Genomic DNA, 405757 nt, shown 5'->3' with positions numbered 1-405757 from the left:
TAGGCAGTTGGGAACTACTGTGAGGAGGGAAAGTGTTAGGGGAAAGGAAAATTAAAAAGTCTATGAAAAAACTAAGCTACAGGGTTATGACAATTGGTCAGGGAATGAGAACATAGGCAGGGATTAAGAAAAAGTGGGGAAATTAAACCCATCTATTGAACACATGGTGAGAAGCCACAGTGAGATGCAAAAGAAAAGTAGTCCAGAGGATAGAGCTTGGCATGAGGAACTGAGGAAAGATTTAGAAACAGACTAGAAACCTGGGCCTGACAGCAGGGGAAGAAAGAGAAACAGGGTGGGGACAAAGAATGAGGAGATGAGACAGGCTGGGGGTGGAGGGTGGGGCAGTCAAAAGAAAGGAAGATGAGTCTGTGCCTACTTCAGTGTCCTCCTGGTTTTCATTCCTGGGTCTGGGGAGGATTACACAACCTTTCCCTTCCTCTGCTGTCAGAAGACTGTTAAATCCACTGGTAACATGCATACACTGACCCCTACTACTGCCCCTTGATGTTGTTGAAGGACAACCTTTTAATGTTAGAGTAATTGTGGCTGGTGGCCTTTGCCACCTTTGCTGGGTCCAGCATTATCTCCATTATTAGTGATAGCCTCCTTAGAGTATCAGTAGAGAATTTGTGGGTTTTAAATTAGAGGAGATCAACAACATTAACAAACACTGCTTCAGGGCAAACAATCGGTTTGATAAGGTCACGTGTAACTCTTGCTTTTCACCCTTAAGTTTCTGTTGCTTGGGGTTTGCACTTTCAGCATTCTCTTTAAGGTACAGCTACCTTTTCTTGTGTGGTGTTGTAATCTTACAGTGGTCTGTGAAGAAGTTTCCCCAAATGCCAACTGAAGTATGAAATAGCTAAAATTTGTGTCTGCAATTGCACAAAGCAGAAGAAGGCTGGTCACATTAATGGCAGACCAAACTTCCTCTTTAGCATTAACTGGTGGTTCTTTCAACAAGTAATACAGTGTCTACAGAGAAAATTAACATGTAACAGTAAAGTAAGAACATGTCCTTCTACCAGTTTTTGGATTGTCTGCTGTCATGTCTGTAAGCAGTGATATCTTTACATGGATATTTGATTAGTAGCAAGAGCCAAAATCTGCACATTAATTTGAATTAACTGGTATAAGGACTATAGAGCAACACACAAACCCTTTTTGGTCTTCAGGTTACTTTCAAAGATGAGCATATTCTCATAAAGAATTCTGTCACTCGATGCTTTATGGAAGACTACATTTGATAAAATTAACGAGGGTGTAACAAAGTGGTTCATGCAGGCATTCAGTCTCTTAATTTTTCCTGAGGGGAAAAAACAAATGTGAACTAAATAGTGATTATTGTGTAATGAGTACTACTTTTGCATAGAAAAAGACAGATCACTGAGCAATTTTAACTTCCCAGATGCTGTATTAATTATTGTAGGTTGGTTTTGAGATAATATCCTGGACACTGTTGGGAAAGCAATTTTTTGGCAGATAGCATTCTATATTGGCGCATGGACAGTGGATTACAGTTTTTTAAACTACCGTGAATAAATGCACTAAGCATCTCTCCAAGAAACAAACAAGATTTCACAAGAGCCATTTGGCTTAAGTTGCACTTACAGTACTTGTAACTTCAGATAATGTAGGAGATGTAGGTTCACGTGCAGTAATGGTAAACTTAGAGACATACAAAAATGGTTTAATGGCTGAGAAAGGAGAGAACTGCAGAAAGTGTTCCACCTATGCCAGTTGTCACATGGGTGGATGTACTGGGGTGTGATGGAACACTAACAGCTATATCCACTCCAGCACTAAATGCTGCCTCAAAGTCATTTGGGATATCTCTCCCTCCCAAGAACTTAAAGCTAATACAGCACAAGGGACTGCATCGTTTATCTGTGCTTCTCATAGCATTCCAGGGCCTATTTCTCCTTCCTCAAATACTAGCTTGCTGATACCCTGTACAGTAAACTGTTTGCAAGAGGTTTAACATGTTGACTGTGCTACTGGAATTCTCTTTGTGTTCTGCATGTGATGTTTGGTCTGTGACCTGCTGCTACATGGTGTTATGCTCTGGGGAGCCCTACAGTGGGGCCTAGGTTTGGGGATCCATGGAAACCATCCTGAAACAAAGAGAAAACAGATGGGAGAGTGGTTGTGACATTCCTTCTGGAATACTATCAGCACAGATTTTTACTGAGAGAGAGCATTTTGGGTTTGTTTTGGTTTTGTAGGTTTTTTAAATTATTATTTATTTGGTTTTACTATTTTCTACTTACCAGATAACATATTGTACAGATATAATGCAGAGCATGATTTTGGTTGAGCAGCCAGTAGAAACTAAATTCGTGATTCAGCAAAAGCATTCCTTTTATTTTTCTTTGTAACATCTCTCTGATCTCATCTTTCCTTGCCCTTAAATATGAAATGATGAAAGCTTCATGATGTGGTAACTTCTTTTCCTTGGGAATCTGTTTTTGCTATATTATATTCCTCCATGAAGTTAGCCTGGCCTTGTGCTGTAACATACCAGTGAATGGAAAGAGTATTTTCCTCACCAACACCTAGACTTTAATTTCCAGTTGCAGTCCTGTGAATAATTTAGTATTCTCCGGAATTAGCCCGTATGGAAGTTATGGATCTTATGACTCTTACAAGACAAGAGCCTAACTTAAAAGAGGATAAAGAAGATCTGCAACAGATCTTCTAATATTTCTGATCACTTGCTAGGCAGTGTAACACAGCAGGAGAGACAATTTTTGATTGGGAGTGGTTTGTAGTTGATGTGGAAATGCTTAGAGTTAAAATTGTTAGAATTGTTGCATGTAGACTTTTTGCAATGGGCTCTTGGTGGTGCACTTTGAGCAAGGGGGGTGGACCAGATGATCCCCAGAGCTGCCTTCCAACCTCAGCTATTCTGTGTTATGTAAAAATCCACTTCTTAAAAGTTTGTATGTTCAAATGGGTTAATGGGTTTCTTAAACAACAGTAACACGTACAAACATTGGCTGCATTTTTGTGTCTGCCTCAGAAGCACTGATTTTACCCCACTATAGGGAAAAAGATTTCCCTATAATTTCCTAGTGTGTGTCCAAGCATTTCCAGTGCAAGAGCAACAGCTTTACCTGTAGTGGTACTGTGAAACTGAAATGTGTTTTTAGTCATAAGCAGGGGATAAGTTACTCCGGGACAACTGACAGGACTACTGACTTTACATAAAGATCTTTAAACTGCCTTGATGCAGAGCCCATGATGGGGCAGCTTGACCACCACTACCCTGGAGCTAGGAAGGACAGCTGGACCATTGACATTTTCAGCCATTACCTTTCTGAGTGGCATGGCAGCAGGAGAGATAAATACCTAAATCATGATCTTACATTTATAATGCAGTGCTGTGAGAAAGAAACATGGTTTTCTGATTGCGCTCACTAAGGAATCTCTTACCTTAGTAAATTTGGATTTCTTTGAAATCCAATATTAACTCTTTGAGTTCATGATGTTTGATTTCAGAATATTTTTATATATTTTTATTAATATCATTAATCTTTATACTGACATTGTTTATTTTCTTAGCCTGGAGTAATTTTGCTAATTTATAAATATTAACCTATATAATGTGGATACAGAGAGAGAGTGTGTCTGTGTGTCTATATATGCATCAGAGAGGAGAGTGGTGATTTTGCTAATTCTGAACTCTAACATCCGTAAATATTTGTACTGAGAACATTATTTCTTATTTCTCATAAGTTGAGATCACTACTGTATCTCATACATTTGCAATAGCTGTCTCTGCTTCTAGACAGTTCAATTCTTTTTCCAAGCGCAATCATTTTGGACCATAACAAATTTGATTTCATTCCAACTTAAGCTTCACTGGATTGTTAGTTTTCCAAGCAAGTAAGACTGAATTAGAAGAACTGCAACCCACTATCAGAGAAGCCTACCTAAATCTTGGCTGAATATAAGGTTTCTTCTCACTGCATTCTTGAGATTCAGGAGAGAGTGTGTGGTGTCATGTTGGCATATATTGTTTTGGAGAGCATGAGGCTTACCATGAATGAGGCACTGCGCGAGGACAGACGACATGAAGGCTCTTCCCAGCTCTGATCTGGCGCTCCCCAGTGGGGTGTTAGTAGCTGCCTGGCAGCTCCTGCATTACTGTAACCAGGTGCCTGACTGCTAGCACAACACTGAAGTAAAAAATGCTTGCAGAAGATTTGGCCATGAATGCCAAAGTCTATGGAGGACATTTCCTTTGACAAGTGAATGTCTTGAGAATTTAGTGAGAAGCATTCAACATTGATACATGCTGGTAAAGTGAGAGAGACGTTTTTTCCACTGCTATCTGAGCACTAGACAACACAGGAAAATCTTGGAGAGAAACACAACTTATCCATCTCTCTTAGGGTAATCATTAGTTGGATATGCACAAAAGAGAGGGACTGGGAAGCCAAGAAGCCCAGAGAATCAAGTACTGTGATGGACTGGAGGCCTGGGTTGATGTTACATTTCTAATAGTTGGAAGCATTTCCTGCTGCCATAGTGACACAAACCAACTGCTTATGTGTCTTAATGGTGGGAAGATGGATGAGCTGCAGATGTGTGCTTTCCTGTAGTTTTAATTACATTTCAAATAAGGGCTTTTTTGTTTGTTTGTTTGTGTTTTTACATTAAATCAGGTCTTCAGATTAATTTAGCTTTTCAAACATCATCTTCATGATAGCTCTGTGACCAAACACAGCATGGAGATGTAGTGCTAGTAAACTGTCAAGGACATATAGCTGAAACATCTCTAAAAACAGCTTTAATGAAAGGGACTTTGGGGGGGGTTATTGTATGGCAAGATTTGTAATAGTAATTGCTGAAAAGTCTGGGAAAGTTGTAGGCTGGATTCTTGCACTTTGGATTAAAAATTGAAAACTGATGGAGCTGATAGAGTTTGTTACTCCTAATTTGAAATATCTCAAAAATTAGTCTTGCATGTTCAAAGTTTTTCTGTAACCAGACTAATTATATAATTTAGGTTTGGTTGTATTTTGTTTTGTTTCGTTTTCCAGATGCTACTGAGTGTCTCTAGAAAGGTCCGAATTATACACAGAATGAAAGTGATGTTTGGACATACAGATACTCCACAGTTATCTACCATCAGAACGGAGTGCCTGACTTGTTTATGAAGTGCCCTCTGTGCAGTATGACCCTAAAGTACGAGAGCATCAGTGGATAAAACAGGTTTTTCTCTCTAAGAGGTGAGCTATTCCTGCAAGGAGCAGGGAGTTGGATCTAATAATCGTTATGGGTCTCTTCCAACCCAAGATATTCTATGACTCTATTAAAAAATCTAACTAGTTACAAAATAATACAAGACAAACACAAAAAGGTAGATAATTTAGGTTAATAGAACAGGTTAGAGAGGTCTATAAGACTTATTTTTGAAGTAGAAGGAAGGTTGGTTTTAAGGTACTTTAACATGGAATATGCTTTACACAGGCTAGGAGAAGGCTTGGAAGGGGGTTGGAAGCAGGGATAATTAATAGGTTGGGTGGAGGGGAAGTAGCTGTATGGGTGTAATCGTGTGCAACATCTGAGTTGAGCAGGGGTGGTGGTAGGGATAACATGGTCAGGGACACAAGAAAGGAAAATGCAACTGCCAAAATTGCTTCAGTCCATGTTAAGAGGAATACTAATGACCATATTAAGAAGTTGGAGTACAGAGAAAAGCAGAATGGAGAAAACAAAAACTCGTCTGTTTTCTATTTGAAGAAGAGAAAGGAAAATGTATTTTTAAAAAAGAAATAAAGAAAATTGGCAGATTTTGAGGCAAGTGCAGATAATTTAGGGAATATGACCTTCTATTCTAGCTCTTTTGTTTTATTTCTAGGCCTCACACATACAAGCTTCAATGTCAAGTTTCTAAGGAGCTCTCAAGTCCCATAATTTTACTTAGCCACTTGCACGAGGCTCATTTGATAAGGAGTTTGAGCTAATTATCTTACCCACCCTGCCACCATTGCACTGGGCCCCATTGTGGGGACCAGGGCTCAGAATACTTGGGAATATCATGGTGCTGCTCTGTAAGACCTCTTGTTCAAGCTGCAGGCAGCTCAATGACAGGGCTTCCAGCTGGCCAAGGCTGTGCTCATTGTAACAGGGGTTCAGGGGCTCACTCCTGCTCTGTTAGCCATGTTTCTCTTTCCAGAAATTGGAGTGCTGATCTATGACATGCTGAAACATGATTTCCCAGGACAGTGCTCAGGGTTTGAGATGTGAGGGCTGTGAGCAGTCTGCTATGCTTGCAGGGGAAGAGAGAGTTACAGAAATGGTTGAGTGAAACTATGGATGTTTAGTTGTTAGAAAAGTTGTGGGTTTTGTTTTTTGTTTTGTTTTGTTTGTTGTTGTTGTTTTAAAATAAACACTTTCTTACAGGTTTAAGAACGGTATTTTCACCCCCTTTTTCACCCCCTCCCTTCATCTACCTCATTTTACTTTCATCTTCCTTTTATCTGTCTTCCAAGAAAGAGGCAAGTACTGCAGAAGACTCTATGGTGGAAAGACACAAAATGCCCTGAATGCAGCTTCTGTTGCAGAAGAAGAGCAAGATGAAACAAGGAGGGTCTTCAGTGTTGGCTGTGACTGTCTAAAACTCTCAGTGATTGTGGTGGGATTTTCGTGAGAAATAGCAGAAAATGCTGTAGGTGGATGAGTGGCAAGAAGCTGGAGAAGTTAAGGAGAGTGGGGGCATGCTCCTCAACAATGGGGCTGAAATCCCCGTGCATGGGGAAGGATGGCAGGCATTTGGCCGTGCTCCTCGTGCTGCGAGGGGACTGAAGGGGGTGAACCTGCTTCTGCCCTGGGCTAGGCTGGGATGTGATCTGCCTGCTCCGTTCATCGTTCATCATGATTAAGCCTCTGGAGTGAGGGTGTGGGAAGCAGGGTAATCGATTCTGCTAAAAATTACAATTTATGACTTGCAAGGGGTCAGAGTTGTGAAAGGAAGTTGATCAGCAACAAAATTTAGCAGAAAGAATATTACAAGTTGTAGACAGTGTATTTGGCTTTGGTGTTTGTTCCCGTCTGCGAGTTGCTGTGTGTCGGCATTGTGAAGTGAAAAGACTATCGTTAGCTGTTCCAGTTGAGATTATCCCGGGCCGCTTGTGCTGCCTTTGAAGTCGAACTGGTCTCCAAGATCCAGGTGAGAACAGCCTCCTGCTAGGCAGGAGATGGGGCATAAAGTAGGCATTTGGAAGCAGATCTCCTGCCGTTTTGTCAGCCTTAGGCACAAAATGTATTTGATGGGTCAATATGCTTTATAACCGACGTCTGCATTTGGTTTAGAAATACTAGTACTGTTGTTAGAAGAGTGGTGCCAGAATTTCCACGTGTTGCTCTTTATAGATACCAGTCGATCAGCTTGCTGCTGTTGAACGGGAGCAGAACTAGCTTCTCTCCGGTAAATGCACAGAAATTAAACAGTGGGGATGTGGATTTTATCAGGACAACACACATTTTGTTATGTTGTGATTTAAACGATTTAATACGATACAAAGGCCACGTAACTTCTGGTTAAACTCACTTTCCAGTTGTGTTATGTACAAGCCCGAAGAGAAGATATCCGGCCTTGAATCTGGTACTTTTGTCGCAACACGTCTCCTGAGTTGCCGGAGTGATCGGCGGCGGGAGCCGATGCGCTCTCACAGAAAGAAGCTCTGCGGTTCCTGCTGTGGTTTCCCTGCCCCTCTCCGCTCCCGGGACACCCCGGTCCGGCGCCAGGACCCGCTGCCTCCCGGCACACACGGGGCTCCTCACTCATACCCCGGTTGCAGTTGGCCCCGCTTTTCCCTCCGGGCCGCTCCGCGCCCGCAGACTCGCCACCGGCAGGGAGCGGCCCCCGGCGCGGGGGGGAGGGCGGCCGGGGGCGGGGCGGCGGCGGGGGCAGCTTGGTGCCGCCGGGGAGCCTGTCCCTGGCGTGGTCAGCTCTGGCCGCCCGCCTTCTTCACTTTCCCTCCCTCCCTCCCGCCGGCTGGCAGAGTCGTTGCGCAGTTCCCGCGCACCGGACCGGACCGGACCGGACCGGACGGAACGGGACCCTCGGCCGTGCCGGGCAGGGCTCGGGACGGGCGGCGGTGAGGCGAGGCTGGACAGCCGCGGCAAGGGGCGAGGCCGCCCGGGGCTGGCGGCGGGAGGCGGCGGGGGTTCGGGGCGGCGGGGTACCGCCGGGGCCCGGCGTATGGCGGCGACAGGGAGCATCACCACCCTGCCGGCGCTGCCCGACGACGGGGGCAGTGGCGCCTTTCCGCCGGGGCACTTCAAGGACCCCAAACGGCTTTACTGCAAGAACGGCGGCTTTTTCCTGCGCATCAATCCCGACGGCCGGGTGGACGGCGTCCGGGAGAAGAGCGACCCTCACAGTGAGTGTCCCGCCGGGCCGTCTCGCCCTGCTGACGCATCGGCAGCGAGCTTTGCTTAGAAAGCGTGCGTAAACACGCGTACGGTAATATATAAATAAACGTGCCTATGCGCGGGCATGCGGTTTGTGCGTATGTACATACAGGCGTGTATCGACGGTGGTGGTTCCAGGTCGTGCCGGGCTTCCCGTGGTCGGGTACCACCACATCGGCACCGGGTGTATGTCCCTGTGCAGACTCATTCAACCTGCCGCGGTATAGAGCTTACCAAACACGCAGAGGTTTGCTCAGGTGCTTGAAAGTGTCTGAATTGGTTTGCATGGCTCTTAAATGGGTGTAATGGCACTCGGCTGCTTTAGGCGTCTCTAATAAGGACGTTAATGGCATAAAGGTAGAAGTTAGTTTATTCCCAGTGTGGGTAGGCCCTCATGAATAGGAGTACTCTTAACATACAAGTACTTTTAGGGATGGAGGTGTAAATCTGTTAAAGGAAGCAGGGTTTACAACAAAGTACTGTCAAAACACCTTTTGGCCTTAAAACACTTCGTGTTAGTTTGGTGGTTTTTTTTGTTTGTTTGTTTGTTTTGTTTTAAACTTGGTTAATATGAGACAAAATACAGACAAAATAAACCCTAAGGATTCCAGCAGAAGCAGTTTGTCCCCTAATACCTGACCTTTTGATTGAGGAAGTGGCTCTGAGCTAGGAATGCATCCCATGAGTTGAATGGTTAGTGCCGTCCAAGGGTCTGTGACCCAAGTTGGCCTATGCGGTGCCTGCTCTGCCACAGGCGCTCTTGCAGGGAGCATGGGGCAGGTTGCTCCTACAAACGCAGGTTCTTCCTTCTCCCAAGAACAAAATTCCTTTTTGCAGGCCTCAGAATATTTTGAAAGTACTCAGCATGGAGTTTATGTGGGTGTAGCAGCAAGTTTTTGAAGCGCTTTTGAGTTGTTTCCTTCAAAACTGGTACAAGGAGTTGCTGTATCGCTGTCTGTCAGATAGACCAATGAGAGTCCTGGTTTGAGAAAACTTCTTGTTGTACAATGCCTGCACCTCGACCAGGCAGTGGCCTGCCTGCAGGAACTTGGCCTAAAGAGCAGGTGAAATGTCTTACTGTAATTCTTGGTTTTGGTCTGAGTGATAGATGCACAGATGGAACTGAAGTCAGGACATGAGAAGAAAGTGAGAAGACAGACCAAAGGTTCTCAAATATTACTTTCTGCTTTGGACACTTGCCATTTACAAAGAAGCTTTTTCCAAGGATTCCACAGAAATACTGCAACAGATTGTTCCCAAATACCAGTATTGCCAATTTGGGCTTCATTCTGAGGCTGTTTTATTTTGTGACTCTTTGGTAGAAATATTGTAGCTATGATGGGCTGAAGATATATGTAGAACAGTATATTTTGTGGAAGTTAGCATTCTTTATTGGGCCAATGAGTATTCTTAGGAAAAGTTACAGGAAATTTTCAGACTTGGTCCTATATGCATTTCTCTCTCATACTGGTTTAAAGGGAAGCATAGTTGATGTTGTGTGAGTAGTAACAAAATACGTTGCCAATACAAGGCAGTATACTGTTGCACATGGACTACAAATCTTGATGCCTAAAGCAAAGTGTTAATTTACTATATAGGTAAGTGGTTTGGTTTTTACACATACCAGTCAGTTACTGTGCAGGATCACGTCTGTGCTGGAAAGTGTGCAGTAATACATTCAGCTTGATTTCACCTTTTCTATTTGGAAATGCGGGAATTCTTACAGGGAATAACTCTTATTAGTTCAGCAAATGTGTCATCTTGCTCCTAGAAATAGCTATGAAAATATGCTGAAAATTTGCTCCAAAGGGACTGAGGACATACAAGTCTGATGCTGACTCTGGACATTGCCAGGGATATCAGGTTCTTTCCTCATTCTGCACTCTGCTTTTTGCTGTGAAAAATGCTAGTCATGGTGCGTGTTGTTCTGCACTCACCTGACTGGGCCAAGCCACCTTGAGTGGTTCATTGTTGTTGTTTTTCATTATAGAGCTCCCCCATAGTCATCTTCCACCCTCTAGCATTTATTTTTATTATTATTATTATTATTATTATTCTGCCAGGAAAACTAGCACTAGTTTTATGTTCTCAACTCCATCTAATATGTTTTTCTCTTCCTGTTAAGCCTTATCAGTGCTAGAATTTTTTGAACTGATTTCTCATGTTGCTTTCCCAGTAGGGAGTTGTGTTTGCAAATCTTTCTGGTGTTGGTGGTACTGCCTCACTCTTTTCCTTTCAAGTTTCTCTGGTTTGCTCTATAGCTTTATTTTTGCTGTAATTTCTTTCCAGCTTTCCATATTGTCTCTCTACTTTTTCTTCTCTGCCTCCTCAGTATTATCTGATCACTAGAATTCTTCTCCCTTTCCTTTGGCACTTCTCTTTCTGAAGCCCCTCTCTTTTTCCTACCCTTTTCATCTTGAGTGGATTGTAGCAACAGGTAAAGAAAACCCAAGTTATAAATAACTGATTCAGCCTCTGTCCTGTGCTGCAGAGAGTCTGCTGCTGGGGAGTTCCTTGAGTACTCATCAAGTTAGCACTGTCTGGTCATCCCCAGAAAATCCCTGTGTTTAAAAAGAGCAGTTTGTAAGATTGATAGGGCTGGAGGGATTCCCTTCTGACAAGTGTACCTAGGAGTGCTACTGTGCCTGAGCTGCTCCCTTATCCCTGATGTCATGCTCTCATTTTCCCATTATCAGATAGATCTTGGTTTGTTGTTTGGATTTTTTTTTTCCTCCCCCCTCCCCCCCCCTTCTTTTTTTTCCTGGAAGAACTCTTATTTCTGAGAAGTAGAGAAATCAGTGCTTGAAACGTCAGCAAGGCACAGTATTACACGGTTCACACCCTTAGCATCTTTGTTGTAAGTACGTCATTTGATACGAATCTGCGATGCTGAACCCTGACCTGGTGAGTGCTGCTCTGTGGAAGTCCCTGTGAAATCTTGTGGTATGCCTGGCAGGTCATGTTGGCATGGCAGATGGCAGTAAATCTGGGACTACGTGAGAAGACTTTAAAAAAGAAATCAAAAAAGAAAATACACACCTCAAATAACTCATAGTGTTCTTAATTAAGTAAAAAGTTTTGTAAAATGGTTGTGGGAAAAGAAATATAATGGCTGCAGGGATTTTGATTTAGAAATCCAATTAGGAGAGATTCTTGTGGTAGCTGCTATTCTTACGGATTAATTATATAAAGCAGCATTTGATTAGCACATCCTAATTTTTACTTTTCAGAAAGTTGTTATTTTAGAAGGCAAATGACTACCTGCTTATGTAGACCAAAGTCTAATACTGTAAACAGACCTCCATGATCCATGTTCTTACTCTGCTCCCTTCTGCCTCTAGTATTAGGGGATGGGTTGTTCGAGCTGTATGGTCTGTTTTATGTTATAGCATTGAGAGTTTTGACTGTTTTACACTCATCCGATTCACCTTGATTTATTTGTAATTGTGTTGTTAGTGAAATTGGGAATGGAAGTTGGCATCCTGTGTGCTGGAGGGTTGGAACTGTATGATTCACACAGCTATAAATTAGGACAATACTTTTTACATGGTCAGTATTGCCGCATCCAATGCGTGTTGTACAGTGACTTCACTGAAGTGCCCCTTTGGACACACCCTGGGGACTTCTGTTATTTTCTTCTCTTGAAGAGGTATGTTTTGGACAAACAAGGAACAGAAGTTGCTTTCCTAGAGTTTGCTGTTTAAAGCAAAACAAAAAAAAAAAGCATGCCTGTCTTTTTGTGGTCGTTGTTGATCAGCAGCTTCTGATTTTTGCCCTGGAAAATGTACAGAGAACAGTCTTCTTGGAAAGATTTTTAGAAACTGTCCAGAGGTGTTTGCCTCAAAGAGGTTACAGTGCCAGTGAAGAGGAAAAGCAAGGGAAATGGGAAGGGAACATTTATCCATACATTTTAATGAATGTCTCATAGCACAGCTGGTTCCCTTCACACTTTGCCTCACTGAGGATTGGTTGGCATTTATATATTTCTGTAATTTCTCAAGCAGCTTTATTTCATGGTGAGCATAAACCAAGGCGTCCGAGGAATCCCAAGCCTTTCTTGTCCACTCTTTAATGAGGTGACAGGGCTACATAGTCTGTCACTTGGAAAGGATTCAGCAGCGAGAGCTTTTATCAAGCCTTCAGATGTCCGAAATGTCTTCTTCCTGCTTAGTACCTGGCTACTCTTCCACAAGTATCTGAAGAAAATGTAAAATAGGTTAATACTGGTCCAGGAAAATTCCTTCTTAAGAATGTCTCTTTCATAAGTAGTTGCTAATGTTGTGATTTTTACTTGTATCATACACAACATTTAAATGCTTATGCTGTGAAAGTTTTGAAAAGGCAATACTGAAGTATATATAGACTTTTAGAGCATATAGCTTAGTCAAGATTTCTGTTCCTGGGAATGGAAGAAAACTTCCTGTGATCCTGAGAAAGACAACTTTGAGCAAATGTCAGGAAGTGCTTTATTATGAAGGTTCAGTACCTGGTGTCTGTTCTTTTTTTAATAGGTGCTTAAGTTACTCAGGACTTGGAAGATTTCTCCTGTTTTGGTGTTCCGCAGATGTGCCTGAAACCAGACTGTTTTTACATTACTTTTGATCTGTCGCACAGACCTTAACTGATTTGCCAAATACTAATTTTCTACAACATGGTCAACACAGAAATTCCTCCTGGCTCTCAGATGTGTCTGGTTTAGGGAATGAGGTAGCAGAGAGCCCCTGTGTAAAAAAAGTTGAGAATGTGCTTCCTTTGCATCTTCTGCTTATTTTGTCATAGAAACACTGTTCTGTGTGTGGTCCAGCAGGGTAAACTGATGAAATGAGGGACAGACCACCTGTGTTGGCCGGGCACACTGAGTGATGATGTTCAGGGGAGGATGCTGTCACATTTGTCATTGCCTGCTAATCCTCTTACCCCGATTTTAGTGAGTCTTATCTGCCCCAAAGGTGTGTGACCGAGTAGTGGGTACACTCTGAACATGGAGCAAGGCAAATACAAAATGCCTCTGGTGGGCAATGAACTGTCCTGTTTCTCCCAGCTGTTTTCTGCCCGGTTTGGAAGTGGCTGTTGGGAGAGTGCGGAAGGTTCCCAGGGCACCACCATCCGCAGGTACACTAGAGGGCAGGATTTAGCCCTTAAACCTTCTCACAGGCTTTAGAAAACAGGAACTCTTGTAGATACTTGCACACTCTTGTTTACAGAAAAAAGCCCTTGCACAGCCATAGTTGAATGAATAAGGCAAATATGCATAACATACAGTAGTTTCACAGCATACAGTGAAATTATGGAGAAAGTCACGTAAATTTGGATTCTTACAAAAGCTGTCCTTATGCCCCCCTTATGTGGGTAGGTTAAAATGCTTGGCTAAAAACTGCAGTGATGTGTGCAAGAGATTTAGTGAAGTCAGAACAAAGGTTCTTAGTTGTCATCTTGGTAAAATGGAGCCACATGTTCCTGAATTGTTCATCAAAAGAATGAGATCACGTGGCTGATAGTGGGTTTTATTTAGGTAAGAAATGGTTGAAATTTATGCAGTTGGTTCTAAGAAAAAGTTTATCCTGTGGTAGAAATATATTTGAAAGCATTTTACAGAAGGTGAACTATGTTAGTAATGTTTTTTAAGATAACAATTTCTTTTGACATGATAGATGAAGAGATTAAATTGCAGTTAGTTGAAACCCATGGGTTCTCTTTTGTTTGTTTAAGTGTGTTGGATGTATATTAACTAAAGAGTTTTAAAAGTTGATTCAGATTGATCTGCTGTAATAAAAGCAGGTTTGGATTCCAAGAGAGGTGCCAAGTGCACAGAGAGTTAAATGGGCAAGAAGAAACATAGCACCTGTTTCAGAGGTAGAATTAACAGTCACAGAGTTCAAAAGGTGCTCACAGATAAACCCCAGAAAAATGTGCTGCTCTTGTGTTTAGCTTCCACAGAATGCGTGCATCTGTTCTATTTGCCGAAAGAAAGGGGAACTTCTGGATTTTTTCCATTTAATTGCCTTTAATTAATCAAAGTCTCAACCTGAATTTTAAATTATAATCTTTCCAGTGATGTTTTGTTTCTGTAATCTTTACACAACTCCCTCAAATTACATATATGGCAAGCAGTTTTAAAAAAGAATTATTCAGTGTTTTAATATACTGAAAGTTGCTAACAGTGAAGTGAAACATGTAACAAGAGTTTCTTTGAGAGTTTTTCTCTGAGCTTAATATTTTCTACCTTTTTCTTCCTTTTTTATTTCCCAGGAAAACATCAAGTTTCCTCATTTGTTCAAAGAGGTTGAACTAAATCCATGAATCCATCCATAACTTCTGATGTGAACGAGAGAAGACTGTATCTATCTGAAATTTGTGTTTAGTTTATTATGGTTTTTAGCAGTTTTGGGAGTGTTGCCCTGAGATCACTGGCCATCTGTTGGCTAAAAATACTTGAGAGATGATTGATTATACCAAATTGGTTAATAAGCCGAGAAGCAATGCAGCTCTTTGACTGTCAGTGCCAGCATGTTAAGTGTAATTATTTAGTAAAAACCAAATAGACTGTATAACCTTAACACAATCCAGTTTTGAATCAAAGTTTATCCTGAGAATGCTGAAGTTGCTGTTACTGAAAAAAGTCCGTACTTGCGTGAAATCTCTGAACTGAGTCTCTATACCAGCTGCTATGAGAAATGTTTATGGCATGGCTTTTGAAGCCTGAAAGTTAGTAATGAGACTGCATTTCAATTCTGATGGAGAATTAATAGCCTTTATTTTTATTAGTTTCTGTTTAAGACCGAGCGTTTCAAAATAAAGCAACTCATCATCATTTGTCATTTTCAGCAGGGAGTTTTGTGACAATATATGGGTAAATTGAGTTCTTGTCTGCTGCTTCCGTTGCCTCCTCACTTCTCAATAAAAATATTTAAAGAGTGACTCCCTGGGGTACTGGTGGCGTTTTAGGATTAGTATCTTATGTAGCTTTTTGTTTGTTCAGGGTAGGGACCAGATTTTGACTGCAGTCCGATACAATTGTCTGAGAGTATAAACAAGATGGTGCCTACAAAACTGGGTCAAGGTTGTCTTGCAGAAACTGTCATGTTGCACTTCTGGTTGAGTGATGCTTTATGAACCTGTCACTCGTGGCTGACTTTGAGACCTTGAAACCACATCACTTGAGTGATTCAAAGGAGAAAGACACTAAGGGTACTAGGGAAGGGTGAGGTAGGAACTAGACTCCATAGACATTTGCAGTGCTCATGTGGTGAAGTTATGTTCTTGTGCTGTGGAGCTTGTTATCTTCCCTCTTACCTTCTGGCGAGACTTCAGCAGATCTCGGAAAACAGTGAACATTAGCATTCCAGCTGGAATGTGAAAGTCACAAAATTCTGATACTCATGGCTATGAAATACTACCTGATGATGTGTTTTGTAGAATCAAGGATAGATACCAACTGGGATACAGCTTGAAAATGCTTGAAGTGTTTTTCTTGTCTTTCTAATCTCAGGCTGACCTGATGTCTGTCTGCAAACTTACTGTGCTTCATGTGTTTTATTAGACGTTGTGTTGCCATTCTGTGGTAGTATATTTTTACCAATAAAGGCTGTCCTTAGCGTACATCAGCCATCATCAGCTCAGTTGTCACTGCCTGTCTTGTGGTACTACCACCTCGTCTGTTAGAATGCAGGACAAGATACAGAGTCTTCCTTGACGGATGACTTGAAGAGGATGAACAGAGAGAATCCGTGTGGTTGTTACCTATGTTACGTTTCAGGTTAGAATAGTCGTTTTGGGATCATATGACAATGAGTGTTAATACAGTCCCACAACTCTGGGAAGACCAATAATGAGACTGAGATTTCTGGATGTAGAGGACCACACCTGTAGAGTAGTTTGTGTAGTACTCCATGAGGTCCTGTTGATACCTGTGGCAACATAGATGCATACAAAAATAAGAGCACTTTTAGTGTGGAGAAGCAGCTGGTGAGGACCATACAAAGGATGTATGGGGAAAGACTGTCACTTCTGCTTAGAAGTCACCTGGGTATCCTGCTGCACAGACTTGTTGGGCTGAGTAGTGTCTGGGAAATAGTATATGGATTCAGTGTAATAGAGCAAGTGGGAAGAACAGCTGAATGTGCGCCTGGCCATGCCTCTGAATATGTAAATGTGAAGAATTCATTCTGTGGTTTTACAGATGTTTACAGTCACTGTGGATGTTTTGCTGATGGCAATGTAGTTTACTTGGGAAAATAGAGGAAAAGACATACTGTGCTTGTGTCCTTAGAAATGCAGGAATTCCTCAGAGCTGAAGAGGTCTGCAGAACTGCCCCATGTTGTCAGTTTTAATTTATTTCAGTCCCAACCTTCTGCTTGCTTTAACTGCTTCAAGAAGTGATGTCTTGAAGAGCCTTCAGCCTTTCTGTGCTTGAGCTACTACCTGTGATTGTAAACTGTTACTCTTTGATATTAGAAAGCAGAGCAAGGTGTCTCAAAATAAGACTGAATTTCAGTGATAAAGCTCTAGTAGAATGAATCCATATTGCCTATGTGATACTATATTAGGAAAAAATGCTGTTTGGAGTGAGAGATGTCTGGTCTGCCTGCTGATTTGATGTGGCATCAGGTAAGGCTGTGATTGCTGTCGCTTGTAGCCATGGCATACTTTAGAAACACGTTCTTGCTGTGGAGTCTGGAGTGATGTGGAGATTTAAACCAGCAAACAGATTTAAACCAGCATAGTTAGTACTAGTAATGGTGTGGCCAAAACAGCAGAAAGCCAGGTAGGCTCTTCCAAGCTGTAGATTGTAAATTCTTGCTTTTGTTGTCAGGAAAGTGTTCACGTCCCTTCTTAGCTTGGTTTCAGGGCATTCAGAATAAGCACTGGGATTTTATTCAGAGAGCTGGAGGTTGGTGAAGTGACTACAGCCTGATCCATCTCTCTGTGGTCCCGCAGACCCAAGTTCTTGTCTCCCCAGTACAGGCTGGGTCCTACAGTGTATTCTGTCTGCCTCCTCAGGGTGATCACAGGGAGCTGTAAAAGTGAAAAGTGTTACTCAAATATTTGAAGGAAAGTCTAAGAATGCATAGTGCATTTTATTTTTGGATGTTAGGGGAATTTGGTTTCTTACAAAGAAAAACTCTTAATGCTCAGGTGAGGCTGCATTCAGAAGCAAATCAGAGCCTTTTTGTGAAGACTGATTCACTACTATTCTGGGTCACCAGTGATTGACAGCTGTTGTCCACTGCAGCTCATGCTGTTCCTCTGTGGGTGCATTATTTAAATGTCAGCATAGGGTGGTTACTCAGCTTGATGGAAGGGGATAAAATAGATGTGGGATGAAGTAAGTCCCTGGGCTGCATGTTGTCTTTGCATTGCTTTTGCAGTAAACAAGGTGGACGGGCACCAGTAAAATACTCTGTGTGTATGGATTTTGAATTTTTACTATTATTTTTTACTTTTTGCAAAAATATTGCTTAAAGATTCAGTGATTAATTAACTTTCTTTGGTATTGGAGATAAAGGCAATTAAAAACAGCACAATTTCTGTCTCTGAACCTTCTGGCCAGATTAAGAGCAATCAGCTTTAAAGGGCAACTTAATTCGTAGGAACTCCTCCTTAGAAGCTTGTTATTTCTTCCTACTTCTGTCTGCCTTCTCCCTGGCACTCTGGGTGCCTGACACAATTCCTCTTTCACCACTTTGCTTTAGACTGTTGAAATCCAATTTGCTGATTCTTCTTGGCATTTCTAAAATCCAGCTTTTCCTTTCCAACGCTGACACTGAGGCTTATAAAGCCTATGGATTGGCAATTTCTTACCACTGTTCTGGCAACCTTTTCCTTTCATCTCATCAAATCTGTTACTGCCTTGGCATCAGTTACAGCCCTAAGATACTACATAGGACTGAATAGCTGTTGTGTGAGTTGTATGTGAAGAAGGAGCACTAAAAATACCTTTTATAAATTTTTACCTTCTCTGTTTTAGGAAGTGACACTTTTGGGCTCATGTCCGGTTGTCCCTGTTTTCATATATGTTTATTTTGCTGCAAATGAATAAACAAATATGTTTATTTCGCTGCGAAATATGTTTATTTTGCTGCAACTACAACTGCAGGTTGTAGTTACAAAGAGATTAGTGAATGCATGGTAAACATGAAGAGCTGAAATTCTGCAGGGTCTGTATGCATCTTCTGATATTAGTCGGTGATGTTACTATGTTGGCTAAACAGTTGCATCAGCTTTGTTTCAGAGATGAACAACTGGAAGCATTTATTCTGCAATTTACTTTAGGGAATACCAAATGGAGTGAAAGCATTTTAAAGACACATGATGGATTACTTACCCTTGTTAAGAAAAGCCTTTTGGGAAAAGTCCTAAAAACCATGTGTGAACATATATTCATTATTTTGATGAGGAAACCCTCAAATTTTGTTCTGAATCAAGAACTGAGGATAAAGGTATTAGGAACTTGGAGATCAGGCTTTATTACCTTCATCCGGTAATGAATGAAGTTCTTCTCTGATAAAGTCAATAATTTTTTCTGCTTGTTTTTCCCCTCTTGCCTGTAAATGATTCAGTCAGCTCATCTGCAGTGACAGGGAGACTGCAAACAGTGTGGCGGCTAGGAATTCAGAAGAATTTTATATGATGGTGCACTTGCAGTTTCTGGCATTTGAAGTCCTTGTGTAATGCCAAGCAATCACTTACTCAGCAGCACAAAACAACCCAAGTTGTGTTTTGTAAGCAGAATATGGAAACTCAAGTGCTTTTAAATGTTAAAGGACCTGATGAAGTTTGATCAACAGGTTTATGCAAGCTGTATGAAATGGAGAAATGTAATTGTGTTTTACACTTAGACAAATGGGCAAGGAGCACTAAGCCAGACTGTTGCCAGAAATGTTGTATGTCATCTTATTCTGAAATTGATCTTCTGCAGCATGACTTTACTGTCCTTTATATGAAATTTCTAGGGAGCATTTGAGAATGGTATGTATTTGGTCATCAGTGTTTCCGGGGGAGGATTCCCAATCTGATGGTTATGTGTTAGCTGGTGTTGGAGATTTGTAGGAATTAAGGTCAAGATATAAATGAGAACAGATGGAGAACCTGAATAGGGAAAAAAATTTATTGTATTAGGTATTTGTACTACTTAAAGTGATGAGAATCTCTTAAAATCTGTGAATGTCCATGTTAATGTGGTAGACGAGGTTAGTGGGTTGATATTTAAACAGTTAGATAAGTTATTATTCTGGATTTACTTTTAAGTGTAACCGGAACTGTCTGAAGTGTTGCTGTTTCCAAAGTGTGTATTTTTGTTGTAGATGTTTACATTTTAAAGACCTTAAGTCTGTCTGTGAGTGGTTTTATGCCTCTGGCTGGCAAAAAGGAAAAAGATACACTTACAATGTTGTCACGCAAAAGCAAAGAACTGTGCCTTTGTACGGGAGCGTGACTCATTTCTCAGTGTGACACTTCATTTGCTTGATTGTTTTTGTTGCTATTCTGTGGTTTTTGCTTATTTAAAGACCACCTCTCCCGCTGAGGTTTGCTTGCCGGTTTTCATACCTATTTCTCCTTTCTCCCCACGTTCCAGGTTTTAGGAGTACTTCAACTGTGGTGATGGCACAGTTGTTTTACAATGAGTGTATGAAAGAGAGCAGAGCTGTTTTCTGTTTGCTGTCTCAAGACTGGAGTTGCCTCATATGTCAATGCAAAGCTTATCAGTTAGCAGAAGATGTTCATATGCTTAATATGTCTTTGAGAAAAGTGTCAGAGACTAGATGTGGGAGAGGGCAAGCCAAAGATATTTCCAATTCCTTGAGATAAGTTACAGTAGGCATCACCAGCTCACAGGCTGGGGTTTGGATCTGGCCCAGCAGGCAGCTTTGGCTCTGAAAATGCCAAAACGGGGTATTAATTTCTCTCTGTGTGTGTACATGCATGTGTGTCTTTGATGAGCCAGCCCTTGGGTTTGGGAGGGTTTATTGTGTTAAGTGTGGAGCAAGCATACTCAACTGTGTGTCTTCCTTGGACACCTGGCTGGGAATAGACATTGCCTCCAAGCACGAAGGAATCGGCCAACATCAGCTCTGGAGTACATGGGAGTGGGAATTTGATCGTAGGGTGTTGCATGTAGCAAAGCATTGTCGATTCTTATTTTCCCTCCCTTTTTTGTGAACTTCCTTGCATTTCTGATATTTATTCACTCCAGAGGCGGTCCACCTCTGTACCAGTGGGACTGCAAAAGGTCCCTTTTTTTTTCCTTTTTTTTTTTCTTTCTGTGGGTATGGAGGTGCAGGAGGACGAGTGACAGGGAGCTGGGGCAACAGCTTCACCACAGTGTCATTTGGGGGCCTCATGGAAGGATTTTCCTTACAGGGCCTCTGCAAATATGTTGGAAATGGGCCCTGAACCTTTGGCTGGGGTTTAGCTTTTCCACAGCAGAGTCTGCAGTAACACTAGTCATTGATCCAGATACGTGCAGCCTGGGATTTTTCAGGGGCTACATAAACTCTCCTTTCTTGTAAACTGAGTTAGAGGTGTTTTGCTAATGACCTTTTTTAGTTCAAATGCAGTGTCTGTATGTTACTGAAAATGTGTTGAAATACCATCAGATTCCTCTGCTCTTTTCAGGATCTATGAGCTACTCTGTTAGTTGCAGGGTCTGGCTATGTATTTGCTTTTCAGAAGTTCACAGACTCAAAAAAATCTCTTGGAGCCTTTGCTGATCAGTGTTTTTGAGCCCAGAGTCCTGTTGGTAAAACGTTGTATTTAATGTCATATTCTTGCAGAATGTCAATAGTGAAGTTAGAGTTAGGAAAAGAGCTTCTCTTTCTTGCTGTTTGAAGCAGGTTATTTAAATGAGAGGCAGAACAACAAAGACCTGTGTGTGAAGATTATAGGTGATGTAGTGATGCTGGCATCTTGTCTTGGGGTATTTGGGGTGGTATTTGGTGTCCTGCAGGGGAGAGTGTAGGTACCGAAGGGGGATATCCGGGTTATGTGGTACTGCCCAGGGAGCAGCATTTTGTTGTGGTGGGAAAACTACGCAGAACATAAAAGCACCCTCTGCATACGTACATGTGTGTGGGGCACTGTTGTTATGCCTTACATGTGTGACAGCAGGAAACATGGGTTGACCCTTGTGAGCTTTGATATAGCATGTGCGTTTGGTGGTAGTGAACAGCAGGATTTTCCATGTGAAGCTGTGGAGCCCCTTGAGCAGGAGCCTGGACTAGGTAGGGGCTGAATTCTGACCTGAATTTTGTGTGATTCTGACCGTGGCTGGTTACTCATGGTTTTAGTGCACTGAAGGCTGTTCGTATGGATCTTTAACAGGTAAATTATAGTGGAAGTATAGCATAGGCTTTAATCATACCTTTATTTGCTGTGTAAGTGTATCCAAAGCCACGATCGGAGGGTTGGCTTTTATTTTAGGTTTTCTGTGATGTAGTGGTTAGATTTCCAATTTCCTTGTGGTGAAGTAGGAAAATGAGGATTTTATGAATCCATTTGTCTAATACATCTCAAATTCCACCTACTTAAGGTGCAGCAATCTGCCTCATTCTCCTGCACCCTCGTGCCTTATCCTCCCTCGTCTAAGTTCCTGTTTTCTCTTTATGTCTCTTTTTTTTTTTTTTAAACTAATGAGTTTTTGTCCCTTTCCTTCCCCACTATGACCTTTGCTTTCCCTCTTCCTTAGTGACAGTGTGGCATACTCCTGCTCCAGAACATCTTAACCAATGCAGGTGCTATATGAGTAAAATAATGGCACATGGCTTCACACACACTGATTGCCCCAGGCAAAGGGCTTGGGAAGCTGGGGCTGGCAGCAGCTCCCCTCTGCAGCTGCCAGCAGATGTCCGACTGGGAGTGTGCAAGGAAGGTAGTATTCAGCAGTGAATAGCTTCCAAGATGTGCAGTTCTCTTTTCCTAAAGTATTAAGTTGCTAGATTTTGCCAAGATCTTCTAAATAAACCAGTTTTAAAGGAGGTGTTTGGCTGAACCCTTTATGATACAGAGCAATGAAACCCTTTGGGACCTTTTAAGTAGGTGCAGTTTTATTTGGTCTGGGCCATTGTAAGCTTTGTTGGGCTGGGAGAACCGTAAATGGACTTTAGAGTTTTCACTGTACATGTAATTTTTCAGTTCTAGGGCTCAGGGCAATAAAAGAACTTTTGAAAAATGTACATGTTTTCAGTGTTCTCCACATTTATTAACCTCTTTTCTGTGTTGTACTACTTGTCCATAAAATTATTGTCTCCACTGGTGTATGCAAAACTGTGTTGAAAATGCTTTTTTGAGCTCTTCTGAGAAAGGACAGGGAAGATCCAATTTGTAACAGAAATTTGAAACCTTGCCAACCACAATGCTCTTAAATACCACTTGTCAACTTCCATAGTCTCAGAAAAGTGTCTCTAAATGGCGAAATATGTGCCCATTTGTAACTCCCTCTCAAACATCCTGGCTAGTTTAACCTCCAGCTTGTAGATCTGTCCTGACCATACACCCTGTGAAAGAGGGATAGTCATGTATGTGTAACTATAATTTTACATCCACAGTCCACTAGTGAGACGAGTGTTTGAGGAAATCCATTCCTACAGAGCTCCGCTGGCTGCCGGGGAGGAACACATCAGTGTGGGCAGTGTTTTGCCTGCATTTAACATGTCACAGGATGAGGACCTGATCTAAAAATACCCAACCAAACAAAAATCCAGAACTGTTGAACCTGTTTAATGTATACATTAGGGAGTGGCATTGAAGAAGTCTGATCTTCTATAAGTTGTCTTGCAAAAGAAAAGAAAACTACTGTTTAGTCGTTCTGCCTTTCAGATGCTGGTAAGAATCTCTGCCAGAGCATCACCGTTGGAAGGAGTGCACCTGCAGATTTCCTGGGTTAGTAGAAAAGAAGCTGGCAAAAAAAAAAACAGGTTCATCTTGTATGATCATTTGTGTGTGCATACAGAACAGCTGTCTTTTCTAGGAGAGGCTGAGTGTACAGGGAGGTAGGGAAGACTGCCAGGCATTTTGATGAGTGTTGCAGTGTGGTTCAACATCCTTTAATGCCACAAATTTTACTGGTTTTGGTGGAAATTCAGGATAGTAGTTTGTATTGTTCTACAGCTAAAACATCAGTGAATACATATTCTTAATGTAGCTTCCATGTAGTGTGAAGAACAACTATTCATTCCACCCCATCCTTTTTTGTACTACTGGAAGCCATAATAGATTCATTCAAGCTATATCCAAAGTGAGGTGTTTTCCTAGTTAGTGATTATCTCCTTAGGTAAATGTAGCTGTTTGGATAATCTGCCATATAAAAATGTAGGTGGTGTTATAAGCAAGAACACATGTGACTGTAAAATAAAATCTGGAAATTCTGAGTGTTAGATTACCCCTACAGCTTTAGAAGGCTGTAAATATATATATATGTGTGTGTTTGTATATATGTATACACACACATGTAAACGGCCTTTAACGATAGCTTTAACAATGTTAGACAACTAGGTGCTGAGTTAGGACTCCTGCATGTCCTGTCAAAAATGAACATGGTGAAAATTTTCACAGGATTTATTTTGGCTCAGCTATGGTTCACTGATCTCGCTGTGAAAAAGTGTTGACAAGCCATTGATGTTCTCTGTTTTGACTGTTAGGTTGAGATGCAGAGGTTGCCATGCATGCTGGTGGATCAGGTAGCTCACAGCTTGGCTGCTGTAAAATGCAGAATTCCCATGTTCTAGAAATAGTGTGCACCACCCTCATCAGCTGAAGACGGGATTTGGACACATCTGCCTGTAGAAAGCATTTTGCAGTTCAAAAGAATGACAGACAGCTTGTGATTATTTTTTTTTTCATATGGGAATCTTTTTACAGTATTTGAGGAAAACTGCGTAACAGAATGACTGAGGAAAAAGTCCTGACAAAACCAAACAACCCATCTCTGGACCCATAATTAAAAATCTCTGCTTTGTATGTTTGCATGTTTTTCCTGTGCTGAAAACTGAAGATTTACGATCTTCCCTGTGGGGTAGTGGTACTCCTGTTGTGTGTGTGAACTCGCTAAGAAGGACCATGGTACAGCCAGTAGGACTTTACTCCTGTGTTTATTATGGCATAGAGGAGTTGGAAAGCATGGTTCCAAGGAGAAGAGTGTGATGGGATAACCTGATGCCGTGGGCAAAGTAAGCAAGGAGAGATTTGCTCATGGTATATTGTCAAGATACTGTATATCTTTTCCCTATAATGGGAACATTTATAGGTGTTTCTTGCTTTTGAGCCAGGTAACTTTGAAACAGTCATCTTCTGGTTAAAAATTTGTTTAATGCCTTCTGTCCTGCAGTCTATAAATACATATTGATTAATTTTAATTTAGGGTTGAGACTTTTATGTGTTTGTTCTCTTTCCTGTTATGATGCCACATTCGGTTTTTCATTGTTAACTGTATGACTTGTACAGTGGCTGCTTCTGAGCTTGGTATCTTCTCTTCTGGGAAAACCTTCACTGCAGTACTATGGACCATGTTGTTGTGTCCATGAAGTAGATTCTGTTAACGGATTCATTTGTTTGGTAGAAGGTTTGTGGTTGTGCTGAATACAGGAACAAGGAAACGGCTCAAATGAGAGTTTTATTTAGGATACTTTAATAATTTCATCTTACAGTGTTAGAAGTTTGTGTGAGGGGAAGGTTTTAAATCCATCTCCTGATTTATAGGTCAGTGACTTAACTTTATTCCTTTCATGTTTTCTAAGCATTTTTATATCTTTCAAACGTACAGCTTTATCCTTCTTCGTCAGAGTTTCTACCCTGCCATGAAGATAAACTTTTATCTCATCTTCATTTCTTCTTACTCAGCAGAAAAAGGGAAGGTGATCATACCTTGGGTTATTGTGAAGAAATACAAAAGAGAGTCTTAATAGCAGTAGAAAATTTATGGAGTAGTTTTTAGTTGTCAGTGCATTAAGGTGGTGTAGGTTATAATTGGGCTAGGATGTTTTCTTGTTTCATTGATTTGTGAGGACTTAGCCTAAGTCCTCAAGGTGTGTGCTTGGTGTGCTGAGATTTCTGCTGTCGCGAAACCAGCAGGCATTGACCACAGCATTACACTTGGTGTTCATCAGATGTTAAAGGGCAGGCTGTGAATGTGAATTTACTGCTGAGCTGGAGTGGGGTCCTCCCAAAGGTCTGCCAGAATAACTCGGAAAATGGGACTTTTTGGCTCTCAGTTAATTACCTGTTTCACAACAATCTGTGCTACTGTTTTGCATTAAAAACTTCTTAATTAGTTCACTTTCATGGATCTGGTTTTGAGGTTCAGTTATGCTGAAAATAAGTACTATGAGTACATCTGAAATGATGGCCAGTGTCTGAACTAAAGGCTTGCCTAAAGGCTGCAAAAGACATGGATCCAGTGTCGAGTGTTAGGTTTCTCTTGTAGACGACTGTACCAAGTTGCAATGAGAAAACCCCTAAAATTGTTGCTTCTGGTGGTGACTACGTGGTAAATATATGTTGGATTAGTAAGGCTGTGTTGTACCTTGTCATCTTCATCAACATAATGCTGTGGCAAACTGCATTAATGAAACCGTAAAGTAACCCTGAAACCAGAAAACCTTACACAGGTATTCTAGCTCTGCTTATTGAGTGGGAAAAGAAAATCGGTGAATTTGCTTTTGGGGCTTTCAGTGTGTCAGTGATCCTGAAACTGCAGGAAAATATCTTCTCTCTTTTATTTTTAAAGAGTAACACTTCTCGCACATTTCTCCAAACTATCCAAATATTTTTACAGGCTTTAAAAGCATTTACTAAAAGTCTGTTTTTACAGAATCTGAACTTCTGGCCCAGTATGATGCCATAGGAGCTGGTTGTGCTTTTTTTTTTTCGTTAGGAGAAAGTCATGAAGCTTTCATAGGTCCATACTGCAGTAATTCATATTACTTCCCAGCTATTTGATGCAGCTGTTCCTAGTTAAGTGTGCAGTGAACACTGTATACTTGGGCACATCTTGAAAGTCCTTTTCCCCCAGTCATTGCCCGGAGCACTTCTTCACATTCCTGCGTCCCTAGAGGGTTAGAAGTTGCACTGGAGTTTTTTGAAGGTGTTCACAAGTCTGATTTTGGCTTAATAAATTGGGAGGGCTATATTTTGGGTACATGATTCTGGGATGAAATTAAACATTTCACCTAACTTTTTATGACTACAAAGGTTTCTGTGTTCCTTGGAAACCTGGAGTTATTAGTGAATTATGAGAGGGTGTTTTCTTTTTTCTTTTTTTTTTCTTTTTTTATTTGTTTGAAATGGCAACAGACACATAATTCATAAGAAACCATTTTATCTTCTTTAAAGTGCAGCATTTCTATTAGTATGGCTTCAGTTGTGTATACTAATTAGTGGATTTAGGAGCAGCTCTTACTGATGTCTGTATCTAGGGAAATATCAGATGAAATAATGCTTAAAAGAGGGCTTGCAACAATTATCCTAAGGATTTAATGTTCCTTGTATTCTTATTGTTGGAGTTTCTTCAGTCCTGTCTTTAGGAGCAACAAAAGTAAACGAAGAAAGCTTTCATTTGTATTGCAAAAATCTATTTTTCCCCACAACAAAAAGACAAGCAGCAAGCTTCCTCTGAATCTCAAGAGATGCTCCTGCTCCATGATTTATGGTCGCTTCAGGTGTTTATTGTGGTGGCTTAAAAGGTCCTATTTTTAAAGACTGCATCATTAAACAGAAAAAACCTATGTACTTCACAGAAACAGTGGGTAGTGAAGCCCGTGTCTGAGTATTGCCCATCAGCCCTTCCCCACCAAGGTGCGATACCAGTCTTCTTGTTTCTTGTGAACCCTTCAAAGAAAGAAATGGACAAACAGAGACTGATGCCAGTCAATGGCCAAATCCTTGTGAGTGCAGGACAGCTGTTGGTTCCTCTAGCTGGGCTTTCACAATGATCAGATCTCTGTAAAGTGTGCTCAAACAGAAAATGTTTTGAACTAATTTCCAAGATAATTTCTGGGATGCAAGCTGAAGGAAGGAGAAGTTCAGTCTGGTTGTTTTTTGGAAACACCGATAGTCTCACACCAGATGAGTTGTGTCCTTTGTTTGGACACCTAATGGCCACATAACCAGTACCAGGTTGCGACATCTTGCATGTTCCTTCCTTAGCTCCTGCAGTTCTTTGGCAAAAGTCTTTTATATCTGTATACATCCTAAGAAGGTGAGAAGCTGTTTCTAAACTGCTCTTCATTTTTGATGCCTGTGTTGCAATGATCTTGCTTCCTGTTACAGATGTAGAGTTGCTCTTAAAAATTCCTGTTTAATAGAACTCTGGATATGAATCACAGTGTTGCACAGAAAGGAAATACTCATGTGGATTGCTTCTCCATGCTCTGTTTTAACTGAGAGCTTTGCAGATGCAGATTTCACTGGAAATAATGGCCACCCACAATAGAGGAAAATCAAAGGTTTTGAGGAATAAAATTTCTTGTGTTCTGCTGTTACTGAAATGGTTGTGTTTGATATCAGATTGAATTGTACTGCCTGTGCAAGTGGGCTCAGGGGGATGGAGCTGCAGGGAATGGGCCTGTATTTTCTGTGATGGAGTAGGAAGCTTCAGGCAGCCCAAAGAGCTCATATGAGCTGCTGTATTGGCCTTTTCCTTTTTTAAAGTCACATTTTATATAGTCAAAGATAGGTTTTCAGAGGGAGATATTCTAAATTCCATTGGAGTAAAACAGGATCTTCTGTGACATTTAAGACAACACATACTTTGGTTACTTTTCCTTCTCTGCTTCTCCAGAAAAATAGTTCTACTACAGTGTTTAGATTTCTTTTGAGCCATAGATAGTTAAGTCATGTAGAGGGTAGAGGTATCTGGTGGAGTTTTCAATGGCATTTGGTGTAGTCTTTATATTGTAGTATTCCCCATCCCCATCCTGTAGTATTAGTTAATGGATGAAAAACCTGAGCTTTGTGGTACAGCATCACAGATATGTCTGTTAAGGTGAGACAGAAATGCAGTATAGATGCAACTTCCTGGCTCTAGTGTTGTAACCACTTAAAGGCTTCATTCATTTGCTGTTTTGAATGCAACCATGGGAGCAATCGGGGAAGAAAAAAGAAGGTAAAAAGCAAATAGCTCTTCTGGATTTAGGTGAAGGCCACTTTGGGCTTGTTTTGTAGCTTGAAACAAGCCACAGGAGAATGGAAAAGCATTTGTTTGTTAATATGAACTATGGCGTGTGATTTGTGGCTAGAAAAATTGGTTTAGGCTTTGTGTTAATTCAAAGGCAGTAGTTGAGACCTACATGAGATGATATTACAGATTTTCAAAAAACCATGACTGGTCATTTTTTTTTGAAAGTAATTGATTCAAATAAGCCTTCTTCTCATGTTCCTAACCCTATTGTTTTTCAGTGACGTTTGTATAACACCATTTTCTTGTGTCTTTGCTGTTCTCATAGACTTCTGCAGTTGTTTCTGCTGGTTTATTCTAACCCATTGTTGGATGTATGATTGGCACTTTGCTGTTGAACATTTAGTGAGTGATATGGTGGTCCTGAATGGCCTTGGTCACAGTCCAGGCTTGAGCCTCACTGAGGATCTAGCCCTGTAAAGCCGTGTGCACTCTGTGTCTGATACTGCTCTGTAAATGTTAAGAAATATCTCTGCAAGAAAATTGTCATGAAAAATCTCCACTTCTGTGAGCAGCTGCTGGTGCCACAAGTGGTCCTTGGAGGAATTATATGGGTTTTTCAGTTTCTCTGATGTGAAGATCTAAGAATATTGTTGCCAATTTGACAATAGGTACTTACTTTGTCATAAGCATTTTCTGTTATAAAAAATGTGATCAGAAAGTTTACTACTTTTGCTGCAAGCTGAAGCTCAGTCTTTCTCTGGGTGCAGGTTGGAAGCCATAGGCTTCACTGTCAAATGCTGAAATATAACAGTGGCTGAGAAATTTTGCTTTTGTCTTTTTTTATTTTATTTGTTCACAGTCAAACTACAACTTCAGGCAGAAGAACGAGGAGTGGTGTCAATCAAAGGCGTAAGTGCAAATCGCTTTCTGGCTATGAAGGAGGATGGCAGATTGCTGGCCTTGGTAAGCAGCTGCGTTTTAATGTTTATCTCTCAGCGTGTCTTATCTGTACTGGTGGGTCCTCTCCTCACTCTGTGTTAAGTAACCTCTCCTCCAGCAGGACTTACTGAGCTTCTCTGTGTGTGATTTATTTGCACAACTTTTGTTGATTAGTTGGTCTATGAACTATGAGAAGATGGGAATGTCTGCCCTCATTTAGCGGCTGCAAATTCATCTGGAATGGCCTCACTGGGAGAGAAAAATCATAGCGAGCACGTATAGACAGGAATTACAAGAACAAACCAAAAATAAAGTGTCCCTCCCCTCCCCCCCCCCCCCCCCCCCCCCGGAACTTTTTCTTTTCACTTTCTCATAAAGTGGTTGTAAAGACCCTTTGAAATTAGAAAGTAAAGCCATTAAAAAAAAAAATTGCTTATGTTTTGGATAGTAATCTGTGTGTATTGTTTTCCCATTTTCTTCTTTGTAGATAATCAAGTTTTTTTGGTCATGTATACTTCCAAACTAGAAAACTGGGAAGAAAAACTAGTCTTTAAAGAGATGAGTTTTAGTTTAAACTCTGTATTTTCTTGGTATCAGCTTAATTTTTTGTGTTTTAATGTCAATATTTTTAGGAGACTCTGAAAGTTAATACAGTTGCCTAGAGCTAGATTAGAAATTTGGAAGTCCCAAGAGTTGCAGTTAGGTTCATTTTGCTGATGAGACATAGACACAGTAAATCTGTTATTCATATTTCTAACCTTCAGTGCGGACAAACTTCTAGATCTACTAGAGCAGCAGTTTGTAATAATCCCAATGCTTTGGTATCCTGAGCACAGCTCTGCTCAGCTCCTGTGCAAGTCTCCACTGGTAACCAGGGTTCATAATAATGTGCATTCCTAACCCAGCTGAACTGCAGCTAATGCAAGACCCATACTGAGGGCTGCAGGAATGACTTGCAGTTCCCCATGGTTCTGCTGAAATCAGTCTGAGGGCAAACAAAACACTTGAGCAGTTTTACATGAGCAGGGATCTTGGCTCCTGGAGGCCTGTTTTGTTTATGCCTCTGAGTACAGTTAACCTGTTTCAAGTTACAGCATTATTTACTTCGATATTGTGTGACAGCTCAGTTGAAGAAAATGTGATGAGTCCTTCACTGTGCTATTCTAGAATTAAGGATAATTGGGAATTTCCTGTGGTGCTGGTGTGGTGGCATTCAGCTTCCCGTTCAAATTGCCCTCCTTACCCTGAGCAACAGTGAATGGTCAAAACAGGGTGTTTAGCGCAGTTTGTAAAGTTATAAACACCTGGGGGTGTTTATATTCAGGATTTCCAGCCTACTGTTGTATGGTGGTTTCTGTTTGTAGAACATGCTGCCCTTGTACTACTTCTTACAGCTCTTCATTTTTGCTTTTTTATAGGTGAAAACTCTCTAAAGATTCTGTTCTTCAGCCAGCCTAATAATACTTCTGCAATTTCATGATCATTTTCTGCAGCACAGGCAATGTTTTTTCCATCAGGATTTCTGTACTGTGACTCCCAACAGTGTGTGGCCAATTGTGCCTCTACTGTTCTGTGCCTATAAACGCATTCATGGAACTATTGCTAATTGCCAGCATTCCGTTTTCAGTTTCAGCAGTGTTGTGTTTCAGTGAGAGCTCTGAAAGAGCATACATTGGAAATCTTTGTGGTGAAGTGGTGTGGTCAGTGCGCATGAATTCGTATCTGCTGAAAACTTCAGTTACTTCTTTCAAAACATTGTTGAACTTTGATTCCTTATCACTATGTGCCCTTTTTCCCATCTGTTTTTTTTTTCTTCTTTTTTTATTACTTTTCAGTGTTAAGGATCAATTTTCTTAGTGTCCTTCATTTATAAATGTATCAACATTTTCAAAATTCCTTCTGCAAATTATTATTCAGTCCTGTTTTTCATCTAGTCATTTGTTGAGACCTGTCCTTATGGCTTGTTCTGAGTTGGGTTTTGCAAAATGATTTATTGCACAGGCAGCATATCACTGCTAGCACTGATGATCTGCTGAAATGATATGGCTTTTGATTTAGCAGTTTCATTTTTTCTGTTTACTAACAGACCCAGTGGTTCTGGTGGCGAGGTTATCTTCATCAGTTTGATCACTGGAGGAAATGGCTGGTTAATGCAGCTCGTAAAAACCTTCCCCCAGGAAATGCTGTTTTAACTACAAATATGTGGGCAGAAATGTATCTATTCCATCAGACTTTTAATGGAAGAATTGAAACATTCCCTTCTGTTATGGCTCATTTTGACTTTCCAGTTTCACTTAATACAGTAAAATACTATATTATGGAATGTGTTTGATTGTTTAATTTCAAGAAGAAATTTCTCAAAATTCCCTATGAAAGGAAGAATTGAACTTTGAAATTTCACAAGAAATAATTTGATATTTTGGGTATGTTGTCAGACTGGGTATGACATTTTAGCTGTGTCTGTCATGCTTATGTGGTTTTGCTATGACCAGACAGGTGTCACCAGACATGAAGTGAAATTCTTCTCTCTTGATGTTATGGATTAAAATTGTGGTACAAGAATATTTGTGAGAATAACTTTCATTTACTGGCCCTTTCATAGTTAGAAAGGGCTAAATACTATCACCACTGTTTTTGGACCATACTCTATCTGCTGTGGTAGTCACAGGTTAACATGGTTAACATGATGGTTTCACTTTTGAGAGTAAACAATCTTGAGGAATTTTAATTTGTAATCCGAGTCCAAAACGTAGTCAATTGGCACAATGTGATACTGAGGCAGATGCAGTTTGTACTTTAGAATCAATTGGTGGGTGGCATTTGGCCATGCAAAGGAGGGGGGGGAAGAAGCTTGTTGCAGGAAACTGGTGCTTCTTTTGGTCAGTTAATCTGCCCTGTGTGATTCACATGAGGATTTTGGTTGTCATTACAGTTTGGCTGCTGTAAGTGGTGGCACACAGCAGGCCCTAGTACAAGCATGGCTGCTACCACCATTGCTAATGCTAAAAACTCCCACACTCTACGTCAAAGTGTATTTTAAAACCCACTGATACCCAGGGCTTTTCCAGGCCCAAGGCTCACAGTGGGGTGCAGGACATTCTGTTCCTGCTGGACAGCAGTCCAGCTTCTGAAATGTTGCCTTAGGCAGATGCTAAAGAATACATAGTTCATGAAGTTTGAGCATTAGGTGACAATGCTATAATTTGTCACCTAAATATTCATTTTTTTATCAAAACATTTACATTGGCATCATGCTGTATGAAAACACTGGTGTCATGTATGCGAAGCACGTGGCACCTTTCAAAATATCTTTATGATCATAAGATAAATTTTTTTCTTTTTTCTTTCATTTCTTTTTCACCCTGTTTTGATTATTTTTATAACACTCATAAATTGCCTGGAAACCTGTTTGAGGAGTTTCATCTGTTTTACTTTTTAAACCACAGAGACATGAGGAAGGATGCATAAGCCTGATGAGTTTCTCTGAGTTACCATTGTGTCTACTTTGTGGATTTAGTGCATGGAGAGGGATGTGCAAATTTGCCTTCTGTCTGTATGTGGTGTCTTCGTAGTGTCTGCTTAAGCTCACTGGAGGTGCACTGAAAGCCATTTAATTCCTGCTGGAGGTCGTAAAGATGTGGTTTCCACAGGTGTAAAGTATCTGATCTCTGTGCCCAGCTCCATGTATATGAAAAGAAGGGGGATGTGTGCAAGTTCCCTGCAAGTTCCTGTGGTGTTGAACTTCTGCCATGTTTGTATGGGAGACAATTATTTCTCTTGCTTAAAGCACCAGTTCTGCGGGCAGGTTTACTACCACTGTGACTGCTGCAAGAGCAACACAGACAGGGATTCTGCTGTTGCAAATATGCCTTGGGGTAGGTGCCGATCTTCCTATAGGATGAGATCTTACTTGGAGCTGTTTGTGCATCTTCTTAAGTTTTCAGTACAGAGGAACCGTGTGGTTTCCTGGTGGTGGATTTTGGAAAGTGAATAAACTTTCCTGTTTTCAGTTGACTGTGAACAGCTATGAATAGTAACCATAGTTCAATCAGGTGTGTTTAAGTTCCCCAGGCAACAACAACGTTCCAGGAAAACCTGGGTGTAAAAGTCTTGCAACAGATAATACCTGTCTCAGGCTATCTTGCAAACAGGAATAGGATCATTTGAAAATGAAGACTCTACCTCCAGTATGGTCACCCCAAGGGAGCAGCAGAAAGTACACCACACTGCAGTTGTTAATGGCAGACTTATGGGGGGCTTTTGAGTGTATGCAGTGAGTGTCTTCTCTCTGATGGTGATCAGATGTGGCATACAAGATGCACCTAGTCATGCCCTGTGTTGGTCTGTCAGCCTCCAGCCAGTCTCTGCTTTGAGGCCCTCTCAGCCAGGAAGTGGGTTTATCTGTTCAGTAGATTTTAGTTAATTTCTTTTCCATCAAGTTGTCCAAAAGTGATTAAATCCATGTGATCTGGGGAAACTGTACTTCCTCTGGTAACTCCACAGCTCAGCTTTCACCCACTGTGTGAAGAGCCACCCTCTTTTATTTTCATGTGTGAAGGCATGTTAATTCTGTGTAGGTGGAGTTGTATTTTGAAAACTTACTTCCAGAAGTAAAGTAACTTCACAGATGTACTTCTAAACACTAGTAGAGTATGCTTGGTGTCTCTGTGGAAGAAACCTGTGCCAGATCTGATCTTTTCTTAAAGCTTTGAGTTTTTAAAAGCCTTGAACAGACACAGGCTTACCACTGTTTCCCAGTGCTGTAAATACAGACTTGAATTAGCTTTAGGGAAGTTAAAACTCAAAATTAGAAAAGAATAGGTAAAAGCTGCAACTTACCATAGGATTTATCTAACTGATGATAAGGTTGGTGTGAGGAAGGCAAGGGAAGGGCTGCCTTTTCTCTTACATCCCACTTGTCTTTTTGGTTAAATGATAATCTAGAATGAGATGGCAAAACTACTGAGCTTTGGAAGTCAGTAAATGCCAAGTGGGAGGGTTCTCCATTGAGTTGTCTAAATTTCAGATCAGAACAAAGACTTACGTAATGAAACCAAACTAGAATATGCTTGGTCTGTGTCAAAGACAATAAACCATAGTTAAAAGCTCCTTCTTGCAGGTGTGTTTAACAGTATTTTCACAGTAACTGTATCTCTCTTCAAATATGAAACGTTTAATGGGAATTTCTTAAAAACAAATGTACTGCTAATTCATGTCGTTGGTAACAATCTGAAGAATTGCTTTGTGATGGAATATCAATAACCCTTTTCTTTTTCCCTTTTAGAAATGTGCAACAGAAGAATGTTTCTTTTTTGAGCGTCTGGAATCTAATAACTATAACACTTACCGATCCCGGAAATACTCTGATTGGTACGTGGCACTGAAAAGAACTGGGCAGTACAAACCTGGACCAAAAACTGGACCTGGACAGAAAGCTATTCTTTTCCTTCCTATGTCAGCTAAAAGCTGATTTCCATAGCAGATTCTGAGCACACACGACACATTACACAGAAGATGTCAAGTTTCCTGGTCCTCTCTGAAGTAGAAAAACCATAAGCAATTATTTGCTGAAATTCACTACTTTTGCAAATACCAGATTAAACAATGTTTCCTCCTGTCTTACATTGCTCTTTAAACCATTTCTGCCAGTGTGTGCGGAGGTAGAGTTACTTGGAAGATGCATTTTCAGGATCAATAATACTTCTGTTTTGTGCTAGATTATCTATGTAGGGCTGTTTTATTTGCCTTATGCTTACTTTACAGAGTAAAGGAAAACAAATCTGATGCACACTTACAGCAATCTTTACCTTTAAGAATAATTTATATTTCTATAACTTGATAGAGAATAAACAATTACTTTCTAATAATTACGTAAAAAGAAATCCATGGATAATTTTAATATGATCTCTGTAACACTACAATAATAATAGTACTCCTAAATTATTACTGTAATGAAATGTGAAATGTCTTGCTATCACATTATGCTTCTATAGGACTCAGGCAGCTCCCTGTGGTACAGTTTGTAGAAGAGGCCTGTAGAGAAAGCAGGGAACTCTCTCATGGTGATATCGATCTTGTCAAACCCCTCCCGGTATCCGTACATTAAGAGTTTAGCTATATTGCTGGTGATGGGAGTAGCGAGTTTCGTCTGAGCAAGCTCACCAAGGTCCATCCACTCACACCTCAGGCACTCCTGCTGGCAGAAGTTGATGTTGAAGGAGGAGGGCTCCAGGCGACAGACGATGTACATATCCGACTTCCCGAAGGCTCCAGGGTGTTCATGTTGCTGCCGTATGCTTAGGATGGACTTGAACTCTGACTTGATGCCAGTCTCCTCAAACACCTCTCGAACTGCTGTGTCTCCTAGGTGAAAAGAGCAAACGTTACAGTACATACGAGAATAGCTCAACACTCTTAAAACCTCCTCAGTGTGGAAAATCTGTAACTCAAAGTGTTCTCTCTTTCTGCTTTGTAAGCTGTTTGGAATGTCAGCCTATTTGTTTCAACACAAGGATAAGCTAATTTTTTGGTCACTGAACAAAACTAGTTGCTACACACTTTTCTTGTTTGTACCCTAGAAAATGATGAAAGTAAGAAACTTTGGTAATTCTGCAGAGGGTGTGGTTTTGAAACCGACATTCTCGTGGTTGCTGGCTCTATTATCTCTTAATCCGGGGCAGCACTGCACCCTCCTTTCAGCCTTTTGAATCTTGGTCTCCTTTGCCTCCTTGCTTCTGTCCAGTTTCAGGTTCAGACCAGGTGCAGCTGAACACCTGTACCTAGAAGATAATACCTGATCAGATCCACTCCATTGTGCTTTGATACAAGGTGTAACAAAATGGGTAAAACTATGGCTTTAAGAAGGTGAAAGTTGGTGCTAGGTCTGTTTCAAGACGTATCTTAAGTGTGCAGTGACATTTCAGACATGCCATAATACCAGTAGAGCACACAGCCAGTGCTTGCAGGAATCTGTGCTGCATGGGTATTTGTTGTGCACATGAACTGAAGTGATGCAGGTGTCAGTTTTCTTCCTTACCAAAGGAACCCTAACTTCAAGGGCTTAAAGGGTAAGAAAAACTTAAATTAAGGAGCCCAAATAAGAATTCTATTCCACTTATTTTCCCAAAGTCTGCAATTCCATTGTGGTCAAGTCAAATCCTACTTGCCAGGGGTAGGTAAAATACTGGTAGGCAAAATACTAGCTTTTTCTGATTCTATGTAAACTCCTTGCTGTGTCTTGTTTGAGTGGTGAATGCATGTAGCTGTTCTGTGATGTTCCCTGCTTCTGTTAGTTCATTTCAGTGTGAAATGAGTGCGCTGGCTTACTTCAAACACAAAATAAGTTTTAAGAGAAATTGTATTCTCCTTCCTATGGAAGCTCATGTAGCGACATGTCAAGAGGTGAACACAGCAGGCAGGCATTTTAAGGGGTAGTTTCAAATATTGGAAATAATGTGGACATACATTGGCTAGCAACACATAAACTCATTTATCCAGCAGAGGCCAGTTAGCTGTATGTTGGGGAGGGACTCTTCATTAGGGACTGTAGTGATAGGACAAGGGGTAATGGGTTCAAACTTAAACAGGGGAAGTTTAGATTGGATATAAGGAGGAAATTCTTTCCTGTTAGGGTGATGAGGCACTGGAATAGGTTGTCCAGGGAGGTTGTGAATGCTCCATCCCTGGCAGTGTTCAAGGCCAGGTTGGATGAGGCCTTGGGTGATACGGTTTAGAGCGCGGAGTCCCTCCCCATGGCAGGGGGGTTGGAACTTGATGATCTTAAGGTTCTTTCCAGCCTTAACTATTCTATGATTCTGTGATTCTATGTGGATGGCCCCAAATCTGCACATCCTTCTGCCTCAGCTCAACTTCCACGTTGTGGTGGAAGCAGCTGCATATACCAGGTATATAGAGGTCTTTGTGGGACTGGAAGTCCATTAATATGCAGTGTCTCCTAACGTTTATGTTTCTGACTTCGTTACAGTGTTAATTAGTTAAAAGGCACCTGCATATGGGGAAGACACTCATTCACCATGACTGACCCTTGGAGAGGCTGCAACCCTTTGGTTTGAAAGAGTAGGTTGCAAAGCAAACTGCCTGTGGCAAGTGGTTTTATTATTAGTCAAGGGGCTGTATTACACAGGAGTGGTCAAAGAAGGTAAACAACTGAGGTTGTGAGGAATGCTGAGGCAGGCTGGTTGAGATAAATGAAACAATTGGAGATTTCACTTAAGCTCTGAGCTTTGCTTTTAGATAGTGTTTTCTGTTTCCCTTTTATTTAAACGTGTGTGTATATCTATAAAATATAAAAATATACATAATGACAGTTAAGCTAGAAGAAACTAGGGCTTGAGTTTCAGAAATATTCAAATACAAAGATGTATGCACTTTCCTTAATCCACATTACAAAACTATTCAGGTTAGTTGCACGAGTCAGTACTTATAAAGTAGGCAGCCATGTATTTTGTCACTTCATATAAACACAAGCTCTTCAAGCATTTTAACTGCCATTTGCAGTTATAATTTGAAACTTGGTCCCTTGGATGACTATGAGTTTATAAGGTTTGATGTAAGGCTAAAAAGGGGAAAATTAAGTTCTATTGTATTTTATGCTTCACTAATTTATATCTTCATGTAGTATTAAGATGTGATGTACTGAACCATAACTTGTACTATGGTATAGTTTAGTAGTGGCAGGAGGGCAGCTGTAAGAGGCTTATTTCCTCCCAGGCCTTTCTCAATGGTTGTATCCAGGCTCCAGCCATCACCTCACCTGCTACTTGAGGGGTGGCCACTGCCTTACTCAGCAGCAGTGCTCCTCGGGGGGAGCTCTTGATAGTGCTGGCTGTTTTCCCTCAATACAAAAATCCCTCCCTATCTCCTGGCCTAGAGCCAAGCTCTGTCACTAGAAGTGAAAAGGAGCCTGGCCAGACAACAAATTCTTACGAAAACATGAATCCCTTGCACTACGGTATGTGTATTTGCATTGTCAAGCAAATAATTCTGATTTCTGTTGTCTTGTTTGACAAAAAGACTTAAAATATAACTCATGACTTATGGAAATTACAGTTCAGCCATACCTTGCTAACTAGAAACTTTCTCCATGTACTGAAATAATGAGCTGGAATACTGTTCCACCTGTTGTTGTAGGAAGTCTGATAAACAGTAGGTATTTCTAAGGTATAAAATGGTAGAAACCTGGGCTTGATACCTAGTTTGCTAGAGCTGCTATACTGTTCTGGGCAACATTTTTGAGTTGCTGAAAGAATAAATTCCTATCTGAATCCTGCTGTGGGGCTAAATGAATGTCAGCAAAAATAACTTTAGAAAACAAGAGCTACCTAGTAACTGCAGTGTAAGTTAGGAATGAACCAGTCTGTGGATCGTAATTTTAAGTGGTGAGATACAAGGAGAAAAAGCACAATTTTCTGTCTCTTCGTAAACACCCTTGTTCATTCACCTTTGAACCAACCTGTGCCACACTGGTAAGAAATTACAGGTTTCCTCAAAGCAGCCTTGTTTTTAACACAGAAGCACCCTATGTCTCTAGTTGAAAGTAGGTGCCCACAAGACCAAGGCACTGCACTTAGCTCTGGTCCTGTGCCAAAGAGCTCACAGTCTAAACAAACCAAATGAACAAGACTGGAAGGAAGTAAGTGTGTTTATTTCTGTTTTGCACATTAAAAAAAAAAAAAAAGTTGGAAATTTTTGCTCATTCCCTCATTGAGCTCACTGCCCTGGATTCCAGTGGGAGCCAAGAGCTCGCTGGTTCAGTTTTATTTGGGTTACATCCTGATTACCTTAATCCTTTGCACTTTTGGCTCGTATTACAGCATGTTGGAACAGCCTACCAAAAATAAGCTGGCTTCAAGCACTCAATTAAGAGAAGAAAGTGTGGAAAAGGGTAGATGTTACAAATGAAAAACTTCTCTGCCCTGCATATGTTACCCCACTACCATTGAGGTCACAGGACCATTTCATCTGTTCACCAACTCAAAGCAGTGATTTGCCAAAGGAGTGATGTGGGACACAACGTATTTCAGTCCTGTTTATGTCTTCACAATTCTGCTAACACATGAGCTGTTATCCTAGGACTTACCAATGTCTTCGCCTGGATTAGACAGACCTCCTGGAAATTTCCACGCATCTGTAGCCTGTATTGGAGGAAAAAAACATTAATGAAGCCTGTGTTGTACTCCCTAATATGAAGGAGACAATTAACACATGACTTTCTGAAGTTGCAGTATTGTAATTAAAAACATCAGTACAGCTTTACATAGGAACTTCTTTGTTCATGCTAATGTGATGACCAGCAATACCTACAGTCTGTATGAAATATTGGAACTAAGCATCTACTGATTGAAAATACAAACTGTCTAACAGTCATTAGACAACATTGCTGCTAGATAACTAGAGTAGTTAGGTATTAAAAAAAAAAAAAAGCTGCTATAGATTATATAATCTTGTATTTAATCACTAATGTATTCTACTTCCATGGTTTTGGCTTTTAAAAAATGTATATATATTTAATCTTACAAAAAGGTATTATGACTGTAGTACTGTTTTATATTGCACTGGCTTTGACATGCCTTTGTGTGTCTGTAATAACCATGTCATGTAACTTTGTAATTTGTTTTCATGGAATATAGAAACTGATGCCTTGTGTGTGACTTATATGTAGAAGCATTTATTCAATTGCAATAAATTTCAGTACCTAAAACAGAATGTGAAGTGTAGACTTGGTGCTATTACTGATAATGGTCAAGGAGCCCCAGTTCCTACACCTCCTGCAATTGCACTAAGATTTCTAGGCTCTACCTTTCCATCCATATACTACTCTTTTTATTTCTTTCCTTATTAAAAGTTTATGTAGGAAGAAGATAACCTTCAACTAGAAATAAACACAGTAAAAAGCTACACTGACCAAAAAAAAAAAAAAAAAGGCATCTTTTCTTGTATGTGCAGCATGGAGAGGGAAGTTGTTGCTTTCCAGTGATTTGAAACCCCGACTATGTTGGAAAAAGGTTGGTTAATTTTAGGTTTTTTTTCTGTGTACTCTTAGCAGGCTTGGATAGGAATTTAAAGCAAAGGGTTAAAAACAGTGCAGCTGGAAAATACATATAGCTGTCTACTGGCTTTCAGCTTTGCTTTCAGTTCCTGGAAACGTTTGTGTGCTGTGGAATTGTCCTTTCATGATTAAACCCAAACAGCTCTTAGAATTCTACTAGCTGTCCAATTTTTTTTTTTTTTTTCAAAGCTTTCAGAACATCATTTGTATTAGAAGTCACCATTTCAGGGGAACTGTTCATTTTGTAGGGGAGAATGGAGAGGAGTGTTGGAACAGTGAGAAATAACCATCTGAGCCGATCTGCTTGCACTGAGGTATTACATTTGCTCACAGCACAGGCAATGTATGGGCATGACTCCAGGTTTTATACTCAATTTTATCCAGTCACTACAGAGCTGTAAAGAGGGGAGTTGGAAACAATCACTTTTTTTCCTTTCACCTTCCTCCCTCACTGCGGTGTCAGCTTTCTTCCAAAAAGGTAGGCTGGAATAGCTGACCTGGAACATACTCATCCCACTTTCCAGAACGAGCTGGAGGGAAAGAGCAGTGCCAGACTTGTCCTCCTGTGTTTTGGGGCCAGAGCCTATGGAGGTAATGCTGGCAAGTATGGAAGCAGACCTAAAACCTGAATGGAGCATTCAATGCCTTCCTGCAAAACTGGATAGAAGTACCTGCGCTTAAAATGGTTATGGGTGAGTTTAACAAAATCAGTGTGAAAAAGTTAAACTTTAAGCCATCTGGGCTTAGGAAACTACTATTTCCTTCTGAATGTGCAATTTCCATTTTTTCTCTGAGACCCATTTAAGGCATTTACTAAAATGTAAGCATGCAGTTTTAACACTTCTGTGTGCGTAAAAGTTGAAAACAATATAGCATTTCTGAAGTTCACAATGTGCTGTTCTGTTCCTGGAGGCTTCACAACTGGAATCACTTTACGAGCCTATAGCTTGTATGGTGGATTTATGCTTTAGTTGGTAACTGCTGAATGTAAGTCTGGAGGTCCTGCTATGGAAAAGTCCTTCAAATTTTAACTTATGTTAAAAAAAACATGTCAAATTAATAGTTCAGAGGAAGCAAAGAGTGTTTCTTTTTCTCTGAACTCTTCTGTTACAAATTCACCATGTTGAATGAATAAAAAAAGTGATGAAAGCACTTTTTTATTAAAGTTCATTAACTGTGTTGTAATTGCCAGTTAATTGAAGTCACGTTTTGTGTCCTGAGAAGAAATCTCTTGGTAGCTAATTTCAGAAAAGTCTTTGAAATGGAGCCAGTTGAGATTCTGGCATAGTTTTAACTATATAAAATTAAAATGATGCATCCAAGTATACTTCAATCTATGTATGTAAGTTCTGATTGTTTCCATGTTAAATTGCAGTTAATCTCTCTGTACTAGAGATGCTTTTATTTAATTTGCAAATGAAAGCATGATGGCAGCTAAGTGTGTTACATGGAACGGTACAGGCAACTGCCAACAAGCTACGGAGCTTTCTGCACGTGCCATATTAAACACAGGTTAGCCTGATAGAGGCTGGAGACATTACTAGCGATGGATGCTGGGCTACCTCAGGCCACATCACACAACCCACCCTCACCACACTAGTATGCTCTGGTTTGACATTCTCAGCAGCAAGGTCAAGCACTTCCAGCTGTGAGAAATTGATCATCTCTACACCTGCGGTAACGAGGTAGTCTCCAAGCCATGGCCAACCACGTTACTGCTTTTTTAAAGCCACATATATGTCTGGAATTTTCAAAACCAAACAATCTGAATCCTTTTCCCAAAATGTGCTTTGAACCATAGGGGGTTTCCAGATCCAAGCATGGTTATCAGGGACTCATGGGTCAGTTACAGGAGAAAACAAAAAGCAGAGAGGATACTTTATTCTGTTGATTCAACCACCAGCTATAATTAACAACAAAGCCACTGGTTTTCAAAGTCTGATTTTTTTTTCCTTCAAATGCAATACAACAATCTGTTGATAGATGTGTTCCAAGACATTTGTCAAGTAATTTCTAACTATCACAACTTTGCACTGGAAGAAAAATATTCTTGGCTTATACTACAGAGTTGGCTTCTCTAAATAAACTTCTTTATTTTATAATCCTGTAACAAACTTACCTTATTTCTATCTTGTACAACCAACACCTTTCCAGTGCTTTCATGTAGGACAGCACCTAGTAGAGAAATAATATTGGAAAAGATGTGGTGTTAAGGTAATTATGTTCAATCTTAACCACCCTAATTAAACATGTTTTGATAAAGCATGGCAACCCCCTTGCTTGTACAGTTAGCAAGATTTGTATAGATGAATAGCAGAAAGTGGTTTGTCAGTGGAAAACCGAAACACAGTAAAATATGAAAAAAGGTTAAGTACCCTGTAGAAAAAAAAAATCAAAGTTAGCAGCACCCAGATAAAGACTTCCCACATTTAAGTTCCAGATTAGACAGGAAATTAAAAGAATAGTTTGCTTGTGTTAATATTATCAGAACTAAAGAAGGTGAGGTCAAGACACCATCAAAATAACCTAGCAAAGCTGCCTGCTTCAGCAGAGCTGTGCCTGCAGGATTGCTCAAGTAACAGAAATTGTTTCAGTGACTCTGGCTGAGCGGCCACGATGGGCATGAACTGTTCCCCAGTGAAATTCATGACAAGACTCCTGCCTGCTATAGTGAAGACTTGAGGGTTTTCTGGTTAATAACACAGTTTTAGTACTTGGTGGGCTGATGGTACCGGTAACATTCCAACTGGTTAACTATCTATGTACTCATACTGTACTGCCCAGCTAACAACTAATGATAGTAACTGCGTAGTAATTTGAGTCAACTTGTTAATCAAAAAGCATTGCTTCCAAGTGCAAAAGTGACACACTTGATCAAAAAAAAAAAAATAAAACAACCCAAAAAACCAAATAAGGATGTATGACAGAAAAGTTCAGCTTTTCCTTGTGTCCTCATGCTCTGCCCATGACTTTCTCTAGCAGACTGCAAGTTCTCATTTTTCAGACCCAGGTGCTTTCATATTTAGTCATCCTGTCACACTCCTTGGTCATACTTTAAAAATTCCTTCCCTTTAAAACACATATTTTCTCAGATTTTAAAGTGTGCTGTGTTGAGCAGAATGAGCACTGTGGTACAGTTTCCCAGGCTCTCTTCCACATCAGTCATGCATGGATTTCAAATTAGTAGTTAACAATAAAAAAAAAAATGCTTGTCATTTTACAGCAGGAGCAAGAGTACATGGTCACATCTGTGATGATGTATGCATTTAAAATGCTACAGGAAGTATTTCCACAGAAGGGAATTATCAAGGGATGAGTGTCCAGCTCAAAACATCCTCTGTTTTTTAATAATACATAGCAGGCTTCTGTGGAGGAGGATTATTTAAAAGATGAAATACCAGTCTTCCTTCAAGATATCTCAGAGGATGTGCTTTAAGAGGGTAGTCATGCATCTGCCTCCCCGTGGCTTATGACTTTATGATTTCATTCCTCCATAAATGTTTAGCAGTGTCCAGGTTCAAGAACTGTACTGATTAAAAGCAGGGACGACTTTTGATGCATGCTGCCATTACAAGGATTATATTCTAGAAAAGCTGTTCTTCAACTAAATGGTTTGCTGAGACCAAGGAGAACTGCTGAAGACAGGAAACTACACTTTGAATCAAACAAAACCACTTTTTCTTTCCTCTGTTCCACAGAAATCAATGCCTGTTGATGTAATTTTTGGCAGTGAAATTCTCTATGAGATGACCAAAATCTCTGCTAGACAATACCTAAATCCAAAGCAAGAAGAAAGGAAAAACACTAGGATTGGCTGTCTTGTCTCATTTTCTCAAGTGTCACTCAGGAGTCCCTCAGCTGAATCAACGTTAGAATCTTAGAAGATCAGACCTCCACTACAGGCTCTGGACTGCAGCTCTAAAAGCTCCCCTTCTTGCTACAAATGTGGTATCTGAAGCTTTAAATCATCCAACAGGAGGAGGACTTTCTGGAAAGGTTGGGACTGTTCAGCCTGGAGAAGAGAAGGTTGCATGGAGACCTCATAGCAGCCTTCCAGTATCTGAAGGGGGCCTATAGGGATGCTGGGGAGGGACTCTTCATTAGGGACTGTAGTGGTAGGACAAGGGGTAATGGGTTAAAACTTAAACAGGGGAAGTTTAGATTAGATATAACGAGGAAATTCTTTCCTGTTAGGGTGGTGAGGCACTGGAATGGGTTGCCCAAGGAGGTTGCGAATGCTCCATCCTTGGCAGTGTTCAAGGCCAGGTTGGAAGAGACCTTGGGTAATATGGTTTAGAGCGAGATGTCCCTGCCCATGGCATTGGGGTTGGAACTTGATGATCTTAAGGTCCTTTCCAACCCTAACTATTCTATGATTCTATGACTCTATGCTTGTGACCTAACCAAGTAATTGCTATTATAACACTGCTTTGTTTTGAATGTTCTATTTTGAGAAATAGGTAAGAAAATACTGGAGGAGAAAAATACCTTCATTCTACCTGTTTTATTTGTCACCGATGTCAGCTTGTATGAAAAGATGCTCGGCACTGAAAAGCACTTGTCATCGAAGTAATGAGCACACACGACTGCTTGCATTGTAAATGGCAGCAGACAGGAATAGGTATTACTTTGTAAAAGAACTTGGGAACTGCTTTTGAATCACTTTTGATTCCTTGGACCATCATAACCTATCTAACTCCAGCTTCCTGTACAGTCTGACATTTATGCAGCTGCGTATTTTACACCCTTTCTTAAGTAACAGGACCGTCCAAGGCTATCATGTGAGTGTGTGTGTGGAGACTTTGTTTCAACAACCAGATTTAAGGTAGGTAGGACTGAAAATAACAGCCACATTGTAAGGCTCATATTACATGCAAGGGGGAAGACAGTGACTTTTACTTTTCTTCCTCTCCTTTTACTTTCCTTCCTCGTCTTCCTATGCCACTGTTACACAGTATATTAACTTAATTAACTTAATTAAACTTAATTAAAGTATATCATTATAAACACATAACTTTCTGGATGGCAGACCAGTTCCTCCTAGGAGGTGGAGAATTTTGGAAATGCTTTTCAAAAACTTCTTAATCATTTCATACACAGGAAGCTTTTCTGTACCTTTACATATCTGGAAAATCCTGACGCCTACAAGCGGACACAGTAAGTTAGAGTTAGCTGGAAGACACATCACATATTCCACTATTTCTAAACAATAATGACCGAGCCCAATGAGTAACGTTTGCTGCTTACTGCTTGGTGACTCTGATCTAGTCTGGCAAAATATGACCTGACCTTGCTTATTCACACCTTTGTCATCACTTGGCTAGACCATGCTGAAGCACTAGCCCTGGCTGCACAGCATTTACCATGTGGGAAACTCCAGACAGGACGAAAACCAGCTGCTGGTCTACTTGGCAACATGGACTTGCTACCTGTTGTCTGCTGCCTGGGCTGGCATCCCGTAGGTTGGCAAACCACACTCAACATCCCTGCCTTTTATTTTCAGGATGAGCAAGGGACTAAGTGCTGTATTTAACTGATCTGCCACAGCTTTGAGATGAAGCTTCTCATCAGCAAATTCGCTGCACAGGCTTTCTAAAATACAGGTTTTTGTTCAGCAAATAAAAAAGTCTAGGGTTTGGCACACACACACACAAAATACACATATTCAAGTAATTTAATTTTGTTAAAAAATTATTTACTTTAAATGTTTCAATAACATAAATTAAAAGTAGAACTTCTGCTACCAAAGGCTCTCACTCCTTAAGGATAATTTAATAACAGTACGCCAGGTGTTATCCACACTACTTAGTGTATCCCTGGGATGTGTTCCAGAACTACCAAGAGCGAGTGGAACAGAGGAAACCCCAAAATACTGAAGTTGTTACTTAGCACACAGAAATCTGTTTTTTTTACCTGCCTAAATGTCTTCCTTAGGTCTTTACCTCTTTTAAAGAAACTCCCAATAATGAGTAAGAACCTAGAGATCTGGAAAGTGACTGCAAAGGATACATACACTATACATTGTGCAAGTCTTAAATCTGGGCAATAAATTATGAAATCCATATACCTGCATTTATGCAACTTTTTGTTCCCTCAAAGTTTTTCCTACTTGCAGATGTTTCTATGCACAAAATATTCCAACGTACAGCAGCAAATTGTGCCCTGAAAGGGCGTTTTTCATGTTTTCAAATGTTCAGAGTTTCTCAGACTTACAATTTTTCTTATATTAAGTCTTTCCTGATAACTATCAGGGTCAGAACACATCTATTACATTATTTTCTTCTAATTCTTTCAGTTCTTCAAACTCTTTCAGAAAAATCCCCTTTCAGTTAAGTCATGTCTCCCTGAACATGCAAGTTACAACTATAAGGAGTAACATGGTGCTTTTGTTAGAATGCATTATCTTACTGGCATTTAATGCTGCATATTTTAATGGTGAGGTTTTCATACCTCAGAAAAACATGCTCTAACATGTCAACTGAAAATATCCAGGCCTGTCTTCAGCTTCTACCCTGACCTCTGCTGGCGTTATAACAGAAAAATCACAATACCCATAGTAGCAGAGCTGTTTTTCAATTGAAAGCTTTGTTTTTCCAAACTTTACTTTCACCTGACCTACTGCTACATAGAATAATCCAGCTTTTGTAAGTTCTTCCTAACTAGATTTTTCAAATTGCTATTTATGGGTCTTAACAGCACTTGGTGAAGAATTAATGTCCCACAGCGTCTCTGCAAGCCAAGGACAAACGAGTCAAGGTTGTAATGGGAGAGGTTTGCTGTCCCTCTGCTGTATCCACCCTTTACCAGTACATGAGGGGTCCAAACCAATCTTTAGTTTACAGGACACTACTGACTGATAGAACTGGTAGTAATGTTTCTGTAGAAGCCTGCTGGGAAGGAGGACAGAACCATTCAAATTTGGTGAAGCACAGTTCAAGTTGATTGTATTTTTGGCTCATGATCAGTTCCTTTTACTGTGATGTAATAAAGGAAAAGGTGTTGGTGGGGAAACTATCTTATCTAGTTCCTTGGGAACTGTATCAGTTTTTTGAGCAAATCCTTTTCAGCTGTGGTTGCGGGAGGTCCAGATGGGTAACAGCATGGTATTCAGATGTTTGTTTGTGAAATATACTTATTTGGGTTGTGGAGTTCTAGGTGCAGCTTAGAGCAGCTCTTAGACCATTGTAATTTAGGTCAGTGGTTGTGCCATCCCCTGAAACACGGCTATTGGGTCATTTTGCCCTATTTACAGACCTTAACTTGAGCATAGTTTAGGCAGATGCACATAACTAAGCATCTACAGAAAGGAGAGGGAGCAGAGAAGTGATTTGTTTTTCTCATAAGTCTGTAGTTACTTTTTTGCTTTTCAAAAACTGTTTGAACCTTGAAATCCTACCTCTCTCATCTGCTAGGTGAAAGCCGAGATATGCTTCTCAAAATGGTGTTTTAAAACAATATTCCTGAGTTAAAATTTAAAAGCTTCAGCAACACATTTTCTTCTCCCTGAGCTATTTATAATTTTTTCAAACTGGAATTCTCTTGAGACACCTCTCACTTTAGCAGCCTGTTATTAGCAATATGCCCTGCCATACAGGCACATTTTTGGCAGTGTTCAAGGCCAGCCTGTATGGGGCTTTGAGTAGCCTGTTCTTACAGAAGGTGTCCCTCCCTGTGGCAAGGGAGTTGGAACAAGATGGTTTTGAAGGTCCCTTCCAACTCAAACCATTCTCTGATTTCTGAATGACACACTTCAGTTTGTAAAGTTACCTGAGCAGTAAGCAGTTGTTTTCTGTGTGCTTGTTGTGCAGATGATTTCTTACTGAACCTGTTCCCAGAGGCTTGTTCATAAAGCTGTTTGTGGGTGCAACCGCTTTAGTCACTAACCTGCAACTCCCAGCTGGTGGGTGGCATAACCCGGCAGCCTGCTGGGCCCTTCCCCCAGCCACAGCGTCAAGGTGGATGAGCCCTGCTCAGCGTGGTGGAAAGTAAAGCCTTGTGAAGCGGCTACTGCCGCAAACCCACTCTGGAAAATGGGGACGTGCAGCCAGACAGCAACGCAGCCTTCCTCCCTCCACTGGGCCACAGCACCTGCAAGAGAAAGTGAGCAGAGGAGGCTGAATGCCACCGCCGCCTCTGAGACTCCCCTCGCAGTTGCTCCTTCTGGTTGTAAACCTCACCGCACACAACGGATAGGAATAATGCGTCAAAGTGTGTATTTTCATTTACCGCTGGTCAAACTACCATAGGTGTGAGAAACATGCCAACTGCGACAGGTGGAGCGGCTGCCAGCTTGGCATTTTAAGCAGTAAATTTTGGTGTTAACACATAAAATAGGGAGGTTTACGTTAGGATATGCCGTAAGGCACAGGAAACTGCATCTTTCCTCCTTCGACTGCCTCTGCCGACACCACTCACCACACGACCGCAGCTGTGCGTGCGTGAAGGTGAGCTCACGGCTCATAGGAAGACTGGCTGACCGACTCACTGCCCCCCGCCCCCCGCCCTGCGTCCCCGGGGCCCCCGCCGGCACTTGCCGCGCAGCCATCGCCCGAAAATGGCCCGCTCCAGACGGAAAGGCTGGCTCAACTCCGCCAAATTCACGCTCACCGCCCCGAACTTATCCGGCCGCGCCTGCAGCCCCGCCAGAGCCGCCCAGCCCCGCGCACGGCGCAGCGCCCACCACGGCCTCACCATGGCGCTGCGTGAGACTGAGCCGGGCGAGACGAGGCCACCCCATGGGCGGTGCCGGCCTCTGCTCCCGGAAGCGCTCTGCGACAGCCGGCGGGGCAGCATGTCCGCGTCTTCCAGAAGGAAGAGCAAGGGGAGGCCGGTCCCAGACAGCGGTGGCAGCGATGGCTCTCCGCGCTCCGTTCCCCTTGACGCTGCCGAGGGCGGGCCGCTGGTGCTGGGCGTCTCTGACGCCGTGGAGGCAGGTACGCGAGTAGTTGCGGCGAGGACGGGCCAATGTCTGACCCGGCCGCCGGGCTGAGGGCGGCTCGTTTAAAAATGAGTCCCTGCAAAACTGCGCTCGCATGGGTGCCAGAAGGAGTCTGGCCCCCGGAAGCAGGGTTCTAGGGGCTGCCCGGTCCTCTCACGGAGACGGGCCTTTCGGGGAAGTGAGTCTCTCTCGGGCAAGGTCGGCTGAGCCCGGTGTAATTGGTTTTGTTTGTATGTTATTTTGTTGCTGCTTGTTAGTTAAAATGGGTTGGGAAATCTGTCAGTCCACATTGCCATGACTGTTTTCAGACCTGTCGAAAACACTGTCCCCTTACAGCGCGGACCCAGGATGGTACCTGCACTTCGCTCATAGCTGGGTGCTGCCATTCATGGGGGCTTAGAAGGGTTTTCTTAGTTATACTGATTGGGGAGTGCAAGAAACACTGAATTAATCTGACAGGTAGGGAAAAATGATGTTTTTTGAGGTTTTTTTGTTTGTTTTTTTTTTCTTTTGAAAATATTAGGAGATGATAAAGTTCCAAATATGTTGCGAAGAGCCCTTGCCCAGCTGTCACTGAGCAGCATGAAGTCTGCAAACATATGCATAGGTCGTCCGGTCTTGATTACGTCTGCTAATGGACTACAGGAGGTGAGACTTAATTATTCGTACAAGTGCTTTTTCTGGGGCTTTCAGCATGTTTCTCTTGTATTCAGCAGAGACCAAAATGGAGCATGCATTGAGAAAGATAGTGAATGGGCTTATCCATGTTTTCTACTCTGTAGTTGCATCTTTATTTTCAGTACTGATTTTTTTTTCCCAGAAATGTATGTCGTGTGAATATATGTATTATATTTTGTATGATATATGGACACATGTTTTATTTGCAAAGAAAGAGTACAGCACTTTTCTTTCTTCATTGATTTGAGGCATTTCTTACAGTGTATACTTTTGGGTCATCTGCAAAATGTGTAGGGTCTTGAATAAATTTTTATCTTCTTTATAGGCAAAGTATAACCCCTTCTTTCTTGAAAAGCGTCTTGGATAATATCTTAAGAACTCAGTGCTACTCAGTATCTTACTCTGTGGCACGAAGTTTTAACCTAATCCTTCTTCCCCCTCAGCAGATGTTTTTTATAGTAAAACATTGTTCTTCCTAAGTGGAGGCCTGGAAATGGTGGGAAGAAAAATCCATCTTAACTGACAGTTGTTTGTTTGCATCCTCTTCCTAGGTCTGTACTGCTTGGCCCACCACAGGCTTTCCAGGTGGGAAAGTTGGGCTGAGTGAAACCACACAGAAGAACTTGAAAGCAAATCTGGGTGATGCTGTCACTGTGCAGCCTGTAATTGGTGCAGTCATCCAGGCAGAGGAAATCAATGTAAAGTTGAGGTATGGAACTTGTTATAACCTAGTGAGGTGTCTGCTTTATACTGCTGACTCCTACCTCTTAGAAAATACTATTTTTTTTTCTCTTGCTTTGATGGTATTAGTACCCAAACAAAATCAAACAAGTGCAGATGTTTGCAGGGTTAAGATTAAAGTTTAAAAACTGTTGGTTTACTGCCACTAACTGCAGCCCCCTGTGCGCGCAGCGGAGTGGCTTAGCTGTTGTACAAAATCTCAAGTGAGGTGCTGTTGTGAGGGACATAATGACATTAAGCTCATTCGTCTTAAGAATTAATGAGTAGTAACAATAGCCCAGCATCTCCTGAAGCAGAGGTCAAGCTAGGTGCATTGCATTTACATCAGGCAAGGGTGTGTAACTGCACGATCAAGGCAGATTCGTTGAACTTGTAAGTCACTTGTAAATGGTGAGGATAATCTCTCTGTGTATAGGTTGGTGTCAAGTTAGAAGGAGTCTGTGTTGCTGCTGTTGTCATTACAAACTAAGCTGCACACTGCTATCTGAGAAGCTCTTGTTGAAAAGTCCTGTTGTGGTTAAGAGAAATACTGGCTGACAGCTTGGGGACAGTGATTTTATATTTTTTTTAACTACTTCCCTTCAAAACTTGCCCTTTATATATTTGTGGCTTTGTGCTCAGCTTTTATTTACTGGAATATTTTTTAGGATTGGAAATTCTGAGCTGTTTCTTTTTTAATTGAAATTCAGTCCAAAAAAAGAAGCAAAAGTTACAAATCACAGTTGTCTTGAAATTGTGAGTGCGTTGAGAAATTAACATTTTACCAGTCTGCAGAATACAGACTTCCTGTATTTGTCATTCTCAAAACATTCCACAGTCAGCATTTGGGTTGATGCAAAACCTGATTATAGTTAATTCTTAGATAAAGTTATTTTACAGTTGCTTTGAAAGTGTGCCAACACTTCAATTTCTATAAATTAACTTCACTTCCCCATCAAGCCTCTGTTTTCAAACATGACATTGTCATCCATTTTAACAGGAAGATGCTGTTTTCCAGTGTACTGACTCTCAGAAATGCTAGTGAGGCAGTCTTGCTTTGTGTCAGGATTATAACCAACTTAACTTTAATTACAGTTTTGGTGGTTAATTTGGCTGCACATCGTGTGCTGACTTCCTGCCATCGGCTTGCGTTGCCCTCTGTGCCTCTCTCCTTACCAGAAAATGCAAAAAAAGATATCTTTTGATACGGTTAATTTAATCCTATAGAAAGTTTTACTATTATTACATACTGTTTGTTTATAGAAGTGTTTGAAAACAGTCATTTCGTTAAAAAGTGAACCCCACATTAAATTAAATAATTAAGCATAATCTGCTTATATTTCCCCATGTTAATATGCATCTTTCTTCAAAGCTCAGACTTTTACTGAAATACAAGCTAGATGAGGTCAGAGGAATTGCATGTGTAACTTCAGGAATATTTGATTACTGTAATTTTCTTTGGAAACTGTTCCACAGTCAGAGGTTTCCCTCTTGGCCAGTCAAGAGTCAGACTCTGAGGGTTGTTATACGTATGTACCCCCAGATTAAAAGTCATACAAATGGCTGTTTTTCTAGAATTACTCTAGGAAAAAAAGAAAACTGTAACTGATCTGTTTTAATCCTATTCGCTTATTACAACCCTTAGTACCATTCTACCATGTAAAAATATAAATCATTAAAAGAAATGGAAATCCCATTATCTGAGTACTGCCTAGATTTCTAGACACTTCACAGTTGCAGCTCCTTCTCTGCAAATTAATACCTCTAGGGAGTTGCTTCCTTACATAATGTAGCTTTTTTCTTCCCTTTTTTTTTATTTTTTTAAATCAATCCCCAACCTCAGACTCCAAAAACGTAACAAGATGTGTTTAGTTGTCAGGAATGGCAATGATATTTTGAGTGTGCTCCTCTAAATTAGCATAATACACCTCTTTCCCTCAAGTCACTTTGTTATCAGTAGAATTGAGAAATGGGGGTTTATTTCTAGGTTTAGAGCGCCCCCCGTTGATCATACTTTTATTTGCAGTAGCTGTAACAAATGCCTTGGCGTTGGTGCTGTTTAGCTCTTGCTGTAATGCTTTTCAGTAAAAGTGCAAAGGTTGTGGACAGTTCTCTGCAAACATGGATGCAGTCAAAACATCTTGTTGTGAAACCAGAAAGGCTAATGTGTGAGGTTTCTACAGATTAGCTGAGAGGGTTAAATCCTACAGAATTAAGAAACTGCTGCAAAAAGCCCCAGTTTAATGGCCTTTAGTGAAAGGTAAAGCTGCAAATGAAAGAGGAAAAAGGTTGTATGGGTAAGCTACCACGGAAGAAAAAAACACCCTGAATTGCCACAGTCTTGTACATCACAGTGTATCTGAGGAGTGGGGAGAGATAATGATGTCTGTGCTCTTAGTGACATAAAGTATTTTAATAGACACTGGAGAATGACATTCTCACAAGACACTTTTTACCTTTCACTTGCTTTAGGTTAAGATCACATTTGTTAAGTTGTGTTTTAAATCCCAGTTGAGAAAATGCTGTAGGCCTGGCCAGGGCTGGTGAGGCTTAAGGCTTATCCGTCGAGTCACTTAAACTTGGTTAATTAAAAGATTAGAAAATATGTTGTGGATAGGAATTGTACTGGTTTGATAGTGGATATGCAGTGCTTAAGGCATGCATGGTTTTGCAAGTGCTGAAGGTGCTACTTTCGTGATTAGAAGATACGTATGTGTGTTTGCAGGGCTGGAAGAGAGTTATTTTATCTGTAATATTTTTAAATTCAGTAAATGTAGCAACGGCTGTTTTGCATGGTGAGATGAGAAGCGTGCATTTTGTATTTTTAATCTTAAAAAATGGTAAATATAAGTTATGATATTGTTTATTATAGCATTATGTATAGAAAAACTAACCCAGAATTCAGTATGCATGCTTTTTTTTGTTGCTGTGTGTCTAATATTCAGATGGTATAAAAAACAGACCAGGGACAATGTAGGCCCTCTCCAGAAGCTATCAGGAGAACTGGCTACCCTGGATTTGAAGAAGGCTGAGGCTCATAATGACTTCTTTGCTTCAGTCTTCATTGGCAAATGCTCTGACCACACCACCCAAGTCTTGTAAGGCAGATGCAGGGACTGTGAGAATGATGACCTTAGGCCCACTGTAGGAGAGGATCTGTTTCGAGACCATCTTAAAAATCTGAACGTGCACAAGTCAGTGGGACCTGATAAAATCCATCTGCGGGTCCTGAAGGAGCTGGTGAATGAAGTTGCTAAGCCACTGTCACATAATATTTGAAAAATCATGGCAGTCAGGTGAAGTTCCCAATAATTGGAAAAAGGGAAATATAACCCCCATTTTCAAGAATGGAAAAATGGATGACCCAGGGAACTACAGACCAATCAGTCTCACTTCTGTGCCTGGCAAAATCTTGGAGCAGATTCTCCTGGAAGGCATGCTAAGGCACATGAAAAACAAAAAGGTGCTTGGTGACAGCCAGCATGGCTTCACTAAGGGGAAATCCTGCCTCACCAATTTGCTGGCCTTCTATGATGGGGCTAGAGAACTGATGGACAGGGGTAGAGCAGTTGATGTCATCTACCTGGACTTGTGCAAAGCATTTGAGACTGTCCCGCATAACATCTTTGTCTCTGAATTGGAGGGACATCAATTTTATGGATGGACCACTCAGTGGATAAAGAACTGGCTGGATGGTCGCATGCAAAGAGTTGTGGTCAATGGCTCAACGTCCAGCTGGAGACCAGTAATGAGGGATGTCCCTCAGGGATCAATGTTGGGACTGGTCTTGTTCAACATCTTTGTCGCTGATATGGACGGTGGGATGGAGTGCGTCTTCAGCAAGTTTGCCGATGACACCAAGCTGTGTGGTTTGGTTGATACGCTGGAGGGAAGGAATGCCATCCAGAGGGACCTCGACATTCTTGTGAGGTGGGCTGATACCAGCCTTACGAAGTTTAACCATGACAAGTGCAAGGTCCTACACCTGGGTCAGAGCGATCCCAGACACAGCTACAGGTTGGGCAGAGAAGAGATTCAGAGCAGTCCTGTGGATAAGGACTTGGGGGTGTTTCAGTGAGAAACTTACCATGACCTGGCAGTGTGCGCTTGCAGCCCAGAAAGCCAGCCATATCCTGGGCTGCATCAAAAGGAGCATGACCAGCAGGTCGAAGGAGGTGATCCTGCCCCTCTGCTCTGCTCTCGTGAGACCTCACGTGGAGTATTGTGTGCAGTTCTGGTGTCCTCAACATAAAGGACATGGAACTGTTGGAACAAGACTAGAGAAAGGCCACAAGTATGATCACGGGACTGGATCACCTCCCGTATGAAAACAGGCTGAGAAAGTTGGGGCTGTTCAGCCTGGAGAAAGGAAGGCTGCGTGGAGACCTCATAGCAGCCTTCCAGTATCTGAAGGGGGCTTATAAGGATGCTGGGGAGGCACTCTTCATTAGGGACTGTAGTGATAGGAGAAGGGGTAACAGGTTCAAACTTAAACAGGGGAAGTTCTTTACTGTAAGGGTGATGAGACACTGGAATGGGTTGCCCAGGGAAGCTGTGAAATGCTCCATCCCTGGCAGTGTTCAAGGCCTGGTTGGAGAGAACCTTGTGTGACGGTTTACTGTGAGATGTTCGTGCCCATGGCAGGGGGGTTGGAACTAGATGATCTTAAGGTCTTTTCCAACCCTAACTATTCTATGATTCTATAATGTGAAGACTGGCAAGTGCTCATCCATCTGTTTGTGGGGTTAAATGATACCCTTTAAAACAGGTGGTATTTATTTGCTTGGTGCCTTAATGGTGTGGACTCTGTTTTGGTTTTGAAGTAGTTACTGCTTGGAAAAATACGTTGTTTTTTTTTCCTTCCTACTGCAGGGACAAAGATGCCACCATTAATGCCGAGGAAATGTCTGTCTGTCTACTGAGAAACCTAGGTACAAGTTTTCTTGCTTCTCTTTTGACTGTTTAATTTTTATAGTAGATGCACAAGTTCTGGATAGGAAAACAGTTTCCTCTAATGTTCTCAGTTGAGAGCTTATAGCAAAATAGAGTACGTTATCCTGCTAGTGCTTTTTTTAGGGATTTGTCTTATTTGGGCTAAATAATTTTGCCATGCTGTAAATATGTAATTTACATTAATTGTGATCTATTTCTTGTGATCATTATACATACTACTGGTTCAGGTTATGGCTTTTTAGCAATCATTGCTGGCCTTCTGGCTTATATTGTGATGCTGTTCGGAATTTACTTGCAGTGTGAAGAAAATAGTGTAATACTATGCCTTAAAAACAAGATAAAAGATCAATATTAACATGAAATCCTATACTCTGAATTACATTTTTTTGTGTTGGTGATAAATGAGGAAAATTGCTCTTTATTGGTTGGTACATAAATGTAAGTAAGGGAAAAAAAGCCAGTTAACCTGTGGAAGATATAGCACTACCCAAAGCACTCAATGCAAATTGTTCTGCTCAAAGGGAATATTCTGATTTAGGAATTAGTAAGAGTATTGCTATGCTAAGAAGCAGAAAACAATCTGCATTTCAAATTCTTGAGTTTGGAGATAATAAATCATGTTTACATTTCTGCCTTTGTGGTTTTTGTGCCTGTGGGGTGTGTTCAGATCACATTGCTTAATCTTTCTCTGTCAGTGCAAAGGCTAAAAACCTTGGCTTTTTGTTAGGCCAAGACTCTCAAAGAAGGTTGTCTAACCATGAACTGATGTGAACTTATAAGGCATAGAACAGATACAAAATTTTTACTTCTTACTAATTCCATAATCTCCTTTTGTATGGTGTGTGAAATTTAAAAGAGTCAAACTAATGATGTTTGGTGTGAGAGATTACATATGGTATGGGTGAATGTTTATCCAGTAGTCTGTTTGTGCATAAAAGGATTATTGAAATTAACTGAAGTTACATGGAAATTACCTGTCTTTTGTTATGCTTATTTAGAGCACTCCCTCCCTAGTCTTCCTCACAAAGAATTGTTCTGGTACAAGAATGTCTGAATGTTATTGCTGCCAAAGTAGATTGAAACATTGTCTTTTTTCTTTTTTTCTTTTTTTCTTTTTTTTTTAATCTTCCCATAGATGGGAAAATTGTTTTACCAGGAAACCTCTTGGCTTTCACCTTCTATGGCAGACTTTGTAACATCGTGGTGATGAAAGTGAAAGGAACTGATGGTGCAGAGCTGACTGCCCAGGGCAGTGCCGTTTCTGGTGATGTGCATGAGCCAGACCTTGAAGGATCAAATTTGGACACAAGTATGTTAGATTTGTCCTTCCAGCTCGGCAAGATGGACATTGACAATAGTCCAGAGGTTGCATCTATGAGCACACCAAGCAAACTGACAGATCCAAGTTCATCACTTACACCCAATTCTGCTGGGACAGCCAGTGATCAAGGTGCTGGTCAGGGAGAGAAAACCTGCAGCAAGGGAGATGGCGCAGACCTCAGTAGTAATTTGGAGTTGCCTGGGAAAGGAGGCAGTGAGAGACTCCCACTGAGTGGCAAAACTGGAACAATAAGCAGTACAGACACTTTTTATTTCATTTCTTCAAGAACTAGAATCAATTTTATTGAAACAAGGTCCAGTGCAACAGATGATGGTGACTGTGAATCCCAAGTCACCTATGATACGATAGGAGGTCTAAGCAGCCAGCTCAGAACTATTAGAGAAACAGTTGAACTGCCCTTGAAGCAACCTGAACTGTTCAAGAGTTATGGTATGATGCCTAATAGTTGGCTTTCTTCGTTTTATACTAGTTTTTCTTCTTTAACGTGACTTTTACTTTGTTTAATTTTTTGTAAAACCAAGCTATTCCAGGAATATCCACAGAATTTTATTTAATGCTGGTGTGGCATACATGTATGTTTGAACAATGTCAAGCTGTTTTATAATGCTTGCTGTATGGATACTATGAAGATGTTATGATTAGCTCATGAAAAATGTAGTAGGGAAGAAATACGTGTCTGTACAAAAAAATTCAGGCATGCATCAGCAGGTTTTACAGCAAATAAGACAGACTTCTTGTGCATTTAAAAGTGCAGATGTTTGTGTTTTCATAAGATTTCAGTTTGTTCTGGTAGAGGCAACTAATTACGTATTTTTAAGTTGATAAAAACTCAGTTGGATTAAGTTACCTGCTGTTTTTATCCCTGTGTGTTCCTGCAAAATTTTGGGGAAGTTTTTGAGGCTGTTAACTCACTACTCAGTGTGTTTAGTAGGGAATGACAAGGTAGAAAAACTAACATGATTACTGTTGCCATATATAAAGTCATACTTAACATATATAGAAACTTTAGGGATTTTTGTGGCAAAGATAAAACTCTGTACTGTGTATTTATTACAAATGGATATGTATAAAATAGGTGCTTCTGCTCATTGTGCTTGTTTAGGTGTGGGTCACTGTGAGACAGGGCTTTTACCTGTAAATATTTCTTTAATATGATGTCTTTGAGGCTTTTTATTTCTCTTTCTTATCTCTTTCCACACATAGGCTTAGGGAGGACATGATTTCATTTATCACTGGGAAAATTCCCAAAAGACACTCTTTTGGAGTACATTGCTTGGCTGTGATGGGCAGGGGTCAATGGAATGGTGTGAGGCATCTTCATCCTCATGTGGTCCAGCTCAATTCACTGGCCTCCAACCTCAGCATCACCACATGATTTTGTGTTAGCAGAAAGTTTGCTTCAGCATCAGTGTTCTTCATACTTAGTCCCAAAACTGCTTGATCAGCTTCTGTATTAATTACATGAGAGATGATGATGTTTCCTCATCAGTTGCATACCTTTCATAACCATTAAAACGTTGAGAGCCCTTGTCTCCTCATGGGAGAGACCTTGGTTCAGCAGCTCTGTTTCTTGCCAATACCAGAAACACCGCATGAGGGAGCAGCACATACTTTAGTGGACTGTTGTAAAGTAACCTCTCCTTAAAGACCTTACTTCTGTGACAGTTAGGAGACAGTTTATTTCTTTTGAGTATGTTAGTTCCTCATATTTGGACTTTCTGTTTATACTAGCTCTGTTATTCTCCATCACCACTGGGATGTGACTTGCCCTTCAAGCATTGTTCTCTGTCTGGTATTGCAGTACCAACTGATGTTTCTTCTTTGGTTGGGTTTCAGCAATGCCTTTAGTGACAGGGTCAGTCCTTTGTCAGACTTTTATTCTTTTTGCTTTCTAATTTTTCATCTTCTGTTTTTGGCTTTGTGACCATTCAGTTTGGCTTTTGCTGATCTGAAACTTTTTGGGGGCCTCTGCCTGGGATCATAATAGTGCTTCATGCAGTTACCTGTAGTTTTTGTCCAGTTTTAACTGCACTCAGTCGTACCTTGTTCTTCTGGTGCCCCTTATGTTCTGTGCCTGAATGTTTCTGTCTGTTTTAGCTTGTAACATTTGCCACTAAAGAGGCAAATTAATCCTTTTGATGTGTGTTCTTCATTTTTTTTAATAAGTATTCTTGAGTCGAACCTCAGTATTTCTGAAGGATTTTTCTGAATCGAACCTCACAGTATTTCTGAGGGAAAAGTGGTTTTCTGACATTGGAAATTTATAATAATGACACTAAGAATCATTAATAACTTATTAAAGCACATTCATGGATGTTAGGTACTCAGTCCAATAGTTTTTTTGAAAAAAAACCTCAAAACCAAACACCACAATGCATTTGGAGAATTATAATGTTGAACTACTGAAAAATTTAATGATTGAAATAGTTGCTTTTTAAACAGAAGCATCTGGCCTTTAAAAGTAAAAATATAGGTCTGTGCTCTGTATAAGAGTGTTCTTTCTACTGAAAGCCTACAATTCTATCAAAATGATGCATGTGTTAAAGAAGTTAATGCTGAGGCCAAGTTATAGCTGGTAATAACTAGGACAGTGAAAATGTGCAAGTGCAGGTTGTTCAGACTGGCATTTATCACAAATAACTTCCTTCTCTGTGTGCATGTGCTTGTTGAAAGGGATCCGTCCTCCTAGAGGAGTACTCCTGTATGGTCCTCCAGGTACTGGGAAGACTATGATTGCCAAAGCAATTGCAAATGAGGTTGGCGCTCATGTTACTGTTATTAATGGTCCTGAAATAATCAGCAAGTAAGTCGACCCAATTTATTTTCATTGATTTAAAAAATACATTAGCTTGAAGTCTCTCCTGGCGTCTGTCTGTGGATAGATGTAGAACTGGGTATGGGCTATCTGCCCAAGAAAGTAAAAAAACGAATGGGAAAAGGTTGTCTCCAGTAGAACTTATGTTTCTTCATGTAATAAGAGAGGTTTATTGGATTTACCCAATAAATTTGTGTAAGGCAAGAACTAAATTAAAGAGGGGATTAAAACTGCATCCGCAATTGCATGTTAGTTCTGCAACAAGAAGCATGGCTTGTTAAAGCATAATTGAAATGAAGGTGACACTGCACCAAGTAATGTCTCCTGGGAATTATTTGTTTGTTTGCTTTAAAAATGTAGATAAAATTAACACAGAAAGGAGCTTTGTCCTTTAATCTTCATTCTAGTTACAAGATGGCAATATGTTTGCCTGTGTTCCATTTTACCTCAGTTTCTTGTTCTTGTGGAAATAAAGATTGTTGTAGATTTGCATGTACTTGGGGACTTTGAAATGGTGTGCTATGGCTTTTTGGAACACACAGGAGTTTTCCAAGTTGCCTGGAAAAGACCAAAAAATGATTTTTACTGAAGTATTTTAATTATTTTAGGTTTTATGGGGAGTCTGAATCAAGATTACGTCAGGTATTTGCTGAAGCTTCCTTGTGGTACGTTCTTTTGGATAATTTTTACTTTTACCACTTATTTGCAGTATTGATTCCAGCATTAATGTTCTTTAAGAAAAACATTTGCAAGAATCATTGAATTGTAGTTTTTTCCTGCAGTGGTTTTTAAGAGTAAGTAAATTTGTTTATATAGAGCTTAGCTAGAAGGAAAGCAGTGAAATTCTAGTATGCCTATTAAATGCTTTTGGACACTACCCTTTCTAAGGGACTGTTGTAGATGGTGCCAAATCGCTCAACCTGTATCGTTAGTGGGTTGTGTGTATGCTTATTTCAACAGATAGAAGCAGGAGCCAGAGTTTCACCTGGATCCAATTTTTTTCTCTCTAGTTTTATCTTTGGAGAGCAATGTAGCATGCTGCTGAGCCATGGAAGCCAGTTCTAAATGAGCTAGTGTTGGTTATAACTATAGCATGCTTCTGGATTAAGCTGGCATTCTGACCAAATTAGACCTGGTTAAGGCAGACTTTAGATTTCCAGATGATTGGTGTTCACAGTACATCAGCAAAAGGCTCACATACTGTATTTGTAGAAGAGGCAAATAAACTGCTGCCTTTTTACTCATGTTGAGTCTTTGGGAGGGAGAAGTAAAAACGTAGATTGGTAGGTCATCTTGAAGGTATTAGCTGTTTGATATATTAGTCATTTTAGTTCAAGGTTGAAACTTTCCAGCTTCCACCGGAAGGAGTGGAATGCTTGTCAATTTTTGTGGGAACTGGATGTTCTTCATAAACAGCTTAGTATTTCTCTGCCTTGGTGTTTTAAATGTTCCTGAGAACCTTAACATTAATTGCCCTCCCCCCCCCATTTTTTTTCCCTTTCCAGTCAGCCCTCCATTATATTTATAGATGAGTTGGATGCACTCTGTCCCAAGAGAGAAGGGGCTCAGAATGAAGTTGAAAAGAGAGTTGTTGCTTCACTGCTGACGTTAATGGATGGCATTGGCTCTGTAAGTAGCCTGTATTGCAACAATTAATGTCTGTGGGGACTAGCTGCCCAAAATAATTTTGCTTCTATAAAACAGCCAATTCTAGATGAGTCATTTGGGAGAAAACAGGCTTAAGTGAGACTTTATATAGTAATCTAATGCTTTGTTAGGTGCTAAGTGGAAGACATAGGAGGAGAATGTCTCCTGATAGCTATGAGATTGAAAGCTTTCTTCCGTTCACTGTCTTCCCTTTGCCTTCTTCCACTCTTGTAGATTCACAGGTGAATAGCCCATCATTGAACAAATCCAGATTTTCTGGATTTCTTTTTGCTCTGAAATCAAAGTCATGAAAATATTTCTGGTGATATGTAGGCTGCATTATTAAGGGCAACAACAGGTATTTCAAGATTGCCATAGTAATATTTGGGCCATAAAAAAAGCCTTCTGAAGAAGCAGTACATTTGAGTTCAGTACATTATGGATTAAGCCCACAAAGTTGGCAATCTCTCATTGATAGTTTTATGATTATCAGCAGCAAACATGAAAGAAATCTCTCCACAGTATGAAAATTAGTTTTGTGCTGTTTTATGTGATCTGCAAGTTTTTCATTATTTTTCTGCATGATAGTTTGAGTTGTCCAGTCTGGAGTTGTTCACAGGCAGAACATGTTTTCTGATGGCAAAGGGAGATACTCTTCACTCTTAGTGAATGAGTACTTCATTCACTAAGAGAGTGGTACTGCAAGAGACTTCTTAGCTGATTTTGCCTCACCCTAACAGTGCAACAGCAGAGCCTGAGGAAATTGTTTAGGATTTTTGACCTTGGTTTTCCTGCTGTAGCTATAGGAAGCTTTATAACCTCCTGTCTCTGCTGGTTTTGATGCCTTAAATTATTTGTTTCCCAACCTTGTTTATTCAAGGTCTTCTGATACCTTTCTGTTCTTGTGGCGATGCTGCCTTTTAGCTTAAACACTGCTTTTTCTTTCCTTGATGCTTACTTTCCTGATACGTAAAGCAAGATAGAAAAGTAAGCACTTGGGGATTAAAGTGGGAAACACTAGATTGAGGGCATCTTGGAGGAAAGGTTCTCTTGTATTATCAGTATGTGCAGCTTACAATATTGCTAAATTGCAATTAGGGATAGGTTGGATGGGATCATTTGTGGCCTATATATTCTGAAAAGTTTGCTTTCTTCCTCTATAGGATCTCAGAATTTTAATGTGTGTCATAATTGGGAAAATTAAGCAAGAAGTATATTTATAAGCTGTGTATCATTTGCTTGTATTTTAAAATTAATATTTTGCATTGTTTGATGCCTTCAGGAGGGCAGTGAAGGACAGCTCTTGGTACTTGGGGCCACTAACCGTCCTCATGCACTGGATGCAGCACTGCGCAGACCTGGGCGTTTTGATAAAGAGATTGAAATTGGAGTCCCTAATGCCCAAGACCGCCTGGACATACTCCAAAAGCTTCTCAAGAAAGTCCCCCATTCACTCACAGCAGCAGAGTTGGCACAACTAGCTGATAGCGCACATGGTTATGTGGGAGCAGACTTAGCAGCTTTGTGCAAGGAAGCAGGTAAGACTTTGTGCATCTTATTTAGGATCTTACTTTATTAATCTCTTTATTTTGTTTAAAAAATTCCACAGTCTGTACTAATAGCTTTTAAACCAATGAAATTTAATTTTTGTGTCAAAGAAAATATAGCCAAGCATGGAGCACAAGGAACACCAGTCTGCTCCTGGGCACATCAGAAAAAAAACCCTTTGAGTATTAATAGATTTGAAAAGTGAATGTCAAGATAAGTAACACTGGGGAGTCCTCTGTGCCAGTTGTTCCATATTAGAGAGCTAGCTGTCTCTCAGTAAACCCATGGTTTAGTGAGGTACCTGATGTATCCCAGAGAGTTTTTCTACTGTAGATCCTGCCCCTTCCATACAAAAAAATGAAGTCACTCAGGCTGGACAGGCTGTCCTTGTTCCCGGAAGACTGTGGGCCTGAGTGGTGTTTACTGTGGCTCCCTTCTTTTGTGCTTGTATTTCATTTGCGTGCAAGTGTGGAGCTTGTGACATGAGTGAGGGGATCTTGTGCACCTGGGTCAAGCTGTGCCATAGAACTGGGAGAACTAGAGAGCATGGCCAGAGCTGGGGGCTGGGAAGTGCCTCTGGCCTCCAGCACAGGCATAACCTGGAGAATTATCCACACATTATACAGACAGGGTTCAGTATGTTCCAGGGAATACTTAAACTCAAGTTCACTTTTGTTTTCCTTGGATGAAATATTAAAAGCATCAATTACTACGTTTTGCTAGAATGCGTCTACACGGTTTAAGTGTTGGACCATGAGCAACCTTTTAAAACAGTCTAATCAAAATATGACTCTTCAGCTCGGCTTATGTGTGTTTTCTCCCTTGTAGTTTGCGAGTATGTTTGCTTTATGTGCTGGTTACTTTTATTTCCTTTGGCACTGGAACAGCTTCCTCTGGCAGTGGCACAGTGCACAGTTAATTCTTGCATCAGAATTAACTATGAAGATGACAGAAGTTTTACTAAGGGTGATGGCACCTGGAACAGCAAGGTTTTTGCTTGCCAGTTTCCTGAATTTTTAAGGGATAGTTCTCAAATATGGATTTATGGACTTTTGTATGGATCAAGAAGAAAAAAATGCGTACAAACACAGACTATTCATTTTATAGTTTGCTTCAGTTGGCCTCAGTTGTGTTTTAAGCTCTAAGCAAACATTCATTTTAAAACAAATATATGCAAACAACAACAAGAAAAAGATGAGCTCCCTTTTTACTTCCTTTTCTCTGTTTTTGGAAGCCTCTCAGTCTGCCTGTCTCACAGTCGTCACATAGTAAATACTTAACTAATCTAAAACTTTCAGTGAGAAGTGTTGTGGTTTCAGTTCCAAACATGACCCAGCCTGGACTTTCCTTGTGCACATAGATTCTGCACACTTCATAATCCAGCTGCAAATTGGTGATATTTATACACTTTATGAGGGCCTTTTAGAAAGAAATTTTGAATGTTGTGCAAATTGAACATTATGTCCTATCTAGAGTCAAAATTTCTGGCATCTACCTGTGACTGTTTGCAGGACTATCCGAGAGCTTTGTAGCCAGAGCTAACACTGCGAATGTGTGAAGGAGGATGTCTCCTTTCTATTGATCTTTGTTCTTGAATGCTGTTAAAATTTTCTTGTCGTTTGTCAACTTGGAGTGGCCTCTGCTGGGGATAATACAGTCCAGCACAGTTAACTCTTTGTACCCCACATGTATTTTTCAAAGAGTTCCAGAAGCATGGTTTTGTCGAAGTATGACATAAACTGAATTTAAGTTGCTCATTGTTAAAGAACAGTCTCAGTTGGATTCTGTTTTTTCTGATGAAGCTCTTGAGTACCAATTTTTATATTAAGTTTTCAACACCCTGTAAAATACTAGTGCTTTCACTGAAGCTAAGCTTAGAAAAGACTAGATTTTATGAGGTAATAATATTACCTCATAATGATAAGTAATAATATTTCTCATCAGGAGAGCAAGGTTATTTCATATAGAAAATTTTCCAGTGTTTTGTCTGGTCTTGTTTGTTGTTCTAAACAGTGGGCTTCTGCTGCTTCACTTAAGAAACTGAACTGTGGGCCAAGATAGCTTGTCCAGGAATGCTCTCTGATACTCAGCCGAAGGTTTCCTTGTTTAGTTTTATTCCATTATTTCTATTTACATCCTTGTATAACCCGTTCACTCTCCCTCCTTAGTGTTTACACCCTTCGGATATCTCTAGGCTGTTCTCATGTCCCCTACCTCCTAATTCATTATTGAGCCAAGCTATAAATATTTAGCTCTTTTAATCTTTTCTCATAAATAAGTCCTTCCTGCCTTCTGAGAAATCTTGTTCATTTTCTCTGAACTCCCTCCAGTTTGTCAATAATCTTTTGCTAATGTAGGGCTCAGAACTGAACCTTGTATTTCAAATCTATTGCAACATAAACTGTGATACAAACATACAGTTGACTGCTGGTGCACACTTTGAAATAACCAAAATGCTTAATGTTGAGGCAATAGCTGTGTTAAGAGTTCTTTTACAAAATTTAAGGTTGCTCGCGCCACTTCTGCAGATGATGGGTGTATAAGTACAGGTGAAACATGAAAACTAATTTAGAAGCAGGAATTCTGAACTCAGAAACATAAGTTCAGTTTTGGGTACAAGGTTATTGTTGCTCTCTAATTGTATTGCAGCAGTGATCTTTGGGAGACTGAAGTCATAGAATCACAGCATCATAGAATAGTTAGGGTTGGAAAGGACCTTAAGATCATCTAGTTCCAACCCCTCTGCCATGGGCAGGGACACCTCACACTAAACCATCTCACCCAGGAGTCCTGATTACCCCATTTATATCTGTAGGCACTTGAGTTGTGGCTAGAAAGCCTAAAAGTTTGCAAGCTATGTTTAAATATGTTCATATTCTTAATACTAAGTTTAGATCATTTCCAAAGGACTCATCCTTCCTTACCTGATATTTCAACTCTGGTCTTTAGGGCATGTACTGTGTATATACTGCTTATGTAAGCCAGGGGTTTGTAATGGTAATTAATGTAACACATGTAGTAATTGTAGGCCTATGATAGGCAAACATTTCACTTTTATTTCACTTTTGCATTTATAGTTAGGTTTTCTAAGCTACTTTATTATAAAAGCTTTGATGTTTGTCTTTTGTATAACTCTGAAGATCATGTGAAAAGTAAATAGCTATTGTAGAGTTAAACATACTCCAGCTATTTTCTTGGCAGAAGTTATTTGTTCTCTAGTGCAGGAACTGGTTGGTGGTACTTCTGGGGTCAGACAACCAAGTTTTCTGTTCAGCAACTCTGTACATTTTCATGGAAGTCCCTAAGAAGTTTTAGGAGTTTTTAATGTTCTGCTTTCACTGAGTGTTTCCAGGCCCCTGTGTATATGGTGTGTACAGACTTGCGGTGTTATATATGCTGGAATGGGCAAGGAAAGGAGAGGTGGACAAGAAACCTGGAGAGTCTATACAGTGTGCTCTGAGCTTTTCCAAACAGGGTATTATGACCAAACATTTATAAAATAGTTATATATAGACAGATACAATAATCAGTTGAGTGGTTTTATTTGATCTGCTGAATTTTTAAAATATGAGGGAATTTGTTTTCCAGTGCTGCCTTTTCCTCTGCTAAAGATACAATTCTGGTTTCTCACAAAATGAAATTGCAAAACTTTGACTTCATAGGAAGAACGCTAGGTATCATGAAGCTTACAGTATTGTTGCAAGAGGGTGACAGGCATCAGCTCTGTAAATGTATCTATCTCAGCCCGCACTGCTGTGCAGAGTGCTTGTATTCCCCTCACATATTGAGCGAGTATTATTTGTCTGATTTACAAATAACTATGGTCCTTCCAGCAGAATTAAATGTAAACCTGGTATTTCTAACATGGCAAGTATCGGTAGCTTAGATGCAGTGCTTTCAGAATCAGTGTACCTTGTCTCTGTCCAGTGTTACATTATCTGTAGTGACTGTGTTGGAGAAATTGGGATTTCTGTGACCTTCTACTGCCTAGCAATATACTTGCCGTTTCCACAATTAACTGCATACTTTCATGTAGGTTAGCAGCATAGTATGGAAAACCTTCAAGTACTTTGATGGGTGCTGGACATGTGGACATCACCTTGCAACAGGCTCCTTGTGGTAGACTCTTGAGGACTTGGGTGTCCTCTGAGGGATTCAGATGCACAGAATTCTTGGCAAGGGCTTAGCTATATGTGCAGCTAAGAGTCATATTCTTAAAACTGGGAGAGGTCTACTGTGTTCTAAATTAAGACTACCTTTTAGAGTGAAGAGCTGCCTTCTGAATTGTTTTATCTCAAGCAGAGGCAGTGTCTACAAGAAAGACTCTGCCATATCCTTGTTCATATTGTCAGTGTTTGTCCCTGAGATCTTGTTGCTTCTGCTTTAATTAATTTGCCACACAGTCTTTTTATTAATTCCCTAAGAAACATAATAGTTTTGATTTAATGACAAAGATAAGTACTGCACTTTTTTTTTTTTTCCCCTTTTTTTAAACATATGAAATGTCAATTAGGTAGCAGGGACATGAATGGTATAAACTGTACTGAATGTTAGAAGATGGTTAGCAACAAAGGTTTCCAAATATAGGAATTTATTATAAACTTAGCCTTCTATGGCTGCCTGCAGCATTTCAAGAGGGTGAATATAAATATAGCTTGATTTCTTGAAGAAGTGGGTTCAGTTGTACTGTTTACAGAGAAAGGAAGTATTTGCTTTATAATTCGTAGAATTTATCTTGAACATCCTTGTTTGTTACACATAATTTCAGTGTGCTGCTATAAAACACTTGAATTGTGATAAGATAGCATCACGAAGAGAGGAAGAGCAAACGTCTTTGTTTAAATAGTGGTCTCTCTTGCAATAACATCTGTTTGGTTCCAGCGAGAATGCTGCATTGCAACCACCAAAATTTTGAGACTTTGTGAAAGAAGCACTAATCAGTTTGTTTGCATCAAAGTTTTTTTTAAAACTGCCTGGTTATAATACAGTAAATACAGTTAAAGTTACCACCTTGCTTAGCCTTTAGGATTGTAATTCTTCAGTGGCTTGAAATGGCTGTTACAAAAAATCTTATGGAAATAAGAAACTGAGCTACATCTTCAGTCAGTATAAATTAGGATTATTCTGCTGAATCTGTGAAGATGCTTGTGTAGACATATGAAATGGTCTGTTGTCTTATGTTCATAATTTGAGAGTCCTCTTTTTTTTTTGAGATCTTATTGTCTATGATATTCATTTGGTCCTTTTACTACCCCTGCGTTCTGATGAATAACACAGCTAGGATGGAGAGTCCTTATGCTGCTTAATTGATATATTAATATATTAATAATTGTATATAATTAATATACATCCTGTATATTGATGATATGTAGCTACTAGATGTGTGAAAGTGTAAGTTATTTAAGGGGATACTCTACTTGGCTTTTCCTGCAGCTGAGAAACTTCCTGTTATATCTTTTATGATCCCCAAAATAGTTTGTGCAATCCATTTACATTAAAAAGAAAAAATAAAATAATTAGGCAATTGAAGGGCTGGCTCCTAGGTGTTTTGTTTTTCCCTGTAATTAATGGGTAAGTAAATTCCTCTGAAACTCAGGAATGTCTCTTTGTTAGATTTATGTGTTTGAGGTTTTTTTACCCCAGGTTCTGCAGTTTTGGTAGCCTGGCCACCTGCAAAGAAGCATGAGGCCTTTAGGCTAACGTGATTAACAGTGAATCTGTGCTCACTGAGCACCAGCCTCTGACTGGTGTTTGAGTTAGACAAACACTGTATTCAGTATGTGATTGCTCAGCCTTGTATCTCAAATCCAAGCTTTCCATTTCAGCTCAGTCTCAGTCTTGATGAAACAGCCTAGCGTTAGGGCATCAAGAATATCTACCCTTTCTTCAAGCCATAAGCTCTCAGTCTGAACCTTCCCCAACATGATTTGGACCTAAGTTCTGCTGGGGGTGTGTGACAAATGTAAATAATTTTTCTTGGGCTTTAATCCTAAATGTAGGAATGTTGGCTGAGACACTGTTGAAAGCGTAGATATTGACAAAGGCAGTTGACGGCCAAGACAATGGAATTGTTTTTTGGCTTGTTTCCAAATTAACTGATTGCAGTTACAGATTTTAAGGGAAAGCAGTGCTTGACATGCTATAGGTTTTTTATTCCTGTATGGAAAGTGACTGAAAATACCATATCTATGTTGTGGTTTGTTTGGGTGGGTTTTTTTTGTGGATTGTGGTGGTGTTTTTCTGGTTTTGTTTTCGTTTTTTTTTTCATTTTGTAGCATGGAAAAAAATTGAAACCATGCTGCTGCAAACAATCTGCTTTTGCATTCTCTAACTGAATAGTGGTTCCCATTGGACATTCAGAATGAGGTGAGAAAGGTCACTTGCCTTTTTATGAAAAGGTGATGTAGAAAATGTGCTTTTTTTGGACAGGAATATGAATAACAAATACAGTCAGATGGTCAATACCAAAAGATGTTTTGTTATGAAATTGAGAGATTTTTGCAGAAATAGAAGAGCACTGGCTTTTGAGAAACAGTGAAACGTTCAGACACAATACGGAAGTAAAGCTACAAATTGAGTTTTTGACTGGAACAGTTTTCTGACACTGTGTTGATGTTCAGCATTCATGAGTTTTAAGTTAGTGCTTTGTTCTGTAGGTTTAAAGTTGGGTCCTTAGTGGAGAAGCTGTTTTTAACCCAAAGCAACTGACCTAGTTTGCCGTCTAAACAGGTTGTGAACAAATGCGTCCTTGCTTTCACGCACACATAGCAAAGCAATGTGGCTTTTTTGGACTTGGACTGGAACATGTGTTTTTCTTGCTGTTTCTTAGAACGCTCACTCAGAATGATTGCTTTCATGCAGTAGAGGCTACATGTGGATGCTGCTGAGCAGCTTGAAGCAGCATGCTTGAGATTGGGTGGAGTGTGTTGACATTATTCTTGTCTGGGGGATCCCTTGGCCCTCTCTGTTAGGATGCCCTTCACCCAGCATCCTGTGGGGCAAAAACAAACTCAAATTTGTTTTAGAATTACTCTCTTAGACGTTTAAAGTAGCTCAACTAACTTTCCTAAGATTCCACAGAAAATGTGTTATTTTAGCTGCATAGGGTTAGATCATCACCCTTTTACTTTAGTTTGATGTCATTCTGATGTGACTGCAAAATTTCTGAATCTCTTTTTTTTTTTTTTTTTTAAACCCCCTGTGTCTTTTGCGTATGCTTAGTGCAGAGGTGTTTCCTTAGTGCAACTGTCTTTCTATCCAGAGAGGGAAAAATCTTGCACTGTTTCCCTCTCTGAAGAGACACTGATGCATGTTAAGTTTCTTTTTGTAGTTATTTTTCCTTATATAAAATCTTGGGCCCACTAAGTTGTGTGTTTTGGTTTGGTTTGGTTTGGGTTTTTTTGTTTGGTTTTTTTTTCTTTTTTTTTTTTTTTGTTGGTTGGTTTTTGGGGTTTTTTTTGCAGTGATACTTGTTTTTAGTTTTGGTGTGGAGAATGCTGCACATAGCTGCAGTCAGGGCATGTGAACTTTTTGTTTTCATCATAACTAAATTTAACTGTTTTTATCTGAAACTGGCTTGCATTTAGTTGAATGATGGGATTGTTGACTTCATATATACAGTTGAGGGTTGGCTATTTAATAATCTGTTTTAAGTGCATCCCATTCTGTCTTCTATATTTATATAAGTAGGAAATAAAGAATATATTCAGAAGAGTTGATCAATAACTGTCGTTAGTATTTTAAAATAACTTTCATGACAGAGAGACATCATGTTCTTGCTCCTGCAACTTAAGTGATACAGAAGAAATTATACTATTCATGTGTGCATATGGAAACCTCTGTGCTTGAATAAGTGTGAGCGTCCAGCCCAAAACAAGTTGTCTGAATTGAAGAGTTAGAGGGTGCAAGACACCATAGTAGCCTATGTTGGTGCAGCCCTATCTGTGCAGATTGGTTTGCTATGTAATGGCAGTCAGACCATCATTCCTCAGCTTGCAGATCCTGAAAATTTAGCGTTATGTCTCTTTGCTTAAGCATGGAATAAATTCAGGGTGGATACTGCCTTGGGCTGGATCACTGGCCAAGCTGTGGTGGGAACAGTTTTGTGTGGTTCCTGTTTATTTTCTAGACTTGGGAGTCAACAGGGTGTTGGTAACCCAGCTCTAAGTCGCATTGATGCGAGTGGTGTGCTAGTCACTATTCTACTTATCAGTGTTTGTGTCTCATGGGGGTTTTGGATCTCTGGATGCAAAGCTTGATGAGAACTGTGTGCCAGGCAATGTTATTCTTCTAGCAATGGAAGAAATCCTCAGCTGTCTGTCTAGCACCTTTGAATGAATGAAAATGATTTAACCAAGACGAAACTGGTTTTTGAAGACACTCTACAGTCTACTTAATCTTTCAAATTATCCTATGGGTTTGGTGTGAGTTTGTTGTGTTTTTTTTGGGTTTTTTTTTTCCACCTACAGTGATATGAGCTGCTTGCTCCCCTGTGTTAACTTTGAAGGTTTTACAGATTTAAGAACCGAAAACAACTTCCTGACCTTTAATCTCTGAGAAAGGGTTTGGCAAAACTGGGGACTTTATTCTTGCTGTGCACAGAGTCATTCATGTTAACTGGTGTTTTGCTGACTGAAAGGTATTCCGCAGGTTTACACGCTTCCTTCTTCCTCTCCCATCATGTCTTTTCTAATTTTCTACTTCCTCCCAGCTGAAATAGGATAACCATGTTCATTGTTACTGCTGACCTGCACACAAGCACTGTGGTGTTTTTCTCCTACTAAGAGCATTAATGTTCACTGCAATACTCCAGTAACCTGACATTAAATTGTTGCAAGTGATTGAGACTTGGTTCCTCATGATGCAGACGGTTACTTCATTTCCTGATTCAGGAGCAAGCTCTGGTTATTAATTTGACTTACGTATTTGGACTAAAACTGGTTTTTTTTTCCAAAATACAAACATACTTTTTGGCAAATTACTTGTTTGAAAGGTGTATTAAATTTTAAGGATCCTTTAGTAACACTTTGAATTTTGGAAAGGCAGTTGTTTCTCTATTTGTTCTGTCTTCTGGAGTTTGGTGATTGTTTTTGTTTTGTTGTTTGTTGTTTGTTGGGTTTTTTTGCATGATACTCATTTAATGCCATTTTGTCTTGTTTTACGCAGAATTTCATTTGATGCAGTTGTGTTTCTAAATTCGGATATCTTTTGAATTTTGGCTAATGCTTCTCTCCGGATTCTGTTTAATCAGTTGTCATGCTCTTACATTCTTTGAGTGACCATAATACGAGAACATCTAGAGCTCAAGTACAGTGCTATCTCTGTGAAGCAATTGGTATGCATTTTTGTTTCAGCTTTGTGCTGAATCTGGTTTCAAATGTAACTTGGATCAACAATGGTAATAGACTCCATTTCAAATATATTTGAAACACAATTCTTCCCTTTTTCTGCTAAAAACTGTAGGAGTTTTGTTCCCCTCTTAGTATACAGGGAGGGACTGAACATGGTATGATTTATCTCCCTCTATCTTGCTCTGCTGGCTGTAGAAAGATCCGAACTAGAAAAGAAACTTTAGAAAGATCCGAACTAGAAAAGAAACTTTAGAAAAGAACTGTTTAGAGTAGATGTTCAAGTTACAAAGTGTCAAACTTTCTCAGTGTCTGAGTAAAAACAAATACTGTTTTCAGAGTTCTGCCTTTTTTTCTGAGTAAGGTAGCATCAGCTATACTTCAGACAAGCTATTGGTGTAAAAATGCCACTACAGGAGAAGAGCTCAATTTTTAGAATTCTGACTCCTTGTCAGGTTCCAGGTAAAATGTCTTCCTGGAATATATAATGGCGAATTTAGGATTTGAAAGCAGTCTTAGTTCTTTTGCTTAAGCAATAAAAGTTCTTCTGGTGAAATGTGGCTTGATTTGTATGCCTGTGCTAGTTCTGCAGGAGCTAGATCAGTTAGCAGTAGGCATTTGTATGTAGAATGAATAGCCGCTACTGGGGACAGAGCTTCGCTATTTTCAGGCAAAGTTACTGTAGATCTGACTTCAAGTTTTCCTGTATTCTGACTTGACAGTGTTCTTAATTACAATTAGACTGACACTTAGCCACTAACCATTGCTTCTTGTCTTTCTGTCCTTGCTGTTCTGGTAGCCGGGCAGTCCTTATTTTTCTTCTAACATACATATGACAAAACTTAGCTTAGCTGCATTTATGTATGAGAGCAGGCTACAAACAGGCAGTCTGGTATTCCTTATTTCAAGGGCTGGAAAGGACCTTAAGATCATCAAGTTCCAACCCCCTGCCATGAGCAGGGACACCTTGCTCTAAACCATATTACCCAAGGCCTCTTCCAACCTGGACTTGAACACTGCCAGGGATGGAACATTCACAACCTCCTTGGGCAACCTATTCCAGTGCCTCACCACCCTAACAGGAAAGAATTTCCTCCTTATATCCAATCTAAACTTCCCCTGTTTAAATTTTAACCCATTACCCCTTGTCCTGTCACTACAGTCCCTAATGAAGACTCCATCCCCAGCATCCCTATAGGCCCCCTTCAGATACTGGAAGGCGATGTGTGTGTAACTGATCTGTGAATAAGCTGTTTCCTGTATGAAATAAGTTTTGAAAATACAGTTCCTCCTTCCTTCCTTCTTTTCCCTCTGCTGTCGCACCTCTCAACAACTTTTGGTCTGCTCCATAGACGGGTTCCAGCAAATGCCAGAGCTCTTCATGATGGACTGTAAATTGCGAACATACTCCCTACAGTAAATTAGTGCTCAGGTTGGCTGAGTGAATTTGCAGTGTTATAGTTACAAGGGATTTAAGGGCATTATCTTTTCTGTGCAAACAGGAAATGAAAGTTCTTCAGGGATTTTCCCATATATGTACAGTGGGAAAAAAAAAAAAACCAAACCAAAACCCACCACAAAACAAAATCAACCAAACTAAACAAAAACCCCAAGCCAAACAGTGGAACAACTTTTGTGGTCATTGCCTCTGAAGTACACTGTTCTTATGGTTTATAATGTTCAAAATTGATTTTAAGATATACAAAATGCTTTTCCTACGCATAAAACTTAAATATTGAAGTACAGAATGTAAAGACCTGGAAATAGAGGAAGATGCCCTATCTGGTGCCATTAGGAAGCTGAAATCTTTCCATATGCTGTTGAGCATTCCACTTGCAGCCATGCAAGGGAGAATCATGTTGTTTCTTACAGCTGGCACAGGTAGAAATGGTATGCGCCTTCTTGGTATGGCTGTAACAATTTGGGAGGGAAATGCCAGATTAGCAGGGAAAGAAAAAACATTTCCCCTTGTAAATAGTCTTACAAGAAAATTACAATTTCTTTGAAGCTACTTACAGATTCTGCTATTAGAATTCTGGTAGGGTAAATCCAGACAAGATGGATTTGCAGAAGAAATAGCTGATGGGCAGTAAAAGGTGCATGACTAGCAGTCTTGTTCAGTTCATTTCCTCAAGTGTTGTGTATATTGTTTCAGAAACCTAAAGTGTATATGTTCATTGTTTTGAGTGGATGCTTTCTATTATTTACAGTAGCTTACAATTATACACAGATTGGCAAGTCTAACAGTGTTGTAGAGTCTTTTTAGGGGACATTGTGATTACGATCTAATGTGCCACACTTAGCTAAACTATAAGCAATAAAATCTTTCAGGGAAGCAATGCTACTGATCTGGTACCATAGCCTGATACCAAAGAAGGATCATCTGTACCAGGACAGGGTGTTCTGCTGGCTTTTTCCCCTCTATTCACTTTGTTTCCTCTGTTCTAGACAGACAGGATGAATTAGTGAGGTAGAACATACAGTTGCCCAACTGGAACAAATTGTTTATTTTCCATTGTTTGTAATCATGCATGATTTATTATGTTTGTTTCTTTTCTTTTTTTCTTTTTTCCATTTTTTTTTTAAACTGGGATTTTCCATCTGTGACCTACTGAGAATCAGTGCTGTTCACTATTGCAAGCGCCGCCTTACGAGTTAGGTTTCTGCTCTGCACAGGGTAGTCATAGAATCATAGGATGGTTTGGGTTGGAAAGGACCTTAAGATCATTCCAGCCCCACTGCCAAGCAGGAATGCCTCACACTAGACCATGTTGACCAAGGCTCTAGTCCTAGGGACCAGTCTTGTATCTCTTTACTAGAAATAGGTACACCATGCCTGTGTGAACTATCCTGCTGACCATACAGCAGGCTAACTACATTTGCATCCTTCCTCCCTTCACACAGGACTTGTGCTGGAATAAAACAGTGAAAAACTAGCCGCCTGTTTCTGGGCCTGATCAGTCACTGCCAAAAGGCTATTGATATTCATGAATGCTTAAGAATGAAGTAGCATTGGAAAATGAGCAAGAAATGCTGTAACAAATTCTGTGCTCAGAGACAGTTCATAGCACTGATATACACTCAAACCAGAACATGCTCATGAAGAGTACCCGACAGCTAAGCTGAGATGCTCAGTGTTTTTTGAGGTGCTGTGTCTGAATCTTCAGTTTATCCACATTATAACTCCAGTACTGATAAACCTGGCTTTGCTATAGTGTTTCACCTCCTTTGCCTCTGTGTTGCTTCTAGCACCATGTTTTTCAGCCTGACCTGCTTTTTCTTACATTAAATAAGGATCTTTCAGCATCTTGGGAGAAGGATGTGTTTTTCTGTCTCTGGCAAGCTGCTGCCTGTATCCTATTACTGAGACTTCCCACCTCCCTCTTCCCTCCCCCCTCCTTCTCCCCGCCCCCGGGTTAGAGGTCAATCTGAAATGCAGGAAAGAATGATTATGGTAACAGGAGGAAACAGGAGGAATCATGCTTTCTTTTTCAATCTGTTTTTTATTACTGTTTTAATGTAAAACATTGTTTCAATTAAACGCTGACCTGTGCAGTGGCATGTGCGTGCACATGCTAAAATCAATTCAGGCTTTGTTTGGAAAGCTGTGACCTCTTTATTCCTGTTCTGGATCAAGGCGGTTGCACCTTAAACCCACTGCTGAGGACTGAAATTTCACTTGTACACCTGGTAGCCCTGGCAGTAATGGTCCTTGAAAGCGGAATTCTCCTTAGGCATTTTTATGTCCTGTTGTCTCTCAGTTTTTAAAATAAACTTGCTTGTTTTTAAGAACTTCTCATGTCATGAAAAAAAAAAAGGATAACCATGACACTATTAAAAGGAATCAAAAGGGACTGGTGCATGATGGAGCAATGGAGCAGATATGTATAGAAATGAGCAGAGTTCTTTACCAGTTGCTTTCTTTCTCTATGACTTAATTTCATAATATGCTATTTATTGTTGTTTTTTTTGTTTGTTTTTTTTTTTTTAAGTGGAGTAAATTGACTTCATCAAAAAAGGACCTGTAGGAGTCAACCCCAATACCTGCTGCCAGCCCCAAAGTATTAACTGTAGTGGCACTAGAATAAGATACCCAGTTTGTTATTTGCTTGGACGCAAATTTTAAATGTGGGTGGGGATAAATCTGTGTTGTCTTGTGTAAGTTTTTGTTTGCCTAAAAGGAACACTTTCTAAGAAAGGAAGGGTAGGGGGTGGAATAACATGAGAATTGTCATGGTTAAAATGAGTCAGTTATGGTTTATACTTGTCCTTTGGTGACCAGATTTTCATTTCATTCCTTGGCCTCTTGAAATGCTTTTATTTATATATCTTATTAGTTCTGGATATTCTGTGCAAGGGGAAACCTGAATTACGAACTTCCCCCTTCCCCTCTCCATTATTGTATTAAGAGCCTGGGTATTGAATGCAGGTGCTCGGACTCTGCCATAATTGGCAGTTTCTGGAGAAACACCAGCTGTACTGCTTCGCAGGGGAGATATTGTATCTCTTCACACATTGTATATATTGTAGGAAACTCAGAATTCCTGTCACTGTCAGAAACTTTGCATGTTTGCATCTACCGGGGCCTCTGTAGAAAAAAAATCTGCTGGAAGTTATAACCAGTTCTGTTTTCAGAAATAGCTTATCCGTGTTATTGTCCTTTCATGTAGCACTAATTGATGTTTTGATTAGTTAAATATAGCAAAGGTTTATCTTTGTGTGATCATGCAAGGTGCATTGGTTTAATACTGACTTTTTTTTTTCTTTTTTTTTGTAACACATGACAACAGATATTACAGGTGTGTTTACGTGTATATAAGATTATACTCATTAATGCAATAGTATACTAAGTGACATATTTGACAGTTTCAGTTCACAGAACAGGGCTGGGAATAGAAGCAATAGAACTCCAAATTATATTAGACCTTAAAAGGCATAATTATATAGCAGGAACACCATGATGCTTCTGGGCATCTTACACAAAAGGGGCAGTAGCTGGTCTCTCTGAGGAATGCTTGGGTACTGCAGATAGTACTGCTTGGTCCTTCCTGAGGCGTATTGGTACATTGATGGGTGGGACTTGCGCAGGTTTTGGAGGATAGAATTAAAGGGGGAAAATAGGAATGAGTATCAAGCTTTATAGGTATTGTATGCAAGGGATTGAGCCAAACAAAGGAGAATGTAGAAGCTCTGCTTGTGTTTGAATTGTATGATTGCTGAAAGGAATGAAGAGCTGTCGAGTGGTGCAGGGAATGTTTCTTGCATATCAAGAAAAATATGGGTGTCTGGCATCTTACTGAATAGCAAAATAGGGTTCCAATGAAAGTAAAAGAAATCTCGTCAGTTTGTTTTTAAGAGCAGCTAGGAAAATACAGTCCTACTAGTAGAGGAATGGACAAGGTTGCACATGTCTTATGTGAGCTGATTTAATGTTTGCCTTGAATATTCATTATCCTTCTTCCTCTGTGCTTTAGAAATGTGTTTGGGTCAATGTGTGGACCTTTGGAGGTTTTGTCCTGTTAGCTTCATCTCTGGGAACACAGGGGCATGGCTGTTCAATTCTGTCTTTTGAAGCATGTAGTTTATATTCTGTCTGTGGTCATTAAATACCCCTTTTCTTGTGCTCTCATCAGAAGTGTCTCACCTGTTCTTTGACCTTAAGGTCCAGTACCGATACATTCTTTTGAACAGAATTTCCTTTCCAGTGCTGTTGTGTTTGTATGTTGTACACTCTGTTTTTGAGAACCAAGAGGAAGTCTACATATTTCCGTTTTTTTCTGGTTTTAATAGGTTTGTACGCATTGCGGAGAGCACTGGGGAAAAGACCTAATGTATTAGACAACGAGGTGGCTGGGTCAGTGATGATTGCTTTCAGTGACTTCCTACAGGGGATGAATGATGTCAGGCCCAGCGCCATGAGGGAGGTGGCAGTTGATGTGCCAAAAGTAAGTCTTTTTCTTGCAATTTGCTAGCAACATTGTGAAAGCCATGTTAGGAGTTGCAGTTAGGCATTTAAATGCCTTACCAAAAGAGTAATTCTGTGAAGAGGAATCCTCAAGTTACCAGTAAATGGTTGTGTGTCGTCTTTTTGTTTGCTTATTTTTTTAATTATAATTTTGAAGACCTGTTTATAGAAGATAAAGTTCCTAATGCTTTAGGAAGAGTTGGTAATGCAGGAGTGTATCTCCTATTAGTAGTTTTATATACTGAGTGAGTTAATGGGGTAAAAATCTTCAGATGTCTGCTGAAAGCAGATCCTGAACAGTGGTGAACGCTGAAGTCTTTTGTAAAGCAGACATAAGCAGAAACCAACTGCTAGCATTTGTAACCAATGTATATTGAAACAAAGATGTGGAGAGATTGATTGCTATGATTTATTTTTTATATATTTTTTTTTGTAACACTGATTACATGCCGTTCATACTGCTGTGACATGAGCCTCCTCAGTGGCATTATGTGGTTGTAATTGAGGGCAGAATTACATACTGTAGGTAGCTTATCACTGCTAAGTGGTTACCAGTCAAGGGCTGGCATTAATATGAACAGTTCCTTGGGCTCATCTTTACACTGCTCTCTGCCTTCTCAGTCAGGTGTTATGGTAGCTCAGTAGCAAACGCAACATAAATTGGGCTGGGGAATTGGTCTGGTTGAAGATGACTGATCTAGCTTAACAATATTCAGCAAAAGAAAATGTTGTATTTAATCCTACCAAATCTTGCAAGTGGTTGTGCTGGTGTTTCTCAGCAGCTTCCCAAGCCCTAGAAGAAAACATTTATGTCTCATTGCATGAAGATGAGTCATCTGGGAATTAGATTGCACATCTGTAGACACTTATTCCAAAACTATAGGAATGGGAAATAAAATCTGTGAACAGGATGCTGCATGCAGCCAGCTTGGATATTACACTTGGGTTGTTAAGAAGTGTCACTGTGTAGTGAAGTGCTGGGTGGAAATGCTTGGGTTGGCCCCAGATGGCTTTTCCTGGAAGTTGTGTAGTGGCTTCAATATCTGCAAGGGCTAAGTAGTTCTGCTGAGAACAGTTACTAATTCTCTCATTGCTTATTGTGCTGCTGGCTCCTGAGCTCATCATTAAACTGTGCCGTGTCTTTTAGACTTACCAACCTGTTTGGAGCCAGATGGAGCGCTGCTAAACAGCACAATAAAGACAGATAGAAACAAGGTCTTGAGGTACTGCAGGGAATTGTTTCAGAATACAGGTCAACCTACTACTCAGGCTTCTGTTGTCCACTAAAACATCCTGCTGGTGGCTTCCTTGATGGTCTGGTTTTTAATTTGTTAAACACCAGCTGAGTCACTAGAATACTACTGAAATTCATTCTGTTATTGAAGGAAAGATAACAGCATAGTGCAAGATTGCTTTTGTGCTGACAGGACGTGCATTTTTACAGAATAATGCATATCCTTTGAAGATAGAGGGTAAAGTTCAGGCCCAACTTTTTGGTGCCTGGGGTGAGTTTAAAGTGGAACCACAAGTACCAGATGCAACAGATTTTGCATCCTCCCACATCACCTACCAAAGGAAGTGCTGGAATTCAGTTTAACCATGATTTTAGGCTGCAGAGCTTCCAGCTTACCAAAATTAAGTTACCTGTGCATGCTAAGAAGCAGACTGAATTTCTGGAAATGCTGATACACTGTTGAAGAATGTCACAGTAATGTAAATCCAGCATTGTAACACAACCATCACCCTCAAGGCTAATTACTCCATTACCATTTGTATTTAAGGCAGGGATGCGCCCTGCATCAGTTCAAGTCCATGGGCTAGTTGAAAGAACTTGGTTCTGCTGCAGCTGGGTGGTCAGGATGGCAGAGCAGGGGAAGCAAGCAACAGGAATCCAAGCCTCTGATAGGGCTTCTTGCTGGGAATTTGGGATGTGATGAAGGAACATCACATGTACACATCCATGTACTTTAGCATAGTGTAGCTGTTTTAAAAGTTGACCACTCTGTGTTTTATAGGCATGCACAAGCAAAAAGAAATAATAATAATAAAAAATCTATTTATAATTTTTACTAGACTACTGTAATTTGTTGTTTATTAACAAATAAATATGTCTTATTCTCACCTGATTGTTAGTGTCTTGAGTGCCAGTCACTTTGTATTTATTGTACTGGTATTTAACTAGTGCATTAAACCAGAGAATTTAATTGGTTGATTTATTATTCTCAGTACAGATTGTAGCTGACAATGTAATGCAGCTTCTAATTCCTTGGATAGCCTTTTTTTGAGAGGAATATGCAATGTTTTATATTGCATGCTTCTCGTAGTGATTATTAGGTATGTCTCAAATTTTACAGACTTATTTTAGCTTCTCTGAAGTTGTGTATCGCAGTGTTCTGGTTGAAGCTGTGTGTTTGATTGCACTGACATTTGCAATTAATTGGATGCTGGAGTACTTGGTTTCAATAGAAACTAGATATCTAAGAAGCCAAATGAGTGCAACTGCAGAGCCATTAATTAATTGCATCATTTTGTGCTGATGATACTGTGTCCTAGGCTGCTTTGCTATTTAATATTGTGCTTGAATGTCTGCTTCTGCAAAACCTGTGGGAAACATTACTTGCTTGCCATAGAACTGACACTAGTAGTCTCAGTTTCTATAGGAAGTTCTTCCTCTTTACTAATTTACCCTTCTTTTCAGTGCTTCCGCTGAGAAGGGGAAGTGCTTTTCACTGTGACTGGAAGCACTGAAAAGCTTCCAGTCCATAGACGTGGGCCTTTTAACCATAAAACACTTAGTTGGCCATGGGCCATGGTGTACTGTGATACTTACTTCTATGCTCTGCAGTAGTTTGTATCAACAGAAACTGCCTTACTTACACCTTTTGTTGCGTTCTTATCAAAATGTAAAAAATATATCCTGGTGTGCAGGAAATGAAAGCTGGACTGCTATTTGGTTTGTGCTTTCTGTTTCTTTTTCTTCAGGAAACCAGAAACTTGTGGTTTGATTTGATTTTGTTTTCCCTGGCTAGTGTATCTTTGTGCAATCATCCTGTATTGGTTAATGTCCAGATACTTCGTCTGTCAGGATAGGCTTGTCTTTCCCTGCTCTCCTTGCCCCAGAAGATACCCACCTACACAGCTGATTGTGTAGGTGTATTTGTTAGAAAACCAAGAGTGACATTCCTTTATGTTTTGAAGTCTTTCCTTAACACTCTTTGTCTTCTAAAAAGTCCTTGTTAAAATCAACTTCAAACACTAAATAAATGATCATCTATGAGATTAATTTTTTTTCCCCAAAAGACAGAAGTCTGAGCTACTCTAATTCATAGCATCAACTTTATTGCTCTTTATTACAGTTACATTATTTGCTTGGCAGCACCTTGGTGAGGGTAGAACTTCTGGGTTATGCAGTTAGTTACAGGTAAAACTGTTGATGTACGTGCTGATTTAAACCGAGACTTTTGTAATTTTTAACTTTGCTTTTCAGAAGGTGATTTTTTTTATTTTTTTTTCACATGTCATTACTTTGCACTAGCCATTTGTCAACTGAATAAGAAAAATTCAAAGTAACTTCTAAATAAAGCCACAAGTAAATGGATTTGGGATTCTGTGATTCTGTGTGACTTCGAAGAACCTCTTCCCTTATGATACCTTTGCCATTTACTGCTGTTGGATTTTTTTGAAGCTGGTATCATCTCTGTTACTGAATGAAAATAATTACTTGTTTTATCAGACACTACAAATTTTCATCAACACAGACCTTGCTCACTGAAATCTTCAGCACTTGGAGTAGGGTGTACAGAAACTTAATTTCCTAATCAATCTTTGCTTATTAGGTCCTAGAATTGAGCACTAGTAACTTGGCTGCTTGGAAGGCTAGAGGGCTATATTGTCTCTTGCAGTCTTTTGTCTTACTTAAAAACCTCTTGTTATACCCCTACTTGAGGTAGTAGCTAAGGAACAAGGAAATATATTTTAAATCACTTATTTGGGTGGCCTCAAGCAAATTGCTTCTTGGTGTTTGAGGGTATTTGATAACCCGTGTAGAATGCTTTGCAGTCTGCTTCTGAAAAGTGCTCCATAACAAGCTAGTTATTAGGGGATTTGTCACTGACAGAAATACGGCTCTTTCTTCCTTTTACCTAATGCATAGTCAAAATTTCTAGTGACGTAAACAGCCATAATGGAGTGAATTAGTGGCAACAGAGTGAAAGTGGTGTTGTGTGCAGGAGGAGTTCTTGGAGGCAGAAGTGCCACCGCATGCTTTTTGTTGTTGTTTTCCTTCTTCCTGCCTTTTTTTGGTCCTTCCGCTAGTGTCCACATTGCTGTGTACAACCAAGACAAATGCAGAATACTCACTGCCTGGTTCCATGTAGCATCTTGCTTTCTGTTTGTACAGAACCTTTCTTGAACTTTACTGTGCATTACAACCTTTTTAGACAGCTGCTTTTTTCTGCAGCAGGGATTTAGTAGAGAGGGGATTCACATTATAAATCAGGAAGTTAATACTTCATTTCTTCAGAGAGTTTCACTGTAGTTGCCTTTCTTCCCTCTTCTATGGGTCTTTCTGAAATTTTTGTAGAGTGCGATGGATTTGCTTGCTTGTTCCGCTCAGGTGATACTGTAATTCAACACTCAGATTTGTGTCTTTGCAGCCAGAAGGGTCTGGATGAGACGTCCTTTACATGTCTGATTTATTTCTTTGTTGCTGCTGCTTAACAACCTCAGAGGAGTTACTGCTCTGCATTGTATTCTGAGCTCTGTTGACCTGGGGAGAGGTAAAGATTACAGCAGTATTTAAATCTTGGTGTCTTGCACACCGTAGCAGAGGTCTTTGTATATGTAAGCTCAGCCCCAAGGCTCGTCTTTGAAAGCACTTCTGCAGTGACAGAATATCAGACTTCATTGCTTATGTTGCAAGATCTTTCCTTTGCATTGGTGTGCATTTGAAAGTATAGCTGGCTGTCTGAATGTGTTCGCTAGAATTTATGTTAATGGCAGTCAGGAAGTTACTTGAGTATTTGTGTGCAAAAGCAGTCCACCTGGTTCTTCCAAGCTTTCATAAATCTAAAAGAATTCTTACTTTTGAATGTTTTATCATTGGTGATTTCCCCCTTCCTCCTCCATCTCTGTCCTTTTGAAAAGGGGGTAGAGGGGAGTTTTGTTTAGGACTTCAGGACTTGACCAGAATCTTGCCTTTGCTGGTCCCTCTGCTCACAGATTCTTCTTAGTAGGCAGTGGTGATGAGCTCTACCTATTTCATGATTCCCCTGGTTTGTAAAATAATTCTTTAAGAGCCAGAAGCTGTTGGTCACTAAGAAAAAAGAGTTTAGTTTGTCTTTTTTCTAGAGCTCCTGTAACATATTCTTGGTCTGAGAGAGATGATGTTCTGCAGACAGCAGAAAGGCCAGTTAGGTTTTAAACTCTGAGTATTTCTGAGGGGTTGACCCATGCATGTTGATCTCTACTGCGTGCTCCCTGCTGTCTTTGTAATTTTATTCTCTGTCAAAGACTGACAATGGAGAAGTTTTATTTGGTTTGCTTCAACTTACACAAAAGTGCTTGCAATACATCCAAATGCTCTTTTACTTCCACTTCAGTAGCAGACTAAATTGCCTCTTTAAGGGAATATCTACTATTAGTTTCCACCCTATACTAGTATCAGGAAAATAGCAACAGGGACAAGCAAGGAGTGACCCCAGTTTTCAAGTTGGGAGGAATATGATAAATCGCCTTCTAGTGATACTCTGCTTGCCTTTCAAGTGTAGTGACTTTCCAGAGCTGAAGGGTGATTTATGTCTAGCAGATTTTTGGGAGAGTGTTTTAAAGCAGAAGATCATTTGATTTAAGTGTGTTTTGACATGTTTAATATTGAAATGGACAGGAATGTATGGTGACAGGATGAAGAGCCAGCTGGGGGATGTAGGGGAAAGTCTCGGTCAGGCTTGTTGACAGCGATGTGGGGAGAGGTGTATCAGGTTTTAGATCTCTCTGCTCTCTTGGGTATGACATATTAGTTCTGTCCTGATGTATGCCTTCCAAGCCTGTCTTGAATCTTCAGCAGATCAAATTTAACTGCATTTGGGTTTGAGTGTTGCTTTCATGTGTATGTAGTTGGTTTTGGTTGTTGTGTTGTTTTTTTTTTTTTCCCTAGATACTTGTCTGCTTGGAGGATTGTTTGTTCTTGAGCTTCTAGTCAAATCTCCAGTGCCCAAGTCCCATGTGGTGGCAAGTGCTGGCAAGTGGAGAAACTACCCCAAAACTCATAATGCTTAGTGGAATAGCTGGGATCAGGGCCTTACTCTGCAGCTATAAATAAAACCAGCTTGAGCTCATAAAAGCCCTTTCCTTCAGGGAAGACATCAAAGTAATGTGCAAATTCTTCATCAGCATCACATTAAAAATCCCAAGAGAACAGAGTAGAGACTTTGCTAGTGATCACACCGTGTTGCTGCCTGTGTGATCATGCTGTCATTTTATTGTTTTTCTATGTTTTGTTATTGACCTTTGAAATAGATACAAAATATTTGCTTACATCCTCCATAAAGCAATTCTAATACCCTCTTGGTTTGTGTGACTTTATTAATCATCATCATCATGGCTTGACTTCGCGAACGAAGATTTGGGAAGGGCTTTACCCACGCTTACTACAAGCGTGCTGATGACTAAGAAGGCCAATGTGGGATAGGCAATTCCGGCTACAAAAAGCACAGCAGAAGGTCTTCTTGGGTGAAACAGGTGGGACATGATTCTTCCTGCGTTGTCTTTTCTCCTCGAGACTAGTTCTTCGTGAGCTCTCAAAGGAGTCAGCAGCATTATGTATGGTGTGCCTCCAAGTCTCCCGATTGGAGGCCAAGGTGGACCACTGATGGTAGTCAATATGGCCAAGGCTAAGGTATTGTTTCAGGGAGTCCTTATATCTCTTCTTTGGGGCACCTCTCTTGTGGCTACCGGTGGCAAGTTCACCGTAAAACACGATCTTGGGGAGGCGGTGATCCTTCATTCCAGAGACGTGCCCTGCCCAGCGCAGCTGCAATTTCAGCAATATGGCATTGATGCTGGTGACCCCTGCCTGTTCGAGGACAGTGACATTAGACACATAGTCAGTCCAATGGATGTTTAGAATTGTACGGAGGCAGCACTGATGAAAGCGTTCCAGGAGTCGCAGGTGATGACGGTAGATGACCCATGATTCAGACCCAGATAAAAGAGTAGGCAATACAGTGGCTCTGTAGACACTGACCTTTGTACTTTTCTTCAGGTGTTTATTGCACCAGACTCTTTTATGGAGTTTTCTGAAGGCTCTATATGCTTTTGCTATTCTGTTGTCTATCTCTTTGTTGATCGTGGCATCCGAGGAAATGATGCTTCCCGGATAGCTGAACTGCTGAACTGTCTTAAGGTCTGACTCGCCGATGGTAATATGGGGATGGCGATAATCTTCTTGCGGTGCAGGTTGGTAGAGGACTACTGTCTTCTTCAAGCTGACTTCCAGCCCAAAAACCTCAGCCGCCTCAGCAAAGCAAGATGTTAAACGCTGCAGAGCTGCTTCTGTGTGAGCAACAAGGGTGGCATCATCAGCAAAGAGCAGTTCACAGACAAGATGGTTTAGGGTCTTAATGTGGGCCTTCAGTCGCCTTAGATTGAATAGGCTACCATCGGTACGATATCGAATATAAATGCCGTCTTGTTCGTTGAGGTCTGCTGTAGCCCTTTGGAGCATCATGCTGAAGAAGACTGTGAATAAGGTCGGTGCGAGAACGCAACCTTGTTTCACACCATTGGTTATTGATTTTATTAATAATTGCTTCTTAAAAAAGGTAAAAAGGCTTTTGAAGAAGTGACTGGTTAAAAACAACAGAACAATATCATCAAATAACCAGTATGCATTCTACAGAGCATTTTTTAAAAATAGTTTTTCTCCATTGTCTGAATTCAGCAAAATGGTCTGTTTTGCAGGTATCTTGGTCAGACATAGGAGGACTGGAAGACGTCAAGCTGAAACTGAAGCAGGCAGTTGAATGGCCTCTCAAACATCCCGACTCCTTCATCCGAATGGGGATTCAGCCTCCGAAAGGTGTGCTGCTTTATGGACCTCCTGGATGCTCAAAAACAATGATAGCAAAAGCTTTGGCTCATGAAAGTGGTCTCAACTTCTTGGCAGTGAAGGTAGGCCATTTAGTCTTACATTTTCTTAACTCATGCATAACAACTGATAGTTTACTGATTCCCAGTGCTAGTCCAGTGGCTCTTAGTGTTTGTGATTGTTATATATGCCAGAGGAAACACCTTGTCAATGTCAAGTAAGGTTTGTGTTTTCTTATGAAAAGGACTAGTGGTTTCTTGTATGCTTTTCAAAAAGCTAGTTTAGCAAAGTTGGATAGGTGGGTAAGTTGTCTACTGACATGTTAACCATTGTCATTATTTCAAATCTTTAAAAAAATGGGAACAGTGAAATTCTTAAAGCAGTACAGATGAAATTCAGCTCTAGATAATGGGTAGGTCTTCTTACTGTAATAGCTATGATCATGTCGTCTCTTACATTCCTTTTCATTCCTCAGGAAAGTAACTTTTTGTCATACTGTTCCTGTTTCATTACAGATTTTTTTTGTCCTATTTGCCTTTTCTTTCAGGAGAAATAGTTGTACTTCATCAGTTTTCAGAAAGTTTTCAAAATCAGTTATGTCTGGGCACTCTTCAGGAGCCTGCTTAGTAAGGTTCCATGGGATATAGCCCTAGAGGGCAGGGGGGCAAAGGCTGTTGGTTGATATTCAAGGATCACCTACTGCAAGCTCAGGAGTGTTGCATCCCAACTAGAAGAAAGTGCAGCAGGAGGGCCAGGAGACCTCCTTGGATGGATAAGGAACTGCTGAGGAAAATCTGAAGGCAAAAAGAGGCTTAAGAAAGGTGGAATCAAGGACAGGCGACTTGGGAAGAATACAGGGGTGTTGTCCAGGAAGCTAGGGACCAGGTTAGGAAAGCTAAGGCCCAGTTAGAATTAAACTTGGCTAGGGATGTTAAAGATAACAGGAAGGGATTCTATAGGTACGTAGCGATTAAAAGACAGACTAGGGACAATGTAGGCCCCCTCAGGAAGCTATCAGGAGAACTGGCTACCCTGGATTTGGAGAAGGCTGAGGTTCTTAATGATTTCTTTGCCTCAGTCTTCACTGGCAAATGCTCTGACCACACCACCCAAGTCTTGGAAGGCAGATGCAGGGATTCTGAGAATGAAGACCTTAGGCCCACTGTAGGAGAGGAACTGGTTCGAGACCATCTTAAGAACCTGAATGCACACAAGTCCATGGCACCTGATGAAATCCATCTGCGGGTCCTGAAGGAGCTGGCGAATGAAGTTGCTAAGCCACTGTCCATCATATTTGAAAATCATGGCAGTCAGGTGAAGTTCCCGACAACTGGAAAAAGGGAAATATAACCCCCATTTTCAAGAATGGAAAAATGGATGACCCAGGGAATTACAGACCAGTCAGTCTCACCAACCCAGGGGGTTTGGAACTATATGATCTTAAGGTCCTTTCCAACACTAACTATTCTGTGATTCTATTAAGGAACGCTTTATAGAAAAATTTTGGATTTCATTGCTTATGAATCAGTGTAAGTCATTACTGTGGGTTGTATGGAAGATGCATTAATGGAAGTTATTTAATAATAATACTGAGCTTCAACATGTAGGAAGGAAAAAAAAGAGAGCAGAGTGATTCCACATGGGGTGGCCTTGCAGATGTGCTAAATGTTAATGAAGTGCAATAAAAACCATTTAAGTATTTTAAAAGTATCTCCTTCTCAGCAGTAAGATCACAAACCCTTGTCTGTTGGCCATCTCTTTAGTCACAAAGCCTTCTGTGGTGTTAGTTTCTATGCAGCTTCCTCCTCTGCCTGTCCTTTCAGACATCTTGTAGCTGTAGCTCTGGATCCTGTCCTCTCTGGGGGCAGAGGCAGTTGCCCTGCGCCTAAAGCCAGCAGCCCTTCACTGCCTTTGCTTCCTGGGATTGCAGACATGCCTCTGGGTCACGTTCACATCAACAAGAGCAGCCTTGGAAACTTCAGCCCTTAAGAAACACTGCCTTTACTCTGCCTCTTCTGTAAGGACAAAGTAGTTCTTTGTACTCCAGAGTTACTGGTAAACAAGGTAACCTTTTCCTCCTGCACTGTTTAAAAGAAAACTCTTTTTCTTGCCCAAGGCCCTGATGCCTGAGAGCATGGGGCGGGAACAGGTGACGGTCTGAAAAAACAAGCCCAAACAGTTAAAAATGAACATTGTTAATATCCTGAATTCATCAGTCATAGCTACATCAGGCATTCTTACTGATGCAGTAATTGTCCAAAAGTGAAAGGTGGCTCATGCAGAATAGAGGTATCCAGAGGCACACTGATATGATATTATTTATAGAGTAATGCAATGTTTCTTCACAGTGGAGATCTGCTGGTGCAAAACCCAGTCAATGACAACCAGTAGCAGCAGTGGATAGACTGGGGAAGGTGCCTTTTATATCCCGTGTATTTAAATCCCTTTTGTCTGGAACTGGTCAAATATTCCATGTACATGTTTCAAGAAGTAAATCTCTGGAGCATGTCCAGCCCTGGATATGTTGACTCCAGGAAGGGAGCATACCCCGCTTTCTCTAACTTCACATTTGCTTCCTGAACAGAAAAGGCAACATCCATCATGTACTAAATGTGTTAAACATCATTGTCTGCAGCACTTACTCAGGCACAACAGGCATGAATTAATTTCCACTGCATGTGTTCCTGCAATGAATCCAAAGTAGATGAATAAGTGGGGGGTTGTTTTTTGTGGGTTTGTGGGTTTGTTGTTTTTTTTTGTGCCTTTTTTTGTTTTGGGTGTTTTGGGTGGGTTTTTTTGTTTCCCTGAGGGAGGGGATTTTCCTTGCTTATAGTCCTATTAATTTTACTGTTCTCTGTGTTATGTCTCAAATATCTGTCCCTGGAACCGGTATCAGGATTTTTGAGTGGAAGTGTGTTTCTTGATAATTTAATTTTCAGACTTGCATTTTCCTCCCAGTCTGTCCTGCCCCAAATAAATAATTTTGATGAAAAGCGTCTGCCATACAGCTTGTGGAGTATGTGTAATCTTTCAGGATAGTCCAGGTGACTCAGATTCTTGGGGCCTTCTTGAGAACAAGCTGCAGACAGGAGTCATAGCTCTAGATATAGGAGCCTGTTTCTGGATGCTGTCTCTCCCTGTGTCTGAAACCTGAGAGGAAATTGAGTACATTACATGCAATGCTTACTTGGTCCAGTGATTTTTGGAAGATGGACCGATTATGTCTGCACACTACATTTTAGATGCGTGGGCCCAGTAAATCCAGCTCTCTCAGAGTGCTGCATGTACTCTTCTCTAAGGTGGCTGCCCTGCTTGGGTGCAGAAGGTGTTGCTCCTGCCCCAGCCTGGCTCCAGGAAGGCTTTGTACTGTTTTCCAGATGTGTCTATGCAATGTCTGTGCAGTTTGGACGGCTGACTCTGCTCAATGAGGTTCTTCAGCTGGGTTATATATAATCTGTTAAAAAGTGAATGTTTCCATGTGTCTTGAGTATGATGGGCTGTCATCATGCTGTATAAGGCACGGTAAAAACAAAGTAGCCTCCAGCCCACATCTGGCTTACCTCTAATGAGGTTTGGAAGGTGGGCAAGGTCTAGATACAATTTCTGTGCAGAGGAGCTGAAGAAAATAACGTGATAACAGATGTTTGACATTGCATCCTGTTCTCTCCTGAAATCTATTGTGATGTTTGAATGGTTAGTGTTACAATGAATGTGGCTGTTTTGTAAACATGTTCTTTGATATTTGGCCAAAACCTTTTATAGCTGTATTTTCACCAAGATTGGCGACCTTTTGCTTTTCCAGAGAAAAGCATTTGGCTGGTTCCTTTGTTTTACAAAGCAATCTTGCATGTAAGTCCTAAGGGGAATTGTTTATTTTTACTCCTTCATTTGACTTTCTTTGTCTTTAATACAATATATCTACTAAATTTACTGGGGAGGAGGTTTTCAAGTACTTTCCAGGGGATGGGTCTTCCTGCTCCCTCTCACCACCCCTTTATCTATATCACTTGCTGCACTGAAGCTTTTCAGGGTTTTAGTGGTCATCTTGCTTATTTTCCCCCATTCTGAACCTCTGTTACAAAAAGACAACTGAATTGTTCTCAACTTTTTGAAGACTTTTCAGTGTTTTGTGATAATGGATACAAAGAGAGTACAAGACTGTGTGAATTAGGATAACTTTTTAATTCTTTGAGATTGAACATCAGTCATATCAATCGTCTCTGATCTGATTAAATTCTTATTTCAGTTAGCCTTCTATGCACTTTTGTGCTTCTTCACACTCCTTTTGTGCTTGCCCCAGCTTTTGTAATTTTCTTCTGAAATGTATTTTATGCCTTTATTTTACCAGTAGAAAAGGAAAATGGTGCACAGGTACTGGAGCTATCAACGTTAATATGATGGAGGATACAATTTTCAGCTTTTGCCAGGCTGCTGATATATACAACTTTCTCTGTGACACTTTTGCCTTAGATGTCATCCAGATTTCTGAAATTGAACATAAGGAAAATGAACCCCTTTGTCACTGTGTTATTTCTGTGGGCCTTTTTTCCTCTCTTTGGCTGACGGTGGTAGGTATCTCTCCATACTGTTTTGACAGTTCCTGCGCTTAGGGCCAGCTTTGACTGGCTGCTTTTTTGACATATATATATTGATTAGACCACTAAGCTTTTGTGGTGATAAGAATATTTCTGGGGAAACTTCCAGATACTTCTGTATGGCATAGATCATTATATATGTGTTTGTCTTGCTTCTCAGTTTATTTAAATTTGATATTACTGTCATCTTAGTTTTTTGTGGGTTTCCCCCCATTATTTATTTGATATATGGGAAGTCCTGTGTCTCACTGTATTGTGGTGAGAATCTAATGAATATTTTTTTCTTCATGGATTTTCTGTTGCTTGCCCAGGTTGCTAGCTACTGGAGAGGATGTATGTTGTTGATGGTATCCTGCATTGCATTACTTTCTACTTACGCAGACTGCTAAAACCAGGGAGAGACTTTCCGCTAATTTCAGGAGGCTTTTGCTCAGGATTATGTCAACAGGGAACTTTGAGTTCTGTTTTCTATCCAACAAGCAGATTACCTGAGTACAAAATAAATAACAAGAACAAATATGTAACTTCTATGTGCTTGTAATGGGTTTGGAAGCAGCACTTTTCCTCTTGCTTCTTAGTGCTTTTTAATACTTGTCTGTTTAACATCACAACTAAGGCAAAAATTCACTTAGTGATAGTGACAAAGAACAACTTAAAACTTCAGAAAATCTACACCTCCAAAAGTTAAACTCCCTGGAATTCAGCTGAGAGACACACTAATTGTTGTAAACATGATGAAACAATACTTCAAAAAAAACCAAAACAAAACAAAACCCCAAACCAACCCAAAAGCAAAGAACCAGTCACCCAGGCCCATGCATGACAGTAGGTGGTGTTTATGGATGTTAACACCGAGCAAAACCAATGGTTTGCTTTGGTTAGGAGTTCCAACTCTGATGTGATTTTAAAAAAAAGTGTTGGGGATTTTTTTGGTTATTTTTGGGGTTTTTTGGGGTTTTTTTTTTTTTGGTGGTTGTGTTTGGGTTTTTTTTTTTGTTTTTGGTTTGTTTGTTTGTTTTTTGGTTTGGCGGGGTTTTGTTGGTTGGGATTTTTTCCCTGAAGGTAGAAAATATTCCTGACATTTTATTTGCTGTTAACGAAGAGCTTGGGTTGAAGGAATCTTTTGTTTTTTTCAATTAGCAGTAATTGCAAAAATACACACTGTTCTCAAAAGCTCTGACTTCACCTTGGCTTGATTTAACTTCCTGTATTCCTGTATCACCCTGCTGATGCTTTTGTACCAATCCCTGTGCTTAACATGTGCCTAAGCTTAGTTTGTCATCTGGTTCAATTATGTAAAAATATTTTCCTATTGAAGTTTCCTCAGCTTTTTCCTTCAGCTCTTGGCTGTGGCAGCTCAAACAGATTAATGAGACTTGGAAAAGCCAACTGTTTTGCTTTGTGAAGAACTGTCATTGAGTTTTGGGAAGATACTTTAGCCTTTTGGTGGGGATTTCAGTGGGCAGAAGCATGAAATAAGAAAACTTGGTGCCTGTAGCTACTTAAGGAAAACATTTAAGATGAAAAATGAAGCATTGTGGTTTCATGAGAAACTGCCAAATGTTTGATAAAATTTCCCAAAAGATCCATAGTAACACATTCATAGTAACTTATAAGTTAATTGCAGATAGTAAAACTAACTGTATTTGAAAATTTAACATTTTTAATAAAGTATAACAATTTGGGATACTTTAATGAACTCTCTTAATCTGGAGAAGAGGAGGCTCAGGGGAGACCTTAGAGGAGATTTCCGGTGCTTAGATGGGGCTACAAGAAATCTGGAGGGTGACTTTTTACAAGGGCATGTACTGACAGGACAAGGGGGAATGGCTTTAAGCTGACATAGGGGAGATTTAGATTAGCTATTAGGGAGAAGTTCTTCCCTGTGAGGGTGATGAGGCACTGGCACAGGTTGCCCAGAGCAGCTGCTGCTGCCTCATCCCTGGCAGTGCTCAAGGCCAGGTTGGATGGGGCTTGGAGCCACCTAGTCTAGTGGAAGGTGTCCCTGCCTGTGGCAGGGAGGTGGAACTAGATGAGCTTTAAGGTCCCTTCCAACCCAAACCATTCTGTGATTCCATGGTTATGGCTGATATTTTAATGTCTGTTTGATCACTTCTACTTTGCACTTGACAAAGAAGGAATTGTGTGTTTTCTGTTGTAGAGTAATAATTTGTAGGATGTGCTATAAATTCTCTAATTAATTGGATTCTTAACAATATGAACTGTTTCTATAGCTAAAGTGGTTCAGTGTGTCTATGTTAGAACCCAGAACCTTGCATGTGTTCGAATGGCATTATTTTTGAAGAGAGCATGCAGAGCTGTATGCTGAAGAAATCTGGAGCTGTGTCCATCTGGCTCAACAAACTTCAGTGAGTAGCTTACCTGATTGTCAAAATAGTAAAGAAATTGTATACAGAGGGAGGTCACCAACCAAATTTCTGTTATATTGAAAGTCGCTACCCCTGCATTTTCATGTGAAAAAAAATTGCAAGTGGTTTTAAGCACTGCTTAGAAAAACTACTGATACTCCAACTTCAGGGATAACCAGATGTTTCTCTTGTAGTTGAAAAACACCCTGAGAACTTCTGTCATAACCATGTGTACACAAGCTTATCATATGTGGCAGCCTGTATACAAGGATCTTATCTTTTTTGCAGTTAATCTTTAGAGAGCTTATTCTGATCATATTTTAAATATAAGGAATCTTCTTTTATTCGTGCTTTTGTATTAAAAATAAAAATAAAACAGGCATTAATTCAGACCATAAACAAGTGGAAGTTTTCATCATATAAGGGAAACATTTCTTGTAAATGAGGATGGGATAGTGTTTAAGCATCATACCTGGAAACTATTTCTACTTTTCAAGTTGGATAAATAAAACTCAGCAGCGTAGAGTGGGCCCGAATTGGCAGTTTTTATACTATTAGTCTCACATGGCTAAGCTACAACTACTTCTGCCAGTTTCCTGCTTCAGGTCTTCATCTGATTTTGGAGTCATTGTGCCAACAATCAGAAAGAACAGGTTTTAGTTCTTCATATCCCTTTGCATGAAAGATGGATTGTCGCAGATGCTGTGTATCATTAGACTGGACCATTTGTTACAAGCACCTCTTGATCAGTATATCCACAACTATAAACAGCCTATAAAGAAAGTATTATGCTCACCTGTGTGCCAAAAAATGATGTTTCAACAAATGGCAACTTACTGACTAGTTTAGCATTTAAAAATAATAACCTGCCACCCCGGTGTTTTTTGAGTGGCCTTCAACTTCAAAGAAACCTTCTTAAAACAAGAAGGTGAGCTTTGTGAAAATCAGAAGCAGTGTCAGCTGTCAGCAGGTGACTCTGCAGTGGCCTATACACTGCTGCCTGTACAGTTCTGTCTTTTGGAAGAATGGCCATGAGTCTTTGCTAAAGGACAGTTCATTTGCAGACAGGGTAAGGCAGAGGTTCAGTGCAGGAGGGACCAGAGCTAACTCAGTTCAATTGCTACATCTAGCTTCTTTGAACATTTCAAGGTTTTGTGTTGTGGTTTTAAGTGTTTGCATGAGATGAAATGTATATGGATTCCTCCTCTTCTGTGTGTGCTTTCTCTTAATTTGAACTCTTTCCCTTTATTGCCATATCTAACGAGTTCCAAGCCACTTGTAATAAAATACATGGTCCTCAATGGCAGTTTTGGTGTCACTCATGAATGGTGAACAAGGAGACCATCGAATCACTTTTTGCAAAAATTCCCCATGAAGAAGCACAGGTCATTACTTCATGGAGTCAAAACTTCATGTCAAAGCTTCCAGCAAAACCATATATTCAAAATAATTCTCGTTGGAAACATTTTAAACAGTAGTTATTGCTTTGATGTTGCCTTGGTTATATTTTAATGCTTAATTAAAAATAAAACTCCAAGCATCTGAAATTATATTGTACCTTAAAGCTCAAAGAGAGTAGTTTTGGTTTTAAGCAATTTTTTTTGCTCAGTCAAAAGAAAAGAAAATGTCAGGCTATTTGATGTTGTGTCACACTGGAGGAGTACACTGTTGGCACTGATATATATGTGGTATTGTTTTCCATGAGAATACTGATGTGAATAAAAATTAGTTAGGAGAATGAGAGCATGAAGGAAAAGGTCCACAGAAAAAGTAAAACCTGTTATTGTGGGTAGGTTCTGCAGAGGTTTGTTGGTGTATCAGCTCAGTTTAAGAGATAGCTAGACAGGAAGACTGTGCCCTGTTTCTGAAGGTTTTGTTAGGCCCATGCTATTGGATTCTTTGTCTGCGCTGAACCTCATGAGTGGCAAGGGCTGGGAGCAGCTAGGTGCTGTCTCTTAAGCTGCAAGCCTGTTCTGCACTAACTGCTTCACTTTCCTCATGTTTAGCATCCCCAGTGGGCAGTAGAAAAGCACTTTGTGTTTCTCTCTCTTAGTTTTTTGGGTTTTTTTCCCTCTGTCTTTCTTTCCTGCATTCATCAGTTGTGTGTGTGAATAATTCTGTTTCCTGCAAGTATCCAACAGACTCTAATTCTGAAGTTGTTGAAAGCCTGCAGGTGACGCTTTAGCTACTGCAGCAGTTGCTGTAAGGATGGATATTGTTGAAAGGAAGCAATGCTAATTGTTTAATTTACATTTCCTATGGGCGAGGCATGCAGTTTTCTTTTCCAACACTTAAACAATTGCTTTTACCTGAGTGGTACTATAGGTCTGCCGCTACAGTATCTTGCCTGGTCCTTTGGATAATGGACAAGTCTTTGAAAATAAATAAAAATAGTGGCCTAGCCTGGATGCTTTGCTGATATCAGATGATTTGTGCTTTTTCCCATACATATGCACAGGTACTTTCCAGCAGTACCAGTATCAAGATAAGTCAGTCCATTAACTGTTATTGCAAGAGTCAAAATCAGTATGGAGAGAGGAGACTGCAAAAACCAGTGTGCTGTATTTTCAGAGTAGTGAATCTCTATTCTTCTGATCTGGGTACAAAGACCAGATGTCCCCATTACAGAGGGGTTGTAACAGAAACTCTGTCACTGCCGATGTATAAATATACATTTGCCATAGTCTTGATTCTAACATGCCTGCTGTTTAAAGCTGCCTTACTGCTCTGACCCTTGTTACTTGAAGGTACTTGCAGCTGTGAAGCATGAGAAGAGTGTTGGATTTTCTGACTGTGAAGAAGGATGTAGTTTCTGCTGGTGAAATGATGAGGACACCTGTTCCCTGGAAAACAGATTGAAGCCACTGGCTCTTTTTGTTTAGGGCACAGATAATTATTGGTCGTTGTGGCTGCAGGGCAATGTTGATGCAAACCAGGCTGAAGTCAGTGAGTCCCACGAGAATCTTAGTCCCATGAGGAAGCATTATTTAAGCAGCCTATCCTACAGGATATAGCAGGACAGAAAATACTCTGAGAATTCTCCATTGTTTTTATAATTGTAAATACTTGCTCAAGGCCTGAACACTAACTCTGTGGTCTGCAGACACTGAGCAGCTTTCTTACTGGGGATGGACTGAGATCCTCATGGATAGGTGTTGGGTGTGCTGCTATGGTGGCAGCTTCTTTCTGGGCCTGCAAACTGTCAAGTTCAAAGACATGCTGTTAAACATTGGTTTAAGTCACTGTTTTGGTGCTTAGCTGGGTAGGATACATATTGAGAGTGCAAGTAAGCGCTCTCTGATTCATCTTTCTGCCTGATTTACAGCCCCCTTGTTACTGTTGTTGAGCCAATAACTTAAGAGCACCAAATTCTGTGTGTGTGTGTGTGTGTTTGGTTTTTGGTAGTTCAGTTTCTTATGAAAGGACTAGGAAAGTATTATGAGAAGACTAACTTACATGCATAATTACAGGCATGCACAGTGCCATAAAAAATGGAGGAGCACTTGGTACAGGTAGAAGGTAAGTCTAAAAATACACAAATAGGACTTGCAAGTGACAAATTGTCAAAATTCCTTGTAACAGCACATCAGTAATGTAGCACTGGCAGATGTCTCAGTCATTTTATTGATAAATGTAATGTGGAATTTTATATTTTCCAATTTTTTTAACTTTGCAGGGACCTGAGCTGATGAATAAATATGTTGGTGAATCTGAACGAGCAGTGAGAGAGGTGAGAAGGGGCAAAACATATGTAATACTGTAGGTTAAACATTCTTGACATTCAAATTCTTCTTTGCTTATAAAGTTACCTTTAAGCTTTAAAAAACCCCAACTTCTTATGGTTTAAATTTGAAAAAGAAAAGAAGCAGAAAGGATGCTTTGTGTTGTTTAACTTTGTCCTGTGTTGGCCTAGTGATGAATGTCGAATTTGGGATCCAGTAGCAGCTTTAACTGTATGTCTGCATTGGGCAGTATCATGAGTAACTTCTGAAACATCTGTTGTTTTGTTTTTTATAAAAGACAACAAGGCTTATGTCTGTTTTGTGATGCTCTGTAGCTTTTGAGGTGCGCACAGGGTGATAGTATTCTGTAAAAAGTTTTCCATTCCCTAGAACTCAGTGTTTTGTTTTTGTTTTTCTAGATATTTAGGAAAGCCAGAGCGGTGTCTCCTTCAGTTCTTTTCTTTGATGAAATAGATGCCTTGGCATTTGAAAGGGGCAAGTAAGTTATCCTGTTACAAAAATCATAAGATGTTTTTGATAAATGATTCTTACATTGTGCTTACTTTTCTAGAATTATTTCATTAAATATATTAATTTCACATGCAGAAGGACAGCATTTGTCAATTCTACTCAAGTGTATTTAACTTGGCATAAACAGGTAAGCTGGTAGAATTCTTCCTTTCTCATCTCATTAGGAATGATTCTACTGGTTCTCATGCCCTTTGGCTCTTTTCTGTGGTTTTAGTTTGCATTTATTTCTAGCAAAGAACACTTTTTTTTTTTTCCCAGGCTTCGTGCACTGGCCTAATATAGTGTCTCCATCAAGCAAACAGTATGATCATATGCTATATGAAAGGAATTTCCGTGAAGGCTACTCATAGCCACTTACATTAAAGCATTTTGCCAGACTGGGAAGAACTTCATGAAGAGATTTGGGAACACTTACATGCTTTCATGTGTGACATTAAAAGGGGGTTATTATGCAAGCAGCTAATAATGTGTTTGAGTTTTTTTCTTAATATCCTGCTCTGTAATGATACTGAGAGATGTTTAGCTCTTGTCTGGAGGAAGATTATACCTGGTTTTACTTGCTACTGCAGCATTTAAGATTTGACAGGCTTGGTTAGTGGTCTTTCTTGGGTGATACCTTCTCATAATATTTATAATGTTGTTATAAAATACCACTACTTGTGAGCAAGTACCTGTTTATGTTTTGGTTTGCATTAAAATATCAAATCTGCGCATGCAGAAATTATTTGTCCAGTTTAAAGGTGCATCACAACTTCATCATTTTTCTGGAAAAGAAGTGGTTTTGACATCCATACAGATTCCTTTGTGTTGCAAAAGGCACATTTGTATCAGCAAGAAAGGATAAAAGGTGTTGTTCTGGCATTTCAGCAACACAAATAAATAGTTTGTGTTACAGGAGGTGGCATCACATGTGGCACAGAGCTGCCCTGTGAAACTGCTAAGGAATAAACACATTTTCTGTTGAAAATGCAGGATCTCATAGAATACATCTTCATCGGCATCCTTCTCATATGCCATGTATGCAAGTGTGAAATTTGTAACTTCCTGAAATGCCAGGCACCCTGCACTACGCTCTGAAACACCTGCCTACTTATCCCAACAGAGAAGTTGCAAAAATATGCGCTGGAAACAAGCCAATGGGGGGGTGAGGGGGGTGGGGGTGGGAAAGATCTCTCCCTGCTGTAATTCTGAATGTGTTTAGCTTTCAGGAACACCGCTTCAAGATAAAAACTTTTGGAAGAAAAAGCCATAATATATTTTAATCAGTCCTTTTCACACAGTGCCCTAGAGGTGTTGAGTTTGTTTGCTTTATTCTTTTAAGGAGTAAACAACAGAATTTTACCTTACCTGGAACCGTCTGTGGGGGGTAGTAGGCCTGGCACAGCTTGCTGAAGAATGTGGTATGACCTGCTGCAATCATGTTGTGCTGGAGACATCTGGTTTTGGAGCTTTAAAAAGAACAGAGTGAGACACAAATATTTCGTTGTCAAATCTGAACCAGATGGGAGGTAAAATATGTAGCAGAGTCTTCATAAAATTAATCTGAAATTAAATGGTGTAGGAAACCAGACAAGGCACTTATTAAAAATGTCCTTTTTTTACAGGCTGACTTTTCACAGTAGGAATTTGCAAATGCATTAGGGATGCTAACAATTTTTGGCCTCTGGAGGTCCATTTCCTCTAGTATTATTAACCATACTGGAGTTTTCAAGGAAACACCTGTTTATATTGTCTCCCTGTTCCCTCTGTTGGTTGAATGATTTTCCACCTTGGCAGTGATTACTATATCACACTTGACTGTATCACTATGTGATACAGCTTTGTAAAAGTTTTTCCTCTACGTTTAAATCCTTGTTAGGATTCTGTGAGCTTTGTGCATAAAGCGCTGTATCCCAGGTCTCCCAGACAGGTAATGTCTCCTGATCCTACCAGGACATGTCCAGAGGTATGGAGAAGCCTGAACTATGAAGTTGTGCGAGTAAATTTATGCATAGTTCAGATCTGAAATACAGATGTGAAATAACACTCAGTAATTGTTTAATGCTTTTTTTTCTTCAGAGCACTTTGCAAAGTATTCATTAACCCTTTGTTGCTTGTTTAGATTTGACCAGAGCTTGTGGGTTTAAAACACAGATGTTTTGCTTCCAACCTCCTGTAGAGATTGCTAACTGTCCTTTCTCAGCAGCAGCCACATACAAGCTGACAGACTTTGTAATTAATATTATAGCGGAGTCTCTGTCACTGCACAAACCATTACCCTATGACAAACACAGGTTGCATTCAAATATAGAATCGTAGAATAGTTATGGTTGGACAGAACCTTAAGATCATCTAGATCCAACCTCCCTGCCATGGGCAGGGACATCTCTCACTAAATCATGTCACCCAAGACTCCATGCAACCTGACCTTGAACACTGCCAGGGATGGAGCATTTCACAGATTCCTCGGGCAACCCGTTCCAGTGCCTCACCACCCTCACAGTAAAGAACTTCTTCCTTATATCTAACCTTAACCTTCCCTGCTTAAGTCTGAACCCATTACCCCTTGTCCTATCACTGTATGCCCCAGTGTTTTACTTATTAGATATTCCCAAGCCATGACTCCATAATTGTAATACGTCTAACATACTTCCTAACCTAACTGTCTCATGTAGCGGTTTTATTTTACAAAATTTATGTGTACTTATTTATTAGTTTTAACAAATAATACTTTGAGGTCAGCAAAAATTACATTAATTGGCATTGTTCAGTGTTAAAATCTTATTTTTAAAAAGACTATTTCTTATCCAGGCGTCTTAGAAGTTCCATGTTTTTTTCTATATGAAATAAGCTCTGGGGTTTTTCTTGTCTGTCCACACCTCTCTCCCCATTAGGCCTGTAGGCAACAACAACTAATACATATTAATCAGGAATTAAAAATGTGGGCTGTATACATACCAGCCTTAAAGAGAAATACAAAAATCTAATCCTGAATCTCTGAAGAAAATAGTTCAGTGTCACAATGTGGCAGTGAAGATGAAGATAATTTTAGCTGTATCCAGTTCTGCATTTTGTCCTGTTACAATGCACTTCTAGTGCTCTTGCAAGAATTTATTTTTTTTTACTTTCCTCTCTTCATCTGGTCTATGTTGAGGATGTTTAGAGAGAATTGAAAATAAATCAGGATCTGAATGGACTGGCTGTAAAGGGAGACATTCACTATAACTGGTTGGAGCGAATAGATAAACCTGCAGAAGAAAAGATGGTAAAAAGTTAGAGATGTCACAATGAGCTTTGAGTAGGAAAAATGATTGAGGTAGGAGAAACTAATGCAGATCAGAAAGGCTTTTCATAGAGACTTCTCCTTTGCTGCCAGTCAGTTGTATGGGAGAAGCTCCAGCAATGTACCACTTTACATCTTTAAGGCAGAACGGTCATTTTGTGGATCAGTATGCAGCCAGGAGCAGTTGTGCACCAGGAGAGGTGAATGACATGATGCGCAGAGCATTTTCCACCACTCTATGGTTTGCATTTGCATGTGCTTCCATTAGTAGGTTAGGGCTGTTTTTTATTTCTCTTTACTGTCGAAAGACGTTGTTATGACTTTGTGTGAGAGGCTGCGCTCAAGTGAGACCTGTAGAATTTGTCCAGATATAGCAGCGCATGAGGAGGAAAGTTTTCCTCACAGTAGTCCCTTGCCCAGACAAAGCTTGAGAGGCTTTACAAATTGCACAGCTGCAAAGAGTTATGGGTATTTGTTATCCCTTGGTATCCTGACCATGTAAACCCTAATTCTTCTGGCCATTAGAGGTTGCCAAGAGGGAAATGGCTTTGTAATTAGACTTGAAAGTGATGAATGAACATGAGTCTGTGTAAATGCAGCGCAGACAGTCTGTTTGCTGAACTCAGAAAAATCTCCGTGCTTTGGAAATGGGACGTTGTTTATATAAGTAGGATTTTTAGAATTTTTGGGCAAGAGACATATTTGTTCCTTTTCTTGTTTTTCACAAGCAAAGCATTTTCCCCTTTAACTGCAAATCTTTGTAATGTAAGATGGAAAATGTAGAGTAACGTGAAAGACACAGATAAATTCCATTTTCAAGGCAGGAAGTCGGGGAGGGGGGAAGGGGGGTGAAGGGACGAAATAAATACCTTGCATTTGAGTTGCAGAAACCAAACCAAGTTGATAGATGAATAATGCTAACCTTTTCAGAGTGAGGGTAGAAATGACAAAATAAAGGGACTTTGGTTCCAATAACCCAAAACTACAATATGATGATGTTTTCTTGTATACTGGGGAGGATAGCTACATTCCTAAGATACAGTTTAAAATGCTCAGAATCTCTGAAAGATGTACTGTTTTCACTTTAGGTATTTAAATATTTGCAGTCTTAACTTTTAAGGCCTTCAGGCTTCTGAATGAAACTGTGAAGAACAGCCTCTTTACTGTGCCACCTCTACTTTCAACAGGGACTGTGATAAGTCTTCCATTTTCAAGCCAAGATATCTTTCTGGAATATTTTAGCACATATATAGAATCATAGAATCATAGATACATTGTACGCTTTAGCACATACTACACTGTACACCTGAATATACCATTGCATTTTCAAATCTGAGCAAATTCCATGGTGTAATCTGCAGCCTCTGTCATGAAGGAGGTCACTGTATTAAATTTTATCAGTGAAATCTAGGGGCTGGAGTGAAGTGACACTGGATAGGATAGAAAACATATGGGGCAGAAAACCACCTTTCACAGAGTAAATCACCAGTGGTAGAGCTGGAGAGAGGAATTGTCACCCTACTATTACTCATGCTAAGGCTAAAGAATACCCTGAAGAAATGGAGTTTCCCTGTGCCATGCTTGCATTGTGAGGGACCCAGTTCTAGTGGCTGGCTCAGTTAGGCAAGAAGCTTTGTGTTTCTGCCTTCTGTTGGCACTGGTTGTCCCTGAACTGGGGAACATCAGCTAGATTCCCTGCAATATCTGAGTTGTGTTTGGGTATGATAGAGAGTTGAGGCATTCAAAACTCATGTGACTGTTGTCTGAATTCTTCAAAGTTCTGCTGGAATTTGGTATCCAAATACAAATGATGTCTGGGGAAAAAAGCTGCATATCCATCTTTCTATTTTAGGCCTAGCAAAGAGTGATGAAAAAGTAAGGTTTTGAAACAATTTAATCGTACAGGAAAGCTTGTAATTTGCTTTGGAATAGCAATTTTAATAAATAGCATTACCCATAGGTTGTGTATATATATGATAAATATCTGCAAGCCTTTAATTTTCAAACTTTTCCATGCTTTTTATCTAGCAAGAATCCTTTATCACAGTGTGTTTTAAATCTGTGTTTTGTCTTTCTTGTTTAAGAAAAAACCCCACAATTATTTGTTACTTTGCAGGTCTGTATTGTAATTTGGGCATTTGAAGTCAATGGAGACTTTCATTGACATCAGTGGAAGCAGGACTGGATATGTAAACCCTTTTCTTGAAGTCATTCAAGTGCATGGATAAATGTACAGGGTTTAGAGGAATTAATCAAGTCTGTTAACATAGGTAGGCATGTTCTCCAGTGCTTGGGAGTGCTGTGGCAAAACTGACCTGCAGCAAGATGCTTCAGCCAAAGACCTGAATTTGAGCTTCTTCCTGGATTCTTGCCAGAGGTCTAGTTGAAACAGATTCCAGGATTGGAATGGTCAGAAGTAAGCTTACATGGTGATCACTTCAGTTCCCAGGGTGGCGGTGGCTATAGGAAAAGGTCAGCTTGCCCACACTAAATGGGCCCAAGCAGGCTACAGCTGCCTATGGGGTTAGGACTACAAGAGGAGGTCATATTTTATTTATTTCCATTTATGTATTTATTTATTTTCATTCAGATTAAATATAAGGGGAACATAATTGTAACTGAAACTTACAAATGAAACTTATTCCAGATGAAAGTGAGCTACTTAAATACTATTATGATGAAATGAAATCCAGTATAGTTACTAGTTACTACTACATCTTTAATAATTTTAACTGAAACTGTACTTGCTTCCCAGGTAGACATGATTGATGACAGTTTTCAACTTGATTAACTTCCAGGAATGCACAGAGGAGAAACTCTCAGGAAAACAGAAAGAAAAAAATGGGAAATTTACTGTGTGGCAGGTGTGTGTGTTTGTGTTTGGGGTTTTTTTGTTTGGTTTTCTGGTTTGTTTTTTTTTTGTTTAAAGGCAATGCCAGTGTTTACAGAATAGGAGAAGAGAACCCTTACCATTAGCATTTTTCCTGTTTCAGCTAGGCATGCCAGGGCCACCAGTTGAAGGCCAGGTCTAATGTCTGTCTTTTGTGGATGTGTCTGGAATGAGTTGCAGGCAGATGGAAATGGGTGATGGATCACAACCTAGACACTTAAGGATTTGAAGACTTGCTTGGGGAAAGCCTTCTGGAAGAAAGCCTGTTTATTCCAAACCCGTCTCAAACTTGCTTCTTTCCTCCTTTTCTGTCTTTTCATTGCATTTCATTTTTTTTGGGCCTACTTCACTGGCTTCTGGAAGCTGCAATAATAAGAAATTTGGGCAAATGGAACAGTATATTTAGTAAAGTTTAGCTTTTGAAACCCTGGTAGCATTCAAGGGAGAAAAGTTCAAAGCTAACATAAGGGCCCACTCTGCTATCTTTAGATATAAGAATATTCTGATTGAATTTATGTTTCAGCAGGGTACATCTGTGTGGGAGAGACTGCTTTTTCTAAATGACTGGGCAGCATCCATACACACTTGGAGCATTGTGTGCAGTTCTGGTGTCCTCAACCTAACAGACATGAAACTGTTGGAACAAGTCCAGAGGAGGGCCACGAGGATGATCGGGGGACTGAAGCACCTCTCATATGAAGATAGGATGAGAAAGTTGGGGCTGTTCAGCCTGGAGAAGAGAAGGCTGCGTGGAGACCTCATAGCAGCCCTCCAGTTTCTGAAGGGGGCTTATAAGGATGCTGGAGAGGGACTCTTCATTAGGGACTGTAGTGATAGGGCAAGGGGTAAGGGGATAAAACTTGAACAGGGGAAGTTTAGATTGGATATAACAAAGAAGTTCTTTACTGTGAGGGTGGTGAGGCACTGGAATGGGTTGCCCAGGGAAGTTGTGAATGCTCCATCCCTGGTGGTGTTCAAGGATGTGTTAGACAGAGCCTTGGGTGACATGGTTTAATGTGTTTGTGAGGGAAGGAAGTAAAACAGTGTGACAGTTAATTGCAATCACAGCAGTTGGACTGACAAAACAGACCTGGGGGTTGCTCCTTGCTGACAGGTTACCCCTGCAGAGCCCTGACAAAAATGTCAGACTTAATAAAAATCCTTCAGGCTCTGCGAGTGAGGCAGCTCTCATGGAAGTGTGCTGGCAGGGGGCTTGGGTATTTCAGGAACCTTTTACCTCCATATTTTGTGGGGAAGTGGAGAGTCCTGCCAGAAAATTCTATTTCAATGTAAAATAATTTTTTTATACCAACCATTTTGTCATGTCAATGAGTTTTATATTTGCTTTGATAAGAAATTCTTTCCAGCGATTCCAGTGAGATAAGGATTTGAGATGATAGCACATCCACAAGTGTGTTTAAAACCCTGAAATTTGGATTATACTTGTGATTCTGTTGTCAGGAGGAAAAAAAAGACAAACAGCTTTCATCTGTATGTAAGTCTTGTCTGATAGGACATTTTGGAAAAAAGCTGGCCTGTACTCCCTTCTCACAAAACCCGTGTTACAGATTTCAGCTGTGTGGCAATTAATCCCTCTGCAGTAATTTATCCAGGATATTTCTCCTGAGGTCTGCCTCTTTGACCTCATGGATCTGCCTGAGGTAGGGACATCTGTGTAGAAATGGGGCTTTGCAGGAGAGGGGCCCTCCCAGACTTTCTTCTGGTTTTGTAGCTTTACAGTTGCTGTGGATTTTAGAGTGCTCAAAATGTTGTGTGACTGTTTCTTCAATTTCCACATCTGCAGTTTAGCAACATAACTGAATTAAGGTCCTGATTCTGAAGGTAAGGTGCTCAGACAGGCCTCAGTGCCTGTCTGAGTAGTGGGATGGAGAGTCAGTGGTTCTTAACAGGATTTAAATGGTGATTGAGACTGAAATACATTTTTTTCAATGAAAATGACATCTGGTGGTGTGAAAAAACATTAATTCCATTGGCTTTGGAAGTGTTCTAGGTTGTCAGATGATGCAAGTGTATGTTTGCTTTAGCTCGCAGCGGTGATGCTTACCAAATTTCACCATGAGGTGAAACCATAATGACTACGTTTTCAGAACTGTTTTTAGGTTTCAAGTGTTAAAAAATATTTTAGATAGGGGGGATAGAAAAACAAGGTAAGCAATTAAAAGTGTATGAAGAAAGTCAGTTGCTGTCAAACAAACAAACAAAAAGTCTGTAGCAAGAAGCATAACATTTCAATCCAGTGATTTCATACATCTGGTTATATCCAGAAACAAAATCTCCTTGGCTTGAAGAGCTATATAAGCTAAGGAACTGTATGTATTCCATGATGCAGTGATAGAATCAGGCTGTGGTTGCTTTTTGTGTGCCTAGGAAGGTGTATGAGAGTGGCTTATATGCCCAGGAAGATGTATAAGAGTGGCTTAAGGTGTCTAAGGGGAAATGTCAGTGCTCACTGAGATCTGAATCCAGCTGGTTAGAGCAGTCTTTGGATAAGGCTAAAGGAGATAAGAAAGTGTTCTGTGAAGTGCTCTCACCTGCTATATTGAATTTGGAGCTGGGGCTCATGATCACTCAGTTTCATCAGACAAGGCCAGAGTTAATTCAGATTAATTGTGAGGCTTTGGTACACTGTAAAAGTGTTTTATTCTGTCAAAATGTGTTTTGAAAGTACCTTTAGCTAAAATAAAATACCAAGAACAGGTTTTGTTTTTCATATTCACCTTCAATAGTTGTTTTAATCCATGAATAGTCTTACCCAAGGGGCTTTTGCCATTCAGGAAGCTTCTCTGATGGTCAAGTGAAGTGCCTGAGCAGGAGCGCATATGTGCTTGGTCTGAGACCGGTGGGACACTTGCAGGATTAGCTGAAATATCACATACAGGAGAATATCTGGCTCTAACTGGTGTAATAAACTAGTAAGCAAAGACTTTTTTTACCTTTAAAACTCCTTCATCGAGGGCTAGCAAAAAGAATAATACATAGCCTACAGACAGATGTATTTCATGAGGGCAACATAAGAGATGAGTTGACATTCTCACGCCTTTACGGAGCAGCCAGATTCCTTTTTGCTCACACATTTCTTATTTTGAAGTTCAAGGTATTTCTGGTTAAGGGCACAACTTTTGCATATGTGCACCCATGCACATGTCACCCTGCATGGGTTATGTGAGTGGCTTAACTCTGACTGCCTGGATTTGCAGGCAGTGTGTTGACAGGAAATTAGATTGTACCAGGACGTGCCTTTTGAGGACTATTTCCATGCAGTTGTGATGATGACATCAATGTGTGGAGGTCAGGTGGTGGTGGTGGTGGTGGTGAAAACACGGCTCCTTAGCTGGAAGTTGTTTTTGGCAGGGCCTCCGTGGGACTGGAGTGTTAATCATAACTTGTTTCTCTGGCTGCCGTTTGCGTCAAAAGTCCAGGGAGCTTTAACGAATGTTGCCTGTGTTAATTTAAAATCCTTGCTGGGAAAACATGGGAAAATGGAAAAACGCATACTTGCGTGTCACCCTTCAGATTAACAGCTTAGGCAGCACTAGAGGTCTTGGAGTGCATGGTGCAGCTCTCAGCAGCTGCCAAAGGGATCTCTCACTGTAAACCTGTGCCTGCCTGTGACTTTTATAGGGTATCCTATTCAGCCAAAAGCTAATTTACTGTAGACTCTGTTCTAAAAATGGTGCATCATATGGCAGGTTAATGAACAATGTAAATAAAAGCAGTGAAATTGGAAATTCCTGGTGTCATAGGTCCCAGACATCTCTTCATTTGGTACTGTTTGTGTTATTGATATTTTTGCATGGCTGGTTTTAAAACTTTTTCCCTCCACTTTTAGCAATAACCAAACAATGCCCTGGTATCTCCCTTCATTGTTTGAGCTGTATGATGCCATCGGTGTTTGCTTAACTGCAGTTTTCTGATTATTTGCTTCTTAATTGCATGGAAGTCTTTGCAATGTACATTGCCCTATAACAGTGTGGGTTTTCTTTACGATATACACTAATTTTACTTTTTTTTTTTCAGTCTGAAGCTTGTAAGGGAACTGTTTATATTGGGGGAAAGATGAGATGTAATATCTGTTCTAGCCACCTCTCTTTAAAACCAAATATTTTTTCCTTTTCCCCTGAAGTCCTCTAGTGTTAGTTTCAGATCATCTCGTTTTTTCCTTTGCTTAGCTTTTTCTTGTGTGCAGTCTGCTGGGTATGAGTAAACGTGAAATTTAGGCAAAATGGAAGGCCTGAATCCCTACTGAGACAAGCTTAGGTTACAAAGTTGATTTTAATTTCCTTTAAGATGTGTCCTTCAAAAAGCATTTACTGTCCTTGTCTAACACCTGAAATGTTTTATCATTTTCAACCCTCTGTAAGTCAGTTGGACCATGACCCATGGGTGTGTTAGAAATATTGTAATATCACCTGGGAATTTCTGACACGGCTGCAGCAAACCAAAAAAGCTGACAATTACCTAACCCAAGTCCCTTCTCTAATATATCTTAGCAACCTAAATACTCTGTTAGCTGACATTTCAGAAATACTTTCCAGACTGGGTCTGATAAGTTAACTGTTTTGCACTGGAAAATTATAGAATGCAGGTGTTGAATAGGAGAACAAGAGAATTCCTTTGGAGGACATCTGTAGAGCAATGACAGAGTTGTTACTATTGCTTTGGCTCTGATACATTTAGGAAGCACTTTAGTTGCAAGCATGCTGGTGATAGATGGCAGTGCTGCAGCAATATATGTGTGTAATAACTATGCAACTATCTATGAGTATTCTCTATCTGCTGGAAATAACTGAAGTGCTTATCTTTTAAAATCTAATATTCCTTCTTGCAAACCAGTGTTTAGGTTGCTGGGTACTACAAGAAACACATATATCATTTGTGTAGTGCATCTGCCAACATGAGTGTATACAGTTACCTGTGTGTGGTCCTAGTATCTCCTAGGTCTAGTGTCCTTTCAAAAACAAAAAAAATGATATGGTGGGTGATCACCTATGTTTTTTTAATAACATTTCAGAAATAAAATCTCTTTATGAAGAATTAGAACAATGTTATAAAGAACACAACTGCTCATGAGGTGTATTATTTATCGCAACGTCAGTGCTTGTTCTCTTGGTTTGATTTATGCAATGTCTTCCTTTTCTGTGTTCTTTGTTTTATGTGTGAATATGTGCAGATACATGCATATATGTATGTGTGCACATATTTATATGCATTAAAGAATTGGCTAGGAACAAGGTGGTACATCCTTTGCTTATTCTTTTTAAAATATTGGAAGCTTTAATGAAAACAATAGTTTATTTCTAGAATGCTTTTTGTTACATATAGTTAAGCAATTTGAGTGAATCTTCTATAAACTTTAAGGTTACCATAGTTGATTCCAAATTAAAAACAACAACAACAACAAAAACCAACAAAAAAACAAACTGCTCGAATAGTTATGCTTTGTCTGTTCAGGGTTTTCAGATCTTGGTGATGTCAAAACTGGAATTTTCTGTTTCTCAGTCTTGTTTTTTTTCTTTTGTTTTCCTGGTATCTAGAATCAGCTGAGTTAAAGGACTGACAATGCTATTAGGAGGCACTTGAATTATTCTCATTTGGTGGGGAGAACATAAAAGTGTAGAGCAACTCTGCAAAATACATAACTGCCTAATTTTTGTACTGCATAGCGTGATGTAAGCACTCCTTTGGATAGTGCTAAAACCAAAAGTTTGTCTGACTAAGAAGGAAATTCAGTTAGTTTAGAAATATTCCAGACATCCATGTTGTCTTAAACTGTTTATAACCTACATAGCAGAGTAGGAAGTAAGAAAACCTCAGTTGCTTTGCTGAATACCAAGAACTCCTTTGAAGGACTAATTCTGCAGTTTACTTTTACTCACTTCACATGACTTGATAACAGTTTCAGGGAGTGAACGTGAAAATAAAAACCAGAAGGAATGCAGATAAAGAGATGGATCCCTGTAAATTGAAAAGAACAGGATGTTCTTTCCTTTCTCCAGTTTTCTAGGAAGCAAAAGCTAATGCTGGGACATTTTTTTATTTTTTTTATTTCTTTTAATCAGTTCTTCAGGTGCTGGAAATGTAGCAGACCGTGTCTTGGCTCAGTTGCTGACGGAAATGGATGGGATAGAACAGCTGAAGGATGTGACAATTTTGGCAGCTACAAACAGACCGGACATGATAGACAAGGTACGAGTGGATGCACTGTCGTATATCCTGTTCTCCGGAGAAGACCAGATTTTGCTGTGATTCCCTTCTGTGTTTCTCTCCAAACTGTTGTCTAGTCAATTTAATGATTAAAAGTAGAAGTTTTCAAATGAAGAAAAGGCAAAAGCAAAGATTGTCCCTCACTTTTTTTTTCCTCTCTACAGAATATTTAACGGAAACAAAATGTTTTGTGATAGCCTTAAGTATCTTTTTCCTAGCTAAGCACAAGCTCATTGAACTTATGCAACAACATTTCTGTCAAACTGCTTCTGTAGTTTTTGCTTCTGTTGTGTTTATTTATGCATGAGTTTGTTGGTTTCATTAGTTACTTCCTTTCGAAAGATTAAGTATTTCAGTAGTTCCATTAGCCTGCTGCTAGCAATATGGTTTCTAACTGTAAACAGTGCAAATTCTTCTTAGGTCCTGCAACATCTCTTCTGGAGTGACAAGAACATTTCAAGTTAATAAAAATGTGAGGGTTGTAACACTTACTGTGGGAAACCTCCAAAACCAACCCAGCAGCCCTCTAGAAAGTCCACTTTAAAACTGTCTCCCACTGCTGTGTCTTCTCACAGCTAAGTGCAGTAGATGGGACCAGTCTGAAGTGATTTCCTTTGTGATACATTTTGTAGTGTTGGTGAGGTTCTTTATTCCACAACTCTTCACCTTTGCAACATTATGAATTTGATGACAGGTTAATGCAATTGATTGTTACGGATCTTTTCTGGGATTTCTTACAGGTTTCTTAAATCTTTTTAATGTTAACAGATTCTCCCATTTTAAGATGTGTCTGGAATAGATTTTCTGTTTGTCTTGGGACATTTGGGCATAAAACATGTATGAAGCACACATTTTAAAGTAAGGTTCATATACACATGAAATCTTAGGGAAAAAAACCTTGCTTTTTGTGATCAGAACACAGCTGATGTTGTCCTGACAAAGTGTGCCTGCCAAGGCAAAGTAGAGTTATCAGAAAGTTTTCAGTAAAAGATAATAAAAATATGAAAAATATTCAGTGAAAAATATGCTTGTGCAAAAATGAAATTTTCAAAATTCCACTTTTGCCAAGCAGATTGAATTTTTCTTTGGCTACTATTCTTTGGGTTTGGACTGAGCTGGATTTGAAAAAATTCTGTTTGTTGAACAGAAGGGAAATTTCTAAGTTCAACATTGTACTGTGTTATCTGTGTCACTACCTGGGAATTCAGCTCTGTCATTCTCCCTGTTGCTGGATTTCTCTTGGGCCTGCAGTGAATGCTATTTTTTTTTTATATATATTTTAGCTTTCATTTGAAATATTGGTATATTGGGACAGTATATATTTGGAATATTGGCAATATTAGGGCAGTACTACCATGTGTTAAGGGTACCACACTGCAATACCTAGGTTATTGATATATGCCAGCTGTACCTACATCACTGGTGCAAATCCAGAACACTTAGTCCAGTGCTTAAAGTTTTCATTTTAATATGGTGGGTAAAAATCTGGCATTTTTTGTGCATCTGAATTTTGTGGGGTGGTAAACTTTAAAGAACTAACAGTACAGTTGTGTTTAGATGACAACATATCTTATGTGTTCTTTTCCCTAATAAAGTCGGCAGTCTGGACTCTAAATGTAAAGAGACAGTGCCACCCGTAATAGCAAGCTGTGTGATTATAGGAATTAGCAGTAAACCATGGATGTTTTTGATTTTTATTTAGAACTATTTTTACCAAGGTATAATAAGTTATGGTGGCTTTGTAGAAATATTTGTTTACAGAGTAGCAGAACAAAGTTCCACCAGTCTGGAGGAAAGGGGGTTTTAAACTGGGATTTAAAGGACTGGAGAGTCACATGAGTTGGTATTGCTTGCGTCATGCTTCATCCAGACCAGATAGGCTATACCAGCCCACCACCATGTCCTGGGTCTATGTAATATTTGCAGTGCCTGAGTTGCACATTTTATTCTTTTATTTTTTAATCCTGGAAGAAAGAAGTCTGGCACCAGAAAGTTTGTACTGTGAATTTCACTTCATAGGAAATCTTTCAGTATGGGATTTTAGTTTACTTTGTGATCAGTGATCCCTTTGAAAAGGTAATGTTTTGTTAAATCAATTTGATATTTTATATATTTCAGCCATATATTACAATAAGTGCGTGCCCTATTTTCGTAGGTGTGTGATGACTATACAGTAATTTTAATGCATGAACTTTACATATGATATACAGACGCAAGGCAGTCTGTGTTCTTTCCTTCCAAGGGCTGGGAATATGTCTGGTGTACTTCTTGCGACTACCTTTTCACTTTTGAAATCAATAAATGCTTGAGGAATGCATGCTTTGTAGGTTTTACAATATGCACTTACAAAATCGGTAATAATCCATTCAGGATCTTCATTTATGTGATTGCTTCTTAACTGACAAATATGTGATGATTATTCTTTTGTAATTTGAAAGCAGCATTTGGGAATATCAAATGTAAGGGTATTCCCTTGAGCCTAGCGCAGACTTCACCATCTCTGTAAATACAACAGTATGTTGTTTTGGGTAGTGAATAGCTTTTGAGTCAGACTTTATAAAAAGTTAGGTTTAACAGTAAATGTGTTTTGACTTGCTATGAATGTCTATTAATAAGGTAATTTGCCTAAGATATCATCATAGGGTTAGAATAATATTTCAGTACAAAGTTGTGTCGCACGTTTGTAGCACTTAGCTACTTTGCATCTCATTCATGTGATGCTGGAAATACGTGAGGATGGTTTCTGTTTTTCATAAGAAAACAAAACCAGCGTGTACAGTTTTCAGCCATGTATGATACAGAAAGTGATTCCTCTTGGAAGGGAAATATTTGAGAACAAGATGTTCTGAACATTCTTTGAAAGTGATACAGAAACAAAACACTCTGAGTCAGTAATAATAGTAAAATCTTCCCTTTTATTCTTCATTCCTGAAGTAGAATCTGTAAGTGATAATTGGTAAATACTTTTTGTTTCTGGTGACTTATCCACTCAGGAGTGATTTTTTTTCATACCTAAAATATTTTGCAGTAATTTTATGGAGCTGCTTATGTTTCCGTACTTTCTGTATGTTCCCAACTGTATCAGTTGGCCTAACAGGAGAGATCACTCATCCCCACAAACCTTGCATAAAGTATTTTGAACACTGTCTATTAGGTTGAAATTAAATGTTCTACTCAGACATATATGTAGACAAATTTTCAGGTGTAGTCTGAAAAATTTCCATGAAAGAGAACCTGGACCAACTCATCAGGGTCTCTGTGTCTTTTTATTCTTTTCCAGTGGAATCTGTTTTCCCAGCCTTTTAGTACTGGGCTTATTTCTTGGGTGAGAAGGGTGAATTGCTAGCATTACCTGCCCATGCAGGTATCTTTTTTCCTCTGAAGAATTTTCAATCTCCATTAGCAAGGGTACAGTGAAAGCAGAGAGGCTGTCCGACCTGGGGACCTTAGTGAATGTTTTAGCACAGGAAGCAAGATGCATGTTGCTGGGGGTCAGATGGTTTTACCTCCTGCTGGGCCAGATTTGAATGTCAGACACATAAGCTGTGATGTAAAACACGAGGCACTGAGTGAAGTGATGGCCTGTAATATAGGACATCCTGGTGCTCCTGACAGCTTCAATTCTCTTTACTGTGGGGTGCAGAAAAGATGTGTCCTCAAATATGCTATTTGCATAAGAATGACAGGATGCGATGGGACAAATGAAGATTGATGAGATGCTGTGCTGTCAAGTGTTGCCTGTTGTCTCTAGATTGATGATGGTCTGGATTTTGTCTGTGCTCATGGGCTTCAGTGTAGTTAAAACCAGAAACTATCCTGGTACGCTGAATACTGAAGAGCTGTATCTTTGCAAATTCTCTGTTAGTACAGGAGGACTTGGCTCCCAGTTTTAAAGTATCTTGTGTATTGGTATATGAAATGTGTTCTGCGTTTTGTATCGGTGCAGATTTTTGCATAGTTATTTTGCTTTTTAAAACCTTCTTGCTCCCTTACTTTCTTCTTCTTTCTCTTCTTTCACCTGCAAGTTTTGCTGTTCCTTAATTAAGGTCCATTGTTTTTGGTGTATTAACCACTGTGTTTGAATTCAGCTTATTTAGTTTAAAAACCACATGGATACTACTGGGTTGTCTGTTCTGCTTACGCAAACAGAATAAAACAAAACTGCAACCTGTATTCTTTGTAGTAATTGCCAAGTGTGGAATAAAACTTCCTTCCCCTCTGGTTCATTTGGATTTGGAGGAGTCTTTTGGGCAGAGAAATAAGAGAGATTCATCAAGTTGATCTGACCCCCAAAATGTTGGTTACTGTGTAGTTATGGGACAACCTTAAAGTGGCTTGTTTTGATGAAAATAAAGAACCTATGATATAGCCATTTGGCAGAATCAGTAAAGAAATTTTAATTTCTTGCCTGCAGCAAAAGTAAATAATATTTCCTTTTAAAAAACATCAAAGTTCTGTCTTTCTGAAGGCTTATGGAAGAAATTCACATATTTAGGTTTGCAATTTTACAGGTTAAAAGGAATAGGAAGGATTATTGCATATTTATTCATTACTGTCTGGAAGTGTTTATGTGCCGTTATAAAGCAGGTGATGCTACAAGCATATTTAGCAGTCAGATGCAGTGGCACAAAATTAACTCCCTACCATGTGATAAATTTTCCTATTTACATAGCTGTTTATTTGTGATTTTCGTTTCGGTCAGATACATTTTGCTAAAGATTCTTTCTGTGTTATAGCTTTGACTTGGTAGGATTTCAGTTTATCCCAAATATAGTGTAGGAATGTAGAGGTACAAATCACATATCCCATCAGTCATGTGCTAAGTTTCCACCCCTCACTGGTTTGATCAAAGATCATAAAACACAATAGGTTGGAAGGGACTCCTGGGGACCTTCTGGTCCAGCCTCCTGCTTGAGCAGGGCCAGCTTCAGTGCTAGGTGAGGTTGCTCACGGCTGGTGCAGCAGGGTTTTGGGATTCTCCAAGGATAGAGATCTCACAGCCTCTTAGCATCTGCTGTGCGGTTTGACCACCTTCAACAGGAAGATACTTTCCTTGCAGTTAGCAGCCTAGCTCTGTATCTTCTCAAACCATCCCACCACTCCCTGCTCCTTTAGGTACATTGATACAGATAGGGTTGATCATAGATTTTTGAAGGAGAGTCTCGGGGTTTTTGTCATGGTATGATTTTTTTTCTCCTCTTGTCCCTAGTACTCAGGTGGGAAACCCCCCCCTAACTGACCTGTGCCTGAAAGAAGGCTTATGCTAAGTGCTTTAGGACTCTGGAGGAGGAAATGTAAATATCTTGCTTTTCAGTCTGCTCTACATTGGATTTGCCTCAAGGGTGAGCAGTCGAGTGCCCCTCAGCCTTGCAGTGGTGAGGGAAGTTTCGGGCAGGGAAGTGCGGTATCTCTCTGGCTGTCATTTCTCAGCATTGCTTCTGTGCAGTTTTCATCCAGATTTTCAAGACAAGGCACAAGATTGGGTGCTTTAGAAGGAGGTGATGCTGGAACTGCTTCATAAAGTATTTTATGACAGTTGAATAAATTAGTACTAAGTAAACACTAGTTAGAGTGAAATCTTTTTACATTCTTAATTTTGCACTGCTAGGTTACTGGAGATGGAGTCTGTCCTTGGAACTGGTAGAGATAACTAAGAAGTAAGTTGCTAAACTGCTTTACCTGCCTGACACTGTATTACTGAGACCAGTTTTCATTTGGAGGTGGGCTTTGTAGGTGTCATGAGAATAGAACAGATGGGAAAGTATTTCAGAGGAGGAATCAAAGTACATAAGCACAATCACTATGTCTCTTTATGCTGCTGAATTACTAGTTTTTTACTATAAATGCTGAAATGACTCTGATAGTCAAAGGGCACTCCTCATGTTCTTGTAAAGCCCTGGGATAAAAAACAGGAAGTGAGATTCTGTGGGTCTCCTTCTCAGTCAGCCAGCACCTAGAGTAGTTACATCATTTTGCCCAGGTGCAAGTTTGGGTCTTTGAAATAACAGGAGATGTGGGATTTCTTTTGAATTCAAGGTTGTCCTCAAGCATATAATAAAATTTCAAAAACTAAAGCTTTAGGGAAAAATGACATCAAACTACATGCCATTGGAAAGAGGATCTAATATTCTAACATAGTTTCACAATCTTGGCACCATCATATTTTCTATCAGTCGTTTTTCTCTGGTATGTGTTTGGGTTTCTACCCTTAATCTTGTTGAGTTTGCAACTCTGACTAGGACAAAGAGGTGCTCTGGAACGTAGCTGTTTCTCAAAGGACTAATTTTGCATTTGTTAATATCAAATGTTTACACTTTCGGGTGATTAAGAGCTTATCAAGTTTATAAAAAGAAAAAACAAACCAAAAAACAGAGAGCAAAAGTGCGACAACTTTTGAATCATTTAATTCATTCTTTTCACCTGCCAAATAGAAATGACTGCATAGACACAGATGATGAGCATAGCTGATTACTGGCCAAGACTTCCAAGCTGATGATTTGATGCTGGATTGTACAGTGTCCCTACAATAATCCCTAAAGAGCCTGACCACTCTGTTTGAATGCAGAGGTAGTTTCTGTGTTCAGGTACATATGTATGAAGTTTCTCTTTAAATCAAGAGCTAGTTTTTAAGATTCACCTGAATTCCTCTCTCTCCCTTCCCCTGCCTCTTTCCTCACTGATGAAAACTTTGTTTTCTCATGAGTACAGCAAATAAAATATTTCCAGGTGTGCAAAAGTGATTTTTGTTTCCAACTATTTGATTGTCAGAATGTGGAGAGCTTAGTAGATCAGCCTTAAGGCTGCTACGGTTTTAAAAAACAAAATCTTAGTGGTGACAGCTGAAGAGCACAGTGACTTTTTTCACTCAAGATTTATTACTTGCCTGAAAAGAAGGGTTGGAAAGAAAACTTGCTGGGCTGCATATTTTCTTCTTTGACAGATAGACTATAGGGCCAGGATAAGTTGGCTTCATTTTGTCTGTGAAAACATACATCCAAACAATATATGTAAAAATATAATCGCTTTACTTCAAATAGAACAGAAAAGTATGTATGCCTACTCTTATCCTGTATAAGGGAAAGCGTTCCTTACATCGACTCAGTCATATTTTAGCATCACTAATACTTCCATAAACTTTTCTGCGACATATACCAGAAAACTTACTTGAAGGTATCAAAGCTCATTTGTTTCATTTGGAAAAGTATAGATATGGGATGGTAAAGGCAGAGGGCCAAAGTTTTTTCTTACTCATACCTCCTAGACTCACCAAGTCCAGATGAGGAACGCAGGGTGTCAGAAAGCCTCCAGGTTATTAGCTAAGTGGGAAATTCAAAAGGCATTCATGTTTGCTATGTAAATACCACCCCTCAGTTCAATGAATCTGTAACTGACACCAGGTGGGAGTCTTTGTTTTACTTTTCAACAGTAACATGGAAATGACACTGTATTTGTGAGCTAACCTGGGAACATAGAATAGAACCATAGAATCATTAAAGCTGGAAAAGATCTTTGAGATCGAGTCCAACTGCTAACCCAGCACTGCCAAGTTCACCACTAAACCATGTCACTAAGCACCACATCTACACACCTTTTAAATACCTCCAGAATGGTCATATGGGATTAAAATGAACCAAGCTTTTAAAAATGGGATGCATTTGAGCAGTACATGAGGACTGGTTATTAATTTGTAAGTGTTGGGTTGGGCCAACTCTGTTTTTCATGACAAAGCAAGCAACTTCATCTAGAGAAGTAACACTGATTTTATGGCTGAGTTTCATGTACCCATACAGATTTTAACTGCTAAAACTTTTGTGCATGCTTATAAAGGTACAGGTTTTCACATCCTACTAGAGAACAGTCTACATGATGATAACCCATTCCTTCTAAATCCTACCAGTTCACTCTTCCCACTTCGTGTCAGTGTTTGGATTGTGCGGGGCCGGGGGGGGGGGGATACAGCTGAGTAACTCTCCAGAGACATGTGGCTTGGCTCTGTTCTCATGGGAGCATCCTCAGGAGCTGTCAGGGCCCTGGTAGCTTGTAACTGGGGATACTGGATTTCACGGCAGATAAGCAAAGCACAGCAAGGTATATTTCACAGTCAGGCGTGTTGGATGGCATGCATCTTATTATATTTAATAAGCCCCATTAGGCTACTGATAACAGCTAAGGAAGAGACGTTCCAAAAAGTTTTAAATATTTATGAAACTGATGCTGAAAAAGGATGTTAGTATAGTACTGTGAGCTACGAAAGCTAGAGGAACAGCTGTAATTACGGTACTTGGGCAGTAGCCACAGACACACCCAGGGCTTGCTTTGCAGTTGGTCTTCTGCCTAGTTTCCTCTTTGTGGGTGCAAAATGCACAGTATGTATGGAGTTTATTGTGTATACTGTATTGAAAGAGCATTATAGAGAATGTTGTTGTTTGAGCACACATGAGTTAAGAACTGTCATAGGTAAGATTGTGTGTGTAATCATAATTCATTCTTCTTTGTGCATATGCATCATAATGCAATCTTTAGGTACATTAGAGTGGTATTCATTGTGCATGATTAATTAAATTGCATTAATTTAGAAAATTATTTTTACAAGTCATTATGATTGCCTCTGGTTACTTTAATACCTAATTTGATTTGGAGGGCTTTGATTTACACTGTCTAAAATCAGATGAGCAATTTCTGGGGAGAGCATTCAGATTCCATCGCTTGGTGTCATATTGAGATCTTTGTGGTTACCAGCAGTACTGGACTCTCTATGTCTGCCACAGAAAACGTGCTTGCTTGAAATAGGTGATAAATTGACAACAGTATTAAATTCTTTTGCTGTTCTTCGTGGTGTCTAATACGAAAGAATGGTAATGGGTAGATAAATTACTTTTTCAGTGGTAATGTTCCTTCCAACATTCCATAAGCATAACTCCTTCCTTATTCTTTCTTTGGTATTTCTCCATATTCAGTTTGCCTGCTCTCTCTTTATGCAGTATTCTCTTGATCTGTATTTCCTGTCTCTATTGACTTCATAGTCTTCAGCAAACTTAATCTAATCTCAATATGATTCTTGCTTCTAGTCATTTTGCTTAGTTGACATCTTTATTTCCCTCTGCTTGTGCTTCTCATTGCATGTATTCCTGCCCAGCCAGAATCCCCCAGTCCTCTTTTTCCTCCCAGGTTTCCACATGTAGATTTCTTTTTTAATGAGTATCAGTTTTGCCCCAGTGTCCACCTTGGCTTTCAATCTGTTCACTTCTGATATCAAACTTCATTCCTCGTGGAGTCAGTTCAGGTGTACTTTGTCTGCTCCTCCTGCTTGACATGATTCACGTGGCTCCAGTAAGGGGAGAAGTCATTTTCCTGCTCTCATTTTGGGAGCCTGGATCCAGCATGACCTGGAGGATCCTGAAGCCATGGTAAGGATCTATCTTTGAGTGGTCAGAAGTTGGAAAATATATCTGCAGAATGTCAACAAGCCTCACAAAGCTATTTCAAATTGAGATGTTTCAAGTCCTTCTAATGTGGTCAGGTCTCAGGACCTCCCTTCAAAGGTTAGGGTGAAATAATTTTATTTTTATTGATTTTTAAAAATTGTAAATAAAGTAACATTTTCCCTGGTCTCTTTCTCATGCAAGAGCTGAAATGTTTTGACTGGAATTTTATAAAAAAAATAGTTGAATGCAGCTGGCCAGTTTGGAAAGAACAAGAAGTTCAAAGCTCAGAATAGCGTGAGCCACTAAATGCATGATCTTAGAATGTAGAATGTTGACTGACTTTTGTAGTAGGTGTTGATACTTCTCTCTCCCCTAATAAGGTGGAAGCTGTTTCAGTAAAAATGGAAGTCATGGTGGAATAGAAAGCCCAGCGTTGTATATATCCCTGATTTAGTATCAGCCATACTGGAGTGCAGCCTGGGAGGTTGAGGTGGCCAGCGTACAATTTCATTGTTTGATGGAATGCTTTAAGGTGGTGACAGTTTCAGGTTTAGGTTTAGAAAACCTCTGAACCCCTGAGTTTTATAATGAGCAAGTTGGAGTATGATCAAGCTCTATACATTAGTAAAGATCTCTGAAGAGATGTTGAATTTAGGGATTAGTTGATACACACCTGTTTCTCAGTAAGGATATTAGTAATCTTTTGCTTAAGGTTCTTTCTGGATATTAGATGCTATCATTAGTCCATTCAGTTGATTAGGACTGTTTGGGTTTTTTGTTTATTAAACCTGTGTGGGGAGAAGGAAAAATAGGACATCATAGGCAGAATTTCCACTGATTGATTTTTCTTTTGCATTGAAGGAGATCAAGCTTTACATCATCAATGATGAAAGCTGGATGTCTTGCACATGTGATATACTTGGTGCATAAGGATAGGTGAAAATACCATTTATATGCAGTACATATAACAATAAAAGATAATAGCTTTGTTCAGGAAAAACAGGTTCCTTCTTAAGATTTTAATTATTTAAAAAAGTTCTTAACATTCAAGCTAAATTAAGGTAGTACTATTATAATAAGAGAAAAATGAACCACCTGGAATCACTGATTCATAATATGTCATTTCCATAAGGTAGGTGGAAGGAGTGCAAAGCTAGGGCTATATGAGCATCTCTTGTGAACAGTAGAAACTTGGTGGATGACTGTTTAGGTCACCGGAGTACCTCAGGGTTGCATGTGCCAAAGTAATTTAATAACAAAAACTTGTTTGAAGCTTTGTATGATTTGATGTATATACAGTTGTAAGAGTTGGCTCAGGATCTCAACAGTTTGCTAGATTTTTGGAATAACTTAGAAAAACATGTAGATTATAAGGTATTTGAAATTGATTGAGAGAGAAGGGTCTGAAAGTCAAATGAGTATTTTGATTGGGTGGTGCCAGACAGTGGTTGGTAGGACTCAGCAGTTCTGGAAATCTGGTGACTGCTGCTTTTGGGTGTTATGTTCTTACTTTGTGGAAGAATTTAATTAATCAGGCTGTAGTTACTTCTTTGTTTTAAATGCGCATCCCTCTGTGGCAAATTAAGCTTTGTGCTGCAGAGAAGCATATACTACATGTATGGCTTTTAATGCCAAATCATGCCTTTGTGCCCCCATTCCACATATCTCTGTGCTCTGTTTCTGGCAAAGCAGCTGGTTCTCAAAAGAACTGATATGCAAACCTGAATCTTTCTCTGGTTCACACCCTTCTACCTTTATATGAGTTATATAATATTTTCTTTAAACAAACAGAAAAAAAAAGAACAAAAAAAAAAAAGACTAACAGTAAAGAAAAGAAAAACCTTCTGAATGACTGGAGTCAGTGAACAAGGTGCAGAGTGAAAGGAGAGCCACTGTGCCTTAAGCGGAAACTGTCTTGTGCCTTTGATCATCCTTTCTGTCCTTCTCTGAACCTTTTCCAGATCTATTATATCCTTTCTGAGAGAAAGGGACCAGGACTGCTTACATTATCCAAAGTGTGGCTGCAACATGGGTTTGTATGGTGCATAATGATTCTTTCTGGTTTGGTCTTTACTCTTTTATTAGTGGTTCTGAATTTTTAACACTTGGTTTGCTTATATTTGATCACTGTGAATAGCTGAGATAAAGTGTTCATCACTGTCTATTAAAACTAGAAGTGGTAGTGATTCATCTTGCAGCCAATCCACTTATATATGAAGGAAAGATTGAGTTTCCCAATTTCCCATGTTCATTGCTTTGCATTTACTTATATTGCATATTATCCAATTGCTAAGTCTCCTGAGAGTCTTGGACAGTTCTTTACCCTCAGTCTTCATTCTTGTTGCTTTGAATAACTATCATCAGAAATTATGGCTCCTGTATTACATAATTCCTTTGGTATTAAACCTCATAAAGGAGATGCAAATTTTATGCAGGAAAAGTAGATGAGATGAAGGGGTCTGTTATGTGTCACAACAGAGAGATAGCACAGGAAAAGTCTTTACCCTGCCAGTACATGCTGTTATCTATAGACAGATCCTGACAAGCACAGTTGGACTCTCACTGAAAACAGAGGAATGAGAGATAAAGCATCACACAGTATAATGAGATTAAGACAATTTAAATTCCTTTGTACACAGGTTCTGTAGAAGACTGGCACTGGTTTTGCTATGTCTTGTCAGAAATGAGCACGATAGGTGAGATACAGGTCGTGGTGTTGTTACATTTGGAATTAAGTACTGTGACTGGGGGGGGGGGGGGAGGAAATCACCAAATCAAAACACAATAAAAATCACAGATTGGTTTCCAGCAGGCTAAGAAATACCTTGTTTTGAACAAAGCATGCCTTTTTGTTACAGCTCTTGCACACTAGGCAGTGTTTATTCAAAATAAGCAAAACAAAATTATAAAAAACAAATATTTTAAAGAGAAAAAATATTCTAAAAGAAAGCTGGCTGTGCACCACAGTGTACCTTGTTGTGTGAAGAACATGAGCATGCCCATCTTTTCATAATGAGAAAATAGTAAAGCAGGCAGTCATTGAGAGAAACTAGCTGGTATGCAAAAAGCAATCTGTGAGGAGGACGGAGTCTTCACAATAGGCAGCAATGCACGCAGAAAAATGCTGAATGCCAACCAGTCTGGGGAAAACACATGCCTGACAGTGATATACAGAAAATGGAGGTTATCACTGGGCTGGGTCTTGCAATGGAGAGAGTGTACTTGAGATTGCAGATAGCTTAGCTGTGTTTTAGAAGTTGTTTTTCTTAGCTGTGAATATTTTTTGCAGAAGTCACTGAGTGAGAAGAGGCAGTGTTAGCCAGTTTTGCAAGGCAAGTTTTATTCCATTACTTAACAAGGAGGCACGTGAGATATGTAAGCAAGAACGCACACCAGGGTGTGTGTATCAGTCAACATACGAGGTGTGTGTAATTGGCAACCACACATCTTGGAACATGTTGCTGCACCTATAAAATGGCCATTTACATTAGTTTTATTAAGGTATGTAAGTGCTAGCTTACAAAATTCTAATTTTTTTAAATGGAATTGGAACACCAATCTTCTGTGCATTTAATGATGAAGTGTGTTAGTCTTTAAATGCCTGTTTTAGTGCTTAAGTACTGTTTTGATCTGATATCTGAACTTTTCTGTTGTCTTCATGCACTAATGATGCTATTTGAGTGTGTGTGAGGAAATGCATAGCTGGCTTCATCCTAGATTTCTCCACTGATTCCTATTCCCTGTGCTCTTCAGAACTGCCCTGCCTGTATTTAGAAACAGTGCATTTCCCAGGGGAACTAGAGTGCGAACTTTATTCTTCACTCAGAAACACTGGCTGCAGAGGATATTGTTTTGGTTCTGTGCAACTGAAATAAACAGTTCATTTCTGAAATGAAAGGTATGTCTTGGCTAGATCAGCAGTACTGGCATGTGCTAAATAATGCACTTACATTGTTTGGAAAATAACTAATGGGGTTTTATTGTCTTGATCTTGTGTGCATTTTGCTATCAGAATGTAGACTTGCCACATGAACAGAAAGTGTTTTATGCTATTGCTTCAACTGCCTCCTCTGCAGAAAAAGTGTTGTCAAGGAATGGAAGAGTGCAAAGAATTGGTGTGAAGTGAAAATAGATTATGCTCTTCACTGCAGTTGTTGCTAGCCTAGTGCCTTTAGAAGATTGACACTTTCTTCTTGAAGACATGTATATCCTTTGTGCATCAAGAACAAAAATGTTTGTAATAGTGATGGGAACAAAGTAAACCATCTGTAGTTGCTGTAGGCACTGTGAGGTGCTGTTCCATCCCTGCTTCTCAAGAAAATTGTTGATTTAACATTCACAGAGGACAAAATTCTTCCCTCTTCTATGACTGTGAAACCCCACTACATCTGAAGAGGTTTCAGAGTTCTGACTGAAGGGGAAGTTCTGTATTTCCTCTTTCTAGGTTACTTTCAGTTCTAGTGGTCAGAGCAAGAAAAGGAAAAAAGCCAACGCTGAAGGTCCTAGATTGTTTGCAGGATTTCTACAAGATCATTTAGAGTTTTGTAGAGAATAGGAATTGGTTCTGTTTTGTTTTTTCATGTGAAAATAGTGTATGTTTCATGGAAAATGCCACATCACAAATAAACTGTTTAAGCGGGCACATTTTCACAACAAAGGCATATTTTGACATGATCTGCCAGCAGGGCTGTGACAGAACACAAATAATGTAAGCTCTTGGAAAAGAAAAAAAAAATGAATTGGAGCCATTAACCCTCTCTGACACCAAATATATTTTTAAATAAATTATTTTAATTAGTACTGTTCTTAGAGAATAGGAGTTGTGCTTTGATTCAGAACCTCCAGGATTTGTGTACCTGGCATGCCACCTGAAGTTCTGGGCTTTTAGAAAAACCCAAACTCATTATTCAGATGTCAGCCTGGGTTTTTTTGTGTCTGGTTGTGTGGGTTTGGGTTTGGTTGTGTTGTTTTTTTTGTTTGGTTGGTTGGGTTTTTTTGTGTGTTTTTGTGGGGTTATTTTTTTGGTGGTAAGATTTCCATGGGTTTAGTTTTTATTTTCATTAAAATACTGATGCAAAAGATCTTAACCTGGAACTCCTTTGGTCCACACTCAAACCTTTATAACTCTTTTCCCATAAGCTACTGTATTCTGTGAACTGTTTCCTCTGTCCTTTGATTCCAGCACTTGAGTCGTTTATGCATAAGCTTTATTTTAAAGGTAAGCACGTGTTTGAATGTTTCCAGAATTGGAACTTTAGGTACTAGAAGAAAAGTGACTAAAGTAAGTGTCTGATTAGCCAGAAACACACCATGGATACAAACTGGGCTTAACAGTCATTGTTTTGACAAGTCTGAACCATTTGGGTTTTAATGTTGTCTTCTTATATAAATATATTTATATAACATGTTTAAGTAATAGCTTATTTGGGTATAATCATTTGATTCCTCTCCTGCCCCCCATTTTTCTCATATAACAAAGGAATGAAAGGACTACAGCTTTGCTAAATGAAGAATTAAAAAGGAAGGCTGGATATAAGAACTCTCCCACCTCATTAAAAATCAGGGAGAGAGTGAAAATAAGCAAGGTATTTTCACAGCCAGATGGTAGTGGTGCCCTGAGATTGACTTTTTGTACATGCACAGTTTGCTCAGTCACTTACTGCGGACACTTAGGTAAGCTAAAGCTATTCTTATATGCAAGAGGAGAATAAATTTCTTATTGCTTCAATTTGAGATGAAATATGCATCTAAATTGTGTGTTGTACTGATAAAAGCATTCTTGGTTAGGAAAAAAATCCCTACAAGTCTTGTCCTCATGCACAGTGTGTTCTCTTGCAAAGTGGCTGGTAGGTATAATTGTATTCATGCCTTGATTCCATCATTTCAGCATCAGCAATCAAATCAGCCCTTTGCAAAGTATTTGCTATCTTGAAGGAAAGAAACCTGCAAAATATGGGGGTCTTGAAAGTGAGTTTGGTTTCTTTCATGTGTGTATGTGTGTACTTCATTGGGATACAATGAAAAGAACACTTTACATAATATCAAATATTTGTGTAGCAAATGGGATTGTTGTGATGTTCTGCCTTGCAGAGGAAAATAAAGGTAGTCTATCACTATTTTATATTTTCCTTATTTTTTTAGTAGTTGCTTCAGCTATGTTTCTCTTTAAGGAGTAGCTGTTGTATGTAATTCTCTGTTTCTTCATATCACAATTGTCCTGTGTGTTACATACTTTTGTTTCAATAGTCATCTTATTGATGTGCATTGAATTATTACATTTTCTGTGTTTGTTTATCTGAAAGTTAGCTGAAGGATGCTAATTATCAGGACATCTGGTGTAATTTGATTTATTTAAACATAAATACCTGTTATCTCTAATTTTTTACCAGGAAGTGGAATAAGAAACTGGACATTTTGAAAGCTTTGTGCACGTTTTTAAATGGCTCTTCAGGTTGCCAAAACATGGGGTCAGCAGGTGGCAGTCAAACCAAAGTTCAGTCTGTTAGCTTGCATGAAGGTTTCAAAATACTCTGCCTGTAGGAGAAAGTGGAGAGTCTGTGACTGTGAGAGAGTTGTGTCAGAAGAGTTGTTCTTACACATTAGTAAATAGATGTCTGTTTGTCAGACCCTAAGAAAGAGAAGTTTTGATATCTGCCCATCGATTTGCATGTGTTTTTTGTTTCAGGGCTTTGTACTTTGGAAGCTCTTGATTGTTTTTTTGTTTTTGTTTTTTTCTTTTTCACTACAGCTGTGAATATTTTTAAAAGAGCAAACTAATGATGAGGTTTTCTCACTTATGGTCTAAAATCTGTCTAGTGGCTGAAGACTATTCAGTATTATATGGCATTTTTATTTCCATCCTCTTCTAAATAGTTGTGACACTTGTACACCAGTACAGATGTATTTGAGTAGTTGATAAAGTAGTTTCCTGAAGGTGTGCCTTCTGTATGACAGTTGTTACAATGCTTAGCTAGTAAAAGCATGGGAACTGAAGGGAGTTGCAGAGTGCAAAATATCATTAAGCATTTATTGAGCTATTACTTTATTATATTTTCATGTTTTTGGTTTTCACTTTCAAACATCAATCTTAAACCTCTCTTTTTTCTTATTTCACCCCTCATTTTCTTATTTATATTGCAAATTCTGTCCTCCGTTGTGTTCTGTCTGCTATTAGGAGGGGAGGGGAAAAAAAAACCCAAACCAAAACAAGAAAACAGAAAACCTTGTGGGAAAAATGCTCAAAGTTTTTATCATGAGTCAGGATTTTCAGTTCACACTTCACATCTCCCTTTCCCCTAAAGGGATTAACACTGCTTATTAATTGACGAGCACAGTTTATACTAAGCATTATTTAACATATACTGGTGGTATTACTGTACTTCCTGTTTAGTATTCACAATAATAGGTTTCTGAAAACTTGCCTTTGTATAAATACCTTGCTGACATTTTAGGCAAGTATATTCATGTCTTGGACTGAGCACGAAAGAGTAATGTGTTGGAACACTGCTAAAGAAGGAAATCTCTTTGTGTTTCATAAATGATACCCCTAAAGCCTTTTAAGAATATGTTTTTAAATGACAACTATGCATTTGTTTTGTTTCTTCTTGTTATTCTGGCTAAAATTGGCTATAATAAGCCACAAAGGGAAAATTGTCGTTTCAGCAAGGAATCTTCTTTGTGATTGCTGTCCTTTGCAAGCAAGGCTGAAATACTGTCATATGGAAAAGCAAATCTGCAGCATGTATCAGAATGTGTTAAAAGAAAGTGAAAGCCTCAGAATATATTGGAGCTATTAATGCAAGTACTAATTTCCATGTATATCTTTTAGTCCCCTTTAAAGTCACTTGCAAAAAGTAAGGGAGGGAACCTAAGGAGTAAGGGTTTTCACCAGATTTCATGGCTAAGATTTGTCTGCAGTGGTTGTGGAGCTGCAAAGGTCTTACAATTGTAGAATCATAGAATACTCAGGGTTGGCAAGGGCCTTAAGATCATCAAGCTCCAACCCCCCTGCCGTGGGCAGGAACACCTCACAGTGAACGATGCCACCCAAGGCTCTATCCAGCCTGGCCTTAAACACTGCCAGGGATGGAGCATTCACAACCTCCCTGGGCAAGCCATTCCAGTGCTTCACCACCCTTACAATAAAGAACTTCTTCCTTATATCCAGTCTAAACTTCCCCTGTTTAAGTTTGAACCCATTACCCCTTGTCCTGTCATTACAGTCCCTAATGAAGAGTCCCTCCTCAGCATCCTTATAGCCCCCCTTCAGATACTGGAAGGCTGCTATGAGGTCTCCACGCAGCCTTCTCTTCTCCAGGATGAACAGCCCCAACTTTCTCAGCCTGTCTTCATACGGAAGGTGCTCCAGTCCCCTGATCATTCTCGTGGCCCTCCTCTGGACTTGTTCCAACAGTTCCATGTCCTTTTTATGTTGAGGACACCAGAACTGCACACATTACTCCAAGTGAGGTCTCACGAGAGCAGAGTAGAGGGGCAGGATCACCTCCTTCGACCTGCTGTTCGCGCTCCTTTTGATGCAGCCCAGGATACGGTTGGCTTTCTGGGCTGCAAGCGCACACTGCTGGCTTATGTTCATTTTCTCATCAGCCAGCACCACCAAGTCCTTCTCCACAGGGCTGCTCTGAATCTCTTCTCTGCCCAGCCTGTAGCTGTGCCTGGGATTGCTCCGACCCAGGTGTAGGACCTTGCACTTGTCATGGTTAAACTTCATGAGGTTGGCATCAGCCCACCTCGCAAGCGTGTCAAGGTCCCTCTGGATGGCATTCCTTCCCTCCAGTGTATCAACCGAACCACACAGCTTGGTGTCATCGGCAAACTTGGTGAGGGCACACTCAATCCCACTGTCCATGTCACCAACAAAGATGTTAAACAAGACCGGTCCCAACACAGATCCCTGAGGGACACCACTCGTTACTGGTCTTCATCTGGACACTGAGCCACTGACCACAACTCTTTGTGTGCGGCCATCCAGCCAGTTCTTTATCCACTGAGTGGTCCATCTATCAAATTGATGTCTCTCCAATTTAGAGACAATGATGGCCAAAGCTGATAATACACAATGGAGGTCATGTCAGAACTAATTTGGTTTTATTATTAAAAGCTATTTTCTAATGGTTACTCACCATCTGGTTATTGCTGAAATTTATTTTTAATCTCTAGACAAGGAGAAAAAGATTAAAGATAATGGTAATAAGGACTTTGTTTACATTAATGTTGAAATTAATAGAAAATATTTAGCCTCTGTTAAGGGATTGAAAGTCCTCTGATAATGTTCACATTTATTATTTGTTTAGAATGCATAAAATATGCATCTTTACTGAAGTCTCTAAAAGAATAATTCTGCAAATGACCCTTTCTAAGTCTTATCTACCCCTCAGGTGTCGTTTACATGTACCTTTTGCACTCTCTGAGCTTAGATGGATGTTAGTGGTGTATTGCTGCTGTGGTATGGAGAAAAATGAAGTGAGGGAGCCTCCTCTCATTCAGAATAGCTCTGGAGATCAAAGCCAGACTACATGTCTGCTGTTGAATTTGGGCCATCCTAACATTTGCCTTTACACCTTGCCCAAACTGAAGGTGCAGAGGTTTTTTGCCCCTTCCAGAGTGGTCCAGTCTACATAGATGGTAAAGTCCAAAATATATTTTTTGCTTAAGAAAACATGTTTTAGTTGAATTTTGCCACCCTGGATTGACAAAGAAATGCAGTACAGCTTTTATAACATTCTTAAAGTGTTGGTGCTCTGGATTTAACCCCTACAGTTCTTCTTCCTTGAAAAAAAGCTGAATAGGTGATGGCTGCTGGAAAACCTTTCTCATAAGGGCCACTTGACGAGGCTTGAAAAGCATCTGTCTATCCATCTCTCTTGCACTAACTTCTGACCAATACTTAGAATCATAGAATAGGTAGGGTTGGAAAGGACCTTAAGATTATCAAGTTCCAACCCCACCACCCATGGGCAGGGACGCCTCCCATTAAACCATATCACCCAAGGACTCGTCCAGCCTGGTCTTGAACACTGCCAGGGATGGAGCATTCACAACCTCCCTGGGCAACCTATTCCAGTGCCTCACCACCTTAACAGGAAAGTGATGGGGCCTACGTTCTCCCTAGTCTGTTTTTTATTTGTTATGTACCTGTAGAATCCCTTCCCGTTATCCTTAACATCCCTAGCCAAGTTTAATTCTAACTGGGCCTTAGCTTTCCTAACCTAGTCCCTAGCTTCCTGGACAACATCCCTGTACTCTTCCCAGGCCGCCTGTCATTTCTTCTACTTTTTATAAACCTCTTTTTTCATTTGAATTTTCCTCAGCAGCTTCTTATCCATCCAAGGAGGTCTCCTGGCCCTCCTGCTGCACTTCCTTCTAGTTGGGATGCAAAACTCCTGAGCTTGTTGCAGGTGATCCTTGAATATCAACCAAGAGTCTTGGCCCCCCCATGCCCTCTAGGGCTATATCCCATGGAACCTTACTAAGCAGGTTCCTGAAGAGGCCAAAGTCTGCTCTCTTGAAGTCCAGGGCAGTGAGCTTGCTACATGCTCTTCTCACTGTCCTGAGGATCTCAAATTTGACCATCTCGTGATCGCTGCATCCAAGGCTGCCCTGGAGCGTCACATTTCCAACGAGCCCTTCCCTGTTGGTGAGCACCAGGTCAAGCATGGCACCTCTCCTTGTCGGCTCCTCTATTACTTGCAGAAGGAAGTTGTCTTCCACACAGTCGAGGAACCTCCTGGATTGCTTGTGCCGGGCCGTACCGTCATTCCAACAGATGTCAGGGTGGTTGAAGTCCCCCATGAGAACAAGGGCCTGCGAGTGTGAGGCTTTTCCTATCTGTCTATAGAGTGCTTCATCCGCAGGTTCCTTTTGATCAGGTGGTCTGTAACATATCCCCACAGTAATGTCTCCCATAGCTGTTTTCCCTTTAACCCTGACCCACAAGCTCTCTGTGAACTGCTCACCTGTCCCCAGACAGAGTTCCATACTCCCCAGCCTATCCCTAACATAAAGGGCAACTTCTTCTCCCTGCGTGCCGCACCTGTCTTTTCTAAAGAGTCTGTAACCTTCCATTCCAACACTCCAGTCACAGGAGCCATCCCACCATGTTTCTGCGATGCCTATTATTTCGTACCCCTGTAGATGAGCACACATCTCTAATTTCTCTTGTTTGTTCCCCATGCTAGGGGCATTTGTATGGAGGCATCTGAGCCGAGCTCCAGATGAAGCTGGCTCATTGGCTGGAGCAGCTGGAATATATCTACATTGGTCCGAGCATTTATTATAAGTGCTGGCAACTGACTGGGTGTGTTGGGATGGAATGATGCCCCTCTCCCCCAACACATCTAGTTTAAAGCCTCCTTGTGTAATATGAAAAGGTTACACAATTTCTCATTTTAAACTGCCTACAGTTATCCACGGTTATGGCAAATGCTGCTTGCCCTGACAGCAAGTGATACCCTCCATACCCTTCCGTTCTTGCTCTCCTTCAGCTTCTTGCTGTGGGAGCATAGGTGGAGTTTTTGCCAGTGTGCAGTGGCTGCGCAGTGTCCTCCATGCAATCATGTGGTGGCAGTGAGAATCCTGTCTAAGTAGATGTCCCATCTAAACAGATGCTCTAAAAGTAAGTCATTGTCATGGGGCAATGGGAAAAGATAGAAGGGACTGAGAAAATGAGTCAAAGAGTAAGAGCAATTGAAACTAAACAAATAGTTTTCTTTCAGTGGGAAGATGGTATTGCCATTATGGTTATGTTTTGTAGTACTGCACTTACATCTGTGGAAATGTTGAATTGTGCAGGTGAGACAGTGAGGCAGTAGGGTGTATCCAGATGTTGATGGCAGGAGAAAGCAAAGAAAGAGAAGTGCGGATATAAAGGACAGAAAATAAGTTATGTGAGGGTTACTAGAACAAGAATATTGCTGTTGTCTGACAGGGCACTGTTTAGACTGGGCCATGTCTTTGGGTCTGTTTTTTTCACCTTCTAATTAGTAACAAGGGATAGTACAAGAGGAAATGGCCTCAAGTTGCATCAGGAGAGGTTTAGATCGGGTATGAGGAAAAATTTCTTCACCGAAAGGGTTGTCAAGCATTGGAACAGGCTGCCCAGGGAAGTGGTGGAGTCACCATTTCTGGAGGTATTTAAAAGATGCATAGATGTGGCGCTTAGCGACATGGTTTAGTGGTGAACTTGGCAGTGATGGGTTAGCAGTTGGACTTGATGATCTCAAAGGTTTTTTCCAACTTTAATGATTCTCTGGTTCTATGTAGGCACACAATTGCTCTCTAGGGTGTGTGAAGTGGTTTCTTGCATTCCCAAGTGCATAGAAAAAATAAGCAAATAAACAGATTTTTTTTCTCCTTCATCTTTAAGCTGCTAGCTGTAGCTTTAGGTATTTGCTGGTAAAAATCTCTGATAAAGATACCGTGAAAAAGTCTCTCATCTTTATGCTGTCAGTTTCATTTCAGTTTTCATCTGATCTCTGACATCCCAAAGATTTTGTATGTTAATCCTGGAATGTCTTCATCCCATTTTATAGTCTGAGGGGAAAAAAAAAGGTGGAATTTCCATGTAAGATACACTTGTTCCCTGTTTTCTCTTTAATCTCTGTACAAGATATGCTTCCTAGAGAAATGTCAACTGGCAAAAGTCTAGCAGTAGCAAAGTTGTCTGTGCAGGCCCTGAACTGAAAAGAAATTAAGTCATTGACTTTCATGCAAGGTAATGCAAATTACACAAACTTGAATGAACAGAAATTTAAGTAAGTTGTCAATAAATCTTCCTTGTGTGCTAATTTAAATTTGCCTCTCTGAAGTCCAGCTTGTGTCTGGTCTGCTCACAAGGTTTGTACAGTTCTGACTGTGGTGGTGTAGCTGAATGTCCCCAACAGCTATATTTCTGTAGCTAAGCTGGCAGAAGACTCTGGTGGAGCAGCAGTGTACTCTGACAGAAAATTTTTTGCTGATGTACCTGTACCTTTTCCCTGAATGATGTAAGCCAAGACAACAAAACCACCCCAAAACTCAAAATACAGACCCCTCAAAAAACAAATACCCATCTGGCACTCAATTCTTTTGACTGCTGTGGTGTAAGAACCTATACGTACCACTAGGAAAATAATGTCCAGCATTAACTAACTGAAATATTCTGGGCTTGCTCTTTGTTTTGGGCAGACCTGTTTCTTTAAGTTTTCATGATAATGTTGTAGCTGATTCTGAGAATTGAAAAATAAATTAAAATTGTCAAGATTAATTAAAGTCTCTGAAAACCTCCAGGCTCTTCATCTTTGGAGTACTGGTGGTGATCCAAACAGGAGAACTGCTTTCCCTGGGAAGATTCACCTAAATTTGGCCATGGAAAATATATTTGTTCAACAAATTTAATCAGCTTATCATGAAATTCTGCAAACATCTACTCTTTGTTTTGGGTGGTCTGGACAGCATACTGCTTTCTGTGTGTGAACTGCGGTCCTGTCTTCTATGATGTCATTTTCCTGCAAAGCATGAAGTTAGACTTTGGGTTAGTGGAGAGGGAAAGATGAGAATTTGGAAGACACCCCCCTCATCCCCCCCCCCCCCCCACTCCCGCCCCCTGCTTTCATGGTAAGGAAAAGGCCAGAAATATCTCAGAAAAGGACACATATTAGTCTTTTGAGTGAATGTTAATCCTCTGTATTTTATGGTCATTTCCGCTTGGTATCACAGACAGAAGGCAAGCACAGAGTGCTCACCCTATTTGCAAATGACATGACTGAGATGTTGCTTGTGGTCACACTAGATACTTGTGCAGAAGCAGAGGTCTAATTGTCTAATTGTAACTGTACCAGAGCTCTTAAATAGCATCCATTTAGTCAACCAGACTTTCAGAAAAGTCTGTGTTTGATTGTGATTCTAGTAACCACTGGACCACATTTTCTTCTTAGAGGCCAGAAAAAGAAGCCAAGTCTTGAAAGAAATACTTTCTCTATTGGCTTGTAAATAGTAGTGTAATTCACAGGCTATGTATGTGTGGTAGATCTTCTGAGTGTCTGATCCATGTACAGAATAACATCCTTCTGCTACCACAGATTGTTCTCTTCATCCAGATGGAAAGTGTCTGGTCTGTGGATTGGCCATTTGCATTAGTATATGCAAAGAGGCTACTGGGAGCTCTGGTGATAGACAGGACCACATTGTGTTGGGCACTGTACAGAAAAAAAAATGTCCCTGCCCACCATAAGAGGTGAGGACATGAGCTGCTGTTTTTTCAGTAGTGTGCCACGTGATAGACTCTTATTTTCCTTGCAGGTAGCTCTTTTAAGCATCAGAAAAATGCATAGGGAGAATCTCATAAAAGACACTTCCAGGTTGTAAAGCAGGGTGCTGGGAGTTTACCAGGTAGCGGCCACCTTATTTTGTTCTCCTTTATGTGTATAAGGTCCCGCTGAGATTTCATGAGTCTGAAGTATTTGTTTCAGTGAGTGCTTATGGATGGCTCAATGCCAGTGAAAATATCTGCTCTGAGTACAGCAACAATCAAAAAACAGAGCATTATGATACACCCTGAGCAGTATAGGGATGGTATAAACATAGTTTGGTGTTTTGCTCTCAAATGGAATAATGTGGCCAGTACTGATACAGTGCTGTGAGTGCTTCAGAGATCAGCAATCTCAATCGTTTGGGGAATACAACAACTTTCAGATAAGGGAACATGTCATTTAGTATTACAGTTTTAATCTTGGCTGAATGTCAGCAAGAAGAATGAATGGGAAAGAAGATGGAATTAAAATAGCTATATGTATTCCTTGTAACTTGAGGGAAATAATCATGTTGAGTGGGTAAGTGGCTGACTGGTGGCTAACAGTGCTAAGTATCTAATGAAAGTATTGATTTTTTAAAAGTATCAAAGAAGAAAGAAATAGCTCGTAACAATCGCTGTCAGTGTCACTGAAATGAGCAGCTTGACCAGATTACACAATGGAATTTCTTAATAAAGCTATCCAGACTTTAAGAAGAAATGTTACATAAATATAAAACATGTGTATGTTTTAAAATGAATTCAAGTCCTTATAAGTGATGATATTAGTCACCCTTTGATTCCTGGAGCTTTGAGGATCCTCACCAAGTGAACACTTGAAGGCTTTGATTCACAACCAGCATCAGAGGTAGTCATCTATTGGGGTAACTCTTCTTTTGCATGGCGCATACTTATTTGCTGTGGTAAATGTGGGGTAACTTACCTGTCTTGAGTTGCAAGTTGCCTTGCAAGGGAGATGTGCATTATAGCCACCATGGCAGGAAAGCTGAAAGGCAAAATATGGTTGCCACATAGAAAGCATAAAGATAATGCAACTTCTTGTAATCAAATATGTCATAGTGGTTCCAAGTCTGTACATACATGCTCAGCTTGAAAGATGGGAAATACGCAGGTAATGTTCCTGTGCTGATGACAACATCTCTGTTAAAGATATGTGTGGTAAAATAGGTACTGTTTTGTATAATAATGGCTATATGTGTGTTGGACACATACAGCTTTTTTTTTTTTTTTTCCTAAGACTTAGAGAAAAGGTATTTTCTTCTAAGCATCATTTTCAGTAAAGTAGATTGATGACATTTGCTGAGGTACATGATGGTTTTGCCATCATAAATTTGACATGCCAGTATTATTCAAACTCCTTGGCTGTAAAGAGGTTTATCTAAATGTGTCTCAGTAGAGCTTTTAAGCCACACTACACAAAACAAACCATGTAGTACCATTTTTATATGGCTGTACCGTATAATTTTTTCAAAACAACTTTATTGAAGGAAAATGTATTATATGTTATGATATTTTTTTGTTAATCATGAGATATAATCCTCCCTGTGCCTGTAAGAAAGGACAATATTTAAGATACTGAATATAAGAGCTGAATTTAAAATACCTTTTCGTTTATCAGATTGCTGGACTAAGAAGGTCTGATGCTTTGCAACCTTCCCAGCCTAGGGAATCCAGATTCCTCAGTGAAATGCTCAGGATCTTCAGTGAAGACTCTCAAGGTTGCCTGTGGTGGTCTGCAAATTTTTGGTCCTTAAGTTTAAATTTCTGGCCAGTATTTAACTATAATTTCTGCCCCCTGGAAGGGGGAGGGGAAGTGTGTGTGTGCAGCAGGGAGGCAGGACAGGGGTTTTGCTGTATTTTGTCTCGGGAATGGCAGACGAGATTTTGAGGGCGACTGTAAGGGAGTTCTGGGAAGGCAGAGGATAGTGCAAGACAGATGGTGCAAAACAGACGTGATCCAACTTCCTCTTGAAGTTGGTTGCTTATGTGGTTCTGGAAGGCTTACTTGCAGGTGGCAGAAGTAACCGAATGTCGATAGTGTTTAAGTTATAGTTTTCCAAATTTTAATAATGTGATTCTTCATATTTTAGTAGACATCTGAATTTTTACTTTAGTTCTGATGTTCTCTTGTTCCCCCTTAGCTCAGCTGTTTTATTTCAGCCTATCAAGGAAGAGGGAGAAAAGAGACTGCAAATGTGTAGGGACAGTCTTGTGCCTGTGGAGCAGATTACCTCCAGGACATACAGCTGAGAAGTTTGAAACACTTTTGAGTTTGGCAGCTTTGTGTTGCTTTCCCTTTTCCTTCCATTTTCAGTCCAGTAATAGGCCCCTTGTTCCAAAGAACAAAACCAGCGCCTAGTGGTCATTCAGAAAGATTCATTAAAACCAGAAATGGAGTAATTGTAAACAGACACCCCACTTCTACCATCCCCCTCTTTCATTCTAGCTCAGGGCACAGCAGCCATGTGCTGTCTGGCTCCAGACAATTTCGGGGATTAAAAAAGGAACAATAGCCTTTGGAGGTTAAAATAACCTTTCCTTATTCAGCTGTTACAGTACTTTCTTAGAAAACTGAGAAAATAACTACCATTTTAATTTTTTTTAAACACACTTTGATAAATGTTCTTTTTGTAAAATCATAGCACGATTCTTACACTAAAGTAAAAAGTAAAGTCGAAGTAGTAACTATGCGAAGCTTTTATCACAAAAGGTAAGAAAGGTGGGAAACAGCAACGTGAAGGTTAATTATGGCAATTTTCCTATAGACTGAGGTAACGGGTGTCTAATAGAGCTGTGATTCACCCATGGTTTGTCATTTTTACAACAGCTATCCAGTAACTATTGCAGGTTTGTTAACTTTTGTGCTTGCCAAGAATTGTTTGTGTGGTATAAGTTGTGGGCAGTAGCTGTCATTTGCTAAATTGGTGGCACTTGTGGAATTTTTTTCATCACTGAGAGGTTTTTTTTAATTACAGAATTATGGAAGGGAGCTGAAGATGTGCTCTAGGTCCCTCTCCTCCCTCCCTTTTGACTCTGCAGCTGCAGAGCCCTTGCAGTGTGCATACTGCCTTCCCCGCCCTCATCAACTTTGCCCGGGACCCAACTAAAGATGTGGCTGCTGAAATACCAGGAGTTTAGATGCAAAAACAGATGCAGAAGTATTATAACACTTGCAACTGCTCCAGAATTTAGGGGTTTTTTGGTAGCAACCAGCGTGCATTGAACAATGGGTAGATACTTATTAAATAAGTGAGGCGTTTCAGAGAGACGGGTGGATTGGCAGTGCTTCTTGTATAAACTGTTTTGTTACCTGCACTTGTGTGAGAAGCACATGTGAGCTGGAGAACCAGATGACTGGAAAGGAGGACAATCAGTCTGTTTGTCTGACCTGACATTGGGCGGCACAGAGAGAAACTGGACCTGAGCCAAACCAGGTACGAGATACCAGTACGATAGCAACAGCAGGAGTGTTGCTTTACACCTGGTGTGGAGAAATGGGTCTGTGTTTAGTTTGGGGGTTAATTGAACTGTATGACTGGTACCTGAATTACCTTCTTTTAAGTTATCCTGGGTATCTTCTCATGACCCATTAAAATAAGTGAGGGGTAACTAAATGGAATTGCTGTGAGAGGATCTTACTGAAAGGTTCAGGTGCAAAAGTTGTTAAGGCCCAATTACAGCACTGTTGTTGCCTTTGTGATTGGGTAGTGTAACTGCTTAAAAATAAATACCATCTAATTATTCACTGTTCTTAGGCAAGTCATTGGGAGGAAATTAAATGGTTAGCATGCTGATGAAACTTTTCATTTGGTTAAGATCTGTTCTGTTTATTTTAAAGCTTGTCAGAGTGCACTTTTTTCTTTTTTTCTTTCTTTTTCCTTTTTTTTCTTTTTCTTTTTTCTTTGTTCTTTTCTCTTTTTTTTTCCTCTATTTTTTCCTTCTTTTTTTTTTTTTTTCTCGTTTCTGTTTTTGGGATTTTTTTCCCACACCCTTAAAGCAGAAGATACCAAAGCTGGAGGAAGGACACCTCTTGTAGGGTCTGTTCACTTAAGAAATGCAGAGAAACTGGTTCTGTGTGCATGCTGCCAGATTGATAGGATGTGGCACTGTTGCTTTCACCTCCAGCCTAACCTTGTGGCAGAAGACAGTATAAGTGGTCCCATAAGTGATAGGTGTATACATGCGTGGCTGTTGAGTCAAAGCTCCACACCTGTTCTGTGTCATAACAACTTCATTTGTGCATGAGGGGAGCAATGAAGAGGAAACCAAGTGCCCTGCTTCTCACAAGATCGCCAGAGGTGATCTGGGGTTAAGTGCTGGCATTGAAGAAATTAGATAGTACTCTTCTAGCTCCCTCTTTCTGTGCTCAAGATAGAGCTTCATAACTGCTGTTCTCTCACAGGAGTGGCTTTTAGAAAAATGTTTTATTATGCATTCCTATCTGAAGTGCTTTGGATTTCTGCAAAAATTACTATCAATGAAAGATATATTCTGTGAGTTAGTTATTTATTTTAAATATTAGCTTAGTTGGATAACTAGGTCCTGAGGCCTTTCCTCTTTTTGGAGAACCAGAACAGTTTTCTGTTCTGTCAGCAAAGCTTTGACCTAACTCTCTTTGCTTGTCCTTATGAGTTTCCTTATAACTATGAATGTCTGCAAAGACCGTTATTACAAACGCCTCTGAAATCATATTGTGATGAAGGATAATTATTACTTTTTACCAAGTCTTTCGTTTTCTTTTGACTTTACTAAGTGAGCAAAGATACCTTAAGAAAATGTTTATTTTTTACTACTTTTTTTTTTAAAATAATGTTAGTTAACTTAGCTTTAGTTAATAAGTTGGTACTTCAGTGAATGGATCTCTTACCTAATGAATTATGGAAGAATATACCAATCTCACACTTGACTTGTAGTGCTGTCATCACTTTTTGCCTACCTTTAATTCCAGAATTGACCTGATTTGCCTGTCCTGGAACAGTGTTTTCCATCAGAGACTGAAACAGCATTGCAACTTGGCATCATGCTCACACCCACACAACCACATTTTTCTGTTCTTTGATTTACTAATCTCAGTCCTTCATTGGTTCATTCCTCTTAAGTAGGAGGTTATGGTGTATCTTCAGAGAGCATTGTCAGAGCTGCGTGCTTCAACTTACGGTTAAGGAAGATGAAATTTCTCCCTGAATCTGTGCAAATCACATGAAAAGTGAGTGGGGGAGGTGTGTTACCATTTTAGTAGCAGTATTAGTTTGGGTCAGTGTCAGGTACCATAAAGCTATTATGCTTCGATAATCAGTCATCAATACATGCACAGCCAGGGCTGTGAAGGGCTTATGCTGATGTGACTCAGAGTGGTACTTGAGGGCTTTCTTTTCTAGTAATACTTGTATTCAGATTCTCTTGGTACAAAGATCTTAAAGCTCAGATTAGTGTGGTACTATATATTTGTATACCTCGTACTCATCTATCTCTTTCTTCACCCAGATTTATTTTTTATTTGTGTTACCTTTTTTTTTCGTGTTGAAAGACACTTGACAAGAGTGATGAAGCTTGGGATTCAGTGATTAGTGCTAGTTTGGATCTGCAGATACCCTTTATACAGGTGAGCCTAGTTGTTTCTGTCTGATTTTGTACCAAGCTGCTGATTACTTATGCAGATTTATTTTTACTACTATGCTACTATTTATAGTCCTTGTAGTTGTAAACTGTCAAAATACCAGGGGGTTAGGGCCCTGAATCTTTGTTATATCAGAATTGAACATACCACAGGTGGGATGTTTCAGGGATCCTCTTGTTCTAAGCTGTGGATGAGAGGAACTAGGGAAGGGTAAGACACATAGGGAATACGGAGTACAGACGTCTTTAGGAAAGAGGATCATTGGACCCAGAAATCCAAAGATGAAATTTCAGCAGCCTGACCTCCCTTCCATTTTTAGGTATAAGAAGTTTGAGGGCTAGAACTTGTGTTTAGAGTCTTATCAGAATTTCTAATTGTGACACTGAGAGAGTAAAACATGTTTTAAAAAAATAGTCATTACACATTATTGCTAAGACTTAGTGATAGTCCAGTAATCTAAAGCACATTATTTTCCTGTCATGGAAAATGGCTGTGCTTTCAAATATGAAGCCATGCATGGAATAACTCAGCTTTTTGCATTTGGAAACCATGTTTCCAGTTTTGACTTCCACTTTTGACATTGTGCACAATGGCTTCTATAATGTGTAAATATAGAGAGTCCAGTAAAAGGGTGAAGTAGGTTGCAGTCTTGCATAGAGGAGATAAAACTAGATTTAAAAGAGGTAAACAAAAAGCACACAAGCAATGTAAATTATACTGATGCAGTTACTTTTGAAGTGGTAAATGCTGTAGTATTACCACAGTTGCTCTTCCTTGCCTTTGTTCTGTCATTGACTATGAAAAGATTGTTGTTTGATAAACAATGTGCAGCATTGGATGCCAGATGAAAGCGTAGCCAAGAGATTAGATTACATTATCAAGGGACAGAGGGAGGAAGATGCATTGAAAACAGGTCTGTTACAAGTCACCAGGTAATTATCAAGTTTGTAATTATAAAGGAGTAGCCTCTCCTTTCTAATGTCTGTTTTAAATGTTAGTTATGATTAAAAGCAGATCATCTGGGGGGGAAAGGGGAAGAGGAGGAGGGAAAGAGGAGAGGGCTTTGTTTTTTTCTCCATCCAGATTGTTGTAGAAACAAAGAAAAGCTGCAGAAGTGCAAAAAGACTTCTAATAGCGTGTATGTACATGCATGTTTGGAGATCAAAGACAAAGGGATTGTGAGAGCTCTGAACTTTTGATTTCTCGGCAAAGTAGGTGTAAAAATCAATCTGAAAATAATTCTGTGAAGAAAAGTACTTTTTTTTTTTTCCAGTGTAATGAAGTCACAGGTCTAGTTTAGCCTGTGTGAAAAGAGAGAACAATATCAAGTGAAACCAGTTTTCAGAAAATGGTGTGATTTGAAGATCAAAGAGACAGCAATCCTAAAGGCCCACTAGTCTTGTGCTCCCACAAATCCGGTGATCAATAGTGATGCTATGTGTTGGAATATCTCCACTTCTGCTCTCAACACAGGTTTTAAAACTGAGGGAAAGATAAAGTTCAAGTTGGCAGGTAGTTTATTCCATGTTACACCTAATGCTAGTATCTCCGCTGATAGATACTATAATTTTGCCATATGCTATGTTTTTTCTTCTGTGTCACAGTTCATTGTAAACATCAATTACATTTTTGCTAGCTGCTATGACTGTAATTTTAAATATGAATATATATTTTAGAACACAAGCAAAATCTCAGAATATAACCCAGGGAATCCCTAGCATTGTGCCTGCTGCTGTTTCAACCATTCTGTCCATCTTTTCTACATTTCTAATCAGATATTCCTGATACCCTGTTTTAATTTCAGAAGGTCATTCTTTATTTCAGTTGCAGTACTTACAGTAGCAGGCCATCTTCTGTTGATGAGAGCATAAAATGGTGGGGCTAATTTCAGCATTCTTCCTGGTCCTACCTTATGCTTTGTCTTCTCTTTTGTGGCAGTCCTAGATGTTAATAAAAATTTTAACTGCTGTATTCTTGGACCTAAAATTCTGAGGCTCAACATAGCCACTGTGAGATTTAACAGTGCGAAGGGCTGAGCTCTGCTTCTTGTGGATTTAGATAGTATCTGGAAATAATAGAAGGAAAACTCTTTATTCTGGTAATTTTGGGGTTTGTACCCAGACTTGTGATGCAGGGGCGTTTGGGAGGAAAGAAACCTAAGTGAAGTGTGTGCTGAACTGAAAAGCTATCTGATGCAATTCCAGGTTAAAGCTCCTATGGCCTAAGAAGTGAAAAACACGAAGTTGTTGTCAGCTTGCCCTCTCTTGCAGAATTGGCCTAAAACTTAGTGTGATGTCTGAATTATGAGTGAAAAGATCTATCATTTGCTTACTGGTCACAGGGACAGCAGATGCTGACAGCATAGTGCAATGTCTTTACAGGTTTTCAACTTTAAAATTCCTGGATTAAATAAGGAGTAGCCAGTATTGTGTGAGAAATTTCAAGGGAAACCTGCAAAATATCTCAGGCTACTTCCTCAATTAAGTTCAGCTGCAAAAGAAAATAGGCACAGGACTTTGGAAGCCAAAGAGATATATTGATAAATAAGCTGCACTAGATGTTTTTCGATTCCTAGCAAACAATATTGATGAAGAGGACAATGAGGGTGCTGTTTTGATAAGATTCTAACACATGACTGGAAAAGCTTTGAGTAAAACATGGAATTTTGCTTTGTTGACAGTCTAAGAATGGTACTGAAACAGTACTTATGTGCAGTGATAATGTGAGGTGGAAACATTGGAAAATGTGAACTTTGTTATGAATTTTCACATGCTCTTTTTATGTGCCTTGTGGCTCATGTATGAAAAGCCTTCTCACAGTCTGAAGAGCAGGGAGCAAATTAACTTGCTAGTGGCAGGGACTCAGGCTTCAGGTAGCACATTAATTGCTGTGAACTCAGCAGCATTATTGCATGGTCTTACTCTAGGAAGAGTGGAAATAATTGAGTCCTGCATTAGATCTGATTCTCTTTAATTAACAGATTGCAATACAAGGTATTTTTGACATTCACTAATATAAATTGTCCACATAATGTGGACAGCTGCCTGCCCTAATAAAGTAGTACTTAGTAAGGTCCCAGCCTTACTGAAAAGGTTCTCTCCCCCTCCTCCTCACCCTAACATTTTTCTTTCATCTTTTTTTTTTTTTTTTTAGAAGTATATTTTGTAGGAGTTAAGCATTACTATGGTATTTCAGAGCAAATTATTCAAATCTTAAAAAAAAAAAAAAAAAAATCAAACCAAAGCCCAGCCAGAAAAAAGGAGTTGGAAGTAGAGAGATGGAGGTAGAGAAAAGCCCCCCATGGTATAGCATTGTCTTCAGAAATCAAACATGCCCACTAGGTATTTTCCATTGGGAGCTGTTGAATTAGTCCCCTGCATCCTGATCAGAGAGATTGTGAAAGTAGGACTCTTGCAGTGAATAGACTGTTTTTTGTCAATAGCTTTGAAACTGCCTGCCAGTGCTCACATGCTTTTGTGCAGTAATTTGTTGATCTTCCTTCCTATGAAAATAGAATAAAAGGAGTGACAAGCAAAATACACATTTGAGTGAGATTTAACAGTCTGAAGACTGAATTTTTTTGTAAGAGTAATTTGATTTGTTCTCTTATGCAGTGGGGACCTGGAGAGGAAAAGCTGCAGGGGTGTGCTCTTCAGGAGATGGAAAAGCAGCAGGATGCTCTGTCTCTGCAGGGGACAGTCTCCAGTAAAACATGAAAGAGAAATATACTTCACTGAACTAAGTTCCTTGAAATAATTCTGCATGATGCAGCAAAAAGGTGCTTGGCAACACAAGTTAGCTGCGTCTTATGACTATAGCAATGCAATACTGAATGCAATAAAAGTATGGATTGGCAGTCACAAGCCATGGAGTCACCAGGCCATGTGACTTTCCTACTTCTGAGCTAAGAGTTGCTGCTGAGGTGAAGTAACTGGATTACGTGTGCATGGTTCTCCTATGCCAAAGCAAGCAACGTAACTTGAGTGATGAAGGTGGTTTAATTGAAATAATTTTACTTGGGATTAATTGCAGTGGGTTAGGACTGAGGAGGTCAATCACCATGTTTCAGAGGAAGGGGAGGGAACTCTGCTGAGACTCAGTAACTCAAATAGCTTTTCACTGTCTGTACTTTCCCCAGGTAGTTAAGACCTGGACCTGCTGCCAGCATGTGAAGTTTAAGTCTTAAAGCCTGTGAGAAGCGTTTCTGGCCTCTGCACAGGAACATGCCATTGCTCTCATTGTCCCCTTTGGGGTGGGGGGAAATTCTTTAGACAAATATAATTTAAATTCTGAAAAATGTAAAATAGCCAGGCTGAGAAATTAAGCATTTTCTTCAAGTCTCTGCCTTCCTCCTTCAGCCTTGCTAATGAGTTTTAAGATTAATTCTTGGAGACTGCTTCCTACATTGTACAGGATACATTTTAGGATTCAAATATATGGGAAGGTTTGTCTTCATAGTCCCCTGTATTTAGGCTCTCGGGGCTACTAGTTCAATTTATCTATGCTTTTAGTCTACCTCAGTTGTCTTCACCAGTAGTGGAAGTTAAACTGAAATACATACATCTTTAACTGGAACATGTCTGTGTGCACAATGTTAAATTTAGGGTTTGGGTCTAGGACCTGAGCGATTATTTATCACTGGAAGTGCAGATTTTAACGTGGATCAGAATTAGGCCTTGAAATGTGAATTTAGATGAAAGATGGTATCTTCAGGAAGACAAGACTTTGGCTGATCCCTCTTCTTTGGTTGTTGTGTTTAAGTGAAGAATCTCACAGTTGGTGGCAGGGGTGGTATAAAGGAACACCCATTAGTGCTGAGCTGAGCACCAGCACATTTAACCAAACAGCTCTGAGGTGCCACTTAAAGCTTTAGATTTCTCTTGGCCATTGGCCACCATAAGTTGGTGGCAACATTAAGCACTCCCTACCTATCTCTTGAGTTGCCTTGTCCCTGGAGGGATAGGTGTGTTCATGTTTGTTTGGATTTTTATTTTTATTTTTTTAACATTTAAAAGAGAAGGCATCATTTCAGTCAGCTCTTCTTTAACAAAGTATCTTATTTTACAAGCAAGTGCAATGCAGATGTCATTAAAAAAGTTGAAAGTACCTTTTGTTATAAGTATTTTTAACTGTTAATTTCTATTCAGATAGCACTTAATGCCTGGTTTGTTTGTGTTTGTTGTTTTTTTTTTTTTATGTAGGCTTGGCATGGTCAATAAAAAGGCTATATGTGAATAATGAAGTTGTAACAAAAAAAAAAAATCTCTTGTAAAACAGTTCATTTACCACTGTATATTAGTGAAAGGAGAGGAAGTGGCATGGTTGCCACATGAATGTGTTCAGTGGGTGATGACAGAGGAAGTGGTACACTTGGTGGTTGTGAGACCATTGTAGCTTTACAGCTCTTGGTGCCAGCAGTAGAAACAGAACCTGGGAAGTGTAACATGTTTTCCATAGCATGTCATGGGTGATGAGCAGCTGACAGTGAGCTGATATGAAATGATAATGCAAGAGTGGCTGTGGTAATTGTGTTGTCTGTGTCTCAGGAAGAGGTGTGTCTGCCTCTTGCCTGCAGTAAAATTGATGGCATGGTCTGATAGACAAGTGCTACATAAAGACTGAGAGGAATTTATAGGCACCTGAAGGCAATACAAGCTGATGATGAAAGGCGTTCTCAATGTTAGACACTAATTCACAGTGAAGTGAAATCCTCACAAGGGCTTCGTGTCTGCTGTACAGCTTCCCATGATGAAAGCCCACCTAAAGGGCAGTAGGCTGTAATTCAAACACGGTTTAGTGCCATGTTGAAGTTCATGAGAAAAAAAAAAAAAAAAGTAGAATTAATTAGACCTTAGCTTCAAGCTTATTGCAGCTCTTTCGTAAGAATTTCCTCAACTGCTGCACCTTTGACTCGCATTTATTTTGTTACTCATTTTAATATCTGCTTTTTTTCTGCTTGGTTTTCCTAAAGATATATGTTCAATACACTAATACTTCTAAAGTAGCTTAAAAGGTGTATCTGAACTCATTGGCATAGAATTTTACAGTTACCTCTTTTGCACCTAACTAAGCATTTTTTCTGGGGGAATAATGCATGTTTTCTGTTTTGTCCTCTTTCTCCAGAGCCATGTTTATGTAGTTCGTTAGGTTTCTTCGAAATGACACTCAAAAGATTCAGTAAAATTTAAGAGCAATTTCATGTAAAGACTGCTATGAGCTAGTACTTCATTTATTCTTCTTTCAGAAAATACCAGTTTCCAGTGTTAATAATTCCAAATGCAGAATAGAAAAGTGGGGCAGTTTCTGGGAGCACATTAATTACTGTTATGTCCTGTGTTGTATTGTTGTGGTCATCATGATCTGGGTCTGTAAGAAAGGCATAGCTTGTAAAGAGATACATTAAAGAAATGTAAGAACTTTCAGACACATGTTCCCTTGATCTGGAGAGTGGTATGTTTGCCAGGAACCTTTTTTATTTTTTCCCTTTGTCAGCTGATTCATAAAAGATAGTGCTTTTCTTGTATTCTGTTGAAGAGAGAGTTACAAATTGCATTTTGCATGACTGTAGCTATCCTAGCTCTAGATAGTGAAGACTGACATCTGTCTTTTCAGAACTGTCATATCGGTTGTTTGTTTACTGGTGAAAGGACATACTCTTATTTCTCAAGACAGTAACTGCTGAATGTCAATGTGTACTATAGTTCTGAGACTGCATTTTTGTGCATGTATAAATGTAATTACATCATGTAATTATTGTTGTGCTCACTTTCCCTCCAGATACTAAGAATGTATTCGTTTGCCTTCTTATGTTCCGTATCAGTAGCTTTGCTTCCAAATCAAAAAGCATTGAATGGACAGAATTATTTGAGAAACGTTAGAGGTGCCAAGCATTATGGTGATGATACAAAGCTCATAAATTTTTGGGTTTTTTTTTAATTTGAAAACTTACTTCTTTCACAGTCTGTCCTTACACTTTGTCTTCTTACAAGTTTGAAAAAAAATCGGACAAAGTCATTATGAGCTGAAAAAGGAGGCCAAGTTGTATTTTAATGCCTAAAGTTATCTGAGATTCCCCTCAAATATGCGAACTAGTTCTCCATTTCCAAGGTCAAAACCAGCTAGATCCTAGTGTCTCTGGAATCTTTTTTTTTTTTTTTTTCTTTTTGAGCCATCTTGCTGTTCTCTTGCTGGCATCTTCTGTTCGCTCTTTCAGTTCATTCACTTGAGTTAGTCTTTACCAAACTCCTTGTGTGGGTGCCTCCCTCCTCTCCCCCCCCAGTTTTTCTCAATTGTTTTTCTCTGAACCGCAACCTTGCCCTTTTCTACCACTAATGATGCTTTTTCTTCTGATTTGCTCCTTTTGTGAATACTGACCTATTCAACAGCTGCATTTCTCCTTGCTCCCAGCTTGACCTTTCTTCATTCTGTTGACTTCATGCTTTCAAATTTTTGCCTGCTCTTCTTCCCTCTCTTCTCTTGTCTTTTCCCTGGCACTGTATTTCTCTTATCTTAGTGTGCTGTACCCTTCCTGTTCATGTTAGCTGTGTCTTGTTTTGTCACTTCAGATGAAATCAAGCTCATTCATAAGGAAATTTACAATTGCATTGTATTTTCTTTTCAATATTTTGCTTTGTATATGTTTCTTTGATTCTGTCCCTTTTCCAGTAATCATTTACTATCTGAGGTTTTACAAGTTAGTTGTTGAGTTAGTGAGTCAAATTGTTATTCTCAAAAAGTGAAAAACAAAGTTGGAAAAAAAGTATCTTGATAATAATTCGTGGCAACAGAATCAGCTTTTTCACATCAAAAGTTTTTCCTCCCAGAGCTAAAACAAGCAGTTCCACGAAGCTGCAAAAAGTAACAAAACCTCTGATTGGTTTGGTTTGTCTCCTTTTTGACTGAATTCTGCTGAATTTTAGGAAACCTGTAGCTGAACTTATGGTGTCTTAAGCACCACAGAACCCACTGCAGGAAAGAAACATTATGCCTGATCAGAAGGGAAAATAACTTGACTGGAGTTAGTGCCAGACTAGACACCAGGTTATTTAACATGCTAGAGAAGTAGTGACTCTGGGGGAAATTCAGAAGTATCTAGTTAGAGGATGAACTCTGGTCACCTACTTGCTCTTTGGTACTGGTATAGCCCTTGCTGTAGGAGGTCTCGGACAGATGGTGAAGGGTGGGAAGGTACTCTGAACTTTCCCTTGCAGTGATTTTTCTATGTTGCCTTCTTTCCACTCTCCTCTGGTCATGGCATGTGCAGAAACATCATGGCTTTGATCTTGTGATGCACATGGGTAATGAGAGTGGGGATAGGTAGGGATAATATTGACTCAGTTACCCTTGGACGTGATATGACAACATAGAACTAATTTCTTTGTGAAACCAGACCAAAATAGGCAGTGGCCTCACAATTTTGCAAAATACAATTCAGGAAGCTGAAGACTGATGTATGTTGGGGGTTTCCTGCTTGTTGTGTTCTGTTTAGTTGGGTTTGTTGTGGTTTGGTTTTGTTTGTTTGTTTTGTTCTGTTTTGTCTTGGTTGTTTGAGTATTTTTTTTAAGTATTATGTTCCAAATTTTAAGGCTTTGGGTATTTTTTCTTGATTTTATTTTCCTCTGATTTATTTTACCCACTCCAAAAGGTTTCTTTAGTTGCATTTCGTTCTTTACTGACTGTTCCTCCCCACCTCTACACCTCCTTCCTAGATTTCACTTTCCTGGTATTTCTTGTTTTGAACTGGCAGTTGCTGTGTTATATATAAAATCTTTCTGGTTTGGAGGTTTTTTTGTCAAACTGTTTTAGTGAGTTTTGCTTCTTATCCTCCAATTTCTACTATTCAGGACTTCTTCCTTGCTTCTCCCTGTTGCTTGTTAACACAAAGTCATCGTGTTTTAAATTACATTACCAGTGTATTTTGATTGTTCAGATCCTTTTCTGAAATGGATGAGTGGTTTCTTTGGTAACAAAAACAGTGATGCCACCCTGCTTCTCCTTCCCCCTCCCTGCAATACCCAGTGAATTAAAGTTACAACAAAGGGAGAAATAGAAAAGAACTTCATATGGCAGAAGTGGGTAGGAGCATTACTTTCGTTGCCATAGAAATGAAGTTGCCTGTTTTTGTCATGTGAGTATCAAGAGATTTAAGTATTGACATCTATTGAAGTATATTATGGGTTTCCTGCAAGTTGGCCACAGAGTTGCAGGGGTATTCTGAGCTATCTGTTTTTTTGTCTGCTCTCTTAACCTTCCTGATTGACCCGTTTGCAAAAACAAAAGCATCCAGTCTCTGCCTTCCAGTCGGCCACAGCCCCGAGGGTAAAGTTCGCTGTTTAATTCCACAAGTGCTTATGGACAATGCCGATTATAAAGGTACACAGAAGACTGGTGTATTTGTTCTGGAAGTGTTAATAAAACTACTGTATTTGTTAAGAGTGGAAAATACAGCTACCCCAGTGTGGAAAGCAAGCACACTGACTTGGACTGGGTGGAGAAAGATGCTGTGAGAAAAAGAAAAAAGGAAAATTAGTAAAAGAACATGATTAGTTACATTGATTCCTTCCTGGTCTAAAGGATATACGTACTTGGTGAAGAATAAAATAACTGTTTTAATTTTACATTATCACTTTGAAATGACAGCTAAGACCATGCATCAAAACCAATCACAGAATGAAAATGACTTTGCATGATACCTTGCAAAGCATCCCATTTCTTAATTACTGCACTAGTTCTTATTTGCAGAATTTCTCGTACTTCAGATATTCAGCTAATTAGGGACCTGGTAGGAATAAATTAGGAATGTGTTTTATGGTAGAGATGATGGCTATTTATTTGTTAGGCAAACTTCTGAGATACATTTTTCTGTCAATTTGTTTTTTTGGGCCTATTTGCAGATGTACCTGAGGGCATGTCTTTTCACAATGTGATTTTTCTTTCCTACGTGGTAATATTACTTATGTAAATATGTAACCGTATTTCATGTCTTTGTACTTTTGAATCTCATTATTTTTGCCAACAGAGGGAACCTTAGGAAACAATTCTGGATATGATGAAAATGTAATAATAGTAGAGTCAGCACTGTTTTTTCTAATCTAATCTACTCAGTAAATAATGTGAATGGAAGGAGCGTTTTCACTTTGTGAATACTTTTATTTTGTTTTTACTTCTGTGCTTACAAATCGGTTATTAAATGTAACTTTTTAAATTTAAAGCCCTTTTATTTTTCTCCTTGAATGTGTACAGCATTTGCTGTACTTAATTAAACAACAGCAAATTGGATCTCTGCTGTCTGCTACAGCTACTTGCGGAAATAAAAAAGGTAAAACTCAGGCTGAATGGTTGAAGAGAGCATTAGAGTAGCCGGAGCATGTTACTTGTTCGTTAGCATGAGCCTGATGAATAATAGTTTTCCTGTAAACTTTCTGCCAAAGCTATGCAAATAAGGTTCTTGGCTGCTTTGAAATTACAGGTAGCTTGAAACTGTGTGAAAGCTTCTCATGGAAATAGCTGATGTTTAGGCACTTTTAAATTCCATTGGCAGTTGAGGAAATAACCTGTTATTTTAAGCCACGGAACATTTTTCTCCCTTGCTTAATTTGTACCCATTGAATCAAATAAGGCTTCCCCCCTGTGAAATGTTACTTTTTACAGTTGCTAAAGAAACGCTTTTGTACCTTGTATTTATTGTAGCTATTGATGGGCAGCAATGGGGACTAAGCACTCTTTGAGTCTAATTGCAAGTGATTGGTTTCTAATTTTTCCTTACATGTCATTGTTTAAATTCTTCTCTTTTGACATACTTTCTCCTAAAGTGCTGCCTATTTACAATTCAGTACTTCTATTAGCTTAAGTCTCAGCTAAACAAATCCTGCTCTGTGTTGGTAAATGTCTTAATTCTTGACAGGTGTTGCAGGAGGAATCTGATGGATATGACACACCTTTAGAGCTGCAACGATGAGAAATAATCTATACCTTGTCATCTTATTATGGTAGAATCAGACCTCTCTTTTAGTGGAATGAAACAGTAGCTGTTTCCCACTAGAACTAACAGATACATACATTTTTGGTTGGTTGGTTGGCTGTTTTGAGGAAAAAAAAAAAGAAGAAGGCAAGTCTCTCCCATAACCTGAATCTGTAAAATAAATTGTATTTGTTAAAAAAACTTATTTTAAGTGTTTGGATCCATAAGCATGAGATAAATATCAGTATTTGTCAGACTTGGAAGGCTAATTTCTAAGTCTTTGTTTTATGCACCCAGATGTTTTGGATTTACTGGGTCTACAGTGAAAGTTATGGGTGAATTTGGCCCAGAAACTACATGACTTAACCATAGAAAGCTGTGTTATCTTGTGAGAAAGACAATTTTCATTATAGATGTAATAGTCCCTAAACTATTCAGCAGTTCCCAAACTAGCAGTCAGGAAAATTGCTGGCATTAGCTTCACTCTTCATTTCCAGTTAATAGGAGAGGAACAAATGAGCAGTGGAGATAAAGGCTTTATCCTTGAAGGAACTTCTTTGATCCTGTTTTAGCTATCCCAGTAAAACTCCTCACAAAGACACTCATATGCCAGGATGAAGATTCCCTTTTTTCTGCTTTTGCTGTGTACAAAATAAATCAGAAGAGAGCAAGAAGCATTAATCCTGGAGTACAAGTGTCCCAGCAGGATTAGTGTAGCCATTAATGGCTTTGTAGACAAGCCTGAGAGGAGAGAGAGTTCAAGCAGTCTGTATTCTCTTAATTTTCTTTTAAAAGTTCAAAACACTCATTATCATGCCTGAAGTAAAGTTCAGAGTTGAGGTATACTTCATTGTGATAATTTTCCCATACCTGCCATCGTCCCTGTGGGCATTGCAAAAAGGTTCATGCATATCAAGGAAGGGTGAGGTGCTGTCTACTGAGATGCTACCCTTTACTATGGAGTACTGTGAGAAGCTGCTTGTATCTCCAAAAGCACCTGTATAGGAGAGGGGCAGGACCTACCAGACTTGGTGAAATGCTCGGACATGTCACACCCAAAATTTGCAGCAGGCAGTTCACAGGCTTCGGTGGTAGGGAGTGTTTGCTGTGATGTGCAGTAAGACAATATATCAGACTCACTTCCAGAGTTTGGGGTTATTTAGCATGGACAAGTTTTGCCAGTTTTCTTTTTTCTGTGAGGACGTGTTCTTAAGGGTAGAAATCACAGTGGCCTGAATAATAAGGAAGCTGCTGACAGCTTTACTATTCTTTTAAATTGTTATTCTCTGCTAGCAGTGTTACTTTTCCGAAAGTATTTCTGTGGGTAGGGGTTTCTGACAATCATACCCTGAGTGTTTAAAAGGTGCTGTGTTTTGTTCTTTTTTTTTTTTTTCTTTTTCAAACTTATGCTGATGTAGAACTTGATTTTCACTTTTTTTTGGAGCATATGCTACCCGGAAATAGTTCCCAAACTCCTTTGTACTTGACATTCTGATTTATGCACAGCTGTAGTTCCCCACAGATATTGGATCTTCAATAGTAACGGCTTAAATTTGACAGTATTTTTCCAAACTGTTGTACAGGCAAAACAATATTCTTGCTTTATAAAGAAACGACAGAATAAGTCATAATTGTCAATCATGGGAGCATTCCTAAAACTTTCGTGACAAATTCAGTTATATTGAGGGTATGAATTTTTTTCAAGATTTTCATGTTTTAAGAAAGAAGTCTTTTGAAACCAATTATGTTTGTAATACATACCATGTGTGGAGCACTATCCTTTATTCTTAATTGTACTCTGCAGGTTGCTGGTTGCATGTGCCTTTTGAGTATTCCCTTTGGCATGCACAAGCATAAACAAAGCTGCAGACACTGTGTTTTCTTCTACCAGTATCATGATGTGTTTATGAATTAAGTAAGAAGCCTTGGGTTTACATGGGTTTCCGCATCATTGGAAAGGAAATTTATTCCTTTAATAAGGCTAGTGATTAAGAATTGAATTGAAGATAAAATGTGGTTTGATACAAGAATTTCTTAATAAAAAAATTAATGGTCTTTTCAGTTGAAGGTTTTGAAGGAACAGTTTAATTGCTTATGAGCTGTTTGCTTTCTTTTGACAGTACTGAACTGTTGGGAGTGATTGTTTTCTTAGATTATAACCCCTAAGGAACACTGTGCCTTTGGTTTTTGGTAGCTGAGAAACGAATGAACTAAAACCGAAAACAACTCCAGAAGTGTGAATGTGTGATTTAGGAAAGCTCATATGAAGATCCTGTGGTTTAGAAAAGATCAATCTGTGGGGAGGAGAAACCACCAATTTTTCTAGAGTGCCACAAAAAGATCCTCAGCAGGAGGGGATATACTGCGGCTGTATCCTACTGCTGAGTGAATCTCTTTAGCTAAGTTAGGTATGCAGCCACATGGAAGTTTACACAGGGAAGACAAGCCTAGCTCCGGATGCATGCTAGAAATGATCAGTTATTGGCTAATGTACCTTATTTTTGTCTCACTCCTGTGTACCATGCTATTCCTTTGCCACATTGTGCTTTTTCATATTCTGAAGGGAATCTTATCTCACTGCAGGGCACTTTATCTCCCATTGCATGGGCGCTTACCCCTTCCCTTTCCTCTGGGGACACACACCTTTTTCTTTTCCTCTTCCCTGCTTCTCCCTCCTTTAAGAGAGTGACAGTTCAGAGCCAGCTGCTTTTATCGGAACTTCACGTGGTATCTGGCAGTAGAGGGGGATAGATAGCATTTGAGGTTGTGTGCAGGGAGGAGGAAGGGCTCTCTTGAGACTTTGGTATGTGTTCCGTTGGCTTGATCACAGGCTCTGAAGGCAAGGATGGCAGGAGGAAGCTCCTTTGTGTGAGCTAGAGGCCACCTTGTGGGGCAGGGAGAGGAAGCCATGGGACTTCTGAGGCATCTGGGACCAGTTGTAGTTGCAGAGGAAGTTGCTGGCTGGAGGTGAGGCTTCTGAAGATCTGGACCAGATCAGACTGTGTGTCTGGCACTCGGCTGTACTGCTTGAGGAAGTCTTTCAGCCTCAGAGTGAAATTAAATGCAGGTCAGAGTTTGTGGGGTCAGAAGATAAAAATTGCAAAATTACCTTGTCATTCTAGGCCAAGAGTTTTTCCTTCTTTCACTAAACAGAGCAAAAGGCATTTCTGATTACCAGTGATGCTAATAACCTAGAAGTGTATAGCGATCTGAATCCTTTTGTGCTTGGCCTTGCACTGGCTGCCCAGGCTTTCATGAACTTTCCTGGCATTGAGGCTAATGCATGAAAGCATATTGTGTTTTTTTTGTGCAAGTAACCTATGACTTACCTTAAAAGAAAAAAAAAACAACACTGAAAACCTTAGTACCTGAATGTTTTGACTCAGTTTTTAAATTCTTATATGCAATAAAAAGTACTCATCATATGCAGCGTGAACATAAACATGTATTTTCCAGAGCCCATTGTCTCACAACCAAATCCATCCTGGAAAGGAGAGAGGGATGTTCCCCTTAATACCATTCTCACTCTCCTTCCTTACTGTGATTGTGTAGCCTAATATCCCTGCCAGTGGCTTCTCTTTGTCATCTCATGCTCCTGTCCTCTCTTTGCCCAGGAGCTACCTGTGTGCAGGGACATGAGCATTTGCCCTTATTGGAGTTTCAGTCCTTTTTTTAGTCTCTTTTCCCCACCCCCTTGCAAAATTGACTTGCTGCTGGTCTGTAAAACTCAACCTGATTCTGTTTGTCTCTTGAATAGTTCAATCTGCTGTCTTCATAGATCTGAATAATTTAGCTTTCTAAATCATTTGGCTGACACATCCTCTTCAGGTTTTTTGTTAGTGGTCTGAATTATAAATAATACTAGTATAGTGTGTTTGAATTCAGAATAGAGCATATTATTTTCTTAGAGACACTCTCACCCTTGCCATTCTGTCTTCTTGTGTACAACAGTGTGTTTTTCTTCACCATTAGGAGTCAAATGTTTTGGTTCCATTTGGATGAAACCCGTAGAACTTCCCTTTCTCAAAGGATCTCAAGACTTTCCTTTCTCAAAGGACTCTCAAGACTTTATGTTGCTTAGCCACATACTTTGACTCACCCTTTTGAATTTACCATTTGTTACCTGTCCATGTTTATCTGTGAAATAACATACTTGACGAGACTGCAACTTAGTGTCAGTTTGCCATTTATTCTTAAATTTTCTTGGAACATTTAGTTTAGGAAGTGGACTAATTAGTGCATAAAAGTTTGTCCTGGGTTCAGCAGTAGCAGTCATTTTTTCTCCTTGGTAGCTGATGCAGCGCTGTGTTTTGACTTTCAGCTTGAGAACAGAGCTGATAACACTGATGTTTTAGTCTGACCAAGGGCTTTGTGAGCCTCATGCTCTGCCAGGGAGGAGGGGAAGCCATAAGGAAGCAGAGACAGGACACCTGACCCAAACTGACCAAAGAGGTATTAGATACCACAACATGTCATGCCCAGGATGTAACGGAGACTTATCCAGAAGGGCTGTGGGACTGCAGGGTTGGAGGAGGTATTGGTCAGTGCCTGGTCGGGCTGGGGGTGCGAGTTATCGGTCTGCTGGTGATGAGCTGTTGTATTCTCTTCCCTTGTTATTTCCGTTATCATTGTTATTGGTGGTAGCAGTAGTGATTTGTGTTATACCTAACTTACTAAACTGTTCTTATCCCAACCCGTGGGAGTTGTATTCTTCTCGATTCTCCTCTCCGTCCCTCTGGGAGTAGGGGAAGGGCAAGAAGGGGGGGAGTGAGTGAACAAGCTGTCTGGCTGGGTTTAAACCACAACAACATTGTTTGGCAGAACAACTCCAGTTAGCACTGTTTGGCCTGGCTTCAGTGATAAACAAAGTTAGATGCATGTCAGTGTTTGTCCAACAGTTTATAAAGTCTATTTTGTGGTCCTAGGGCCCAGCATACACCAGATACATTACATAGTCATTGCAGTCAAGGCCATGAGAAAAGCCGTACTGTGTCACGTTTAATAGGCTGCGCATGATACATTGGCGAGCATGTGTACATTGGAAGACTTCCATTAATCTTAATCATTCTGAAATACTAACTGAATATTTCCAAATTATGTCTATCTGCTACCATATAAAAAAAAAAAAGGTTTAGTTTTCCAATGTGTATTTTAGTGTCATCGTGTTTTCCTCATTTTGCTAAGACTAAGCTCAATTCTTATCAGCACAAGTGTAGGCAAGCTTCTTGCTCCAGGAAAATCGTATCCTCATTTTGTCATGACAAAATTAATATAGATAAATAGGTGCGATAAGGTTGGGCTATTCTTATAGTAATACTGCAAATAGCCAAGTCTAGTAAGTGTACTTTTAAGGAAGGGGCATGTATTCAGCTATAGTGGGTTTATCTATAAGAAACTGAAGACTAGAAGGTTGCTGAAGTGTAAAATAACCATTCCTCCTCCTTTCCTGATCTGTTTCACACCCACACACCCCCCATTTCTCCTATTAATTCCTTAAGCCTGTAAAGATGCAGGGGAGTTGGGGAGATTAGGTAACTTCATGTATCAGGCCTTTGTGTTGTGACTTAATTTTTGAGACAGGCAAACTGCAGCTGTGGTTGAATCCACTATCTTTAGATTATACTGGATATTAGATGACTAAAGTAAACATAAAATAGTCTATGTGTACTAAAAATACTTAAACTAATGGAATTAATCTTACCTCTGTGTGAGAGAAGGAAGCAGGGAAGCAGCTCTTTTGCTGGATCAACCATATTTGTTTTTCAGGAGTTACTATAACTAGGAGAACCAAACAGAGCAGGTCCATTCTTTGCTGTTTAGTGGTTAAAAAAGCCCCTTTATTCCTGACAGCAGTACAGAGACCACAGAAGCAGCCCAGATGTACACAGCTCTGTTCAACCTTAAAAATTAGACTTTTCCACTGGAAATGTTTTCAACCAATTGAAAGGTGTTTGTAAAAAATCTAGTTCTGTTCTTATCAATCAGTTAACTGAAAAATAACATGCAAATAAAGTAAAAATATCTCCATCACCTTCCTCCTTTGGACAGTGAGACAGACCTGAAATTTAGAGGCAGCCATGCAAGTGTTTCTGTTCTTCAAGGTGGGACCCTATATTGCACGTGTATTACTTGTCATTAAACAGTGCAGGATGCACAGCTGCCCATTTACTCAGCCCTGGGCGTTAAGTAAGAGAGTAAAATTGTTCACTCACCAGGAGAGAGGAGAAGCAAACCTAATGTTTAACTATTTATTGCACTTTACTGTCACCCCTGCTCCGCTGTGCCAGATTCCTTGTCTATGAAATTGGTTCTTCATGACTAGACATTCTTGATACTCCAGCTGCAGAATGATCAAGGATCATGTGTTCCTCAAACTAAATGTATTGCAACATCTTTATAGCAGTTGGAGAAAAATCCTTCTTCCAAAAATAAACACCAGAATCTACCATTGAAACCAAGCTGTTGCTGAAGAGGATGGGATGTGATTGTTGGCCCATAGAACATGGTTTAATTTACTTACTAGATCTGACTAAACATGTTCATATTATCTAGCATTAGTTCTCCCATTTCTGAACATTTTACTATCATTTTAATATTTTCTGAGTTACTGCTCTGTCTTCTTATTCCCCAGTGTTCTCTCATTGTCTCTCTAAATCCCTTTCTCCTCTGCTCATTGCTCCCCTCACAAGCTACTAATAATAGCTGCATGACAACAAGCCAGATTACTCAGACACTTGAGGAATTATCAGGTGAGTGGTGCTCAGGTCCCACAGAAAATAATGAAGATACTTCAGGGGAGTAGCCATGTACCATTTAAAATTCTTTATTTGGTTTATAGTAGTGAGTTCATGAGTTTAGCAACAGCACATCTAAAATTAAGAAGTCTTTCAATAAACCATGTTAAAAGATGTGCAGAAATTGATTCCATTTTAGATGTCCAAGTTTCCTAAGTATTTGCATTTCAAATTTAGTTTCCACTTGCTGAGACCTGAATGATACACCTAAATGGTGTATCATTAATTTCCAATTTGGTCAAAGTTTTAGTTTGTTTGTTAAGCTACAAGGGACCGTTCATGGGAAATACCACAAAGATCAGGTTAAAAATGAGCTGTCATAATAAAGTTCCCATAGAAGATGGGAAATGATTGATGTCAATTTAATAAAACTTAATAAAATTGGTACCATAGTAGGAAGTAAATTAGTAGCTGCTTGACTTTTCTAAAGGTTTACTTGCTTTCTCTCATGCCATGAAAACATTATTGGCATTTGAAAACTAAATACGCCCCGATTTAATTCCAGCACATACCAATTTGGTGCTGTGTACTCCTCCTGCACATTTTAAAAAGATTGCAGGTGTTCTTTCTTGTGGAAGAGCACTTGCAGTCTTAACTGTTAGGAAGCTGCTGTGTGACTGTGTTCTGGAATATAACTTTAGGAAAAAAAAAATATCTTGAGTAGCAGAAAAGAGAGAGACCGCTAGTGGAAAGCATGTGAGTGAATGTAGGGTGATATCTCAAGATACAGATGGTGCTCTCCTCTAAAATATCTGAAGAGGTTGCAGTCATTAATGGTGTTTATACACCTAAGAAACAGGTGAAATGGTTAGCAGCTGTGGTAGCACAAGTTAAATGCCTATGCAAAACTGTATGGGAAACTAAAAATGAGCTAGGATTAGATCCAAGTTGCTTTAAGTCCAGTAACCCAATTTGCTTGACTACTCTTTTATGCTCTTTCCCCTCCCTGTTGATTTTTTTTTTTTTTTAAGTCAGCTATACAGCAGGGTTCTAGGGAATTGAGCAGCAACTCATTTCCTCTGCGATCATCAGGAAATACACTGAGCAATTAAGGATGGTTGGATGGGAAAAGGTCTTTCATTTCACTGTCATACAAAGTTTCCCAGGCCTTCCTGGCTTTTCAGCAGCCTACTAGGTGGTCTGACTTGGAGCTGAGTCCCCCGTATTCCAATGTCCATGGGAGCAGTAAATTTGAGGAAACAGGACAGAAAGCTTGAAGGATATAATTTTATTTTTTTTATATGTTTCACTGTTTAACAGCTCTTTTCAAATCTGTTTCTGTTTCCTATCTATTTATTATATAGATAAGAACAGAGTTCAAGAACTTCCAGCAACAGCGTATAGGTAGACACAGAGTAGTTCCTAAGGAATACCTAGTAATCCTTGGATTCTCAGTGTGTGTAAGGATTAATAAGTATGCTGGATGTTTTAAGAGAAACAAAGGGAAAGTGACCATCCACTTATGCTGTATTGCTGAGATGCTTAATGGCTATTTTTTCCTTCAAACGTGGACCTAAAAATGTAGCATTTCCCCAGCAATGCAAGCTGTGTTTGACAGCAAGTTGCAGCTTGTTGAAATGCAGTATGTCCACAATTTTAAAATAAGAATATTAGTATTTCATGTGGAAACATGACTTTGGCTTGAAACTGATACAAGTGATGTACAGGATGAAACAACTGACAATTCCAGCAAGTCCTAACAGACTGCTACTCTCTTTAAATAATGCACACTAAGTAAATATTATTGTTTATTGAAAACCCTTTCACTGTTAGACTCCATTTTTGCCATTTACTTGTGCAGGATCTGAATAACAACACCAGTGCTATTTGCTAGGAGACAAAAAAGAAAATCTCAGTATTACATTCCTGAAAAAAAATAGGATTTTTTTTTTTTTTTAGTGCGGAGTTATCCAAGCTGAAAGAACTGAACTACACATAGTCAAAACTAATAAGTAATTTGACCTGAACTTCTGGTCCCTTATCTCCATTGTTAAGAACTTGCTGCTTTCTTTTAGAAGAGATCTCACAGACATAACAGACGCTACTGAGCATTTTGGATAATTTTTATATTGATCTTTTTTTTTTCATTTCTTGATAGTGCTATTGATTTATTTGAGCAGTTTGACTGATTGGTTTTTATGTGTGTGTGCACATGCATGTGTGGATTATCTTGCTTTTACTCTCCTTTCCTTCTTGTTTCCATCTCTTATTTTAATCTTAGTGCCATAGCAGTGTTTTCACTACAGTTTTGAACTCAGTTTAAAGTTCATAGCCAAATACTACTATTCTGAATGTTAATTCTTTTCTGAACAGGAGCAAAGTTTCTGTGTCCTTCAACTCCATGGCTCTTAACTGTGCTGCGATCTGTAAAAATCACTGCAGGATTAAGGAACAAAAAGTGCTAATCTTGGTTTTGCCCCTTCCTGGCTCTGTAGTTTAGGCTAGTCAATGTATCATCTGCCTGTAAAAGGAAAAATCTGATCTGAGTGTCTCAGGAAAATGGTGTGAGGATTAATTAACTGCCTACACAAATTGTTGTATAAGGTGCTAGGAATGTTTCAGCAAGATTTTCTGATAGTGAAAACTGACACAGTTCATCTGAGTAAAGCACAAGCTCAAACATAAGTGGAAGATATGTAGATACATTTTACATTGCAGTCTGACACCATTTGTTTTGAGCTGTTTGCTGCATCATCATAAAAATTTGCGTTTTGTTATGAGAAATATGTAATTGTTTGAAATTGATCTGAAAATCTTTTAGCTCTGTAAAATGCACAGGACAATTTCATTAATATTTCACCATCAAAATAGATACCAGGTTTCAAAGTTTGCCTGCACCTATTTTGGCATCCAACGAGGATTTTCTTTTTAAGTAACAGCCTGTTATTTAAAATTGTAAAAAACTTGTATTCATTTGAAAATATCCATCTCGGCATTGAGATCAGTGTCTAATCTATCAGGAAAATGATTCATCAGCCTTCACAAACAACAGGGATTTGCAAATGTAGTTCCCAAGAGGTCTCCACTGCCTGGGACATCCTGATACTCTGCTACAAAAGCTCTGACGCAGTCAAGTAGAAAACCTGGCCTAGAAAAATGTTTGTATGTTTTAATTTGCCACATCAATTTTCAGTACATACTCTAGTTTGCAATAATATTATTTGTTAGTTGGAGCCAAGAGCAGAAAACAGGAATGCTGTGGAATCCTCTGGAGGTATTCTGGAAGTTTGGTAGCATTAGACACAGAGAAAACTGTACTTTTACGATAGTGTTAATGTCATTGAAATACCTGATTTTTGTATAATCTTGTATTTTAGAGAGCAAAAGAGAGAGAGGGTTCTATATGCATGTGCACATACTAAATATCAGTCTGGTTTATTCTTTCAGCATTAATGTATGTGGAACTGGAACTTCTGTAAAAAGCATTAGTCTGGGTAAATATTCTTGCCAATACAACATTTGTGTGATTGATGAATGATATCTTGGTCATGCAAGCCCTTGAGGAACAGAGTACAAATAGCAGAATGATGTTTTAAATTCTTACCCTTTCAGATTTTACAGGTAAATTGTTGAATAGAGTGGAATTTAAAAAATGTGTTCTTTTGACCAGAGTGGCAAAGGGTGCTACATTTCCTTCTCATGAGTTCCTGTTTGGGACAGACAAAGCAGATGTTTGGCTTGGAAGTAGGCTTTATTTGGCGTGGTGGCAGGAAGCACTGAGAGATTTGCTGATTTGCTGTTGACATTTAATCCCTGATGTTTCTATAGACTCAAGACCAATAATTTTTTGCTTAATTTCTCTTTATTTCTTGTCTTTGCTTTTTTCTCTTTTTTTGGTTGTTGCTTGCTTTAATCTGTGTAAAATGAACTGAAGTCATAATAATTAATTGGCAAGGGAGCTGGAAATACTGTATTCTGTTTCTTATACTCTTGACAGTTTTACTCATAAATCCCAGTCCCCTGATTCATCTGATCAGAGTGAGATTTTTTTATGCAGGTGTTTAAAACATGAAATTGGATGTCTCCCCAAAGCTGTATGTCTGATCTCCATCACTGCAGCAATCCAGGTAAAGGCCCTGTCCTCCAAATCATTCTGGCTTAGGAAAGTTTCTTCCTGCATCTGGTCCATGCTTTGTAGTAGTAATCTGTTAAAAAAAATAAGGGAGGGGGGGGAGAGGGGATGAAGGGAACCCAGCTGCGAAGATAAGCGAGCTGCAGAGGCAACCAAGCTGGCTTGCACAAAATTACTGAAATCAATTCCTATTTGAATAAATTCTGGTGGGTTTTTTTTTTCCCAGTAAAACCTCCAGGATGGGAATTCTCATGCACAGAGCTATTCTGCAGACATTTTTGCTGCAAAAATCTTAAGTGTAAGAAAAAACTTGAGCTGCTTTTCTATACCTGTATGTTCCTATAATAGACGGTCATGGTACTATGGCTCTTGGTAAATTAGATTAAAAAAAACAAAACATGTTTTTTAAATAATGAGATTTGGCAGAATATGTGGGTAACTTGCTTCTTTTCTGTGTAAGCTTTGCTTTCCCTTCTGGGTGATAATCTCGGTCCAGGGTGGCTCTGAAATTGTCCCTCTGCTTCCTCTCATGTGGAGACTGACACCCCAGGCCATGCTGAAGCAAGCACTCCTGTACTCTTCTGGCAGAGATGAAGTGATGCTCTGAACATTTTACATGCAGCAGATTCGAATCCTGCAAAAGTAAAGTTATTGGGGTTGGGGAAAGACAAACTCATGGAAGAATTCAGCTAATGAACTTCATTTTGTGCTGATACCCTGAAATATTTGGTTTTCAGTGGGCTGGACTGAGATGGCTTGAATGCTGCACTGAACTCTGAAAAATCTGATGCTCTGCAGGAGTGAGGCTGGGGGCAAACTGAACTTTATGCTTCATTGGTTTTGGTGGCTGAGAAGAGATGCAAAAGGGACTAAGGAAGGGAAGAGAGAATGAGAGAGCTGTACCCCACCTGCATGGTAAATACAAATGCTGCTTGCACCTTGAGCCAAATACCCAAAGGTCAATATGAACAGCATGCTACTGTGTTAAGTCCAAGACTTCCATTCCTAAGGCCACTGCTTACTGGGAGAAAACCCACCTGCTTGGCAGGCAGGATAATGCCTTAGAGCTGCTGCAAGCTTGAACTGTGTCTCATGGGGATATGTGAGGGCTGCTTATATTGTAATATGCATGTTTTGGAACAAGAATATAGCTCCTGCTATTAGGCAGTCAACAAAAACTTTAAATGCCTTTTCTTCTTAGGGGTAGTTTTGTAAAATCTTAACAACCAGTGGTTTCCCGTTTAATTTGAATATAGTGTAATTTACTAGCTTGCCTTTCAAGATAGTCCTGGATTTACCACCTGAGGAACAACTTCCTTAATGTCATGCCAGAAGAGCTTAAAGGGTAAGATATATATTCAAATAATGCGGAAAATGTGTCCAAGAGAATGAGTGTGTGATAGCTCTCAGGTTACGGTTTGCAGTAGTTGGAGAGTGACACTGGCCATTAACACTTTGCAAAATTTAGTCTTGTGAAAATAGTTACGGACTAGAAAAAAGAGTTAAAAAAAGGCTAATGATTTTTTTTTTTCCTCACTGGTTCTTTTTTTCACCCCTTCCTGCTGATTCTTAGAATGTGGGTACTTTATTTTAAAGAAGAGCTTATCTGTATAATTATGCAATTTTTATTATATGATGAGTATAAGGTTGTTACTAGTTAGTACAAGTAATTCGTCCACACCAGTTGTAGCTGTTCTGTGATGACACTGAAGAAGAGAGTGGTTTTTAAAAGCTGTTTGAAGAAATAGTGAACCTGCTGAGCGTATAAGGCAGGAGGACTGGCAGTGTGAAAAGCTCCTCCTGTTTAGAACATAAGGCTTCAAGCAGTACACAGTGAAATTGAAGTAATTAAACCATAATAAAGGCCTGAGACTCTCCTGACCTCCCACAGTTGGAATATTTTCTATTCTGTGTTTTAGTCCCAGGTCTTGGTTTTCTTTAAGTAATCTTTGTATCAGGTTTCAGGATATGTTCCTGTGCATAGTTTTTCCTATCTATAGTTTTTCTGACAGCCAGAAGTGGTTTCCAGTCCATTGTTTTAAAAACTTTTCTATGGTATCTATGAATTAAGTGAACCTGCCTTAGGTCCAATAAATTTATCCATTAATGGCATCAGAAGTAGTTTTTGTAGTGTGGTGAATTTGCATTATTCCCATTGTAGTCTCTGGATTATAGTCTATCACCAGGCCTTTCTGTGCAAAAAGAGTTGCCAAAAAATCAGAATAGGAATGAATTCTATGACTCAAGGTATAGTCACATTGTTCAGAGGCACACTGATGAAGCCAGCCTGCTGATGGCATGCCAGTCCTCAAGGATGGTGCTGCAGTGCAGGGCAAGGGTTGGCAGGGCAGGGGCTCACCTTTTGCATGAGACTTTGCCTTTTCCATTTTGAAAGCTGTGTTTAAGGATGGCTTTTTTCACAAAGTTAAAGAAATCCCAAACAAAACAAAACCAGCATTCAAGCATGTGTCTGCTGTCTGCATGAGGAGCTGGAGCATGTTAAGAGCATGTGGACCCCCAACAGAATTTGGTTGGTGGCCCCTGGACTTTTTGCTTCCTTGTCCACCAGTCTTGCTGTACCTGGAAAGCTCCAGGATTGCTGCTTCCTATGTTATTTCTCTCCCAGCGTCTGGGGAAAAAAAAAAAAGGGGGGGGGGGGGGGCAGAAAACTCTCCTCCATTGTTCAAACAAAAAATGGCTGTGCCAGGAAGGAGAACTCCCCTGTTCTTGAGAATGAGGTTATCCCATCTTTTCTTCCACTGCTGGTCAGCTGTGCCAGGCCTGCCCACAGCTCCTGGTTGTTTGCACATAGCTGCTTTGATGGGACATCTCAGCACCTATGGCAGCTGTGTTCTCTCAGCAAAGAGTACATATCTCTTGGCACAGACCTGGCTGTTGATCCCCAAAGCAATTAGGATTAGCATGGGAGGTTCTGGGAGTGTGTAGCGTATGCAGGAGGCTGTGGTGTCTCATGGGCAAGGCACTGCCTGTGGAATAGAAGTATAAAATGAACAGTTAAATTTGTCATAAAAACTGTCAAGATCTACAGATGAAAAACATCACATAGGCTAAGTTAGAATAATAGTGAAGCACTGTGGTTGGTTTGGAGACTGCTCACAGGCTGCTCATGTTGGTTTGTGTTAGCTTCAGACCATGGAAGTGATGCTTTGCCCCAGTGGCAGGGGAATTTAATTTTGGCAGGTGGGTTTTGAGTCCCGAATGCGGGTGTGCTCCAGCAGCAGATGCAAAAAGGCACCTCTCCCGCTTTGTCTGTGTCCTTGACTGTATCAGCAGAGACTGGGGGCTGTGCAGAGGGGGCATGTGTGCTCAGATTAAATCAGTGCTGCCCAATTTGGTCATTTAGCTAGCTAAGGATATAAGTGATCTTAAGTGAGAAAGGTGATCACCATCTGTTGAGAGAGGAAAAGGCTTCCGTAATGTCCCACAGCATGCTGTCTGTGGTCCTAAGCATGCTAAAGCAGGGCATGTTGTGCATGGTAGAAATGCTTTAGTGGGGGCTGTGCTGCTGGCATCTACTTGACCGTGGGAGACTTAGGCATGGAAAGAATTGAGACACCTTGTGGGAAGGAGCAGAAATTTTTATTTTTTGCTATTACTCCAGTTACTTTTGATAGGAAGGTTTTGCTACAGAGTGACTCCAGGACTTGTGTCTGGGAGCGAAAGGATGGCAAGGAGAAATTTAAAGTGGATTTGAATCCTTTTAATCTGATTTTTATTTTAATTTCCTTTTTTTTTTTTCTGTGTAAGACAAGTTAGCGTGCTCTGATGTTCTTATTTGCAGCGTTAACACGAACAGTGATCATTGCCAATACCTGTAATTATTATTTTGTGATCCATTGGGAGCCATTCTCTTCCCATTGCTTCAGCACCTGGGAATTCAGGCTCCAATGATATTTTCCAGCAGATGTGACTACCAGGGCTTGTTTATTTTTAGCTGGGGATTGTGCATCTTGATCTCGGTGGGAAGCTTCCTGTCCTCATTGTCTTTTACAGCCGGTTGTAAAGGCAAGTGGCTTATAATGACCTACCCTTACTTCCCCTCCCTGGTTCCAAAAGACACAGGAATGTCATCATCATGTTATAATTTACTCAGGGACTTTCTGATGAGGACCTCACATGTCTAACCTTTCCAAAAGCTGTGTTTATTCAAGAGGGTAATAGTGTTGGTAGCTTGAGAGTTGAGGCTGGGAAGTTACGGGATTGTGGCAGTAAGCTCACTGATTTTTGTCCATGGACATGCATATTTTGATCACCTAACATATAACAATTTCAGAGGAAACCCTTTTTCTTTTTTTTCTTTCTTTTTTTTTTTTGTGTATCACATATTAAAGTATTTGAAGTTCTAACTTAATTTTAAATCATGGAGAAGGGGGAAAACATTCTGAAATTGTTTATATTTCTCCATCATAAATGTCAGAAACTACTTATTCTAAAAAGGTCTTTTAAAACCTTCTAAGCCTTGTTTGTGTGTGTACTCCTTCATACAGATGCCTGTGTATATTGTGTTTGTTTAGATTGGTGTGACATGACTGTTAAAGCCTTGTGCATCAGGTTGTAATGGAACATTTTACTCTTTTGATTATAAATACCTTAAAAATATATATCATGCATAATACAGATGCAAACTGAGATAGGTCTGCTTTGTTGCTGAAAGTGATCCAGTTTTAATTTTTTTAAAGAAAAAAGCATTTTGCAAGAAAGACCTCTAATTTCAAGATCAGTACTTTTGCCTCTGTGAATGTTACTGGTGTGATGCTATTTTGTCTGTTTCCTGTTTTATGAAAAACAGTTTCAGAAGCAGATTTCCATCTATTATATTCTTTAGAAAACAGATGTGATGATCCAGCTGGTGGTTGGATTTAATATATAGGGGGTTTGGAATAAAGCCCAAACTTGCAAATCATTTCATCTTGCTCACATAACTTGTTTTGGCATTATAGGGAAAATAATGTTTCCTAAATACTCCATGTGGTAGATAGTGGAAGCTCTATGCATGCTACCTTTCCCCCTGGAACTTCTTTCCCACTAAGGATATACAGATTATATTTCTGGCAATTATTTTGATTTTTGGAATAGGGACATGATACGAGGATTCCCTTTTAGTATTCTTTTGTTAATATGAAAAAAAAAAAAAACAGGTGGGTGCCTTTCTTTGCAAGGTAAGCAGTTAACATGAGAGTGATACTGCTGTTGATGCTTGCCATGTGTATTACTGGGTAACATTGTGGGAAGAAATGGCCCATCTAATTCTTCAGATTGTTGTGGAATGCTTAAAGCTTGTTTAGTATTTGCTTTGGAGGCAACAGATACCATGATAGCAGCACTTTTTCTAATTGTTTTGGTACTTATTTTGCCATTGCATTATTTTGGATGCTGATGATCTTAGTTGCGTTTTGGGGAAAAGGCTCAGAAACCTTCAATTCTCTTAGATATTCTTAAAAGAAAACAAAATGTATTGTTTAAAAAAAACTGTCCCAGGACTCCCTTCAGTGAGTTGTTATGATTCCCAGTGTACATTTGATCCCTCAGAATAGCCTGCAAAGCTTTGACACTTTCCTAATTGCTATTTCACAAACATTGCTATATCAGAGCTCCCCAAAACCCCTGCAATGTTTTTTGTTAGAGCAGAAGATTATACAGAAACTTCTCTTGTCCCAGAATAATTCTTAATTAGGCCATCCTTTCCATGACTAAGAGACGTCATTCTGACTAAACTGCATTCTGTTGTCAATGTGGATGTTGCAGAAATTTGGGGTATGTAAATATGTCAATATTTTTATACCATTGCATCCTAAGTGTGTAGTAATACTACCATATTTATCCTTTCTCACTGGATTCTGAACATGCTTGCTTCTTTAGCTCTAGAAGGGAAGCCAGGTTATCATGCAGGGTAAGTCTGCTTATTTTATTCCCTTTTAGGCACAGGGAAGCTCATGGGAGACTTGCCCAAAGCCTCATTTGTGTACACACTCTTGTCAATACAGGGAATGGTGGAAGGGGCCTATTAGTTGCTGCTGTGTATTTTTCACATCTATTGGTGTTAAAGTTGGTTGACTGAAAAGTCAACTAACTTGTATAAGAAAGATTCCTCTGAAGAGTATTGTTATTTTGTTTTAAATAGCATTGCTGGCAAATGAATATATGGTACTTTCTCCCCTCGGGGATCTGTTGTAGTTAACGTGTCAAAAACAACGATAAAAAGTGAGCATAAGAGAAAAATATTGGTGTAAAAGTGATCAAATGGTCTCTGGGTGCCTGGTAGGCTGGTACAGAGACCTCCCTGTTTTGTTCTTAAATCACTTCTGTGCACTCTTGGTACTGATGCTAAAAAAACCCTCCCAACATGTACCTGCAAAGTTTTGCTGAATGTGAAAGGTAAGGCTGAGCTACCTGAAAGAATGGCTTGACATACCTGTGGCTGAGAGGAACTGCTTTTGAGGAAAGAAAGAAGGTGGGGGAGGAGCCTTGGCAGTGATGAGTGTGGGTAGGGGGGTTGGGGAGGTTGGCCCAAGCTAAAAGGACCACATCCATGTTTTTCCAGGTGTCCCTTTTTTTTTTTTTTTAGAAGAGCCAGAAAATCTGGTTATTCAGAAAAATAAGTGACAACAAGAGAGAAACCAGACTTGTACTGGGCTTTCATTAACTGTTTTACTGCACTTCTTGCAAGTGGTACCTCACTTCAGAATGCTTTCTCAATTACAGTGTCTCCCACGTGCTCATTGCCTCTCATTTTATTCCCCGTTACTTTATTGATTTATTTAATCTTTTCTAATGTGCCTAACCCACTGCTGCTGTTGAGATGTTTCTGCTTGAAATAAATCAAATGGTTCCAAAGTGTCTGTGGTTAGTATGACAAAAGGAAAAAAAATCTTCTGAATCCTCAGATTGTGCCAGAAGTGAGTGACTTCTTCATTGATCAAACAGGACTTCCAGAATTGATGCTTGCCTTCTACCTAAATGATTCAGGAGGCCCCCTCCATGCTTGAAACATATATAAATGATTAAAACAATTAAATGTGTACATATTTTACAAGATTTAACTTGACAAGCCTGAATAAACTAGCTTCTGCTGTGCACCTTTGTTCTTGCCCTAGGTCTTTCTGTGTACTTGTGATAGACTTTCAACTCAGTCAAAAAAAATTCTTCATAACCAAAAGGCTTGACATCAGAATTAAAACACAACTTTTTTAAGAATTACTTATAACTTTCCTATTACTTTGGCAATATAACAACTGCAGGTAGAAAAGTTAGGCCACAGAATTTTTCAGAGCCCCTTTTGTTACAGTTCTTTGGTGTACATATTTTCACAGAAGGATGCAAGCAGCTCTCTGAAGAGAAGAAAGTTGAGTGTGTGGTTCACTAAAAAACTGTGTTTTTCAGGTGAAGTTTGCATCTTTACCTTGCATTGTTTCAAAGTGGGTTTCAGTTACAAATAGCAAACACGTCTGGAAATCTGCACTGGTGTATCTTGCGGGCTAGGTGTAGTTGTTGGTGAGAACTTCCATTTTGTTATCTCCCCCAAATTTATTTTTATTTTGAATTTATATGATTCCTGGGTTAACCAGAATGTATTGGTATATGGATGTTTAAGTTCAAAATATTGCCGCCAGTGATTTCAGAAAGGCAAGTACTATGCTGAGAATGTTTATTCAAACTTTCTCAACAAAAGTGAATGAAATTACTTCTGTGGTACCTAGCCTTGCACAAGTCTGTGGGGGGGTGTTTCTGTTTTTCTTCATAGGTGAAGTTCAGTTCCGTGTTGCTGGCCTTTTGACTTCGGGGTTTTCAGCAATGTCCTGGGTTCAGCAAGTAGTTCCAGTAGCTGAATTCATTGTATTGCTCATGAAGCTGTTCCAGGTGCTCTGATCATCAATGTAAATTAATACAGCAATGCATTAATTGACTGGTTCAAAGGAAAAGCCACTGGTGACTCTCAGTGATATAGAAGCTGTTTACGTTTGACTTTACAAGTGCTTCAGGTTTCTGATAACAGATTATTGGTAGACAGTCGAGATGACAATTACCTCCAAAATCTGTCACATTGAATTTATTACTGACTTTAGCTCCCAGCAGTAGTAATGATGAAAAATCCTTTCTGAGTCAAGGTAATGGCTGGATTACACGACAATAAATGAAAGGATTTGAAGCATCGTGTTTCTATCCTAATTTGCCTCTTTCCTGTTCATGTTAAATAGAAGAAATTTTGAATGGTACTTTTACTACCTAACCTTTCTTTTGCAACTGAAGGAGGATCCTTTATTAGGTTAGTGTGGTGAGTTAGCGATACCCTCATTCACTATGTAAAAATCAGTGTGTGCTTCGTGTGAAGCCCCTGCAGCTGAGCCAATTCATTTTGTTGAATGGGCATGGAACGTTATCAGTCGAGCAAAGCAACAGGTTCATACCAACTTTTCTTTATTTCCTTCCCTGACACCATTTCCTATTAAATAGAGTGATCTTAGTGGCCATGAAGCATAATTTCCATGTATTTACAATTTTGTAAGTATCAGAGCTGTTTATCTTTGTGTATGTATATATATACACACAAAAAGAATCCAGTAATATAAAGATATAAGGAAGATGTCTGAGGGTGTTTCTTTTTATTTGTAAGTGATTCTGTAAGCTTCTGTGACAGCTGAGGTTGCTTATCTGTTTGTAACGGTTTCATAGCTTACGAAAAAATAAAGGGGCTCTATTGCCAGAATAAAGGTTCATCTGGTATGAAGGACATTGCTGTTTAGTAGAAAATGACAAATAGCATGGAACATTGAATCCTGTGGGAATTAGTGTGTTTGGAGATACATTACCCCAAGGATTCAAGGATCACCTGCTACAAGCTCAGGAGTGTTGCATCCCAACTGGAAGGAAGTGCAGCAGGAGGGCCAGGAGACCTCCTTGGATGGGTAACAAGCTGCTGAGGAAAATTCAAATGAAAAAAGAGTCTTATAGAAAGTGGAAGCAAGGACAGGCGGCCTTGGAAGAGTACATGGATGTTGGCTGGGAAACTAGGGACCAGGTTAGGAAAGCTAAGGCCCAGTTAGAATTAAACTTGGCTAGGGATATTAAGCATAAGGGACAGGGGTAGAGTGGTTGATGTCATCTACCTGGACCTGTGTAAAGCGTTCAACACTGTCCCACATGACGTCCTTGTCTCTCAATTGGAGAGATATCAGTTTGATGAACGGACCACTTGGTGGATAAAGAACTGGCTGGATGGCCACACACAAAGAGTTGTGGTCAATGGCTCAGTGTCCAGATGAAGATCAGTAACGAGTGGTGTCCCTCAGGGATCTGTGTTGGGACTGGTCTTATTTAACATCTTTGTTGGTGACATGGACAGTGGGATTGAGTGCACCCTCAGCAAGTTTGCCGATGACACCAAGCTGTGTGGTTTGGTTGATACGCTGGAAGGAAGGAATGCCATCCAGAGGGACCTTGACTTGCTTGTGAGGTGGGCTGATGCCAACCTCATGAAGTTTAACCATGCCAAGTGCAAGGTCCTACACCTGGGTTGGGGCAATCTCAGGCACAGCTACAGGCTGGGCAGAGAAGAGATTCAGAGCAGCCCTGCCGAGAAGGGCTTGGGGGTGCTGGTCGATGAGAAAAAGAACATGAGCCAGCTTCAGTGTGCGCTTGCAGCCCAGAAAGCCAACCGTATCCTGGGCTGCATCAAAAGGAGTGTGACCAGCAGGTTGAAGGAGGTGATCCTGCCCCTCTACTCTGCTCTTGTGAGACCTCACCTGGAGTATTGTGTGCAGTTCTGGTTTCCTCAACATAAAAAGGACATGGAACTCTTGGAACAAGTCCAGAGGAGTGCCACAAGGATGATCAGGGGACTGGAGCACTTATTCTGTCTGTTCAGCCTATAACTATTATGGAGGGATCAGAGGGGAAGCCAGCTTTGGTTATGACCCAAATTCTGATGGAGATAGTAAAAAGATTGTCACTGATTTTACTGTGGTTGAGGTTAGATTCCTGGATTTTGAAAATATCCAGGAAAGGAAACCAAGCCCAGAGGTTTGGGAAAGAATTATTTTCAGTTACTTATTTTATTACTGTGTGAAATTATAGCTTAATAGAGAGCAAGTCTTTTAACCCTGAGTAAAGAGAAATAATTTTGACATTTTTTCATAAGGGAAAGCTTTACTGAGTAATCATAATATTAAAATTTTTGTATTTTGAAGACTTAAGATGCAGCCTTAATGTTGAAGGCAATGCTGTGTCTTACAATAGGTATTCATTTAAAAGAAATTGAGCATGCATTAATACGTGAGGTTACAATTACATACTTGCTAGTGTTTTGTTGCTACCCCCAGCACTGCATTTATGTGTCTACAGGGTAATACCTAGGGAGGAATTCAGCTAAAAAGAGTCTAGTGAAAATAAACTAAATGCCCATTTCCCTGTATGTGGTGTGCATCAGAGCTTATGACAGCAGAGGGCTGGCAGGATGCGGTGGTGATGGTTGGGATGTCTGGCCAGGAGAGGAGCAGCAGCAGCAGTTCCCTGTGCTGGCACTGCAGCTTGTACAGTATTCACTGTGCTGCGTGCGGTGCATGACTGCTTCACCAATTTATCAGGTTATTTTAAAGTCTTGGGAGCATTTGAGTAGCCAGACTACGGGCTCATATAGTCCAATTTCCAGCAGTTGTCAAAAAGTAGATGCCTAAGAAAGAATACCAGAGTTACTTAAATTCCCAATTTGCTCCTCTTTATGGGTACGGAACACCAGCCTGTTTATTAGGAATATCATCTACTCTGGTTTTAATCTCCTGTTTATCAGAGCAGTTGCCACAGTGTACACAACCAAATGGTGTATTTACCAAAGGAACAAACAAACAAACGGTAGTGGAGCTTTTTGGTATGACTTAAAAATGGCATAGGACTCCACTAGTATGGTTTTAGCATTTGCCCATAAAAATGAAAACTCACAACTGCTGGTTATTGTTTTGCAACTGTGCCTACTTTTTCATTATAACCATTGTCTTTTGCAGTTTTCTTTTCAAATATTGTTGGTTCAGCGCTATTAATAAAGGCGACTTCAGGATATTTGCAGCTAGTTAGGTGGTGTTCTGGGTACTGATCTAGCACTAAATAAGAGACTTTGTTACTTTTTTGTATGCGGCAGTTACAAGTTTTAACATTAAAGCATTACGATACTGATTGCCTACAGGAAAGGGATATAATACTCACGTAGCAGCCAATGAATGAATGATTAAAATCTTAAAAGCATTTAATAAGATTGAAACACAGAGCAGGGCTGTTCTCTGGTGTGAAGTTACACAAGAGGTTCACTGGGTCAGAGAAAGAGTATGGGAGATTGAGGAGATTTTGTTTTTTAAAAAGTAGTAGTGTTGTTGTCAAGTCAAGAGAGCTCTGAGGGGAAAACCATGGAAGGGTGGTGGTGTGTTAAAACCAGCACAAAACAAAAGGAGTGGTTCCACACCTGTACTATGTTAAAGAAAAAAAAAGTCATTATTACACAAAGATGATTCTATCCTGCTCATTAGTTAAAAACTCTCATACCAGCCTCATGCGCACACTCATACCCTTGTTACCCAGACACTCGGAAGACTTTGGAATCAAATAGAAAGCTGAGTAGCCTGCAAGCTGGTATCTCATGCTTTGACAGGAAGGGTGTGTGGCAGCAGGGCAGGACCATTGCCATCCATCCCTTACTCATGTTCTGGCTGTGAGACTCTAAATATTTCTCTTGCTTAACGAAACTGTACCCGTATAGTCCTAGAAGGATCATATTCTGGCTGCAACCATTAGAGAAATGTAGCAGAATCTGAATTTAATGTATAAACTCAGTTGAAACAGCAATTCCAGGAGTTAGTTAAGCACATGGACAGACTTGTTGCCTGTGACAAGCCCTGCAGAGTGTGACGGCTATGTTGTCCTTGTTCCCTGTTCAGCACAATGAATTTCCTAAGCCTTGCTGCCCATACTGGGGAAAACTCTTGAAAGGATGAAGTAGTCTGCATTTTCACACTTCTTTCTTCTAGACTTAAAAACAGACTTTAGAAGGTGCTGCCTATTCAAATGAGCAGAGATTTAAGTTTAGTAGTTGCATTTTGTAAATAACTGTTGAAGCATAGACGCTCCCAAGTAGCTGATGAAAGAACATAGGCTTTGTAGCAACAGTAGTAAAGGATACAGCTAAGGAAAAGTGTTCTACATTACATGGAAAAAATAAACTAGCACATGTTCAGCATTTTTACAGGGCTTTTCCTCCTTCCCCTTAAAATGAATTTGAAAATGACAACCTGTTTATTAATGACATCTAAACACTTCAGTAGATGAATATATATTGAGAGTATTTCGTGATATTTTGTGCGTTTGAGTTTGGCCAAAGAATTGCATCTCTTCTGAAGATTAGAGGTTCTGTAATGCCCTTAAGCTTGCCAGAGATTCCTGCTAAGCAGTTTCTTGTGAGTGAGGAGGGCGCTGCAGTGGGCAAATGTGCCAGGCCTGCCTAGCTGTAGTCTGAGCCCCTGCATTCTCAAGCCCCCAGGGTAAGGTGCAGACTGAGACACACACTGCATGTTAAATAGGGACTTTGAGGGGACTTTGGAAAAATGAAATTACCTCCATTTAGTCCTTTAGCTTGAAGAAACTTAGTGTTTGCAGAGTAAGTTATATTGGAAGTCCAGCCTCAGGACTAGGGAAACGTTTCTCTGCACTTGAGAACTGCAGTTACTTTCCTGGGATTATTGCTCTTCACCTACATGTTAATGCTCAATGGTAGATAAATCAGGGCTGTGCAGTTTGAAGTAAGAAGGTTCCCAGTGATTTGGAGAAACTCCAGGAACAGACTTGCCAACAAAGTTTTCAAGCTGACGAGCAGGTATTCTTTATTGCGGCACCGGGAGACACGGGGGATAGCTCCTCCAAGCTTGTCTCTCCCAGGCATCAACCAGGCTGTGATTATATTGTTCTTAAACATACATATTCATTAGATTACATACATTACATCATACTTCTTAGACAATGCCTCCTGTATGCATACAAAGATGTAGTAGTGGGCTTTTGGACCCCTGGTGGTTATTTCTTCCTCACTTTGTTTTAGGATCATTGTCATATCAGTAACCACCAGGTGGTTCTGGCAAAGCTTATCTTAGTAATTTTCATTTTCTCTATAGCTGCTAACAGAGCCCAAGGTTCTTGAGGTTACTTATTTACAACCCTATTCTTCAGTCAACCCCATTCTTCAATCCACACTATTCTTTAATCAACCCCACTCTTCAATCCCCCCTTTTTCTTTTCCTATTGCACATTCTTTTGCAACTGAATTATTTTATTTTTATTTAAAGTTTCCTGAAGTATTTCTCTGTTTCTACTTGATGCTTAATTTTGTTTCTCTTCCATTCGTCATAGTTCATCATGGTTTGTTTGCAACATCAAAAGGAGCATTGGACCGTTATGCGTGTGATTGCAACCATTCCTATTACTACAAATACAGTAAAAACCAACTGTCTCAACCAGGAGAGATTGGGTACCCATGATGTTAATTTTTCCCAAATTTCTTCAAATCCCCATGAGGTGTTGTCCTGCACCACCTCATGAAATATTTTAACTTGTTTCCACATTTCCTTTAGATCAGTAGTAATTCTTCTACTTTGATCTATATAGGAACAACAGCTATCATTGATTACAGAACAAACTTGTCCTTGGGATGCTAACAGTGTATCTAATGCCATTCTATTTTGGAGCACTACTTTAGACAGGCTGTTTATTTCTTCTTGTAATGCTAGAATAACATCAGCAGTTCAATTTCCCATTTCCTCAATTGCAGCTGAGATATTTACAATCACTTTTTCTAATTCACTAACACCTAGAGATGGAATAAGCCATCTAACAAAGCTATGGAAAGCAGTGTTTTGTTCTGCTATGGGATTATATCCTCGTTTCATTCTTTTAATAAAACTCCGAACCCAGGTTCCAGAGGGATGAATGTCAATTACTGTAAAGTTTGGAACCACTACTTCTAGTGTGCATATCCCTTTCCAGTTAGGAGGCAAAGCCTTATAGGCATTTTCTCCATATAACCAATACCACCCTTTCCCTTCAGGAACATTCCAATAACCAATTAAAGGTTTTCGAAGGTGAAGTTGCATTGACCAGCTGCAATATGGGTAATTTCCTACTGACATGTTGCCTTGATTAAGAGTTTTGTTAGTGGTGACACATTTAACTTCCGATATATTTGAGGCTTGTATCCTTAAAACCTGTAAATTTGTATGACCCTTGTCAGTATAAACAGGATCTCTCCATAATCTGTTCCAATTTATCTTAAAGGGGACAATTAAAGGAATACCCAGTCTCTCTCCTGATTTAGGTAGCTGAGTACAGATCCAACAATCACTCTTGTTACCAACATTTTGTATCAGTCTCAGATATAGATTTTGATTCCATGCTTCTACACCTATTATTATACAAGTCCAAATTATGATCGATATAGTCTCATGTGCAGGTCCTGAAGACTCGATGCACCATACTTTTTTTTGGTTCTGATCTGTTTCTGGTTCTGGCGCCTTCTTGATTCTTCAGTAATGTATCCAAGCAGGCTGTTTCTTTATCTTCACTGCTGTAAAGGTAGTTAGTAATACCTGGTATGGTCCACTCCACTTCTCTTCTAGGGGATCACCTGCAAAATTCTTAATAAAACCCCAGTCTCCTGGCTTAAAAGGATGAATAGGATAATCTAAACCTCTGGCCCTGGTCCCTAACACTCTGAGATTTATTTCTTCTGTTTTCCCAAGTTTGCCAAGAACTGTTGAAGGTGTCCTACTTCTTGAAGGTTCTCTCCTTTAAATTGAGATTGATATGGCCTTCCATATAGAATCTCAAATGGGCTAATTCCCTCCTTTGACTGAGGTTTTGTTCTGATTCTCAATAAGGCCAATGGTAATGCTTGATACCAATACAACTTAGTCTCTTGACAAATCTTCCCAAGCTGTTGTTTAATTAAGTGGTTCATTTTTCCCACTTACCCACAGGCCTGAGGCCTGTATGGAACATGCAGTTGCCAATCTATTTCCAGTTTCTTGCTGATTTCTTGTAATAATTTTGCACTGAAATGTGTACCACAGTCAGAGGAGATAGTTGCTAGTACCCCAAAACAAGGTATTATTTCACTTAATAGCACCTTAATCGCTTGTTTTGCATTATTTGTCCGGCAAGGAAATGCTTCTGGCCACCCTGCAAAAGTATCTGTCAATGCCAACAAATATCGATAACCTCCTTTTCTAAGTAATTCAGAAAAATCTATTTGCCACTGTTGTCCCGGATAATTCCCTTTTCCAATTGTTCCTACTTGATTCCTGTTTTCAGTCTTAGGGTTATTTTTCAGACATAGTTGACATTGTTTTGTCACTAATTGCACTATGATATATAAATTTCTTCCTATGATCTGTTTGTTTAAATGTTTATACAAGGCATTAGTACCCCAATGAGTTTTGTTATGTTCTCCTTCTGTCAACTTCCATAGCTGATTATAGGGGATCGCTATTCGCCCATCAGGTATTTTTATCCAACCCTTTTCATTTTCCTGTCCTTCCAAATCTTCAGTTAGTTTCATATCTTCTTTAGAGTACCTATGTTTATTTTGCTCAATTGCCAGTTTACCGTCAGGAATTAAGGACATCACCTCAACTCTTTCTGTTTCTGCTGCCCGTTTAGCCTCACGATCAGCCAAATTATTTCCAATCTCTTGATCAGAGTTACCTCTTTGATGTCCTTTACAATGTACAATAGCCACTTCATTTGGTAATTGTACAGCTTCTAACAATTGTAGAATTTCCGTTGCATGTTTAATTTGTCTTCCCTGGGTATTTAAAAGTCCTCATTCTTTCCAAATTGCTCCCGGTGCATGAACTACCCCAAAGGCATATTTGGAATCAGTCCATATGTTTATCCACTTGTCCTTTGCCATCTCCAAGGCTCTAGTCAGGGCTATTATTTCTGCCTTTTGTGCTGAGGTGTTAGAGGGTAATGATTTAGCTTCTGTTACCTTTGAAGTTGCAGTTATGGCATACCCTGCTCTTCATTTACCGTCTTTAACAAAGCTTCTGCCATTGGTGAACCAGGAATCTGCACCCTCCAGAGGCTCCTCCTGTAGATCTGGTCGGCTTGAATATACTGTCTTAGAACACCATAATCATGAGTCAGTGGTTCAGTAGGGGTTTCCTGCAGGAAAGATGCTGGATTCACAGCATTTGTGATCACAATTTCCACATCATCCAGTTCTACTAAGATGGTTTGATACTTCAAGAAACGTTATGGCAATAGCCAATGTGTACCTTTTTGTTAGCCAAAAGTGTTTAGTTATGTCCTGGAGCCCAAGAGTTGAAGCTGTCATGAGTTCTGTCTTTAAACTTTTAAACACTTCTTCAGCTTGATCTGTCCGTTTTAGAAAGGTTGGATTTTCTTTTAGCAGCTCATATAAGGGTCCTACCAGAACACCATAATCATGGATCCAGGGTTGACACCATCCTGTCATTCCCAGAAATGTCCAGATATCTTTAACTGTGTTTGACAGATTGCTTCCTCCTTAGCTGCTCCGAGTTCTGGTTGTCCTCCTGTTATTTTGCATCCTAAATAAGATACTCGAGTTCGAATTAGTTGAGCCTTCAATTCAGATACCCGGTATCCGTTTAGCCCCAGAAAGTTTAACAATCCTACAGTCCGTTGAACACATTCTTTCTCAGTTTTGGTAGCAATTAACAGGTCGTCCACATACTGTAGTAAAGCTCCTGTCTGGGCAGGTGTTTCCCAGAATTCTAATTCTAGTGTCAGTTGATTTCCAGAAATGGTTGGACTGTTTTTTAATCCCTGAGGTAACACCGTCCATGTGAGCTGTGTCCTTCCTGTTTCAGGGTTTTCCTATTCAAAAGCAAAATAAATTTTGACTTTCTTTGGCCATGGGCAGACAGAAAAATGCATCCTTTATGTCCAGAAGGGTAAACCACTCCTGATTAATATTCAATTTAGTCAATAAGGTATACAGATTAGCTACTACTGGATGAATGTCCTCCACCATTTTATTGATTGCTCTGAGATCTTGAACTAATCTGTAACTTTTCCCATTGGATTTCTTTAATGGCGAGATAGGAGTATTATGTTCTAATTCGCATCCAGTTAATAATTCCCATTTTTTAAATTATTTCTTTGTTTCCCTTTGATCCTCCAATTTTAAGGGATATTCTTTTGTTCTAATTGGGCAGGCCCCTCTTTTATTTCTACTTTAACAGGCAAAGCATTTTTTTTTCCTTACCTGGAACTTCAGATGCCCATACTCCCAGATAAACCTGATTAAGGATTTCTTCTATTTCAGGGAGGTCCTCCTGTTTGCTCTTCTGCTCAATTAAAGATAAACTCAAAACTTCAATTAATTGATCATTTTTGACTCCTAATTCCATTTTGCCTTCTTTAAATGTTGCTTCTCGCCCTAATAAAGATTATAAAGATAATGCTTTTCTTTGTTTTTGTTTCCTTTTTTTTTTTTTTGGTGGCCAGTAGCTCCCACATCTGTAACAAATTCTTTTTCTCTGATTTAATGTCGAATAAGTTGCTCCTGTATCCACTTAAAAATTCCACTTTATTCCCTCTAGTTCCTCGTTTTAATTTAATCAGTGGATCTGCTAGGGTAGATTCCCCAGGTCCCTGTCAGTCTAGTTCCTATTCAGTCACTGGAGCCACCCCATGGCAGTCCCCCCAGGGCAGTCTCAGTTCCAACATTCAAACTCCTTACAGTATGCACACTGATCACATCCCACAGGAGAATTCAGTTTCTCACCTCTGCCTCGTCCTCTCACGTTAGTCTCTCCACCAGTTCTTTCCAATGCGCCAAAATGCACCCTAAAGGACCCTTTTTTTAAGATCTCTTCACTCTGCCAATTTCCGATTATTAATTTCGCATTCACACACATACACACACATACAGGATCCCACAGCACACTCCACACAGTTACAACACTTGAGACAGAGACAAAAATTGTATCAAACAACCAATAACTAATAACACAGTTATAACATGCTGTCACCAATACCAAAATCACAAGACCAAAATCATCACTGTAACAAGCCACAAAATAGACACTCCACAGTTACAACACTTGAAACAGAGACAACAGTTAATAACGCAGTTATAACAGTCTGTCACCAATACCAAAATCACAAGACCAAAATCATAACTATAACAAGCCACAACATAAATCAAATACCAGTAAAATCCAAAACCTTTTCTACAGGATGCCCACCGCATCTTGCAGGACCCAAACCACAAGATGCCCCTGCTAGCAGGACCCAAACCACTTGCCCCTAGCTGCAGGACCCAAACCACAAGATGCCCCAAACCACAGATGCTAGCAGCTGGGTACATGCCTTTACCCACGAGATTTCCTATCTCGATTTACAGAAGGTTTACAAACCTTGCATACACTTACCAAATCAGTTTACCAAACCAAGATTCCCCCTGCATCTTACAGACCATATAAAAGAAAAGAATACCTTTTATGAGATGGTCCTTGTCTGCTCCTGCAGTGATCTGAATGAGTCGAGGGGTCCCTCCAGGAAAAACTCCCGAGGGCCCTAGGGAGCCCTGACCTCAGCGGGTCCTGCAGCCGAGCAGAGAGGGTCCCATCTGGGGTGCCAAATGATTTGGAGAAAACTCCAGGAACTCGTCAACAAAGTTTTCAAGCTGACAAGCAGGTATTCTTTTTTGCGGCGCCAGGAGACACGGGGGATAGCTCCTTCAAGTGTGTCTCTCCTAGGCATCAACCAGGCTGTGATTATATTGCTCTTAAACATACATATTCATTAGATTACATACATTACATCATACTTCTTAGACAATGCCTCCTGTATGCATACAAAGATGTAGTAGTGGGCTTTTGGACCCCTGGTGGTTATTTCTTCCTCACTTTGTTTTAGGATCATTGTCATATCAGTAACCACCAGGTGGTTCTGGCAAAGCTTATCTTAGTAATTTTCATTTTCTCTATAGCTGCTAACAGAGCCCAAGGTTCTTGAGGTTACTTATTTACAACCCTATTCTTCAACCAACCCCATTCTTCAATCCACCTTGTTCTTCAACCAACCCCACTCTTCACCAGGAACACTGAAAAGCCTTTGAATACCATGGCCTTCATCTGAAAGTGCTATTGAAATAAATTACATGGCAGTTGTTTGGTTTGTTGTTTTGTTTTTTTTTCCTGAGGACTCTAATCTGTAACATTTTTGCTGCATTTCAGTCTTTCTGCCCTCTGGAACCTGCATCTTGAGTAGAGAGATTGGATTTGGGTGGATTAAGATCTTCTGTTCATTCATTAGTTTTTGTAAATGACTTGATCAAACCTGCTAATTGCCCATATAGGAGCTTGGCAGTCTCACCAGTGGAGGACAGCATGTGTGCGCTGTGGCCCTGGTGCATCCATCAACCAGGGCATGTGAGCAACCACAAGCTTTTCAGTCCATTTCTTCTCCCCAGGTAACTAACATTGATCTTCAACTTTAAGAAAAAAGCTTACCCAGATAAGAATCTTAATCCTGTTGATAAAAATACCCCCCAAACAAAAAAAAAACAAACAAAAAAATAACAAAAAATAAAAGGAAAAGGAAAAGGAAAGGCTGGGCTAACAGGTTTCTCTAACCCAGGAGTCTGTGAGGTATTAGAACTGTGTTTTTCTTTGCTTTGTCTGTCTCCCTGGCCCTCACTCATCATGAGGAGAGCATCATTGCTCTCCCTTTCCCCATCAGTGTTCATGGCGGCAGCCAGTCTGACCTGAAAAGGAGCTGAGGCTCCAGAGGTCTCTTGTCAGACCCGGAAATGTCAGTAATTCACTCTCCCAGCTCGCTCTGTTTATTCAGGGCACCGAGTGCCTGCTTCACCAGATGACACTGTCAGGAGGTAGCCGGAGGCTTAGTGCCTGTGGCTGGGTGTGGTGTTTTGGTACACACTCGGTGCTATGTGTGGATCTGTCAGGAAGACAAAAATGTGCAGACTTTTCTTCAAAGCGCAGCACCAATCAGAGGGAGAGCAGTGTTCCCAGCAGAAGCTGAGGTCTTTGCCTGGGCTGCGGCCACAGCCTGGAGCTGGAGGACAGAGACTGAGACAGCATCTCTCAGGCTCCCCTTGGGAGATGCACTGCCAAGTGTTATCACTGCATGAACCATGCTGAGAGGGGGCTGTGCATATCCAGTGAGCTGAACTGGCTGGTGGTCCCAGCTTGTAGGAAGGCCTTAGCTCTCCTGGTACCTCCATCCTTTCTTCCTGAGTTTGGGCTGATTTTTTGGCAGCTCTGTAATGAAAGGTCAGTGATAGGAGCTCTGGGCAGGCTCATCAGGAGCAATGTCTTGCAAGGTGACTTGTTTCACTGGAAAGTATTAATTTATATTACCTGTGCAAAAACAATTGTATCAGCTTAGTTTTCCACTCTAGAGATGACTGTGATTTATTGCTGGGTGTTGTGCTTAATGAGTCCTTTGGATGAAATGAGACCTTTTAATATTTCCTTAGGTCCTACTGCAAGTATACCTGACTGTACAGTTACTAGAAATAACATGGTCCTATTGCATCTTGGTAGATGGAAAAGCACAAGCACAGCTTGTAATGTTATACTCAATTATAAGCTGGCACTTGCAAACAGAAGTTTCACGTCTTACTTTCACTAACTTAATTGAGAATATTCTCAGTAATCTGGAATTCATGCTCAGTAACTCTGATTTAGGATAAAGTTAATTAGTTTGATTTACCAATATGAATTGGCAAAGAATCTGATCAGAATCAGGAGATCACAAAGGTATTTCTTCATCTGGTTGCTCAGCTTCAGGGAAGAGAAGAGATTTTGTTGCTTTTCATATGTCTTGCTCACAAACTATTCTGCATGTTTGCTCATTATGAAAGTGGTTATTTTTCTACTGCTTGTTTAGTATTTTTTGCTTAAGTTGTTGGGTAATGCCTATGTGCAGAGATTATAATAAAAAAAGATCAGGTGGGGTTCAATTTTAAGGTCTTTTTTTCGACTTGCATGACTTTGCTAGTAGAAACTAATTGATTTTCTACCTTCCATTATTTCATCTTTAAAATGGAAGTTCGGATGGTTTTAGAAATATTTTTGCTTCTTGAAAATGTTGGTACTTACACTTAGAGAACTGAAGTTGCTTGTTTTCAATTAGTGTGAAACACTATGTGGCATATTTGCTTTGTTTTTATATTTTTGCTGTAGGAGAAAGAGGCATAACACAGGTATTAAAGGGCTGCAAAAAATCTCAGAAATGCAGATTCTGGTTAGCTTTTAATAGCTAGCATACAGGAGAGAACTATACATTAATTACTTGTGAAATATTATAATTAGGCAGAAAGTTTAATTTTTCAGTATTTACCAAGTGTTAATAACTTTGGACTTTATTTGGGTACTTGAGCCCATTTCTCAGAGGTAGAGCTCAATAAGGTTCCTGACCAAAATAATCTTGAGGCAACAAATGCCTACAGACAAAAGGGTGAAAAAGCAAAGCAACTAAGACACCGCGTACTGGCCTCAGCATGTTAATGGACCAAATTTTGTAAGGACTCCAGAGTTTAATGTAGATGTGTGTGTTTCATGGCTATGAAGAGTCTGAAGAACTGCAGATAAGACATTCAAAATGGCAGAAAACACTCCAGAGTCCCAGTGTTGGAGGCAATGTAACATGATTTAGATTTTACTCTGGTTTTAAGTACACCAAGCATCTAATGAGTCAGTGATAGAGAATGTCAGTGTGGGCTGAGGTGAGGCAGGAGCTGGTATTTTGATAGTGAGTGAGTCTATTTTAGAAATGTTTTGCAGAAAGAAGCTGTAAAGTTTAGGTTTCATGTAACTGTGAAGAACTCAGGAAATGGTCCAAATAAGAGGTGATTTGGTTATAATTTTGATTGACAGGGCAATTTTCTGATTCACGATGGGTGGGAAGAGTGATGGACAGAAATCAACTGCTGCATCATGCCATTCCTCAGCTGACAGGCACTCTCTGCAAGGATTTTTTTGATCTATTGCTCAAGAACTTTGAAGAAGAGAGTGAAAAAACAGAGAAAATTTGAGTATTCAGTATGAAGGTGCTACCTGTATGTATGTTTGTGGCTAAGCATGCTGAAAGACAGCTTGTGAGGGGACAAGAGAAGCAAAAGCAGTGAATTGCAAGACCCCTACAGGAGATCAGAATAGAGGAAAGTGGTGGAAGGTATGCCTGCAGCCAAGTTTCAGGAAGGCAGACAATGCATAACTATATTGATATCAGGTGGCATCATTGGAAGATGGGGGGGAATAGTTTGAATATTGGTGAGGAACATGATATCAGACAATGTGTGGGAAAGAAAATCTGTTGGAAAAATACCAATTAGAGACTGGAATGAAGACTGGAAGAATGGAATGCTGCACAGAGATGGGAAGAAGCTTGGGACTGGAGCAGAGGGCATGCAGACTGGGACTTTTAGGGTGGTAAAATCTAGGTGTTTGTTTTGTGGAATGAGAGAGTCACCGAACTGAAAAGGCTGTGAACAGGACAGATGTGGATTTGAAGGACCAGGCAGATGATCTGGGGGAGTCCAGAGGGACAAGTAGAGGAGTGAAAGGCGAAGGAAGAGACTGGATGAGAAAGGGGAAACCGCAGCTGGGACCAAGATGCAAGAGGAAAGACTTGTAGATGTAAGTTTCAGTGAAAAATGGAAAGATGGAGGTGTTACGTTTTGATCTTTTCTGTGGGTAGAAATTTTCTACGTTACATGTGGGAAGGAAGTAGAGGCAAGTTGGAGCACTGAATGAAAAGTTGGTAAAAGGGACATAGGATTCTGGAAATTGTTTTCACAGAAGTTGGAGAAACAGAGCTGACTTATTTAGGCATGTGGAAAAACTAAAAGCGAAAATGAACTTGTAGTGGAGGACATTGGCCAGGTCTCAAGATTTCCAGCAAAGACAATCCATAGCACAAGAACAAGAGCAGAGGAAGTGGGTGTTGGTCAGGTTGCATGCCAGATGTTTGGTTATCAGTTTGTCAGTGAATATACAGGGAGCTTCTTAATTCACTGTTCAAAAAACCTGTTGCTCTGAAAAAGCCTTAACCATGTTGTCCTTTTACAAAAAGTTATTCCTGTACTAACATGCTGTAAGTTGGCAGGAGAAAGTGTGACTGTTTCTGCACTGTCTGGAATTTGGACAGTTTTTGGCTGTAGCCTTTCAAATAAAGGTAACAATAACAAAAAGCAATTGCTTTATTATTTTTTTCTAACTATAAATTGCAGGCTTTGGTTTGTACTGTCAGGAATTTAGAGCTGGAAGCTAGTTTCTGCCACTTTCTTCCATTTATGCTTTGCATCTAATTATGTGAGTAATAGAAAGAACAGACACTTGAAGTGAAGCAGAAGTGAGTATCGGGAGGGAGATTTTTAAGATTCACAGCAAGACTGTACTGATGCAAAAAGAAACACAGGTGAATATCCTTCAAGGAGTTGTGCTCAGAAACTTGCCATTAAATAAATCAAGAAATTTATCTCTGGGGATGATATACTGTCTTAGTTTGCTGAGTTCTGGTTGGTGGGAACAATAATAGTTTTTGCTCCCTCTCACACTTAGACTTTACTAGAATTCTAGAAGTCCATCTACTCGTAGGCAGTGAAAGAAATAAAATGGTACTGGGTAGTATATATATCCATGAAAAATATTTGTGTGGGTTTGCAGATATAGTATTTATTGACTCTCAGTAACTATTTTGGATTTACTGGGACCATCAGATCCTTGGATATTGGTTTAAGCGTGAGAAAAATGAGGCTTACGAGGGATAATGTGAAAATCTCTTAAATTTATTAAAATCTTTTGGACCATAATCAAACCTAGACTTCCCACACAAATTGCTTCTGTCTTGTGGAGACTTTTCTAATGGAAATGGGATTCTTGAGAATGATGCTTGGGCATACTGGGTGATATATTCCACTGCTTTTTGAGTTTCAAACAGGTGTGCATGGGCTTTCAAGTGTTCTTGTGCTTCTTCTGTGCCCAGTTTATTCTTGCAGAAATCACAGTGTGTAAAAGCCTTTTTTCATCCTGCTTATTTTCAGCTGGTGTCTTGGCAAAACAGAAGAGATTCTCCATATGTAGACTGGGAGAGGGACTGGCGCTTGCTTTCGACGTAGGACCTGCCGCCACGAGCGGAAGTGTGACCTGTGTGCTAGCTGGAGCTCAAGGTTGCAGACATGTGTTATTTAAGTGCCTTGGGCTTGCAGTGGAGCTTGTGTCCCCATCTCTGCTGGGATTCATTTGGTTCAGTCTAGTGCTGAAGTTCAGATCAGCTGTCTGAATCAGATGGGAGCTGGAACTGGGGTACATAGACCTAGCCTGGGATACATTCCAGGGAGAGCTTTTTTCTGTGATCCAGGTATGTCTTTTTTCTGCTATCCAGATCAGAGCTGGTCTGCAGTGTTGTGCTGCTCATCAACAGCTTGTTACTGCTAAACCATCCACTGCAGCTTGCTCCTTCCACTTTGGTGCTGTATCATGGAGCTAGAGTTGCTTCTGATTGCTCTGTGGCAATGATATAGAAGTTTATAAGACCTTAGAAATTGCTTGAGGCATAGGAGGATTAAGAAGCTGTACACATAAGACTAGAAGAAAAAAAAAAAAAGGATGCTAATTTAATGTGAACCCCGACTTCCTAGGATGCTTCTTGACAAAGCACTTTTAAAACTGAGTTGGGCCTTGTTTTGCAGAGATGTTGCAAGCATAAACTGTTGATGTTAATATCACAGTGTTTTGAAGATGTAGACTTAGAAATTATTAGCTTTACTATCTGATACTGTTTTGCACCATCCTGCCAGCATTCTTATGCATCATGTGTGTGATTGTAGCTGGGTGCTGTAGGGTTAACAGAAATGCCACGGAAAAGCAAACTATTTGTTTGATTCTTCCATAGTCCTGCCTGCAACTTTTGCATCTTCTGTTTTTACTTCACTTGTGGAGGAGCTTACCTGAGAGAAAATCAGCTGCACAATGGCAGTTTAAGACCAGGCTTCAACCTCAAGTCCTTGTGCGTGCTTGGACTTCAAGGCAGTGACCTGTCTAGGGGCTGGGTTTTCAGGGTAGCATGAGAAAGGAGAGCAGGTATTCAGATAGTTTTTACAGATGCAAATATTGGGGTGTTTTACCTTTTTGTCTTTCTGCCTCTCCCCCAAAGGAAACATTTTCTGCTGATTTTTCTTACCCAGTAACACATTTCTGTGTGTTCTGTGTGAAGTTACAAATAGAAGTGAAATACTGTTTTGTAATGTCAGCGGTCTGGCTTTCACACCCCCTAAGTTCAGGCCTGCACTCTGTTCGCTGTGAATCTGATTCATTTTAGTTACTTCAGGGATGTGTTTATATAACCTTTTAATACTGAGGACCTGGGTAACCTTGGCATAACACCATGAATCATATATGGGAAATGTAAAATTAGCAAGATGAAATGAAGTGTATTTATGGTCAGAAAAGTAATTGCACAAATCTCTTCTTAAGCAGCAGATACACTTCCTGTGTATGTTTTGAGTTGTCTCTGCTGACTTCCCTAACAGAAATGAACCCACAGGGAACTTAAATTAGCTTGGGCTTTGAGAGACAATTTGCAGGCTGATAATTAGTTGTGTTTCTGTGAACATATTTATATACATGTTGAATGTAGACCATATCCAATTTAGATGCTAGTGAGAGATATAAGACAGGGATATCCCATGGTGTGATTTCATTTATATTTATTTATACAGATTCACAGAACTCATTAAGCATTCATTCTGTACTCTGGACTCCTGACACATAAATATACGTGTGCATCACTACTTATTATTTTCTATAAAGACTGCTCAGCACATCTGAAATCAGAGCTGTGCATCACCTAACAGTAAAATAAGTCCATAGCTGCATAAATCTCTCCAGCCTCCATCTATCTCCTCTTGTGAGTTCATCTGCACTTTAAATACAGGATGATGTGTACCATATATCTGGATTGCAAACACTCAGGAATGAGGTATTTCCCAAACAATTTTTGAACATTGCTTTTCCCAAAAGGACTCTTCTTTTAGTCTGTTCCCCTCTTCCCTCCAACTGATGAAACTTTATTAGCAACTGTTAGCTGAAGGTGTCCCAGAAAATTGCCTGGGCTATAGTGGTTTCTTTAGGTAATAAAGATATTTCATGTTATTAATTCATGTATGATACAACCTTACTGAAGGTGAAACTTTCAAAAATACTTTGCTCAAACTTTTTCAGATTGGAAGGCCTGTCTAGAACTAAGAAACAATCAAGTATCTGAGACTCATACTCCTGAAGTGCCTTCAAAAATTTTGAAATGCGATATGAAATTTAGATGTACCTTCACTAGCTGATTTATTCCAGTTAAGCAAACTAGGGTTATGATTCAAAGGATTCCTGCTGGTTTTTTGGTGGAATGATTTGGAGAAGACAGTAGTTCCTGCTATTTTATATGCATCAGTTATCATGTTTTTCCCTGCCTTTGCCTCCCTCCAGGTGAGAAGTTAATTTTCTTCTAACAGTGCTATGTAGAACATTTCCTGCATGTGACAGTTAAATTTAAATGACTAACAAGTGGTTATTTTAATACGTAAAAAGAGTTTTTAAAAAGTGAAAACTCAGAAAAGGCAGTAACACCTATGGGGTCCTTAAAAAGTTGTTGGTGGGCTAGTTGATTTAGTAAACAAAGAGTCACAAAGCCAAATTCATGCATTTGTGAGAAAAGAAGATGCAACACCTGTGTGTACACAGTTACTGATAGGCAGCTCTAAATTTCACCATTGGAATGCAGAGACAAAAACAACCTCTTGGGTCTTGCAGACCACCTGATATATGACTGTTCTCCTGTGGTTGAAGCAAACTGGAGGATAGCACTGTCTGTGCTTAGTGCAGAACCTTCCCTAGCATCCACCAGCATGTTAGAGCTTTAGTCTGGCTGAAGCTGGCACCTCTTCAGAGAGATAATATGGACAGAAACACATAATTGTTCTAAGTCACAGCTTGTTCGAAGCAAATTTTAGTTACCCTGTATGTTGCAGCTTAATTCTACTGTCCTTCTCTTTTGGAATGAAAAACCTTTCAGACTTGACCTTTCCTATAGAAATACAAATTCCTGTATAAAACCTGTGAATTGTGAATTCAAGCAAACGCTGAATTAGTGGGCTATGAGTGACTCACCCTTTGTACAAGAACGAAGTTATCAATATCATGTGCCCAGCTTTCTACCCTCCAGACCCTCCCTACACCTTTTAAGCTTTGCCAAAACTCAATTAATTTTTTAAATTTTTCGTATGTTTTGCCAAAATGTGATTTACAAACTGGGCAGGGTGTGTACAAAAACATGTGCATGTGGAAGGAAGGCTTTCATGTAAAATTTTTGGTTTGGGGAGTTTATGTCATGTTGAAGAAATACTCCAAATGTGTTTTTTCCTAATGACTTCTTTCTTCCACTTAGCTTGGAATGAAAAACCTACTTACATCACTTGTCTGTCCTCACCATAGTGTGGATTAACTTTACCTGTGCTTGACACAATGCACATAGGCAAGATTAGCAGTGTTTTGTATGAACATCAATTAGGGACTGTCTTGTCTTCACAAAGGAAGCTGCAGAGCAAAGCAAAATGAGAGTGCTTGTGTATTGCAGAATATTCTTTCTTCTCTGATATTTTCAGCTTTCAGGATTGTGGAGTTTCCCTGAGCAAACTGGTTTTGCTTCTTTTTCCAAGATTGTATGTGAGGGCATAAAAGGATTTAAAAGCAGTGGCACTTAATTTTGATTTTAGAAGTTTTTTTTTTCCCCAGCAGCTGATTAATGTGCTAAAGTTATCAATAATTAACTGTTATTTTGATTAGGAGGGAAACAGACCCATTACTTAATTTGAAACAAGTGGTTCCATCTCTGGTTCAGATGCATTTGAAAGCCTTTTGCTTTTTGCATAGCCTGTGAAGTCTCACCTTCTCTGAATTTTTTTCATATGTTTTGTTTTGTGAAACAGATATTTAAACAGGCAGGTGGAGAGGAAGGGTTTGCAACTACCAAACCTGCATGTTGAATTGCACACCCCGATCTTTAGTTTCTATTACCCAATATGAAGTTAGACAGCAGTATTCTAGGCACTGAGAAATCAATCTGAAACATTTTAACAGGCTTAAGAAATAATTTGATTAGTGTTCTAGTCTTCTAGGGACACCAGAAGCCACTGTGCTCCTTGGAAGACCACATTATGACCACAGAGGTAAAGACTGCAAGAGCATGCCTTGCTTACTACATCTGCTAATCATTTATCACTTCAGGATTCCTGTTTTTTCACACAGCTATGAGTAGTTCTACATTGAGAAGGTACTGTTTGTCCAGCTCAGCCGTTTTTCCCCATCTACTCCTTTCAGACAACTCAAGTTATCTGTCCTGCATGGCAGTGTTCATATGTAGTGCCTTCTACACTTAGTCAAGGTTTAAGTGTTTTAGTTAGAATTTCCCTATGTCTTCCTCAGTCCTTTATTCTCAAATACACGCTCTGGTGAGATCTTAGAGCACTGTTAGATATGTTGTTGTGGCTTGAAAAAGAGAGGAAAAAATTCTCAAAATGGGAACCTAAGTCTTTCCTTGGGCCTTGGTTGACCAAAGTGCTTAAGCAAAGTGTTTAAGTCCTTTATTTAAGACTTATTCACTGGCTTATTCACCTTTATTTAAGACTTAGTCACGGGCTTTTAAACATGGAAGGACTTTCCTGGATGACAGTTCAATCTCCTTAGTTATGAGCAGGAAGTAGCTTCCTTGAGCTCTATCTGGTTTTCTAGGCTGTTGATTTATTCTGAAAACCAGAGTGGCAAGTGTACATCTTCTCTGCTGCTGGGAGTGCAAATACTTTGGGGAAAAGAGTATGAATTTTTATGTCTGATGGATAAAATGAGGACATGCTTGTATGACTCAGAGATTAAACTCTTGAAATGAGAAACCTGAATGTAAAGATGTAACAGTCAATTGTATTTATAAAGTAGAACTTGTTCTCTGTCCTTTATAATCTGCATAATATTTAAAGCAGAGCCAAATAGTTTGCCAAACTTCTGTGGCTTCCAGGTGCCTTAAGATGTTCCCTCATACTCAGAGAGAGGTGATGACTGAAGTTCATCATAAGTACAAAAACAAGAGAAGCAACTGTTTTGTCAGGTGATGTGAGGGGGCATCACTGGTAATTGGCCAGAAATACTTTATCTCACTCATTCCTTATGTCTCTGCTACTACTTCCAGAGTGGCTAAAAACATCCCAGTGGGGTGGCAGGTCTGGGAGTGAATACATTTATTTGGGCATACACCCTTTGGTTAAAGGCTGCCTGTCACTGTGTTCTGGTACAGACTAGGGGTACCCATAACCAAGCAAATGATGGAAACCTTCTTCAGAAATCTGGCAGTTCCAGTTAATATTTCAGGAAATATCCAACAACAACACCGTTGTCAGTTATTCTGTAGGAAATATATTTTCTCTCTTTTTTTTAAATATTCTTGATAATTCTTGATACCTGAGGATATTCAGAAAATAGCTGTATCTCATTAGATTGTCCCAGTTGTTTTCCTAAATGTTTCCCACTGACATCCTTTTTTTAATATTTTTTTTTTTCCTAGCTTCAGAGGCGAAGAAAACCTTGCAGAAATTTCTTCTGCATTTCTTCTTCCATGGAGATGTATTTACATCTGTTTCTTTGCAAATATCTGTACTTCTTTAATCGTTTATTTTTCTACTTCATTTATGCACAAGTTTATAGCCAGAAACCGTTTTAAAAGATGTCTCTTTAAGAAATAGTCTTAAAATGTTTGATGTGTGTGAGACTTTGATGTTATGCTACAAAGCATAAAAAGCTTTGTTGGCACTTCTACCTGTATGTTGGAACAATTTTGACAACACGGTCATGCTGCTTCTCATTCACGTGATAGCCAGTCGTTCTCATTATCTCAGAGGTGATGGCACAGAAAGAGTCCTGTTCCTGCACCCCTCCAAATCCCTTGCCTGCCTTCTGGAGGTGACAGGGCTGGGAGAAGTGGTAGGAGAGGATAGGATGCACCAAGGAGCTGACCCTCATAGCATTTGCTTGTATGTGTGATGGCGATAGTTCTCATTTTACTTCCTTCCGAAGGAAGCCTAGACTTTCAGCTTCTCCTACAAGTCTGTAGGTTCTCTGTGATTACCTGAATTCCTTGAGGAGAATTTTACGTTCTGTGATTGCATACATGTGAATACAGTTCTTCATACTATATTGCACTGTCTTCACCACCACTGATTCTCCTTTGGAAGTCAGTGTGTTTTCAGCTCATTCATCCCACAACATTATCTAGGCATTGCTGCAGGGGGAACCCTGTATTTCTGAGAAACAAGTCAAAGCTAATAGGCAACCAAGGCATACCAATTTACTTAACAGAGGAAGGTCTGGCCTCACTTAGCAGAGAGTGTGTGAGCATACGTGTAACTGGAAACATTTGTTTTCCCTCTGTGAAACTGGGGAAGGCTCATTGCCAAGAGAGGAGCATCAAACAATGTTGTAATGTCTTTTGATGTTTCTTTCTTGGTCTTAAATCATGCTCTGATGTTAATTAGTTTGGTGGGGTGGGGTTTTTTTTTCTTTTAATCATTTAGTGATTCGAGTATATAAAACTATTTTCTTTGCCTAGACCAAAATATTGCAGACTGGTGAGATGCTACTTGAGGTTAGAGTGGCTCTGTGAAAGCCAGGGTCTTGCTCAAAAAACCAATTTGTAACAAACAGAACAAGTATTGCTACAAATTCTTTAGCAGCTTTAGGGTCTGTAGTTCCAAATGTTGATAGGAGCTGAAAAGTGCTTTCAGTAGCTCTGAGAGAACCAGAAGCAGTCCAAGGCAAAAGGTTAAGAGGTAGCACAGGGTTTGTAAAACCCTAGGAACTAGTATCTCTGCTTCATAATACGATTTTCTTCTGAACCTTTCCAGTATTTCTTTCTTGACTCAAGTTTTCTTTCATCCTCAGAGGACACTTTGTTTTCATGGAGTTTTAGACTTTCTATAACCTATTACAGAGTATTTGCATTCAGTAAAATTTCCTTAAATAAGCCACTATAGAGAATGGCCTTTAAATGAAGAACAGCCATTGCAGAGAATTGTCGAGTAAAAATTTAAATAAAATGAGAAGAAACACTTACGAGACCTGAATTGTATTAATTTATCTCGTGACTGCACAAACCAGAATTACGTTCATTGCACTTCAGGACTTTCATCATCTATATTTTAATATGAAACATAGCTTTAAATATTACACCTATTTAGTATCTGTTGTTAAATTAGCATCTTGCCACTAGTCAGATGTTTTAAATAGGGTTTGTTCTTAGTTCTTATTCATTATGTATTTTATAAGTATTTAATATATATTGTAATTAATTACCCAGGGGGTAAAATTATTTTGTAGAATTCTTAACGGGTACACAAATAAGATGGTAATTTTATTATTGTAAAAGCATGAAATGCTAAATGGTTCTGTTTTTCTTACATATTTACCTTATTTATTGCAGTGATGTTCCGATAGTGAAGAGCCAAAAAGTATTCATCTAAGCTAATCAAAATGATTCCCTTTATAGTCTATTGCATTTGTATAGTTAGAAATTTAAGGGCATAAATAACTTGATTTAGGTGTGTTTTTTGAGGAAAAAATTAATCATGCCTCAAACTCCCCTATCAGTGGTGTGCAGGGTGGTTAGCTCGCTGACAGGCAGATGATACCCATTTTGCCGTGGTTCATTATCTGACACTTAGAATATTTATGGTCATAACACGAAAGTCTGACTTATCCTCCCCTTAAATAAGAAAAAAAAAAAAAAAGAAGAAGAAGAAGAACTGGAGTATTTGGAATATTTTAAAGAGAAGTTTTCTTTATGCCCTGGTCTCAGATGCTTATGCTATTGCTTCTCTCTCAGTAGAGAGACAAAGCTCCTAAATGTTCTGTAGAAACTTTCATTACAGTGACCACATTCCTGAGAAATACTCTGGGGTTAGCAAAATTATCCATTTTATTTGTGAGGCAGTCTATCAAGGAAAACCGTTACCATCATTAATCAGTTTAATATTTCTGGATCTTGTATCTAGATGTTTAGATCAGCAGGCATAATGCCTGCACAGGGAGATGATGAATTTTGAGTGTTTCCCTTCTTAAAGTTTTCAGAAGCTTTTGCCTGTGTAACACTGTTCTGAGAGACTGGAAGAGAAGTGCTTTAAGTATAGCTAATTATTTACTTATTAAAGGTAAGCAATACATTACTTTGAGGTGAGTATGTGACTCATTACACTTATCTCTGCTACCTTTTTCTCTGCTTGCTATAACCTTTTAAACATTTTAAGTAGAGATAGTGGAACGTGAACATGCTTCTGGAGCTGTCAGTTTGCTGGAAAAATAAATAAATTAAACCCTAAAAGAAGCCCAACATCCCCCAAACACATTGGACACAAACTGTCAAGGTACTTACATGCCGTTTGTTTCAGTGTGCAGAAGTGGGTATCTACCCGTGATGCTGTTAATGCGCATAAACTATGGTTATAAACTGTATAAACTATGGCATTGTATGACCCAGTGGCATCTGTGGAGGCTGTGTTTGTTATGAGTGACTGGTAATAAAGAAGGTTCATACTGGGCGATACTGAACTCCTCTTTGCATTCTTTAGGTTTTTGACTACTGTTGAGGCAGCAAGCATTTGCCTGGCAGTGGGGCAAGGCTCTTGGGAATAACCTAACTGAGGTGCTTTGGTTCAGTGAACACATATGGTGGCAGTTTCCCTGACATTTCGGTTTTCTCATCCGTATCGCTCAGAGGATTAAAAGTTGAGAGTGAAGCACCCAAAGGTGTAAAGAGTGGAGAGCAAAGGCATCCATGTGGCTGGGTATCAAGTGGCTAAACAAATTGAGAGAACTGATGTAGAAGTCAATACTGGTAAAATCAAGCAGATGGATCTTGTAACTGGTACATTAAATGTCACATGGAATCTAGATTTCTCAGCATATTTATGAAGTAAAAATAGAGCTGTGAAACTCAAAGGCACATTAGATTCTTAATTTTCCTCTGGTGATTGGCTCACCTAATAGACTGCTACTGCTTTATTAGCTTTGGTGTTTGATGTCTGTACTGATATTTCACATAGAAATCTGTATTATTCCACGTGGTGGAGGGCTTTTCTACTATGTGAAAATTCACATAAATGTTGGAAATGTTCCCCCAATCAATGTTCGTAATAGGAATATTTTTCCTTTCTCATCATATGAAACAAATTGGATAATTCCGGACAATGTTGACCTACTTCTTTCATGTCTGAAAAAGCACAAAAATGAACAATACAGTTGATTCTGTATGGGTCGTCTTTTGCATTTTTATATATAAAATATCACTGTGGACAATTAGACTTTTAATGTGCTAGGGATTTAGCCTCAGGTATTTGGCTAGCTTCCCAAGACCTGCTCCTCATGCTGTGTCAAACTATACAAGTATAACCCATCACTGTATGTTACATGTGTAGATGATAGTAGGGACTCCAGGGTAACATGTTTAGACAGTAGGGAGGCTGGGCATATTCCCTGAAGGAGTTCTAGTATGTGCTTATCAGAGGGATTTAAAGAATAGGCATTGCTACACTGTTCATCTTTCAGGTTAATTTTCATTTATGGTTATATAGATCAGATCTTATGTACCAAACTGCTGTGCTTTCTTTTATCAGCTTCTGTACATGTGGAATAGTTTGAAACAATTTTTTCTTCCAGTGAAATGTTAGCAAATAGTTTCCATGCTCTAAAAATTATCAAAAATAATTTCTAAAATTGTCTGATCTTGGCCAGCCTGGAGAGAAAAGGCCAGAAATTTCAAGCCATTCTTATTTTTATAAAGCTAACAGCTTTACTTTGTGTTAATAGTTATTACCTTTAGCATACAAAATACCTGATATAATTTCTTTATTTCAGCTGAAGTTGTCAAAGTGTAGTTGAGATACCCAAAGCCGTCTGACTGAAAAAAGCAGGTTTCATTTTCCTTTCATGCCAGATAACTTTTTGGAGGTGTTCCTGTGGTTAAAAAAAAATAATTAAAAAAATACATTTTCTGATTGATTTTGTTTAACAGAAATGTGGGTTTCTTTACTAACCAACTGGATTTTTTTACACAAAATAACTAGTTCCCTGGAGGAAGTACTTTGGTTTGAAAATGCTGCTATGTGCTTGCTAGGTGCTGCAGCTCAGGTGCTTCACCCTTCTGCTTTTGGAGAGTGCTAGGGGTCCCCGGAGCCTACATGCAACTGGCGGATGTCACCACAGCACAACAGCATGAACATCCACCTGCATCCCAAGTGACATAGCTCAGACTGGACGTTTGCAGTACATGTTTTTACCAAAGTTTATGGTTTCAAAGCAGAAATTCTGGAGAAGCACTATGTAACTATATGTGAGTCTTTTACTTGCTTTTCTGACCCAAAAGTTCTTAGCCTGAAGTCTTCCCTGGAAAATGAAGGGAAACAAAGGTGTGGCCAGCTCTAGCTGCTGGCATTCGTTTCCGCTCACTGTCAAACTGCAGTGCTAATTATGGCAGGTCCTTTCAAGAACAGCTCATGTGCATGAATGCCATTGATATCTGTGGCTCTTTTGACATATCTTAATGGAAAATATTCTCTCTCTACTTTTTGGCTTTTTCTGTTCTCTCCTTGTGCTTCTATTTTTCGCACTTTTTTGTTCCCTTCTCCATGGTCTGGCTCCAAATGCAGGTGCTTTCCTTCTGTGGTAGAAACAGTTAGTGCTGGTTTGCATTTTAGCTGCAATTCCTGGGTAAGGAAGCTCTTTAACCTGGGCTTTAATTTCCTAGGCAGAACAGAGCTGTCTGTAATCCTTGTGTTGATCACAGTAAGTTAGAGATAATTTCCGCATTCTGGAATTCCCTGCTGGCCAAAAGGGCTCAGTGGCAGGATAATGAGTAAGATTCAACCACCGAAGTTTTAGGATTTTGAGGTTATATAAACTTGCTGATTTATATAATGGAAAAGCCTCTGGCCACTGTTTAATTTCTGGGATCAGCCTCTGCCGCTGTAAATATTAGTAAAGTGCTGAAAGATGACAGTGGAGCTACACTGGTTTACAACAGCAGGCTGGGGCTTTTATGTCTTTTACGTCTTTCACTGAAGAAGTGGAAGTGTAGTTATTCTCCCTTCAGTAGACTTGTCAGTGAAGAATTTGGGACTGTAGTGGAAGGGTACGATGAATAATCTGAAACTAGTTCTGAAAAAGGATCCCTGTAGTCTAATTCACAGAACTGAGCAAACAGCACACCAGTCACTCTCAATGCATGCAAACATGGTACTGCTCGCATGTATAAAATACAAGCTATGTGTATTATGAAATGCCATATTAAAACAATGGCATTTCTGCTGTAGGAGAAGAGGGTTTTGTCTGCAAAAAAAATATGTACATGATCCAATTTCCCCCTGAGAGAGCTAAAATCATAGAGATTAACAGCTGCTTTTCTACTTTATACATTTATAAATATAAATTCATAAATTTATAAGTGATATTCTCCCATCAGTTATAAATGGTATTTGTACAGCTTTTTTTTCTGAATTAATTTTCATATTTTTAGAATGTGCTGTTAAATCAAACCATTGTTTGTAGAGGTTTTAAAAAGTGGAGTGGGTATTTTAAGAGCATTGGAAAATGGGATTTGGAAATCTGGTCAGGTCTTCAATTCCATGGTTTTCTCTAAATATTTTACAGCTGCTTGTAGCCTCTTGGAACTGATTTTCATTGGTTTTGTTACTTCAGTCCATTCCTGCCAAGTTCAGTGGAGGCTTTGGCGTACGTGGGGTGGGTTTGGTGCAGGCAGTGAGTCTGTGCGAGAGCTGTGTCAGTCCAGTTCCTGCCTATGGTTCCTAATGGGATGCTCATTAAACTCTTCTAGGAGTACTGCAGAGTAAACTGCATCTATGGTACCCTTCAAATAATATATTGTAATTAATGTAAAATGACTCACAGAGAATAATTCTCTTTGATAATGGTACCATTATTTAACAGTAAATCCTGTGGGTTTACTTTTAAATAACTTCATATGAGGACTGTATGTGCCCACAGGTACCGTTTAAAAGCTAGTTGTGTAATCAAACATTTTTGCAGTAATTGTTACCTCTTACAGCTGCTGTGCTGAAATTCACAAGAATTAAAACCAGAAGGAAAAACAGCAGGAAATATGTAACTGGGGGGAGGAGGAGGGAAGAGAGGAAGTAAGCTGCTGGGATATTCCAGTTGTCTGTCTTAAAAGAAAATACAAGTAGGAAGTTAGAGGATTTGTTTCTGAATAACTTGCAATGTGTCAAGTTTCATTTCATCATTATGAATAGTAACATCAGCTGTATTATGACAATTTAGCATCCATTTAGTATATACTAGTTAATAGAAAATTAAAATCCTTTTTATTCCAGGTTTATTAAGTCGTAATTCAAAAAAATATGACTTGGTAAGTAGTCCTTCCTTTTGATAGTCAGTATAGTTTTGAGGTGATTATTGTAAAGATGGTGGGAAAAGTGTTTCTTACTGTTTTTGTTTTAGTAAGGTAGATTTTGCTAATGGATCAGAACCATTTTCTGCTTACAATATATTACTGTCTGCATGAGTCTCTAGGAGGTAGTGTTTATATTACCTTGTAACAATAATTCTAACAATCTCAAATCTAGTCCTTAGGAAACTGATTATTTAGGGCATTTCTAGTTTGAGTTGAAGAAAGAAAGGTGAATAACTGGGACAAGAACCAGTCTCTTCCATAGATCTCCATAGACAGAAATGCATTGATGTGGTCATCTGTCGAACTAAAGAATTTTGAATTCACTGTCAAAAGCTATTTTTCTGTGTGCATGTTATCTAATTCCAATATTTAGTTACCTGAAACTGGTACTTTCTTTGTGAAGGAAACATCAGGTGTGATACTGAAGTCTCAACTAAACAATTGGAAAAACTTTTGAGACTCAGCCATTAGCCATTTTATTCCTGTGCTCAGCACTTCCATACTTGATTTAAAAGGACACACAAGGGCACAGCTGCAATTAAGAGTACCCCTCCAGTTCCTTTGCCTAGCCCCCCCTCCATCTCCTTTCTTAAAAGTATCTCCAATCTAATGTAGATCCACACAGACAACATATGACGGGCTAGATGTCCTGTTCCACAGGTGGGCTTTGACTGGGCTGTGCATTGTGTGAAGGTGGCATGTGTCCAGGTACAGCCATGAAAGCCTGCTTAGACTCTGGGTGGGGTTGGTGCCTTACATCATGGTGGTTGAACTGGACACTGAAGTAAGAGGCCATCCTTATTAATATTACCTACCCTGAAGGAGCAAAATTGCTTTTATAGGGGAGTTCTATGCACCTCCTGTAGTACAGAGCATCATAACTATTTTACTACGTTTCCCACTGCTTGGAATTTACTGTTAAGGAATAGAATTAAAAGGCCCAAGTGGCTGCATTCACATTTAGAGCACAGTAACTCTTGCTGCTTTCCTAGGTGCAGGCTTTTGTATTAGATATCCCATCCCTCCCAGAGGCTTGGGAGGGATGTACCATTCATCTTTTCTCTCCTCCTCCTGTCAGTTACTTGTCCCATTGTCACAGGCAGGGACATTGCTTGTCTCCATTGAGCCTAGCTGAGCAGGTTTATCGAAACAGAACTGAGAAGAGCACATCTTGGGCAGGAGGAGAGAAATGGATGCCTCATGATGAAATCTGAGCAATTTATAAACAGGGAAGCCTGGTCCTCAAGAGGACACTTCAGCGCTGCCTGAACTTCTGCAGATAAATGTTTTCTTCTCTCTGGTTAACACGATTTGCAGGTGGAGGGCCAGGACCAGGATTGCTCACCCAGCGAAGCCCTGCAATTGCGCACAGCTGTAGCTGAATAGGCTTTTGTCCATTTTAGGACTACAGTGATGTGAGGAAATAAAATGTAAAGTACTGTGCAACAGGAGCAGGCTCTGCATTGTGTGCAAGCACTTTGAGGATTTTTCTGGAGGCATTTGCTATGTGCCAAGTGGGACAAAAAAGCAGTGTTAATTCTGAGATTCATTTCCACCCCTGCACCCCCCTGCCCCCCCAGGATTTTTAGTTTGTGGATGTTTGTGCTCTCAGAAGGGCTGAAGGCTATCATATTGGCTAATAAATCTTCCAGGAATCCTGAAGCTTAATGAGTTACGAAACACTTGTGTTGGTCTAGATGCAGGTGTACCAGAAATAAAGTGTGCAGAGATTTTGAGTACTGCTGTTGCTGGAGACTGTTCTTGCTGCTGAGAGAGCTCTCCAGTGCAGATCTCAACACCCCCCATATGTGCAAATTATTCTAGTGTGGCAGTTTTTTAATTCACTTTCTTTTGAATATTGTCAGGTTGCATTTTAAGAACTGAAGGTTTCTGAGTTTTTAAACAGTGTTCTCTGTTTTAAAGACTTTTCTTTAAAACATTGGCCTCAAAAACAAGATGATAAACCAAGTGTGTTTGCAAAGGGAGATTTGAATTATGCATCAGCGATTGAATTTTAACTTACCTTGAACAGACGAGAAGTCATAGTTGCATTTTACAGTCATAATCCCCAGCTCTGTCCAGGGAACAATTTATTTCAGCTTATATTTTCATTATCTTCAATTTTGTATTTGAAAATGAAGTCTGATTCACTGTCAGCACCGTTTGTGACAAATTACAGCACCAAGAAATCTTGTTAGTAATTCCTGTTGAAAAGCAAACTGTTGCCTGTTTTCTCCACGGTAAAAATAGAAGAAGTGCATATAACGAATAAAAGAGCAACTGCTGGGAAATGTCACTATGTGCTGTGCATATGTATATATATTTACGTGTATATATATGCATAGGACCCTTCTCTCCAGAAATCTTGTTAGTATGTTCTTTAGTTGTAAAGTTTCAAGAAGCAGAGATTCTGCCATTCAGTGTAGAAAGATGCTCCATAGCCAACTATGTTTTACTGCCTGGGAGTCTACAGTAAAATGGTGTTATAACTAGCCCAAGTTTAGCAGTGCCAGGCTTTTGAAATTTTAGAAGGAAGGTCCAGTCCTTTGAAATTGAAGACAAAGAAAAGAAACCATTTTCTTCATTTGAGAGAAATAACTTTCAACAGTTTCTTGTCAGCCCAGTCTATCTTCACATATCAAGTCTATTTCAAGAGTAGAGAGGCCTCACAGAATGGTATTTCACTGTTTTTCTGTTGTTACCCTGTTTTATTTTGGGAATCCCACTTCTGTCAGGCTCACAACTTCAGGTATCATGACTGTGGCCTTAGATTTTGGGAACACTGATAAATTTTCTTTTTCTCCTAACTTTATTCTTCATTTCGTTGGGTCCCTATCACCATGCACCCTCAGGATGCTAAATGTTTTGTGCATGTCCTGCGTACAGTACAGCAGGACCCTGTCCCCTTTAAGTGGAGTTCCTCACGGGTGAATGGCATCTTGTGAGTACACTGTGGTCTGTGTCAGAAACTAAATTTGGACCAATGCGCTTCACTGCTGATAGTATCTGGTGTGCAAGAAATATAAAATGGGGTCACTTAGGTAAGTGATAGTGTCCAAGAAGGGGCTTTAATCTTCTGTTTAGCTTCTCTGTTTTCCCTTTCACTTCATGGAGCGAACTTGTTTTGAGGGTGCATTCGCTTTAGTGTTTTCCCAGAGTACCTTTGCACAGACTGAGCCGGTGATGGGACAGTTATTCACTGGGGCTTAGTATGTGCCCAGTCTGCATTTTGGGGGTATGTGCAAGTTTTCAGGAAACACCCAGGCCATTCTACCGGCTTCTGCATAATGGTGAAACTTTTTGGGCAGGTCAGATGGGGCATTGAGCAACCTGGTCTAGTGGAAGGTGTCCATGCCCATGGGGAGGGGTTGGAACTGGGTGGTCTTTTAGGTCCCTTCCAACCCTGACCATTCTGTGATTCTGTGATTCCACAACATTTAACAAGAACACCTATTAGAAGAACAAAGTTATCTCAGGAGCTGAGTGTATCTTGTTTTGGTCCTTTCTGTCCGAGAGCTTCACAGCTGGCACAATAAATGTGGCTTTCCAGATATTCAAGTATTAATCCATTGTCAATTTATGTATGTAAAAGTTATGAAAATTGTGTAAGTTAACTGTTCAAACATATCTTTTCAGGGGGAGCCCCCTGATTTCTATAAATTCTACCACAAGTAAATGCAGCATAAAAAGAGAAAAGAGATACCTTGATGACCTTATCAAAAAAGCATAAACAAGTGTTAACAAGGTGATAAGAAAACATTTCACCAGCATAAGTTTATATGTTTCAGGAGGCCTACTAAGGAAAAAAACCCATATATTTATAACAAAAAGGAAAAAAATAAACAATGGTCATAGTAAACATGTGACCAGTGCAATAATCTATTCATGTCAGCAAATAAATGATCTATAAGTAGATATCATCATAAAGGTCACAGTATGAAGGGAAGGACTTGATACAGAAGCATAGAACAGGGAAGGCTATAAATGAATACAGCCTCAGAAAATGTAAAAAGCTGTTGGTCAAAGTAGCTAAATTTTTAAAGTATGGAGTCAGTAGAAAAAGTGTATAGGAGAACTAAAAGGTGGCCTGAACTACTGAAGTAATTAGTGTGATGCTGTTTTTTTAATGTTTTTTGTTGGTAGAAGAATATTTTCCTGTGCTGTTTCAGGCAGAATAAAGGGATCAGTTGAAGTTCAGTAGAATAGAAGATGATGTGTGGATCAGATTTAATCACCACCATAACTCAACAAGAAACCCATTTGAACCACCTCCTGCAGTGTTTTATAACATAGATTATGCCCATAGATTTAAAGATAATATTTGATTGGGTCCCTCAGGATTGAGTCTACAACATCTTGAAATGAGAAGGTATGTTAGGAGGAGTGTCTCATCAGAGCTCTAGATCAAGGTGCAAACCTTACTTGACTGAGGGGCACACTGACGGGATGACTCTTACACAGACGGTGGTATTGGAGCCGCTGTTTAAGTGGGAGAGAGAAAGTTGACTCAAGTAGAACATACCTTATGTTGCTTAGCAGAAACCACAGCTAGGTTGTTTTCCGGTTAACCCGCAGTCATGTACAAAAGAAAGAAAAGAAAAAGAAAAAGAAAAAAAGAAAAAGAAAAAGAAAAAGAAAAAGAAAAAGAAAAAGAAAAAGAAAAAGAAAAAGAAAAAGAAAAAGAAAAAGAAAAAGAAAAGGAAAAAGAAAAAGAAAAAGAAAAAGAAAAAGAAAACGAAAAAGAAAAAGAAAAAGAAAAAGGAAAGGAAAGGAAAGGAAAGGAAAGGAAAGGAAAGGAAAGGAAAGGAAAGGAAAGGAAAGGAAAGGAAAGGAAAGGAAAGGAAAGGAAAGGAAAGGAGAAAGGAAAGGAAAAAGGAAAGGAAAAAGGGAAGGAAAAAGGGAAGGAAAAAGGGAAGGAAAAAGGGAAGGAAAAAGGGAAGGAAAAAGGGAAGGAAAGGAAAGGAAAAAGGAAAGGATGAAAAGTAAATTAAAAACCAATTAGGCATAATGAGAACTACACTAATTTTCAAGACTGATAATGTGATACAAAAGCGAGCTACACACAAACAAGAGTCTTCATGTTGCATGGCAGTAGGATGTGAACAAACAGGGTGTCCAGAAACAGTGTAATAGATCAACCAGACAGCAGCTGCAGTTACCAGCAAAAAGAAGATTTAGGTGTTGGTAATCCACAATTTAAAACCTATCTATGAGTCTTCCCCTGAAATCTTGTTTCCACCTTAACAGCTGAATGTGAAAGCTGGAAATCTACCAAAGGTACAGACAGACATCTAAAAGCTTTTGAAAGTAAATGCCCTGGGGAAATAGTAGGTATTAAATGGAATGAATTTATAACAAATACCGAGAATCGTCAGGGAGTTGAACAAGACTTAATCTCCTAAATTATCCAGAAATGAAGATGGAAATATCTAGGATGTGTGGTAAGAATGAAGCCAGATCTGATACCAGACTGTCTGCCATGGCAGGAATGCCCTCAGGCATGACTGTAGAACATATAAAAGGAGCTGACCAAAATAATTCCTCTACTGAAAAGTGCTTAGAGATAAGAACATTATGGGTGACTTCAGAAAGGGACAGACAAGGAGAAAGCCAGATGGACAACAATCAGCAGAGTCTTACTCTCTTATTGGAAGGAACTCTTGGCAGTGTGAGTTGGGTGGCATGAAAGGTTTTCATCTAATATTTCATGTCTGTTAAGGGCCATAAACTCTTGGCAGACCTGTAAAATGATTTTAGCTTTTTATCAGCACTGCTCCAGGCCTAATGACTAGAAAGTACGTATTTTAATCCCAGAGTCCAAACTCTGTCACTTGCAACTGGCAGCTGCAGTAAGCACTATAATTTATGTAAACTCAGCACCACCCACAAGTTTCTAGATCAACACACAGAGTGGTTTCTGCTGGTATGAGGGAGAAAACCACCAGGTTGTCTTACTGCATCCGGGTGGAGGAAGTCAGTGATTGCCTGCATGCAATAAGAAAAGGCATGTCTGCTGGGGCCTTTTCTTCAGGCAGAGTGTCTTGGCTTCTGACCCAGCCGGTGCACTGCTGTTCTTAATTAGCCTGTGTCTTGACTATATTAGTATGCTGGCATGTAGCTAGCTGGGATTTTATAGTCAAGCATGTGCAGCTCTTCAGTATTCCCTGCACTTTCTCCATCTCTGGAGGCCTGTCACCTGCACTGTTAGGCTGGTGGCATCCTCAGTGACTGTATCTGGCTGTTTGCAAAATGTCCTTCTCTGATCTGCTCATTTGGCTCCAGAAAGGCTCCTTAGCTGTGTGGCCATATTTAAAACTCCTGTTGTGTGTCTGCATTTATATGTCCTGCATCAAGCAGTGCTTCGTTTATGTGAGCACCACTTTGCAGATGCTAGTTAGAGGCCTCTTTCCTACTGTATATACTTACCTGTTTCTTTTTTTCTCCACAGTCTATAACTAAAAAATTGATTAAGAGTGCATATTTTGAAAAGGGGAGAGGGCTTCTGGACTGGCAGTTCATGTGTTAAAGCCCATAGTGTATCTTCTAGTTATTCTTATATTAAAAGCATAGTTGGGATTCAGTGGCATGAACTGAGGCATCCTGTGTAATTTTTTTCTGCTCAGCAGGTTCCTGTCTGGCCACCAGCTATCCCCTTGGCAGGGAGAAGCCAGGGAGATATCCAGAATACCTTAGCTGGTCTCAAGTGGTATTCGCATCTGCATTGTACCCAGTATGTTTTAGTTCCAGAGGAGCAGGGGGACTATGCCTCCCAAAGAGAGGGGTTTAAAACGGGATTTGTTTGGTTCACTCCCTGTCTCTTCGGAATATAAGCTTAAAGACAGAATTTAAAAGGGCAAGATCAGCTTGGTTTCCAAGTACAAGTTAGTGGTATTTCTTGTACTGTGACTTTATTCTCTCAGTGAGTCAAATGACTTTTCCTTTAGCTTACAGTTATTGTGACTAGGATCTACTTCATTCCTTCAAATGGTCTTCCAGAGCCAGGGTAGTAAAATAAGATATTTCAAATAATGAAAACCAGAAGCTTTTTTTTTTTTTTCTTTTCCTGCCACAGTGTTGGCTGTAATGACAGAAAGTCATTGATTTCCTTTTGAAACTGTTTCTTGTTTCCTTGATGCTGCTTACCTCTCTGCTGATCTTTCATTTCTTTAGGTGTAGCTCATTTCACATACCTGTTTGTTTTGTGAACATTTCTTTTACACTGTGTTTATCTGTACTTAGTTAGACAGGTCTGTGAAGTCTGGTCACAAGCCAGGTAAAGTCATCGAGATTTTTGTGGTAGCATAGTCACTGAAATAGCCAGGTGTAAAGCAATACAGAAACTGATATGACAAAAGATTATAGACAATGGATCATGCAGCCTTGCAAATCCATCTTCCTCTGTGCAGCAGTTTTACTGTTGTTTGTCACACACTGAAGTATTGAGTCTCAAGAAGTGTTTAGAGCATGTCCTGTTAATGAATCATATGAAAACAGAACACAGAAGATGAAAAGCTGTTACAAGGCAGGTCCTGATTGAGCTGACCTGCTACAGATTTTTGTCATTTGAGGTTAAGCTGTTTATCTGAAAAGAATCTCATCCTGTTCTGGTAATTTAATCAGTCAGAGCAGTAGTAATATGAAGGCATAGTTATGTATGGAAAATATGGTATTATATGGTAGATCATTGTGACAGCATTCAAAAGCTTCTGAGGAAAATTGTAATATTTTGGCAGGAGTTCAAAATTTACTTTCCTACAAGGAGCAGGTTTGGTGTTTTGTTTTTTTTTAAACATGTCATTTTGAGGTTACGTGGTAACATCTGTCAGAGCTATGCTAATCTCTGTCATCCAGCTGTTATAATTGAGGTATTTTCCTTCCTTTTCCTTCTCTTTCCTCTCCTTTCTGCTTTCTCTTTCTCCTCCCTCAGAAAAGAAAAAAAAAAAAAGCCAGTAAAAATCACCTCCTTTTATACTGAAACTTCAGGTGGAATGAAGTGGTTATAAAAGCATCTGTCAACACAGGGATAGTTTGCCAAGCCAAGTATTTGGGTTGGAAGTCATGCCTTCCCAACTGCTTGAAAACAGGAAGTATCTCTGTTAAGTGATGGATAGCTCTACTTTGCTGAGAGGAAGAAAAAGCGTTCTCTTCTCTTCTCTTCTCTTCTCTTCTCTTCTCTTCTCTTCTCTTCTCTTCTCTTCTCTTCTCTTCTCTTCTCTTCTCTTCTCTTCTCTTCTCTTTTCTTCCCTTCTCTTCCCTTCTCTTCCCTTCTCTTCTCTTCCCTTCTCTTCCCTTCTCTTCCCTTCTCTTCTCTTCCCTTCTCTTCCCTTCTCTTCTCTTCCCTTCTCTTCTCTTCCCTTCTCTTCCCTTCTTTTCCCTTCCCTTCTCTTCTCTTCCCTTCTCTTCCCTTCTCTTCCCTTCTCTTCCCTTCTCTTCCCTTCTCTTCCCTTCTCTTCCCTTCTCTTCCCTTCTCTTCCCTTCTCTTCCCTTCTCTCCCTTCTCTTCCCTTCTCTTCCCTTCTCTTCCCTTCTCTTCCCTTCTCTTCCCTTCTCTTCCCTTCTCTTCCCTTCTCTTCCCTTCTCTTCTCTTCCCTTCTCTTCCCTTCTCTTCCCTTCTCTTCTCTTCCCTTCTCTTCTCTTCTCTTCTCTTCTCTTCTCTTCTCTTCTCTTCTCTTCTCTTCTCTTCTCTTCTCTTCTCTTCTCTTCTCGTTTGTTTCTCTATTTTTTGCCTCTGGGCTAGTAAATGAGTTCTGCAGTTGTTCTGTGTATGTAAAGAAATACTCCTGTAGAAATGTATATATGGGTGCACAGGGTTCTGTGTGTGTTTATGTATGTGTGTGTATGAATATACAGACTAAAAAAAACCCACCCCAAACCCAAAAATTCACTTTGTACATGATCAGTCCCTGTGAGAAGCCAGTCCAGGCACATCTTATCCCAGTGATTCCTGTAAAGCTCTCAAAATCTGTCAGAAACAGCCTGCAGGATTGCAACGGCTCCTGGGTGATTAATTGCCAAAAGAGTCTGGTTCCAGGTTCCATTACATGTAATTGTTATATTTTCTAAAGGGGTTCTTTTATTAAACCCCCACCCCCAAAAACAAGGAAAATAAAAAAAAGAACTGACATTCCTGAGGTTTTGCGCCTCTTAGACAGGAGCAGGGAAGACTTTCTTATGTAAACATACACTGAAGAGGGTGTGTTACGTTGTTTATTAGCTGATGATAGGTGGGGTTTTTTTTTGCCCTCAGTTAATTTTAACCTTACTAAAAATCGTTTTGTTAGAAATGGGGGACGAAGAGCAGCATAGCATTTAGAGGAGAAGAGGGGGAGTTCCTGAAGATGGAACATCAAAACTGCTGTGTGAGACCCAGAAAGTGGCAAAGGACTAGGTGGCGCCTGCTCCTTACTAACATTGTGGGAAAACAACCAGAAACAGGGGTATCCTTTGTCCACGCACCACTGCGGTGAAACTGCTCACGTTGGACATGGGGAGAGAACAAAATCTTGTGTCTGAAATCCCCCTTGCAAAGGAAGCCAGTGCTGCAGCCACTCAGCGCAGGTGCAAGGAGAGAATGGCACAGCAGCAGCCTGAGCAAGCAAAGAAAGAAAGATTGGACACTGGTTTTTACCCAGTTTGTGGATTGAAAACATGTTGTTGAGTATCGTGAAAGTATGGGCAAATTGTGGAGACTCTGCTATAAGTTGCTTCAGTTTTTTCTGAGACCATATTCACAAAGCAGGCAGGAGAACCTTGTTCCCTGTCAGTGCATCCATGTCTTTGAATCCACCACGAGAGGTTTGATTTGGAGCTGAATTTATGTGGTGCCAAACTGGAATATCTGTAATTGTATCTGTAAGATTGCTTGGATTTGCACTGCTTTTACTGCATTGAAAATGTGCTGTGTTACTGACAGGTTTAGACTTTTATAGACAGAGACCTGGGCAAAGCATGGCTCCCAATCAGCACTGTAGTAATTTGTGCCAACTGACCAATTTAACTGTCGGAAATATCAGGGGAAAAAAGCATGGAGATACTGGTTCTGCAGCTGCAGAGTATCTGCCTGCAAATGTTCCTGCCAAGAGAAGTGATTGAAACTCAGTTTCTTGAGATATTTTAATCCCATCTGAACAAAATCACATAAAAACATGCTCTGGTATTGTCTGCATGGGCCAAGGAGCGCATTGTTCCTCACAGTTGTGTTTACACGGTCTCATTGCTGCAATGAGACAAGTCTCCTCAAGTTTTCTTTCTCCATTATTCCCCTTGAATTAGCTATATTAATCAAACTCAGTGACAGGATTGCAATGTAAAGCAGTTGGGCCACTGATGTTACTCTGGTTAAAAAGATGAGTATATTTTGGTGCCTACTGGTTTGGAAATACAAGCCTGTTTTTTTTTTTTTTTTTTGCAGTTTTTTCTCCTCTTGCATCCACAAGCTGTTTCTACTACCTCTGGAGAGGTAGTAACCTTACCACTCACCCCTCTTCTCTGCCACCCTTTAGCCACATGGAACCACGGCTGCTGTCTGGTGCAAGAGTTCATCCCGTGGTGAGGGGGGACCGTGGGAAGGGAGCTTAGGAGGCAGAAGGGCACAGCAGCCTCTTCCCTGTGCTGGATAGGCAAGATAAAGCAGCTGAATAGTCACTGGTGCTACATGCTTGGTGCCATATCCCCAAAGGAGGCAGAGGCACAGCTGCTTCCAGGCCAGAGCAGCCTGAAATCCTATGGTTTGGCAGTGAGGTGAGGGCTGTGGTGAGGCCAGACTGCAGGTAAGCACTCCTGGGTGCTGTTGGACTCAGCACAAAGCGGGACCTAATTCTTGCCTGACAGCAGGTGTCAGGTAAAGAAAATCAAAGCAGCTCTGAACACTTTGGCTTCTGGAGGCTGAATGTGTTTTCATATCAACTCTGGAAATTTTTGCTTTCTTGAGGGAGTTTGAGCGCTGCCTATTTATAACTTATGTAAGTAATGCTCGTATCTGTTAAAAATTACCACCATTAGTAAAAATGACTGATTTGTTATGAAACCTGCAGAAGCAGTGTATGTCATTCAAGCAAGTGATGCCAGTGGTTTTTATTGATTCAAGGCAGTTCTTTTCCCAGGTTGCATTTGATAAGGGAAGATGAATTTGTTATTTCTCTGCACACTGCAACTGTAGGATAAACCGTGTTTTGTTGCAATAATTAAGACACTGATCTGTATTGATAGCTGAAGGTGTTAGTTCCTGTTGGTTGCCAGCAAAAAGAGCAATTCTGAAAAATATTTTTTTGAATTGAATTGCACAGAAAAGTTTCTCTCTTTTGATGAGATGAACTGGAATGAGCAAAACTCAGTGACTGAAGAAGGATTAACTAATGGTAGTAGGCCTGGAGGATAAGCAGAGTAGATGAATCCTACAGAAGCAGGGACATTTTGCTGCTCAGCAGTGAAGGGCACATTGAATTCTTGTTTTCCAGATGGTTAATTCTCTGCTGCTTCATGTAGGTTTGGACTCAGATGATATAACCTCTCTCCCTGTTGAAGTTGGTTTACTGTTTGTTGGTGTATCAAACCATGTGTTTGTTCTCTGCCTTTAATTAGTACTTGTGGTTAATGCCTGAGTAAAATGTTTCCATTGTGCTCACTGCTACTTGATAGTGCTCATTATTCCTGAACACCTGCTGTCAAACCTGTTGTGTCTTTTCTTGTCAGCTTGCACAATGCTCCAGGTCTTGAGCAAGACTGTCATGATGGAAGGGTTGTACAGCCTGATTTTTAGAAATCTATGTGGAAGGTGAAGTCTTTTTTTAGGAACTGATAATAGGAGACTGTAACATCTTGTTGGAGCTTGTTTCCAATAATATCTAATAAAATGCAGGTTTTGAAGTCATGGATATGTTCTAGGTTAAAGAAGCAAACTGCTGCACCCTGAAAGGAATTGTAGATGCGTAACAACAGCAGAGAGTAATGTGCACAAATCTTGGGAGAAGTACAAGGGTAGTGACCAGCAAACAAGTCATTAGAGGGGAACGGGTTGGAGATGTTGGCATGTTCTGACACTGGTGGCAGACATTGGCATGGAAGGAAGAAGGTGGGGAGGAAGAAGAGTATGGAGAAAGGGGCTCTTGGCAAGAAAAGTATCACTTGACTCAGGAGCCTGTAATTACAAGACACATCAAGTAAGGGTGTCACCTAAACCAGAGGAGTTTGGGGTTGCCTCCTGAAGCAGCTCATGCCAGAGGGAGAGGGAATAAAAATCTTGTGGAACAATAAAATTTATCTTTACAGTGGGCTGTGGTTTTTAAGTCCTTAATAGTGACACTGTAATATGTCTTCTCATTACCTTTTAATTTTGGTAATAAATCCGTGACTGCAGAAAGCCTCCAGTAGGCTGTCTAGCAAACAGGATGGATGAGCTTCCCGTACTTAACACTTTCAAAGATCCTAAAATGCCAAGTACTTCCTGGTCTCTCATGTTGGGAGAGTGACCTGCTGTGGCACAGAGTGAGAGCAAAAAAATCAGGCACTGAGGTGAGCCTCAGAAGCATAGGAGAAGCACCTTTATGGGAACTGACTTCACTTCTGCAAGAGATAAATGTGATGGCACAAGAAGGCCCTTTCATCATTGCTAACAAATTCATTTCCTCAGCCTACCTTTTTTACCTTAATCCTTTCCACACATGCAACACATCTGTAATGACATATGGGCAAAACTGCTGAAAGGATCTCACAGTTAGTTACTGCTTGCACAGGCTGCAGGAAAAATATTACTAAAATGCTTTAGATACATTCAAATACTGTAATCATGAAAGTAAAAACAATGGCATTACCTAATTAGGCTACAAGATACAGAGTACCTCTGATATTTGGGAGTCCGTGTAAGTAGGGACCACAACCAGGGCTTATGAATTGCAATTGTTAATTGAAGTTGGAAGGATTTAGTTACAAAGGAAACAGATTGTTCTATTATTTCCAGTCCTCTCATTTTCATCTGTGGCCTAACCCCAAGGGGCTCCAAAGGCAGGATTCAACTTTTTGTTCAATTTTTTAGGTTCTGCATTAAAATAAATGGCTTGACAGGAAATGTCTTAAATTTAGTCTAAAAATCTGTTCCTACTTGTGGAGGTCAATTGCAGCAGAGACTACGCAGTAGCACTGATTGTCCAGATGAGCTTCATTAGCTGCTGAACCTACTTGGTTTCTCTTACACACCTCAATATGCCGTTTACTGTGTGGCTTGTTTTGCTAAGCCAAATTTTGTCAGTTTGTCATCATAGTTTTTAATTCTGTTGGGCTTTTTTCTAATGTCAGGTTACCTTCCTGCACCCTTTCTGTACGTTGTTCTGTTAAAATATTGATTCAGAATAATTTTGGTGAGTTAGGCATGGGTGTAAAAGCATGTCAGTAGGAAACGTATTTTTTCTATTCCACAGAAAGCTCATCAGCCAGGCATGCTTCTGTCAGTGTTAGAATTCTGCATTGTTTGACAATTTAGTTCTTTGGAAAAGCTAATTAAAGATGGATGCTCTAAAAAAACAAAAAGAATAAGGAAAAGAGGAGGAGGAAAATTAGCAAAGCCCTAAGGTTAGTTCTTGTCCATTCTTAACAGGAACCTCAGATATTTTCCTGACTTTACTTATTCAAGGTGTCTTTCATGAAATAATTATCTTCATAATTTCACACAAAATACACATCTTTGATCTAGCTATCTTTTCCAATGATAAATTTTGAAGTAATACTCTATTTTAATTACCAAAAAGTTTAAGCATTTCTTTTCAAAAGGGGAGCAGTTTCTTCTTAATTAATATGTGGTTTTGCTACAGATGATATTATGTATTACATGATGATTATCTCACTTTCTTAGTGCTCCTCTGAACAGTATTGCATCTGTGTACCACTAGTAACCTCTCAGTACATGTGCACTTAGACCCTTTCCGTAACAGTTGTGGTAACAACAAAAAAATTACATAAACTTGCAAAGGAGTTGCTTAATGGTATGAAGTGTTCTGGTTTCTACCAAAACCCCAATTAGTTAATTTTGTGCCCTTCCTGGCCTACATAAATTATGCAACCCTTACATCTCAACATCAGTGAATTATGTAGCTCTTCTCACACATCAATTAATTTTGGCCCCATCAACTTCCCACCTTCTGTGTGCTCCCAGCCTCAAATCAATTTTGCATCTCCCAGCCGCGAGCAATTAATTTTGTACTCCCAGCAGCTCATATCTGCCTGAACCTGCAGCCCTGCTTCAACTCTTCACCCTCCCCCATCTGCCTCTGCTCCTGCCCAGCCAAGCCACTGCCTTCTCCTGCCGAATTTGTCCTTCTCCAGCTCACAGCAAGGATCAGTCCCAGGCAGCTTCACCTCCTGCCTCACCAGCCAGCACTGCATCCCAACACACCCATGGGCAGCAGGGCTGATCTGGAGGTGACCTGGGTGGCCTTGTCACTCTCTTGATTTTCAAAGTGCGAATTGCAAGACTGAAGCTCCATCTTCTGGAATGGCCTGTCAAAGTCATGGTGCGCTTGGAGCAGCCACCCCCAAAACCCTTCCAGTGGGGAAGCCTGCATCACATAACACCCCACTGAGAAGAGAAATAGCTTCCAGGTGTATAAGAAAAGCAACGCTGAGGAAAAAGGTGGTGCTGGCATTCATCAAACTTAGCACTGCTGCCAGCAGCAGAAGTAAGTGTGACCTGGGCCTCGGTGTTAAAGCTGACACTGATACAGGTGTCCCCATTAAATGCCACAGTAGGCTTCTCTAAGCAACCTAGGAAGACCTTATTTTCTTCCAGAAGAAACTTCAGTGTGCAAAACTGCCAACCCCTATGTGCAGCTCTGGTCTGAGTCCTCAATTATTTTCCAAAAAGGAAAAGTATCTCCATGAGAAGTATGTAGAGACCAAAAGCCCGAGAGGGCAATGTGATATCCTGCAAACCAGAACGGCCTTGACGTGCTATTGCTTGATGGTTGCTTTCAGACCAGGAGGCAGCTGGGCAGCTCTGCATCCCACTTATGGTCTTTAACCAGGGATTTGCCTTCTAGTAATGCAGGATGGGTCAAGACAGGCCCCTTCCTCACCATCTCCCTCTGTATTTAGTTCCTCAGGAGCATAGAGGGGAGGGTCCAGCAGCTTTTGCCAAAGGGACAAGGGTGGTGACACCAGAGTGAGGAGCAGTCAGGCTGCACCCAGGGTCACCCCATTTTCCATCCAGCTGGACTGTCGGGAGGGTTGGGGAAGAGCAGCTCTCAGTTCAGTCTCCTTTTCTCTCTGGGAGCTGGAAGGAATTTAACTCCTCTCCCAAGTGGGGTTACAGATTATTTTCTCTCCTCTCCTTTTTGTCTGTGTCTGTGTAAGCAGCAAGCTCCTCAGAGGCTGACTTGTGCTTTTCTTGTACGATTCCCAGCACATCTGGCCGTCTCGGGTAAGGTCCCTAAGCCTGATTGTAGCAAAAAGTAATGATAGTGTGTTTAAAACTTGGGCCTCCAACTATAACTATATATAAAACACAAAACATTTGGGACAAACTGAAGGAAATACAGTTTTTAGTAACTGAGCAAAATAAATATATATTCACTCTTTTACATCTGCAGTTGTGCTTTGCATGCGTGAGTGCTCTGACATTGTGTTAGAAGCCTGTATCTCAGAACTGAAAGCCCATGCAGTGCAGTGTAGTGCTTGCTCCCAGCTGGTTGGCATCAAACATTTTTTCCTGTCTCACTTGTACAACAGCCATGGTCATTCATCAGCGTGAAGCTAAGCTGGCTCTAGAAAATGTTCGAATTATCTAGGTGTCCTGATTAAACCTGCCTTGATTTAAGAGGCACACTACTGTACTCCTGTGAACATTTGTTATTTCTTCAAGTAATAGAATTAGCTATCAGCATTTCCTTAAGAACATGCAGAACACAACTGCAGTATAATTCCTCTCCCTCCAAGCCTAGTCTTGAAAATGCAAATTTCTCTTTCAAGTGTGTTGGCAAAAAATGGCAACATCCTGATGCACAGGTGATTTAGACACTGAATTACACACTGGTTGAGTTATCATCAGGGAGTTGAGTTCTTTGGGGAATCTTTGAGTTCTTTTGGGGTTCTTTGGAAGTGGTGTGGAAAGTAACACAGTCTGCTGGGGAAATATCAGCGGATGGCTTGTTTCTTGCTGTCTTTTGTAGGGATCCAGCACTGGCCACTGCCATGGACAGTGCACAGGGCTGGATACAGGCCTCTCATCTTCCTAGTACAGCCTTGCTGTAACCTTACAGAGCTCGATGCAACAGACCACAGTGCTGTGCACTTTCTCCTGAGGGTTTTTGTGTTCTGTTTTAAAAATAACAAGACATCTCTTAATATTCAGGATACATTTTTCCACTCTGAAGCACCACAACAGTCTTTTTAAGGAAACTTTAGGAAGGGTGTTAACTTGATCAATGCTGTGCAGGAAGGAAAGCTCTTTCCTACTATTTTTTCAGCATGACTTTCACTGGCATGATCAGGCTGGGAAAAGACTTACTGGCTGATAGCCCAGGACAGCCATGCAATATCTCTAGTCATCTGGAACTCAAGCTACTCTGCCCAGGGGAGAGCCATAACGTAAAAACAATTTAGGTTACATGCTGAATCATATAAACATTGTTCAGTTTTTAGAAAATAGTTTAAATACTATTTATGTGCATTGGCTATGCACAGGTTTGGGGGTTTTTCAAATGGCAAATAAGAAAGGCTGGGATGGGGTTTGCTTTTTTTACTGTAGACAGTTTTCAAAAAACTTGGCTATTGTTAGAAGTATTAGGGACATGAACTTCCTCTCACAGATTTAAGAGCTTGGCTTCCCCTATGTATCGGATATAATTGTTTTATATATAGATAATGTTTGCTTTTTGACCCTGTCCAGAAAGCACAGTGACAGGCATGCTGGTCTGGTCAGAGGGGGCTCCCAGAGGCCCTGGGGCCCCCCTGCTGCACAGTACAGGACTGTCCACCACCAGCACCACATCGGAAGGGCTTCGCTTCATCAGGCTAAGCTGCAAACCCCCCAAGAACAGAGTTTCTGCAGCTGTACCGCTGACCTGCACCGAAGCTGCACTTCTACAGATTTATTTCCACCCCATTCAGCCTGAGCCCTCCATGCTACCCTTTGTGGCCATTGTCCCCTCTTAACGTTTTTTGTTACTGCTGCCCAGAGTTTGTTCTGTCACCCTCCCACCCTCCCCAGTGTATGTATAATCTGAGTAACCCTGGTAAACCAAAGCCCAAGGGCCAATGTATGTGTATGGAACTGAAAAGTTGAGGCCTTAGCCTCTGACTGTATTAATCTGTGGAGTTTTCAGTTGTCTTGTGGCACAAGAGAAGGAGAAACGAGGATACTTCCAACAGTTCAAAGCTGATACTAAAATGTATTAATTATAGTGCTTTTGCAAGTCTGTGGTTTTTTTCTCTCCCTTTTTGAAACTATTACTGGCCTCTGTTGTTACTTTATTTTGCATAAGATCCTGCTAGAGTAAAATGCTCCTTGGTGAGCATATGCAGCTCTTAATAGCTTGGGATAACTCAACATGAATTCAGTGTGTAAGTTTCACTTCATAACCCTTTTTTTTCCCTCTTGTCTTAATTGAATACCTGAGATTGGGATGTGTCCATTGCCACCTGTCCTGCCAAGTCCTAACATTCCAGCACACCTTGCAACAAGCCTAAAATTATTATTTTAGGAAAATGGCTATGGTTCCTTATGATTCCTTTTTTCCATAAACTGGTATTTCACAAGCTGAGTAGCCTTACTGTCTTTTCAGCGACTGGTCCATTCTAACAGAAGAGATTAACCACTCTCACGCATAGCTTGGTTATTATTGTGCAGCCTCTTGCTTTGCTGAAATTGTTGGTTATTTGGTGGCATTGTTGTTTTTAATTGAGTTGTCATTTTTACTTTCTTGATGTGATGTGCCATGTGCCATAACTTTTCCTCTGGTGCTTTCATTGCAGGCCTTGCTGAGACCAGGACGAATAGATAGAATTATCTATGTGCCATTGCCAGATGCAGCCACTCGTAAGGAGATCTTCAAACTTCATTTTCAGTCCATGCCAGTCAGCGATGAAGTCTGCTTAGCAGAGCTTGTTCAGCACACACAGAAGTACTCAGGAGCAGAGGTAAAACTTTTGGAATGGTAATTGCCACAAAGTTGGTGCACAAAATTGTGTTTTCAAAATTGAAATCAAGTATCGACCAGGTATCATCTTTTAAGTCTTCTCAAAGTGATGGGAGGAATTATGAAAAGGAATGTTTGTGAGATTTCTATGTTTCTGCATAGAAAACAATAGAGTCTGGGGCTTTTTTCCTTCAAGATCTCCATCAGATTGTTGCCAGGGGGACGGCCTCTTCCAGGGAGAGCCATAGTACTATCATGGCTGGCCTCATTAAGGATGTGTTGCCCTGAGATGTGGAGGGAGGTGGAGGCAAGTGCCCCCAGACTGCCCAGACAGTTCCCCTGGGTCTCTCCACATCCCTGGGGATCTTTTTTGCATTGAAGATTGTGACTGAGAGCCTCAGATGCAGGGAGGATTGACAGAGTTATGATATGGTGTAAGGGAATTGCAAGGAAGTCACTGGTCACTTTGAAGCTCATATTTTCCTATTCTATATAATCAAGACATAATACACAGGAGCACTTACTGTTATAGCTCGTTGCTATTGGTCAGCTTCTGACAATGGACGTCAGACAATTATTTCCTGTCCATGGTAGAAGGAGAAGCTTTCCCAGGTACTGATGCCTGGCAGTTAAAATAAGTATTGTTATGTTAGTGGTCATCACTCTGCTCTATGAATATTATTCATGTCAGTGTCTCATGAAAGAATATTTCATTCTTTTCTCATTTTGATTCGTTGAAAGGAATTAACATTGCTTCAAAAATTCGTAATGTTACGAAGGTTGCAAATTTGAGCTCTTAAATGGTATGAAATACCAGAATTAAAATTTCCACCTTCCTGTAGCCTAGTGTATGCATTATCATACCATCTTCAGTTACATAGTCACCTTCTGTTTTTTCCATAGCAGAGTGGAAAATGAAATGTGCTTCCCTCAGCTCCCCATCTTTCTGTGTGCTGTTTACAAGGGCAGAGAAATAAGTTAAACTTTTGTCTTGGCTCACAAGAGAAGGTAACTGTGGAGTGTGTGATTCCTATAATGCTGAAGGCTTTCTTGACTAGTCATTGGATATGCTCCCAGGCAAGACTTTTGCTCATTTAGCTATCACTATAAATTCTGGTACGCTGTAAAATCCTGCATTGCGTACTGGCTGATGGGGGCACTGCTGTTAGTGCTGCAAGTCCAAGGGATGGGGTCCGACCTTGCCAAATGCAGCAGCAGCAGGGCTTGGCGAACCTCCAGACTTGTTCTGGGAAGCTGTGTCACAGTGGACACCAAAGTCAAACCCGCAAGAGCTTTCCTCCTCCACAGCACAGGACAAACTGTGCTCTGGGAATGGATGAATGAAGGCTGTGTAGTGAGCAAAGCTGTTCTGTGTAGCACATCTTTTTGCCACAGAATGTGGGAACTCAGAATGAACAAAAGGCAGTAAAAAAGGATCACAGGCTTAAATGTCAGTCTGGAAAATTGTCGCAGCTCTACTGCCTCCATGCTTTGGAGTAGTGACGCAAAACAGTACTATGTTTTTACCTGGATGTCAGTGATGCTGCCCTGGCAGAATATATCTGCCTCTGGATGAGTTACAAGCCTCCAAAAGCATAAATATAAGCATATTTTCTGTTGTGTATGGAAACTGTCTTCTTACCAGGCAACAACTATAATGCTTGTATTTTAGAAATTCCAAAGATTTCCTTTGAATCTGGATCAGCTGAGGCTCTAGTGGTGAATTCCTGTGCCTACTTGATAATTAGTCACAAATGTCTTGGTGCTGGCTTTGTACATTACCAAAAATAAGTTAATGGGTCATTGAGTGCAGCTACAGACTAGCTGTGACGGCGAGGAAAGCCTGCCTGTTTCCAATACATCATTTCTCATGAATTCTGTTCTTTCACATCATTCAAAGAGTTATAATAACTGAGATGTAAAGAGTAAATACAGAAGAAGCCTCAGTCAGTGGTCTTTGGAAGAATATTTTAAGTCTTGACAGTTGGCACGCACAGCGGCCAGTTTCATTAAAACCTTTTCTTCCTAGTGTCTCCAGCTTCCCAGCTTTAGAAATAGTTTCCGCTGTTGAATGGCAAGTTCCCATTCTACTGTTCTGTCCTTTGTTCAGAAAAAGAAATGGAAAATGCTTGGGTTTGTGACTAGAAGATGTTATATGAATAAGGAGTTACATGTAAAGATGCATTGAATCATCCTGACATGAGCTGAATAAACAGCAAGTAAAGTGGATAGTTCAGTATATGTCTGGCTTCCAACCTGGCCCTTTTTCAGATCAGATATTTGTGTATTTTTACCTGTCGTCACTGATGACCAGTTATCTCTATTCACCTGCTGGATGTACGTTTCTTTTAATGAGTATCTTTAAAGATATATCAAGATAGCAAAATAGGGTGATTACTTCCCACTGCTGCACATGAGAGAAGATTCAAGATAATTTATGAGGGTTGATTGCAATTTCCTTCTCTAGTGTGTAAGGGAAGTTTAATATATTAAAAAAAAAAGGTGCATTTACATTTTTAGTGTAAGAAAAAAAGTAATGTCTGTACAATTAGTTTTTATTATGCTAATAGTATAGATCAAACAGAGTCTCAGTTGAAATATTTGGGTTTGAGTTTCATCTTCATTACCAGGTCCTTCTGAAACAGTGTTCTGCAGCAGTGCTTGAGGCTGTTCTTCTGCATCAGTATATCAGGAAAGTAAGAAATTGTCTATAGAAGTTTCTGAATGGCAAGGTTCAGCCTCCAAGCTGACGTTAACACCAAGGATCATTCTTCCTCCCTCTGAGGCAACTTCTTTGGCTGCATGTCTGCCCTGAAGGCATTTGTCTGTTCCCAGGAGCACCTCAATCTCTTTTTTGCTGAGCTGGTGTGACTGAACCAAACACAGGGTAGGTCTGGTTGCTGAAAGCACAGTGCTGCAGTAACCATATGTCTCCTTTGCTCTCACACGCAGACCAGCAGGTTTCACTGGTGTGGCAGAAGAGCCATCAAACTGGGACAATACTCTTGCATTTGTCCCCAGCTTTTTTTCCTGGGAAGCTTATACTGGAGGCCGTGCCCAGGCAGCTGATGCTTGGCATGGTTCAGCAGGAGAGTGGGCTGGGCTGTTCTGCGCTTCTGGCCTCACTGGCACTTCCAGGTGCTGCAGCATTAGCAGGGAGCGCTGGTAGGCACAAAGAGGTCTCTAGGTCTTGAAAGTAATAAAAACGGTTGAAACAAGTGCAGTCCTGCAGTGAAACTTTTATAAGGTTTATTCTAGTGTTCCTGCATTTTATTTTGTGGCAAAATTGCAGGAGATTCAACTTTTAGAAAACTGATGATTTTTTTTTAATGCTTTTATATAATTGAGATGTCTTTACTCAAAGATTAATTGAATTATAGATTTTTTCTAGAGCATTTTCACTGTTGTACCTATGCTGAAAAGTTTTTCTGTTTGATTTCTCGCTGTGCTTTCTGTAGAGTGCACTGAATTAAAGATCCAGCCGCAGAAGTATTTAAAAGTGATGTTTGAAAGTGCAAGCAGTGTGAGTTCTTTGGGTCTCATTTGCTTCCTTTGATGATGCTGCTACAGTCACCTTGCTTTAGGAAAGATGATCTTTCCACAGACTTCAGTGCACTACTTTTTTAGTTTTGGGTTCAGATTAGGCTTTTCATAATTACTAGCTACTCTCTGTTGTAATACAAAACACCCATAGTCCTAATGCACTTTCTAGTGCAAGTGCAAACAAAATCATGTGGACAGTATCAGATAGAAAATTGTTCAGCAGTTTTTAAATTACGCATTGTCTCACACAGAGAATAAGAAAGGTTGTAGCTGGAACATGTCTTGGTTTAGAGGAAGGATACCTGCCTTTATAAATGCAAAGACTGATGTCTTTATTAGACCAGGGAGGGGGGGAAGAAGATTGTATCATTTGCCTTTACAGATTAAGGGGAAGGGGTGTGTCTATCTTCAAATCCTTGGAGGCTGCTCTGAGAAGAGGGATGATCAAGGGATGAAACAGTGTTTCCCACTGTAGAAATATTTAGTTCCAGAAAGGAGGTGATGAAAAGAATAAACTCAGTAGAGTGAGGAACCTTCTTTTATTGTCTGAACCCCAGTCACATTTATACTTTGTTACAGTTTAGAAAGCAGTAGCAGAGAGGGAAGTTTTAGCAGAAACTCAAGTGTTGAGTAGTTTTGAGTTTAAAGTTGGTTAAAAATAGTGAAAAAAAAAAAATCAATATTCTGGGTATGATGACCATATTCTCAAGACCAGCATGCTTATAAAAGTAAGCTAATGGGACTGAGTGCTTTTAAATTGGTGGAAAGCAGGTCATGGTGAAAGCAAAGGCTGGCATTGTTTCTATGCTATTATCAGTTTCCATGCTAACAGAAGACAATCGTAAAGCAGGAATCTGGGAATCTGTAAATCTTTCAGTGATTCTTAGTAGAACAGTTGATGTAAAAAATATCTTTCTCACTTTTCAATAACTTTCAATGGGAACAAAGAATGAAGGGGGAAAGCAGCAAGCCAATGAAGATTTGCTCTGGCTCATATGAGGACGTATTTGATGCCAAAAAGTATCTGTGCAGCAGCATACTAGTTTCAGTTGACTAACACCTTTGACTCCTAAAATATGTATTCTAAAACATGCATAGTCTTGTTTAAAAGATACTGATATATTTAAGCTATAAACTTTAATAGAAACCCACTGCAAACAACCAAAACTTTCCCAAACTTATATTTTCCTTACAGAGGAAGGTACCAGCTACAGAATAAGTAAGAATGTCTTCCGCTGTAAGTATACAGGAAGGTAAACAGTCTTTTAAGATACTGGGAAAAATTTGTCTCTTTAGTAAACAGAATCTACAGTAAATGTGAGAGAGGGCTGAAATACAGGTTAAAAATGACATATGACAAATTAGAATGTGTTATCTTCTTTACACCTAGTTTTTCCATGAAGGAAAAGATCTTCCAAACTTAAGGGAAAGGCTTTCTGCTTAACATTTTTAAAGGGCAATAAATCCAATCCTGTATAGTAGCCTAAAGAGAGACACAGGCTTTTGGGAGTGAAGGCATCAAAAAAGTAGAAAAACAAAGAGTGAAGTTTCTGTGTGGAAGAAAAAGCAAACAAACAAAACAAACAGTAGACCTTTCAAATCATGTCACGGCTACAGCCCATCATTTTGATTTTTAAATACAAATGTGTTTGTTCTTTTTATGCTTAGTTATGCTAGATGCAGTGTGTGTTCAATTCCCATTGAATTCTACAGGTGCTGAAGGCTGTTGTGGTTTAAGCCCAGCTGGTAACTCAGAACCACGCAGCTGCTTGCTCACTCCCCATCCCTTTGCTCCCCCACCCTCCTCCTGGAGGGATGGGGAGGAGAATTGAAAGAATGTAACTCCCATGGGTTGAGATAAAAACGGTCCAGTAACTAAGGTATAACACAAACCACTACTGCTACCACCAATAATAATAATGATAAGGGAAATAACAAGGGAAGAGAATACAACTGCTCACCACCCGCTGACTGATACCCAGCCCAACCTGAGCAGCGATCTAGCTCTTCTGGGTAACTGCCCCCAGTTTATATACTAGACATGGCATGCTGTGGTATGGAATACCTCTTTGGTCAGTTTGGGTCAGGTGTCCTGTCTCTGCTTCCTCCCAGCTTCCCCTCCTCCCTGGCAGAGCATGAGGCTCAGAAAGGCCTTGGCCAAAGTAAACATTACTTAGCAACAACTAAAAACATCGGTGTTACCAGCATTGTTCCCAGGTTGAAAGTTAAAAACAAAGCACTGCACCAGCTACTAATAAGGAGAAAAATGGCTGTTACTGCTGAGCACAGGACAAAGGCACTCAACACATCATTAGGGACTAGGCCCTCAGATTTTAAACTTCTAAGATACCAGAAAAAAAAGGCATGTGTCTCATCAGAAATGTGTGATTTAGTAGTTAAAGCATCTATGACTGAAGCAACTCTGGCCTGACTCTTCTGGATGGCCTTTCCTCCTGAACAAGTTCTGCTTAGCTCCACACCAGGATACAGTATTACAGTGAAATGCAACTTTCAAAGTGAGGAATACTGCCAGATTGAAACACAGCAAGATAAAGGCCTCAGATGAACCTCTGAAATTTCTCTTGGAACAGTGCATAGGATCTGTTAATTTATATCACTCACTGAAACGTGAACATTTTTGTGTGGGTAGGTGAGGAAAAGAGACTCAGCCTTCATCCAGTGTGTGTAATACAGGATCACCTCCTTCCTACACACATTTTCAGTGCTGAAGATGTGTTTGGCACAGGTGGCTGGAAGGTGAGGAAATACCTGGCATTCAGAATGTTTTCCGAATGTCAGTGTTTGGGATAAATGAGATGAATCACCGGAAAGGAAATAAGTAACTAGACAGGACTTCCCATGGGATTCTGCTTGCTGCTGGTCTCACAAGAACCTTGTACGTGCAGAATGTGCTTGGGCAGATCAGGAACGAGGGCAGCATGAGTGTCTGGATAATCACTCATGGGCATGGTGGTGCCGAACCGCGAGAGTTTGTGGCATGACACTGCCTCTGCCTGCTCTCCTTTTAAGCCACTTTAGAAAGATCTGGTTCCCCTCACACATTTTTCGAAGATGGGTGGGGGTTTATTGCCCTAAGTGGCCTGATTTTCATCACATCTTATCTAAGCTGAAACCTGATGAGGTACTGTTTGTATTCACCCTATGTGTATAATGTGCACGGGTGGCACTTAGCATCTTCATGCAAAACGTAAGATTTGGTATCCAGGAGAGTATTTGCACTGAAACTTATGTCTGGCTAGTTCATCTGGGAAAGAACATTTTATCCTTCAGTGAAATAATGATTTGCTAATAGTTTAATCAAGCAGAGGAGATTTAAAGCATCTGGCTGAAGGGGCATTCGTGTTTCCGAAAAGGTCAGACCCATTAACAGCTCAGGGAGGATACAGTCGAAACTGCTTCCTAAGTAACTCAAAAAACAGTGATCCTCAGACGAATGTGGGGAAAATGCCAGAGGGAATTCGAACGAGCCCCCAAATGAGCACCAAACAATCTCAAGGTACGAAATTCAGCCTGCTGCTTAACCTGAGATTTTCTTCCTCCATACAGCCTGAAGAGCTGAACGTGTTGATTCCTTAAATGCTGAAACAGATAGGATGCAGCTAATTTCAGTATGTTTTTTTTCTTCCTTTCTGTGTCTTCATTAGCTATTTAAATGGCATGATTTACCCACATTCTGTAAATGAGCACCTCTGTTTGCTTTTGTCCTCCCAGTGCTTTTGAAGGGTTATTTCTTGTAGCATGCCTGTTTGGAAAAAGAACCTGCAACAAGAGCATCGCTTGTGCCAGGGGTATGCAATCCTCTGCTGACAGGGCTGGTCACTTCCCATGAGCTTTTACGGAACAGCTGTAGTTTCATCAAACCAGCCGAGCCCACGGGAGATGGGCTTTACTGGCATCGCTGAATGTGCTATTTGCTTCCCTTCGCTACCCTTGCCTCCCCTTTTCCACACTACCTTGGCTGCGGTGGAGTTACCAGGAGCTCCCCTTTGTTGAGGGTGGCAGGGGGGAGTGTACTGCCGGCACAGCGGGGGACTGTTGAGATGTCAGTGAAACACAGACGTGTAAAAGAGGGACCTTGGACTGATACTCTCTCAGGCAGCTTCACTTGCACTCTGCTGTTGCCTGTGGCTCCGCTGCTTTATTGTCCTTGTTTTGGCTGTAGTTCCTAGCAATGAAAAAACATGTTGCTCTTTAAAAGCAGATGGGAATTCATTCCTGAAGGAAAAATGTCTCTTTAGGCTACTGCTATTGTTCTCTGTTAGTTCTTTTTTTTTGACTGTGAGTTATTTCTAGCAACTTTTAATTTAATTCATTCTTCCTTTTTTTTTTTTTTTTTAAATCAGACAGCAGGGATTATCCTGCCATGTCTTAAAGCACACGCTTTCAGTATACCACTGATCACAAATGGGGGCATATAAGTTTGAGTTAAAATTGTATTTGCAGTGATCAGGAATGAATTGAAAATGTCAGTTTATTTCTGTCTTTTGAAGTGTTTTCATTTACATAATACAGATGCTAGTATCAGTTCAGAGTGGTGGAATTCACTTTTATGTTAATAAAAGGAAGAGGAAAAAAGGAAAAAAACAAGGCACTTTTTCTTCACGTTGACCTGTTTTTCTTATTTAAACTTGTACAGTTGGCACTTGGTCGTAGAAGTTACGGTGTGTCATAGGGTATGTGGTTAGAAGGGAGCTTGCTGCTTTGATTTTTCCCTCAATTCTAGTCCTAAAGTATGAGGCAAGGCACACAAATTAGAGAAAGTCACCAAAAAGTCATTGCACTTCACAGAAAATTAAGTCCTCATCCTTGACCCTTATATACTAACTTCAGGGCGAGATCTTCACTGTATACAAGTTATAAATACTGTATATGTCTTAGTACATTAGCAAAAGATAACATCCAGACTTTTTTGTATCATTTTCCATGAGACCACTGATTTGTATCCACTTTTTTCATAAATTGGGGAAAAGTAAATATTCTTACATACCCTTTGCTGTTTCTCAATCCCTTAACAGTGTGTATCTGACTGGCTTAAGTGCCTATCATAGTTACTTGTAGTAGTACACAATGTCTGACTATCAAATCTCAGTGTTCAGTTTACCTTTCTTTATGTACATATAGATTTTCTTCTTGAATATGCTGGGGGTCTCTAGGGGTTTCCCATGGAGGTATCACTGAAACATAATCTTAGGCATCAGGTTGACCAGGAGAGCTGCAGAGAGCTCCCTGCTGCACCAGTAAAACTTGCTTTCTGTTCTTAACAGAATTCAGTGCTCCAAAAATAAGGGGAGTACTTGGACAATGATATCCAAAATAGTTTTAATTGTTGTCTTAATTGGCACCAGGAATATTTAAATGCAGTACCTGAAAGCTAACTCAGGTGGGATGTTTATACCAGATGAAACCATACAGAGGAACACCTTGTGCTGACCTACTTGTGTTTCTGGTACTGTGCCAGTTAAATTGCTGTCAAGGGGGAAGATACGTTAATGAATGGCAGAGGAACGAACAATGGAGCACAGGTATAAAAGCTTATTAATCTACCTATTGTTGTGAATGAGGAACATGTATTTTAATGACAATGCTCTTTTCACTGAACTCCAAAGATTGGAGAGGTGTGTGTATGAATTAAAATATTTGAATGTATATTGGTATCTTTGTGTATATATAGAATAGGATGTTTGCCTTTAGCAGTCATCAGTGAAGTAATGGTTGCTGTTGCAAAAATTTGGAACCTAGCAATATCTAATAAGATCAGTAAGTGTGCCATTAGGCTGAATATCTTCCACAATAAATGCACTGAATTGCAAACTTAACAGCAATACCTATTAAAGCTACTTTTGTATAGAATGTGCACCAACTATTCTGCTTTCATTGCTTTCTCCTGTAATAGAAATAATAATTTTTGTAAAGTAAATTTTGAGTTCATTTTGTGAAAGATGGTCATTACTGATAAAGTATTTGCAGGGTTTTATGTTCTTGGTGGGTTTGGTTTTTTTTTCTTAACATTTTAATTGTGATATGCTTTAGTAGTTGCCATCCCCAGAAATGTGTATGAACCACAAGCTTACACACCTGTAATCTCCTTAAGTTAACTGAGTTTAAAAATGCATTCTGCTGTGTTCCTTTTGAAGAGGTTTTGATTATGTATAATTTTATTTTTCTAAGTGAAATTTTTTGGGACAGAATAGTTGAAATACCTGCCTTTGTTCTGCTTTCTTTTTTTATCCACAAACTAGTAACAACAGTGTTGGAGTTTGAGGGTTTTGGGGGAGATTAAGCTGCTCAGCATCAATTCTGAAACAGTTTGAAAAGCTGTTCGTAATTAAAATAGTCACTGATTCTGAATATGGGAACCAGGAATCTTTCAAGTACTTGCAGCCAAACCCATGTTGTCAAACAGGGCAATTTTCATTCTTGCCATGTAACTTTGGCTTTCACAGCCTGCCTGAACACTGGCTGTTCAGGAGGAGGAGAGCTGTGGTCCCATTGAAGAAAGCACACTAAGGGGAGCTATCTGCAGCTGGCTTTTTGTTTTGTATTTGAATCCTAACAAAGATTTTGTATTGGCACAAAACTTTGGTCTTAGCATTCAAACCATTGCCTGGAGTAGAAGCTGTCAAATAACATATCATAGCATCACAGAGCTGATGTATGCCTGCACTAGTGTAGCTCAGACTTTATTTTATAAAAAATGGAAGTCGTTATTTCCAAGTTATCTTTTATGGTTTCCATTAAATACATAGGGAAATACATAAAGCTTTAGATTGCCTTTGGCAGAAGGATTAAATGATTATTGGCAGTTGGAAAAGAGCACAGTAACAGCTCTGCAGCAAATTATTAGCTATGTTAGAAGAAATTCCATGGACCATTTTGCTTTTTAATTAAACTTTTTAAACTATCACGTAGTTCTCAGCTTAAGCTTTTTGTTCCCTGTCTTTGAGTAATGAAAATGTCAAGGATAATCGAGTAGAAAAAGAAGCCTTTCAGGTCTTAGTCTTCTGTAATTTGTCCATGGTATTGAGTGTACAGAAGTGAACTGTCAGATCTGGGTTGACCACTTGCAGTGGATGAAAACAGCAAACCCCAAGATGACTGCAATTGCTAATTGGTCTTGACATCCCCATTGTCAGGGAGGAAAACCAAGAGAGTTTTTCCCAGTTTAAAAGAGCTGCTTTGGATGTTGTTTGTTTGATGGTTTATTTTCTTATTTAGGGAAGCAGGGGGCTGTTATGATTTCAGAGTAATTGGCATGTTACAGAGATTGGCTTTCTGGTGTCCTATAGCAAACAAAATAAATCTGTGATAAAACTAGACTATTACACTTAACATTGCACAGTGAAACACACCTTTAGAGGAAAAGGAGGGGAAGAAAAGTAATCTGTCTTCTGATTTGTCTTATATATCTCTGGTCTTATTGTGCTTTCTACTGGGATAAACAAACTTTGTCTCTTTCCAGAACTGCTCCCAGTGAGCTCCCATTTGATGGGAAACTGATGGGGGGGGGGGGGGGGAGGAGCAGCCGCAGGTGTGAGGAGCAAAATGTACATGGCTCATCAGTTAGACTCTGGGGGTATCTTTGGTAGGATGTTACCAAGTATTTGTGAGTTCGTGTCAGAAAAACTCTTTCCACTCAGTCTCTTTGGTAGTCACTTGCAGGGTATGGTTTTTGCCATTCAGGCAAGAATAAGGGACTGAAGAGAAGAAACCAGAAGGACAGGTTTTTGAGGATTTTTCTTATGACAGGCACTTATAGGGGCTTGGATGTTCAGCACTGCCGCACCACCACAAGCAAGCAAAAATAAAAAACCCCAAGCCCAAAAGCCATGTGCCACTTGTGTTTCTAGTTACCTCTGCAAGGTGCCATTGTGGCTGTGTACCTGGAGAGAGGTGTTTTGGGGAGTTCCCTTGCCAGGGAGGACATACAGTGTGGCTGTAGGGACACGGGCTCATTGCAGACTCCTGTAATTATCCATGTTACTGCTTTGTGGGGTCTTGCCATTTCTGTGGTCATTTTTGTGTATTTACATGTTATATAAACCAGGGGAAGAAACAAACCACACTCCTTTGTTAGCAAAACAAAATTTGGAGGCAAGAAAATATCTTCTATAATTTAGTATAAACAAGAGAGAGCAAAACTTTTTTTGATTCTGACCTTCCTAGTTTAAGGCCTGAGGACTTCCAAGGAAGAGTTGGCAGTCTTGTTTAATATTCAAACAGTAAACGCTCATTGTAATAAGATGTCAGTTCTCTTCAGAAGTGGAATGTTGTAAAAATGTTAAAAGCTGAAAACTTACTCTTCCTTTCTAACATTCTTTTTTACTGAAGGTGCAAAAGTACTTAAGAATTCAGTAAAGTAAGCTCAAGGAAGAAACTGGGATTTGTGGGAAAGTTTTTGCATGTGATTATATATATTTTTTAATAAGTATGTATATATCTCACTAAAGACCTTCCTTTTCTTGTTTATGATGTTCTTCAAGCATGTATAGAAAATAAGTTCTATAAACTTATCCATTCAGGAAGTATTCTGTTCTTTCTTTACCTCTTCTTTTTTTGTATACTGATTGGATAGTTGGAATAAGAAGGTGAACTTGATCATTTAGACAGTATCTTACCCTAGGCTAATTGTTTGCCATTAAAATGAGAGTTTGCATGCAGGAAGGAGTGTTATATTTTGGGCTTACTTCCTTGTAACTCATAAATCTTGGCTGTATAAATGTTCAGTCACTAATTAAGGCTTTCAAATTAATATGTTTCCTGACTGGACTTGGCTGTTTTTGCACAGAGCAATGCTGTTTCCCAACTTCCCAATTTAGGAGCGCTCTCAAATGTGTGATACGGAAGTATGATGTTTATTGTGGAGAGTTAATGAACAGCATGTATAGGGAGGGGAGAGGCATTTTGTTGCTAACTTCTGCAGGAAATAGGGTGGTGGTATCAAAATGGGTTTGCATACTTTAATTACATCCCTTACTTCAAACAATGCCAAAATTTACTATTTTATATTGATAAATGTCAGTCCTGAGGTGAATTGCTTTCATTATTCTAGGCTAGTTTTCTGTCTGCAATTCAGCCAGTGTACTCATGATGATATAAAAATACAGTCCAAAAGTGGTGGAAAAAGGTTTCAACTTTTGTTAGAGACTTTTTAAAAATTAATTGGTAATATTATCACTCAAGTAGTATTATCATTGTGTTAATCTTACCTGCTTATATAGTAACACAGTGCTCATTTGGCATTTGTGTCCTACTTGTGTTACCCTTTCTTTATGTGTGTGTATATATATATATATATATAAAATACATATATTATATATATATATATATATTTGTGTCCTTTCTTACTTATGAAGCCATACAGGAGTTTTTGCCATATATTTACTTATTTCTCCAATATTTAGGATTTTCAGAAATTGATATTTGGGTGATGATATGTACAATACACACATTGTACTGCAAACATCCATGTTAATTTCATTTTGCACAAATGTGTTGTTGCAGCATTGAAAGCAAGTCTAGCAGTGCTTCCTCTGAAATGAACATCCCCTAGCACATCCAATGAATTTGCTGTCAAAGGTTTGCAGAAGCTGCAAATGAATCATCCAGCCAGGTGTGGTGTTTTAAAAGGTGGTCCTGGAGATGAGCTACATTTTCTAGCTATTTCACACCAAAATTGTTTCCATTATCTGTATTCCAGCTGGCTAGATGTGTATTGCAGTAGTCAACTTCCTTCAATTCTGCATGTTCAATGGGTTTCATAAATAATTTGTATTTCTGTTCTGAGCTGTCTAATTTGTACGTGGAACCTAGAGGAGTAGGAATTAATCATGAACAGTAACAAAAAAGATGTCTCATTAGCTCTTTAAAGACTTAGTGTTCAATTTATGAATGCGTGTTACTGCTGATGCTTTCTTTGTTACGAAAGTGCAGAGACACCACAGTGCTAATCGATGTTCTCTTTACAAGGAAATAAAAAGTAGTCTGTAACATGTGCTTACAAATCTGAAACAACTGTTCCTGCCATGAACATATATTTCATATATGTGTTGCACCAAGGAAGATACTTGTTTCTTAACAGCTAATTAGAAATAGACCAAATTTCAAAGTCTGATATCTGAATTTAACTCAGCTGAATTTCATCACCTTTTATCACTTCAACCAAAGCCAAACTATGAATACCTTCTCATTTTTAGCCTAGTCAAAGTTCGAATTGTTCCCCTACAGCATTTGAAAAATTTTCATGTGCACAAAAAATTTCCTGCAACGAATGGAATTATTTAATGCACTTGAAATCAAATACATGTTTGAGCTTGCTAAACCCAAGGATGATTTCTTTAATTCCTAAAGATTAAAATGTCTTCTAGTTTAATGTATATTATTAATTAGATAGCAGAAATAACAGAATATGCATCAGATTTGTCTTTATTTTTTAATTTTCAAAATGTGATGTATCTTACAGCTGTATTCTACTGCTGTCACTTCTGGGCCTGTAGTTTCCTGACAGTTCATCTCTGTCAAATCAATTGATGCATAAACTACACAACACTGTTTTGTGTGATTAGATTTTGATATAGCAAAATGATTTTTCCATGACCAAGAAAATTCTTCGCATTTTAATGGGATCAAAGAGAAGGCATATCAGTTAGTCCCAAGTTAAGCCACTGTAAAGGTTTCCAGGTCTTTCACTATTGCTTTTTACAGGTTTCTAATAGAAGACATGGCTGTATGTGTTTGTGAGGAGCAGGGGCTGGTGAATCCCTCTCCTTTTAATTGGTGTTTTGAAATTAAGTACAATTCCATGTGGCCTCAACACTACTGTAGGCATGTTTAAGAACAGACTGACTTTTAAAAATTACTAAATTACTCTGCCACTCTTATCACATCTTTTTGAAGCAGCAACCTTTTCTTGCCCCCAGGAGATTATTGGCATCCAACAAGTTATTTCAAAAATAGCTCTGTCTGTAGAAATTGGCTACAGAGATGCTGCATCAGAGGTGTGCAGGCAATGAGTGACCCACCAAGTTGGACAGGCGGTACAAATCCAGGTGCTTTATCATGCTTGGTATAAGTACCATTTGAGCATGATAGGAAGGCTTGCTAAATTATAAAACATAGCTTTAAGAAACTATGGTAATAAATCTCTCTTTTGCCAATCTGCATGCCCTTGGAAACAATCCTGGACTTGCTGGGAAATAGGTTGTATTGTCTCATTGGTTTCTTACTTCTTATGAATTTGATAAATCATTCTACACATCATATTTGGTAGCAAGTAAACTCTATTTCAAAGCCTGAATGATGCCTATGTGATATGTGTAATTTGAAATCTGTTGTTACATAAGATTCAGACGGGATTTGAGATTCGGTGTTGTATTTGGCAGTATCTATCTGCCACCTGAATTACTAAATTACAAAACAAATTACAATTTGCCTTATTTCTTGTAACATACTGTCTAGGACTTCTTTTGCAGTGTGCAAATTCAAAATCAGGAACTATGTCCTGGGACATTATTACAAATCCTGTCTTTTGCAGGCCACCCATTTGTTTTGGTACTTGGCTCCTGTGGGATATTCCCAGTAGGGTTGCATCAAGCCACTGTTGAATGGCTGGTGCTGTTTTTTCTGCCATTCTGATGCCATTCTGCCGTTGAAAGAGGGACTTGAAAAACACAAGGAAGCTTAGAAAGTTTCTAAGTAGTTCAGCCTATTAAAGTGCTTAGAAAACTGCTGGCTTGAGAAGAGTAAATAAAGAGGCTAAGTTAAGGTAAGTGGTGAGAGCCATGGTAAGCAACAGCTCCCTGGACCACAGAAGCAGCTCTACTGATCCCACAGTCCTGTGCCTCTAAGGCTTTGCCCAACAACAAGCCAGTGCAGAGACCTGTATCCTCTTGCAATCATTGATCATGCTCATGTTCTCAAGATGAACAAAACAGCATTACTGGTATATTAAAATGACAAACCTACTCCAATCCTAGCCCAGTCAGGATCCACACAGAACAGGTTGTTCCCTGCGAGTCAGAACAAAACTGATAACTTTTGGCAAGAATAGCAAATACACATTAATATTTGCATTATGATAAGAGAGAGAGCCTGTTTTGAGGTTTATATTTGATACTAGTAATTCATACTCCATTTTGAGATGATTCTTTCCTACAGTGAATGGTCTTTCTTGAAAGTGTCTAATTTTTCAGAAATCTTTTAGTCATTTTATTTTTAGCATTTAAAATCCAGCCGTTTTATTGTACCAATGGTTAGCCTGCCAGTACTTTTTAGCACCAGACTTTTTTCATTTTAAAATAGTGAGGGGGTTTTGTTGTTTGTTTCTTCTTAATTCCTGTGCAACATTTAATGAAAGTTTAATTAGCCCCGGCATGTAGGGAGAGAGGAAACAGTGTTCAGCAATTGAGATTATAATTAGCTACATTTATACAAAAGTGATTGTATTACCTAAATCTCTCTCTCTTCCCCTCCCCCCCCCCTTTTTTTCTTTCTCTTTTTTTTTAATTTTATTTATTTTTGGATGAGATTGAGGTTAGGAAGGGAGTGCAGGCACAGTCTCTGTAAAAGAAGTGGAGGGAGTAAAAATGCTTCAGTGGATCTGGAAAACAAACACAATGAGCTGTCTCTGGGTCTCTGTAGAGCTGAAGCACTGGTCTTACTTCTAGAAGTCCATGACAGAGGCAGAGTTTAAATTTCAGTTTAGGAGGTTTGCAAAGCTTGGATAAGCCATGAAGGTCAAATCCTATTCTCAAGGTGTGAACATAGGACAAGGCTGATCCTGGGTAAGAAGGCCAGTCTTGTTACTGTTTTTTATTAAAATATTTTGTTACTTCTGCTGCAAATTAATGTTGGTTTGAACATTTTCTCTCTCTTAAGTATTGTTCAGTCTTCCTCATTAAAAAAACATTTCCTCAATAATAATGGATTCCATATGTAGATGTACTATGTATATAAAATGATACATACTAATGTAAGCAATCACACATGAAAATGTGAGGTTTTTGCTTTTCATCATGTAATGACTTTTCCTGCTTCAGCCTCCTGCCCCCAAAACAATCGAACAATAAGAAAACCCATCAAAAGGAAATTTGCTGTTTTAAGTAATTTTCCAGATACCAAGTTTTCCAAGTTCAAATGGAGCTGGCAGAGGAGGCAGGCGGCCAGCAGACTGACCACTGACAGTTCCAGGAACAGGTCAACTTTGTCTGCAGCATGGTTGATACCATGGATTTGTGCGCGCCTGACAACGAGCACACTGGAAAGCCTCCGCTCAGGAAAGCTGTTCACCATGTGCTTCACTTCAAAAATAAGGGCAAGTCCCTCCTCCTTCAGGATCCTTTATGCTAGTGAGGAGGAGACTTACTCAGGTGCTTGCAGAGTTTTAGCTTGCAGTTAGTTGAGTGTTTTGCTGAACTGCAACGCTACGGTGAGATGGAGAGACTTTACAGTACTGCACACACTGTCTCAGAAACATATGGGGAAAGCATTTCTTAAAAAGAAGCAAAATCCCTTTCCTTTTTAGAGGGTTACAAGAGTATTCTGACGTTTGCCTGTAGAAATAACACCTGTCCTCATTTTTGTGGGAAAAAAAAAAAAAGAAGAAAAAGAAAAAAGAGCTATAAAAAAGCCAAGTTACCTTGGGAAATCTGCATTTTTTTATCTTTTGTGCATGATTTTATCCAAAGGAAGATTCCCGTGTGTTCTCGTTAAGTCTTGTAATGTGATGCAATCATTCAATTTGGCCAATGAGATGTTCTGCAAATATCCAACAGCAGGTGAGCTTTGCTTTTTCAGGGTGGACAGAGACAGAGGAGACCTACGAACACTCTTTACTTTGGACAGTACTTAAAAGACTGCCAGAGCCATTTCCCAAAGCAAAAGGGACACATAGGATTTTTCTTCAACCCAGAGGTTAACGACAAATTAAAAAAAATTATTATCCTGAATAAGGAGTAGTAGTACAGGGTATTGCTGTCTCATTACTTACACAAGAAAAAAGAAAAGCAGTTATTAATTTTACTTTTATAAATTTTAATTCAGTGTTTCTTCTCCCAAAAAAAAAAACCACTAAGTTGAATAATTTATATAGTTTTGTGTCATTGACCTGATTTTTTGTGGTAGAAGTAGAATTCAGAATGTTTCAGCTTGAAAAGACTTTAAGTATTTCAATTTAAAATTATTTTATCCATTTTCTTGCTAAGTGTAATGGGTGAGGTTGAATTTGATCCTTTGTTTACCTGGCTTTGCAGTAAATGATATATTCTGCTTGGGAAATATTTTGTTCTCCAGCAGAAAACTTTTACAATTCTGCTTTTGAATGAACCTGAAATTGTAGGGAATTTGGTTTTCTGAAACAGGCAGAGAATAAAAAGTAATTTCCTTTTGGGTGTTGTGGGTTTTTTCTGGTTTTGTTTTTGGTTTGTTTTTCTTTTTTTATATATATATGTTGATAGTTGACACTTTTATTTCAGCATCAGCATCCCATTTTCAGCTCTTTTCCTGTGGCACTGCATCGTTCTTTTGCTAAGAAGAACACACAGACCACATAGTAGTCTGAAGGCTGCACTTTTGCACAGCCCTCTGGGTTTCTGTTTGTCTGTTTGTATTGACTCCACACTTGAAAGATAACACTTTCTCAGGTAGAAATGGTAAAGTTGTAGGAAATGGGTGTTAGAAAGCCTATAGAAGAATATTTAGTTGATCTGTATCTTAAAATGTATTCTGTTTGAAAATGTATTTAAATAATGGTATGATTATACATAGTTGTGGGTGACTAATATAGTCTATTGCTGCAGGTCATGGAAATAGTCATAAAAAGTATTTATTCTGAATGTGAACCCGGATGCAGGTTTTCCTGACATGTTTCCCATATGGTCTGAAAGTAAACACTAAATCAGATAGGGAATTGAGGAAAGGGGAGCAGCAGCAAGTGGGGATTCTGCAGCACTAAACCTGCAGCCCTCTGTGGTTTGAAGCTGTAACTTGTTTTCTCTCAGCAGCAAAGAAAAGAAAGAATTGGTCTAAGTGGAATGAAAGGGTTCTGCGGACCTAGGAACCCGCAGAGACACAGGCACTGACAAAAAAACCATGATTTAAACCTTTATCAGAAAAGCATTGGTGGAGATGCAGAGAAAGGGGGTCACCTCCAGAAATGATGTGCTGTTTACTCACTTATGCTCAGTGCTGCAGCAGAGGCTGGTACTTCTCAGCAGACTGCGCACTCTTCCTGAAAACAGAGCGGTTTTAGGGAATTGTTGGTTCCACTTCAACAACTCACCGTTCCTGTCGTTATTGACCTTACCTGGCTGTACCTCACAGGGCGTATCTGCCAGGATATCCCTGTCAGACGTGGTGTCCTTCCCAAGTCCTCCCCTTGGTTCTCACAACTCGTGTTGGGAAATCTGAACTGGGGAGACAGGAACATTGCAGAAGGTCTATATAAGGTATGGTTAGGGATCTGAACTGTGAGTACCACACAAATGCGTCTTCAATTGCAGCTGCAGTGCAGACAAGAACTCCTGAGTTACAAATTTTGTACGCTGGCTGTATGAGTGGGAGATATTGTCACTTCAACATGCATGAAAAGCTTAGATCTCTACTCATTTGTTTGTTCCGTGGTTATCTTTTTACCTAATTTACCTTTAACTTCAACGGGGGAATCAGTCTCAAGGTTCTGCAGTGATGTTCCTCAGTACTTGTGGCCTATGCAATTTAGAAATTTCTCGCTGAAAAGGCTCATTTCATAGTTCAGGTGTCTTAAGTTGGGAAATTTGCTCTTGGATGCAGCTCACACAGGCTTTCATTGCCTTGCAATTTTTCTGGCTTTCCTAACATCCTTGCCTTCTTTCATGGGCTGTAGAAAGTACGTGCTTTCTGTGGGAAATGATTGGGAGATTAGAGAGAAGAAGTTGGTTTCAGTCCAAAGGGTGGTGATATATATTAGCACAGTTTATAAGATAAAGCCAAATCCCTGTTCTCTGTTACCTGGTGAGACTTCAGCCTAGGGCTAAATGCAGCCACAGACGAATGCTCTTTCTTGTATTTCTAAGGGCACATCAATGTGAGGAAGTTATCCTGGAATGAGAGAGGGTGTGAATGTAAATGGAGTAGCTGTTCTAGCATAACATCCTGTGGAGACAAGGTCTTGGTGCAGTGACTAAAAGCAGTGGAATGATTTTGGTGGAAGCTGAGGACACTGAATTCCCCCTGCACTCCCACCCAGGCAGCCATCCCTGCTCAATACCATCTCCCTGATGTCTGACCATGTTTGCACTGGCTGCTTTTCCTGTCGATGTCACTTGTGTAAACTGTGATTTACTGCTTATTTTATCAATTGTCAGAAGGAGGTGGAGGGTGATGTCCACAGTATTACTGTAGGTAACTTGTGAACACAAACCATACTTTAGTACCCAGTGTGCGAACGATGGGGCATATTTTAGCTCTGCCGTCTTTTACTGGTTTTAGTGATTCCTACAGATTATAACTCAGGCTTTGATCATCTCGGCAGGTATCAGGTCTGTCACTCTTGAAGCAGTGCAAAAGGAAGACTGCTGAGGGAAGAACGTATATGTTTGCTTTTTCAGAAAAAAGCTGAAACGTTAATGTACTGTTTGCAGTGTCGAGAGGCACACACACTTTTCACGTGGTACTCTCAGAATTATAAATCACCTTTTTTTCACGCTTGTGAGGTTGCTACACCACTTTTTAGGCCTATGCTGTGATGCAGTTGTTACCTGTTCTTTATGGTCTGCTGAAAATTAGTGTTTATTTTTAAAGTGCCTTTTTACAGATTAAGTAGAGCATTAATTAGTCACTTTGAGGAATATAGTGCATTATTCTACCGCAGCTTTCCATCATGTCAAAAACTCATTACCAGATGTGGAGATCATAAACAAACACACATGGCTGCTGCATGTAAATCTGCTGCAGGATAAATTCTGCTGATCTATTCTGATTAAATAGCTTGTCTTCCAGCTCATTAATACACTGAATATTTAGGTGTCAATAACTCACAAAGCAATATACACAAGAGCATTAACTTCCTGTATTTGTTAAATATATTTCAATCTGATTTTTTTGCCCATTGTCTAGTCTACTCTTTTATCTCAAAAAAGTAGTTACATAGTCAAAAATCTCCCTTCAGAGTTGGTGTTTGCTTCTGCAAGGTCTGTAGTGGGATATACAGATAGTCTTCCCAAAGCCACATGCAGATGATACTACAGAAATCAGGTTCGTATTATTAGGCCAAAGTCTTTGCTGGCACAATCCTCAAGGGCTTATGCCAGCACAAAAACTGGTCTGAGGATGAACAAACCTAATGAAAACTGGGAACTGATAGTTTAGGACCCAATCCTGCTTGTTACTGAGGAATTAGATCCCACTACAGTGATTCCCGTGGCAGTACCTGAGACAGGTCCCTGCTGTGCGCGGAACCCCAGTGGCTGCTGTCACTCTAAACCATCCCTGGGCAGAACAGGGGTGGTGGGAATCCACACACAGAGACCAGCTCCAGGCAAGGGGGTGTCCCTGAGCCACTGCAGGCAGGCATGTCAGGCTTGTGCACACCAGCCCTGCATCTGTCCACATTGCTTTGTACCTATTTCAAGTCTGTATTAGCACTTGTTCAACTTTGGGTCAGGCTTCTTTTGCCCATCAGTGTGCACCTCATAATGAAGAGAAGAGTCATTAGAGGCAATATCCTGTGCTTAAATAATACATTGTTGTGGCAGATGGTAACAAACTCAAAGTCGCTGTAGGTTGTTTCAGGTCTTGTTTTTTCCAGTAGGCAGATGATAAATTTTTAAATAGGAATGAGTACCTTGTATAAAGAAGACAGATGTGCACAGACATTGCCACACAGGATCTAACAAATTGGAGTCTGTCCCAGGGAGCTAGTAACACTGCATGAGATTTAGGAGGTGAATGAGGACTGACCCCAGGAAGGTGAGGCATCCCATGTGGCAGCAGAGCTTGCTAGCGGGTGAAAATTTGCATCTGTGATAGAGCCCAGACTTGTAATCCTGCACTCAGTCCCTTAGAAAAGGGACAGTCAAATGGCTGACTCCTGTGTGGAGAGACTACTGTCTAACACTGCCAGGGTCCCTGGTGGGTGATCGTTCCCACAGGAGAGCCCATCTTTCTTCCCCTCTCGCAGCCTCTCTGAGAACATGAGCCACACACTGCCTGAGCTGCCAATCACAATTTCCTGCCCAGCAGCCTTAGCAAAATTATCCAGCAGGGATGAGTAGCCTTGTAGCAGACCTCCACATTTCTTCCTGGCTTTCTTTTACCAGAAACACTGATATTTAAAAACCAGGCAGAAATACTTGATGCCTAATCATTCTATTGCCTGTTCACTGCTTGTATTGCAGCTCTTGGTGGAAGCCCCTGTCTTTCTGTGTCAGGTATTTAACAAGCCTGGATCTGAACTGCAGGAGACTTACACCTTGGGAACATAAGATTCAGGTGACTATGAAAATGAAGGACATTAGTTTGTAGAATATCTTTATGTTAAATCCATACCACATAGGAGTTTGGGAACTCAGGAACCTTTGCACATAATCTAGCTGTGACTAGGTAAACTAATGTTAATGCTGTGTTTAAGCTATAAAGCACCAAGGAAATGTGACACACTGGTATTAATCACAACTCTTTTCTGTCACCAGTGCATATATTTTAGTATTCATAAATTAATTGATTGAATCCTTCATTACAAACTGTCTCTATTTCTAATAATGGGTATTACGGAGTCCAAACTTTTGCAGAGCCAGTAAGTAATATTACCTTAAAGTCAAAAAGGATCATGTTTATTGGTTGAATGTGTTCTGCTCATTGATTTATAGCTTCTATTTAGCTTCCAGTTATTAAATGCAGATAAGTTTTGGTATGTATTTAAGCATGTGCTTTACTTCAGTTGTATTTACTGACGTCAGAGGAACCCAAAGCAGATGCCTGTGTGCTTTCAGGGATGCTTCCTTGAAGCAACGAGAGAGAAAATGAGGGAAGCCTCCCCTTCCCTTTTGGCTCTCCTCTTTTCATGTGTGAGTAGCATATTGTGTGTCTGGTTTTGTTTAAATTCAAGGATGGCAAAACAACCACATTCTGTAAAAACTTCCTACTTCTTACCATCCTTCTTTATGGTTTGTTTTTTTCTTCTTGTTATTGATATTTGGTAACCTGCAGAGACAAAGTGATGTGAAACTTGGAGGTCTTCACAAAGGATTTTATTCTAATAATGTTTAAATAAAGTCCTGTGGTCCCACTAAAGCCCACCCTCATTCCTTTCCTTGGTTTGCTTTTTTAAACACAGTCTTAGCATGGGCTAATGCTTCATTTACTGGGTTCTGTTGGGAGAGAGGTGGCAGGGGGATGGATAGGAGAATCTCCCAGCTCATGACAGTTGATTGAATTGCCTTGCCTCTTTATACTGAACTAGCATTCCTGAAGCCTGATCTAATCCTTTATAGTCGCATGAAATATATAGGTACCTGTTGGTAAATTACAAGTCTGTGAACCGAGTAAACCTGTTAGTTGTTCTGAATCAAATGTACTTAATGGTCAGATGAATTTGTATCCTGAGATTTAAGGGCCATTTACATTGCATCTAAAATATTCAGTAGAGTATGAAATATTATAATATATAATACATACATATAATACCCTGAGGAAGATTTTTTAAATAGCCAAGACTACATAGTTGTAGCATTAACAGCTGGGTGACACATCTTTTTCTCTCCATCAAAGTTTTGTTTATGCAGATAGGGTTATGTTGATCCTAATTATGAAGACTAGTGCTAATCTGAGATTTCAGACCCACTCATCTGTGTGCAGAAATGTCAGCATAAACTCCTTTTGGAGCCATGTAAACTTGATCAGGATCTTCTTTTAATAGAGAAATCATATTACAAAATATATCTGTTCCCAGTAGTTGTAAGAAATGCCTTGTAATTAAAGCAATCACTTGTGTAGAAAATAAGACCAGGAAAATACCTAGTATGTTTTTACTGTTTTTTCCCCTTTTATATACTGTGTTAAAGAGAAGGATCTGCAGTCCATCAATAGTACATGAATTAAGAAGTCCCTTGGTGGTGACTTAATAGTCTTAGTAGTATGTGTTAGCTAAAGTAGAACTGGAAAGTAGCATGTGCATTTACTGCATAGCTGACTCGCTGTAAGGTTGTCAGGCAGTGCTTATTTATAAATCTTGCAGACTGGAAAAAAAAACCAAACCAACGAAAAAAAACCTTGATAAGATTACCATGACATGACAAATACCAGATATAAATAGATTTTTCACTTCCTGCTCGTCTTTCTCCCACCCTTCGTACCCTGCTCCAGTGTAACAGCCTGCCGGGGCTGAGCAGCTCCCCCAGGTGAAGGTCAGCTGTTGATACTTTTTTGATCATCATGTAAAGTTCTCCTGTTAGTATGTGGTCCCTGTCTTAACCTCCTTGCATAGTCCCCTGATTATCCCAAATCACTTTCACATGGGGCTGAGGTTAAGCTTTATTTCTCTTGGCTTGTCCCTTCTGTAGCAGACACTTTGTCTTTACTTTGAAAGGACAAAACGATGTTCAGCTGCCTGGGCCTACGCCCAGCATTTGACTTATACATTATTTAATTTCCTTTAGAAAATTGGAAGCAGAACTTCAGGAGTGGAAGTCAGTCCTTTTCATTTGTTTAAGGATCTTTTAGGGTTAATATAATCATCGATAGTAGATGTCAGCATAATTAGGGTGAATTAAGGTAAAGCAAAGAAATTGAATACCAGGGGAAATTCTTTCATGCTGGAGAGGGTGCCAAGATTTATAGCTGTGCACATCTGTGGGCTATGAATTGTGGCATTAAAAAATTAAAAAAGAAAATCATCGGGGGTTTGGGTGACACGTTGAGGACCCCTGCCTTCCCTTACTGCACAGCAGATTGGGGTAAGAAAGGTTTGCACCCTCTGTGTAACATCATTTCTTGGACTGTGGGGCTCTCTGGAAGTAAATTCAACCAAGTAACTAATTCTGCAGAAATTCTTCAGTTAATCCAAAGGTATTCGTTTGGGCTGACGCTGCATTCACTGCTGCAGTTAGGTCTGCACATGCTGGTAAGTGACTGCCAAGGCAGTTTGAAAATTTCTAATGTACTGGAATCAGGAAATTAAAAATTAACTCTGGAAAGGACATCATATAATATTTGGCAGCGTGGTTTGAATGCTCTGTCCACAGAGAGGTGGAAGGTCCTCCTCTTACAAAAAACCCCCTATGGAACTGAAATAGTCTTCCATGGGATTTTGAATGATCCGCAGCTGGGGAAAATTTCGGACAGGGAGAGAACTATGGCATACATTTGCTTATGGGTACAACACGACTTCCTTGTGGCCTTTAGTGAAAGAGCATTTAATGACGTAGAGCAAGAGTCCCGTGTTGTTTCAGGGCTCTGTGGTGCTGCAGCTGCTGCTCCTGGTTTGGTTATGTGGGAGGAAAAAAGACAGTGCTGGAGTGTTGCTGTGACAATGGGAACAACTTGTATCACAAAGTCTTCCAGAGACCATGAAAAGTATTGAATTTGATATCAAGTAGGAAGTGTTAAGAACATCTGATCTTTACACGTAGTGAAAAATTATACATCAGAGAGAAAATAGCATTTGCTTTTTTGGTTCAGTATGGAAACCTGTGCTTCTGTGGTAGCATCCTGTATGTGCTGTCTTCATTCTTTTGACCATCACTTACTGTTTGGAGAGGGGCTAAAACATTTGCTGTCTCAGTCCTGGTGTCTGTGCATCTAACGTAAAATGGGTAAATACAATAAACTGGAAATAGACAACTCACACTTTCTTATGCACATAGGCAATTCCTGATCAAATCTTATGAACTCATCTCTTGACAAGGGGCTGGAAATAATACCAGTCCAGACAGCAAGAGGTACACTTCTACAGGAAACCTTATGGTAACTTCAATTTGTAATGCAAACCTCAGGAGCACTTCACTTGCATGGGCCAGTCCTGTTGCTGGTTGCACTAACATTTCTTAATGGCTTTTAAGTTCTGTTTTTTTTAGCTGTGGTCCTTAGTTCATATAGCCAACATTTCTCAGCTCGCTCTTGTGGCATCCTCTGCTGTGCTACAGCTGTAGCAGCTCCTTTGGGCCTCATTGCCTCCTTCCTTGATCTCCGCCTCTCCTGTGGTGTTAGATATTATCCTGACAAAACTTCCTGGTGCCAGAAAAGGTGGGAGACACTTGGCATTATCTCTATAACTGTGAAAACAGTAATGCGGTATGCAGCAGTACCTACAGAGAGCCTTCCTCAAACATTAAGCACCTATCTAATAGGTGTGATCGCTCTCACCTCCCTCTGTCACTGTTGGGAAAAGGTGGGTGCCTCACTGCAAGGCTCGGGTGGCCTCAGGTGCCTCTTGAGGATTTGGGTCTGCTATGCAGAGGGCCCAGAGCTACTGTGCTTTGATGTAGGCACAAAAGCATGGGCTTGAAGGGAATGTGGAATCTGGAGCACTGTGGCCAAGGACAGCAAATGTCACAGAGCTCTAGGGGGATCCTCATGGCTGAACACTATTAAGCATAGATTTTATAAATTTCTGGCCTTAAATTGTGTATCATGCTAGTTTGCAACTTCTTAGAAGTTAAAATGCTGTCAGCATTAAAAGGCAAGCTGTATACAACCTGGAGGAAGGGGAAGGGAGACTCCTCTGCTTCTTCCTATGGGTATTTGCAAAAATGTTGAGGATAAGTTCTGAACATAAAATATCTTTGTGAAGAGAAATGCAAGTGACCCATTTTCTAACTCTCCATAGTACTGAAAATTTGCATTAAATTGTCTTGCCTAGGCAAGGAAGGAGGGGAAGAAAACCCAACAGACCAAGGACGTTTTCACAATAACATAGCACAAACTGAGAAGAAGTTTAGGAGTATGAAAGACAAGAAATGGAGGAATTTGCTAAATATATCCATGGGGTAGCAGATCCGTTTTTCCAAAATACTGAAGTGACTTTCAGACATGACATGAATTCAGTTTTCTCAGCTGCAGGAGGGCACTAAAATGACAAGTTTCAATGTTAACAATGCAAAAGCAAATACCTTGTTAATCTGGTCACTTGTAACTTTCTGCTGAAGGCAAGTGACAGCTCTGATGTCAAGTTCTTACATTTCAGCATTTTACCTTACGCTGCCTCATTCTGTTCTTTGTCTCATTCCCAGAGTGATGGGGGACAACTATACTCATGACAAGCCGGTCCATTTGTGAGGGAGCTGGTATTTTGGGATCGTGCTGTGAATCCCTCACAGTACACACTCAGTGATTCACTGGACTGGGTAATTTGAGATCAGAAGCAATGGGTCACATTTACCTATGGTCTATATTAAGAAGACACAGTAGGGGGTACACCTGAAATATATCATTTGAAACTTTATAGAAACTAAAAGTGATTAGTAGATACACTTGCAGACAGTAGAACTGTAGTAAGCATTTTATGAGTGAAAAACTCAAAATACTATTGGTATTTTTTTAAGCATGCAGATGTTAAAACCAGTAGATTGAGGGGTGTCAGGTGAGAACACCAAGATCCTTATGGGAAATGTGGGGACTGCCCACCTGAAAGGACCACTCACAAGGTTGCCTACACCAGTGAATGCCTCTCTATATACACCAGGCATATACTTTTCTTAATTAGATGCATATTGCGTTAGCTTTTGAATTGGCAGATGAGTAAAAGATACTGCACAAGTGAACACATTTGTATGTGGCTTCAATATATCTCTAATCTTCAGTGTTCTTTAAACCCACTTTCTACGGCAGTCTTGTCCTCTCCCTGCCTTCAGAGCCTTCCTACCTTGCCTACCTTCCCGCCGGCATCCTAGGTGAGCCAGTTCAGGGTGCTAAACCAGTAAACACTCCTCTCTTCTGTGTTGCTAGATTAGGTTTCTGCTGGTTAGCACTTGAACAGACTCATCAAGAGGCCAGACCAAAAAGAGATGTTGATCAGTGTGTCACTGGTTTAGACTGACTTGGGAAGCACAGGTCACACTGTTGTATCTGTCATATTGCTTTTACTGACTTTCTATTCCATTAAAATATACCGCTTACATAAATCCTTAACTTGAAGTCATTGTTGGTCCACCACTTTTCTTGTTTTATATGTTTATATCACTCCCTGGTGTTTTTCTTGCTATAATTTTTTTCTTTTCTTGCATAACCAAAACTTCCATTGAAACTTACTTTAAATTCTTTACCAGCCTTTTTACTTCCTCCTTTAGGAGTAGTAATCATACACAGAGGCAACTAGCTGTGTCTAGCAGCATTGCTTGCTAGGTCAGACTGTCCTCCCAGCCATATTATGCCTCCCTGGAATACAGGCATGCAGTAGCCTTCCTCTCTGATTTTCCTGGGAAACATGAGCAGCTGTGTACCATGGGAAGCTCCAAGAGGTAAACCTTGAAACAGTCCAAAATTCCTCTAGCATTCGGCTGAGGAAATAGATACGCCACAGGAGACAACTTGCACCTTCCAGGAACTGAGAACCCAATAAATAAAAGCAAGAGAGCTTCCATTAAGGACATTATTCATCTTGCAAGCTAAGGCCCCCACACAACAAATGTCTTCTTACTCTGTGCCTCAACTCAGGATGTGTATGCATGTGTAGAGTCAAGAGACCCAGAAAGTATGTATGTCTCATTCTCATTATCATAGGATTTGCATGTTTTCTGTCCAAACTGGTGGGAATGCTAAGCTTCTGCAAGATTTGCTAGGCTTTCTGGCCATTATTTTTAACTGAGTTTGCTTGTTCTGTATTGTATTATATCTCATATGTAGGTGACTACAAATACAGTTGCCATTAACCTGCTATGCAAGATTCAAATTGGAGACAGTAATTGCCATATATCTAAAGACAGGATGAAAGGGAGAGTCTGAATAAACCCATAAGAAAAGAATTTTTTGCTTTCTTATTTTGCTGTGCAAATTCAAAAGTTTAGGACTCTAGCAATCTTTAAGCGGTGTTATAATGTAACACAAATGCTGTTGGAGTTGAAAGACAGTTCTAGCCTGCCTGTGCCTTATTGATGAAAAAAATGTATTTTTAGGGAAGGGAGGGCACTTCTCCCAATTCGTTTTGCAGAATCACTTTTATTTGCTTTGTTTTGATAGGAGTCTAAGGCCTCGGCTACTCTCGCAGGTTAAACTTGAGAAAAGAATTACTGATTTGAGAAGGAAGGGCATGAATTATTTTCCAGTGCAAGAAATACTGAATATGCTGAATGTGTCACCCAATCTGGTATCTGTCTGCCTCAAAGTCTGAAAGCAAGCAAGCACAACAGCTGCTCAACACCTACACTGATAGGTTTCATAAGGTATAAGCTGCCAAATCTGTTTTGTATTTTTTTCTTTTGTTTTGCTTTTCTAGAGAGAAACTCATGACAGATACAGCTAATGATATCCTCCAAGTCTTCTACTTTTATATTTTTAGTTGCAAAATTGAATCTGTCTTGCTAGCAGCATTCAGCAAAATAGCATTGGCACTGAGTACAGGTCCTCTGCGGTAACAGCTCACTGTGAGTGAGAACACAGCATTCTGTTAATTACTTTTAATTAAAACAAGTGCCTGCACACACACATGTGCATATAGAAAGGCTCTGTTTTTCTAGTGGCTTGGCTTCCTTTTCCTCATTGAAGGAAGAAGTCAAACTTTCTCATTAAATGTTTATATAAAAATGAAATAATTCTGAGGTTAACCAGAAATGCAGCTTAATCTTGTATAGAAACATGTGTGTGATTTTTTTTTTTCAGTTGAAAAATATAGCTGAAACTTGAAGTTGGCAGAGAATACTGTTTAAAAATATTTAGTCCCAGCATGTAAAAACTCGTTTTGTTACAGAATTCCTTTGTGAAAGGTGCAGCTATGCCATGCCTCTGCCAAAGTGATGGGAGCCATATCGACAGAGTACGTTTTGGAAAATAGCTGCATTTTGGGCTTGTAATTACAAAAGTTAAATTGGAATGTACATGTTTTATATATTGGTTGGAAGGATACCACATCTAGTAATATTTTTTTAAGAGAGTGGAGAGAAGAAAAAAGAAAGCCTGCAGTTGGAGTCAAAGCTTCCCTCTGTTAGAACATGTCGGGATGAGCAGAGGTATGTGTGATGACACTTAGCATGTACCACTTAAGGCTCTGGTTTATTCTTTCTAGCTGTCATCATGTACTGTAGTTATGATACATATGCTTAATTTTGGCTATATACCTCATCTTTCTCTTCTCTGAGCGTGTTTAAGCTTTATGGAATAATAAGAGCTACTGACATGTCTGCTGCCCAGGCGCAACTCGTGCTCAAGTTTTGGTACTCTAAGAGCAATTAAAAGCAGCATTTTGTGGTCACTGCTGTCTCATGAATTGTTGCCATGATGCTGTTGTCCCACAGGAGCTACTGGCTAATTGCCTGGCTCAGTCCCTAGCTGACACACCAAGCTGTCTGACACTGGGTGACTGCAACAGGTAGACTAGGTTAACCTGAAGCCTGGCTCTCCCAGCTGAGACAGGGAAGAGTGGGCAGAGGAGGATTTGGTCTTTGCTGTGGCCACTGTGGAAGGAGGTGAGTGGAAGCCATCATTCTGGTCAGACCAGATATATTCAGGTGGCACAACCAATTTATGTTCCTGGGCAGCACTTCAGGTAAGCTGTGGGATACCCACATGCATGGTCACATGTACATCAGTCTTCAAAATTACACAGACAAGCAAACTATAGATTAAATAGTGAAGCCTTGGGCCAGTTTTCTCACTCCTGAGCTGAGGTCAGTTAGAGACATCACTGAAGGAGCTGGTTTTGTTCAATTATATTTCTGTAACAAGTTTCATAAAAGAAATCAGGAATAGCAGGGATTGTTTGCTCAGCCTGTTGGATCAGAGACATGAGATACAAATAATCCCCGTCCTTTTTAATTAAGAATTGCAAAGTGCTGCTTCATTGCTACAGACCTGTTTTTAAAGTAGATCCAATGTCTGCTCATATTGAATGGCTCTTTAATAAACAATGAAGTCTTATCTTTTTGTAAAAAATAATATTTAATTATAGGATATTAACACAGAGGATGGCTGCAATACAAATAGGAACTCATCTGTTCTAAGTCAATGTTCATGAATACAGAACTATATAGATGTATGCACTTTTAACTTGTGGGAAACTAATAACATTGTAAAACACAGTTGCTTAGAGATCAAAGAAACCTTTGTCTCACTGAGGCATTTGTGTGGCCTGTGAGTGCCTTGCACACTTTAGGTAGGAAAGTTTTATAGAGCAACAACCATACTGAGTAAATTCACTCCAAAGCTCCCATAGTACGTATATAATACACAAATCTGAGGAATCAATGGATACTGTATGAAAAGCATTATGCCAATACACTTTACCATTTTCTGGTTAGAATAGATTATTTTCCTTTTCCAAAATGCCCAAAACATATAATCCATCTCATTTAAATCTAAAGATTATAGAACCAAGCAGAATGAAAAGATACACATACAGGGGCTATTCTTTTTCTGTCAAAGATTAGATCAAAATTTGTCACAGGGTGATCAATTATTTCATAGTATTGAAAGCTTTTTCTCCTAAACAGAGCAAGATTTGTAGTGATCTGTAAGAGTTTCTCTTCTCAGGGAAGGAAATAAAGGCATGTAATCTTATATTTTCATGTTTTGTCTGTTTTATACATGAAACAGGAAAGTTGAACCACAAAAAAAGTACTAAATTTAAGCCTTTTTGAAATACATCAAAAATTCCATGTCTCACTTTTAAAGAGCCTCTCAGTTTAGTCTGGTTTAAAGGAAAAATTGTATTTGTGACATCTTAAAACAGTATTTTCATCTTTAATAGTAGGATGTTGTCCAAAGTGTTATCTAGGATATGTCTTCCTTACCCAGCCAGCATCATGCTGTGGTACCTGAGCTTGTTCAGACTGCCAGCCGTATGCAGCAGGATGCTAAAATAGGGTAAGTGAGCACAGCATTTCATGAGGCGATCCAGCAGCTCTCTGATGCTGGAGGCAGAGGTGTCCCACTTCTGTGCTCTCCACCCCTTCCCTATGGACTGGGACTTGGTGAATCACATCTCAATACCCCAGCGGCAGGCTGAGGCCTTTTTTGTCTGGATTAGTTTTCTGATGGTTTGATGCATTGACTCAGTTAATGAAAGGGTCAGCTTAGTGCCAGAGCCAGCCCAAGAGGTGGGTGGGAGCCTGCAGCTGGCAGCGGGTGCTGCCTGCACAAAGGAGAAGGGGGAAACAAGGGCTATGGCATCCCACCCTTCGAGCAGGAATGACCTGCTGGGGGTGGGAAAACCCTAAAGGTATTTGCTACCTCTGCCCAGCATTGCACTGAGCTTCATACAAGTCCCTAGTGATAAGCTGTGTGCTGCTGGAGTTGCATGGAACAGAGATATTTATGTAGATTTTAGAATACCATCAGCAACCTTTGCTTGCCACTCCCTTTGGCCACTCTGACTACAGTGCATCGTCTGGTTTGTTTTCTCACTTTGGAAAGACATCTGTACCCACATCTTTCCTCAATCAGGTGATGGCCCAGGGTCCTGAGAGCTTTCCAGCTTCCCTGGTTTTATGTGGATAAGGCTATTGCTCTCTATAGAGCAGCTTCTGATGCAGGGGTAAGATAAGGTGCCTGAAGTGATTAGGCATTTGCTTGAGTAAGAAACAGATGTCCTGACCCAGGAGTTGTTTATGTCTTTTTAAAATGCCATGTATGAACTTTTTATCTTTCCTTAACAGAGTGGGAAAGTAAGCTCCCCAACCTATAGACAGTGTCCCTTTGACACTGCTTAGCAGGCGCACACCACAGGGGCACGCAGTGCTCCAGGTAGTTTTCCTCCAGGAAGCGCCACAATTTGTGCTATTCACAAACCGCAGGGTACTATTCTGTTTCCAGGCTCCTAATCCCTCTTACATACAATCCGTTAAAACTTGAACTGGGGGGGTGGAGGAGCAAGTTAAAAAGGAAGGAAAAAGGAAAATGAAACACAATGTACAGCCAGCCAGTGACTGCCAGTTAGGGTTCACACAATCGACACCAGCTGCAGCCCAATTAAACCCAACATTCACAGGTGTTCCCAACAGACTCTGCACTTACAAAACCACTTTCTTGAAAATACCTAAGGCTTTAACACAGAAGCTCATTCCTTTTTTTGAGGCTGAAAATAAAAAAGCTTTAAAGCTGTTTAGGACACTTTAAATACAAAGAAAATGAAAAGGACTTTCAGTCCACTAGAAAGAGTTGGTGCTTAATGCCAGAGGGGGGGAGAATCAGCCAAACTGAATCAGCAAGTGTAACCAGTGGTTTCGAGAGAAAGATGGGTTACGCTGAATACTGTTTATTCAGGGAACAGTAACCAGGCATTTTATTGTTTCTGGGAGTAAGCGTTGGGGGGAAGTATGACTAGGTGTAAATCCATTTCTTTTGGGATTTAGTTATTTGCACCTTAGCTGTGAGCTTGTGTGTGACTTTGCTTATTACTGATCAGTGTGTATATCTGTGGTTAAGATAGCAAATTTTCACTCTCCTTTCCTCCCATGATAACTCGATACAGTTGCCTTTTTGACTCTGAAGTGGGATTCTAAATTAGTTGCTTATTTTCTGATCTTAAAGCACTCATTGAGATGATAAACCAGTCCTTTATAAAAATATGGGTTTAACACATGAAGTCAAAATATTTCCACGCTAGAAGAGGTCTGCAGACAGCAGACTAATGTAAGGTCATTAATTTGCTCTCATTCCATTGAAAATGACAACTTTGTTTGTTAAACTTTGATTCAGAATTTAAACTAACAATCAAACTAGGGTGTATTCTGGTGCTCCTGGATTCAGTAGTATTCAACCACACCTGGCTGGCTGTTCATCTCTGCAATAACACCCCACAGCTCAGTAGTTATTGCTTAATTGCCTGGTGCCTGGCCTGTTGCTGTTTAATCACTCTTGTTTCTGTCAATCACTTAATGTGTTCATTACTGCTTTAACAGTCAATGTTGAAAGCCACTCTGTATTCAGATGCAGTCAAGAATATCTATTTTGTCCTTCAATACATCAAGCTGCAATTTTGCCTTTAGAACAGGCCTAGGACATTATTCATGTTCCTCACAACACACAGCGATGCAAAAAACTTCACTTTTTTGTCTTTTTTAATATTGAAAATGTAAAAATGGTGATCCCTTGGATTTGTATTTGAAAATCATTAAGCATTGTCTTAAAATTGGCAGATACGTGATGTTGGTTCACAGCATTCATTTATAGAGGCAGGCAGAGGCTATTCATCCTGATAAATGCAATGGAGAAAAATCACCCAGGTTTCAAATTCACAAGCATGCAACCTAAATTAGATATTGTCACTCAGAAAAAGATACTGGATGCAGTGTGGATAATCTGAGAAAAATCATCTTGGCGCTAATATGATGGCAGATACAGTAATAGAAAGGGAACCTAGGAACACTGCTTTGCCATGGTATGACTCCCTCTGTGCCGCATGGCTTCAGCCACTCAACAGCACAAGAATAGAGAAGAACTAGTGAAGGCAACATGGCAGACAGGCTGAAGGATGGCCAAGTTCTGCAGGAGCTGGAACTGAATCACTGAGGACTCTGCAAAGACTTGACTGAGAGGGGATGAGATAAAACTGTAAAATCATTGACAGTACAGAGAAGGTGAATGGGGAACAACAGATGAATCACTGTTCTCATAACACCAGAACTAGGAGGCAGTTGCTGAAATTACCAGGTTTAAGACAAGCAAAATTCTTTTTTATAGAATGCATGATTAGACCATGCCACTCATTACAGGATAATGTCGTGTAGGCCAAAAGAAGTGATTTAAGAAAGTAATTGGACAAATTCACTGAGGATAGGTCTGCTGCAAGTTTTTAAAACTGATGATCTAGATGCAGCCTCTGGTTTCGGAGTGTCACTAAGCCTGGGAAGGATATGTACCTTGCTGCAAAGCCGTGGGTTTTCTTCCTTCCTCTGCTGTCAGTTTGGCCCTTTTTGCTGTGTTCCCTCTTTACCTCACCTGACTTAATCTATGTTTGTTTTAAATTTAGGCAGAAATGACATTTAAAAACTCTTCCGTTGCTTGGTGTGGTAAGAAATGCCCTAATGTGACTGTGACAAATCTATGAAAAACTAGTAGACCTTAGGCCAATAACACAGTAGATTTCACCAGATGAATTTGCTCTCATTTCACTGTGGCTGTATTACTCCTTGTGTTTGCTTTCCACAAATGATTTAGCTTTATTAGCTAGTAAGAATGCTGGTGAGGACCTTTTTTTTTTTTTTCAGTTTGCATACTTGAATGAGGAAAAATAATCACACCTGCCTTGTTGAATCTCTTAGCTCAGAAACCTGATACTCTGGGTTAGCCAAGGAATGGAAACAATGCCATATGACTTCTGTGACCAGACACAAGAGCCCAGATTTTAAACACTGTGCCAGAATGCCTGCCGTTTATTACTCAATAATATATAAAATATTTAGTCCACAAAAATTCTGAGTGCAGCCAGGAAAAGGGAGAATGATAGTTCATGCCTTAAAATTCTTTCTTCTTTCCTTAAAAGCAGCTGAAATGTTCCTGGGAAATGAAATAAAAAATAATTATCAGTTTTCTTGTGCTTCCTCATGTCTGTTACTTTTCAGTAATAGCAGAACTTACAGTTCAGTCTTTAAGATTAAAATTAAAACCAAAAAACCCTTTGGAGGTTAATTATCATCATCATTACTGATACTTTTGGCAAAGCATAGAGAAAAAGCATCATCAAGAGGTATCAGCATATGGGCTGATATTCCTCCTAAAAGTATCAGTGTTCAAAAGGAACAGGAATAAATGAGACTGGCAGTGCTGTTCCTTCTTTCTTGGATCTGGCAACTTGAGTCTTTCCTTCAGCTTCTCCTTCAGTAAAATCTATCAGCTCCAAAAAAGTGAATGTCTTGTGCTGTAGTGATACCCTGCTTCAGAATTCTGATGTTGTAGATCGATGATGGACTCTGTGAGCAGAATACGGCAGTCAAAACCTGCTGTAATACATACTGGGTTTTATAATGATGCCTGTGGAAACCCCCAGCAGGTCTCTTCCTCTTTGTTTATGTAAAACTTGCCCTTATTGCACTATTTATCAAGGGGAAATGGACCCCTCCTTCAAAGACCAACACAAGTTTAGAGTTCAGGATACTTTTCCAACAAGTCTTCTCCTTCTTGAAAGGTTTCTAGGTTTGGTGTTAGACATGGATGGGGGAAGGGAGGTTTGATCTCGTTTGAGTTTTTTTCTTTTTCTTTAAGTAGATTTATTTTTGTGTTGAGGTAGGCAAATAGTCACACTGTCTACTTGGAGAAAAACCTGAACAGGAAAACCAGTATCCCTCCGTTAACTTTCCAGATGATGTATTACTTAACCTCTGCAAGAAGTTGGTGCACTAAATCTCAGCTATGCTTCCACATTTAACTTCCACATTTAACTGTCTCTAAAGTCCTGAAAAGCATTAAAATGCATAAGGGCAGTGTTTACCTTCACTTCTCATTAGAGCAGCACAGAACTAACAGTAATATTGTTGTAACTTGACAAAGCCATCTAAATCCATGCATGTTTTCTCTTGAAAGCTTCCTAAACATGCTGCTAAATCCTCTGAAAAGCTACTAAACAGCTTTGGCAACCATTAGCACAGCATAAGCAGGGGAACTCCTTTCAGTAAGTGAACAAACAGAGAAAATATGCGGAATAGCTGAACAAATGTGTTTCAGCTGGCTCTTTCATTTACAGATATAAGGGAGCAGTCAATATCAATCACTGTTTTCCCTGTTACACTGGAAATCACAATATCTCTTTTCATTCCCCAAGCTCTTTTCACCACAGTAATGTGTCTTTAGAATGACACTGGCATCAGTCTGTTTCCGCTGTCTGAAGTCCAGAAAGCTTAAAAACACATTGCAGGTTATGAGACCTTAAACCTCCTCCTGTTCCACTGCGCTCTCCTTCTAGCCTGCCTTTTGGAATTAATTTCCCAGCGTAAAGCTGAGAAAGAAAAGTGCCCACAGAACCTGGAAATATCTGCTCCTGTGCTTTAGGGACAGAAAAATATGTCGCTGGTTGTTGGGGCTTTAATTTATCAGGTGTCACATGGAGTTTAACACAAGGTAATATGATTATTAAGTTAATTTGCAACATCCTGTAATATGAAATGTAATGTTACTGTGGTTTCAATTTTGAGCTGTATCCTGTTTCTTGGATGTCCTAATCACCCACAACCTCATTTATTAAAAGTAGTTGGAGAAAATCTGACCATGTGAGCGTCTGGCATTTAGAGTATGTTGGTGTCTTGTGTTTGCTTTCTTCCTTTAAAGTAATGTATTTTATAATAGTAATTTTCTGTGGGGGTTTTCTTTATTGTTTCTTTGCAGATAACAGCAGTCTGCAGAGAAGCAGCCCTTCTAGCTCTTCAGGAAGACATACATGCCAAATCTATCACAGAACAGCACTTCCGGTACGCACTGACTATTGTGACCCCGAGAATTCCTGATTCATTAATCCAGTTTTATGCAGATTATCAGCAGCAAAGTGGACTGCACGCGCTTTGAAAGGCAAATTAATACGTACACCTATTCACAGTGTGAATAGCGCATTTCCTTTGTAAAGCTGTCAAAAGCCAAAGAATTTTGTATTGTGAGTAGAGTGTCTGAAATTAAGTCAAGTGCAGAACTGTCATAATAAATGCCTATGTGGAAGTTTGGAGCATAACTGGTATCATGGAAAACTTCGTATTTTTACAGTTTCAGTGGTATAATCTGCATTTTGGAGGTGATAAGACTGTTAGTTTAAGTCAGTTTATTGGAGTGTGTATCTGTAAATCAAAAAGTAATTTTCAGATTCTGAATTTTTGGTGGATTCTTGGCCCTAAAGAGAGTAGCAGCAAGTGTCATTACTGCCTTTATTTGTTCCTGCCTCAACTGTAGTCTAAACCCAGGGACTGTCTCAGTGAGGCACAGACCTGAGGAGTGGCCTCACTACAAAAAATGCTGACAATTATTCTGAACCTTTTGATTCATGATCTCCAGAAAAGCTGCCATATAGGCTTGCTGAATATAGAGTTTTCTGAGATAAAGCTTAAGGTATCATGACTGATCACAATGAAACATTTATTTTGGGTTTTAAACAACTCCTCTTTACATGTACTGGGAATTAGGCACCTTTAAAACTATACATCCCTTGGCTAACCCAAAACCACTGCCAGGCCTCAGCGAAAGATTTATATTGTTATTTGTTTGTTTCCAACAAAATAAATAGGAATGTTGATTGGTAACTTAAAGCTGGCCACTTAAATGATACTAATTAATGAATAAGAAAACCTCCTTGCAAAAACTGTTATAAATGACCACAAAATAGTTCAGGGACAGGTAAAAATCTTTTGGGCTTATTTCTTTGTTACATCACCTATTGAAATGACTATGGGTCTTTGTAGGTTCTCTACTTTGCACTCAATATGAAATGAAGATAAGTAAACTCATTTTCAGCTTTTTTCCTCCACAGTAGAACGACTGAGCTTTTCTATTCCAGACATGAAAAATAGAGGGAAAGGTAAAGCAAAAACAATACAAACTTGAACAAAAATGTGAAAGAAAAAAAAATAAACTCCCTCAATTTCAGAGGGTAATTCTGTGTTTTGCTGATGTTTTGCAGGTAAATAGAAGGCTTTCCAGGTCAAAATTTTAGCCAAATCCAGCTTTCACTTGTTGAAGTAAACAAATATAATTTTAGGCTCTGTGTAAAGTTATTTTTTTGATTTGTTTATCAATGGTTCTGAAGACCTTTCTTTCTTGCAGCCATTAGATATATATTCAGAAGAGAGTAATAATTATTTAGACATTTCCATAAACTTATGAGAAATTTGTGTATATTTAAGAGAGACTTCTACTATATTTACTTATGTTATCAATATGAAATTTTAAAAGCAATCTCTTGGCCTTCATTATGGTTTTTCTCTTTTAGTTCCACTCTGTACACAATTTGCAGCTTTTAAACAGAAATATACTGGTTTTTGTCATGGTTTAACCCCAGACAGACAGCTTGTTCACCCACTTCCCCCCCTTCTTGCCCTCCCCCTACTCCTGGAGGGACGGAGAGGAGAATCAGAAAGAATGCAACTCCCACGGGTTGAGATAAGAACAGTTTAGTAACTAAGGTATAACACAAATCACTACTGCTACCACCAATAATAGTAATGATAAAGGAAATAACAAGGGAAGAGAAAACAACAGCTCATCACCAGATGACCGATAACTCACCCCCCCCAGCCTGACTGATACCTCCTCCAACCCCACAGTTCCACAGCCCTTCTGGGTAACTCTCAGTTACACCCAGGGCATGACGTGCTGTGGTATGGAATACCTCTTTGGTCAGTTTGGGTCAGGTGTCCTGTCTCTGCTTCCTCCTGGCTTCCCCTCCTCCCTGGCAGAGCATGAGGCTCACAAAGTCCTTGGCCAAACCAAAACATCATTGTTATCAGCTCTGCTCCCAGGCTGAAAGTCAAAACACAGCACTGCACCAGCTACCAAGAAGGATAAAAATGACTGCTACTGCTGAATCCAGGACAAATAGCAATTTTTCTATTACTTTTATTTTAAACTCTTGGTGTTATAATTAGCATTTAATTTTACTATCTCTGAAAAGGGTTAGAGCATAAGAAAAAGCATGTTGTTCACTTAGTTCATGTGATGTATGTGCAGGTGTGGTTTTTTTTCATTGTTTGACCTTTTAATAGTACAACAGACAGAGGGAATTAAGAAAACTATAAATTGCAAAAGTTGCCTTGGGGATCAAGACTGTATTTGAAACTACTTTATCATCTTTTTCTAATTTTATATACTCCATCTTGAAACTCAGGTTGTGAACTATTTATTATAACCATTACATTTTTGATGTTACAAAAATTAAATGCCACACTGTTGTCCCCTGGCACTTTCCTCCAGTGTGTGTTCCTGAAAGAAGGAAAAAAAAACTATTTTTTACTGCCAATAATGAATTCTGTTTATAATTTTATATCCTAAAAATAACACTATTGATGCTCCAGATGCGTAGCAAAACTAAATCGCCATTTCTTGGGGAGTTTTCAGTCAGATCCCTTGGGAATGTCCACCAGTGCAAGAATCTGAACTGAGAGAGGCAGATAGGAGCTGGCTGCGCTTTCTGTACGTGGGCTTCTGTTGCCACTAGCAGGAATTTGCACATTGAATTTTAGGACATTAGGAGAGAATGCTGGTCCATGACTGCTGTTCAAGCTTTAGGAAAGAACCTATCCCTGCAAACATTTATCCTCTCATCTGAACCAAATCTCTTGATACATACCCACATGCCTGAAGGGATTTTAAATGTAGGAAGCTGCCTTTTTTTTATGTTGGGTTTGTAGAACTTGACTTTTAATAAAGCAAGATACTCTCAAAATCTGAAGTCCCTAAAAGGTTTCTGTTGCTCCCAAAGACTGATGCCACTCAAAATCTTGCTCCATCCCAAGGCACAGATAAATTGAGATTTAAAGGAAGGTGTGGTGATTCCCCTTCTCTTTCCTAATGACAGACTGCCATTATCATGAACTACCAACCTGAAACTTAACAAAAAACTGGAAAGTAACCAAAAATACAGTTTTTGCCAAAGCGTATCAGCAACATAGTCCTTTCAGAATCCAGCCTGATGAACACTTTTGCACCCGCACCCTCTCATTGGAACTTACTGATGAAGGCACTGTAGGACAAAGCACTTCTGAAGTATCTTCCATTAACCTGTCATTTATATGAGTGGTTTTTAATTCAGAGCTGAAATTTTCACAGGGTGTTTTACTGAACACATTGTGCCTTGGCACCAAATCAGATTGCTTGCAGTGTGAGGACATATAAACCTGAACACCTCCATGCTTCAGAGTAAATCAAATATAGAGGCATTCTTTCTTCCACTGGGTTAATTGCATTTACTGTTGTTGGATGTTTCCCTGAGATTTAATTTTAATAAAATGATAGAGCCCCCGTGAATAGAAGAGAATGCATCTGAGAAGAATCTCTCTCTTCCATCCTCCCTTTAACTGCTGAAGTGGTTCCTAGACTTATTTCTTTACGTTCTTTAGAAATACAGTCTTTTTTTCTGCCTGCCATTATCTTTTGGAGCCAGTTTTTGGCCCCAATACTGCTTGAGTTGCAGAACTGTTAACATTAAATCAGCTTTTCAATGTTTCAGGCACATTTTGTTAAAATACAAAGTCTAACTTTTTCCTCCAATAACAGCGTATTTGAAATTGGCATAAAATGTCTTTTGACAGGTTTGCCAAAAATGACCAGGAGAATATTTATGATCAAAATGCAAAAATGTCTTCACTTAACTTGAAAAAAAGTTCAGTCCTGTGTTCTCCCTAATGTATAAACCAGATTTTCACTGCAGGTGCGATATACAATTCTTAATCCTGGAAAAAGAATGAAGTTTATTGTGGATAATTTTTCTGCAGTCACTAAATGAGAACAGAATATAGGTTTACTGAGTTCAGGTGCAAGGGTGAACATCAGGGACAGGATAAAGATAATTTTCAAAGGGATGTTAAATATCACTGGATTTAGATTTGTCAGCCCTTTCAAATATTGTACCCTAAAAGTTTATTTTTCTGGCTTGTGTATGCTGGCTCTTTCCTTTCAGTTTCTTTACTCATTTTAAATGTCAAACTGTGATTCTTCTCCTTCAGAAACTGGGCACGTGCCAAACATAATGCTCCTATAACTGAACATCAGGTGATTCTTGCTGCAGGAAGGCTGGCTATAGATGGTTTTCCCCTTTGAAGCGGGCTTCAGACTCTGTGCTGATGAGGTGTGGAGAGGAGTAGAGAGAAAGCCAAACTCTAGAGCCTCGTGTTTTATAGTGTCTACTGCCCATTAAGCTGAAGTTAACTGATGGACACAAGTTTATGGGCAGGAGAACTCTCCTTATTGCAACAGGCAAGTATCAGTGCTGTGGAGGAGACAGACCCTTAAGGCTTTTTGATGTTTCTGGCTCTCCGAGAGAAACCAGTCAATTGGGTGGGTGAAACAGTATTACCAAAACTAGAAAAGCAAATGTCCAGTGGTTGGGGTAGCTCAATATGTAGTGATAAGTAGGAGAAAACTTAGAAGCAATTGTACTTGGAAGATGAAGAGTCATGCATCTGCCTAGAAGGCAGACACCCACTGTCAAAACCTTGCCAAAAGCCCGTGAAAGAATTAGTAAAAAGCAGTCATGAAGAATTCTCCCTGCTACCTGTGATCACAAAGCTGGGACAAAACTGAATGTGCTTCCTTCACACTCCTGTGGCTTGGGATTTCCCGTGCGCTAATGCAGTCAGGGTGCAGGAGGTAGCTTGCAGTGGGAGCTGGGACAAACTGACCTGTGCCTTACCTGCTCATGACACATATGATGGGGAGGCCCACTGCTTGGCCACCACTGACAAAGCCAGTACGTAAGGACAGGTGGGGTGAAGGACAGTGAATAATCTTTGCATTTTGGCTACTCTGGCATGAACTCATGGCCACTGAACTCAGGAGCCAGGTGGCCTATGTAAAGCTTTTTATAGCTGCTCCAAACTATGTCTTGAGGTCCTGATCAATATGGAGCTAACCTATAAAAGAGTTGCATTTGGAAGATTGGTTTTACATTGTGACCCTTTTGTATTTGTATTTAACGTTCTTGTTATGGTTGTAGTGAATTGGTGTAATTTTTACCTACTATGAACCCCAAAATCTTCTGCTTTTTCTGACACTTTTTTTTCCTGACATGAAAGAAAGTACAATAGGTGATCTAATGTGTGCAATTTAATAAAGAGACTTTACTAGGGAGTCAAATCACAGTTGTAGTTGTGCATATTTTGAATGGCAGGTTAACATCTGTAAGACAAATATTTCAACTGAAACCTATTCCTAATCTCGGGTCTTGTGTTTGCTCTTTTTGCAACTGCTACCTATTCATTTATTAATCTTTTCTGTAGGAAACTCAGCCATGCATTTCCTCCAGGGCTTTATATGTTCTGTGTTAAATATTTTAAATGGTGTCATTCTTCCCTGCAGACTTAAATCCAAGGGCTCCAGAGTCCTGATAGGAAGAGATCTGTGTTTTCTCTGTTGACTAGTGCACCAAGGACCAAACCCTGGTGTCTGCCTGTCAGGCCTCCAGCAAGAGCCCAGGGATGGCAAGAAAAGGCAATGGCAACCAGATGACATTCTTTCCCTTTGAATTAGTGTAGAGCCATTGCTCAAATAGATTTCAGGTCCTTCCCACAAAATTTGAGGCTAGTGTGTTGACTGCATGTGCCTGTGTAAGACCCATGGCAATAAAGCTTGGATTCATCTAAAAGATATGGGGAGTGGAGTCACTCTTGCTTTCCTCAGCAGTCATTGAAGAAATGCTTAAAGACAGTCCAGACACTGATTTATCCCAGCTAAGAGCTGAACTACCTTTCTGGAGGTCCAAAAGGCTAACTGATGTCAAGAGAGGCCCCGTGGCAATTATCTAGAGAAAGTGCCTAAACATAGATGGAAGGAATTGAGAGCAGTAACTCTCAAAATATTGAGAAAAATATTTTATCAACTTCTGCAAATATATTCTGTTTGCATAAATGGTTCTGGAAATGCTGTTGTTCTCTTCCTCTCAATACCTGTGTCTGTGTGGCATGGCAGTGTGCTCTTAACCACACACAGCTCTGATTTTTTTATCTTTTTACTAACACACAGGAGTTTTCACATCCCTGTTTGGTAAAGTAAATGGCTCCACATCAGCAGAGTGTGGAAAAGGGCTTTGATAACCTTCGAGGTGAAATACTTGTCAGCTCTCACTTTATCCAGGAACGGATTATCTGGGCTGTGGAATAATGAGGTCATGTCTTCCCTCCACACTGCTGGCAAGAGCTTCGAATTTCACACAGGGGTAGCTGCTTACATCAAGCCAGCTTTGCTTAATGCCGTTTAAAGCTACCTCCTTTCTCTGTCAGCAAGTTTTTACCAAACTGAGGATGTGAAATGTGTTCGTATAGCCTTATTTGCATTATGTGAGCTGTTTCCATGGTCTTTGGATTGCTGTTTTAACAGAGAGTTGGTTGGTTTTGATGTAGAAGTGCAAGATGCAAGTAGCAGAGTGACTTGCCTGTGCTGCATACAGTCAGGCACTGCTTATGAGGAATGTAGAGGAGGATTTGGCGGGTGAGTGGATCAAGGCCATACAGCGCTTTTCAGGTGAGTGTCCCACTAGTCAACTTGCTGCACTGCCATGAACTTAAATCTGCAGTTTTTATGCAGAGCTACTGCATTGTGAGTGGCCAGGGACATGAAAGATCCCTAAAGCACACAAGCTGTGGATGTTAAGGCCTATAGGTGCTTAAGTAGATTAGCAAACAAACAAATCCTTTAATACTCTGGATTGGTTCCTCACCACCTAAGTAGAGATTATTCCACCAAACCAGCAAATTTTACCCTTCTACCTAGTGTAAAATATGCCTTTCAGATAGCTAAGTTCTTTAATAAGCAGTACTCCTGGTTAAAAAATAATTTTAAAATAAGGGAAATAGGAAAGCATATTGAAAACTTCTGTGTGGATTTCAAAAAAGGCACAAAAATGTTAGAGAGACCCTGTGAAAACTGAGGTTACTACAGTGCTGGCAGTCACATACAAAGTATGCGTCACCAGTAAGGTCACTATCACAGAAGATGTTATCCTTACTATTAGTTTTACAGAACTCATTACCATTTTATGTACAAATGTGTGACAAAACTCACCACCACTTTCTTCTTAGCATTGTGAAAATCTTGGTTAAACTGTCTACATGTCTTGGTTAAACATGTAGAAACAATGGGTTACTTTGGTCTGGTTCCATTTCCTGGCTTTTGTCATCTGTAATTTTGGTAAAAAACTGCTTTTGTTAATATGCAATGCATCATAGTAAGCAGTTACACTTTTACTACAAAAGGGTGTTTTATTTTCCTGAGGGATGAATAGTAATCAAGTATCAGCTGGTAGTGCCAACTCCCTTGATAACACAATTGGCTGCATACAGCTTTGTTAGGCCCTCTCCTGCACTTGCCGGGAGAGACTTAAAAGAAGATGGTAGGAAAGCTGTTCTTTCCCTACTTTTGTGTTGGGGATCAGAATTTTGGGATCCTTTTGTCTGCTGGGTGAAAAGGTGAGCGCCTGCATCGACTGGTGAAGCCCTTACTGATTAACAGTGGTGAGGGAAAGGTGGGAGAGGAGATAGAAAAATGTTTGAAAATAAACATGTGAATTAGGAAGATTAACCTGAGATTAAACACTGACTGACTTTAATGTGGAAGGGTGGGGGTTGATGGAGTTGGAAGGTGACAGAAAATGGGAATACTGATTATAATCAGAGTAGGAGCTGATTTGTGTTATTTTGATGCTGATTTCAGTGTGATGGTGATCTGAGGGAGGGCTACAATCACCCTGGCCCTATATAGGAGGTGTCTCAATGCTAAGCACCAAGTGGAATCTGTCTTTGATCTCATTAACCCCATCAGCACTAGATTAGCAGATGTGTTTCTGAAGTTTGACTCTTCAGATTCTTAAGGTGTATATATGGTGGCAGCAGGGCAGCACAAGGTGTTTGATGTGTATGGAAGTGAGACCTCTCTGAAGTCTTTGGAGGAACCCCTCTTAATATGCAGCAAGCCCCATATGTGCAGAGAGTTTTTACAGATTTTTTTTTTTTCCTCCTAGAAATATTTAATATTCATATCATTGGCAGGGTTCAGAACAGTTGAAAAGACTTGAGAAGAAAAAGTTAAGACAGAATTTCTTCTGATTTTTTCAGAAATTTAGTATCAGGTAATGTTATCAAGAGGAAGGAGGTGAGTTCTGCCCTTTTTCTCAATAAGAAGAAGAGGAAGAGTTGGGGAATAAAAATCTAAGAAAGTGGGGAGGAAAAGAAAAGAGTAGAAGGTGTGTGTGCAAAGTTTCCTCTTTTCTTCTAAAGTCTGCTCATTGTTTATTTCTAAACTCTACAAGAAAAACAATGAGATAGAGAAGGAAAACCCACAGCAACAGTAACAAGCTCAGAGGTTTTATTTTTCTAGAAGCATTTGTAACTATCAAAAGGATCTTGTGCATTCAGCAGACCATTTTGTTCCTCACTGCTGGTTTTCTGTGGCTTTTGAAAAAGGACATGCAAAGAAGCTGAGGTGAGTTATGTGGAGGAAGCTGCACAAGACAGGGGGAGCAGTGTGGGAGGTGTTGCAGGGCAGAAATGATGGCATAGCATGAAGAGTAGGGTCCCAGAACAGCACCTAGCCTGGGTAAGAGCAGCTGTGTGCCATCTCCAGCAGCAGAGCCGAAGCAGGGCTCTGAGAAGAGCAGCATCCTTGGACTGGTGTTTTCTGTGCTGCACAAAGCCTCAGAAGAAACCGAGGGAGTGTCCTGGGCTGTTGCTGTGGCCATTGCTGGTGGTAAGCTCTGCTGCACTGCCCAAACAAGACTTAGAAAATTCGCTGTTATAACTTCCCCTCGTTTATCCCTGCCAGCAGTGTAGCATCCACCATGGTATGGATATGGTGACTATTTCAAATTAATTTGAGGTTATGTTGTCCAGGTTCACCCAGGCAGAATTTGCACATTGTGATGACAAAATCAGCCTCACGCTGAGCATCAGGTGGAGGAGAGATTGTTAGTAACCTTTAGGCTTTATTTTTGTTTCAAATTCCTCAAGTCCTAACCCTGTAAAAGAAATTACAATAGATCAAATTAAAAAAGAAAATTCTGTGTTACTGCAGGTGGCTGTTTTGACAGTATCTAAAATGGAAGTGTATGAATGTCAAGAGTATTCTCAACCAAACCAATTGGGTTTTGTCTGGTGGTTCCTTCAGAATAAAGTATGGTTGACTGTTTGCTTGGGGTGTGTTTTCAAAAGGGCTTATTTGGAAGAGCATCTTGGAGATGGCTTTGCACAAAGATGTATTTTTTATGTTGAAGTCAGTTCTATTAGGATTAGACTTAGTCTGACTTTTTGGAAAGAGTCAATATCCTCACTGTGATGAGTGTCCTATAATTTTAAGATGGATGTATCCTATTGCATTGTCTTGGAAGAGACCACAGAATAAGCTGAAGAAGTTGAGACTGAGCTTGGAAGTGTGAGCAGAATGTGTTCTAGGTGACTTCTCTTTTGAGGCACTTTGCCATGATCTGAAGCAACTTAAGTTATTTTTGTAGTACTTCCATTTGGTGGTCTCTGTACAGATAGGAGCACCAATTGGTCCTCAGGGGACAGGAGTATCACCTCATAGGACAAAAAAAAAGAAAAAAACAAAAGAAGAAAACTTTTCTGAACAGTGAATGTGCTGCCACTATCAGAGCTGCAGGGACTCTGATGCAGTGAAGAGCAGTCTTTCTTTTTCTTTTCTTGCTGCTGTTAAGCAGCAAATGGTCCTTAAAGTGGTGGCAGTAGAACATCATGAGGTCTGAGGCTTTGATCATTGCTCCTTCATAAACACCTCCACCTGCTTTCTGGTTTGGGCAAGGCTTGTGTTTGTCCTCCCCACATTACTCTTGAGCTGTCTGGTTTTCAGCTTCCAGGTTATTTCCTACCTTGGATCTCAGGGGTGGCATGATTTAAAATACATCTATATGCATGAAATATATCTAAAATTATATTCGTGCTGACATCTTAAGCTCCTGAAAATTGTACCATGCTTTCCAATCACACATGATGTTAAAATTACTCTTTACTGGATAAAATAAATTATCAATGTAGGATATGTTTTCTTTCTCTGAAACTGAAGCTGGTTTTAAATGAAAGTTGTATTGTTTTGTTGGTATTTTTTTGCCAAGGCTGCTTTCCCCACATGTAGAAGCTGTTGCTGTTCTGTAGGAAGGTTTTCAGGCTAGGAGTCAAATTTGATGTCCCAGTTGGTTCTTATTGTGGCACCTTAGGAAGACATTTCTTCCTCATGAGACTTACTTTCTCCCTCTTTTGTAAAGTACTTTATTTCTATACCCTTTAATCAGGGGATCTCAAAGTTCTGTGCTAGCTCTAAAGTCCCGCTGTTGCAGCAATTAAAGGAAAGATCCCCCTTCACGGTGATAGTAGTATGTGTGGAAGGAAAATAATGGTTGTTATGATTTGCTAAGACACTGCAATTGTAACACATTTGTCCTCTCTTATGTAAGGGCTGGAGACAGAATGCGTATAATAACCTCAGGTTTTTAATCTCTGCAAAACAATTATTTGGAAGGGTGTTTGGAGGGTTAAGCTAGAAAAAATAAACTAGTAGTATAATAACATCCATATTAAAAAAACCCAACCAACACAGATTTAACGTTATATAATCTCTGTTAAACTTGCTCTGGGAAATCGTCCAAGAACCAGTGTCAGTCTCCATTTTGTGCAAGTCTGTACATAACATTTGTAAGAATTTGTGTGCAGCTGGGTGGGGAAACAGCGAAATAAAAAGTTAGAACAGAATGTAGCCTCACCAAAGTCTTTCTGCAGTGGAGCATTCAAAGCAGAAGTCGAGGGAGGTTTATTCCTTTGCAGGTCCTTCCACAAAACCACCTCCCTGCACAGGCAACTTCCAGAGTTGCATCCAAGGCAGTGTGTTTCCCAGTGTACTCGCATGTCACTTCTGACATCAGGCAGCAGTCTGAAAGGCTTCTAGGCATATTAATATCATAAGTAAGTGTTGCTTTGAGATGTTATGTTAAAAAATAGTTCATTTCTCTCAGCTGGATGCTGCCATGCCATGGGAAGCATCTAGCATGTTGTTCATGGCCCTGTCAGCTACACTGATGTTACCTTTCAGTTTACGTTTGCTCTGTTGCATACAGGTACAGCAAATAATTTAATGACTCCTAAACTTAATGACTTAAATACATGGGGGAAAGCTGCTGAAAACAGGAATTATTTGCACTGCTTTTGTGAAATGCAGAAGAAACTCTTGGCACTTTTCTGCCAAAAGGCAAGTCTGACTATTGATCTGCTCCTGCTGAGCTTTTGTCATCTTTTTTGTCCTTTCCACCTTCCTCTTTCTCTTCTGGCGTTCTTTCCCATTCCCTGCCAGAGAGGGTTGTTGTCCTCTGCACAGCTCAGCAGAGCAGCAAGTGGTGCTGAAAATACTGATTATGTGGAAGTGATTTGGAATATGGCATGTTTCAGCAAGCAAGCATGTAATACAGGAGCATTTTTAAGTGCTTGCTGAGGCATCCTTTCTAGTGAAGTTCTTTGAGGAGATTGTGATTTGAGTTTTATTTGCTTGTGTCCAGACCATTCTTCTGATAAAGAGATTAAGTTCTCTTCAGAGAAGGCAAACTGTGAAAAAGTATATTGCAGAAAGTCATATTGCATTTGGTTTTGCAAAATGGGGCACGATCCAAATTCCATTTGAAAACAATGAGTGTGTAATAAATGTTGTAAGAATTGGGTCTTGCTTACAACTGCCAAGAACTTCATGAAGGCCTTGCTTTTGTTTTCCTCAGAAGTTCACTTTTTGGTAATGCTCTTTGTCAGGAAATCAGCTGGGAGCTAGATAAAACAATGCACTGATGAGGTTAGTGCTGAATGTTAATACATTTGACTAAGCCGTGTGTCTTGCCATGTATTATGGCTTGCTTCAGGGCCCAGTAGAGTGGCTTTGAGTTTTCCGTAGTGTCAGCAGGCTTTAAACAGCTCAGTTGGTGTCTATGAATTTTACTTTCCAGTGAGGCTGTGCAACTTAATTTTTATTGCCAAGAGTAAAAATGCATTTAAGGTTAGTGAAGTCCACAGCACTGGGAACTCCATTGTCTTTTTCTTTTTTTTCTTTTTTTTCTTTTTTTTTTTTCTCTCCCAGAACTAGACAGAGCAGTAGGAAATGCATGCTGTCTTTATGGTGCACTACATATGCAACCTGGGCAAGGAGGAGGAAGAAAACATGCAGTGCTGACTGGATTCTGCTGTAGAAGTCTTTGCTCTGGAGCCTGTTCTTCAACCTGCCTCCAAAATACAATTTTATTGATGTTTTTAAAAACATTTCTTGAAGTTTGTCTGACCCTTCCTCGTACCATTGTGATTTCATTTGAAATCAAGTGATCTTTTACAACATATACTGAGAAAATTTTTTTCTTGTTTTATAATTTTAGTTCGAAGTGTAAGTTTATAATAGATCCAATGGACCAATGGTCTGTTGGAACTACCTCTAATATCAACAGGTCAGCTAGTTTAGCAGTTCTGCAGGGAGCAAAGTTGAAAGTGTTTCACATTTATAACACCTCTTTCATTTACTTTGCATCTTTATAGGTATAAACTACTAAGCATATTGGTATTCAGGTACCTAACAGTACATGGGAAGATCCATATACTTTAGAAAAAGCATGTCTTCAGAAATTCTCAACATCAGTTGACAGGAACCTATAGATCTGCTTGAGATGAAATATGCTTTTATTGATAAGTCTCTGTTCCCAAGTTTGACTTCCCAGTTCTACTCCAAAGGAAAGGAGTGGCTTTAGGTGCTCTTTTTTAGATTTCCATACTCTGTTTTGCATGTTGCTCTTTTGATAAGCTAGGAGTATCATATTCAGTGGTCAGTATAACAAGTTGTTAGTTTTTCGCCATAAGCGAATTAATTTTTTTGTGTACTTGAAAATTTCTCGTACGTTTATAAGCACCACCTTTTAACCTGATTGGTGCCAAAGATTATTGCCAATGTAGTAAGAGCTGGTAGGATATCCTAGTCAGCTTTTGTTATCAGCCCACAGGAACTAGGTAGGAAGTTATTTTTAACAACTGAACTAATAGTCATTTAACATGCACCTCCACTTCCAACATTTCCATGGTTTGTGGCTGGTTGTGGCCTTCTCAGTGTCTCCTCAGTGACTTGTCTACCTCAACTTTCTCTTTTAGTAGTTGCTCACAGATGTGCTATCTTCTACATGCCTTCTGTCTTTGCTCTCCACATAACAAGTAACCTTGTTGGTTTTCCTGACAGGGTTCTTAATTTCTATCTCTCTTTTCTGCAGGGCAGGTGAGGGGGAGGATATTTCCTGGCATGATGGAAAGCCCTTCATTATGAAAAGTAATTTGTTCCTTTCAAGCAGAAAAATCCACACTTTCCAATAGTTTGCAATTAATGTGGGTATGAAATAGCTGAAAATCCAGCACTCTTAGCTATTTCAGTGGCAGATTCAATTTTTAATATTTTAAATAGCAAATATTTCCTATGTTTCAATAGGAAGCTCTTTCATAAGAGGCCAATTTTTTAGTTTGTTTTGAAAGCTTCAGCTTTTCACATTTACCTTCCAGTAGAGTTATCTTATGTGTTCTGCCATATTGCCGTGACTGGTGTATAGAAGTTGATAATCAGTAACTTATTCTGATTGACATTAGTAATTGCTATAGAATTGACTTGACTTCTAGGTAAGTGTGTGTCTGTACATGTTCTTCTGGGTGAGAACCAGCAGGAAAGGTGGCACAAGCTTTCCTAGCAGCACAGCTCCTGTCTTTTCTATGGCCCGTCTCCCACTCTGGTGGAAATGAGAGGCTTGATCACCAGTAACATGACAGTATGTGCATTGGCATGTGTGGTTTATGGTCTTTGTTGTCAAGGATTTTTTTCAGTCTTTTTTTGGTGAGAGAAATCTGACCTTTTTAACCCAAAGGGTCTTGAGGGATAATATGTTGTGGGGTTTTTTGTATATGTAAAATACATGCATATATTAGGTATATAATAAAATAATTAGAACAAGAGAGAACACACAAACTATCCCCATAACACAGAAGTCTCCTGGCTTCATTTATCCCAAAGGAAACCAACATTAGTTTTGATTTTCCTAAGAACAGTACCTGGCCCTTGACACTGATTATTCCTTGACAGATAATTTGTTATTACAGAGCAAAATCTCAAGATGCGACTAGCAAGCTCTTCTAGAGTACAACAAACCACAGCAAGCGCACAAGGGATATCTTGGCACTCAATTCAATACTTGACCTGCCAAATGCAAAATAGAATATTTTGGAGAAGTATTACCCATAAAATGAGAAAAAAAACATATTAATGGCAAAATTATATTTTATCATTCTCTTACTGGGATGCAGCAAACTACCAGTGACATTGCTGTACTCTTGTAGAGTTGTGGTGGGGATCTTTTCCATGTTTTTTCCACCATAAAAGAGTAGAAGAAAGGTGTAGGGTTGGCTGGTTTGTTTTTTCCCATGAGAAGTCAAAGTCGATAAATTCTTATGTATTGAAGCGGGTGACGCTGCAGCCTGAAATACATGTGGCTCTGCTACAGAGACATTCTGTGGCATGTTCATTTTCCTGGAGCCAATTCCTGGTCCAAAAGCAATGACAACACCCTAGCTATTTGAGAATTGTGTCTCTAGATAGACTCTGCCATAGGCATCATTTAGTGTTATACACCTGTATTCAGATTCAAGGGAAGATGTTTCTGTGGGTGGAAAAAAGGGCAAAAAATACCAGCACTTGGTGCAAACTTCTTTTCATGTATCCATGGAAAAATGCTTGCATTCCAGGAAATTGAAGGTCATCTTTTAAAATCTCATTGACCTTTTGATTGGTAAAACGGAGCCAACACGTGACATAGCTGCTAAGTTACTGCTTCCCTACAGAAGCTGTTACAGCTGTGGAGAGAAGCTAAACTTAGTTGTTGACATACTGTTCTTGAGAATGACCAAAGAGATTGTGTTCATTAGGCCAACCCCATCATTCTTGCTAAAAGCGGTCTCAGGTTTCCCTGTATATTTTCAAATCAAATTAGAAATGCTGCTCCTGAGACCTCCTTCAGCTGACAGTGACAGATTGCACAACCTGATAAATAGTAGGCATTCCTAGAGCTGTACTAATACCAGAGTTGCCAGAAGTGGTTAGATAATAAAAACATACACAGAGCCCTGTATTTAAATTATCTGAGAGCTTTACATCTTTGGTAATGCAGTCCACACCTGGGGAGTGACCACTTCTCTAAAAGAAATGGGAAGGGTTTGTTCCTTGGTGGTTTTTGAAGCTAAATGCTGTTATTCAGTCAGGGTGGCTTTCCTCTGGCTAGTTTTTTATCAACCATAATTAAAACAGCCACCTCCTTTTACTCAGTTCTCAGCACATACTTACACAGCTATATCTTGACTACTTAATCCCACCAGGAGCATCTTTGTAGCTCTACCTGTTTGTTACCTAACTCGACTGTAGAAGAATGCAAAAGAAACGGAAAATCAGGTTTACAGGCCTTAAAAAAATAAAAAATAGAACCCACTCTGAACGTACATGGTTGCAGAAATTAAATTACCCAGGTTTCCTCCTTTCCCACTGAATTAATAGAGTCGTCACTTTAATAGATTGGGATTTTTTTCTTGTTTCAATTGCTTGCTAAAAATTCAGCAGAATACAGCTGGGGAGACTGGGGTTGATGCCATAATCCAGGAATCTGACACCTTTCAAAATTATTATTCATGGTTGGAATGAGCTATCTTGAAGGAAAGAAGTGAGAACTGCTCCACTGAGCATGTTCTTATTTTGTGTCCTCATGGGCTTCTATGTTCGAGGGCTCCAACCTGCAACTTCCTTCTGGGGAGCTGGGTTTGCTCAGCCATGTCATCTCACACATGGCCACAATTTTTACCTGACACAATCTTCATACAGAAAATTGAGCATTTAATCAGATACCAGGTCAAAAGAGACACCCAAGCAATTACTCTTAATTCACCAATACTTCTATAATGTGGCTTTGCAGTGATGAGTCTTTTTGCTGTCCTCTGACAGCAGACACACACAGCAGAGTCAGGACTGGGAAATTTTGAAACATGCACAATTCAAAATCACAAGAAAGAATGAAGAGCTTTTAACAGCCCTCTTCTTACATTCATAGACCTTTGTTTCCTTCTCTTCAGTGATGTTAAAACTACAAGATATATGCATATATATACATGCATTTGTGGCAATGTAGTTCAGCACAGGAATACTTCCTATTGGTGAAAACTGAAATAGAACAGAGCTAACTCTAATTTCTGTGCAAGTAATCGTTCTCAGTGGATAGTAGAAGTCAATTTCCTTAGTGCTACTACAGGAAATAATGAGTTGCAGGTAAAGAAATTTACAGTTGATGTAAGTTATCATCTGTATTAAGCAGTAATGACAATTTTAATTTTTCACAAAAATTTTGCAGACGTAATATCAGCTAATTTGCTAAAAGACTTAAAAATTAATATAAAGTAATTAAGACATCATCAGTACCTTTGTAAAGTATCTTATGTAAGCACAGCCATTTAGTGCAGCAGCTACACAGGAAGTCTGCAGAGACAGTTCTCCAAGGAAGAAATAAACTTGATCAGAAAACAACTAACTCTGGTATCTGAAGGAGAAATGTGAATGTACCAGTTGCATATATGGCAAGTGAGTAGTGAAAAATGAAGAGATGCGTTGTGACTTGCCCTTAGAGGAGTGAAGTTTTGCCTCTTGTTAGGTGCCTTTACCAATGTGTCATCTTTCCTGTAGCTTTTCTTCAGTGCTATGTGTCTTCAATTACAGTTTTGACAGCTAAAGTCCCTTTGCTATTCTTCACAGCAAAAGCAAGGTAGCATTAAAACTACCATTTGGGAAGGCCAAAAAAGTCACATAGATTCTACCTAAGCTGCAGCTCCTCCATTGTTTCTCGCTAATCCCTGTTTACCAAATTGGCCTTTTGGGGATTCAGAAGCAGGTAGCATGTATCACGAACCCTGTATCTCTAGCTGCTCACCATGCTTGGGAGGAATACCCAAGGAAAACACCGGTTTCTCCAATATGGTGCAAGAGGTGGGGAGGGGAAGCATGTTCTCAAACTCTCAACTTACTGTACAAACCTTTGCGTTTTCTTTCTTTTTCATTTCTGCTGAATTCGGCCAGCCCCTGGCCAACTCTCCAGCTCTGCAGCATTTCCTGTATACTTTGATTCAGTGTTCAAATGTTCACGAAGCAGGTTCATATTGACGTTTGTCCCTTTGTTCTCAGAGATTTGCCTGACTGTTGCCTTTTACTACTTCTTCTGCCTCTAAGAAAAACTGATGTTATCTTCTGAAGAGAAAACTCAAGGTTTCTGTTTGCAACTGAGGATTTCCTGTGTGCCTGTTCCCAGCCTGTGCAGTGATGGTGAGGAGTAGCTTTACATGGCTGCACTTCATCAGACAGCTTTCAGAGCAGTCCTTGCACAGAAGGTGAAGAAATCCCCAGCTACTGATGCTTTGATCTCAGATAAAGGTCAACCTGTCTAGCAGAAAGTGTGATCGGAAATGCTAAATCACATCACCCTTCACTTTCTCTTCCTTACCCTGAAGTGATTCCCTGTACTTTTCAGGGTACAGGTTTTTACTTCAACTCTTTGGAGCAGCTTTATTTCATCTCATGCACCAGCTTAAGCCAGGACCACCAAAATTTTCAATGAGTTGATAAGAAATTGTCCACAATGCTTATTATTACAGCAGTGTTTAATAGCTATTGTAGGATTTTGTTGTTTTACTGTTTGGGGATTTTTTAATACATGTAGGCTTACTAGTGAAAGTGTTAATTTAGTTACACTGGTCTTATCCTAGCAAGCACATACTGTTTCCTTACACTGAGAGTTTCTGAGGGCACTGCTGTGGGTCCTGAGTCTGCAGACCCTAACACCCTCAAAGTTCCACCCAGCGCAAAGCTTTTGGGGGCTGCAGGTACTAGTTGTTTCTCCCAACACCCAAGATTATACTGCACGTCTTGTGGGGGAAATACATCACTTATGCATTCTACAGGTAGCAGTTTCGTTTATAATTTCGTTATAAATGCTAACATTTTTTTTTAATGGCTTTTGAATCCCTCTGTAACTTCAGAAATGTTGTTACAGCTGTGAAGATTGGTTAACTGACAAATAACTTGCGCAAAGGCAAACGTTCTCTGCTGAGTTTCCTCAAAGCCATATTGGCTCAAGATAGTTATCACCACAGAAGATAAGTGATGGGAGCAGTAAATATTGAATGCTTCAAGTACAGGCTGTTTGTCACCTTCTCTGTCTGAAATGGTACTCTGCTGATAGATGGGATAGTTCTTACTCTGCATAGACTAAGCCACCTTGTGCTGCTTAGAAGGAGCAGTGAAGTTCCAGTGTCTGGGACTGAGTATGCAGCCTCATTCTTGACCAGGATCTGCACCTTAGCAGGGCCTAGGAGATGGCACTGAGGGGGAAATGCAATGGTGTTCCCAGGTGGGATGCAACACAGAAGCAGCATTACTTGTTACTGATAGTGGGAGGATCATAGTTTATCCAATTAATCTTTACAGAGGCATAGTTCACTACCTATAAAGGTCAGTCAAGTGACCTAGAGATGGAAGTTGCTTCTGGGTGTGGATTAGGGACAAAACCAAACAAAACCCAATGACAGACTTGCCTTTTATTCTGTACAATGAGCCTTTTGGCACACTGAAGCTTGCAGGAGGGAGAAGTAGCATATGACTGCAGAAGGTGGTAGTTATCTCCAGTACATGATCCTCAAAGTGAGAGTGGAAACAGGGACTGAGTCATGACTACCAGCCATCATTCAGTCTCTTCAACCTCATTCTGGGAGGTTTTTCAGAAGGATTAACTTTGGGCATAGAGGGCTGGTCTCTCCTGACTTGTCGGTGGGGGAGGCAGACACCTTTGGATCAAACCTTTGATTTGGAGAAGGAAAAATAACTTGGGTGCATTGGATTCCCGTCTGTGTGTCAATCCTCAAATTAAGGTTGTGCCAGGATGTAGTCATAAGGTGTGTCAACCCTCTTCCAAGTTGCCAATTTAAGCTCCAGAATTTTAGCTCTCCTTTCTCTAACAACAGCTTCTCGCTGCTGTAATTTCCAAGAAAAATCTAATAAGATGACTTGCATGACATGCAGGCATGTTTGCTTGAGTCTGTGGAGAGCCTTCTAACATAGCTGTAGGGTTTTCCCATGTTTCAGTGAAGTGTTCATTCGGGTGCCAAGTGATAGTAAACCACTGCCATTATTCTTGGCGATTTTACTGACCCATTTAAGCGCAGTTCTGTATTTCTAAAACCCAGCTCTTAGGCTTGGCATCAGTTTATTAAGGTAGTATGGGCTTTAGAGATGTGAAAGGAAAAGTGTTAAGCAATGTTTTCACAGTAGTATCCTAGGAAAAAGACACACAAGCTTCTGTAAGATGCCAGCCAGTTGCTAAATGTGAGTATTCTTGGTCATGGAGCCAAACCTCAGTGACGAGGTGGACTCTGCTCTGTGACCCACCACCGCTCATCTACAGCTCACCCGCTGCTGCCTCTGTTGATGTTGCTGCAAGAACTACTGTGTATCACCTACCTACGTAAATGCAGTGTCTTTTGCTTTGTCTTTATTCAGAACAGAGTTGCTTTGGGAAAGAAAGCTAAAATATAGCAGACAATAGATTTGCATGAAATGTTGCTCTGCAGGAGTGATTTCTGTTGGTTTTCTTAGTAATTTTGGTTCTTTGCTAGGGATTTTTGCGAATTTGAACTGTGACAGCTTCCACAATTTTCCAGTGGATTTCACTGGAAACAGGTTTATACTTTGTGCTTGCAAGGTGTCTGAGAATGCTTTTGAGGAGCAGTCACCTTTTCTGCATCCCTAGCAATATGAATGCTAAATTGGGAAATTTTTATGACCATGCCGTATGCCAAATGCTGCTGTTTGTCACTTGAGCCTCTGTAATTGGAAGACTGCATTTATAGTTGGTTTATACTGCCCATTGGTTAATTACAAACTTAGAAGTATTAGTGATATTCTGTATATAACCTTTCATGCATCAAGATTTTATTTGATAGAAATGCACGATTAAAGTAAAGTTTAGTGACTATAGTTTAGTAAAGTGACAAATAAATTTATATGTATAATTTGTGTATTTTCTTTCCAAGCCTAGTGAAGTTTGATAAAAAATAACTGCACTGCAGCCACCCATGAGTGTGATCTGGGTGGACAGAATCTGTCACAGAATACCAGCATTGTACTGGTACGTTCTCGTTTTAGAGATTATTTGCTTCTGGGTGAATGTTCCTGCTAAGTAGCTCCATATATATATATAGGCAAAATGCGAGAGAATATGATTTTGGGGAAAGATATTGTAAAAAGGCATTTAGAATATTGCAGAGAAACTTGGGGCTACAGTGATTTTCAGCCAAGCACTAGAAAGCTCAACTATTCCAAGGCATAGCATGTTGTTGTAAAATAATTCTCAGACTTTTGATTTCTTCTCACGACATTTTTCCATGTTCTTGCAGTTGCCTTTTAATACTCTTTAGGCACTTAAAAAACCAAACAAACCACCCCCAACGTACATCAAAGATAATATCTGTCCACAAAAGTAATGGGTCAGAAGGCATCACTGTGGTCTCTTCAGCACTGTGGCAGAAATGTAGTGATGACGTTTGGATGGGACTTGAAGAGTTTGGGATGGGAAGGTGGCAGAGAAGGACAACCACGTGAATTGTGCCATCTGTAAATGGGTCAGAAAAGCCGTTTCCTATCACAGGGGTAAACACTTTCTCAAGTCCTCGGCTAGCTCTTTGTTAGGCTGAAAGAAGCAAAAACTTTTTATGGCTATAAAGGAATAGCTTTGCCACCTGGCTAGACCATGCTTGAAGGACGCCGGTGCTAAAACACGTACCAGAGCCTGCGGACTCGAGCCCCACAGCCTAGTCTCTGGTCAGCAGGTACGCCTAAATCAGCGCATCCTTCCTCAGCCCCGCGGCAAGGGGGGCCGGCCCTCCGACGTGTCTGCTGCCGTACGGGGCCCCCTTCCACCTCTGCCACCTGCACTGACCCCGCCGGGCCCGGGTCGGCCTCTCCCACCTTCCCCCACCCCGATGAGGCGGGAGCGACACCCGCTCCTCCGCGCTCCCCCTGCCGGCCGGGGGCGGCGCCGGGGCCGAAGAGCCGCGGCTGCCGGGACAAGCCACCGCGGGGCGGGAGCCGCCAGCCGAGCTACGGGCCCGGCGGCGGGGCACGGGTTTGCTCTCCGCGCACATACGCACCGGCGCCTTACCGGTGGGGCCACTTGTCCGGCGAGAGTGGCCGGTGGCCGTGACCTATGCGGGAGCGGCTCCCGGGAGGGCGGGAAGTCCACTCCGGGATTTCGGGGGCGCCGCGGAGTGACACATTGACATCACGGGGGCGCGGCCGCGGGGCGGGCGGGGGCTACGCGCTGAAAGGCGGCCGGGCGCGGCCGCACTCACTCTGGGACGGCGCGGAGCGGGCGCGGGATTACGCGACTGCCTGCACTGTCCGGGCTGGACTCCGTGCTGGGGCTGCCAATGTGCCCCGGGGAGCAGGCGCTCACCTCGGCCGTAGGTAAGCCCAGGCGGTGCTGGGCGCCTTTCCTCCCCGCTGCTCAGGTGCCGGGGGTGTGGGCGGGCGGCGAGGGGCTCCGCAGCCGGCCGGCGGGCGGGCGAGCGAGCGAAGGGCTATGGGGCGGCCGCGGGGAGAGGCGAGGCGGAGCAGAGCGCTGCCTGGCCGCCGCCGTGTGGAGGTGCGGGCGAGCGGCGGACTGGCCTCGCTGCTCCACTCCTCGGCGCCGAACGCCCGGTTTTCGGTGCGGGGCAGCGGGTGACCTGGCTTCTCTGGTGAGCAGTGTTCAGCTGCATTTTGCTGGTAACGATAAAACTTGCAGTTCTGTGATTGCCTGCCGTGCTGAACGCGAGGTCGCGTTTGAGTGCTGGAGCCTTGCTTGATTCCCGCGAAATGAGAGGAGGCTCCGGAAACCTCCGTGTGAGGGTTTCTGTGTTCTGGGCTGCCCGGTCTTCTTGACGCGCTGCCCCTGCTTCCAAGTCTGTCAGTCAGTCGGGCAGACTCCGGCAGCAACAACAAGCACATGGCAGTTTGAAGCCAGCTTGCAGAGCCATTGCGCTCTGCCTTCGTTTGCAGCTCACCGGGGTGCTCATTGAAAGCGCGCATATTGCAAGCAAGTGCTTCTTCGTGGGTGTTTTACCTCCTAAAAGTTACATAATCTCTTGCACTAGGGGTTGTGGTCGCGCTTTGCCCGAAGGGACTCGCGACGAGAACTGTGCGGTGAAGCCGAGCGCCGGGCCCGGGAGGGCTCGTCTGGGACTGCCCCCGCCGGGGAAGGGAAACCACGGCCCGAGCAGGATCCCCGCGTCCCCCTGCTTGGAGACCTTCTTCACCAGTGCCCGACCCCGCTGTCCGGCGCTAGAGCGAGATAAACTGCTTGCAGGGAAACGGCTTGATCTGCTCCTCGCCGCCTCTAGACCGGGACACTCGCCGCCGAGGGACAGAGCTGCGTCCCTCGGGGGACTTTGGCTCGGCAGGAGAGCGCGTCAAGGGAGAGCGGCCCGCTGAATGCTGACCCCTGAGCCAGGAGTACTGCGGACCGCAGCATAGCTGGATTTTCCTCCGCTCGCTGAGTAGGACGTGAAGGTCGGCGAGGGCTTTGCAGAGACGAGGAGCGCAGCACGCCCGCCTTCCCCCGCCCGGCGGGGCCGGGAGGGCCAGGAGCCGGGGACGCGGCCCCACCGTTACCCTGCCCTGCGGAGTTACCTCCCTCGAACGGGGGATTTCCCATCACTAGTGACTCCTTGGAAATAAGTAAGTCGGGCGCTCGTCGCGCTTTACTTTCTCACCGGGGCATTCAGCCCGCGAGCAGGTGCCGCCGGGCGCACAGGCGCAGCGCCTGCTTGGCGGGGCGCGGGCACCGCAGCCCCACACCGGACCCTTTCCCAGAGAATGGAAAGCGCACAGGGACCGGGCTGCTGCGAGAGGAAACGGCCCGGCGCGGTGGGTCGGGGGGTGTGACAGATCCCGCAGCAGCCGGTGCCCTGAGGGGACGTGTGGGGGGGGCTGCTGTGTGGGAGTGAACGTTGCGGGCGGCTGAAAATGAGAAGAACGGTGAAAACGACCCCAAACACCCCTTCGGGCGGCGCCTGGCGTGGGGTGCTGTGGTCCCTGAGGTGCTGTGGCGGGGCATCCCGGGTGCTGCAGTGGCTGGTTGGCCGGGCGCTGCCTCTTTAAACGCCGAGAAGTCCGCCCTCCTGAGGCAGCGCCGACCTCGGTCCTGCCCTCCCTCCTCTGAAAAAGGGGGAGCAGGGAAAGGGGGGGGAGGGCAAAAAAAAAAAAAAAAAAAAAAAAAGCCCTTGTTTTCATTCATAACTTTTTTTTTCTTTCCTCCCCTTCTTTCCCCTCCTCTTCCTTCCGCTCCGCGCCTCGCCCCGCTCGGGGCGCAGAGGGCGCCGCGCCGCCGCCCGCCCGGGGCTGGGGGGGGGAGAATCGCTGAGGTAATGGGCGGGAGCGCTGCCCCGCGGCGGAGGCATCGCGAGCTGTGCGGCTTTGAGTGCGGAAACGTGAGGTTCCTCGGCGTGTTCGCCGTGTTATTGTATTTTATTGGCCGGGGAGGGGTTGAAGGGGGGCTTTTTAAAACTTGTTTGCTCGGGGTGGAGATGGTTTGTTGAACTGTGCAGTTGGTCTTGTCAGTCTGCGAGCCGTGTTGATGTTGCGCGTTTCCCCCAAAGATGGTACTGAATGTCTTTCGCATTTCCTTGGGATATTATTCTTCATCCCCTGGGGAGCCCAGCTCCTAGTCGATCCAGCTGTAAATCTTTCACTGTTCACATTCATTCACCCTTGGTCTGTTGTGGGTTTGTATTCGGCGCTGGTGAAGAGGGCAGCTCGTTCTGTGGGGTGAATCAGAAGCGGGCGCACTTGGTTTTCCCTAACTCCCATTTATCTGGCCACCCTAAAGCCCACAGAGTAGATACTAAATGTGAAATGAAATCTTCGACTGCGAGGTGAGCACCATGACTGTGTCGTGGGAGAAGCTGTCGCTTACCATTTATTAGTGGTCAGGGTGATGAAGATGCTGAGTACCTGTTAGCAGAAACCCTTCCTGCTCTCACTTTGCCTCTTTCGTGAGTGGGGAGCAGCTCCGTGGTGGCTGTGCTTTGGATAAACAAGGCAGATTCTTTCTCGTGATTATCAGATGAGTTTTGGATGTTCTTGATAGCACTTGCATTTCTCCTCTTTCAGGTAAACATGCATGACATCTCAGACAAGTGAAAAGGGTCTTTTTTTCCCAGACTGTCAATAACATGCGTATTTTTTTTGTTGTTTCTTTTTTTTATTATTATTTTTATTTATTTATTTTTATTCCTTCGTTCTCTCTATAAATGTGGCATTCAGGGAGCTTGTCTGAATTTTCATATAGGTACAGAACTATCACTGCAGTTTTCTCAATGGTGTTCTGATCTTCATGTTGATAACTAGGCAGACTTAAAAGGAATCAATATGTAATCTTTATTTAAAAGTCAGTCTAGAAGATGTACTTATTTAGCCTTTTCTACCCTTTTTCTTTCACCTGGTGGCCTGTGGTCAAAATACTAGAAAACATGCTGTTTGCACCCTTGCTTTAATTTTTTAAGCATATTAGATTTGTATATTAACTTACTCCCCTGTGGAAAATGCCTTGGCCATTTGACAGACCTTCATTCAAGACTTGAACGCACACACATCACTTTAAAAAGGAGACTTCCCCAATGCCAATCTGTTGAGTGCTGGTGCTGCAGGTTTGGACAGAAGAGTGAGGATTGCGCAGGTTCTTTCTTCATTCTACCACGCAGACCACGACCCAGACTATGTTCCTGCCCTTTTCCAGCTTGGTTTGAGGGGCATTCTCAGCACTGTTATTGCTAGTTAGACAGACTGTCCTTGTTTCAGCGTCGAGTTCAGTAGCAAGTGAGAAGCACTTTGCATGGCTTGCCAACTGTACAGGTTAGTACTCGAAATTTTTTTTTTTTTTTTTTTAATGGCACGGGGTCTCCTTGCATTCCACACCTATGATGCCATACTCAGACTCTCCCCATTATTGGATTTTGGCCAGGTCCTCAGCACTGTTGTAATCCCCTGCTGAAAGAGATCAGTACCAGGTGGCTAGGGTAATTTGTGGTTTGCCATATCATTTCTGTTTTCAAAAAGTATCCTGTTCTTTATTCTTCTTTTGCTCTTCTTCTTGTATATTTGTGTATACATGTACACATACAATGTTTATTTATACCTTCTGTCTTGCTATTATTATTTTAGGATTTCAGATGCATGCCAGGTTCCCACTGAATGCCAGAAGTAGCGATCACTACAGATGGAGCCCCAAAGTCAACATGGCAGTGGTGGCTCACTAATGGTGATTCAGCAGCCCTCCTTGGATAGCCGGCAGCGGTTGGATTATGACAGAGAGAGCCAGCCAGCAACCATCTTGTCACTGGACCAGATCAAGGCCATCAGGGGCAGCAATGAATACACCGAAGGTCCATCTGTGGTTAAAAAGTCTGGTCCGCGGACAGCACCGAGGCAAGAGAAGCATGAAAGGACTCACGAAATTATACCGATTAATGTGAATAATAATTACGAACACAGACCCAGCCATGTGGGGCATGTGGTGCATCAGAATAACACGAGGGCTCCCATCTTGAGCAGATCAACTAGCACAGGGAGCGCAGCCAGCTCTGGGAGCAACAGCAGTGCGTCCTCAGAGCAAGGGCTGCTGGGACGGTCACCTCCATTCAGGCCGGGGTCAGGCCACAGATCCGATCGGACAATCCGGACGCAGCCCAAGCAGTCATCTCTAGTTGTAGATGATCTGAAGGGTCCTTTGAAAGAGGACTTGACACAGCACAAGTTTATCTGCGAACAGTGTGGGAAGTGCAAGTGTGGCGAGTGCACGGCCCCAAGGGCCCTTCCTTCTTGCTTGGCCTGCAACCGACAGTGCTTGTGCTCTGCAGAGAGCATGGTGGAGTACAGCACCTGCATGTGTTTGGTCAAAGGGATCTTCTACCACTGTTCTAATGATGATGAAGGGGACTCTTACGCGGATAATCCCTGCTCTTGCTCCCAGTCACACTGCTGTTCTAGGTACCTGTGCATGGGAGTGATGTCACTGTTTCTGCCTTGCTTGCTCTGCTACCCTCCTGCAAAAGGATTCCTAAAACTTTGTCGGGGGTGTTACGACCTCATCAATCGTCCAGGGTGCCGATGCAAGAACTCCAACACGGTCTATTGTAAACTGGAGAGCTGCCCTTCCCGCGGTCAGGGCAAGCCCTCATGATTTTTGGAGGGAGGTTTACTTCCTTCAACTTAAGTTTTTCAGGTTGTAGCTGATTTTTTTTTATTTTTTTTTTGGTGGGGTTTGGTTTTGGTTTTGGTTTTTTTCCCCTCTCCCCCACCCCTCATTTTGGGGGAGGCTGTTCTTTTTCTTCCTTTCTGTCTCCCCAACTTCAATTACACAAGTTCTTCCCTTTGCATCTTTGCTCTCCTCTTCCTGTTGGCTGGGTGTGGAGCATTTTACATAGTCATTGCTGCTCTTTGGTAAGCGTGGACCTGGAATCTGCATCCGCTGCTTGCTTTGGCAGGGTCTTTTGAGTTTGTAACAACCACTCCTGAAAGAGACAGTGAGAGCTCACTGAGCTCTTGAAGTTTCTTGCTCTGTGAATATCTTCCCAAAGATGTTTTTCATTCTCAGCAATTCTGTTATTTTTAACTTAACCCCCTGGGTACCAAGGAAGAACAACTTTCATGAGTGAGCTGGATTGTGAAATAAGTTCTTTTATGTGTGTCCTGTCTGGAGAGGGATGTAAAATAAAGGCTTTTCCAAGTGAGAGGCCTGATTCTTCTATTAGCAGCATGTTTTTTGGTTTGTTTGTTGTTTGTTTGTTTTTGCCTTCCCTCCTCTCTTGTCTCAACTTTCAGAACATTCTTGGTTCTGAGAATTACCCTGCCATTTTTTTCTTTTTCTTTTTTTTTTTTTAATACTTTTTCAATGTAACTTCACTTTTTGCTACACTATGTGGATCTTCACATTGGAGATGTTAGAGCTGCAGCATACCATTTGTTTCTTTTGCTGTCAGCTCTTTGAAGGATATTGCTCACTCCACCCTCCTGCTCTTGTTTTCAGTCTATCAGTATCAGTTGATATGAAAGTTGGTGGTGTTCATTGGTCCAAACAGCCTTCAGGTGACCTTGTGTCACCTAACTGTTCTTGAATCCTTCTTGTTTCTTGTCATCCTTCAGTTTGGTGAATTTAGCTCTGCTCTGTACTTTATAAATTTATTCTGCCCCTGTTTTATTGCCTTAGCCACAAATTGTGGTCCTTTTTTGTATATTTTATGTATAAAACAAAGTTGAATCCCAACTATTTTTAAGACAAAAGTCTGTTAAAACTTTTTTATTGTAAAGAATATTTATTATGTGAATCTCTATTATTTTATGATATTTATTGCAAAAGACCTTGAAAATGTACTCATGCCTGAATATAACAAAATATCAATACTTAAATAAGAATGACACGAAGAAAGTACATATGTTAACTATAATGCAGAATATATATTAATTAATGAAAATGGCTCTTATTCTTTTGTTACAATGACAGGTTGTGAGCTATGTGCCTGTGTTGCTGGGGTTTCTCCTCCCTGCGGGTCTGTCAGGTGGCAAATAGCTTCCTATTGATACTTCAAAACCACTAGTCTGTGCTCTAGTTTAGTTTACCTGATTTTAAGGTGGTTGTTTTGTTTTGTTTTTTTTTTTCCTATATATCAAGTAAATTTTTTGCTCTGGAATATTTAATACTGTTGAATGTATGCGTTGTGTTTAACGGTGCTAAGAAGTCTAGGCCCTATTTATTTACCAAAACATTCAGAAATACATTTGTGGAGGAGGAAACCATAACTTCAGGTTTTTTGTTTCCTAAAGAACACCAAATTAACCTGTAAACCTATTTTAAATTTTCCTCTATAGAACTTGGCTGGTTAAATTGTACAACGGTTGAAGTAATGAATCTGCCAAGGTCAAACCTAATTAGAAAGGCCAGAGGCAGGATAAAAAGATAATGATTGTGTTCCTGCAGTTTGCTAGTGTTGAAATTTTGGGGGATGGTGTTTGTGTTGAACATGTCTATGGCTTGTTTGGTTATTTTCCCCTACATTTTTTCAGTGTCAACTGTCTTTATCTTCTGTCTTTAAATTAAAAGCTCTCAAGGGTGACCTGAGTGTCACAGCTACTTGTGGCCATTTGACACATACTCAACAAAAAAGTTTTTCATTGTGAGTGAATGGGAAACCTCATTCTTCTGTTCATGTGGGTCAAGGCTAACACAATTCTTCTAAAGTAAAAAGTTTATTAAATGGATGTAATTTCAGACTAAGTGGTTCTAGAGAAACTCAACTCTAAAACCAGTAATAACTTGCCAAATGTGTCGTATCTTGCATTTTGAGGTCCTGCTGCTTCAAATTGCCTTGTTCAAGCTGTTCTGACTCCTAGCATACTGATGACTTGATTAAGCTCAGCTTTTGTAGTTATTCTGTCAAAGCTGATCCAGTGTCTTATAATGAGCTGCTTGAAAAGCTTTATGCCTTATTAAACGGCTTAGATAACTCCTGTGAGGTACAAAGTGAAATCATCACCTGGCTACATCTAGGAAACAGTATATACAGTTAGTGATGCTGTTCTCCTGGCCTCTGAGAGACAAAGTTGATGGGCTGGGAGGATTTTGCAGGGCAGCAGTGTGCATATACAAAGTTTGCTTTCCGAGATTTACTCTTCAGGAAATGAAACAAAGCTAAGACAACAATGTTTCTGAAGAGCAGGCGACTTGCTTTGCTATCACCAGTGTTTCCTCTAACAGTGGCAGCTGCAAACAGCCCTTGGGTGACAATTAAATCCTTGTCAAATGGTCTCCTTTAGTCATATATGACCATTTTTGAGACTGTATACAGACACTCAAAAATACTGAGGCACCTGCCTCTCCATAGCTGGGTACAATCCAGTTCTGTGTTGGTTAAGTTTGCTTAAAGGCTGTTAGATATTCCTCTTCAAGAACAGTGTTGTATTCCATACCTCTTGTCTCTCTTTTTTTGTTTCAGCCAAGTGACTTATGTGGGGTTTGGTCTGGTTCCTAGCAGAAGAGATGAAAGCCTGAAGGAACTCAAACATACTGTCTTTTATTATCTTCTATCATGAGCTATGTTGCAGCACTGTTTCAGATTTTGTTAAAAAAAAAAAAAAAAATGAACAACAACCTACACTCTAGTTAATCACACTAATGAATGCTCCCTTTACTAACTAAACTTTGGGAATAACTTCAGACTGCTGTTCCTCAGGAGGAAAAATTGACTGAACAATGAGACGACAGCTCCTTGTACCTTAAATGGTATTCTAGTTGACAGGTGTTACCTGCAGAAGATAGTGTTAAAGCAATACAAATAATAGGGTTTGGGCTGTTTCCGTTTCCTTTTTTTGGGGGGGTGGGGGGGCGGGGATGGGTTTCTTTTTTCCTTCGGTTAGGTTCTGTGTTTGTACTTAATTTAATGCACATGTAGAGGTATTTGAGTTGACTTGCAGGTCCTGTGGAACATTGCCTTATGTTATGGAAATGACTTGAGACTTGTCCTGGGCAGACAGATTTTGTGGTGTTAGACCACACAGGATTGCATGAGAGAAAATCATATCCTTTTAGCAGAAAAAAATTGAGCATGCTGACAGCTGCATGAAGTAAGCCTCCACAGATTGAGGGGACAAAAGTTACTTTTAATTATTCCCTAAGTGGTCAGTCCTTACAATCTGTTCTTTCTGCAGGATAGCACCTGGAATGACCAGCTGGAGATCCTGTGTTTCGTTGTAATGGGGTTTGCTAAAGGCTAATGTGATTTATAGTAATGAGGAGTGTGAAGTGCAGATTTCAGTTCTTCAGCCTTAAATTGGGCTGTCTGAGTTGCTTTCTACATGTCAGTAGAGCGCCAGACTATCTTTACAATGTTGGTCGTACAGTCATTTCTCAATTGTTTTCAGATAGCTTAGGATCCTATCTTGAAGAACAGAGAACTCTATAAAATGGTTGTGTAATTTGGTGGCAAGTTCAGCTGACCTACTAACCTAATTGTATAGGTCAGTGATGGATTTGCCTGCCATCTGCTTCTACACAGCATAGTCCTGCAATGTGTCGTGTAAGGTCTGCAATGAAGGAAAAAGGGAAGTCCCTCCAGCAAGCTGTAATTCAAGTCTTGGTTTGCTTACTGCCTTAAAACTTTTGGCAAGAAATGTGTTTTGGAAACAGATGGTAAATAAGTTTCCACATTCCCTACTGGTGGGTTCACTAAGGACAGCTTCATTACACTAATGCTGGTGTGGATGATAGCGTATTCTGCAATGGGATCATGCTTAACTACTGAAAAGTACTTGCTCTCATTTATAGTTCCATATCATAAAGATAGGTGGGAGAGGATTAGCTCCCCTGTCTGGGATAAAGCAAATCTGTTAAGAGGGATTAGAAAGGCTAGATGAAATGTTTTAATGGACTTCTATGAAGTAATAAGGTTTTTTTTGTCCTGGAAGAGTGTTTGGGACTTGCTCAAACTTCTGTATTTCTTGTTCTGCTAAAATTACCTCCAAATTCTAAGGAATCCTGCTTAATAGTTGGCTTTCTTCCAGCAGGAGCATTTGTGTCAGTCATGGTGGTGCTTCAGAAATCCTGGAAGAGAACCTTGTTCTGCTGTCACACAGCTGGATTCACCAGCCTTGCACAGTGCATGGGCGGCACCAGTCTTGTTCTCATGAGACTTCATCAGCAGGAAAGTTGCTTTTAGGGCAGCTCTTGATCATTTGTTCTTCCTTACTGTAGGTGGTTCTCAGCTTTCTCTCACTGATTGAGTAGCCAAGGCATGGCTTGTACCCTTGGTATTTACTGAGCCATATGGGGCCTGTGATAATAAGCTGTATACTTACAGGAAGGATATATTAAAAAACTTACAAGGTACCCAGAAAAAGCTTCCTTCAGCATGTTCTGCTTCCATGTTAGAGCATGGACATGGTCTACCACTGGTATGTGGGACTGATGCCCCACAGATCAGTAGTGATTTGCTCTCATTTCAGCCACATACCTTGCTATGTCTGTACATGCGTGTCCTGCCAGATAGTGTGTTTCTTGGCTGGAGTGTTAAATCCAAACTCAGTGTCTGTTATAGGCAAAAAGAAGAATATGGGCACACTGTCCACCATATCAGAAGCCAACACAGTTGGAATGGAGTGTTATTCTTAGAGTGATATTTACTGCTCAGTTTATATTTGTGATAAAGAGGAGTGCTGATGTTTTTCCTGTCTTCATGCTTGCAGCTGCCACCGACACTTCTGCTGAAGGTGTCTTGAGATGAGCTACTTCTTCATTTACTTTACTAATAAACAGAAATACAGGACAGATTTCCTGCAGACCACACATGATCTTATTCCTGAGGTTTAAGTATATAAAACTTCTGATTTTAGCCTCAAAAAGATCATAAGTTCACCTGGATGTTACAGTATTCCTGATGTATGCAAGTAACAATACTGTAAAAGGAAGATAAATGGTTTATTTCCAGGGGAATGTCATTGTTGTGCATATTACAAAATCAGCTCTCCAGCTTGAAAATGTCATTGTTGTGAATTGCTTTTTTCTCTGAGGAAAAAGGAACATACTTTTGTTTTCATCCTTAAAGAAAGGTGTGTCTGATGCCATGCTTATCTTGCATTGTAAGCATGCCCTGTTTGGTAAACCTTTGTGTACACGTACAGTGCTATGAATCTGAAAACAAATATCCTACAGAACACATTGTCAACAGGCACAAATGTCTGACAGAGGCAGTACTCTAAAGGGCTGAACCTCATTGTGTTTGTGCAGTAAAGAGCACAATGGGACTTGCATCCTGCCTGACCCTGCAGGGTCACTATCATGGTATGACTGGGGTTATAACACAGAATGATTCTTCTCAATGAAGTTGATGGATTTATATCAGGGATGAAGTTGGCCAGGCCACAATGTGCTTACACTGGGGCCTAATGCTAGTGCAAGCTGATCTGAATGGGCTCGATACCTTGTGGTAGGGTTTTGGTTTGTTGGTTGGTTTGTTTTTGTTGTTGGTGTTGTTGTTGTTGTGGTGGTGGTTTGGGTTTTTTTTTTTTCTTTTTGGTTGTTTTTTTTTTTTTTTTTTTTTTAGTTGGTAAAGCAGCACACTGTCTTATGAAGATCTAGCATTCCTAACTGTTGGGATGTTCTCAGTTTATATGACAAAATAACTGTGAGAAGTAGCTGGAATAGCCTAAACATACACTGAAATTACATAACTGATTAACTACTTAATGGATATTTTAAAGTATATCATTTTTCTTCTGGGGCATGCTTCAACTTCCAAACCATCTGACAGTTCTCACAGTGCCATGGGGATTCTTCTTCCATGATTCAAGTAGGAGGAAAAGCTGAAGTTGCCTGGCAAAGGTCCTCTCCAAAGCATCATTTCTTGTGTAGTGTTCAATTCAATGCTTTTGGATCCATGCGCTTCATGAGTAGGGCACTTCAAAATGACAATGTATAAGCTAGTTGCCTGGAAGGAAGGGGGAAGTGCTAGGGCTTTTCTCTATTTTCTGGATACTGGGAAATTGTGTGGTACCTTCTTTTTAATACCAAGGTCTCCTAGCTGCCCCTGCTCAAAATCAATTTTTGGCACCAACCCTTTCTTTTAGAGAATACTTGTACACTTGTTCATTTTTCTACATAGCATGCAAAGTTCTGCCTGATGAAACCTACTAAAAGAGTCATCTGTGCTACTACTGAGGCACTTGCTGACTTAATGCATTTCTACATGTTCTGTGTCTCTTCTGAATCATGGTGAAGATCAGCCTGGTTAGTCAGGGTTGGAAACACAGTATATTTGGATCTCATTTTTGTTTTTAAGTTCAAATCTATGTATGAACTTTGTCAAAGTTTGGCAGTACCTGATGTCTGGTCTCAAATTTACTGATCTGAAAGAGCATGTGAGGAAATACTGTTATAGTTGAAAATGCATCAATTCTGCTGCATTACATAGTCAAAGGGTCTCTGGGAGAGTTGGTAGATATATAAGAAGCCCTTCTAGAGCTTCCATAGAGATTTTTGTATGGGCTTTCAAAACTTGAGCTTTAAAGTCTTTGTGCTTGTTCTTCCCCTTTCTGTCTCTTGCCCTGTACTGGAGCAGGAGCACTTGCAGATCACTGCTGCCAGGTGTAGATAACATGCTGTGTAAACGTTCCTCTGATTTCCCATTCCTTCTAACCTACTGGGTTTGGCATGGCTTTATCTGTTCAGGTGGCAAAAATTGCAGTATCTCCTTCAGTACCTCAAAGCGTTTTGCACTTGGACTTCAATTCTTTTAAATCATGTATGCCTGATAAAACAGCTCTGAGGAAAGTATTTCCCTTTTGCTGCTGGGAGAACTGGAGCTGGGACCAATTTAAAACATTCTTGTTACAGCACACTGTACAGCATGAGCCATCTGTAATGAACAGTTCACATTAATTAGTTTGGGGGTTTCTTTTTTAATAATATTAGCAGATGGCAGTGATCCTGCGCTCCGGGTTTCAGAGCCTGGGTATGTGGGAAACTAGGTAGGAGCCTCAATAATACATGTTACTTGAGGGGCTCAAAACTGGAGCCACATCCTATGGCCTTCTAATTAAAAGTCTTTATTTCCACAGATTTATTCTGTGGGCTTTACTAAATAGATCAGCCTTGGGTTTCTAATGGTGACTACTTGAGGAGGAATGTAGCCTTTGTTACTGAATAGTTGGGAGCAGATTACCGGGCTGCCAATTTCCTGTTGCCTTTCAGAGCTGCAATTTGAGCCCTATTTGCTCCTGGCTTTTGCACAATTGAAAACAATGGGTGGCTTCTTTCAGGTTTCACTTCAGAGCTCTTAGAAACTGGGGAAGTGGCAAAAGCCCTACTTTACAGGTAATTAACAATAGATAATGTTTGCTCTGCATTTTTCCCTTTTTCTTTGTTTATAATGCTGATAAATGTAGAAATGCACACCGAGCTCCTAATGCAGATACTATACCAGTGCTCCTGTAGATGCAGTCCCAGACATAACCCTAGCAGAATGATGGTACTGGATCAAACCTACCCCCAAGTGAATAAACGGAAAAACAGCCTAGAAGAGCTGTGGGATTGCTAGCAATGCTGAAGGCCAGGCAGCAAAGGCTGAACAAGCTCCCTGTTTCAATCAACCCAGAATGTGAGTGTTTACTGCTGCAAACCTGCTCTTTGTTTTAGGGCCCATTTTTATTGTGTCCTATATCTGCTTTATTAGGTGCTTACTTTTCATACCTTATTGACCTTTATGTAGGCTAGTTAAATGTTTTCTTGTGTGTATTCAATTCTAGGAAACCACCTGTCCTGTAAAGTTTATCTTAAATACAGAAGCTTGTTTTACCACATAAAGATACAAGTGTCTGTTGTTTAACCTTTACTTGTCAGTGGAGGGCTGTGGACACGAGGAAGAAGATGAAAAAAAAAAGTACCCATGCATAGTTATTAGTGTTTATCTAAAAATGAATTGGGGCAGACAGAAAATGTCAAAATTGGGATGCTCGGGCTCCTTGCAGGGAAGAGGTAAACATCAGAGTAAGCATCACCTGCCCTCAGAAGTGAATGTCATGTCTGTACATTGTAGGCTGTGAGGCAGTTTTGAAAAAAGAAATGGAAAATGAAAATGGACCTTTAAATATTCTGATTGCAGAAACTTTTCAGGCATGTAGGGCTAACTATTTATTTGGCCTTGCTGTATGTGTGGAAACTTCCTGAGGACACAGGAGATTTGTGCGCACACATAATGTAGTTGCTGGGCATGTAAATGGCTACTTGAATTCTGTATCCATCAACATTATGCATGCAAAAACTGGAGGAGAGATGGAAAAGCTCAGCCTGGTAAAGCCTGATCCAGTATATCCTGGCTAATACAAGTAGCACTACTCAGGTTTTTGCTCTGGGTGAAATTGTTAGCAACCCATACTTGTGCTTGGCATATCTTCCACATTTGCCCTCTCAAGGCAGCTTCTGGTTTTGTTTGTCTCTCAGGGGCCTAGTTTGGGAGTTTTGCTGCCCTGAGAAACTGCTGCCTCCCTTGGTAAGGCTGATGCAACTGTAGATAAAACACAGGTTACCAGGTGAAAGGAGAAGGGTCTTCTAGCGCTTGACACTGGTGGCAGGGGCAATGTCATACAGTGCCATACCTGGAGGCAACACATGCTCCTTAGGGCTGCCTCTCTGTGTTAAACATGCTCGCAGGCTCTGAGGCAGTTATCTACTTAGTTCACTCCTTAGTTCCCTGCCTGTTAGCCACAGCTTTGTAGGTGGTTACTGAGACTGCAGACTTAGATGTAGGGCTATGAGCCAGAAAAAGGACGTGTCTAGGAGCACCTGAGGAAATTCTGTGTGCTCAGTCCACATGCATTTGAACAAGTAAGCAAAGTATTAAAAAGAAATGAAAACAAGAAAGAGTTCTGCACTTTATGCATGTGTTTCTGAGTTTCCCAGGCGGCTTGTAGAATTTCATTAGCTCTAACTGTGAACGTGGCTTTTGCTTCTTGTTCTCACCATCTGCAATACTTGGATAAACCAAGAGTGTTTTTGTGAAATACAACCAATGATAAAAACACCTCCTGTGACATCAGGCTGTATGATATGGAGTCTTTTCCTCCTCTGTCTTTTGAATTCTGTGGGCAGGGAGATGGTATGTGGGGATATTTGCATGTGCACTCAGCGTAAACCAAAGTTTTTTTCCTCTCTTACCTTTAAAATCTCCCCAGTTCATTTGGGCAGACAGTTGTGTTTGTCAGCCTTCCGTCATACTTGTCAGAGGATGTAAATTTGCCAAACCAGATGATAGGTAAAGCCTGACAACTTTGTTTTGATTTTACGTAACCTTTACAATATCCTCCCAGATAAGTAGGTAGTGTGCCAAGACAAGAGAATAGTTAAAACTTCTGATGTTCTCACCTGATCTCTCTGTTGCAAATAAGGTGCTTTTTGATAGGTTACAACACATGACATCAGAGTTTTCGGTTTCATGCCCACAGCACACTGAAGGGAGCCTGCAGCTATGGTGGCGAGCATCCCACAGAGGCCAGCATGTTCACTGCGTAATAAAGGCAAAACACAGAAGAAATGTGAGCAAAGTCAGCAACAAAACAATGAGTTGGTCAAAGTTGTGTGTGGATACACCAGAGTTGGAAGGGCAAGAGATTTTTTAATTTCCCCTAGCTGGCTTGAGCCTTGGCTGAGGCACAAATGGAGGAGAGCAAATCCTCAGTTCCCAGGTCTTCCTTATATAGAGGCAACTCTCACTCCTCAGTCTGATAACAAGCAGTGGTGGTGCAACCTGTTTTGTAGTCTTATATTCACGGAAAATTCTCTGCTGTCCTGATAAACTGTGGTCTTACACTTCATGTATGTAGGAAGCAGTGTGAATGAAGGGACTAAGCCTTCAAATATCAACTTTGTGCAGGGATAACAAGTGAAACATCCTATCTTTCTGCCTCTGTTTCACACAGTACAGGTAATTCTGATCATAATGGGTATTTTATGAGATGTTACTGCTATGTGTTAGTACCGTACAGAGGGAGGGGAGGGACACTAACAGAGCTCTTCAGCCTTGGCTTTGAAAGCTGGAGAGGAGGTATTAGGCAAAGCCCCATTTTTGCAGCTGACCTCTGTAGGGCAGATTAAGACAACCAGGGCTTACCGGCAATTATACTCAGGGCAGGATGGTACTGCTTGAGATAGGGAACTGTGGTAATTGTCCCACGCCAGTGGAGTGACCTCTGATTGCTCTTTGTCCTGTCCTTGGGCGTGACGACAGCAGCTCTTCCTCTAGGATAAACAGTCTTAGGATTCATTTTCTGTCAGAGTCCAGGTCCCCAGGTCTATGATCTTGGAAGGACCAGCAGGCAGGACTGGTTCCGGTATTGGCAATACCTTGTTGACTCACTGGCTTGGGAGTGTTTGCTGTCTTTGGGGTAGCCACATGGTTTTCCTTCTCATGGCAGCTGGTCCCATCACTGGCCTGCAGGGCTGCTCTGCAAATCCCACTAATACTGCCTGCCTTGGTCTTTCCTTGATGCCCCTGTCGTATTGCCTATGCCCCTGGTTCCAGCTGGATGGATGTGGTTCTAGTCCTGTATCCTCATCCCATCCCTTATGGTAGAGTTATTTAGGCTCCCTCACCCTTCCTGAGTGCTTGCTCTGGTACCCCTGGGTATTAGCTGTTAACCAGACTCTTGATGTCATTTCTTATCTAAAGAGCCTCAGCTTCGAGTTTCTAGGGGAGAAATGGCTTCTGCTGCTTTTCTCTAGTAGCTTCAGTTCAGTCCAGGTATACAGAGATGCTACCTGGCAAAGGGAAACAGGTGAAAGCACTTAGTCATCTGCAGGCATTTCCTTAACAAAAGGGCTTGATACTGTCAGCTGGTGCATAGCCTGGGGGTTATATTCTTATCTAGACCTAGGCAGGAAACCTTATGATTTACAGCTGAATGTAAGGAATAGTGATTGCATGCCTAATTTGCACAGCAGATTACTGGAATATATTTCCCTCAGGGTACAAACCTGAAGGATCCCAAATCAGTAAGAGTGCAGTGCATGTGTGGGTTTTTGGATAAGCAAGTTAGAGTATTGAGAACATGGTAGACTACTGCTTCAGAATCTGCAAAATCAGGGTAAAATGTGAAAACCAAATCTGTCCCGAAGGCTGTGAGCAGCCAATGGCCATCGGGGCAGGCCAGTTTCTGCCCCTCCAGGGTACCTGTGTTGCTCCAAAAAATTAGCACATTTACCACAGCAGAGGCGACACCCAGATCAAGAGCCTTAATATAGGGATACTACACAGTGGTGTTCTTATTCTGGCTCAGATTTGGTGTTGGTCTTCTTCAGGCTTCTCACAGGGTCTGCACCCTTGAACCTGGGCATTATTCTGGAGTCCCACTGCCTTTTTTGTTTTTGCTGGAGTTATGCTGGAGTATGTGGCATGTATTTGATAAGTCTCTGCTAGGGTAGTAGATGCTGCAAAGTGTGCTTTGGAAAGTGTGTGGGGTGATAAAACTGACCTGTGATCTGTGGTTGAGCTACAGGGTTTTGGTATATGATTTACAGTTTCTGCTGTTTGCAAAATGCTTGCTCTGAGCCTGACAGAGATCCCAACTCAAGATGCTTACTAGAAGGTCCACTTCATTGGGTGCCTAACTAGAAATGAGCCTTTTCCAGGACAGCCACTTTGAGTGGCTTTTGTGATACAAATGGTGCATGTTTAAAACCTTGCAAGCTCTCTGTGGGGCTGGGAATGGGAAACCTTTGTTTGAGGGTATTAACTGTCTGATAGCATGCCTTGCCTGCATGGAGGTGGCCCCAGGAGCAGGGTAGCTTGGAAATGCCACTTGCAATTAAAACCTGCACTTTCAAGTGCAACTCTGTTGTTTGTTCACGTTGGAAAGGGTTTCCTATCTTTCAGAGTCTTTTGGTCCCTGGGCTACACTTAATAGGATGAGATTTTTTTTCTTTTTCTTTCCCCCTTGAACCACAAAGCTGCCAAGTTATTCAAGAAAGAGGCCTGTAACTAATGCTAAGTGAAGTGGAAACCAGGGTGGCTGCTTAGTGTAGGGCTAGTGGGCATGCTCAAAGAATGCTGGTGTAGCTCCGAAATAACTGTGGGTCTCTTGGTTTTTATTCATGGTGTGTGGGAGCAGAAACTGCCCCTGCTGCAGTGAAGACATTTGTCTCTGTTGTGACTGGAACATGAATCTTGTACTGGTGGGCTGTGGAAGCACCCCTTTGGGTGGATTTTCCTTTTTGGGCATGACAGGAAAGGCTAAATTTGCTTCTCTTTAAGAGTTCTGTGTAAGTTCCTGTTGGAGGTTATGACCTAGGAGTTTGGGGATGTGATCTTCCTGATGATAACCTCTTCATCTAGCCTTGACTTGTCTGTAAATTGACTGCTCTGGTGGCACGTTTTCTAAGGCATCTTCTTCTCCTTGCATAGAGCTTTGTTGTTCCAGTAAGTGGTTTCACTTTCTCAGGTGTTGAAAGTGGCTGTTAAAATAGCAGCAGTCTTAACCTCAGGCAAACCTGCTTTAAATTTGGGGTGCTTTTCTCCACCTTCAGGTTGTTTTACCACTAGGTTTGCCGAGTGAGTGGAGGGCAGTTTCCATGTGTGTTATATGGGTTATATACCTTGCTCTGAGAAACAGGAAAAGGCTTTTTTGCTCAGTGCATGAGGAAATGGGGAACATGGTGGAAAAGTTCTTTCCTGTGCTTTTCTAACACCTTCTGGGTGTCTAAAAATCTTTAGAGAAAAATGTCTGTGACTGATTAGAAACCCTTAATTGGGCAAAAACTGAGGATAGATCTGTACTGAGGGGCAAGGGGAATGACTTTTCCTCCACACTTTATAGTATTCCACTTCAGCTACAGGGTTTTCCATTGTTGGCTTTGTGTCTCCAAATTATATTCCACATACCCATATCCATTTCATATCCAGTCTTTTGTTAAGACTATAGCAGAAACACTGGTATCTTTTCAGTGTGCCCTAGCATTGCAGAGCTGTGAAGAATAAATAGTGCAGCTGTTGCAGTGCTTGGTTTGACCATTTGGTCAAATTGCTGTTGGTGTAGTGGGTTTTTTCTCTCCTGTAGCAAGCAAGCTATGGCAGAGGACCTGCTGTGTCATGTTTCTCAGTTTTAACTCTTGCTTTGTGAGCTTTTAGTAGTGTGATGTGGGTTTTTTAAGAAAAAAAAAACAAAATATCTCAAGCGCTAAGCTGTGTCAGACTTATCCAGAATTCTGGAGTTTTTCTTTCTTTTTTGAATGTGACCTTCAAAAGGAAAATCAATAATTTTCTCATCTGATGTCTCGGTGGATCCCTCTAAAACATATGTCAGTGTTTCCCAGCTGCCTTGGTTTCTCATGCAGATGAGCTGTGCCAAACGGTTTCCTAATGCACCCTGTTAGGACAAAGGCTCGGTTGTTGTTTTCTGTTGATAAACTGGACATTTAACTGCTTCGTTTCCCCCCTACTATAGCAGAATTAGCTGATGGCTATTTGCTCAGGCCCCAGTCCTTGGGCTTGCTGGGACAATTGCTCAAGAGGCTCAGATTTAGAAACCAATGAATATCAAGCTGAGCCTCTGAACTAAGCTTTCTTTGAGATGAGCCAGAGTGACCTGCAGTGAGCTGTAAAGAAGAGTGCAATGACCGCCCCCCCTTCCCTTTCCGAAAGAAAAAATATTTCCCAGAGCACTGGGAACCCTTCTGACTTCCTCTGCTGTGAATTCTGGATTAGTGTGATTTGCATGCTAAAAGTTAATTCACTAGTGAACGGAGGAGGTGTCTGAGAGCTTGAATAGATTCAGCTTCTTGCTGAGGAGTGCCAAGGGCCTCTGGTGTGAACCAGGTAGCGAGGGAAAGTGAGGACATGTAGGACAACTGCAGGGGTGAAGGGAGGGAGGAGGGGTTGTACCATTTGTACTGAAGTGTTTGCAATTCTGCCCTCCCACAGGCCATGGCAACTGGACTGAATGTAATCTGGCCCTTTTATTTTCTTGCTTTTATTCAAATGAGGCCATATAACAAGTGGAGAGTGAGAGGAAGGGGGGAAATGCATGAAGTATACATAATAAAGGTGATACTGATGAAAAATGCTACTGTTACAAAATGTTACCAAACTCGGTGTGTTGGGAGGTTTGGAAATCTGAGTGGGCTTGGTCCCTAGGAGGTTTCTCCTGAAATCATTTTTAAAAACAAAATGAATAACCAGATGTTTTTTTGTTTGTTTGTTTGTTTTTTTTGTTTTTTTTTTTTTTAATCCACAGGCCTTGCTCCCTGATAAGAGCCATCTATCACAACCAAATTAAAACGTGGGCTCTGTCTTGCAGCTAGCGCTTGATAAGACATGTCTGCCTGTTGGGAAATTTCCCTTTTCCAATGTCTTGGTGCCTGGGAAAGGTGCTTTTAAATTGCAGAAAAGAAAAGTTCGAATCATTGCACAGAGTCACTGGCCCTGCTGAGGGGCTTTCTTCTCTCTCTTTTGAAGAACAGACCATGCACAAAGCCAGATGGTTCCCGTCTGCTGGCCTTATTCAATGCACTTCCTCCCACAGACGGGAGCCCTTTTGCTCTCCTTCCACCCCCCTCTTTCAGGCATCCACCACTGGGCCTTTCTGTTCTGCGGCTGGAAATAATCTTTTATTGCCCAGTTGTTCGGAAGTGACCTTTTGCCCTTGATTAGATAGCACCAGGCTCTATCACTGGATTGCTTTTGAGATGGCAGTTGCTTTTTTGTGTTCACTGATCTGGTGTTAGGGAGAACAATGCAGGGCTTTGCAGAATTTTAGCCCAGCTAAGGCCTCGTGTGGGATGGCTGGGAGTAGGGAGGGACGGCGTTGGATAAAGCAGCCTTGCAGACCATGATTAATTATATGAAAACATTTCCCTTAATAAACTGCAAAACAAACTGTGTTTGGTTCAGTGTTTTATATTCATCTTGCGCACTGATGTGAACTGCTGTGTGCTGCTTTGCAAGCTGATAGCTGCCCCTCAATGGTGAGGGGCAAAGCTACTCCTTGGTTCTCTTCTACAGTGTTTTCATGTGTCTGGTTGCCAGGCAGGTGAGCTAAAACCTGCCCAAAACAAAGGGGCCCAAAGCCTCCAGCTGGTGTTGAGCTTTGCATCTCTGTGTTTCACTGACAGGGTGCTCTCCGGCCCTGGAGGAAATGGCTGATGCCTCTCTTTTCCAAAAAGCAGCTTTGATAGCTGTAAAAGAGGCTTTCCAGTAACCTGTAGACAGATAAGAGGTGGTGTTCAGGGAAACGTAAGGAATTTCTGTAAAATGTAGTAAGGAGGAAAATTGTAGTTTTAAAAGAAATTTTAAACCTCAAAATCTAGAACTGATGATGCATTGTATTTCAGTTAGCATATCACTTATATACTCTTCTGTTATTTTCTATTAAGCATAAAGTACACTGCATGTACTTGGGGGGGGTGGTGGGTGGGGTCGGGCGGTGGAAATCTCCTAAATAAATGGATAAATTCTCCTTGAGCTATAGTCTAAAACCAAACCAAACAAACCCCAAACCTACCTTTTCCATCCAGCTTGATCTGGATGACTTAGAAATAGCAGGAAAAGAAGCTGTTATCCTGCAGGTCATTCACTGACCCAGAAGTGATAATCAAGACAGATTTTGTTTGACTGTTTTTCCTGTGTGTTGGTGGGGTGGTTTGTTTTTTTTTTGGGGGGGGGGGGAAGGGGGCGGTGTTGTTTGGTTGGGTTTGTTTTTTTTTTTTTGTTAGTTTGTTTTTTTTTTAATTGGGTTTTCAGTATCGGTTGATATTGGTCTTCATCTGTCTGGAAAATAATAAAAATAAGAAATTCATCTGGTTTCCAGTCCTGCAGAAGTTAGAGAAAGATCACTATTCTGCAGCTTCTTTACTGTTTGTTTTAGTTTTGTTGATTTTTGTTGATTTTTGTTGTTGGTTGGGGTTTTGCTTGTTGAGTTGGCTTTTAATGGGGGGGCTTTTTTTTTTAAATATATTTTTCACGTGATAGAGTTTTTCTTTTGGGTTCTGTCACTGCCCAGTTTTCTAGGAATTTTCTACAGGAGATATATGCTGGTTACCACAATCCTTCTTCTGTTACTAGTGTGGACTGCACTGCTCCCTTGAACGGTGACCTTTAAAATAAAAATATATTGTCTCACTGATTCATCAGCAGCTTTTTAATTCTGTCAAGGCTGCTCCTTCATCTGGGAAACAACACAAACGTCTGTGGTGTGAACTGGACATGTTCTGCATCACAACAGCAGTTTACTCTTTCAGTTCCCCCTCTGTCTGGGCTGCAGCTGCCAGAAACCTGGACCCAGTGCAGAATGGTGCCCAGCCAAGATACTGCTGCTGCAAGGAGCTGGGGCTGGTACCTTCATCTGGTGAACCGGGGAATCCTCTGACCCCCATGATGTGAAGGCAGTTAGGTTCCTATACAGTGAATTAAAAGCATTTAATGGCATTGGTTATTTTGTTAGATAAAGCATTTGAGATAAAGTTTATAATCCTGCATCATACCACTTACATTCTCTCTCCCCTCCCCCCCCCCCCCTTTAATTTTCTGTGAAGCACATTTGCATGCAGAAGTCTGCTGTAAAACAATGTTACTGAGGCTTTTTGGACACCCCTCACAAGCCAGGAATGACCCGAGTTCAGGTCTCCTGTGCGTGGTTTGTGGCATGTATGGTCATCAGTTACATTGCACGCAGTTTTGTTTTTCTTTTTCTTGAGAGACTTGAGTGGATCTGCCCTGAGGCTCTCACCAGGCTGAGTGCTTGGGAGGGCTGAGGCAGCAGGTAGGTGCAGGGAAAGAAGGGATGCAGTCTGAGTTAAATGATTGTTGCCCTGGACAGTTGTATGTGTTTTCAAACCCTGGTCACTTAAATTTGGGGTTTTTTTTTTAGCAGCTGTAAATAATTATGTGTTCTGTATTTCGTTTAGATTCCTGCCTTGCCACCCTGGGGAGCTGGTTTCAGTGCTCCTAAGCCTGTAGAGGTAGCTGGAGAGCCTTTCCATCACAGGCCATTTGTTGCTTCCCAGGCATCCCAAACAGATCCCCAGATCTGTTGGATGTGTTGGACATTGATGCCTTCCTTCCCCACCCCAGTGTCCTTCAAGGTAATAAAGACCCCCTTGAAGCTGCACTTACACACTTGGTCACTATCATCACATTTAATATGTTAACAGTAATATGCATGTGATGAAGGAACTGGGGAGAAGGTTGCGTTTCTGTTAGGCTGCCTACTGGTAGTCGCAGGGGCAACTGATTCCTGCCAGAATTTTGCTACTCAAAAGCCAATTAGCTTCATGCTCAGCCTTCTAAAACAAATAGGTTAATGATATCTGTTTCACAGGGGTTGTTAAGACAAATTAGTGCATGTGAAGCAAGTGGTTACTGGGGTGAACAGCATTGCAGGGATACTTGAGGTAAATATTCATTCTGATTGGTGAATGGAGTTTGAGCAGTGTGTAGTAAGGTTTCAACACAGGACAGTGCATGTGTGTGTGTGTGTGTGCAAATTAACACCTTCCCACTAAACATATGTAGAATGAGGCAGAGATGCTATAGGGAAAGAATACACTCCTAATCACATGATCTGAAACCTGCAATGTGTGTGAGCTATGCGTGTGTTGTGTGTGATACAGTCAGGTAGGTTAAATAGGCTTGTGAAAACAATGGTAGTGTTACTGTTCCTGAACTTAGAGGCATTTCTCTATGTATGTGTGTTTCCTTATGTTTTACAGTGCTTTCCCCTTTAAAATCTGTTAAAGAATAACTTGCTAATACCAGTTAGTCTAGATATGAAGGTTTTTAGTCCAACATGCCTCTGTGTAGAACCCTCTATGTGCTTTTAAAAACACTCATGAAAAGTTGTCTTGTCTTTTTTGTTTGTGTGTATTTAATTGTAAAATGTTCAAGAATAAACCATGTAAGAACAATGCATATATTATGTTCTAAAATAAACTCTGAAGTGCTCTCTGTCTAGTCACCTGCATGTGACTTGCAAGTGCAGCAGGTAATTATCTGTTTATTACTGGAGCTCCCTTTCTATTTTTAACAAAACATTGGTGTACATGAGAACTTATCAGTGAGCCTGAGTTTGGCTGGCAATGCTGGCAAGAGTTAATTGTGCATGTCTAGGACGAAAATATATGTATGATGTATATACTGCAAATATAGGCTCTGGTTCTGGATTTCTACTTATGTTGGTGTTTAAAGGACTGAACTTCAATTTTCATCGCCTACATGAGATCTGAGCTAAAGGATTTTTTGGTTGGATTTTGGTGTTTTGTTTGGGGTATTTTTTGCTAGCTCTATACCTTGTAGAGCTACAGGTTGTTTTACAGAGTTTCCTCTTCAGAAGCTGTGTTAAAGCTATTCAAGTTACTGGCTGTTTTAGTTGAGGGTTTTGAATGATTGTGTATACACATACACATATGTATATAAACATATATGTATACACACAAAATACAAATTAATATGCCAGTAACTTGACTATACATATATATATATAAAAATACATAGAAATATCAGGACATTTTTAAATTGACAGAGATATTCCTGGCCAGGGGTAGGATCAGGTTAGTTGTTAATTGTGTATGCTTAGCATATGTGACTAGAAGCTGCTGAGCATCTATGTGAAAGCTGGTAGGTGACGGAGGGTTTCAGTGTATACTTGGATGCACCAAGTATGTATTTGCAGGTGTTGTTCTAGCACCACAGTGATGCAGGGTGAGCAGTGCTCAGCAGCAAAAGACAAGGGCTGTGTGCCTCTTGGACAACAAGCCAGCAGCTCATAAGAGCAAAGGTGTTTGGTCTCTAGGTTATGAAGAAAGTCTGGCCAGGCTTGGCTTTCATTGCTTAAGAGAAGCAGCAAAAGACTTTCAAGGTGTTTCATCTTTTCTGAGATGAGTGGATTAAAGATACAAAGTGTTTTATGTCTGAGAGAGAAGGTCCTGTCCTCCCTGTGTCAGTCCAAGGGTGGAAGAAGAAAATGTCAGGGAGTTGTTTGAAAGAGAACTATTAGGAGCAACATAATAAGGTTTGGAACTGTGCAGTGCTTGCTTGCAGTCTGTATCAATGTTTAGATCTTCACACAAAATAAAAGCTTGGAACTGGGAAAAAAATGTATTGGCAAGTAATGGAAGTGACACTGAATGCTGCCTATCACTAGCAAGTGAAGTGGGGGTGCTCAGTAACTGAGGGAAAAGCCCGAACTGTGAGCAGTAGTGAGTCCTTTGAAGTAGCCTTTTGGACAGCATAGTTTGATACAAGCTAACATGTTCTTACCTTTTTAAGTACAAGCAGACCACAGATGAGCAGCTCCTGCCCTCTTTCCCCCAGCTGCTTCTACTTTTCCAAAGGATGTATTAAAATGAGGATGTAACATCATACACATCCTTGGTGTATACATGCATGGACTTTACCCCACTTCTGTTGAAATAATCAGAAATATTTAAATCCTAAAGGAGGACTACATTATATGACTTTATGCCAAGGTTTAAATTTTGGTGTGACTCTTTTTAACTGTGAAGTGCCTGGGTGGCAGGGGAGCTGGTGTTTGCCATGTAACAGTGTGCTAAAAATTCTGTAGTATTTACATTTCCTGAAGCAAGCCCTGAAACACCAGGCCTATAAAATGTTCAAGTGCTGTCAGGGCAATCTGCTCTACAAGCCTGTTGGTTTCACCACTGTTAGATGCCATAGGACTTGTCCACGAGGAAGAGTTTGCTTGTAATTCTTAATGAATTCCATGCATTTCCCTCACACACCCATTTTGTCCTTTAAAATATTATCTTTGGACAGTAAGAAACATTGAAATATTTGGATAGATTTTGTTGCATTGCTTGGACGATTTGTCAGGTGGTAACTTGAGTGTCTCTGAGAAGCAGAGGTTGCATCAGCTGTAGCTCTCAAGGCTACAAGAAACCAATTAGTAGAGGCTGTATAGCTTCATTCATTCTGTGTGTGCTGTACCCATACCTTTTGGTTTTAATCAGAGTAATGACTGCTGCTTTGTCTTCTCCCCCGTGCTTAATTTATTGCTATCAGGGAATGTAAATCTTAAAATATTTCAGGTTGGAAGGAACCTCAAAGCAGTAGTTCCACCTAAATTGCTTTTATGTAGTTTCCAATTTGTGCAAGTTCAGGAGGCTTTTTCTTTTTTAATAATAATTGATAAAGAGCAGCTATCAGAAAATTCATGCAAGCAAATTGATTTTTAATTCTTTCACTTGTCAAACCTCTCATGTGGATTCAGTGATGGCACCATGATAGTTAGGTTTGAAAGAAGTTGATAATGGCAGAAGAGTAACTCGTGACTTTTTATCAAGTGGAAAAAACATAACCCAGCCTGAGGCAAGGTGGTATTATCTAATTCTCATCATCCTGTGTAGGAACCTGTGTATGTGTAATAGAAGGCTATTTCCATTTACTAATGTCTTTGCCACTGTTAGCCAGTAAGATGCCTGTGACAGTTTTCAGCTCTCTCTGCATGTTTTCAGGTTTTTTTCCACAGATAGTGACGACTCTTTAAACAGTGACTACATCTTGTGGGCCACTAGACTGAGCTGCAGCCTAGGGGCTCTTGTGGTAGACACATGTGCCTGCAGTGCTGTAGCATAGAGACTGGCAAGCCAGCTGAAACTTCAACAAATAAATGAACCACAGCAACATGGGCTTTTGTGTGGACTTTCTCACGAGCTTCTCCCTGTGGCATCTGTGATAATGTGCTCAGAGGAAGTCATGCTCTAACCCACATCAACAAGGGGTCACTTCATGCCCTAAATTAAAGGTGTTATCCTTCCTAAGTAACTTCTATCTTCCCAGAAGCTGGTGCTTGATTGTGCATATTTTGTGACTTGTAACTCTCTAATGGTGCAGGGGACCTTCTGCAATGTAGTTTGGTGTCATACTTGGCACATGCTTCCTTGCTGGTCTCCAGCACCGTGGCTTTGCTGTGGGTTTTGCCATGTTGAGCTGGCTGTTGGACTGCTTTTACTGTGTACTGACTAGCTCTGGAAAGCCTCAAGCTGCAGGTTTCTCTTGAACTGGGGCTTGATCTTTCCTATCCTCTCTTGGGAGTGGGTTTCTAGTCAAGGCTATGAGCTGTTCCTCCTTGACTTCAGCTAGAGAGGACACCTATGAGATTCCTTGTGCTTCCATGGAAACTGCTCTGGCTGGGCTGCTTGGACTACGAAGTCATTTTCAGCTCATGACATGCTGGAATTTGGGCACAGCCCTGATGCCACAGGAGTGTCACCAGTTACAGCAGCAATGTTGTTTTGATCTGTCCTGACAGCTCTATCCTGGGGTGACTTTGACTGAAGTGATAAGGAAGTGTGGGTTGAATAAATTAATTTCTGTATTTTTTCTGTAGTTTTTCTTGGTGGTTGGTTTGAAATTGTTATTTTTTTTTCCCTTTTAAAATAGTTCAAGGAGGCAGAATAACAGAGCTGGCCTTTGCTTGCTCACGATGTTTTGTCTTGAATAATCTTTTAAAGTCTTTTTGCTATTTTAGATCTGCCTAAATAAATTGCCTTGGAAAATTAATAAAGCATTAAGATGCTGAGAAACTGGGTTGCATACAGAAGGAACTTCAGATACCTGAAATTATTTCACGAGTTTGAGGATATACGTGTGTGTGGTGGGAGATGGGAAATGAGTTAATTTCCTATATTCCTAACTTGTTCCTTTCTTCTGCAGCACTGTGTGTCTGGGAAAACAATGATTCCCTTTCAGTCTTCTCTTTCAAAGAACTGGGATTTAGTCAATGCACCATTTGCATGCAAAATGTGAAGCATATGCATAAGTGCTTGCAGGATTGTGGCATTTTATTGTTGCTAAAGTATCACTATATTCCAGTTTCAGACAAACTTGTCATTTTAAAACCTGTAATAAACAAAATTAAGTCATTTTGGTCATGTAATTACCCTTAAGAAAAAATAAACAAGCTTTAAGGAGTTTAATAAATGCTTTCCCTACCCCCAGCTGGGAAAAATGAGGCACTTCCTTTTAAAATAATTTTGAAGTGTAGAAATAAGTGTATAAAAATACAACAGGTGATGATATTACGAGGGGTAAAATCTGCTCTTAGCTGCACTAAAAATAAAATTTGGGTAAGGCTTCTGACAGTGTTGGGTTTTCTCTATTTAGTTCATATTTAGCTTTGACTTATTTTCCTGCCCTTACTGGGAGACTCCTGTGATACCATAGTGCACTCCTAATAGTTTCCTGGGCAGTTTAGTCTGCTGTGTAAAATAAGACATGACAACCAAAATATCTGTCCCCTCTGCTCTTGTAATAACTTTGATTTTCTTCTTTAGGTAGATTAACCAAGGCACTTATGTTCTGTCTGATTTGGTGACTACAGAAGACAACTGTGACAATGTGCTTATCAAGATATGTCATAGAAACTGATGTTGCAATGTTTGGAAGCAGCTAGGCATCAAGTAGTGCTCTTGTTAAGGCTCCTTGAGGTGAGAAAAAGCTTTGTTGTAGCAGAACTAGTTTCCATGTAATCTTCGTCTTGTAAGTATCCTACTTGAATTGCACTGGGGTCTAATTCCAAAAAGTAATGCTTTCCTTTGGTATTCAACCAGGATCTTACAGTGTGTAAAAACTCAAGCCTGAGGTAGGCTATAAAATTAGAGGCTTCCTATGGCAAAAGAAGGCTCCTCTGTTTGGTTCTCCCTCTGCCTCTGTTGCTTCCTAGCACTACTGCAATAATCAAAACCACTCAAAATCAAGCCAAGAAATCGCTATGCTACTTACCGTGAGCAAGGATTAAGCCTCTATGGCCTACTGAGGCCAGCACTGAGCACTTTTTGAAAAATAAACAAATATAGCCCTATCAAAATGAACCAATTTTAAACAGTGGAAAATAAGAGCAGAATACAAATAATACTGTGCTCCTTTGCCTGACTAATGTTTCTATGTAGTCAGCCCTTGGTGTTATTGCCTTTATGAGATTAACATAAATTAGTCATCACGTTTTATCATTTTCCTTTTACATATGTATGTATGTTAGATGTGTGTGAAAAAAGTAATTCATGAGTATCAGAGGTCTATTTGCATTAGAATTTCCAGTGGAAATGTCAAGTATGACCTTTCGCTTGTCTGGGTGTCTAATCCCATTTGAAATTCCTGCCATGCTCTTACGGAGGGTCACTGTGCTCGTGAATTGAAGCACTGCACCTGCTCCAGCTTCCACTCCTCCTCTTCCTCTATGGAGCTGGCAACCTGTGGATCTGAGCTGATGCTCTGCCTCGTTGTCTTGCCTGGCTGCTATTCACTGCAATCTCTACTCACAAGTTAGGGGACTGAAATGTTTTTATGGGTTATTTCCTCTTTATCTTGGCATGTTGTTTTCTGAGGTTTTAAAGAACATAAAGACACACCAGACAGGTTAATGGTGACCACTTTTGAAATAGGGGTATAGCGATTAGGAAATTTTAGGGAAGAATAGACTTTTTCTCATCTTGAAATAAAAACAAAAAAGCAAGAATAGAGACATATGTGAGTTCATAATGACTCCTGGGTTATTGGACAAGAGATGTACCTTTATGATGAGTCACTTGAAGTCTCCCATTATGGCAAGTCAATATGGGTCCTGTAAGAAGGTGCGAATGTTTTCACAGGATATCCAGCTGGTCCTTAAAGACAATGTAAAAATAAACTACCCTTGGTTTGTCACTATGTGAGTCTATTGGTAACTTCCCATTACAGGAAATGCTTTTGGTATTGAAAGGAAATTTGATCTTAGGTTATAATGTCTATTTCTATCATAGGGACTTTTTACTCCCATTGTATGTTGAAGGGATTTGGAAATAAGATTTCCTGCAACCTATGGGAGAATAACTTTTATAACCTTGCTTATCTCTAATTACATTTTATTATTGTTTAGATGTTAGTTTACTTAAATATTTGCTTTGGGAAATAACCCTCAGAGATTATGTTCTTGGTTCCTGTAGTAATGTGGGTATTATCAGTTTATGGCTCCTTTCTGAATCAGTCCTCAGTCAAATAATTTTCTATCAGACTGGAGCTGTATTGGCAAGAGTAAGAACCACTGGTGCCTTTGTAATCAGTTCCTGACATTAGAGATAGTATGGCCAGTTCCTGGGCCTCTTGGCCTTATATAATGTTTAATTAAAGCACAAAGCCATGACAGTTGGAATGCCAAATTTGTGTCTAATTCTGCTGCCAGATTACTGTGTGAGTACTAGGAAATAGCCCATTTATAGTCCTTAAACTTTGTGCCCACTTATGAATTGAAAATAATATCCCATAATGTGTGGAGGAGGCTTGGTGTATGAAGATTCTTGGGGGGAGGGAGAGAGAACTTCCACAGAAATTTAGTAGTAGCTTGTGTAATACTGTTGGGAATCTACCACTCCTGATGTGTCCTGTCAACATTGTGAACATGCACTGTAAGAACTCCTGTCACAAGAGTGTGAGCTGTTAGTTTCTGTGGTCCTGTGAGCAACCTCCTGTGAGGTTGCCAGAATCTTTGCATGCTATTTGTGCTTTGCAGGGACAGGAGGTGCCTGAGTGGGTTGGGGAGGAAAATGGCAGCATCTTACCAAGGTGAGGAGGTGCATTGTGGTGCAACTGGCCTTGCATGCAGATGAGGCTTGGACTCTGCAGCAACCTACTCTTGCTCCTGATTTAGACCTCCTGGCTGTGGTGGGGACCTACTACTTGTGGGATGCTATGAACAGCTCGGGCCCACAGGGCCTTATTTGTTTCTGACGCACACAGCAGCCTGGTGCAGTAACTCATTAACTGCTTTCTGTCCATAACTTAAACTGTGTTGTAGTATGTAAAACCAGCGCACGTACATCATTGTGTGACAGCAGGATATTAACTTGGTATAACAGAGCTGGTCACCATGCCAACTGAATTATTCCTTTTTTTTTTTCAGTCTGCAAGGACCCTCTCCCTTCAACATCTCATTGAAATTGGTCCTCCTGACTTTTACTGTTCCTGGGCATATGAACATATATGTCTTACAGCAAGTGTTTTGGTGGGTGATTGGCATTCTGTTAGTGCACAACCTTCAGGTCTTTTCCTGAGGAAGTGAGCTGTACTGACAAATGAAGCCTCTTTATCTGTTGAATGGAAAAAAAGTACAAATAAGAAATATATTTAACTGGGAGGTGACTCAGTATGTGACAGGTGGGATGCTGGTTACATATTTTCCTTAAGGAGTGGTAGAAGATGACGGGAACAAATCTGTCATGTCCTCCCAGGGTGTGTATGTGGGCAACGTGAATCAATATGTTACAAACATGGAGATTATGGGGGATGGTTTTTAATTCAGTACTTCCAAATGACTGGGGGCTAAAGCTGAGGAATTTAGGCAGCCACCTGCCCTAATGCACTTTGCTAAAATACTCCCCTTAGGTTTTAGTGAAGTTACTTCTGGCTGATGTCAAAACGGCTGCAATCAAAATTAAGTCCGCTGAGAGCAGTGCAGTTTCCTTTATAACCAAAAAAAAACCCAAACAAAAACTGGTTATGTTTCATCAAGCAGCCTGTTCCATCTATTTATTTGAAAACAAAGCATATTCTTGAAATGACTAGCTGTTGCCTACTAATAGCTTTACAGTAAAGAACATTGCTTGCCTCTGGGGAACAGTAGAGACTACTGCCAGCAGAGCACCTCGAGGAAAGTCTGAGAAGACTGTGGACAGCAATTCCCCTTCTGCCTCCGTGAAAGGTCTAGATGAGACATCATCTGCAATCTGTTGTCAAGTAGGCAGCCAGCAGTTACCTTAATTCTATGTACTGGGCAGCTGTAAGCTCATTAAACTTTAGGAAATGCTTTTTGTTTAAAATGGATATCTTTGTATATCACCTTGTTAGTTTGTCAAGCCTTTCTATGGCTTTTTGTTGCTATGCCAGAAATGGAAGAGGAAGCAATTCTCGAAGGCATGTAAGCAGGGTTACCCTATGTAGCCAGGCTGTTATTGTATTTCTTCCCCTTAGCCTCCCTAATAACTACCTTTGGGCTATTCTGTACCCCACATTGCTCCTATGGGAGGAATCTGACACTGATGGAAGGACGGAGATGATTGTTAGACTGTCTTGAGCCCCTTGGTTAGCTTGTCTTTTTGATGCTTGGTCATTTCTATGTGCTCTTAGGAGTGTTCCATGTGTTGGACGAATGGCTTCAGTCAATTAGTCTGATGGGAAATATTCTTATGTCCTCAAATCTAAGTCTAACTTTAACACAGAGCCTGTTTCCTTATATAGGAAGTGCAGTCTTTCCCGTGAAGATTTAGGAGCCTCTTCAGGCTGCATGCTCTATGTTTTCCAGGCACTGTGCTGATACAAGCATGCTGAATTTCTCATTCTGCAGAAACCTTACAAGGTAGCAGCCAGTCTCTGTAATAAAACCTTTCTGTTTAGTAATGGCTTCCTGTAGCTTTCACAAGCTGTGATGCAAGCTGGAAACAGCCTTTCTCCAAGAACACTATCTCCAATGCCTTCAGCTTCTGATCTGACTTGAAGTTTTAACATGACTGATATTCCCAAACACTGCATTATGAATAAAAATATAACAACATATCAGTTAAATGGAATGAGTGTGGCACAGTGATTATATGTAAGGAAAATAGAGGACAAGTTAGGATCATAAACACTATAGTACTAGGACTGAGAGAAAACTCACTGTTCTAGAGTTCTATTACATTTGAACTATGTGTCTGTGTCCCCTCCCACTTTTGCTCCAGTCTTGTTAGATTGCTGTACTATGAATCACACTGTAGATCAGAAATCTTCCTAAGTGGTCAGGTAAAATTCTCCAGGTTAAGGAATCTTCCTGTGGTGCAGAACCGACATAACTCTCCCCATTATTTTTTTTTTTTAAATACAGCTTTTCTGAGGAAATAAAGGGACTAATTGAGGGGTTTCTTTTGTGCTCTGGCTGTCATCAAGGCTTCTTGAGGCTTCCTCCTGCATCTGAAAATAAATTAACTTCAGTACTAACTGCTGTCACTGTCATTGATAATCTGCTAGTTCTGGTCTGTACCAAAGCAGTGTGAGCTGAATTAATGTGTGGTTCATTACTTTCATGACTCATTTTGATAAACACAAGCTAATTATTTGTCATGCTGCTTGTGAGGTCACTCTCAATCTAGGGGAAAACCCAACCATTTTGATCTCAGGAAGGTTATATCCTAATCTGTTAATTCCATTTTCCAGACAGAGCAACTGTGAAACAGTCCTTGAAGTTGCAGCAGACACCTGATTAGAACTATAGATTCTGTCTCCGTTTGTTTCTCGGGATAGCATGCAGTAGCTGTTTGTCCTGACACATCATCGTGCCTGAATTCTTTTGCCTTGTACAGGGGCTACTTAAGTGTTAAGTGTCTTCTGGGTTGGAGTATCTTTCGGGTCAGTACCTTGTTGAAGGTCTGCAAGATATTTCTTCATGCATTCAGAATCTAGTTGCAAAGCTGTTCTGAATGCATGATATTTGACGAATGCTGCTAAATGCCAGATAAAATAAATACTAGATTGCTTGACATGTAGGGTTTTTTTTTAAGATTCTGTACTTTATATTACTGTGATTTCAAACATATGTGGTTATAAGCTTATCAGATTTCTAAAAATGTACTTTCTATAAAAATCACACTGGGCCCCTCAGCTGTGTTTTCCTCTATTATTTATAGACAAATTAAAAACAAATGGGTTTTCAAAAAACAAAAAAGCACAATGAAATGGAAACAGCTGTCAGAATGTGCTTTTCCTCCCAAAGTCATCTGCAATACGAAGTAAATCAGAGGCTATTTCGTTTAATCCGAAGTACATTGTCATTTAATAGTGGTTTCAGTGGCAATTCAAGTGGAAGCTGAAGAGAAAAGTGTCAAGACTATGGCAGTGGGGATGTAATGGGTGGTCAACTTAAAAATATGCCCCAATTAAATGCTTTCCACAAAATGAAGAGGGAATTTTATGTACATATGTATATGTGTGTGTGTGTGTTTTTTCCTCTTTTTTTTTTTTTTTTGTGTGTTTTTTTTTTTCCCCTCTTTTGCAGCTGGGATTTGTTTCTGGGTAGCTGGAGCTGTCGCTTTTGGATTTTGGGCCAGAACATGCAGACCAAGTTAAAATGAGGCAAAATTTTTGTTGCCCAAACCCTGTTAAAGGTGACTTCTTCCCTCCTCCTCTTCCACACCCCCCCCCAGTCCACCCCAGCCCAGAACGATGCTTGCAGTTACTGACAGGGGCCTGGCTTCTTTCCCTTCTGTTTCCTCCTGTGACACACCCTGGCGAAGCTGATGAGCCTGCTCCCATGAGTAAAGCCTGCTGCAAGATCAGGCAGAACATTAGCATTCCTCACAATGTCTCTTTGCTGAAGCAGAAGGCTGCTCTGTCTATTTTGCTCTATTTTCCTCCTCTCTGTGACAAAGCTCATTGCAAGAGAGCTCAAAACCCATCCTTGGCAATGCCACATCTGTACGGTATTGTGCTACTATGGGGGGGGGTGGTGGTGTAAAGACAATTCTTTGGTCATTAGAAAACAAGATATACAAACTTAAGGGATTGATATGTATGGGCCCAGATTCATGCCTGCACGTGTTAGCTGAAGTGAAGTGCCATTTTTCTGTTCCTTCACATCACACTTTTAATGGTGTCTGTGATTGTAATAAGCAGGGCCTAATTGTAGAGAAATCTTAAGCCACTTCTCTACCTTTTTCTCTAAAAAGAGGTCATCTGCCTCTAGTGACTATGGTCAATCAGGAGCTAGTCTTGTGTCCCTCATGAATGAAGAGATATTTCATACTCATTTTTAAATAACTAAGCTAGAGCCCTTCAGCTGAGAGAAGGCAGAGGGCTGGAAAGTCATTCACGTTTCCCAAGGTAATACAAGAGCTTCTGCCATAATAGGGAAGAGATCATTCAATGATCTCCACGTGTGCCCCTGTTCAAAGGCTGCAATGAAAGCAGGAGCCTGGCAGAGCTGCTGAGATGCTGGGTTCAGGTGTATGTGTCACTATGACCTCAGCTCATGCTTAAGTGATGTCTAGGCATCTGCTTTCTTTTCTCATGTCCTCCTGCATCCCTTCATTTGTCCTTTGGTTTGTGCAGATGAGAGACTTGGTTGTGCTGGCCAGAAGGCAGCATCCACACCATGGACAGCATAGGGCAGGCTGTGGAGGTCTCGATTCATGAGCATGCTGCAGCACACAGTTTTTCCCCTAGTTAGACCTAACCTGTGTGGTTGTGTGCACTGGAGTACAGCCTCTGCCTGCTTGTGCTTTTTAGATGTTAAAAGACTAAAGAGTGTAGAAAGCTTGAGAGCTAGATAAGGGCTTGAGTTCTTCGCAGAAAGAGATGAAGAATTCAGTGTATTTAGCTTATCACAAAAAATGTTGAGCAACTTGATTACAGTGCTTAAGTGCCTTTGTGGAGAGGAAATATGTACTAAAGGGCTCTGTAATTTAGCAGGGTAAGCACAAGACTGAACTTGAAATCAGAGAGTTAGGCATTCTTCCTTAACAGTGAGTTTTAATAACCATTGTAATAAACTACCAAGAACAGTGATAAATTTCCCAGCTCTTGATTTATTCAGGTCAGGGCTGCAGGCCTGCTTGAAAGAGCTGCTTAAACTAAGCACAAGCTGCTGGGATGAGCAGAGAGAGATCTGTGATTAAATGGCCTCTTTTATAGACTCTGTACTTCATGAATTTATGAAATAAAATGATTTGCTTGCTGGGATCGTCTGTTCCAGTAATGGCAGCTTCAACCTGCTGAGTAGATCCCCCCGCACTCAGAACAGGTCCATAGAGCAAACTGAGATGTCATCCTTAGAAATGGCACATGTTGTATAAGTCATTGCTGTATGACAAGACTACTGTAATTCTTCTGGGTTTAGGTCTTGTTGAAACGGATCCAATCTGAGATTTTATTTCTAGCCTTACTCCAAATTCAGATGCTCAAACTTCTACTAGCAGACAAAGCCATCCTTCACTTGCATGCATGCGTAGAAAAGGAAACTGCTTAATTAATGTTTTTATGAAATAAGTGTACAAACTTTTATAAAATAAGCATGCATACAAAAACTCTGATACCAGATGAAATCCTTTGCCTGACTTGCTGGAGTGTCTTTGCCTCCAGATGGCATTCTGTGAGCCTGCTAGGAACAGCAACTGTACATAAATTAGCTAAAGGTAGTAGAATAGCATTTACAATGGGAGGTACAAGAAATAAAGATGATGAATGAATGCTTTGATAGTGTAGAATGTTGTTAAATTTATGAAAGCTGGAACAAGGACAATAGGAAAAAAAAATCACCCTTTAACTAAAGGGTGTGTTGCTTGCAAAATGTCTCTATTACTGAGTTACAGAGGCTTCAGGGAGAGCTGACCAAAAGCCTCCTGTTATTTCCATTGCATTTTGTGTGCTTCATTGTCTTCTCCAGTTACCATGTTTCTGCTTCTCTGGTGTCCAGCTCTTTGTCCCATCTCCCAGGTGGCACTGTGCACCCACCATACTTAATTGATCTAGTCTAGTAGCTGTATGCGGGTGGGTGACTATAGGAAGAACTCTGACACCCTCTTACATTGTTGTTGATTTGAAAAAAGTTAGGAGTCCCTTGACTTTCTGACTTGCCTTTTCAGCAGCAGAGACTCTGCAGCTGTTGGTCGTATCTGCAATATTTTGTAACATATGGTAATATATGACTAGGTATTTTAGAGACAGAGGAACTCAAGGGTGATGAAGGCTCTTCAGGCTAATTAATGCTTTGGAATTAGTATATATAATCATAGGTTCAGGTACTACAAAACTGCTACTTGAAGAACATTCACTGTATTCTGAAGCATTGTCCTGAGTTACTGTTAGAGACAAACCTATGGACAAAAGGAACCATTGTTCTGACAATGCATGGCAAACCCTATTTTACTTAACAACAAAAGGAATCAAAATTGGAATTCAAGGTTTTCAAATCCTTGAGCATGTGTGGGCCTGGATATGTTTTTATGAGGTTTTACCTACTTATTTTGGTGTATTGTGTGAATTCATCTATGGTCTTTTAGTTACATAAATACCTATTTCATTATCTATCACCTTCCTAAATGATAAAGCGAAAAATAAGTCTGAAATATTTGCATGGAGGCAAAATCTCTGTACTTCTCTAGAAGAAAGATGGCATCGTGAATTGAATTAGGTAAACCCTCTTTATCCTTTTTATCATTTTTCCTGCTTTCTCTGTTCTTAAATATCATTATTATTTTGCAGCCATCTTTGCGCATCTCATTTTACAACTTTTAACTGTGTTAGGAACTAGTATCCCTTAACTAGATAAGGTGATTTGTCACCCCTTCTGTTTTGGTTTTGAATCTTGTTGGTAAAAACACACAGTTAATGGCAATGACTGAAGAAAGCTATCTATTAGAGCAGTGCTACTGTGTGGTATATGCTCTGCAGCCATTACTTTCAGAAATCCCTTAGTTTAGGGCACATCCTTGTGACTTTTCTCTCAAGCACCCTATTAACAGTGCACTTTGTCTCAAGCTGTATTGCAGCTGATAATAAACAGAGGGATCTTGGTCACTGAATGAATATGAGAAAGCTGTTTGAGCATGCTATGGTTCATATTCCCATCCAGCTGCTTTGGGCTTCTGTCCTCTTGAAACCCGAATGAACAGTGAAGGTTTCTAATTAGGTTTGAGGGTGAGGGTCTCTTTCTGGTCATATATCACTTTTTTAGGCAGGGCTTCCACAGATTTTGCAGACGGAAAATGCATGAAGCTGTCAAAACAGCATCGTCTTCAGAATGACCTGAAGAAAAGGGTTTTGTGTGAAGTTGACTCTTTGTAGGAGGGTGGGGAAGGAATAAGAGGGAAGAAGGATAGTGAAAATCACCAACGCCTTCCATAAAACAGCTCCTGGTATGCTGATCAGATCAAAATGATAGGCATATGAACCAATATATCAGACTGATGCAGCATGGTGTGGATGTGTGCTGCATTGGTTGCGCACCAGTAAATAATGATCTCTGCATGTTTGAGTTGGTTTTTGCTTTTTTAAGGGTTGTTTGCTTTCATGTTAAAACTTCCTTCTGTGGCATTAAGGTCTAATGCTACATAGTGCCATGGTTGGTACAAGAATTTACCTGTGTGAAATTTAATGGTCTGATGTGATTTTAAGCCCACTGAGATCAATAGAGAAGAACATTTCTATGTGGCTTATACCCTGTGTGGCTGGAATGGAGCTGCGGCAGTGTTTAGATGTACCAAAGCACTCATCTGCCTCTTGGGAGAGATGACTTTGTCCCCATTGTAGAAAATAATGATGATAGTAAAGGTAGTGGGTATTGACATAATAGAAAAGAGTCAGTTGGTTATGTTTTGGTGACCTTTTGTATGTTTCATGTTTGAAGGGCATAACATTAACTCACCTGGAGAGGGCTTCTCATAGTGAGAGGGAAGGCAAGGCCAGAGGGTGTTGTAATACAGGTTTCTCTTTAATTTTTGTTCTTTTCTTTTCCCTCCAGCTGGAACCTAGTGGCTACTGGTACTTGGGAGACAGCCTGTAGACTTTGTGTTTTTAAATTTACACATGATTCAAGATTTGAGACATGCTGTAAAACTAGATCTTACTATTGCACAGGTGTCTGTGCATGCCACATTGTAGAATCATAGAATGTGTTGGGTTGGAAGGGACCTTAAAGTTCATCTAGTTGCAACCTGCTACCATGAGCGGGAATACTTTCCACTAGACTAGGTTGCTCAAAGCCTTGTCCAGCTGGCCTCAAACGCTGCCAGGGATGGGGCATATAGCTGGAATACATCTGGAAAAGATCAGGACAGAGCCAGCTGGACACAACAACATGCACAGTGGTCCTGAACGAATACACCAGACATAAGAAGTTATAGTAGAAACCCCTTTTCCTCCTCCATTTCACCTCTGTGTGCTGGGCTGTGTGGCTGCAGGGTCATGGTTATGGGCACTGGCAGCCACGGAGCCCAGTTGAGGCTAGATGGTGATGAACCTTTTTCAAATATATGAAATGGGCTTTTATCAGTGGTCTCTTCCCCTGGGACTGGACCAGGAGGCAATTTAATGCTGCCATGAAAAGCCCTGTATTCTTGGTTGCAGCTTTGTCTGTCGTGTCACGGAGGTGCTGGCGTCCATGGAGGTAGCTGAAGGAGACGGGACTGCGGTGATGTGGGGAGCCTCTGGCTGGCCCCATGGGAAGGATGGTACCCAGCATCTAGCCTGTGTGTTTCCAGCTGGGTGATGTGACTGAGGGCTTGGTTGACATTGTTTTGTGGTAAATTAAGGAGGTTTTATCACCTGCCTTGCGATAGCCTTGTAAGGGGAAGTGGGGGCAGACTGGGGCTACTGGAGTGTTACCTATACTCACAATGTTGCCTTGCTGCAGGTTTTGGTTGTTTCTGCTCCCAGCCATGCTGATAACCCTCACCCCCAAATGCTGGGACACATCCTGCAATTCAGCCTGAAATGAGGTCAGTCGACTGTCAGTAAGTGACCCATTTTCCCAGCTCTGCTGAGCGCACTTAGCCATGAGGCAGCCTGGGCTTGAGCCGTGTCCCTCTGCTAGAAAGTGTTGATGTGTGAAAATAGGAGTTTTAGTGAAGCTGTGTTTAGCAGGGGCGTCTTGTATCTTGGTCAACAATGCCTGAAAACCAAAGGGAGGCTGAGGTGGATACTAAAAAGTCACTGTAAAATCACAGTAACTAGCACTGCAATAAACCTGTGTTTTTCCAGCATTTTTGCTCACTGTAGGGACTGTCACAGTTTAAATAAAACTAGAGTTAGAGGGCTGTTTTTTAGAATATCCAAGCCTGATTCTAGGAGAGGGAGGGGGTGAGCAGCTATTTAAGACGAGGATGTCACAATGTCTGTGAAAATCTGATGGTCTGTTTTAGCTTTACCTTATCTGCACTGTAGATTTGCTAGAGACTTGTATATATTCATGCATTAAAGAATTTCAACAAAGTGTGTTGAAGCTGCATTCTGGAAGGAGGACCTGTTGCTTCCGCATGATGTTTTTCCCTTTGTCTTCTATATCCTATTGCTCTCTCAAACAAACCCCAGTCTGCCATTTTTTGTGCTTTCACCAATGTTTTCTGAGCTGGTTTTGGAAAGCAACAGGAAAACCTTAAAATATTTTTCTTACCTTGAGGGTGATATGCTTCTAATATATGGGTTGAGACCGAATGTTTTCAAACACAGGGTGAATAGATCATATACTTCTACTGAACCATTAGAAATTAAGTGTAGAGGCTTTCTTGGAGTGTATTTTGTACATGAGTTCAAATAATTCGTACTGTGTTAGCATTTTAAAATTGGGCTACTGAAATTAAAAAATGATGCTTATAATTTTTTAAAGGGTGTGAGAAATATTCATTGTTATTTAATCTTTACTCTTACAGAAAGTATTCATCTCTATATCTAAAATATGTATCTCAATATTTATAAATTTCATATGCATCTCCCAGTTTGTTCCTCTTTCCTGTGTAACTGTACTTTTACGTTATACTCTTGTGTGTTACAGTAATCTTAATTGTCCCTTTTTACCTTGGGGATGAAAAAGAAAATCACCTGTACATCTGTCCCTACTCTCATAATAATAAAACTTTTATGCTCCACTGAATATTTATCTCCAAGCGCTGGCACCAACATCTTCAGATGGGGCTGCACAGAGCATTTGAAACCGGGGATGCCCTGTGGCAGTTAATCATATGTAATGTGGAGCTTAGGAGGAAAAGGAAATTGTTTTACGACTGTAGGTGCTAAAGAGGACAAATAAGGCTAGGAAGAGATACTGTTGTCTGCAGGCCTTTAGTGTGGCTGCAGGAAATGGGCTGTATGCATCATGTGGGAGGACCCCTAAACATATCTGTGGCTTTCAGAAATACATTTAGGTCATTGATACTTTGAAAGCTCTATACATTTTGAGCGTAGGGGCATGTAAACTCAGAGTGAAGGCTAGCATCCATCTGTGGCTGCTCTTATTGTATCCACAGGAATTTTAGATCAGTGAAGAATGTTAGCAATTATGTGCTGAAATAACTAAGTACAATGGGATGAACTAAGGAAAGCACTTCAGCCTTGAATTTGAATTTATTCTGGTTTCTGTCAGTTTGTGCCAACACCCGTTGCAATGCTTAGTGTGTCTCTGGGGCTGTCCTACATTGTTCAGTACAGGAAATTTGAGAGAGTCAAGTTCAGCAGCTAGTGTCTAACTTGCATGTATGGATGTGATCTTTACACTGGTGCAAGCCATTTGCTGCATGGGGTGGTTTCGCTGCTGGATTTGTGAAGGTATCTTATGGATGTGATGCTGGCTTCTCCCTTTTGGCACACAATCCTTTATAGCAGGTATTGTCCTGGATTTTCAGGTTCAGAAGAAGTAACCATCATGTCACTTGACTTAAAACTTCAACCCCTCCTAGCATCCTCATGTGCTGCCTCATGCTCTGCTTGTTACCCACTGTTCTTTCCACTTGTAACTCCTAAAGGACTAAACCCAGAGCTCTCTGCCTGACCTCGTATCCAGGCCACTGGACAGACTAAAACAAGGAGGACAAATTCCTTTGAAGTTGTGGAACTGTTCCCCAGAAACTGACTTGAGCCCAGTGCCAGATGCAGCATCCTGGGGTCCTCAACACTGCCTCCCTGGAAGGGGATCTGATTCCCATGGTTCCTCTGCAGTGCAGCCTTCTCCCATTGCATAGCAATGGGCTGAGCATAGCTCTAAACCATCTCGGAATGACAGACACTTGCAGAAAACCCCACTGCAAACTTCCTTTCTTAAAAGCCAAAACACACTCTAGGACAGCCTGGGGTCTATGACTTCCAGTTGGGGCAGTTAATCAAAATGTTTGCCATGTATTGTGTGAGCTTCTTCACAGTTTGTGCTTTTGATGATCTTTTAAACATCTGCAGAACAGCATGGCTTGAATAGGTTTCTGTTACTACTCCAAGCCTTCACTGGCTCTGGAGAATGAGTGAAGAGGAGCCAGACAACATAAAGGGCAGACAATCAAAGCTTTTGACTCTCAGATCCCTGCAGATGGGCCTTCTGATGAAATGACTAACAACTGTTGCCAGATCAGCAAGTAGCAACCACAAGGCACCTGTATATATTTAACTTTCATTTTGTCAGATAACTTGTCTTTATGCTCCTGCAGTTTTAGCTATGGAATATAAGTCACGATGCTTCCTTCTGATCTCCATAACACAAGTGTAAAATGAGCCACTTGAGATTGGCTGTTGATAAGAGTTCTAATGTAAAAGCAGCATATGCAAAGGCACCATCAGGCTGAGGTGCAGATGATGAGTCCAGTGTCTAGTTTGTTTGAAACATCTTTATTGTCAGCCTCTGGGGTGAAGTCTTCTAAGGGCACATTCTAGAAGGAGGAAAGGCTTTTAGCAACGGCCTTTGGTTATTGTAAAAAGAAAAAAAATAATAAAAATTCAGTGACCTCATTTTTCTTTTCTGAATAGTGAAACTATCTGCAGCCAGGGCCCCCCAGTTACTTCAGGCTGTCCTGTGTGAGACTCTAGGTGCGGGACAGCCAGCTTTCCTGACCTTGCAAGCAGCTTGCCAAAGCTGAGAACTTGCCAAATGCCTCAGGCTACAAACCGGGCACCTTGGAACCCGCATTCAAGGAACGGCTTGCAGGTGGCTTTGCCAGCAGCTCCGCAGTAGTTGTGTTACTCTGGCCATTATGGAGAGGAACAAAGCTGTGTATGTGGCTGTGTCCTAGGATGACCCAGTGGCATTGGCTTACGTAGCTCCCGCCTTTTGTGGGTGCAGACTCTAACTGCCCAGTTGCCCCTATGCCAGTCTAGCCCTGCTGCCAGATGCGTCAGTGTAGCCCTGGCACACGAAGCAAGCTGCTTGCTCATGGGCCATGTGAGGCTCACCTTATTCTTGCTCATTCCCTTGCCTTCCTTGAAGGCAAATGTCCAAAATGTGCAGTGATGAATATTGGCTTCTGTCAGAGCAAGTTAGAACACACCTTGTGGCCCTGATTGCAGCTAGGTTTGGATGCCATGGTGCCACTGAAGGTGGGCCACTTGACTGTTTCTGGAAAGTAGATTACTGTGCTGGGAGCCAGGTATCTGAAAAATGACAAATGCCAGATCTGTAATTATTTCTGTATCTATCATTCTCTGCTTTTACAGCTTTTACCTGTGTGCTTTTGGTCACTAGTGGATTTTCACCAAATAACATCCTGCTCATATATGTGATAAGGCTTGTTGACATAGGATAAAATAACAAAGTGAACATGCTCAAGTGTTAGAAGCAACATTGCTGCACTACCATGAGACTTGGCCCAAGTTTTTTTTAGCAACTCATGTAGCTGTGCCTAAAGTTTTGTGAAGGGATATGCTTTTGTGTTAAACGAGCAAATGTATACTCTTTCTGACAGTGGAAACTACCTAGAGCCTAGAGTTCTGCTAAATTTGATCTTTTCTTTGTATGTCTACAACAAGATCTGATAGTTAAATGTCTTTTATGTGATTTTTGATGAAAATAGTTTTCTTTGGGCACTTCTATCTAGCTCTCTTCTGATTATATACATTATTCTGATTGTATATATTCTGATTATATGATATGCTGAAGAGGAGACATAGCTGATTCAAAGTATTTCAATCTAGTGAAATTAGACCAGATTGATTACGGGCGTGCATAGTAAGTGTAGCACTTGAAAGCAAACCAACTACTTCCTCTTGAGGAATGTTCTTAGAGGGACTTGAAATTCAGATTGATTCCAAGTTTTCAATACCAGGATTAAAGTATTTAGCTCTGCCTTATTGCTAATTTTGAGCTATAGGAAATGGTCTATTTTCAAAGTAAGTAAAACCTTTTGCAAGGAATTCTGCTGAAAAAAGTGAAATCAAAGGGAGCCAGGGGATGCTGTGGCATATGGTGGGACCAAGCAAGAATGGTCCCATCTTTCCCCAGTTTCCCAGCTGATGTGTTGGCTTCTCTGTGGCTTCTTTTCCCAGAGTCATCTCTTGCAGGGATTAGCTTTAATCTGAATTTATGCAAAGATAAGAGCACAGAACAGTGTCTTACCTTGTCTAGAACTGTGAAAAGAAAATGCTGGTTTTGCTAGCAGATTAGAGCTAAGGTTACCTGCAAATTTCCTGGCCTTTGTGAATTTTAGAAATCAAATTTACTTTTGCATTAACATCACATCTTAAAGTCAAATTTCCTTGTTTGTTTCTAAGATAAGGTGAAAATCAGGAACAGGAGTCTATTTTGCCAAGATACTGTGGTGAGGCCAGTTTTGATTAGATTTTACTAAAGCAACAAACAAACTGGCTACACTCATTAGTTTTAAATCAATGAACAAATTCAGGCAGGTATATATATATAATTTTTTTCTCTTATAAAAAAAAATGTCTGACGTTTGCTTCTGTACAGATACTGTGGCAATATTAAAGTTATCACACAGCTTTTTCTAGAAATTCTCACTGACAGCAGTTTTTACATAAAGATGTATCAGCTTGGTCAGGAGCTCCAGGCTTTCACTCCCAGGAAATATAAGGAAAAAACATTGGTGTTGTACTTAGGGGTTAAAAATGAGATTATTACATGTTTTCTTTTTAGTAAGTACAGTTAATATTTACTACTTACGGAAGTAAATATTCTGTATGTTATGAGGTAGGATTGAATGCGGCATCACTATTCTGTTTGTTCATGATGCTTGAACCAGGGATAATGATCAAGAGTCATAGGTGAATATACAAATCCAAGCCTTTGCGTGGTTCTGGACATGTTTTTTGGGCATATCTTCAAAGAACAGGGGAGAGGCCTGGTTTGGGAGGGTAAGAGTGCTGTAGTAAATGTTTTTCAATGAGGCTTACATGGATTTACTCATGCTCTGCAAAGAGCTGGTTTGTCCAGCTCTCCAGATAAAACGTGATCTGCTTATCACAGAAAAATGCAAAAAAGGAGGTGAGCAAAGTTTTTATTTATTTTTCCTGTGCAGTTCCTGTACCTGTCAAAAGGAATTTGTGAGCTGGAGGATGAGGAGGATGTGTGGTTTCCTTAACTGTGACTGAGGGAAGGTGGATCTGTAAGACAACTTGGACAGTATGTTTGTTGCTATAAAGGAACACTTGGGAAATCCTGTTCTGTGCATTTGAATGTGGCAATCATCCTAATGCTCTTCCTCATCACGAACTATAATAGCCCCAACTAGGATCGGAGCACATATTGCCCCACTTGTAACAGATGTGTTGAAACCCTTTCTGCAGCAGTTGCTCTAACTTGGTAGCTGGAGGTGGTTTTGCTGACTAAGCAGCATTCCTGGTATACTGGCAGCACTGTGCACAGCTTGCATATACTATGTCTGAAGCTATGGCTGGGCACTCTGCTTATAGTTTGGTAGGCAGGGAAAGGGCGCAAGAGCAGGAGAACGAAGTATGAGCAATGTAAGTGTAAGGAACAGGATTCCCATTTAGCTTCAGTGCTGGGGAAATGCTGCACTGCTGCTTGATGGCTCACACAGAGTAATGTGAACTTTGTGGCCCTGCCTTGCTGCTGGTTACACAACGCTTTCCTTCACTTTGCCATTAGCTATATCAGACTGCCTGTTAGCAAAATAACTTGTCTCACCTGCTTTCACTTTTGATGTCATGACAGTTGCTGGTTTTACGAATTGTTTTCTGTTTGTCAAGCTGTTCTGCCTGGCTGGCAATGTTTTGCCTGCTCAAAGTTTTTAGGTTCATACCTCAAGGACTTGTTACTAGGTAACAGAGTTCCATTCGCCAGTTTCCCACTATTTCCTTCTCACTGTTTTACGGGCCTGATTATTAACATTTAGGTCAGAGAAATTGCTGTCATTATGTGAAGTAACTTCCTTTAGAGGTTACTCATTAACCTTAGGTATTTTACTCTGCGATTATAATTGCCAAATGCCATAGGCACGGAAAACCTTTGAACTTCTCAAGGTATTAGTGTATGGGAGGAATGGTATCACCTGTGATTTTTATTCATTCTCCACATCCTCCCCCTACCCCACAGTTATTTTTCCTTTTGATTCTATTCTTGTTCCATTTCTCTTGTTGTGTTTCACAGCATACAGAGCCTGCCCAGCTGCTGTTGAAGGGAATGCTTCCTTCTAAAAGGGAGTCTGTCTCTTCCGTTCCCCTGTATAGATCTGAGCTTAGCCCTAGCAATGTCAGTGGTGGTACAGTGCTCATCTTCTGCTAACCAATGTAACCAAGACAATAATTTGATCTCTTGACTTTGCAAAAAAAGTGAAATAATTGGGAAACCAACAGTCTCATGTGGCATGGTCCATGCTGTTACCATGTAAATTTTTTTCTCAACATTTACAATGGCTCTTCCATATCTGCTTTGGAGAGATTCTCAACCAACTCTACTGCTACACATCGTGTTCAAGGAATGAAAATTTTCAGACAAAAACACCATTCCTCTTTTTTTGCCTCTCACTGTCTATGCAAGCAGAATCAGCTGCGTACTAAAGTGTTTACCTCAGGGTAACAAGTGTTCTCTGGAAAAATCTTACTAAACATATTTGTCTTTCTCCCCTAACCCACTCCTCTTCAGAAGTCCATCAACATTCCTGGTAACATGATTCCTCTGACAGGATAGAGAAAAGCTGCTGTAGTATAGGCCCGTGTTGCTATGTGACTTCAATGAAGGAATATATATCATATTCGGGAAATTAGGGGACAAATGAGATATATACATAGTGCTTAAACAGAACTGAAAAAATAGAAGGTGCACAGGCAATAGGCATATTTTACATGGAGTCAGATCTAGTTTTGACGCTAGGAAACAAAATGTTTGGTGGGCATGGAAACACTAGCCCAGTAAATCATCTAAAATACAACAGTAGAATAACCAGTGATATAAATAAAAAGGGGGGAAAGCTAAGGTGTTATTAACATGAGTCCTCCCACGTCTGAGCTGGGCAGGGGGGAGAACAAGATCATGACAAAGCAACTTCTGTTCAGCGTTTGATTTAATATTGTTTACCCACTCTGATCGGTCCTTTTAATCTCAGCCTGAGGGGTTTTGTTTGGTTAATTTGTTTGGGCTTTTTTTAAGGGGGAAAAACTGAGGGAGGAAAAGAAATCTCAAAACCAATCATGTGCTTGACATGATGCATGTTGTACAAGCTCCATGATGAAAGTGGGGGTACCCTGATATTACTAATTATGAAAAACATTTAATAATACAGTTTCTGATAGTGGCCTAAGTCTCCTTTTTTTTTTTTTTTTTTTAATGGTAATTTGTTTTTCCTTTCATCCCCCTTGAACAAATCTCGCTCTTGATTTCAGTAGATTTTCTCATTTGATGATGTGTCAGCTGTAACTTCTCAACTACGTGTGTTGCAATGAGATAGCCAGTGGAACTTGCTTTGACATCTGATGTTATTCCCTGGATTACATTCAGTGATCTGTGGAGTCCAAGCAGTGCAGAAGGTGGGTAGCTCTTTACAACTTTTTTTAGTAAAACCATGCTTCGCTGAATTTCTGTTTACTAGTTCTGTTTACCTTGCTCACCTGCAGGTCCAGATCCAATTCATGAGAGACCTAATTCAGCACAGTAGGGATAGCTTAGTGTTGAGGTTTTGTTTTTTAGGTTTATCGTCAATAAACCCACATAATTTAATGCAAACTAGTAGTAGAGGTTAAAAACAAGCAAACCCTACACTAGCATTAGCTACTTAAATCCTTCTTGAGAATACAGCCCAAACCACAATTTTCTGGTGTGTAATGTGCAAATTATTAGCAAAACTTTGGGCGTGAGAGAGCACTGGGTGAAGTTAAAAGCCTATCAGCTGCCATGATCACATACTGTATCGAGGATTTTGGAGTTCATGCAGGTACAAAAGCATGCTCCAAATCGTACTTAGCTCCTCGTTGTACCTCAAGCAAATGTATGCCGAAGAATCAGGCTAACAACTAAGACGAGGCATGTTACTGCCAGCTCTGGCATGTTTCTTCTATTCAAGAAGACTAGTAAATGTGCAAAACGTTTATTTATTTATGAAACACTGAATTTTTTTGCTGTCTACTGTAAGGGCATTGCATAATATTTAGCTTTGTTTTGTTTGAGCTGGTGTGAGGAAAATAACATTATTGTCATAAATTAAGGATCTGATTTTTTCTTTTTTTTGCGCATACATTTGTGGTAGTTCAAATGTTATGTTTTTTCTAAGCATCGAATTTTCAAGGGCAGAAGAAACTGATTTATTTTTAGTCCAAACTTAGACTACATGTTAATAAACAACAAAGTACTTTCCTCCACTGAAGTTTTGGCAAATTTTGTGTTAAACAGTGCTTATTAATCTCCCGTGGAAGACAGTGCAATGAAGTAAATCTCTCTTATAACAACCTGCATTGTAACTCCTCTTGGGGAATGGGGAGAAAAAAAACCCCAAGGTTTAGAGTACAGCGTAAACAGTGCTGTCCTTATGACATACAGTGACAGGCTGAAGTTGTCATAAATACTCTTTATTTTGCTAAGGTCTGAATATGTGCCTTTGCAGGTTTTGTTGGAAGCACGATTTATTGTTCTGGAACCTCTACAGAAACATCTGTGAGGTTCAGTGTATTATTTTCTCATAAAAGTTTGTTTCTTTCTGAAAATGGAATGCAGACCAATCTTACCAAATGGAGAAACATTATTGATTGACCACCAGGAGGGTTATATTTAAACTGGAAAAAAACTAATTTCGATATATTTGGTAAGATATTTAGGCTTTAAAAAAAAATAAAATTAAGTCATTCCTTTTCATTAGTCCTGATGTGGTCAGGATTTTTTTCCTTCAATCAGTAGTGGATAAATGGGACCTGTGTATTGCTTAATAGGCTGGTATATGTAGGAGGAGTGAGTAGGTGCAAGTTCAGGATCATCATGGGTAGGTGTATGTGTAGATATGCTTATGGCAGAAGTTGTCAGTTACAAGGGGAGGCAAAAAGACCAATGTAGGCATGTGAATGGCAAAACTGAGCACCTAGCAAATGCTGGGATCCTTCCTATGGTCCTTTTCCTGCCCCCTTCTTCCTCCCGCTTTTTCCGTTCCTTTTCTTCTCAAAGCAGAGCAGGGTTGTTTTTATTTGTTTTGGTTTTTTTTTTTTGGTTTTGTTTTGTTTTCTGGAGGGAAGGGAATAAAATGAAATCTTGGTCTCTTTAGGAAAAAAAAAGGCAAGAAACTGCTTACACATTATAATTTGTACAGCCAGGAAACATGGTGAGGTATGAGTAATAACATCTGACTCGCTGCATTGTGGCTACAATGTTTGATTTTCCTCTTTGCTTCCCCCCCCTTTCCCCTTCAAATGCAAAGCCGAGCTCTGTTGTTTCTGATTAAATGTGTGGTGAGCTGTGTGTCTTTAGAAAATTGCAAAATCCTCTCTCCCCACACCTCCTTTCCTCATGCTCCGTATTGCCCAAGATGGAAGTTGGGGCTCTATGGGGATTTACCATTTCCTCCTAGGATCACCTGTGCTGGGATTTAAGTAGAAGTTTGTTTCTTCAGCTGTCTGACTTTTGAGTTTATCTGACTCAGGTTTATAATGAGCTAGTTTATTTGCTTGTGTAAATTGGGTTTTCTTAGACAGAAATATAACAGACTGTAAAGAGGCCAATCTTTTGATCATTTCACCTCCGGAAGGGGGAAACCTACAATGCCTTTCTGCACTCACTGGGCACGCTCTGGGTTGTTAATAACACCAAGTTACTGTGCCTGAACACTTTGTTGTAAGATTATTTTTTTTTTTAACACTGCATTGTAAAGATCTGCTGTGTGGAAAAATGTAGTTTCTTCTCACAATGCTAGAAATTTTGATGGGGTTTAGAGGTTGATTAATTTTCTATTTGCAGGAAATACAGAGCCTTTGCTTAGCAACCAGCCTGAGAGTTACTGATTCTTCTTTAAATATATCTTTATGCTGCACCTATAGTCATGCATACAGGGAAAAATGAGGCTGAATGCTGGAAGAAAAGGAGTAAACAGTTTGTGAAAATGGTGCCAGTGTTTCCTCGATGTGCGTTGATTCTCTAATATAGCCCGACAAAGCTGGGGATGATGTGCCAAAATATCTTTTTAATAAACAACATAGGCAGTAGGAAATAGTACTGGTCAGGGCTTGTTTTTCTGGCTCAGGGCCTCATTCCAACCTGTTGCAACCAGCTATTGAACGTCTGTGGGGACACCCCTGTACAAGAGGCCCCATGGAGGAAAGGAACTTTTACATTTCTGTTTGACTGGGATCCTTGCCAGTGGCTAAGTTCAAAGTGCAGTTTCCAGTAATTTGCTGTTACTGCTCTGCATGTTTGATAGGCCAGGACAGAAGCATGCAACCTGAAGTAATATTTCCTGATTTCTGACATTTCTCGAGATACGAATGGAGGTTGAGGAGGCACTAAAACTTGGAAGGGTTTTCCTGATGCCAACACCTTCTATGCTTTCCTTTTCTCCTCTTGTGCACCCCCTTTCTTCCCCCACCTCCTCCTGTAGATCACATTCCCTGCTGTTGTCAGTTCCGTATTTGGATGCCATTCATATTGATTGTTTCCCTATGCAAACACTGTGCGGCTGTTCTTATGCAACCAGAAAAATCCTATTGATTTACTGAATGTGAGGGTTATTTAGGTGGATAACCTTCTGCAGTAGTGATAACATCCTCATCTCCCCTTAGAATTATAGTTAACCTTTTCATTTGGGGGCAGGGGATGCACACAATTTTTATTTTGTCCTATTAACAGTGGTAGGAGGGAGCTAAGCACAGAGAGAAGCCAGTAGAACAGCTACTGTTCTAATATATGCAGTTGTAGTCCATGTGTGTACCATTGTGGTTATGGAAGAAGAATCCTCTATAATTAGGATTATATAAGCATTCCTGTTGTAATTCTTTGTTTTCAGCTTTCCATAACTTGCCTCTTTTGGGCTGATCTTTTCCTGGCTTGTTCTTTGCCATGTCAAAACTTATTTATTTATTTTCAAAGCAGGGATACAAATGTTGCAGAGTGTTGAGGAAATGCATCTTTCTTCTGGCCTGTTTGAAAAAAAGCTCTTGGTGTTCTTGAAAAACAGATCCAGAGTCAAAATGAGCCTTAGAAAGTTGCCTGGATGTGATTGTCAAAGAAGGGAAAAGGCTTTCGGGCAGCACTGGTTTTATTACTGAATAATCTACATTTGTGCAGGTTAACATGAATGTGCTGTGTACGGGCAGCGCTGAGGATGTGAAGACAGCCTTAAATGCCTAAAAACCTAATTTGTTTGTTTGGTTTTTTTTTGTATATAAAGCATGCAGACTTTGGAGATACACAGAGGCATGGGGGTGTTAGTAGAGCTACCTACAAAAGCAGAGCAGTAGGAAATTTAAAGGTGTGTTCGGTTCTAACTGCACCTTTACAGGAAAGTGAACATTCACATGAACACAAGCTGAGCTGAAACTGTGTGTGGTGATTTTGCACTAAAGCTTCACTTGCTGACTGCTCTGGTGTTTCTCACCTCTGTTTTGAAACCCAAGTAAAATTCCTTTGACTAGTATATAGGTAGAGTTTTAAAATAAATAAGCAAGCAAATACTTTTTCTTCCAGAATGCACTGACAGGTGTTCACACGGTCCAAGCACTTGTGGGGTTTTAATCATTAAACTCAACAGTTCCTTGAAAGCAGAGGAATTTGGAGTTAATTCTGATCTTTATACTTATACTGTGTCCACTGTGGTGACATACATGGGGCTGCCTAAACAGCAAGCTGAAGGAAACAGTGGGAACATATTTTTGAACTGAATGTTTCAAATACTGTAATTGGAATTGCATTATTCATTATTACTGCTTTTTTTCCGACGTTTAGTCAAAAATTCTCTAGGGGGTCAGTGGGAGAAGGCATTGAGTAGCAAATAATCACAAGATGATCTACAGTGGTGATTAATTTGCCCGTGAGCATAGTGCATCGCTGGTACCAGGGTGTTTGTCATGTGTCAGGCAGCTGTGTTCCATTGCCGGATGCTCAACCCTCCTTTTTAACTAGCTGCAGTGCGTTGGCCTCCCTCTGTTTCGATTTTTGGCCAGAAGAATATGAATGGAGTGAAAGGGAGAAGCCTGTAACCTCGTCTGTGATTTTTCTTCTTTTTTAATTAATTGTGTGCATGAATGAACCCAGGACAGGGAATAATTTACCAAATGCTGGCTGCACAAAGTTGTTGAAACCACAATCTCCTGTGGGTAACAAAGCCTCTGGCTGTGTTCCAAGCACTGTGAAGTGACTGAAGAATGTTGAGTTGCATCATGAGACCAAATAGCAGGTAAACAAAAGGCGTATGCCACGTTCAAATGAAGTAACTCCTCATAAACCTTGAGGATTGAAGGGATCTTCATGCAGCTGTGTTGCTGAGTAGCTTCCTGTCCAAGAGAAGCACCAAAGTTGTTACATTAAATATCTGTAATGAGTCACTAGACTGAAACTATAACCTAACTATTGTTAGAGCTCACTAGATCACATAAAAAGTTTTCAGTGTAGTCCTTTGTGTCTTCATTGTTGATATGTAAAACTAGAATGATATTCAAGAAGCTGTCTTTGGTCTCCATACTATTTGATGAATGTGAATTATAGAGAGGGAGTTGGTTTTGCATTTTGAGATTGCCTGTAGAAAACAAGAAATCGTGAAAGAAGGAATGTGTCCTGTTGCTCACTAACAATAAACATAGAAAATAATTCAATGAACTGTAAAGTTCAGCATGAGTCTTACTTAGATAGTGAAGTTTATGATAATAGAGCAACTGTCACACTAGATTAGATCAAATGTTATTGTGACCAGGTATCCTGCTTCCAGTAGAGGCCAGTGAGGGAGGGCCTGAGGAAAAAGGGATATATATTTTAAATGATCTTTCCCCTGCTTTATCTTTTCAGTTTCTGACAGAGAGCTATATAGCAGCTTCCTAGTCTGATTGCATTCAGACTGCTGGGCTTGATAGTGTCTGCTGGATATTTTTGTCATTCATTTATCTAATCTCCATTTGAGCCTACATGCTCCTTTGCCTTGGCCAGCCCCCGTGAATACCGAATCCCACACTACAATTGTTATATGAAAAGCACTTCCATTTGTTTCTAAATTGCTGACAGTTTAAAAACAGGTTCCCCAACTTCCTATATTAGACGCAGTAACTAGTGCCCCTTTTTACCACATCGTTCCATTCATTATTTTCTAGATGTAGATTCTGTCCTCTCTTAGCCAGCTGGCATGTCCTAATTTATTGAGTTCCTTCTTAACCAGCAGTTGTCCTCTACCTGTTTCTTTCCACATTGCCTTTTTCTCTAATCTTTTCTGGTTCTACTATATGCTTTGAGATGCACAGTACAGAGGTGAATGCAGCTCTGTAACCAAAGGACCCTAAAGTGTAGTCCATGTTGTGTAACCCTCTAAGGTTGCTTGTATGAGCAAATGCTTGTGGACTTGTGTTAAAGGTTGTACTGATTAGCCTGAGAAGACCAGTACTATCAGGCTTTGTCTGTGTGATGGGAGAAGCAGATAAAGCAACACAAGTGCTCCTTGTTACATGCTTTAAATTCATCATCTCTGTTCTGAGGTTACAGCTGTGATGCCAAAGCTTTGAGTAAATCATACTTCAAGTTCCTGTATCTGAAACAGTGGGTGCTAAAAGAAAAAGGTTATAGTAGGCAACATGGGATGATAAAAATCTGTGACATGCATGGGGGAGGAGGAGGGGAGAAGTTTCCTAACTTGTTCAAGAAAAAACTATTTTCTATCCCCCTCCATCTCAATCCTGCAATATATAAATTGGGTAGTTTTTCAGTTTTTTTTCATGGTCCTTTTTGGTTATTTGTATACATGGATTTCTGTCTGTGAGTGCTGATATGCATTGCCCTTAAAAAGCTATTTTATGTTGGAAGATGGGGATGTATGTTTGAGACTCCTCTCAGATCTTGGCTTCAGAGAGCACTGAAAGCCCCATGCACTTCACTAACAGCCATTTTCAAAAGCCTTGTAACACAGTAGAAATTGAAGTGGTTTCTTTTGTGGCAATGTTACAAATCAATAATTTGACCTCGGATTGTGTCCATATTCAGTGAAGAGCGAGGACTACATCCCCTTGCTGTCCTGTGTAGTGAATCCAGGGCCATTCCCTGCAGGGAGCTGAACAGGCAAAAGGAAGGGAGTGTCACCCTCTTGGGAGCTGTTACGGCATCCGCTCCCCCCAGGAAAGAGGAGGGAGGAATTCCGACAATTCCTTGCCAAGCTATTCCAAGGATAGAGCACTTACACCCCACCAGCTAATTAGGGCTGTTCCTCAAGGCTTTATTTTAGCATCTGGATTTCAGTAACATGTTAAGCCTAGTTTTGTACTGAGGATTACTGTGAATTTAGATCCAAACCATTGCTTGAGTTGAATATCCAAAATAAGCATTGTTAACAAAAGCCAAGTGCCTTATGCATTTTATTCAGTGCTAAGAGCAGCTTGACTGCTAATATATCATGTGCAGAAACAAACGGAGCTGTACTGTTTCAAGCTAATTCTGGAATTTTGAAGCATATCCTGCATGGCAAACTGTAATGCCCATGGTTATGCTAGTGGCTATCAGCTTGAGGCCAGTGAGATGCGGGTGCAGACAGATACAGGGCTGAGACCTTATAGGAAGACAAAAGTGCACTTTTCCATGCTTGTTTAATGTTGTACTACTAGTTTTTTGAAGCACTTTTGTGTATAATGTCTGCCAATGTTCCTTTTAAAATCTTTTCAGGTCTGCTACTGTTCATATAAGTCATACAACGAAGTAAGAATTTAACCTGTCTCCTCCTAAAGCGTGTGGGCTTAATACTTTTGCTGCCTAAGTCATTCTAACAGTCACTGTGTTAGAAAGGTTTAAACAAAATTCTGCTATAAATCCCAGCAGTTACTGTGGAGAAATACATGGGGAAGGGAGGAGCAAGGTAAGAAAGCAAGCGGCTGGCTGAATTGAGGGAAAGAGCAGAGCACTTATCTCTCTCTTCTCTCACTGTGTCAGTCCACCCTGAATATCCTCACAAAGGAGTTTTGAGTCTTTCATTTTGTAGGAATCCATGAATGCAACTGGGTAGAATCAAGCAGGACTGAACTAGTCTGGAGCTGAAGTGCTTTGTGTGCTACAGCAGTGTTTCTCTCCAGCTCCAGTTGAGCATTCTGGCTTCATCCAGCAGATAGCTACATAAACAGAAGAAAAGCTCAATTTCCCTGCACTGTTTTTGCCTTTTATGCTCTAGATTTTGCAAGGAATGTAATTTTTTTGTGTGCTGAACCAAAGCATTCCTAAGTGAAGGAGCAGATGAATTGCTCTGCAGTGTGCACGTCAGTGAAAAGTGCCGAGCGATGGGTGTAGCTCATTTAATAGCTATTAAGCTGTATAGTAGATGGGTGTAGCAAAAGCTTCAGCTTGCATGGGTGGCTTTATTGGCAAATACAAGGATACAAAAAGAAATGGAACAACTCTACCGGTGTGTTGGAAGACAAGGCCCAGATATGTAGTGTTACTAACCTGTAGGGTGAGCAATTAATGAGCAGGTTGAGAACATCCATTCCAGGGACAGAATCTGAGTCTTGAAACAGCACTGATTGGACACTCAAACTTTTACAGTAGAATAATTAATAAAAATGGAATATGCATATAAATGAAAACTATCTTTGTGGTGCCTGGTTATAATCCCTTTTTCATAACCCCCTCTATTATCTAATGCTCTTATGAGTATGTGGAGATCAAACTGTAAGTGCGAAAGCATTCTGAATTGTCTCTCATTTGCCACCTCTTCTAGACAGAAAACAGTGTTGATGAGTCTGTAGAGGAGTGAGAATATAATTGGAGTCTGTGTATAACACAATATATTGTTATTGCTTGAATGGTAGTAAACAATGGCTGTCAGGAGGTGAGTCTCACAGCTTTTAATTGTAAATTGGAATTCCAGGTGATTAAATTCTGTGGGGACTTGATTAGATTTGCTGTCTGCCCCCTCAACACCCTGGGATGATGATTAGTTCACTATCTCAAGCTGTCTCTAATAATGAAATGAATTTGTTAGTTGAATGTTTCTGCTAAAATTATTTACAATACAGTAATAGTTTAGAGTTGTATTTACATGTTAATGGACAGGCTTTGGCTGTTAAGGTGGGATGAACAGGTCAGATCTCAGGGTGGCTTACAGATTCAGGAACAGGGGCTTATAGTTTCTTCAGACCATTGGGTAGTATGAGTTGTCCTTGGTTTGTGCTTTTGGAGACTGTTTTACTGTTCTTGTCAAGCCTTTCGGAAGCAAAAGAAATTTAGTAATCCTCTGGTTTGGTGCCTAGGACACTTAGCTGTCTGGAGTGGGCCACCAGCTCCTTGCTACAGTGAACATTTGGAATACAATTTTCTCACTCCATTTTATCTTTTTTCTCTTGTCCTGCTGTTTATTCTTCCCCTATCATTAAATTTTTGAGATATGGGAACTGTATTAATACAGCTGTTAGCTATGCTGGGGATGCCTGCTCTACCTACCTGCAGCCAAGAAGTCTTTCTGAATTTTTTCTGGGGCTAGATCTTATCTTCTTATCACAGCCAATGTGTTTTCTGGAGCAAGACTTACAAGTGCAGTAGGCAGAAGAAAAATTAGTCTGAAAATGCCATCAGAAGAAAAAAAGCTGAGAAAATTGCTGTCTCAAGATTTAAAGTCTGAATTTGTCTGCTGATGAAAATCTAGAGAGCTTCAGGGTGAGCACTAGTTAGGTTGGGGCCTGAAGGCAGTTGGTATTACCAGGGACAGTGAGAGAGGTGCCCAAATCCATCTTTTGAATTTAGCTTTCTATATTAACTCCTAGAAAGATGTAACATGCTAACCACACAGTTAAGCTCAAAGCATCCCTTTCCTATTTCCCTTGGCAACCAGTTTGTTTAACTGTAGGTCATGCCAGGAAGGAAAAAAACCTGAAACAAATCAAAGCTCTTCTTCATTTTGTTGTCTGACTTTCTCACCTAATACCTTGTGGTGCATCACCATAGGAAGCTCGAGTTCTGCCATATGCTGTGGGCTGTGATATAACACAACCTGACTTAACCATGCTGTGTCAGCTACAGGAAGTCTGAAAATGTGGTTTCCTGAAAAACAAGGGAAAGGGGGGGAAGTACGTAGTTTTTGTTTTGAAGATGGCATTATTGGAAACTCCACGAGCACTTATGTCAAAATACCTACGAAGTAGCTATTTAGTCATAGGAGTAGTTGCCATTTATTTACAAGGCATCTGTTCCTGAATTGGAAAAAAATCGTTTAACACGTGTCAGACCTCACAGAGATGAGTAATTCGGTGGAAACAGTGTGCATGTCAGACGTGGCTAATCTCTTGTTACCCTGCACTCTGTCCTTTTTTTTTTGAGTAAGACTCAAATAATACGTCTAGCAAAAATTCACTATAAACCAGGCCTTGGCTGGTATAATCCACTTGTCTCTTGCACTTTGGTAAAAGATGCAAGTTTTTCTGACTGAAAAAGTATTTCCCTGACAAAATCAAATTGTGAGGCAATTTGCCACTTAGTGTTAGATAGCAAGCACTGGTCTGCATCAGGTTAGGACCTTACCTCTTTACTTCTAGGTTAATAGCAGTTGTCTCAAAAATGCATTTCCCAAAATTATGCGCATAAGGATGTGTTGGTGAAACCACCCTGTACTGTGCAGGAGTTGTGATTGTTAACTTTGCCTTGATTTCTTAATTCTGTGTGTGGAATATAAAGTTCTTAGTTTCAGCACCTGTGGTATAAGGTGGGAATCAGATCTGTGGTGCACAGCTCATGTGAGGCTAGGAACTCATGTGAGGCTAGCTCATGTGAGGCTAGGAACTAGCATGCCTGTCTTCAGGCTCCGTATATTAACTTTAATTACTTTTCTATGTGATTCGCGTGAGAGGTTTCATGGTTCTTCCCGTGCTTTAAAACTGAATCTTCTATTTCCTAGACAGGTCTCTGAGCAACCTGCTTGAAGCTGGGAATTGGACTAGATGACCTTCAGGGGTCTTTTCCAATGTAAACTAATCTATATAAAGTAAAAGCTGCTTTTGGGGATGACAGATGAAGGATAGTAGGGCAAGCTGTGGAGATGGGGAAGCCACAAACACTGTATTTGCTGTTTCCATTTTCTTGCAGTTAATTTAATTAACAATGTGCAGGATTTTTTCACCCAGGCCCTGCTAGGAATTATCTACAGAGGACTAAAGGTAGAATTTCTGGTGAGCAATGTGTGTTAAGTCAACCTTGCTTAACATCAGTTCTAATTAAATCAATGTAACTTCTGTATCTGAGTGCATATAGTCTAAGAACACGTGGAAAGTAAATATGAAATCCAAAATGATGGATATCTGCAGAGATACTTCATGTGAAGTGGTGCAACTTCTGTGAGCAAAGAAATATCTGGAGATGCCAGCAAGTGGAAATCAGAGTATATTTTTTTTTTTAAGGAGACAGAACTGCTAGGGGAGGTGAAATACCTAGGACACCATGTCCCCACTGAAGATACCAATCACAGCAGACGTTGCTGCCCATGTGTATCTGCAGGGATTTCAGTCTGGCCAGGGCAGCAGTAACTCTGCATAGTTTGAAAGAAAGAAGGCAGAGAGTGCAGTCCTGTTTGCAGTGAGCTAATTTTATTTGTTCCTTCTCTGTCAAAGTAATTGCAGCCTACAGAGCAGTTGTGAGGGCAGCTTTGTGTGCAGCTCTTTCTTGAACTTGTACTGGTGGAAATTGGTCAGCCAATTGTAGAGAGTAAGTACTTCTCCTGAGCCTCAATTAAAGCTTTTTACTTTGAGCTCCCTTCTGACACTGGTGGGTTACGCTGGGCATATCATTTTAAGAGGAAAAAAGGCTAATTTGTGCACCTTGAAAATGAACAGGCATGAATTAAATGCATACCAGAATGACACCAGCACTGTAAAAACTCAGCTGGGAGTTTTGCATCATAAGCCGAAGTTTCATGGTCTTTCACTGTTACGGTTATGCATGGATCATGCACAGGGATGATTTCACTGATTTGTAAAATCAGTGTTGCAGACACCTGAATTAGTGGATTTTTATAAAAATGTATGCAGAGTAAATTTATTCATCAGTCAAGGACTGCTGACATAATATTAGTGTTTTCTCACATGCTTATGAGTTCTACGTACTTGCGGTTACAAGTGTGACTGTGCCTTAAGAATAGATATGGTAACAGCAGTATGGATATGCAAGGGTAGCTATTTAGTTCCTGAAACCAGTGTGTACACTGTCAGTCTCCTCAATCAATCAAAAGTAGCATAAATATCAAGATCAGTACTTTGTTGTTCACCAGAATGACCAAATCCTATATCGTACTTTGTACAAAGCCCCTGTGTAAGTATAGCACTTGAAAGCTTTACCTGTAGAAAAGCTTCCTGCTCAGACTTCGTCAACAGATGCACAAAGCACAAGAATTACTGTTGGCACTGAACATTTTATTATGGAGCAAATATCCTCTTAAGAATGTAAGGTCAGAAGTCTGTGAGTGATGAATTTCTTATGCACATCAACACACACGTTTGATGCCTAATCTTTTAATATGATTTTTATGGATTAGTTTCAACAAGAATTCAAGGACAAGTCTTCAGTAGCTGAACAGCCTTCTAACAACAAGCTGGCTTTGTTGGAATTCATGCTCAAAGATTACCTCACTCCAGTCATTTTTTAATTTTGTGATTGCTGTATGCCAGCAATCCTGTAGCTCATCTTCTAGTTTTTACTGCTCGTCACTGAAGCAGACTCCCATTGACCTTTTAAAGCACTTCGATAAACTAGTATTTCTGTTTATTGAAGGACTGTATAGATTGGTTTTCATCATTCTAATGGCGATGTCTTTAATGCTTCATTTATGGCATTGTGCTTTGATATTTGCAAATTATTGAAAAGTTACAAAAAAGCTAGTTCTGCCTCACCAAATTCTTCCTTACTGTTGAATTTTTAAATCTCATTCAGGTAGTTATTAAATATCCCAGAGCATTTCTTCTAAGAGCAGTGGCTGTAAAGTTTTACTGTCCTGCCCAATAAAGGCAGCAAAGTTGTGCTATCTAATTTAAGCTTGTGTGTATATGGGGTCATGAGTATGTGATGCTTACATTCACACATGTATACTGCAGTGACTTAGAATCATTTGGAATCAGAAACACAATTTACTATTGTTTTATGTTAATTTTATTGGTAAATTCATGGATTATATCCAGCAGATATTTCCTAACATAAAAATATTTTCTTATCTGAGTGGTTTTTAGTGGTAGGGACTAAGCTATGCAATTAGATAAGCTAAGCTTTCAGAGTAAAGCATGATAGTTTATGAAGATGATCTTTCCTCAGATGTTGGGTGAATTCACTCATGTCTGGGAAGGTATAAAAGTAGATAGTATGTATTTAATGAAATGGAATCAAAGCCTTTACAGTTTTGTAGACTGAAAAAAAACTGCTTAGAAGCTACCTTTCCCTGTAGTTTGTTTTGCGATGCGTACTTTAAGTAAGATGCAGCTGTAAATCCTCAGCAACTACTCAGTGGAATCTACTTCATCCAGCATTGGTAGTCTGACACTTCAATATCATTTAACAGGAGATCCCTGTAACATGGTTGAGTCTTGCATCAGATCATATCACCAAAAGGTACCTCTAAAATTGCAATTTATTAATTGAAAATAGAAAAATTATTTCAAATATTTGTGATCAGTCTACTAAGCCAAGCTAGCTTAGTAGTACCTGAATGACAGCTGACTTAGTGTGTGTCATGTGTGCAGTTGTGCTTTTTTTTCCCTTGTGACAGGAACTAATTGATGAGAGATTGTTAACCTCAAAGATTTTGGTTGTGTGATATCCTGGGACCCGAGTGTCTTAGTGCAGGCAGTAATAACACATGGGTGACTCCATCATACTTGTTAGTCTGAGTTGACATTTTATTGCTATAGGGTTTGTCTTTCAAAGCTACTACTGATTCAGAATTTCTATTGTATCTGTGTTCAACAACCTTCTTGCTTTCAGCTGGACTAGGTGACTTCACTTGCACAGCACATTGTAATTGGTTTGGAGTATATTCTTAGTCCTTCAGTAATCTCTCAGTGTGTCTGTCCTGAATGTCTATAGAGTTCTGGCTTGTTATCCTGAGACTTGTTTAGTCCTATTTCCCTTCCAAAAAAATAACCCTTTAGCTAGAAGTCCAGAGTTTTCTAAGCTGTTACTACCTTTCTGTCCTGTATCTCATTTAGCCCTTCTCTAAACTGTCACATAGTTGTAGTGAGGTCAGGAAGAAAAGGCATCTGAAAGCTACTGAAAACATCAAATGCTTCAAAAGCAGCTTTTGTCAGAAATAAAGATACCCTTTGGTTTAAGTGATGGCTAAACTTTTTCCAGCTGTTGCTCTTGTCAAAGAATTTATTTTGAAAGGAAGTAAAGGCTTTTCAGTGTGCTGCTCCTCCACCTGAGGTACTGCTTTAGCTCATTGCACTCCAGATATTCACTGATCTCGCTGAGCAGAGACACAGGTTTATTTTGTTTAGTATTCAGGTTCTGCCTGATCCATGCTATTTACTGTGATCTGCCTGTTCAAGGACTCTGAATCTCTCAGACTGCACCGGTATGACTTGACCCAGGAGGTCTTCCACAGTTCCTGGGACTAGGTCCATGTGTCAGACATACACTGAATCTACATGAGGGTGAAACTCAAACTGACTTCCACTTTCCCCTTGTTTCTTCTTAGAGGCAATCCAGGTGAATAGATTGGGTATGAGCCTTAACACAGTCTGACAGGTCCCAGTTCTGGATGGTTTGAGGGCAGAGGGAATGTCAAGGCTGGAAAGCATGCCAGGCTATCACCAGCAGTGATCTGGGCAAGACCTTAGAAGACCTGTTACCTACAAAGCTCTAAAGAGATTTCATCTCTTTAATTTCTTGAGCTTCTTGAGTTTGTTTTATTGCAAACTTTCTGGTCATTTTACATAATGTTGCAAAACTTGTGCCGCAGATTCTTCATGTTATCCCTGGAAGATGAGGGCAATTCCCAGGAGAGGAATGTTTTTTTAAGCGATTTCAGTAGCTTTCTTTATTGGGACATATTTACTGTTGTAAATTCTGAACATTACCTACCTACCTTTCTGCTAATGCCTGCGGCTTTACTATCATCACTGATACTGCATTTCTGGCACTGTATTGGCTTGAATACCTCTGCCCAAAATAATATAGAAGTATTCAGTTGACTGTTTTTCCAGAAAATGCTTCTTGCGCTGAATTACTATACTGCTGTCTGAAAATCTGATCTTCACACAAAAATAAAATATCCTTCTGTGGGTGAGAATATTTATGGGAAAAATGAGCTTTTTTTTTAAACTTGGATTTTTTTAAATGTGTGTACAACCAGGCAGAATAGAAAATTAAGAAGCACAAATAAGTAAGTGAAGTGGCTATGAAGTAGGTGGCTTGAAAAGTCCATTTTATTCTTAGCTTCCCTTCTATCTATTTGTGACTTTATAGGCCTGAGCTAAAACTATTTTTACTCTATAACCTAGGGTCAGAAAATGATGCCAGCAAAACTTTCAGGTGGTCTGCTTTAGTAGCAGCTGCAGCAATCAAAGGCATTCAGTGCCTTTCCTGCAAGGAAAGGGTTATCTATCCTCTCAAATGTGAGAGCACACCCTGCTCTAGCCTGCAGGCACACAGATAATAATAACATGGAAGGATGGCAGCCTGTGCTCTGCAATGGTTTGTGAGGAGAAAGTCCGCAATTACATATTTCTGGGCAAACATTAACCAAGACTGAAGCTTAGTTTCAAAGAAAAACAAGAGACTGGAACCTCCAGTAATATATCTGTTATGTGGACTGGAAACAGCAGTCAAACATCCGAGTAGCATTAGGAGCAAAGAAAGAATAGCCCAACAACAACGCAAAAGACTTGATAATATCAACATATCCTGGTGTGCGCTTGCAGAAAGCTTCTCTTCCTTCACCCACCCTCCAGTGTTGCTGGAACCAGCAAGGTGATTTTTCCTTTAGAGTACTCTCTTTGTGAAAAGAGACGTAAGCCAAAGTAGTGGAACTATAGTTTACTGTGCTCATGGCTTAATCCATCTCTATCGGTGGTTTCAGAGCTTACCACCACATGCTGAAATTTCTCCTTTAAAAAAAAAGTTACTTTAGGCATCTCTCAATCACTGCGGTTACCATGCAAGAAACAATTGCTATTCTGTGCTGTGGTTTTGTAAAGTAGCAGTCTTATTTAGAGCTTTGTGTGCTAAACTCGGATATGCCCATTCTGTTACAGACTCCGTGTACCTAAAAATGGAATTGTTACACTAAAATTAAGTAGACAGCCAAATGATACATCCCCTCCTTTGTTTTTTTCTGAAAGACAACAATTACTGCAAAGCTGTCCACTCATTACTGCAAGCTCTGGGGAAAAGGAATGACAGAATATACACCAATATAGGAAAATAGGAGACGAGTGTTAATCTAAAGAGACACTTGCTGTGGCAAGCATAGTATGTAAATTCTGAAGTTAAGCACTTTGGAAATAGTCCAGAAGATGAAGATACATACATTAGTGCTGCTGGGGGGAAGGAAGGGAATCTTAAATGTCTCTATAAAGAATATTTACTTGGCTTTTTTTTTTTTTTTCTTCCATTTTTTAAAGGGCAAGACATCTGTGACTGAGAAACCTTGCACTTGTATTAGGCTACTGGAATCAGATTTAATGGTAAAAGTTAGTTTATTCTGGTTTTAACTGGGCTAAAATAGACTAGATATTTCAGGAGAGAAGTTTAGTGTCCTAACATTGTTATCTGCTAGGGCAGACACATACCTACCTATTCCTGAAACCACTAAGATCCTGTGATCACTAGTCACCTGAAATCACTAAGATCTGATAGGAAAGCTAAGATGAAGTTACTGCCTCTGCTGATTTCACAGCTGAGTGTCTTCATAAATTGCACTGATCACTGTATTGTCACGCTGCAACCAATGCTTCACAGTGAGACTGGAATGGCAAAAGCAGTCTGGAGGACTCTGTTGTGAGACCCCTCACAGCAAAATATCTGAAAAAGCAGCTGATCCTGCTTTGCCTGCTCCGATGATGGGCAAGTGTGTTCTTTGATTTTGTTTCTTCCCACCCCTCCTGTGCCCAATACTGCACATTTTGTAATTCCAAACCAACTTTTAGAATCACCCCCTTGTCTTCCCCCTAACCCCCTTCCCTGAGTATTTTAGCAGCTTAATCTCCTAGAAGTATTTTAACAAAACACAAAGTAAATAGTGGTTTCTGTCACAGAATGATTTCTGCCATGTTTAGGCTTGCATTTTGAAATTCAAAAATATTAATAGATGAGTACCAGCAGATTATTTTAGGTACACTTGAAGAGATCTGTTTCTAGTGTTTTGGAAAAGGCCAGGTTCAGAAGGATAGAAAGAACTGGCCTGTTGTGATGAGTATAGCTGGATTTTATTGTAATAGAGGAGTAAAGAATACCGACTCCTAGATAGGTATCCCTCCAAATACTTTATTATAAGTAAAATGAAGTAATGTTTGTGTTAAAATGGGGAAGATATTTAATGGGAGAATGGGGGGGACATAGTTTCACCTCTTGTTGTAGAGGAATACGAATCTAAGCTTGACAAAAAGCAGTTTGTTTTGAGGATGGACATATGGATAGCTTACACATAAAAGCTGCATGGGTCATTTGGATTTTCCTTCTGTAGTTTATTGCATCTTTCAAATTATGTTCTTGAAGGCTGAATCTGGACTTCAGCTATCTTTTAATGATTTATCTATATGAGCTTTTATAGGTTGGTATTGTTATCTCCTGAATGGCAGCAAATTTGGTCCCTGATGAAGCAGACTGTCTTCTACTAGTCTGTATTTCTCCTTTCATGAACCTTAGCACCACATTAGCGAGCCAGTAAAGGATGAAAATCTAAGCAGAATATTCAAGTCAGATTTTTTTTAGCCTGTTTAGAAAGTTACTCATTGAATTGTCATTCATAATCATCTTCCTGTGTGACAGGATGGGCTCGTCAGATCCCAGAAAGATAAAGACGGATTTCTCAGCTCCCAGAGGGCCAACGTAAGCATCCTTCTGACTAAGAGTCTCTGAGCACTGTGCTGGGAGTGGTGTAAATTTGGAGTTGTGTGCTGTTGAGTGGCACAGAAAATATGCTTGTGTAAATGTGGTGTGTGGTTAATGATTTCTCTTATTCTCTATTTGCGTTCTGTTCTCCTTGCTCTGTATGTGAGAACAGGAAGAAGTATATGGATGGAGCAATGCAACCTCTTCATCTTTTTTCCTACGTGAATCAATTTTGTCCATTTCTAGAAGTCATCTTAGGTCTTTTCTAAAGGACCATCAAAATATGAGAGATGTCTCTGATATTGCAGTATGGAAGGTGGGCCTTTAACATTATCCTGCCCACTAGGACCTCTGCTTGATGGCTCTTCTCCCATCTTTGCTTACACCAAAATGTGAGATTTCTCAGGTGTTTTTCTGTCTAAGATGCCCCTTTAAAAGTAGAACTTGCTGTGAAGTCTGGTAGTCCCTATACTTGGCTGACCTCAGAAGCCAAAAGGAAATGCAAAGGTTTGATGAGAGCATCCGAAGGGAGAGGGAGCCTCTCAGCATCTGATTTGGAAGAGGGCCTTTGTAATCTTTATGCTGGTGGTCAGGATTGATAATACGTGAAATAGGTGATAAAAAGGTGAATTAAGCAGATCTTCCAGAGGGTGCAGTGGTTACCTTACAAATGAAACAAACCACTAACAATTGCCTGAAATATTACCAGTGGTAGTGAACATAGTGTATGATACATGTCTTCAACAGTCTCATTTTAACTCTCTAAAGCATTGCTTCAGAGTGTAAGGCTCTGCACCAATGGGTGTTCAACAGTGCCTTGTGTAGGCAAGGCATTGTTGACAAGTGCCTTGTACCATCTGCCTCCTTCCTCCACAAATCCATCAGCATCCATACAGCAGCTTGTACTTTGTAGGAACACTGAAAGGAGATGTGATTTGGATTTAATCATTAGCAAATGTCCCTTGGCTTTTTCTCAGTTGCCCATCTGAGTTTAATTCCAAGAGAAGGAAACTCTGATGCATTCCTGCCTTCAGGTATAATTACTTCAAGACAGATTGACTGTTTAAGCACACACTACACTGCTTAGCTTTAATTAGGGTAAATTGGCAGAATTTATATGACCGGTAGTTTTGGGGAATGTCAGATGCATGAAAGTGTATTTTGCATATCATTTCCTGCTGAGGCTTAGACCAAGGTACTAACTGAAAGGCTTGTAATTAGGATAAAAACACTTTGTAAATTTAACCCCATCTAGATTAGAGGAGGAATGGAATTGGCTGGGGGAAATGGTGGTGCTCTGGGAAGAGAAAAACATGTGAAATGGAACATGAAGCAAGAAGTTGCTGGAGATTCTGCTGTAACATAAAAAAGTGCTATTGCAAAATTAAAATCTTTGTGGACAGGCACAGGTGATTTGTAAGTATGTAAGTAAGATTTAGAAACCTAAAATGAATTCTTTTGGAAGGTTTTTCTGGAATATCGTATAACCCTAGTTCTGATAATTGAGATGAAAAAGAAGAAGAGGTTTGGCTGGATGTCTTGTCACAATAGCTCCTAATGCACCGATTCCACGTGCCCGGAAATAACATTAGCCTTTGTTGTATCCATTTCTGACTTGACCTTCTGCTGTAACTTGCCTGTTCTCTCAGAGGAGTGCAATCAAAGAGTGCTTAGTACACAAAAAGATCCCAAACCATTGACTGAATAGTAAGTGAAGACCAGGAGTGCTATTGAGCCTCTTCTGTACTGAGGGTCTCCCCCGTAGACCTTTTGGCTAGAGAAGTACTTTCCCAAACCAGCTAGAGGTGACTGTGTGGTGCTGAGCACCTGGTGATGCTGGTGGATGTTGTCAGTGTTGTTTGGATGCAGTTTACAGTCTGTCTCTGCCTGGCAGGCAGTGAATCTCCATTTAAAAATGCGTGGAAGAAACAGTCCGCAGTTTTCCCAAAGAAAGGGAATAGCTGACCAGAGGTTCAAATCTGATTAACTCACTGGCACTGGGTTTGCAGACTGACCTCTGGTGTTGGGAGCTTTTACTGATGCTATTCTCTGAGAAGCTTATGGATTAATGAGAGTTGCACACAGCAGCATTCTCTTTCTGGAATGGCACAAAATTTATTAGTTTCTGTATTATGGCTTGATGTATGCGAGGTGACAATTTCAAGTTCATTGCTAATTTCAAGTTCACTGTAAAGGCCTCAAACCACTGACAGTGGCCTCAAACCTTTTCTCCTGTGGGGTCAGGATGGCATGTGAGTCTGTTTACTGGAGGATGCTGCAAATATTATGGGCTCAGCATATTTAACTATTCTACTTTCTATTTCCTTTGTAATTTGTCCCAGGCGTGAGATCTGTGAAGAAAGTGAAGTGGCTGTGGTCTTTAAAACTTTAGTCCCAACACTTAAATTGCTGACCTGCTCAGTGTTTTTGAGAGGTGTGTTATTTCCATGTCAGCTGTACTGGCTTGGACACAACTTCGCTTTAATTTGTTCCACTATCCAAATGTGATATATATGAATCCATCAGACCCTTGAACCTGTTTTCTCTAGTGAAGGTGATGGAGATCATACATAGATAGAGGTGGTTCTCTCATGTTAATGAGTGAGGCTAGTCTGGCTTTCTCCTTGTTTCTTGCAGCTTTCATGGGATTTTTGATTCTGACTTAATCTGAATACAGTTGACAAAATCTACATCTGCTGCTAAGAGCTTGCTGTCAGCACCCATTCTTCCAGTGCAGTAGCAGTAGTTAAGGTTTTAGTCACTCCAATCTCTCTGCTTTCAGAAATGGAGTCATGCATCCCTGAAAACTGACGTAGTAGAAAGAAATGATTTTGATCTTTTTTCCCAAGACCATACATTAACAAGGACAAAGGTATGAAAGTTTGTGGAAGATCTCTAGGAATTCCTTGCTGTTCATTTTTCTTCTAATACGAACATTGCAATGGCAATTTGCTATGAGAGTTTTTCTGTAGTCATGTATTCCAGGCTAAAGGGGCAGAAATAAGGGTTCAAGATGAGTAGAGTGTTTAGTGCAGTGGAGGAGTGGTGGCCTTCTTGGTGGTTCAAATCCACATTTCTTTCCAAGCCCAGCACAGATTTTTTCTTTTTCCTGTTGCTTTTATTTTTAGGAGGATGCTGCGGATGCAAAACAAAATGAAACATTTAGGACTGTGCTGTGACCTAACCTGCCTTCTGCGAAGCTAATAGTCCTCCCAGATACTTTCACGAGAGAAGTTACATACTTGTATTTTTCACTGTGTGGCATATCACAAACTAGAAATGTGGTTAATGTCTCCCTGAATTCTCCTCTTCGGGGAGTCTTTCCTCAGGAGAGCTGTTATCGTTAATCTGATTAAATCTGAATGTTTTCCCTTCTTATATTGTTTGCTCTGCTTTTAGGTAGTTACAGCTCATTTCTGTCTAGTGAAGGAGCAAGCGGTGTTTGCCACACTCGGCCGCAAGGGCTCACAGGCTCCCATTTGCATAGGCCTTGTTACAAAGGCAGACCACATCCTGGCAAGGACAAAGTGCTGTCTGATACACAGCCTGCACACCCCAGTGCCTCCCTGGAGGGCAGCCAGGATGTGGGCAGGCTTTATAAGAAGGCACTCTGTTAAACAGAGTGGAAGTTCAAGGAAGGGATAAACCAACTAAATTAATCTTTCTTTCCATTCTCTGGCAGAGCTTCCACCAGTCAAAATATGCATATGATTCACTGCAGTATAAATCTTTTCCTGTGCTTTTTGTCATCTAGGAGAAAAGTAATGTGTCATTCACTCGCCTGCATTTCACTGGGAGCAGCGAAACATTTAGAGAGGGCTGAAGACCCCAGTATAGATAACTTCTTGCAAAGATATTCTCACTCATGTCTAAGAGGTATCTTTGCAACCAAGTGGTAAATGCAACGTTTATAACCTTCCATCTAAAAAGCTTAAACCCCCCACACAGCGTAAGTACTAGGATTTAAGATTCAAGCTCTTGCTGGAATGGGTAGGTGAGCTTCTATGTGCTTGTTAGCTGTGTCTGACTCTTACACAATAGAAAAACTGAGTTTGTGAGGAAGAGGGTGAAGATGCTGTTGTAGTAAGCATATTATTATCTGCCAGTAAGATGAATCCACAAAGTGTTTAGTAACTTGTCTGACTTTACATTTGGTGATAGAGTTGGAGATATTACCCCATATTTCCTGATTCTGGGTCTGTAGAAAATAAACAAATTGCAGAAACAACCGTTGTTCTTTTCACTGAAACAGCATCCTGAGAAAGGAACCCAGTGAGTGGACTGCTGAATACAAGTTCAGGTGACTTTTAAAAGAAGTGGGGCTGCTTTTTTCTTTTTTTTTTTTTTTAAGCATTTTATTACATTTCGTAGTTGAAAGAATTATCATGTGGCTGTAGGTTTTTAATAAACCTTTTTGCAGCTAAAATAAAAAGTTGAGGTTTGATGGGAAAGTGGATTGAAGTGGAACATTGGTTAGATCAGTAAATGTGCCTTATTCTCAGTTGGCAGTGGTGATTGTGAGTCAGTATGTTTGTTTCAGCCTCTAAAAATACCATATGTCTTTATAATTCCAAACAAGTCCTTACGATGGACAGAAGCAGTGCTCTTTATTCCTTAAATACGGCACAGTGTCTGCTGCATATTGAATATCCCTGAAAACAAACTAGCCCACATCCTGATGGACCACTGTTTTGCTGCTGTTTTCCTTGTCAAAAGTGACTTTACAAAGGTGTAGAACTTCAGTTAGCTGTGGGGAACTAGGTCCTTTGCCTTATGTTTGCAGATGCTAGAGACCAAAGTTAGTCCTGGCATAAACAGGTGAGTTTTCCATTCAAGCTGACGGGAGTTGTCCCCATCTGTGCCAAGAATGAACTCTAAAAATGCACTAAAAATCCTCACAGATGTTTGTTTATCCAGTTTTGAGTAAACATGTTGTCCTAAAAAGTACTGTGTGAGCCTAGCTTTACCATATGATTCAGTATCAAAACTATGTGAAATTAGCCATTTTCCTTTGTATCTCATGGTTTTGAGCTGAGAATAAATCTGAGACTTTTGTTACTTGAATACCAAAGTTGAGCAAAAATGGAGGGCACAACGACTTTGTTTAAAGCAGCAAACATGCTTGGGGAAAAAACGTATCTCCTAGAATAATTGCTGGGATCCCTGTTGGTTTAAGACATTTTAAAAAGGCAAATACACTGTATGGGACTTTTTTTCTTTACTGACTTCATTCAAGCCTGCTCCTGGACAAACTCTGAAAGGAGGTACAGTTTGTGATTTACTTGGAAAAGACCAACTGTTCACTGGTGGGATTCAAATTCAGCCATCTTGAAATCTTAGAGACCATTGCTACCATATATTCTGGTAGAAACTGCCATAAATCATAGTAGACATCATATATTTGTCTGCTTGACTGATCTGTAGGTTATGAAGCATCCTTTACAGTAAGAATTCTTTTTTGGGCCTTAGAAGGAAAAACTCCACAAAGTCCCTAAACACACACATCTTCTGGGTTAGAGCTGAATTATTTTCTTCCTCATTCTGAAGGTATTAGGGTGGAACACTACAAACTATCAAGGAAGTTTTACAGTATCTCTTATGTGTTTTGTCTAAAACACATTAATAACTTCAGGTGTCTGTATTCTAGCTGTAGTTTTTAAATTGTTTGCTCTTTATTTTCTTTTCTGCTTTTATGACCACGAAAAAATAACTAGAAATATTTGATAAGCCTGTTGAATTACACAGAGGAATTGTTAGAAGAATCATAGAGAAGATTTCTTATCCAGCTGTAGGGTGCCACAGAATACTGCACCAATCTTTGTCAGTATTGCTGTATTTGAGCATACAGAATTTATTCAGACAAGTGCTGAAAATAAAGGAACCAAAATAAAGATGAAAGCTGTTTCTGTGAGAGCTGTGCAAATAAGCTGATGGAATTTAGAGTTCATTTACAATACTTACCATGTCAAAAAAATGTCTTCCTACCGTTGTTGAACCTTTTCTCTCCCAGATATTCCCAAATCAGGCTAGTCATATTTACTTCCAAAGGTGTGTGATGTTCATAACCAGGTGCAAAATATTTTATTACTCTTACAGTGTAAATGTCCAGCACAGTCTCAGAGATTCTCTCTCTGAGGGTTTACTTTTGCCCTAAGCACAACTTTATTGCGGGTGTTCTGTTCATCTTAGATGGTGAGTGTGGGAAAAACTGGAAGAAAAAGTGCAAATAATTTTTACTCTTAGTATTACAACTCGATTATGACATTTCCACTGCCCCAGAATGCTTCTATAGCACCACTTTTTTTTTTTTTTTTCTGATGGTGTAACACCAGTGCTCTCCATGGCATCTGTTCCTACTGGTGTGCTCTGTGCCAGCTGTTTGTTATTCTGTAATTGCACAGTCTGTCCTATGCAACATTATTTTGCCTCTTTTTCACTGTTGTACTTGAAAACTGTCATGTGGTATCGGATATTTACTGGACACTGAGATCAGATAAGACTCCTGAGAGGGTTAGAGCTGAAAAACTAACCTCTTGCCCCCATCCTGTCTTGTAACTTGGCCGTTTCAGGATGGTGTTGGCTTTTCTGGTTGCGTTTTTTGTTGTTGTTGAATTTTTGTTGTTGTTCTTTCTCTCTAATTAGGAACCTGGATATAGGAGGTATTAAAGCTTTATTAGAGTTGCATGTGATGGAGCAAATTATTGCTACTTTGTGTGAGAGGAATGTTCTCAATAAGCCAATATATGGGTTCCTATGTCAGCTGATAGTACCCTATTACTATAAGCCAGTCTTTCCTCCTGCTCTTGTCACTTGAAAGGCTCCAAAGCCATCACCCTATTTATCTGGTTTTAGAGAGAATCGGAAGAGCTGTTTCACATCCCCAGGAAGCACGATGAACAAAGGATGTGATTTGCTAGGTCAGACCAATGACTTATCTGGTCCCCTAGCTGAGTTCAGCCTTTGACCTTTATTAGTGCTTCAGACAACGGCAGTATTTCTTGCCAGGTATCTCTCCAAATGAGATGCTACAGTGAGGGGCTGAGTGTTTTTTTCCCTTTGGCCAAAACCAACAGTTGTTTTATACCTTGAGGCATGATCAATTGTATTTTTTTAACATTGGCTTTGTTCGTTCAACAACAAATGTGGCTTGCACCCAAGGCTTTATTCCAAATGTTTGCCTTGATGTGCTGGCAGCGTAACAGCAAACATGCAAAAAGAAGCCTAGAGATGTGACTCAGAAACAGAATTAACTTCCCTGCAGAAGTTGCCTGAAGGAAGCAACAGCCAACAGCACAGGATCCACAGAACTTGACGCTACATCTTGTACTCAGGAGCAGTGCGGAACATGGAGCTTTTTTTGCATTTTAGGTAGACTCAGTTCTCAGTGCTGGGCACACAGGTTTTTATTTTTTATGTTTTTTTTTTCTCAGCAAAATCACTTTTCTGGTTTTTTTTGTTTGTTTGTTTTAGGAAAAGTGAGAGGAAGTCACATTCAGAATTTTTCACTTCTGTTCTTCCTTCTGCAAAAAAGAGGGGATGACAAGTTTGAAAAAGGAGGACAAAATAGTTGAAAACCAAATTCAGAAAATCTTCATTATTTAAAAACTGAAGTGAGTAGCTTAGATTAAAAAATATATTATTTTGATTAATGGTTCTTATTACAATGCCCTTGTTTCAAATGCAACTGTTTGTCTTAATCTTTGCTACACTAAAGAATATGGTGATATGCTCAGTCCATAAGTCTGTGTTGTCATAAACTACACTAGAAGACCACTGTAGGTTTGGTTGTGCAACTGTTCAAGACCTCAGTGTTTGTAAAGCTAGCCTTCCCTCATGGGTGAGCTGCATTATGTGTTCTGTGTAGTGCTCTTGAATAGCAGTTTTGAGCAGATCTATATTCATGGGAGTGAAGGATTATATGCAAAACACAGCTATTACCTGAGTGCGACCTGTGTTAACAGAACTATGGGCTCCTGGGGAGAAAGGAACTGTTTCTGCACATAGGAGACATTATTGAAGCACTTACGAAAAATAAAGTATTTGCTACAAATTGTATACTTTCTGAGGGGAAAAAAAAAACAGATGGAGGAGGAATGTTATTCTTTCTTTTTTTTTTTATTTTTTTATTCTCATTTTATTTTAAGGGAGTTTCACAGTAAAGTGCCTTGAAAGTGGCAGGCTCCTCAACAGTTCCAGTGACAGAAACTAATGTGAGGTATGCTTGCAGGCATAAGAGTTTCTACTTTTAGACAGTGCGAATTCCTAAGCAGTGGATCTGCCTATGAAAGGCTTGTCCATGGCTCTTGGAGGCATGGAAGGAGATGGTATTCCTGGATTACATGCTGTAGGAATCCTTACAGTGTTGGGCTCGCTTGGACAGGATTCCTTTCTGGAGTCTCTGGAAAGTGTAAATCAGAGAGACAGCACACACTTCCTATCAAGAATGAAGTGTGCACTCATGCTGAGCCAGGGTAAAATCCTGACCTTCTTCTCTGTCCTTTCGCAGGCATCAAGCAAGATCTCTGCCTACTTTCTGTGCAAGAGATGGAAGATCCTAGGTGATTTGCCAGGTTTTGTTTTTCTTTTTCTCATTGCATGCATGCTTCTGTTAGGAGTATCTCATTAAGTGTCTGTGACTTGTTTTTTCTGTAATGGTCTAGTTGGTTTTGGACCTGGATTGTCCACTTCTGATTTACGGTTGCTCAATGCAGAGTGAATAAAATGGTGGTCCTCAGGAATCTTTCTGTCCTTCTGTGGGCTCCCATTCAGAGATACTTTTAGCCCTTTTTTTTTTTTTTTTTTTTTTTTAAGGGGCTTGTTAAGTCTACAAGTTCCACCATCTTCCCTGCTTCATTTTGGATCTCTAAAACAGGGATAATAATTCTTCATGGTAGGAGGACTACCTTTGGGTGATATATGCACTCCAGTTTCACTGTTGAAAAGCCTCCAGAGGGAAAGGAACTTTGTTCATCTATTGTGCACAGTAACAGAAGGTGATCCACTGAACAGATGCAAGCACTGACTGGTTTTTGTGCTGAGCACAGATGGCAGAATTCTCTTCCATGCAAGTGGTATGCATGGTTGCTTTGCTTCCCTTCAATCTCATTTAAAGGCTGTTTTCAATACTTAAGGAGGACTTGAGTAGTGCAGGTCTTGCTGGCATAACGGTAAGGAAGATTCTGGGTAAATCTTTCAGAAGTGCCAGGAGACAGTAACTTTTGTTTTGATGCTTCTCATGGATTTATTTTTAGTCTTACAAGTTCTATCTTGCTGTAATGACAATCAGTGGAATTTTGGCTTCGAAATCATGGTAGTGTGTCTGAAGTGTTTCTGTGCTGTCTCATTTCTTTATCTGTCTTCATTTAATGTGCCACCACAACAAGTTTCTATTGGAAAGACTAATTAAAGATTGTTATTAGATGGTTTCAGTTGCTGGTTTCCCCTGAATGGATTTGGAGCTAACAAAATAATTTGTGTGTTTTCCTCCCTTCAGGAGCAGTAAAATGCTGCTGGCTCACATACCATGGATACCTGTCTATCCACTTTAAAGCAACCAGATAGTGTGCTTTATGGGTACAAGGGTCAACTGGACAGTTTCATGAAAGAGAAATTAGCTGAGGGCAACTAAATAGATAAAAAGAGGTCTGGTACAGGAAGTCTCTGATCCTCAAATGGTTGGCTGCTGGGATACTGCCAGGAAGGTATTGTATGTGCACACACAGTTCTGCTCTTTCTTAGATATCTGCTCTCCACTACTATTAGGGGACGGGCTGTTGGGGCAAATGTTTTGTTCTGAGACAACATGGTAGGTCTTTTATTTTCATGCATAACCTCTTTCTCCAAAATAGAAAATATTACCTGCTTTAAACAGCTGAGAGTGTTTACTGTAGAAGAATCAAGATGCAAATCTGCAGGACCTGATCATAGAGTCATAGAAAAGTTTGTGTTGGAAGGGACCTTAAGGCTCATCCAGTTCCAACCTCCTGCAACCGGCAGGAACACCTTCCACGAGACCATGTTTCTCCAAGCCCCGTCCAACCTGGCCTTGGACACTGCCAGGGATGGGGCAGCCACAGCTTCTCTGGAAAACCTGTGCCAGTGCCTCATCACCAGCTTAGCAGAGAACTTCTTCCTAGTATCTAATCCAAGTTTATTTTATTTTCAAAGCTTGCTCTGTCTTAAAAATACCAAAGGCTTCAGCTGCCTATGGGGCTCATATTCCTGTTGATGTGATCAGAAGAGTTAGATGATAAAATTTACAGTGTTGTATAGTTGGGAAAATTAGTAATTTGAGAATGCAAAATATTTGTCTTTAATTCCTATTCCTGCTGCCAGGATCAGTACTAGAGTACTTGTTGCAATGCAGACCTAAGTAGCTGTTGGAAGTTGCTTGTGTCATTTTCCAAGAGTGCCTGGATTGTAGGTTGAACTCATTCTTCTCATTCACTGAGTAGGTGCAACCTAAAGCCAAGGAACACATATAGGTTTCCACAGTTATCAATAAGATAACCCTGCGGCCCCGGTGTCCTGGTTAAATGTTAACAGTCTGCTTCTAGCAGTGTATATCCAGGGTAGTATGCAGTTACTAGTGACTGCAAGCTCAGCATGCTCTGATCGGCAATATTAACATGCCCTGGCATGCTTTCAAATGTCTGTTTTGCTCACCCCCACCCCCAGTTTGTTTCAGTACCATTGCATATTCCTTGTATTTGTGTAGTCTCATATACACTGGTGGTAATTTTGTAGGGTTAAATCTCTCACTGTTAATTTGCCTTTATTGTCTTAAAATATATTGAAGCAGATATATTGTTTGCTTTTGCCCTTAAAATTCAAACAGCGTTGGACTCTTATATCAAATGAACAGGCTGTCTTCTGAGGCTTATATTTTTGTGGTGTTTGTAGCTGGCTTCATTATTCCTGTGCCGCTTGCTGTGACTCGGAAGTGGAAATGCCTAGTGAGCTCATCTTGCCTTTTGAAATCCTGACACGTTAAAGTATTACCTACTTAGGTGCTTAATTAGTGCTTAATTAACATAGTAACTAAGTAACTGGGCTGCAGTAAGTTATGTGTGTGTTGGCACCCTCTTAGGAGCACCAGCGGGCACTGTTAGTAGCTGCCTGATGAGCAGTGAGCGAAGCATTTCTGATAGATGGAGGGGTTCTTGCCTAAGTTAAGCCTGCAACATAGTCAGCAAATTCAGCTTCTTGGCTGGCAGCTCCCTGATAGTGCTTGCAGGTATGAGCAGGAGCTGTTAAACATGTAAGCAATTACCCCATCTGCCTCTGTACCTGCCAACTGTGGAACCGAGCAAGCTTGGGGTGAACATGCAAATCATGCTGCTATGGCACTGTGATGGTGCTGGGCTCTTCCATGCTTTGGTCTTCAGGCCAGGCTGCCTTGCTGCTGCTGCACAGTTCAGAGGCTCTGTGCATATGTGGTTGGGGAATGCCCTGTTGGCTTGGCCAGTTGGATTTAATGGGGTTGAACTTTACTGTGACAGTTTTCCTTATGGTGTGTTGCCACCTTACTGTGGAGACTTGTGTCAGAGCTAACCTTAGGATGGAGCCACAGAGCATTGTACCAGTGACCTGTTACCAGTGCAAAGAGAATGTGCATGAAACTTCCTTGAAGGTGGTGAAAGTATTTGTTTCTCACCAGTTTCCATCTGAACTGGACACTACAGAAAGGCCTCATGCATTTATTTGAAAGGGTCAGTGTGTCAGATTTTAGTCATTGTGAAGAAAATTTATCCAGCTGCAGTGGCTACACACCCCTCAAATCCCGTTTAATCCCTTAAATAATTCTTCAGTGCCTTGGCCTTGTGATGGCCTTCAGCACAGGGGAGGATTTCACCCAGTATGAACAGGTCTGAAGGAATGGGCGTCATCCTGTGAAGTAGGTAACACATACGAGTGACTTAATCCCCTACTGAAATACTGCCACAGCAAACACCTTTTCGCTTCCAAAAGGAAATGAAGAGGAATACCCAAATATCCTCTTGAAGAATAAAGACATACTTTAAAAAAAGTTGAACTGTAATGACCAGAAATGGCATTTCAGCCAGGATACCTGGGTTTAACAGCCTAATGTTTCTTTCAGAACTTCCCCAGGCTTTTTGCAATCACAAGTAACAAGGATCTTGTTTTAAAATGTCTGAAAGTCTGTGCCCCAGATTTGCTGTTAGCCTGATATTAAGCCACATAATTACAGAGAAGTTATTCTGTCTTTATACTGATGTAGTGAAAAGTAATTTGGTCTGATGTCAGCATATATTAAAAGCAGAGTGGTAGAATCTGTGGCACCATAAATAAAAAATCATTGACTGTGTTTGTTTCTGGAACAGGGATGGGTCCTGACTGAGGCATCACCTCTCCTGTAGCCTCGTGAAACCACTGGAAAAGAGTACAGTAAGGTTATTTTGCAGGAGGAGTCTGTATATATGGTGTTTAAAATATAGCCTGCTGCAAATATATCAGAAAACTACAGGCATAGAAAGACTGAGGTAGCCAGAGAGGACTTCATTATTAAAAAAACCAACCAAATTAGAAATGAGTTAAATTCATTGATTTAGCTATGGAGGGTTTTTTATTCACCCTTTGCTTTATTTAATAAATATTGTAACCTTATAGGGTTAACTGTAGGTTAGAGAATGACTGTCTATATGGGACTTAGATTTGTTTTTACTTTGGATATGTTGGCAATATAATTTTTAGCAATATATTACATCTTAAAATGGGAGTGTTTGAGTGATGTGGGATAGTGATAGAAATCTGTGTCCCTTTAAAAATAACACAAAATATAGCATCTCCCCCACCTCAACAAACCAGCCAACAGCCTTCCCCACCCAGCCAGAAACAATAAAAGAATCCCAACCCAAACCTAAAACAAAACCAAACTGTGCTGTTACGCGCTCTTTAATATTGCTTGTCTTGACTAAATGCCTTCTTGGGCATGCTACTGATTTGAAAATTTCTTAAAGCAAAGGCTGTCAGGAAGTTGAAATTCGTGTTACCTCTAGCATGCTGTTACCCTGCCTTCGAAGTGTTATGTCATATTAGAGCTCCTGTGTATGGAATACATGTTGTGTAATGCACCTTTCCATTCTTCTTCTGTAAAATAGTTATTTGATGTGAGGGGTGATGCCAAATGAAGTAGTGGCTTGCACATGTGAACTGTTGCACAAAGAATAATTAAGATGTTTTGTGTGGAAAAGTTTTGCTTTTAAAACACAAGAGAGACTCTGTTACAGCTGAGGGGGAAAGTGATACATCATTTCAGAGGCACCTTTGTGGCCCTAGCCAATGCTTTTATTTGTTGCCTGTAAGATATGTCCATGATAAAGGTACTGCTGAGGGGTAGAAATGACTTTGAATGAGCTTTGGATTGCATTTCTCCTCCTGCTGCTATGGACTAATGAGGTATTGTGGATATATCACCCAGTCTCTCTGTTCCTTGGATTCCTCTTCTGCAGTGCATCTGATATTTCTCTCACTTATATGAGGAGCCCAGGATTACTTCAAGATGGTAGATTTGCTCAGTGGAAGAGTTATGTGTCACTGCATATCCTGTTCAAATGTGCTTCCTCCCTTTTTACTAACTGACAAAAAGGGAGGGAGTTTTTCAGAAAGGGTGAAAATGAGCCGTAGACAGCTGCTTTCTAGGTTTTAGAGAAAACAAACGCCTTTTTCTCTTTTTTTTTTTTTTTTATTTCCTTCCTTGCAGAATCATTCCTGTTTGCTCATTGCCACTGCTGTTATGCACTATATAATACCCAAATATGCCAAAGGTTTGAAAGACAAAGGGAAAAAGCAACTTGTTGGTGAGGGAATTGCCTCAGCAGGAGTTGATGCAGCAAGTCAGACTTAAAAATCATCTGGGGGAAGATGAAAGTGACAAGAATAAGCTTGTGTGGTTATGCCACAAGGAACCTAGCAGCCCGTACGGTTGGACTGAATGCATTTTTGTCACTTTTCTGCCTGGCTCCCTGGGGACCATGGGGGCTGTGGAAGGACTGAATAAGGCAAGAGTGACAACCCTGTTGTTAAGTGTTCTGGCCCACTGGGTTGTGCCTTCAGTGTAGTGTTGTGTCATTATGAGTGTTTTAGGGAGGGAGTTTAGATTTTGGTTATTTGCAGAGGCCATGCCCTAAAAACAGCTGTCTGCTGGACAATGGAGCACTAAGCTTGGAAATAGAAAGGAGTCTTTTAAAATAAAATGTGAAAATCCTGTGATCTATGCAAGTGGAAGGAAGAATGAATGTCTTGTGGAAATGCTAGCAGGACAGATGAATCTCTAATAGGGTGCTGCCTCAACTTTAATTTTATTCCTTATTTTTAATGGGAAAAAATTTAAAAATGTAATCCTTGCTGACTTGAGTTCTCTGTTGTGGTTTTAGTATTATTATTATTTTTTTTTAATAGGCAGAACAAAAAGAAATGAAAAACATTAACAGCCTTGCAAGGTCACTGGGACCTGAGCAGAATTATTAACCGGTTCTCTCTCTGTCAGGCACTCTGTATTCACTGTATCACAAGCTTAAAGCCAGACCTTATTTTACTAAGCAAAAAATGGTCCTTTTGTTGCTGTTTTCCCCCTAGTGTCATCTCTCATGGTTGCCAAGGAAACCAGTGTGTATCCTTTCAGCATAGGTTATTGGGCTTCAGGAAGGAAGTGCTCCAATGCTGGCCTGCTATTTTTATAGAACTGTTACATAATACAATCTATTAAAGCTTCCTCTTGGCATTTTATGGCACAAAGGGGAAATTAAGTTTGATGACTCCTAAGTGTTTGATGGAATATGTCAGGTGACTTCTGGAATGTTTTGTGCTCGCCACATAGCAACAATATTTCTCTATGCAATTCAAGAAGAACAAATGTACATTAGTGCCATTGGCAATATTTGCCTGCATGCAGATCACCAGAGGAAACTGAATTCTAAGCAGAGCAAGTACAAACACTGTAAAAGTGCAGAGCTCTATCAGCTAGGGGAGGAGAAGATGGCAGAGTAGTTGATGTTTTGCAATACAGGGATAAGAGGCCTAAAGGAAAATATATTTTTTTTCATTGCTTTATTCTATTGCACAGAACGTGGGAGGTGTCTTAATGCACTTGCTATCATCATATACATCTTTAGCATGTATATCGTAGTAGCTCTTTCTTTACTGACACTGATTCCTCAGAATTTAGCAGGATGAGAGAATTTGGATTGAAGCTTTGGTGTCACAAGCCTTGATCATTGAAAGACAGGAAACTCTGCAGAATTAGTGGTGTTGGCTATATGCTATACTCACATGACTCCTGTATATATTGCTGTCCTAGGTAGGCTATTGTTTCACATGTATTGCTGATTATTTGGAGATACATTTCAAAATTAGTAATTCTGGGTTTAATACCTGGTCAGGAAGAAATCTCTGCTTAGAGATTGTGTGCTCATAGTTCATTTGGCTGCTTCTTGTCAAGATCAGATCAACACTGTGTCTTGACTGATCAATAGCTATAAGGGTTAAGGCTTAGCATGCAAACAAGTTGCTGTGAAGAAGCAACAGTACTGCACATGGCTTGCTTCAAGGGAACTGCCCACATACTTGTACTTGGCCAGCATAAAAGATGATGTAATTCTAGCCAGCTTAATCCTCAGCGTCTGTTCTTTGTTGCCAAGTAGAAATCAGCGATCTTCGTAACTTCCTACTTGCCAGTATGGCAACTTCCATCCAAATTTAACATGGATCTAGAGTTTAGAATATGGATGACATGTAAGTGGAGATAGCTTTGTGCTGAGTTCTCAGTATTGTCCTTGAATGAAGGAAATAATGGGACTGTGAATGGCAAGGCTGCAAGCTTTGGGAAGGGCAGGAGAGCATCCTTCTAAAAACCTAAAGGGCTAGACTGACTTCTGATCTTTACTGCCCATGAAATTGGCATTGAAAGCTGCCAAGAGAAACTCACTTAATTTCTATGCAGGCAGAAATTCTATTAAAGCTGAGAATTACAATTCAAATATTTGAATTCACAGAAGTAGCTTCAATGATATTGTGCACTGCATTGGAGGGAGATTCATTGCTGGTTTCAACTGTTTCTGCTTATTTAAGAAATGACACTGCTCTCCTGAAACAGCAGGGAGGAAGTGAAGAATTTTCAGTTGCTTGTAATCCTTTGCAAATAACAGAAAACTTTCCATGATCGTAAAGTCTTAGCCACGCCATCCACGGAGGGCATCTGAGATGAACCCAGCAGGCAGAATAGCTCTGTAAGTATGGCTACTTACAGAGCCTCAGGCCTCAGTGCTTTCTTTGCTCCTGACAAATAATGGGATTTGATTCACACACACACACACACAAAAATACCGCATTTTTGACCAGGAGATTATACAGGACCCAAAGGATGCAAGACTTTACATGTCCCAGAGAAGGGGTGGAGGAGGAACCAGAGCTGAGTGCAGTTTTACTAGGCTCCAGTCGGCATGTGTGGAGCAAAGTGCTGTAAATCCGTTGCCATGATTTAACATGAAGAGTAGAGCTGGCTAGGAATTTTCCAAGAGAACATTTTTTTCACTGAACTTTTCATGGAAACTTGTCACTTTGGATGAAACTTTTGCGTGGAAAAAATTCTGTGATCTGGCACTTAGTTTCTATGCAAAGCCAGAGCAGAGAGCTTAGAATAGCCAATACCCTGGAGGGTAAAGCTTTTCCTGGGAATGCAGGAGATGTCTGCCAAACATGAGTTCTTGATTCTCAGGTTGCTGTTCCTTCAGTGTTACGAGCTCTGACTACTGGGCTTTTGGCTGTCCTATGTGGATGCCTCTTTCCCTACAGAGGGTGGGTGGTGAGAGAGACGTCTTTCACTCTGTCTGCTCTTCTTTGTCCTGATGCAGAAGACTTTGTTGTTTCCTGTCCTGCTAACACTTTTAGGATTACAAGGTTCCCGCCCTGACCCAATGATGTATTTCCACATACTCCAACCATATGCAGTCTGGTGTACTGTAGCTTGTTTATAGGCTGTAGGTCAGGAGGGATCCACTCTGCCCAGTCCTCCTTACTCAGAGTGGTGTCCTTGCTGGAGAAGTTGGGTGGTTACCCTTCTGCCTTGGAGCCAGGCTATGTCAGGAGGCCAGGGCAGAGAGTGTGGAGCTTGCCCAGGTCTCTGATATAGAGCTGGAATGTCCACTACTGCTCAGCTGCAGCAGCTCAGAAGGAATTAACGCTGCCCTGAAAGGGCTGGCTACTGTGTTCCCTGAAGTAAATAGTTGTCAGAGGGTGTGTTGTGCTGTAGAAATGAAAAATTTTTGCGACTTGGTTATTTGGAAGTTAAGAATAAAGGAGGATATAGCAGCCATGTGACTATTCCAGATCCAGCTAGCATTAGAACTGACCCAGGATTGCAGGGAGGTTGGAAAGCTGGTCATCTCCCTCCCTTCTCAGCTGTTTTTTTTTTTGGGGGTGGTTCTTTTTTGCCTTTTTTTTTTTTTTTTTTAATTAACAAGTGGTTTTATTTATTAATAAAAAACTTACATGAATGTAGTTTGAGTGACCTGGAACTATTTACATACTTGGGTTAAGTCTTTAAGGTACGGTTACTTGTATGAAATATTAAGGAAAAAAATCTGGCAACTTCAAAAATACACATTTTGGCATTCCCCTTACTCACATACTAGGCTTCTGTGCATCTGGTTAATGAAGTTGGAAGCAAGTACCTCTCACATGAGGAAAGAAATGCTGGACCATTTCATAGCCAGCTTCGAGTTGGAGCAGGCATTTTCAAAACAGGTCTTCAGACGTACACCTGATTTCAGCCTTGTTTTGTTTTTTTTTTTCTTCCTATTTTATTGTCATTTCTGATGTAATTTGTAAGTCATAACTACTTCTCCAGGCTTTGGAGATCCTGAGGTGACTAGCTTGGATCTACTATGTGATAGTCTGTCTTGGTCCTCAGTAACATTTAATTTAAATGAAGTGGAACAACTTTAGGAGGACATGCTGAGGCACTTTTCTAGCCTAGCAAATATGACCTTTTTTGGGCAGGTAGGAAACTAGTTTGAATTTCCTCTGAATTGGACAGAGAGGAGATAATAATGATTCTTCAGAAATTGCTCTTTCCCCAGTCCTTCCCCTTACTTTCCTCCAGAGTCATATCTCTGATTTGAGACAATGTTAAAATCACAACTGAGTTGCACAACTTTTGGTATCTATGAAACAGTAATTTCTGAAGGAAATGGAATTACTGAATATATATATTTTAACACTCCTGTTTTTCAGCTGGCCAGAATGAAAATGCCCAGTGAAGAGAAAGTGAAGCAGCAGGCAAAGTACAGACAAAGGTATGTGTAGGAGACTGGAGAATATACTTCCTGTGTTTGCTTTGAAAGCACTGATGTATAAAAATCCTTGTTTGTTTTTAGAAGGAACCTCTGAGGAAAACAACTGTGGGCAAGAACGTGCAAAATGCAGGACTCAAATTATCTGACTTTGTCCTTTCAAATGTTAAGTCAAACAGGAAGCTTTCTTTTTCTCCCTTTTTTTCTTTTGGCAACTACTTCCCCAAGCGTCCTATGGGGTGGAAATGGGCAATAAATAGCAGGGTATCTAATGGCATCATTCCAGGCCTCCCAGCTACTGTTGTTGGCAAGGAAATGGCTCTCCTTTTACTTCCTTCTTATTTTTAGAGTGCTGAGTTTTCAGGGGGTGGAGGGAGGGTTGGCTATTATCAGTGAGAGTCAAACCACAGTGGCTGCCTTCCGCAGAGCTCTTACCACCCTGCCAAACTGGAGGAAGTTGGAGTCATATAATTAACACCGCTAGTGGGTTTGCCTTGTAAGCGAGACTTCCTTTAGATTTAAAATGCATGCATGCAAAGCTGAACTGTCTCATTCCTATAGAATCTCTGTTTTAAATATGTTCACATTTTTGTCTTTTTCCTTCTTCCCCTGCTGCCACTTCTTCAAGTCTAAAAATGCTCTCTGGAGAGATGAATTGCAAACAGAACCAATGTTGCTTTTGGAAAAGTTGCTCAAAGTACAAGCCCTGGAGGACAACAGTGTGAAAAACTGTTCTTTATGGTTTGATGACTTCCATATAAAAATGTTCTTCTCCAAAATTGTATTTTGAGCTTGATGTATCTGAAGATCATTCTTTTTTTAACTCGTCAGTCATGCAGACTGTAGAAAATACAACTGGTTTATGCAAAATCAAGGGGTTGTTTGTCGTGAGGTAGTAAAAAGAACCAAAAATACCAAAGACTGGTTTTAAGTTTCAGAATTAAAGTTCTTTTTCGCTGTGAAACTTTAATTGCTATTCTTACTTTTTGTACAGGAGTGCTTGGTTTTCACTGTAAATTTGTAAGCCAGCTCGAATAATCTAGAATTCATTCATGCACAATAGGCTTGTATTTCCATTTGGCTGTGGAGCAAAGCTTTAAACTAGAGAAGTTCAGCTTGGTTTTGATTTTGACATGAACATTTCAAGTAGTCCTGTTTTAGCAAAGTTAATGCAAGAACATTTATTTCTGCTCTTTGTTGCATGTTCTGGACTTAAAGCAGTCATGGCTGTAAGCTTTGAACTTCAACAAGTACCCTGCATTGCTCCTTTCCCTGAAGCAGACTTAGCTAAGCCAAATTCTTCTTGACTAACATTTGACCTGTTCCAAAGAGGCTCTGCTGATAGAGATTACACATACTCCTTGGGCAGTATCTTCCATCAGAACTTTGTAACTTCATCTCAGAATGAGAGCTCATTGTCAGAGCTTTAGAAATCTATTCCATCTGGACTGTATTCTGCCATATTGTATGCAGATATATGTTTTGAAATTTTTCCTAGCAAATGAAAAACTGTTGCCTAGGCTAGATTTTTAGCATTGAGTCTTGAGGCAAGTTATGATACTTGATACCAGAGGAATGAGTAAGGAAAAAAACTGAGCAGAAATATCTGCTTATACAAGTTCAAATTCTGTTGGTCCAGATTGTGGCATGGAGTTTAAACATGGTAGAGATCTTTCACATGTGGTCTTGATGGTTTCTGAAGAATGATTTCGTAGTCATGAAGATGTCTCCAGATGGTTTATTAAGTCTGTGCTAATTGATCTAGCCCCCTGGGTACGTGTCAGTCCAGGTTTTGGCAAGACCTTGGCTGAAGCACAATACTTTCCATAGTCCTAGCAAAATGGTTCCATAATCCACAGTGGTTTATTGTTTCATATAGTTTCAGATGCAAAGGCTGAGAAGGACCCTGGGACTAGAAAAGTTATGATGTCAGATTGGACCCAGCCTAGGAAAGTTATGATGTCAGATTGATAGTGCAAGTTTTTTTCACTTGTGCTTTGCGTAGTCAGGTGGGAATGTAGACTTGAGGCAATGAGGTTTACATCATCTGCACTTGGTTTCCCACAGAGATTCATCTTGAATATAAGCACAGAGACATTTCTACTTTCATGTGATGATACTTTTGTACAAGCCTGCACATTCTTCTCAGTGTGAGATTATTTATCCTTTTTACCAGAAAAAAACAGCCTCAGCTATGAACAAGTAGGTATATTGCTACAAGATGATGATTTGACAAAACTGAAAGACTCTTCAAACAGATGGTTAGCATGTTCATCATGAGTCCAATGAATAAATGCCCAGAAAAATCCCTGTTGTCTAAGTACCAATTTATGGGAGAATACGTTCTAATTACTCTGTTATTACATTAAAAATATTCCCATTCTTCTTATTTTGTTGGCTCATTTGGCTTCCAAATGCACCTTTTATCAAACAGAGTTTGATGCTATGAGCAGGTAAACACAATAGAACTATTATAAACTTGCTTTGCACTTAAAATGTTCTGCTCTTTCGAACATATTAATGACAGGATTTAATAGTTTTCTGTACTTATTATTCATATCCACATATAACAGTCTTTGGAAAGTGTGAATTGGTTTTCATTACAGAGTTTGCAGTATCCGTAGTGAAATACTGCTTCTATCAAAAGCTCATTTATGATTGTAAGTTTCTGATAAAAATTTTTGTCTAATGTATCTTTAAAGGTTTAAGGGATCTTCCCCCTTCCTTTTGTCTTGAGAGTCCTGGTTTAAGGGGATAAAGCAGGATGTTTCTGACTGGTAACATTAACTGTGTTATCTGATTGGTGTGCTTGAATAGGGATTGTGTTAGAGCAACCCTTTTGGAAGCAGCAAATTAATCTCTTATCATTCTAAGCGTATGTGCTGAGACAAGGAGACTTGAAGTAAACCATAGTTAGGGACAATGTATATCTTTACTATCGGTGGACACTGCTACAGGACCATTCTGAAATACAATGCAATCTAAGTGATTACCTGGCTAATTTTATGCCAAATGTATGGTGCATATTTTTCAATATAGAGTAGTAAGATGTTATCCCATATCACAGCATGCAGCTTTCTGTTGAATACAATATTCTGTTGAATAATATAGGCATGAAGTACAGAACATGTGGCTTAACTATGGTTTTTGAAAGATGCAATCTATATATGTTGAGCACTTTGATGACCTTCATGGTAAAAGTATTTACTGTTTTGAAAAAACAAGGAAAACCAGTTATGATTTTTTCCCCTTTTGGGATGATCTGGGCTGATTAAATAAAACAGTATTTTACAAAACATCTAATTTGGCATGCAAGTGTTGAATGTCTTTTAAATATATTTTTGTTGCCCTCTATAAAAACTGTATAAACTATTCTATGTGTATCCATCAGGGCTCAGTTATTTTCCATTGGTACCATTTGGTCTTCTAACAGATGTGGTGAGACTTTATGAGAAGCACCGTGGAAGATGATTTATTTTCACATGATATAACATCATAGTCCTTATCTTTCCGTGGAAACAGGATCTGGGTTTTCCCCAAGTGGAAATTTTCTACTAAAAGATGAGTTTTAAAGTATGGTTAAGGAAGCAGAAGAGGAAATCCTTTGTTTTTGTTGGATTCAGGAAGAAAACTAATTCTGCAGGGACAAACACAGTACTACAAAGCAAGGTATTATATTTCATGCTAGAGTCCCCATAGTGGCATGTGAAAAGCAGGCAGAGAAAACCTCTAGAGAAACCTTAGGGTGTGCTCACTAGAAGATTGCTGCTCTATGTGGCTGCTGGGCTGTGTGGGTTATGAAGCAGGGGGAACATAGAGCTCTTGCTCTATGATGTCTGATAAAGTGGCTATGAGCTGGTTAGCTGTGGCCCCTTATGCTGCTGACCTGGTCTTCCTGAAGTTGGACTTGTGTAGAACGCCTATGGCTCCAGCCTTGCAGTTCTCACTGCCTAGATTCCTAGGCAGGTGACTTTGTAGCATGTAGATTGCCACTGCACAGTCATTTTCTGCTCTTGTTCATTTGTTTCAAGATGAACTGTCCAAAAAAGGCAGAGGTGAATAAGAAAGCAACCTTAAGAATGAAGAGGTAGAAACCTAGTTTACTGGGCCAAATAATCAGCGGTGTAGTTCCAATAGAGTTGGTAGAATTTGAGCACTGAGAAATTGGCCCACTTACAGTGAGTCACAGGCCAGCACATGTATGGCCCAAACATCCCATCTTCTTATGAAGCTGCTGGGTTAACACATTTGGCTACCTCTAATACTGCAACTGGGGTAGCTTAGACGTTAATGTATGAAAAGAGAATGGGAATCTATGAAAAAGGGGTTCAGTGTTAGGGAATAGAGACAGCACCTGGTATGCACTGTTTCTTGCTCTGATTTTTATTATCTTCTGTTATTTCCTTTTTCAGTTTGGTACATTTGATGACGGTTTGTAGGCCAGGGGTTACTAGCAAACTGGAGATTAAACTTCAGTGGAGGAGATCAAATGGCTTATATTTTAAAATATTAAATCTTGTAGATTCCAATTTAGCACAGTCTTTGACAGTTACATCTGAAAACTAGCAGATGCTAAAGGACATTTCTGTCCCCTGAAGGAATGCAAATATTTTATCTTCTGATGGACAGAAAGTCTGATTGGCAATTGCTATGTTTGTGTGCTATATATAAATATTTATATACATGTTATATGTATACATAATGATATGTATATATTTCCCTTCTGTAAAACTGGAACTACTCAAAGGTTTGAAGCTCCTGTATGCAGCACCTTTTGTGGATTCTTTTTTCTCTTCCTCTAATGAAAGCAAAGCAGACAGCTCTCAGGTGTGTCCAGAGATCTCAGTGACCTGAAAACAGTGCAGACTTATGCTGCTGTGGTTTATTTGAAGCCTTGTCATCTGCCTTTAGTCCTGCAGTGAGGTGCTAATCTTCTCAGATTTTGTGGACTGTTAGTACATGTAAAAAGCTGTCCAGAGGGATGATATCAGCATTGTTTCATGACATTAAAACAATGAATGTTTCAAAACATTTGCACTAGTTTAGAGTAAGTTTTACAAACTGATTTCAACCTTTTCCCATGATGAACATTCAGGGTTTTGATTTTTGGATGCGAGCAGTAAAATGTGAACTGAGTGTATAACAATTAAGAGAGAAGGTGGAAGCCCTTTGTGTTGAAAGGGACTTTTCCTGTGAAGCTGGTTAGTTAATTTGCTCAAAAATCTGTGGGATGGGAGGAATAAACTTTGTGATGAAATAAAAACCTTAAATGAAAACTTTCCACTTGGGTTGTATTTCTAGCCTGTCTTCAAAACCACTAAAACTTACTGAACTGAGAAAATGTTTTAGTTGCCAGAAACAAAAAAAATTCACTCTGCATGTAAACTGGAAACTCCAATTAAGTTGGAAATTGTTCTTTTTCCTAAAATGCTTTTGTGTGGGCTGGGAAGTGAGGGTATAATTTCCTGACCAGCTCTAACACAGGCTTTCAGTGCTGCTGCTTTTTATACTTGTACGCAGCCAGAACTGGTGACTAAGGTTTTGCTAATACAGCAGATTTTGTGAGCTAGTTGTTTGTGAGCATGTAGTTGAACTTTGCTGGCAAAGTGATGTGAAGATAAAGAAAGGGAAAGGATAGATTACAGTTCACTTCTTTTCTCCAGCTCAGAGGAATACACACCAATATTGCCTCTTGTTTTAGAAATAATTTAATTTCCCTTTGTAGTACTTGTTTCAGTAGCACATAAGGCAATTGAATGTCTGTGCCTGCTTAATTGCACAGGTAGGAACCCCAAGTTATTTAGCAAACACCTCCATTATTGAGAAGGTTCCTTACTTACCTGCAGTGATCTGTTAGTAAGCAATAGTCTTCTATAGACAAACAGTGTCATTAGTCCCTTACTGTCCATGGATTCAAAGGATGCTTTTTCCTTTCACCTCTGGGAGGTGCAACACAGGAAAGACATGAATCAAAACCAGTTTATCACTCCCTGACATATTATTTGTGTTTTCTCAGGAAGTGGGTATTCTTTACAAGTATAAAGTATCAATTTATCAATGACAAATGGGAGGAAAAATATTTGTGAATTCTTTTTTCAATCAAATTAGGGCTGTGTTGTGCATGCAGCTTAGGTTCTGAGTCTAAATTCTCACCTAGATTTGGATCACCCTAAATTCAGTAGTATCAGATGAAAATTCTATTTTGGAGGGTGAGGAGGGGAAAGAGCCTACTTGAATGTTGACCCTCCACATAATTCCTGACTTTGTCCAGTGACTTGATGTAGCTGAATGACACCAGACTTCAGTACAAAGCTGCCAAGCACAGCAGCTGCAACTGTGCTTTGAACACAACTATTTCCAGCTAGGTACCTGTCACTGGGACTGAGAGAAATGCTGATATTTACAAAGGAGAGGGGAGGAGAGCTTCTGCTGTAGCCATTTATTATCTTAAATGCTCCAAATCCTTCTTGTGGAGTAGCAAAATATCCAATCCTGTCTTTCTGTAGACTTCTGAGTGCTCCATCCATAGCAGCACCCACAGTGGCTCCAGTGACTGAAGAAAATAAAAATGCGTTACTGACAAGTGGCAAAGTCTGCATTGTTTTATATCCCTCACTGATATGGCTATTTTATGCTCAGTTTTGATGGTCTGGATTTTTTTGCCAATAGGTTCTGAAGGCAGTGTGTGTTGTGTAGGGTAATTTTTACTTCCATAGGAGGAAGCATTGAAGCATCTCTTTGTCTTTCTCTTTTGGGGTGAGAAGGGCAATTCTGAAGTGCTGAATGTCCTTCACTGATGTTGAAGTCAGCAGTGGTGATGTTTTCCTTGTGCTTGTAAGGCTGTGCCCAAAAAGCATTTTCATTTCAATGTCACAAAAGTAGGAGCTGAGAACAGGCTGGTTTTTGTTATTCAGCCTTCTCTTGTTTCTGAGGACCAGGTTCAGGAGCAAGGTACTGCACAGTCAGCTTTTCGACTTGCTGATGTTTGCACTCGCCTTCCCCTGTGACTCATTTCAAACACATCTTGTTCATTCAGCAGGGTAATTTTCTATTTCCACTTTGGTGCACTTCTCCTCCTCCTCCTCATCTGCCCCCTGTCCTGTCAGCTGCTGTTTATCTGATGGTTCAAATGTTCATGCTTGGTTTCTTGTTCCCTGTCACTACAGTTTCTCCTTCTGTTCCAAAGGCTGGTTTAGTTGTCATTTCTTTTCCTCTGTCAGCAGCACTCTTCATCATCTCTGGCTGAGGCAGTCTGTCTACATGTCTTTCTTTAGAGGTGTTTTTATGCTAAATGGGTGCCTCCTAGGAAGCCAAATGTATCATAAAATAATTAAGTGACAACATATGAGGTGCCAGACCTTTACCAGCAGTTAATGAGTGGCTGGAATATTTACAGGCATGAGGTAGAGTCAGAGGAAATTTAGCACTCCAGCTTGCATTTAAATGATAGGTAGAGAACATTTGAACTTTCCTGTATACCAAATAGGTACTGGCTTAAACTTAGCAGTGGTCAGTTTGCTTATTTCTGTATTAAATTGAATGAATGTGAGAATTATCAAGGCTGGAAGATGTTACAAGAGTCACATCCCTCAGTTGTCTTGGTGAGGTGGACATCAGAAGCAGGCTTCTTTTTCATTCCATATCTTCCAGTATTTGTGTGGTTACATCTGCAAAGATTTTACTTAAGAGTCCTCGCTGTTTCCCCTTTTCTTTAACTGTAATGTAAGTGTACACTCACGATATTCTCAGAATAGTTTGTGTATTTTTTGTCCCATATGCTTACAGGCTTCTCTTTAGCAGTGTGCTTTGGAAGCCATGCCTTGTGCTTCTTGATCCGTGTACTGATGACCCAGGCAGGGCAAAGAAAAGTATTTCCTAGCCCTGTAGACAGTGTGCACATGCCTTGGTTGTCTCCAGGTTCCACCTTTTTCTACACACAAATTGATCATCTATAGCTCTCTGTTGGCTTGCAGAAGTGAAGTGCAGGAATGTAAAAAAAAAAACTTTCTGTTTTGTTATTTTTAGGTACCTAGATACACCATGAATGGATATATGTATCCCATTCCCCATTTGCCCCTTCTGCAGCCCACATGGAAAGAAGTGACGATTATTTACCTTGGTTTAGATCTTACTTTGCATTTTTGAAATCTTTCCAATGGGTTCTATGCTTTCAAACATATTAAATACGAGTCTTCAAGGTTGGAGGAATTCCTCTAGCAGGACATGTGGGAAGTGTGTGCATGTGGCACACAAATGATAGGTTGAACAATATCTGTTCACATCCATCTTTTTAAAAGACAAAGGGGTAGACAATTTCTTTGAAACAATGTCTCCAAGATTATTCCAGGCAGGGTCCTTCTACGTTTGCCTTATATATATATATATATATATATATATATATATATATATATATTTGGTTTTCTTCCTTAGCTCACTTGTATTTCCACTCAGGACATTTTATTTTATTTTTTTTTCCTTTTTCCCTCTTTTTGGTAGCGGATTAGTGTGGCCACTAAGAGGTACTGTTGATACAACTCTAGTTATCGCAGTTTGATTGCTGAAATAGAGATCTTTTTGTGTACTTTTTGCATATTTCATTTTATCTTTTCATTTGTTGTTGCTGGGATTTTATTTATTTTTTTATTAACAAATTGGCTGTTTATGTTAGCTTAAATATTCACTTAGTTTTCTTCCATTCAGCTTCATGTGTGTGTACAAGCCATGTGAACAAAATGCACCCTCATACAGACAAACATTAGCAACATAGAGTACCTGGTGCTTAGCCCCCTGGTTGTCTTTCCCAGGCGCAGCTGCTGGAGGTACCAGATGCTTTGCCTCTTTGTCAGACCATGCTGATAACTTGTTTTGGTGGCTTTTATTATGCCCGAGGGTGATGTGCAGGCATTCAGCACCTGTTTGTAAACATATGCCCCATACAGAGATCACCCTTTGCTCCAAAAAACTGTTCCAGCAACAGTGCCTTCCACTTCAGAAAGGGACACTTTCACTAAACCATTGGCAAATGACATCTTTCTTGATGTGTGGTGCTCCTGTGGGGTGGGTGGTTTGTTCAGTAAGTATGATAGAGCTGCATCAAAGAATGGGATACTGAGCATCTCTGAAAAAAGGGTGCAGGCTCCTTCAGGGCTTCTCATGTTAGGGCTTTAGGTGGTAAGGAATGGTGTATCCAGATGGTACCCAGTGTTATAAATTGGATTCAGAGCAACATTAACTCTTTTGATTTGTGAGTTGTACTGGGCATCTTGGTGCACTTGTGAGGCTTCCCCTGTAAACCGGCTGAATACAAATTTGTTATTAAAGGAATATCTGCAGATAGCTACTAGTTGCTCTAAGTTATGCATTAAGCATATCTTGGTGGCGCTTGTACTGGATGTGTGAGAGATGCATGGAAAGCATATGCTTGGGTTTAGCTCATCTTGCTCCTTTCTGTTTGTGAACTAGTCCACTTTAAATTGTGCTTTTTAATTTCTGGCCTTTTATATTAAGGAGTATTATTTTTGTCTTGCAGTTTTCTCTCTGAGCTCCATATGAAAAAAGAAAAAAAGGTTACAATTCAAATGGACATCCTTAGGAGCTACTTCTGTTATGGGATGAAGTATAAGTAACTCTATTTGTGAAAGTTTAGTGAACAGAGTTTTAGGACCAAGTTTTTTCAGGTTTTGTAAGTGTCACTAACTTGCTATTGAAGCATTCTCCAGGCTCAGATACATGCTGGTCTCTAGATACGCAGGTCCTACTGAATCTAATGATGGAATGGCATGCAGATTTCAGCTTTGGATACTTTAGGAATCTACTTCCTGTTCCCTTATTCTACCTTGAGGGTGGCTATATTTAAATAAAAATTTGAATTTTCAGCTCTTACAGAAGTGACGAATCGTTGTGTATCTCTGCTTTCTTCCAAGCTGAATCTTCCAAGCTGAATCTGTTTCTCTCAGCATATATACAGCATATTCTGTATCTTTTACAATTGCTTTTCAACCCCACACATTTGATCGCTCTCATTTAGTATCAAACTACCTGCATTCATTTTGAGTTGTCATTGTGAGGTTGCTAGATGACACATTAGGATTTCTCATGATTTAATTGCATGATCATAAGAAGCAGCTGAACCTCCAGGAGAGTCATACACTTGTAGGAAGCATGTCCAAAGGCCTGTCAATTCAATTGCTAAGTTTGTGCATGTGTATATCGCTGCCCTCTCCTGCATAAAACAGGTACTGCCCTAAGATGTGCCTCAGGCCATTTATTGAGAAACTAACAGCTGCATCGTCCTCCTGCAGAAGGAAAAGGGTCTTGTGGCTTTGGCCTGGGAGATGTCCTGTCCGCTGTTTCTGTGATGCACAGGGTGCCTGTGGTGACGTACAACAGGATAATCCTGTGCCTTAAAAAAAATAAAGGGAGAAAAGAGGTGAGGACTTAACTTGGTTTTGTCTCAAAGAAAGTTAGTGTGTAGCTATTGAGTTGATATGGCTTGATTATTAAAAGTACCAGGAATTAAATGATGTTTCCTTATATCTTGTCATAATGCCATTGAGACAGCATTTTTCTCCTGAGAAACACTGTTGGGCTTTTGTATAATATTTTCATAACATAAAAAAGACTGGTGCCTATGGGCCTAACTGGCCCAAATTAAGTAAGTTTAGAGATAGGAAATCAAGAGTTTTAGAGATAGCATTGCCAATCTGAAATCCAGAAAAGTTCAATGAATCTATGATTTCAGAAAATTAAGAGTCTTCTGAGCGGAGCCGATTTCTAATTGCAGCTGAAAAGGGCACTTGTAAATCTGAGTGCTCTTTGTTGCTTTCTGGAGGATTTGCTATCCATTACTGTATGACTATAGGACATTGTAGAAAATAACTGAATCATGGTGTCTGTAAATGTTATGATGCATATTGACTAGCAACAGAAAGTTAGGAATTACAGAAGTAGGAATTCTGTTTGGTTCCAAGATTATGAATATAATAGCTGTGCAAGTGCCACAGGGCAGGGAGCTCCAACAAGCATGCCAAGTGGGGGGCCAGATGCCTTGCAGGATTGGTAAAACGTATAAGGTCATTTGCCTGTTGGTTATGAATTCAAGTGCAGCTCAGACTTTTATACTGGCTAAAAGTTATGATTATCTGTTGTGGCACTGGCCTGGGCTTTGAGGTGCCGGCATATAAAATTGAGCAGAAAGGGACCTTAATGAATCAAGAAGCTAAGGCAGGGGTACTCTAGCATTGACTACTACCTAGCATTCTTTGATTCCTTTGTCTAAAGCTTAATTCAAGGCTGAACTGTATAAACTGAGACAATCTTAGCATGGAATGTACTTTTTTCCCTTCAGTCAGGTTAGTGTTGGATGAGGAAGCGGGTATAATCAGGCTCCTAAAATTTAGGCAAACACTCAGTCCTTTTATTCTGTGCAAAAATGAACTAGTCTGGAGTCAAGAGAATGGTAGATATGCTATCTCTTTCATTTAGAACTTAAATGAAATTTAGAACATAAATGGTGGTGGGGGTGGGTGGGGTGGGTGGGTGGGGGGGGTGTGAGGCTAGAAGAAATTTGTATTGTTTGCAATTGAATTTTGACAAGGGCTGTTTCTCCAAATGCTGTATTCACAGAACAAGGAAGGAGGTAATGTTGACACAGAATGCAAAAGAAAATGTAACTTTGAATGGTTTCTGTGCTAGGTGTGGATTCACTGAAATGGGGATAGAGAAGGGCTGTTGACACCATTCTCCTGCTTTTCAACCAGACTTAGCAGCTTCTTGTTTCATGGGTGCTGGGTGGTGCTAAGGTGTATTGGAAGTGTGTGACTCTCTTGGAGGCATCCAGGTCTAAATGGAAGGGCAAAATGCCAAGTAGCCTGTGGATGTTCAATATCCATGTTCACATCTGGGCTGTGCCTGCATGTGCAAAATATGTAAGACAGCCATGGACATTATCTGTGATCTCTGGATTGAAAATGGAATAGGTATGGCAAGATCAGGAATTAGGGTTGATGTGGGCATGTTTGAAGGGTTAATTCACTAAGTTGTTACCAAATAGCTTGTCCTGTCCAAGACTGACAGAGAAGAGGGAGAAGGGTGATGGTTCAAAATGGAAGTGGGACAAAAAATTGGCAAAATGAACAACTTGCCTTCTGCACTTCTAACTACAAAAAGTCTCTCTCGTGATTCCTGCAACTATCTACCACCAAGTTTGCATCTATTCTAAGCCAGCTGTTGAGGTTTGTAATGACAGTGAGACAAAGCTGCATATCCTGTACCCTAAATACTCTGCTAACTAAGCAATGAATGTCTGTGTTCATTGATTGTGCACATGCTCTCTCATTTATTTATTCTTTTTTTTTTAAATTATTTTTATTTCTTCTTTTGTGCTTTGGGCTTGTTTTCCACATTCCTGAGCTCAGTATGTCTAAAAGCAACAATTCATCTACTTGCTGGAGCTTTACAGTAGAGTTTTGGGGCAGTGATGGAGCACAAACTAAAAAAAACAAAGAAAAAAAAAAAAAAGAGCAGTGACTTCACACATAGTAAGCTCCAAGCATTTAACTTTTTCAGCTCAAGCTTTTCAGTTTATATAAGGAAGATGGACTTGAAATGATCTTAGCTTTGCCCTGCAGATTAGTCCAGGCATTTCAGTGGTGATTTTCTATATATTGTTAATATGGTCAGCTAATGAAAGTGATGCAATTTAGATAAGTTATGATTTCCGGAAAGATAGGTCATGGTGATTAAGCATGACTACCTTGTAACTGAGTAAGATGGCATTAAATCTGATAACAGCTGTGTTTGATGTCACAATATTTTGTGAAATTTTGCTATGGAGATGATATAAAGACACTGTCAGTTTTAGTTAAGTCTGTCTACTATCTGATTTCAGTTCTTTGGCACACTTACTTTAGAACAGGTATAAAAAAATAAGCTATTTAATTTTTTTTTTCCACTTCATCTTGCTTTTTTCATGGCTACTGCACAGAAAATGCTTTTGGAAGGTGGATGATTCTGTGTGAGGGATGGATTCAGATAATCTAGGTCTGAAGAACAAATTATCAAGAGTTGCTTGATGAGGGAGGAGGAGGGAGGTGTTGAGTGTAAGGTGAATAGAAATTAACAGCTTTTCATGTGAGTTGGCACAAGTCTTTGTGCTGATCAGAAACCACAGAGCAGCAAAATGCACTTAGATATTTGGGAGTAAAAGTTAGATTTCTACTTTTCATGTTGCTGCTCATTTCATGTCACTTTTGTGTGTATATTGCACTTGTGAATATCAGCATGTATTCTGTTTTAGTTTTTTTAGGGGGATTTTTTTCAGTCTTTGCAGTCTTCAAGTTTCATTTTATAGAAGTTAAAGTAGTTCCTATATTCAAGAAGGTGCATACAATAAGGCTTGTATGACCAATTAGATTTCTTTCTGTCTGGGAGGATAATAACAGTTTCCTTTCAATGATGAGGTTTCATTTTCTGACATGAGTGAGCCATAGCAAAAATGTCTGACTTCAAATAAGTTTACGAGAACACAGCATCTAATGTTCTAAATGTAGAAATACCAAGCAGGGACATGATCTCTCTTATTATGCTTGGACCTTTGGAAAAAGAACATGCCAGAAATATTGCCTGCCTTTGTTCTTGGCATGGCTAATAAATTGCTCTAGTCAACTGGATATTCCCTTGGAAGGTTACAGTAAATCATGGGCCTGGACACAAGCCAATATTTCCTTCTGTGGTGCAAATCTTAAAAGGTACAGAAAAGCTGTGTTGGGCTGTTCTCAGATACAGCTTCCTCATGGACAAGGTCTGCTCACCAGTAACAGAGCCACAAGAGGGCAATGGGTCTTTCGTATAAGCTGGATAGCCAAAACAAAAAATATAAAAAATTCAAACAGTTAAGTCATTCAGACAATGGTAAAAAGTAATTTAAAGGGAAAAAGCAGTTGGATGAAAGCAGGGGAGCGTAATCCTGAAGAGCTTCATTCAGGTCTTCAGACCTGTTCACAGATTTGTGTGTTTATTATTTGCTTAGTGGTTTTATAAAACTTGTATGTGCTTACAGTTTACTTCTTAAGGGAAACAGGCTTAGTTCTTGTATGTAGTTCTTCCATTTTTGTGCTATACTTATTGTCAAGCTTACTGTGCAATTGGCACTTGGAGTGTGTCTGGGTGTACTCAGATCCAGACGAGAGCTGTTTAGCCAGTCTCTCAATTCCTTTGGTATATCCTTCTCCTTCTCCCCTGACACTTTTTTTTTTTTCTTTGCTTTAAGGTATGAACAACGTGTTTTGGAAAGATTTGAAAAATATATTCTGAAGTTTGGCTTATGATTATCCAGGAAAAATTCTTAAGGTACTGAAGTGGTGTACAGGCATTTCATAGTTCAAAACTCCCTACTAAAGAACTATCTTACTATTCTATAGATATTCACTGCATTAGATAGTATTTTTTTAAATGAGTGCTCATAAAGGTCTCTTGAGGTCAGTGGTCTCTTTCAACGAAGGACTAGTGCATAAGCCTGGTTACACTGGAATTAAGACTGGCCCACTGGGGTGTCTCACATTTCCTCTCACTTTTTTCCCCACACGTTTCTTTCTCTGTTGAGAAAAACATAGCAGTTGAAGGGAAACAAGTGTCTGAAAACAGTCACTGGAGGGAAACAGTTTAGTTTTCCCCTTTTCACCTGGGTGACTGATGTTGCCAGTGAAGAAGTGGTACAAGATCGTATCCTTACCAATGAACACTGCTGCAAACGTGCCAAGCACAGAGCCCTTAGGGCAGGTTTCCTTGACCAGGGAGAGAAGGGGTGGGCACCAGAGCCTGGTGTTCAAGAAGGAGCAGCCTGGCTACAAATACGCTGTATAAATATCATAAAGTATTCCTCTTCCACAAAATGCTGATGGAGTTACGATGGAACAGGAGTTTTTATTCTGAAGTTGCCTTGCATAAGTGTGTATATTTTTGGGGCTTTTTTTTCTTTTAGAACAGACAGTCAAAAGGAAGGTGGTGTGTGAAGGAAAAGGTGGCTTCAGAGGGTTAGCATATAAGGGGCAAGGAGGGAATCTTGCACCTTTGTGGTTCCTATCCCATGATTTGTCAAATAAGTAATTATACTTTTTGATATTAAAAATGTAGTTCTAAAATGATCTGAGTGGGGTGTATTGCATTTCTATTTTTAAAAAAAAGTAATTGGTTTAATGTTTTTTAAATTATGAAAATGATTATCAGCTTACAGACTAGGTTTGCTATTTGGAGTTCAGAAGCAAAATGTGATACATTACTAGGCAACAGTAGAAGTTTGGATTTAGACTAAATGACATACATTTCCCTTGTCTGCAAAGGTTCAAAGTGTTATTTCTTGCCGGAGATGGAGGCAATGTGGACATATACAACTTGGGTGGGGCATATAAGCAGAGGACATTTGACATCTGTTGGAATGATGGTACGGCCCGGCACAAGCAATCCAGGAGGTTCCTTGACTGTGTGGAAGACAACTTCCTTCTGCAAGTAATAGAGGAGCCGACAAGGAGAGATGCCATGCTTGACCTCGTGCTCACCAACAGGGAAGGACTCGTTGGAAATGTGATGCTCCAGGGCAGCCTTGGATGCAGCGATCATGAGATGGTCAAATTTGAGATCCTCAGGACAGTGAGAAGAGCGTGCAGCAAGCTCACTGCCCTAGACTACAAGAGAGCAGACTTTGGTCTCTTCAGGAACCTGCTTAGTAAGGTTCCATGGGATATAACCCTAGAGAGCAGGGGGGCCCAACACTCTTAGTTGATATTCAAGGAAGCTCTCAGGAGAACTAGCTACACAGGATTTGGAGAAGGCTGAGGTTTTGAATGACTTCTTTGTCTCGGTCTTGGAAGGAAGATGCAGGGACTGTGAGAATGAAGACCTTGGGCCCACCGTAGGAGAGGAACTGGTTCAAGACCATCTTAAAAATCTGAACGCGCACAAGTCCATGGGTCCTGATGAAATCCATCCGTGGGTCCTGAAGGAGCTGGCAAATGAAGTTGCTAAGCCGCTGGCCATCATATTTGAAAAATCGTGGCAGTCAGGTGAAGTTCCCAATGACTGGAAAAAGGGAAATATAACTACCATTTTCAAGAAGGGGAAAACGGATGACCTGGGGAATTACAGATCAGTCACTCTCACCTCTGTGCCTGGCAAAACCTTGGAGCAGATTCTCCTGGAAAGCATGCTAAGGCACATGAAAAACAACAAGGTGCCTGGTGACAGCCAGCATGGCTTCACTAAGGGGAAATCGTGCCTGACCAATCTGGTGGCCTTCTATGATGGGGCTACAGAACTGATGGACAGGGGTAGAGCTGTTGAAGGTCATCTACCTGGATTTGTGCAAAGCATTTAACACTGTCCCACACAACATCCTTGTCTCTAAATTGGAGAGACATCAATTTGATAGATGGACCACTTGGTGGATAAAGAACTGGCTGGATGGCTGCGCACAAAGAGTTGTGGTCAATGGATCGATGTCCAGATGAAGACCAGTAACGAGTGGTGTTCCTCAGGGATCAGTGTTGGGACCAGTCTTGTTTAACATCTTCATTGCTGACATGGACAGTGGGATTGAGTGCGCCCTCAGCAAGTTTGCCGATGATACCAAGCTGTGTGGTTTGGTTGATACACTGGAGGGAAGGAATGCCATCCAGAGGGACCTTGACACACTTGTGAGGTGGGCTTATGCCAACCTCATGAAGTTTAAACATGATAAGTGCAAGGTCCTACCCCTGGGTAGGAGCAATCCCAGGCCCAGCTACAGGTTGGGCAAAGAAGAGATTCAAAGCAGCCCTGCAGAGAATGACTTTTGGGGGTGCTGGTCGATGAGAAAATGAACATGAGCCAGCAGTGTGTGCTTGCAACCCAGAAAGCCAACCTTATCCTGGGCTGCATCAAAAGGAGCGTGACCAGCAGGTCGAGGGAGGTGATGCTGCCCATTTACTCTGCCCTTGTGAGACCTCACTTGGAGTATACTGTGCAATTCTGGTGTCCTCAACATAAAAAGGACATGGAACTGTTGGAACAAGTCCAGAGGAGGGCCATGAGGATGATCAAGGGACTGGAGCACCTCCCATATGAAGATAGGATGAGAAAGTTGGGGGTGTTCAGCCTGGAGAAGAGAAGGCTGCATGGAGACCTCATAGCAGCCTTCCAGTATCTGAAGGGGGGCTATAGGGATGCTGGGGGTGGACTCTTCATTAGGGACTGTAGGGTAGGACAAGGTGTAATGGGTTGAAACTTAAACAGGGGAAGTTTAGCTTGAATATAAGGAGGAAATTCTTTCCTGTTAGGGTGGTGAGGCACTGGAATAGGTTGTCCAGGGAGGTTGTGAATGCTCCATCCCTGGCAATGTTCAAGACAATGTTGGACAACGCCTTGGGTGACATGGTTTAGTGTGAGGTGTCCCTGCCCATGGCAGGGGGGTTGGAACATGATGATCTTAAGGGCCTTTCCAACCCTAACTATTCTATGATTCTAGGATAGTCCTGATGATCCTGCTCTGTTCTGTTCCTCCTCTATAGTAAGTGCTGGTATGGCATGGTGACTTATTTTGGTATCTGCACATGTGCGCAACGTAAAAAAGAAGATAATTTTCATCGTCACCCACTTTTAGTAGCTTTAGAAATGGCAATGTGGCAGAGCATTTGTGATACTGCTGACATAGCTGTAACTGAGCAGCACTGTTGTGGAAGCCCCATCTTCCGATAGTCTTCACCCATTTCCAAGACTTGTGGCAGTTTCTAGATAATGGCTGCATGAAAGAGGACTGTTCTCTGGTTTAGACTTCAAAGGTGAGGATACAGTCTGTTCTGGAAGACAAGATGTGTAACCAGGCAGTTTCAGTTCATCCCCTCTGCTTGTCTTGATGACTCAGTCTTATACTTCAGTGCTAGTTTTATGTCTGCTAATTATTTTATCTTTGCTCAGCTACTCAGAACAGAGCTTCTGCAACTTAATTCTAAAGCCCAGAAGGTCACTGGCAGCATGACAGTGTTTTCTAGCTTTTTGGGTTTTGGTTGTTATTTTTTTTTAATTTTTTGTTTGTTTTGCCATTACAGAAATTTACTCAACAAATCCTGTGAAGTGAGTACTTGAAGGGGCTGAGAGATTGAGGAGGTAAAAACCGAACAAACTCCAGGGCAGCCTCCCCTGCTTTGGCTTCTTGGTGGCAGCAGTATTGGTTAGGCTTTATGTAGAGTTGTGAGGGTCGATCTCTGGACACAGGCTCATTAGCATGCTGAAATCACTTGCCTTGCGGGTGAATGCAGATCTTGACCTGCTGGCTGGTGCAACCTAAGTACACTAGAAAACTGAGGTCCATGCAAGAGCTAAATGGCTCTTTAGACCAAAACATATTTGACAGTGACATACAACCTGGCTGGGTGAGTCTTAAGCTTGCTGTGTTCACTGATGTATAGAAAAATCATTAAAAGATGTGGAAACATACATAGGAGTCTGTCAGTTATTGAGGTAAAAAGGAATATTTCTGTAACTTGCAATAACCTTGTGAGTCTAACATCACTCTATAATTTAAAAAAAACATAAGCACTGACTTTTCTTGAATTTCATGTTCTTTTTTAAATGAGTCAGCACAGTCTAATCTATACTAGGATTAAGTGCCTCTACCCAGGCGATTTAAAGAAGAAATGAATACAGTTTCATTCATCCCCTTCCTCCATCCTGTTGTGCTATTTCTGCTCCTGTTATGTTTGTAGACTTGACAGATGTGCATCCGTACTCAAAGGGGCAGATGCGCGTGTGTACACATTCTCACAGGCACACCCGTCCTGCTCCGCTTGAGTACGATGGGGTGATGTAGAGTCTGCTGCCTGGCCTTGTCAGAACTTGATAGCTCTCTAAATATTGTATTCCTTGTTACCATAACGCTGGGTAAATAGTATGGGATACTGCATTATAAATATAGCTGATGCCTTGGGGAATACAAGCATTTCTAAATGACTTGAACCTATGTCAGAGCGTAATTCTTATAAATAAATGGGAACATAATTGCTGAACCCTAGCTGGATTTTTGCCTGCTGTGGCACTCAACATTGCTAGACAATTATTATACTAAGGGATTATCTTTTAACAGGGAACAGTTATCTTTTCTGTTTGTTTTTACTATTCACATAAACCAAGGGAAATGAAAAGTGTTCTAATCAGTCATGGATCTTTCTCCTGAATTAGCTCTAGCTTTATTTAGAAGGGTTTTATGAAGTACATTCAGTTTACAACTGGAGGAGGGTTAAAGGCGGGGAGAGAACTTGACAGATCTGTTTTACAAAGCCACCTCAGTGAGGACATGAAATGGGGAAACAAACAGATAAACAGCATGTTGAACTGAGTTATAGATGAAATACGAATTTAACTATAGGAACAAAACCACAGTCTTCATCTATGGAATTGCGACACTTGAATTGAAATGCATTACCTTGAAGCAATTTTCTTTTTCTTTCCAGACTTCAAATGTAGATCCAAAGAAAATAAATTATATAAAAGTTATCATGTACAGTTTGCCTGCTAAAGCCAAAAGTCTAAACTGGCAGTCATTTTGCATGTGACAAAACAAAAAATAAATAAAAGAAGAAAAATTAAATCTTGATTTGGTGTCTGCCCATCTATATTTTTTTTAATATATATATATTTATTTGCCTGCTATTTTCTCTTCATATTGAGAATTATCAGCCTAGGACAATTTTTCACAAATGGCAAGTACAGCACAGTCTTCTAAAGCTTTCTGGAGATTGGAAAGTGCTATGCATCATATGAAAATGTATGTCTAGCTGTAGCATGGACAGCTGAGCTCTAAATACACTAAACTGTGAAAATGTCAACACCAGTTAACCCTCTTATACCGTGACTGTCTTTGATGGTTTTGTTTTAGTAGTTTAAATTTGCAAGATATTTGTAAAGAGATTTAATAAAAGAAACAAAACCAACCTGAAGCTTTTTGGTTTTTAACTTCAGTATGTGGTTAGAGAGGAACGCAAGTAGTGAGGATCATGCTCCAGTTTTGATTCTTTACAGGATTTTTATTATTGTCCTAATAATACAGAATTAATGTGATGGATTTTAGTTTTGTGTATTGTTTTGTTCACAAGAGCACCAGACCTTAATTACAAAATACAATAAACCAGAATTGATTTCTCATCCAAGCTTATGGTCAGCAGCAAGGTGTCTGACTGCTGTTGTATGGAAGATGATGTATTGTAGAGGTCTGAAAGCAAACAGTTGCACTGTTCTGAAAAAAAATAAATTACATTTATGAAAATTATTGGGAAGTAATTCAACTTAAATTGAAATTATTTGATATTTGACCTCTGTTGCACCTCTGGACTTCATATGCTTTGAAAGCATACAGATGGAGACAGTGTCCCTAGGGTAGTCGGCCTGTAGCATGCATGAGTGCATGTGGGTAACAACAATAGAGAAGATGCAGTGGCATTGCCTTTTGCTGCAGGCTTCCTGTCTGAGCAGACAACACAGATTTTGCAGTCAGCACCAAGTTTTGTATTACCAAGTTTCTCCTGCTATAAATCTAGCATGGCTATACACATGGTGTAGTAAGGAGTCAGACATGGGCAAATAAATGAAAGGGAATGGATTTTGTCCTCCCTTTACCTCATGTTTTATGGCACACCTACAAAATCTATAAAAGAAATGAGGCTCCCTCTTTCTATTGAAGGAAGGAGTGTTAACCTTTTACCTTTGGCTCACCTGACTCAGCTTGCAAATATAAGAGCTGCAAATAATATTAAATGCACCCACTGAGTAGCAATGTAGTGTTTCAAACTAAAATACTACTTTGTGATGTTTACTGTCTTTTACAAGACCTGTATTTCTAAATTTTTTGCAAGAGTTAAATAACTGCCAGCGCTACATGGTCTAAATTCTAAAAGAGTAGAAAAAAAGAGATTGCATATACTGGAAAATTTGAACACATGTAAGATGAATAACATGGCAAGAGAACTCCAAAGGACAGGAAAGGGAAGACATTATATGGCTGAAAAATAAGTGGAGAATGGTGAAGGCAGAGGGAAATACAGAGATAATGTTGTCGTTGTCAATTGGGCAGAAAATAGACTGCTACCAAAAGAAATAAGAAAAGGCAAGTATTCCATGGTAAGGGGAAGGAGTGGAGGAAGATGCACATGCATGAATGCTTTTAAGCAATGAGGAAAAAGAACTGGTAAAGAATGAGGCAAACTGAATAGGGAATAATATTTGTGTACCCTGGAGTTCGCAAGTCTACAGAAATCTGAGTTTTAGTCCATTTTGTGGGAGATGGAAATGATGCAGACAGCAGAAGAGACAGAATTATCTGTACAACTATCTTACACATAACCTGGGTAAATACAATTTTGATGACTTCCTAAGCTTCCATTGGAAATTTCAATTGAAAAGTAATACTCTTTACTTACTTTTTAGAGACCGTAATATTCAGTGCAGGTGGAATGATTCCCGTTTAAACTTTTTCTATTTTTAGGTCTCATCTCAATTCTATTGTCTCAGTATGAGTAATTGTCAGCCACATTGACTTCGAGGCAATCCACTGGGGACATTGTAAGATCAGGGCTACTGTTTGTGAAGCACTTCAGGATCAGGATATTGATGAAAGAAAAAAGTAGCAGGTAGTGTAGATTCATTATCTGGCATTTTAGGATGATGTCCAGCTCAGCTTCTTTTTAGTTGGATTTTGAAGTCCTTCAGTGACAGAGTTTCCACAGCCTCCTTGGAAAAACTCTTCTAGTGTTTGACTAGTTTTATAGTGATAAACTATAATGCCTCCCCCTCTGATAATCTAGTTGGAACTTCTGGTTGAGTTTACAAGTGTTGTCTCTTGTTCTACTCCCTTGCACTGCTGTGAAGAGCCTGTCTCTGTCTTCTCTGTAATCTCCTTTTACATATGGGCAAGCTGCTGGTAGCTTCTCTCAAAATCTGTTTTTTTCCAGGCTAGACAATTTTGCTCAGACCTCCTCTCCAGCCCTCTCACCATCTTAGTGGCCCTCTCTTAAATCTGGTCCATTTATCACTGGGATTACCAAAACTGGATGCAATATTCCAGGTACAGTGAGTGCTAAGCAAAGGGGAATAATAAAAATCCTGGTGAAGTTTTGTCAAGTATAATGGATTATACTTTTAACAATGCTGATGTAATGGACCAGTAGTTTTTTTTTGAGGCTGTACCTGGCTACCATCCTAGAAAAAATTCTTCAGACATCACTGCTTCCCTGGAAATAGGTTAGCGAGAAATTTGGAGCCTATCGAAACATTAGATTGTACTTTCCCCATCTTGTAAAAATGAAAAAGGAACAAAGACCTGGTTTCTAGTTTTTTTTATCTTCTTTATATGTTGAAAATGACAGTGGAAGATGTGAAGAAGCACAGTAGAAAGTCAGTAATGACTGGTAACCTTATTTCCCATACAAATGCCATAAGAGCAGTTCTGTAGCAGGAGGAAAGGAATGAGGTCTTGGCACCACATTTTGGCAGGAACAAATTTTTCTCCATACCAACTTGATTTCTGGAAATGCTGAGTCTTTCCTTACAGTAGCCTTTGCAATTGAATATGAGAACCTGATGAACTGAAAAGAAAAGGAAATAGGTCCAAAGTGTATGCTACTCATACCTGTGTTAGCGGGTATGAGGAGATATTCCTACCATCAAAGTGCAGGGAGAGGAGGGAACCAAATCAGTCTGTGATTGAGATGACAGAAGGTAACTGACTTGCAAAGCACGGCTGTCAGGGGTGCCAATTTTGGCAGAATTTCATGATCTTTTCTACCTCATGGTTCTTGAAAACATGTGATTATGCTGTTTGATTTCCTGTTGTGTTCTGTGGCCTTTGTCATCAGAAAGAAGAAGTGGCATTTCAGTAGCTGGTGTGCCCCCTGAATGGCTACATTGTGCCATACGGCACTGACCTTTCCAATGTTCTGTCATGTAAATGTTGGTTGCCTCTTCAGAGCTTCAGTAGCTCCTGGAAAGCGTGAGGCTATGGGGAAGTGTAGGCTGCTGAAGAGACAGAGGTGTGTGATTCATTATCCCCTATCACAAAATATGACGGGTATCACTAGGATGCATTGAGGAGGGGCTGAGGGTAAGCAGCTCTGTGCTTGTGAGCTTTCAGAGGCCTTCTGTGTAGAACTGGTTAGATAAAATCAGTAGGAAAATGGCATTTCTGTGAATGGGAGAGGTGTTGCTCACCTCCAGCAGAAAAAGTAAGGCTGCAGTGCTCAGGTGCTGTGAGCTGCTGGCAGGATGAAAGATGTTCTGTACTTCCCTGTCTGCTGTTTCTTTGGTCTATTTGAGTTATAACCTCTTCAGGGGAAAAGACTGACTTGCTTGGTTAGTGCTAAGTTCAACAGGCTGTCCTTGGTAATACTTACACATAGAAAACAGGTTTTCTTAGTTGTATTTGGTTTCTATTTGTTTATAAAATCACCTTACAATTTTTGCCTGTAAGTCCTTGTCAGTGATCTCTGAAGAAAGTCAGAAAGTCATGCAGGGGAGGGAGCTTACCTAAACGAAGGCCTCATGCATATCCAGCTCTTGTCTTGTTCTGTCTCCTCATCTGATGCTGTCTGACTGTTACTAAAGTTGTTAGCATTTCATTTGGCAATCTTTGAGGCCCTCCTGACCTGTAACGCCTATTTATTAGTACAGTGTATAAGTGAATAAGTAACTCTGAAATTTTAACATTTCTGTAATGAATAAGTGGCAAAGCAGTAAATTCCATTTAGGATCCTCTGTGTCAGGAGAACTAGCTGGTTTTTATCTTGCTTGCTTAGCTTCTCTGACCTTAGGCAACTTGCTTCACCTTTGTCTATCAATTTTCCGAACCGTAAAGTTGAATTAATAATCTGTATAAAATTGCACTTTGTTGGCTTTATATATGTATAGAGGAAGTCATGTTATAGTTGCATAGTTTTCAGTTATGTTGGAAAGTGCTAGAAGCACTTTCCCAGGGGGAATAAAGTGTCAGTATAACATCAGTCTGTTTTCTCCTTCTGAGTCTGTATTCTAGCTCACAAACAGTATTTAAAGAACATTAAATGCTTTACTTGAAACAAGTTACAAAATGCCAAAATTGTGAGCCATTGCTTATTCTCTACAAATTCCTGAATTCCTACATCATTTAGAACGTCAGTGTATACTGAATTCCATATTATGTTTTCTATTTTTTTGTTCAAAACATGGCCTGTTACTCATTTGCTGAGTTTTTCAAGCCCTGCTTTGACTACTAACTTGTTATATTTTTTCTTGCTTTTTTTCCTGTGGTACTTATTACTGCAGTAACCATGCTGGGAAGCAGTTTGAGTTTTGTAGTAGTTTGGAAACTTGGAAAATATTTCTCTTCCAAGTCAGTGTTTTCTATAGAACAAAATTCTGAATTTATATTTTGGAAGAACCAGTGAGATCTGTTTCTATGTATGTATACTCACACGTCTGTGTATATAAATATCAAACGCTTCTTTAAAATATGTTTAGCTTTGCTTGTGATTACAATTTACATTACAAAGTTGAAATATTTTTACTTTTCAAAGGTCAAGCTACTGTAATAGAATAAATGTTTAAACTTATTGCATTAAAATATGAGTAATTTTACTTTGTAAGTAACGTGTATATTTGGCATTTAGGAAAAGAAAAGCAGAAAGATATTACACTATGCTGTAATGTTAAGACCCTACCTCACCCAGTGAATTTTGGAGCCTACACGTGTGTAAGCAGAGGACTTGAGGAATGTAGCAGCTGATAGGGGTGGCTGAAGTGCTCAGCCTCTAGAGCAGAGAATTCAGTCCTTCAGAATTACTTCTAATCTTGCTGTTTCATCTTGAAGCTTGCATGCATGTCTTGCAAATGTAAGCATGTCTGTATTGAGTTATGAATGGCTTCAATTGCTGATACTTTGCTTGGTTTTCCTTCAATCTTCATCTTTCTGTTTTGCTTAATATTAAGGTTTCTACCTACCTTGTACCCTTAAACTTACTCCTGCCCAGTTTTTTACTGAAAAACCATCGAGAAGGAACATTTGTACTTGAAGGTGTACAGGCTTTTCTTATGTTTGCTTTTTCTTGTGCTGGCATCATTTCTGTTCATTTGCCCCATAAAATAAATCCACAAATGTTGTTCTTCCGTAAATGTAAAAGATTCTTCCAAATAAAAAGTCTTTCTATCAAAAATTACAGTGTTTTGGAACATGATCCTTAGCAAACAGTCTCTGCCCGTGAGAGTGAAACCTGTATTAAAAGCAATGCTTACAATATTAAAATGGAGCAGTATTGAAGTTTCAGAAGTACAAAAGGTTCTAATGGATCCTGTGGCATGTTTCACTCAGTTTGGGAAGCACATTCAAATAGATATTAGTTCTAGTTGTAGGGAAGGACAAGCAATCTTTTTGAAAGGCAAGCATAATGAAGACCTGCATATTTCATGATATATCATGTGCTGCTGAGGTGCAGAGGCAAAAATTCAGTACTCTACAAGTGTGTCTGCCCAAACTGGAACAGAGGTAGCTATTTAGCATCTCGCCAAAGTGCGTTTGATCTTAGAAGTTATAGAATATTTGTTTTATGAATATGAGTGTGCCAAGAAATACTTTGAAGCAAAGTCTGTAATCTCCGAGACTGAGATTGAATAAGATGAAACAGGAAAGTTACTGGAAGATGACATTGTTTAAAAAAATACAAAATCCCAAACACAACGATCTTCCCCTCCAACTCTTTTTAAGCCTGCCTTTTTTATTACCTGTCATGACTCTAATTCTGTGGTGTCTGAAATATCTTTTCCAATGTATGAGTGATATGATGGATTGTGATTAATTGAAATACAGAGGTCTGAAGTTTGATAGCTTGTGAAGTACCATTTGTGATACACCTTCAGCTTCCACTTTTCTTTGAATTGAACTATGTCTTTCTGAATGTCATTAGTCAGAGTATTAGACCCAGAGGGAGACTGTATAAATTACAGATCACTACTGAACAAAGTTCCAAGATTTCCTTTCTTCCTGTTAGTTTGAGGTAGCATATTGCAGTACTACCCTGACTGGTTTTGCAGACAGAAAAAAAAGCAGTGATTAAAAACTTTAATTTTAAAATTAAATTTGTACTTGAATAGTAAAGCATTTGCAGTACTGGCCTTCATGGGTTTGCTGAGGTAGCTGAGATTGAGTAGGTTATTGCAGTCAGTTTGTGTGACATCGTGCTGGAAATGTTCAGTAGAGGGAGTTGGTTGGTGAACAGAAACAGCTTCAAATGTCAGACTTGCCTAAATGACTCTCCTTCTTCTACTGTTTACATCTGAACCAAAGTCTATCTTTCACTCTTCCCCTCCCAATAAAATAAGTTTTTGGCAGCTGTGTGAGACCTGGATAACTTTAACATCTCTATTAACAATTTTACCAAATAATCCTGCAATGAGGGTGTGGCAGTCTGGGGTTGATTTTTATTTTTTAATTTTTTTAAATTGCCTTAAAATAATCTGCAATAGGAAGGATATGTGTATTTGTGTTTTGTACAGAACCTGTAACACTCATTTTAAAACCCTGAAGTTAACTTTAATAGGTATTGAAATAAGATATTTAGGACCTGCAACTAAAGTGCTGATTCTATAACATTCTGCTGCTATTTTTAAGCCATTCTGAGGTGCCTTTTGTGCCATTGCAGTTGGGTGTTGCAAAAGTTATAGATCTCTACTATGTATGAAAATCTAATGGAACAAATTTGTGATGTTTTCTTGAAGAGCTCAGTAGAGGCAGTACACTTATTACAAAAACAGCTTTAATAAAATTTCTTTACTTTTAGTCCTTTTCTGCACTGTTACAGGCAGCCAGTCAGGTTTACTTTGAATACTGGGCATGACTGTGGTTCTTTTTAAAGACCAGAGATGATGAATGGGGTCATCTCAAAGAAACTCAATGGCCAGAGCTATAAGAGACTCTAGTAGAAGCAGCTGTCGAGTTGTGCAAGCAGCCACATTAAATAACAGCAGCAACTGTAGAGTACTGGTGGTGGAAAGGCTTTTCTCAAAACCTTTGAGTAATTACTGCACAAACACACAGTGGTGAAAATGCAGTGGCCAAAGATAACCTGGAAGAACTGTACAGTTAGTTCACCTTTCGCTACTGCAACTCTTTGGTTCTATATATGGCAAATGAAGAGTACATAATGCTTCAGTCTATATCTCAAGTAGTGATCACTGACAATAGACAGTTCTGCTGCAATACCTGACCAGTTTTTAGTTAACTTTACGCACAGGAGGACAACCAAAACACTGTCGTAGCTATCTGAAGAGTCATGACAGCACAAAAAGAAAGTAATGCTCTCCCAAGTGGTTAAATGCTTTCAATGGAAAAGCCAGAATTTCAAGTTTGTGAGGTTAACTGAATGTTGGATAAAAGCCAAGACTCTATTCTGGAACATAAGTTTGCTGAAGTTACTAGTGAACACTCAAAGTTTAAACCTAGAGGAAGCAACAGAAATGTGCCAGGACTTGTCAGAAAATCCATGATACTAAATGTAGTGATACAAAAGTACTGATATCTGAGAAAGGAATGTAAAACTCAGTTACACTGTGCAGAGCAGCCTATGGAACCATGCCACCTATGCAAGATGATGCCTGATATTTGAAGAAAAAGGTAAGTGAACAGCAAGGGATCATACTGAATTGCCAGCATTTGTAGAGCATATGTGACTGGGAGAAGAGGTTTGATAATTAAGCTGTTAGCCTCGAGGAATTCCTCTTGGGAGAACCATAGGAGAATATGAACAGAGCACTGCACAGATAGCAAATTAGGCACTTCTTAATTTTAAGTTGAGGATGCTGACGCTTGAGACAGTATGAAATAAAGAGATCAACACTAGGATAAAAAAGCAGTGGTAAGCTGGAACACAATGAAGTGAAATGAGATGAAAATTTGTTCTCAGGAAGAGAGCTGGTTAAATAATAGGAATAGAAGTCTACTTTTAAACATACAAAAAGTATTCAGTCATCTGTAGGAATTTTTGTCCATTGACTGTACAAGAATTGTAGACTCCTAAGGTATAAAGTAGGTCGTCACATGATCCCTCTGTAAATGTATGAGTAGACATCATTGCCTATTTAATCACATTTTCAGGGGACAAGGACCCATGATGTGTCTCAAAATTACCAGATCTTCAAATTCTGTGGATAGGTATACACCAAGACAGATTTGGGAATCCTTCAAATCCTCTATTGAGCAGCAAAGTCTTAAATAAAATGGATTTTACTTTTTTCAGTGGTGTTCCAGTCTGTGATTCTGTGAAAGATTTTTAAAGGCAGAAATTAAAATTAATGCTATCTCGTTGATCTGAAAACAAGTCGAAAAAAACATGTTAGTCAATTTTAGAACTTATTTCTACAAAATGCTTGTTGGCCTCAGTAAACAAACAAAAGCTGGGTTCAGTTTGTGAGCAGGCCCCCAGATAACTAAGATAGGTGAATTGCTTCCTACTAGTTGCCATGAGAAAACTGGATGATATAAATACCATTTCTATAACTACAGGATTCTGCCAAGTGGCTTAGAAATACATGACTGTTTGGGATGTGTTGGAGGTTTGTAAGCATTTTCTGGTTTTAGCAAACAGAAGAATTAAAGGATTTCGAGTTTTAGGTATATCTATATCTGTTAGTCTGAGAAATGAGCGTGTGGCAAAATGCAACTTTAGGAGACATAAATATGGGCAAAGTGGCATATGAAAATATCTCTGGGGACAAGAGTCTAAAATTAGCATTTATAACTCAGGTATTGAATGAAGCACTACAGTAGCTATCTCAGTGGCATAATGAGCTCAGTATTTCTTATATCTGGGCTGTAATTTCAATGCCTCCACGGCCACTACAGGTCTTTTTAGACCTTCCTAATTCACCATGCAAAAGAGGAATTTCCCATCTAATCCTATCCCTATTTAAATTTTTTACATAAGATCATTAGTAGGGTTGGCTGGAAGGTGTTTTTCTCATTAATGTGTTGCTGTAAGAACCTCAAAAGTTGCAGTTTTACTCTACATTAAGATGTTATGCAAATTCCCTATCTCACCCAGGGAGTCAGAGTGAAACGCAGATGCTGCTTTATTACTCTCAACTCACTTTTGACTTTTTTACTGGGCTTTGAGCTCAACAGACCCAAATGTAGTTAAATGCATCTTTCGTGCTCTTTGGAAAATCTTTCATTAGTACTGATAGCCTCCTTCAAAATTAATGCTGTGCATGCCAAATTGACCTGCACAGGAGAAAAATATGAAAATCACTCTTTAAAGCCATAAGGGAGTGAGAATTATCCTGTTTTGTAGCACTGTCTTAAGCTTAATGTAAATTATGCTTCTATATATCTTATCTGTTAGAGAGGGGTCTATCAGAGACCTATTGTTAAAGGTTCATCTGGAGTCTTTACTGATTTTGTTAGGAAAGTTAAGGCAACACTCTTAAGTAGTCAGCAGGCTAGATAAGGATTTAGAAAAGGGAAGGAAATATGTGAATACTTTCATGATCCTAGACCAAACTAAGATAATAGTGACTTTGGCTGGCTTGCTTTTAGGTTTGATGCTCTCTTGACCCCTAGACTGAAAACATGTCTTAGGAATATCAACTTCTACAGCTTAAAATGGGTGTACCTGAGTCTTTTCTATGACACAAAAGCATTAAAAAAATAAATAAAATCTGTCAGCTTAGTGGTAGTAGGATAACACTGACTTAGGGGTATTTAAGTTCCACCTAGTGTTATTTCTAGATTAGTTTAACTAATGTGGTACCCATGATAACATTCAACCAACCTGCTGTTATAGTTAGCTCAGTTGAGTTCTTGAGCAATCATTTGTAACCTGACCCTGCTCGTCAGTGCCGTGCAACAGATTGCAGCTGTCTCCTTGTAAGTATTTTCTCATAACTAATCATACAGTATTCACATGCTAACTTGGTTATTGATCCTCCTTCCTTCTGTGACTTTATTGGCTTTAGCCAAGAGGTGGCTGTATGTTTACATGAAGTAGCTGGGAAAGGAAGATACATGGCTTGGAAATTCCTTGAAGAGCCTTCTGAGGTGCTTGGGTTTCAACATGCTGCTTTCTCTTGGCCTTGTAGCAGATCCTGAAGCACAGCTGAACTAAAGAACTTCAGCAAATGTATTTTTAAAGGCTGTCTTTCACATCAGTGGGACTGTTTTTTTAAGGTGTATGCTAGTGTATTGAAACATGTTGTGCATTGTCTGAAGAAGTTATGTCTGCTTTGCCTAATATTTAGAGATAATAAAACCTTAAACCCCATAAAGTTTCTATTAGGAACTCTTCATCTTGAAATTAATAAATTACAAGATTTGACTCTACAATGAAAGCTAATAAACCTTGGCAAGATCAGTATGACTTTTCCTCTTGAATGAGTTTGTAGTCAAATAACAGGCATTGTAATATCCTTATGACAACATAGCACTATGAAATAATGCTTGAAAGAGTCCTTTAAATTATAAGCTCTTTGGGTACTTGACTATGATCTGTGGAACAAACATTTTGTCACTATTTATTGAGGATTATTTATTAGAAATTTCTAACAAAACTAGTGTCAGAAAAACTATGAGAAATTACATTTTATAGTAGAAGCATAAGATTGTTGTTATTGGAAAAGAGTGTTGTTTTTTTTTTAAATTACTTATTATTAAGTATTAAATTAAATAAGGTAAAAAGCCCTAAGACTTAGGTCTTAGGCAATGAGTTTGTTCATTGCAAAAATCTGTCTGATGTACAGTGGCAATCATAATAGAAATGAAAAATTTTAGCCTGGGTAAAAGAAAAGGATAAAGGATACATTATTATGCTATTGAAAACACAGCTGAGATTCTCTCCATTTAAAAATATAAGTATTTTATCAAATACAGACAGTGTTGATGTAGAATTGTAATTCCTGAGTCTTACTTGAGACTGAGTCTGAACTCCCAGCTCCCACAGTTGTGCCAGCATGCCACATAGAGCTATGATGGAAATATGTCCAGCAACTACAGTTCCATCTTTGAAGTTCAGTCTGTCAGGGTGCACAGGTATTAGTAGGCTGGAATTCTGCTTTTTCTGAAAACTAAGATGCAAACTCTAACAGTATGTGTTTTTTAAATATTACAAGCTAATAGTTATGAATCATACTTCCCTTGAGGCAAAAATCAGTATTTGACTTCATTGCATCCAACAAGGAAGGCTGTGTTTTAATTATTTTGAACCATCCTTGGTTTGTTTCTTGACTGGGTTAAAGTGCTGTATGAGAAAACTGGGAGGATAATTTAGTGTTGGCATCCATCTAAGTAATAATGATGCACTTCAATTTTTTGGCATCTAAACTGATAGGTTTGTGAATGTCTGAAGAGAAATAACTAACAAAAATGTATGACAGAAACAAAAGGCGTATTGGTCTATTAATTAAAATAAGAATAGACAAAACCTATTTTTTATTTCTGGCAGGAGATTAAGAGAAGTAATCCTTTATTATTATTTAAAGTTTTGAACAGATAGTGTAAGTAGAAAATTGATGAATATTTACCTGGTTTTATTCTGTGGTGACCACTTGCATTCTAGTCAAATCTTTTGTCTCTGGCTTCAGCAGAGAGGCTCTTCACTTTGTTGTATTTTGTTTTGAGAATCATCATAGTATCATAGAATACCAGGTTGGAAGGAGCTTTCAGGATCATCTGGTCCAGCTTTTCTTGGCAAAAGCATGTTGTGGACAAGATAGCCCAACACCCTGTCCAACTGAATCTCTAGTGTCCACTGCTGGGGAATCCATCACTTTCATGAAAAGATTATTACAACGACTGATTTTGTCATTGTGAAAAATTTTCCTCTCATGTGCAGTTGGAATCTTGTTGATGTAACCTGGCACCCTGTTGGCTTTCTTTACCATATCTGTGTATGTTCACTCATATTGAGCTTCATGTCTACCAGGACCCCCACGTCCCTTTCGAGAGCTGCTTCCCAGCCAGGTAGATCCCATTCTGTGCTGCACTCTTGGATTGTGTTTACCCAGGTGCAAGAGTTTACACTTGCTGAACTTCATGAGGTTCTTGCTAGACCACTCTTCCAGCCTGTCCAGGTCTTCCTGCAGGGTGGCTCTCCTTTCTGAAGTGTCTGCTTCCACACTCAGCTTGCTGTCAATGGCAAATTTCACCAGGGCACAGTTGATCCCATCATCCAGATAAGTTATGAAGTTATTAAACAGCATGTGGCCCAATATGGATCCCTGGGGGATCCCATTTGTGACAGGCCACCAGACAAAAAAGGAGCTATTTACCACTACCCTCTGTATGTGGCTTGTCAGCCAGTTTCCCACTCGCCACACAGACACCTCATCTAGACCATAACTCATCAGTTTCTCTAGGAGTCTGTGGGAAACTATCAAAAGCCTTTAAGAAATCCAGGTAGGCAATGGCCACTGCTTGCCTCACATCAGTTGAACAGGTTACTTGGTTGTAGACGGTAATCAGGTTTTTCAAACACAAATGCCCCTTGGTGAATCCATGCTGGCTTTCCCCAGTCAAGTGCTTCATTTGACTTGTGATAGTTCCCAGGAAGATTCATTCCACAGCTTTCCTAGGGACTAAAGTAAGACTGATGGGTGTATAATTTCATGCACCCTCATTTAAGACTTTCTTTTAGATGGCGGTGACATTAGCCTTCTTCCAGTCCTCTGAGAAGTCCCCTAATCTCTGTGACTTCCTAAAGATTATGGAGGGCAGCCTTACAACAACATCAGCCACCAAAGAATGCGTTGAGATAACCCTAGAAATGTGGTATCACCATGAGAGGCTGTGCAACCTGCCACTGTTTTACCAAACCTAACTAGGTAGCTTGCCTTTCTTGGCTTTCTAGCTTTAAAACAGAGGAATGCGGTATTTCAAGAGTTCATAAAACTGTTAGAAACTCCAGGCTTGGAGAAGCAATCATTTTCTCAGTGCAGTGGAAGGTTGTTAACCATTCTAAACCTGCAAGCTGGATGCCAAACTTCCTCCGTATTTTATTCAGAGCTCAAGGAGTATGCCATAGGCAGGGGAAGGCACTGTTTTGCTGGGCTCAATGGGCTCAGCTCCATTTCAGGCCAGGGTAAGGTTGAGCATGTAGTTAGGAACTAAGGCAACTCAACGATATTTGTGGCAGCATCCTTACTGTCTCAATTCCTGGGGAAGTTGATGCTCTGGTTTACCCAGCAGACACCACTGAAACCCAGCTCACCAACATCTCAAGAAATGTTGGCCAGTCACTCTTAGTACAAAAAGAGCTGCCAGTCTCGTTAGGAAATAGCACCTTTCTTGGCTTCTGCTGCAGTTTGGGTTAAGCAAATGAAGCGTAGAGGAGAGAGCTGTGGGAAGAAAAGACTGTAGACCGAAGGAAACTGACTGTTTCCTTTGGGCAGGATGGTACCAAAGAGTTTATAATGTTTAACTGTCAAATAAATCTTTTGCTAACAGTTTGTTTGGTTGTTACCAGATGTGTTAGCCCAGTAAACACTTGTTTGCAAGACATAAATATATTTAGGAAAAAAATTGTGAAGTTTAATAGTGAAATTTGATGGTTTTGCTGAGCTCTGCTGGAATACTTTTATGCTGATTTGGCAAATAAAATCTCCCACAGTTTAATGCAGGATTCTTCAGCTGGAAAACACTATAGAAGTAGCAACCCCCTCATATTTACTATAAACTGTCTATGAACTAATATAATTTCTATGGTTCCTCAGCAATATTTTTTTTGTTGGTTTTAAAATTTATTTTAAAATTAATAATAATAATTTGAGTTACTCCAGAGACGTCGTTCTGCATCTTCTGACCTGAAGCTTCTGAAAACCTGAAAGGCTGGGACTGTGCTGCTTTTCAACATTAACCAGTTGTTTGGTTTTTTTTTTTCACGTGAAGTACCATTTGATATGGGATTTTTGGTTTTATTTACTGTCAGATCCTAAAAATGTTAATGTACGGTACCCACACCTTTAAATAATAAACCCCCTAAATTTGTTTGCAGATACTCTAATCTGTTGTTAATAAACTTAAAAGAATACAGTCTTGTCTAATAAACACATCAAACTAATGTGTACCAAAGAAGTTCAGAAGAGTATTTGTTGTTTGGTGTTTAGACTTCAGTCAAAATTAATCAACAATGGATGGGCCTGCTGTATGTATTAGCAACACAAATCCCTGTGATTCAGTGCCAGGTCCCTTTGACTCATTCCGGTGTATGCTGGCAGGGGTACAGGAATGATAAATACTTACATCCTTGTGACTGTGAAAGGAAGAGGGTGGGTGGGGGGAATACAGCCGACAAAACAGGCTTCACTCTTGGCATGAACTCCTTGAGAGCCATTTTGAATCTTTTTCTATACAGCTAACTTGTAAGTGGGAATTCATTGATTCAGGAACAGTAGAGGCTTTTTTTCTTTGTAGAGCCTTCAGCTTTGCAGATGGCTGGCTGCATAAGCATGCATGGTTTTGTTCTCGCTTCCCCTCCTGGATACTCTCTTTCCCCAATTTTAATTTTCATTCTCCTTTGCTTTTTATTGAATTTCTTAAAGAGTTTTTGCAGAGATGCTCCTTCTTGGAAGCAAGGGATAGTTAAACCATCCCTTGTTAGAGAAGTTAAAGTGAAGGTATTTGAATTCTTGATGTTTAACTTTTAAGTTCCAGTTATGAACTCACGGCAAATTATGGTTCATTTTGTGGAGAGTAAAGTGAATTATTAGCATCAAAAATGTTTATATCAAATTAAATGTAAATCTTTACTGATTCTCTTTGTGTCAACCATTTGTGAACCTGGAGATAGAGAGGTTCCACACATAGCGATTTTGTGTCTTTCAGAAATGGTAAAGGTTATTTTCCCTCTAGATACCCACACTCTCTTTGCTTCCGGAACACTAAATTCTAAGCCTGGGAAGTAAAATGGTCCAATTCTGGACAGAAGTATATTGAATTTCTCATAAAAATTATGTAGTGATAAACTGTGCTAGGAAACAAGTTGCAGCATGTTGTTCATGTGGTGCTGGAATTTCAGTAATGTTATCTCAGAGACTAGCAGTTGCACTTGATACTGATATATAAACCAGTCAGGTCATGGTATCTGCTAAAAGGTCCTGATTTTGACATGACATTTGCTATTTTACAGCTTTGAACCCAGTTTTCTTTTTCTAATGAGCAAATGACTAATGAAAGTTGAGGATGCTCTCTGAGGAAGAGGGGCTTGCAGCAGAAGGGATTAACTATGGGAGAAACGATTATGGTTGGAGGGAGATTTTTTGTGACAGTATTGATGTGTTAATATTGCCTAATCAACACAGATTTTGCTGCTGTCCAGTGTCCCCAGCTTCAGAGTTTGCAGCCATTGTAGAATGAGATGCAATTAAAATTATATAAACTGCCCTTTTATAAGTAACCTGTATGAAGAGAATTTTGCAGTTATTATACAAGTGTAAGACATCTACTTGAATAAGAACAGCCAGGTGAGGAGGTCTGGTAGCACACAACTTTCTGTTACAACTGTAGCTTTTAATGGTTTTAATCTTGCAGGTAAAAAGATATTTACGTTTCAAAATTCAAGGATATGTTTATTTTTTAAAGTCAATCCAAATGTTATTCTCCTTGCAACAAATGTTTGGAAGTTTGTTGTTTTTTGGTTTTGATCGGGGGAGTCACTAAAGAAGTGCATACAAAGAAAGTATCCTTTACACTTAACGGAGGAAATCAAGTACTTTGATTTAGGGAAGAATAAAACTCACTGGTGCAGGTAAAAATTCTCCTTTTTCTGAAAAGTTATTATTGGAGAGGAGGAAGAAGCCGTTTCTATTTCACAAGTTATCCTGATGTTTGTCATTCTTAAACTCGGTATGAAAAAAATATACAAATGGTGTGTCCACAGAAAATACAGTTCTAACTCCTTTTTGGATCTAGTTCCTAATGCTCATGTCACATGAAAGAAAGGCAGGGTGGTTCTCACTTGTAGACAGAAATGGTTTGAAGACAGTGTTTGCAGAAATATCAACCAGCTTCTCCATGGGACTGTGTGTTACTTTCCCTTAGGCTAGCTGAGAGCCAGTAAGTGCTCTGCATTAGAAGCTGCTCTTTTGTTGTGAGTTTTCTTTCCTGAGGGAAAGCCTATACAGATAAGGGGAGAAATGAAATCTTGTTACTTTAGAGATTCATCTCGCAGCGATGCTGCTTAATATTATTTGTCTTACTGAGTATGATACAGAACACATGTAGTTTCTGTTTACTTCACCGAGACTAACTCAAGTCTCAAGATGAGCCATTTAATGTCAACTAATATGAATAGTATCTATCCTTTGGCATCATTGGGGAAAAAAAGGTAGTAAAAATAATATAATAAGTGTAGGGAATTTGAGTGTCTGAAACCAGGACAATGAGTTAGCAAATGAGACAGACTTTCCTCATGAGTTACCAGAACTGCAACAACAGGCCCCTTGCTGGATTAAGTGCTTGGCTTCTTGTAAATTTTGTGGTGGACATTAAGCACAGCACTGCACTCTTCTCTCTGGTCCAATAGCAGTCATCAGTATATAGGAACTGAGCCCTAATGCATGGAGTTACACTGTACAAAACAAGAGCTGGTGGGATAGGCTTGAAGCAGTTCACAGATGTGAATATGAGTTTCATGTGAAAAGAAAAAAAAAAGAAAAAATGAAAAACTGAAAAACAGTTTTCAGTCTTAGCATGAGCATAAACTATTTGGAGACAAGCTCGAGAAGGTGATTAACGTCCTAGCTGAAACACCATGCTAAAATGATTTTGTTGCAAACTGATCAATGTAAGAAAATCTGAAATTTCTACCCTGTATGTTGGGTCTTCCTTCTACCTTTCCATCTAGGATCCTTCAAAGATCTACTGATGAATGGATTTATCAAGACAGTGTCACCTTTTCTTGGGTTTCAGGAAATACACCCTTCTTGGCTAAACCCCAGAACAGCTGCATCTTTAGTGTAATAGGCTTTGTAGGAAGTGTGATCTGTAAAGCCTCACTTTAGATTTAGATCTGCAACTCCAGGGTTAGATTGCAAAGGGTGCTAAGGATTATCCAAACAGCTGACCTCTTACATACATGAGCAGAGATGAGATTATGGGGTTGAACACAAACCTGGTATAAATGGTAGAATTCTTACCACGGCAACACATCCTTGCAGATACTTGCTTTGGTACTGATTCATCCTTTATTCATAAAGTGGCTAATCTCAACTCTTTCCCAATACCCCTGTGATTAAAATAAATCCCACTTTTTCTCTTATTATTTTTAGGAAAATACAGGAAATACACACTTCCTTCAGAAATAATGAGGTTGCCTGTGATGGAGCTCAGTGGGTGGAATTACTCACAAAGGTACTTCAGTACCTTGCATGGTTGCCTTGGATATAATTTGGCATTTTCTGGTTTAAGAATATTTGTTTTCCTGTTCCTCTCCTTCTTTTATTGTCATTCTAAACGGTGTTCTCTTAAGTATGGATTTAAAGTAATATCTAGTGAATTAATAGTCTAGGAGAGGAAGACTATGAATTAGCATATGAGCTACATATGAGTTACAACTCGCACACTTATTTTTCAAAACAAGTTAGCAGTGATTTAGGAGAATCATCTTTATGATGTATGTTGTTCAGGAAATCTTCCGGGTGTTCTCAGGCTGAAATGTCTGTGAGTTCCAAGCTTTCGAGGCTATGAAATTTATGGCTCTGTGTCTTGTGGTATCATGTCCATGTCTTGATTATCTGAATGTAACTCAATGATTGAAGTCCTGATTTTGAGATGAATGTTTTTATATGATATATATAAAACATATATATGTATAAAATATTTTAATAGAAGTTTTCTTTCCTACCACCATGCTACTGAGCAAATTTACTGAAACAACTGTGGAAAGTGATTTTGTACATAACAGTTTGTCTTTGCCCCAAGCATTTGCTGTCTTTTTCCTTCCCCACTGGCACTTCTGGTTAGCTAAGGTCTACGGAATAACCACATAGTTTCATTACATACACAACACCTATAAAGGACTATGTTCTAAGAGCATGCAGTAGCAAAATTCCAGAATATTCAGCCAACAACTTTCCTCAGCAGATCCTACTGTTACAGACAGATGGCTTTGCAACTTTGAAATGCAGCCTACATGCTTCCATGCATGCTTCTTTACTTGTTTTCCTTTTTAGGATCATTTGGGTTCTTACAGAAAAATTAATTTCAGTGAAATTGAGGGAGCTTGTGAGCCTGTTTCAGTTGAAGTATTCTGAAGAAAAAGAGAAAGGCTGAAGTGCTTTTCTATCATTAGGAGGGAAAATTTTGATATAGTCACTTCAGAACGCTTTTGGTGTTTAAGCACTAGGGGGAAAAAACATTATGTGTTTTGAGTTAAACTTTTTCGTATGTATAATTTTTTTTGATAGATTTTTTTTGGGTTTTTTTGTTCTTATTCAGAATGAAACTAAGCTTCAAGGTCTTCAACAAAATGGATTTTTTTTTTTAACAAATAGATTTAGTTAAAAGTTTGGAGATATTTTGAGGAGGTGCAGCTGACCTCTGTGCAAGGATTCAGAATGTGGTGTCTTTAATATTTTTATCTGCCACATTGAAAAAGTTCTGTGTGCAGTAAGCAGCTGAATACTTTTCTCTCCCTCTTTTATCTAAAATATGTTCACATGCCAGTCTTCTCCTTCTCCTCCCCCCCCCCCCCAAAAAAAAAAATAAAATAGTGCTTTGGGCACTTGGAAGTGAAATGAAGGACTGAGTTCATCTGAGTTGCGTTGTGACTGTGGAGGGATTTGAATCATTCATCTGAACTGTGAGAGGGCCACGTATGATTCCTCCTCTGCTAGATTAGTGCAGGTTTTTACCCCATTTCTCCAAGAGCAAATGTGCCAACCAGCAGGCTGTTCTTATGCTCTGCTCTTTTTGATGTTATTTCAGTGGGAGGCCATCTGCTGAAACAAGGCCCATGCCAGTGACATGTCATCCCTGGATGGTTACCTGAAATGAGAATTAGAAGGCGTTTTGACTCATTTTGCTGTGGCTCAGCTTCAGAAAGTGCACCAGCTTCATCAAGATGGACTAAAAGTATTCATAGCCAGAAATTCATTCACCACAAGGCAGGAGTCCTAATTTGGGTTAGTTTGGGCAGATGAAGGAAAGTAATTTTGAGAAACTCAAGTTTAAGTGAACAAAAAGGAAAGGAGGGAGCAACAACTGTTGTGTTAATGTAGCCTTTCTTTCTCCCAAGCAGCTGAAAATATTTTATGAGTTCAGAAACAAGTTGGTCACATGGGTAGTGGATAGCGCGAGTTATGCATGCAAACATTAATGCTATTTTATAGGATCTCGGCACCAATGACTTGCTTATGGATGTCAAAGTAAAAATCCCAAAGTCACTAAGCTAATAAAACACAATGTACAAAGCCAACCACTAGAAAAAAACAGGCAATTTATAGCTCAATAGCTATCTTAGAATCATAGAATCATAGAACAGTTAGGGTTGGAAAGGACCTTTAGATCATCAAGTTCCAACCCCCCTGCCATGGGCAGGGACACCTTGCTCTAAACCATATCATCCAAGGCCTCATCCAACCCGGCCTTGAACACCGCCAGGGATGGAGCATTCGCAGCTTCCTTGGGCAACCCATTCCAGTGCCTCATCACCCTTACAGTAAAGAACTTCTTTCTTATATCCAGTCTAAACTTCCCCTGTTTAAGTCTTAACCCATTACCCCTTGTCCTATCACTACAGTCCCTAATGAAGAGTCCCTCCCTGGCTTCCCTATAGCCCCCTTTCAGATACTGGAAGGCTGCTATGAGGTCTATGAGTTCCAACATTCTCACCCTATCTTCATATGGGAGGTGCTCCAGTTCCCTGATCATCTTTGTGGCCCTCCTCTGAGCTTGGTCCAAGTGTTAAGTTTCTCATTGAGCGAGACCCCCAAGTCCTTCTCCACAGGGCTGCTTTAAATCTGTTCTTTATCCAACCTGTAGCTGTGCCTGGGATTGCTCTGACCCAGGGGTAGGACCTTGCACTTGGCATGGTTAAACTTCAAAAGGTTGGCATCAGCCCATTTCATGAGGATGTCAAGGTCCCTCTGGATGGCATTCCTTCCCTCCAGCATATCAACCAAACCACACAGCTTGGTGTCATTGGCAAACTTGCTGAGGGCGCACTCAATCCCACTGTTCATGTCACCAACAAAGATGTTTAACAAGACCGGTCCCAACACTGATCCCTGAGGGACACCACTTATTACTGGTCTCCAGGTGGACACTGAGCCATTGGCCATAACTCTGTGTGCGGCCATCCAGCCACTTCTTTATGCATCTTATGTTAATGATGTCTAAGTTGTGGAAATATTATTTAGTGATTAGATCAACAGATAAAGAATTTTGTGTCCCTGAATACATGTCGTGGTTTAAACCCAGCCAGACAGCTCTTACACTCACTCCCAGTGAGTGGTGCCAGGCTGGAAGCAGTCGAGGCCTGAATCCCCCCCTGCTGGGGGCTCCCCCTTTCCACGCTCCTGGAGGGATGGGGAAGAGAATCGAAAGAATGCAACTCCCATGGGTTGAGATAAGAACAGTCCAGCAACCAATGTACAACACAAATCACCACCACTACCACCAACAACAATGGTAAGAGAAAACAAGGGAAGAGAACACAATGCCACTCACCAAAAAACGAGTCCGACCCAGGAAACCCCGTGTCCTTCCGAGTAACTCCCAGTTACATCCTGGCCATGGCATGCTGTGGTATGGAATACTTCTTTGGTCAGTTTGGGTCAGGTGTCCTGTCTCTGCTTCCTCTCGGCTTCCCCTCCTCCCTGGCAGAGCATGAGGCTCACAAAGTCCTTGGCCAAACCAAAACATCATTGTTATCAGCTCTGTTCCCAGGCTGAAAGTCAAAACACAGCACTGCCCCAGCTACCAAGGAGAAAAATGACTGCTACTGCTAAACCCAGGACTTTATCCACCCCTTATTCCATGCCATTTACGTCATGCTCAGATCCCACATTTTCAGTATACCATCACTCTTATCTCAGTGCACTCTTATCTTTGTGAATGGACCAGTCCCTATAAAGCTGCTGAGTCCATCTGGTCCATGATGTCAGGTTCCATCTCTTGTAACAGTCTTTCAGAGCAGGAGAGGATGTGTGCAGTATTGGATCGTTGCCTGCTGATGCTGATTGTTCCTTTACTGCAGAACTCATCTGGTTCTATCAAACTTCATTCTCTGTTGGGATGATGGTTGGAGGGAAGTCAGGGCTAGTCGCTGGTGACCTGAAGACATCTGATTGATGGGCTATAAAAGTATTACACAGCAGACAACAGCATACAATTAAGTTCATTGTCTGTTATCCCCTTGAGGTATACATAGAACTTTCCCATCTTCCAACATTACCCACCAAGTATATCCAGGTCCCTGAGCAAAAGCAATTGCACGAGTGGGTTTGCCTTTACCTGAAGCAGGAATAACCCAGACTGTCTTCCCCAGCAAATTCTTCATATGCACCTTGTCCCCCTCTACAATATTTGAAAGTTCTGATTGGGCTGGGCCAGCCCTGTTGGCAGATCCTCTGATGTTGACCAACCAGGTGGCCTTTGGTAAGTGTGTATCCCAATGCTTGAAAGTTCCCCCACCCATTGCTTTCAGTGTAGTTTTTAACAGCCCATTGTACTGTTCTATTTTCCCAGAAGCTGGTGCATGGTAGGGGGTGTGATATACCCACTCAATGCCATGCTCTTTGCCCCAAGTGTGTGTAAGGTTATTCTGGAAATGAGTCCCATTGTATGACTCAGTTCTCTCTGGGGTGCCGTGTCGCCACAAAATTTGTTTCTCAAGGCCCAGGACAGTGTTCCGGGCAGTGGTGTGGGGCACAGCATATGTTTCCAGCCATCTGGTGGTTGCTTCCACTATTTCAAGCACATGGCACTTGCCTTGGCGGGTTGGTGGCAGTGTGATATAGTCAGTCTGCCAGGCCACCCCATATTTATTCTTCATCCATCGTCCTCCATACCAAAGAGGCTTTAACCATTTGGCTTGTTTAATTGCAGCACATGTTTCACACTCATGAATAACCTGGGCATTAAGTCCACCTCTCAATCACAGACCCATCTGTATGTTGCATCTCTGCCCTGATGGCCTGAAGTGTCATGGGCCCACCGGGCCAAAAATAATTCACCCTTATGTTGCCGATCTAAGTCCATCTGAGCCACTTCAATCTTAGCAGCTTTATTCACTTATTGGTTGTTCTGGTGTTCTTCAGTGGCCCGACTCTTGGGTACATGGGCATCTACATGACGTACCTTCACCACCAGGTTTTGCACCCGGGCAGCAATATCTTTCCACAGTGCAGCAGCCCAGATGGGTTTACCTCTGCGTTGCCAGTTGCTCTGCTTCCATTGCTGCAACCACCCCCACAGGTTATTTGCCACCATCCATGAGTCAGTATAGAGATAAAGTACTGGCCACTTTTCTCATTCAGCAATGTCCAGGGCCAGCTGGATGGCTTTCACCTCGGCAAACTGACTCAATTCACCCTCTCCTTCAGCAGTTTCTGCAACTTGCATCGGGGACTCCATACAGCTGCTTTCCATCTCCGATGTTTTCCCACAATACGGCAGGACCCATCAGTAAACAAGGCATACTGCTTTTCACTTTCTGACAGTTGATTATATGGTGGGGTCTCTTCAGCACGCATCACCTCCTCCTCTGGTGACATTCCGAAATCTTTGCCCTCTGGCCAGTCCATGACTTCTAGAATGCCTGGACAACTGGGATTTCCTGTTCAAGCTTATTGTGTAATTAGTGCAGCCCATCTACTCCATGTAGCATCAGTTGCATGATGTGTAGAGGAGACCCTGCCTTTGAACATCCAGCTCAGCACGGGCAACTGGGGTGCCAGGAGGAGCTGTGCTTCAGTGCCAATCATGTCCAAAGCAGCTCGAACCCCCTCACAGGCTCCCAGTATCTCTTTCTCAGCTGGGGTATAGCTTGCCTCAGATCCTTTGTATCCCCGACTCCAAAAGCCAAGGGGTCGACCTTGAATCTCCCCTGGAGCTTTCTGCCAGAGGCTCCAGGTAGGACCATTCTCCCCAGCTGCGGTGTACAGTACATTTTTTACATCTGGCCCAGTCCAGACTGGTCCAAGGGCTACTGTATGAACTATCTCGCGTTTAATTTGCTCAAATGCTTGTTGCTGCTCAGCTCCCTGTTTAAAATCATTCTTCTTACGAGTCACATGATAGAGAGGGCTTACAATCGAACTGTAATTTGGGATGTGCATTCTCCAGAACCCCACTGCACCCAAGAAAGCTTGTGTTTCTTTCTTATTAGTTGGTGGAGACATTGCTGTTATCTTGTTGATTACATCTGTGGGGATCTGTCTACGTCCATCTTGCCATTTTATTCCCCAAAATTGAATCTCCTGTGCAGGTCCCTTGACCTTACTTTGTTTTATGGCAAAACCAGCTTTCAGCAGGATTTGGATTATTTTCCTCCCTTTCTCATAGAATTCTTCCGCTGTATCACCCCACACAATAATGTCATTAATGTATTGCAGGTGTTCTGGAGCTTGCCCCTGTTCCAGTGCAGTCTGGATCAGTCCATGGCAAATGGTAGGGCTGTGTTTCCAGCCCTGGGGCAGTCGGTTCCAAGTGAACTGGACACCCCTCCAAGTAAAAGCAAACTGTGGCCTGCACTCTGCTGCCAAAGGAATTGAGAAAAATGCATTGGCAATATCAATCGTAGCATACCATTTGGCTGCCTTTGACTCTAATTCATAATGAAGTTCTAGTGTGTCTGGTATGGTGGTGCGACTTCATTCAGGCCACGGTAGTCTGCTGTTAGTCTCCACTCTCTGTTAGAGTTTTGCACTGGCTATATGGGGCTATTAAAGGGCAAACGGGTCCTGCTGATCACTCCCTGACTCTCCAGTCTACGGATCAGCTGACAGATGGGAATCAGGGAGTCTTGGTTGGTGCGATATTGCCGCCGGTGCACTGTTGTGGTTGCGATTGGCACCTGTTGTTCTTTGACCTTCAGCAACCCCACAGCATAAGGATCCTCTGAGAGACCAGGCAAGGTGGACAGCTGCTCAATTTCCTCAGACTCCAAAGCAGGAATACCAAAAGCCCATCAGTACCCTTTTGGGTCTTTGAAGTACCCTCTCCTGAGGCAGTCTACGCCGAGGATGCATGGAGCCTCTGGACCAGTCGCAATAGGGTACTTTTGCCATTCCCTCCCAGTCAGGCTGATTTCAGCCTCCAGTACAGTCAACTCTTGGGATCCTCCTGTCACTCCAGAAATATAGACGGGTTCCACCCCTTGACAGCTTGATGGCATCAGGGTACACTGTGCACCGGTATCTACTAGAGCCTTATACTTCTGCGGGACTGATGTGCCAGGCCATCTGATCCACACAGTCCAGTAAATCCAATTGTCCCCTACCTCCACCTGGCTAGAGGCAGGGCTCTTCTGATAGTCATCACAACGTTGGACACTTAAGTTATGTTGAAAGGGATTATTCTTAGTTATCACAGGAGCTGGAGTAAATTCAGCTCTTCCACTCCACCTGGAAAACTGCTCACCAGAGACTGAAGTTGTAGCTCTCATGGGATGATCAGTCTTGGCCCTTGCTCCCCTCTTCAATTCACTCACCCGTTCTTCCAAAGCTGAAGTAGGTTTTCCATCCCACTTCATCATGTTTTCTCCGTGATCCCGCAGGTAAAACCATAGGGTGGCCCGTGGTGTATACCTCCTGTATCTCCTCTCTCGAAAAATAGGACGCCTTTTGTTAATAGCTGAGACGTGTGTTGGTACACTTGAGGAGCTGGATAAGCCAGGTAGATCGTCCCTCGATTGTTTGAGATCCTGGGACAGTTTTTCCACAGCTGAGATGATGGAAGAGGTGAGATTGTCTTTGAACTCTTGGAGTTTATGAACCATTTTATCCACTGTACTATGTCATTCCAGGTTACTGTTGCCAATGAATGGGCATATGATGACAGTGCATTCCATGTAAGTTTTCGCCACATGGGTCGTGTACATTCGACTTCATCTGGATCTAGGTATATCCCTGTTATTCGGCTTGATGTGATAGATCATCTCTATGATGGCTGATTCACTCAGAGACTGGATGACTTTGTCTAGAATAGTCCACTTGGCCGAACGACTCATATCATCGTCCTTGTATGGAAACCTTTCTTTCACAGCTGCCAAGAGCCGTCTCCAAAGACTGAGGGACTTTTTCTCTCTTGCAATTGCTTTGTCAGTTCCCCCTTCTCTAGCAAGTGATCCCAGCTGTTTGGCTTCTCTACCTTCTAGTTCATGACCATAGGCCCCATTGTCCCAGCATCGGAGCAACCAGGTGATGATGTGCTCCCCGGGTTGACAGGTAAAATCTTTTCGCATATTCCATAGCTCGGTTGAGGTCCGAGGTCGAGAAGTCACCTCTTCTTCTTCTTCGTCATGTCAATTGCTGAGGTGAGTAGCTCGAGAGAGGACGCCTTGAACACCGAAGTTGGGGGGGGTCAGCGTCCAGGAGCCTCAACTCAGAGCGGCAAGAGCCACCAAGGGAGCCTCAAGTCCTCCACAGGACCTGCCCAGGAGCAGGCAGCTCAGCTGACGCGAGCAGGGACTCACCGGGGGCAGAACCAGGAGGAACAGCGCTAGCAGTGACTGGTTAAAAACCTGCCCCAGGGAGTGCAAGCGACCAGGAGCGCGGCAAACAGAGTGGGTTGAGGCAGATCGCACGGCAGTTGGCGGGGGCAGGCAAGCAGGATGGTGAGCACTCGCCATATGACCAGGGCCCGGTCTGGGAGCTCTGCTCTGGCTGCCCCAGCGGTGGCCACCGTAGGTACCCAGACAGAGCCGATGAGAGGGGAGGCTTCAGTGCAGACTTCAGGGTGTAGAAAGTGCCTGCACTGCTCTGGTGAGGGAAAGGTACACAGTAGGCAGGGCTGCGCTGGGTGCTCCCTGGTGGAGGCTCTCCTGCAGCAGGTGACTGAGCTGCAGGAAGCTATTAATAGGCTACAAGATGTCAGGGTAGCTGAGAGGAAGCAGGAATGCTTGCTCCCTGCCCAAACTGTGCAGAGTCCTCAAGCTTCCCCTGTAGCTCAGGGAGGAAAAAAGGAGGTCGTTAACCCGCAAAGCTGGGAATTGGTGACAAAAAAACCCACAACAAAATAAGGAGGAATAGGACAATTAAAAGCAAGGGACTTCCTCCTAAATCTGTTGTCCCCAAGCAGAACCGCTTTGCTGTCCCCAAGCAGAACGGCTTTGCTGTCCTGCAGGGGGCTCATGAGGAAATGCAGTTGCGCCAGAAACAGCCGGCTGATGCACTAGTAAAGAAGATCTCTACTGGTGCTGCCAGGAAGAAGCGGCGAGTCGTAGTAGTAGGGGACTCTACTTTGAGAGGGACAGAAGCACTCGTCTGTCGGCCTGACCCTGTCTCAAGGGAGATGTGTTGCCTACCAGGGGCACGGATCAGGGATGTGGCAGAGAGGCTGCCTGCTCTGGTAAGCCCCACAGACTATTACCCACTTCTAGTGATACATGTGGGTGCCAGGGATATAGATAGCAGTAGCCTAGAGAACATACAGAAGGACTACAGAGCCCTGGGAGAGGTGGTTAAGGGCTCTGGAGCTCAGATTGTCTTCTCATCTATTCTCCAGGATACAGGGGAGGAATTGAAAAAAGCTAGGAGGATTAGCCAGGTTAATAAATGGTTGAAAGGGTGGTGTCACAGTCAGGGGTTTGGGTGTCCTGAACATGGGACTCAAGTTTGTAGGCTAACCCTAACCCTAACCCTAACACCTTCTCCCTGGGTTAGGGTCAGGGTTTAGGGTTAGGTTAGGGTTAGGGTTAGGGTTAGGGATTAGGGGTTAGGGTTAGGGTTAGGTTAGGGTTAGGGGTTAGGAGTTAGGGTTAGGGGTTAGGGTTAGGGTTAGGCTTAGGGTCAGGGTTAGGGGTTAGGGTTAGGGGTTATGGTTAGGGTTAGGGGTTAGTGTTAGGCTTAGGGTTAGGGTTAGTGTTACGGGGGTTAGGGTTAGGGTTAGGTTTAGGGTTATGTGTTAGGTTTAGTTGTTTGGGTTAGGGTTAGGGTCTAGGGTTATAGCGTTAGTGGGTTAGGGGAGCTTAGGGTTAGAGGTTAGTGTTAGGGTTAGAAGTTAGTTGGGTTAGGGTTAGGGTTTAGGGTTAGATTTTAGGGTTAGGGTTAGTGTTAGTGTTAGAGTTAGGGTTAGGTTAGAGTTAGAGTTATGGTTAGGGTTAGGGTTAGATTTAGGGTTAGGTTTGGGTTAGAGTTAGGTTTAGGGTTAGGTGTTAGGCCGGTTTTGGTTAGGGTTATATTTTGAGTTAGGTGTTAGGGTTAAGGTTTTTTAGGGTTAAAGTTTAGGGTAGGGTTAGGTTTGGGGTTTGTGTTAGGTGTTAGTGTAAGTTTAGTGTCAGGGTTAGGGTTAGTGTTAGGGGGTTAGGGGTTAAAATATTTAGGCTTAGGTTTAGGGGTAGGGTTAGTGTGAGGGATAAGGGTTACGTGTATGGTTAGGGTTAGGTTAGGGTTAGGGTTACGGTTAGGTTTAGTTTTAGGGTTATTGGTTAGTGTAGAATTAGTGTAGGGTTAGTGCAAGGGCTAGGGTTACTGTTAGGGCGTTGGGGGTTAAAGGGGTTAGGATTAGTGTTAGGGGTTATGGTTAGTGTTAGGGATTGGTGTTATGGTTAGGGTTACTGTTAGGGGGTTAGGGGTTGAAGGGGTTAGGATTCGGGTGAGGGGTTAGGGTTAGTGTTAGGGTTAGGTTTAGTGGTTAGTGTAGGGTTTGGGTTATTGTTAGGGTTAGGGTTAGGGGTTAGGTTTAGGGTTAGGTTTAGGGTTAGGTTTAGGGTTAGGGGTTACTTTTAGTTTTTGGGTTAGGGTTAGTGTCTAGATTAGGGTTAGGTTTATTGTTAGGGTTAGGTGTTAGGGTAGGGTTAATTTTAGGATTAGGTTTAGTGTTAGGTTTAGTGTTAGTGTTAGGGTTATTGTTAGGATTAGGGGCTATGTTAGGGTTAGTGTTAGGTTTAGGGGTTAGTGTTTTGGTTAGGGTTTGTAAGATAATGGTTATGTTTTGGTTTAGGGATTAGGGTAGGAGTGGGGTTAGGTTTAGTTTGATGGGTTAATGTAGTGTTAGTTTTAGGATTAGGTTTAGTTTGAGGGTTAGGTTTACGTTAGGGTTAGGGTTAGGGGCTAGAGTAGGGTTAGGGCTAGGGTTCGGGGGTTAATGATCGGGGGCGTTAGGGTTAGTTTAGGGT

The 405757-nt window shown here is 40.3% G+C and overlaps 4 protein-coding genes and 1 long non-coding RNA gene across 21 annotated transcripts; 4 read left to right on the top strand and 1 right to left on the bottom strand.

Annotated features, from left to right (window-relative positions):
• The first annotated feature begins 8058 nt into the window (after positions 1-8058).
• FGF2 (fibroblast growth factor 2) lies at positions 8059-35126 on the top strand. Its single transcript, XM_061353748.1, has 3 exons — positions 8059-8399; positions 29401-29504; positions 34765-35126. Exons 1-3 carry the CDS (start codon positions 8219-8221, stop codon positions 34948-34950), a joined length of 471 nt encoding a protein of 156 aa, XP_061209732.1. The 5' UTR covers positions 8059-8218; the 3' UTR covers positions 34951-35126.
• A 156-nt stretch (positions 35127-35282) lies between these two features.
• NUDT6 (nudix hydrolase 6) lies at positions 35283-49093 on the bottom strand. Its single transcript, XM_061353616.1, has 5 exons — positions 48964-49093; positions 48433-48720; positions 42668-42723; positions 39580-39634; positions 35283-35843 (listed from the first exon to the last, which is right to left on the bottom strand). The coding sequence occupies exons 1-5, from the start codon at positions 49091-49093 to the stop codon at positions 35455-35457; spliced, it is 918 nt and encodes a 305-aa protein (XP_061209600.1). The 3' UTR covers positions 35283-35454.
• AFG2A (AFG2 AAA ATPase homolog A) lies at positions 49064-278837 on the top strand. Of its 17 annotated transcripts, none has more exons than XM_061353673.1 (17): positions 49064-49481; positions 50010-50134; positions 50716-50873; positions 55757-55815; positions 56973-57608; positions 59853-59982; positions 60603-60659; positions 61500-61623; positions 62924-63179; positions 78327-78481; positions 86461-86670; positions 97228-97281; positions 97693-97772; positions 110037-110163; positions 139442-139516; positions 215900-216064; positions 278701-278837. In XM_061353673.1, the coding sequence occupies exons 1-17, from the start codon at positions 49103-49105 to the stop codon at positions 278728-278730; spliced, it is 2820 nt and encodes a 939-aa protein (XP_061209657.1). In that variant the 5' UTR covers positions 49064-49102; the 3' UTR covers positions 278731-278837. The 17 variants fall into 17 exon arrangements, with proteins under 17 accessions (XP_061209657.1, XP_061209655.1, XP_061209656.1 ...); XM_061353671.1 differs by lacking the exon at positions 278701-278837 and adding an exon at positions 253063-253539; XM_061353672.1 differs by lacking the exons at positions 139442-139516; positions 278701-278837 and adding an exon at positions 253063-253539.
• Positions 278756-279769, top strand: SPRY1 (sprouty RTK signaling antagonist 1). The gene has a single exon (XM_061353732.1). The coding sequence runs from the start codon at positions 278756-278758 to the stop codon at positions 279716-279718; it is 963 nt and encodes a 320-aa protein (XP_061209716.1). The 3' UTR covers positions 279719-279769.
• A 35523-nt stretch (positions 279770-315292) lies between these two features.
• Positions 315293-358102, top strand: LOC133212341 (uncharacterized). Its single transcript, XR_009725455.1, has 5 exons — positions 315293-315398; positions 321351-321494; positions 351483-351546; positions 357399-357456; positions 357537-358102. It is a non-coding gene; the product is annotated as an uncharacterized LOC133212341 (long non-coding RNA).
• The last annotated feature ends 47655 nt before the right edge of the window (positions 358103-405757 follow it).

This window comes from Neopsephotus bourkii, unplaced genomic scaffold, assembly GCF_033783945.1.
Source record: "Neopsephotus bourkii isolate Nb327-2 ecotype Australia unplaced genomic scaffold, CSIRO-AGI_Nbou_v1 NB_690, whole genome shotgun sequence".
Lineage (NCBI taxonomy): Eukaryota > Metazoa > Chordata > Aves > Psittaciformes > Psittacidae > Neopsephotus > Neopsephotus bourkii.
The sequence above is the reverse complement of the archived record's forward strand: the minus strand, read 5'-3'. Positions and strand labels throughout refer to the sequence as shown.

What these genes read in the sequence shown, in the direction of transcription:
- FGF2 (XM_061353748.1), top strand. Translation starts at nt 8,219, where the DNA reads ATGGCGGCGACAGGGAGCATCACCACCCTGCCGGCGCTGCCCGACGAC. An exon ending in GGAGAAGAGCGACCCTCACA is followed by an intron (nt 8,400 to 29,400) that starts GTGAGTGTCCCG and finishes ATTTGTTCACAG; the next exon opens with TCAAACTACAACTTCAGGCA. An exon ending in ATGGCAGATTGCTGGCCTTG is followed by an intron (nt 29,505 to 34,764) that starts GTAAGCAGCTGC and finishes TTTCCCTTTTAG; the next exon opens with AAATGTGCAACAGAAGAATG.
- SPRY1 (XM_061353732.1), top strand. Translation starts at nt 278,756, where the DNA reads ATGGAGCCCCAAAGTCAACATGGCAGTGGTGGCTCACTAATGGTGATT.
- AFG2A (XM_061353671.1), top strand. Translation starts at nt 49,103, where the DNA reads ATGGCCCGCTCCAGACGGAAAGGCTGGCTCAACTCCGCCAAATTCACG. An exon ending in TGAACTGTTCAAGAGTTATG is followed by an intron (nt 57,609 to 59,852) that starts GTATGATGCCTA and finishes GCTTGTTGAAAG; the next exon opens with GGATCCGTCCTCCTAGAGGA. An exon ending in TCAACTTCTTGGCAGTGAAG is followed by an intron (nt 86,671 to 97,227) that starts GTAGGCCATTTA and finishes TTAACTTTGCAG; the next exon opens with GGACCTGAGCTGATGAATAA.
- NUDT6 (XM_061353616.1), bottom strand. Translation starts at nt 49,093, where the DNA reads ATGGCTGCGCGGCAAGTGCCGGCGGGGGCCCCGGGGACGCAGGGCGGG. An exon ending in CCACCAGCTGGGAGTTGCAG is followed by an intron (nt 42,724 to 48,432) that starts GTTAGTGACTAA and finishes TTTCTCTACTAG; the next exon opens with GTGCTGTCCTACATGAAAGC. An exon ending in TTGTACAAGATAGAAATAAG is followed by an intron (nt 39,635 to 42,667) that starts GTAAGTTTGTTA and finishes CCTCCAATACAG; the next exon opens with GCTACAGATGCGTGGAAATT.